Raw genomic sequence first — 576,716 nt, 5'->3', positions numbered from 1 at the left:
GCTTCATTTGCTATTATTATCTCCCATTCCGAAGGCTGTCTTTTCACCTTGCTTATAGTTTCTTTTGTTGTGCAGAAGCTTTTAATTTTAATTAGATCCCATTTGTTTATTTTTGCTTTTATTTCCAGTATTCTGGGACATGGGTCATAGAGGATCCTGCTGTGATTTATGTTGGAGAGTGTTTTGCCTATATTCTCCTCGAAGAGTTTTATAGTTTCTGGTCTTACATTTAGATCTTTAATCCATTTTGAGTTTATTTTTGTGTATGGTGTTAGAAAGTGATCTAGTTTCATTCTTTTACAAGTGGTTGACCAGTTTTCCCAGCACCACTTGTTAAAGAGGTTTTCTTTTCTCCACTGTATATTCTTGCCTCCTTTGTCAAAGACAAGGTGTCCATAGGTGTGTGGATTTATCTCTGGGCTTTCTATTTTGTTCCATTGATCTGTATTTCTGTCTTTGTGCCAGTACCATACTGTCTTGATGACTGTGGCTTTGTAGTAAAGCCTGAAGTCAGGCAGGTTGATTCCTCCAATTCCATTCCTCTTTCTCAAGATTGCTTTGGCTATTTGAGGTTTTTTGTATTTCCATACAAATCTTGAAATTAATTTTTCTAGCTCTGTGAAAAATACCGTTGGTAGCTTGATAGGGATTGCATTGAATCTATAGATTGCTTTGGATAGTACACTCATTTCCACTATATTGATTCTTTCTATCCATGAACATGGTATATTTCTCCATCTATTAGTGTCCTCTTTGATTTCTTTCACCAGTGTTATAGTTTTCTATATATAGGTCTTTAGTTTCTTTAGGTAGATATATTCCTAAGTATTTTATTCTTTTCGTTGCAGTGGTGAATGGAATTGTTTCCTTAATTTCTCTTTCTATTTTCTCATTATTAGTGTATAGGAATGCTAGGGATTTCTGTGTGTTGATTTTATAACCTGCAACTTTACTATATTCATTGATTAGTTCTAGTAATTTTCTGGTGGAGTCTTTAGGGTTTTCTATGTAGAGGATCATGTCATCTGCAAACAGTGGGAGTTTTACTTCTTCTTTTCCAATTTGGATTCCTTTTATTTCTTTTTCTGCTCTGATTGCTGTGGCCAAAACTTCCAGAACTATGTTGAATAGTAGCAGTGAAAGTGGGCACCCTTGTCTTATTCCTGACTTTAGGGGAAATGCTTTCAATTTTTCACCATTGAGGATAATGTTTGCTGTGGGTTTGTCATATATAGCTTTTCTTATGTTGAGGTATGTTCCTTCTATTCCTGCTTTCTGGAGAGCTTTTATCATAAATGGATGTTGAATTTTCTCAAAGGCTTTCTTTGCACCTATTGAGATAATCATATGGCTTTTATTTTTCAATTTGTTAATGTGATGTATTACATTGATTGATTTGTGGATATTGAAGAATCCTTGCATCCCTGGGATAAAGCCCACTTGGCCATGGTGTATGATCTTTTTAATGTGTTGTTGGATTCTGATTGCTAGAATTTTGTTAAGGATTTTTGCATCTATGTTCATCAGTGATATTGGCCTGTAGTTTTCTTTTTTTGTGACATCTTTGTCAGGTTTTGGTATTAGGGTGATGGTGGCCTCATAGAATGAGTTTGGAAGTTTACCTTCCTCTGCAATTTTCTGAAAGAGTTTGAGTAGGATAGGTGTTAGCTCTTCTCAAAATTTTTGGTAGAATTCCGCTGTGAAGCTGTCTGGACTTGGGCTTTTGTTTGCTGGAAGATTTCTGATTACAGTTTCAATTTCCGTGCTTGTGATGGGTCTCTTAAGATTTTCTATTTCTTCCTGGTTCAGTTTTGGAAAGTTGTACTTTTCTAAGAATTTGTACATTTCTTCCACATTGTCCATTTTATTGGCATATAATTGCCGATAGTAGTCTCTTATGATCCTTTGTATTTCTGTATTGTCTGTTGTGATCTCTCCATTTCCATTTCTAATTTTATTGATTTGATTTTTCTCCCTTTGTTTCTTGATGAGTCTGGCTAATGGTTTGTCAATTTTATTTATCCTTTCAAAGAACCAGCTTTTGGCTTTGTTGATTTTTGCTATGGTCTCTTTTGTTTCTTTTGCATTTATTTCTGCCCTAATTTTTAAGATTTCTTTCCTTCTACTAACCCTGGGGTTCTTCATTTCTTCCTTTTCTAGTTGCTTTAGGTGTAGAGTTAGGTTATTTATTTGACTTTTCTCTTGTTTCTTGAGGTATGCCTATATTGCTACGAACTTTCCCCCTTAGCACTGCTTTTACAGTGTCCCACAGGTTTTGGGTTGTTGTGTTTTCATTTTCATTTGTTTCTATGCATATTTTGATTTCTTTTTTGATTTCTTCTGTGATTTGTAGGTTATTCAGCAGCGTGTTGTTCAGCCTCCATATGTTGGAATTTTTAATAGTTTTTCTCCTGTAATTGAGATCTAATCTTACTGCATTGTGGTCAGAAAAGATGCTTGGAATGATTTCAATTTTTTTGAATTTACCAAGGCTAGATATATGGCCCAGGATGTGATCTATCCTGGAGAAGGTTCCTTGTGAGCTTGAGAAAAAGGTGAAATTCATTGTTTTGGGGTGAAATGTCCTATAGATATCAATTAGGTCTAACTGGTCTATTGTATCATTTAAAGTTTGTGTTTCATTGTTAATTTTCTGTTAGTTGATCTATCCATAGGTGTGAGTGGGGTATTAAAGTCTCCCACTATTATTGTGTTGTTAATTTCCCCTCTCATACTTGTTAGCATTTGTCTTACATATTGTGGTGCTCCTATGTTGGGTGCATATATATTTATAATTGTTATATCTTCTTCTTGGATAGATCCTTTGATCATTATGTAGTGTCCTTCTTTGTCTCTTTTCACAGCCTTTGTTTTAAAGTCTGTTTTACCTGATATGAGTATTGCTACTCCTGCTTTCTTTTGGTCTCTATTTGCATGGAATATCTTTTTCCAGCCCTTCATTTTCAGTCTGTATGTGTCCCCTGTTTTGAGGTGGGTCTCTTGTAGACAACATATATAGGGGTCTTGTTTTTGTATCCACTCAGCCAGTCTTTGTCTTTTGGTTGGGGCATTCAACCCATTTATGTTTAAGGTAATTATTGATAAGTGTGATCCTGTTGCCATTTACTTTACTGTTTGGTTTCAGGTTTATATGCCCTTTTTGTGTTTCCTGTCTAGAGAATATCCTTGAGCATTTGTTGGAGAGCTGGTTTGGTGGTGCTGAATTCTCTAGCTTTTGCTTGTCTCTAAAGCTTTTGATTTCTCCTTCATATTTGAATGAGATCCTTGCTGGGTACAGTAATCTGGGCTGTAGGTTATTTTCTTTCATCACTTTAAGTATGTCTTGCCATTTCCTCCTGGCCTGAAGAGTTTCTATTGAAAGATCAGCTGTTATCCTTATGGGAATCCCCTTGTGTGTTATTTGTTGTTTTTCCCTTGCTGCTTTTAATATTTGTTCTTTGTGTTTGATCTTTGTTAATTTGATTAATATGTGTCTTAGGGTGTTTTGCCTTGGGTTTATCCTGTTTGGGACTCTCTGAGTTTCTTGGACTTGGGTGATAATTTCCTTCCCCATTTTAGGGAGGTTTTCAACTATGATCTCCTCAAGGATTTTCTTATGGTCTTTCTTTTTGTCTTCTTCTTCTGGGACTCCTGTGATTCGAATGTTGGAGTGTTTAACATTGTCCTGGAGGTCTCTGAGATTGTCCTCATTTCTTTTAATTAATTTTTCTTTTTTCTGCTCTGATTCATTTATTTCTTCCATTCTATCTTCCACTTCACTAATCCTATCTTCTGCCTCCGTTATTCTACTATTTGTTGCCTCCAGAATGTTTTTGATCTCATTTATTGCATTATTCATTATATATTGCCTCTTTTTTATTTCTTCTAGATCCTTGTTAAATCTTTCTTGCATCTTCTCAATCCTTGTCTCCAGGCTATTTATCTGTGATTCCATTTTTATTTCAAGATTTTGGATTATTTTCGCTATCATTATTTGGAATTCTTTATCAGGTAGATTCCCTATATTTTCCTCTTTTCTTTGGTTTGGTGGGCATTTATCTTGTTCCTTTACCTGCTGGGAATTCCTCTGTCTCTTCATCTTGTTTATATTGCTGCATTTGGGGTGGCCTTTCTGTATTGTGGCAGTTAGTGGAGTTCTCTTTATTGTGGAGTTTCCTCACTGTGGATGGGGTTGTATCAGTGGCTTGTCAAGGTTTCTTGGTTAGGGAAGATTGTGTTGGTGTTCTGGTGGGTGGAGCTGGATTTCTTCTCTCTGGAGTGCAATGAAGTGTCCAGTAATGAGTTATGAGATGTCAGTGGTTTGGAGTAACTTTGGCAGCCTGTGTATTGAAGCTCAGGGCTGTGTGCCCATGTTGCTGGAGAATTTGCTTGGTATGACTTGCTCTGGAACTTGTTGGCCCTTGGGTGGTGCTTGGTTTCAGTGTAGGTATGAAGGCGTTTGATAAGCTCCTATCAATTAATGTTCCCTGGAGTCAGGAGTTCTCTGGTGTTCTCAGGATTTGGACTTAAGCCTCCTGCTTCTGGTTTTCAGTCTTATTTTTGCAGTAGTCTCAAGATTTCTCCTTCTATGCAGCACCATTGATAAAACATCTAGGTTAAAGATGAAAAGTTTCTCCACAGTGAGGGACACCCAGAGAAGTTTACAGAGTTACATGGAGAAGAGAAGAGGGAGGAGGGAGTTAGAGGTGATCCGAATGAGATGAGGTGGAATCAAAAGAGGAGAGAGCAAGCTAGCCAGTAATCACTTCCTTACGTACGCTCCACAGTCTGGACTGCTCAGAGATGTTCACAGAGTTATACAGAGAAGAGAAGAGTGAGGAAGGAGACAGAGGTGGCCAGGAGGATAGAAAGGGGGAATGAAAAGGAGAGAGATCCAGCCAGTAATCAGTTCCCTAAGTGTTCTCCACCGTCTGGAACACAGAGAGATTCATAGAGTTGGGTAGAGAAGAGAAGGGGGAGGGAGGAGATAGAGGCGACCTGGTGGAGAAAAAGGAGAGTCCAAAGGAGGAGAGAGCAGTCAAGCCAGTAATCTCACTCTCAAGTAAAAATGGGTACTGAAGATTGGGTTCTTAAAGGTACAAAATTGATAACAAATACCAAAAGGCAAAGATTAAAAATCGAGAGTAGAGATTGGATTCTCAAAAATACAATATTAAAAAAAGAAGAAAAAAAAGTCACAAAATTATGAAGTTTGCTTTAAAAAATAGGGTCTTTTTTTGAAAAGTAATAGTAGGTTATAAAAATGAAAATTAAAGGAGTAATAGAGGACGTAAAAATTTTTTTAAGTTTAAAAAAAAAGAATGATCGTAAAAATAGTAAAAATATATCTAGGACTTTCTCTGGTGGTGTTCTGGGCAGTGTGGGGTCAGTTCATTTTCAGATAGTTCCTTGGTCCGCCATATATTTCTCAAGATCTATAGGCCCCTTCCTATGTAGTCGGTATTAACTACAGGGTTTTAATCTATTGCACCTGTCACTTCCAAGGCAGTTCCCTCTGTTTTAGCTTCTTCTGTTTGCTGGTCTCTTCAGTGTCTGATTCCCAACCTGACACAAGAGGAGCTGGTGGTGGACACTTTTTTTAGGCTCACTTGTTCAGTCGCGCTGTGGGGAGGGAGGGATTCTACAAACAAATAACACTGGCATGTGCTCGCAGTGTCTCAACCACACTGGGCCTGCCCCTGCTCATGGTGCATGTGCCCTCCCTGCCCACACTGCTCAGGCTCTAGGTTGCTCTGCTGGGAATCGTCCAAGGCCGGCCCTGGGGCTGCATGCACCTCCCAGGTCTAAGCCGCTCAGGTTCAGGCACTCGGGTAGTCCTCAGAGGTGCAGACTCCGTTGGGCCTGCGTTTTGTGCCCTTCCCAGGTCCGAGCAGTTCAGATGATGAGGTGTTTGGCAAGCACGGTCACTGTTACTTATCGCCTCTCCTGTCCCTGCTGCTCGATTTCCTGGGTGTACAACTGGCGCACCTTCTCAGGCAGATGTTGACTGTCCAGAACCCCAAGAAGTCTTAGTTAGCAAAGAAGCCTGCTTGCAGTTTGGTACATAATGTCTCTCTGGGGCCGCGATTGCCTGCTTCCGGCTCTGGCTGCCTGTCACCGGAAGGGGATGGTCTGCAGCCGGCTATCTCTGTTCAGTCCTTTGTTCTGTGCACAGTCCTGGCGGTGTCTTAGGTTAGAGCTTTTTGCGTGGTAGCTATACCACAGTCTGGTTTGCTAGCCCAAGTTAGTTTGCTCTGATTACCCTCGGGGCATTCAGCCCGGATCCTTACTCTAAGCAATGCAGCCCCCGCTTGCTAGTGGCAGATGCAGGCATCTGCACTGCTTCTCTGCTGGGGCAGTTACCATTGATCTTGTAATCTGTGGGTTTTAATTATTTATTTATTTTTCCTCCCTGTTATATTGCCCTCTGTGCTTACAAGGCTAGCCACAGACTCAGCAGTGAGAGTGTTTCCTGGTGTTTGGAAACTTCTCTCTTTTTAAGACTCCCTTCCTGGGATGGAGCTCTGTCCCTACCTCTTTTGTCTCTTTTTTTGTCTTTTATATTTTTTCCTACCTCTTTTCAAAGGCAATGGGCTGCTTTTCTGGGTGCCTGATGTCCTCTGTCGGCATTCAGAAGTTGTTTTGTGGAATCTACTCAGCATTTAAATGTTCTTTTGAATTTGTGGGGGAGAAAGTGGTCTCCCCATCGTATTCCTCCACCATCTTAGGACCGCCTCCTCATTGCTACTTAAACACAGAATTTAGGAAAATAGCAAAGCATAGTGGCTAGAATACAATAACTGCTCAAAAGATGACAATTATGAACAATAATAATTGTTAGACACTAGGAATGTAAACTTGATTAAAATTGTATGATTTACCCAGAATTTCATAAGTCTAGGTATTAAACTCTGAGTGCTTCCAGTAAATAGATGGATGTGAAAGTGAAGTTGCTCAGTCATGTCCGACTCTTTGCAACCCATGGGCTGTAACCCACCAAGCTACTGTGTTCATGGGATTCTCCAGGCAAGAATACTGGAGTGAATAAATAGATAAAAATAACTCTTAAGCAAACTATGTTCTACATCAGCTCTGTCCATTACAAATATAATGTGTACAACATATATTAATTTTCCTAACATCCATATTTATAAAAAAAGCTACTGAAATAAGTAACAGTAAATGAGATTATGTTAATAGCATATATTATTAACTCAATACATCTAAAATACTATCATTTCAACACATCAAGTATTTTGTATTCTTTTTAAAAATACTTTGTCTTTGAAATTTAGGATATTTACCCTTAAGTAAGGTAAGTAAAGTAATGCTCAAAATTCTGCAAGCCAGGCTTCAGCAATACGTGAACCATGAACTTCCAGATGTTCAAGCTGGTTTTAAAAAAGGCAGAGGAACCAGAGATCAAATTGCCAACATCTGCTGGATCATTGTAAAAGCAAGAGAGTTCCAGAAAAACCTCTATTTCTGCTTTATTGACTATGCCAAAGCCTTTGACTGTGTGGATCACAATAAACTGTGGAAAATTCTGAAAGAGATGGAAATACCAGACCACCTGACCTGCCTCTTGAGAAACCTATATGCAGGTCAGGAAGCAACAGTTAGAACTGGACATGGAACAACACTGGTTCCAGATAGGAAAAGGAGTACGTCAAGGCTCTATATTTTCACCCTGCTTATTTAACTTATACACAGAGTACATCATGAGTAATGCTGGGCTGGAGGAAGCACAATATCAATAACCTCAGATAGGCAGATGACACCACCCTTATGGCAGAAAGTGAAGAGGAACTAAAGAGCCTCTTGATGAAAGTGAAAGAGGAGAGTGAAAAAGTTGGCTTAAAGCTCAACATTCAGAAAATGAAGATATGGCATCTGGTCCCATCACTTAATGGGAAATTGATGGGGAAACAGTGGAAACAGTGTCAGACTTTATTTTGGGGGGTTCCAAAATCACTGCAGATGGTGATTGCAGCCAGGATATTAAAAGACGCTTACTCCTGGGAAGGAAAGTTATGACCAACCTAGATATCATACTGAAAAGCAGAGATATTACTTTGCCGACTAAGGTCCGTCTTGTCAAGGCTATGGTTTTTCCAGTGGTCATGTATGGATGTGAGAGTTGGGCTGTGAAGAAAGCTGAGCTCCAAAGAATTGATGCTTTTGAACTGTGGTGTTGGAGAAGACTCTTGAGAGTCCCTTGGACTGCAAGGAGATCCAACCAGTCCATCCTAAAGGAGATAGTCCTGGGTGTTCATTGGAAGGACTGATGCTATAGCTGAAACTCCAACACTTTGGCCACCTCATGCAAAGAGTTGACTCATTGGAAAAGACCCTGATGCTGGGAGGGATTGGGAGCAGGAGGAGAAGGGGACGACAGAGGATGAGATGGCTGGATGGCATCACCGACTTGATGGACATGAGTTTGGGTAAACTCTGGGAGTTGGTGATGGACGAGGAGGCCTGGTGTACTGTGATTCATGGGGTCGCAAAGAGTCAGACACAACTGAGCGACTGAACTGAACTGAAGGTAATCAAACCATCTGGTTTCTCTAGGACTGTCCAGATTTTCACTTTGAAAGTCTTTATCCTGGAAAACTTCTTAGAGGCAGTTGTTTATAGCACATCCTTATTTGAACTCTAAGCTATAATCAGAAATAGCTGATCTATATATTTCATCCAATTCACAGTTGGGAGATTCACAGATCAAAGTTCTTCAAATGTACTGGAAAGTAATTGAATTGAACATCCATTGTTTCATTATAATTACAACTTATAAATGTAGTTCCTCAGTCTTAGTAGCTTTTAGATGTTCAAATAATGCCTACTACATTGGGCAATGCATTTATCTCCCTTTTTTAAAAAAATTACACATCAAATAAGCTATGCCTTCCGGAAATTTACCCTCCTAAACTTTTCAAGTACCATCCTGGAACTGAACAATGGGATTTCTTATTGTACTATATATATTACTGAGCAGTATTATACATTAATATACAGGACATTTCAGAGATGTGAGCACTGCTTTAAAGATGTACTAGCATGCATTGTAATTTTATAAAGTGTTGACTTAAGGAGCATCCATTTGAAAAGAAAAATGGATGAAATGTGGTGACAAAGGCAGAAATATAAAGCATCAGTAAGTGTAAGTTGTGGGGGAGGTAGGTATAAATAAAGCGTGTGTATGTTCATTCATGCTATGATGGAATTACCAACAGTGAGCCAGGTCTCCTGGCTCTGTGATGAGAATGCTAAAGACAAAACTTGGTGTTTTGTTTTGTTTTGTTCTTTCCCCATCTGGTCTGACTTCACACCTCTTGCAATATCATGGACTGAGCCTCGAGAGAGCCGCAGTTACTGTGAACACACAGAGACACTGCATTAATTATAACAACAACAGTAGTATACCAATCCGTAGCTTGGATTGAAACTGATGAATTCTAAAGGATAAGAACTGAGATAGATCTAAGCCAAACACATCTAATATCCAGTTAATGGTAATGGTGGCTTAGAAAGGGAACAGATAAGCTAGGAGTTGCATTCTCTGTGGAAACGGGAAGTATAGAGTTACACCTGCAGGAACCTGGGAACCTTCTGTGCTGCCTGCTAAGTCGCTTCAGTCGTGTCTGACTCTTTGTGACCCCATGGACTGTAGCCCACCAGGCTCCTCTGTCCATGGGATTCTCCAGGCAAGAATACTGGAGTGGGTTACCATGCCCTTCCCCACCTTCTGCACTGCACATAAAGTCGGGGCCCTGAAACAATGCTCAATCTATGTAATTAGGGGACAAAGATCTTCCTCTAACTCCAGTAAAGTGGCAAGAGAGCTCATCTTCTGCCTGTGCTCACAGAGGGAAAAGCAAATGCATCTACAATGAGAATTTGGAAAACCCAGCATGTGCCATGCATGCATTTGAGTCAGGATATATGTTATTCACTTGGAATATGGATCACAAGGAGGGAAATAATGCAAAAAAAAAAAAAAAAAAAACACCAGTCTTAAGACCATAAACCTCATGGTTTGGGCAGAAGCAAATAAAAGAAACCACGCTGTGAAGATGCTTCCAAAGCCTAGAGGACATGTGCGTCCCATTGACAGAGGGGATAGACTGTGGCAGAAAGACCACCACGAAAAATAAACACATAACCCAAAAATACAAATTACTGGAGGAAATGATCTACTACGTGGGAGATCAACAGAAACAACAAAGCATAAAATTAATACCCCAAGACACTGAAATTACAGAACATAAAAAAGAGGCTATCAAATAAATACATTTTAAATGATTAAAGAGAACATAGATGGAAACAAATTAAAATAAAACAAGAGCTTATCAAAAATGAATAATTAGAATTTGAAAATGTATATTATAAAAGAAAAATATGTATATAATTTTAAATTTTAAAAAATGTCAATGTCTGTGCCCAACAGATTAGCCACAGCTGGAGAGAGAAGTAAAGACCTAGAAGATCAAGTTACTAAGATGGAAGTGAAGCAACAATAAATAGAGGTGAATAAAGAAAAAAGAGGTGAAGAATTTGGACCAGAAACTTAGAAGTTTCAATATTTCATACTGGGGATATATTACTAATATTTTGAAGCAGTATGTGGCACATTAAAAGTACTCTAGAAATATTTGCTGAAAGGATGAATGAATAGAAATCCCCGAAAGAGAAGACAGATGCTATGTGCCTAAAGAGTGAAATTAAAGAGATAATAGCTGTGAACTTCTCAAAACTGGAGAGAGTTATAAGATGTAAGTTAAAGAAATTTAGGGAACCCTAAAGAGGAAAAATCATAATCAACATACACTTAAAAACCACAGACACAGTAAAAATCTTATAAAGCAAACAAAGGAAAAAATAATATCAAAAACAGAAGCTAAATGTTTGGTAGAATTACTAGCAACAATAGAGGCTAGAATTAAATAATACACAACATTCCAAACAATAATTTTAAGCCAATTATTCTATAAGACCTCAATGTTATTCAAGATTGGTAATAAATTGAATATAATTTCAGTAAAGGCTGAAGGCTTACAAAACATAAAAAGAAAAGTGCTGGTAAAGGTTCTGTTTCAGAAAGCAGCAAATTGTATATAGAAGGAATTAGAAATGCACATGAAATAATAATAAATTACTTGATACATAGGTAAATCTAAATAAACAAACATAAATAATATTAACTAATGTGAAGTAATGAGAAATAAGGTGAAAACAAAGTATTCCAAAACAATAATATGAAAGATTAGGGTGAAAGATATTCCCATTTGAATGCAGAGTTCCATCAAATACAAAGGAGAAATAAGAAAGCCTTCCTCAGTGATCAGTGAAAAGAAATAGAGGAAAACAATAGAATGGGAAAGATTAGACATCTCTTCAAGAAAATTAGAGATACCGAGGAAACATTTCATGCAAAGATGGGCTCAATAAAGGACAGAAATGGTTGGACCTAACAGAAGCAGAAGGTATTAAGAGGTGGCAAGAATACACAGAGGAACTGTTCAAAAAAAAATCTTCACAACCCAGATAATCACAATGGTGGGATCACTCACCTAGAGCCAAACATCTTGGAATGTGAAGTCAAGTAGGCCTTAGGAAACATCACTATGAACAAAGCTAGTGGAGCTGATAAAATTCCAGGTGAGTTATTTCAAATTGTAAAAGACAGTGCTGTGAAAGTGCTAGACTCAATACACCAGCAAATTTGGAAAACTCAGCAGTGGCCACAGGACTGGAAAAGGTCAGTTTTCATTCCAATCCCAAAAAAGGCAATGCCAAAGAATGCTCAAACTACCACACAATTGTACTCATCTCACATGCTAGTAAAATAATGCTCAAAATTCTCCAAGCCAGGCTTCAGCAATACATGAGCCATGAACTTCCAAACATTCAAGCTGGTTTTAAAAAAGGCAGAGGAACCAGAGATCAAATTGCCAACATCCGCTAGATCATCAATAAAGCAAGAGAGTTCCAGAAAAACATCTATTTCTGCTTTATTGACTATGCCAAAGCCTTTGACTGTGCGGATCACAATAAAGTGTGGAAAATTCTGAAAGAGATGGGATTACTAGAGCACCTGAGCTGCCTCTTGAGAAATCTGTATGCAGGTCAGGAAGCAACAGCTAGAACTGGACGTGGAACAACAGACTGGTTTCAAATAGGAAAAGGAGTACGTCAAGGCTGTATATTGTCACCCTGCTTATTTAACTTATGTGCAGTGTACATCATGAGAAACCCTGAGCTGGATGAAGCACAAGCTGGAATCAGGATTGCCAGGAGAAATATCAATAACCTCTGATATGCAGATGACACCACCCTTATGGCAGAAAGTGAAGAGGAACTAAAGAGCCTCTTGATGAAAGTGAAAGAGGAGAGTGAAAAAGTTGGCTTAAAGCTCAACATTAGGAAAACGAAGATCATGGCATCCTGTCCCATCACTTCATGGGAAATAGATGGGGAAACAGTGGAAACAGTGGCTGACTTTATTTTTCTGGGCTCCAAAATCACTGCAGATGGTGATTGCAGCCATAAAATTAAAAGACACTTACTCCTTAGAAGGAAAGTTATGACCAACCTAGACAGCATATTAAGAAGCAGAGACATTATTTTGCCAGCAAAGGTCCATCTCTTCAAGGTTATAGTTTCTCCAGTAGTCATGTATAGATGTGAGAGATGGACTATAAAGAAAGCTGAGCACCAAAACATACTCAAAATATCCAAATGGAGCACTCAGAATCATTTGCACCAGGCTTGGTTATGTTTGATGTGTGGGCTCCACATAAATTAAATGGGAAAAAAAAAAACCCTTCTTGACCATATATCCACATGCAGTAATCTACTGAAACAATGAAAATGTTCCATTTTTAAAACAGATTGTGACAGTAGATAAAAAGTGGATACTGTACAATAACGTGACACAGAAGAGATCGTTGGGCAAGTGAAGTGGACCACCACCAACTGCACCAAAGTCTGATGTTCATCCCAAGAAGCTGACATTTTGTATATGATGGGATTGGAAAGGACTCTGGTAAGAACTCCTTCCAGAAAAACCAGACAATGAGTTCCAACAAGTACTGTTCCCAATTAGACTGACTGAAAATAGCACTCGATGAAAAGTGTGCGGAATTAGTCAACAGAAAATGCATAATCTTCCATCAGCATAATGCAACACCATGTGTCTCTTTGATGACCAGGCAAAAACTGTGATAGCCTGGTTGGAAAGTTCAGATTCATCCACCATATTCACCAGATGCTGTACTTTTGAATTTCTATTTATTTCAGTCATTACAAAATTCTCTTAGTGGAAAAAAATTTTCAATTCTCCCGAAGACTGTAAAAGGCACTTGGAATAGTTCTTTGCTCAAAAAGATAAAAAGTTTTGGGAAGATAGAGTTATGGAGTTACCTGAAAAATGGCAGAATGTTGGAACGAAACAGTGAATATATTGTTCAATGATGTTCTTGGTGAAAATGAAAAAATTTGGCTTTTATTTTTGTTTAAAAACCAATATTTACACATAGATATAGTATATATGTACTTTCACACACATACATCTTCAAAATTATTAGAGGAAATGAAAGAGAATAGACAGAATTTCATCAGTCCAAATGAAGACGGGAAACAGAGACAGAACAAACAAACAAAAAAAAACAAAGGAAACACATATCGTAGAACAAATACTACTGTAAATACATAGTAGAAAAACAGGTGTGAAGTTGATAATCACCATTTAAAAACATCACAGGGTCGATCAGGGAACTCAGACAAGTTTCAGAGCTGTGTCTGCATCTTGAAGAATTTGACATTTGTTTCATTTCAGATTCTATATAATCCCCAATGTATTTGGCCAGTCTCCCTTTATCTTTTTTAAATCCCAGGTGTAATTTAAGGAAAAGTTGAATTTCTAGATTTAATTCACCAAATGCGATTTTCTATAGGATACTTGATAGCTTTTAAAAACAAACATTAAAATGATTTTTTTTCTTTCCTTTCAAACACCAGAAGGTTATAAATTAATAGATTTTGGTTTGGTTTAAAGAATACAAAGCCTCAATTCTGAGAATTCTAAGTATAGATAAAACATATTTGAGCTTTGTGGGCTGAGATACATATATGCTATCTGCATTTGGATGTGTTTTAGTTTCCATCATTCCCAGTCGACCCCACTCCAACACTTGCCAAATCTGTCTTCAGTTTACAAACAAATAAAACAGTGATACTCCTGAACAGTGAAAACTAATTACAAGTAACATTATTTTAGATCCATGGTTTGTAGAAATCTGTGCTTTAGAAAGTCTTTATATTCTTTTGTGTCTCATAAAAGTTTCTGAGTTAGAATCGTTATTTAGAATTTGTGCTCTAAACTATTTTTCCTATTTAAACTTTGAAATTGACTTTTTTCCTGTGCAGAGTCTTTTATTAATTTGTTGGTGAGAGAAGGTATTCAGGAACTTCATACCAAGGTCCTATTTCAGAAAACAGTGATAACTTAAACAAAATAGTTTTAGATTTATAGAACAAAATAAAAGATAATACAGAGAGCTTGTGTATATCATTGTCTATTTTCTCCTATTAACATATTTTGTGACTAGGATGCATTTGTCACAAGTAAGAAACTTAGTTGGTACCTGACTATTAATTAAATTCTTCCCTTTATTTAGATTTCATCAGTTTTCCTTAATATCCTTTTCCTGTTTGAGAATTCCATCCAGGATACCACATCATGTTTAGTTGGCAAGTCTCTTTAGATGACTCTGTCCTGCGGCAATTTTTCAGACTTTCCTTGTTTATGATGACCTTGACAGTTTTGAGGAATACCACTCAGGCATTTTATGGAATGTCCCTCCATGTGGATTTGCCTGATGTTTTTCTCAGGGTCGAACTGGGGTTTGGGGCATTGGAGAGGACTTCAGAGATGAAGGGCCATTCTCATCACATCACATCAAGGGTGCATGCTGACAACATGATTTATAACTGAGGGTGTTCACCTCAGTGACCCAGCATACATAGTGTTTGCCAGGTTGGAAATGGATTACTTTTCAACAAACTCCTCTTTCTTATTCAGAGAGGTTTTGGGGGAGAGGTTTGTGATGTCTGATCTTGGTTCAGGGAATATAAATTGTTAATCCTGGTCCTGCCATCAATTTCCTGTGTTACTTCGCTTCTTCAGGTCTCAGCTGTCATCTATGGGGTTTAGAGAAAGCACCAAAATATCTTAGATTCTGTATTCTCACCTTTTTTATATATTTTATTTAATTGGAGAATAATTGCTTTACAACTTTGTGTTGATTTCTGCCATTATTTTTATCCCATTTTGTCAGAGTCCTGGTAGAAAGAAAGATGAGTAATTTGAGAATATGGTAAAGAAAGTATTGTCAGAGGTGTGAGTGGGGTGTAGGGGAAAGTCAAGATTTAGCACAGCCCTCTGGGTCCTATGCCAGCAGGGTGCCTACATCGCACCTAGAACTTAAAGAAGGGAGGACAGAGTGCTTCTGGGGTCCATGAGACGCAGATGCTCACACCACAGGGGAAGGCGCCAGAAAGGAGCTGTGCCATCATCCAAAGGACACAGCCTTGCCTATGACAAACCTGTAAGAAGGGAGGAACCAATTTCCTGATTTTAGGCTGCTCTCTCTCTCTAATCTGGATGAATCTCACCTAAAGCTAGAAGGCAAGGAAGCCCTGAAAGGTAAGACACATGGGGCACAGGAAAGGGTGGGGAGGAGTAGAAAGTGTACCTGTATCTGGATGACCAAACCAAAGATAGGTTTATTGAACACTGCGAGTTACAACCGAATCAACTCAGCCCAGCAGGTAACATGCCCAGCGGAATTCAGTAGTTTACAATAACTATCACTTAAGTATTTGCAGAGACAAAGGACCCAATGAATTTGCAAACAGCCCATGTTTATGTAATATAGTTCTAATGATTGCAGTTTGCTGTTTAGTTTTCAATCGTCTCAGACAAAACGTGTGATTTCTCTTCCCTATCAAAATTTGAAATACATGCAAACAATTCCAATGGGCTATTTCTCCAGCTAGATAGTCCAAGTTTCTTCCAGACGAGGTGGACAATTAGATCAGGTTACACTAAAGAGTCACCCAAGTCTAGGATCTGTAATTCCATGTGAATACAAACCACTTCCTTGGAAAGATTTATATCCCTAAGATCCATTAATGTTGCACTGAGAATTAACATAAGGAGAAGAAGAAATGAACAGAGGTTAAAAAATAGAAGATTAAAAAATAGAAGTTTAATACCTATATCAGGGCAACATCAATCAAAATGGCAAAGGAGAAACTTAAGTCCCCCTTGTGAATTAGGAAACTCAAAATTGCACTAGATAGGCAAGTGTCCATTGCATAGAAATGATTCCACTTTCAATATAATGCTAGGCACAGAAAATGTATAGGTGAAAGAAACTTTGCAAAAGTTGTTTTACATTCAGCAAAGCTTTAATATTTCTTATATCACTTACATCACTGTAATATAGACATTATTAGGCCCATCTCAATGATGAGGAAAAAGAAGCTCACACATGAAGCACCTGGCCCAAAGTCACAGCGTTCTAGTACAGGGCCAGACATATATTTGACACTCAGCAAGCAAATCTGAAGGAGTAAAGTTTAATTAGCTTAAGTGCTGAGCTAATCTAGAAAGGACTGACCAACATGCGCTACTTTCTGGCACAGTTGCTGCACACAGGGAGAAGTCAGCCAGGGTTCCTCTTCCATGTTCAACCCAAAGAGGCTCATTTGAACCCCTGAATGAAAATAACTTTTATATTCACTAATGACTATAATTCTTTCTATTACTAAATAAATGGGATGAACAAGAGAGTTCTTACGAAGCCAGATAGCATTTGCAAATGGGCTAGTGTGACTTGACGGATGGATCTGGAACCCAACGCCAAGAGCAGAGAGGCTGAAACCTGCAGGTGTCGGCAGAAACTGACTTCTGAGCCATTTCTCTTTCCTTGGAGGGTGATAATCTGGGCTTTTTAAGTGATTAGCAAATCTAAAAGGTGCTCTTGTTTTCTTAGTTTGTGTATAAGAATCAGCTACCTGCTGGAAATTTAGCAGGCCTTTTCTTTCTCCACCTACCTAGCTGTAGTTTCCCTCTTTACTTTGAGGACTGTCAAGCAGATGGATAGAAAGTCATGAAACCTAAGAGATTCAAAGGACTGACTTAGAGAATAGGATCTCTGTTTCTGCTGGGAGCTAGAAAAATGAGAAAAGTCAGAGCAGAACTATTTTTACAAGCTGCGCATTGTTTATACTGCTGAGTATTTTTAAAAGGATTTTGAGTATTTTAAGGAAAGACTGGACGTTTTAACTACTATATCATGGTGGGTACAATGGAAAAAAATCTTGATTTGGAGTTAGTCCTAGGTTTGGTTTTGAACATATCACTTATTTTGGTTTTTAAGCTTTGGGCAATTTTCTTTGTAACCTCTCTATGTCTTATATGAGAAAGAAAATCTGTTTTAAAATGTACCCTTTAGTCCAGTGGTTCTCAATCTTGACTGCTCATTAGAATCTCCTGGGGAGCTTTAAAAACACAGATGCACGAGTCAATTAAATGCTTATATGTGGGACAAAGGTATTAAAAAAATACTACCCGAATGTAGATTAATAGTAAGGGTAGACAAGGAGTGCTTAACCAATCAGAATGAAATGGTCAGTTTCTCAGGGACATAGGAAATTGCAAGGTTTACTCTAAACCCCCGTGAATGGGGAAGTTGAAGCCCAGGAAGATTCCCAAGTTTATATAAAATCACACAATTTAGATTTCAGGTCTTCTGAAATCTGGGTCATAATATTTTCTAAAATATTATAAACTTGGCCTGAGTTGCACATAAGCTACCCAGAGCAGAAAACAGGGTTTGAGACACCTACGCCTTTAATAGTAATAATACTAAGCAACACAAGAGGCAGCTTGGCAATGAGGTTATCCTCTACGATGCCTGCACTCTGATCACCAACGTATCAAACCTTGGATTTGGCTTAAACCAAGAGTCACAGTCTCTCTTGTCCACCAAGTTTAGGCAGGCAACGGACCTGGAACAAGACAGGACAGGTAGATGGGAGCCAGGATGAAGTGGAGGGTCCGCTTTTTGAATTCAAATATTTAACAGATTTCAGAACAAGCAGAACAAATTGGTGACCCGAATTCCCCCTTGTAACGTGCTGGCTTACATCCCTCAGCTTCAGACTCCACCAGTGTGTAACACTGGATGCTAGACTGTAGGAAGAACCGGACAGCGTGATATGGTTCAGAGTTTTGTCTCTCATCTGATATTGTTGCATCATCTGTTTTCTAGATCCAAGGAAACCAGAGGCTGGGGAGACTGAGTATTGGGCCAAGCTCTCAAGGCCAGACAGATCTGGGGCCACGTGGCCCTGAGCAGCGAACCCTTGGAGGGTGGGGAAGGGGCTGGGGGAAGAGGGTGGGGGAGGGAATGGGGGAGGGGTGGGGGAGGGGATGGGGGAGGGGTGGCGGCGGCGGCCCCCCTAGCGGGGGCAGGCCTGGAAGGTCCCAGGTTGGGAGAGTGAGAACCAGGACAGAAGCCTTGGTGGTCCCCACCTCATGCTCTTCTGGGCATTGTCAGAGCCTAAGACCTGGAGTTAGAAGAGACAACAGTTCAAACCCTTGTGACACACGTCCAAGCTAGGAAGCTGTGAGTTACTTTCTCTTTACTAAGTCTTTTTTTTTTTTCACTATAAAAATGAGAATGAGAAAACTAGTTACCTCATCATCGTACTGTGGGAATTCAATAAAGTAATGCATGTTAAATGTTTAGCTCAGTGCCAAGTGAAGTTTTTATGGTTTAACTGCTTTTTTGTTATCGTAGTTGCTGTTTTGCTGTGCAGTATCACTTCCCGTTCTGAAGAATGAACGTTCAGAGTGCCCGATGTTTTCAAGGACCAGATAGTTTTAAACTGGTGTTCTCCTCCTGCAGGGGTAGCCTCTTTGCCATCCGCAAGCCAATGTGCTTGAGTTCATCAACTGAGAGTTTCGTATGTGGCACATTCTAACCTGCACCTTGGTGTCTGGAACTAGGGTATCACAGCTTTGGGGCTGACTGCTGTGTGGCTGTGGAGAAGGCAATGGCACCCCACTCCAGTACTCTTGCCTGGAAAATCCCATGGATGGAGGAGCCTGGTAGGCTGCAGTCCACGGGGTTGCGAAGAGTCAGACACGACTGAGCGACTTCACTTTCACTTTTCACTTTCATGCATTGGAGAAGGAAATGGCAACCCACTCCAGTGTTCTTGCCTGGAGAATCCCAGGGATGGGGGAGCCTGGTGGGCTGCTGTCTATGCGGTCGCACAGAGTCAGACACAACTGAAGCGACTTAGCAGCAGCAGCTGTGTGGCTAAGGCCAGGAATTTGCTATATGGCTTCCCTTCCGTCTCCTATTCAGAAGGGGCAGTGCAGTGGTAAACAGGAGGAAGTCTGTGGTCTGGATGAGAAGGAGAAGTGCACTCATTGGACCAAGGAAAGATGATGGGACCAGCAGAGCGGAAGCTGGGGCAGTGGGCTCCACCCCATCCAGTTCACGCAGCTCCTTGGAGAAGGATGAGGTTGGGGAGGGCGGGTGGAGGAGTTTGGTCTCTGTGGCCACCCACCCAATTCCATGTTAGAATGTAGCCATGAGGGGGGAAAAAAGTGCTTTTAAGAAAAAAAAAGCATCAGAAGCTTGAGAATGTTCAGACCTCCTAGACCCTGGAAACAATGACATCCTTTCCCCATAGCCTGAGTGAGAGGACTTTGGCCTGGAAAACTGGCAAATTTCCTTTCCGTCGCTGTCTCCAGTGTCTTGTCCCGGCCTCATCCCATCTGTCATTGTCCTGCAGACATAAGGAAGGGCATGTATGTGTGGAGTGAGGGGCGGACACGTTTTCCAAGCCTCCAGGGCACCCCAGACTATGTTACAAGAGAATACTCTTAGTGTTTCTAAACTGTATGAGGCTTCCAAGGTCCCTGAGACTTGGACTTGAAAGAAAACCCCGATAGCCCATTTATCGGCTCCCCAAGCACTCCCTGCCCTCGGCCGTCGGCTGGCCTGGCTGCTGTGTTGAGACCATCACACAGCCGCCTGCTTGTCCCCAGTGCCGTCCTTGTTGAGAACCACAAGGTGGCATTGCAGATTCAAGTGAAGCCACAAACCTTCCTGCTCCAGGTGAGGCTCCGGCGCTCCACACCTGGGAGTCAAGAGAACATCTGTCCCCATCTGCTCATTCTCCAGATGGTCACGCTGAGGCTCAGAGACAAGGTGTAACCTGCTTGGAGAGTTACGGCATAGAACAGAAGTCTCCCAAAACTGCTCAGGCAGGGAGATGCTTGACCGAGTGTTAGGTACCAAGATAATGAAATGTGTCCCTTCAGTTTAGCGAAGTGTAAAATACATCCATGTGATTCCTAAATAAATAAATAACTTCCTTGATTCAAGTGGGTACAAGAAATTAGAGCATAAATGCCTCAAGGGCAGGGGTTATACCTACTTCACTTGTCACGTTTAAGATCCTGGAACCAGCATTCAGAGTATTGATTTATGGTCCCTAATACATGTTAGATTCTCTCCTTTTGATAGCTTTTTCATCTTCAGACCAGATTTCTAGAAGTGAATGGGGCAGCATTTGCTTTCCCCTTGATCTCTCATCAATTCAGTTAACACATGGTTACTGAGACCCTCCCAGGTCCTCAGACTGGGCTGTGCACCTGCCGGGAGCCTGGCCTTGGGTTTGGCAGTGAGGAGGTGCCCTGCTCTTGTGGGTTTACTGTTGTCTCATGCCCTGACTTAAAGGGTTTGAACAGGGATGTTTTGAATTCTTCCTTCTTTACCCACCTTTGGTTTCTCCCCAGAATTTGGGGTCCAAGCTTTGTTTCTGATTCTTGGGGAAGCAAGGTAATCTCTGAAGTCCAATGGCAGAGTCTATTCCCCTGGACAAGACCTACAGCATCGCTACTGATATGTTACATGGGGATGCCCCTCATTCTCTCACTCTCTGAGGCACCTTGAGAAGATCATTTTTTCTTTCAGTCTCAGGTTCCCTGTGTCTAAAATTTGCTCAAAGCTGAATATGCTATGCTATAGTTCTAGATCATTTAACACCATGCCTTCATGAAACTTGTTAGCAATTGGAACTTCTCCCCCACTGCTTCTGCTTGGGTTCCTTTTCACCAAAACATTGGCTGTCCAATGAGGGGTCCCTGATGACTGAATCTGGAATGTGTATTCTTTGGAAAGCTCTGAGGTTGGGGCTTGAGGGAAAAAGAAATGCCATCATGCTGTTTTAGAGAAATTCTCTTCCATCAGAGGAAAAAGATCAGTGATTCTCAGGAGGAAAAATGAAAAAACATATCATGTACCCAGAGGAAGCTTTGTTGCTGTTGCGTATTTTAATGCTCATGTAAACCAAAGGATCCTGCTTGGGACCCTGCATGTCTTAGAGTGATGTTCAAGGGGAGACAAGAACTGGTGATGTTCAAGAGTAGATCAGATTTTCTAATCCAAAACTTAATAATCCCTACAGGTAAAAATCTCATAGTGTGAAAACTCACCCAAGTTGGAAAGGGTACTAAATTAAATGGTCCATTTACAGATGTGAGTAAAGCATCCTTCCTTCCTTGGACTACACTCTAGGTTAGGTTTCTCCAGGCTCCAGGGAGTTTTGCTGACTGGGTCCCAATGCCGCCTGCCATCCCCACCCCACCTTCCGCTCTCCAAGTTTAGAGTATTTTCCATTCTCTCACTCGTTCCTCGCATGACATGGTTTCCAGGCACAAATCCATCTAACTCCAGGGTCCCCATGTCCTTTCTGAAGCCTGATGGCCAGCACTGTATGGTCCCCTATGACAGCCCCCATGCAACATATTTTGCCCTTTCCTGTGCTAAGCAGGGCAGCAGGGAGACGAGGGAGACCTGGCCTGTGTCTTTGAAGAGTACATCGTACAAAACAAAGGTATCATGTATCTGTAAACACAGAAAACAGAAACAAAAAGCAAGAGGCTTAAAGTAGTTTTCCATGGACGGGACAGAAAATAGCCCATATAACAGACACGGAGTTCTTAGCACATCATTTGTATTGTCAAGTTTCTGGATGTTCTTATTCTGTTCCTAATATTTCATTAAAATGGGTGTCTGCATTTATTGCCAATGAGTGTCACCCATATGAATATTAAAGAGAGCTCTGTTCCCAGAGGAGAGGCTAGTTAAATCCTTCCTTTTGTCTGCCTCCTTTTCTTTCTTGTAAGTCAGGGATGGCTCAGTAGTGGGAGCAGAAAATTTGCTTCTCTTATCCCTTTCTTTTGTATGAATTGACACAGCTGGGACTCAGGCAGGAAATGGTGCTTGCCCTCAGCCCAGGATGGACCAACATGCTGGATTCTTCTTGTAGAGGAACTTACCTTTGCAACAATGCTTGTTTCTTTTTTGTGCTGATTGCACTTGTGAGATGGTTAGACTGAGAAATGCAATGCCCTGGAGACAGGGTGTGAATGCTCCTGCTTCATGATGGGCTATCTTTGGTGGCGGAGTCCTGCTGCAGGCTCTTCAAGGCTTTGGTGGAGGGGAGAATAATTCCTCAGCTAATGCAGAGGCCCTGGGCTTTTCTTGTAACTAGAGCAGAGCCCACTCTTTACTGTAAGTTTGTAGGAGATACTGCCAGTTGCAGGGCAAGGCTATAGGCATCTTCTTGATTCCTCCTTATGACAGTCATGCAAGGCAAGGGGGAATATCAGTTTATACCCGCAGAGACTGAACCTGTGTGCCTGTAGGAGGTAAGTCCCAATCAATGCAGGAAAGACCAGGCAGAGAAGGAGAGGCTGTAGTTAAACTCAGAATTTCTGACCTCAGAGCTTCGATAAGTCTTCATGTCCTATATCTGCCCCGTTGTGCATGACGTTACTATTAGCAAAGCTCTAGTCACATAAACCCAGCTCCTTTATTCCTCATAACCGCCATATGGGCTTGAGATGACTATCCCTGATTTTCTTCCCTTCATGCATAGGAGAAATTGGTCAACTGTATAAAATTGAAGGGTGCAGTACTGTCCCTGCTTCTGTCCCTGGAAAAAACTCCTTCTGTTGGCTGTTACTGTCTCAATAGCTTTCCTTCAAGCAAGTTCTTAATTTAAGAAAATAATCATATTGCTGGTGATGGGGCACAACATAAGTGAGAAAGGGCACTTTATTCATTCTATCAGCTCAACCTGTAGTCACTGGTACATGTAAAAATTACAGATGACAGTTTGTCTGTGAGTCTGACACCCTGAATCATAAACAACCCTCTTGGGTTTTGCTGAAACAGCAGGAACAATGTGTGTCCAATTGCTGGACAGGTAAATAGTTGGGGCTGAGACCATTAGTTATCAGCTTAAGTAACATTCACTCCACTCAGCGGGCAGGGCTCCCAGATTTCCCAGAGAACTTATGAAAGTCTGTGTGTGGATGGCATCAGACCCTGTAATTGGAATAAGCTCTTTGAAAAAATATATGAAAATCACCAAAGCATCTCATCCTATATAGTTTGATGGATTCAATAGCATGATATAATTAGATGGGGCCTTAACCATCATCAAATTCAAACATTCCTAGAAAGGGAAATGAATTGCCTAGGATCCCATAGCAGGTTAGTTGCAAGGCTGGATCTCTTGATTCCTAAGGACGACCCTCTTTGAGTTACTAAGTGGAGATGTATTGAACCCCAACACATTTTGGTGTTAAGGATAAAACAAAATTAACTTGTGGACTGCAGTCCAGCTCAAGAAGAAAGCAGGGCAGTAAATAGAATTACAGTACATCCCACAGAGTCTATAATAATATAGAATGATAATAATAGCTAACCCATTTTAAGTGGAATATCTTGTATGGGCCTCAGTACTTGGAACGACCCCAAAAGTGGGTGTATGCTTATTTTAAAGATGTGGAAGTAATCATCTATACAGACACTGAGTATTTACCCAATATTATGTCCAGTAATATATACTCATAATAAATATATTACAAGTGGAGTAAATCATGGAGTAATATATGTACTCGTGCTTCCCTGGTGGCTCAGAGCTTAAAGCGTCTGCCTCCAATGTGGGAGACCCGGGTTCGATCCCTGGGTTGGGAAGATCCCCTGGAGAAGGAAATGGCAATCCACTCCAGCATTCTTGCCTGGAGAATCCCATGGATGGAGAAGCCTAGTAGGTTACAGTTCACGGGGTCACAAAGAGTCGGACACAACTGAGCGACTTCACCTCACCTTAATATATATATATATATATATATATATATATATATATATATATATAATAAAATTACAAGAATATCAAAAACTTTGGATAACCAGAGAAAGAGAAATAACTATATTGACTTAGGAGAAAGGAGTAAGTGATACCTGAACTGAGTTTTCAAGGAAAGCTAGTACTGAGGCAGGTAAAGAAGGGAAAAGGATACTAGAGACTGTGCATTGGTGTAAAAATTATTTGATGGTGACTGTAATAAGGTTAAGAGGCATACTGCTAAACATTAGAGCAAGGGCTAAAGACAATGAAGTGAGTGATATGATGTAGCCAATATTGGAGACGAAAGGTAATCCTAAAAGTCACTCATTAATTCCATGAAAAGGCAGAAAAGGAAAAAAAAAAGTGAAGAGCACATTAGATTCCAACATGATAGACTTAAACCCAAACATATCAATAGTTACATTAAACATGAATGATTTAAAGATAAAAACACTCCAATAAAAAATCAGAGATCATCCATTATATTAGAACATGTCAGATCCAACCAAAATTGCTGACTGTGAGTCCTTAAAGTAACACTTTAAGTCATTTTTAAAAAACATACAGGCTGAAAAGTAAAAGGTAAAAGTATAAGTAAAAAGTATAGAAATATATACAAACACTGACTATAAGAAAACCAAAATGGCTATGTTAATATTAGTCAAAATAGACATTAGAAAAATGGAAATTCTAGAGATAAAGAGGGATGCTTCACCATGGCAGGCAAGTCAGTTAATCTAGAAGACTTAACAGTCCTAAATGTGCATTCATATAATAATAGAGCTTTAAAGTATACTAGATCAACTGATAAAAGTGGAGAAGCATACAAATCCATGTTGGAGACTATAACATTCCTCTTTTAGTAACTGATAGAACATGTAGACAGAAAATCAGTAAGAGCGTAGAAAACTCAAGCAACACTATTAACAGTCATTCTAATTGGCATTTATAGACCACTCCACCCAACAACAGCAGAAAACACATTCTTTTCATGTGTACATAGATGTTCACCAAGATAAGCCATTTACTGGACAATAAAAAAGCATCAGTACCTTTTAAATGACTGGATGAAAACCAAGGGTAGCATTTAGATCTGTGCTTATCTTTACCATAAACTGATCATATCTGCATTATGTCAGTAGAATTAATAAATTAATATTATTGCAATTCAAGCCTGTTATTCTGTTAACACATTGTGTGACTTTTGGCAAATTTCTCTGTATGTCTAAACCTCGATTTTTCCAAAATTATTTGGTATTAACTAGACAATGTTTTCTTAAATTATTCTCTACTTTTTGTTTATGAATCCAGCCCCTTGCACAATGCCTGTCATGTAGAAGGACATCTCGATAAATATTTGTCCAAAAAGAATGAATAAGTGATTATTCTGATTGAAGAGATGTTTGATGGACTCTGCTTCATTTCATCCTTTACTTTTCTGACATTAAAATATGCCTTCTTTCCAAAATGCAGTAGACGGGATTGGAATTCTTGGTCCTTACATAACTACTTACCCCTTGTTAATTTATCGTGAACTATGATGGAGATGCAATTTAAGCGCAGTTTTCAGTTCATGCTTTAGGAGTCACAGTCTGATGTCTTTAGGTAAATGGCAGTAATATAAATGTTTATTGGACCAGTAAATGTAAGTAATGTTTGTGAAATGACAGGTAACAATAATGGAGCTCTAACATTTAGACTCTTGAGAGTCCGTTGGACTGCAAGGAGATCCAACCAGTCCATTCTGAAGGAGATCAGCCCTGGGTGTTCTTTGGAAGGAATGATGCTAAAGCTGAAACTCCAGTACTTTGACTACCTCATGGGAAGAGCTGACTCATTAGAAAAGACTCTGATGCTGGGAGGGGTTGGGGGCAGGAGGAGAAGGGGACGACAGAGGATGAGATGGCTGGATGGCATCACCGACTCGATGGATGTAAGTTTGAGTGAACTCTGTGAGTTGGTGATGGACAGGGAGGCCTGCTGTGCTGCGATTCATGGGGTCACAAAGAGTCAGACACGACTGAGCGACTGAACTGAACACTTCAGAGTAACAAATTTTACACCTAACAAATTCATTTGTCCCAAGCTATGTAGTATATCTTACAAAGTCTATTTTGCTATTGAAAGCATGAATTCCATAATAATGGGGAAAGTATCACTAACAGTGTACCAGTTGTTTTAGGAATTATAGTAAAATGTTATGACTTTGCAACTATTTTTTTAAACTCAAATGATTATTTTTATTAATAACTGACATTCTTTTTGATAAAACAATGTTGTAATATACATAAATTTTACTATTTAAGCAAAACCTGATACTGTAATATTCTGTCCACCTAAGTAAATTAAAAAATTTAAAGGACAAACTTATATACAGGGTTCACACTATAAAGAGAAATGTAGGTAGGCCTTGGAGAAAGAAGACTGGACCCCTGGACCACCAGTCTGTTTTGAAAAGCTGGTGCAGACCTGAGATAACTTTCTCCCTTAGGCAGACCAACTGGAAAGCCCACTTTACCTGAGTGGATGGCGTGTCAGGCAAGCACAGGGCTTGGTGAGGGAGAGGTCACTGTTTTATGAACTTAGGTTATTTGCAACTGTTTTCGACCTATTCTTGGGGTGAAGAATATTTAACTCAGTATTCTTCAAAGTAAATTCTCCAAAACCATAGTCACATGGGCTGTAAATGTTATAAGGAAAGAAGGAAGGCAAGCACAGCAGTTCTTTTAAAGTTCTGGAAACACTGACTTAAATACTCACAGGATATCAGAGATCTTGAAGTATGTTAACGTGCATTATAAATTTCAAAATGATGAAGAGAGGGGAGCATCTTATAAAGGACTGACTTCCCAAACATTTTACCATGCTTATCAGTGTCCTGTGGCTGCAACAAATTACAAGTGTAGTGGCTCACAGCAATAGGAAATTATTCTCTCACAATTCTGGCATATAAAAGTTTAAAAGCTATGTATCAGCAGAGCCACCTTCCTATGGAACCTGTAGGGGAGAATCCGTCCTCTGCTTCCTCCAGCTTCTGGTGGCTATTGGTATTCTCTGGTGTGTGGCAACATCACTCCGATCATGCTTTCTGGCCCATTGCTGCCTCCTTTGTCTTTTTTCTCTGTCCCCCTGACTTAAACTCGTATTAAGGATATTGTCACTTTATTTAGGGCCCACCTAGATAACCCAGGATAAGCTACTCTTTTGTCAAACCTTAACTTGCTGTTCAGTTGCTGAGACATGTCCGACTCTTTCATGACCCCGTGGACTGAAGCACACCAGGCTTCCTGTCCTCCTCTATCTCCTGGAGTTTGGGCAAATTCATGCCCATTGAGTCAGTGATGTTATCTAAACATCTCATCCTCTGTCACCTGCTTCTCCTTTTGCCTTCAATCTTTCCCAGCATCAGAGGTTTTTCCAGTGAGTTAGCTCTTCACATCAGGTGGCCAAAGTATTGGAGCTTCAGTATCAGTCCTTCCAATGAGTATTCAGTGTTGACATCCTTTAGGATTAACTGGTTTGATCTCCTTGCTATCAAGGGACACTCAGGAGTCTTCTCCAATGCCAATGGAAAATATTAATTCTTTGATGCTCAGCCTTCTTTATGGTCCCACTCCCACATCTGAGTTACATCTTTTGGGATATATTATAGTATTCATTTTTCTACCTCATAAGGTAATATTCACAGGTTCCAAGGGTTAGGAAGTAAGCATATCCTTTTCAGGGCCACCTTTCAGCCTAGTACACCATGGAACCGTTTCAAGGAATTGTCTTCTGTTCATATATCACTCAACAAATATTTTGAGCTGCTACCATATGTCAGGAACTATTGTAGGTATCACAGATGTATCAACAAATAAAATTTTAGTAGAATAAATTTTAGAGCACTCTGTGAGGTTAAGAAACATGATTTGAAAATGCTAAAGATTCCTCCAAGCATGTGAAGTGTTACATAAATAATGTAATATATCTTTTCTTTCATTTAGACATTTAGCTAATATTATTGGAATTTCTTATATTTATCAGGCACTGGTATATAGTAGAAGTGGGTGAATACCTTCATGAAGCTTGATGCTACTTGGAAATATAGACATATGCATAAAAGTCATACCCAGAGTAAAAAGAAAATCTATTAGGATCAAAAGCAAGAAAATAAATTCTTTTTTAAAAATTGAGATATCAAGTGGGCAAAATAAAAGAATTGAAATAGAATTCTCAAGATGAGTGAATGGCAGAATGGATAATTAGAGGTGTTGAGCATCTTTTCATATGTTTGTTGGTCATCTGTATGTCTTCCCTGGAGAAATGTTTATTTAGGTCTTCTGCCCACTTTTTCGTTTTTCTTTTTTTTTTTTAATTGAAGGATAATTGCTTTACAGAATTTTGTTGTTTTCTGTCAAACCTCAACCTGCATCAGCCATAAGTATACATATATCCCCTCCCTTTTGAACTTCTCTCCCATCTCCCTCCCCATTCCTCCCCTCTAGGTTGATACAGAGCCCCTGTTTGAGTTTCTTGAGCCACACAGCATATTCCCGTTGGCTGTCTATTTTACATATGGTAATATAAGTTTCCATGTTTCTCTTTTCCTGCATCTCACCCTCTCCTCCCCTCTGTCCACGTCCATAAGTCTATTCTCTATGTCTGTTTCTCCATTGCTGCCCTGTAAATAAATTCTTCAGTACCACTTTTCTAGATTCCGCATATATGCATTCAGTTCAGTTCAGTCGCTCAGTCGTGTCCTACTCTTTGTGACCCCAAGAACCGCAGCATGCCAGGCCTCCCTGTCCATCACCAACTCCTGGTGTTTACCCAAACTCAGGTCCATTGAGTTGGTGATGCCATCCAACCATCTCATCCTCTGTTGGCCCCTTCTCCTCCTGCCCTCAATATTTCCCAGCATCAGGGTCTTTTCAAATGAGTCAGCTCTTCGCATCAGGTGGCCAAAGTATTGGAGTTTCAGCTTCAACATTAGTCCTTCCAATGAATACCCAGGACTGATCTCCTTTAGGATGGACTGCTTGGATCTCCTTGCAGACCAAGGGACTCTTAAGAATCTTCTCTAACATTACAGTTCAAAAGCATCAATTCTTCAGTTCTCAGGTTTCCTTATAGTCCAACTCTCACATCCTTACATGACTAGTGGAAAAACCATAGCCTTGACTAGTTGGACCTTTGTTAACAAAGTAATATGATATTTATCTTTCTCTTTCTGACTTACTTCATTCCTTATAATAGGTTCTAGGTTCATCCACCTCATTCGAAATGTGACTCAAATGTGTTCCTTTTTATGGCGAGTAATATTTCATTGTGTATATATGCCACAACTTCTTTATCCATTCATCTGTCAATGGACATCTAGGTTGCATCCATGTTCTATAAATAGTGCTGTTCTGTAAATAGTGCTATAATGAACAATGGGATACATGTGTCTTTTTAAATTTTGGTTTCCTCAGGATATATGCCTAGAAGTGGGATTGTTGGGTCATATGGTGGTTTTATTCCTTGCTTTATAAGGAATCTCCATAACGTCTTCCATAGTGGCCGTATCAGTTGACATTCCCACCAACAGTGCAAGAACATTCCTTTTTCTCCACATCCTCTCCAACATTTATTGTTTGTAGACTTTTTGCTGATGGCCATTCTGACCACTGTGAGGTGATATCTTATTGTAGTTTTCATCTGCATTTCTCTAATAATGAGAGATGTTGAGCATCTTTCCATGTGTTTGTTAGCCATCTGTATGTCTTCTTTGGAAAAATATCTGTTTAGTTCTTTTTCCCACTTTTTGATTGGGTTGTTTGCTTTCCTGGCATTGAGGTATATGAGGTACTTGTATATTTTGGAAATTAATCCTTTGTCATTTGTTTCATTTGATACTATTTTCTCTTGTTCTGAGGGTTGTCTTTTCATTTTGCTTATAGTTTCATTTGTGGTGCAAAAGCTTTTGAGTTTAATCAGGTCCCACTTGTTTGCTTTTGTTTTTATTTCTCTAGGAGGTGCACCCCACTCCAGTACTCCAGTACTCCAGTACTTCTGCCTGGAAAATCCCATGGACGGAGGAGCCTGGTAGGCTGCAGTCCATGGGGTCCCTGAGGGTCGGACATGACTGAGCGACTTCACTTTCACTTTTCCCTTTCATGCATTGGAGAAGGAAATGGCAGCCCACTCCAGTGTTCTTGCCTGGAGAATCCCTGGGACCAGGGAGCCTGGTGGGCTGCCATCTATGGGGTCACACAGAGTCGGACATGACTGAAGTGACTAAGCAGCAACACCAGCAGGAGGAGGTGGGTCACAGAGGATCTTGCTTTGATTTATGTCATCGAGTGTTCTGCCGATGTTTTTATACTTTCTGGTCTTACATTTAGGTCTTTAATCCATTTGAGTTTATATTTGTGTATGGTGTTAGAAAGTGTTCTAATTTCATTCTTTTACATGTAGCTACCTAGTCTACCCAACACCATTTATTGAAGAGGCTGTCTTTGCCCCATTGTATATTCTTGGCTCCTTTGTCAAATATAAAGTACTCATAGGTGCATGGGTTTATTTCTGGGCTTTCTATGTTGCTCCATTGGTCTATGTTTCTGTTTCTGTGCCAGTAGCATACTGTCTTGATGACTGTAGCTTTATAGTATAATCTGAATCAGGAAGGTTGATTCCTCCAGCTCAATTCTTCCTTCTCAAGACTGCTTTGGCTATTTGGGGTCTTCTGTGTTTCCATATGAATTGTGAAATTTTTTGTTCTAGTTCTGTGAAAAATGTCATTGGTAATTTGATAGGGATCACATTGAATCTGTAGATTGCATTGGGTGGTATAGTCATTTTCACAATATTTATTCTTCCTATCCCGGAACATGGAATATCTCTCCATCTGTTTATGTTGTCTTTAGTTTCTTTCATTAGTGTCTTATAATTTTCTATGTACAGTTCTTTTGTCTCCTTAGGTGAGTTTATTCCTAGATATTTAATTCTTTTTGTTGCAATGGTGAATCAGATTGATTTTTTAATTTCTCTTGCTGATTTTTCATTGTTAGTATATAGAAATGCAAGTGGTTTTTGTGTTTTGACTTTGGATCCTGCAACTTTGCTGCTGCTGCTGCTAAGTCACATCAGTCATGTCCAACTCTGTGTGACCCCATAGACGGCAGCCCACCAGGCTTCTCTGTCCCTGAGATTCTCCAGGCAAGAACACTGAAGTGGGTTGCCATTTCCTTCTCCAATGCATGAAAGTGAAAAGTGAAAGTGAAGTCACTCAGTTGTGTCCGACTCTTAGCGACCCCATGGACTGTAGCCTACCAGGCTCCTCCATCCATGGGATTTCCCAGGCAAGAGTACTGGAGTGGGGTGCTATTGCCTTCTCCAGCAACTTTGCTAAATTCACTGATTAGATCTAGTAATTTTCTAATATTATCTTTAGGGTTTTCTATGTACAGTATCATGTCATCTGCAAACAGTGAGATCTTTACTTTTTCTTTTCTGATCTGGATTCCTTTTATTTCTTTTCTTCTCTGATTGCTATAGCTAGGACTTCCAGAATTACGTTAAATAATAGGTGGGAAAGTGGACACCTTTGTCTTGTTTCCTGAGCTTAAGGGATATGCTTTCAGTTTTGTTATTTGGGAGATTTTTGATCACAGCTTCAATTTCAGTGCTTTCAATTGAGTTGTTCATAATTTCTATTTCTTCCTGGTTCAGTCTTGAAAGATTGAATTTTTCTAAGAATCTGTCCATTTTATTGCCATAGAGTTGTTCATAATAGTCTCTTATAATCCTTTGTATTTCTGCATCGTCTGTTATAACCTCTCCTTTTTCATTTCTAATTTTGGTGATTTGATTCTTCTCATTTTTTTTTTTTTTTGGATGAGTCTGGCTAAAGGCTTGTCAATTATGTTTATCTTCTCAAAGAACAAGCTTTCAGTTTTATTAATCTTCACTATTATTGCTTTCATTTCTTTTCCACTTATTTCTGCTCATATCTTTATGATTTCTTTCCTTCTACTAATTTTTTTGGGGGGGTAGAGTTGTTCTTCTTTTTCCAGTTGTTAGGTGTAAAGTTACATTGCCTATTCAATGTTTTTCTTGTTTCTTGAGGTAGGATTGTATTGATATAAACTTCCCACTTAGAACTGCTTTCACTGCATCCCATGGGTTTTGAGTGTTTTCATTGTCATTTTTTTAAAAAATTTACCTTTTGATTTCTTCAGTAACCTGTTGGTTATTTAGAAACGTGTTGTTTAATCTCCATGCGTTTGTGTTTCTTACAGTTTTTTTTCTGTAATTGAGATATAGTCTCATAGTGTTGTGGTCTGAGAAGATGCATGATACTATTTCAATTTTCTTACGTTTACTGAGGTTTGATTTGTGACCCAAGATATGCTCCATCCTGGAGAATGTTCCATGTGCACTTGAGAAGAAGGTGTATTCTTCTGCATTTATATGGAATATCCTGACGATATCAATGAGATCCATCTCATCTAATGGATCATTTAAGACTTATGTTTCCTTTTACATTTTCTGTATTGATGATCTGTCCATTGGTGTGAGTGGGGTATTAAGGTCTCCTATTATTTATTGTGTTACTGTCAATTTCTCCTTTTATGTCTGTTAGTGTTTGTCTTATGCATTGAGGTGCTCCTATGTTGGGTGCATCAGTTCAGTTCAGTTCAGTCGCTCAGTCATGTCCGACTCTTTGCAACCCCATGAATCGCGGCACGCCAGGCCTCCCTGTCCATCACCAACTCCTGGAGTTCACTCAGAGTTGCGTCCATTGAGTCCGTGATGCCATCCAGCCATCTCATCCTCAGTCGTCCCCTTCTCCTGCCCCCAATCCCTCCCAGCATCAAAGTCTTTTCCAATGAGTCAACTCTTTGCATGAGGTGGCCAAAGTACTGGAGTTTCAGCTTTAGCATCATTCCTTCCAAAGAAATCCCAGGGTTAATCTCCTTCAGAATGGACTGGTTGGATCTCCTTGTAGTCCAAGGGACTCTCAAGAGTCTTCTCCAACACCACAGTTCAAAAGCATCAATTCTTCAGCACTCAGCCTTCTTCACAGTCCAACTCTCACATCCATACATGACCACTGGAAAAACCATAGCCTTGACTAGACAGACCTTAGTTGGCAAAGTAATGTCTCTGCTTTTGAATATACTATCTAGGTTGGTCATAACTTTCCTTCCAAGGAGTAAGCGTCTTTTAATTTCATGGCTGCAGTCACCATCTGTAGTGATTTTGGAGCCCCCCAAAATAAAGTCTGACACTGTTTCCCCATCATAGATATATACAATTGTTATGTCTTCCTCTTGGATTGATCCCTTGATCATTATGTAGTGTCCTTCCTTATCTCTTGTAATCTTCTTTATGTTAAGGGCTATTTTGCCTGGTATGAGGATTGCTACTCCAGCTTTCTTTTGCTTCCCATTTGCTTGGGATATATTTTTTCCACCCTCTCACTTTCAGTCTCTATGTGTCTTTAGGTCTGAAGTGGGTTTCTTGTAGACAAAATATATATGGGTCTTGCTTTTGTATCCATTCAGCCAGTCTGTGTCTTTTGGCTGGAGCATTTAATCCATTTACATTTAAAGTAATTATTGATATATATATGTTCCTATTGCCATTTTCTTAATTGTTTGGGGTTGATTTTGTAGCTCTTTTTCATTCCCTCGTATTTCTTGACTATATAAGTCCCTTTAACATTTGTTGTAAAGCTGGTTTGGTGGTACTGAATTCTCTTAACTTTTGCTTGTCTGAAAAGCTTTTTATTTCTCCATCAATTTTGAATGAGATCCTTGCCAGGTACAGTAATCTTGGTTGTAATTTTTTCACTGTCAGTACTTTAAATATATCCTGCCATTCCCTTCTGGCCTGCAGAGTTTCTGCTGAAAGATCAGCTGTCAAGTGTATGGAGTTTCCTTTGTATATTATTTGTTGTTTTTAATTTGCTGCTTTTAATATTCTTTCTTTGTTTTAGTCTTTGTTAGTCTGATTAGTATGTGTCCTGGTGTCTTTAGTCTTGGGTTTATCCTATATGGGATTCTTTGTGCCTCTTGGACTTGATTGACTATTTCCTTTTCCATGTTGGGTAAATTTTCAATTATAATCTCTTCAAAAATTTTCTCATACCCTTTCTTTCTTTCTTCTTCTTCTGGGACCCCTTAATTCAAATACTGATGCATTCGATACTGTCCCAGAGGCCTCTGAGACTGTCCTCAGCTATTTTCATTCTTTTTACTTTATTCTGTCCTTCAGAAGTTATTTCCACCATTTTATCTTCCAGCTCATTGATTCATTCTTCTGCTTCAGATATTCTGCTATTGATTCCTTCCAGAATATTTTTAATTTCAGTAATTGTGTTGTTTTTCTCTGTATGTTTATTCTTTAATTCTTCTAGGTCTGTGTTCATTGATTCTTGCATTTTCTCCATTTTGTTTTCAAGGTTTTTTTTCATCTTTACTGTCATTATTCTGAATTCTTTTTCAGGTAGTTTGCCTATTTCCTCTTCATTTATTTGGACTTCTGTGTTTCTATTTGTTCCTTCATTTGTGTAGTATTTCTCTGCCTTTTCATTATATATATTTTTAACTTATTGTGTTTGAAGTCTCCTTTGTCCATGTTTCCAAGTTGAATTCTTTCTTCCTTTTGGTTTTTGCCCTCCTAAGGTTGGTCCAGTGGTTTATGTAAGCTTTGTATAGGGTGAGATTTGTGCTGAGTTTTTGTGTATTTGTTTGTTTTTCCTTTGATGGGCAAGGCTGAGCTAGGTGGTAATCCTGCCTGCTGATGATTGGTTTGTATTTTTGTTTTGTTTGTTATTCAGATGAGGCATCCTGCACAACCACCAGTAGGCATTCTATTGGTGGTTGGGTGCTGCTGGGACTTGTATTCAAGTGGTTTCTTTTGTGTGAGTTCTCACTATTTGATACTCCCTAGGCAGAAGAGCCTGGTAGGCTGCAGTCCATGGGGTCGCTAAGAGCCGGCACGACTGAGCGACTTCACTTTCACTTTTCATTTTCATGCATTGGAGAAGGAAATGGCAACCCACTCCAGTGTTCTTGCCTTGAGAATCCCAGGGACGGGGGAGCATTGTGGGTTGCCATCTATGGGGTCGCACAGGGTTGGACATGACTGAAGCGACTTAGCAGCAGCAGCCCACAGCAGCAGGATTAGTTCTTGGAGAAGGAAATGGCAACCCACTCCAGTGTTCTTGCCTAGAGAATCCCAGGGGCAGGGGAGTTTTGTGGGCTGCCGTCTATGGGGTCACACAGAGCTGGCCACAACTGAAGTGATGCAGCAGCAGCAGCAGCAGCAGCAGCAGCAGCAGCAGCAGCAGCAGCAGCAGCAGCAGCAGCAGTGTTAGTTCTCTGGGGGTCTAGGGTCTTGGAGTCAGGGCTCCCACTCCAAAGGCTCAGGGGCTTGATCTCTGGTCAGGAACAAAGATTCCACAAGTGGTCTGTTATGGCATTAAGTGAGATTAAAACAAATACCCCAAAATAAGAAACCAAAGATGAACCCCAGACAAATGGCAGTTACAAAATCAGGCAAATAATAATTAAAATAATGGAATATACACATATACATATACACACATAAGCAATGTCAAAACAGTCCAACTAAAATAAAGTACAGTAGACTGACCTAGCAAACAAAGGCAATCAAAAATTATATTTACCAGTTAAGAACAAAACTAACTAAAGCACAAATCAGAAAACAAAACTAAAGCAAGGTGCCAATTGGAGAATAAAGCAATGAAAACAAAACTGACAAATATGTTGAAGAAAGGAAAGGAAGAAAGAATAGATATGCAGAGTTAAATAGAGGTAGATGAAGAAGATTTATTCCCATAAAGATTAACTGCAAGGGGAAAATAACAGTAGGAAAGGCAAACAAAGAAATAAATATGGAAAGAAGATAATAGGCTTAAAGTTTAAAAATTAAAATTAAAAAAAGAGAGAGAAAAGAAAAAAAAAAGGAAGAAGAAAGAAAAAAAAAAAAAAGGAAAACTCCACAGAACTGCAAAAGCCCAATGAACAGCCAGAGGTTTAAAACAACAATAAAAAGTGTGACTGAATATACGCATATACATATATACTCATGAGCAATATCAAAACAGTCCAACAAAAATAAAGTAAAATAGATGGACCCAGCAAAACAAGGAAACCAAAAATTATATCTACCAGAACAAAACTAACTAAGGCACAAACTAGAAAACAAAACTAAAGTAAGGTGCCAGTTGGGGAATAAAGCAATTAAAATAAAACTAAGAAAATGTTGAGAGGAAAGGAAAGAAAGAAAAGAAAGAATAGATATGCAAAGTTAAACAGAAGTAGATGAAGATTTATATACATTAAAGGTTAATTGCAAGGGGAAAAGAACAGTAGGAAAAGTAAACAAAGGAATAAATGTATAAAAAATAATAGATTTAAAAATTTTAAAAAGAGAGACAGAAAAGGAAAACTCCACAGAACTGTAAAAGACCAACATAGAGATGCAGGTTTATAATGAAAATAAAAAGTGTTACTGAATATAGACATACACTTATAAGCAAAATCAAATAGCCCAACAAAAATAAAGTACAATAGATTGACCTGGCAAACAAAGGAAACCAAAAATTATATTTACTAATTAAGAACAAAACTAACTAAAGCACAAACTGAAAAACAAAACTAAAGCAAGGCGCCAACTGGGGAATGAAGCAACGAAAATTAAACTAACAAATATGTTGAGAGGAAAGGAAAGAAAGAAAAGAAAGAATAGATATGCAAAGTTAAATGGAAGTAGATAAAGAAGATTTATGTACATTAAAGATTAAGTGCAAGGGGAAAAGAACAGTAGGAAAAGCAAGCAAGGGAATAAATGTAGAAAAAATAATAATAAGTTTAAAAATTAAAATTTGAAAATAAAGAGAAAAGGGGTGAAAAAAAAAAAGAGGAAAACTGCAAAGGCCCAACGTAGAACCAGAGGTTTATAACAACAATTAAAAATGTGATTGAGAAAAGAAAAAAAAAGCTTAAAAGTTTTTTTTTTAATTTTTACTTTATTTTACTTTACAATACTGTATTGGTTTTGCCACACATCAACATGAATCCACCACAGGTGTATGTGAGTTCCCAAACATGAACCCCCCTCCCACCTCCCACCCCATATCATCTCTCTGGATCATCCCGGTGCACCAGCCCCAAGCATCCTGTATCCTGCATCAGACATAGACTGGCGATTCGTTTCTTACATGATATTATACATGTTTCAATGCCATTCTCCCAAATCATCCCACCCTCTCCCTCTCCCTCAGAGTCCAAAAGTCCACTCTACACATCTGTGTCTCTTTTGCTGTCTCACATACAGGGTCATCATTACCATCTTTCTAAATTCCATATATATGTGTTAGTAGACTGTATTGGTGTTTTTCTTTCTGGCTTACTTCACTCTGTATAATCGGCTCCAGTTTCATCCATCTCATCAGAACTGATTCAAATGTATTCTTTTTAATGGCTGAGTAATACTCCATTGTGTATATGTACCACAGCTTTCTTATCTGTTCATCTGCTGATGGACATCTAGGTTGTTTCCATGTCCTGTCTATTATAAACAGTGCTGCGATGAACATTGGGGTACATGTGTCTCTTTTATGACCCAGTAATCCCACTTCTGGGCATACACACCGAGAAAGCTTAACAGTTTAATTTGATTTCATACTACTAATAGAATTGATAACTACAACAGAAGAGGGGAAAAAGGAAGCGTGTCCAAAAGAATCTGCAGAACAAGTCAAAACGTATGAATAATAAATGTGTTTTCTTGAGTCACTGCTGTGAATGTCCTTTCCCTCGCTGGGAGTCACAACCCACCTCACTCCCTAGGAGGCCCTCCAACACTGTGCTGGTCTCTGGACCTGCTGTGGGGACAGCTTAGATTCTAATCTGGTCCTACTCCTTTGTCTTGCTTGCCTCCAATGTCCGCAGCTATCGGAACTAGTGGGTTTTTTGTGGGAGCTCTCAATGTCCTTTTATATATTCCATAGACACAGAGTCTGGCTAGTTGATCATGTGGATTTAATCTGCAGCTTGTACAGCTGGTGGGAAGGTTTTGAGTCTTCTTCCTTAACCACACTGCCTCTGGGTTTCAACTGTGGTTTTATTTCTACGGCTGCATGCGGGTCGTCCCCTGGGGATTGCTCCTGAGGCTGCCCTGACAGACTAGGGTTTGCCCCTTTGAGGGCCAGGCATGGAGGTAGTGCAGCTGCTTGGATCACAGGGGTTCTGGCAGCACCAGATACTCAGAGGAGTTGGAGGCTAGGGCAGCAGGAAACATAGTGCTCTAGGAGGGTATGGAACCAGTATTGGCCAGGACGCTCCAGTATTCTTGCCTGGAGAATCCCCCTGACAGAGAAACCTGGCAGCCCACAGTCTATAGGGCCACAGAGAGTTGGACAAGACCGAAGTGGCTCTGCATGAATAGACGCAAGATTTTTTTTGCCTGTGGCAGCTCTGCACCCATGAGAGTCGAGAGTGAAGGTGGCACCGCTGCTGGGCTTTTGGGGACCCTAGCGGTGCAAAATGTTCAAGGACACAGACTGCCTCCAACCCAGGAGTTATGACCCTATCAGAGTCTTTTTTCAAACCTCTTGTAGCTGGCGATCAGGCCTCTTTGGCTAGATTTTCTCCATAGAGAAAACTCTAGCTCTGCCCGTTCAGGCACTTACAGGGCTCCCTTGCCTGGGGTCCTTCTTTGTTACTTGGCGAGTCAGGCGCATAGAAGGGCTCCCCTGACTGGGGTCCTACTCTGTAGATGGGCCCACCAGGCACTTAAAGGGGTACCCTGGGTGGGGTCCCACTCTGTATTCAGTGTGTCAGGCATTTGATGGGCCAGCCTCTCTGCTGTTCAGCTGCCAATGCTAGTAGATGGAGAGAGAGAGGCTACGGTGATGACTCCACCCCCTACGCATAACTCAGCAGTATTGCCTGGCTTCTATGACTGCCCAGCTCTCCTCCACAGGCATTTCCTACAGGCATTTCCCACCACAATCTCCTCCCTCACATCCCCATGATCCATCTCTCTGCAGTCAACAGCAGCCCTCACCCTGGGATTGCTCCACAGTCCCTAAACTCCAGCTCCCAGCCATTGTGCCTTTCCAGGGACCTGCGTCCCTGTCCAGGGTATGTATGGCTGTGGCAAGGACTGTGTGATTCTCATTCCATTTAGGCTGCCACAGATCAGTTGTTTCACTCTCAGCCTTAAATGTTTCTCCTCTGACTCAGTTGCCTCAGTGTGGGGATCAGACCCCTACTTCAGTTCCCCCACCTGCTGAGGGCGTGTCCAGTCCTACTAAGACACCTGTTTTTCCCCTTAGTTCCTTCATCCTACTGAATTTTGCATGGTTCTGTATATTTTCTGCTGGTCAGATACTCCTTTCTGCTCTCAGCTGGTGTTCTGCTTGTACTTCTGTGTCTGAAGGTGTATTCCTGATGTATCTGTGGAGAGAGATGTACTCCACATCCACCTACTCCTCCGCCACCTTGTTCTCTTTCCACATTTTGATTATTTTAAAAATATTGAACTGTATAAACTGTTTATATATTTTTGGAAATTAACCCCTTTATGTTCACATCATTTGCAAATGTTTTTCACATGCCATAGATTATCTTTTCATTTTCTTTATGGTTTCCTTTGCTGTGTAAAAGCTTTTAAGTTTAATTATGTCTCATTTGTTTATTTTTGTTTTTGTTTCCATTCCACTAGGAAACGGATCCAATAAAATATTGTTATGATTTATGCTAAAGAGTGTCCTGCCAATGTTCTCTTCTAAGAGTTTTAAGGTGTCAAATCTTATAGTTATGTCTTTAAGTCTTGAGTTTATTTTTGTGTTTGGCATAAGGGTGTGTTCTAACTTCATTGATTTACATGTGGCTGTCCCAGCTTTCCCAACACCACTTGCTGAAGAGACTATCATTTCTCCATTGTATATACTTTCCTTGTTTGCTTAAGAGTAATCGACCATAGATGTGTGGGCTTATTTCTGGGCTCTCGCTTTTGTTCCGTTGATGTATATGTTTGTTTTTGTGCCAATACCATGCTGTTTTGATTACTGTAACTTAATAGTATGGTCTGAAGTCTGGGATGCTTACTCTTCCTGCTTTGTTCTTTTTCCTCAGAATTGCTTTGGTAACTCTGGGTCTTCTGTGATTCCTATAAATTTCAGAACTATTTGTTCTGTTCTGTGAAAACAAATAATCCAGTTTTTAAGGAAGCATTTTATATAGAAAATTCTGAGTGCTAAATAATGTAGATAAAGAAATCAATACAAAGGAGAAGCAAAGAAATAAATAACTCATCATAGTAAAGCACAAGCAAAAACTTCAGAAGAGAGAATTATGTGCATTTCTAGATTAAAAATATATGACTTACAATTAATAGGAAATCAGGTTGAAATCAACATTCTTTATATAGTAGTAGATTCAAGAGGAGAGTGGAGAAGTATTTAGCAGTGTTTTATAAAAAGCGTACGTATATCAAATTCAAATGCAGAAATTAAATAAACAGTCTTAGGTATACAAAGCTTGGAAATTGTAATGCAAAAATAATGTCTTCGAATATACTTTTATAGAATGTATTACAACAAGTAGATAATTATCTGGAGAAGAATTGGGAAACAATATTAATTACTTTAGCAAAAGTTTTTATCTTAATGATATGTCTCTCACAAATAAAAATAGAAGAAAAGGGAAATATATAGGAATTCAGACTAAAACTCAACATGATATAGTGAGGGAGTAGAGAGGGCAAGTTCAAGAAAGAAATGAATGGGTTAAAGTGTTTGTCTTGATCAGAGGAAGATATATACATTGAAATTTTAAGCATTGATGACAAAAAGAAAACAATTATAAATCTTAATAAATTGATTCTAACTATCTGAAAAAATTTCAATAAAATATGTAACTTTCAAAAACAGCAAGATGAAATTTATTCTGGCCATTGGATAGTTTGAAAGGAGAAATGCAAAGGAAAAAAAATGCATGGCAAATATAAAGTACAAAATAAAGTTGCAACATAAATGGCATTGTATCAGTAAAATGATGATACATTAAACGTGTATGGTTTAAATTCATAGCTTAAAAGTCAGAGATTTTTCTGATTGCATTTCTTATGCCAAGATTCAAGATTTTTTATCTTTCAGAGAAAATTTTTTAACAAATGGATGTAAAGAGTGTGCACAAAGATAGAGAAAGAAGTATATGAGGAAGATGTGTACCACAGGAGGCTGAGGTAGCAGTTTCATAATAGATAAAGATAATCTGAGATAAAAGTGGGCATAAGAATTTAATAAAAGCATACTTGAAAGAACAATATATCCAACAGCTACAATGTTTATAAAGATAAATGCACCTAAGATAGACTCAAGATTAATAAAGCAACACTAGCAGTACTCTTGCCTGGGAAATCCCATGGGTGGAGGAGCCTGGTAGGCTGCAGTCCATGGGGTCGCTAAGAGTCGGACACGACTGAGCGACTTCACTTTCACTTTTCACTTTCATGCATTGGAGAAGGAAATGGCAACCCACTCCAGTGTTCTTGCCTGGAGAATCCCAGGGACGGGGTAGCCTGGTGGGCTACCGTCTATGGGGTCGCACAGAGTCGGACATGACTGAAGTGACTTGGCGGCGGCAGCAGCAGCAGCAGCAGCAGCAGCAGCAGCAGCAGCAGCAGCAGCAGCAGCAGCAGCAGCAGCAGCAGCAGCAGCAGCAGCACTATAGGGAGAAATAAATGTGGGGCTACTTTGTAGGTTGAGATTTGTTCACATTCCTCTATTAGATTAAGTAGACTTTAAAAATAGTTTTAAGTTGTTAAAAATATGCTTAATATGTATAAACTGTATGTGTAGATTCTATAGCCAACAAAAAGCATGCATTTTTTTTTTCCACGTGTAACAGTATCAAAAATTGTGCTGTGCTATGCTAAGTCACTGCAGTCATGCCCGACTCTGTGACCCTATGGATTATAGCTCATCAGGCTGCTCTGTCCATGGAATTCTCTAGGCAAGAATCCTGGAGTGGGTTGCCATGCCCTTCTCCAGAAGTCAATTGACATATTTATTCATAAAATGTCTGCGGTTGTGGGGAAGTAGAACTAACTTAGATGTCAATTACCAGCAGATTGGATAAATTAAAAAGGAGAGGGTACTCATGATGGAGTAGAGTTATAATCAGAAGAAATAAATTAGATGCCCTTGGAGGAATGAGGTTAGCTATTGAAAGCATAGTATTTATTGAATAAATTAAGAAATACAATACAATAAAATAAGCAGGAAATTCATAATTTTATTTCTGTAAGTGAAAATTGCATACATATAAAATATTTTTCAAGATTGACTCTCTATCTAAGGAAACATCAAATACACTATTTTGTGTGTTTTGGGGAAGAAAGGGAAGAGGAAGGAGAGAAAATAAGTAGAACATAAAATATAAGGTAAAAGAAAGCAAGTGTGGAAAAGAATCAATTATAATTACGATGAAATAAAAAGTGATATTGACTCAATTATATGCCTTATCTGAGGTTGAAAAAAAGCAACACAACACAGGCAAACAAAAAAATCTGAATATAAATTTATATAAGGAGTATGTAAAGAGGAAAAATACACAGATTAAACGTTAGGAAGAAATAGACCAATAGAGTTATAATATTGTATGTGTATGGCAGGGATGGCTGTGTACGCATGCTTCCAGTTGGTGATATATAGATGTAATATCTTAATTTTTCCTTTATTTTTCACATTTTTTCCATTAAGCCTTTGTTCCTTATATAATCAGGAACAAGAGGAAAAAAAAGACAAAAAAGAAAAATCTGTGCCTAAGGAACCATAGTCCATTTTGACATGTTGGTTTTTAATGTCATAACATATGAAAGAAACACAAAATGAATTAGAAGAGATCAAACAGACAAAGAAAATAGCTGATGAAATTATTGAACCAAATACTTAAGTCAAAACAAAGTCATAAATTGTTGACATGCATATTCCCCAGTCCTGAAACCAGTGCACAAGCAAACCTGACTACCTCTAAGAGCGAGTTTTTGCTGTGCCATTAGCTTCATCTGTAGCATATATCAAGCAAAACATTTCCCCCACCCTCTTTAGTTTAAGATTTAAGTAAGGAGCCCTTGGTTCTCTCCTGAAGGGGCCTCATCACTGAGGCTAAAGTTTAAAAAGAGTATCATTACTAAGCCTTCAAAAATGGTTGTGCCAGTGATGACATGGAAAAAAACAAAACATGTGGTACTTTCTAAAGAAATAATACTTTTGAAAGAATAATTCCCTGAAGTCAAGTCTCAGCTATTTTTAACTTGCATGAACTATTTAAAAAAAAAATCAGACTTTTGAACCTAAATCAGGATATCCAATTGATACTCTTGCAATTATGCTGCCTTGGGTCACAAAAAGAAAAGCCATAGCCATCTTGGAATTCTAAGAAATTCACAAGTTTAGAGCACTTCATCTGTAGAGACGTTGACAGGCCTTTTTAAATCATGATGAAAGCAGTCTCATCCCAGTTGTTGTTATGGTATCCTTTAGTACAGATAGAATCCACTAGGACTTTTCTGGGCTGTAAACACTAAGAAATAGTTTCCAGTCATAGTACTTACTTTGTCTCAACAACATGGGTATCACATTTTATGCTCCTTGAAAAACTCTTTACATTTTTCGTCTTTCTTTAACAATTATCCTCTTACTCCTCTTATCCACCTCCGTCTCCCCTTCCTCCTTCTTCCTCTTTTCAAAGAAAACTACCATCAGGGCCAGCACCACTACTGATGTCACTATTTTCATTATTTTAGTGGATAATGTTGAATGTCATCTATTGCCCGTATTGGTTATATCATTTTCATAGACATAGCTAAGGACTTACATGCATCCTGCCCCAAGATCCTCCCAAGAGCCTCCCAAGACCCACCTAAGATAGATGGGTTTTGAATTTCATATTCAGTATAAATTTCATATGAGGTATGCAATGCTAAATTCTTTACTTACGTAATTCCATAAAATATTAAGAACACCCCATGTGTTACATCTAATTAGACCATGATACAGATGAGATAACTGAGCTTAGAGAATATAAATACATTTCACCTGTTCAAAGAGTTACACAAAGATGCACTCAGGAAGTGAGACAGAATTTGTGCCATGCTGAAGTCAGTATTGCTTCTACTGGATAGTATTGCCTCCAAGAAAAGGCAGGGACCTAAATTAAGTGGCAAGAGCTTGGGTTTAAAATACATTTATGTCAAGTGTAATTGGCTTTCCACTTCAATGCATTGACATTTCTTTGCAATATCATTTCAGCTCACCATGGAATGAGAGATTATTTTTAGCATCCAGACTTTTAAACATTCCCTGTGTATTTCTTCAGCTGGACAATATGTGAAGTCTCTTATATTTGATTTGTGTCTTCCAAGCCTTCGTAAAAAAAATAACTAATTCTTGTGAAGATTCATATGAACTCATTATAAAATAATGGCTGGAAATTTCTTCCCAGTGGTATGCAGAAGATAACAGTTCAGTTGAAGAAAAGTTTATTGAGTATCTATTTTGATAAAAGCACTGGGAAACCTTTGGGGACAGAGAGGAGAATAAAATCATCACTGGTCTCAAAAGGAAGAAGCAAACAAAAACAGAATCACAATTAAAATTCAAGAGGTAGGCTCAGGGATCTTTTTTTTTTTTTAAATTGAAGTATATTTACTTTACAGTGTTGTGTTAATTTCTGCTGTACAGCAAAGGGAATCAGCTATATGTCCATATAAACCTCCTCTTTTGGGGATTTCCTTCCCATTTAGGTCATCGCGGAGTACTGAGTCAGGCTCCCTGTGGTATACAGTCAGTTCTCATCAGTTATATGTTTTATGCATACTAGTATATATATGTCAGTCCCAGCTTCTCATTTCATCCCACCCTCCCCTTCCTCCCTTGGTAGAAATACATTTGTCCTTTATGTCTATGTCTCTATTACTGCTTTGCAAATAAGTTCATCTATAACATTTTCCTAGATTTTATGTGTTAATATGCAATTTTTTTTTTCTCTTTCTGACTTCACTCTGTGTGACAGTCTCTAGGTTATCCATGTCTCAGCAAATGGCAAAATTTCAGTCCTTTTTATGCCTGAGTAACCTTCCACTATATATATATATACATACATACATATCACATCTTATTTATCCATTCCTCTACTAGTGAACGTTTAGATTGCTTCCATGTCCTGGCTATTGTAAATACTGCTCCAACGAGTATTGGGGTGCTTGTATCTTTTTGAATTATGGCTTTCTATGGGTATATGCTCAGAAAGCTCAGGGATCTTTGCCAACACAGTAGAGGAGTTTCTCCCCTACCCTAGATGTGCAGGGTGAGAGAGGATGGTAAATAATTTTCCCTGAACAAAGTTACTGATGCTGGAACTTAAATAACAGGAGAAAGTCAGCTGGGTGAAAAAAAAGAGAGGAAAGTCCTTAAGGGAAGTACTGTTTAAAGAAACACACTGAAAATTTAGAAGGATGTGGCTAGATGGATTGGTCTTGTAGAAGGTTAGTGAGAAATCGTATTGAAAATGTAACACAAGGACCTGTAAAAGGTTCTGTCCATGAGACTAAGACACCAGGCCTGAATTCTTTGGACTACTGGAGCAAGGAGCACTGTGATGGGACTGTGGTCTGGAGTCATGAGATCAGTAATGTCCTTCATTATATGGAGGAGGAAATCCCTCTATATGGAGTCCCAGATAGAGTTAGTCTCTTAAGTTTCACACTGATGTCATTGGCAGAGACAAGTCCATAATTCATATTCTGTTGTGTATTCATTTAACCATTCAATAAATAGATATTAAGAATTTATAACAATGGGAAGGATAATGTAAGACACGTGTCTTGCCTTCATAGATGTACCTACCACTCAGTATTTTTAAATCACTGCCATTTATTGAGCTATTATTATGAACCAGAAATGTGAAGAGCCATTTCATTAAACTCTGGCTTTAGCTGCACATCCCCTATTTCCCACTAGAATCTGAATTTGCAAGAGCACGTAACCTGTCTGTCTTGTTTCACTGAGGGATTTTCAGAGATGAGAACCATTGCTCATGTATAATTGGAGTTTGAGAAATATTTCTAAGTGAAATAAATCACTTTATTCTTTAGTCCTTTTGTTTAGTCCTTTAGCCCTTTCCCTTTTTTTTTTTTTTTCCTTGAGATAAGGAATTCTGTCAACTCCCATCCAGTCATCCTGGCTTTGGCCATGTCTTCCCTCTTCCTGTTCCCCATTCTACCCCACTCTCTGAGCAGCTGGGGAAATAGCCACAAATATAATCTCATATGCAAAGAGCTTGGTCTTTCCTCCTCTGACACAACGGCCAGATGTGAACGAAGAAAAATGTGTGTCCCAGTGGCCTCTTCTAAGCAGGAAGGCAGGCCGTCATGGCATAGCTGTGCAGGGGCTGTGAATTCCAACACCAGGGAGAGAGGGCTTTAAGGGGATGTGCCATTCTGGGATTCCCACAGGTTCCCAGGGGGCTCTGGAAGAAAGGCTACATGTGCATCTGAGGGCCGTGACATGGGTCCACCTCCCAAAGCTGCAAGTCTGGTATAAAGACTGAGATGTGTGTCCTGGCAGAGTGCATGCTGCTATTTGACCCTCTGTAGGTTTCGTCTGGGACCCAAGCCTGCTTTTCCAGGGTTCCAACTCATATTTGAGACCCCTTGACCTCCTCTTCTTTCTCCACCCTTCTCTCCCTGTCTTCCAACCCTCCCTGCACCCGTGTTCTCTAACTTCTCATGAAATACGATGTTGAAAATAATAAAACAGACTTTGGAAAGCTGTGGAGTCATAGGGTCATAAAATTGCACAGAATCTAAAAGGTCGCCGAGCCTAATGTCCCTCATAATGCAGGGGAAATGGTCCTTTTAAAAGTACTTTAAAACATGGAAAATTGAAGAGACAGGAACAGAATCAGTCATTTATTAATGAAAGGTTTCGTTTTTAATCTCAATGCATGGTCTAGTCATACCTCAGAGTGCAGAGCACCTGGAAACATGCTGGTTAGGTTTTATTAGCCTACAAATATCCAGAGTGATCAATGGGGTGGAGGGTGGAAAAAGAAGAAGCCTTCTCCTTCTTGGTAAACAAACATGGGATAAGCAAAGTTTTTAATTTGACTGTGCTCAGAGCTGGCTGTGGAGTGAATAATTTACAAAGTAAAGGGCAAGACTTTGCAAATAAATGGAAAACTTTAAGTAAACAAAATCACAGTGCCCCCTGACCTCTTTTACCGCAAAAGATTCTGAGGTTTTTTTAAAGTGACTAAAATGCACAGGACTCAGAATGATTAGAATCTATTGAATTATCAAAAGAATATGTCCAACTTTTTGATTTTTGATGAGCTGATGAATGTAAAGTGGTCTGTTTTGATGTTGTTATAGATTTTTTTTTCTGTTTTTGTTTTATTTTCCCCTGATTACTGGTGAGGTAGAGCATACTTCCCTAATTTTTAGGCCATTATTGGTTATTAAGATTTCCTCTTTTGTGAATTGACTATTCATAACCTTTGTCAATCTTAACTGACATTGATTTTTCAAGTTTTTTTTTCTGTATTTTAGATATAACTCTCTTGTCTGTTTCTGTATGAAATTTTTATAATTAATTATTTTTTAAAGACAGCTGTATCAAGCCCATGGAACCATTTATTGTCCCCTAAAGGGCTTCCCTTGGTGGCTCAGATGGTAAAGAAACCTGCCTGCAATGTGGGAGACCTGGGTTTGACCCCTGGGTTGGGAAGATCCCCTGGAGAAGAGAGAATATCTACCCACTCCAGTATCCTTGCCTGGAGAATTCCATGGGCAGAGGAAACTGGTGGGCTACAGTCCACAGAATCACAGAGTCGAACATGACTGAGCAACTAAGAGGGCTTCCCAGGTGGTGCTAGTGGTAAGGAACCTGCCTGCCAATGCAGGAGACAGACAGCCACAGGTTTGATCCCGGTGTCAGGAAGATCCCCTGGAGTAGGGCATGGCAACCCACTGCAGTATTCTCACCTGGAAAATCCCACAACAGAGAAGCCTGGTGGGATACAGTCGATAGGGTCACAAAGAGTAGGACACGACTGAAGCGACTCAGTACACACACAGGGTGCCTAAGTTCACACAGCTAAAAATCACCGGGGCTAAGGTGAAAAATTCAGATCTTCTAGTTCTAGGTCCTTCTGTCTGCTGAGGGCAGAGGCTGTGTTTTGATGGATTATTGTGTCCTTTGCTTCTGCTGATGCATCAATTCACTAACAGAGCCACACAGTGTCTTCTATGGTATAAATTGTCCTATGGAAACTGTATTAACTTTCCCCCAGCCTTTAAAGGCTGAGAGGATGAGAGCTGTGATTAGTGAATTATAAGTGCAAGTCTCTATAAACTAATATGATGCAGGAAAGCTCAGATGTGCATCATCAATTATTGAAGGCCATTTACATAAGAATCCCTTGCTCAACACAGCTAAGAATGGTCATTTCAATATTAATAATAATGATAATAATAAAGTTTGTATTTTCCCTTCTTCCCTAAACAGCACATATAAGCCGTATTATTTGCTTCCCTCAAACATGTTTTCCCCAAGTGTGTGTGGTGTGTGTGTGGTGTGTGTGTGGTGTGTGTGTGTGGTGTGTGTGTGTGTGTGTGTGGTGTGTGTGTGTGTGTGGTGTGTGTGTGTGTGTGTGGTGTGTGGTGTGTGGTGTGTGTGTGTGTGTGGTGTGTGTGTGTGTGGTGTGTGTGTGTGTGTGTGGTGTGTGGTGTGTGGTGTGTGTGTGTGTGTGTGGTGTGTGTGTGTGTGTGGTGTGTGGTGTGTGTGTGTGTGTGGTGTGTGTGTGTGTGGTGTGTGTGTGTGTGTGGTGTGTGTGTGTGTGGTGTGTGTGTGTGTGGTGTGTGTGTGTGTGGTGTGTGTGTGTGTGGTGTGTGTGTGTATGTGGTGTGTGTGTGTATGTGGTGTGTGGTGTGTGTGGTGTGTGTGTGTGGTGTGTGTGTGTGGTGTGTGTGTGTGGTGTGTGTGTGTGTGGTGTGTGTGGTGTGTGTGTGTGTGGTGTGTGTGTGTGTGGTGTGTGTGTGTGTGTGTGGTGTGTGTGTGTGTGGTGTGTGTGTGTGGTGTGTGTGTGTGTGTGTGTGTGTGTGTGTGTGTGTATTTCTTTTTGTTTTTGTGTTTCTCAGAGTGAAGAGAGCCTCCTGGGATGCTGACAGGAGCAGTAGATGCTTCATTCTGGATTGTGATCTTCCCAGGGACTGTTGCCCAGTCCTCAGCTCTCTGAGGCCCTTGCTCATCCCGGGGCCCGCACATAGCACTGCCCTTAGAACCGGAAGAGAAACTCGCTGCTCAGCCACTTCCTCCTGGCTCCATCCCTCCCAGGTCCTCTCTTCCCAGGATAATAATCCCGTCATTAATTTTTTTTTTTTTTCACACGGAATGACCCTCCTTTCCATCCCGTCGTTGCTTATTGAAATGCCACATGAAGACTTGGCTCAAGTGAAAACTTAATGCCTTTCCCACCTATTGTTCCTTTCCTTCGGAGAAGGCACTGGCGACCCACTCCAGTACTCTCCCCTGAAAACTCCCATGGGTAGAGGAGCCTGGTGGGCTGCAGTCCATGGGGGTCACTAAGAGTCAGACACGACTGAGAGACTTCACTTTCACTTTTCACTTTCAGGCATTGGAGAAGGAAATGGCAACCCACTCCAGTGTTCTTGCCTGGAGAATCCCAGGGACGGGGGAGCCTAGTGGGCTGCCGTCTATGGGGTCGCACAGAGTCGGACACGACTGAGGTGACTTAGCAGCAGCAGCACTGTAATCCATGGCAGCCAGCACACCATGGCAGCTACCTGGGAAGGCCTGGCCCACGCTGGTGAGTCTGCAGGCTACGCCCCTGGTAATGGTCTTGTTCCCTCCTTGGTGAGAGTTGTGCTCATATTGCAGAGGATATGCTGTCTTTTCCTACACACAAGAGATATAGCTTTTGTCCAGGGCTTCAGCCACAGATGATGACCACAAGGGCAGTTTTCCACACCCTTCTCATGACCTCAGCAGGTGGGAAACACTGATCCCAAAGGGAGGGTTATCACAGAGCACACAGGGTAAATTAGTGCTCACTTATCCCACCAACATCTATCAAGCCCCTTCCTGTTACATGGCCAGGAATATGAGGGTCAGGGTGGACCCTGGACTCATGATGCTTACTATTGATGGATATAGTGAGTGAACATAGTCCCTGGCAGGTTGCAAAGAGTCAGGCACAATGTAGTGACTGAACAACAACGAACAGATAATAAACCACATAATTAAGTAAAGTGTATAGCGTGTAGGATGGGAGAAGTGTTACACAGAAGAACAAAGCTGGGAAAGCGTAAAAGGATTCTATGGCAATGTTCAATGGAATGGTCGTGATGGACCTGGTTGAGAACAGGTCTTTTGAGCAGACCCCTGAGGAGGGGGGTAAGTGAACCAGGCATATATCTAGGATATGTTCCCTGTAGCTGAGGAATGACAAGTGCAGAGACCCTGGCATGAAAGCAAGGTGGGGGTGGGGGTGGTGGTGCAAATTTGAGGACAGTCAAGGAGGCCAAGGGAACTGTTGTAGATAAAGAAAAGAAAAGGATATTGAAGTCTAGGGGAGGCTTATCAAAGAGAGCTTTGTAGGTCATTTTGAGGACTGGCTTCTGCTCTGCGTAGGATGGAAAATTTAAGATGTTTTTTAAGCTAAGGAGAGATGTCATATGATTTATATCCTAAAAGAGCCACTTCGTCCGCTGAGTTGAAAATAGGGAGACCAAGTGGCAGCAGAGAGACTGGTTAGGAAGCTTCTGTGATGATTTAGCAGGAGAAAATGGCATCGTGGACCATTCTGCAGAATAAAAGCCACAGAAGGAAAAGAAGCACAGAGATGCTGTATTATCTACGGATGATGCAGTATCTATGCGTGGACTGGATGGGCATGGGGATGGATGGGGAGGGAGGGGAAGATGCAGGGGGAGAAAAGGTGTCAAAACTGGCTCCAGCATCAGCAGACTAGAGCAGTTATTTCCTGAGATGGGGAAAGTGCAGGAGAGAGTGCTTGTGGAACATATATACAGAAGACAGTTTGGTTTTAGTCACGTTATGTGTGTGATACTGGTTGGGCATCCATGTGGAGACAGTGATCAGGCAAGTCTGAAGTCTAGAAAGCAGGTCTGAATTGGAGAAATATGTCTGTGATTCATCGAAATATCTGCCCCACTCCCACCCCCTGCCACCAAAAATTAATAATTGAGTCTGGATGAGAAAATTTCCAAAGACTGAACATTTCAATGTTCAGAAGTTCTAATAAGGAGAACCTAGAAAAGGAGACTGAGAAGATGTGAACATTAATAATGTCAGGAGAGTTTGATATTTCAGAAATAAGCAAAGTTGATATTTCAAGAGGAAGTTATCACAGGGTACTGTGTTAACAAGTTGGTCACGGCTTCTCAAGGAAGTGCAGCTAACCGCTTGGTCACTTAGGACGTCTCCAGAGAGGTTCTACAGGAAACCAGTACAATGCAAAGTAGTCTGTCAAAAGCAAAAAGGAAAAAGGCATTTATCCACTGGCAACCTTCTGTCTTCCATTGAGAAAAGTCCTTCCTGTGGCCATTACCTCTGGGTTGGACTACCCAGCCTATCTGTCTATGAAAACAGAGGCTTTGTGGGGCCTGTCATAGCTTAAGCTCCCAGGGCTCTGAATATGGTGGACCCAATGGAAATCACAGCCAAAACCTGACTCTCACCTGCGGAGAGGCGATAAAATGACTCTGTAACCATAAGGATATTATGAGCCATCAGCAGGACCACTGCATGTGGAAGCAAGCAACTGGCTCAGTGTCAGGAGGCCTTCAGAGCCACGTAGATATGGAATACAGCATAAACTGGGTTACGCATTTTATGAAGGCTTAGAGATTCCTTCGTTAATTCCTGTGTCTTTCTCTCTTCTGCTAACATCAAACTCTTCTTACTCATATTCATACCCAGTCTGTATATCATTTCTTTCAGAAAGCCTTCCCAAACCAGTTCAGCTTTTCTTCCTCTCTTCTTTCTTAGTGACCACACTTGATTTCAGATTCAATACCAAGTTTGGCTCTACCAGCTACCAGCCAGGTGAACCTGATTTGACCGTCTTTCCCCTCTGAGTATCAATTTAATTATGAATAGGCTAGGAAAAATTGTTCACAGTCTCGTTTGGAAAGACTTTATTAAATTACAGCATGTGATAATATTTTGATAAACCATAACATTGTACATTATTATTTTGACTATTCCATCTTTATTTCATGTGATTGAGACCTTGAGGCTAAGGATCACACTCTTTCTTTTATCTGTCTCCCCAATTCCCAACACAGTGATAAGCCTCTCAAAGAAAACTTTTGGCCTGACCTGACGTGGAAAAGAAAAAAAAAAAATTACAGATCTTTTGCTTCAGTTCCTTTTTGGAACTCAGCTAACCATAAATAAATAAATAAGCATATGAAAATAAACTACAAACCAAACTACACGCTTTGCCCTGAACTATGTATTTGACTTTATAAATCGAGCCTCCCTCTTTTAAAATTGAAATATGAAACACTGTGTGTGATGTTTTTTCCCCTTTTAAAGACAGAGCTGCGGTTGCAGAAATAGTTTAATATACTTCATTGCATTTCCCCTGCAATTGTGCCAATTCTGATTACATGTTTCCAGATGCTGCTGTGTTGTGGTTCTTCATCACTACCTGGCCAAGGAGCTGAATGGCTTGTCTGTCTCAGCAGCTCTGGCCAGGAGCAGTCAGGTGATATGTGCTCTCGGTGGGAAAAAAAAAAAAAAAAAGCCTGTGGAGGATTGTCTACCCTGGGGTCAGTGTTCTGGAAGCCTCCGGGTCCCCACCCTCCGCACCTGTACCTGATGCATGAGAGCCAAGAGACTGGGGGAGATGTTGAACCCACCAAGAGAGGACAGCCGGCCACAATCCTAAAACAGATTGAATAAGAGACCTCATTCCTTTCCACCAAGTTTTCTGTGAGATATTTCATGGGAATTGCTACTTGAGAGGTACACGGAGCCAACCTGGGGCCTGGCCAGCCACAAACAGGGAGCTTAAAACCTTCACGGGCTGACTCCTGGTCTACATGCAGAAAACCCTGAGGAGCAGGGACCTCTTCTAAAGTCCTCCAGCCTCTGGGCTTTCTGCAGAAGTGTGAGAGTGGGCGCAAGAAAGCGCACTGTCTGAGTGCAGGGACTTGAATTATAATTCTACTTCAGCCATCCATCCATGGTTACCTGAGACAAGCTGATTTTTCTCTGTGGAGCTTAGAAGCCCTGTCTGTAAACTGGGGAGACTTGAGTTTCTAAGGCACCCTTTAATTCTTCTCCTGTGAGCCTCCAGTATCGTGCTCTGTGGAGGGGAACAACAGTGTGGTAGGCGGACACAGCTTCCAGGTTGGGGCCACTCACCCTGGATTCTCATCTGCTCTAGTCCTTACCTCCCTCTGGAGCTGAGAAGTCAGCCACGTTGCCCCCTTCCTGAGCCCAAGTTCCCCCAGATGTAGGCTAGAGGAGGAACCGAGGAGACGTACCTCGCTCTGTTTTGGTGTCCTGGCATCCTGTCCCACCACACCTTGTCGTTTTAAAGGAAGGCTGTACCTTACAGCCCATCAGCTCCCATACCGCAGGACGAGGAGACCTGTGGAAGCTTCCTTGGGGGACTCAAGGATGCTTTCTTTGAACTTTGTTTTCCCGCATCCTTTTGTGCTTGCTAGAACTTCTACTCCAGAGAGAGAATTCGTCTGCAGTCCTAACCACAGGGATGGAGGGAAAGGGCCTCCTTGAGGTGGATCAGAGTCTGCATCTTCTGTCCTTGGTTTGTCCTTATTGGTGCAGCAGAGGGGTAGCAGGTGGACCCCAGAGGGGGGCTCCAGTCTCAGGACTTACTTTCTGACTCTCCCATTTATAACGTGCTGTCAGATCACGTGTGCGTTCAATGCCCGCTCCCTGCATCACATTTGGAGTTCCAGCCCAAACACACTTGCTCAGATTGCTCTCATTGTCTAGAAAACCTGCGCACCTTGTCCTGCCCCACTGCCTTCAGTGACAGCCAGCCATGACCACGCTATTGTTCCTACTGCTGCTATAGTAACAATAAACACTCGCACTTGTGAATCATTATGGGAAAGCCAACGCAGTGTGATTTATATCCATATCTCATGTATTCCTCACACCTATTCTGTGGGTAGGTTCTAATTCCTCCCCTCATAGCTCAGTTGGTAAATCATCTGCCTGCAATACAGGAGACCCGGGTTCGATTCCTGGGTCAGGAAGATGCCCTGAAGAAGGAAATGGCAACCCATTCCAGTATTCTTGCCTGGAGAATCCCATGAACAGAGGAGCCAGGCAGGCTATAGTCCATGGGATTGCAAGAGTTGGACATGACTTAGTGACTAAACCAGTACCACCTTTTATGGGTCTAGAAACCAAGGCTGCTGCTGCTGCTGTTGCTGCTGCTAAGTCGCTTCAGTTGTGTCTGACTCTGTGCAACCCCATAGACTGCAGCCTACCAGGCTCCCCCGTCCCTGGGATTTTCCAGGCAAGAGTACTGGAGTGGGTTTCCATTGCCTTCTTCAAGAAACCAAGGCAGACGGAGGCAGAGTGATGATGTAGTGGCTGAGATCAGACTTCCTGGTGGGGTCTGAATTGTCTGTCCTGCTCTGCAGTCCTGTGTTTAATGCTTGGGAATTTTTGTGTTGCTGCTGATTCACAGAGATAGCTCTTATACCCATGATATTTCCTCAGTTTAAATTCCATGTATAAAAAAAAAAAAAATTCCATGTATAAATGTCTCTGTACCTCTCACCTCAGCTGGTGTCCGGTAAGTAATCAAAAGACAGTAATTCCAGGGGTCTCCTATAATCACCACAGCAGATTGGAGGAAAACAATGTTGAGATGTTAAGAATCTTCTCAAGGTCACACAGCTAATGTAAATGACAGAGCTGGGTTTCAAACAGAAGCCAGCAAGACTATAAATTCCATGTGGTTCTGAGTCAGCACCAAGTACCTGTGTAAACCTCAAGCTTTTTTTTCTTCCCCCTTAAACTTTGGTGGGGAAAGCATAAGGCAGAAATTAGGGCACGGCAAACTAGGAGTAGCAAGAAAAAGCAAGGTGGATCTAGAGGCTTCTGGTGGTTTCCACGTAGGCATTTTGTTAGCAGTATTGGAGGGAGCAATGTGCATACAGAGAATTCTTTTCGCATCCAAGTGAACATCCTCTCTCTTTTAAGTATGTATTAATTAGAGTCCAAATAACCTCCATTCTATTCATAGCCCAGTGCTTTAATTACAATGGACTCTCCGTTAAACCTTTTGGGTCAGTTCTCTGTTATCCTTTACCCCCCATCCTCTTTTCAACACAGTGAGAAGAATAATGCATTGAAATGACTTTCTCTAAAAGAAAAGAGGGCTTCTCTTGTGACTCAGCTGGTAAAGAATCTGCCTGCAATGTGGGAGACCTGGGTTCGATCCATGCTTTGGGAAGATCCCCTGGAGAAGGGAACAGCTACCCACTCCAGTATCCCGGCCTGGAGAATTCCAGGGGCTGTATAGATGAATATGAACACTGTCATAGTCATATTGAAGTTACAACCTTAATGACCGAGAGAGTCATTTTCCTCGTCAGCCTGGTTCCAAGCACCTAGCTTTAAAAATATTGTTATACACACACACACACACACATATGTTTATATATAGATTCTGTGTGTGTGTGTGTGTGTGTGTGTGTAGTCACCCAGTCATGTCTGACTCTTTGCAAGCCCATAGACAGAATACTCCCAGCCAAGAATACTGGAGTGGGTTGCCATTTCCTTCTCCAAGGGGTCTTCCCAACCCAGGGATTGAACCTGAATCTCTTGTGTCTCCTACATTTGTAGGTGGGTTCTCTACCACTGTGCCACCTGGGAAACACAGATGTATATAGTTATAAAGTAATATTAACAACACTAGTCATAATCACTCTTAACCATTTTCTATGTGCCAGATACCATGCTAAAACAAGTATATGCATTATTTTATTAAATGTAATCAACATTCTATTAAAAGGTACTTTTATTATTCCTACTGTTATATAAATCTATAGTTTCTAGGTTTAGAAAAGCAAAGAAATTTGCTCAAGTTTGCAGCTAGTGAGTGAACAAGTCTGGAAACTTTTTGGCCCAGAGGCCGAGTTCGAAATTATTAACATAAACTGATTGTCTTAGTGAAAAAGGGGATGATAATTCATAGCCATAAGATCATAAAGTTGGGCCTCAGAGGAGTTAATCCTATGAAAGTAAACATCCATCCTGTTAGCAGAATAAGAAAATGTGTGTGTGAATGCCTTTGAATTCTCTTTTTTTTAACGAGTTAGGAAGATGCAGGTGACCTCTCCAGATGTCCTAGAAGTCCACAGCAGACAGTATACCTCAGTGATCCCTGGCAACAGATATTAATGCCTGTTTAATTTCAGTATCACTCCATAGTTATTCTGCAAAGCTCTTCTAATGCCATGGTGTTTTGTGAGGTCGCTCACTCAGACGGGGAGCTTTCCGCATAGAAAGTTCAAATGCCTTGCTTCCAGTCATGGAATTAATAAGCAGCATGGACATACACAGGCTTCCCTGATGGCTCAGTGGTAAAGAATCTGCCTGGCAATGCGGGAGATGCAGGTTCAATCCCTGGGTCAGAAAGATCCCCTGGAGAGGGAAATGGCAACTTACTCCAGTATTCTTGCCTGGGAAATCCCATAGATAGAGAATCCTGGTAGGCCGCAGTTCATAGGGTTACAAAAAGTGTCGGACATAATTCAGACTACACAACAACAAACTGACATGGGCACGCTCCCACGTGTAAACAGATAGCTAATGGGAATCTGCTGTATAGCACAGGGTGCCCAGCTCAGTGCTTTGTGGTAATCTAGAGCAGTGGGATGGGGGTAGGGGTGAGAGGGAGGCTCAGGAGGGAGGAGATATATGTATACTTATAGCTGATTCATGTTGTTGTACAGCAGAAATCAGCACAACCTAGTAAATCAATTATCTTCCGATTAAAAATAAATTAACAAAAAACAGCAGCATTCTCAAAAGTGTCAAAGTCCAGTTACAAGTCAAATCCTTACCCTGTATATTTCACCTTATACACTGCTCTATGTCAATTATGTCTCAATAAAAATGGAAAAATGTTTTAAAGTTAAAAACAATAGGCAAAGCCAGGAACTAAATCTTTGTCTTCATGTCGTGGGTACGAGACTCTCTTGTTTTGCAAGTAAGAAAAGAGTTTGAGAGATTTTAAGTGCTTCTTGACCAATATTACAGTCATTTGGTGTCAGAGGCAAAGCTACTTACTAGAGACACTGGGTATAATCAGAGCAAAGCATGGCCTTGAGTAGTTCATCAGGAATATGTTTACACTATCCTGACCTTTCAAGAGAACTGAATGCTGTTATAGGTACCAAACATCATCAGAGATCTAGATGATGAAACTCTGGTGCAAAGGCTGAGGTTATGTAGCTCCTCCTGGGTGTAGGGAAAGGATGAAGAATTTCCCCTCCTCATAAATACTCAAAAATGAGATCCCAGGAGATATGAGAGTTAAGATTGTGATCTTGAGCAGTTTTCTCTACAAGATTCTGAGATCCATCACTAAAGCTTTTCATGATGTTAGAGTTGGATTTTAAGTATGAATTCAAAGGGCAGAAACCACTGTTTGTGAGTACATGTACTAACATTTTCAACCCAAGTAGAGTCCAGATCACAGGGGAAGAAGTCTGAGGGGCAGTGATATTTATGCCATAAAGTGTTAGTTGTCTCTCTATTTTATAAATTCCATCCCAGGATGAAACATTCAAGTTGTGGAAATAAAGAGATCAGTTTCTATTATCAATGACTACTATTGCTAGGCTGAGGCAGGACCTAGGCTGAAGACTTAGTCTTGTCCTGAGCTTTCTTGTGGAAGGTCATTTGGGATGTCAGTTCCAGACTTGTTTGTACCCTAGACAGAGAGAGAGAGAGAGAGAGAGAGAGAGAGAGAGAGAGAGAGAGTGTATGTTTATTCTATCTTGGTGATTTTTTCCAGAAGCTCATTTGGGATGTCAGTTCCAGGCTTGTCTGTATTGTGCGTGTGTGTGTATTTTATCTTGGTGATTTTTTCTAGACTGATTCCACTAATTGTGATTTCCATAGAGAAAGAGAATAAAATGCCAGCCTCCCTGGCAGCTCAGCTGGTAAAGGATACACCTGCAATGTGGGAGACCCTGGTTCAATTTCTGGGTCAGGAAGATCCCCTGGAGAAGGGATAGGCTACCCACTTCAGTATTCTTGGGCTTCCCTGGTGGCTCAGATGGTAAAGAATCCACCTGCAATGTGGAGGCCTGGTTCAATCCCTGGGTTGGGATGATCCCCTGGAGAAGAGAATGCCTACCCACTCCAATATTCTTACCTGGAGAATCCCCCGGACATAGAAGCCTGGAGGACTACCGTTCATGGGGTCGCAGAGAGTCAGACATGACCGAGCAACTAAGCACAGCAAGTGTGTCATTGGCTGATCTTGCGGAGGGCACGAAAGTGAACAGGGGTGTGCAATAGCGTGGGGATCCTCCGTCTGAGCAGAGGCAGTCAGAGGAGGTGGGCAGGGGAGGCCTTGCGTTGTGGGTCAGTCTCGGCTAGGGCAGTCAAGGTGCCACCCCGTGGTTATTTTCTCCATGTGCCACACAATCTGACTCCTTGCAGCTCCTCATACAACAGGCATGTTTCTACCTCAGGACCTTTGCACCAGCTGCGACCTGTATTTAAAACAACTTTCCCCTAGGATGGCTCCCACACCTCCTTCAACTCTCATGGAAAGGTCATTTTCATTGACTTAATGAAGCTCACACTGACCATCTATTTTTAAAATGAATCTTGCACTCTTCCTCAAAATGTTCTTGGTTTCCCTCAGTACTTACAACTTGCTAACATATCTGTCATCTCTCTATCTGTCTAGCTATTTCATGAGCGCTTTGACTGAAAGAATGGTTTTTCCCCAGTTCTCAAACCAGAGTGAAATGCTGCACTCAGAACATAGGAAATATTCCGAAATTCCCTGTGTTCTTTCTATCTCATCTTGTGGAGATAGTGTTTGCCAGGAGTCCAGTGGCTATGGTGGAGAAGGAAAGGGCAACCCACTCCAATATTCTTGCCTGGAAAATCCACGGACAGCCCATGGGGTTGCAAGAGTAAGACACAACCTAACAACTCAACAACAATAATCTACCTACCTACTCCCTGTCTATATGTAAATAAATAAAGGCATTTGTATATATGTATACATACACAATTGCCTTTAGAAGATGTACTCTGAAAGAGAAAAGAGTTTCAGCTACTTTGTTCACCAATGAATCCCATACATACAAGATAGGCTTGGCACAGGCTGTAGGCACTCAGACATTTGTCAAAGAAATAATTTACTTTACATTGTTTCCTTCTATTACTTTCCATTATTATGTGAAACCATTATGTTTTTATTATATCTATAAGGTAGTTTTTATTATGCCTTTAAAATGTACCTTTTTTTTTAAAGTCATTGATTTTCAGAACAGGCTCAGGGGATGTGATTGTGCCTTCCCCCAAGTCATTTGCATTTTACAGACACATACTGAGTTGAATCACACAACGCATTTGAGGAGTAAATAAATGTTAAACTGATGTTAAATAATCTTTAAGGAGAAAGAGTGGAAGCAGAGGGGCTTCTTTGCACATATAACTTCCTGGGAGCCAGGCATTGTCTTATACCATTTTGCAAGGAAAAACCTGAAGTTTGGAAAAATTAAGCTTGTTACACAGGTCATACAGCTAGTAAAAAGAAGAGACATCGGATTTGTTATCCCTGACCCCAAAGCCTATGGCTGCCTATACTGCACCATCTTCAAACTACGAATTCTCTAGAGATGGTTCAGTTCAGCTCAGTCACTCAGTCGTGTCCGACTCTTTGCCACCCCATGAATCGCAGCACGCCAGGCCTCCCTGTCCATCACCAACTCCCGGAGTTCACTCAGACTCACGTCCATCGAGTGAGTCAGTGATATCATCCAGCCATCTCATCCTCGGTTGTCCCGTTCTCCTCCTGCCCCCAATCCCTCCCAGCATCAGAGTTTTTTTCCAGTGAGTCAACTCTTCGCATGAGGTGGCCAAAGTACTGGATTTTCAGCTTTAGTATCATTCCTTCCAAAGAAATCCCAGGGATGATCTCCTTCAGAATGGACTGATTGGATCTCCTTGCAGTCCAAGGGATTCTCAAGAGTCTTCTCCAACACCACAATTCAAAAGCATCAACTCTTCGGCGCTCAGCCTTCTTCACAGTCCAACTCTCACATCCATACATGACCACAGGAAAAACCATAGTCTTGACTAGATGGACCTTTGTTGGCAAAGTAATGTCTCTGCTTTTGAACATACTATCTAGGTTGGTCATATAACTTTTCCTCCAAGGAGTAAGCGTCTTTTAGTTTCATGGCTGCAGTCACCCTCTGCAGTGATGGAGGTCATAGACAGTTGGTGTGGTGCATATGGCAGTGTGCCAGACAGATATTCTCCATTAAAATTAAAGGACTCATGTGCCCAGGTGTTGAGGTTGCCAGTCATTGTCAGCTGTCCAGCTACCAGTGGTCCTCCATGGAAGGGAGCCTCCAAGGTTGCAGGGTGAGGCCACATCCAGAGATTCTTTCATGTGGGGTTCAAAGGCCAGGCCCACTTGCCTCAAGGGGAGTGACTCTGAAGGGTCATCCTAGCTCCAGACTTCCCTGGTGGGGTCAACTGAGGCCTTTGTTTTAACTACATCACAGCCCAGTCTCTCCTCCTGCTCAGTTCTAACACCTTCACTCTCCATAGATTTATCTCCAAAAGCACTTTCTAATAAACTTCTGGACATGGAAACCTCTGCCGGAGTCTGGGTCTGAGGAATTTGATTAGAGTCAGTTTGTTAGTTGGTACTGTTCAGTGCAGAGATTTGCACTAACAACAGCAGTTGCATTGCATGTCCAGTCATTCAGTTATGTCCAACTCTTAGGGACCCCATGGGCTGTAGCCCACCAGGATCCTCTGTCCATGGGATTTCCATGGGAGTGGGTTGACATGCCCTACTACAGGGGTCTTCCCGCCCCAGGGATGGAACCCACTTGTCCTGCATCTCTCTTGCATTAGTGGGTTGATTCTTTACCACTGAGTCACACAGCACGATTAGCATACTCCTTAAACCCAGTCTCATATAGTAGGGCATAACGGAGCCCGTGGTTCTACAAGCTTGAGCCATTCCTCTTAACTTCCAGGAGCATGCTGGAGAGAGCAACTATGGGACACAACTTGGCCCTTGTGAGATCATCTGGTTTTTATTGGCTTGGTGTGAAACATCACCAGTTTGACAGTCAAGACATCCAGTAAGAACTTGCCCCTGAAATATCCTTCAAAAGTAAAGCCCAATGCGTCCTGGGCCTTAAGTTGCATTGCATTTGAGAGAATCAAAATGCATAAACCTAGTTACTGCTTCTAAGCATCCCTTGGTTTAGAAGGTAAGTTTCTAATGTGGGTACATCAGAACCACTTAAGAACTTGTTAAAAATGCCCAAGATTGACCTTGGATTGAGGACCAAAATTATTCCTACTTAATTTATATATTCTGATACAAATGGTTCATGAGCCCCTTGTGGAGAAACTTGTCCTGAAAATGATGATATAAAACATGCATTGAACATGCATGGTTCTGTCTGTTCTTACTGAGTAACAGGTGCTGCAGTGGCCTCTAAAAGTTGTGTGTGTGTACCCAATAGCCTACTATGGGAGGGTTGACAGATCCCATATATTTCATCATATTTAAAGCTTTGTTAATTAAAATATTTCCCATGGCAATGAACAAGCAATCCTGTGGACTTTGTAATCACTGTTAAAATACTGTGTTTGGACCCTCCTGATTCCCTTCAGTGTACAAACCTGGGGATTAGAAGATAGTAGTAGTAAGAGTTCCTCCTGGTTTGCCTGACTCAACTGAACCGTTTTTGAATTTGGAGAATTTCACAATCATCAGTCAGACTGACCCTGCTAGCAGTTCTCTGGATTTCTAGGAAAATCTCTGTATGTGTCATGGTGAGGAAATGTTCAAACAAGGAAAAGGGTAAATGAAGAATCATAATCATTTAGAAAGAATTCACCAAGAAACAGAGGTCTCCGTGGTGCAAGTGAGGAGTTGCACAATGTGGTGACGGGAAATGCCAGATACATGACAGGTGAGACTGAGTTCTCCGCTCACCCCCGCCACCCCGCCAAGGCAGAGGGCTTGAATCTAGCCCAGCTCCCTTTCCTATAGAGGCAGATGGAAACACAGGATCCTTCTAAAACACTGAGCCCAGACCTCCGTTACCAGCTCATTGTAATCAGTGTGAGAGAGGCTGTCTCATATCCATTCTAGTGCAGCGATTTGGTTTGAGCGATTTGTACAGATTTGGGATTTAGGTCCAGATCTTCAGGCAAGCTCTCTAGGCATCAGTTAATTAGGCTTTCCAGTGGATTACTTCTCTTCTGCATGCCTCTGTGTGTTTATGAAAGTCAACAGTGAGAAAATATAGGATTCAGCACTCACAAAAGGAAATCTGAGCTATTCCTAAATACAAGACCCTCCTCGTCATGCCTGCCTCGATCCTGTGCTCCTCTCCCCTCCAGCTGCCCCTGCCCACTGGCCATCTACTTTTCTTTTTTTTTTTTAACTATTTTGATCTTCTGTCACTTTTCTGAGTCCTTTCACTCTGTTCCTTCTGTGCTGTGCTACTGTTCCTTCTGCCTGGGCAAGCTTATCCCTACCTTCCTCACCTCATTCTCTCTCCTTTGCCCAAACCCAGGCCACTCATCCCTTGACCACATGATGCATTTCAACTTATTCTTTAGCTTTACTGGTCCTTCCTCTGGGAATTTTTTCTCTGATGACACCAGTCTGGCTTCGACTATGTTCTTCCATGATTCCCATTAGTACCCTTATCTTGGCACCAGCCTTTGATTTATTTGAGTATAAAGACCATATGCTTGATCGCCATCTTTTGTACCGTGATTTGCGTGATGTCAACACACAGTAGGTACTTGATAAACACTTGGAATGAGTGAATATAATAGCAAGCATTTGTTGCTAATAATGAGCAATTATTTTCAAATGAAAACACTTATCATTTGTTTTCAGCATTATCCCATATTTTGTATAATATACATTTATTTAATAAAATTACATATTTAATAAAGTAGAAAAGAATTTAAAAGAAAAAAAATGAGAGTTTTGGTCATATGTTTATCCCATTACTATTTACTGAGTATAATCTTTTTAAAAAATCTTTTCAAGTTCCTCTTATTTTATTACAGTTTTTAAAAATTTATTTTTGGTTGCACTGGGTCTTTGATGCTTTGACACAGACTTTCTCTAGATGAAGTGAGTGGGGGCTGTTCTTCATTGTGGTGTGTGGGCTTCTCATTGTCATGGTGTTTTTGTTTTTTTGTTTTGTTTTGTTTTTTTGGTTGTGGAGCACGGACTCTAGGCACTCTGGCTTTAGTAGTTGCAGCATGCAGGCTCTGTAGTTGTGATACACAGGCTTACTTGCTTCACAGCATGTAGAATCTTCCTAGACCAGGAATCAAACCAGTGTCTGCTGCATTGGCAGGTGGATTTTTATCCATTGCACCCCCAGGAGAGTCCTAGCATTTACCAAGTATTTTCTAAGTACCAGAAAGTGGAGAAATTAAGTAGAAAATGGCACCATCTCTTCCATCAGGAAATTCAGCCTAGCAGTGGAGACAGACATGAAATGAGTGTTAATCATATGTTCATATTAACTGAATATTTATTATACACCAGACCCTGTTCTTGGCATTGAGATCGTGCCTTCGGGGAGCTTCTATTACAGAGTGATAAGTGACGGGTATCTGAAGGGAAAGGACGCATGTAGGAAGAAGCAGGGACTTCTATAAGGAGGTGACATTTTGGGTAACCTGCGTGGAAAAAAAAATACAGTACTAACTTATAAGGATGAAGGCATGCTTATTTAATTATGGGACATCTAATGCAGACATGTCTGTAGGAACAGGGTTCCTGGAATCCAGTGGTTGCTTGATAAACGTGCCTTTCTGGATTACTAAGCCAAGACCAAAAATGAGTAAAATGTGGCTCTTTCCACCAAGAATCATGCATTCTAGTGGAAAAGAGGGTGAGGTACGAGGTAGTAAAAGAGAGGAGAAGCTGAGAGAAGAGTTGGACACATTCCTCTCCCCTACCCCCACCCTGCTTGGTCCTGTTCCTTCCTCTGAAAACCAACATTCTTCTTGGGAGTTCTAGTGTATCTGTTTCTTTTGCTGGGTGCTCCACCTTGGCGTCCTCCCAAATACCTCCTGCAAATGTTTATTTTTATAAATGTTGCATACACAAGGGCAGGAGATAGGGAAAGGGGTGAGCCAGAGTCATTTATGAAAGCACTTTGGCACTCTGCTCCGGAAATCATTTCTGCAGGAGGCTGCCCTGGACGGAGTGCACTTATTCTCAGACCTTCTATCCCCATTTCCAAGCAGAATTGCAATTCTTATTTACAGTCAGAAGCTCCATAGGCTTCCGAGCCAAAGGCCTCCTTTCCTGAAAAGCCAATGATGGACTCCAGCATTCCATCCTCACCTTTAACAAGAAAGCTTTCCTGTTTGATCCAAAGAAATAGCCAGGCTCTTGGGTCTGAAGGAGACCTGTAGACCTAACTCATCTCCATCAGTGAGCATTTAATGGGCACCTACTGTGCAGCTCTTGTTCCAGACACTGAGGGTAAAAGACATAGGATCCTACAAGGGCAGGAAGGGACTATTTTTTAGGAAGGACATGCCACACCTTACCATGCTTTATGTACCAGATATCATATAATGTTCATGAAATAGATATTATTATCCCTTTATAGATACAGATCCCTTTATAGACTTTATAGATCAAGGAAAGAAAGAAGGAAGGCAGGGCAGGAGAAAGAAAGGGAGGGAGAGAGGGAAGAAGCAAAGAGGGGAGTAAGGAAGGAGACAGGGAGGGATGAAGAATTTGAAGCTCTGTAACTTGTACAACTCCTGACAGCTGGTGAGTAGGCCCACCACCTGTTTTCCCCCATCACCTCTAATCAAGCTTTCATCTTTACCTCTCCATCAAAATTGCTCTTCTCAAGGTTATCACGGACATCCATGGGGCTACACCAAGGAGGAGTTGGTTATCAGCCCTCACTTTGAGCTTCATCACCTATTAGCAACATATATTTTATCATCCCCTCCTCCTAGAACCTGGAGAAGGAAATGGCAACCCACTCCAGTGTTCTTGCCTGGAGAATCCCAGGGATGGTGGAGCCTGGTGGGCTGCCATCTATGGGGTCACACAGGGTCAGACACGACTGAAGCGACTTAGCAGCAGCAGCCACCTCCTAGAAATACTCCCTTCACTTGACTTACAAGCCACCACACACACTGTCCTGGTTTTGCTGGCTCCTCACTGCCAGATCTCTCACTGTCAGCTGACATCTTTTCATTAACTTGATGTCTTGATGTTGGAGTTTCTCGAAACTCAGTCTTTGGACTACCACCTTATGCTGTCTGAATTCACTCCTTGGGTGATTTCATTCTCTCTCATTGCTTCCAATATTATCTGCATACTGACAGCTCTTTTTTCCTTTCATTCTGGATCATTTCTTCATATTGGTACTACAACGAGTATTTGATTTATCTCCTTGCATGTCTCAGACTTATTTGCAAAATTAAACTCCTTTCCTTTCCCCATCAAACCCAGTCCTGGGATGGACTCCCCAGTCTCAGCTCTGGAGACTCCATCTTTCCCATTGCTCAGAACAAAACACCCTTCCATTTCACTCATAGCATGCACCCAGTCTTACAGGATACCTAGTTTGAGTTACCTTCAAAATACATCCTGGATCCAGCTACTCCTCACCATCTCCATGGCCACAGTCTGATGCAAGCCTCCATCAACTCTTGCTGAGGTCATGTGGTCTCCTTCCCCATTCCCTTTGCCCTGAAAGGTTGGTCTCCATTTGGTGTCCAAGTTGGTCCCCAAAAATGTATCAGTTGTCCCTCTATGACTCTCCAAAGTCTTCTCATCTTACTCACAGTAAAATCCAAAGTTCTTAAAATAACTGACAGGGTCCTACTCCATCTGGTCTCACGTTCCCGCCCTGAACTCAGCACCTACTCACCCCACTCCACCCCCACTTTCTCTCCTGTGGTCTTATTGGCTTCCCTGGAATTCTGTCCCCCAGACATCTGTGTGGCTGATTTCCCCACCTTCTTCAGATCTTCACCTCAAGGTAGCTTTTTCAAAAGGGATGTAGTTGACTACTCTACTGAAAATTATAACCCTGCCCCAGCAGCATTTTCTGTCCCCTCCCTTGTTGGTGCTTACCATAATCTTTTATTCCATATATTTTGCTTTGTTGTATTCTTCTCTTTCTCTCTCTCCACTAAGAAACTAAGGCCCTTGAGGGCAGGGCTTTCTGCTGGTTTTCCACTGTTATATAAGAAGCACTTTAGAGAAGTGTGTATAATATACTGGACCTTCAATTAATATTTATTAAGTAAATCAATTCAAGTGAGTAAGGAAAAGGAAGGCATCAGTGAGATTTAGCATGGGCAAGGAAGGCTTCATGGAGAAGGAAGAAACTTCTCTGAGTTCTTACAATGTGCCAAGTACTAAGTTGATATCTTATATCCATTATCATTAAATTATCCTACAACCCTGAGAATTGTTATATTGTTTCCATTTTACAGAATAGAACACTGTAGTGTCAAAAGGCTAATTCACTTTCTCAGGGTCACTGTAACAATTTTTATAGACACCCTGAAGTCAGTTCTTCTCTCTGGTTCCTGACCATGAGATACAATTTTAGAAATCTGTCTTGGGGATGAGGCTATCCTATTTAAAGGAAGGGGGCAAAAAAGAAAGGAAATTTTAAAAAAGAAAAAAGTTATTATATTAATGTATTTGTTTATTTTTAAATAGCTGCTATGATTTAATTCTTATAACAACTCTGTTTTACTACGCTGTGTCTTTAGGGGAGAAGGATGAACAGAGTATTTCCTGCCCTCGGTGAGATTACAATCTAGGAGAGCTGACACTAACACAAAGATGAAAGTGCTTTGTGCTTTAGAAGCACAGGGGAGGGAGCAATTGACCTGATGAGGATGGACTCAAACAAGGAAGACCTCAGAGAAAGACGACATCTAAACTTAATCCTACAGGATACGGAGGACTTTGTATTCCAAGCAGGGCTGCATCAGGTGCAAAGTAATGTCAGTGTGGGAAAGAGCTTGTTTTTGTTGTCATTTCGTTGAGTTCCTAAGTTGTGTCCAACTCTTTCATGACCACAGGGACTGTAGCCCACCAGGCTCTTCTGTCCATGGGATTTCCCAGGCAGGAATACTGAACTGGGTTGACATTTCCTCCTCCAGGGGATCTTCCTGACCCAAGGATCTAGCCCATGTCTCCTGCATTGGCAGGCCGGTTATTTACCACTGAGCCACCTGGCAAACCACTTGGGAAAGAGCTTAGCAGGTACGACAAAGAGAAGGTGGATCTGGAACTTTTCCCTAGGGCAATAGGAAACTATGGCCAGATTTAAGCTGGACAGTGGTCTTGTCAGATCTGTTCTTTGTTGAGATCACTCTGACACTCATCATGAAGAATGTCCGGCATGGGGGAAAAAAAAAAAATAGGGACAGGATGCTAGTCTAAGGGGCCTAGCAAAATATGGGAAGACATGATGAAACCAGTGCTGGAGCAGGAGAAGGGGGAACGGTGCTGCCGCTGCTGCTAAGTCGCTTCAGTCGTGTCCGACTCTCTGCGACCCCATAGACAGCAGCCCACCAGACACCTCCGTCCCTGGGGTTCTCCAAGAATGCTGGAGTGGGTTGCCATTTCCTTCTCCAATGCATGCATGCATGCTAAGTCTCAGTCGTGTCTGGCTCTGTGCGACCCTATGGACAGCAGCCCTCCAGGCTCCTCTGTCCACAGGATTCTCTGGGCAAGTTGCCATTTCCTTCTCCAGTGGGAATGATTTGGGTATACATAAAATCAGCAGTTCACTATATCACCTGGGGCAATTAAACTCTTCTGATACTCCAGACACAGCTCAAATTAATTGAATCCGAATTTCTGGGATTTACAATAGGTTATAAAGCTCCCTGGATGATTTCAGTGTATACCCAAGTTGGAGAACCATTGGTTTACAAATTACAGGAATGGATGTCTAATTGGATATGGCCAGGACATAAGAAGGAAAACTGAAAGATAAAGTTTTCCAGCCCACATGACTTAAAGAAAGGCTGATGTTTCAATGTCTTGTCTAAGAAGCAGACTTGCTACAACTGGTGCTTGATGAGTAGCCTTGAGCAAATGACCCACTTCTCAGCTGTAGAGAATGGTGAACTTACTTTATGAAACTATCGTGGAGATTAAATAAGATGATGCTTTTAAAATACATAACATGGGGTCTTCCCTGGCTGTCCAATAGTTAAGACTTTGCTTTTCAATGGAAGGGGTTCAGGTTTGATCCCTGGCTGGGGAACTAAGATTCCCACCTGCCTCGGATCCAAAAAACCAAAACATAAGACAGAAGCAATATTGTAATATGTTCTGTAAAGATTTTAAAAACAGTCCCCATCAAACAAAGAAAACAAAGTAAAACACACAGCGTGGTGCCAGGGATGTGGTGGATGCTCACATTTTTTATTTTTTTTATTTATTTAATTCTTATAGGCAAACACGAGTCTCTGGGAAAAGGAATGGTTTCCAGACGAGAGGTACTAAGTTTGGGTCTCAACTGATTGAACTTAGAGGGTTTGTAGAGTTATTGAACAGTCATTTGGAAGTAATATTTTGGTTTTCAAAAGAGAGTTCAGAGCTAGAGGAACAAATTTGTTACTGTTGGCAGTTGATACTAATTACTGTTGACATATAAGTGTATGTTATTGTTGTCCAGTCGCTAATTCATGTCCAACTCTCTGGGACCCCATGGACTGCAGAATGTTATGACTATGGTCATATAAGTACATCATATGTGGAGAGAGAGTATAAGGAAAGGAACGGGAGAGTGGCTAGTGTATCACGTAAAGATGAATCACTCGAAACTTGTTTCCTTCTCTATAAAGTAAAGATAAGAGTAAATCATGCTTCAGAACCTTTCTTGGAGATTTAAATATGATGATACCAGACAAAGCACATTGAAAATGTGGGATATGGGGGGCATCAAAGTACAATAAGCCAGAAGAGAAGAAAGGGAACAGATTTTCAAAAGAGTAGTTTTTCAAGAAACAAGAGAGTCCCAAACTTGAGGAAAAGATCAATTGTGTCAAGTACATAAAATAAATCATTTGGGGCCACAATGTTCTCCTTGGTATAATGAGCCCTTGAATAAAAGGATATTTACATAAATGGCAATTTATTGTCCTACTTTAAATATGAGCTTCCTACCACTGAAAACAGAAGTTAAATCTGTCGTAAGATTCAATACCACTTCTCAAGAGAAAACAGTTATTTGCTGGGTTTAAGGCTGAAATCACTTCCTTTCTGGGTTGTCACTGAAGAAATCATGTATAATATAATGGGAAGTGTCATCTTCAATATCTCTAAAGTACCTTTAAAAAGTTTTATGGGCCTCCTCCTTGTAAAATCTGTTTCCACTACTCCATAAATGCATATTTGCTTGGGATCAGATGGTGATAATAGTGTCTAATGTTACCATAATCATGAAATCAGCCGTCACTGAGCAAGCATTTCTTACATGTCAATCAGTGTGTGGTGTTTTTATTTGCACTGTTTTCATCTCTCCCCAAAAGAAGGCAGAAAGCAAGTATATCACCCACGTTTTCCATATTGTGAATCTGAGGTTCCAAGAGGTTGGGTGGCCACCCAAGGTCAAACCAGCAATAAATGGTATGGCCAGGAAGTCTACTAACCTCCAAGATTTGTGCTTATAGTGCTACTCAGCTCCAAGTGCAACCTCCTCTTTCGGAAATATGGTTTGTGATGTGAGTGGTTAAGGTAAGAATCAAGAGGGAAAAGAGGCTCTGTAAAGTGAAATGCTGTCCCTTAGGGCTCCACGAGTCTCTTGATATGAGATGCCATAGGTTCAGAAGGTGCCCCTTCTGGCTAAAACTCTATCCTGTCATGCTCTATCAGATATAATGCTGGTTGACGTGAGCTGAGAACAGAGATTCTTATGTTCCTGCCTTCAGCTGGGCAGAGAATATTTTCAGAAAAGTATTGAAAATGTCAGGCAGATTGGTTTAGTTGCAACTCCTGACTCTTAAGCCATCAAAAAAGGTATTGCTTTCTACTTATTTCTTCTGCACAAAGCACGAATCTTACTCTTCACGTGAGTCGGTGGCCAATGGGAGAAGCCAAGTGGAGGATTCTTCACCTAGATTGTCTGGTTCAGTAAAGCCCGGTAAGGGCACACCCTCTCCAGGGGAGTGTTGTCAGCCATGCTCCTTGCTCCCACAATTTATGTTCTCTAGGCTTCCTAGGTGACCCTAGTGGTAAAGGACCCGCCTGCCAATGCAGGAAACACACGGGACGCAGGTTTGACCCCTGTATCAGGAAGATCCGATGGAGAAGGGTATGGCAACTGACTCCAGTGTTCTTGCCTGGAGAATCCCATGGACAGAGGAGCCTGGCAGGCTACAGTTCACGCGGTCGTCCAGAGTCAGACATGACTGAAGCAGCTTAGCACACAGGTACACATCTTCTCCTCGGCTACAAAGACAAACCCCTGAGTACCTCAAGCAACAGAACCCTGCTAATACCCTGCTCTATCTCCATTCAGATGCCAGCCAGACAGCCTCATGGGTCAAGGTAGCGAGTGAATAAGTCAGCATCCCTTAGAATGCTTCTTTTAATTGACACAGGGAATTGGAATGACTGCCTTTGAGAAACAGGCAGTGATGTAATATAGCATATGGTCTACACCTTTGGGACTTGCTGACAGTCCTGTTTTCAAACCTGGCCCGCTTGTTCACTTGCTGTGTGACCTAGAGCAAGCCCCTTACTCCCTGACTCTCAGATTTCTCGTTTGTCAAAAGGGAAAATTAATTGCACTCATTTCCTCTGATAGGCTTCCCTGGTGGCTCAGATGGTAAAGAATCTGCCTGTCAGTGCAGAAGATATGGGTTCAATCCCTGGGTTAAGAAGATCCCCAGAGGAGGTCATGGAAATCCACTCCAGTATTCTTGTCTGGAGAATCCTGTGGACAGAGGAGCCTGGCAGGTTACCATCCAAAGGATCGCAGAGTCAGACGCAACTTAGTGACCAAAACAACAACAATAGCAATTACCTGTGATAGACGGGAATGTTGGGGAATGTTGTTAAGAGGAAGGGTGTGTGTTTCCATGTGGAAGGAGGCCCACAAACAAACACTTGTAGGTTCTCACCACCGCTCACTTGTCTGACTGGGATGAAGAACTAGGAAGTCATACTTAACCGTGTCCCTTTCCTCTTTGGAATCTTCCTGTCTTCTGAGAACCAATGATCGGGTTTGCCTTCTGTCATGCAATAAACCAGGCTGTTATGGCCCTGCTCGTGCCCAAGAGGCCTGGGGATGTCCAGGGCCTCTCTGCCCAGGTGGACACCTCTGTCTAATTCTGAAAGAATGCCACTGCCCCTTCTTAAGCAGCTCTTTCAGTAATAAAGGCTACATTTTCCTCTATCTGCCTAATCCTTTGTGTAACTTGGTTACACAACTTGAGAACTTGGGAGACTCTCTAAACTCCCAGAAGAGTTTAAATAAAACAATGTGAATCAAGTGATGAATATGGTCCTCTTGGTTCTGTTTAAGAGGCAGAGTCTCAAGTACATTTTCTTCTAAGGTGGACTTTGTGTGATCCAAGAGCTAGCATTCTAATCGATGCATCTATTTTCCATTATTAATAATCAATAACTGATTATTGAGAATTTGCCAAATTGTGTTTAGCACTGTGTATAGGACAGTTGTGAGAAAGGGTGAATCTCATCTCCCAGAGATTCGTCAGGCTGTGTGTGTACGACGTTGCTTCAGTTGTACGACGTTGCTTCAGCTGACTCTGTGATGCTATGGACCGTAGCTGGCCAGGCTCCTCTGTCCATGGGGTTCTCCAGGCAGAAATACTGGAGTGGGTTGCTGTGCCCTTCTCACCAGGCTACTGGTGTGAAAAATGTGTGCATATATACACAACCAGGCAGGAAAACACCAGACTATGATGGAAAGTCAGATGAATTGCTCTGCTGCTGTATAACAGATATTGTTAATTGTATTTATTCAACAAGGAGGCACTTTATTTCATTTTTATTATCATGAAATTGATGTAAGGGTTTGAGCGAGCTCCTTTTGTTGGGGCTAGGTCCCACATCTAAAAATAGAAGAAGCTCATTGAATGACATGTGCCTTAGAGCAGCAGTTCCCCACCTTTTTGGCACCAGGGACCATTTTCACAGAAGAAATGATTTCAGGATGATTCAAGCGCGTTACATTTAATGTGTACTTTATTTCTATCATTATTACATCAGCTCCACCTCAGATCATCAGGCATTAGATTCCGGAGATTGGGGACCCCTGCCTTAGAGTCTTCCCAGGCAGAACATTAAAATGTTCCAATCCATTCTTTTCCTCTATCACAAGGCACTGCAAGGGCAGAAAGTCAGGGATGATCCTTGAATAAACCTCGTGGTGCCTTTGGGAGGCTACAAGGCACGGGGCGGAAGAGCCCTGCTTCCTGCCATGTGCCCTCCTTGCCTCAGCACGGTTCCATTTTACCCAAGGTCATTCCCTAGAAGAGTGATACATGTTTCACCTTGGTGACAGTGACACCACCGCCATCCTGGGTACTGTCTTCACTCTGTCTAAAGGCAAAACTAAAACCAGCTTCGAAGAGAAACAGATGTGCCTGTCATTTTGCCTAGGCAAACCATAAGGAGGCAACACCAGATTCTGTCCCCGTCTGCACGCAAGCCAAGAGTCACCGGAAACCCCGAGGGGAGCCCTGCCTGTGGTGCAGAACTTGGCACCTCCAGACTCCTCACTGGGAGAGGCAGGAGCAGTGGGGTAGAAGGATCACACAGTGGACTCAAAATAGCCCATCCACTCAGGTCAGCAAAGGACTCCCTCGCGTCTGAGGCCAAGGTAGGTTGAGAGAAGGAAGAGACGGGATGATGATCATAGTGATGATTTGCTGAGCGCCTACTACGCACCAGTTCCTGGTTTAAATGCTTTGTTCTTTTGAATTCTTGAAACACTATGAAGCATCAATCGTTACATTATTATCTTAATTTTACACCTGAGGGAACTGGGGGCACACAGAGATGCAGAGCTCATTCAAGGTCACACATCTAGCAAATGGCTGAGCTGAGATGGAATTCTTATCTGTCTCCAAACCCTCTGCTCTGTACTAAGGTTTCATATGACATCCCTCTTATGAGGTCTGTGTGTGACCAGACAACTTTTCTCCACTGGCCTCAGTTTTTCTTATCAAAACAATGGCTCTTTGCCTCAGTAGAAATTTTCTAAATATCTACTTTCTTCTCTCTATCCTGGCAACAGTGCCCATGTCCAAGGCACTTTTCTCTCTCATCGAAAGTAAATATTCTGAAGTTCATCTTCCACAATGAAGCATGTGGGATATTTCTTAAAAGCGAAAACAGTACCGATCTAACCCGTACCTGAACTCGTCAGTGGCGTAGCCCCTTTAAATGTAAAACAAATCTTTTACATTCCAGTCCTGTTTTCCCCTCCAGCCTCACCCCCTTGCTACTTTTAAAATATACTTTATTTACTTCTCAGAATAAGTCTCTTCCGCTTCTATTAAACGGCAAAAATTTCCCTTGACTTTGTAACTAAGCATGTGCTGATCCTTCATTCTGATCATGCTCCATCCCTGACGCAGTCCACCTTGATAATTCCGATAATTCTGCTAATTCCGTTACAGCGAGTACTATGCTTCCCATAATATCCTCTGTCCCTACTTCCATTATATTTGTTGAGTGAATGAAGTAATAAAGAAAGAAACAGACTAGAGAGATTCAGGGTGGTTATCATAGAAATCAAAATCAAGTCCCGTTGTTACCCTTGTGCTCCAAAGGTTCTTGAAAATTTGAAATACAAAAATGGCTAACAAAGATGGAATTGCAGCTCATATGAAGGTCACCATTCTTCCCACCCCACTTCCTGGACTCTCGCCTCCTGAAAACCGAAGTTGTATGCCCGGGTGCAGTGGGACACTGAGCAGGCGTGCTCTGAGCACGTCACACGGCTGGGTGGATTATTAATGTGTTAATTAATAATGCATTAATAATCTACTTTAAAATACCATAAGTATTTTAGATAACAGAAAATAAGCCCTTTTACCCTTGAATGCACTTTGATGTGTACTGAGAGAAGAGTCTCTCTCAAAATCAAGTGGGAAAAAAAAAAAAACTTCAAAGTTTCTTATATCAGGAAAGATTAGAATTTTCAGACTTCATTTCATTAAAAATACTGTGCAGTTTCCAGTCCTCTGAAGACCCTCACTAAACATTAATTGAATGTGAATTGAATTAAGTAGAAAGCCTATTTATGACTCTTGTCCTTTTTTCCGTCAGAGGAATTTGGTGAGCAGTAATAGCTGCCTATTGTCTTTTGATAATGAAAATTTCTAGATGTCAGATATAGAGAAGGAGGGAAAGACTTGAGATGAGAGATTAGAATTGATTAGATTTGGGTTCAAATCCCAGCTGTGCCTTGTAATGTCTACGTGTCCTCAAAGGACTTATTCAAATGAGTCTTGACTTGATACTTACTTTTAGATATTATGATGTATTCTGAGAATAAAACAAACGAATATGTTAAGCTCTAAGGTAGAATCTGTATTAAAGAAATCGTTCATCTATCCATGCAAGTCGTGTCAATATACTGCCATGCCAACACGCCGACATATTCAGACGTCCCCATCTCTCTCTCTCTCTGCATTTAAGTACCTTATTAAAAGTCAGTGACTGTTCCAAGATTCTCTTTCTGGACTAGTGTCAGGGAACCAGTGGTTCTATACCAATTTGAAGACTGTTTTTACCTTCTAAATCCTCCAGGTTTCTGAGATCATCAGTTAGTTACATGAGGGATATCATTCTACCTCTGGACTGCAGGATTCCTGAGATTCGGGGCTTTTAGTGATAAAATCAGGAAAGTCCCAGATAAACCAGGATAAGTTGGTCATACTACTTCCTAGCTTTGGCTCAATTGAAAAATAGATTCAAGGGTCCCATAGGAACAAAAACCAATGTAGAGCTCATCACATGGCAGCAAGAGCTGAGAAAAGCAAGCACATCTTAAGATTAAGTGAATCCAAAAGAAAAGGAACTTCCAGACAAGATGGAAACAGCTTTTAGTTGCTAATGTTGAACTCTAGTTGTGCAATAGAATAACAGGGCTCACAGAAGCCAGACTCTCACTATCTTATTAATCAGGAAACAAGGGGTTAAGAGGTAATGAAAACGGGGAAAACCCGTTCAAGAATGAAAGAGGGCCTGGCATTGTTCTCTCTTTGAGATATCCCTTCACCCATCTGTAAGGAGCTAGGAAGTAGAATTCTTGGTTAGGTCATTTATGATTCTTGCAAGTTCATGCATAAGATGAGTTGTGGTGTAAGCATGAATTGGAGACATTAGGAGACTGAGCTTGAATTCTGGCTTCCCATGATCCCCAGCTGTGGGATTTTGGACAAGTCATTTACTTTTACAAAGTGTTAGATGTTGTAAGGAATTTAATATATAATCTATTTAAAGGAGCTTTGCAAAGTACTGCATGAACATGTTGGTTCATACTATTTATAGCGGTAGTTCTCACCTGGGGGTAATTTCACTTTCTTCCCAGTGGACTTTCAGCAACATCTGGAGGCATTTTGGGCTGTCATGCCTGCAGGAAGGGCAGTGTGCTACTGGCATCCAGGAGGCAGAGGGCAGAGATGCTACTCAGCTTTCTGCAATACACAAGGCAGCCCCTTCTCACCCCCCAGATTACTGTCCAGACCCAAGTTGCATGAGTGGAGATGCCCTCATTTAAATGACAATCTGTAGCAATTGTCTTCTGCTTCAAAGTTTAAAGGTGGTATCAAATAAAAACATTTCAGGATATTTTTCTTCCTACATGACCAACTAGTAACAGCCATCAGCAATTAGATCCATCTCTTATTCTCTTTAGTGTCATCCATATCAGGGGTGAAGATATTTGATTCTTTGATCTAATGGCTTTTCAAAAGGAAACATTTGTTCATGTGCATGTGTATGTGAGCATCCTGGATGACTCAGCGGTAAAGAATCCACCTGCCAGGGTAGGACACTTGGGTCAGGAAGATCCCCTGGAGAAGGAAATGACACCAACTCCAGTATTCTTGCCTGGGAAATCATGGACAGAGTAGCCTGCTGGTGCTAGCGTTGGTTGCTTGCTGCCGCTGCTGCCGCTGCTGTTAAGTTGCTTCAGTCGTGTCCGACTCTGAGCGACCCCATAGATCACAGCCCACCAAGCTCCGCCGTCCCTGGGATTCTCCAGGCAAGAACACTGGAGTGGGTTGCCATTTCCTTCTCCAGTGCATGAAAGTGAAAAATGAAAGTGAAGTCACTCAGTTGTGTCCAGCTCTTAGCAACCCCATGGACTGCAGCTCACCAGGCTCCTCCGTCCATGGGATTTTCCAGGCAAGAGTGCTGGAGTGGGGTGCCATCGCCTTCTCCGGTTGGTTGCTTAGTCATGTCCAACTCTTTGTGACCCCATGGACTGTGGCTCACCAGGCTCCCCTGTCCACGGGATTTTCCAGTAAGAATGCCAGGAGGAGCTGTCATTTCCTTCTCCAGCGGATCTTCTTGACTCAGGGATCGAACCCAGGTCTTCCTCTTTGCAAGCAGATCCTTTACCGTCTGAGCCACAGGAAAGCCCCCACTTGCCTGGGAAATCCCATGGACCGAGAAGCCTGGGGGGCTGCAGTCCACAGGGTCACAAAAGAGTCAGACACGACTTCGTGACTAAACAACAACAATATGTGTATATGCATGTACGTGTGTGTTCATTCTCTTTGAGTATTTTCTGGGTTTAACTATAAAATAACAACTTGTAAAAGATCATAACAGGCCTACAACTATAGAATAATGCTTTATACTGGGGAAATGACACTGTCCATATTGCACATTTACCAGAACTCATAGAATTTTCACTTCTCTCCCATAATTTTCACTTATCCTTATTATTAGATGATGATAAAGTAGTATCCCCGCTTAAGAAGTAACCAAACTGGTATCCAGGGATTCTATGACTTTCTTAGAATCACAAAGTTATTAGCTAGTGAAGATTTCTGTGTCTCAACACTAGAAAATTTGCAGGTATTTATATGAAGCCAATATAGATATGCATTTGTGCTAAGACTGATTATTTGTTTTGGCTCAGCATTTCAGTTAAAACCAGCAAATGTTTGTTAAGAACCAACACTAAGTTTGGAGAGACCCAAATGACACAATTCCTGCCATCAAATTTTCAGAGACAAGTAAAAAATTGTATTTACATGTTGTCTGGATATGATAATATTAAATAAAACTGTGTTGATTTCCAACTTACTAGAAGGAATAGATGTTCAAATGAGTTTGCTCGGAAAACTGTGTCATCACATGAAAAATAATTAAAAGTTAACATAAATAATTAACTCTTTCCAACATAGCATATGTTATACGCTCAAATATGCATATATACAAACATATTTTGTATTCTCAGTTGGATTTCAAGGCCCGTGAAAGTAGTGACCCTTGTCATATCATATGTAAGATGTTGCCTAACTTATGTTTGGGCTATAATTTAAAGAAAATGCTTGCAGGGAGAGGGATGGGCAATGGCTGAACATATTGAAAGATAGCTTAGAAAGCCAAGGAAGAACTACATGAAAAAAGTAATAATTATATTTAAAGGGTGTGATGGATTATGATTTTAAGGATTTTCTATGATTAAATGTCACTGTTCCAAATAAGTAGGATGCTCTTTACTGCACTGAATGTATATATTCTCATTTACAAATTAAATTATCTGTCAACATAGAATGGAGAAGAGCCAGACAAGACAGGCTTGGATTCCAACCCTGTGCTTGGAACTTCCCTCACATTTCCCCTGGGACACTGGAGTAGATTCTTCTCTTTGCCTCACTTATAGGACAGAGTTGTTGTGAAAATCTAATAAGAACTCCTCTGTTCACGCTTAGCCATTGAGCTGACCATGTAGTATCCTAAATTGACCTACGTCTCATCCAATTGCCAGTACATTAAGACTTCTCCAAGAACCGATGAACTCATCCATCAAGAGCATAACCAACTGAGCCGGAAAGCAATTTTAAACAAGCCTCTCTTTAAGAAGGAGACGTAGAAGGAGAAGGCTGGTGGGAAGAGGGGTAAGGGGAGATAAAAACAGACCAGGAAAGGGAGAGAAAACCCCTCCAGTTCTTTGACCCCTCTCCTCTCTCCCTTTCAGGCATGCCCAGGCTTTACTTCCTCTCTATAGCTTTGATTCTTGATGCCCACTTTAAAGGATTTCTTTGTCCATAAACTATTTTCATTTCATTCACCGTGGCACATTTACTGGCCTCTCTGGGAAAGCTCTCCTGAACACAGGCAGAGATCTTCTTTATTTGCCTCTGAATACAACTGCTAAACCCCGGAAGAAGAAATGATTGCCCAGTGCCGAGGGTTGAAGCTACAGTAAGTTTATAGTCCCAAACTCCACTTGAGCCCTCTACACTGAAAGCATTCTTTCATGTTTCCAATCCGCACTGGTACTCTCAGGCCTTCTCCTTTGCAACTGTCTCAACTCCTCCTTTGGGGTCTGGAAGTTCCATCAGTTCTTTCTTGGCTCCCACAGATAAACCCTCCTTTATAATAGGAGGCAGCACTGGGGAATTCCTTCAACATTCTCACACAAGTCTTCAAGATAAGCTGCCTATTCATCCTCTGTTCCTCCTATCACACAAAACATTCATTTATGTCTCTCCCTTCCTATCTAAAGATAATTCCTTAATCAGAGTTCTGGTGAACTCCAGAACTTTGTCCTTTGAGCAATCACCTCCCTATAATGCGTCAGCAACCTCAGCCCTCTTGCTCCCATGAACTGCTCCCATCAGCAGTAGAGTTTAGTTCACTCATGTTAAGATATTTAAATATCTCTCAGATTAACAAGTTACAAAGAAGCCTAAATCTATGTCTCTCTTCAAATACTAACATGTTTTTTCTGTTCTTTGCAACCAAACTTCTATAAAAATTATCTATACTTCTAATCTCTCCCTTTCTCTTCCTCCATTTTCAGTTCTACACACTACACCATCTACCTTCCTTCCCTTCATTCATTTCTCATCTGACTGACATATGCCAATGTGTAATTTGCAAGTCATGAATACTGGCTGATGAATCAAACTTGCTTTGCCCCACCTCTCCACTATCTAATTATCCAGTTCATCAACAACTTCACTGCTGATGAATCCTGTGAACGTTTCTCTTCCTCATATAAATGGTCATTCACAGCATATGATACTGCTGGCACTGTGTCTCCTGACATCCTCTTCTCTTTCTGTAATAGCTCTGTTGAGATACAATTCCTGCATCATAAAATTTACCTTTTAAAAGTACAATTCAGTGTTTTTTAAATATATAAAATATTTTCTGACTAGCCACTATGTCAGAAAAGGCAATGGCAACCCACTCCAGTATTGTTGCCTGGAAAATCCCATGGACAGAGGAGCCTGGTGGGCTGCAGTCCATGGCGTCGCGAAGAGTCAAACACGACTGAGCGACTTCACTTTCACTTTCCACTTTCATGCATTCCCACTCCAGTGTTCTTGCCTGGAGAATCCCAGGGACGGGGGAGCCCGGTGGGCTGCCGTCTATGGGGTCGCACAGAGTCGGACACGACTGAAGCGACGCAGCAGGAGCAGCAGCAGCAGCAGCAGCAGCAGCAGCAGCAGCAGCAGCAGCCACTATCTAATTACTGAACATTTACATCACTTCAAAGAAATTTCATATCCTGTAGCAGTCATTTCTAATTCCCTTCCCCTACCCAGTCCCAGGCAACCACTAAGCTACTTTATTTTACATTTTTTTTTTTGGGGGGGGGTCTATTCTGGACATTTTAAGTAAGTGTAACTATTCAATGTGATATTTGGTTACTGGCTCCTTCAACATAAAATAATACTTTCGAGGCTAATTCATGCTGTAGCATTTCAGTATATCATTCTTTTGTGGCTAAATAATGTTCTGTTTTATGGATATACCACATCTTGCTTATTCATTTATCTGTTGATGGATATTTGTTTTGGCTACTTTTTTTGGCTGCTATGTATAATTATGCTGTGAATATTTGTGTACAAGTTTTTATGCGGGAATATATTATCATTTTTCTTGGGTGTATTCCTAAGAGACAAATGTGCATTCAGATATTTTGCCTGTAAGTTATGTTCTCTGTCTTTTTACTATTGAGTTGTAATAAATTTTTATTTATTTTGGACATAAGTCCTTTATCATAAAAATAATTTTCAAACATTTTCTCCTATTATGTGGATTGTCTTTTCATTTTCTTGATGATGCCCTTGAAGCAAAAAGGTTTTAAACTAGATAAAGTCCAGTTTATCTACTTATTCTCTTTTCATTTATACTTTTGGTGTCATATCTAAGAAAGGTTTGTTTAATTCCAAGGTATGAATATTTAATACTATGTTTACCGACTAAGGTCCCTCTAGTCAAGGCTATGGTTTTTCCAGTGGTCACGTATGGATGTGAGAGTTGGACTGTGAAGAAAGCTGAGAGCCGAAGAATTGATGCTTTTGAACTGTGGTGTTGGAGAAGACTCTTGAGAGTCCCTTGGACTGCAAGGAGATCCAACCAGTCCTTTCTGAAGGAGATCAGCCCTGGGATTTCTTTGGAAGGAATGATGCTAAAGTTGAAACTCCAGTACTTTGGCCACCTCATGCGAAGAGTTGACTCATTAGAAAAGACTCTGATGCTGGGAGGGATCGGGGGCAGGAGGAGAAGGGGACGACAGAGGATGAGATAGCTGGATGGCATCACTGACTCGATGGACGTGAGTCTGAGTGAACTCCGGGAGTTGGTGGAGGACAGGGAGGCCTGGCGTGCTGCGATTCATGGGGTGGCAAAGAGTCAGACACGACTGAGCGACTGAACTGAACTGAACTGAACTGAACTGAACTTACTTTCAAGAATTCTGTAGTTTAATTTCTGATCTTCAAGTCTATGATCCAGTTAATTTTTTCATATTGTGAGGGGTCCAACTTCTTTCTTCTCCATGTGTATATCCATTTATCACAGCACTATTTGTTGAAAAGACTATTCTTTTCTTGTGGTTTGTCTGAGCAATCTTATCAACAAATAATTAACTGCAAATATAAGAATTTATTTCTAGGCATTCAATTGCTATAATAAATGAAATTATTTTCTTAATTTTCTTTTTGAAATGTTGATTGTTAGTGTATAGAATACAATTGATTTTTGCATATTGATTCTGTATCCTGTAGCTTTGCTGAACTTACTTTTTAGTTTTAATACTTGTTTGTAGATTCCTTGTGTGTGTGTGTTAGTCATTCAGTTGTGTCTGACTCTTTGCAACCCCATGGACTGTAGCCCACCAGGCTCCTCTGTCCACGTGATTCTCCAGGCAAGAATGCTGGAGTGGGTCGCCATTTCCTTCTCCAGGATTCCTTAGAAATTTCTGTGTAAATAATCATGTCATCCACAAATAGAGATAGTTGCATTTTATTCTTTCTGGTTTGGATGACCTTTTTTCTTTGTTTTGACTAATTGTCCTAATTAGGACCTAGAGCAACAGGTAGAAATAGTGAGAAGGCGTGTCCTTGTTTTTGATCCTAAGATTTCAGTCTTTCACTATTAAGCATGATATTAGCCACGGGTTTTTCTGAAATGCATTTTAAAGTTGAAAAGGTTCTATCTATAGTTTTTGAGTTGTTTTATGATGGAAGAATATCGAATTTTGTCCAGTCATTTAAAAGTTTGTACTGAAATGATAATGTGGGTTTTGTCCTTTATTAATATGGTATGTTATCTTGATTGATTTTTTAGAAATTAAAACAACCTGTATTTCTGGAGCCTTTTGTTGTTCAGTCACTAAGTCGAGTCTCTTGTGACCCCGTGGACTGCAGCACCCCAGGCTTCCCTATTCTTCACTATCCCCCAGAGTTTGCTCAGATTCATGTCCACCTCTTCTCCTTTTGCCTTCAGTCTTTCCCAGCATCAGGGTCTTTTCCAATGAGTCGGCTGTCTTTGGGTCAGGTCACATAAAGACAAGCCCTGCGAACGGGTATTCCAGGGAGCTTCCAGACAAATCAAATAGTAATAATCCTCTGAGAATGGGGCTTTTGGGAGATTCCTAAACTCTGCCTTTTCTGGACTGTGCATTTCGCAGCTATCTTGATTATGAGTCTGTTGGTTTTCATGGCTATGGTTTGGGAAGGAAAAAGATAGCTATGTGGCATGTTAAAATGCCACAAAGCTGCTTACTATTGTTACTGAGGTTCAGCTGTTTTCCTTCAACAAAAACTCTTCAGATTATTGCAAGCTTTTGGTTAATATCTAGCATTCTGCAAATGTTGATTTTGACAATTGTTTCAGTGTTCTTGCTTGGATAGAGGAGTGGATTTTCAGAGGTTTCTGCCTTGCCATTCTGGAAGTAATACTTTTTATAATTTCCTCTTATCTCTCTGGCTTCTCTTAGGAACTTTGAAGGCATTCTTCTTAATATGCCTGACTCATTACTATTTATTTTTTAGAGTTCTGTATTGGATTCTCCTTCCTGCTCTCACATCTTTCATCACTTCCTCAGATGTCCTGAGCCATTGCTTTGGTTTCACTTAGCATTTCCATGCTGGCAGCTTCACATTCTTAACCCCAACTCCAATACCTGTACTGAGCAGCACCCCCATGCCTCTAACTTTCTATCAATATGTTTTGGAAGGCCTATAGACATCTCAAACCCAATCTGTCCCAAACTAAATGCATCACTAACCATTTTCTCCTACCTTATCTCTGTTACTACTACAGACACAGCCAAGAAAATCAAGTCATCCTTGACACCTTCCTTTCTTTAACCCTTCCAGCAAATCAAATGATCTTTTTATCTGGTAATCCCATTTTCATGCTTTTTGGTCATGTTACCTCCTTTCTGCCTCCTTGTTGCCTTTAGAATTGAATCCAAGTGCCTTCCTGGGGTCTACAGAGAACTTCAGGATTTGGAATTCTGTCATCCTCTCTAGTATCATTTCTCCCTATTCTCCCAGGCAGCTTAAATTTTTCTCCCATTGTATTTTACACAGGCTATTGCAAGAGAAACCCTGTGTGCTTTCACTAATTCTCACTTTTTTTTTTTTTTGGCTTACACTACCTTGAGTTGAATTCTGTTACTTGCAATCAGAGTATCTTAAATAATGTGCTAAGCTTCTCAGTGTAGCTACAGCATGTTACCTGGCTTTACTTGTTCTTGGAACTTCACTCATCAATGTATCTACACTCTTACTCAGCTGATCAGATTGCTCTGACACCCAGTGTTGGCCACGCTTTTCCGGTCCATCTTCCTGACAGATTTTACCAGCAAAACTCTTTAATCTCTGCTTACAGTATGCTGAGAGATCAGTACCACCCATTATTTCAACCCCTGAAGAGAGAGTTTCTGTTTCTTTTCTTTCCTCTCCTCAAACAGAATTCCCCTTCTCATTGCTTATCTCAGGAGAAGGGGAAAAAATGAATATTTACTAGTTAAAATGTATATCTAGTAAATGAAATATATTGTCCTTGAGGCAAAACCCTTTTAGGTACTTTTATCCCTTCTGCATCCAATAGATTATATAACCCCTTTGAACATGTTAGAATCAAGTAGAATATTTATTCTTTATTCCACCTCTGGGGGAGTTTAGATCCTGGGTTCCTTCTTTGTTTAAATCCGTGTGAAGCAGTCATGGGGCATCTCAGGATGTCACACATGGTGGGTCTGGGTCTGACCAGCATGTGCTGTAACCTTCTTTTCCTTTTACTTGCCGATTTGTGACCTTGATACAGTTCTCCAACCACTTAATCTCAGTTTCTTCTTTTTTTTAAATATATATAAAATGGGGGCAGATTCAGTCCAAATTCCAAATGACTGGTAGAGCTAATTGTGTGAATGGATGTGAAAAGTCCAGCCCTGGATCTTGTCAGTGGTAGCCACTCAATAGATGGCTGCTCAGCTTACTAGCATTATCATGACTACCCAGCCTGCACCCTCTGTTCTGTTAACAGATTTCAGCCCTCTAATCTTTTGTTTCTTCATCCTAATCCTTCATTTCCTCTGACTGTTCCTTTTTGGTTCCGAGCAAACAGGCCACTCGTATCTGGATCTGCCAGACTCTGAAATCTCTGCTTGGCTTTGTCAGGCAAGTTCAGGCATGTACAGACATGTCCACAAGTTTCTCAGAAGGTTGCCTTTGCCAAAGCCAGAGCATCACTCCCCCTCCCTTCCCACTGGGTTCGGTGCTCCAAGCCATTGGACATCATTTTGTGCTTTCGAAACTCCAATATTTACACAGAGTCTGTGTCTCTGATTTACCCGGTGTCCAGCTGCTGATACTTATCTTGAAATTTCTAAGTGCAAGACTGCAATCAAAGTGTCAGGGCACAGAAATGAACAAATAAAGATGTTTGGGGACTGCCTCCTTTTCTCATGCGATTTGCAAATTTTTCTTGGCTTGCATAATCGGAGGTGGCTGGGACCATGGGCCCCTTCATTCCTTGGCCCAGTGGTACAGCACATGGCAATGTTACAAATACAGGAGCTGGATATGCAGGAGGGGGCCTCACCCCTGCTAGGAAAGCGTCCACCTCTGTGCCTCCCAGACAGCGTTGACGCATTCAGACAAGCTGGACAAAGAACGTACAGTCTACATTCCCTGGCCTTTGAAGGGAAGATGTCGCAATGTACAGGCAATTGGAGTGTTTGCCTAATTCATCAAAACATTCACATTTGCTAGTAATACAATGCATCTATGATGAGAAGGACCCAGGGGGAGCTCTGTGGATTAAGGGTAGAATGGCTCATGTCTCTTAATTTCTACCATTCGGCTCAGCTTTGAAGCAGCCTTCCCTTCATTCAAGAAAGTGTTGCAGTGTTGTTTAAAAGGCATGGGACTTTGGAACCAGATGGATCTGTGGCTCAGACATGCTAGTTGTGGGATCTTGGGCAATATATGCTTCCTAAATTCTCTTCTCTCATCTGGAAAGTAAAGGCAGTGAAACTAAACTCAGAGCTTTTATGATGATGCTTTGAGATAATGTGTAGTGCTTTAGCAGGGGAGCAGACACAGTGAGTGCTATAAATGAGCTTTTATCATTCGCTTGCTTTTTTAAGTACCTACCATGTACCAAGCACTCTGCTGGGCCCATAGCTTTCTTTTTCCACCTTAGAGATGATTGAAAATCTGAATGATAGTTGGGAAACAAGGAAGCATATTTCAAAAGAGAAAAAGTTTCATGCCAGTATCACCTCTGACTAATCTCCGTGATCTTAGATGAAAGACTTCTCTCTAAACCTCAGCTTCCTCTGCTGTAAAGCGAATTGATTATTCCTATTCAGAAAGCCAATGGGACAATGTAACAACAACAACATTATTATTATTATAACTAGTGTTAATACAGAGCTTGTTATTTTCCTTCCTAAGAAATTTTAATTCACTGCTTTATTTCAACATTACAGCATCTCTGGGAAGACTTATTATACAGCTTTTACAAATGAAAGGACCAAGGGACACAGGATTTAAATGGCTTGTCCACAGCTAGCAATCAGAAAGCAGCTGGTCTGGTTCCAAAGTCTTTTCTTTCAGTCATCATATTTTGTATTAGGTAGACTCTAAAACCCTTTATAAATTTGGAGGTTTAGGAGAAGGAAATGGCAACCCATTCCAGTGTTCTTGCCTGGAGAATCCCAGGGACGGCGGAGCCTGGTGGGCTGCCATCTATGGGGTCGCACAGAGTCAGACTCGACTGAGCGACTTCACTTTCACTTTTCACTTTCATGCATTGGAGAAGGAAATGGCAACCCACTCCAGAGTTCTTGCCTGGAGAATCCCAGGGATGGCGGAGCCTGGTGGGCTGCAGTCTGTGGGATCGCACAGAGTCGGACACGACTGAAGCGACTTAGCAGCAGCAGCAGCAGCAGCAGTGAAACTACCTGATCTAGATGGTGAACATTTGTGGCTGCTGACACTCAGGCGTTATGGACCTTATCATGGAAGAGCACACACTTCTCAGGAAACAGTTTGCTAAGAAATCAAACTTGAATCTGGTCAGTCTAGGTCAAGCCAGCAGTACAGGAAGTTCGAAAAACAAAGAAACACCTTTGATGACAACATGGAGGTGTAATTAGTGGAAGTCAGACTGTTGGAATTTGTACCAGACAAATGATTCGGTTTCCTTAACAAGTAATTTGCAAGATGAAAAGGAAGGAAGGAAGGAGGACTTCCTTGGTGGTCCAGTGGCTGAGACTCCGTGCTGAGGGCCTAGATTCGATTCCTGGTCAGGGAACCAGATCCCACATGCTGCAACTAAGACCCAGAGCAGTCAAAAAAATAAATAAATATTTAAGAAAGAAAGAAGCAAGGAAAGAAAGAAAGAAAGAAAGAAGAAAGACGGAAAGAAAGCAGGTGTTTATAAATTAAACAAGCCTGACAAGCCAAGATGTGCATCAGTTGGAAAGGCTGGGCTTTATCTGGAGCTTGATCCAAACAAGCAAACTGGAAGAGCCAATCCAAAGCATTAGCTTTGTTCTTGATGCTTAAAAGTATTTTCTTAAAAATAAGTTTATTCTCTGTAAACCTTAGTTTCCCCATCTATGTAATAAAGATAGTAAACATAGCCTCAAAAAAAAAAAATCGGAGATTTATTACTACCACTCTGGAAAAGTCTATCTAGTGAACTATATTTTGCTTCTGTCATTGTAGGATCCAACATGCTTCTTTTCAAAGAAACTGAAGCAATTGCTCTCCAGTGTATTTTCGCCAACATGCTTACATATAGAAACATTGAAATTGTTTACAGTCAACATATATATATATACATCTACCATCTTGATTCTACAGCAAGCGTTTCACTATACTTGCCTTATCACATACATACCTAGCCATCTGTAGACCTCTCTCCCTCTGTCAATCCATCTGGTTCCTGACACATTTTGAAATGATTTGTAGTCATCACTGCAACTTTACTCAAATTCTCCAGTATCCATCAGTTCAGTTCAGTCGCTCAGTCGTGTCCGACTCTTTGCGACCCCATGAATCGCAGCACACCAGGCCTCCCTGTCCATCACCATCTCCTGGAGTTCACTCAGACTCACGTCCATCGAGTCAGTGATGCCATCCAGCCATCTCCTCCTCTGTCGTCCCCTTCTCCTCCTGCCCCCGATCCCTCCCAGCATCAGAGTCTTTTCCAGTGAGTCAACTCTTTGCGTGAGGTGGCCAAAGTACTGGAGCTTCAGCTTTTGCATCATTCCTTCCAAAGAAATCCCAGGGCTGATCTCCTTCGGAATGGACTGGTTGGATCTCCTTGCAGTCCAAGGGACTCTCAAGAGTCTTCTCCAACTACCATTGTTCAAAACTTAATATACTTTATGACTTTTCTTTTCCAAAATGTGTTTTAGGTTCCATAGGTGGGAAGGCTATTCGGCAACCTGAGAAAATCATTAAACTAACATCAAACCATGGGATAGTTTCCTTTTCACAATATTATTGTATCATTGTTGTTGTTGTGACAGCTATCGTTGATTTTCACACCTGCATTTGTAACACTGAGAGCCAGTCTGTTCTGGGGCTGCTTTCTTCCCTGCTCAGACCTTCCACTTCATCCCAGACATAATGACTCCTGCTCAGTTTTTCCCGCTCCCACCCTCACCCTCTTGTGCCCAGATCCAACCACAGTTTGCTCTCTGCCAGACCTCCATATATCCAGTGGCATTCCAATGCTGCCACAGCATTCCACATGGTATCCAAGCATCTGTCTGACCCAGCCAATTATTACAATAACACCTTATATTTAGTTAGTGCTGGTTTGTTATTTCATTCAGTAAGTATTTATCAAAAGCCGATTTAACCAGGTGACCAGGGGCGGGAGAGGCAGAGAGTGGGCCGTGGGCACAGAGTAACAAAGGAATTAAATCAATCAGCACACAGTTATTGCATGACTTCTGTTTACACAGACTCACCATCAAAGAGTTTATCATCAAGTTGAAGGAAGAAAAAACAAAAGCTCAAGAAATAATTGGAGACCAGCTATAGATGGAGAAGCAAGCAAAAGGTGTAAGCACACAGGTAGGTCTTTGAGTGTGAATATCTGCCAAAGAGATGTAGGATAAGGATTTGACTGGGATTTCTGGAGAGAAATGAGGCTGTAAATACATACTGGGTACACCCTGGGCCATGCACTATTGGAGGGATAAAAGAAGGCTTTTTTGAATAGGGATAAGAAATGTGTTGGGCAATTGTTAAAATAGCTTAGAATGTGTAGAGGAGTTGAATGATAATGTCAAATACTTAGAGCTGGAAGGACTTGCCACAAGGAGAGATTCTGTGGCATTAAAAGATTGCCGTGTGGCAGCACCAAGACTGCTTCAGGAACCGTCAGGGCTGAAATTGTTTGGCAACATACAAGAAGCGCTGAAGACAAAGCTGAGGACTGATGTTGAACCTGGCCCTTGATTGCCACAGCCTTTAGCACACATGATTGCTTTAAGTGAATAATTTTTAAAAGAGAGAATAAAACATCCTTTAGAGCAAATTAATTTTTTTAATTAATGTGTGATTTCTTTTAGCAAGTTAAAAACTTACCTCATTTCACCAATCCCAGACACATGACTTGGAGAGCAGAGTGCAAACTGGATTTTGTGTGTGCATTAAAGTTGCCCAGTCATGTCCAACTCTTTACTACCCCATGGACTATAGAGTCCATGAATTCTCCTGGCAAGAATACTGCAGTGGGTTGCCTTTCCCTTCTCCAGGGGATCTTCCTAACTCAGGGATCAAACCCGGGTCTCCCACATTGCAGACGGATTCTTTCCCAGCTGAGCCACCAGGGAAACCCACTTAGATTTTGGCTCCCACTAATACTCACCTTCTCAGCCATGATAGCCCTGTCCATGTTTCCAAACAACATGGCTAGGAGAGAAGAGAGAGAAGTTTATCCTGATACACCAAAAAAGTGGGCTTCCCTGGTGGCTCAGTGGTAAAGAATCCGCCTGCCAAGCGGCAGATGAGGGTTCAATTCCTGGATCAGGAAGATCCCCTGGAGAAAGAAATGGCAACCTACTCCAGAATTCTTGCTCAGGAAATCCTATGGACAGAAGAGCCTGGTGGGCTACAGTCCATGGGGTTGTGAAGAGTCGGACATAACTGAGCAACTACACAAAAACAAAGTAATATCACCACCAGAAAAGGAGTCAGCCAGTCCCATCAGGGGTATTCAGGGAGTGAAAATGTCTTTCTGGGTGGTTGTGGAGCTAGATGAAGATATTAGGAAACCTCCAGTGCCCTTTCCATCTCTAGGGTTTGGGAGCTGTATTCTATGGTAGCCTCAGTTTTCCCCCACATTACACTATCCTTTGTAAATAAACAGGGTCACATTAATCCCTCCATTCAGTTCAGTCGCTCAGTCATGTCAGATTCTTTGCGACCCTATGGACTGCAGCACACCAGGCTTCCCTGTCCATCACCAACTGCTGGAGCTTGCTGAAACTCATGTCCATTGAGTCAGAGATGCCATCCAAATATCTCATCCTGTCATCCCCTTTTCCTTCTGCCTTCAATCTTTCCCAGCATCAGGGTCTTTTCCAATGAGTTGGCTCTTTGCCTCAGGTGGCCAAAGTATTGGAGCTTCAGCTTCAACATCAGTCCTTCCAATGAATATTCAGGACTTATTTCCTTTAGGATGGACTGGTTGGATCTCCTTGCAGTCCAAGAGACTCTTAAGAGTCTTCTCCAACACCACAGTTCAAAAGCATCAATTCTTTGGGACTCAGCGTTCTTTTGGCCCAACTCTCACATCCATACATGACTCCTAGCTTTGACTAGACAGACCTTTGTTGGTAAAGTGCCATCATGCCCTTCCTGTAATTTCCCAGCACCCCCTCTTTTATGTTGGAAGTTGAGGAATCCACTTGGAGAGGGGATCTTAGCACTTCCAAGGGTTCTGTTGTATGAGTGTGGTCCCGGGACTGGAACTTCCTGATGCTCTGCATTTTCAGACATCTTTGAAATGCCCAGATTTGACTATGATTTCCCCCAGAGAGACGAAGAGCATATTTGCACCCATTCTGTGCCATGTTTCATCTCCTGGGCACTGCGGATGCCCTCTTTGTACTTTTGTGCCTCCTAGAATCTTTGAATAAATAGCTCCTTCAATTTTAGTTCCTGGACCATGCCAGACACATCATAGGCACTGAGTTGTTCTCACCATTCCTCCTTCCCTGCAGCCTTCTCCATTCCACCCCCTCTAACCAGTGCAAACTACGCATATAAATAAACATGCACCCGGCCAGCTCTCCAGACATGTATGAATCCCAGTGTCAGTCTCAGCTTGGGCTCATATTGCTACATAGTAAATCTATCATGAGTATTTGTGAAATCCTCAGAGGATGTCCAACTGAACTGAGTTCTTGGGATACATTTTAGATGGAAAATCATTGGACCCTGCTGTGCAGAAATGCAGTCAAATAAGGACAAGTTTACTTTTGAAACATAACTTTGAGGGTTTTTTTGTTGTTGTTGTTGTTGTTATACAAAATAAAACAGTCTCATTTTAAACATTTTAAAATACAAACAAACATGAAAGAAAAATAATGACTGAAAAATCTCACTAACCAAGACAAGATATCTGCTAATTTTTTTATTTGTATCATTCTAGAACTTTTCATAATTTTTTAAACTAGGTTAGAAGTTTGAGAAGTACAAGTTATTTCTAACATTTTGCCATTGCCAATCATGAACGTTCTTATAATGGTATCTTTGTGGAGATCCATGATTATTACCTTAGAATAAATTTCCAGAAGGGAAATTAGTGCCACTGACCTCCGTGGTAGATCATCTGGCAAGTTATGCCAGCTCTGACATCAAATTTATCCCAAATCCCAGAACTGTTCACCAATTCCACCTCTTCTATTTCACGCCATGTCCCTGTACAGCTGGTCCCCTTCCCCCTAATCCATCTCTCTAGTCCATCAGTCTAGGACAGCTCCCCTTAGTGAACCACTCTAGTTCACCTGCCCCTAATCCACCAGCCTAGTCTGTCTGCCCCTGGTCCATCTCACTGGAACAGCTCTCCCTAATCCAGCGGTCTAGGACAGCGCCCCTTGTGCATCACTCTAGTTGACCTGCCCCCAAATCCATCACCCTAGTCTGTTTCTCCTTGGTCCATTACCCTAGAACATCTCCTCCTGGTCCATCCCCCTCAATTTTATTCCCCTCTGCTCCATCAACCTGGTCTCTCTCCTCCTTAGTCCATCACTCCGGAGTATCTCCCCCTAATTCATCCCCCCAGTTCCCCTGCCCCCTAATCCATCATCCTAGCCTCTCTTCCCCTCGTCCATGCTCCCCCACAGTCCAGCACCCTCATCTGTCTCTCCCTAGTCCATCTCCCTAGAACATCCCTTCTTGTCCATCACCCTAGTCTATCATTTTTCCTCTTTACTGCTACAGTTTGGTACTTGGTTTCCCAGTTTCTGCTTTGAGCACTTTAGATTTTTCCCCTCGGAATAAGAAATCGTATAGATGTAAAGGCAGTTCATGTTAACCTCCTGCACGTAGAGCATTTGGGATCAAGTCCCTATCATGGCTTTCAAAGCTTCTAAGTTCTCTAAGGTCTGTGTCTTACTTGTTTCTATAGGGTCCTACCTGTGTCTCCAGCCGCTCCTTGCTACCCTCTCCTCTCCAGCTTAGTTGGCCCTCCCACTGTTCCCTGAATGCAACATTCCTGCCTCAAGACTCTTTTATCTTCCAGAAACGCTTCATCCAGATCTTTCTAGTAGCCTCTCCATTAATTCACTCCAAAATAGTTCACCACCCATCACTCTCTTTCCTCCCGCACTTCCAGACTCACCCTGTCAACACCCTGCTTTATTTTCACTACAGCATAAGTCCTCTTATTATAGTATAAATGTGCTCTCCTATCATCCCACACTAGAATTTTTAGTTTCATAAATCTTTCATCACTGTGCTCCAAAAAAAAAAAAAAACTAGAAATACCTGCCTTACTAGATGTTCAATAAGTAAACATGAATTGATTGTATAGATGAAAGAATGAATGCATTATTCTGTTTAAGTGTATGCAGAAAGTTAAAGCTTTGGATGCCCATTGCCAAACTGGCCTTCCAAAAAAAAAGTATATCTTAACCTCTGCTCTCACTAGCTGAAAATTAAAGGGGATAGTTTTAACTTGATGTACCCAGATTATTTTCATAATTATTTTCTTAACATCTCCACAAAATAATGTTCTTAAAAGTGTTATTGGTTAGGAAAGAAGTATGTCAGATATTTCTTCTCGCTGTAACTTTCCCTAGAAAATGACTCAAAATAAGTGTAATATAAAACTCTCTGAAGAATAAGCAGATTTTCCTCCATAACTGATCTTCCTTCTTTATGCTTGTAAAGTATTTGTGCATAAAGGGGGCAAATGAAAAGTGAAAAGGGTCGAAGTGGGTAAAGTTTAAGAGAGTCTGTTATATAAGAAAACTCTTGCTCTCTAGAATCAGACCTATCTGAATTCAAATTCTAGGGCCACCATTTACTCACTGAACAACCAGGAAATTTTCTTAATATCTCATTGAAATACAATATCTTCATCCTGTATTATGGAGATAATCATTACTCCCTTTCTGAGTTGTAATTAGATTGAATACAGCAGCAGGCAGGGTTATTTCTCTGCGCACGTCTGGAACGGGGTCTCCTGCGCTCCGTACATGGAAGCGATTTTTCATCTACATCCTTGTCATATTGGCGACTTCAGCTGTTCATTATGAAAACTTGAGGGAAGAGGACATCGTGAAGTACAAGAACTGTCCTCCAGCATGCGAAGAGGTTTTTTGTAAAGAAAGGATATTCCTTTAGGAAAGAACTAAAGTTGCAGTTTAACAGACCCTGGGCACTACAGGAACTAGGTCCGTCCAGCGGATAATGAGACGCGTCGTGAAGCAGCGCACCCCTGCAGTCCTCAAGAAAGGACTCGGATGACACTCATGGGGAAACTTTGACTCTGGATAGCGTCACCTCTGATCTGTCCTTGATGCCTGAAGCTCCTCTGCCAATGCACCTCTCTGCTTAGCTTGCCAGTGCCATCGGCATTTTAAGGACGAAGTTTCCTACAGTTTCTAAGACCCTGCCTCTCTCTTTCCTTCTCCACTGATACAGAAACTTGGCGTTGGGCACTCATGGGCAATTATGAGAGAAAATGTACCCCAACATTCTCAGTATCTTTGTTGACAAGGAGTGCGAATTTGCCAGTTTTCTGTAGAAAACTCTTGTTTACTAATTTGCAGCTCCAAAGTCTACGGCTGTCAGCAAATTACAATAAGAATTAAATCACTTCTTTTATTTTGACACTTGCTAAGGAGATCCAACCCACTGTCCACTCTTTCTCCTTTAACACCTTCCCTTGTGTAGTACTGAAGTCAGAAAGCTAGACAGTTCCCTGGTTGAACACTTAACAGAAATAGAGGACTTACTGGTATCTTCCCATTGAATTGTAGTTTTGTGTTTTCTCCAGAATGGCTTACATATATCTACACATATACCCTACATTAAAACATCACCAGAGTTTACCTAGCCTTCTCAACCAAAACGTGCGATATAGGTCCAGCCCCTATAAAACTCTTGCTTACTGAGTGTCCTTGGGTAAGTTAACTCAATCTCCAAGAATCATGATTAAGAGTTTAGGCTTTTTTTTTTTGGATGCTTTTTAAAAATATTTTAACTTTATTGGGTAGAGCTCATTTGCAATGTTACATCAGTTTCCGGTGTAGAGCAAAATGATTCATTTATGCATATACATAGATTTATTCTTTTTTAGATTATTTTCCCATGTAGGTTATCACAGAATATTGAATAGAGTTTGCCATGCTATACAGTAGATCCTTTTGGTTACCTATCTTATATATAGTAGCATATATGTGTTCCTCTGAGCTCCTAATTTATCCCACCTCCCTCTCCCATGCTTTCCTTTTGGTAACCATAAGTCTATTTTCAATATCTCTAAGTCTATTTCTTTTTATAAATAAGTTCACTTGTATCTTTAAACATTTTTAAAATTAGATTCTACATACGAATGACATCACATGATATTTGTCTTTCTCTAAGAATGCAGACTTTGAATTCCACTGACCTGGGTCCAAATCCTGTCTCTACCATGCACTAGTATTGTGACCTCGAATGATTTTCTTAAGCTTTTAGAGTCTGAATTTCTTTCATCCCTAAAATGACTTTTTTGCAGTAAGTGTTTATTCTTCATAAAGGCATCATGACCATTAATTGTGATACCATTATGTATATAATGCTTAACTGTTGATGGCCACATTACAAGAGCTCAGTAAATGTTCCATTATTATAATAATTAGATAAACATGTCCTAGACCTAGAAAAGTCTTCTGCTGCTGCTGCTAAGTCGCTTCAGTCGTGTCCGACTCTGTGTGACCCCATAGACGGCAGCCCACCAGGCTCCCCCGTCCCTGGAATTCTCCAGGCAAGAACACTGGAGTGGGGTGCCATTTCCTTCTCCAATGCATGAAAGTGAAAAGTGAAAGTGAAGTCGCTCAGTCGTGTCCAACTCCTAGAGAGCCCATGGACTGCAGCCCACCAGGTTCCTCCGTCCGTGGGATTTTCCAGGCAAGAGCACTGGAGTGGGGTGCCATCGCCTTCTCCATCTGTAAATAAGCCAGTATCCTTAATTCTGCATCATTAGTTGAATCCTTGCTACAACATTGCTGTTTTCCCCGTCACCCTAGCCAGAAGTGTTTGTTCGTGAACAAGGGCTCATCAGAGTCCTCTCAGGAGTCGGGCCCTGTGCACATTGTTCCAGGTGTGTCTCTTCCTCTCATAGTTCTTACAATGTGCAGAATCATCTTGGGGTTCTTCCTCTCTGAAACCCCTCTCCCAGCCAACAAGTGACTAAATTCAGTTGATTCTGCTGCCTAAGTGCCTCTTAGTTGGACCTGCTCCTCTCTCTCTGTCTCACTCCAAGTCCTCAGTTTTTGTTTCAGCATCTGTTGCCTGTATCACCACGACAGCAGCTTCCCTCCATCCCAGCCTTACCCTCCTGCCAGCTCCTCCCCATGGTCAGGCTCAGATGTGTCACTCACAAACAAGTCTCAGCCTGCTCAGAATAAAAGTCAGACTGCTTGACATCTCATATGAGGTCTTTCATCATTTGACTCTGTGTTGACCTCTAGCCTGACTTTTTGGCTGCTTTCCTACACGGGCAGGCTTTGACCCAAGAAGCAACTTAAAATGACCTGAATATGCATTTGCTATTCCACATTTTGGTGTTTCCAAACCTTTGTGTATGCAGTTTGCTCTTTTCAGAAGGCCCTTCCCCTTGCCTACTGGGAAAACTCACTCTTCAATATTTATTTCAAATGTCACCTCTACTGCGACCTATTCTCAGAGAGCTAATTGCTTCCTCTTCAAAACTATCTTTGCACCCCAAGACTACTGCCCTTTTTCCCCTTAATTACTCATCAGTTTTCACATCAGATGTCACCTTCTCAGAGAAGGCTTTCTTGGCCACTGTCTACCCCCAAAGAATCCCAAGGCCATGAATTTCTGTACTAAATTATTTCTCCTATGACTTCCTCAGAGAAGGAAATGGCAATCCACTCCATTACTCTTGCCTGGAGAATCTCATAGACATAAGAGCCTGGTGGGCTGCTGTCCACAGGGTCGCACAGAATTGGACACAACTGAAGCAACTTAGGAGCAGCAGTAGCATGGCTTCCCGGCTGTTTACAAATATAGTTCATTGCATCTTATGGCCAGACTTTTGTGAAACAAACACATAATTATAAAACTAAAAACAATAGCTTTTCTCTTGCTACAAATTAAGAAAATTTATCATGTATTTCTTTTTTCATATAAAAACAAAACATTTTCACCATCTCAAGGAAATGTTGGACTAAAAGCATGCTAACTATTCAAACCTTTAAATGTTCCGCATTTTACTCCTATGTTAAGACAGATCCCTGGACTGTATTCTTTGAGCCCCTTAAAGAATTGCCATTTGGAATTATGATTTAGCACGATTCTGCCAGCATTCATCCATGCTGTTGCTATTATAAAAAAACAGATGTTTGCAGAACATCTTTTGGATTCTTGATCAAAGTACTACTGAGAACATCTTCCAATGTATTGCTCAGTGTCTTTTGTGACAAGCTCATCTCAGAAGTAGAATCCAGGCCACCATATGTATCTAGGTTTTCTTCTGTTAGATGCCAAGAGATTGATACTCATCCTATTTCTTTCTTTGCTTAGGCTTCCAGGAAACTCAGTGCTCATTGTGACACTAACTGCTGTGACTTAATCAAGATTTTATAGAATATACTTTTATTTTTTATTTTCATTACTACCCTCCTCTGCCTCTTGTCCAGCTGTTTAAAATGTGACCTTTCCCACCTACTAGAAGAATTTATGGCAAAGAGAGCTGTGTGGTAGTAAAAGATGCATGCATTTTAAAGTCATATGGTACTGAGTTTCAAGGTTGGTTCGGTTGGTTATTAGATGTATACCTTTAATTTCCTCTATTCTTAGTCATCTAAACTTGAAAACCAAAACATCATGCTATCTAAGTATGGTTATAAATATTATATATACACACCTACACACACACACACAAACATACCACACACACACACACATGTATGCATACTTACTGCAGTCCTTGAGATTCAAGAGTCTTTTTCAGTTATGTTTGTTCCTCCCAAAACCCTATTGGAAAATGGAGAATAAATGCATGATGGATGATGAAATGGGGAATAACAAGATTGCCCATGATCACATTTATAACAGATGAGAAGAACTTGATCTTGGATGACTTCATAGAGGAAATAAAATGCTGGAGTTTAAATGATGCAGAGGATTTACACACATGAAGACTACAAAGAGGATTCTCTGGATGGGTGAAACTTTAGTGGAAAAGAGTGAATTGGGGAAAAAAAAAAAAAAGCAAAAGAGGCTGACCTCACAGTAAATTTATTAACAAAAGCACCAGAGTAAAATTTCTGAAATTCAAAAAGTTCCTGTTTATATCATTGAGAGTCATTAAACATAGAATGAAGAGTTAATTTCTTAGAATATTTGAGGGAAAAACAAGGGTAATACTTGAAGCCTTCCTCCCCCTCCTCAAAGTTTAAACAATTGATGATGTATAAACCGTAAGTAAAAGTGTCTGTAGGAACCTCACAATCATCCATTCATTCTTCAGAAGCCAAGACACATATTCAGAGAGTCAGAGAGCAGAGGAGCTGGATTGGGTTCTCAGCATGAACTCAGGCAGCACATCTGAAGAAGAGAAGAGAAGGCTCAAAAATCTCAAAAGAAGACAGAAGTAGAATAGGGACAAAGATTAGAGTTCTCTGACTCTCAGTCCACCCTGGGACTCCTGCTTTGTCTGTCCACCGGGTCCTCTCCCTCTTCAGGTCACTGCAGTCTATCCTATCCCATCTGAGTGTGTGAAAGGGAAGCTTGTTTAAGAAAAGCATACTTTTTTCTTGCACCTCTTGAATCTTGATCCATAGGAGTGGCGAATTTTGTGATGATCAATGAGGCTGAAGAGGTCTGCGTCACGTTTAGAGCGTGTTCTTGCTCTTGCATAGGGCTAGCTCTGAAATACCACAGAAAGAGTGTCTTGAGAGACTGTTGTGAGGTTGCCAACTGAGTGTTTGCATTCAGATGAATCTCATGCAACACTTCAAATGGCCTTCAGTTCAGTATCCAAACATTTGGTTTCTTATCTATGCTAATTCCAAATTCTCTACAGTTGCTGAAAGTTTATTGTGGATAAATGCATACATGGCTGGAAAAGTCACAGATGAAGTAGGTTTCACTTGTTGAGTGGGGCTGGGACTTGCCTTCCAAAATGTGTAAGAAAAAAATTGTTTAGGTAGAATGAAGAGAAACAATGACTGGAAATATATATATTTTAATGTCTGGGAAGGATATAAAGATACTCGGTTCTGGAGATGAATAATAGATAGGCAGAGTAGACAGCTGCTCTCTAGTGGGATGTGTTGAGGAATGAGTGAAGCTTCTGATGCTAAATTCTTACATACCATGAAAGAAGGTCACATAGATTGGTAATGTCTGCCAGGAGCATGGAAGATGCTGGTAGCAGCACACGTCAGACATAAACCATTGACCATCTGATCTAATGTAATCACGGTCTCATGTCAGAAAGCAGTGGTGACTAGGCAGGTGTCATCCAGGTGCCAAGCTTAGATTTCTTGGCTTCTCTTATGTAACTTTTTATCATGCTAAGATGACTTGAGACCTGTTATCTTCTACTCTGATAAAGAAGAAGAAGAAGCTCTGCCCATCAATTTATCCCTGTGTTTGTTTTATTTATTTTTTTTTAATTTGAAGCTAAAACAGAACTATTAGTGAAATAAGGTTTCTTCCCATTAAAAAAAATTCTCAGATGGGGCCCCTAGACTTCCATGTGGCCTTGTCACGGCATCTCAACACTAGCCACTCCACTGGGAGAACTTTTGGATTCCTCACTGATGTTCTCGAGTTAGAAGGAAAAGCCCAGCCTTGTCTGCAAAGAGAGTAAACAAGATCCAGATTTTTATTCATCTGTGGGGATGTGGGTAGCTGATCCTTTCCCTGAGCCTGCCAGGTTCTATATTACATCAAGGAGGACTTTAGAAGAACCCGCCTTAGTGCAGGGAAGCATCAGACATGCTTGCAGCATGTGGGAAAAGGCTGGAGCTGACGTGAGCAGTGTTGGGCAGATGTGTTGAGGAGGGGTGGGTCAGAAACAGAGCTCTCTCCTCCATTTTCTAGTGCTTCCAGATGATCCCACCCAAACAAACCCTGCTTAGTATGTCAGAGCCACAGAGGGACAGACAGCTCCCCATTCAGTCTCGCCCTCCCTACTTTTTCCTTAGTAGACTCTGGACCAAGCGGCTTTGAGCTTTCTCCCACTAATTCATAGCATATTTTAGGTTTCTGGGGAAACACACATCTCCACAAACACGTGTGGGCAGAAACAAACATCTAATACAAAAAGCACAAATACTGAATAGCTGGGATTTCGACTCCAACTTCTAGGATCCATTGTGTTTTCTAAGGACGGAAGCCTAGTGTCACGGGATCTGAATAGAAGCCTGTCCTAAAAGTTTAGAACACAAAATTCAGACAGCCGGGAGAGAGCAGCCCAGGGATGTGCCAGACAGGTTGGACTTGACTTTAGAAGATCTGAACACTAACACTATGTAGCCGTCTGCTGTCCCTGTGTCTGTCTGTTTCTGTATGTCTCTGTCTTCTCCCTTCTCCCATGCACACAGGTACATGGTGCATGTCCTTAGGAGAATTGCTGTCTTCTCTGGGTCTGAGCTCCTCCTCTGTAAATGTTTTCTCATCTCCAGATTCCTTGTCTTGTAATAGCAGTTTCTCCTACAGATCTTTGCACTCGGTTCAATTGTCCCATTGTTTCTGCTGCATGAGACTATGAGTTTATGTTTGGTCCGCTAATGTGGGGTTAGAGAGTCTGAGTTTTAAAGCCAGATTTGGATTAAAGTCTTGACTCCACTCCCTCAAGTGTATGACCTTGAGCAAGTCATCTGCCATGCAAAACATGGTGATGATATCTACTCATTAAGTTTCTTTTGAAGGCTAAAAATTAGAGCACATTCAATGTCTTGTAATAACCTATAATTGAAAACAACTTGGAAAAATTTATGTATGTATATATATATATATAGCTGAATCACTTTGTTCTACAGCTGAAAATAATACAATATTATAATAAATTAACTATACTTCAATGTTTAAAAATTAGAGCAATATAAAAATGCCTAGTTATGTATGGTCTTAAGATATAGTAAATTTCAGTTTCCCTTCAGTTTCCTTAATATCTAGTATAAGCCTAGCTTTTGGTAAGTATTCCAAAAATTCCTGTTGGAAAGAAAAAATCAAAGTGAAAGAAGAGCGAGGGAGGAAAAGATAGAAGGAAGGAAGGGAGGGAGGGAAAGAAGGATGGAGAGAGAAAGAGAAGAGGAGAAGAGGGAAAAGAGAAAAATAGGAAGGAAGGAAGGAAGGAAGCTGGATAGGGAGGAAGAAGGGTGGGGAGAAAGGAAACAGTGTCAACATGTGCTCTTCAAACTATTCATCCCTAAGGGGCATCTGTGGCATACTCCTGTCTCTTCCTTTAATCCCTAGTATTGCCATTAGCATATCATAACCACTCAAGTACTGTTTACTGTCCATGTTTTATTAATCTTTAAAATGAGGATAATGTCCTACTTTGTGTAACGCTTCTATGAGCATCAGTTGAAATGTTGAGTGCGAGAGTATAATACTTTTAAATACAGTAAGGGTGCTGATGACACACCTTGGGTCTACTCTAGGGTGCCAAATTGCCCTGCTTGTCTCAAGTCCCTGTATGTATAATCTCATAAATCGGAAATTGAGGAAACTATTTAGGGAAAGTAGATGCAGACACATCTGATGATACTGTGTGTGGAAGGATGAGCAGAGGAGGGACCCAAAACTGGATTATATAATCCAGCTGGGTAGTGAGTTTGCTGAGAAAGAATGCACCATAAAAGGCGGAGGCTGGAATAACAAGAGGACTCTGGGAGCAGAAGTTGGGCAGAATGGGAAGCTAGCAGCACTGCTGTGGGGCTTCCTCAAGCAGGGGAAGAAGTAATCCGCTGCCTTTTGCAGGAAGGTGCTGCCACATACCACATAGGATTGAGAACGTGGTATACCAGATAACCAAGTGGAGACATGTGCCAAGAAGGTGCCAATGTAGACAGCCTTGTACAAACTCCACGGTGCAGAGGCCAGAGACAATGGTTTATCACATTTCTTTATGGTGGATACTAAGAGGCTCAAGGTAGGTAGCCAATGCTGATTAATAGACTTAAATTAAACCAGTCAATCCTAAAGAAAATCAGTCCTGAATATTCATTGGAAGGACTGATGCTGAAGCTAAAGCTCCAATATTTTGGCTACCTGATGCAAAGAACTGACTCATTGGACAAGACCCTGATGCTGGGAAAGATTGAAGGCAGGAGGAGAAGGGGATGACAGACGATGATATGGTTGGATGGAGTCACCAACTTGATGTGAATTTGAGCAAGCTCTGGGAGTTGGTGATGGACAGGGAAGTCTGGCGTGCTGTAGCCCATGGGGTTGCAAAGAGCTGGACATGACTGAGCAACTAAACTGAAGACAACCCTTGAAGAAGCCAAAAAATATTGTGGAAGGGAAGAGAGTACAGGGGGAAATGACAGAAGAGACTGATACTGTTTTCTGATAAGCTTTGCCATATTGGAAGCCAGATTTAGCATAATTGTTTTTCCACTCTGAAGATGCTAAAGAATACAGACAAAGAAGCATGATACATAAACAGCATTGCTGAATTAGATGGTGTAAGTTCACTGACCCAGAGTATATATACTTCTCCGGGTATAGAAGCCATACATAACATTTCATATCTCAGCCAGGCCAGCTGTTTGCCTATTAGTGTGAAGAAAGAATTGTAGGTCGGGTCAGTTCAGTCGCTCAGTCATGTCCAGCTCTTTGCAACCCCATGGACTGCAGCACGCCAGACTTCCCTGCCCATCACCAACTCCCAGAGCTTCCTCTAACTCATGTCACTCACTTACCCATGTTACATCCCAGTGGGGCTAAAGGATGATTCCCTTCCTAGGAAAGTAGTCTATTCTTTTTGGAAATATGGATCCCAGAACATTTTTCCATTTGTAGGTGGTATTTGTCCAAATCAAGAAAAAAAATATATATATATATATGATATATGTATACCTTTAATTTACAATTGTATAGGTTTTCCCCATGGCATAGTACAGTGTATATTTCTCCAGCAGGGAATTAAAAAGAAGTTTCCTCTTCCTCACCTGCTCTTCCAGAACCAGGATGACCTCAGGAATTATTTCTCATAAGAGATAATACCTTTCTAGGTGTTTCTTACACTTGGTGAAATCCAGCCAAAGGTTGGGGGTGTGGAAGGTCTGGGAGCTAATCTCCTAATGGTGAAGAAGCCAAGTCCTGAACATACACACCTGGACTCAGGTCAACCATGTGTCAAGCATCAGATACTCTCTAAAATAAAAGTGGCCATACCTATCTCAACAAGGCAGCATTAAGGCTATGCGAAATAAAACATGCAAAATAATTAGACCAGTACTTAGCAAGAGTAAGTGGTGGGGAAGTTGTTAACATCAATACATATTATTATTAGTATGGCTACTGCCACCAGACTTAGGATAGAAATTTGACAGGACCTCAGAGATAATCCCACCCTACTGGAGGACGTGTGTGTGTTAGTTGCTCAGTCGTGTCCGACTCTCAGCAACCCCATGGACTGTAGCCCGCCAAAGCTCCTCTGCCCATGGAATTCTCCAGGCAAGAATACTGGAGTGGGCTGCCATTTCCTTCTCCAGGGGATCTTCCCGACTCAGGGATTAAACCCGGGTATCCTGCATTACACACAGATGCTTTACCGTCTGAGCTACTAGGGAAGTCATCCATTCAATTCACGAAAATTTATGAGCTCTCAGTACTGACAAGGCATTCAGTTCAATTCAATCACTCAGTTGTGTCCAACTCTTTGTGACCCCATGGACTGCAAAACACGAGGCTTCCTTGTTCATCACCAACTCCTGGAGCTTACTCAAACTCATGTCCATCAAGCTGGTGATGTCATCCAACTATCTCATCCTCTGTCATCCCCTTCTCCTCCTTCCTTCAATCTTTCCCAGCATCAGGGCCTTTTCCAATGATTCAGTTCTTCGCATCACGTCTCCAAAGTATTGGAGCTTTATAAGGATTATAAAGAGTTATTATTGAGACTTTCTTGTTTTTTGTTTCAGAAGCTCAACATTCATAGGACAAGAAGACAATGAACAAAACTGTCAGTGAGACAGGGCTAAGAGTAACGACACACGTTTATGCTGAAAACTCTTTCAGGCCTTCAAATGAGGGGATTATTTTACCTAAGGAGGGAATTGGAACAGACTGCAGGAAAGGGAGTTTTTCAACAACCCTGAAAGAAAACATGGGGTTTGAACACACAGATGTGAGTGAAAGAGGATGGATCTTTTAATGTGAAGATGAAGGAAGAACAGAGATGCATAGACTCTATGTGTAACAGGAGGACTGAGAAATGAGGCTGAAAATGTAGGCTAGGGGCACATGGTTAAAGGTCTTCAGAAGTGCTTAACCTTTATAGGGGCAGCATCACATGCCTTTCCTTAAAAAAAAATAAAAATTATGTATCTGGCCGCGCTGGGTCTTAGTTGTGGCACAGGGGATCTTTTCTGTTGCTGCGTGCAGAATCTTGAGTTGCAGCATGCAGACTCTTCACTGCAGCATGTGTTAGTTCTCCGAGCAGGGATCAAGCCCAGGCCCCCAAACTAGACCCCCAGGAGATTCTCCTACATGCCTTTCTTGAGAGGACTGTAAATTCTCTGTAGATAAAATATTTAGCTTTGTGTTTGAATTTCTCATGACCTTAATATAATGACTGACAAATAACACTGGGTTATTGCTTTAGTAAATAGTGAGTGATTGGATGAACAGATGAATTAAGTAACAGCTTTGGAAAATGAACACCCATCTGCCTTATACTCATCTGCTTGCTCGTTCATTCATTCATTCAGTATTTAGTAGGTATTAAATAAATTGATATTTCAGAAATTTTGCTGCTTACTGTTTGTGCCTTGAACTTGAGAGCAACTGTCCTCTCTCCATGAGCCCAGGGAAGAACACCTTGCCTACCCTGTGGAAACAGTATAACTTTCTATGTAGGACACTCTACCTAAGGAAGTCAGGTTTTTTAGGTTTTTTTCTTAGTCATTTCTGTTGAATCATTGAGTTGATTTTAATAAGGAGGACAATTCTTTAAAACTTTGGATCCCCCCAAAGCCAATTTTTATGTTTCCCCAAGCACTGAAATTGAGGCTGCTCTGCCTGGCTATTAATACTCTAATGGAACAGTGTGCCCTCTTACAGAGGGGAAGTCAGTCATTGTGCTGAGCTGATTAGAAGTGATGGCATGGAGCTTCTTCCTGAGAACGGAAGTCCTGTAACCTCAAATACCAAGGGCTATAAATCTCAGCAATATATAATGGTAATTGGTTTGAAAGGCCTAATCGACACAGAGAACTGAAGCCAAGAGCAGAATGCTCAAAACTGGAAGCTCCAGGCCTCCGCCTCCTTCCAGAAGGAGAAGTGTCATTTTCTCCCTCAGTGCTGGGAACAGCAATAAAGGGTTTAAAAAGCTAAGCCTCACTAGAGGCCAGACTGGAGGCCCTGCCAGAGAGCCAGTAAGGTCTAAAATGGAAGTCTGTCTGCAGCACATTAAGCTGGGAAGCTGGTAAAAATCCGGATTCCTAGCTGAGATTCTAACCATATTTAATCAGAATCTCTGAATTTGAGCCTAAAGATTAGTGTTTTTGACAAGTTCCTGAGAGAACTTGACTCTCAGCCCCATTGCTTTTTAGCTACAAGAGGTGCAGACAAGTCACTTAGCCTCTCTCAACCTCACCTGTTATCTGTAAAATGGGCACAAACCATCTGCCTCTCAGAGCTATTGTATTAGAGGTATTTTTGTGATGCATTTGAAACTTATGAATACTAACATGTGAGATCAGTAATCATACCCATAGCTGGCTTGAGGTAGAACTGTTAAAGCCTCTCATGACCTTCCTTAGCCATACCCCCATAATTCCCCAGTATTCTCTATCATGAATAATGTGTTATGCAAGCCTCAGGTTCCTAAGTTACCCCTTTCTAAACAGATAGTTACATAAGTGCCCCCACCCCAGAGAAACTATGGAGTCCTGACTCCATAAATATTTATCCACTTATCATATCTGTAACGTGGAGGAGGTTGCTTAACCTATCTAAGCATCACTTTCCTCCTCTACGTAGTCGTCATCCTAACTGTACCTTTATTAATCAGGATGTGTGCTCTGTGCTTAGTTGCTCAGGCATGTCTGACTCTTTTGCTACTCCATTGGACTGTAGGCTGCCAGGCTCCTCTCTCCATGGAATTCTCTGGGAAAGAATATAGGAGTGGGTTGCCATTTCCTTCTCCAGGGGATCTTCCTGATCCAGGGATCAAACCCAAGTCTCCTGTATCTCTTGCATTGCAGGCAGATTCTTTACCTGCTGAGCCATTGGGAAAGTCAATGATTAGTTAGAATGAAAGCGAAAGTGAAAGTCGCTCAGTCGTGTCTGACACTTTGAGACCCATGGACTATACAGTGCACGGAATTCTCCAGGCCAGAATAGTAGGGAGAAGGGAAAGTGGGTAGCCTTTCCCTTCTCCAGGGGATCTTCCCAATCCAGGGAATGAACTCAGGCCTCCCACATTGCAGGCAGATTCTTTACCAGCTGAGCCACAAAGGAAGTCCAAGTATACTGGAGTGGGTAGCCTATCCCTTCTCCAGCAGATCTTCCCCACCCAGGAATCGAACCGGGTTCTCCTGCATTGCAGGCAGATTCTTCACCAATTGAGTTATTGGGAAAGTCGATGGTTAGTTAGAATCAGTGATGCTAAATGTTCTAATAGATAAACCTTGAAATTCCAGTGCATCCTTATTAAAGTGAAGTCAAGTGAAGTCACTCAGTCATGTCCAACTCTTTGCGACCCCATGGACTGTAGCCTACCATGCTCCTCCATCCGTAGGATTCTCCAGGCAAGAATACTGGAGTGGGTTGCCGTTTCCTTCTCCAGGAGATCTTCCCAACCCAGGGATCAAACCCGGATCTCCTGCATTGCAGGCAGACGCTTTACCATCTGAGCCACCTCAGATAAGAATTAGCCAGATTTGGAAGATTTTTATCCATCCAAATTTTCAGGAATCCAGTCTCCTTCCACTTTGTGGTTCCCATCTTCAACACATTGTTGCCACAGTCACTGCAGAAAAAGAAGGGACCCCGTGGAGACAAGTGCCAGACACTCAAGGGCCTCAATGCAGGAGTGACACATCCCTCCTGCTCAGGCTTTGACCAGAACTACTCACTCAGACCCACCTAGATGCAAGGGCAGCTTAAACAAAGCCCCTGGCAGGCAGCTACTTCACACCATCAACTTTACATTATGAAAGTGAAAGCCACTCAGTCACATCCCACTCCTTGTCACTCCATGGACTTTAGTCCACCTGGCTCCACTGTCCATGGGATTTTCCAGGCAAGAATACTGGAGTGGGTTGCCATTCCCTTCTCCAGGGATCTTCCCAACCCAGGGATCGACCCCAGGTTTCCTGTATTGCAGGCAAATTCTTTACTCTCTGAGCCACCAGAAAATCCCCGTGTGTGTGTGATAGCTGTTCAGTCATGTCCAACTCTTTGCAACCCCATGGACTATGTAGTCTGCCAGCCTCATCTGTCCATGGAATTCTCCAGACAAGAATCCTGGAGTGGATAGCCATTCCCTTCTCCAGGGTATCTTCCTGACCCAGGAATCGAACCTGGGTCTCCCTCATTGCAAGCAGGCCTTCTTTACCTTCTGAGTGATCAGGAAAGCCCCTTACATTATAAAAGAAGAGTACAAACCTCTTCTTAGTAAGTAAGTCATGCAGTTGCTGTGAAGATTGAATGAGAAAGTACACGTCAAATTCTTAGTGCAGAGCCTGGTACGAAGTACCTAATCAATAAATGTTAACTGAAGCCATCATTCTTAATATCACAAGGTTAATTTCCTTGTTTGTAAACACTAGTGGGATCCTTTGGATACTAATGACTTATTTAAACACCAGATTGGCTACCTTGGTGATCTGTCCTGATTTTAGTCTGATTTTCATTAATTCTTTCAACTCATATTTGTTGAATAACTATTGAGTGCCAGCAGTGAACTACACTTTCCCGTTACCCAAGTATTACAAGGAATGGTGGAGAAAAAGGACAGGAACACAATGCAAACACTTACATAAATGGTTGCTTACATTTTAATTGTGATAAGTTACATGACAGAGAAGTACAGAGTCCTAAAAAAGTGCAGACCTAAAGGTCTGGCCTAGGCTGTAGGTCAAACAAGACGTCTCTGAGACCTATGGAATGAATGGAAATTGGCCAAATGAGTAAACAGGGAAAAGATGTTAGGCACAGGGAAAGGACATGAGCCTCTTGTTTCAGATCTCCCTAACCCAGTCCTGGGGATCAGTCAGCTTGGACGGCGGACCTCATGGAATGTTCCAAAGCATCACCAGCTTAAAAAAACACAAATAAATAAAAACATCCTGGTAAATATGTCCACAAGGAACATTAGCAATTTACAAAGAACACACAACATCTAAACACTTTAGCAGCTCTGAGGAACTTACAAATGTTTCTGTGCACTTAGAAACTTCCTTTTCTCGTCTTTGAAATCTTGAAAAGTCTTCTGTCTGTGCATGACTTTTCTCAGATTGATTCCAGTCACTGAAAATGTTCAAAGCCTAAGTGAGAAGGAAAAACAAAAAAGGGGGGAAAAATATATATGTACACACACACACACACACACATTGCAACAAAGTGAATCAGCTATGTAGCTGAAACTAACACAATGTTGAAAATCAAATATACTCACATAAAAATTAATTTAAAAAATAAAAATACTTTTGTGATCTGTACTGCTGTTGGCTGAATAACCAATCTTCTCCAGTTCTCCCAACACCCCAAAAAATGAAGCATATGATCTCATATTAGATGTTCTTATCATAAACTGATAATAATTATAAATAAATAAGAAGTGAGGAGGAAACTTTTGAAGGTGATATAGGTTTATGAGTTAGATGGTTGTAATGGTTTCATGGGTGTGTTCTTATCTCCAAACTTGTCAAGTTGTATACATCAATTATGTACAGATTTTTGTATGTGAAAAATGATAACTTCAAAAAGTGAAATAAGAATGGACATGTGGGCTCCTGAGCACGTGAGAACTTGTGGACTCCTAAGCACACACACATACATGCATGCACAGAGTAAGAAAGTATTACAGGGGTGATAGAGAGTTCTATATTAAGTAGACCTAAGGGTTTGGGGCCCTGTTCTGCCATTTGCTGGTTGTATGATCCCAGCTCCATAGCACAGCATTCAAAGCTCCTTGTGGTACCAGAATCTGAGCATCTCCCAGCATTCTTCCCTGCATGTACCCTCAGTTACAACCAGAGCAAGCATCTCCAGGCCCTGATGGATATTGTGCATCCACTATTTTATGCAGAATACGAGCATATGCCCCCTGAGATGCTCTCCATAAGCACGGCCTCTGTCTCCACCCTCTTCCACACACACTCCTGCTAAGTCTTAATATGGATCTCAATCTCTGTCATTAAATTTTTCTTTATCTTGTATTGGTTTTGTTCTCTGTGTTCCCATTGTTGTACTTAAGCTACTGGTAGCAGCTGTGGTATTTTCTGATTATTTATGCACCTTCCTCTCTCACTTTTCTTGTTTGTTGTTGTTCAGTTGCTCAGTCATGTCCCCCTCTTTGCAACCCTATGGACTGCAGCACGCCGGGCTTCCCTGTCCTTCACTATCTCCCAGAGTTTGCTCAAGCTCAGGTCCATTGAGTCGATGATGCCATCCAACCATCTCACTAATCTGTGTAAATTTCCTGACATGGGCAGATTTTGTGTGTGTGTGTGTGTGTTTTCCCAGCGTGTAATGCAACATCTGATACATAATAGATATTCAATGCACGGCTTTTAATCAAATGTCCTTTCTAATCATTTGTCCACACTGAGCCTCAGATTTTTCACCTGTAGAAATGAAAAATAATACCAACTTAGTTCACTCAGCCTCCTATTAAATGAGAACACTTACCTACGGTGTTTAGCAAAGAATCTGCCATAAAGTAAGTGGGAGTGATTAACAAACATTTGAGTGCCTCCCATCTCCTAGATCAGATGTATAAAAATTCTTTGCCAAATATTAAGCACTTTGTGAAACAAGGCATATATTTAATAATCATAATGAGATTATTAGAACATTAAGACAAATACGTGCATGCATCGCTTCTTGTTTAATTATAATAATGATAGTAATATGGATAACCCTGTTCCTGCTTTTGAAGATTAATGAGAAGAGCCAAGAATATGAAGTTTGCAAACACTGGGGTTCTGAACAAGATGATAATACTTGATGCATAACCAGTTATGAATTCCAGGGTCAGTGAATTTAATACATTTTATATCATTGCAAATGTTTGCTCTACTCCCAGGGAAGATTAAAAAAAAAAGTATTCCTGTGTTTGGCTCTGAAGCTTGCTTCTCTTCTGGCAGTGTGCATCAGACTAAATGTCACTAGAATATTTCAGCATATGTGGGTAAATATTTACACTCATTTTAAACAGATATTCCAAATTCCTTGTTGTTTTTCAGCAGAGGCCTAAACCTGGTGGTAAAAGTCATGAATAGAACTTTTTCATTCTCACTAAGTGAGAAGGGACTTTTCAAGGATCCTTTCCTCCAGGGTGCTCTATTTTTCTTCTCCATTCTCTTAGGGTTGCGTTGTTGGAAGGGAGGACTGGCCCTCTGCCATGGAACTCTCTACCAAGCCACTTCGAATTATTGCTCCATGGTCCCTGAGAGCCAGTAGAGATTCAGCTGTGATCTCAGGGGGAGAAAGAAATATAAAGGAAAGAAATATGAAAGCTGTAATATGAAGAAGTAAACCTTGGAAAAATGCAAAACGCATAGTGTTATGGCCTTGGGTTGCAAAAGAGTGGACAAAGACTGAATTTTTGATTTTAAGAGGAATGAGAAATTATGGCTGGCACAAGTCAAAGATTACTTTCGTTCTTTGGAGATGCCGAGAGCCAAAAGGGTACACCAATGGGAGGCTATTGCTGGGCTGACAGGTTGATATCACACAGAGATTGAGCTGTAGACATTTTTGCTCATGTTTGAGTACACTGAAATGGTGTCTCTGTGTGTAAATATATGTGCATTCTCTTAGCAATTTCTCTTGTCTTCTGAAATTCCTCAGTAGCAGATGATTTCATCGTAGAAAAGGCAACAGGACCTCTGATAATAGGATAAAGGAAGAAGCTAGGCAAAATGTCAGCCTTGTCTAATGGGTGACTCAGAAGCATCATTGGTGCCAGAGCTGTCCTATTTGCGGGCAGGGAATCCAGCCTTATGATCCTGTATCAGTTAATTCTTGTGTCCACGGGGATCCAAAGGGGTTGAAGATAAGGACTACCTCCTAGGCTGTCTGAGTAGAGTAACTTACCCTTGGCCAAAGGAAGTTGTCTAGCTGTGAGTCCAGTGATCTGTTTGTGACTCATAACTGCTGAGGGATAGAAAGGAGCTGTGTGGTCATCAACAGCGACAGCTACATCAGGGTTGAAATCTAGAGAGGGACACGTTAGAATCATAGGATGTTGTGAATTCAGACAGAGGAACCAATCCTTTCATTCTGCAGTGATGAAGCATCCATCCATTCAGCTAGTAATACAGCTAGTTACCAGGAATTGCATCCTAGTATAATCAGGGTAAGAATTATGCCTTAGGATTTAATAAAGGGGGAAGGAAGGACACGTAAAGTCCCGATGACAAGACGGCGCTTAAATATATTTGTGCACCTGTGATAAGTGAGCAGTCCTGTGCTTAGTATTATGGAGGCAACAAGGATGCATAAATGTGGATTTCACCTTAGGGAAGGTAATGAGTGAATAGGGCTTCATAAAATACCAGGCATGATGTACTCAGTGTTTCATAAGAAGCAGGAAGTTTAAGTACAGAAGAATCCAGAGGAAAGAGAGATCATCAGCTGGAAATCTAAGAACTGACTTCGGAGCTGGCTCCAAAGGGGAGGCCAACTAGTAGCATATGTCAGCGGGGTATTCCAAATAGAGGGAATGGTTTAAGTACAGGTAGGGAGAAAAAAGTACTTTCACATAAATTGTGCTCATGACTGGCAAATGGTGAAGTGTTGCTAGAGTAGCAGGTTAAAAATAGGGAAACTATAGGGGATGAACGTGGGGAAGTAGGAAGACCTTCAAATCTAGGCAGATAAGGATTTGAGATTGGTCTTCAGAACAACGGGCAGCCATGAATGGATTCTGAAGAGGAAGAAATTCCTAATGAGGGCAGTGGAAGGGTGAATGATGCAGAAGGCATAGACTGAAGCTGGAAAAGCTAGAAGAGACTCAAGCAAACTGCATCATAATTCTGCTTGACAGGCAGTTACCTGTCATGGGGTTGTTAGAACAGAATATTTTAACACACACAGTGAACCCTAATGTAAACTAGGGCCCTTAATTAACAATAATTTATAAATATTGGTGTACCCACGGCAACAAACATACCACAGGAATGTACGATGTTGATAACAAGGGGAAGGCAGGAGTCGGGGGTGGAGAAGAAGAGGAGCTATGTGGAAATTTTCTGTACTTTCTGTTCAAGTTTTATGTAAACCTAAAACTGCTCTTTAAAAAAATTATCAATTTTAAGAAAAAAAATTAAAAAACCCACCACTTTTATTCAGCCCTTTGGCATGGCCAATTCTTACTTCCCAGAATATCTGTATAAGCATCGAGTATTTTTCTCTGTTCCTCTCATAGCTGAGCTCCTTTCTATATGATTTCATATCACACTGAACTTATTCTTAATTCTATTATTATTGTTGTAAGGTTGATGACTGGGAATATTCTCATTACACTGTGATGTGAGTAAAAATGATTTATTGTATTAATCCACTGAGATTAGTATTTATCATAGTAACTAAAGTTACTTACTCTAATATATGTGTTCAAATATACTGAGCATCTTTTGAATTAGGATTGTATGTGTTTTATTTACCATTAATTTTCTAATGCCTGACAGAGTGCCTGGCTCATAGAAGATATTCAGTAGATATTTACTGATTGCATGTTTCATTACAAATGATTTTTGTGATAGATATGGGATATTGGTTAAGACTATTGTATTGGAAGTAAGACAGTCTTTGGTTTAAGTGTTAGTGTGTTTTTTTCTTTTTTGCTTTGTGATATTGGCCAATTCATTTTACATCTTTAGGTATTTCTCTGTAAATTGGGAATAAAAATATATCCTATGCCATAGAGTTGCTGTGAGAAGTAAATATGATATTGTATGGTCTTAGCCCAGGTTCCCCAGAAAACAGACCTTGATGCAAGGACTAAGTGCAAATGCTTAATTTCAGCAGATAACCTCCCAGGGTAGGGAGCATGTGAGAAAAGTAAACTGAGGCATGGAGGGATGGACATAAATGCAAGGTGATGCACTACCATGCTGTCTGCTGTTTTATGAGAAATCATGAAGAGACACGACTGTATTAAAAGAGGTGGGTCCACTTTGTCATGGGGGCCATCCCTAGGCAGTTGGTAGAGAGAATCCTTTCCCCAGAGGAGGAAGATGGGGCTTAGCCTCCCCTCTGGCACGTTGTCTCTCAGTTAATAAGCAATGTTTCTGCACTGCTACATCTGGCTCTTTTGACAACTGCTCATAAAATCTGATCTCTCACCCTGTGCTGTGAATTCCATCCAAGTCCGGAAGTAGCAAAGGAAACTTGAAATTCAGGACATGTAGCTAGCTGGTCTTCCCCGGTGGCGCTCGTGATAAAGAACCTGCCTGCCAATACAGGAGACATAAGAGATGCGGGGTCAATCCCTGGGTCAGGAAGATCCCCTGGAGTAGGAAGTGGCAAGCCACTGCAGTATTCTTGCTGGGAAAATCTCATAGACAGAGGAGCCCGGTGGGCTACAGTCCGTGGAGTCGCAGAGAGTCAGACATGACTGAGTGTCTGAATACATCTAGTTGGTCAGCCTGGCTTTGCGGAGGCAAACAAGGGGTGGGAGGCTGACCTCCCTGGGGAAGCTGCTATCAGATCCAAGAGGTACGATCCATCCAGACTTAAGCAGAGGCAGCTGGCCACAGAGGCAAGCTTCTGAACTACCCCTTGAAAAGGAGATGTAAAAACTGAGATGATACCAGCAGTTTAGAGGCAGGAGAAGGCAACACAAAGAAAGCTCGAGGTGGTGCAGAAGAGTTTGATACAGTAAGCAAAGAATTGATTTCAGGGTCTGGCACATAGCAAACACTTCATAAATGCTAGCTTTTATTTTCTCCTCCTTTATGAAGATTAAAAGTTTATTTGAAATTAGCATCTCTATGCCAAAGAAGATTGATTAAATAGAGACTCAGACTCTCAGCAAACTTCAAATCAGAAAAAAATATTTGAGGATTATAAATTATATTGGTATGAGGGCTATGGGCTTCCCAGGTGGCGCTAGTGGTAAGGAACCCACCTGCCAATGCAGGAGACATAAGGGCATGGGTTGGATCCCTGCAGGTCCCCTGGAGTAGGAAATGGCAACACACTCCAGTACTCTTGCCAGGAGAATCCCATGGAAAGAGGAGCCTTGTAGGCTACAGTGCATGGGGCCGCAGAGAGGCATACATGGTGAGCAACCAAGCATACATGAAGACTTCATGAGGTCATCTGCATCCATACGCTACATGCACACATACTGTTTAGGGCCGACAGCAAGGGCTGAATAAAGACTGAATTTTATTTGAAATGTTTGTTGAATGAATGGATAAATGAACAATGAAATCAATTTTTTTAGGTCTAGAATTCTGAGAGACTAGACCTAGGAAGGATCACAGAGATTGGCCCATTCCAAATTCTTCTTTTATAGAATACAACATTGAGATTCATGGGGGCAAATTACTTTTCTAAGGTCTAATGGCTACTGGGCAGGCATGCAGTTTGTAATTCCTGCATGCCTTACTCCAGTAACTCCTTACTGATCACACTCTTGCAGTGCAAAGGAATCTGGTAATTATAATAAAGAGAGCTATCTTATTTTTCCTAGAACTCAGAATATGTCAAGCACTTATCATCTCCCTGAGATGCTTATTATCCCTATTAAATACATAGGAGAACCATGGTTTCAAACAATAAAATACCCTGTCCAGTTATTAAACGGTAAAAGTCAGAAACCAAACACAAGTCTTGCTGTTCCCAGTGTTCTTACCTTCTATCACTGCATTGCACAAACTGTGGGGCTTGATGAAGAATTTTTCCTCTTGTGAGTCTTACAAGATTCATGGGTGGAAGTTCCATAATACATAACAAGAGACCAGGGCACAGAGGGAAAGAAAGGGGAGCCTTGGACCAGCAGAAAATTTAAAACTGAGACACCCGCCCCCCGCCTTCACTATCTGCGGTATTTGCCATTTTTTTTTTATAGGAAAAATCCCTTCTGGGAAAGACTCACTCAACTCCAGATCCTTTTCCAAGACATTCTTGGAGCGGAGACTAGCATTTCCAATTTGGCAGCGAGAAGTGTGATTTTAATTAGGCCATTTCCCTCTGGGGGCTGGGGGCTCTGTTGGCTGAACTTCATAAAGAAGCCTGTGGGTGGGCAGCGTGCAAGGAGCTCAGAGGTGAGGAGCCTTCAGAACAAGCCTCCCAAAGGGGCCTGGCTGTCGTGTTGTGGAATTTCCCCTATTCCTTCTTCCTGCTGGAGTAATTGGAAATTGCTACACCCTGGGGGAAGGTGGCCTCCTTCAGACAGGACACAGTTTGGGAGCTCTTGGATCTGAGCCAGCTAATATCCAGTCCATTTGCTTTTCAGCCACAGGGCCCCTGTGTCGATCAGTCACTCAACCCAGACAGGTGGCCACCTGCCTTGGTCCATGGCATCCCTTTGGGTCCCAGCGGGACACTTGTGCCCTTCCCCGGGGGAAAAGTTCATGTTCCTCCTGGTCATGAAATAATATGGTCCCAACCTTCCCTCCTGGGGTGTGACCAGTGATTTACAGCTTTCTGACTTCTCCACTGGAGGACGGTACAGACATAAATTGTTGTCTGCAGACAATGTCTCTTCCAGGCTGGAGAAAGCCAGGGCAGTGCAGCTGGGTTTGTGGGTGGGCTTGGTCACTCAGGAGAGGCTGGCCAAAATTCACCCAGAGGATGGAAACCAAAGAGCTCTTAGAAAAACCGAGACTTGAAGGAGGACCCAGAAGGCACCTCCTGCAAGTCTTCCGTGGTCCTTTAATCCTCCTTTGAGAACTGGATATTCACCTCTGGTTTTCAGAGAACCCGAGGGTTTTTTTCTAAAATGCAAATCAAATCACATCAAGTTTCTGCTTTAAAACACCGCAATGGGTCCCTGCTTGTTAAAGTCTTGGAACTGCGTCAAACTTTCTCTATGTCGGGGTCGCCATATAGTGGAAGCAGTGACAGATTTTATTTTCTTGGGCTCCAGAACCACTGTGGACAGTGATTGCAGCCATGAAATTAAAAGATGCTTGCTCTTTGGAAGGAAAGCTATGACAAACCTAGATTGTGTCTTAAAAAACAGAGACAATTCTTTGCCAATAAAGATTTGCATAGTCAAAGCTCTGGCTTTTCCAATAGTCTTCTATGGATCTGAGAGCTGGACTGAGAAGAAGTCTGAGCATCTAAGGATTGAAACTTTTGAATTGCTGTGCTGGAGAAGACTCTTGCGAGTCCCTTGAACAGCAAAGGAGAGCAAACCAGTTAGTCCTAAAGGAAATCAACCCTGAATATTCACTGGAAAGACTGATGCTGGAACTCCAGTACTTTAGCCACCTGATGCAGAGTGTTGGAAGAAGACCCTGATGCTGGGAAAGATCAAAGGCAAAAGGAAAATGACATGGAAGAGGATGAGGAGGTTAGAGAGCATTGCTGACAATGGACCAATTTGAGCAAACTCTGGGATGTAGTGAAGGACAGGGAGCCTGGCATGCTGCAGTCCGTGGTGTCTCCAAGAGTCAGACATGACTGAGCGACTAAACAGCCACAGCAACCCCACCGAGTCCTCCAGCTTCCTCTACTCTTCCTCCACAGCCCGCACCCTGTAGTTCCCAAACTCAACCATGCCCTTCACACACTCATCCGCACCCTTCCCCTTAAGTGCGGTAACCTTTGCGGCTTCTCCCCAGTCAATGGGCAGCCTTCCTTTCCATCCCAAATCCCTCTTGTCCTTGCTTGGCTAGGTTTTGCTCCTTATTCAAGTTTCCAATTAGAAAATTAGAGGAAGACTTCTCGGAAAAGCCTTCCCCAAATATTCCTTCCAGACTCATTGGCAAAATGGGAACACCTATCTTGACATCTATTTTAAAACTTCACATGCTGTATTATAATTGCCTGCTCAATTTACCTTCCCTGTTCACTGTAAACTGTGAAACTAAAAAACAGGTTACCGCTGCTGCTGCTAAGTCACCTCAGTCGTGTCCGACTCTGTGCAACCCCAGAGACGGCAGCCCACCAGGCTCCCCCGTCCCTGGGATTTTCTAGGCAAGAACACTGGAGTGGGTGCCATTGCCTTCTCCGAAAAAACAGGTTAGTGTTTTGCTTATCATTATAATCCTTGTTTGGTGTCAGGCATATTTTTTTGCACTCAACAAATAGTGGTTAAAATAATAAATTAGGCCCCAGAAGGCATCCTGTTAAACCGGTAATGATCCTCATCATTTTTTGAGGATTAAGTACCTGTTAAATGCTTCTCTTGAAAAATGTATAGAACTGGAGGGATTGATCCAGCTTTTCACCAATAATTTATAAGCGGCTAGGAAGGACTGCTGGTAGAAAACAGAGTTTTAAGTTTTCCATAAACACTGAGTTTTGGTAATGTTTTAAAATATTGGTGTGAAGTATGGCAAGAACAAGTGAAGGCCTGCTGTGTGTCCTGTCTATACAGTTTCTCAAAGGGATACATGTGAACAAGCTAATTAACATGGTTGGAGTCTTCGCATTCATGATCCACAACTAAGGGCTTGGACCTAGGAATGTTGGTAGAGAAGAATGTAGGCATATTCGGGAGGTCATGAGACTGCAAAGAGGGAGACAGCTGTCCTTCTGTGTTTTTCCAGGAGGGAGAGTGCTAAGTCGAGCCTTGAAAATGATTCAGCAAGCCTAAGAACCAAGGAACAGTCAAAAGGAGAGAGAATCTGGCTACAGGAAAGCTTATTTGTAGTTGAAACAAGGCAATAAGAAGAATAACTGAAAGAAAGGAATGTCTCAGACATAAATTTCATAAATGCCTTTCCACTCTGGGCAGCATGCTATGTTTTATGGGGCCCAGACAGACTCTGAAGGTCACAGAGAACCTCAAAGTTGGTTCCTGGCCAGATCATCAGCTTTAGCCAAAGGGATGGCAGAATACACCATGCCATGTTCACATGGAGATGGTTATAGAACTGAAGACTCGTGCAGGAATTTGCAACCATTTGACAGAGGGATGACAGTGGGCTTCCAAGCTCAAATGATCGCCGTGACCTAAGCTATCTCTCTCACTTGCTTCTTTGCTGTTTCATGAGTTTTACATCAGGAAGAAAATTACAACTGGCAGGAATCCCCCAGCACTTCTATTCTTAGGCCCCCCTCATGGCCCCTTAACCTAGCAAAACTGAACAATAGTTCCTCATAAAAATAATGGGCATAACCCTTTCTATTTTCTAATACAGAAATTCCCAAAGTGACTTCCATGGAACATCTGTTCTGAGAAATGTTCATAGAAGCTGAGGGAAAAGCGGTTCCAGGCCAAAAAGTTTGGGAAATTATACACATTCTAGCCCTTGCATAGGTAATCACATTGTGTACATCAGCATATTGAGGACTTTGAGTCCTTTTGAAGAAAACAATCAGATATTCCACAGTTATTAAACGATATTAGTTGTTTATATTCTACTATATATATTCTACGAGGGCGAGTCGGACAAGACTGAAGCGACTTAGCAGCAGTAGCAGGGAAAAAAAAAAACTTTAGGGAAACTCTACTACCTCACCTAAGAATTGTGACTATATATACTCAAAGGTCTTTACGCACTATTTTGTTTATAAAATAGATACATAAAGTTACATGCTAAACAGCCATCTAGTATTATAAATGTCTGTGATATTTTGTATTGTCTTTGTTGTTTTGGATAAAATATAGTTTCTGTTTTATATTGGGAACTAAAATTTTTCACAAAAATTTATATAATGCTTTATAAGTGTAAGATGTTGAGTTATACAGGCTACAGTAATAATGGTAATCCTGCATATAGTAATGGCTTTATTACAGGGAACCCTTAAGTATGGATCAAAAACTATATTGGGTACTTTTACATCTATTTTCTCATTTAATACTCCAAATAGTCCTGTAAAGACAATGATATTATTATCTCCATTTTACAGGTGGAGAAACTGAAAACCAGAAAGTTTAATTCCCCAAAGTTATACAGCTAGTAAATGTATGGTCTCTCTGATTGCATAATTGGTGCTCTTAACCTTTGACAAACTAGTCTTCTAGATCACAGAAATGAAGAGTTTATGCACAGTTGGTCTAATTTTTGTTGCTTCTGGGGAACTAGTACTTTTTATTCCATCTAAGATCAGAGTGAATTCTCTGCTCAAGCTAAACAGAACATTAGGGGGTCTCCCAGTATTCATTTAGGAAATAATTTGTAAAAGTGGGATGTAACCCAGACTGTCACTGGCTCCATAGATAAACATTCTCAGATAGCACTCAAGAGAAGAATTCACTGAATGTCTGAGAATATGCAAGCTCTAACCAAGTGGGTTCAGATTTCTAAAATTTGAGGTTGGGCGTGGGGTATAGTAATGAGCCATGGGTATGCACAGTTATAGTAAACATCCTAACATGCATCTGAGAAGATGTTTGTCATTCAGGTTCAGTTCAGACACTCAGTCGTGTCCAACTCTTTGTGACCTGATGGACTACTTCACGTCAGGCCTCCCCGTCCATCACCAACTCCTGGCTTTACTCAAACTCATGTCCATTGAGTTGGTGATGTCATGCAACCATCTCATCGTCTCTTGTCCGATTCTCCTCCCACCATCAATCTTTCCCAGCATTAAGGTCTTTTCAAATGAGTCAGTTATTTGCATCAGGTGGCCAAAGTATTGGAGTTTCAGCTTCAACATCAGTCCTTCCAATGAATATTCAGGACTGATCTTTAGGATGGACTGGTTGGATCTCCTTGCAGTCCAAGGGACTCTCAAGAGTCTTCTCCAACACCACAGTTCAAAAGCATCAATTCTTTGGCACTCAGCTTTCTTTACAGTGCAACTTTCACATCCATACATGACCACTAGAAAAACCATAGGCTTGATTAGATGGACCTTTGTTGGCAAAGTAATGTCTCTGCTTTTTAATAAGCTGTCTAGGTTGATCATAGCTTTTCTTCAAAGGAGCAAGTGTCTTTTAATTTCATGGCTACAATCACCATCTGCAGCAATTTTGGAGCCCCCCCCCAAAATAAAGTTTGTCACTGTTTCCCCATCTATTTGCTATAAAGGGATGGGACCAGATACCATAATCTTAGTTTTCTGAATGTTGAGTTTTAAGCCAACTTTTTCACTCTCCTCTTTCACTTTCATCAAGAGGCTCTTTGGTTCTTCTTCCCTTCCTGCCATAACGATGGTGTCATCTACATATCTGAGGTTATTGATATTTCTCCCAGCAATCTTGATTCCAGCTTGTGCTTCATCCAGTCCAGCATTTTTCCCGATGTACTCTGCATATAAGTTAAATAAGCAGAGTGACAATATACAGCCTTGACATACTCCTTTTCCTATTTGGAACCAGTCTGCCGTTCCATGTCCAGTTCTAACTGTTGCTTCCTGGCCTGCATACAGATTTCTCAAGAGGCAGGTTAGGTGGTCTGGTATTCCCATCTCTTTCAGAATTTTCCACAGTTTATTGTGATCCACACAGTCAAAGGCTTTGGGCATAGCTAATAAAGCAGAAATAGATGATTTTCTGGAACTCTTGATTTTTTGATGATCCAACATATGTTGGCAATTTGATCTCTAGTTCCTCTGTCTTTTCTAAAACCAACTTGAACATCTGGAAGTTCATGGTTCACGTATTGCTGAAGCCTGGCTTGGAGAACTTTGAGCACTACTTTGCTAGCATGTGAGATGAGTGCAATTGTGTGGTAGTTTGAGCATTCTTTGGCATGGCCTTTCTTTGGGATTGGAATGAAAACTGACCTTTTCCAGTCCTGTGGCCACTGCTGAGTCTTCCAAACTTGCTGGCATATTGAGTGCAGCACTTTCACAGCATCATCTTTCAGGATTTGAAATAGCTTAACTGGAATTCCATCACTTTCACTAGCTTTGTTCGTAGTAATGCTTCCTAAGGCCCACTTGACTTCACATTCCAGGATGTCTGGCTCTAGGTGAGTGATCACACCATTGTGACTATCTGGGTCATGGTGATCTTTTTTGTACAGTTCTTCTGTGTATTCTTGTCATCGCTTCTTAATATCTTCTGCTTCTGTTAGGTCCATACCATTTCTGTCTTTTATTGTGCCCATCTGTGCCTGAAATGTTCCCTTGATATCTCTTATTTTCTTGAAAAGATCTCTAGTCTTTCCCATTCTATTGTTTCCCTCTATTTCTTTGCATTGATCCCTGAGGAAGGCTTTCTTATCTCTCCTTGCTATTCTTTGGAATTCTGCTTTCAAATGTGTATATCTTTCCTTTTCTCCTTTGCCTTTAGCTTCTCTTCTTTTCATAGCTGTTTGTAAGGCCTCCTCAGACAACCATTTGGCTTTTTTACATTTCTTTTTCTGGGGGATGGTCTTAACTACTGCCTCCTGTACAATGTCACAAACCTCCATCCATAGTTCTTCAGGCACTCAGTCTATCAGATCTAATCCCATCAATCTGTTTGTCACTTCCACTGTATAGTCATAAAGGATTGATTTAGGTCATACCTAAATGGTCTAGTGGTTTTCCTACTTTGTTCAGTTCAGTTCAGTTCAGTCGCTCAGTCGTGTCCGACTCTTTGCAACCCCATGAATCGCAGCACACCAGACCTCCCTGTCTGTCACCAACTCCTGGAGTTCACTCAGACTCGCTTCCATTGAGTCAGTGATGCCATCCAGCCATCTCATCCTCTGTCGTCCCCTTCTCCTCCTGCCCCCAATCTTAAATCTAAATTTGGCAATAAGGAGTTCATGATCTGAGCCACAGTCAGCTCCTGGTCTTGTTTTTGCTGACTGTATAGAGCTTCTCCATCTTTGCCTGCAGAGAATATAATCAGTCTGATTTCAGTGTTGACCATCTGGTAATGTCCATGTGTAGAGTCTTGTGTTGTTGGAAGAGGGTGTTTGCTATGACCAGTGTGTTCTCTTGGCAAAACTCCGTTAGCCTTTTCCATACTTCATTCTGTATTCCAAGGCCAAAATTTCCCATTACTCCAGGTATTTCTTGACTTCCTGCTTTCGCATTCCAGTCCCCTATGATGAAAAGGACATCTTTTGGGGGGTGTTAGTTCTAGAAGGTCTTGTCAGTCTTCATAGAACTGTTCAACTTCAGCTTCTTCAACATTACTGGTCAGGGCATAGACTTGGATTACTGTGATATTGCATGGTTTGCCTTGGAAACAAACACAGATCATTCTGTCATTTTTGAGATTCCATCCAAATACTGCATTTCAGACTCTTATTGACTATGATGGCTACTCATCATACTGTCATTCAAAGTCAAAGTAAAATAAGCAAATGAACCCTTGACCAGTTTGTAATTCTGAAAATGAAAGAGATCTTCTTGGGTGCAACAATCTCCAGGGCGTATAAGGAAAATTCCCTCCTTTTCTTTTTTTGGTTTTTTACTAATGGAAGTCCTTTGTGAAGACATTTCAGGACAAGTGAGCTGCTTTTAGATCAGAAATCCTATCTTGAATAGCTACTGCGTGTTTCATTCTAAGGTGGACAGAATCAGTAAGACATTATCTAAACTCCCTTCTCCCTCTGTATCCCAGCAGATGGACTTTCTATTGTAGAAAACAATGATCTTGCCGTACTCTTTGCAGAACACTCAATGGCTTACCATCATACTTAGTGTAGTAAATCCCTATTTAAACTTGAGGGCTTACATCAGTGGACCTTTACTTCACCTCTCCAACACTATCTATAGAGGTATAATAGTAAGAAATGTGTCAAGAAAGTCAGACTTTGGATCCTTCTTTAAGGTATGGGAAGCATTTTGAAGTGAAAAAACAGGAGTGACATGTTTAGATATTTGACTTGATTTTTTTTGTTTCATTTGTCCTGATGGCATTCTCAGTGACACCAATTATATGCATGTTTTATCTCTTTTGTATGTGTTCAGGAAATATTTTTTCCAATTATTTTTTCAATTGCTTTTACTTTTTTTTTTTAAGCTCGCTTTTCTCAAGCCTACAGGCTTCTATAACTCTAGCATTTCTTCTTCCATAGAGATGTTGCTTTTAATGCAGGTTTAAGTGATAGTTATTTTGTTTTCACTTTTATTTTATTCCTGACCTTTTTGCCTAGTTCATTTACTTTATCATTGTTGTTGCTATTCCTTGAGTTCCTAATATTTTTTGAGCTTTTATTTCATAAGCACGTGTGTTTGTACCTTATAAATACAGCAAAATATTTGGTAGCAAATATTTATCTGTGGTAAGATTTTTGAAGGTATTTGGCGGTCATTATTCCTTTGTAAATTTCCCTTTCCCCTCTCTTCTTGCTGGTATTATTTTATATCCTATGATGACTTTTTTTGTATCAACATAATCAGTGAATAAGGTTTGCTTTCCCTTTATTGTGTTTTTGTGGAAAATGAGTAGTGATGGAAGAGAAGTGCTGTTAGTAAGACTCACCAACTCACAGTGTAACTCCTTCCAATATATACCGCGCGTGTGTGTGTAGGGATTTAAAAATGAGAAAGAAGTATAAACTTTATTTCTTTTTTGTTTGCTTGTTTTTATTGAATTTTGTTGGTTTTAGAGAAAAGAATAAGATTAAGGTACATATGCCTGCATGCTCAGTCATGTCCAACTCTGTGACCCCATGGACTGTAGCCTTCCAGACTCCTCTGTCCATGTGATTTTGCAGGCAAGAGTACTGGAGTGGGTTGCCATTTCCTCCTCCAGGGGATCTTTCCATCCCAGGGATTGAACCCCAGCCTCCTGGATCTCCTGCATTGCAGGCAGGTTATTTACTGCTGAGCCACCAGGGAGGCCCTGGAGGTAGATTTGATTTTCCTTAGAAAGCAAAGTGAAGCTATGTGTTCTCAAAGATCAGTTTAGCTGCACTGAACAGATTGAAGGGAAGCACAGAATGAGGTGAAGGAACTATAAGGAGATGATTATGAAATGCATCTCCTAAAGTATGCGATGGTTGGTGGTGGTGGTGATAGACTGAACAGAAGGAAGGTGAAATGGTGATAAGACTTCATGATTGTTCCAGGCTCTGCCCTCAATCGCCTGTGATCATTTCAAAGGCTAGAGATATGCTTACTCCTCTATACACTCCCAAGGAACCAAACCAGACACCAGGTAAATAACAACAAGTACTTAGTACAGCCAGCCAAGAATGCACATTTTAATTCCAATGAATTAAAATATTGTCCTGAATTAAACATTTTACATTTCTCCTTAGAAACCACAGAGATCACAGCAAAGGAAATTTGTGTTAGACATTCTTCTGGCGGGTGTCTCTGAGATTATATAGCTTTTTCTTGAGCCTTTAATGCTTTGGAAGTAACTGATAAATAATTTATTTCCAAATATCTGTTTCCACATTTTTTAATGGGGATAATAATAATAATGCTACTATAATCTTGATGGGTTCTTCTTGGGATGAGTGAGAAATGTTCAACGTGCCTCTCACAGGCCTGATTTGTTCTAGGTAAGTTCCTACAGAAGCCCCCACTTACTCTTTCTCTCTCCTTTCTGAAAAGGGGTCTCAGGCTTGATTTGCTAATCTCGCCAGTACTGCCTCTCTTTACTGCAGTCCTTTCCACAAAGTTTTCAGGTATCTGTTTATGTGCTTGTACCCCCACTAGACCAAGGATGGTGACATTTTCTTCTCGTATCTACTGGCACCTGAATAGAAAGCGTCTTCAGTGCATTCTTAATAAAATAATCGGTTCCTAAGGGCAGGTCGTTCCTAACGTGACTGAGGATGCAAATAGTCCTCCATACTTCCTTTCTTAGAAACACAAGGATTAAAGCAAGGCCACCCACAGCCTTTGATCCTTGGGTTTAATAGAGAGGATCAGCTGTAACAGAAACAACCCAAATGTGCCATATTAGAGAGACTATGTTTCTCAGACATATGGGCTTCAGTGAGCAAGAGTCACAAGCTATCGTGTTTTGATGAGTCATAAATGGCTTTAGTGTCAACCAGTTCCAGAAGAAAAAAGAGAAAATGGCTTTAGTTCATGAAAGACTACATTCCATCAGAGAAGTTACATATTTCTGAAGCAGAATACAGCATCTTAGGAAAACAGTCTCTCTCTGTAAATGTATAAAACAAAGCAAACTTATATTACCATCTAAAAGCTAGATTTTTTTTCTCCTTTGAAAGTGTAATTTGTTACTTAGTAAGGCCTTTATTTTTATTTGGGAAGTTGAATACTTGTAACTAACCCAGTGGAATTGTGCTTTGTAAAAGTTGGCCTCGTACAAATCAATTTCACTTTCTTCTCTCTAGCGGTGCCATAGCTCATCCTAGCAAGACAGTCAGTTGGCAATTGTTTTCTGAACTCCTGCAGGGTTCTCAGCAGCGCACTAAATGATGGATGGCTAGAGAGCTGATGACTGAGGATGGAGAGGGGGGTGTCTACTGTTAGTTTAGTCACCATTTTATTGAAGCTGGCAGAAGAACTATTGCTCTTCCTAAAGTCTAGCAACGCTTTTATGAAAACAGCATTTTTGTAAACTAATTTGTTTTTATAGCCAAACTAAATGCTATGAACCAAACTAAAATTCCAACTTGGAATTTTACCCCTTGTTTGTTATGATGAGGGAATAGCTGTGTATTTGTGAAGGCTAACTATGTACTAGGTACTTCTTATGTTCTGCAATTTAACTTTTATGCAAAAAGGTTGAGGGAGGAGGAAAATTTAGCCTAGTCCACAAGAAGTCAGAATTATTTTATTGATTTATTCTATTCTTCTTTAATTAATTTAGAAATTACTGAAAGTATATATTACATATTTTACAAAGACCAAAACATTTTAAAAGGAGATACATAGGCAATGATTCCCTTTTATACCCTAGGTTATCATTGTTAAAAGGGCAGACACATTTAAACATTCTTATCTTTTTTTTTAATTTGGATTATTTTATGGTTACAAACATTTTTAAAAATCTTATCTTTCTTATCAAAGATAAAAATTTATATTTTTTTTATAATTCCATATACAAACACATTCACACACATACTCTAATCATGACCTTCCAAGTATATCACAATAATACCTAAAATACTCTACTAGGTCCCTGGTATACTTACATTTTAAAGATCTTGCCACTGCATCAAACTTCACTATATAGGTTAAAATTGCATGCATACCTATATAGTTGTATCAGTCAGTCAGTCAGTTCATTTGCCCAGTCATGTCCAACTCTTTGAGACATTCCGGGCCTCCCTGTCTATCACCAACTCCTGGAGTTTATCCAAACCCATGTCCATTGAGTCGATGATGCCATCCAACCATCTCATCCTCTGTCATCCCTTTCTCCTCCTGCCCTCAATCTTTCCCAGTATCAGGGTCTTTTCAAATGAGTCAGCTCTTCGCATCAGGTGGCCAAAGTATTGGAGCTTCAGCTTCAGCATCAGTCCCTCCAATGAATATTCAGGACTGATTTCCTTTAGGATGGGCTGGTTGGATCTCCTTGCAGTCCAGGGGACTCTCAAGAGTCATAGTTAGAGAATTATTGTCCCAGCTGAGCCACCAGTTTTTACATTATGATTACATTTCTGCTTTTGGATAGTTTTTTTGTTTTTATTGGAGTTGATAATTTCCTCCATTTTTAACTTGCTTAATTTCTAACGTGTATGTTTCTGCAGTGCCTGCCATTGTGTTAGTCTGTATTTTCATCAGAACTGCAAAGCCCCTTTCAATGTGAACAGCAGTACTTAGTGCAATCAGTTCTAGTTTCTGTTCGGGGGGTTGTTTTTAAGTTGAGTATGACGCTTCTTGTGCTCTCTGTCCCTCAGCTCCTATGTGGAATGCCTGTTTCCCAGGTCTTTTATCTGTCCTCCTGAGACTTTTCACCCTCATTATTCTATCGCTTCCCTTCCCCTCTCTTCTCCTATTTTCTGTCCAAGTCTTCTTGAATTTTTGCCTTCTTCTTCCTTGCTTTACTCCTTCAGGTTTTTTGAGAGCATATCCTCTAACTCTTGGAAAAAAAAAAAAAAGAATAGGAGAAGACCATGTATGTCTAAATTTTTTTTCACAACAAATAGCATTTATGGATAATTTTCATATAGAAATTTAGGTTACAAGAAAAAGCATAGTAGACCACAAAGCTACAACGGTGAGGAAAGACCAGATCATTTAGGACCTTCTGAGTCTTGGTAGAAAGTTTGAAACTTATCCTGAATGAGATGGAAAGCCAGTGGACAGTATTAAGTAGCAAAATGACAAGACGTAATTTTAATGTTAATTTTGAAAGTGTTCTTTTGCCATCATATAAAGAAAGACTAGGGGATCAGAAGTAAAGCATAAAGGTCTGTTGAAATTGACTGAAATTATCTCGGTGGAAGAAATTTGTCTTAAACTTGGTTGGCAATGAAGGAAGAGACTAATAAGATGGCATGAGTATGTTGTGAAGAGTGATGCCATTTGATCATATAAAATAGACTGGAAGAGAAATAAGTTGTGGGGGGATAAATGGGTAAAACATAGAGATTTCTTTTAGTACACATTACTTTTTTTTCACTTTCCTTTTTTTTAACCATTTATCATTTATTTATTATTATTATTTTACTTTACAATATTGTATTGGTTTTGCCATACATCAACATGAATCCACCACAAGTATACACGTGTTCCCCATCCTGAACCCCCCTCCCTCCTCCCTCCCCATACCATCCCTTTGGGTCATCCCAGTGCACCAGCCCCAAGCATCCTGTATCCTGCATCAAACCTGGACTGGTGATTCATTTCTTATATGATATTATACATGTTTCAATGCCATTCTCCCAAATCATCCCACCCTCTCCCTCTCCCACAGCACATTACTTTTGAGAGGAGGTGTCAAGTGACAATTTAGATATGTGAATCTGAAACTTAGTTTAGACATGATACTGAAAGCTCAGGGACCAGAAGAGATTATCTAGAATAGGGGTTAGCAAACTATAGCCTGTGGGACAAACCTAGCCACTGCATATTTTTTGTAAAAAGATTTTTTTGAGACACAACCTTGCTCACTTTTTCATGTAATGTCTGTGGCTACTTTCATGCTACAATGGCAGAGTTAAGCAGTAAGCAGAGAACACATGGCCCCAAAACCTAAAATATTTACAGCATGCCCCTTTATAGAAAAACCTTGTTGACCCCCGACCTAGGGAATAAATATAGGTAAAAAGAAAAAGAAGGTCAAGGATGAGCTCTGGCATTTCCCAACATTTAAAAGTTGGGAGGATAAGGGTGATCCAGCAAAAGACACTGAAAAGAACACAAAGAGAAGAAAACCAGGTAAACCTTAGGTCCTAGAAGCCAAGAAAAGACATTGTCATATGAAGGGAACGTTTACTGATGACACGTTGCTGAGAGGTGAACTAAGATGAGGAGTGAAACCTGACCACTGGGTTTGGCAAGATGAACCGGAGTGTGCTTGCCAAGAATCCTTTGTGTGAAGTACTAACAACTAAGTCTAATGGGAATCTGTCCAAGAGAGAAGGGCAGGTGAAGAAGTGAAACTAGTGACTGTGGGTAGTAAGAACACTTAAGATGAGACCTACCCTCTTTGCAGAATGCTGAGTGTAGAATAAAGTGGTGTTCACTTATAGGCTCGAGGTTGATGTAAAATGGTGCAGATGCTGCATAAAACTATATGTGGGCCCTCCAAGAATTAAAGATAGAAATATTATATATTGTAATATAATAGAAATAGCAACCCTATTCCCAGGTTTTTATACAAAATGACTGCAACCAGGATCTCAAAGACATATTTACACTCCCTCTCCATTGCAGCACTGTTTACAATAGAGAAGATATGGGAACAATCTGAATGGCTATTGATACATGGGTGAATAAAGAATATGAGTGGTATTTTGAGTTTTGCTATAAAGATTAGCCAAAAAAAATGAGGTGATACTGAAAGCAGGCAAAGGGTCAAACAAAGTGGAGCATGTTGGTTTGTGAGGAAGTAGACTTGGAGCTAGATTGGCACGCAGAAGGTTTACTAGGTCATACTTTCAGAATCAACGTCTTTGGGAGGGAATGCAAAATTGAACAGAAGGTGAAGAGGGCTGAGATGAAGTCCACCAAAAGTGTCAATCAAATCCAGGGAGAGCTTTGAAGCTGAGATAGGCCTTCAGAGATGCCCTTTGACAAAAGTAGAGGGTCAGGCCTATTTATACCTTCATTGATTAGTCATTGGATGAGGACTGCCCTAGGAAGGAGGGACACTCTTGGTCAAGGTGGCCTTGCCTTACTGAGACAGTTCCTAGAGGGCAATGAAAACTGAGAGCTCTTGGTCAAAATCATTCCCAATGGCTGAGAGAACAAGTTTCTCATTCCCGCAGAGGGATCTGAATGGCACATTCTAGAATTCACTTCAAAAGGGCTTTAAAAGTATGGGACCCCCTGCTATCTTTCTTTGATCTTGTCATCGCCTCTCCCAAATTGTCCATTACAGTTTTGAAAATTACAAACATTACCTCATAACTGAACACTAGTTGGTCCATACCTTATGCCTTGTCTAAAGTCTCTTCCATTAAAAGAAATTGACATGACATTCACATTTACTTGAAGAATTGAGGATTATTGTTTTGGTCCAGAGGAGCTTCTCAAAGACTGCTTGTCCCCTCCCTTTAAAAGTCTAGCATAAAAGAGATTAAGGGTAACATGAAATCAATAGCTGGTACCTTTGACCTTCGGAAATAGAGTTAGGTTTAAAACTAAATGAGAGAGGAAGGAATTTTCATATTGGATGTCTTTTCTTAAATAGTTTCTATTACATTCCTCACATCTAATAAATGTCTCTTATTTATTGGCCTCTTTGTCAAATTGAAATCATAGGTGGAAAGAAACTCGATGAACCTCTGATCTAACCATGTGCCCCATGCAAAGACACCTTCTATAAATGATGTGGCTTGTGCTGTTCATCTCTGCTTGCAGGCATCCAGGAGTGGGCCTTGATACTGGACCTTTCATATGCTGGAGGCTTCAGCTTATGTTTTCTAGTATTAAGTGAAAAATGGTTCTCCTTAAAATGTCCATCCTCCAGTTGTAGCTCTATATTCTCAGGAGGGTTGGTATAATTTTTCCACTGAAGGAGAGCCTTTCAGAGATTTATAGGTAGCTTTTAGCCTTCTTTCTTGACCTACCTACCCTTAATACTTCTCTTCTGATGGCTAAAAGTGTCCTTCATACTCATTTAACTTAGTCAACAAAGCCACATTGAGTCACCTGCCCTAGGCTAGGAACAGGGCTAAATTATATGGGTAAATATGCACCCTAAACACCAGGAAATAATTTCTATTTTTGTCATTCCAGTTGCTCTCTTGTGTCATTTCTAACCTAAAACAGGGTAATTCCTCTTGGTTAAGGATGTATTCCTTGCTCTTCTTTTCTTTCTCATGCTAGATCCTGCCTGTAGAGAAGCTCAGCTAACAGATACCACTTACTCAACACTAACTCCATAACTTGTGCTCTTAGCGACTAGGCTAATCTTATCTCTGATATCATGTCCCCAAGAAACATCCAATGCTTCTTCCCCAAATGGACTTCTGCCCTCTTCAGGTTGAACTGCATCCCCAAGAAAGATATGTTGAAGCCTTAGCTGAAGTTTCACATTCTCAGAATGTGAATTCATTTGGAAATAGGATTTTGCAGATGTAATTAGTTAAGATGAGGTCATACTGGAACGGAGCGGACCCTTAATCAAATATGACTGGTGTTCTTAAGAGAAGAGGAAATTTTGGACATAAGTAGAAGATGCCTATAAAAAGAAAGAAGCTGAGACTGGAGTGATGCTGGCACATACCACGGAATGCCTAGGGCCACCAGAAGCTGGAAGTGGCAGGAGGGGTTCGCTTCTAGAGCCTTCTGATGGAACTCAACCATGCCAATTCCTTGCTTCCAGGATCCCAGCCCCTAGAACTGGGGGAGACAGGAAATTTCGGTTGTTTTAAGCTACCCAGGTTTTTGTACTTTGTTATGGCAGTGCTAGGATACTAAATACAATACCTCTAGGCTATGCCTTAGACCCATTTCCATCTGCTCCTCGACATCCTTCTCTGATGCTCTCTAAGGCAGGTAGCATTGGGAATATTGAACATAAATGCAGCATTTTGCCTGCCCTCCTCACTGTGCTTACCTTACAGTGCTCTCTCTGCTCAATTCTCAGTGCCCACCTTCACGTGGTCACTCCCTAAAAGGTCCTCATTGGCTTTTCATCCCTTTTAAGATATCTACTGGGTACCTGCTTAATAGCAGACACTGGGAGAGGTGGCAAGGGCAATAAAGAGAACAGTCCAGGTCGCTGCAGCTGAGCTGGTGCCTATGTAAAGCTCTTCTCAAGGCTTTGCACATATAACCCCATAGATCCCGCTTGGCCATCCCAGGAAGTAGGACCAGTAGTCCACACATTTAACAGGTGAGGGAGCTGAGGCACAGAGAAGTTGAGTAACTTGCGTAGAATCACACAGCTTACTGCTAGAGGGCTAGGACTTGAACCCAAGCAGTCTGGCTCCAGAGTCTGTGTACTTAATGACTTGGCTTTCCTGTCTCTTGGGAGGAAGCAGCTCCTGCTTTCAGGGATGATAGAGAATTTTAGAGGAGCTAAAATATTAAAGAGATAATTGTGTGAATGAATATAGTGTTATAAGCTGTGATAAGTGTTATGGAGGAAAATTAAACAGCATTAGGAGAGAGGCTGGAGGATCACGTTTCCCTGGAGAAGAGACACTTAGACTGTAATCTGACGGGGGAGCAGCATTTTGCCAAGTAAAGAGCAGAGAAGAGGATTTCATGGCACAAGAGACGGAGTACATGAGGCCTTGTGATGGAATCAGCCCAGACCCTGGGGTCCCCCACCTTCACATCCTGGGTTCAGTGGCTCACTGAGTGCTGTTGAATCCATTTCCTAAGCATTTCTCACCTCTCTGCTTTTCCACAATCACTTCTGCCCAACGGCACTGGCCTCCTGACTCCTGTGTGTGTGTCAGTACCTGAGTGACTTGTCAGAAGGACACAGGGCAGCCATTATGATCTTCTGAATGCTTATTTGATTGAACATTTCTCCTGCTGAAAACTTATCAGTGGAGTCCTCTTGCTTTCAAATAAATTCCCAGATATTTGCCATGGTGCTCTGGGCATCTGGGATTTCAGTGTGTCCCTGAGATTTCTCTCTGTGCAGTGTCCTTCCTCAGCTCCGATGATAGCAGTCTGCACTCCCTACCTTTGCCTTTGAAAAACACCTCCACACCAAACACTTCAAGAGGTTACGGTGGCTCTACCAAAATTCAGGACCTTGTCCTCCAGGCCAGCGGGGTGAGCATATGACTAAGAAGCGATCAGTCATTGTATCCATCTCCTTAGTCACAATGACTTGTCTGAGGCAGTGGTTTTCAAAATTGAGTGTGGATCAGAATTACCTGGAAGGCTTATAAAAACAGATTGCTGGGCTCATCTCAGAGTTTCCAATTTAGTTGGCTTGGGGTGAGGCCTGAGAATTCGGGTTCATAATAGGTTCTAAGGTGATGCTGTTGCCAACACGGAGATGGAAGGTCAAGTACCGGCCAGAGAAAAGCCACAGAAGCTTATGTGCCCTCCGTAAAGCTCTCCCTTTTCTTTGGAATCTATTGCTGCAGAGATGTCTGGTGTCTCCCTCTGAATGGCCAAACCTCTCAATAGCCAAAACCTCTCAATCCCTAACACCTGGAAAGAGTCTGACTTCAGGGTGAGATAATGTGGATAAAATAGATTAAATAGAGAGGAAAACAGACCTGGGAGTTGAAGGAGAGTTTGTGCCACATGACTTTAGACTCTGCATCTAATTATCACCAAAGCTAGTGTTACTTCTATTTTTCTTTTTTAATAGGAACAAAAAACATCCCTTGATAGCCCCAAGCCCCACCCCGCACTCCTGTCCCAAGCACATTTTCTTATTCAAATGAGAATTATGGCATTTTTTTCAAACGCTTGCAACAGATTGGCCCTGATTATAAATGCATGGCCTTCAACACCCTGTCTGGTCTGTTCCCAGCCTATTCTACTCTGCCTCATCCAACTTTGGCAGCCTTTCCAATTTCTTTTGCCTCCCTGAGGACTTTCGCACATCTGTGTGTTTATTCCAGAAGGCTCTCCCCCAACAACAACTCCTGTTTATTCTTGCCTACCTAACTCCTGTTTATTCAGGTCTTCAGGAAGTCTTTTCTCACCAAATAGGTTGGTTTGATAAGCTTGGCCTATGCACTCATAGAACTACCTTTAATGACCATACAGTATCTATGGACTCGTGTAATTAATGTTTGAATTTATGTCTCCTCCACTAGAATGCACATTTCATAAAGGCATAGACCTATGTTTTATTTAAAACTCAATCTGAAAAAAGATACATTGTACCTCATCAGATTTTTTTTTTAAGTGTGCTTCAAAAGGCACTATGGCAGAGTGAAAGACCATCCACAGAGTGGGAGAAAATATTTGCAAATCATATATCTTACAAGTGGAGTTCTCACAACTGAACCAAAAAGTAAACAACTTAGTTTAAAAACAGGCAAAGGTCTTGAGTAGACATTTGTCCAAGTGTGGTATACAAAGGGCCAGTGAGCACACAAAAAGAAGCTCAATTTCTAATCATCAAGGAAATGCAAATCAAAACCAAAATGAGATACGACAGCATACCCATTCCAATAGCTCTTATATGTTGGAATTCTGGCACACTGCTGGCACAGCTATGGTAGAAAACTGCGGTATTCTTCAAAAAATTAGACATAGAATTATGACCCAGCGACTCCACTTCCGGTTATGCCCCCAAAGAACTGAAAGCAGACTCAAGTAGCTATTTGTACATTCGTGTACACAGCAGCATTATTCACCATAGCCAAAAGGGGGAAGCAACCCACATGTCCATCAGCAAATGAATGGATAAACAAAAGGTAGTATATACATACAGTGAACTATCGTTCTTCCTTAAAAAGGAAAGAAATTCTGATGCATGCTACAACAGGAATGACCTTGAAACCTCATGCTAAGTAAAATAAGCCAGACTCAAAAGGACAAATATTGTATGATTTCACTCACGAGAGTAGTCAAATTCATAGAGACGGAAAACAGAACAATGGTTGCCAGAAGCCAGTGACAGGGAGAGGGAGGAGTTACTGTTCAACTGATGCAGAGTTTTGGTTGAGGAACATGAAAAAATTCTGGAGATGAATGGTGATGATGGTTACACAGCAATGCCTGTGTGCATCATGCCACTGAACTGTACACATACAAATGATTACAATAGAAATTTGATGTTACATATGTTTCACTACAATGAAAAGCAACATGGAGAAGGCAATGGCAACTCACTCCAGTATTCCTGCCTGGGAAATCCCATCGATAGAGGAGCCTGGCAGGCTACGTCCATGGGGTCGCCAAAGAATCAGACATGGCACAGTGGCTAAACAGCACCATGTTAAAAATATTTTCAAGGGTAAAGGATATATTCCTACCTCCATTGTTGCTTTAAAAATAGCATTAAAAATATAAAATTAATATGCCCAAACATTGTTAATAAACGACAAAGTAACTAAAAGTTATTATATATCCATTGCTTCTCTGGGAGACAGACAATATATATTGGCTTCTAATTTAAAATTGTTCATTTTATCAAACATAATTTGACTTTGGTTGGTCTTGTGGTTTATATAAAACAAAGTTGATTTTCCTCAATTTTGTGATTTAAATATTTCCCACATTGAGCAAATAATAAAGTCTGAATTTATAGATACAAAAAAAAAAAACCAACAGCATCAATCAGTAGTCTACTCGAGTGTGTGGCACATAATAGGTTCTCAATAAACATTATTGAAAAATGAATAAATAGTAAATGGGTAAAAAACAATAAACCAATGATTCTATTAAATAGATGAGAAAGTAAATTTATAAACTTTGACATAGAAGGAAGAACACAACCTCTTTGAAAGCCAAAAATAGTTTATAATTCATTACATACACTAGTGTAATCTTATTTTCCTAAGGGGGGAAAAAATACACTCGAACATACACATAGAAAAAAAAGTCTGTAAGTCCCATCCATTAATTGTGGTTGTTTCTGGAATAGAATTATGGGTGATGGACTTTTAGCTTCTACTTTATGTATTTTAGTACTCCTTGAAGGTTTTAAAATAAGCACAAATTACTTCTTATATTACGAAGTAATCAATACATATACTTTCATTTTGAAAAATAAATGCAGTGTTTGAAATGAAATGCCACACTTTCGGTGTGGTCTGACCAGAGCAGGTTGAAGAGGAACATCACTGGCTGGAGTTTTGGAGGCTGGACTTCTAATTTAAGAGAGATGTATCATATGCCAGGCCCCCAACAAGGCGTTTTCTGGCCCTAGGTTAATTCTGGAAAGGTTAATTACTCCCACAACTTAGCAACCCCACTCTCTGGAGGTTTTTTCTGGACAGAGCATGGTTTTCAATACAAAAGAATGAGGAGATGCCTTACGTCAGAAGACCAAGCTCAGAAGTCACCTTTTGTGGCATGGTTATTTTAACCGTCTTCCCCCATCCCACACATTGCACACAGTTGGTCTAACCAGGAAACCCTACCCAGGAAAAAGTCCAGGCCTCAGGTGGAAAGTAAGAGGTGGCACTCAGCGTGGCAGGAAGGATGTTATTGTTGGTGAGTCATGTCCGGTGGCAGCTTTGGGGAGCTGCTGCGGCACCTCCCTGTTCTTGACACCAGTGGCACTTGAAGTTCACACTGAAGTCATGGATGAGCACCCGGGAGCTGTTTTGGGGAAAATGAGCATGCAGAGAGAGAAGCAGATTCTTCAGCTATGCCCTGACTTTTAGTAAATGCAGAGAGATGACGGGTTGTTTTGGAGGGAACATGGAAGGGGAGATGATTTGGGATGGAAAGAGTCCTCATCTGTCAATCAGATGCCCCAGATACAGCTTCCAGGTCTATCACTAGCTAGCTCTGGGATTTAGGACAAATCATGGGATCGCTTAGAATGTCTCTTTCCTCTGTGCAGCCAAGAGTTTGAACCAGGTGATTATCAAGGTAGGACTTAGTGTAGAGGCCACAGCTTGATGGGGTTTCATCTCCCAGCTGTGCCACCTACCATCCGTGTGTCCTACCGTCAACCCTCCTGCCTTGCAAGGTAGGCCAGGAGAGCAGCCTGGTTCACTGCACACGTGTAGGTGCTCACGGCAGTGCCCTTCACGCCACCATGAATGAGATCATATCCCACCCTGCTCACTGCATTTGTTAGTCGCAGTAATTAACGTATGTCTTTGTATACATGGCCCACCCAGATTCTAGTTGGTCATAGAGGTGGCATGTGGACCCACCGGAGTGTGCCACACCTCTTTAGGGATAGTTCTCACTTATCAACTAATGGAAGGGTTAATGAACTTGTCCAAAGGCTTACAGCTAGTCAGTGCAGCCACTGAGACTGGAACCCAGGTTGTCTATTTCCAAACCTCTTGCTCTTCACTTCCATATGACACAGCTCCTCCTGAGTGACATGTCTTAGGAAGCACCTCTTCTTTCCTGTGTGGCACGAATCAATGGTAATTTAACATCTGAAAACACCTTTCAGTTGCCTTGATATTTGCACTTCCCTGGGCCTTTCCAATAAATGCTCACATTCTAGCCACTTTTGAATAATCCTTGCCTGGAGTTTGCATTTAAGAAGGATCAGCTTGAGCCACCGCACACATTTAATGTGCACTTCTGAAAGTGTAGGAGTTTTCGAAATATTCTAAATCACTTCCCTAAGAAAAAAGAGGAAATGAACGAGTCATGCTGATGAATATTTGAACACAAACAAATATTGGGAAAACCTACAGAGAATGTGGGCTGGGAAAATTCCTTTGCCCCGAACAATGTATTGATACTTGTAACCATAGGGATTTGCCTTCCTCTGTATTTCTTGTGTTCCCTCCAATCAGTTTCCCTGCTGTTGCTGCCAGAAGCCTAGATCTGACCTCATCAACAACCTGCTGACTGGTTCCTGCCTTGCTTCTTAGATCAAAGGCATTGCTATTAATTTCTTGCTTCTTGCCACTTATTTATTCCAGAATCAGCCATGGTTCTTCTTTCCCTACTGACACTTAAACTGAGTACTCAAGAGCTTTGTTATCTGACCCCCAAGCCATGGTCCATACATCATGTCCACCTATTTCTCTCCCTTACCTGTCCTTTGCTCCAGCAATACTGACTGCTCCATGTTCACTGAATGTGTTCTCCATCCTTTATGCATTTCTGACTGCCATCCCTTCTGCCTGGAATGTCTCTGTCTTCATCCTCTCTGCCTAATTCTCACCTTTGCTCCAAAACCTAAACTCAGTGTTACCTCTCGGATGGACCCTTGCACTGATTCCATGATGATTTCATCACTCAGTCCTCTGAACCCCAGTCCTCTTGGCTGGTTGCAATGTTATGGCTCTAAGAATGCAAAGTTTGGGTCTTTGAGTGTCCATCTAACTGCAACACCCTTACCTGCCCAGCACAAAGAAAGATCACGCTGAATGTTGGGAACTGGCTATAGAACCCAGGTACTTTGACTCCTATTCTTGCAACAAGAATATGATTCAGCATTTATTCAACACATATTTTGAGCTCCAATAATAGTGCTGTGATGAAGGGATCTCATTCAAGGTAAAAGCCCGTGGGGCTTCCCCTGCAGTCCAGTGGTTGAGACTCTGTGTTTCCACTGCAGAGGGCACGGGTTCAAGCCCTTGTAGGGGAAGTTCCACATACTGCACAGTGTGGGGAAAAAAAAGTAAAAGCCCGTGGCTTTGAATGGCCTTTAAAGCCCCTCATAATATGAGCCTTCATCTCCGTTCTAACCCTCCCTCACTTGCATCTACCTCCATAACTTCTTTCCTCTTCTTGAACATGCCCTCACGTCTGTGTTTTGTCTTTGCTCCTCCTTCTGCCCAGGATGATCTTTCTTCTAAACAAACCCGGCTTTTCTTCTTCCTGCTTCAAGTTTTCGCTTAAACATGCCTTCCTCAGTCAGGACACATCCCACTATATAATGTAAAATTGCAATTACCTCCCACGTTGACTCTTATCCTTTGCTCACTCTACTTTCCTCCATAATGCCTATTGTCCTCAGACTCACTGTATACTTTTTTTTTTCTATTCATGTATCTTTTGGTTCTGTCACTGGAATATTAGGTTTTTTATTTATTGCTGAACATTTCATATGTAGGAAAGTACCTTATGCATGCTAGGAGTTCTATCACTCTTTGTTGAATAAATGAATGAACACAAAGTTGAACAGGACAGGCTGAGCTTTTGCCCTCTTTGTGTCTCATGGACCACCAGAAGAATAGGCTCAATTCATCACCCAGCTGAGACGTGTCCTGGTAGGGAAGTTAGAGACAGCCAACTCAGATGAGGACAGCGGAGGAAAATAAATCATTATCCTTGCCCTAAAAGAGTTATAGATTTCCAGATGAATAAATAGATAAATAAGTAGATATCAAACAATATGAAAATAACTTGGCCAAAGGACAAAATAAACACTCTCTCATGCACTTCTTATCCTTTCTGCTGTTATAAACCCGTTGAGGAGTTGGTTCAGGGCTAATTCATCCATGCATCCTTTTTTTCTTCACACCCCTGGGAACATTGCATCCCAGCCTCGCAGGTACACCATCTGGAGGGAGGGAATATACAAGAAGATGACTGATGGATGAATGAATGGGCCCTGAAACAATATGCAAGCATGTGGTCCCTCTCTGCCTTAAGCAATATAAATGCCAGTGGTGATTTGGCTGAGAGATGATTATATTTTTCTGTTTATCCATTTGGCTGGCATAGTAAGGCGGGGATTTCACAGTCATTCACTGACTGATATATGGCGTTATAAAAGCAGGCATCTGCTTGTGAGGAGCAGTTCTCCATAAAGCTATTCTGAGAAAAACAGGTCCAGTAAAGTGAGCTCACGCCCATTACTGGAGATATCTCCAGATTTATTACTGGAAGCTGTATTAGGAGGAGAGTTGACATAGCTTTCTCCTGGTCAATTTCATCAATGGTGATTTGGAAGGCATGACATCAGCTAAGCCATGGAAGATTTGCTGCCCTCATCCATCCCCTGGAGGGTTAATGCAGGCCGCTGGGACACTTCAGTGTCTGAGGGGACACAGCCTCCCCTAGTGACTCCCTTGTCTTCAGATTATAGTCGAGAAAACTGGGGCCCAGAGTGGGAAGGGATTGGTTCAAATTCAAACAGCTACCTATTTCGGCAGAGCCTGTACTAGAACCTACCATGTAACACATGTTGGCCACCTAATCATTGCTTGCATACTTCCAGTGACAGAATTTAACGACTTGAATCTCCTAGATTTTTTTTTTATTTTAATATTTTATTTATCTACAGTTGATTTATAATGTTCTTAATTTCTGGTGTACAGCAAATTGGTTCAGTGTATATATTTATAGGCCTCCCAGGTGATGCTAGTGTAAAGAACCTGCCTGCCAGTGCAGGAGACTTAAGAAACTCGGTTTCAGTCCCTGGGTTGGGTAGATCCCCTGGAGGAGGACATGGAAACCCACTCCAGTATTCTTGCCTGAAGAATTCCATGGACAGAGGAACTAGGCAGTCTACAGTCCGTAGGATCGCTCAGAGTCGGACATAACTGGAGTGACTTAGCATGCATATACATATATATGCATTCTTCTTCATTATAGTTTATTATAGGATATTGAATATAGTCTCCTGTGCTCTCCAGTAGGAACTCATTTATCTACTTTGTATATAGTAGTTTATATCTGCTAAACCCAAACTCCTAATTCATCCCTCTCCCATCTCCTTTCCCCTTATGGTAACCATAAAATCATTGCCTATGTCTGAGAGACTGTTTTTGTTTGGTAAATAAGTTCATTTCTATCTCATTTTAGATTTCACATGTAAGTGATATCATATTTACCTTTCTCTGATTTTTTGGTCTGGATTTTTTAAGGTATTTTAAAAAAATGTAGTTGCTTTATGCTGCTGTGTCAGTTTCTGCCATACTGCAAAGTGAATCAGCCGCATATATACAAACATCCTCTCTTTTTCCGGATCTCTTTCCTAGATAGGTCACCCCAAAGCGCTGAGTAGAGCTCCCGGTGCTATGCAGTAGATTCTCGTTAGTAATCTGTCTTATACATCAGTTCAGTCAGTTCAGTCACTCAGCCCTGTCTGACTCTTTGCGACCCTATGAATTGCAGCACGCCAGCCCTCCCTGTCCATCACCAGCTCCCAGAGTTCACTCAGATTCACGTCCATCGAGTCAGTGATGCCATCCAGCCATCTCATCCTCAGTCGTCCCCTTCTCCTCCTGCCGCCAATCCCTCCCAGCATCAGAGTCTTTTCCAATGAGTCAACTCTTTGCATGAGGTGGCCAAAGTACTGGAGCTTTAGCTTTAGCATCATTCCTTCCAAAGAAATCCCAGGGCTGATCTCCTTCAGAATGGACTGGTTGGATCTCCTTGCAGCCCAAGGGACTCTCAAGAGTCTTCTCCAACACCACAGTTCAAAAGCATCAATTCTTCGGGGCTCAGCCTTCTTCACAGTCCAACTCTCACATCCATACATGACTACTGGAAAAACCATAGCCTTGACTAGATGGACCTTTGTTGGCAAAGTAATGTCTCTGCTTTTGAATATGCTATCTAGGTTGGTCATAACTTTCCTTCCAAGGAGTAAGCGTCTTTTAATATCCTGGCTGCAATCACCATCTGCAGTGATTTTGGAGCTCCCCAAAATAAAGTCCAGTGGTCATGTATGGATGTGAGAGTTGGACTGTGAAGAAGGCTGAGCACTGAAGAATTGATGTATTTGAACTGTGGTGTTGGAGAAGACTCTTGAGAGTCCCTTGGACTGCAAGGAGATCCAACCAGTCCATTCTGAAGGAGATCAGCCCTGGAATTTCTTTGGAAGGAATAATGCTAAAGCTGAAACTCCAGTACCTTGGCCATCTCATGCGAAGAGTTGACTCATTGGAAAAGACTCTGATGCTGGGAGGGATTGGGGGCAGGATGGGAAGGGGACGACTGAGGATGAGATGGCTGGATGACATCACTGACTCAATGTACATGAGTCTGAGTGAACTCCGTGAGTTGGTGATGGACAGGGAGGCCTGGCATGCTGCGATTCATGGGGTCACAAAGAGTCAGACGTGAGTGAGAAACTGAACTGAACTGAAAATAAAGTCTGGCACAGTTTCCACTGTTTCCTCACCTATTTCCCATGAAATGATGGGACCAGATGCCATGATCTTCGTTTTCTGGATGTTGAGCTTTAAGCCAACTTTTTCACTCTCCTCTTTCACTTTCATCAAGAGGCTTTTTAGCTCCTCTTCACTTTCTCCCATAAGGGTGTTGTCATTTGCATATCTGAGGTTATTGAAATTTCTCCCAGCAATCTTGATTCCAGCTTGTGCTTCTTCCAGTCCAGCGTTTCTCATGATGTACTCTGCATATAAGTTAAATAAGCAGGGTGACAATATACAGCCTTGACATACTCCTTTTCCTATTTGGAACCAGCCTGTTTTTCTGTATCCAGTTCTAACTGTTGCTTCCTGACCTGCATATAGGTTTCTCAAGAGGCAGGTCAGGTGGTCTGGTATTCCCATCTCTTTCAGAATTTTCCACAGTTTATTGTGATTCACACAGTCAAAGGTTTTGGCATAGTCAATAAAGCAGAAATAGATATTTTTCTAGAACTCTCTTGCTTTTTCGATGATCCAGCAGATGTTGGCAATTTGATCTCTGGTTCCTCTGCCTTTTCTAAAACCAGCTTGAACATCTGGAAGTTCACGTATTGCTGAAGCCTGTCTTGGAGAACCTTGAACACTACTTTACTAGCGTGTGAGATGAGTGAAACTGTGTGGTAGTTTGAGCATTCTTTGGCATTGCCCTTCTTTGGGATTGGAATGAAAACTGACCTTTTCCAGTCCTGTGGCCACTGCTGAGTTTTCCAAATTTGCTGGCATATTGAGTGCAGCACTTTCACAGAATCATCTTTCAGGATTTGAAATAGCTCAACTGGAATTCCATCACCTCCACTAGCTTTGTTCATAGTGATGCTTTCTAAGGCCCACTTGACTTCACATTCCAGGATGTCTGGCTCTAGGTGAGTGATCATACCATCGTGATTATCTTGGTCATGAAGATCTTTTTTGTACAGTTCTTTCCAACAACACAAGAGAAGACTCTACACATGGACATCACCAGATGGTCAACACCGAAATCAGATTGATTATATTCTTTGCAGCCAAAGATGGAGAAGCTCTACACAGTCAACAAAAACAAGACCTGGAGCTGACTGTGGCTCAGATCATGAACTCCTTATTGCCAAATTCAGACTTAAATTGAAGAAAGTAGGGAAAACCGCTAGACCATTCAGGTCTGACCTAAATCAAATCCCTTATGATTATACAGTGGAAGTGAGAAATAGATTTAAGGGTCTAGATCTGATAGATAGAGTGCCTGATGAACTATGGAATGAAGTTTGTGACACTGTACAGGAGACAGGGTTCAAGACCATCCCCATGGAAAAGAATTGCAAAAAAGCAAAATGGCTGTCTGGGGAGGCCTTACAAATAGCTGTGAAAAGAGGAGAGGTGAAAAGCAAAGGAGAAAAGGAAAGATATAAGCATCTGAATGCAGAGTTCCAAAGAATAGCAAGAAGAGATAAGAAAGCCTTCTTCAGTGATCAGTGCAAAGAAATAGAGGGAAACAACAGAATGGGAAAGACTAGAAATCTCTTCAAGAAAATTAGAGATACCAAAGGAACATTTCATGCAAAGATGGGCTCGATAAAGGAAAGAAATGGTCTGGACCTAACAGAAGCAGAAGATATTAAGAAGAGGTGGCAAGAATACACGGAAGAACTACACAAAAAAGATCTTCACAACCCAGATAATCATGATGATGTGATCACTAATCTAGAGCCAGACATCTTAGAATGTGAAGTCAAGTGGGCCTTAGAAAGCATCACTACGAACAAAGTTAGTGGAGGTGATGGAATTCCAGTTGAGCTGTTTCAAATCCTGAAAGATGATGCTATGAAAGTGCTGCACTCAAAATGCCAGCAAATTTGGAAAACTCAGCAGTGGCCACAGGACTGGAAAAGGTCAGTTTTCATTGCAGCTCCAAAGAAAGGCAATGCAAAAGAATGCTCAAATTACCGCACAATTGCATTCATCTCACATGCTAGTAATGTTCAAAATTCTCCAAGCCAGACTTCAGCAATACGTGAACCATGAACTCCCTGATGTTCAAGCTGGTTTTAGAAAAGGCAGAGGAACCAGAGATCAAATTGCCAACATCTGCTGGATCATGGAAAAAGCAAGAGAGTTCCAGAAAAACATCTATTTCTGCTTTATTGACTATGCCAAAGCCTTTGACTGTGTGGATCACAATAAACTGTGGAAAATTCTGAAAGAGATGGGAATACCAGACCACCTAACCTGCGTCTTGAGAAATCTGTATGCAGGTCAGGAAGCAACAATTAGAACTGGACATGGAACAACAGACTGGTTCCAAATAGGAAAAGGAGTATGTCAAGGCTGTATATTGTCACCCTGCTTATTTAACTTATATGCAGAGTACATCATGAGAAACGCTGGACTGGAGGAAACAGAAGCTGGAATCAAGATTGCTGGGAGAAATATCAGTAACCTTAGATATGCAGATGACACCACCCTTATGGCACAAAGTGAAGAGGAGCTAAAAAGCCTCTTGATGAAAGTGAAGGAGGAGAGTGGAAAAGTTGGCTTAAAGCTCAACATTCAGAAAACGAAGATCATGACATCTGGTCCCATCACTTCATGGGAAATAGATGGGGAAACAGTGGAAACAGTGTCAGACTTAATTTTGGGGGGCTCCAAAATCACTGCAGATGGTGATTGCAGCCATGAAATTAAAAGACACTTACTCCTTGGAAGAAAAGTGATGACCAACCTAGATAGTATATTTAAAAGCAGAGACATTACTTTGCTGACTAAGGTCCACCTAGTCAAGGCTATGGTTTTTCCTGTGGTCATGTATGGATGTGAGAGTTGGACTGTGAAGAAGGCTGAGCATCGAAGAATTGATGCTTTTGAACTGTGGTGTTGGAGAAGACTCTTGAGAGTCCCTTGGACTGCAAGGATATCCAACCAGTCCATTCCGAAGGAAATCAACCCTGGGATTTCTTTGGAAGGAAGGATGCTAAAGCTGAAGCTCCAGTACTTTGGCCACCTCATGCCAAGAGTTGACTCATTGGAAAAGAGTTTGATGCTGGGAGGGATTGGGGGCAGGAGGAGAAGGGGACGACCGAGGATGAGATGGCTGGATGGCATCACAGACTTGATCGACGTGAGTCTGAGTGAACTCCGGGAGTTGGTGATGGACAGGGAGGCCTGGTGTGCTGCGATTCATGGGGTCACAAAGAGTCCGACACAACTGAGCGACTGAACTGAACTCTGTGTATTCTTGACACCTCTTCTTAATATGTTCTGCTTCTGTTAGGTCCATACAATTTCTGTCCTTTATTGAGCACATCTTTGCATAAAATGTTCCCCTGGTGTCTCCAAATATCAATCCCAATCTGCCAGTTCATCTCATCCCCCTTTCTCCCTTGGTATCCATAAATTGTTCTCTACGTATGTGTCTCTATTTCTGCTTTACAAACAAGATCTCCTATACCATTTTTCTAGATTCTACCCATATGCATTAATACATGATATCTGCTTTTCTCTTTCTAACTTACTCCACTCTGTATGACAGTCTCTTGGTTCATCCCCAGCTTTGTAAACAGCACAGATTTGTTTCTTTTTATGGCAGAATGATGTTACATTATACAGCACGGCATCTTCCTTATCCATTCCCCTGTTGATGGATACTTAGGTTGCTTCCACACCCTGGCTCTTGTAAATAGTGTTACAGTGAACTTCGGGGAACATGTGTCTTTTTGAACTATGGTTTCCACTGGGTATATGCCCAGGAGTGGGATAGCTGGGTCATATGGTAGTTCTATTTTCAGTTTTTTAAGGAACCTCCACACTCTTCTCCATAGTGGCTGTATTGTGTGTAAGGGGGTTCCTTTTCGACACATCCTGTCCAGCATTTATTGCATGCAGATTTTTTGATGACCATTCTTATCAGTGTGAGGTGATACTTAATTGCAGTTTTGATCTGCATTTCTCTAATAATTAATGATGCTAAGACCTTTTCATGTGCCTCTTGGCCATCTGTATGTGTTCTTTGAAGAAAGGGCTACTTAGATCTTCTGCCCATTTTTTTATTAGATTGTTTGTGATTTTTTTTAATTAAATTGTTTGTATATTTTGAAGATTAATCCATTGTCATTTGCTTCATTTGCAAATATTTTCTCCCATTCCAAGAGTTATCTTTTTGTCTCAGTTATGGTTTTCTTTGCTTTGCTAAAGTTTTTAAGTTTAAAGTCTCACTAGTTTATTTTTGTTTTGATTTTCATTATTCTAGGAGGTGGGTCATAAAAGATCTTGCTGTGATTTATGTCAGAGTGTTCTTCCTATGTTTTCCTCTAAGTGTTTTATAGTGTCCAGTCTTACGTTTAGGTCTTTTATCCATTTTGAACTCATTTTTGTGTATGGTGTTAGGGAGCATTCTGTTAATAATTTCATTCTTTTACGTGTAGCTGTTCCGTTTTCCCAGCATGACTTATTGAAGAAACTGTCTTTTCTTCATTGTATATTGTCACCTCCTCTGTTATAAATTAGGTGACCATAGGTGAGTGGCTTTGTCTCTGGGCTGTCTATTCTGTTCTACTGTACATCCTGGCTTGATTAATGTGGCTTTGTAGTATAGTCTGAAGTCAGGGAGCCTGATTCCTCCAGCTCTGTTTTTCTTTCTGAATATTGCTTTAGCTATTCTGGGTCTTTTGGTTTCCATACATACTGTAAATCTTTTTCTTCTAATTCTATGAAAGAATACCATTGGTAATTTGATAGGGATTACATTGAATCTGCATATTGCTTTGGATAGTATAGTCATTTTCATAATATTGCTTCTTCAAGTTCAAGAACATGGTATGTCTCTCCATCTGTTTGTATGAGCTTTGATTTTTTTTTCATCAGTATATCATAGTTTTATGCATTCAGGTCTTTTGCCTCCTTAGTTAAGTTTATTCCTAGGTACTTTATTCTTTTTGTTGTAATAGTAAATGGGTTTGTTTCCTTAATTTCTCGTCCTAATCTTTCATTGTTAGTGTATAAGAATGCAAGAGATTTCTGTGTATTAATTTTGTAGCCTTCAACTTTATTAGAGTAATAGATTAGCTCTTGTAGTTCTCTGGTGGCATCTGTGTAAAGTATCATGTCATCTGCAAACAGTGACAGTTTTATTGTTTTATTTTTTCCAATTTGGATTCCTTTCTTTTTCTTTTCTGATTGCTGTGGCTAGGAATTACAAAACTGTATTGAATGATAGTGGCAAGATTGGGCACCCTTGTCTTGTTCCCTTTCTTAAAGGAAATGCTTGCAGTTTTTCACCGTTGAGAATGTTTGCTGTGGGTTTATCATCTATGGCCTTTATTATGTTGAAATAGGTTCCCTCTGTGCTCACTTTCTGGAGAGCTTTCATCATAAATCCGTGTTGAATTTTGTCAAAAATTTTTCTACATACATGAGATAATCATATGGTTTTTATTCTTCAATCTGTTAATGTGTTGTATCATATTTGATTGATTTGTGGATATTGAAAAATTCTTTCATCTCTGGAATAAATCCCACTTGATCATGACAGATGTCCTATTAATGTATTGCTGGGGTCAGTTTGCTAATAAACATATACCTATAGATTTTTTGGAATTATGTGAGTTTTTTTCCTAACATATTAATTTTAATATGTTGATAGACCTTAAAATGGTACTGTGCCAAAAAATACTTTTAAAAATTAAGTTTTAAAAAAAGCTAACATAGGTTCACATACACTTTCAGGAATGTTCTTTTTAAAGATTCCATGTATTGATTATCTGAAAAAAGTAAACACTTTTTATCAGTAAGTATTTAGATAATATAGTGACCTTTGTAACAACTATATCTAATATGATATCACTAATATATTTGAAGCATATTTTTTTGCTCTTAGTGTGATATTATTTTAATATTTTCTACAAATTGCTTATAATCTTTTCAATATTATAGGTTTTATTTTAATTGTTGACACCTTCAATTGTCTCTATTTATACAGTATAATATTGAGAAAATTCTCAGCAGATACGGAGGTACCCAGGAAGCTCAGAATAAATTATCAACTCTATTTTTCACATTAAATGAATAAATACATCAACTCAAATATTTCTAACAGGGAGTATCTTTTCCCTTCAACTTAGCCAAATGGCTTTTTCAACAAACTTTTTTTATAAGACAAAAACTTATCAAATGTGTTTATCTATGTATGATACTAAATTTAGATGCTGCAAAATTGTATACTTTCTCCATCTCATTCTACTATGGCACAGAATAGAAATCTATCCAATTAACTAAAGGAGCTCCTTTGAAGGAAAGCCACTAAAAATCTAGATTTTCCAAATGGCATTGAACCACTCCTTCTGTCCCTGTTCATATCCAATCAACATCATCTAGCAATCATCTCAAAACAATCTTTAAAAATATTTTGAAATGGATTCAGAAACTCAGTACTTAATTTCTTTTTTAAATATATACTTTCATTTTTTAAAATTGTATTGATAATGAAAGGGTTATTGGAAATGTTTAAAGTATCAACAGAAAATTAAATCAATATATAATTGTAGGTCTACACCATACAATCGATTATAAAAAACCCTGTAGCTGGATGAACTTAGGGTCTGTCATACAGAGTGAAGTAAGTCAGAGAAAGAAAAACAAATATTTATATTAATATGGAATCTAGAAAAATGTACAGATGCAGGGCAGGAATAAAGTAAAGACTGAGACATGGAGAACCAACAGGTGGACAAAGCAGGGGAAGGGGAGAGTGAGACAAATTGAGAGAGTAGCATTGACGTGTGTGTGTGTCTGTCTGTCTGTCTGACATGTGTAACATAGATAGCTAGTGGAAAGCTGCTGTATAGCACAGGGAATTCAGCTTGGTGCTCTGTGATGACCTAGCAGGTGGGATGCGAGAGCAAGGGGGGCCAGAGCTGCAAGAGGGAGGGGATATATGTATACATAAAGCTGATTCATTTTGTTGTACAGCAGAAACTAACACAGCATGGTAAAGCAATTATACTAAAAACAAACAAACAAACAAACAAACCCTGTGGCAAGTACAATTCAGAATACTTTCTATTGGAGGGCCACTCAGTCTTTATTTTCCTCAAATGTCTCATGCATACCTCACCTATTTAATTGCTCACTGACCTGCCTGACCATTTCCTTCATCTCATAATCTGCAACAGGGCTCACAGCCTTACTGCATGGTTCACCAAATGGCCAACGCTGTTGAATTGTTTTTCCAGCACCTCTGGACATAGGAAAGATACAGCTTTTCCTAGTGAGTCCTCAAAGGGAAGTGTTGGTTTTATATTTAAGTGTAGAAAAAGTCTGAAAAGTGAGCCACGGATGATTGTCATTTAGCCTTAACTCTAAGTTACAGGAAGACCTCCCTGGGCAGTGTGTCTTACACTCTATTAGATGAGGCCACAATGAGATGGAGAAAAAATATGGATGTCTTCCACACCATCCCAAACAATTTAAATGCAGCTCTTAGGTGACTGAGATGGTCAAGAATCTGCCTGCAATGCGAGACATCCCAGTTCGATTCCTGCGTTGGGAAGATCCCCTGGAGAAGGGTATGGCTACCCACTCCAGTATTCTTGCCTGGAGAATTCCACAGACAGAGGAGCCTGGTAAGCTACAGTCCATGTCGTCACAGGGTCAAACACAACTGAGGAACTAACACTTACACATTAATAATAAATAACACTTTGCAAACAATGGGAAGATGGTAATCTCTAGGAACGTTTTTTCTCAGGTAAATTGAGTTCCCTGGTCACCTTGCTGTAAGGTGTTTCTGTTAGGGCCGTATTTTTTAAAAATGGTATTTGACTTAAAATCCTAGTTGAAAATAGTATTTTTGACTGGCCTTGAATAGGTAAGAGAGAATTTTAAATTAGTATAGATATCAAGAACTATAAAATATTTGCAATTCAAACCAAAATTAGACCATCTTGCATGTGCATTCTACCTTTGTGAAATCTAGAAGGAAATGGTGACTTCCCTTTCATTGCATGAGTACATTTCAGAGGCTGAAAAACAGATCATGTGCTTCCTTCCAGTGTCTTTTAGTTTGTTTATTGTTTCATTTGGAGGTGGTACTATTATTTTAAGCTGTTTAGAACCCCACAGTGGATGCTCCATATTTTTGAGGTCAGCATTTTAAATTCAACTATATCATCTAGTTGCTGTCTATTACTCTAGGGTTATCACCCTCAAGCTTCTCCGTTATGTTCTTTCTTCCAGCCCAAATACGATAATTTTAATTTCTTGGAACATGTTTCAAGACATGTGACCCTGCATACATTGTTGCCTCTGCCTAAAATTTCCTTTAGCCCTTATCTTTGATTCATTTAGCAAGGATACTAGAATGGGTTGCCATTTCTTCCTCCAGGGGATCTTCCAGACCCAGGGATCGGATTGAACCCATATCTTTTTCATCTACATTGGCAGATGGATTCTTTACCACTAGTGCCACCTGGGAAGCCTTCAAGCCTGTATCTAAATGTGAACTGCTCAGTGAGAATTTCCTAGACCACTGTATAGTTAGTACTTAAAGCATCCAAGTTCCTCATTTGCAGATTCAACCAACCTCAGATCAAAACATCCAAAGGAAAAAAAAATCCCAGAAGGGCCCCAAAAGGAAAACATGACTTTGTCACACAGAGGTAACTATTTTATAGCATTTGCAGTTCATTTACAACTATTTACATAGCGTTTACATTGTATTAGGTATTATAGGTGACCAGGGCTTCCCTGGTGACTCAGACAGTAAAGAATCTGCCTGCCAACGTTCTCCTCTAGGAGTTTTATAGTTTCTGGTCTTACGTTTAGATCTTAAATCCATTTTGAGTTTATTTTTGTGTATGGTGTTAGAAAGTGTTCTAGTTTCATTCTTTTACAAGTGGTTGACCAGTTTTCTCTTTAACCAGCACCACTTGTTAAAGAGATTGTCTTTAATCCATTGTATATTCTTGCCTCCTTTGTCAAAGATAAGGTGTCCATAGGTGTGTGGATGTATCTCTGGGCTTTCTATTTTGTTCCATTGATCTATATTTCTGGGATTGCTGTGTCATAAGGCAGTACTGTACTGTCTTGATGACTGTGGCTTTGTAGTAGAGCCTGAAGTCAGGCAGATTGATTCCTGCAGTTCCATTCTTCTTTCTCAAGATTTCTTTGGCTATTTGAGGTTTTTTGTATTTCCATACAAATTGTGAAATTATTTGTTCTGGCTCTGTGAAAAATACCGCTGGTAGCTTGATAGGGATTGCATTGAATCTGCAGATTGCTTTGGGTAGTATACTCATTTTCACTATATTGATTCTTCCGATCCATGAACATGGTATATTTCTCCATCTATTAGTGTCCTCTTTAATTTCTTTCACCAGTGTTTTATAGGCAAAACACTCTCTGACATAAATCACAGAAGGATCCTCTATGACCCACGTCCCAGAATACTGGAAATAAAAGCAAAAATAAACAAATGAGATCTAATTAAAATTAAACGCTTCTGCACAACAAAGGAAACTATAAGCAAGGTGAAAATACAGCCTTCGGAATGGGAGAAAATAATAGCAAATGAAGTAACTGACAAACAACTAATCTCAAAAATATACAAGCAACTCTTGAAGACCAATTCCAGAAAAATAAACGACCCAGTCAAAAAATGGGCCAAAGAACTAAATAGACATTTCTCCAAAGAAGACATATGAATGGCTAACAAACACATGAAAAGATGTTCAACATCACTCATTATCAGAGAAATGCAAATCAAAACCACAATGAGGTACCATTTCACACCAGTCAGAATGGTTGCAATCCAAAAGTCTACAAGCAATAAATGCTGGAGAGGGTGTGGAGAAAAGGGAACCCTCTTACACTGTTGGTGGGAATGCAAACTAGTACAGCCACTATGGAGAACATTGTGGAGATTCCTTAAAAAACTGGAAATAGAACTGCCTTATGACTCAGCAATCCCACTGCTGGGCATACACACTGAGGAAACCAGAATTGAAAGAGACACATGTACCCCAATGTTCATTGTAGCACTGTTTATAATATCCAGGACATGGAAACAACCTAGATGTCCATCAGCAGATGAATGGATAAGAAACCTGTGGTGCTTTCTTATGCACAATGGAGTGCATACTTGATCATCCTTGGATTTTGGTATCTGTGTGGGCCCTAGAACCAATCCCTATAGATACCAAGTGCATACTCAGCCATTAAAAAGAATACATTTGAATCAGTTCTAATGAGGCGGATGAAACTGAGGCCTATTATACAGAGTGAAGTAAGCCAGAAAGAAAAACACCAATACAGTATACTAACACATACATATGGAATTTAGAAAGATGGTAATGATAACCCTGTATGCAAGACAGCAAAAGAGACACTGATGTATAGAACAGTCTTTTGGACTCTGTGGGAGAGGGAGAGGGTGGGATGATTTGGGAGAATGACATTGAAACATGTATAATATCATATAAGAAACAAATTGTCAGTCTAGGTTCGATGCAGGACACAGGGTGCTTGGGGCTGGTGCACTGGGATGACCCAGAGAGATGGTATGGGGAGGGAGGTGGGAGGGGGGTTCAGGATTGGGAACACGTGTATGCCTGTGGCGGATTCGTGTTAATGTATGGCAGAACCAATACAGTGTTGTAAAGTAAAATAAAGAAAAAAAAAAGAATTTCACTTTTTAAAGATGATATATAGTATAAGGGAGGATGTGTGTAGATTATATTCAAATATTACACCGTTTCAAATAAAAGACTTGATCATCCTTGGATTTTGCTATCTGTGTGGGCCCTGGAACCAATCCCTATAGATACCAAGGATGGACTCTGTTGACTCCCCTTTCCTCAGTGTACTTTGTCATACCTTGATACTTCCAATCCCTCTTTTCAGAGCATTTTTCAGTTTGTAACTATATACTTATTTGTATGCCTCCCTGTTTATCATCTGTCTTTTCAACTATAAGGCTCCTAATGGCACATAAGCCTATTGTCATCACAACTGTATATCTGGTGCTTAGCATAGTATTCACCATATAGTTGATACTCAACATCTACTTGTGAAAAGTATGAGCTTCAAAGTGCTGTTACAAAACTTGCTACTACTTCCAAGTCTTCCTACAATCTGGAAGTTGGAGACGGGTGATGGAAACCTTGCTATTTCACAGAGAAGGGTGCTAACCCATAAAGGAATGATTAATACCTGGCGATGAATCTGTGAAGAAGCTGTTCTCATCTTCTAAGTTGTATCCCATTATCTGCAACCCCAGGCTGGCTCTCCTGCTCTTTCCAAATGGGAAATAAAGTTAACAAGTGCCTTTAGCATGACTTTGACCAAGGACTTCTCAGGAGACACTTTGAGGGATCTCAAATGCCCACTTGGGCAAGCCGCCTTCAATCAGAAGCAGGCACGTGCTGTAGGCACTGAAAGGGGAAACCTTCTCTGTGTCACAGCTGAAAGCAGCACTCTGGATATTTAAAGCAATCCCTCTTTTAAAAAATTAATGACCTGAAAGGGGAGAGAAGAAGCTGCCTATGTAATGCGGAAAGAGGAGCTAGATGACCGCAGCCCTGGTCCCTCTCCAAATGATGTCATCATCAGTCTAGATAATAAATTTGTAACAACGTGGCTGAAAGAGATGGGACACCATTTTGATATAAGTCAAAGGAGCTGGTGGCAGCAGAATTTAAAGGAAGGAATCTTTAAAATCTGGCTGGCCTACAGTTTTCTCTTTACTGGGTAATTAGATTATCTGGAGAGCAGAGCAGAAACCACCGTGCTCTGGCTCTGCGAGTCTGGATGTCCCCAGCCTATCAGAACAGGCAGAGTGGCCAGCAGGCTCTGCTCTGTTGGGAGTCTTCTGGGCACACCTTTCTACTTTGAAAGAGGAGAAATGGATGAACACTTGATTTATGGGTTTTTTTGGTTTGTTTGTTTGTTTGTTTAATAGAAATCAGTCACTCACTTAACATGTATCCTAAGACATGATCTCAGAGAAGTTTTTCCTCAACCATGTAAGACCGTACCATCTTTTGTGGTGCTACTTTGAGGATCTCTTCCTGGTGACTTGTCCCTGGATTTGGTCTACAGTCTGCCATCCTTTGCCATCTATACATTAACCTTCCTTTCCTTTCCCTTCCTTTCCCATTTCACATATGATCTAAATCACAGTGTCTTGTTTTAAAGTATTTTTCATTTCATCTATGGTGTTAGAATGGCACAAAGCTCAGTTATAGAGGCAAATCTGGTCCCAAGGTCTTATATTATCTATGGTCTAGCAATTTTCACAGATCCTCATAAATGCTTGATAAAAAAAAATAAATGAATGAATTGATGAATGTGTAGGTTTGTAAGCATCACTGGGATGGTTTAATTGTGAAGCACATGTTACTACCTCTTTCATTTCAACTTCAGTGCTTTCCCAACCCCCCAAATAGACTGGCAGGTGGTGGATTAAGGATTCGGCCATCTCCAAAAAAGACACAGATGTGTATAACGGACTTTTGGACTCAGAGGGAGAGGGAGAGGGTGGGATGATTTGGGAGAATGTCATTCTAACATGTATACTATCATGTGAATTGAATCACCAGTCTATGTCTGACGCAGGATGCAGCATGCTTGGGGCTGGTGCATGGGGATGACCCAGAAAGATGTTATGGGGTGGGAGGTGGGAGGGGGGTTCATGTTTGGGAATGCATGTAAGAATTAAAGATTTTAAAATTTAAAAAAAAAAAAAGTTTCAACCCCCCCAAAAAAAAAAAAAAAATTTTCTCTGGGTAAAAAAAATAAATAAATAAAAGAGCCTGCTTTAAATGCAAAAAAAAAAAAAAAAAAAGAATACTGAAGTGGGTTCAGTTCAGTCAAAAAATAAATAAATAAATAAATAAATAAATAAAAGGATTCGGCCATCTCACCTGGGCCCTTAAACTGGCAAGCCCCCTTCTCTCTGTTCCCATCTTCATCCAAGTGGCTGTCACTTCTCTCTTACTGCAGTAATCTTATAATGTTTCCCCACATTCATACTTTTCCAAAAGAATTTTTATTTATGCCTAGTATATTCACATGAGATAGAAAAGTTGTCTTTTTTAACTTTCTAATACTCATTTATTTATTTATTTAACTTAAAATTTTTTTTTTAATTGGAAGCTAGTTACTTTACAATATTGTGGTGGTTTTATCATTCATCCATATGAATCACCCATGGGTGTACATGTGCTCCCCATCCTGACCCTCCCTCCCGCCTCCCTCCCCATCCATCTCTCATTTGCTGAACTGGATAATGCCAAAAAGTTGTTCTACACAGCTCATCACAAAAGAGGTTTTGTTCTTATCAGGAACAAGTATTTTATATTTATCTATGCCTTTGTTAGGGCTTCCCCAGTGGTTCAGGAGCAAGAAATCTGCTTGCAGTGCAGGAATCACAAGAGAAGCAGGTTCAATTCCTGGGGCTGGCAGGTCCCCAAGGAGGTCCTGGCACTCCACTCCAGTATTCTTGTCTGGAGAATCTCATGGATAGAGGAGCCTAGTGAGCTACATACAGTCCATAGCATCTCAGAGTTGGACACAACTGAAGCGACTTAACACGTACACACATGCCTTTGTTAAATTAACAGACATTACTGATACCATCTAGTGAAGTGAAGTGAAGTCGCTTAGTCGTGTCCGACTCTTTGCGACCCCGTGGACTGTAGCTCACCAGGCTCCTTCGTCCATGGGATTCTCCAGGCGAGAATACTGGAGTGGGTTGCCATTTCCTTCTCCAGGGGATCTTCCCCACCCAGGGATACCATCTAAACTAAAAGCAAAATCAGGATTTCAAGTGAATAGACCATCAGTTCAGTATAGTCACTCAACCGTGTCTGACTCTTTGCGACCCCAGCATGCCAGGCCTCCCTGTCCATCACCATCTCCCGGAGTTCACTCAGACTCACGTCCATTGAGTCGGTGATGCCATCCAGCCATCTCATCCTCTGTCATTCTCTTCTCCTCCTGCCCCCAATCCCTCCTAGCATCAGGGTCTTTTCCAATGAGTCAACTCTTCACATAAGTTGGCCTCAGCATCAGTCCTTCCAATGAACACCCAGGACTGATCTCCTTTAGGATGGACTGGTTGGATCTCCTTGCAGTCCAAGGGACTCTCAAGAGTCTTCTTCAACACCACAGTTCAAAACCATCAATTCTTTGGTGCTCAGCTGTCTTCACAGTCCGACTCTCACATCCATACATGACCACTGGAAAAACCATAGCCTTGACTAGATGGACCTTTGTTGGCAAAGTAATATCTCTGCTTTTTAATATGCTATCTAGGTTGGTCATAACTTTCCTTCTAAGGAGTAAGCATCTTTTAATTTCCTGGCTGCAGTCATCATCTGCAGTGATTTTGGAGCCCAAAATAATAAAGTCTGACACTGTTTCCACTGCTTCTCCATCTATTTCCCATGAAGTGATGGGACCAGATGCCATGATCTTCGTTTTCTGAATGTTGAGCTTCAAGCCAACTTTTTCACTCTCCTCTTTCACTTTCATCAAGAGGCTTCTTAGTTCCTCTTCATTTTCTGCCATAAGAGTGGTGTCATCTGCGTATCTGAGGTCACTGATATTTCTCCCAGCAATCTTATTCCAGCTTGTGCTTTTTCCAGCCCAGTGTTTCTCATGATGTACTCTGCATATAAGTTAAATAAGCAGGGTGACAATAGACCATAAACATCACCTAAATAAAGCACCATAATGAAAGCCCCACAGTCATACTCCATCCCCTCTACACGTTTCCATAGCTAGTTCATCTTTAAAAATGCTTTTTGTTTTTGTTACTCTATTTCCCACACAGTTAAATGGTTACCCATTCCTCCATAGATAAGGACCAAAGTCCTTCACTGGATGGCCAACAAAACCCTGTGTAATCTGAGGTCCACCCACTTCTCCCATCTCCCCTTAAAGACTCATGTCTTCCTTGAGCACTTTCTCCAGCCACACTATATCTTCTTCATCATGCCTTGCTCCTTTTCATCTCTTAGTCTTCCTATATACTGCCTCTTCTATCTGAATGCCCACCCATCCTCACTCACACCTGGTTAATTCTCATTCATGCTTAGCTCTCTAGTTACTGCATCCATGAAGTCTTAATCCATTCCCTCAACCAAAATCAATACACATACCCATAGGAGAGCCTTTCTCACAATAACTGGGCAGAACCTTAGTAGCAGAACCTTAGCAGATATTTTCCACTTAGGATAACATTTTCCACTTATAACTGCTAGTTTCTATATGAGCCATTGCTTAACTGAGTGTAAGATGTGAAGGGCACTGTTCACTTTATGAAGTGAAAGTGAAGGTCACTCAGTTGTGTCTGACTCTTTGCAACCCCATGGATAGTCCAGGGAATTCTCCGGGCCATAGTCTCACAAAGTATTGGACATGACTGAAGCGACTTACTTAGTGCGCACATACATGCTTTTGTTATATTAACAAAGGCATTATCGATATCTTTTAAACTAAAAGCAAAATCAAGAACTTGTACATAAGTTCATTTTATGTGCTTTGCTTATTCCCAGAGACTAGGGAGGAGCACATGATTGATGTGATGGTGGTTTAGTTGCTAAATCATGTCCGACTCTCGCAACCCCATGGGCTATAATCTGCCATGCTCCTCTGTCCATGGGACTTCCCAGACAAGGACACTGGAATGGGTTGCCATTTCCTTCTTCAGGGGAACTTCCTGACCCAGACAGCCTCCTGCATTGAAGATGGATTTCTTACCACTGAACCACCAGGGAAGCCCTCATGATCAGTAAAAACTTACAAAATGAATAAAAGACAATTTATCTCACATTTCATGACCCTGAGAAATCAAAGTCATAAGTAAATTCCAAGGAGCCCCAGGACACAGACCATATCCCTTAACAAAGATGACAATGATGGTTATGATGGCGATGATCATGTACCACTATAGAGCCTTAATATGGGGCATTAAACTAAAAGCTTTTTTATATATTCTTCATTCAACTCTCCCAAAAGTGCTGAGGAAACTGAGGTCAGAGAAGTTAAAGGCCTTGCCTGCGGTCATATAGTTTGGATTTAAAGCCAAGTCTGCCCAACTCCATCATCTTTTTCTTTTATGCTTCATGGTAGAACCTCTTCTGATGATGTAGAAGTAGTTTTCTTGCAGCCAGGTCATAAAGCAAGAGTTCAGAGGACATGTTCTGTGGATGTAGCACTGGGGTGTGATTTGTGGACAGAGAGAGTCATGGAAGAGAAATGTTTCACAGAAGAACAGGTGTCCTGTGTGATAGAGTGCGGGAAAGCTTTTCCTTCCCTGGTCGAGGTGTAAAGATGTTTCCCACTGATATATTCCTGACAGTACAAGCTGAGTTATGATGGGATGTTAATATGTAGAAATAGTGGGACACCGAGTGTAAGCTGTAAGGAAAAGCAGGATATCTCTCTTTGGAGGATCTTGCCAAATGGCTAGTGGAGGAAAGTTTAACTGCAGTTAAACATCTGGGGAAACTTTCTTCACATCTGTAACTTTCTCCTATCTCCCCCCTCATTCCAGCCTCAATAAAGTTCTTTCTATGGAAATATCTAAAATTGGTAAGAAATCAAGTACTTAAAAAATCAAGTGACAGTCTTGCTTTTTTTTTTTTACTTGCTTATGTTCTTCCAAAGCATCTTAAAGAGAACTCTGTGAATTTAGTGTCTTAAAAGTTTGAATAATTATACAATTGCATGAGTAAGAAATACATGTCAATGAATTAAGCTTACCACTACACTCTTTCGAGAGAAAGGATTTGCTTAGCAAATAAATAACTTTGATATCATTGGAAGGAATGTTTAAACACCATAAGAGAACAAGCCTTTCTCAAGCACTTTACATACCAACCCCTGATAAGCTTATTACAAATCACTTGTCTTCATTTACTAAGATATGTCCCTAGAGACACCTACTTGGCAACTCTAGTTTAAATTAATATATTTTCCTTAAAAGATAATCTGCCTTTACTTTAAAAACTGTGTGTAATTCAAAGCATTACAGATTCATACTAATAGATATGTATTAGTCAGAATTAAGAAAGCTTCAGAGTGTTTACATAATGACTTCTATTTAGAAGTCTGTTCAAGGACCACAAAATCTCAAGGTTCTTTTTTTTTTTTTTCCCTCTGTCTCTGTTTCCTCTGTCTCATTTTCTAATGCCTGGCTCTGCTTACTGTAACTGAATGCTTGGATTCAGGAGAGAAAGTGTACAGGGAAAAAACTACATTAGCTGCAAGAACCACCATAAAAACGGAAGTTGCACATTGAATCTTAGAGTCCAGTGTTTGGAGTTCTAAAAAACTGCACAGCATTCTTTTTCTTCTTTTTTGCATCTATCACAATGCAGTGTTAAAATGTCTATTATGTGTGTACCATTCTGTGGCACTGGAAAAATATAAGGATGTTCTAAGTCTTCCAGAGCTTTCTCTAGCTAGGGAAACAGAACCTTGCTATGTATATTGATACAGATCAATATACATATCGCTCCCACCCCTCCAGGACATTTGGCAATGTCAAGAGATGTATCTTGGTCATCACACTTGAGAAGGGTATGACTGGCACCCAGCGCTACAGGCCAGGGATGCTTCCCAGCATCCTAGAGCTGCCAGGACCGTCCCCCAGAGCAGCCACCCAACCAGGAATGTCAGCAGCACCACAACTGAGAAACCCTGACTTGATATCAATTCCCTAAAATATGAGATCCTGAAGTGGAGGGCTCTTGTGGTCTTTATTTCTCTGTCTCCAGTGTCCAGCCAAGAGCCTTGAACATTTCAGCTGGCATTAGATGTTTGACTGTTACATGAATGAATGAGTAAATGATTAGCAGAATTGGGGCATAAGACTGAAAGACCACTAATCTCATAAAAAAAAAACTACATGTGTTAGGGATTTTTTTTTTTCATGTAGAAGTTTATTTTCAGACCACTAGTAACACTGATACTTCCAACATGACTACCTTTCATTGGGAGACAAATCTTTGCCTATGTTTTTATCATGTGTCCAGAAATAAAGAAGCCCTGGATAGACAGCAATTCTTCAAATTCCCAGTGATAAAATTAAGACATGTATGACCAACTTGAAAATGTTAGTGACTTAGATTAAATAATTAAATATCTACTTATATAGTTTGTTCATTTAAATATATTCAAAATTATTAATATATTAATTTAGAAATGTGCTTTTTTCCTATATTCTTTTATTTTATAGAATAATTTTATTCAAACTTTGGAAAAATGTGTTTTCCAATATTGCTCAGTCATTACATCATCTTTTTAAATTTCTTTCATCTAAGTTGTTTCAAATATAGTAGTTTTTAATATCATATATATTTCTGTTCCTTTGTATTTTTTCCCTCTAAGTCTCATGTATGATTATGAAAGGTTATTTTTTCTTCCTGTAGATTATTACCCAAGACCTTTACAATACAACCACTCAGTGTATTGCTCTTAAAAGTGCTGTTTACAGGGCTTGTTGTTGGTGTTCAGTTGCTCAGTTCAGTTCAGTCACTCAGTTGTGTCTGACTCTTTGCGACCCCATGGACTGCTGCATGCCAGACCTCCCTGTCTATCACCAACTCCCGGAGTTTACTCAAACTCATGTCCATTGAGTCAGTGATGCCATCCAACTATCTCATCCTCTGTCGTTCCCTTCTCCTCCCCACTTTCAATCTTTCCCAGCATCAGGGTCTTTTCAAATAAATGAGTTCTTCTGATCAGGTGGCCAAAGTATTGGAGTTTCAGCTTCAGCATCAGTCCTTCCAATGAATATTCAGGACTGATGTCCTTTAGGATGGACTGGTTGGAACTCCTTGCTGTCCAAGGGATTCTCAAAAGTCCTCTCCAACACCACAGTTCAAAAGCATCAATTCTTCAGCACTCAGCTTTCTTTATAGTCCAACTCTCACATCCATACATGACTACTGGGAAAACCATAGGTTTGACTAGATGGACCTTTGTTGGCAAACTGATGTCTCTGCTTTTTAATATGCTCTCTAGGTTGGTCATAGCTTTTCTTCCAAGGAGCAAGCATCTTTCAATTTCATGGCTGCAGTCACCATCTGCAGTGATGGTGGAGCCCAAAGAAAAATAAAGTCAGCCACTGTTTCCACTGTTTTTCCACTGGAAAAACAGTGATGGGACCAGATGCCATGATCTTAGTTTTCTGAATGTTGAGCTTTAAGCCAACTTCTTCATCCTCCTCTTTCACTCTCATCATGAGGCTCTGTAATTCTTCCCCACTTTCTGCCATAAGCGTGGCATCCTCTGTATATCTGAGGTTAAGGGTGGTGTCATCTGCATATCTGAGGTTATTGATGTTTCTCCCAGCAATCTTGGTTCCAGCTTGTGCTTCATCCTGCCCAGTGTTTCTCATGATGTACTCTGCATAGAAGTTCAGTTGCTCAGTTATTTCCAACTCTTTGTGACTCCATAGACTTCAATATTCCAGGCTTCCCTGCCCTACATTGTCTTTCTGAGCTTACTCAAACTCACGTTCATTGAGTTGATGATGTCATCCAACCATCTCACTCTGTTGCCCCCTTCTCCTCCTGCCCTCAGTTGTTCCCAGCTTCAGGATCTTTTCCAATGAGTCAGCTCTTTGCATCAGGTGGCCAAAATATTGGAACTTCAGCTTCAGCATCAGTCCTTCCAATGAGTATTCAGGGTTGATTTCCTTTAGGATTGACTGGTTTGATTTTACAGGGTTTGTTCATATGGAGATCTTGCCTAATAAGGCCATCTTCCTTCTCAGCCCCCTCCCCACCCACACTTCACTTCCAGTATGGCACAATTACTAAATATTTGTTACATCTGATTGCTTTCTTTTGGTACTTGCTTTTGTCAGATGATTTCATAAGAATCCAACTCTAGGACTGATCAAAATAGATATAGAAAAAGGTGCCTTCCCCCTTCATGGATAACAACCTTGTCATAGTAAAGGGGCTTGTGTAACCCAGTGATGCTATGAGCCATGCCATGCAGGGCCACCGAAAATGGATGGATCATAGAGGAGAGTTCTGACAAAATGCTGTCCACTGGAGGAGGCAGTGGCAAACCACTCCAGGATTTTTACCACAGGAACTGTTTCCATAAAGAGTATGAAAAGGCAATAAAGATAAAATGAGCCCCCCAAGTCAGAAAGTGTCCAATACACTACTGAGGAAGAGTGGAGAAATAGCTCCAGAAAGAATGAAGAGCCTGGGTGAAAGCAGAAACAAGGCTCAGCTGTGGATGTGTCTGGTGGTGAAAGTAAAGTCCAATGCGGTAAAGAATGATATTGCATAGGAATCTAGAACATTAGGTCCATGAATCAAAGTAAATTGGATGTAGTCAAGCAGAAGATGGCAAGAGTGAACATTGATATTTTAGGAATCAGGGAACTAAAATGGATGTGTGCCAACTCTCTTCAGTCATATCCAGCTCTTTGCAACTGGATGGACTGTATTCTGCCAGATGCCTCTGTCCATGGGATTCTCTAGGCAACAATACTGGATTGGATTGCCATTTCCTCCTCCAGGGGATCTTCCTGACCCAGAGATCAAACTTGAGTCTCTTACATCTCCTGAATTGGCAAGTGAGTTCTTTACCACTAGCACCACCTGGGGGAAATCCCTAAAATGGATGGGGATGGGCAAATTTAATTCAGATGACCGTTATATCTACCACTGTGGGCAAGAATTCCTTAGAAGGAATGCAGTAGCCCTCATAGTGAACAAAAGGGTCCAAAATGCAGTAGTTGGGTGCAATCTCAAAAATGACAGAATGATCTCAGTTCATTTCCAAGGTAAACCATTCAACATCACAGTAATTCAAATCTATACCCCAACCACTAATGCTGAAGAAGCTGAAAGTGATTGGTTCTATGAAGACCTACAAGACCTTCTAGAACTAACACCAAAAAAAAAAAAAAAAAACGGAAAAGATGCCCTTTTCATCATAGGGAACTGGAATGCAAAAGTAGGAAGTCAAGAGATACCTGGAGTAACAGGCAAGCTTGGCCTTGGTGTACAAAATGAAGCAGGGAAAAGGCTAATAAGATTTTGTCAAGAGAACACACTGGCTATAGCAAACACCCTCTTCCAACCGCACAAAAGATGACTCTATACATGGACATCACCAGATGGTCAACACCAAAATCAGATTGATTATATTCTTTACAGCCAAAGATGGAGAAGCTCTAAAAAAGCTTTGAAAAATAAGACCTGGAGTTGACTGCAGCCCAGATCATGAGCTCCTTATTGCAAAATGCAGGCTTATATTGAAGAAAGTATGGAAAACCACTAGACCATTCAGGTATGACCTAAATCAAATCCCTTATGACTATACAGTGGAGATGATAAATGGATTCAAGGGATTAGATCTACTAGAGTGCCTGAAGAATTATGGACTGAGATCCATAATACTGTACATGAGTCAGTGACCAAAACTATCTCAAAGAAAAATAAATGCAAGAAGGCAAAGTGGTTGTCTGAGGAGGTTTTACAAATAGCTGATAAAAGAGAAGCTAAAGGCAATGGAGAAAGGGAAAGATATACCCAACCAAACACAGAGTTTCAGAGAATAGCAAGGAGAGATAGGAAAGCCTTCTTAAGTGAACAATGCAAAGGAATAGAAGAAAACAATAGAATGGGAAAGATTAGAGACCTCTTCAAGAAAATTGGTGACATCAGGAGAACACTTCATGCAAGAATGGGCACAATAAAGGACAGATATGGGAAGGACCTCACAGAAGTAGAAGAGATTAATAAGAGGTAGAAAGAATATACAGAAGAACTGTCCAAATAATGTCTCAATGACCCAGATAACAATAATGGTGTGGTCGTTCACCTAGAGCCAGACATCGTGGAGTGTGAAGTCAAGTGGGCCTTAAGAAACATTATTACAAGCAAAGTTAGCGGAGGTGATGGATTTCCAGCTGAGATAGTTAAACATCCTAAAAGATGATGCTGTTAAAGAACTTCACTCATTATGCCAGCAAATTTGGAAAATTCAGCAGTGGCCATGGGACTGGAAAAGGTCAGTTTTCATTCCAATCCCAAAGGAGGGTAATGCCAAAGAATGCTCAAACTACCTTAAAGTTGAGCTTTATTCACATGCTAACAGGGTAGTGCTCAAAATCCTTCCAGCTAGGGTTCAACAGTACATGAATCAAGAACTTGCATATGTACAAGCTGGGTTTAGAAAAGTCAGAGGAACCAAAGAACAAATTGCCAACATCCACTGGATCATAGAGAAAGCAAAGGAATTCCAGAGAAAACATCAACTTCTGCTTCATTGACTAAAGCCTTTGACAGTGTGGATCACAACAAACTGGAAAATTCTTAAAGAGATGGGAATACTAGGAGCCTGACCTGTCTCCTGAGAAAACTATATGCAGGTCAAGAAGCAACAGTTAGAACCAGACATGGAGCAATGGACTGGTTCAAAATTGGGAAATGAGTGTGTCAAGGCTGTGTATTGTCACCTTGCTTATTGAACCTTATGGGGTGTACATCCTGGAAAATACCAGGCTGGACAAATCATAAACTAGAATCAAGATTGCTGGGGGAAATATCGACAACCTCAGATATGCAGATGATATCAATCTAATGGCAGAAAGCCAAGAGGACTTAAAGAGTCTCTTGATGAGAGTGAAAGAGGAGAGTGAAAAAGCTGACTTAAAACTCAGCATTCAGAAATCTAAAAGATCATGGCATCTGGTCCCAGCACTTCATGGCAAGTGGAAGGGGAAAAGTGGAAAAGGTGACAGATACTATTTTCTTGGGTTCCAAAACCACTGTGGCTGCATCCATGAAATTAAAAGGCACTTGCTCCTTGGAAGAAAAGCTATGACAAACGTAGACACTGTATTAAAAAACAGAGACATCACTGTGCTGACAAATGTCTGTATAGTCAAAGTTAAGGTTTTCCAGTAGTCATGTACAGATGTGAGAGTTAAACCAGAAAGAAGTCTAAGTGCCAAAGAACTGATACTTTCAAACTGTGGTGCTGGAGAAGACTCTTGAGAGTCCCTTGGACTGCAAGGAGATCAAGCCAGTCCATCCTAAAGGAAATCAGTCCTGAATATTCATTGGAGGGACTGATGCTGAAGCTGAAGCTCCAGTACTTTGACCACCTGATGCAAAGAGCTGACTCATTGGGAAAGACCCTGATGCTGGAAAGATTGAGGGCAGGAGGAGAAGGGGATGACAGAGGATGAGATGGTTGGATGGCTTCACCGACTCAGTGGACATGAGTTTGAGCAAGCTCTGGGAGATAGTGAAGGACCTGGAAGTCTGGCCTGCTGCAGTCCATGAGGTTACAAAGAGTCAGAGAAGATTTGGGGACTAAACAACAACAGCGTGCATTCCCCAAAGTCTGTTATTCAAAATATAGTAACTGAGATAACATTGTAAACTCTCAAGTGAAAGGCAGTTCTCCTTTTTGGGGGTACAATTTTGAGGGAATGAAAACCTTACCTGCTTTTGAGACATTATCAGTGGAACAAACATTCCAAGACTCCAGTGGACGCCAGGAACCACAGATAGCACGGATCCCTGCATACACTGCTTTTCAGTCACTACTCTTGCACTGGGACCACTAAAAAGTAGCATAAGGGTGACTTGAACACAAGCACCGTGATACTGCAGTGGCCAAGCTGATAACCAAGCCAGCTGCTAAGTGACAAACAGGTGGGAAAAGCTGAACAAAGGATGATTCAGGTCCTAGGAAGGACAGCTCGATTTCAGTGTGCTGCTCAGAATGAGCATAATGTAAAACCTATAAATCATTTATTTCTGGGATTTTTCACTTATTATTTTCAGACTTCAGTTGACTGTGCATAACTGAAACTCTAGAAAACAAAACCTTGGCTGAGGGGGGACTCATTTTCTCATTAAATCCCAATGGCAACAGTAAGCTTCCTGGTTATTTATATCCCAACCTTATGAAGCTCAGTGTTGTGGCAATGCAAGGCCCAGGCCATGTGACTGATAGGAACATGAGCAGAACCCATTCCCAAGTCTCTTAGGCCTCAAAGATGAACTTACTTATCATTCATCGAAACACATTTTCATGAATGAAACCAACTAAGAAGGTGTTGCAGGGGGAAGGTGGAAACATAAGCAAAGGGGAAGTAAAAATCCCCATGACACTTCTCCTCCTACGTTCAGTTTCCTTCCCAGTTGATGTCTAAGGCATTAACTAAAGTGAGTAATATTTTATTTTGTACATTAGACTTGACTCATTTAACACTTCTTAGAAGTTAAGATTCCAAAGAAAGGTTAATTAAGATCTAGGTACTGAATGCAATCAACCTTTACAGTCAAAATGTGGGGGAAACATTTGTTTTCATTTTAAAACTAAACACACAATACAATTTTAAAACAAATCCAAGAAACTAAGTTATCCTTTTCTTCAGGAGCCTTTGAGTAATTTTTTCCAATGATAAAACTATTTGTTATAGCCTTCCCGAGTGTGATTTGAGTTCTAGGTTTCTTCACCAGTAAAATTCCTAAACCGTCATGCTGGTGTGAGGTTGAAAGGAAGGAACTGTGTGAAGCCCAGCGCGCTGGTTCACAGAAAGCATTCAGCCGAAGTTAGTCCCTCTGACTTTGTTCCATTCTTTTCTTATCACTTCAGCTTTCTGATCAACAGTAATGCTTGAAGGAGAGCAGCAGGAGACATGGAGACGGCAATGGCACCCCACTCCAGTACTCTTGCCTGGAAAATCCATGGATGGAGAAGCCTGGAAGGCTACAGTCCATGGGGTCGCAAAGAGTCGGACACAACTGAGCGACTTCACTTTCACGTTTCACTTTCATGCATTGGAGAAGGAAATAGCAACCCACTCCAGTGTTCTTGCCTGGAGAATCCCAGGGATGGGGGAGCCTGGTGGGCTGCTGTCTATGGGGTCGCACAGAGTCGGACACGACTGAAGCAACTTAGCAGCAGCAGCAGCAGCAGTAGATGAGGCTGAAGATGTTGTGATGGTTATAAATGAGCAACAAGTTAATATGAATATCTTTGGGCACTACAGTTTTTGCATAGTTGTTAATTATTTAAAGAAAATCTTAGGGGGTCAACCAAAAGCCACACTTTACATGCTGAGAAGTTGGAAATAATGTTCCTGAGGCCTTCAGATATTAAGCTGTAAAGCAAAGGAAAGCTTATTTCAATGAGATCAGTGGTACTATGACTTTCTTTTAATTATCAAGAAATTCAAGGTCTGGAGTGTTCAAAAATTTGATTCCAGTCCAGGATCTGACACTCAGTTATGGAACTTCACCATCTTTAAAGCTCCGCTACACCCACTGGATGCGGATTCCCAACCCCATGCTGCTTAAACCTGACTATAGTCAGCCAGCAGAAGGGAACACAGCTTCCTTTCCAAATCCCACTACAGACTGGCAAGAATGTTACATCTGATGAAGTTCATATCCCTTTGAGGCAATGATAATGAAAGACAAAACAAGACCATTGATTTGGTAGCAAAATGTCCTCAGAAGGATACATCAGTTCCTTAAATGCAATCATATAAATGTTGCCGTTGGTCTCCAGTAATAAAGGAAACACAGTGGTGGAAAAGGTCTTAGAGATTATATTTCCAACATAGTTGTCATGCAGATGGAAAAACAGAGGTCGAGGAAGGAGGAATGATTTGTCCAAAGTTTCACAACAAATCAAGACAGAGCAAGAACCAGAATTCTTAACTCTCAGGTCTCTAGTAACTAACTAGGTATCAATATATAGATACATACATGCATAACCATTTCTTAAGAAAGCACTCTTAGGGTGCTCACAATTTCACTTCAACATCTTTGCACAAAGGCCACTGTAGAGTTATGACCTAAATAGGAAAAAAAGTGACATCACTTCTAGGGCATCTGTCCCTGGTAGGTAGCATCAAAGACCCTTGCCAAGGACACCTCCAATCTCCTTGGACATGCTGCTTCAGCTCCTTGTTTGGCTGACATCAGCCTGACTCACAGCTTCAGAAACGGCAAGATGTGCACAGTGAGGAATGAAACAAACTCATGCTCAAAGCTAGGTCAAGTTTGCCAAAATCGTCCCCAAACCCCTTTAGCTAATTGGAAATTGCTACAGAGGGCCTACCTCTCTATTCTACAGCTGAGCAACAAAAATGCCTCCAGTGGAGACTTTACCTCCCAGAGGTGAGCTGAGATCATTTCTGGCAATGTAGCACTCCCTGTTTATTTTTAGACTGGTACAGTAGAACTCACTGGTTGATTGCTGAGCACACAGATAATTTGAAAAAGAGAAAAAGCCTTCTAAATATATGTTCTTTAATCTGTTTCTGTCTGCATTAATAATTCAAAAATGTTGATTGTTATGTCCACTAAGCTATACTTTACTTTCTTATACACATGGATGCATATGTGTCTATGTGTTGAAGGACCACATGTAGGATAGAGATTGGCCCTGGAAGACATTTAATAATCATCACTTCTTTTCCATTCATAAATTTACTCAGGTTTCTTTAGTAAATAACTATTGTGTTTTACTATGAACATTATCATGAACTGTTAGCTCAAATATAATAATCAATAGAATCATTAAATCATTAAATGAACAAGTGTTTACTGACTGCTTTCTATTTAGTAGGCACTGTACTAAATCCTTGGGTCATCATGCTAAATGAAATAGAGTCCCAGGAACAGAAGGCTCCTCCATCCATTGGATTTTCCATAGTCCTGAGAAAATAACATTCCCTTCTCAAGACCTCCCTTTCCCCTAATAAGATGGCAATTGGATTATGCCTTCTTGTGTGATTCTCAAATTTAGGATTCTAAGAGTGTATTTAGACATGTGTGCAACCTAAGGGATCTCTGTAGATTTGGACTGTTCATTGGAAAATCAGCCATTTTGGCCAGATCATGATGGAAACTGTCTATGCAAGAGATAGGTGAACACATACCTTCACAGATACTGACAACCCTCAGTGATTGCAGTAGGTTGCATTATTTATCTACATTTTTTCCTTCACTCCCTTCCTTTCTCTCCTTCTCCAGAAGTATCCTCCCTGAACCCACTGTCTTGGGCCAAATTTTATGACTTACTGGCAGCAATGGAATGTGGGCAGAATTAAAGTATGTCACCATCTACCTGTGACCTAAAGAGGCGCAGCAAATTTATGCCAGCTTTTCAGAGTTCCTTCCCTTGGCCAGCAGATGCAATCTAATTGGCCCCAGAGACTCATTGCTTCTTCAGCCTGGTTATTGCAGTGAAAATCTTGGAGCTGAGCTGAGCCCATCCTGAAGCTTAGAGCCCGGTAAAGCCCAGCCTATGATGGTACACAGTTTTTTGCATATATTGAAGCTGAGTTATTTGCATCAAGCTATCTACCTGTTAGCTTGGAATATATTTTCTTTGCTTTAATGTACAGAGTTTGGGGATTATTTGTCATGCAAGAGCATTATTTCAGCCAAAAGCTTTCTAGTGTGCTGATCCTCTTTGATTAGATTCCATAGATTGCCCTGCAGTCTGTGGAATAATGCACTCTATTAATATCCTGTCACTGCTCTAACAAATGTTACTGGCTTAAGCAACACAGTACTTATCTTATAGTTTTAGAGGTCAGAAGTTTGAAATAAATCTCACGAGGCTAAAATCAAGGTGTTGAAATGGTTGCATTCCTTAGGGCAACTCTAGCTAAGACTCCATCTCCTTGTCTTTTCTAGACTCTAGAGGCTGGCGACCTTCCGTTTGTGGCTCCCTTCTTCCATCTTCAAGGACAGCAATGTCCTTGACACATTGTCATCTCTCTGATTCTCTTTTCCTACCTCCATTTTCAAGTTCTAGAGACCTTTATGATATATTCAGTTCAGTTCAGTTCAGTTCAGTCACTCAGTCGTGTCTGACTCTTTGCAACCCCATGAACTGCAGCACGCCAGGCCTCCCTGTCCATCACCAATTCCCGGAGGTCACTCAAATTCACATCCATCAAGTTGGTGATGCCATCCAGCCATCTCATCCTCGGTCATTCTCTTCTCCTCCTGCTCCCAATCCCTCCCAGCATCAGAGTCTTTTCCAATGAGTCAACTCTTCACATGAGGTGGCCAAAGTACTAGACTTTCAGCTTTAGCATCATTCCTTCCAAAGAACACCCAGGACTGATCTCCTTTAGAATGGACTGGTTGGATCTCCTTGCAGTCCAGGGAACTCTCAAGAGTCTTTTCCAACACTACAGTTCAAAAGCATCAATTCTTCAGTGCTCAGCTTTCTTCACAGTCCAACTCTCACATCCATACATGACTACTGGAAAAACCATAGCCTTAGGAACATACAAATAATTCAGGATAATCTTGTCTCAAGGCCAGCTGATTAGCAATCAGAATCTCACCTATAGCATTATTTCCTATTTGCTACATAATCTAACATACACAAAGTGCAAATGTTAGTCACTCAATTGTGTTTGTCTCTGTGCGAACTCATGGACTATAGCCTGCCAGGCTTCTCTGTCTATGGAATTCTCCAGGCAAGAATACTTGGGTTGGGTTGCCATTCCCTTCTCCAGGGGATCTTCCCAACCCAGAGATCAAGCCCCAGTTGCCCACATTACTGGCAAATTCTTTACCATCTGAGCCATAAGGATTCCATGAATTAGGAGGTAAATGTCTTTGAGGGTTTAGGGGACCTTATTCTGCCTGACACAGGAACCATTGCTAATCCTGTACTCCTAAAAAGAAAAGAGGGTTAAAAAGAAATATACAAATGAGCTTATTTACAAAACAGAAACAGACTCACAAACTTAGAGAATGAATTTACAGTTACCATGGGGAAACGATGAGCGGAGACGGGATAGTTAGGGAGTTTGGGATTGACATATATACACTGCAATATTTAAAATGAATAACAAGGACCTACCGTGTAGTGCAGGGAACTCCACTTAATGTCATGTAACAACCTAAATGGGAAAAGAATGTGAAAAAGAATAGATACACATATGTGTATTACTAATCATTTTGCTGACACCTGAAACTATCACAACATTATTAATCAACTATATTCCAATATGAAATAAAAAGGTTAAAAAAAAAAAACCACCAGAGTAGAGTGAGCATTTGCCTTGGGGGCTCCTGCTCGTTCCTCCAGTTCAGTTCAGTTCAGTTCCTTTCAGTCGCTCAGTCGTTGCGACCCTGTGAATCGCAGCACACCAGGCCTCCCTGTCCATCACCATCTCCCGGAGTTCACTCAGACTCACATCCATTGAGTCCGTGATGGCATCCAGCCATCTCATCCTCGGTCATCCCCTTCTCCTCCTGCCCCCAATCCCTCCCAGCATCAGAGTCTTTTTCAATGAGTCAGTTCTTCACATGAGGTGGCCAAAGTACTGGAGCTTCAGCTTTAGCATCATTCCTTCCAAAGAAATCCCAGGGTTGATCTCCTTCAGAATGGACTGGTTGGATCTCCTTGCAGTCCAAGGGACTCTCAAGAGTCTTCTCCAACACCACAGTTCAAACGCATCAATTCTTCGATGCTCAGCCTTCTTCACAGTCCGACTCTCACATCCATACATGACCACAGGAAAAACCATAGCCTTGACTAGGCAGACCTTAGTTGGCAAAGTAATGTCTCTGCTTTTGAATATACTATCTAGGTTGGTCATCACTTTTCTTCCAAGGAGGAAGAGTCTTTTAATTTCATGGCTGCAATCACCATCTGCAGTGATTTTGGAGCCCCAAAAAATTAAGTCTGACACTGTTTCCACTGTTTCCCCATCTATTTCCCAAGAAGTGATGGGACCAGATGCCATGATCTTCATTTTCTGAATGTTGAGCTTTAAGCCAACTTTTTCGTTCTTCTCTTTCACTTTCATCAAGAGGCTTTTTAGCTCCTCTTCACTTTCTGCCATAAGGGTGGTGTCATCTGCGTATCTGAGGTTATTGATATTTCTCCCAGCAATCTTGATTCCAGCTTGTGTCTCTTCCAGCCCAGCGTTTCTCATGATGTACTCTGCATATAAGTTAAATAAGCAGGGTGACAATATACAGCTTTGACATACTCCTTTTCCTATTTGGAACCAGTCTGTTGTTCTATGTCCAGTTCTAACTGTTGCTTCCTGACCTGCATACAGATTTCTCAAGAGGCAGGTTAGGTGGTCTGGTATTCCCATCTCTTTCAGAATTTTCCACAGTTTCTTGTGATCCACACAGTCAAAGGCTTTGGCATAGTCAATAAAGCAGAAATAGGTGTTTTTCTGGAACTGTCTTGCTTTTTCCATGATCCAGCGGATGTTGGCAATTTGATCTCTGGTTCCTCTGCCTTTCTAAAACCAGCCTGAACATCAGGGAGTTCACGGTTCACATATTGCTGAAGCCTGGCTTGGAGAATGTTGAGCATTATTTTACTAGCATGTGAGATGAGTGCAATTCCACAGCCTAGGCATAGGAAGTGTTTTTGATGCCCAACATATCCCTTTAACCTCTTACCTTACTGTTGCTGTGATGGATAATTATGTATATTTTTGTTTTAACCCATCTCAGGGGTACACTACCAACTTCTACGTGTTTCTCCCTACAGCTGCTTTGGAGCTACAGAAGCCTGCTCAGCTTCCTATGCAGACACAGCCAGCACTGGTTGGGTGGAAGCTGATAAATAAATGTCCAGCCTTCTGGGAAAACATGGATGGAGGCTCAATTTGCATGGTTTCTAGAAGGGTCTCAGCAGGACCATAACAATCCTCAACTCATTAACCCCACTGATCAGCTTTCCCTTCTCCCTCTCTCCCAACTCTCTATTCTGCCACCTGCATCACCTCTCAAATGAACTGCCTGACACACAGACCTTACCTCAGACTCTGCTTTTGGAGGAAACCACGCTGAGACTTCATGTTTGGTGTTGGCTGAACAACCACGCCTCAAGGCTGAAAGAATCCTAACCATTATGCAATGCAACTTGTGTAGAAATGTCTAGAGCAGCTTGTATGATTCAAGAAAGCCCTCTAGTCTGTAACGCCTCTCACGAGAGGCTGTGCTGTCTCTGATTACACACCTCCAGGGATGCAGAGGTCACAGTTTGCTCACGTTGTCCCATGAGGCAAACCCGCCTAATGTAAGACAGCTGTCAGTAAAAATGTGCTTCCTTGAGAAAAGCTCTCATTACTCCTAGTTCAGTCTTTTGTAATGTCACATCTTCTTATAAAAATGCTCAGAGACTTAGAGACCAAAACACTTTCCTTCTTTATATTAAGCCTAGGGCCTTCAACAATACCACACGAACTCAAAATGTCCTTACAGCTGATGGAATCCTCTTTGCCAATATACTTAAATGTTTGTTCATAGTGAAGCAGAACATAGTATTTCATGAGTAAGCAAGGTGAGTTTGTTTAAAAATCTGGGTTCAAAAGTCAGCGATGTTACTTGTTACCTCTGTGTGCATGAGGAAATCAGCATCATTTGCCAAGCTTCAGTTTCTTCATCTGTAAAATGGGGATAATGAGACTCCCCTGAGGGTTGTCATGAGGAGAAAATCTATTAACGCATAAATGATGTGGGGAAAGCTCTGAAACATTGTTGTTACTCATAGAAATGATTCAGTTGTTCAATTTCAGCTCTGCCTCCAATCAAGGAATAGAAGATCTTCACAATAAACATGGAAGTGGAGCCAAGATTATAATGAACTGAGTCTCCACTTTTAAATGACTAAGACATTCTATACTGAAATGACAGAGACCATGGTGAATTGTAGCACTAAATTTCTACTGTGCCTTTGTTTGTTTGGTTACTGATACTGTGAATCAGCTTTATTACATGGGACCAAATATTGTTCCATGTCCTGACACTTTGCAGTCTACAAATCCTGGTCCTCACCACTTCCCTTTGAAATCTTCTCACAGCAGAGGGAAAATAGAGGTTCTGAGGAGGAAGTGAAAGTGAAAATGAAGTCACTCAGTCATGTCCGACTCTTTGCGACCCCGTGGACTGTAGCCCACCAGGCTCCTCCATCCATGGGATTCTCCAGGAAAGAATACTGGAGTGGGTTGCCATTTCCTTCTCCCTCTGAGGAGGAAAGGACTTACTGAATCGGTGAATTGGTGTCAGAAATCCGGTTGAGAATCTGAGGCAGAACCATACTGGCCAGTGGCAAAGCAAGTACAAAGGCCCTGTGGTTAACCTTGGCATGTTCAGAGTAGTACATACACTGGTGTGTCTCTGGGGAACTGAGTAAAGGGGGCAGTGGTAATAGATGAGAGCCGAGAGGTAGGGAGGAGTCTGATTATACAGGGCTTTTCAGGATATGGGGAAAAGTTCATAATTTATTTTTAGTAAGATGAGAAATCTTGGGAGGTTTTTGAAGGGGAGTAACATGATCTGGTTTCTGTTTTTTAAATCATGAAGTGTTGATAATTGACTGTGGAAAGGGAGCGTGTCCCAGGGAGACTGGTTAGAAGGCCATTAAGTATTCTATGTGAAAGCTGATGATGGTTTGGAATAGTGTAGTAGTGGTAACAACCCTTGGATTCAGGACATATTTTAAAAGTAATGCAGTTAAGACGTGGGCTGAATTGGACATAGATGGTTAGAGAATGAGAGGAGTCAAGAATAACACCTACATTTTTGAGCCTGGACAGATGGGAGCATGACACCTTTTGGTGAAAATGGAAAACTGTGTAGAAGCCGTGGGGATGGAGTGCAGGGGAGCCAATGGGAAGCAGGAGCTTTCTTTTGAACATATGACATGGAAAATGTGCATGAGGTATTCAAGTGTTGATATCATTTGTATAAATAAAGTGTGGATCTGCAGATAATTGGTGAGATCACAGTGTGAGGAAAAAAAAAATTGTGTCATCGTTATACCCATGGCATTAAACACTCACAACGTCAATAGAACCACCCAATGGTGTTGAGTGTTCCTCAAATAGGAGAGGGCCTGAGACTGAGGCCTACTCTTCCCAGGTGTGGAAAAGGAAGAGGAACCTGTAAAGGATGCTGAGAGAGGCCAATGAAATAGAAGGAAGCTAAGAGATAGTAGCTACCTGTATGCTAACTGGAGCAAGTATTTCAAGGAGAGAGTGAGGAACAGGGTCAAATGATGCTAATAGAATAAGAATAAAATAAGGTGACTGACAGCCCGCATAATACATATTAGCATATCAGTGTGCCCCCTAAAGACCTCTTTACCTTCATGGAATACATTTCCCAAATTCACTTGCCCAAACCACAGTTTTCTTGTTAATATCAGTTACCACGTGTGGAATACTCAGTTCATAAAATGTTGTAAATACAAGGAAGGGAGAGGAGCTGATCACCTGTGATCCCCCCATTCCCAACTCTGCTGCTTCTTAAGTGAGATCCATTCAAACTGTAAAGAAGGGCAAGATGGCATGCATTCTTGTAAGTGTGGGTAGCCTTTTAGTCTGATGTCAGTTGGGCAAGACCTGGTTTCTTGGGTATGAGAAGACCTCACATATGAAAAGAAAGCCACAAGCAAAATCCAGACCACAGCCTTCAGAGGTTTGCTTGTCACAAGCCAGGTCTGAACGTTGGCAGTGCCACTCTGGAGGACCTGATGCAGTGTGGGCAGGACCTTGCCTGGCCTCAGCACCACCCTCCCTTCCCCGAGTCCCACATTCCAGCCTTACTTAAAGAGAAGTGTCAGAAAAGATTTTTCTTTTCCAGATCATTGGCAAATGTTTGCTCAGATCTATTTTGGGGGCATTAGCTCAACACTGCTGTCTTTTCTTTGCAAGAATTAGAAGAGTGTTTCAAAACCACATTTATTTTCCCTCTCTCTCTGCCCCTTTATCCTTCTGTTCTCCCTATTTTCTTCCCTTGCCCCTCTTTCTGTCCTTCTTTCTTCCTCGACATACTTGAGTTCTGCATGGGTTTTCTCTGTCATGGCACGGAAAGGCTATTGTGGCCCATGGCTGACCCTTGGCTCTCTTAGCATTCATTTACATTGTAAACCAGAGCAGCTGCAAGGGATACAGAAACTTCCATCAACCAACTCAATGTAAAACTGATCTCATCCTACATGTTAGGATCGTTGTTGAAAAAAAGGGAAGAGAGATGGATAACTACGGGAAGTATGAGACACCCACTTTCCTCGCTGATGGCTGTGAAAATATTCTCATTGAATCCTTCCAACTGCTCTGTAAGGGAAGCACCGTTGTACCCATTTTAGTTTATAGTTCGGGACACTAAGACATGCTGAGGGGAAGGGCCTTGCCCACCATCAGTCAGAAGTGGTCCATCAGTCCAGGCCTTCCACTCTCTGTGGCCTAAGGTTTGCACTTGAACTGACTCAATAAGGGGCACAGAGAGAAACAGAAAAGCAATGATTATCTTCCACGAGGAAGGATAATTTATTTAAGAAAGGTAATTTATTTAAGAACACAAGATAAGATGCACTACCCCTACCCTTTTGGTAAAAATCAATTTTAAGCACATCTCTGTTCTTTGTTTTTACATGATTCCTATCTACCAGGCACTGAGCTGGATACTTTGCATGATCCCTGAAAGTCAAAACAAACTTTTAGGTAAAAAGAAAATGCACACGTTTTTCCTTTCTCCTTTCCTTTCTCCCTTTTGTTAAAACTCCCCTCTAACATACTTCTCAGCTCACAGAATATGTTAATGATTATGCTGGCCGTAGAGACACATACCCTAGAAGAGTCATCAGCGTGTACTCCCAAGTTCTTTTCCCAGATTGGAAAAAAGTTATCATTTTTCCCATTTGACATCTTAAAAAACCATATATACTGAGAATGGCATAAAAAGAACCCATCTCATCATCTTAAAACATCTCCAATTTTTCTTTTCCTATTTCTCAGCCAGAAGTTCTCCCTAATTTGGCATCACAAAATGAACAGGAATGTAGGAGGAAGCTTTTATTTCTCTTAGAAAATATGATCTACTCCTGTTTTTGAATCACCTTCAAAAAGCCAGCTATTTGGTCCTACACAGTCATGTTTCAACTGCAAAATATGGTGACATTGACATCTTGGTGAACTGCAGTAAATATTAGATTCTTTCAGCTGTCTTGTTTCTCAGCTCCTACCAGCAGCCTCAGTACTGGACCAGCCCATATTGTAACCCAAGGCATCTATCCACTGTTCCTTCCAGGAGCCCTCTTCGACCTACCCAGAGACAAATGGTGGTGATCATCTTCTGCCCACCCCGCTTTGTGAAGAGCAATGCCCATAGTAGACTTCCCTGGTGGCTCAGCTGGTAAAGAACCCGCATGCAATGTGGGAGACCTGGGTTCCATCCGTGGGTTGGGAAGATCCCCTGGAGAAGGGAAAGGCTACCCACTCCAATATTCTGGCCTGGAGCTATAGTCCATGGGGTCGCAAAGAATCGGACATGACTGAGCAACTTTCGTTCATGCCCTTAGTGAGTGTGTGAAACCCTGGTCTTTCATGCATTTCCTTTTGGCTTCAGAAATGAGGCGAAGGGATCAAATACAACTGCGGCATGAACCTGAAGTGGCAAAAAATACTAATATATATGTACACACACATACTCACACATACATACATCAGCAGTCCAAGTTGTTTTGGTAAGTTGCTTATACCATAGCCATTTATCAAGACATCTATTATGCATACAGCTGGGGAAGAATGAAAGTCATGGGTTTATTCCTTCAGGAGTCCAACTAATCCTTCTTTAATGGTTGGTACAAAGATTTGTTCCTCTCCCAGCAGTTTTGAGCTCTGAAGGGCACTTACGTGTTCCACTGAATTATACCGGATATATCAAATTAATTCTATTAACCAGCTTATCCTCTAAATCTTTAACCAGGCCCTGATACATATGCATTCACTGGTGTAAATGACTTCTAGCAATTTCAGTGCCTGCTCTTTGGAGCTGTAGCTACATTGAAAGGTGATCCAGGCTCTGACCTTACTGCATTCCTCAATATTAAATAATCGGCTAAATGGTTACAGCCCGTTTTCAGAAAGGGGTACTGCATTCTCTTCTTACCCCCTCCCACCCCCATTGCAAGCTTGGAATTTGCCTTCAAACCAATTGCAGGACCCATGAGCTGTAATGGGCAAAAACAAGAGCTGTGAGCAACAAAGTCGCTATTGACGATGGAAGGTAAAGGAAGTCCAGGAGAGTTGTTTCTAAATCCAGACCTTGTCCTTGTTGTTCCCTAGCCCCTACCCATCTACTTGACATATACCCACTTTCCCTCTGCTTTCTGGGAAGTTTTTCCTTCTCACCTACCCACCACAGCTCTACATAAGTGCCTTTTTGCTTCCTTGCAGTATCTTGTTCCCACAATCAAAAATTATCACGATGATAATATAGTAGTGAACATTGAGTCTTTGGGGTTTCCGTGGTGGCTCAGACTGTAAAGAATCTGCCTGCAGTGCAGGAGACCTGAGTTCAATCCCTGGGTCGGGAAGATCCCCTAAAGAAAGGGAATGGCTACCCACTCCAGTATTCTTGCCTGGAGAAGTCTATGGACAGAGGAGCCTAGAGGGCTACAATCCAAGGGGTCGCAAAGAGTCAGACATGACTGAGCAACTAACACTTTCACTTTTCACGTCAACACTGAGTCTTTACTATGTGCCAAACATTTTTCTAAGTTCTTTATAAATATTAACTTACTTAATCCTTGCTATGACCCTGTGAGGCACATATCAGTCTTAACCCAGCTTATGTATGGGACAACTGAGAGGCAGAATGGTTCAGTACTTTGCTCAGGGACACAAAGCTGGTCGGAGGTAGAACTCAGACTAGACCCAGGCAAGTGGTCTGATTCCAGTATAGAAACGAACACTGTTGAGTGCTAGTTATGTGCATATAACACATAACACTTGATGTGAAGAGATAGCTCTTGGAAAAGACCCTGATGCTGGGAAAGATTGAAGGCAAAAGGAGAAGGAGGCAGCAGATGGTTAGATAGCATCACCAACTCAGTGGACATGAATCTGAGCAAACTCCAGGAGATAGTGAAGGAAGGACAGAGGAGCCTGGCGTGTTGCAGTCCAGGGGGTCGCAAGGAGTCAAACGTGACTTAATGACTGAGCAACAGCAGCAACGTGCACACATGCTAAGCTGTCTGTATGCTGTATTCCATTTCATTCCTCACGCAGTCATGAGCAGTAGGGACGGTATGCCAGCCCCACTTAACATCAAAGGCACGACGATTTCTTTGAGTCCATACAGTGAGTGAGTGTACATTCAGGATTCAAACACAGGTTCTGTCTATGAAAAGCCCAAACTCTCCATCACTATGCCTTAAAAGACATTTTTATAATTGCTCATTTATTTTCCCATGAGCTTTCCTTGTGTGCAACCTCAATAAGTTCATTTTTCTGTGCTGACCATCCCCTGCAACAGAATACCTGTGATGTACCTCTTTTTATAAATGTTGGCTATGCTCACAGGACCTGAATATATTTTGAGGCTAGCCCTGTCGCTTTGCATCATCAAAGGACAGAGAACTTCATGAGACAGGAGACTGTGTGTCTTAGCTTTGCCCATGTGTTTTTTAATCCTGCCTTCCTGAAAGCTGGTGAACATGTAGACATCTATAGCCCCTCCTTTCCCATGGAACCTCACAAGCTCCATGGAGTATAGCTCCAGTGTACATAATAGGACTATTCTGGTGTCACTTGACATAGCTACCTCCCAATAACAAGGGTGGTTCATTGTGTGTTATGTCAAAACGGTACCAAGCAGTCCAAGGGATTTACAGGTAATCAGAGTAGAGTTCTGGGCTTCCCTGGTGGCTCAGACAGTAAAGAACCTGCCTGCAATGCAGGACACCTAAGTTTGATCCCTAGGTTGTGAACAGCCCCTGGAGAAGGAAACGACTACCCACTCCAGTAGTCTTGCCTGGAGAATTCCATGGACAGAGGAGCCTGGCAGGCTCCAGTCTATGGGATCGCAAAGAGTCAGACATGACTGAGCAACTAACACTTTCACTTTCAGAGTATGGCAAAAGTTGTAGAGTCAGAAAGTTCTACATTTGAGTCTATCTTGAGGGTATCTTACTTTAGATAAATAACTTTGTTTTGCTTTGATTGTTTATACAGAAAATGAGTTGTACTTACTTTATAATATCCCATGGTGATTAAATGAGATTATATTCATTAAGTACATGACACAGTGCCAGGTACTTCATAAGTTCTCAGTAAGAGGTGGGCTTCCCTGGTGGCTCAGAGGTTAAAGCTGTGAGGTCTGCCTCCAATGCAGGAGACCCAGGTTCGATCCCTGGGTTGGGGAGATCCCCTGGAGAAGGAAATGGTAACCCACTCCAGTATTCTTGCCTGGAGAATCCCATGGACAGAGAAGCCTGGTAGGCTACAGTCCATGGGGTTGCAAAAAGTCAGACACGACTGAGCAACTTCTCTTCACTTCACTTCAGTAAGAGGCAGCAATTATAACAATTATGCCAGAATATCTTTGCTTTTCTTCTCACCTCCTGGCCAATTTCTTCACCATCTTATGCCCAGGTGCATTCAGCATGTTGTTGTGTTTGCAGGACATTTATCAATATTGATGAGAAAAGCAAGAAACTTTGAGTAATAACCTTGTATTTACAGAGCCCTTGCTATGTGCCAGGCACTGTGCTGAGCATTTTAACATATGTATTCCTCACCACACCTTATGAGGTAGGCAAAACAGTTTTCCCCATTTTAAAGAAGAGGAAATAAAGGTTTTTAGAGGCTAAGTAGATTACACAAGGTCAGGCAGTCAATAAGTACCAGGAATGGGATCCCAACCGAGGCAGTCTTAACTCTACAGCCCGGTCTCATAACCAACCTGGCATGCTAAAATTTCCTCCACGTAATCCTGAGTTAGGTCTCTTGTTTTTAAAATGGGTGACAAGGAAGAGCAAACACTTGGAAGGTCAAATTTACCCAGCTGTAAGCAACATTTGGAACTTGGCTTGACAGCGTGGAAATGTTTGTTTGCAGGCTTTTATGAGTAGCATTGCTGAGTCCCTTCACTAGCTGTCTTCTGTGTATTCCATACCGATGATCCTTGGTGAACTTTTGGGTTCTGAGAAGCAGCTGGTTGGTTTGCATAACTGCCTTCACCCTCTTCTGGCCCAGATGTCAAGTATTCTTAAATCTGACGCAGATAAAACTCAGGGACTATTGATTAGACTCTTGACACAGTGTGCTCAGGTTTTCCTTCTGTCATATTTTACCGCATTCCATGGTGATGTTGGTGACCTTCTGAGCTTTCTTTGAAATGTTATTGATCATGCAATTAAATGGCCTCTCAGTGTGTGTCAGAAGTCCAATTCAGGTAAAGCTCCTGCTGCCTCGTTCTTGCAGATCCGATCCTTAATTCCAAACAGAGGCCCTTCTCAGACTGTCAGTCATTGTGTTTAAGGTGGATGCGGGTTTTGAAAGGCTGATTTTAGGGTGGATTGGAGTCTGCCTTACAGAAAGCACATACCAGCATGCATCTTCTCATCTGTGTCTCCCACTTCCAGGAAAGCAGTATTCTGACTTTTAATTGTTCCATGTTCAGAAGGCAGTCCAACTGGAACAAGAAACACACATTCCAAAGCAGATCTTGCAACTTCTAAAAGGCATTGGTATTCACTCTATATTGCAGAATGGCTCAGGGGGAGGCCGAGAGAGTTCATGAGCGAGTCGGAGTTTGAAAGATGGTGAATATACATTGTTCTCCCATTAAGTAGATGGGATCTGGGCCACATTTAGGAGATGATATGAGGAGTCAACATTGATGACCCACCATTTAGAGTGCTATCAAAGGCTTTCAAACATGAGATGTGGCAGAGCAGACAAGGAAAAGAGCAGTAGACTAAGATTCGAGAAACTGGAATGGCGGTCTTGCATAATTCCTGCTATAACTTCTGCAAATCCTGCCTCCTCTCTGGGACTCAACTTTATCATCTGTAAATTCAGAACATGAGTCCTGAGATTCCCTTCTGTAGAAACAAGTTTCTTGCTCTGTGTAAAGCCTGCTGGAGACAGTATGTACCAGCCTCCCCACCCCCCGGCCACCCCCACAACCAGAGCAGTTTTCAGGATGCAAAGTCTGTAATAACTATGTGTGAGGAAGAAAGAAATGACTTTCAGCTCTGCTTTCAAGGAGAAAAAACTCACCCCTCATTGGCCCAAGGAGGCAGCCAATATTTCCAGAAGTCTGATGTTAACTGATCTCAAATCTGAACCCTTGTGAATTATAAGGCCAATTTTCCAATCAATTCCGGCTGAAATTTAGAACGCTTGTTGAGATTTAGGGGCTGGTGAGAGGATAGAACTGCAGAATTGCCAGAGATAATTTCTGTTGCCATGTTCTGGCACAAAACAAGTCCTTGTGATGATAATAATAATTTTTTTTTAAAAAAAAGACACTGGCAAGGTTGCAGAGTGAAAGTAAGAGTAATCCAATCTGGATATAAGGAATGCATTCAAACCCATTTCCAAATCAGTAACAGGCAGGCAGGATTTAATCCTCAATGTATTTTTAACATCTTACACAAAGCTGTTGCTTTTGGTGTTTTATTCGTTGTCTTTAAAGGCGGGGGGCGGGGGGGCGGCGGGGGGCGTGGAATACATGCATCAGCAATGGCAAAATTTTTCCTCCAAACTGGAAATAGGTTAGAGAGGGCTTTCTGATGTCAGTCAGCTAGAAGTTGGTGATTTTGCTCTTATTACCACTGTTTAAGATTAGCATTTAGGAAGTAGGACTCACCCAAATGTTAACTCAGTGTAGGGCTATTCAGGGCTATTACCTGGAGGTAAGTACCAACTGTGTGCCTGGAACAGGACTGACCTTTCATTTAGAGTCCTGATGACTTGGGACCCCACAAGGAGCTATCACTCTCCTGTTTTAGAGGAGGAAGCAGACCCTGAGCAGTTAAGAAATGTATCCAAGAGTCTGTGGTTGATCGCTTTGAGATTTGAACTCAGTTCTGTCTGATTTTATAACTCATACTGTTTCTGGAATCCTCTGCCAACGCTATAGGATGCCTGTGACCTATTTTCTGTGACCGTGAACTTGACCTCCTGTACTATTTGAGGCATCTCCCATGGAGCTCACCTTCCACCTAGTCACAGTGCAGAAACAGAATCATCAGCCAGTGGACTGATAAAGACAGCAGTTGAGTGAGGGAAATTATGTTTAATTTTGAACAATTTGAAATGTAGTGTATGAATAATAGTATCTTTCCAGTTATAAAACCAGTTTATATATATCCATTGTTAAAATTTTGGAAAATCCAAAATGTCACAAAGATGAAAGTAAAAATTACTCCTCATCCTGCGAAAGTGAGAAAACTATGGCTGATGTTCCTTTTTCTGAATTGCGTAATGGTTAAATGATCAAATTCTGTAGCCAGACAGGCTTTGGTTCAAATCTCAGTTCAAGCAATTATTAACTGAATGAATTTGCATATATGTATATGGGCTTCCCTGGTGGCTCGGATGGTAAAGAATCTGCCTACAATGTGGAAGACCTGGGTGTGATCCCTGGCTCAGAAAGATACCCTGGAGAAAGTAATGGCTATCCATTCCAATATTCTTGCCTGGATACTGGAGGAGAGGAGACATAGGAGCCTGGTGGGCTATAATGCATGGAATCACAAAGATTAGGACACAACTCAGAGACTAACTCATATATAAATATATATAAATATATATATGATTCATCTTTTTATTTCAAACTTTGTTTTAAAATAGCTTATGAATTACATCACTAAAAAAAATGAAACAAATAGCCAACACTTCTATAACATTGACTTTGTGACAAGTACTGTTCTACAGTTTTACAGAACATTTTAATTGTCATAAAAATCTCTACGAGGTTGTCCCCATTTTACGGGAACTGAAGAGGAAACTGAGACAAATAGAGGTAAAGGATTTCCAAAATCCCATAGCAAGAAAGTGTCAGAGCTGGAATTTGAATCCAGGAGTTCTAACTCCACAGACTGGGTTCTTAACCGTTAATCATACTACTTCTGGTATTATTTAGTATTATTATTGTTTCCTTCATAATTTTTTACAAAATTGGAAACATACGGACATATTGTTTTGTTATCTGCTTTCTTCATTTAACAGTATGCCTTGAACTTGCTTCCAAGTCATTAAATACTTTTAGAGAACACAATTTTTTGATGTCTGCGTGGTATTCAATTGAATGTCTGAAATGTAATTAACTTAGCCAAATCTCTATTGTCAGGCATTCCAGATGTTTCTAATTTTTCACTGTAATAAACAATGCTGAGATGAACATCATTGTACATGCATTCTCTAGTTATTTCCTTTGGATAAATTCCTAGAAATAGAATTGCACAGTCAAAAGAGTATGACGCGTTTTATGTGGATATTGGTGCTTTTTGTTTGATTTTTGAGAAATTGCAAATCTCTCTGTAGCCACACCACATCAGGCATACTCCTGTGACAAGGGAACTATTAAAAGTCACAAAACTAGTTAGGACACACACATTACACATAACTCAATATTTATTGTATATAAAACCAATGGTTCATCAGAGCACAATTCTTGCTAATTCATGGTTGCAAAATGTAATAGCTACTTAACCCTACACACTGGACAACCCTACTCCATATTCTGGAGACAATCCTCTTCATAGGGTATGAAGGGAACCGTGATTTATTGAGCAATTAGTACGTGTCTGCACTGAACTCAGTCCTGTGGTGACCCTGCATTGGGCAATGAGAAATGCACTTCACAGACAGGGACCTGAAAAGTCATATGCCTCATGCAGTGTTGTAGAGAGAGTGAGAGGCCGTCAGCCTGAAGCACTGGCCCACCAGCCTTTACCCTGCCCCTTCCATATGCCAACACACTACCCCAGAAGTTTAAGATGTCTGGCTCTGAACTTGTCAGGGGAAATGATCTCAGGTTCCTGCAACTAGACTTCGGGTTTGGTCTTAGATCTCTTCTGCATTTGTTAATTTCAACGAGATTGCCTAGCCTCATCCCTCACTGCAGGTGTCTCCAAATTGTCAATCTCTTTCTGTCTCTTCTTTCCTCCCTCCCTCCATCTCTCTCTCTCTCTTTCTCTCTCTCCCTCCCCCCTTTATCTCACTTCTGGAGGCCAATAACTTATTGATTTTTTTAAAAGAACTCTATAAAGACAGTGACTATTCTTCTAAAACAAAACAAAACAAAAAAAGAACCAGAAGGCATAAAATAAATCAGAAGTGAGGGTGGGGTATGGAAAGGAGCTGGGAATCCCCTCAGAAAAACTAATAATTGTTGATATGAAACTTGCAAGGGGAGGAAAAGGTAGAACCAAGAGCAAGAACTTCAAACATGTTGACATGGTGAAGGAAGAAAGCTCCCTAAAGACCCTGGAGTACACGGAAGGTGGGTTAGGATCACAGCAGTCACCTCCTTGTGGAGCCTAGCGCAGGCGTCCTCACTCAGCTATAAAGCTGGGTGTGTACCGGGTGATCAAGTCATCTTCCTTTGCAGAAACTTCTCCAGCTGTGGCACAGAGAGTTGTCTCACATTCCAGACAAACCCAGACAGTTGACCACCCTGAGGGGTAACTACACAATAATCCTGGGTCAGACATTCACAGATGATAGGTTTTCTTAAGAATCACTTAAGCTATTCCTTCATGTTCATTTATTCACTCCATCTTCCATGCCTGGTCACTGTACAGTCATCTGGTACTCATCTTCGTACAAGAGATGAGTACAGACGAGATGAGATGGAGATAGAAGAAAAACTGACTTCCATTCTTCCCTTGGTTAGCTGTTTCCAAGAGGAAAACAACAGAAAATGTAATTCCATTGTGGGATAAATGCAACTATACAGACACGGAACAGGCAGTACAGGGGCACTGAGGTTGGCACCATTTAGGAAGATGAGAAAAGGCTTCCCAGAAATGGGCTCTCTGTACTGAGGACCACAGGTTCTGCAGGACTTGTGCGTGGTTAAGGATGGTCCAGGGAGAGGGGACAGCAAGAACAGTTCAGAGGGAAAGATTTGGTGGGTTTGGGAAGCTATAAAGAATTGAGAAGGATGGGAGGCACGTACAATTATGACTGATTTGCATTGTATAGCAGAAACCAACACAACGTTGTTAAAGCAAAAATTAATTGAATTTAAAAAATAGAAAAACAAAAAGAATTGCTAGAACATTGGAAAAGGGCCCTAGCGTCAGGACCCTAGTCAGAGGCAGAGGGAAACAGAGGAGGGATGTTTGCTGAACAAATTCCCACTCGTTATGGAAAAAGCTGCATTTGGATAGAGGAGCAGAGATTTAAGACCAGCGCTAATGGAGAAAATGGGCTTCCCTGGTGGCTCAGATGCTAAAGAATCTGCCTGCAGTGTAGGAGACCCAGGTTCGATCCCTGGGTCAGAGAGACCCCCTAGGGCATGACAACCTACTCCCAGTATTCTTGCCTGGGAAATTCTGTGGACAGAGAAGCCTGGCGCGCCACAGTCCGTGGGGTGGCAAAAAGTCAAACGTTACAGAGTGAATAACGCACAATGCAGAAAAAAAAAGTCAAGACCTGGTGTTTAGGGATTTTATTTACAATGTGACAGTCATGGATCATCTGTTCATTTATCTCTAATCTGTTCACAAATTGGATGTTTATTTAACATCTACTATTTGCCAGAAATTGTTTTAGATGCTGGAAATATAGCAGTGAATAAACACAAGATAAAGTTCCTGCCATCAGGAGTCTCACAAACAACAAATAAATATGTAAGTAAAGGAGTCCACCTCGGCTAGGAACAAATGTAGCACAACAATACACAGCGTAATGTGACAGCAAGGGGCTGAGTAGTCAGTGTAAACTGGGTCGTCAGAGGAGGCGTCTCTGAAGATATGTCACTAGAGATGCAACCAGAAAAAATGAGAAAAATTGGCTGTGCTAAGATAGATTTGGACAAGGGGAACAGCAAGAGTAAGACAACAGGAACCTCAGAAGGCTGGAAACAAAGCTAGTAAAAGTGGAAGCTGGGAAATGAAACAGAGAACAGATAGGATGAAGTTGGACCATATATAATCAGACCTTGCAGAAAGGAAAGTTCCTAGAAGTTTATCAATGAAAGAGAGACATCATTCCAACTAGAGCTTTCTATACACACACACACGCAGCATTATATACATCCCCACAGGCCATCATTCAGTGACCTATAAAGTCATTTAACATACACACCAGGCAAACAGTGGTGAAGAAACAGATACAGTTCTTATCTCCATGGACCCTTGTCTCTCTAATGTTTGGGTTCCTGACCCAAAATAATTCTCAATCTGTAAAGATTATAATGTGCTGAACTCTCAGCAACCCCATTGACTATAGCCTGCCAGGTTCCCCTGTCCATGGAATTCCTCAGGCAAGAATACTGGAGTAGGTAGCCATTCCCTTCTCCAGGGCATCTTCCTGACCTAGAGGCTGAACCCAGGTCTTCTGCATTGCAGGAGGATTCTTTACCATCTGGGCGACCAGAGAAGCCCGTCAAATAGGATTACAAGACAGAAACACCTCGCCTGGTACACAGAAAAAGACCAGTAAGCATTGAGCACTTTCCCTTCCGTTATGTAATCATTCATGAACCCAGCGTGAGGTCTCTTTCTAGATTTAGCTAGTGTTATCTTATCAAACCAGTTAAAATTTCAAGAATATACCACCCCCCACCATGAGGGAAGGGATGATCCACATTTTGGTATTCTCATTGCTTCTTTGAAGGGCAAGCCCTTTCAAGGGCCACTAATCCATTCCAAACTCCAGCCATGATAACCTTAATTCCTTTTTCTAAAGAATCAATGACAAAGTTAGAAAAACAGGATGACCAAAGGTCAGCATATCACCAGATGTCCCTGGGCCGATGGCCAAAACAGTGGAACACAGGTATGTTCAGGGTAGAAGGCTGTGACCGATGCCAGATGGAGAATCTTTTCAGCTAAGCAATTTTGTTGACGTGGCATCTACTCACTTCACTCACTGGAACCAGCATTATGCAGGGTCATGCGCTATACACAAGCTATCAGGAATGGTTACTTATTACCAGCTCAGCAGGTGACCAGGGCCATGTCATTTCCGAAGGAAGCTGTTTGAAGGCTTTTCCTGCACTTACTTTCCCATGTTCAGAAATTCTTAGAAGAGTGAATGATTGTCAATAGGTTTCAGAATTTCTTTGACTTGAGCAGACTCCAAAGGCATGGGGAAGTTTCTTCAGCCACGCAGGTTCCCAGATCTGAAAGTCTAGCGTCGTCAAACAGTCGCTTTCAACCCCTACTATATGCCAGATGTTGCATGCCAGGAAGTGATTCACAAAAATGATATGAACTAGAATTGTGTCCTCAAGTCATTTATATTCCAGGGAGCATGGCTTCCCACTGCCTCCAGGCTAACACTGAAACTCTCAGCACGCCCCAGGAGGCCCTTGGCAGGCTGCCTCTGCTCCACCTTCACACGTCCTCTGGCCAAATAAAGGAGTTCTCTTTCCCTGGACATGCCTCATACTTTACAGTCACTGCAATCATGCCTCTCTTTAAATTTCTCCCAGATGATTCCCCAGAACCATTTGATGCCGTGAAAAGGACACAAATATCAAAGCCAGGTTCAGACACTCAACTTACTGTGTGTTCTTCTGCAGGTCAGTTTCCCTCTCTGAGCCTCAGTTTCCCTAGCTGTTAAAGGGGTTCAGTTCAGTTCAGTTCAGTCACTCAGTCGTGTCCGACTCTTTGTGACCCCATGAACCGCAGCACGCCAGTGGGGAGGTCTTTATCATTTCTCCTCTTCTTTCCATCACTAATAAATCCTAGGATTCTAGAGCTAAGCGTAGAATGAACAGGACACCTCAAGAAATGTTAAAGCATGCCTTTTCAGAGCAAGAAAAAAGAAACAGCTTCCTTCGTGGATTCTATCTGCCCAGAATGGTGAAGATGAGGTCTGCTGAGCTAGTTCAGCACACTATGCATGCTGTTTATCAGCTTCCGTCTCCTGGGAGGCCTCTAATAACACTGATGGAGGGCCCACTTAATGTCATTCATCAGCTCTCACATCTTTATACCACTCCTGAGAAGTACGGGTTATTATTTCCATGCTGCATGTGGGTTAACATAGAGGCTCAGGGAGGATCCTTGTCTGAAGTTGTACAGAATCATTGACTAGGTTAGGGAGTCCAGATGCAGATCAGAGCTCAGCCTCTTTCTGGGCCAAAGCCTCCCCTATCCAGCCCATGTCCTGTCTCTGATCCTCATGTCTGGATCTCCTTGCAGAAGCGGCGGTATTGGGAGACAAGCCTTTGAGACTGAGCACTGTGCCAACACACGTGTATACTGACTGGCTTCCCCTCCACGGCAGGCAGTGGCGAGCTCTGTATGTGATATAGGGAAACCACAACAAGGCAATCCCTGCAACTATAAAATCAAATTAAATCAGGGATTCTGGCTGGGGCTTTAAACGTCTTAGCCGCTCTGATTTCTCTGGAGAAGCTGGGAGATGGAGCCAACTGCTGGAATGCACTCTCTCCCCAGTAAGAGTGTGTTTTTTTGCCTCAGGTTCTCAATCTGGTTTAAGTTGGCCGTTTGGAGAGGAGAGAACTTTCTGGGCTTGGGGAGAGCTTTCGTCTGCCAGTGAATTCTGCTCACCATGCTAGGAAATCTGGGATGCTGGTGGGTAAATAAGGGTAAATAAAAAGAAGATGGGCTCCTGTTCACTGAGCATGGGCCGCCCTCCAGTTAACTCCACACCTGTTAATTCCCATAGCAGGGCCATCACAGCAATACAGGTAGGTAAGGTCCTCATTTCCAATTTAAAGATGAGGGAACCTAGCCTCAGAAAGACAAAGCAACTAGTCCAAGTTTACGCAACTGGTAAAAACGCAGCAGTATTTCAAATTCTGGGACATAGGAACATCTCTTCTTTTAAGCCACACGACAATATCACCTCCACTCCCATCCTGAAGGGAAATTTTAAAAGAACAGTCCAACCTGCCCCATTTGTTGTTGTTCAGTCATTCAGTCGTGTCCGACTCTTTGTGACCCCATGGACTGCAGCATGTCAGGCTTCCCTGTCCATCACCAACTCTCAGAGTTTGCTCAAACTCGTGTCCACTGAGTCAGTGATGCCATCCAACCATCTCATCCTCTGTCATCCCCTTCTCCTCCTGCCTTCAATGTTTTTCAGCATCAGGGTCTTTTTTAATGAGTCAGGTCTTCGCATCAGATGGCTGAAGTATTGGAGCTTCAGCATCAGTGTTTCCAATGAATATTCAGGACTGATTTCCTTTAGGACTGACTGGTTTGATCTCCTTGCAGTCCAAGGAACTCTCAAGAGTCTCCTCCAACACACAGTTCAAAAGCATCAATTCTTTGGCACTCAGACTTCTTTATGGTCCAACTCTCACATCCATACATGACTACTGGAAAGGCCATAGCTTTGACTAGACAGACCTTTGTTGACAAAGGTGATGTCTCTGTTTTCTTAAATGCTATCTATGTTGGTCATAGGTTTTTGGTTTTTTTTTTTTCAAGAAGCAAGTGTCTTTTAATTTCATGGCTGCAATCACCATGGTTATTATCTGGTTAGCAATTACATCTAACCAGAATTTTTGTTTTTTTTGGTGTGTGTGTGGGAGCAACATATATGGGTACTCATGACACGATTTTACAATGACATTGGCTTTGAAATATATAAAAATCTCAGCACAAATTCTTTGGTAGGAGGAAATGTACAAAGTAGAATTGAAGAGAGGGGAAGAGGAGAAATACAGAGCTATAATGTGTAGTTTATGGGGCTTTCCAGGTGGTGCTAGTGGTAAAGAATCCATCTGCCAGTGCAGGAGACTTATGAGACACAGGTTCAATTCCTGGGTCAGGAAGATCCTCTGGAGGAGGGCATGACAACCCACTGCAGTATTTTTCCTGAGAGAATCCCATGGACTGAGGAGGTTGGCAGACTTCAGTCCATAGTCACACAGAGTCGGACATGACTGAAGTAACTTTGCATGCAGGCACATGCAGTTTATAATTGATAATAATTGATACCACATAATAATTTAGCTTGTAGATTCTAGAGGAGTCTATCAAGACTGGAATCTCAAAAAATCTTAAGGAAATGATTTATTCTCTAATTTTTTCTCTATTTAAAGGAAAATACTAATATTGCTACCTAACTAGGTTGTAGTGAAGTTTAAGGTATTATCTATAATGAGCTTATAGGAACTACTTAACAAAGTTAATGACATATATGCCTGATAGTATTATTATTTTTTTTAATGAAACCTTATTTATCAGCTTTTTTTTTTAATTTTTATTTTTACTTTATTTTACTTTACAATACTGTATTGGTTTTTAACCAGCATGAAGTGAAGTCGCTCAGTCGTGCCCGACTCTTTGCGATCCTGTGGACAGTAGCCTGCACCAAGCTCCTCAGTCCATGGGATTTTCTAGGCAAGAGTACTGGAGTGGTTTGCCGTTTCCTTCTTCAGGGAATCTTACTGACCCAGGGATCGAACCCAGGTCTCCCGCATTGTAGACAGACACTTTATCATCTGAGCCACCAGTAAAGTCCTGATATATAATTCATATGCCAAGAAATTCACCCATTTAAAGTGTAAAAAAAAACAGTGGTTTTAAGTATTTTCACAGAGTTGTCAAACTAATATTGCAGTCAATTTTAGAACATTTTCATCATCCTAAAAAGAAACCCTGGGTTCATCAGCCATCACTGCCTATTTCCCCAAACTCCTTCACCCTGGATGAAGGGTCCCCAACCTCCAGGATCTAATGCCAGATGATCTGAGGGGGAGCAGATATAATGTTAAGAGAAATAAAGCACACAAGAAGTACAAGGTGCTTGAGTCATCTGAAAACCACCTTCCTCCACCCGGTCCACGGAGAAATTGTCTTCCACGAACCCAATCCCTGGTGCCAAAACGATTGAGAACTGCTCTCCTAGACAACCATTAATTCAGTCTCTATCTCTACGTATTGGCCTGTGCTGGAGATTTCATTACAATTGAATCATACAATGCATGGTCTTTTATGACTGGCTTCTTTCACTTAGTGTTTTCACAGTTCATCTTGTAGCAGGTATCAGTACTTTATTTCTTTTTATGGCTGAATAATGTTCCATAGATATATGCTATTTTCCGTTTGTCAGCTGAAGGATGAGCCGTTTCCACTTTGTGGCTACTATAAATAATACTGCTATGAACACTTGTGTACAAGGTTTTTTGTGGTCTTGCATATATAGCCAGAAGGGGAATTGCTGGGTCATTACAGTAACTCTATATTTGACTTCCTGTGATGCTACTAGACTGCTGTTCAAAGAAGCTGCGCTATTTTGTACTCTGACCAGCAATCTATGCAGGTTCCAATTTTCACATCCTTGTCAACACTTGTTATTGTCTGCTTATTTTATCCATTTTTGTGAGAGGGAAGTGGTCAGATCAATCCCTTGTCCATTTTTTACTTGGGTTATTTGTCCTTTCACTACTGGGTTTTAAGAGCCCCTTATATATTTTAGATATAAATCTCTAATCAGATATATTATTTGCAAATAGTTTATCTTACATCATAAGTTACTGAAAGGAAAGGGGTTCATATTCCTTTGGATTGTGAGCTTTAGAGTCAGTTCTGGGTTTGAACACCTAAGATCACTGATTCCTAGCTGTTTAACTTTGGATTGGCTTCTTAACTTTGCCTCTGTAAACTGGGAACACTAATCCTGATGCTTCAGTTTGTGAGATTCAAATAACTAATACATGTTCATGTATGACATAGTGCTGAGCATATAGGAGGCATGCAACAACCAGGATTTGTTATTATGTGTATTAGGCAGTTCATAGCATTATTGTGATAACTGACTTCTTTTTAAGAAAATTGGAATGTATAAAATATTGATTATTTTATTTTATAACCTATATCAGTTGCTTCAGGAGGTTAAGTAACAAGCCCAAGAGACATAGTAATTCCACAACAGACCTAAAGCTCAAACTGCTTTTTCTCAACTTGAAGTTTAATGCTGTATTCAAAGGACTTGGTGAGACACATGATGCCTTTGTGCATAACCAGAGAATGGAAATTTCTGGGAACTGAAACAGCAATCCACGTAGGCAGGTTGCAAGCAAGTAAATTAAAACTAATCAATTAATCAAATATCCTCTGGCTAAAACAGTATCTTTCACCCCAAATTCCATCTTGAAATGTAAGCTTGCCATTCTCTCATTAGGAAATGTTTATTCCCCTTCATTTAAATCTGAATTGGCCCTTTGATTTGACTTGACCAATGAAATTTAGCAGGATAGTATGACACAGTGTAGCTGCTATGAAGTCTAAGTGGTCTGTCAGCCTCTGGCCTGCCTGGTGGCTCAGATGGTAAAGAATCTGCCTGCAGTTCAAGAGACCTGGATTCGATTCCTGGGTTGGGAAGATCCCTGGAGAAGGGAATGGCTACCTACTCCAGTATTCCATGGACGGAGGAGCCTGGCAGAAAAAGTAGGACACAAATGAGTAACTGATACTTTCATCTTGGACTTCCCTGCTGTCTCAAACAGTAAAGAATCTGCCTGCAATACAGGAGACCCAAGTTCAACTTTGGGGTTGGGAAGATCCCTTAGAGATGGAAATGGCTACCCACTCTAGTATTCTTGCCTGGAGAATCCCATGGACAGAGGAGCCTGGTAGGCCCCAGTCAGTGGGGTAGCAAAGAGTCAGACATGACTGGTCAACTAACACACACAAACACACATACACACACTAAGTGGTCACATAGATAGCAACCCACATGGAGGAGACCCTTGACCCTTGGCTGTTAGCCCCAAATTAGCTTCCAGCCAGCAGCCAGCACCAACTGCCAGCCATGTGAGGGAGGCCATTTGGCAAACCCAGCCAATGCCAAGTGAAGCAGAGCAATCACTTAACCAAACCAAACCCAGAATTGTAAGCAAATAAATTATTTCTGTAACAATCCATTAAATTTTAGGACAAATTATCACTTAGTATAATAGGTAGACAAAAACCACTTGAGATTCTCAGGTAAGGGGTATCAGAATACTGTTTATACAGTTTGACATAGCTAAAGAAATACATGCATTTCTACCTTAGTCAACTGTAGGTAAAGTTTTGCTTTACTATATTCCCAGGAATTCCCCTTAAAAGATAAGCATATTCATTTAGCCATGCCTCTTTGTATCCATCCATCCAATAAACATTTAATGAATGTCTACGAATTTTCTGGCATTGGGTTAGACCCTGAGTTTATAGAAATGAATGAATGAGAAAACACAGTTTTCTGCTCTTGTATATGATTAGAGAGGAAACAGACATTGAACAAGTATCTGTAAGCTGACAGGCTGGAAAGAACCAGGTATCAGAAATGCTTATAAGAGAAAGGACTAGGCTTTTCTGTAGCTCAGGGCTAGCTATCTTATCAGGGGCCACTCGGTTGGAGGACTGAGAAGCTGGCTACTTGTATTTCAGTACTGTGCATCATAAAAACCTCCTCCGCCATATCTCCACACAAATTTGTGGTATAAAACACCAATTCATCATACTCATGAATTCTGTGGGATGGAGCAAAGAGAGGACCAGTTTCAGCTATATATCTATGGCATCATCAGAGCAGAGTCCTAAATCAGGGGTCCCTTGATAGCTGGAGGCTGGAGAAATCTCAGGACACCTTCACCTGCATGTCCTGCATTTGACTTTGGTGTGAGCCAAGATTTCAAATGGGCTGTCAGGCACAACCTCTCCAATGTGGCCTTTCCACGTGCTGTCTCCACATGCGCCAGTTTGGACTTCCTCATAGATGGCAACCCACTCCAGTGTTCTTGCCTGGAGAATCCCAGGGACGGGAGCCTGGTGGTCTGCCGTCTGTGGGGTCACACAGAGTCAGACATGACTGAGCAACTTCACTTTCACTTTTCACTTTCATGCATTGGAGAAGGAAATGGCAACCCACTCCAGTGTTCTTGCCTGGAGAATCACAGGGACGGCGGAGCCTGGTGGGCTGCCGTCTGTGGGGTCACACAGAGTCAGACATGACTAAAGTGACTTAGCAGCAGCATAGCAGGGCAGCTGGGTGCCAGGAGTAAATACCTCAGAGGAGAGCTAGGTACAAGCCAGGAAAGTTGTCTTCCATGACCCTGCCTCAGGTGCTACAGGTATCGCTGTGTCTCGGTGACAAGTCCACTTAAATTCAAGGGGCGAGCACCTACAGGTCTGCTGCTTTGATCAGAGCAATATCAAAGTTCCATTGTGAGAGGAATTTGTGGAATGGGAGAAATGATTGCAACCATCTTTGGAAAATACAATCTGCCTGAACACGTATCAGAATCAATGTTCTTTTGATATTTAAAGATGGGGAAAAACATTTATAGTCCTTAACTTTAATAGCTACTCATATGCAGAAGAAACACAAAGGTTGAGAGATGCTGCATCTTTAAGATCCAGAGTGTTTCAGTAACAAATTCCAGTCTGGGCATTCATATAGTCCCTTGCAGAGAAAAGGACCAAAGAGCTATATCTCTTCATTCATGAGGAACTGATGGAAAGGTGTAGATGCTTCTAATTGATCACAGATCCTGAAAGAAACAAGCTGCTCAAATTTTTTTTAGAAAGGGGATCCATGAGTAAATATACTTTGAAAAAAATCTCAAAATATATTAGATCAGAGAGGCTAAATGAGTTATCAAGAATTTGAATTATTCAATTCATTCATTAAATTTATCTCCAGGAAAGTCATCTCAGCCTGAGTTAGATGGACTCTCTTCTCTACTGCCCTCTAATCTTGGGATCACCTACCCACCGCCACCCTCCTCATAGTACTTGCTGGATGTATTGTGGTTGCCTGCTAATTTATTTACCTTCCTCATTAGACTATGAACTGTCTGAGACTGGAGACCAGGTCTCAGAAACTGCTGAATCCTCAGCATCTAATTATCTCATAGTAACTGAAATCATAGTAATGTGTCCTATCTCTTGCCAACAGCTTTTCCTGGACCAAACTTCTACAACCCGTGACTACTGGAAACCCAGTGAGAACTTTCTCATTAGGACTACTGAAGTCATATTAGAATTCCAAGGGGAAAAAAATGACTGATTCTAGGACAGGAGCAGGAAATATGAAAGATGATCCTGGAGCATTTTGTTTTGTTTTTCTTATTTTTTTAGTTGGTGGAAAATTGTTTTACAGCATTGTATTGGTTTCTGCCCTGCAACTATACACACACAAACGCACGCACACACAACACAGCACACACACACACACCTTATACACACACACAACACAGAGACACACACACAACACATACACACACACCACACATACACACACACCACACACACATACACAAATACACAACACATACACAACACACACACAACATACACAACACATACATATATAACACACAACACACACATACACAACACACACACATACACACATACACATACACAACACATACACAGACACAGACACACCACACACACATACACACACACATACACACCACACACACATACACAACACACATATATAACAACACGCACGTATATGCACCCCGTGCCTCCGGGGCCCCCTCCCTCCCCCTGCCCACCCTCTAGGTCATCACAGAGCGCCAGGCCGGGCTCCCTGTGTTCACAGCAGGCTCTCACCGATGGTCTGTTTCACCCATGATCGTGTCTATCCGTATGTCAGTGCTCCTTTCTCAATTTGTCCCGCCCTCACCTTCTCTGGCGGTGTTCATAATTCCATTCTCTACTAGGTTCCTCAGCACCATTTTCCTATATTCTGTGTCTATGCATTAGTATATGGTACCTATCTTTCTCTTTTTAACTGACTTCACTCTGTGTAAGAGGCCCTAGGCTCATCCACCTCGTTACTTCTGACTCAGATTCATTCCCTTTTATGGCTAATATCCCATTGCATATACACACCACGTCTCCTTTATCCATTCGTCTGCCGTTGGATATCTAGATTGCTACCATGTCCTGGCTATTGTAAACATTGCTGCAGTGAAATTGGGGTACATGTGTCTCTTAGAATTGTGTTTTTTTCGGGGTATATGCTCAGTGATGGGATTTCTGGGTCATATGGTAGATTTATTCCTAGTTTTTAAGGAATCTCTATACTGTTTTCCATTTTGGCTGTATTGCAGGAGGGTTCCCTTTTCTCCCCATTCTCTCCAGCATTTATTGTCTGTACAATTTTTAGAGCATGTTGTAGTGCCAGACAGTAAGGAAGTGCACGAGAAATAAGCAAACAACTGCTACAGTGATGAGAGTATGTCAAGAGGAGCCAACTGAGGGAGACGTGGGTGGCCAAACCAAGAACATTTTGAGCAACAAAATAAATAAGGTGGTAATGGATTATAACCCTAAATATAAAATGAATATTCATGAGTCCATACGAATGTTGAATGAATAAATAAATTGGGGAGAAAGACAAATCCTCCACCGAGAACGATATCAAGTGATTTATGTAGATCACCTCCACCCTCAAGGAAGTTGATCCTGCTTCCCTCTCCTTAAGTGTGGGCTGTACAGAGGGTGCCATTTCCAAAGAGCGCAACAGAGAAAGTGGGTAAACAGAGGGAAACTGGACAGCTGGGAAGCATGACAAGCGCTACCTCAGCGGGCCGACCAAGGTCAACACCCTCAGCGAGAAGTTCCGTTGTTAATATCCACCCTTAACACGGGGCTCCTCTTATGGCTCAGATGGGAAAGAATCCACCTTCACTGCAGGAGGGCCGGGTTTCATCTCTGGGTTCTGAAGATCTCCTGAAGAAGGGAATGGCTACACACTCCAACATTCTTGCCTAGAGAATCCCATGGACAGAGGAACCTGGCAGGTTACAGTCTGTGGGGTCACAAAGAGTCAGACGGGTCAGACTCAGACATGACTGCACAACTAAGCATGTATGCATGTACCCTTAACATGATGGGGCGAACACGGGTCTTCACATCTGTCATTTTTCTCCCTAAAACACACAACCTCAGTCTAATCACACACACACACAAAAGCCTATCAGGCAAAGCCCAACTGAGCTCATTCCACAAAATACCTGACCAGTACTCCTCAAAACTGTCAAGATCATAAAAAACAAGTAAAGTCTGAGAAACTGTCATAGCCAAGAAGAACCTAAAGAGATGTGATACAATCTAGCAGCCTGGATGCGATGTTGGAACAGAGAAAAGGACATTAGGTAAGAAGTGAGGAAACTGGAATCAAGTATGGGCTGTCGTTAGTAACAGTGTATCAGTATTGGTTTATTAATTACAGAGATCATACCAGTCTAGTATAAGGTGTTAACAATGGAAAAAAACTTGAGATGCAGTATATGGCAATTCCGCACTGTCTCCACAATTTTTCTCTAAGTCTAGACCTGTTCCAAAGTTAAAATTTTTATTTTTAAAAAGTTTCAAGGAAACATGTATAGTTTAAAACCCTGCCTTTCCCAGTTGAAAACAGAACTGATATAAACCACCAAAACAGCAAAGTTAGTAAGTAAAGGACTCAATCTTTCAATGCACTCAACACCAGCAGACTTCACATTCTAATTCTCGTCTTGTTCACTGAACAAGTTGCAGCAGGGGCATTTAGAAGGTGGGCAAGAAAAGGGCTGAAAGCTTTTGCCTCAAGGCCTGGTTCAGAAGATCGTCTGAAGTCTGGAGCAGAAACACTTTCAATCTACGTGAATATCAGGAAATTAAATTCCATATGTTGTGTGCCAGATGCTTTCAGCTGCCACAGCTGTGTGCCAAACGGTGAGCAGACAGTTTGGATTGTCAAGCAGGCAGAGTGTCATTCTTCACAAAGGAGGAGACTGGCTGCCAGTTGGAGGTCAAGGGGTAATATGTACGAGTGACTTGATTCCAGCAATCTGACAAGTTGAATCACTGGACAGTTGGGAATTCCTTGGGAGGCTTAAAAAGTTGGAAGAACTTGTTAAGGGTGTCATAGTCTTTGGAACCAGAGATTGCCTTTGAAATACACTGTTTATTTTAGAAGCCACATGAAAAAGGCGTGTGTATGATAGGGCGAGGATGGCAGGGAGGTTCCCATTATGATTAAATATGAATGGTCATTGGAGCAAAAAAAAAAAAAAAAGATCATCAAATATAAAAAAATAAAAAGATAATAAAATGTGGTTGTTACAACTAGAATGATACATATGGGATAGCTTTTAAGCTTTCAGCAGGTGTCCCAACCCTCTCTAATGCCTGTCTGTTTGGTTTAAATAGTTTTTAAATATGAAGATAGCAAAAAGGCTGGGAGTGACTAAGATTTCAGAAATGAGCGGTAGAGCATAAACATTTAGGGATCAGACATAAGCGATGCACAAACGTTCCAGGTCTAGCCATCTGTGAGAGAATGGGAGGAGAGGAGACCTACGAAAGGGCACATGTCCAGGAAGAACTCTCAGATTCAGGAGATCTGAATTCTGCTTTGAGCTCTTTTGCTAGGTTTCTTCCCCCTCTGTCTCTTGGCTGTGAAACACGAAGCAGAGCTGAAGCGCTGGAGTTTAAATCCCTGAATTTGAATTCCCATTCTGTACCTTATTACCTCTGTGATGTTTGAAAAATAACTCCATCTCTCAGTACCTCTGTTTCTTAACCTGTAAAATGGTAGCATGTCTCTCTAGGGTGGTGTTGAGAATTCAGTTAGCTCACTGCCTTTTAAAGACCTTGTATTCCCTGGTGGCTCTAGTGGTCAAGAACCCACCTGCCAATACAGGAGATGCAAGAGACGTGGGCTCAATCCCTGGGTGGGGAAGACCCTCTGGAGAAGGGCATGGCAACCCATTCCAGCATTCGTGCCTGGAGAATCCCATGCACAGAGATGCCTGTCGGGCTGTAATCCGTAGGGTCACAAAGAGTTGGGCAAAACTGAAGTGATTAGCGTGCAAAGACTTTACCCCAACCTTTGGTTCTTGTTTAACAAACAGTACCTGTTTTTCTTCCAAGGACTTAAGCAGCATTCAGAGTGATCTTGAAAGTATAGAATGCTAATCTGAAACTAACAGAGAAGGATCTTAAAGGAGTTAGTGTGTGATTGAATTTAATCCAAAATGAATCAGTGGCACAAGGTTAGGATGGTTCTTGGGATTCAGGTATGGATTTGTGGAATGAGACCCGAGTCAAAGTCTCATTTTCAAAGCTCATGCTGTCTGGTTAATCTTAATAGGGTGTCCAATCATTTATTTAGACAGAACACACCAAAAGCTTTGGCTTTAATTCTGAACATCTCATTTTAAGAGGGATTTTGACAATCTAGAATCCCAAAGTAGGCTGCATAAGATCACAAAAAATTCTCAAAATGTTGTTACATGGCACAGTTGCTAAAGAAGTTTTTGTTTTTTTTTAAACCATTGCTGTTTTTCAGTTGCTAAGTCGTGTCCAGTTCTTTGCGACCCCAAAGAACCACAGCACACCAGACTTCCCTGTCCTTCACTGGCTCCTGGAGTTTGCTTGGATTCATGTCCATTGAGTCAGTGATGCGCCATCCAACCATCTCATCCTCTGTCACCCTCTTCTGCTGCCCTCAGTCTTTCCCAACATCAGGATCTTTTCCAGTGAGTCAGCTCTTCGCGTAAGGTGGCCAAATTATTGGAGCGTCAGCATCAGTCCTTCCAGTGAATATTTGGGTTGATCTCCTCGAAGTTCAAGGGACTGTTTAAGCATAGAGAACAGACAATTCTCGAGGTACGTGTTAGCCCCCTCCAAATGTTTGGAAAATACCTGTATAGATAGCCGTGGGAACCACTTAGCGGCACTTTGAATGACAGGTTTTGAGTCAGCACAGATTCTCCGTGTATTATTTTCTCTTGTCTTCTGAAATACCCCATAGCCGCTTCCTCCATCCTCACTCTCAGCTGGCAGCCTTGTTTGCTGTTTCACCAAGAAAATGCAGCCATTCAGATCATGTTCGCAAGCTCCTCCCCTCACATCTATGCCAATCGTCTGTATTCTGATCTACTGCAGACTAGATGTTTGCATATTTCTTAGCCACAACTGAGATTTCTACCTCTTGAACAGACCTATCCTCTCTCCTCTCTCTCCCTCTGTCTCCCTTCCTTTCTCCTACATCATCAATCCACTTTATCTTCAGGATCTTTCCTTTGTGCGTGTAAAATTGGTATTATTTCTCCCATTAACCCCTTCAGAAGCTGTTTGACCCTATTTTTTGTCTCTTTGATGCAAAAACTTGAGTTTCTAATTCCTCTCTTTCCATTCTCCCTTGAATTCACTTCAGTCAGACTCTTATCCACACGACTTCACCAAACCACCATCCCCAAAGTGATGAGCAATTACTACGTTGCTAATGCCAGTATTCCATTCTCGCTTGACTCAGCAGTAGTATTTGATCCTATCTGTTTCTCTTTCCTCTTTGAAGCTCTTCATTGTCTACCAGGAAATTCCTCTCACAATCTTCTTCCTTCCTCTCTAAACGATCCTTAGTCTCCTTTAAAGATTCTTCCTAATCTGTTCATTTCTAAACACTGACTGTCTAGGACTCAAATCTGGGATGGTGTCTATCTATACATACTCACTGGTTAAGCATTTCCTACTCCAGCCTTTTAAACTGCCATGCCTGTGATAGCTCCCATATTTAACCTGCATCATGGTGTTTCAGCCCCTGAACCCTAGATTTTTATAACCAACTGTCAACCCAACATCTTCACACAGACGTATTGTATGGTTTTAAAATGCACTGTCCAGAACTGAACTTGTAATATTTTCCCATCATACCTGTACTAAACCTACCCTACCCATAACATCACTTTCTACATTGTACATTATGAATCATGGAAAGGCCATCTTTTTCTTTTCTAAGGCCTTATTCTCTCTCTCCCTCTCTCCCTTAGCCTCTCCCTCCCTCCCTCCCTTTCTCTCTTTCTCTCCGATCCATCCATGTTTGGCTTTACCTTCTTACCCTTTCTGCTGCTCTCTCCTTGGTCCAAATTTCCATAGCCTTTGGCATGGCTTTTTAATAGCCCATGGTCTGTTTAACCTGTCTCCACTTCTGTTCCCTCCAAAATGTTCTCAATGTAGCAGCTGAAGAAGTCTTTTTAAACTTATATCCATGATATCCCTTATTTAGGTTCCTCCAAAAGTGACCTCTCTCATTCAGAGTGAAAGCCAGTGTCCAAAGCATGGCCAGTTAGGCCCCACATGCTCTGCCCATCTTGTTGTTTCCTTGACCATCCATCCTAACGCTCTTCTTTTTCTTCTCTCCACTTCAGTCACATCAGCCTCCTCAACACATCACGTGTCCTATCACCTTTGAGACTTTGTGTTTGTTGTGCCATCTGCTTTGAACATTCTTCCTCCAGTGGCTTCATGACTCACTTTCCTCCAGGATTAACACAGAGGCATTGTCTAGGTTTGACCCTCTCTGGCCGTTTACTTCTCACACCTCCAACAATTCCTGTCCTCCTTTCTTATTTCATTTTGTTCTCCTTAATCTTTTTTGACAGTAGCGTAGTATTTTGTGTGGGTTTTCCCCTGGACTATGAGTGTCAATAATCTTTATTGTTCACTGACCCATTCTGAGCCCAAGAACAGCCCCTGACACGTAGTACATACTCAACAAATGCTTAATGAATAAATGATTGGTTGGAAGGATGGATAGATAAGCAGGACTTCTTAGGAAGATGGAAAGCTCCCTGCCACTGGGTGTCTACCATTCAGGGATGCTGAATATAAGACTTGTGCATAGGCTTGGCTATTCCCAACTCCATGATTATATGAATGTTACAACTTAAAAGTGGTTTGGAGATTTGGATGTAATTCTGTGGTACTGACAATTATAGAGGAAAAAGCAGCAGGATATAAGGTTTATGCCTTAAATATTCAAGAAATTATACATGGCCTAACTTCATCTTATGGATGAACCACTTGTGTCCCAGAGGTTGCAAATAATCTGTTCTATGTTACATAACTAGTAAGTGGTAGCAGAGAGATCTAATGAAAGTAGCTGTCTCCAATAAACCACACTTAACCCTGGTTTGAAGTCTGGATCTATGCAAAATCTTGTGGGCAATAATAATTCTTCTTTACTTCTGTTACCATAGTTGAAATTTATTTTAAAGAAGACTCACTTTATCTTGATTCTGAGAAAGTTCTCTCTGCATTAGGCACATGTGCTTTTTTACCTATGTAAATTATTTTTTAAAATATTCTTTTACAGCAGCGTTTCTTGAGAAAGAAAAACAACATGGGTCCAAGGGAGTGTCATTCTTCAAGTTATTTATGAAAGCAAGTAGAGCATTTGGAAAGCATTCTGCCTTGCTGTCCTCAGCTAAGACCTGAGAACTAGGCCTCATGCTGTTCCTTTTGCCGAGGGTTGTACATTTGATCCCAGGAAGGTGAGGTAATGAGGCCCAAGGAGGTGATGACTCAGCAGCTGAACCACAAACAGACCCTTAAAAACTCCTGAACTGGAGACCAGAGTGCCCACTTTCTTCTGTGGTGACAAGGGAGTGACCTGGGCTATGCCTTATAAACCCCTCGTCCCCTGGGGCCTTATGGAGACTGCACACAGCAGAGGTCTTTGGGTAGCTGAACCCAAGGACACCAAGAAGGACAGTTCAGTCTTCAGGGGATGGTTCCTCCCCTTAGGTACAAAACACATTTGCCAAAACTTTGAAGTGGAAAGAAAAACCACATCGTCAGCTCCCAAGGCAAATCCATGTTCAGCATCACCAATGGTCATATCCTGGGTGTTACCCCTCAAGTCTTTTTCGGATTCAACCTAGCCACCTGGCCTCAACTCCAGCCCCCACTTCTCTCTGGCAACATTACTGGTGAAGCTGGCTTGAACTCCTAGTGATAATGTAAAACCCACCCCTCCACTCTGCCACCCATGCAGAGAGACTGAGTGGCCTCATCTTGCCCTGCTCTGCTTCCTTTCTTGTTTTCAACCCACATGGAAAACTCTCTCTTCAAAAGGGGAAAATCATGGGCTCCTGACATCATTACCAAAAGCGTGTGGATCAGAGGGTAGGGGTTGTGATACATTTGCTTACAGAAGGTTGGCAGGAATGAGGGGTGTGTATGTGAATCACTCAACACAAGGTGAAAATATTGGTGGAAAAATCCAGCCACCTGATGACTCTGAAATTTATTTAAATATAGTATCCATGACCCATGTTTCCAGGGAATTTAAAACAGTGGTTTCCATTGACCACACAATCCAAATTCCAAAGAATCACATACTTAAGTTTCTTTTATGGACTTGACACCAGAGGAGGAGGAGAAAGGAGAGAAAAGGGATCAAAATAGTTCACAGTGATATGTAAATAGCTTTGCCATGTGCTCTGTGTGTGTGTGGTGTGTATGTGTGTGTGTGTGTCTGTCTGTCTGTGTGTTTGCTTAAGCTTGTTGGCCTAAAGGAGAATACAAAGTATTTGGGGCCTGCCAAGGTATATGGTTTCTTTTACATTACTCTATCATATTAGGAAATCTTTCAGCCTCCCCCAGCATCCAAGACACAAAGAACTCAAGACACACGTTTGCCAACAAAAACTACCGTTTCCAGTCTCACTCCTGTGGGGCCCAGCTCAACACCACTTGTCAAAGTAGCTTCCTGCACAACCATTGTTCACCAAATGTCCTTTGTCTCTTTAACATACTTGGCTCACAGTTTTAGAAGCTAGCACTTTCTAACTGAGGACTTTCCGTTGATGCTGCAGGAGAAAAGGGCAATACGACAAAGGTAGGTTTCCTAAACGATTCTGAACTTTCAGAGTGTAGTGATCACAAAACCTGGGATGCTTCAGTGATTTTGTGCAACTTTGGAGTCTTACAGAAACCTCTCTTGGCCCTCCTCCAGTGTTCACTCCGTTTTGTGGATGTGGTTGATCTGTGAGGACACATGTTCCCAATTTCCTCTTCTCCCCCTTCTTTGACGAACATCCTTATACTATTTACCTTTGGTATTCACCCCTTGTACGCCATATTGGATCTATGAGACCTTTGATTTTATGGGTTGAACTTCTCAGAATGCATTTCTGTTTTCAGTCAGACTCTATGCTGCCAACTGTGTTTGGCATTTGAAGAACAGTTGAGGTGGGGAAGGTACAAGTGATCTCTCAGAAGAAAAATTCATTCTACCCTGATCTACAGATCTCCATTTGACACCTTTCTTCTGCTCTGTCCACATTTTTCTAGGAAAGTTGATTCCTGATATCCTAAAAAGTATCCTAACTAGCCTTTCCTATAAAGTGGGCTTCCCTCATGGCTCAGACAGTAAGGGCATGGCAACCCACTCCAGTATTCTTGCCTGAAGAATTCCATGGACAGAGGAGCCTGGTGGGCTACAGTCCATGGTGTCGCAGAGTCAGACACGACCGAACGACTAACACTTTCACTTTCCTAGAAGGTAAATTAACTATACATAAGCTTCATTCATTCATTCATTCATTCAGTGCCTGTTATGAGTTAATTATTATTTTTTTCCTCCTGGATGGTCGTTCTGCCTTGAACAATTTTATCTCTCAAACTTGCTGCATTTAATAAGTATAAACCATCCCTCCCACCCTGAAGATGATGCATATTGCTAATGAATCAAAATGAGGCTGGTCTCTTCAGTTCAGTTCAGTCACTCAGTCATGTCAGACTCTTTGTGACCCCATGAACCACAGCACGCCACGCCTCCCTGTCCATCACCAACTCCCGCAGTTTATACAAACTCATGTCCATTGAGTCCATGATGCCATCCAACCATCTCATCCTCTGTCATCCTCTTCTCCTCCTGCCCTCAATCTTTCCCAGCATCAGGGTCTTTTCAAATGAGTCAGCTCTTCGCATCAGGTGGCCAAAGGATTGGAGTTTTAGCTTCAGCATCAGTCCCTCCAATGAACACCCAGGACTGATCTCCTTTAGGATGGACTGGTTGGATCTCCTTGCAGTCCAAGGGACTCTCAAGAGCCTTCTCCAAGACCACAGTTCAAAAGCATTAATTCTTCTGTGCTCAGCTTTCTTTATAGTCCAACTTTCACATCCATACATGACTCCTGGAAATACCGTAGCCTTGACTAGGCGGACCTTTGTTGGCAAAGTAATGTCTCTGCTTTTTAATATGCTGTCTAGGTTGGTCATAACTTTCCTTCCAAGGAGGAAGCGTCTTTTAATTTCATGGCTGCAATCACCATCTGCAGTGATTTTGGAACCCAGAAAAATAAAGTCTGACACTGTTTCCACTGTTTCCCCATCTATTTCCCATGAAGTGATGGGACCAGATGCCATGATCTTAGTTTTCTGAATGTTGAGCTTTAAGCCAACTTTTTCACTCTCTTCTTTCACTTTCATCAAGAGGCTTTTTAGTTCTTCTCCACTTTCTGCCATAAGGGTGGTGTTGTCTGCATATCTGAGGTTATTGATATTTCTCCCAGCAATCTTGATTCCAGCTTGTGCTTCCTCCAGCCCCAGCGTTTCTCATGATGTACTCTGTATAGAAGTTAAATAAGCAGGGTGACAATATACAGCTTTGACACATTCCTTTTCCTATTTGGAACCAGTCTGTTGTTCCATGTCCAATTCTAACTGTTGCTTCCTGACCTGCATATAGGTTTCTCAAGAGGCAGCTCAGGTGGTCTGGTATTCCCGTCTCTCAGAATTTTCCACAGTTTATTGTGATCCACACAGTCAAAGGCTTTGGCATAGTCAGTAAAGCAGAAGTAGATGTTTCCCTGGAGCTCTCCTGCTTTTCCATGACCCAGCGGGTGCTGGTGATTAACACATAGTAGGTGCACAATAAACCGTAGTGCCCTACACTGTGTGATGCTCTCTCCTTCATAAAATACCTCTGAAGGCTTCACCCTTGCACAGCATTTCTGCTTTTATATGTGGCTAGTAGCTATAAAGTTTGCCATCTTGCTTATTAAATTTAACTAACACCCCCCTAGAGATGCATAATCAAGTGATTTTGGCATGTGAAATAAAATACAGCAAATGTTATTGCTATGATTATTCAGCTGCCAGAATATTTTATAGTAGTACTCAGATGATGGGTTACATAGGAAACTAGTGTAAATAAAATGGGTTTTTGCAAACTTGTAAATGGTTCATTTAACCTTATTCTTTAGGGAGAGAGACGAAAGACTTTACCTACCTCCCTTTTGAAAGAATGAATGTTAAAATTTTGCACTAGGCAACTCGGGAAATTTTGTTTACATGTATATATATTAAAGCTCTCTTCTCAGCCTCTGGACGCATTTACAGACATCAGAAAAAAAAATACTGGAATATTTTTATTATCTTTTACAAATCTTACACCTACTAGAATGTTAGCTTTGGAAAGATAACTATTGTGTGTATATTCTTCAATGTACTAACACTAGCAAACTGAACAGAACTTGACCCTGAATAATTAAGTAAAATAATTCTTGTTAAATATGCTGATATTCTTATGCCAAGTAAGTACTTTAATAAAGCAGTCTTCATTCTAAAAATGTTTTACATGGAATGGGGGGTTGAAATGGGAGGAAAGGACACATATGTATGAGGCTTTCAGCATCTTGTAGAAAAAGACCAAAAAAAAATTAAAAAGCAAAGTAAAAACTGAATCCCCCAATAGAAGCTCATATTTAACCTACGAAATAGTTCTCAGCTTTCTAACATGGGTATACAGATAGAATTGCTGACGTGAAAGAATGCTAAAAGTACACTTTGATTGAGGAAAAGTATTTACATAATGCCATAACCCATGTTTGTATCTTGAGATGGTGGAAGGTGGATAGTTTTATTCCTTTCCTTTCATTATTCCGTGTAAACTTTATATTTTTAAAAAAATCTTTTTACATGTTATTGATTACAGAAGTCTTTTCCCTCAGGAGAAGAATTCTCTATCTTTTTTTAAAGTGAAGTCGCTCAGTCGTGTCCACCTCTTTGCGACCCCATGGACTGTAGCCTACCAGGCTCCTCATTCCATGGAATTTTCCAGGCAAGAGTACTGGAGTGGGTTGCCATTTCCTCCTCCAGGGGATCTTTCCAACCCAGGGATCGAACCCAAGTCTCCTGCATTACAGCCAGATGCTTTACCATCTGAGCCACCAGGGAAGACCCTCTATCTTTTTAGTTTGTTATAAATGTAGTTTTTGCTGTTGGCATTGTCCCACACCAATTACTTCCAAAATGTTTTATTGACAAATACTGTGTTTGACTATCTTACTTGGGCAAGATCTTCGCAAAAACTTCTGAATGTTTTTGTATTAATGATTAGTTATTAGCAATTAGTAATAGAAATTAGGTATTAGTAATCAGTTACATTGAATTTATTTAATATATGTTATTCTCTTTGGAAAACTCAGTTTGAACACAGGTTAGGAAATGACCTTAAATTTCTGTCTAAAAAAATTCTCTAACTCTTGCTGTCTTCCCACCACAAACCACCCCCATTCTTTAGAATGATGTTGGCATAAAATTCCCATTGCTTCTTTAAACAAAAGAGGAAATTAGCTATTCTTTGGCAGAAAAAAAAATGTACTCTAAGAAGTATGTTAAATTTATGTTTTGACTATCAGAAGATAAAGAAAAATAAATTTAGGCAATATTTTTGGTAGCAGGAATAAAATGTACCCTTTATTTATTTTACCTTTTTTATGGTAGTATAGTTTATTTATATATGTTTCAGGTATACAACATACTGATTAGACATTTTTATAGATTGCATCCATTATAAAGTCATTATAAAATATTGGCTATATGCCCTGTGCTGTACATTATATCCTTGTATCTTCTTTGTTTCATACCTAGTAGTTTATACCTCTTGATCCCTTTGCTGTTAATGATGCTAATAAAAAAAGTCAATCCCACATTGAATGTGGGGACCGGGAGGCACGTAGGGGCGCACGTATCATCACCCTTGTGTTGGTGCACACCCCGTCCTTCCCGAAACAAGTGTTGCACTGTTTCTTTGATTTGCCTGTCTTAGATTTCTCATAAGTGAAGATGTTTGTCCTTCTGTGCCTGGCCCGTTTCATTCACCATAAGGGTTCCAGGTTCATTCATGATGTCTCATGTGGCAGGATTTTCTTAGCACTGAACGATATCACATTGTACACATAAGCCACATTTTCTTTATCCATCCATCCAAGGACATGGACTGGCTATTTTGAATAAAGCTGCAATGACTCTGAGAGTAGATACCTCTTTGATATCCTGATTTCAGTTCTTCTGGCTATATGCCCATCAATGGTAATTGTATGCTAATTCTATTTTTAATATTTTGAGGAATGGCTGTACTGTTTTTTATTGACGCTACACCATTTTACATTCCCACCAGCCAACAGTGTGCCAGGATTTCAAGTTCTCCATATCCCTGTTGACACTGGTTACCTTTTGTTTTTGTTTTGATATCATCTGTCTTAACACAAGTGAAATGATATCTCATTGTGGTTTTTATTTGCATTTTCCTCATCGTTAGTGATATTGAGCATCTTTTCACATACTCATTGGTGATTTGCATGTCTGTTTTAGAGAAATATCTATTCAAGTCCTTGGCCCATTAAAAAAAATTTTTCTATTGAGTTGTTGAAATTTATTATATATTTTGAGTATTAACCCCTTCTCACAAATATGATTCGCAAATATTTTCTCCCACTTCATAGCTTGTGTTTTTACTGCGTTGGTTCCTCCTATGCAGAAGCTTTCTGGTTTGATACAATCTCACTTGTCTATTTTGCTTTTGATGCTTGCGCTTTTGGTGTCATCTCCAAGAAATCATTACCTGGACTAATGTTATGAAATTCCGCTTCCCATGTTTCCCTTTAGGATACTCATGCTGTTAAAGTGAAGTCGCTCAGTCGTGTCCGACTCTTTGAGGCCCCATGGACTGTAGCCTACCAGGCTCCTCTGTCCATGGGATTTTCCAAGCAAGAACACTGGAGTGGGGTGCCATTTCCTTCTCCAGGGGATCTTCATGTTGTTAGTAAGTGTTAAGTGAATCATTTGACCCCAGTTCTGTCCTTGGGTCATCGATGAGCAGCAAGACAGTTAAACCCGGTGGGCCTCCATTTGCACACCTAGGAAATGGGAGGTGCTGTCTGACACACGATTCTCAGGGTTGTAGATAGGATTTAATGAGATGCTGTCTGGAAAACTGCACTGTAAGCTGTGAAACGTTACCACAGCAGTGAGACAGTGCGCCCACATAAAACTAAGCTGTTAGCTTTGTTGAAAGAAACACAGCTTGATCTGAGGATGCTGTTAATTGTGTTAATGGGGATATCATTTCTGACAGTTTTGGGTAGCAAATTAAATCAGTCACTAGCCTCAAGGAGTCCCTCGCCCACAGCCGCACTCCATCACCCCACTCGGTTTTCATGCCCACACTTCTCACTGCTTGACGCTTCTTGTCTGTTCTTTTGCTGAGTCTCTTCCTCTGCATTATAACGTGGCTGCCGCGTGAGTGGTGACCCTGTCTATCATATTCAGTAACATATCCTCGGTGCCTGAAATAGCCATGGTCATAGACACCTCATGTGTGATTACGGAATAAATAAACAGACACATGAATAAACAGACTCGAATTTTCTGAGCACTAAGAGAGCTTGAGCGAAAACATGTTTATTTCTATTTCCCAGTTAAGATCTAGGGTGAGTAATTGGCACAAGTGGCTATAAAACAAATCCTGCATTTCCTTCTTTGTCCTTCCACCTACTTCTGCTTCTGCCCAGGTATGTATTAAACTGGAAGATGGAATCTTCTGGAATCTAAGAAGATGAAAGGTAGAAATCTGCGTGTGAACAGGCCCTGCTGGGACCAGATTTTTATTTTTCAATGGTTCTTGAGAGCCAGCGCAGTTCCCTCTCCATTCGTAGTCCTTTGCTGGGTTCCTGAGGCCTGGGGCTGGGCGGGCAGAGCTGTAAAGCTCCCCATCACTGGCTTGAAGGAGTTCAGAGTCCAACCAGGCAGACAATCGGGGAGGAGATAATTGTAACAAAAAGGCGAAAACATGGCACTGAGGAGCAATAGTGAAGGAGCAGGAGAAATCCAAGAAAGCTTCCCAGTGGAGGTGACCTCTGAAAATAGAGACCGTGTGAGCAAAGGCACAGAAGCTTGAAGCAGCGTCACGAGTTATAGCAACATTCAAAGCAGGGAGACAGAGGCACAGGTGGTGGGCGGTGAAACAGAGAAAGGGGATGGGTTTCTCATGGCTATGCTGGCCATTTGAAACTTTCTGCCAACTTCTGCTGTCTTGGTCTGGCTCTGGGATTTCTGAGACACCTAAATCTATCGCTCTCATCAGTCCTACCCATCCTCCTATCTTTTTTCATGTAGAACTCACTACACAACCACAGACTCTCCTTACACAATTCTCAGGTCAGCCCTCCTACACCATTAATGAGGACGTTCTTTGTTCCCACGGAAAGAAAACCACCTTGAATTAGTTTATGCCAAAGGAAGGTGATGTTTGTTTGCTTGTTTTTGTCTGACGTAACTGAGAAGGACAAGAGTTGAACTGGAAAAACTAGAATGGTTTCTCCATGAAACCACTAGCAGCTTTCAGGATCAAATTTTTCCAAGAAAAAAGAGAGTTTTTCCCTCCTGGTTTCAGCTGGAAAACAAAGATCACAGTCAAGAACCCTTGTTGGCTCAGTGTCAGCCAGGCATCGGGCTGAGCGGTGCTTGCTCTGGAGTACACGTTACTGAGAGGAGAAAAGGTGGGAGCTGGGAGGAAGGATGAATGCCGGGATGATGGCTGGGAGGGGAGATGTGGAGGAGAACAGTGTAGACGTGGATCCTACGATGACTGTTAAGGGCCACGCCGCATGCTCAGTTGTGTCAGACTCTTTGTGACCTCGCAGACTGTAGCCTGTCAGACTTCTCTGTCCATAGAATTTTCGAGGCAAGAATACTGGACTGGGTTGCCATTTCCTACTCCAGAGGATCTTCCCAACCTAGGGATCGAACCCACATCTCCTGTGTCTCCTGCATCAGCAGGTGGATTCTTTAGCTACTGAGCCATCGAGGAATCCTGTCTTGGGCTGTGAAGCCATCCAGATTTGTCTCACTGCATCATCCCTTCCTTTTAATTTGTTGTCCAGTCACTAAGTCATGTCCAACTCTTTGCAACCCCAGGAACTGCAGCACATCAGGCGTCCCTGTCCTTCACCACCTCCCGGAGCTTCCTCAAACTCATGTCCATTGAGTCAGTGATGCCATCTATCCATCTTGCCCTCTGCTGTCCCCTTTTCCTCCTGCCTGCAATCTTTCCCAGCATCAGGGGCTTTTCCAGTGAGTCGACTTTTCACATCAGGCACCTTTTAATACCGTGGTTTCTCATGCAGTGCCTATTGCTAAGTACCAGAATCCTTCTTGAAGCGCAATTATAATGAGAATGAAGGCTGACTATGTAACTCACATGAAATAAGAGAAGACACCAGACTGGATGAGGGAGCAGAAGGGGGATTAGTTGGAGGCAAAGATGGATGAGGGAAGCGAGGAAGAAACCATCACAAAACCAGGACCATCAGATCCCCTTCATGGAAGAACTAGATCTGCATTCCTCAGGGGGATGCTGAGAACATCCGTGTGGGACCAGAAGATTTCTAATGTCCCTGCAAGGCAGACTACTCAGTGAGGCTGAGTAGTCTTTCTCTGCAGTTGCAAGAAAGCATAGCCAGGCAGTCTCTCACCAAGTGTAGGATCATCAGTGGTTCCAATGGTACCCGCCGCCCCCACACACCTACATGGCAAGTAATGAAAGTCAGAGATGCCTTCTCCAGAGGGCAACACAAGGTCCTCCTGGCCCATGCTTGAGTTCAGACCAGGTTTTTGGAGTCAGGTGGGTGTGTGCAGATATTTTTAAGCTACAAGACTCAGTGCCACTAAAACAGCCAAACAGCTGAGCCTTTCTTCCAGGCTTCTGAAGACACACGTCAGTGTGCAGGTTTGAGTGAGGAGTATGTTCCCTTGGCGCTCCGCCCAGGCCCCTCTACGTTTCTGCCAGAGGTGGGGGTGAGTGGGAGGACACAGCTCATTGTGGCCAACCTCAGCTCCCCGGCATGTCTGGCTCCAGCAACCACCAAAGGTTAAAATAATTTTAATAAAGTCTTAATGAACAGCTCAAAGCCTCAGAGTTATTCCTAGGTCAGTGGAGTTGAAGTCAGAGTTCTGAGATCAGTCCATTTTGTTAGAACCATTTTATAGTCATTGGTTCATGTCAACCGCTCACCCATTAAACATTGGAAGGGCATTAAAATTTCTATTTATAGTAAGGATAAGAGTTTTGTGCTAAGCACTTTGCAGGCATGATCTCATTTAGTTCTCAAAACAATGCTGGAAGAGCACTCTTAGGATTATCCCTGTTTTATGGATAAGTACACTGAGGCTTAGCAAAGTTAAGTAACTTTCCACAGGGACTGGAAAGTAAATGGCAGTGAGTGGACTCAAAGCCAAGTCTATCCAACCAAGAGCAAGCCCATGTGCTTTGTATGTTCACTTGGTTTTTGCTATGTCATATGTAGTCCTTGGGCTTCCCAGGTGGCTCAGTGGTAAAGAATCTGTCTGCCAATGCAGGAGATACAGGAGACGTGGTTTTGATCCTTGGGTTGGGAAGATGCTCTGGAGAGGGAAATGGCAACCCCCTCCAGTGTTCTTTGCTGGAAAATCCCAAGGACAGAGGAGCCTGATGGGCTACAGTCCATGGGGTCACAAAGAGCTGGACATGACTGAGCATGCACACACATCCACAGATGGAGTCCTTACCCGTGTGTCAGGCCTCATATTAATTATGGGGCCACAAAGATCAATAAAATCATATTTCTGTCTTCAAATTGCTCGTAGTCTAATAGAATAGATTTTAAAAAATCAATCATTATACTACAGTAGCATATTAAAAAAAGTAAATAAAATGTCTTAAGGCAACCCTAGAGAATGCCCCGGGAAGGCAGTTAACCCATTCTGAATCATTAGAGATTTCCTGGTCGGGGTGCTTCTAAGCCAGGTTCTGAAGGATGAGCAAGGCTTGGTCATTTGAACAAAGCAAGGATGGAGCAATCAAATCATAAGAAACCAAGAGTTTGGCGTATTTAGGGAGCTTCCAAGTGCAGTGAAGCTCGCATTTACATTAAGCACACAGAGCCAGTGAAGGAGTTTATTTGGGGAGAACTCGGAGCTGCATCGCAGAAGGCAATGGCACCCCACTCCAGTACTCTTGCCTGGAAAATCCCATGGACGGAGGAGCCTGGTGGGCTGCAGTCCATGGGGTCGCCAAGAGTCAGGCACGACTGAGCGACTTCACTTTCACTTTTCACTTTCATGCATTGGAGAAGGAAATGGCACCCCACTCCAGTGTTCTCGCCTGGAGAATCCCAGGGACAGAGGAGCCTAGTGGGCTGCTGTCTATGGGGTCACACAGAGTCGGACACAACTGAAGCAACTTAGTAGCAGCAGCAGCAGAGCTGCATACGGGGAAGCTCACACTGGCAGCACCTTGGCCCAAGGCTGCAGTAGCAAGCCCAGAGTGGGGACTCCGTTAAATGCCGGCCAGCCACGCATCCTGTGTCTCTTTTTGCATCAGTGGGTGCACTGCCTGTGTGAACACTGATGCACGTGGCCAGCACCTTGATCAAAACCCACCTGTTTTCCATCTGCTCGTTTTCACCTTCAAGGGTCCAGCTAGACTCCTGTAGGTCCCTACAAAGTTATTCAGGCACGGAAATTGAAAAAAAAAAAATCCTGAAGGTTGGTTTTTTGTGGTTGCAGCTGATTAAAACCACATTTGACAGAGTGTAAGGAGGAAAATGCCCTGGTATTTGAAGGCAGTGTGTCAGAGGAGGTGAACAATTAGGTGCCTTCATCTGTGCTATGATATCCTGTGCTGATCCAGGAATTGGCCTGCTGGAATTCTTCTTGAGTCTGGGAATATACAGAAAGATCCTCGAGGCCTGGGACATCTCCCTTCAAAGCTCCTCGGATGGTACAGTTAAGCTGCCTGGCCCGTGAGCCCATGGCTTTCCTCTACAATCCTGTGATTGTGGCAATGTTTCACATCCTGCTTTGCCTCCATTAGGGGAAGAAATACAGTAAATCACCCTCTGGATGAAGAAGAGCTGGTATGATTTATCTATCAAAAAAAGAAAGGTTAAAGGAACTGTGTAGTGCAAAGTTGGATAAAGAATTAAGAAAAACAACAGGAAGGTTTGCAGGTTTGGGGAGCCGCTCTTGGGAGATGTTAGAGGAAGGTGGTGCAGATGATTGGAGACAGAATTCAGAGGAAAAAAGAGACACGAATAGGTGTTGCCTCTCTCCAGATGAGAATTTGTGTGTAGACTGATGCACTTAGTGTTCACAGTAATATTGGGAGGTGAGTATTATTAGCTGCCTTAGTGAATCCAACTGCCAAAGCAAGAGGCACAGGGAACACAGGTGTGATCCCTGTGTCAGGAAGAACCTCTGAAGTAGGAAAGTGGCAACCCATCCCAGTATTCTTGCCTGGAATGTTCCGGGACAGAGGCGCCTGGTGGGCTGCAGTCCATGCAGCCACAAAGAGCTGGACACAACTGAGCAATGCAGCACACACAGAGAGGACACTGACACTCAGAGCAGTTGAATTACTAACACAAAAGCAAGCAACACTTAGAACTGGACGTGGAGCAACAGACTGGCTCCAGATAGGAGAAGCAGCACATCAAGGCTGTATATTGTCACCCTGCTTATTTAACTTCTGTGCAGAGTACATCATGAGAAACGCTGGGCTGGAGAAAGCACAAGCTGGAATCAAGATTGCCAGGAGAAATATCAATAACCTCAGATATGCAGATGACACCACCCTTATGGCAGAAAGTGAAGAACTAAAGAGCCTCTTGATGAAAGTGAAAGAGGAGAGTGAAAAAGTTGGCTTAAAGCTCAACATTCAGAAAACGAAGATCATGGCATCCGGTCCCATCACTTCATGCCAAATAGATAGGGAAACGATGGAAACACTGGCTGACTTTATTTTGGGGGGCTCCAAAATCACTGCAGATGGTGATTGCAGCCATGAAATTAAAAGACGCTTACTCCTTGGAAGGAAAGTTATGACCAACTTAAACAGTATATTATAAAGCAGAGATATTACTTTGTCAACAAAGGTCCATCTAGTCAAGGCTATGGTTTTTCCAGTAGTCATGTATGGATATGAGAGTTGGACTGTAAAGAAAGCTGAGTGCAGAAGAATTGATGCTTTTGAACTGTGGTGTTGGAGAAGACTCTTGAGAGTCCCTTGGACTGCAAGGAGATCCAACCAGCCCATCCTAAAGGAGATCAGTCCTGGGTGTTCATTGGTAGGACTGATGTTGAAGCTGAAATTCCAATACTTTGGCCACTTGATGCAAAGAGCTGACTCACTTGAAAAGACCCTGATGCTGAGAAAGATTAAGGGCAGGAGGAGAAGGGGATGACAGAGGATGAGATGGTTGGATGGCATCATATCGACTCAATGGACATGAGTTTGTGTAAACTGCGGGAGTTGGTGATGGACAGGGAGGCGTGGTGTGTTGCAGTTCATGTGGTCGCAAAGAGTCTGACATGACTGAATGACTGAACTGAACTGAACACAGTTAGTAAACTATGCGGGTGAGTTTTTTTTTTTTTAACTCAAGTCTGTTAGACTACCAACCCCTTGTTCATGAATTTACTACATAAGAAGGGAATCTGTATTTTTTTATAGAAGTATAGTGGATTTGTAATACTATGTTAGTTTCAAGTATACAACCAAGTGATTTAGCTAAATGCATATGTATAAATCTATATTAGCTTTTCAGTTCTTTTCCTTTATAGTTTATTATAAGATATTGAATATAGTTTCTTATGTTATACACTAAAACCTTATTGTTTATTTTATATATAGTAGTATATTTGTTAATCTGCTGCTCCCAATTTATCCCTCCCCCACCTTCCCCTTTGGTAACTGTAAGTTTATTTTCTATGTATGTGAGTCTGTTTCTGGTTTGTAATTTCATTTGTACTAATTTTTAGATATCACATATAAGTAACATCATACAATATTTGTCTTTTTCTGACTTAGGAGTTGGTGATGGACAGGGAGGCCTGGCGTGCTGCAGTTCATCGGGTCACAAAGAGTGGGACACGACTGAGCGACTGAATTGAACTGAACCTCACTTAATATGATAATACTAAGTGATAATCTCTAGGTCCATCCATGAGCCAAACAGCGCTATTTCATTCCTTCCTATGGCGAGTATTATTCCATTGTGTACATGGACCACTTCTTATTTATCCATTCATCTGTTGATGGTGCTCAGGTTGCTTCCATGTCTTGAGTATTATAAATAGTGGCACTATGAGTATCGGGTTGCGGGCACCATTTAGAATTAGAACTTTCATCTTTTCTGGATTTATGCCCAGGAGTAGGATTGTTGGGTCATAGGGTAAGCCTGTTTTTAGCTTTTTAAGGAATCTTCATACAGTTTTCCATACTTGCTGTACCAGTTTACTTTCCCACTGGCGGTGCAGGAGAGTTCTCTTTTTTTCATTCTCTCTCCAGTATTTATTACATGTATGCTTTTTGATGGTGGCCATTCTGACCAGTGTGAAGTGATGCTTCACTGTAGTTTTTATTTTCATTTCTCTAATAATTAGTGACATTGAGCATCTTTTCATGTGCCTATTGACCATCTATCTGTCTTCTCTGGAGAAATGTCTATTTATGTTTTCTACTTTTTGATTAGGTTGTTTGGCTTTTTCATTTCTGAGTTTTATGAGCCGCTTGTATATTTTGGAAATTAAACCTTTATCAGTCACATCATTTGCAAATATTTTCTCCTACTCTGCAGGTTGTCTTTTCATTTTTTTTATGATTGCCTTTGCTGTGAAGGACTTCCCTGATAGCTCAGTTGGTAAAAAAAAAAAAATCCACGTGCAATGCAGGAGATCCCAGTTTGATTCCTGGGTTGGGAATATTCACTGGAGAAGAGATAGGCTACCCACTCCAGTATTCTTGGGCTTTCCTTGTGGCTCAGCTGGTAAAGAATCCGCCTGCAATGTGGGAGACCTGGGTTCAATCCCTGGGTTGTGAAGATTCACTGGAGAAGGGAAAGACTACCCACTCTAGTACCTTGGCCTATACAGTCCATGGTGTCGCAAAGAGTTGGATGCAACTGAGAAACTTTCGCTCACTTGATGTGAAAAACCTTTTAAGTTTAATTAGATCCCGTTTGCTAATTATTGTTTCCATTTCCATTACTCTAGAAGATGGATCCAAAAAAGTATCCTGCAATTTATGTCAGCGTCCTGCTTATGTTCTCTTCTAGGAATTTCATAATGTCACGTGTCGAATTTAAGTAGCATAGTCATTTTGAGTTTATTTTTGAATAGGATGTAATGGAATATTCTAACTTTATGGATTCACATGCCCCTGCCCAGATTTCCCAGTACCACTTTCTGAAGAGACTGTCTTTTCTCCATTGTATATTCTTACCTCCTTTGTCAAAGATCAATTGACTGTAGGTATGTGGGTTTATTTCTGGGCTCTCTTTTCTATTCCATTGATCCATATGCCTGTTTTGTGCAATACCATGCTATTTTGTTTACCGTAGCTTTGTAATATTGTCTGAAATCTGGAAGGGTTATGTCTCCTGCTTTGCTCTTTTTCCTCAGGATTATTTTGGCAGTTCTGGGTCTGTTGTGGTCCTATGCAAATTTTTGAAGAATTTGTTTTGTGAATAATGTCATGAGTATTTTGATAGGAATTGCTTTGAATTTGTAGATTGCTTTGGGTGGTATGGCCACTTTAAGTACACTCGTTCAATCCAAGAGCATTGCCTATCTTTCTATTTCCTGTGTCATCTTTGATTTTCTTTATCAATGTTTTATGCAATGTTCTCCGTGTATAAGTTTTCACTTTCTTGGTTAGGTTTATCATTAGATAGGCTTTATGCAATTTTAAGCAGGGTTGCTTTTTAAAATTTCTCTTTCTGATATTGCATGGTAAGTGTAAAGAAAGAGATTTCTGTGTATTAACCTTATATCCTAACACCTTGCTGAATTCATTGATCAGTTCTAATGGTTTTGTATGCAATCTTTGGGCTTTTCATTATAAAGTATCACATCATCGACATATAATGGCAATTTTACCTCTTCCCTTCTGATTTGGATAACTTGTATTTCTTTTTCTTGTCTGATTGCTAGGACTGCCAATGCCACACTGAACATAGGGGTCTTGTTCCAGACTTTAGCAGGAAGGCTTTCATTTCTTTATCATTTCATATTATGTTGACTGTGAATTTGTCATAAATGGCTTTTATTACATTGTGATATGTTCCCTCTATACCCAGTTTGGCAAGAGTTTTTATCAACAGATACTGAGTTTCACTATGCTTTCCTGCGTCTATTGAGATAATCCATGTGGGTTTTGTCTTTTCTTTTGTTGATACGGTGTATCACATTGATTGATTTGCAAGTATTGAACCATCCTTGTGACCCTGGAATGACTCTAACCTGATTATGGTGTAGGATCCTCTATGTATTGTTGGATTTGTTTTGCTAATATTATTTGCTAAGTATCATGAGCCTCTTTTATGAAGGGTAAATTGACACTCAAAGATTAAATTATTAGTTTGCAAAATAATGCAACTAGTAAATGGGGCAAGGGAATTTTGTTAGACTCTGAGCCTCTTGTATTTGAACTTACCACATAAGCAGAGAATCTGTATTTTTGAGGTTGGCTGATCAGATGCAAACCTGATAATTTGATCAAGTCTAACTTTAATACTTTAATACAATTCTACATGTGAAACCAGGATTTTAGTCTTTGCTGTATGGTTCAGTGAAATAAAACAAAACATATCATTGAGGAATCAAGTCAATAGGGAAATCAAATCATCTTTCTCAAAGGTTCTAACCCAAAACAATGAAAAAATGTCTTAAAATGGTCATCTCATCTTTCGGAAGAGGAAGTGTGATATAGGGGTTCACAAGGTCATACTGGCCTGAGTTTGAATTATTTATCTTCCCGTTTTCAAGCTGGATGATCTCAATCATGTTCAATCATGTTGTATATATATTTCTCTCTCTCAGCTTAATTATCTCATCTGTAGAATGGAGATGGCCTTTCCTACCTCACAAGTTGGTCGCCAGAATTAAATGGGGGTAGTTTTGTTTAAAAAAAAAAAAAGAAAGAAAGAAAGAAACAGCTAATATAGAGCCCGGCAAACAGCAGGTACTCAGTATATGCCTGGTGGCTTTAAATTGTCAATAGGATGAAATGGTGATGATGCTTTTGCTATGAGTGTTATCACTGTTTCCACGGCTACTGTTATTGTTGCTGCTCTAACGTCTTCCTGCCTCTAAGAAAGAAATTCCCTTGATTACCCCTGATGGAAATTGAGTGTCTAGCTCTGTCTTTGATTCTCCCCTCCCCCATACTCCTTTGGCTTTCTTCCACGGAAACAGAAGGAGACTGTCAGGGAAGAAACGCACACACAGGCACACCAATGCTCGACAGCCAGGATGGCGGATTGCATCTGCCAAAAATCCACAACTTTATGCCAGGGGCAAACATATGACTTTATTTTCCCCCGCTAGGAGGGACTTGTGCTGTCACAGCAAAAATTGATCTTCTGTTTGTGGGAAATTATGCAGAGTTCCCTCTTGTCTGTGCTGGGGAAAATTCAAGTCCAAATCCTCGCTCACAGATTCTGGCAAGTGGCTCTCACTTTATATCTGTTGATTTTTTTCCCCACAAATATTTACTGAGCACCTATTATGTGCCAGGCACAGGGCTAGTCATGAGGAATATAATGCTGAGCAAAAGTATGCTTAACCCCCTGCCTTTATGAAGTTTTAGTCCAGGGTGTGGAGAGAAGGGGAAGATAAATAGGAATTAAATACTCATAAAAATGTGATGGCAGCTAAGATGAGAAAGATAAGTAAGACTTGAACAGGTGAAGAGAGAGGAAAACGTGTTCCTAGTCACAGTAAAGTTATCTATTATTCCCCCAGTTATATGCAATATTATAAACCTTAGGGCATAGCAGATCGACGGACTGAGGAGAAGTGTGTATGTGATCTGAGTGTGAAGGGGTCTGGGACTTTGATGTCTGACATGGGGTCCAATCCCAACATTGCTGCTTATGGGTTAACTGAAAAATTCTGAACTTTAGGTTCTAATCTGTTAAATGGGAATAATATTTTTAAGGCCTAAGATAATGCATAGAAGTCTGTTCTCTGTCTTCACAACTTTCCTCACCTCTGCTCTCTGGTTAACTCCTACATACATGTAAGGCTTCATCTTAAACCTTTTTTTTCTCAGGAACATCTTCTTTGACCCTCCTATAGCACATACACAGCACCATGGACTTGCACTTGCTACACTGATCATGAAATATATTTTCATGTATGTAACTGTCTTCCCCACTTAACTTTTTGATTGCAGGGGCCACGCATCATCCCCAGGTCTAGGCATATGGCTGAGTCATAGTACATGTTTGGAATAAAGCTGAGTAGTTGAATGTGCTAAGGAGTACACTGGCTCAGACGGTAAAGCGTCTGCCTGCAATGCGGGGGACCGGGGTTCGATTCCTGGGTTGGGAAGATCCCCTGGAGAAGGAAATGGCAATCCACTCCAGCACTCTTGCCTGGAAAATCCCATGGATGGAGGGGCCTGATAGGCTGCAGTCCGTGGGGTCGCAAAGAGTCAGACATGACTGAGCAACTTCACTTCAAGGAGTACATGCCTGGCAGAGAGTAGGGCTTTAGTAAATGGAGTTCGTAATGGTTATATTGGTGGTACAGAATACTTCTGTGTAATGAAAATTACTGACAATAATAATAAAAGTTAACCATGACTTAGGTTTATGACGATGGTGCCCCTGTTATGTTACAGCTCAAGAGTTTCTGCCTTCACCACCTTCTCGGAGACAAACATCATCTGAACTTCTATCACTTCTACTTTCTTATCCTGTCTATCCTTACTTCCCAACTATATTGTACTTAGTATATGCTGAAGTCCCTGAATAAATACAGAATCATCCTATTTATTCTAATGAAAAAGTCCCTGGCTCAGTAAACTTGTGATCCCAAATCACCATTGATTATAAATTCCTCTAGCCTTGCACTGGATCAGCACTTGCAGCTTCCAAAATACTCATGCTGATCTCTTAACTTAATCCTCCTTATACCCGTTTTGTTGATAAGAGAACTGAGACTCATTGATGAAAGTGGAGTCCCCATATCCAAGTCTCACTGCAAAAGATTTAAATTAGAAATCTCAAAATAAATGCTCTCCAGGTAGCTGAAAGGAATATAAGCTGGGGGAGGGGCTGGGGGTGGGGAGGACCCACACCGAAAGAGGAGCAGTTCCCATCAATTGTTGGCAGGCAATGTTGCCAGATACTCCATTAAAAAAAAAAAACAAACAAACAAACAAAGAGAAATCTGGATTTTTATATGAACCTCACCACTTTTCAATGCTGGCATCTGAACCAAATTCTTTTAAAACACATTGCAGTCCAAATAAAACAGCCACGGGTCAGATTCAGCCCATGGACCACCAATTTACAAGCTATAATTTAAACTTTAGAATCTTCCAAAATAGTTTGGGTTGCCCTTCCCAGAGGGTTGAGTCTCAGAGCTGGGCAGCCCTTGGACCCAGTAGATCTGACTGGTTGGCTCCCAGGTTAGTCCACTGGCTAGGAAAATTAGGATAGAACATAGTGGGCAATTTAATGTCCTGACTTGGCAAAAGTGGAAACATGTTATACTCTGCTCTTGATTTTCCTAAAGTGTACTGTTGTGAAATCCAGAAATCTGGAAACAAGTGGCTTAGCACAACCCCCACTTTTTATGGAAGAGAAGACGAAGATTCATGGACGTTAATGATATGAGCCCAAACATCAGGTTCAGGAGGACTCTACTCCTATGCAAGACATCTCACTTTGCACAGCTCCCCAAGTGTTATGGACTCTGTGCCAACAAAACCGTCACCTTCTTATGGTCAAGAGTCCCATCCTCCTTACCACATGTTAGTTATCACAAGGGATGTGCATACAGTAGGTGCTTTTTCAGTACTCGTGGCTCAGATGTCTGCCCCATCTTCTCCTGTGAATTTCTGCTTAAATGTTCACTGTTTTACTGAAAACCCACATCTTCTATAATACAAAAAACCTTCTCAAATCCTGTTGGTTAAAGTATTTTCCTTTCCCTGTGTGCCTATGAAATACGACTGCCTCTCTATCATAATCCTCACTTGTGCTAGAGTTACTTTTGATTTATCCATTTCTGCAGAAAGATTGTGAGCCAGTGGTGGGCAGAGCCCATGTCTTATTCAACTCCACATCCCTCCCACAAAGAAGAGCTCAGGATCTTGTTCATAGAAGGTATTTAACAAGTATCTATTGAAGTGCCTTCCTTTTAATGTCTGAGTGTAGTGCTGGCACATAGCGGGTGCTTAATAAATGTCTTTTGATTGCTGTTCCCTTTTAAAAGTTAACCCAGTGCCCGGAATGTAGTAGGCACTCAAAAAAAAAAAAATTTTTTTTTTTTTAATGAATGAATGGAAAAACGCCCTGTTAAGTTAAATACAGAGACTTTTCTTGAGAAAGTCCAGGGAATTTTCAGAAAATACCACCTGAGTCCAAATACCCCTATTGAGAGGTTTAAGGGGAGTTTGGTGCTGGACTGTCTCAATAGTTGTTGGAGGTAAGGCATGGCCTAGAGCAAATTTCCTGTGATAGAAACTGAAGAAGGTATTTGCTTGTGGGGCTGTGCAAGTCCATGTGATGTCCTTGTGATGGTGGAGTGCGTGCCTGATTTGTCTTGGACTCCCTGCTCCAGCCTGTCTGAGGGGTGTTATTGGCTCCACTATTAGTACTCAGACTACTGTGACAAAGTGGATGATTTAAGCAATAGGAATGTGTCTTCTAATAGTTCTGCAGGCTCGACGTCCCAGACCACAGGGTCAGCAGGTCTGGGGTCTCCTGAGGCCTCTCTCCTGGGCTTGCAGGCAGTTGCCTTCTTGCTGGGTCTTCACACGTTGCTCCTCGGTCTGTGCCCTAATCTCCTTTGCTTACAAGAACATGGGTCATATTGAATAAAGCCCACCCATAAGACCTCATTTTACCTTAATTACCTCTTTACAGGTCCTATCCCAAATACAGTCACATGCTACAAACTAAGGGATTAGGACTTAAATGTATGAATTTGGAGGGGGACATAATTCAGCCAATAACAGCCCCCCCACCAGACACCACAGCTAACAACTGGTTTGACTTCTTTGAGTTGTTTTTTTTTTTTTTTTTACCTTAGGAAATTGAAAATTGTACCAAAGCCATCAATAATGTCCATTAAAAGGTTATGTGGATTTTTATATAACTTAACAGTTCTTGCTCCTGTGAGAGATAACAAAACCCCTTCTTTCTGCCATCCATCTCTGTGCCTTGCCAGCACCTTCTCAGACATCTGTCCTCCACCTATAGTGTCAGGCAAAGAAAATTTACTATGTGCTAGACGTCTCTGTGTATGATATATGAGTTTTTGTGATGTGAACAGGCAGGGAAAGAAGAAAAAGGCCCAGAATCATTTATGTTGCCCATAAAGCACAGTTACAGACAGCACCTAAGTTTAAGTGCCCATAAATTCTTATAAAAAATGATTTAAATTATAACCACTCCAGAAATAACTTTCACTGAGGGATGACAAAATGTTTAATTCACCAGTGGAAGTTGTCTGTGGATCCTGGCAGGTTGAAAGGGACAGAACTATTTGCTTGGATCAACTTTAACTAGGGTAGCTGCTAACTATGCTAAAAATATTTAGGTACACAGACAGAACTGGGAACACTTTGAAGTTAAAGATTTATATAGTTCTATGTAGCTCGGAATATTTCAGAAATATGCTTCCTTAGGACAGGCATTATCACTTGAGTTGTTCAAGTAGCTCTTGGAATCTTCCCCTGTCTTTCTCTTGGAAGCACTGGAATCTGTGCCTCAGCTCCTGTGGACTTGCCACTTTGAGGCAGAAGGATAGATTAGGAGGGCCATAGGGGCAAAAGAAGGGCAAAAAGAGAAAGATATTATTTGGGTAAAGAAGGTTTCTTCATAATGAAGCTGACCAGGACCTGTCAAACCATCCACCTTCAGAGTTGAGCCTCATGATGTGGACATCATGAAGACGTGCTTTCTGAATGACCAAACCACGCAGCCCCCCTGACTCACAGCTTTACTGTACTGTTTTTTAAATCTTGGAATCTCTGTGTCACATTCTGAGCAATATTCCTAAATTTATTTTCTGTTCCATCAATTTAGTTTTCAGTTGTGTCTAAACTGCTGTTTGAAACTCTCTGGCTTTATACAGTTCGGATTCTCAGTTTAGTTTTCAGACTCTAAGTTCTTTTTGAAAAATCATTTTGCTTATATAGTGAGATGTGTGTGTGTGTGTGTGTGTGTGTACTGTGTTGGCAAAAAGTTCATTCCAGTTTTTCCATAAGATGCTATGGAAAAATCCAAAGGAACTATTGGCCAATCCAATATAATTCAGGTTGTTGTATTAACAGTATCTCACATACCTGGAGTTGCTCCTCTTGCATCTGCTGTCCTTTGTGCTGGGCTATTTCTACACATGCTTGTTGATATTCATCTTTTAAAATCTCATCCTTTGTGGGGGCTTGGTTTGTGTATCCAGGGGGAGAATTCTAATGGTGGTGCTCAGGGCCTAGAGTTCAAGCCTAGCCCTGCTCAAGATTTCCAGCAACAATTTAAAGAAAGTTATCAGGTTTCTAAAATGGAGATTGGATTAGAAGAATAGTTAGCACACTGGACTAGAGTCAGTGTCCCAAGGAGATCCATTGGGTAAAGTTCAGCAAAATATAGGAAGACAACACAGATCCCACGTTCTGCCTACAAAAAGCTGTCTGCAGTTTACTGAACTTATCAAATGCTTTTCTCCCTTTGAAACCTGTCACATACTCTTCTGCCCAAACTTCACCTTTCCCTGGCTAACTGTCTGCTGCTAATCCTTCAAGTCTAACTCGTAGCCTTCGTCCTTCCGTTCTAAATCTCAATCTCTTCCATCATAACTAAATCATGGGATTTCCCAAGACTGCAAGAAAAGCCCTTTCCTTCTACCAGAGTACAATAGTGTCCTATGCTTTCCTCCATTACGGTTCATCCTTGCTCTCTCTCCCATCATTCAGTAATTTCACCATTCACTAAAATTCTTAAGGGTAACAATTATATTTTAAGATAATGATTAAAAAATAGCTGCTCTATTGAGCACTTACCACCTGCCAGAAAGCTAAAATAAGCTTTTCACATATATTTTTATCTTTTACTCTTTACCACAAAGTTATAAATTTAGGCATTTTTATCTCCACATTAAAGATGATGAAAAGGAAGCTCAGAGAGGTCAGGAAACTTTAAGATGATTCAACACCTGAATGGCAGGTACAGGATCCAAATTAAGATCTGTCTCCCCAGGCTTGTATCCTTAACAATGTTCTGTATTACTTTCCCATATCTGTATCCCCATAATCTATAAAGTAGGTATAAAATGCATATTTAGTGAATAAATCCATGTGATTTCCTGGATACTGAAATAACAGAACTTTCCAAAGGAGAAGGGGAAATGCAATGTTCTGGTGATATATTCTGCATACGAAACTTCCCCCCAACCTCAAAAATTAGCTCGTCTGTATATCTCATGATAGTGTGGCTTAGAAATTCTGTGCTAACCAGTCTGGCTGAGCAATGCTCCCACTCCATGGGGCATCGCCCAGGGTCACTGGTGGTACTCAGCTGATGGCTCTTCTGGGCTGGAGGACAAATTGATGGAAGAATCTGGAAGGCTGGGCTTAGCTAGGTCCCTGTCTCTCTTCACGAAGTTTCAAGGCATCTCTATGTGGTCTCTCCAATAAAGCAGTTAAATGTCTTACAAGGCAGCTCAAGGCTCTAGGGGACCACGGTGGAATCTGCCAGATCTCTCGGGGCAAGGCTGAGAACTGGCACAGCATGACTTCCCCCACATTCCACTGGTCAGAGCAGTCACAGGCCAGCTCAGATTCCACAAAAAGTGGAAACAGACACCACATCTCAGGGAGGAGTGACAAAGAATTGGTGGCCATCTTTATTTCATTACATACAGTGAATTTAATGACAAAAATAGTACAGTAAAAAAAAAAAAAAAAAAAACTTTGACTTAAGGTATGTAGTGTTCACCTCTGGGCTGGAGCAGGTCCCTTAGTATCCTCTCCCATAGCACCCTTTGTTCTTGACTGCAAGGTTGTGGGATCTTAGTTCCCTGGGACTCTCCAACGAAAGCAATGAGTCCTAAACAGTGACGTGCAAGTCGCTCAGTGGTCTCCAACTTTACAACCTCGCGGACTATACAGTCCATGGAACTCTCCAGGCCAGAACACTGGAGTGGGTAGCCTTTCCCTTCTCCAGGAGATCTTCCCAACCCAGGGATCAAACCCAGGTCTTCTGCATTACAGGCAGATTCTCTACCAGCTGAGCCACAAGGGAAGCCCAGTGGGCTGCCAGGGAATTCCCCACCCTAATCTTTTCTTTACACTGTCCTCATCTCAGAGTAATATACATAGATTTTAATCAAAATTGCTTGGCTGAGGTCTGGGTCCTGATCTAGACTGTTCGTTCCTGGGAACAGGTTTGTTCTGCAGAGGGCTGTCACGCAGCCATCAAGAGACACATGGTGAGCACTCAAGAAATATATGTCAGATGGATGGGTAGGTGGGAAGAAGGCTGTGGACATGGTTCTTATACCCCCTGGAGGAGGTGATTAGACCTCAATTCTTCTTTTATCAAGAATGATCTTTGAGATTCCTTCTTACCCTATTTTCCTGTAATTCATCAGCTGAGGCATATAAGATGACTGCAAGGAAAGCAGGGGCCAATAAAAGGATAAGGCTGCCAAGAAAGCTCGGGAGATCTCAGACTCTTATGAATGAAAATTCTGAATCCAAAACAGAGTCTACTGTACAGTGTTCTGGCCTCTAACTGGAAACCACCTCTGCTTCTGGGCATAGTGCTTTCAGAAAGATTTAACAAATTGAAAACTCCCCAGAGGTCACTCTACTGGTGAGCAAAGGGCCTAGATGTCCTAGAGAAGTTGAAGAAACAGGAACACTTTTTTTCCCAGAGAAGAAGAGACTTCAGGCTCATCATAAAGCTATTTAAACATTCGAGTTATATCTTTAAGGCGGAAGAAGTAGACTTGAACTCCTGTGTACCCAGAAGGCAGAACTAGGACCAGTGAATGAAAATTATATGAAAAGAAATTTCAGTTCAGCTGAAATACATTTCTAACTCTAAAGCTACCTGATACATGCCATAAAGTTTGCCCTAAAGTGTAGGGGCTTTCCCGACGGTGCTAGTGGTGAAGAACCCACCTACCAACACAGAAAACTTAAGAAATGCAGGTGTGATCCCTGGGTTGGGAAGATTCCCTGAAGAAGCATATGGCAACCCACTCCGGTATTCTTGCCTGGGAGAAACGCATGGACAGAGGAGTTTGGTGGGCTACAGTCCATAGGGTCACAAAGAGTCAGACAGGACTGAAGTTGACTTAGCACATGGCAGTTGCCTGATAAATGGCATCAAGTTTGCTATAAAGTGTGATGGCACCCACTCCAGTACTCTTGCCTGGAAAATCCCATGGACGGAGGAGCCTGGTGGGCTGCAGTCCACGGGTTCTCTAAGAGTCGGACACGACTGAGCGACTTCACTTTCACTTTTCACTTTCATGCATTGGAGTAGGAAATGGCAACCCATCCCAGTGTTCTTGCCTGGAGAATCCCAGGGACGGGGGAGCCTGGTGGGCTGCCGTCTATGGGGTCGAACAGAGTCGGACACGACTGAAGTGACTTAGCAGCAGCAGCAGCAGTGAGTTTTCTAGTACCAGAAGTATTCAAGAAAAGATTCTCAATGCCTAAATATACATCTCAAAAAGAGAGTCAAAGCACAGCTAATGATTGGACCCAATGACCTTAACTGCCAGAGAATGCTGGGAGGGTATGGGTGGACTTGGGTCCAGAGGACCAGGGTTCCGATGTCAGCTGTTATCTCTTTGATGTGATGTCAGACATGTGACTGTCTCTTCCAGGAAAGGCTAGTGAGAATTAAATAGGATAATACACCTAAGTACCTAGCATGTCAAATGAGGCACAGAACACTTCTAACAAATGGCAGTATTTTTTATTATTTCTATACTATTACTTCATGGGGGGAAGAAGACAATGAATATTTTTTGAACATCTGCCTTTAAAAAAAACATACATATATGATACTCTTTATACAGGCATATTTTCTTTCTCATGACCCTATGATGTAATTAGTTGCTACAACTTCTCTCCTACAAATGAGGAGCCCATTCACCCAAAGTCACATTTCCGAGTGGAGTTCAAATCCAGATCTTCTTACCCCAGAGCTTCATCTTTTAAAATTTATCTCATGTAGCCTTTCCGCAAGTATGCACTCTTATCCTAATGATGTTGTTTTTGTTAAGTATTATGTGAAAAGGGGCTTCCCAGGTGACTCCGTAGTAAAGAATTCACCTGCCAATGCAGGAGACCCATGTTCTGTCCCTGGAAGAGAAAACAGCAAGCCACTCCAGTACTCTTGCCAGGATAATCCTATGGACAGAAGAGCCTGGCAGGTTATAGTCCATGGAGTTGCAAAGAGTAAGACATGACTGAGTAAGCATGCATGTGCATTATGCAAAAAAAAAAAAAAATGCATTTTTTTCCTCCACTAAGCCAAAACTTTTGGAGGCTAGGAATTATACTCATGTACTGTTTATACTGTATATTTCTAGCTCAATTCTTGGCACATAAAGGATCTCAGTTTTTCTCATGCACTGTAATTTTGCTGCAAATTTATTTCTGCAGAAGATTATTTCTTATAGTATTTATTTGGGGCTGCTGGAAGCTCAGCACTGAATGCATACAGTCCATGGCCATTAATATTTGAATATTTCTTTTGGATGATCTGACCAGGCAAATGGACCTCCCTCCAAGTTCTTCTGCCTGTGCTTCCAACTCAAGACTTTTGAAATTGCAGGTGATTTAAGGGCCACATGCGTGTCTGTTGATACTTCTGTGGCATTTCATAAGTTATTTAATAGCTCAAAAACCTCTGTTATTTTATTTGCAAATGATGTATAATAAGCCCTCTCTTGCAACAATTTTGCAGACTTTATATGAGGTAATATAGCAGAAGCAAAACTATGTGTTCAGAAAAATGTTTCATTTTCTGTCTGGAAACATAGTAGCCTCCCCAGCCCCATTATAGCTAAGTGAGGGTGGTTAGTGCTGAAATGTAGGCCAAAGAATGGAGCAGTTGTGATACAGGCCATATCCAGATATAGAGCTTAGAACCTTCTAGTCATGTGTTGCAGGCTGGAGGTAAAGAAAAATCTCATGGGAAACTGGAGGAGAGCTGAGATGAAAGGTACCATCAAAGACAGGAATGCTGCTCCAGCCACATTGGAACTGTGATACAAACAGTATGAAAGTGCTTTGCTAGGGATTATTTGTTACAGCAACTAGTACCACTTGCCCTGACTTATACAACTAATAAATGCACCAAGCATGGACTTTACATGTAATAGCACTCCATAATAAGCATCAGTTGTTTGCATCTCATTTTCCTTCCCATTTATTTAGCAGTATGCCAAGTAAGGCGTAGTTCCCTGACGGCTCAGCCAGTAAAGAATCCACCTGCAGTGCAGGAGCCACAGGAGACTTGGGTTCAATCCCTGGGTCAGGAAGATCCCCCGGGAGAAGGAACTGGCAACCCACTCCAGTATTCTTGCCTGGGAAATCCAATGGACAGAGGATCCTGGTGGGCTAGAGTCCAGGGGTTGCAAAGAGTCAGACATGGCTGAGCACATGAGCAGAAGGACATTTTCAAATATTAATTTCATTATGATTTATAAAGCTTCTCATCTATGTACAAAAATATGCATTTATTTTGAATTTTGCAACTCTCTACAACTGGCAGGTAATTACTGCCTTATTTTACTGTTAATGATTCCAAAAAAGTAGGAATATTCTTCTCATGAGAATTGTCTGAGAGCCTCATTGCTGAGTAAGTACTTTATTTAAAGTCCTCATTCTTGCTAATGCACATTGCTAATACTATTTAAACATTTCAGATGAGGACACTGATACTCAGAGCAGGACCCATATTTGCACAGCATAGTTAGTGATAAAGTTAGAAGTTTAACCTGAGCCAGTGTGTCTTCAGAATCTATGCCCTTTGAACATTCAGACAGTCTAGCTAATCCAAGGTCTACAACAAGCCTACCAGCAGAGCTTATAAGAGACTACAGAAGTGTTGGCTCCTAACCCATCTCCTCTTTCACAACCCCATGCTGTCTTCCTGTGCAAAGAATCTACCCAGTCATAAGTAGTTGCCATTGTTGTTCAGTCGCTAAGTTGTGTCCGACTCTTTGTGACCTCATGGAGTGCAGCACACCAGGCTTCCTGTCCTTCACTATCTCCTAGAGTTTGCTCAGACTCATGCCCATTGAGTCAGTGATACCATCCAGCTATCTCATCCTCTGTCATCCCCATCTCTTGCCCTCAGTCTTTCCCAGCATCAAGGTCTTTCCCAATGAGTCAGTGCTTCAGCTTCAGCATCAGTCCTTCCAATGAATATACAGGGTTGATTTCCTTTAGGATTGACTGGTTTGATCTCCTTGCTGTCCAAGGGATACTCAAGAGTCTTCTCTAGGACCACAATTTGAAAGCATCCATTCTTCAGCTCTCAACCGTCTTCATGGTCCAACTTTCACATCTGTACATGACTGATGGAAAAGCCATAGCTCTGTGGTTACCATAGCCATCTGAAAGATAGGAATCTTTTCCAGCTGCATCTCTTCTCAGTGAAAACATTCGTAGCAGTGGTTGAGTGAATCACTCAGATTTCAAATATTTAGAATTAACTGTGATGACCCCTTTATAAAATCAAATCAACCAAAAGAAATATGCTTTTTACATTCCAATAAATAAATATATCTTCCACAAAGAAAAATATGGGTGCCATTTGCCATTGAGTAATATGGCAACAGATGGAACTCAGCGTGAGACATAGAAATCCATGGGTGTTTCCTGGTGGAGATGTTGTTTGCCAAAAAAAAACAAACTGAATTGTGAGACTGTTTTATAGCAATAAAAATAAACAACGTTATTCAAACATAATTAATCTTCCCCAAAATATTCTTCCTTCCTTGGTGTTTTTGTTCTCACCAGTGTTTGGGGAATCTCTACCTAGGTTTGAGTCACCAAATACCTATTTTGATTTTTTTTTTTAAACATTTTATGTTTAGAATCAGTTGTGTCATTACCCACTGAGAGCTTAGTCATCCTTTCATGGGGTCACATCAGCGCCTCCACCCATGCCCAGGTTTAGCATTTCAGTCTCAGTTACCTCTGCATCCTTCTGCCCACCTTTGACTGCAGCTCTTCCAGTTGCCAACTGATCCCTGTATATGCCCTGTATTATCCCATCTTTTTATCTGTGTCAATCTTCTCTCCCTTCTGGTTTTCTCCCCTTCAGAGCTTCCTTAGAAAGTTTCTCCATCTTTCCACATCCCCCCTTCTTTCTAAAACAAAAATGAAAACTTTTATTTATTTGTGTGTGTGTGTGTGTTTTTTAATAACCTTTAACTTGCAGTACTGCTGTAGATGTTCATTTAACTTAAGTCTCCAATTCCGTTCGATGTTAACATAAGGAAAAAAAACATAAGGGTGTTTTTTAAGATTTGCTGAGAGAAAAATGGCAAGAATGCAGGAAACCCACATGTTTGGTACACTTGAACTGTGCCTGGCATTATGCCATATACTTTACAGATCTTACCTTATTGAAGGCTCATGACGACCCTGGGAAGGAGACTAGCATGTTCCTATTTAACAACTAAGGAGCGCAAGGAGTTAAAGGAACTTCCCCAAAATTACCTAGCCATGAAATAAGTGGTAGTGTGTCAGATTTAGACACAAAGGAGTCTTGACCCAAATTCAAGGACACAATTATATTCAACTTTTTTTTTTTTACTCAGTAAACCAAGAACATAAAGATCAATAGGATCATTAAAGAAGAGAGAAACGTGCATCTTTAACTCTCTAAATCTCAGAAGGAACAACATTAGCTATCCTTAGTTTCATGGAGACTTGGATTCTAATCAGAATTCTAATTCTGACCCATTAGTCCTTGCTTGACAAGCCAAGCTTTCTTTTTTTGTCTCTCTCAATCTGAACCCCCAAAAATGCAAAGGTGGGCTAATTTGATGCCCCTATAGGAAACCTGACCAATTGCTCCTTCTGTCTATCACTTTGGAGTCAAAAAAGATTAAATCTCAAATAAATTCTCAATGATCAAGAAGGAAAAGGAGGGGGAGGGGGAGAAAGAGGAGGATGAGAAGGAAAATTGAAAACGACTGCTCATGTCCTACAAAACACTTTTTAATTCTATTTTTTGTTCCCTGAAATGCTTCACCTGTCAGGAGTGTGGCAGTATCCTCCTTTGGGAAGTAGGAATATTTCTGAAGAAAATAATATTTCATATATTGATTAGGTGTATTTGCTAAGGGGAGAACTCATCACCACTTACACTTTACCAGAGGGGTTGAGCTGAGGCTGAGCAGGCACTGGCATCTTGCAGGAAGGACAGAGGACAGGAAACAGGTTCTTCCGTGCCACGAGTGTGCAGCAAACAAAGTCCAGGCTATGAGACACTCCTCGAAGGCCATGGGTTTTCCCACGGATGAAATGGAAGGGAACTCAAGAGGTAGAAGGTGAACCTATAGATTAAAAGTCTCATCAGTCTTTAAAAAAAAAATGAGTGAGCAGGGCTAAACTATAATCTCTAAGGATATACACTTGGGAGACAAAACTATAAAGAAACAGAAGGAAGTTACTAGAAGGATGTCAAATTATTTTGTAGAAGAGAAAGTGAGGGCTGATCTGGTCAGAACACGAAGTAGGGGCTTCTGAAGCAGTAGGCAAAGTTGATGTTCTTGACCTGGGTAGCAGTCACAAAGGTGTTGACTTTATAGTGATTAATTAAGCCATACATTTGTTCTCTGTGGTTTTCCTGTATCTGCATTAATAGTTTTCAATTCAAAGAGTAAAATACCTAATTAAGTAGTACCCTGAGGCTCTAACTAGAAAATTGAATATTCATCTTAACTAAGTATTGAATTCAATAATGGGGAGATTTCCTCAATCTATAGAACATTAACAGAAATAAACAAAGCAAGACAACATTTCCTCTCAAGAAATGAATGCATGCCTGGATTCAAAACATTCATTAGATCTTTGATTTTGGTTACCTTTTCACCCTTTTCCTCTCTCAGACACGTAGTTTCCTCATATTAAAATGATGGTAACTATATCATTTGCAAAGACTTTTTATCAGGATTAAATATGATTACATGTAAAAGTAAGTTTTAAAAATGCCTAAAGTAGTGCCCCCCCCCCCACCATGCAGGAAAGCCTCAAATGGCACTTCTGTCTATTGAAGGTAGTTTTAAAATATTGATCTTTTGACTATGAGATGGTTCAGACAGGATGTAAGTTACACATTAGAGCTAGAGATCAGATTGAAATAGTTCAGCTCAGGAAGCAGGTGATGGTCAAGTGGGCTGGTACAGATGCACAGGACAAGCAATAGAAACCCCAAAGAGTTCTCATCAAATGAAAGACAGCCTCAGTATGAGAAAGCCTTGCCCAGTAAAAATGATACAGACCTTGTAGAATAAAACCTAGTTTCCTCTTCTGAAGTAGATGTTTGCATTTTTATCTGGGGGTGCAGAGGGTGAAGGGAGTGTTGAAAGTGCTGCAAGAGGCTGCTTAGCAAGGCATCGAGTTTGATGCTCCTAGAGTCCATGAGCTAGTCAACTCCTCATCAAGTCTGATGTCCCGAGTCTTTCAAACTCTGATAGAGATATATGTCACAGATACATCAGCTCTTATTCAGCTCAGTTCAGTTCAGTCGCTCAGTCGTGTCCGACTCTTTGTGACCCCATGAACCGCAGCACGCCAGGCCTCACTGTCCATCACCAACTCCCGGAGTTCACTCAGACTCACGTCCATCGAGTCAGTGATGCCATCCAGCCATCTCATCCTCTGTCGTCCCCTTCTCCTCCTGCCCCCAATCCCTCCCAGCATCAGGGTCTTTTCAAGTGAGTCAGCTCTTCACATGAGGTGGCCAAAGTATTAGAGTTTCAGCTTCAACATCAGTCCTTCCAGTGAACACCCAGGACTGATCTCCTTCAGAATGGGCTGGTTGGATCTCCTTGCAGTCCAAGGGACTCTCAAGAGTCTTCTCCAATGCCACAGTTCAAAAGCCTCAGTTCTTCGGTGCTCAGCTTTCTTTGTAGTTCTTACTCAGTATACACTAAATGCTAGGTGTTGTGCTATATGTTAAATATGCATTATCTATCTTTCACACACATAGACACGACTTAGGAATCAGATATCATGATCCCATTTTCAGTTCAGTTCAGTCAGTTGAGTCGCTCCATCGTTTCCAACTCTTTGCGACCCCATGAATCGCAGCACACCAGGCCTCCCTGTCCATCACCATCTCCTGGAGTTCACTCAGACTCACGCCCATCGAGTCCAAAATACCATCCAGCCATCTCATCCTCTGTCATCCCCTTCTCCTCCTGCCCCTAATCCCTCCCAGCATCAGAGTCTTTTCCAATGAGTCAGCTCTTCGCATGAGGTGGCCAAAGTACTGGAGCTTCAGCTTTAGCACCATTCCTTCCAAAGAAATCCCAGGGTCGATCTCCTTCAGAATGGACTAGTTGGATCTCCATGCAGTCCAAGGGACTCTCAAGAGTCTTCTTCAACACCACAGTTCAAAAGCATCAATTCTTCGGCGCTCAGCCTTCTTCACAGTCCAACTCTCACATCCATACATGACCACAGGAAAAACCATAGCCTTGACTAGACAGACCTTAGCCAGCAAAGTAGTGTCTCTGCTTTTGAATATGCTATCTAGGTTGATCATAACTTTTCTTCCAAGGAGTAAGCGTCTTTTAATTTCATGGTTGCAGTCACCATCTGTAGTGATTTTGGAGCCCCCCAAAAATAAAGTCTGACACTGTTTCTACAGTTTCCCCATCTATTTCCCATGAAGTAATGGGACCAGATGCCATGATCTTCGTTTTCTGAATGTTGAGCTTTAAGCCAACGTTTTCACTCTGCTCTCGATCCCATTTTAGTTATGAAAAAAACAAAAACCTGAGGCTCAAGAAGTTTAGACTACTTGTCCAGAATTTTAGAACTGGCAAACAGGGACTTGAAACCAGATGTTTATGATAATTTCTATTCTAGGTTATACTGCTTAATTTTAAACCTCCAAAAATACATACAGAAATACCTATATATATAATAAAATGTATTCCACATTGAAATATGTTTAACATTTATATATATATATATATATATATATATATATTAGCCCAAGGCCACCCAACAGCTAGCTAACCAGATGACGGAAACAAAGCTTTGACCCAGGCAGTCTGATTGAAGAGACCTAACCTATATTCACACTACTGTGATGCCTCGAAATAGAACACCCTCTCTTTCCTTGGGAAATCAGAAAAGCCTAACTCCAAACTAGAATAGAGATGACTAAGTAGTGAAAAGAATATCCGGGAGTTCGGCAACCTCAGCTCTTCTTCTGGTTCAGAAACTAAATTTTTGCGTAACTGGGGCAAATCATTCATTCTCTTTATATATATATATAATTATTTTATTCCAAGTCATCCTTTCTTGACTCTGTGTTGTCAGAGATTTTCCCAAATGTTGGGAGAATTCTAGGGAACTCCTGGGCTTCTGTAGGGTCTCTAAAGGGTTAGGGGTGAAACCTGTTAGATCATGCCAGGAGAGAGGAGAGGAACTAAAACATCACTTAGTAGGGCCCCCTCCCAATGCTTAGTATCACATTTCAATTATATTATCTCTTTACCTTTTCAACAGCTCAATGAGGTAGGTATCACTTCCCCATTCTGTAGATTAGATAGGCAAGATTTATGGAAACTGAATAAAAGGATTTGAGATTCAACTCTTGATGACTCTAAAGTCAATTGTTGACCTCCACCACCGCACCACCCCCGCCCCCACATCCCCACCACCATACTCTGGAAGAGGATAATTTCTTTCCAAAGCCTCAGAGGTAGAACAGTCCCAAGTGAGGAAAAACTGAGCCCTAACTCTGCATCAGGGTGATTTCAGGCCCTAGAGTAACAGAACAGTTCCTGGGTCCCACCACAGACCAACCTACCTACAGTAGCCTGGGCTGTATACCAGTGACAGGTGCTTTAATGAGCTTTTTGGATGATACCCTGGGAGAAGGGGAAGGATACTGACTCCACTATTCTGGCAGTCCATGGGGTCACAAAGAGTGGAACACGGCTAAGAGACTTTCAACGTGGGATGGCTCCTCTAGGCCCTCCTGCGCCCTCACAGCCACCACTCCCTGGACATGGGGTTGCCCCTCCCGGCCGCTGCCGCTAGCCTTGGGCGTGGAGTTGCTCCTTCCTGCTGCCGCCCTTGGCCTCAGGCGCCGCCCCTGACCTCGGACGCGGGGTAGCTCCTCTCAGCCACAGGTAGCTCCTCTTGGCCGGCAGGGTAGCTCCTCTTGGCCGTTCCTGCACCGTCGCAGCCTGGCACTCTAGGCCGCTGCCCCTGGCCTCGGACGTGGGGTAGCTCTCGGCCGCGCTTAGTGCGCCGGCCCGCCGCCGCCACCACCTGCGCTTAACGATGGTGTGATCACTTATCTAGAGCCAGACATCCTGGAATGGGAAGTCAAGTGGGCCTTAGAGAGCATCACTACGAACAAAGCTAGTGGAGGTGATGGAATTCCAGTAGAGCTACTTCAAATCCTGAAAGATGATGCTGTGAAAGTCCTGCACTCAATATGCCAGCAAATTTGGAAAACTCAGCAGTGGCCATAGGACTGGAAAAGGTCAGTTTTCATTCCAATCCCAAAGAAAGGCAATGCCAAAGAATGCTCAAACTACTGCACAATTGCACTCATCTCACACACTAGTAAAGTAATGCTCAAAATTCTCCAAGCCAGGCTTCAGCAATACGTGAACCGTCAACTTCCTGATGTTCAAGCTGGTTTTAGAAAAGGCAGAGGAACCAGAGATCAAATTGCCAACATCCACTGGATCATTGAGAAAGTTAGAGAGTACCAGAAAAACATCTATTTCTGTTTTATTGACTATGCCAAAGCCTTTGACTGTGTCGATCATAATCAACTGTGGAAAATTCTGAAAGAGATGGGAATACCAGACCACCTAACCTGCCTCTTGAGAAATCTGTATGCAGGCCAGGAAGCAACAGTTAGAACTGAACATGGAACAACAGACTGGTTCCAAATAGGAAAAGTAGTGCGTCAAGGCTGTATATTGCCACTCTGCTTATTTAACTTATCTGCAGAGTACATCATGAGAAACACTGGACTGGAAGAAACACAAGCTGGAATCAAGATTGCCGGGAGAAATATCAATAACCTCAGATATGCAGATGACATCACCCTTATGGCAGAAAGTGAAGAGGAACTAAAAAGCCTCTTGATGAAAGTAAAAGAGGAGAGTGAAAAAGTTGGCTTAAAGCTCAACATTCAGAAAACGAAGATCATGGCATCCAGTCCCATCACTTCATGGGAAATAGATGGGGAAACAGTGGAAACAGTGTCAGACTTTATTTTGGGGGGCTCCAAAATCACTGCAGATGGTGACTGCAGCCATGAAATTAAAAGACGCTTACTCCTCGGAAGAAAAGTTATGACCAACCTAGATAGCATATTCAGAAGTAGAGACATTACTTTGCCTACTGAGGTCCATCTAGTCAAGGCTATGGTTTTTCCTGTGGTCATGTATGGATGTGAGAGTTGGACTGTGAAGAAGGCTGAGCGCCGAAGAATTGATGCTTTTGAACTGTGGTGTTGAAGAAGACTCTTGAGAGTCCCTTGGACTGCAAGGAGATCCAACCAGCCCATTCTAAAGGAGATCAGCCCTGGGTGTTCTTTGGAAGGAATGATGCTAAAGCTGAAACTCCACTACTTTGGCCACCTCATGCAAAGAGTTGACTCATTGGAGAAGACTTTGATGCTGGGAGAGATTGGGGGCAGGAGGAGAAGGGGATGACAGAGGATGAGATGGCTGGATGGCATCATGGACTCGATGGACATGAGTCTGAGTGAAGTCCGGGAGTTGGTGATGGACAAGGAGGCCTGGTGTGCTGCGATTCATGGGGTCGCAAAGATTTGGACACGACTGAGCGACTGAACTGAACTGAAGAGACTTTCACTTCACTTGGATGATGCTTATGAATACTGATTTTGCCAGAGCACTTCGGAAAGGAATAGTGAATGGAGAATGGGTAGCCTGATGCTGTGAACACAAAAGTATCCAAGATGAATGGCTGGGACCATGGAGTAAAGTAGGATGTCAACATACACCTAAGCATGTGTCTGTGTGTATAATCATGTGAGGGGATAGGAATGTGTGTAATATATGTGTGTAATATATGTGTAATATTCCATGAATAGAATAGAACCTTTCTATTCAAAAGCTCGTCTATTGTTATTCTCCATCCCTCTGTTCTGCTTTATTCCTCTCCCTAGTCCTTACCTTATTTTACATTACTTGTACTACTTCCTGATGTATTTCCTTTTTGTCTCTCCTCTGTAGAATGTGAACTGCATGAGGGCAGGCAGGTGGCTTTTGTTCACTGCTCTCCATCATCTTAGCAGGGCTTGGTGCATTGTAGAATCTCAGTAAATGCTTTCTGAGTGAGTAAATAATAGACAGCCTTCCAAGGAAGCTTGAGGCAGTAAGTTTGGAAAATCATCTAGAACTGGCCAGAAGGGAAGGGTTAGACAGGCTTCCAGCCAGATCAGTAAGAGCAAGAGGATTCCAGTGGAAGCAGCTCAGTGAAAGAACCGGAATTTCCCAAGATGAAAATAGGGTAGGTAGAGTATCCCAGGGTTTATTCATTACAAAATCCTTTAAACAGACACCTTCTCAGAACTAATATTCCATAGAGCATACTTTAAGAAATGCTGAGCTAGACCAGCAGAGAGAAGGGGGTTTTAATGATCCAGACAAATATAGGCTTTGCTCTAGTAAAGGCAAGAGTTTACTAGAGTACTGGAGTGGGTTGCCATTCCCTTCTCCAGGGGATCTTCCCAACCCAAGGATCAAACTCAGGTCTCCCTCATTGCAGGCAAATGCTTTACCCTCTGAGCCATGAGGGAAGCCATCTTTAATGTTGTTGGTCTCTGCATTAAAGGGGGGAAAAAGACAGCTGGTTGGTCTCAAGTTCACCCATTAAATCCCCTGGCATGGAAGAGGCATATATTACTTGACGGTTACAATTCATTGGTCAGGACTAGCCTCATGTCCCACGCAATGACAAGAAGCCTGGAAGCGTAATCCTTCTTTGTGCTGAGAAGGTTTCCCGTACAATATGGTCAGAATTCTTTAGTGAGCAGCAGTAACATCAATCTCAAGGGAAAAGTTTTGAGGGATTTGTCTACCTATTAACCAAGAGCAAGAATCTTGGACAAAGGGATAATGAGAGAGATGGAGTGAAGGATTTCTGAGAACAGTTCAGGAAGGAGATTTCCTTGGGCTCTGATGTTGAAACACTCTTTTCAGGCTTTTCTTTTAAATTTCCTTCTTGGAAAGGACAACAGGGATTACTGGAAATTCTGGGTGGGTCTGAGTTTGGCTTTGATATTCTAATTTTTCACCATTTCTCCTCCTTCTCACCTAAGGTCACGTCTCTTTTGGGGGGTGGGAGTTGATTCACTGTGTCCTGAGTCCTCACCTGTGCCACTCTGAGCACTGGAGTGGGTTGAGACCCCTTCTGTTTCATGACCTGTTTCCACTTGATGATCAGCTTTTCCTTTTTCTCGTGGCTTAAGAAGGTTAGCCAAGAATCATCCCATGTGACCTTTGTGGCTTTCACGCCTAGTGTTCTCTTCCTCAGACTTTGGTGCATGCCTTCCAGGAGCCCCACCCCTGACTAGCGGATGGCCTGTCCTGCTGCCTTAGTCCAAGACAACCATCCTGATCAACCCATAGACCTATTTTTTATTTTTTCACTTTTCTTCGGGTAACATGGCATAGTGTTATATACACAGAATGTGGAGCCAGATGTACTGAGTAAAATTCTGGATCTACCACTTCTATCCCTGTGATCTTGGGTGAATTACTTCTCCCCTCATCAATCTTCCTTTCCTCATCTGTAAAATGGGGTCAATGACATCATATACCAGTTGTGACATGTGACAATCTTTGGAAAAGATGGCAGTACCTGAAGATCAGTTCCTAGACCAGTTGAGTATTACTACATACCACACAACATAAAAACTTAGTGTCTGAAAATAAAAACAACATATCATTGCCCCCACTGGGCAACTTATCTATAGATACACTGAGAATTTCTGATCTGGCTAGACTTGGAGAATCTCGGTGAGCTCACACATGTGTTTATATTCTGCAGTTAGGTTCACTGGGGTTGACTAGTCTAGGATTATCACTTATCATTTATCAGTTGGCCAACTGCTGACTTGGACCACAAGGGAGACATGAACATATATCTTTCATCATCTATTTTGTTCTTGTTCCGCCCTTGTCCTCTCGGCAGCCAGCAAAGGACCAAGACAGAAAGCAGAAATGTATAAAACCTGTCTGACGTAAGTTCAAAACTGGCAAAAAGTTTCTTCTCCAACAAAGCATGTCCCAAGACTAGCCCAAATTCAAGGGCTGGCAAGGTAATATCCACTCGCCTCCTGATGGGGGAAGCCGTCAGGTAGCATCTCAAAAGCTGCTGGCACAGGAATGCATGGAATATCAGAGCCATTTTTGCAGGCAGTCTACCAGTTCCATCAGGCTTCTTCCCCTCTCAAGTATTTCTTGTCCTGCTCTAGTTCTGGGCTTCCTGATTGTGAGCTTCTTGAAGTCAGGCATGACGTGTTATGCATCTCTATGTCCCACATTTCCTGAGCATCACTTGAGCACTACAACCATTACCACTGAGGACTTCCCTGGTGGCTCAGCAGTAAAGAACCTGGCTGCCAATTCAGGAAGACACAAGTTCCATCCCTGGGTCAGAAAGATCCACTGGAGAAGGAACTGGCAACCCACTCCAGTATCCTTGCCTGGAAGATTTCATGGACAGAGGGGCCTGGCAGGCTACAGGCCGTAGAGTCCTGAGAGTCGGACGTGACTCAGGGACTGAGCGTGCATGCATGCACCCTCATTCCTACCATTTAGCACATGTCGATTTCATTCCAGACTCTGAATAGCTTTTCAACATATCACCTTATCCTTGCAACTATTCTCTTTATAATTGTTGCTCTTCCCTGTCTTAGCCTTCCCACACACTTAGTAGGTACCCAGTATCAACCAAAGGAAGCTGTTTTTCCTACTGTAAGTTTTCTCTGGGGTTAACACCTGCTTAGTGTTTCCAGGAGATGGGCCAGAAGTGGGTTGATGAGTCAGTCATTCCCATCTCTGACTTCCAGCACCCACTCTGGTGGCTCACCTGTCTCACCTCGAGTTCACCCCACAGACATGTTATCCTGGGGTGGATTCTGAACTCTTGTAATATTTCCCATGCTCTGCAATGCCCATATTACTCACCTCGCTTCACCCACATGCCTCCTACTCCCCGCCATTCATGTCTTTGCCCACATTGCTCCTAGTCTTTTGCTTATGTGAGTTTATCACAGTTTTTTTTCAGAGAGAGATACCATAAACCCTTACATTGAGTCATAAAGGGCAATAAAAATACCAATATCTTTTTATTGCCAAGTACTTGTCCAGACATCTCACTTGATTTCTGGACCCACCTGACTGGATATGAGGCAGGTACAATAGTCCCTATTTACAGGCATCAAAACTGAGATATAGACAGGTTCCATGGCTAGCTCTGGGTCACACAAATACAGTGATGTTCAAGATGGAAAGAAATCCAAGCATTTATGATTTATGGACCAGCAGTAGTTCAATCCTCTTATCATTTACCTTTACCTATTCTGCAGTTTCTCGTTTCTCCAGCCTTTCGTACTGTTGTGTAGCAATGCTAACTGACTGTAATCAAGGAAAACCTAATTTGCAAATGAGCTATAGCATCACTTTAACACACACAGTATCAAGAGGGCTAAGTAGAAAGAAGTGAACACAAACCTGCTTGTAAATAAAAAGCGTAGAACAAATACAAGAAAGACGTTGATTTATTTATTATTACATATTGTGGAGCGTGAAACACTAGAGGCAGAGTCTTATAATTTGTCTGGATTCTGACTATATGCCAAGCATAATTCAGAAATGGGAGGCATGGGAAGTCTGTTCACCTTAGGAGAAATCCTGTTGTCTTGTGCCCAAGTGTTCTGCATTTAGGCAGCACAGGTTTTTAATCAAGTTTCTGTCCCTTTCTCATTTTGTGATCTTGAACAAGTTGCATCATATGTTTGATCCTCAGTTTCTTCATCCCGTATGAGTGGGTATTAACCTTTACACCACAGGTTTATTAGGAAGATTAAATGAGATGATGCAGATAGAGCTCTGACACATAGGAGCCTTTCTGCAGGCTATTACTATTGTTGTTGTTGTTGTTGTTAACAAATATGAATGAGGTAAGAATGAGTCATGTTCGTCAATTGCTCAACACTCTCTTGTTCAGTCTTCATCATATTTTTTGTCCCTATTATTCACTCCATGTTTGTTTTCCAGAGGTATGAGCCTTTTCTGTTTTATGTGCCTAATTCCAGGATGACTTTTAGCTCAGAGGGGTAATTTGGAACATAAGTGATGTATTGGTGTCCCTTTAGCGTCTTCATTCTTTTGCAAAGGTGTATATAAGCTAGCAGGAATGGTAATTTAGAAAAATATTAATATCCAAAAAACCTAGGCAGACAAAACTGCGAGTCTGTGATCTCTGGACTGAGTTCCTGAATAGTAAACACATCAACCTTGGCCATCATGTTAAGGAGGTCAGTTAGTTCAAACCTGCATGATCTAAAATCCTTTGAATCAATTTTACATCTATAGTAGCTTTTTTTTTTTTTTTTTTTTGAGATGTATCACAACCCACAAAAGTTAGGGACAAAAGCCCAGCAAATCATAAGAATCTGCCTCTGGGGTTTCATGCTCCACAACACTGTAGTAACAGGTAAATTGACCTCTGTGCCTTTTTTGTTTACAAGCAGATTGTGTTTGCTTCTTTCTCCTTAGCCCTTACAATATGTGTGTGTTAGTGTAAGTGATGCTATAACTCACTTGTAAAACTAGAGGTGAAGAAGTTGGACTCAGAGGGGTAAAGCAGCATACCCAGTTTATCTAATTAAACATCAGAGAGCTGTTGATCACACCTCATGAAGGTTGTCTAAAAAACACAACTAGATGTTGAATGCACTGACGCCAGTGTGCTCACCACCCAGTCCAGCCACGTCTCTACCCAGTGGCAGTGCTGCAATAAGATAAAATGGCATCAAAGTTGGTCTGATCAAGGCCTTTCCTTCTATACTCAACTATGCAGGAACACTTTAAATCATGGCTTTCTTCCTGAGGATCAGATAGTTGGAAACAACTGAATGGAATTATAGAAGACATCACTCTGATGAAGAAGCAAGGAAGGGACTGAATAATTCAGTGAAATTTAATGGGCTTTCAGAACATGCCAGCAATCTGTTCCCATTCTCAAACCAGATGCCACCGAGCCAGCACTCTTTCTGTCTGCCTGATCCATTTGAGCAGTCTCATTGGGGGGCAAATGATGGTTTTTCCTAAAAGGTAGAGAAAGGTTGTCTTCTGAGAAGCCCAGGCTTCCCAGGTGGCATTACTGGTCAAGAACCTGTCTGCCAGTTCAGGAGATGTAAAAGACACAGTTTTGATCCTTGGGTTGGGAAGATACCCTGGAGGTGGGCATGGCAACCCACTCCAGTATTCTTGCCTGGAGAATCCCATGGACAAGACGAACCTGGTGGGCTGCAGTCCATAGAGTCTTGAGGACTTCCCTCCTTTTGGATCCATCATTATTCACTAGAGAAGCAGAGATGTGCTAGATAGAGATCCCTGAGCTTGTCACAACTCGCTCACACCTGGGATGTCACAAAGGTCCATTACTATTCTGCATGAGTCCCAGCTGTAGAACAAGGAGTTTGGGCCCTTGTCCCAGAACATCTTTTAAATCCCCAGGTTCCATGGTTTTCAGTCACTTGATCATATGAGCAGCTTCTGCCAGGGCTCCTTTGGGAGACAGTCTAGTCTTGTCACCAACCTTGAGCAGATTAGTCTAATTGAGCCTTTCCTTCATCTGTGAGAGAAGCATTGTGGTTTTCAGTCTGTCTGCCCTCTGATGGAGAAGGATGAGAGGCTTATGGAAGCTTCCTGATGGGAGAGACTGACTGAGGGGGAAATTGGGTCTTGTTCTGATGGGCGGGGCCATGTTCAGTAAATCTTTAATCCAATTTGCTGTTGGTGGGTGGGGCTGTGTTCCCTCCCGGTTATTTACCTGGGGCCAAACTATGGCAGAAATGGCAACCCACTCCAGTATCCTTGCCTGGAGAATCCCATGGACGGAGGAGCCTGGTAGGCTACAGTCCACGGGGGTCGCAAAGAGTCGGACATGCCTGAGCTAGTGCACTTTTAAACTATGGCAGAAGTAAGAAAGATAGTGGCGACCTCCTTCAAAACATCCCATGCACGCACTGCTGCATCCGGTGCCCTCAACCCTGCAGCAGGCCACCACCCACCCACGACTCCGCTGGAGACTCCTGGACACTCAGGCAACTCTGGGCCAGTCTCTTGTGGGGTAATTGCTCCTTTCTCCTGGGTCCTGGTGCCTTCCAAGAGTCTATTTCCCAGTCCTGTGTGAGCTCTGGCAGCTCTACGGTGGGGTTAATGATGACCTCCTCCAAGAGGGCTTATACCATACCCAAGTCTGCTGCACCCAGAGCCATGTCCCTGTGGCAGTCTACTGCTGACTCATACCTCCATAGGAGATGCTCAAACTCAGTGAGTTTTGCCAAGAAAATGCACTGGTCATGGCAAACACCCTCTTCCAACAACACAAGAGAAGACTCTACACATGGACATCACCAGGTGGTCAACACCAAAATCAGATTGATTATATTCTTTGCAGCCGAATATGGAGAAGCTCTATACAGTCAGCAAAAACAAGACCGGGAGCTGACTGTGGCTCAGATCATGAACTCCTTATTGCCAAATTCAGAATTAAATTGAAGAAACTAGGGAAACCCACTAGACCATTCAGGGATGACCTAAATCAAATCACTTACAACTATACAGTGGAAGTGACAAATGGATTCAAGGGATTAGATCTGATAGAGAGAGTGCCTGAAGAACTATGGATAGAGGTTCATGACATTGTACAGGAGGCAGTGATCAAGACCATCCCCCAGAAAAAGAAATGCAAAAAGGTAAAATGGTTGTCGGAGGAGGCCTTACCAACAGCTATGAAAAGAAGAGAAGTGAAAGGCAAAGAAGAAAAAGCAAGACATACCCATTTGAATGCAGAGTTCCAAAGAATAGCAAGGAGAGATAAGAAAGCCTTCCTCAGTGATTAATGCAAATAAATAGAGGAAAACAATAGAATGGGAAAGACTAGCGATCTTTTCAAGAAAATAAGAGATATCAAGGGAAGATTTCATGCAAAGATGGGCACAATAAGGATAGAAATGGTATGGACCTAACAGAAGCAGAAGATATTAAGAAGAGATGACAAGAATACACAGAAGAACTATGCAAAAAAGATCTTCATGACCCAGATAATTACAATGGTGCGACCACAAACCTACAGCCAGACTTCCTGGAATGTGTAGTCAAGTGGGCCTTAGGAAGCATCACTATGAACAAAGCTAGTGGAGGTGATGGAATTCCAGTTGAGTTATTTCAAATCCTAAAAGATGATGCTGTGATAGGGCTGCACTCAATATGCCAGCAAATTTGGAAGACTCAGCAGTGGCCACAGGACTGGAAAAGGTCAATTTTCATTCCAATCCCAAAGAAAGGCAATGCCAAAGAGTGCTCAAACTACCGCACAATTGCATTCATCTCACACGTTAGCAAAGTAATGCTCAAAATTCTCCAAACCAGCCTTCAGTAGTACATAAACTGTGAACTTCCTGATGTTCAAGCTGGTTTTAGAAAAGGCAGAGGAACCAGAGATCAAATTGCCAACATTTGTTGGATCAATGAAAAATCAATAGAGTTCCAGAAAATCATTTACTACTGCTTTATTGACTATGTCAAAGCCTTTGACTGTGTGGATCACTACAAGCTGTACAAAATTTGGTGGGAATGCAAACTAGTACAGCCGCTATGGAAAACAGTGTGAAGATTCCTTTAAAAATTGCAAATAGAGCTGCCTTATGACCCAGCAATCCCACTGCTGGGCATACACACCAAGGAAATCAGAATTGAAAGAGATACGTGTACCCCAATGTTCACTGCAGCACTGTTTATAATAGCCAGGACATGGAAACAACCTAGATGTCCATCAGCAGATGAATGGATAAGAAAGCTGTGGTACATATACACAATGGAGTATTACTCAGCCATTAAAAAGAATACATTTGAATCAGTTCTAATGAGGTGGATGAAACTGGAGCTGATTATACAGAGTGAAGTAAGCCAGAAAGAAAAACACCAATACAGTATACTGACGCATATATATGGAATTTAGAAAGATGGTAATGATGACCCTGGATGCGAGATAGCAAAAGAGACACAGATGTATAGAACGGACTTTTGGACTCTGAGGGAGAATGGCATTGAAACATGTATACTATCATGTAAGAAATGAAGTGCCAGTCTATGTTCAATACAGGATACAGGATGCTTGGGGCTGGTGCATGGGGATGATCCAGAGAGATGATATGGGGTGGGAGGTGGGAGGGGGATTCAGGATTGGGAGCTTGTATACACCCATGGTGGATTCATGTCAATATATGGCAAAACCAATACAGTATTGTAAAGTAAAATAAAGTAAAAATAAAATTAAAAAAAAAAAAAAAGGTGGGAATACCAGACCACCTGACCTGCTTTCTGAGAAATCCGTATGCAGGTCAGGAAGCAACAGTTAGAACTGGACATAGAACAACAGACTGGTTCGAAATAGGAAAAGGAGTACGTTAAGGCTGTATATTGTCACCCTGCTGATTTAACTTATATGCAGAGTGCATCATGAGAAACGCTGGGCTGGATGAAGCAAAAGCTGAAATCAAGATTCCTGGGAGAAATATCAATAACCTCAGATACCGATGACACCACCCTTATGGCAGAAAGTGAAGAAGAGCTAAAGACCCTCTTGATGAAAGTGAAAGAGGAGAGTGAAAAAGTTGGCTTAAAGCTCAACATTCAGAAAATGAAGATCATGGCATTCAGTCCCATCACTTCATGGCAAATGGATGAGGAAACAGTGGAAGCAGTGGCAGACTATTTTTCTGGGCTCCAAAATCACTGCAGATGGTGACTGCAGCCATGAAATTAAAAGAAGCTTACTCCTTGGAAGGAAAGTTATGACCAACCTAGACAGCATATTAAAAAGCAGAGACATTACTTTGTCAACAAAGATCCATCTAGTCAAGGGTATCGTTTTTCCATTGGTCATGTATCGATGTGAGACTTGGGCTGTAAAGAAAGCTGAGTGCCAAAGAATTGATGCTTTTGAACTGTGGTGTTGGAGAAGACTCTTGAGAGTCCCTTGGACTGAAAGGAGATCCAACCAGTCCATGGGTATTCATTGGAAGGACTGATGGTGAAGCTGAAACTCCAATAGTGTGGCCACCTGATGCGAACAGCTGACTCATTTGAAAAGACCCTGATGCTGGAAAAGACTGAGGGCAGGAGAAGGGGACAACAGAGGATGAGATGGTTGGATGGCATCACTGACTCAATGGACATGAGTTTGGGTAAACTCCTGGAGTTGCTGATGGACAGGAAGGCCTGGTGTGCTACAGTCCACGGGGTCACAAAGAGTCAGACACGACTGAGCAACTGAACTGAACTGAACTGAACTGAAGAGAAGCATTGAATGATAGACTTTTGAAAGGATAGAGTCAGTTCTCACATATAAAATTCTTTATTTCAGAACTTAGCAGCAAGTACTCAAATATTAGCTTCCATTGTTATCATGATTAGCATCATCTTTCTCCTTTTTAAACTAATTTTATTGACGTATAATCGATTTAAAATGTTGTGTTAGATTCCACTCTACAACAGTTAATCGATTATACTTACATCTACTCCTTTTAAGATTCTTTTCCAACATAGATCATTGCAGAGTATTGAGCAGAGTTCTCTGTGCTAGACAGTTTCAATACGTGTAGTGTAGTGTGTCTATATCAATTTATAATAGCCAGAACATGGAAGCAACCTCAATGTTCCTCAGTGGATGAATGGATAAAGAAGACATGGTACAAACTATACAATGGAACATTGTCTTTCAGTTCAGTTCAGTTCAGTCGCTCAGTCGTGTCCAAATCTTTGCGACCCTGTGAATCACAGCATGCCAGGCCTCCCTATCCATCACCATCACCCGGAGTTCACTCAGACTCATGTCCATCGAGTCAGTGATGCCATCCAGCCATCTCATCCTCTGTCATCCCCTTCTCCTCCTGCCCCCAATCCCTCCCAGCATCAGATCTTTTCCAATGAGTCAGCTCTTCTCATGAGGTGGCCAAAGTACTGGAGCTTCACCTTTAGCATCATTTTTTCCAAAGAAATCCCAGGGTTGATCTCCTTCAGAATGGACTGGTTGGATCTCCTTGCAGTCCAAGGGACTCTCAAGAGTCTTCTCCAACACCACAGTTCAAACGCATCAATTCTTCAGCGCTCAGCCTTCTTCACAGTCCAACTCTCACATCCATACATGACCACTGGAAAAACCATAGCCTTCACTAGACGGACCTTAGTCGGCAAAGTAATGTCTCTGCTTTTGAATATACTATCTAGGTTGGTCATAACTTTTCTTCCAAGGAGTAAGTGTCTTTTAATTTCATGGCTGCAATCACCATCTGCAGTGATGTTGGAGCCCAAAAAAATAAAGTCTGACATTGTTTCTACTGTTTCCCCATCTATTTCCTGTGAAGTGATGGGACCAGATGCCATGATCTTCATTTTCTGAATGTTGAGCTTTAAGCCAACTTTTTTCTCTCCTCTTTGACTTTCATCAAGAGGCTTTTTAGCTCCTCTTCACTTTCTGCCATAAGGGTGGTGTCATCTGCGTATCTGAGGTTATTGATATTTCTCCCGCAATCTTGATTCCAGCTTGTGTTTCTTCCAGCCCAGCGTTTCTCATGATGTACTCTGCATAGAAGTTAAATAAGCAGGGTGACAATATACACCCTGACACTGACTCACTCCTTTTCCTATTTGGAACCAGTCTGTTGTTCCATGTCCAGTTCTAACTGTTGCTTCCTGACTTGCATATAGGTTTCTCAGAAGGCAGGTCAGGTGGTCTGGTATTCCCATCTCTTTCAGAATTTTCCAGTTTATTGTGATCCACACAGTCAAAGGCTTTGGCATAGTCAATAAAGCAGAAATAGATGTAAGGAGATACCCCTCGTCCAAGGTAAGGAGCAGCGGCTGTGCTTTGCTGGAGCAGCTGTGAAGAGATACCCCACGCCAAGGTAAGAGAAACCCAAGTAAGATGGTAGGTGTTGCAAGAGGACATCAGAGGGCAGACACACTGAAACCATACTCACAGAAAACTAGTCAATCTAATCACACTAGGACCACAGCCTTGTCTAACTCAATGAAACCAAGCCATGCCTGTGGGGCAACCCAAGACAGGCGGGTAATGGTGGAGAGGCCTGAGAAAATGTGGTCCACTGGAGAAGGGAATGGCAAGCCACTTCAATATTCTTGCCTTGAGAACCCCATGAACAGTATGAAAAGGCAAAATGATAGGATACCAAAAGAGGAACTCCCCAGGTCATTAGGTGCCCAATATGTTACTGGAGATCAGTGGAGAAATAACTCCAGAAAGAATGAAGGGATGGAGCCAAAGCAAAAACAGTATCTTTATTCTTATCAATTGAATCTTTTCTGCTGTCCCATGAGCCTCTGGAGCCAGAGAAAGCTGTGAAGTGAAAGAGCATCCCTATGGACTTCTTGGGCTTCTCTTGTGGCTCAGCTGATAAAGAATCTGCCTGCAATGTGGGAGACCTGGGTTCGATCCCTGGGTTGGGAAGATCCCCTGGAGAAGGGAAAGGCTATGCACTCCAGTATTCTGGCCTGGAGAATTCCATGGACTGTATAGTCCATGGGGTCACAGAGAGTCGGACTTCTTGAGCCTTCAAGGAAAATGAACACTTCCCACTGTCGGTGCTATCAATTTCCTGTGGAAATCAACTCTCCCAAATAGAGAGCAGTGTTTAATTTCAAGCGTAAGAAAAGAGCAGGAAACAAAGATTAGTCACAGCTTTAAAATGTTCAAATGCCATTGGTGTTATTATCTCAGCAGCCAGGTACCCAGTGCTTCCACAGCTATTTAGCATAATGGATGTTGCTGACAGGCTTCTCCACAGAGCTCTCATTCACAGGTGTACAACCAGGGTATTAACTGGGACTTTATTTAAACAACATGCTCTTCTCATGCCTAAATGGAAGAGCTTTCACTTTCAGGGCTCAGTGGCTGCTTAATGTGGAAAGGCTGGTTTTCAGCTGCTCATAAGTCTCTGCTAGGAGATCCCCCAAGAAGATTTAAGCCCGCCTTCCTAACATGCTGGGGTGCTAAGTTTTATCAGTTGGAACAGAGTCAAGTCTCTTTTGGTTGGTTTCTCCTTTCATTTTGCAGTATTTTGTCACCAAACAGGCTCAGTTTCTCACTTGCCTCATATTCTTCTATTCAGATGGTAGAAATTGGGAACTGGGACTGTGTGTGTCTCCTTTTTGAATTTGATTATAAACAAAAATCATACTCTGTCAGAAACTTCAAGCAACATAGAAATTTGCCCATGAAAGTGTAAAATTCCCTACCCCAATCTCAACAAGCTCATAACCCCAAATATGGTGACGATTAACAGTATAATGTGTAGCCTTCCACATTTTTGACTATGAATTGACTCTTGCAATTAGATGGGGTGGGAGGAAGCTGCCCTATTCAGAGGGATTCATTGTATAAAGCACATTCTTTGGGAAATATGTAAGTAAGAAAACAGAAGCCTCTAAGCTGAGTGCCAAAGAATTGATGCTTTTGAACTGTGGTGTTGGAGAAGACTCTTGAAAGTCTCTTGGACTGCAAGGAGATCCAACCAGTCCATTCTGAAGGAGATCAACCCTGGGATTTCTTTGGAAGGAATGATGCTAAAGCTGAAACTCCAGTACTTTGGCCACCTCATGAGAAGAGTTGACTCATTGGAAAAGACTCTGATGCTGGGAGGATTAGGGGCAGGAGGAGAAGGGGATGACAGAGGATGAGATGGCTGGATGGCATCACTGACTTGATGGACGTGAGTTTGAGTGAACTTCGGGAGATGGTGATGGACAGGGAGGCCTGGCGTGCTGCGATTCATGGGGTCACAAAGAGTCGGACACGACTGAGCAACTGAACTGAACTGAACTGAACTGAATATGGCTACAAGAGTTTGGGAGGAAACGTATAAATGTATAAAGAGGCTGCTCCCCTGAAGGTGGAGGATGGGCTGGAAGAGGGCCGCAGGAAGGAAAGGAGGTGATGCTGAAGCCAGGAAGCCAATCTTGTTTCAATTCTAACCTCTCTGCTCAGTGAGACACTGTAACTCTTTAGCAACCTGAACCCAACACAATAAAAGACTTGGATGTGAGTTGATTCTTGGCTGCTGCTGCTGCTAAGTCGCTTCAGTCATGTCCGACTCTGTGTGACCCCATAGACGGCAGCCCACCAGCCTCCGCCATCCCTGAAATTCTCCAGGCAAGAACACTGGTGTGGGTTGCCATTTCCTTCCGCAATGCATGAAAGTGAAAAGTGAAAGTGAAGTTGCTCAGTCATGTCCGACCCTCAGCGACCCCATGGACTACAGCCTACCAGGCTTCTCCGTCTATGAGATTTAGATAGAGACAAAAAGATTGAGTTTTGCACCCCAGGTTCAAATGGGGAAGGACGGAAGCAGCATGATACACAGAAGCAGGTAGACACATGAGGGGGAAAGTCCTGAAACTTGCAGAAACCATGAGGAAGATTTTTAAATATTAAGAAATAAAATTTAGATTTGGGCCAAGAGTAACTGTGCTTCAAGAATCGAAGCTCTGCAAATAAGATCACTATACCATTTTTCAAGATTCCATATATATGCGTATTCAGTGGGATATTTGTTTTTCTTTTAATGAGAACCTACCATGTAGTACAGGAAACTCTCCTCAGTGCTCTATAGTGACCTAAATGGAAAGGAAATCCAAGATGGGGGGATGTTTGTATACATAGAGCTGATTCACTTTGTTGTGGAGTTAGAAACCAACACTGTAAAGCAAGTATACTCCAACAAAAATTAACTAAAATTAATAAATAAATCTAGGCTAAAAAAGAATCACTGTTATCAGCTGCTGATGTTCTATATGATTATACATGTTTATATGTATTATATATGCATATATATATATACATATGCACATCTATGCATGTATCAGTTCAGTTCAGTCGCTCAGTCGTGTCTGACTCTTTGCGACCCCATGAACCTCAGCACACCAGGCCTCCCTGTCCATCACCAACTCCCGGAGTCTACCCAAACCCATGTCCATCGAGTCGATGATGCCATCCAACCATCTCATCCTCTGTCGTCCTCTTCTCCTCCTGCCCTCAATCTTTCCCAGCATCAAGATCTTTTGAAATGAGTCAGTTCTTCACATCAGGTGGCCAAAGTATTGGAGTTTCAGCTTCAACATCAGTCCTTCCAACGAACACACAGGACTGATCTCCTTCAGGGTGGACTGGTTGGATCTTCTTGCAGTCCAAGGGACTCTCAAGAGACTTCTCCAATACCACAGTTCAAAAGCATCAATTCTTCGGTGCTCAGCTTTCTTTATAGTACAATGCTCACATCCATACATGACCACTGGAAAAACCATACCCTTGACTAGATGCACCTTTGTTGGCAAAGTAATGTCCCTGCTTTTTAATATGCTGTCTAGGTTGGTCAAAACTTTCCTTCCAAAGAGTAAGCATCTTTTAATATCATGGCTGCAATCACCATCTGCAGTGATTTTGGAGCCCAGAAAAATAAACCCTATGCCTGTATGTGTGCATATAATATGTATATATACATATACATACACACATACAAAGGTATATAGTGTTGGAACTTGCTTTTTCATTCAGAAATAAATTGTGACATTGATTCATTGTATTTCAAAAATATTTAGCAAAAGCCTTCAATGAATCAGGCCCTATGCTACAGACCCTGGAAAACAGCCATGAAGAATCTTACCATGCCTATACTTTCAGATCTATATCATTCTTTTTAATGACCACATCAAATTCCTCAGTGAAAAGCTCTGTTTTGTTTTGTTCTGTTTCATTTTGATAACATGTCCTCTAGTGATAGATATGGAGGTTATTTTTAATCTGAGATATTATACACAGTGATCCAATGTACTGATATGTTTGTGGAAGTATTTATATGCAAATATTTTTGGAGGTGTCTTTCTTAAGGATGATTGGAGAAGTCAAGGCACACGCATATTTTAAAATTAAATCAGCACTGCCTGATTCACTCCAAAAGCGAATGACATAAAAATTTAGCCTTTAGAATCTCAAAGAACCAAAGACTATTGTAGAAGTAAAATCCTTGTTGGATCCTGTCAAGAATACTGATGATGGCTTAACTGATCATCTTCCTACCGTGTACCAGCTTTGGGGCTTCTCATTTGGCACAGCGGCATAGAATCTGCCTGCCAGTTCAAGAAACACAAGAGACATGAGTTCAATCCATGGGTCAGGAAGATCCCCTGAAGAAGGAAATGGCAACCCGCTCCAGTATTCTTGCTTGGAAAATCCCATGGACTGAGGGGGCTAGCGGGCTACAGCCCATGGGGTCGCAAAGAGTCAGACACGACTGACTGGCTGAGCACACAGGCACAAGGCCTTTGGGCGTTTCAAACCTTGGGGCTACTACACGTGAAATAAGGAGGCTCAGAGAAGTAAAAGTAACATGGCTCCTGAATGGCATAGGCAAGAGTTGAGCTCTTTCCTCTCATTCTCCAAAGCCCACTCTTCTTCCAACTGTATATAAGGGTTTGCCAGACACGAGTATTATGTGAGGTGTTCCACTAGGAAAAACTGCTTAATAAATGAAAGGGTTCAGCGGCCAAACAATTTTGGGAAACATTTTATATAGTCTGTATGTTTTTCGAAAATTTACAATATTTGTGATCTGACTTACAGCATCCTCTATATTCCCAGAAAGTGAAAGAAAATGAAAGTGAAGTCACTCAGTCATGTCCGACTCTTTGAAAACCCCATGGATTGTAGCCTACCAGGTCCCTCCATTCCCAGAGAAGTCAACAAGTTAAGGAGCGCGTGTAGGATGGATGGTCTGGGGGGAGGATATAATGAAGAGTAAAGGATAAACTATAGAAATTATTTTGGTGAATTTCTCAGGAAAGATAAATGTCAAGTACACACCAAAAGAAAAGAATTAGAAATGAGAGTAAGAATAGGGTGCGACTAATGTTTTACACGTGTCTCCTCTTTTAAACATAAAAGATACTATCATTCTTAATTTAAATGTACAGAAACTAAGGACTTGAAAAGTCAAAAGACTTGTCCAGTTCTAATTAGCTGGTAGGTTACAGAGTCAAGATTTCTGCCTAGGTATATTTGACCCTACAGCCCTGTTCAGTCACTAAGTCATGCCTGATTCTTTGTGACCCCATAGATTGCAGCATGCCAGGCTTTCCTGACTTTCACCATCTCCCTGAGTTTGGTCAAACTTATGTTCATTGAGTCAGTAATACCATCCAACCATCTCATCCTCTGTCACCCACTTCTCCTCCTGCTCTCAATCTTTCCCATCATCAGGGTCTTTTCCAGTGAATTGGCTCTTTGCATCAGGTGGCCAAAGTCCTGGAGTTTCAGCGTCAGTCCTTCCAGTGAATATTCAGGTGATATCTCTTAAGACTGACTGGTCTGATCTCCTTGCAGTCCAAGGGAGTCTCAAGAGGCTTCTCTGGTATTACAATTTGAAAGCATCAATTCTTTGGCACTCAGCCTTTTTCATCCAACTGTCACATCCATACATGACTACTGGAAAAACCATTGCTTTGACTATACAGACCCTTGTCAGCAAAGTGATGTCTCTGCTTTTTAATACATTGTCTAGGTTTGCGATGGGCTTCCCTGGTGCTCAGATGGTAAAGAATCTGCCTGCAGTACAGGAGACCCGGGTTCAGTCCCTGGATTGATGGCAGCAGTTACCATCCACAGTGATTTTGGAGCCCATGAAAATAAAATCTGCCACTGTTTCCATCTTTTCCCCATCTACTTGCCAAGAAATATCTAAGTATATTTTACCTTACAGCTATAGAAGCAACAGTTAGAACTGGACATGGAACAACAGACTGGTTCCAAATAGGAAAAGGAATACGTCAAGGCTGTATGTTGTCACCCTGCTTATTTAACTTCTATGCAGAGTACATCATCAGAAACGCTGGGCTGGAAGAAGCACAAGCTGGAATCAAGATTGCCAGGAAAATTATCGATAACCGCAGATATGCAGATGACACCACCGTTATGGCAGAAAGTGAAGAGGAACTAAAAAGCCTCTTGATGAAAGTGAAAGAAGAGAGTGAAAAAGTTGGCTTAAAGCTCAACATTCAGAAAATGAAGATCATGGCATCTGGTCCCATCACTTCATGAGAAATAAATGGGGAAACTGGAAACAGTGTCAGACTTTATTTTGGGGGGCTCCAAAATCACTGCAGATGGTGACTGCAGCCATGAAATTAAAAGACGCTTACTCCTTGGAAGGAAAGTTATGACCAACCTAGATAGCATATTCAAAACCAGAGACATTACTTTGCCAACAAAGGTCCATCTAGTCAAGGCTATTGTTTTTCCAGTGGTCATGTATAGATGTGAGTGTTGGACTGTGAAGAAAGCTGAGCACCGAAGAATTGATGCGTTTGAACTATGGTGTTGGAGAAGACTCTTGAGAGTCCCTTGGACTGCAAGGCGTTCCAACCAGTCCATTCTGAAGGAGTCAGCCCTGAGTGTTCTTTGGAAGGAATGATGCTGAAGCTGAAACTCCAGTACTTTGGCCACTTCATGCGAACAGTTGACTCATTGGAAAAGACTTTGATGCTAGGAGGGATTGGGGGCAGGAGGAGAAGGGGACAACAGAGGATGAGATGGCTGGATGGCATCACTGACTCGATGGTTGTGGGTCTGAGTGAACTCCGGGAGTTGGTGATGGACAGGGAGACCTGGTGTGCTGTGATTCATGGGGTCGCAAAGAGTCAGACACGATGGAGCGACTGAACTGAACAGAGCTGATAGAATTCTATAATTCTAGGGCTTTTTCCTCAAAACTCTTAGGGAAATCCCAATGGTGCTAGGATAGAGTACCGAAACTCAGTGAGCCGAGGATGGGATGGGGGCGGGGCTGGGCCACAAGACCAACTTACAGAGAGATGAAGTAGCCATGACTAGTCCTCCCGTAAATCAGCCCTCTTCACAATCTGCCAGAGAGAAACTCTCTCTTCCCCCAGGATGAGTTAATTCTGAAAATCAAAAGCCTTATAGAAAACATGTTGGAGACTTCCAATTAGGCTTCCTTGAACTATGCCTTTGAAATTCCCTTCTTTTATGTCCCTTTTTTTTATTTTACTTTTTAAATTTTAATTGCAGGATAATTGCCTTATAATGTTGCATTCGTTTCTGCCATACACTGATGTAAATCAGCCATGAGTATACACATAGCCCCTCCCTCCTGAGCCCTCTCCCACATCCCATCTTCTCACCCCTCTAGGTCATCCCGGAGCACTGGGCTGAGCTCCCTGTGTTATTCAGCAACTTCCCACTCACTGTCTATTTTACACAGGGGTAGTGTACATCTGTCCATGCTACCGTTTCAGCTCATCTTACTCTCTCCTTCCCCCACTGTGTCCATACTTTCATTCTCTACATCTCTCTTCCTGCCCTGTAAATAGGTTCATCAGAACCATTTTTCCTAGATTGCATATATATGCATTAATTATGAAACTTTTCTCTTCCTGACTTACTTCACTCTGTATAACAGACTCTAAGTTCATCCACCTCAGTTCAACTGACTCAAATCCATTCCTTTTTAATGGCTGAGTAATATTCCATTTCATATATATATACCAAAACTTCTGTATCCATCATCTGCCTATGGATATTTAGGTTGCTTCCATGTTCTAGCTATTGCAAATAATGCTGCAATGAACACTGAGTACATGTGTCTTTTTGAATTACAATTTTCTCAGGGTAAATGCCCATAGTGGGGTTACTGTATCATATGGTAATTTTATTCCTGGATTTTTAAGACATCCCCATACTGTTCTCCATAGTGGCTGTATCAATTTACATTCCCAGCAACAGTGTAAGAGGATTTCCTTTTCTCCACACCCTCTCCAGCATTTATTATCTGTACATTTTTTGAAGATCATCATTCTGACTGATGTGAAGTGATACCTCACAGTAGTTTTGATTTGCATTTCCCTAGTGATGAGCAATGTTGACCATCTTTTCATGGGCCATCTGTGCATCTTCTTTGGAGAAATGTCTGTTTAGGTCTTCCACCCGTGTTTTGATTGGGTTGTTTCTTTTTCTCATATTGAGTTCCATGAGCTACTTGTACATTTTGGATATTTATCCTTTGTTAGTTGCTTCACTTGCCATTATTTTCTCCCATTCTGAGGGTTATCTTTTAGTCTTGTTTATAGTTTCCTGAAAATCCCGTGGAGAAGGGATAAGCTACCCACTTCACTACTCGTGGGCTTCCCTTGTGGCTCAGCTGGTGAAGAATCTGCCTGCAGTGCGTTTGATCCCTGGGTTGGGAAGATCCCTGGGAAGAGGGAAAGGCTACCCACTCCAGTATTCTGGCCTGGAGAACTCCATGAACTGTGTAATCCATGGGGTCACAAAGAGTCGGACACGACAGAGCGACTTTCGCTTTCACTTTGCTGTGCAGAAGATTAAATTCCTCTGATCCTGGGGTTAACTTTGCGGTGATAAAGAAGGAGATTAACCAGACTTACTAGTACAGTTTTCCTGTATACAGGTTGGGGTTGGCCAAGCTATTTTCATATGAATTTGATGCTATCCATAATATAAAGGTATCTTATTTATTGATTGTTTATGTGCCGTGCATACCACCCAATGATCAAAAATCATATTTTTCAAGCATTTTAAACATCTTTAAAACAACAGCAACAATGACAGATCACAGAGGGGCAGAAGGAAGCTTTTGGAGGTGACAGGTAAGGTCAGTGTCTTGACTGAGATCAGAATTATCATTCTCACTTTTATCTATAAGGAAACTACAAAACCAAATTGCCCAGATCCCCAGAGTAAATAAAAAGTGGAGCCAAAATTCTAAGCCCAATCTGTCTGAAGTCAAAGCCTCGTTAACCCAATATTCAAGATGAGGCATCTCAGACTGAAACATATTGTAATCTCAGCTTTTAAAAACATAGCCAAAATAAAATTCTGATTTAGTAGGCCATGGAATCTGCATTTTGACAAGAGCCACCCGATAATTCTGAGCACCATATTTGTGAAGAAAACTTTCTGAGACTACAAAGAGAGCCCTTTCTCTGTATGAATTGTTTCCTTTCCCCAAAATGTGAATGTGAATGGTGTGTCCTAAATAATAATAATGAAGGTGAAAGTGAAGTCGCTCAATCATGTCCAGACTGTAGCCTACCAGGCTCTTCCATCCATGGGATTTTCCAGGCAAGAACACTGGAGTGGGTTGCCATTTCCTTCTCCAGGAGATCTTCCCGACCCAGGGATTGAACCTGGGTCTCCCGCATTGTAGACAGATGCTTTACCATCTGAGCCACCAGGGAAGTCAAATAATAATAATAGTAAAGCTGACAAACCGACACAGCACCAAAAAAGCTCCATTTCCAGAGAAAAGAAAAGTGAGTAAGGTCGGGATAATGAAGAAAGGATGAAATTATCTTTCCCGAAATATTTGATTTCTAGTTTGGTGCAAACAGTGTGCTTTTATCACAGCGATCTTACTTTTCTCTGTTCTGCTGGCTTCCTGAATTGCCAGTTGGTGCATTCCTTGGACCAGAGACGAGAGAGCATCAGCCCCGGGAAAGAGGAAAGGCAGTGACTGGGCAGGGGCTTGGTGGACAGGTCATTTGCCTCTTCCCTCTTGCGCCCTTCCAGACTCCCGCAACCAAGAGGAGTGTACGGAACTGTGAGCACGAGGGGCCAGCAGGCGAGCGGTTTCCTCTGGGATATGAAGTGTACAACTTACGCATTGCCTGGAAATGCCATAAGGATTTAATATTTGTTACAGAAACAGTGAGGCTGCATTAATATTTTAATGGTGAATGAATATTTAATCCAAAACTCTGAATGGAAAGCGGACAAGATAACCATGGCAGGAACAGTCACACCACCCAGTTGAAGATGTTAATGATTTGCTGGCTCTGGTGGTGGTGATAATGCCACACAGTGTATCCATTATACAATGCCTTTGCAATATTAGTAAGTCACGCCTCAGAATCAAAATTGAAAGAAGTGTTGTTTACTCTTTGAGAAGCAGTATGAAGCATTGGATGGAGCAAATCTTTGGAATGGGAGCCTGGAATGAGTACCAAGTGTATGCTCTGCTGGTCATGCAACTGGAAAGAAGACCATTCACCTCTTTGAGCTCTATCTCCAAGATGAAATCAGCGCCTCCTTGATGCGATTGTTGGCTGCTTTCATTTTTGGTTCTCCTTAAGATACGGGAGAAAAAATTGAAGGTGCTTGCAGTGTCTCTTAATTTAGCCCCTTGTCTACTTCTTGCAGGAAACAATGAAGTTTTCATTTTCTTATTTCTCCTAGATACTTATATCTATCATCATTTTATTTCAGTGGAAATTTTTCTAAGTAGCTGGGGGAAGCTCTAATTAAAAACTCAATTCTATCTATTCAATTTGATCCTTAAATTAAAACACATGGATAATAACTTGTTGTTTAAATGCACTGAGGCAACTTTGTATTGTCCCACTGTTAATGGTCACATTTACAAGATAATTGCAATGTATCAGTAAGTTTCTCCTGGCTGGTAATTGAGCCTCCTGACAGGCTAGACTGTGGCCCTGTGGTGCGGGTTGCCCTCCTCTCCCCTCTGTGGCCCCACTAGACTCTGTTAGCGTCCTTATTTTGTCACTTGGAACTTTCGATAACTTAATAAACACATGGGCTTGAGAGTTCGAGAGCTTTTAGGTACCAGTCTCTGCTTGATTCATTATCTGTAGTGTGATCTTGAGCAAGGTCATCAGTCAGTCCTCTTGTCAAGGGACTTTCATTTGTAAAATTGTGATAGTGACATTTAATCTCATCGCTTCCTAAGCATCTATGAAATATACATATATATGTATATTTATATATATATAATATGTGAATGTGGAATATATATATATATATATATATATACACACATACACATAAAATGAAATAGTTTGCAGACCATTCCAAAATTTCAAATGAAGAAACTGAGATGCAAAGACCAAGTAACTCACTCAAGGTCATTCAGTAAGGACAGGAACATGGTCTTCAGAACAGACTTGAATCTGTATTGTTTGTAATCCATCTTTATAATATACTAAGACACATTTTTAAATCTGAGGTTGCAGTCAAGCGTGAACAACAGTGCAGTACTAAGTACTGTGTCTGAGAGGAATAAACTTCAGTGGCTTTAGGTTGTAATATTTAAATGCAGTGTCATAATCCTTGCCTCATGACCCAACCTAAAACCCAGCACATTGAACATAATAAGCCCATCATAAAAGCTAGAATTTTCTTTTATTGGTTTTTACAATTTTTTAATGAATTGAGGTGTTATTGATCTTAATTCTTTTTTCTCATATACACGCTAAATGGAAAGTATTCTAGTTTCTTAATTATTTCTCCCAATCTTGATAGCTGTCTTTTTCTGCTGTATGAACCCCAAGACCCTGAATCTTGCTTTTCTGATCCTTTAAGGAGTTATGCATAGTGATGGCATCAGGCCCTATTCAATCCTCACTCTCCTAAGAAATGTAATAAATGAGGACATTTTTAAAAAATCAAAATAATTGTCTATGAAGAAAACCCCAATGACTCTACAAAAGAATTTCTAGAACTTAGATGAGCTTAGCAAGGTTGCAGAACAAAGTCAACAGAAAAAAATCGTATTTCTATAGTCTGGTGATGACTAATTAGAAACCCAAATTAAAAACATAATATTATTTTAATAGTTCTAAAAAATCTGAACTTTCAGGTATAAATCTAACAAACCATGTACAGGGTGTCTTCTAATACATAGCTGGAATCTAAAAACTCTTGTAAAATAATTTTTTTTAAAATGCCTTCAATGGAGAAACATGCTATATTCATAGACTGGAAAACTCCACAAAGTAAAAATGTCAGTACATCCCAAAATGATCTATGTTGAATGCACTTCCTATCAAATCTTGTGAAGATTTTTGTAGATATAGCTGATTCCAAAATTTATGTGAAAAGCCCAAGTAACTATAGCTAAAATGATTTCTAAAAAAAAAAAAATCAAGTTGGAGAAATTACATTACTTGATTTTGAAACTTCATTTATGATTACATTATGAATTGTAAGGCTGATGGAGGGGTACACATATTGATCAATAGAATAGAATAGAGAAACTAGAAATTGATCAAAGCAAATATGCTCAACTTCTTTTGGAAACAAGTGGAACAGGAATTTCAGAGAAAAGATAACCTTTTCAACAAATGGTTCTGGAACAATTTGGTATAGGAAAGAAAGAAGGAAGGGAGGGAGGGAGGATTCTTGAAGCAAACCTCACATCTTACACAAAAATTAACTCGGATCATAGATCTAAATGCAACTATAAATCTCTGAAAAGAATATATAAATCTCTGTTACCTAAGTCAAGGGAAGAATTCTAAAGTGTGATTCCAAAAGCAGAATCCATACAAGAAAAAAAAAGTTAAATTTAGACTTCATAAAAATTAAAACTGTTAAAGGTACTTTTAAGAGATGGAAAGACAAGCCATAAACTAGGAGACAATATTTGCACATCAATCATCTAACAAGGAATTTGTGCCCAGAATATATAAAAAATACTTTAAACACGAAGATAAGAAAACAAGCCATTCTATTATAAGATGACAAAAATTTCACTCCATTGCCCCACCAAATTGAATATATAGATGCAGATAAGCACATAAAAAGATGTTCAGCATCATTCACCTTTAGAGAAATAAATTAAAATACTGTTATTTCCTGCTTCTGTCAGACCACAAACTACTGTCTTCCTTTAATCTCAGCAGTTCCCTAGTCCCTGTGCCCAGCTGTCATAAAGTTTTTGTGCTCTTTGGATTAAAATGTACTGGTAACTAAACTAATGGTAAGAGCACTGCTCCCTGTCAATAGTGGACCTTTGCCTTTGATAAATCTTCACTGAATGCCAACTAGGTATTATATGTAATGTTACAGTACTGCACAATTACACTCATCTCACACACTAGCAGGAGAAGGGAATGGCACCCCACTCCAGTACTCTTGCCTAGAAAATCCCATGGATGGAGGAGCCTGGTAGGCTACAGTCCATGCGGTTGGGAAGAGTTGGACATGACTGAGCAACTTCACTTTCATGCATTGGAGAAGGAAATGGCAACCCACTCCAGTGTTCTAGCCTGGAAAACCCCAGAGATGTGGGAGCCTGGTGGGCTGCCGTCTCTGGGATCACAGAGAGTCAGACATGGCTGAAGCTACTTAGCAGCAGCAGCACATGCTAGCAAAGTAATGCTCAAAATTCTCCAAGCCAGGCTTCAGCAGTATGTGAATCATGAAATTCTGGATGTTCAGGCTGGATTTAGAAAAGGCAGAGGAACCAGAGATCAAATTGCCAACATCTGTTGGATCATCGAAAAAGCAAGAGAGTTCCAGAAAAACATCTATTTCTGCTTCATTGACTATGCCAAAGCCTTGACTGTGTGGATCACAACAAATTGTGGAAAATTCTTAAAGAAATGAGAATACCAGACCACCTGACCTGCCTCTTGGGAAATCTGTGCGCAGGTCAGGAAGCAAGAGTTAGAATTGGACATGGAACAACAGACTTGTTCCAAATTGGGAAAGGAGTATGTCAAGGCTGTATATTGTCACCCTGCTTATTTAACTTATATGCAGAGTAGTACATCATGAGAAATGCTGGACTGGAGGAAGCACAAGCTGGAATCAAGATTGCCGGAAGAAATATCAATAATCTTAGATATGCAGAAGATATCACCCTGATGGCAGAAAGCGAAGAAGAACTAAAGAGCCTCTTGATGAGAGTGAAATAGGAGAGTGAAAAAGTTGGCTTAAAACTCAACATTCAGAAAACTAAGATCATGGCATCCGGTCCCATCAGTTCATGGCAAACAGATGAGGAAACAATGGAAACAATGACAGACTTTATTTTGGGGGGCTCCCAAATCACTGCAGATGGTGACTGCAACCACGAAATTAAAAATGCTTGCTCTTTGAAAGAAAAGTTATGACCAACCTAGACAGAATACTAAAAGCAGAGACATTACTTTGCTGACAAATGCCCATCTAGTCAAGGCTATGGTTTTTCCAGTAGTCATGTACAGATGTGAGAGTTGGACTGTAAAGAAATCTGAGCCCTGAAGAATTGATGCTTTTGAAGTGTGGTATTGGAGAAGACTCTTGCGAGTCCCTTGGACTTCAAGGAGATCCAACTAGTCCATCCTAAAGGAAATCAGCCCTGAATATTCATTGGAAGGACCAATACTGAAGCTTAAACTCCAATACTTTGGCCACCTGATGTGAAGAACTGACATTTGAAAAGACTCTGATGCTGGGAAAGATTGAGGGCAGGAGGAGAAGGGGACAACAGAGGATGAGATGGTTGGTTGGAATCACGGACTCAATGGCCATGAGTTTGAGTAAACTCTGGGAATTGGTGATGGACAGGGAGGCCTGGCGTGCTACAGTCCATGGGGTCACAAAGAGTCAGACACAACTGAGTGATGGAACTGAACTGAAGTGTGAAGATGATAATAGTGATATTGATGTGTTTATCTAGATGAAGAACCAAGGAAGTGGGATAAGACAGGTCACTAATTATTATTATGCAGAACAAAAAGTCGTTCTTGGCAAGGGGAAAATATATTGCAAAGCATATTCAAAGTAGCAAGAACTTTTAATTCATATATTGGAGTTCTATATAGAATTTCACTGGGAAAAAAAAAAAGAAAAGAAGAGAAAAGATGTATCTACTGGCAAGAAACTAAAGGGAAAAAAGAGCAAAGTCCCTTGTGATAGATGATGTCACTAAGCTACAACCGAACTAAAAAGTCATTGTTCTGTGCCTCCTTCTGAACAGAATCAAATCTGTGAGTATTCACCTTTTTGTTTTCCTGGGAGAGTACGTGAAGTATGCATGAGAAAGAAGGCAAGATGGATAGACGCAAGCTGGAGAAAAAGTCAGCAGCCTGAACTCAGCAATCAGAGTGTGCAGTTCTGAAGAGTTTCTGCTTGGTCAAGGAGGGAAAGAAACCATATGAGTCCCTGCCAGAAGCTATACAGAATGCCTTACATAACTAATTTCATTTGATCCCCACAAGAACTCTAGGATGCAGGACTTAGATCAGCAACAAGTCCCCTCTGCTTGTCTCAAGCATCGGACGATTTCTGAGCAGCAGCCATACAGTCCTCTGCAAGGCTGCACCAGCTATGGGTGCAGACTCTCTCCTAGACATCTCTGCCTCACCTGAGCATCCTTTCTCTCTCATTCCTTCATATCTTAGCCATTCACTCAACCTCCAAACTTCAAGGCAGGAGCATCCAATCAGCCAGAACCAGGTGAAGCCCTCCACACCAGGACACCTAAGAGGATGCACATCCCCATATCGGCTTCCCTACTTCCCTCTAGACTCACAGTGAAGTCCCTAAGATTGGGAACAAGTTTATATCCACAGCAGACCACATGACAAGTACCTACTGTAGGTACTATCATACCAATTTTATAGATGAAAGCACCAAGGCTCAGAGAAGTATACAGTTGGTCCTAAGACTACATAGTGAAGTGAAAGTCGCTCATTCATGTCTGACTCTTTGTGACCCCATGTACTATAAGTCTGTAGAATTCTCCAGCCCAGAACACTGGAGTGGGTAGGCTTTCCCTTCTCCAGTGGATCTTCCCAACCCAGGAATTGAACTGTGGTCTCCTGCACTGCAGGCAGACTCTTTCCCAACAGAGCTACCAGGGAAGACTACATAGCTAGTTTTTTAAAAAACACTTTATTGAGGGATGATTGACATGTAAAAGTTGTACACATTTAGTGTATACAACTCATTGAGTTTGGGGATAAATATACAGCCATGAAATCATCACAGCCATCAAAGCCATAAACATAAGCATCACAATTATGTGACTTTTGCCACAAGAAAAAAATAAATAAAAGAAGAACAACCATCTCCCCCCAAAGTTTCCTTCCATATGATTATCATTATTATATAATTTTTGTTCTTATGTTGATAACACGTAACATAAAACATATCTCCTCTTAGAAATGTTAGGAGTACACACTGTATTGTTAACCATAGGATCTATGCTATATAGTAGATCTCCAGAACGTATTACTTATATAACTGAAATTTTGTACCTTTTGACCATCACTTCTCCATTTCCCCCTCCCCCTAGCCCCTGGTAACCACCATTCTACTCTTTGCTTCTGTGCGTTTTGACCATTTAAACCCCACATATAAACGAGATCATTATAGACGTGTCTTTCTATGTCTGGTGTATTTCACTTAGCTTAATGTCCTCTGGGTTCATCCATGCTGTCCTAAATGGCAGGGTTCCCTTCATTTTTAAAGGCTGAATTATGCCTCATCATATATGTGCCCTGTTTTCTTTATCTGTAGGTGGACATTTGGATTGCTTCCACTTGCAGACAATTGTGAATAATGCTGTTATGACTGTGAAGGCGCAGATAACTATCTGGGTCCTTGTTTTCCATTCTTTTGGATATAAATAAAGAAGTACAATTTCTGAATCAGATGGTAATTCCATTTTTAATGTTTTAAGGAATCACCATAGTAATTTCCACTCTTTACACTCCCTCAACAGTGAGCAAAGTGTCCAATTTCTCTGCATTCTTAACATGTATTTCTGTTTTGGTTTTGAAAGTAGCCATCCTAATGAGTGAGGTAGATACCACTGGATAATTTTTGGTTCATGTTCAAAACTGACTCTCAGAGTCCCCTGGTGGTATAAAAAATAATCCCAGTTGCCCAAGCACAGTGGTAACTTGCTTATTGGTTTCTCTCCTTTCCTTGACAAACACATCAACTAGTATTTCCTCAAATTTCCTCCAAATAAACTCCTTGCACTCAAAGTCTTACCTCAGGGTCTGTTTCTGAGGATCCTGAACATGATTGAGATTATGTTTTGTTTGTTTGTCTGGCTGCAACATATCTTAGTTGCAGCATGCTGGATCTTTGTTGTGGCTTGTGAGATCTTTAGTGATAGCATGCGGGATCTAGTTCCCCTACCAGGGATCGAACCCAGGCCCCCGGCATTGGGAGTCCTGAGTCTTAGCCCCCAGACCACCAGGGAAGCGCCTGAGGTTCTGTTTTATCTCCGATAGTGCATCTTGACAGCAGCACCCACCTTCATCAGTTATGTTAGACTAATTTGCTTCTCAGCCTTAGTTTTACAAAAGATTACCTGTCCCCACAAGCAGTTGGGAGGGAGTAATTTCCTAAATATGACTTAGCTCCATGAACAGAATCTCTGCACACTCTTAAAAATATATAGGATTCATTCAGTCTATCCCATAGATACGAAATCTTCCTTTCTTTGGTATTGTCAAAACTCCTAAGACGGCACAATTTCAGAGGTGAGTGAGCGCTCACAGATATACAAAGCAGTTGTTTATAAAATGATGCACCATGGAACTCCCGTGTTTTTTGGACTGTACACATGTTTACCGCTTTTGGTTCAGCACTCTGTTTATAATATCGCTAGTCATCTCAGCTAATTACAAAATATCCAGAATCCCTGAGGCAAGCTTTGTTTTTTTAACATTGTTACAAATATCTGCATATCTCTGTCAATCAGGACTTTATCAATACTGTGTCACCATAGCATAGCTCCAAATTTCTTGATTTTTCTATTAATCAGACAATGTAAATATGAAATCATTTCCCTGGAAAAAAAATCCATTGCTACTTTTTCTCTTAAGTATATGCTGGGGGTTCCAGTATAGTTTGATTAAACATCAATCAACAACCAGTAAGGTTTCCACAGCCATAAAAGTTTATAAACCATAGATCTAGGTCAAGCCCTCATGCAGTTTATAATTTCCCTCTACGACTTCTTGACACATGTGCTTAAACATGACACGTTAAAGAAAGCTTCTACCTCCCAAAGAAGTCTGCTTTATTTTAAGATACTTCTAATTGCCGTGAAGGTTCCTGTTTCCCCTCTTACTGAAACCTACCTACCTGCAACTTCCACTCTTTCATCTAGGAGAAATTTTGTTTGCTGGCTTTTTCAAGGCATTCTCAGACCTTGCTGGAGTTACCCAGTGTTCCTACACAAGCATGCAAGAACCCTTGCAAGTATCTGAACTCCTATACCTTTGGCATCCAGCAAGTAGAGGGTACCCCAGTCCTCTGCTTGCTGGCAGCAAACCTCTCCTCTCCAGTCCATCTGTAACATATAGGGAAGTGATGGCAAAGACATGGATTTCACTAAACTTAATCAGAGCCTTAAGTGAATCAGTGAGGTGGGGGTAGGATGGGAGTTAGTGGGTACAGAGGAGGGGGCGGCTAACTTTCCAGCCCCACAACATATGGCAATAGTTTCATTGAAAGCTCAAGGCAGTATTTATTTCGTGCGGTGACATTGCCCCCAAGAAGTGCACAGGCAAAAGTTCTAATACATAAACCTTAAATCCAATGTTTCAGATCTCCTCCTCTTCCTCTAATTCTCCTTCCCCCCACCCCACCCTGCTCGTTTTTTTTTGAATACTCCATGTTTTCTTTGAAACCTGGGGCAGAATGAATGGAATGTTTTGATTTACTGCAGCCCCCCTTGAATTATATTTTCCCAAATCAATTCATTTCCGCACATTCTGATAACTGAAGGGTACGGGCAGAGCTGAGGGGGGCAAGGGTTGGGTGGTGAGAGGTGAAGGTATAGCAGGGAGTGAGGCGAGTGGGAGGTGGGAGCTCCCTGGAGGGGTGGGGCCGGGAGCAGATAAATTACCCCTGCGCTTGGTGTTGAGAGAGAAGGACTCAGGAGAGCTTGGTATCTGAGGCTAGCACACATGAGTCCTGGGGGCGGGGGTGGGGGTGGGGGTGGGGTCAGCTGTCAATCAGAGGGTTCAAAAAAATAGAAGGAAAAAAAGCAACTTCATTCTAAGAGAGAGAACTGGAGACTTGGACAGTCTCCCCTACCTCCCCTGCTTTCCCAGGGCCATGATCATGGCTTCCTGCTTGCCCCTTGACCCCTGTAGCTGCATCCCCATCACCAGTGGGCAGTGGTACTTCTCCAGACCAAGTGGTCAAGAATTCTGGTCAGAAGGATGAAAAAAGGAAACTTTTCCATATCCCTTTATTTCTTTTCAGTCTCTCTCTCTTTTAAAAAAAATTATTTATTTTTAATTGAAGGATGATTTCTTTACAATATTGTGCTGGCTTCTGCCATACATCAGCATGGCCTCTTCAGTCTCTCTTAATTTTCCTCCTTTCTTTCCTCCCTTCCTCCTGCTTCCCATCCCCCCCTTCTTTTCTTTCTTCTTCCTTTCCCCACCCCCGTTCTTTCCCTTGATCACTCTTCCAGACTGTACTGAGCAGCTGATCTGTGGGACAGTCGATGGTAATTAGGCCTTCCCTGGTGGCTCAGCTGGTAAAGAATCCACCTGCAATGTGGGAGACCTGGGTTCAATCCCTGGGTTGGGAGGATCCCCTGGAGAAGGGAAAGGCTACCCACTCCAGTGTTCTGGCCTGGAGAATTCCATGGACTATTCTATGGGGTCACAAAGAGTTGGACATGACTAAGCGACTTTCACTTCACTATGTTAATTTGGTAAGACCATAGTTTTAAGTTATCAGACAATTCAGCTGAAAAGACATTCATCAAGAATCTCTGTGCTACATCCTAGAGATACAGGTCGAAAAGGAACGCAGCACCAACTGCGGCCACAAGAAACACACTGAGGCGGTCCAGTGGTTAAGACGGTGCTTTCAATGCAGGGGGCGCAGGTTCAATACAAGGTCGGGGAACTAAGATCCCACGTGCCACGTGGCACAGCCCAAAAGGAAATACATTGCTATGTAGGGGGAGACAGACATATCATTACTCATTTGTTTATTCTCTGAATCCCTTTGTGAGGTGCTGGGACCTTTGACTGGTTTTGAATTTATAACATGTAAGACCATGCCTGGCCTCTAGTTGACATGCAATAAATATTCGATGATGAAAACAAGTACATTTATTAGTACACCTGTGATGTGTCAGATATTTTGCATGCTTTATTGTTAATCCTTCCTCTAACCTCAAAACAAAGCTATGATTAGCCCCATTTTACAGATGAGAAACAGAGGCGTAGAGAGATTAAGCAATTTGCCAATGTTAAACACCACTTAGAGGTGAAATAAAATTAAGATGCTAATTTAGGTCTGCCTGATGCCAGTGTAGAATATTTTCCTACTCTTCCATGCCTCTTTCTGCAAAAATTTATGAATAAAAAACCACTAGGTGTTCACGTCAAGTTGATGAGATTAAAACCTTCCTAATTCCAAAAGAGAAATCTTATCATAATTGGTAGGAAATGTAGGTTATAATGTATTTTGCATTTCATGAACCTTTATAAATCATGTACACCCAAATTTTGCTCTTTCAAGCTTCCACCTGCATAATTGTAGGACCCTGTGGCATCTAGCTGAAGTCTCTTTCTAGTTATTTTTAGTATCAACATACGCTCAGTATATCTATATATCTATATATACAGTATATATCTGTATACCTATGGACTTCTCTGGTGGCTCAGATGGTAAAGCATCTGTCTCCAATGCAGGAGACCTGGGTTCCATCCCTGGGTCAGGAAGATCCGCTGGAGAAGAAATGGCAATCCACTCCAGTACTCTTGCCTGGAAAATCCCATGGACAGAGGAGCCTGGTAGGCCACAGTCCCTGGGGTCGCAAAGAGTCGGACACGACTGAGCGACTTCACTTTCCTTTATGCTCAGTAGTAAGTTAACTCCTGTTCCTCTCTTCCTGTCCCTTCGTTGGTGTCTTCTGCACAAAGTCACTTGGGATGGTTGCTCACCATTAACGTGCCATTCATGACCTCGAATGGGAACAGTGTGGTCCCACTGTGGATGGTATATCTCAGGGTCCTTCAGAATACATCACCCAAAACTGAAGCACTCGTTTCACAAGATGCCCAAGGTGGGTCACCAGGGAGGCGCTGCTCCTGGAGTAACTGACTCATCACATGCTTTCACCACCTTCTCAGCAATAAGTAGGAGGAGCCCCTGGAGTTGCCAAACCCTGCTGTTTTGTCTGCAATACACCTTACATCAAAGCCAAGTGTGTTCCAGCTGGAGATGAGGCGGACACGCCACTCTTCACCTCCCCACGCCTCCATCATTTGAGGCCTGAAGGGAGTTTGCTTGTATGCAATAGATTGACTGCCAAGCTTTCACTCCTCACTGCATCTGTGTCCTTTCATGGTAAACCCACTGACTCTGGGTCGGGCCATGTGACTGACTTCGACCCAGAAGATAACGACAGACTTGATGTAAGCAAGCGCCTGCAAGAACACGCCTGGAACGGACTGCTAGAGGAGGAGGCGTGAGAAGCAGAGGCAGTCGGCCCAGCTAAGACTATTGTAGCTTTGCAAACACTCAACTGATCACTTGCGTCCCATGAAGATTGTAAGAGCTTCCCAATCAACTCAGAGACTTGTGAAAAATAACATATGTTTATTTAAAACCACCACTCTTTTGAAGTGGTTTGTTATATAGTTATAGCTAGTTTATTTACTGTGAGTTATGTCTCATGAATTGTTCATGGAAACGTTGTTTAAGCTCTTGCCACCAACAGTTCTCTCCAAAGGGTCAGAACCCATCTGAGAAAGATGTATCATGCGCTACTTTCCATCTTCTGTATTGCCCTCCCCTCTCCACCTTATCCCCAGAGATCTGCTTACAGAACTAGCCTATGGTGCTATTAGGAAGCAGATGACCTGTGGTCCATTCTGTTCTTCCATTCTCTGCTTTTCTCCCTTCTCCCTGTCTCCTTTGTCCAGGTCTCTCTCTTTCCCATATTCACCAGGGTACCAACCTGTTCACTCATCGAGAAAAAAAGATAAAACACAAAGCTCTCATATAAATTAATTAATGCAAATAGATGCCTATGTGTCTACCAAATCTATCATTTCATTAGGCATATACAGACAAGGCAAAATTCCCTTTAGGCTAAACCAAGAATTCACAACAGAAGAAAGAAATAAGTATAAATATAATTGATATATATGAGTATAAGATGCCTCTGGTGGCTCACACAGTAAAGAATATGCTTGCAACACAGGAGACCTGGGTTTGATCCCTGGGTTGGGAAGATCCCCTGGAGAAGGGAATGACAACCCACTCCAATATTCTTACCTGGAGAATCCATGGACAAAGGAGCCTGGTGGGCTACAGTTCATGGGGTTTGCAAGAATGAGACACAACTTAGTAACTAAACCACCAGCACCACATGAATTTATCCTATACATACACAGAGATACGACTTTTAAGGAATTACACAGACATGGTAAGATTAAATCGATTAAGAATTGGCAAAGGTGACTGTGAAGATTAAAGTCAGAGAAGGCTGCATTATGCAAAACCACATCGTTACCACTAAGAGCAGGTGCATGACTATTTTTGGCCACTATCATATATTGAGTTCACACATACTTTATCACATTTTCTTAATAATTCTACATTAGCAGGATAATACTAAACAGTGGTTTTGTGCCTGCATCTTGCCTTATAATTTTGCCAGCTATGTAGGAGAAGTTTTGACTTCCCAGGAGTCCATTCTTGGTACCTCATAAGGGACCAGTGCCACATCGCCCAAGTTATCCTCTGGGCTTCCTTGGTGGCTCAGATGCAAAACGTCTCCCTGCAGTGCACGAAAACTGGGTTCCATCTCTGGGTCGAGAAGATCCCCCGGAGAAGGACCTGGCAACCCGTTCCAGGATTCTTGCTGGAGAATTCCATGGACAGAGGAGCCTGGCAAGCCAGAGTCCATGGGGTCACAAAGAGTCGGACACGACTGGTGACTAACACTTTCACTTCCTTTCCCTAGTGGCATCAAGGTCAGTCAGTCGAGGTCATGTTTGCATGTTTCTAGGAAGCTTTGCTTAATTTCCCTGATACCTACAGACAGGTCCTCTTTCCCTTTGACCCATACTTTTGTTTTACCTGTCACAACCCTCAACATCAAGAACATCATGTCTTCCTTCTGTCAGCCAAGAAAAAAAAAAAAAGCCTCTGAATTTCATGAGCAATTTCATATCACAAGCAATGAGCTTGTGAAATACAAGGAGCAAGTCTGAGCCTGTAAGGGCAGTAAAGGGAGCACTGGGCTAGGAATCGAGAGGCACAGGTTCTAAACACAGCTCTGCCCCAACTTCCTCACTGAACGTGGACAAGTTACTCCAAGTTGGAGTTTAATTTTTTTTTTTTTTTTTTTTTTTGCCTACTTGGCTCTGAAATGCAAAGTTGTACTGACTGTTCTTTAGAGCTCTAACTTCAAAGACTAAATAAGTTGATCCTGAAGTTCTCAAATGGTGCCACAAAACTCGACCTGCCCTGCTTGAGAGATTAGCTGTTGGGAGTCCATCCCTGGACTGTTAGGCACCATGATCTTTTGCCCGGACCACTGTAGTCAATCTTGAATTAATGTTCCTGCTTTAGCTCTTGTGTTCCTACAATTCATTCCCCAATTAGAGTCCAGAGTGATGTCTACAAACACAAATTAGGTTGTGTTTGTTTTTTTCCACTGAGCTTAGAATAGAATCCAAATATCTGCCAGGCACAATCGGGCCCTTGCCTGAACCCTCAACTTCGTCTCCCACCATCCTCCCAGACTGGGACCCAACAAGGACTGTAGCTGCCCAGGCTCCACTGTCCATGGGATTCTCCAGGCAAGAATATTGGAGTGGCTAGCCATTCCCTTCTCCAGGGCCTCTTCCTGACCCAGGGGTCGAACCCAGGTCTGCCGCATTACAGGCAGATTCTTTTACCATCTGCGCCACAAGGGAAGCCCAAGAAGGAAAGAGCAACTTCCATCTCTTCCCCCTCCCCCACCCTGGCCACACTGCTCAGAGCTTGTGGGATCCTAAGTTCCCCAACCAGGGATCAAACCTGCGCCCCCTACAGTAGAAGCACAAAGTCCTAACCATTGGACCACCAGGGAAGTCCCAGCAACTTCTGTCTTATGACTACATGTAACTCCATTTTTTTAGGAACTTAAATCAGGCTGGAAGTGGATTCTCAGCCTAGACACCTGAGAAAGAGCACAGCCGTGCTGATATCTCAATTTCCACATTGTGAGACCTTAAACAGGGCCCACTGGACTTTTAGTGAGCCTCAGCCAAGCCAAACTGGACTTCAGACAGAGAGAACTGGGAGATGATACAGTGTGGCTTTGAAAGCCACTGATGGATTAGTTTTGCTGTTGTTGTTGTTTTCCGCAGCAGCGATAGAAGACTAATACAAGACACAGAGTTCACCCAAGAAGACTCCATGAAGTGATCCTTGATGTTCCTCCATCTCTTACGCCAGGTTTTCCCCTCTTAGAACTTTGGATTCTTCTCTCAAGTAACACAAATCTTAAACTTCAAATTACTCTCAGCTTCTGGATGAAATCTCAGCAGATGTAACTGACCCGTCCTTCTGCACAAAGACAGCAAAATCAAGCTCTTAAATGTACCAGATTAATTTCTCCTGGAGTCTTGGGACCCACTCTTGATACCACACTTTAAGATGGAAGGAACAGGTGGGACATGTGCAGCCTAAGAAAGAGTCCAAGTATTATAAAAAAAGAAGGAACAGATCATTTAGCCTAGAGAGAAGGGAGCTCAGAGGAAACAAATGTCTGCAGACTCAGGGAGACAAGGAAATACACTTATTTGGGCATCAGGAAAGAACAATTAAACTGATGGGTACATATTCTAGAAAGCTTAGTGCTCAGAAAAAAAAAAAAGCTAACCATAAAAGTTGTTTGAGACAGCCTTGGGAAGTACTTAGAGCAAAGATGTTGTGCTGGAGAGCTTGCCAAATTGGCTAGAAGCTGGAGCACTTCAGAGTCTTGGGCCAGCATCCTCATTTTATCAATGGGTGAACCAAAGCCCAGGGAGCATGACCTGTTACATGACCTTCAGTCTTCTGCCACGACGAAATTCTCCTTCAGTGATTCCTGTTTTATGGGATGATGAAAGGCCCATGGGAAAGACCATCTCAGAGAGCACGCTGCAGCTCTTCAGGAATTGCTACACCCTCTCATTCTCTCCAGTTTAGATTCGAGATCAGGGTACAGTTACTGTGACCTAATCCTACCGCTCGTACACTAGAAAAATAAAAACTTACGGGATTTCCAGGTCTTATCTGACCCCGCAAATAAAAATCCCCAGGCTTCAGCTATGTGAGGACTTCTGTATCCTTTTGTGCTGTGTCTTGAAAAGAGATTTGGTCAGCAAATCAAGATGCTTCATCAAGTCCAATCAAGATGTTCAAATCCTGTTTTACCTACAGAACGAGATTCAAACTTTCATTTATTCACTCACTTGAAAACAAGAGTTCCTTCTATGTTAAATGTAGGTATGATAGAAATGAACAAGATATGATACTCACCCTCTAGTAGCTCATAGAGAAATGCTATGGCAAGAGACCCCTGTACCATTCTGTGTCATGGTGTTATAGTGTGGGACTCTCATAGGTGAAGGGAAGAGGAAGTGAGGAGCCCCAAGGCAGCAGGAAAGGTCGCATTGCGTGTACAGTTCAGAGAAGGCAATGGCACCCCACTCCAGAACTCTTGCCTGGAAAATCCCATGGACGGAGGAGCCTGGTAGGCTGCAGTCTATGGGGTTGCAAACAGTCGGACATGACTGAGCATCTTCACTTTCACTTTTCACTTTCATGCACTGCAGAAGCAAATGGCAACCCACTCCAGTGTTCTTGCCTGGAGAATCCCAGGGACGGGGGAGCCTGGTGGGCTGCCATCTATGGGGTCACACAGAGTCGGACACGACTGAAGCGACTTAGCAGCAGCAGCAGCATGTACAGTTTGTTTCATGGGGGCTGAAGGATGGATGGATTAAGAGCAAATGTGGATGGAAAGTTTGTCTGGGACCAGGCATGCCTACAAAGGTCCCTATAGTCAAAGCTATGATTTTTCCCATAGTTGTGTACAGATGTGAGAGCTGGACAATAAAAAAAGGCTGAGCGCTGAAGAATTGATGCCTTCAAACTGTGGTGTGAACTGGGGTGCTAGAGAAAACTCTAAAGAGTCCCTTAGAGATCAAGGAGACTAACCAGTCCATCCCAAAGGAAATCAGTCCTGAATATTCATTGGAAGGAATGATGCTGAAGCTGAAGCTCCAAAACTTTGGCCACCTGAAGCAAAGAACTGACTCATTGGAAAAGACCTTGATGCTGAGAAAGATTGAAGGCAAGAGGATAAGAGGACGACAGAGGACAAGATGGTTGATGGCATCACTGACTCGTTGGACATGAGTTTGAGTAAACTCTGGGAGACAGTGATGGACAGAGAGGCCTGGCGTGCTGCAGTCCACAGGGTCACAAAGAGTCTGACAGCGGCTGAGCAAATGAACAACAAGGCATGCCATGTTAAGGAACTTGTATTTTATTCTGAAACTAACATGCAGTTGGGAATATTTTTAAAAGAAGGAAAGGATATGGTTTTTTGTTTGTTTGTTTGTTTGTTTTGTAGAAAAAGACTTCTGTTACAATGGGGAAGACAAATTTCCTGAAATCCTCTTGGCAACATTCAATTTTATTTTATGCTAAAAATGATTTCACTCATTATAATATGTTCAAGGGGCTGCTCTTTTGGCTGTATAATGTAAGCTACTAATTTTCAAATAATATATATCAGGGATGGTTAAATAATTTTATAATATTTGCATATTCATATTGTAAGCAGCGTTATTCACAAATGCCAAAACAACCCAAGTATCCATTGACAGACGAATGGATCAACAAAATGGGATAGATATACACACACAAAGAGATAGTATTTAATCTTGAAAGGAAGGGCACTCTGATATATGTTACAGGAGAGACAAACCTTGAAGCCATTATGCTGAGTGAAACAGGCCACTCACAAAAGGACAAACACGGAATGATTCCACCTAGATGAGGTACCTAGAGTCATCAAATTCATAAAGACCAAAAGGAGAATGGTGGTTGCCAGGGGCCGGAGGAGGAGAAGCTGAGAAGCTACTATTTAATAGATACTGAGTGTATCTACCTGGAGGTAGATGCTGGTGATGGCTGTACAGCAATGCCAATGTCCTTAATGCCACAGGACCATACATTTTAAAAATGGCTAAAATGGTAAATTTTGGGTTGTGCATATCTGATCACATTTTAAGCTTCTATGCTGTGTAAGAAGAGGCAAAATTCAAATCCACTTCAGACTTCTAGGGTAAATTTCCAGCCTATCCAACCTGTCAGCCACAGTCATCACTCCATCTTCATCTGGATTACTTCTCAGCTATGTTTCTCCCCTTGGAAAACAATTTACCTGTCCTCTTCTGGCTCATATAGAAACAGAGACCAGTTCTATTCTTCATCAAACCCAAAATGGCAAAAGGTCTGTGAGATCATGTCATACATCCAGGAGACAAAAGTGGGCCAACTCTTGTTCAGTTCATTCTGCTGCATCAGGGAAATTCCATCGCTTTCCTTGCCTGCGATCATACTTGAAGGGCCTCAGGTACACAGACACTCTGCCAGAAGTCTTCCTCATCCTTGGCAAGAGACCAGGAGCTCAGACATCTTCAAAGAGTGGGAGAAGGAAGCAGCCCAGAGACCTGGCTGGACCACTCTTGGTCGGAAACCAGAGAGGATGTTTGCTGCAGAGTAGACTCCAGGAACCTTGTGCCTGCTGACATGGCACCAAAAGACGAGCCAAGGGAATAAATGGGAGGTTAGGTCAGAAACAAACGCCAGGAACAGAAATACAGGAAAGTAGAGCAACCCAAGTGCTGCAGAAAGAGCCCTGAACTAGAGCCCGGTGCCCTGGGTACAAACTGCTCTGTGATTTGAGGCAAATCACTTCACCTCTCTGAGCCTTACTTGGAGACTTACTTGGCAAATGAGCACATTACAGAGTCATATGCATAGTCAATGAGGTGGCAAAACAGGAAGTGTGTGATACGCCATAGGTGGCCACACATGTTAGCTCCCTTCCTTTGGGGATGCTTGGGAAAGGTGGTCCAGCTGTGCGTTATCTGTGGGCCTCTCCTTCACAAACATCTGTGTGTCTCTCCTACAGAAACTGGCATCCCGCCCTCTCCCCACGTATGTCGCCATCTTGCTGAACACCTACTGTGTGCAAGGTGTCATGCTGACCTCACATCTGAGATCTCATTCCTGCCTTTACTCTTGAATGCATGAATTGCTTTGGGGATTTCCCTCTGATTTCTTCTTATAAGTCCATCTTGTCTTGTAGATCTTGGACCATATGTTGGAAGAAAAATTTCTTTTGGAGTCCTGATTGGGGTTAGCCCCAAAAGTGCTTATAGGTCTCCCAGAGGACTTCCTTTCCTTACTCATTCCTAAGTGGGCTTGCATGTCAGATATCATGCAACTCATTACATTTATTTATCTGCTGAGGGCATCATGTCAGACTGGGGACTAGCCAGGGCCTTAACAGTAACACAGGATGATCTCTTCATTTCTCCAGGTGAATTCTGACTCTATCTCAAAGATTTCTTTAAGTGATGCCTTCAAAGATAATTTTTATAATTTGTTTATTTTGGGCCATGCTGGGTCTTTGTTGCTGCATGGACAATGAGCAGGCTTCTCCCTGCCATGTCTTCTCTTGGGAGCATGGGCTCTATCAGTTTGGTTCAGTCTCTCAGTCGTGTCTGCCTCTGTGACCCCACGGACTGCTGCACGCCAGGGCTCTGTGATGCTCTGTGTGGGCTCTGTGGAGCACAGGTGTACTGAGCACGTGCGCTCAGTAGTCGGAGCTCCTGGGCTTCAGAGCACAGGCTCAGTAGTTATGGTGCACAGACTGAGTTGCTCCTTGGCATCTTCCTAGACCAGGGACTGAACACATGTCTCCTACATTGGCAGAAGGATTCTTTACCAATGAGCCACCAGGGAAGCCGCAAAGATAATTTTTAAATGTACGTTTAGAAAATGTTTATTCTTCAGGGGAAAAACTGTCAGTATAATATTTGCTCTTGATTTTGTCCAATAACCAGGGCCTGGCTTTCCCACAGACTTTAAATGTGGAGAGGATCTTTGAGATCACTGGGTCCAGAAGCAATGAACTTAGATGTGCCCCAAGACCGGGAAGGGAAAGTCAAGTATTCAGGCGGTTGTACAACAATGTGATAAGAAAATTAAATGATTCGTTAGAACACCGAGGTGGGGAACATAACCCAGCCTGGTGTTCACAAGAAACCGTCCAAGCCTGAGGAAGAGAGTTACAAAGTGGGTGGTGGATCAATGGATGACACCGAGGACGGTGTTCCCTGGAGTCTGTAACCCAAACCACACATTCCCAAGGGGAAGAGGGACGTTATCATTCAACCATCCCCATGCGGGGCATTTTAATAAATTCTGGCTTTGTGTTTTGGGAAGAGGAAAAACACAGTTTATGTCCAGCCTTCCTGTCATTAAATACACTGAAGAAACTGAAAGCCCATTGGTTGGGGATGGCATTGAAGGAACTCAGTCTCCAAGTGGGGTTCAGAACGTTGTCCTGGTTGACAGCTCCTTGGGAGAACAGACCTCCAAACCAAACCACAGGTGTGTGATGCCCAGCTCTACTACTCACTGGTTGTGTGTTCTTGGCTGAGTTCTTCTTACCCTTTTCTGTGCTTCAGCTTTCTCCTTATAAAATGGGTATCATAATAGTATGTGATTGTAGGGTTGTTGTACAGATTAAACTGTAAAATTTCAGAAAGCACTTAGAACTATGCCTGATACCTGGTATTCATTTAATACAATCACAATTAAAACTACTATAGAGGTGGGGTTCAGTGATCTTTAAAGTGCCTTCCAATTCTGGGATGATGAAAATCCCATGGACGGAGGAGCCTGGTGGGCTGCAATCCATGGGGTCGCTAAGAGTTGGACACGACTGAGCTACTTCACTTTCACTTTTCACTTTCATGCATTGGAGAAGGACGTGGCAACCCACTCCAGTATTCTTGCCTGGAGAACCCCAGGGACGGGGGAGCCTGGTGGGCTGCTATCTAAGGGGTCGCACAGAGTCGGACACAACTGAAAGCGACTTAGCAGCAGCAGTGATTTCACAGGGAGGTCATGAAGTCAGAGGGAGGGAGAAGGGGAAGAGAGAGGCACATGAAGAAACAGGGAAAGGAAGAGAGAGACAAAGGAGAGAAATGATGAGGATTTCCAGTTTGGAGGCCCACAGCTAGTTTCTTTCATTCACCAACTGGCTTGTGATCGTCTTCTACGTGCCTGGAGTTGTCCTCCATGCAGTGATACAGGAAGGATTAAGAGGCAGAGAGAGCAGTAGATCTAAGGGAAACTGGGAGCGACTGAGGCAGAATGGAAAAGGCATGATCAGTGCCACTCGGGAGGCACTCAGGTCTCTCGTCATTTTTCATCCGAATTCCTGCAGCAGCCTCTCCTGCATCCGCCTCCCGACTGACCCCCTTGCCTCCCACCTTGTCCTTCCTCAGCCAGTCCCGTCACTGCCCAGCACAAGCCTCTATGTGATGTAGGTCCACGCCACTCCACGGCTCGCTGGGTGTCACCAGGACCCACGGGCTCTGCCAGCATCCTCGTCCACTGCTCCTGCTTCGCCTCTTGCCACTCCACCCCTACCCTCGCCACCCAGCTTCTTCTGTCTGGTGAGGCTCTCACGAGCTCACCTCCCTCACCTCTAGGCTTCCACCATACTGTTCCTTAGATGGGAACAGTCTTCCCCCGACACGGTCTGGCTAAATCCTTCTCACCCTTCAAGCCCGGGCTTAGATTTCACTTCCTCCAGGAAGATTTCTGGGGGGGCCCTCTGGTTCACCCTCTACACACACAGATCTAGAGTAGATGGATGACCTTCCTCTGAGAACCCTCCGTGTCCTGCACCTCCCTACTAAAACACATATCCTAAGGCATTCGCATGTCCTTTCTCTCCCCTAAATACTAAGCTACACATGTGCCCCTACCACGACTGTCTCATCTGCCACTTGCTCCTAGCATGCCCCAGGGCCTCTAGCACAGAGTCGGTACTCAGAAAATGTTTGGTGCTGTGACTTTCCTTCTAAGAATGACAACCCAAGAGCACGTGAGCCCCCTAGTACCAGCCACTCTGGTACATCCTGCACTGTCCCCACCCCTGATCTCCGGAGAGCCTAACTCCCCTCCACTCTAACCCTCTCCTTCGGTGCTGGCTCCCATCCATTCTGGAATCAGTCTTTGCTGTGCCGGGCTTGTGTTCACTCCGAAGCCATGGCTAAACACGGCCACACAAACTCTGGCATCACAGCCTCCAGTCGCCCGGATCCTTGGTGACCTGACAACAGAACATCTGGGCAACTGACTCATCTCGGTCTTGTTTTCATGCACGTGGTTTGGCACCAGTGAGGACTGCCTGAAGGTCAGGCACCGGAGCCCTGCTTCCGTGACAATTTTCCTCTGGTCTCTTGAAATCATCAAGGGCTTGTATACATTAATCAGGGAACAGCTGGTTGTGGTGGGGGATCTATTTGTTGCACCCACTATTAATTAGTAACATTTTAAAAAGGAGAACCAGCAAAGGGAAAAAGGAAAGTTTCTGACCGGGAGGGAGAATTGGAAACCATATGTAAAAGCTGCGGGCTGGATTCACATGGCATGATTGGAGAGTCTCAGGTGAAAAAGATAGATTTTTCTCCTTGAAGACTTTAAAGTTGTGATCAAAAGTTTCAGGGAAGACCATTTTAGACTATCTTTTCAACAAAAATGATTGAATCATAAGATACTCTTCTGTTGTTTTTCAACAAATATTTACCATACACCTTTATATTCTGGGCCAATCCCTCAAAAAGGCATGCGAGGAACAGCTATAAAATAGAATTCTTGCCCTTAAGGAGGTTACAGTGAAACCGAGGAAAACGGACACAAAGCCAGGAGATGCGATGTTTAAGCGCAATGACACAGACGTAACAGAGGACCGAGGCATCTTTCTCGGGTTTCAGACCTGGTACCACCACTGCCTGGTGATGTGACCTTGAGTAAATCTCATAACCTGCCTGGCGTGTTGATAGTGGACCTAATAGGACTTAATACAGGCAACAGCATCTTATAAACTGACAAACGATTTATTGGGGTTAATACCCACCATTAAACTTTCCCAGATTTGCACGGGGTGATCTTATAAGTTGTTGAGCTTCTGGTCATTAGAAGTATTTAAGGAAGCCAGATGACTTCCTGGATAAGGAATGTTTTAAGGGAAATTCCTGAACTGGGGGAAGCCTATAAATGCCTGAGGATCTCTTATTTACAGCACCTTGTTGTAAATAAAATTTGTGAATTTGATTCTGGTTCTAGACCATAGAAAGTGTGTCAAAGTTAGGCTAGCAGCCACCTGACACTGAAGAACAATATCCACCCCTACTAATGGGATGAAGAGGGCCGCCCCTGACCCTGTCCTGACCTTAGCTTCCCGATTAAGAATATTTCATTGTAGACCACCAGCAAGGATGAAAGCCAATTTCCTCTTCATTCTCCAGTGCACCTGATCTACTTCCAAAGTTTCTTTTTTTAAAAAAAATTTTCTGCGATTCTTCCTTCTGTCTCCTCCTTCTCCCATCACCAAGTCCTATTCATTTTACTTCCTAAATAAATTTTTATCATCCTCCATCCAGGCATTACCTGTGTTCAGACCTCATCACCTCTCACATTAGTCCTTTGATGTCTAGTCTTGTCTTTCACCTCCAGCATCCACAATATTTTTCAAACAGTAGCCAGAGCTATCCTTTTAAAATGCAAATCTCATAATGCCAGTCCCTTGTATGAAACCATTCATTATCTCCCATTGGCCACAGGGTCAAGTTCAAGCTTGGTGAACATCCCATAAGGGCTTCTGATCAACTGGTCAACTATGCCCTGGTCAGCCAAACCAATAGCGCATTGCTAATGCTTTGAGATCTTCCATGGGATCTTTGCGCATGCTATTCTCTGCCTGGAAACGTTAGCCCTCTCTGTACGTGTTCAAACTTGTGTTTTCTTCCTCATTCAAACTTTTCCTAACCTTTGCCCTTTTCACTCCTCGTTTAAGTTAGAATTAACCATTTACCCCTTGAGGACTTCAGTACTCCGCTTGCACCTCCACGGGTGCAGTTTTAATGCTTCATTACACTCCTTTCTTTACAAAACTCTCTTTCTCTCTCTACATTGTGAAGTCTTTGAGGGCAAAGACTGTGTTCCCAGTTGCCTGATGTACAGTGTCTTTAAATGAAGAACTGAAACTGCCCAAATTACCCCTTGATGTTAAAAAAAATAATCAGCAAATGTATATATTCATTCCTGGGCTTTTTTTCATTTTATAAGAAATTCCAGGCACTGAGCATTGATCCAAAGATAAAATCAAGCAAATTTTAAGATTTACTCTCTTTCTTCAAGTAGCTCACAATCTCCGGACAGGGAGCTGGCTAATTAGACTATATAATTAGTGTCATCATGGAGATCTGAAGAATAATCAAGTGAGGTGAGATTTTTCATTTTCCCGCGCCACCTGTGGACATGGGCAGCATGCCTAACAGGAGCCACACCATGAACAGAACGTTTCTTCAACAAGAGATGTAGCCCCTTTGATATTTCTGTGGGATAAGGGCATACATGAAGGGTGAGATGCCCGTCTCTAACAAAATCTTAACTCGCCCCATCAGAGTTCAGATGGTGGGCAGGTGGGCAATACCCAGCCCTTCCATCTTCCTCTGTGGGAGTTGCAAGCCAGTGGCACTTTGTTCCACCAGAGACCCTATTGTCATGAAGGAGAAGGATTCAAGGAACACATCCAGCTTTCAATGGATCACCATCTGGAGCTGTCAGTCTTCTACCCCCCCAGGAAATAAAGGTGTTGTTAGGAGCTTATTAATCCAGAAAAACAACAAAAGCAAAATACATAATGACCTCAGAATTTTAGCGGGATGGGGTGAGAGTTGGAATACCCACACATAGTCTCTCTGAGCAGGTGACTGTTCATTGAGAAAAATGTGAAGGGCATAACAGCCATTCTGCAAGGACAAGGAATACTAATAAGCGTTTCTTTAAATGGCGTGTTAATCTATGTGGCGACCTTTCTTCTGTGTTGTCGAGATGCGAGACTCCTTGGATGGGAACCACACAATTTGCAAGAGTCGTGGACTTCCTCGTAGTGTCAATATTATGGCCAGCTGGGCTTGTTCATGGTCCTGACTAGGCTTTAAAAGTGTTTCATGAGCATACTCCAAAAAAAAAAAAAAAAAAAGATATAGCTGCCTGGCACTACTCACAGGAATTTCAGTAGAGTGGGCTGGACACTTTTTGTAGGATCCTGTCTCAGTAAAACCAATGGTTTGTTGACATTTCCCTTCTTCCTTGACTTTTGATTATCTAAAATGGGCATGGGAGCTATTGGACAGGATAAGTTTCTTTCTAGTTCTGCCTTCCTAGACATCTGCTTCCATGGGTTTTATTAACTCAGTTGTATCTCGCTCAACAATGATAGTATAGTAAAACAGCGTAAGGCAATGTTCAGAGGAATTTCATGAGAACAACCAAATTTTCATACTGGTGAGATCAGGAATATATAGCTCTGAGTCCTATGCATGCAAGCATGCATGCAAGATCACTTCAATGCAAAGTGTCTGACTCTGCGATGCTATGGACTGTAGCCCGCCCAGCTCCCTCCCAGGTGGCGCTAGTGGCAAAGAATCCGCCTGCCAGTGCAGGAGACATAAAGAGAGGCAGGATTGATCCCTGGATCAGGAAGATCACCTGGAGAAGGAAATAGGAACCCACTCCAGTATTCTTGCCTGGAGAATCCCTTGGACAGAGGAGCCTGGCAAGCTACAACCCATAGGGTTGCAAACAGTCGGACATGACGGAAGTGACTTAGCACGCATAACATGTGGTACCTGGGCAGAGAGTTTGGGAGCCCTGTTAGTGGACAAATCAAGTTCACAGCTCAAGTTCACTCACTAAGGGGGTGTCTTGGTTTCTTTTCTGTTTTCCCGGCATGCTAGACACACAAGATGTGGTATAGAGAAGACAGCTGGAAATGCAGAATTTATATATTATTTGCATCAAGTTCTAGGTTGCCTGGTCCCTCAGGAGTCTGACATCCAAAAAAAAAAAAAAGAGAGAGAAAGAGAGAGAGAAAAGAGAAAAAAAGCCAAAATTTTCCAATGAAAAGGAAGAATGTCATTTCTCTTAATTCGCTCTTGAACTATAGACTTGAGAGTGAATGAGTCCATTTGGGATCCCTTGGAGCACATATCTGTGGTTGGAATCACTCCTTTACAAGTTGCGTAATGCTCCGTCTATCATTCCATGGTTCAGCGCGTTGGCAGCGGGCTGGCTGCGGCGTGAGATAGACACCTAAGGCCGACAGCCACATCACTGAGCACGTACTCCGGGCCGGGCTCCGGGCCAAGGGCTTTAGTGTCCTGTCTCATTCGTGCCTCGCAACCCTGCAAAGCAGGCGAATCTAAGCCTATTTCCAGATGAGGAAACGGAGACCCAGGGAGTGGTGAGGTCATTTGCCCAGGGGCATGTATCTTGTAAGGGACAGAGCCAGGAATTAAACCCATACTTGTCATGCTTCAGAGCCTGTTTCCAAGGCAGGAACCTTCTTCAGATCCTTGCATCCTGCTTGGCAAGAGAGGGCATTCATATGACTGCAAAGCTAGAAAGCTGCTTCTGCAGGAGACACTCCCTTGAGCAGGCACTGTGGGTATATCGGATCCACTCGGTTTCATAAGCGCACTTTAAACTGAAGGAGGCATTGTTATTTCCACTTCCCAGATGGTGCAACTGAGGGCCAGATGGTTAGAGTGACCGTCAGAAGAATAACGGTGGGACAGTCGCTCAGGCATTCCAAGCACTTTTCCTCGGGAGTTGGCCTTGGAGGTGAGGCGATGGAGGCCCACTTTCTCCTTCTCATGGCTAACAACGCAAGCGTTAGTGGAGAGAAATTACAGAGCAGCATCTTCAGATCAGTGACTTTGGCTAAAACCCCCACCCAGCCTCCAGTGAGTCGGTTATCCTCTCGTGGGAAGCCTCAGGCTCCCCATTCGGAAAGTATGACTAAAATGGGCACTGAGAAGATTTCAGGAGTTCAGCCTCAGCAGGATGCAGTGTCTTAGCAAACACTCTAGAAACCTTAGCTGTTTTGTCATGATCCTCGTCACAGTCCTCCTCCTCGTGTTTGATTGTCTAACAGCAGTGGGTACTCACGTAGACCAGCCATGGTGAAGGAAGCTCAAAAATCAAGGTGCACAGAGAAACCGCAGGATCACCACCTCTTAGCTATCTAAACCCATTAGTCACCGGAACCCCTGACCGTCAAGCGCTTCATCTCTAAAGTGGAAATGGTAGAGATCCTGCTGTTCCACCCACCTTGCAGGGAGGCCCCAGACTCGGGATGATAGAAGGGAAAACCGTTTTGCAAGGTCTAAAGCGGACGTGGTGCAGAGTGTATGTTGCTAATTCACCTTTACATATGTTTCTGTGCTTAATATGTAAAAAATTCATGCACAGATGTATGTCTATTGTAAAATTAGAAGCCAAACAATACAAAAATCCCTTTGACTCATTTCCTATTTGGCTTTTTTGTGTGTTTGTTGGTTTTTTGTTGTTTTTGTTTTGGCTGCTTTAGGCCTTGGGTGCAGCATGTGGAATCTTCAACCTTCATTGCAGTGTGGGGATCTTTAGTGTGGGGTGTAGTTCCTTGATCAGGGATCGAACCAGAGCCCCCTGTATTAGTGTGTGCATTTTTAGCCACTGGGCCATCAGGAAGTCCCTGACTCATTCCAGTCTGCTTGCCCTAGGCTCTCCTATCTCCTCCCCCAGGGGTCACCAACCCAACACACCTCTATCACATTTCTTTTTTTTTTTTTTCAGTTATTTAATATTTTGCCTTTCCAATGAGATATGTGGCCAAGCAGATGAAGACTAGGTTTTGGACCCAAGCTGCCTAAAAGTTTGAATTGTGACTTCATCATATTCTAATAAAGGGGATAATTGTTATCCTTTCTGGATCTCACTTTCTCCCTCTGCAAAGTGAAGACACTAATGGTACCTCCCTCAGGACGTCCTTGTGAGGACTGAGGAGGCTAACCAACAGACCGACAGGACGCAGCACCTGTGACTTCCAATGCGTGTTGCTTAGTGCTGTTATTGGACAGATAAGTTCACGAAGTCATGGGTCATAGCTGAATCCTTGGCACTTGGTCTGCTACCTGTACCCAATGAGTGACTGATAAATAGTTCTTAAACTGGTAAGAGAAGACCACGTTCAATTTTATCTGGGATGCTGCCAAGGAGTAGGGAAGCTTTGTAGAAATATTACAAAAATAAGAATAGCTTGCATTACTTAAGCTCTTAATCTGCACCAGACAAGCCCTGTCTGCTTAATACATATTGACTCCTTTAATCCTCACAGAAATCCTAAAGGATAGATCTTACTCTTACTGCCCTCATTTTACTGGTGAGAGAACCCAACAGGTTAAGTCTCCTGTAACACAGTCACACAGGCTTCCCTGATTCAGTGTTAAACTATTCACCTGTCAATGTAGGAGACACAGGTTCGATCCCTGGGTTGGAAAAGGAAATGACAAACCCACTCCAGTATTCTTGCCTGGGAAATCCCATAGACATAGGAGTCTGGTGGGCTACAGCGCATGGGGTCACAAAAGTCAGACAGTACTTAGCTACTAAATAACAATAACACACAGTTACCCAGTCAAGATGTAAACCCAGCCCACGTGGGTCCAGTGTGGGCGCTCTGCACTTCTCTCCAACCTTGTTCCTCTCTCCTAAGGGATTGTTAACTGGCTTCACATGAAGACACTGAGTGACTTTACCCGGCAACCATTCGCCTGGTGGTTTCCTGCTCATCTCTCTGGACTGAAAGTGCTTACTCGTCTCTCCTTAGAATGATGAGCGTAACAACGCAGAACATAAAGATAAGTTAGTACTGCCTTTGAGAACACATGTGTAGAATGGTCCCGACAGTTTCAGAAAGATGCTGAGACCATTTGGTGGGTTCACACCTGGCTGTCTGGGTACAGCTGCTATCCAGAGACCCACCTCTCACCTTACAGCCCATTGGACTTCAAGAGATAGCCCACCACTCTGAACTGTGCCAACAGCAACGTGGAGTAACTCCACAGTGCCAGTGAGAATGAGGGAAGAATTGAGCAGAAAGGATTCTTAAGGGGAACATCATCCAGAGGTCTTAGCGGGATTCCCATTGAGATCAGGATGATGAGCATCAACCCTCTAAGATCACATGTAAATTACCAACACAGAGTAGCAACGGTAGGTCACAGATATCAGCTAATCAGAATGAACACTGGCCCAAGAGAAGGGAATGGATAACGGTCCTAGAGCATGGCTGTGGCCGTGCATATCTGCGGGCTTTCAGCCTGAGGGCTCGGTAATTTTCTACCTCTAACGTTTTCACAGACTCTCAAAAGGAAAAGGAAAAGGATTTGTCTAAGGCAATACAGAAATTCAGTGGCAAAAATGAGAACCCAGCCCAGACCGAGGACTCCCGTAAGAACTCTTTGATCACTCTTGTCTACCCCATGGACATTTCTGAGCACCAGAGAAACGGGTCCCAGCACAAACTGCTCATTTCTCAACAGGACACTACACACTAACTTTATACGCACCTTTTCTCTGAAGATCATAAAGCTCTTCACAAATACTGCTGCTGCTGCTGCTGCGTCGCTTCAGTCATGTCCAACTCTGTGTGACCCCATAGACGGCAGCCCACCAGGCTCCCCTGTCCCTGGGATTCTCCAGGCAAGAACACTGGAGTGGGTTGCCATTTCCTTCTCCAATGTGTGAAAGTGAAAGTGAAGTCGCTCAGTCGTGTCCGACTCTTGGTGACCCCATGGTCTGCAGCCCACCAGGCTCCCCCGTCCCTGGGATTCTCCAGGCAAGAACACTGGAGTGGGGTGCCATCGTCTCCTCCGTCACATATGCTAGGGCCATTGTCTAAAACTATCGTCGTTAGTATCTATGAACTGTCTAAAGTCTATGCTTTCATTTGTGGCCCAAGTCAGTCGATGGTCTGTATTCTCAGGGTGGAGTGGTCTTCTCTCTCAATGCTTGTTTCAGTAGAGCTTCCCATTGACTTCACTGTGGAAGAATGGTCATGGAGGGGTCTCTGTATCCGTGGATTTAAGGACAGACTTGGGGTGCTGCATGGTAAATCTCCAGTTGTCTGAAAGGAACTTTTAAATTTCTCCTTGAGGTCATTTCTCCTAAGTGCTGAGTTTTGGAGGCAAGCATACCTGGTTTTTGGCCATTGCAAATTCATGAGTGTTCTCTTTTTCTTTTCTATAAAATGGAAGTACTCATATTACCTGCTTCTTGGAAGTGTTACAAAGATTAACTGATGCTATATGTAAACACTCACCACATATAAACAAACAAGACACTTTAACTTTAGAGACAGACAGAAGTAATAGTTTGAGAACGAAAAACTGTGTTAGGCAGCTAGCCACACCTTGGCACAGTGCCAGGCACATAATTAATAATAGATAAACAATTGTTGGATGAATAAGTAAATTATCATCATCATCTTACCTCCCCCCGCCCCCCTGCCCAAAACAAAAAGTGTTATAGTGGGAAAATATTGGTTTGGGGATGAGAAAACCAGAAAATCACTTCTTTGGGATGGTTTAGATGTCTGAGACTTTGGGAGGATCCCTTCCCTTCTGTATCTTCATCTGCAAAGTGACAGTGCTAGGTTTAACAGGCTGTAATGCACTTTTGGGGACTTCCCTGATGACTCAGGTGGCAAAGAATCCACCTGCAATGCAGGAGAAGCAGGAGACATAGGTTCAATCCCTGGGTTGGGAAGGTCCCCTGGAAGAGTTCATAGCAACTCACTCCAATATTCTTGCCTGGACAATCCTATGGACAGTGGGGCCTGGTGGGCTACAGTCCGTAGGGTCGCAAAGAATTGGACACAACTGAAGAAAGCTGAGCACCCAAGAATTGATGGTTTTGAACTGTGGTGTTGGAGAAGATTCTTGAGAGTCCTTTGGACTGCAAGGAGATCCAACCAGTCCATTCTGAAGGAGATCAACCCTGGGATTTCTTTGGAGGGAATGATGCTGAGGCTGAAACTCCAGTACTTTGGCCACCTCATGTGAAGAGTTGACTCATTGGAAAAGACTCGATGCTGGGAGGGATTGGGGGCAGGAGGAGAAGGGGACAACAGAGGATGAGATGGCTGGATGGCATCACGGACTCGATGGACGTGAGTCTGAGTGAACTCCAGGAGTTGGTGATGGACAGGGAGGCCTGGCGTGCTGTGATTCATGGGGTCGCAAAGAGTCGGACACAACTGAGCAACTGAACTGAACGGCAGCGATTGAGCTATGCACTTTTTAATTTAAACATATATGTATGTCAGTGGGCTGATGCAACACATACCAACATCATCCCATATACCATGGAGGTAGGGTTATGTCCACATGATAAGGTGAGTAGCAATACAAGGTAATGCATGATAGTGCTGACTGAATGGCTTGAAAATGAGACAGGAGAGTCTCAGAGGAGGAGGAGCTTAACTCTGATTGGTGGAGGGCACAAGTAAGGTTTCCTAAAAGAGCTACTGCTTTCTTCAACTGGGTTTTAAGACTTTGAAGGACTTCAGATGCAAGCAGTATCACATATTTGTCTCTCACAGACTTCACTCACTCAGTCTGTAAGTCTATCCATGTAAAGTGGTAGGTACAGATGAACTTATTTAAAAACAGAAAGAGTCATAGATATAGAAAACAAACTTATGGTTACTGGGGGGAAGTAGGGAGCAGGATAAGTTGAAAGGATTGACATACACACACTACTATATATGAAATAGATAACGAGAAAAAGACCTATTGTAAAGCACAGGAAAATCTACTCAATACTCTGTAATGGTGTATATGGGAAGCAAGTGGATACACACACACACACACACACACACACACACATCTATATACCTGAAAATAACGCAACATTGTAAATCAAATACACTCCAATAAAATTTAAATAAAAGGTACATGCCAACAAAAATAACAACAAAACCAACAAAGCACAGAATTTGAAGGACTCAAGCTGAGATAAAACGAAAGAAGCAGGGCATTATTCTGGAAGCCACCCAGAGGCAGGAGTTACAGAGGTTTCCAGAGTTCACCCAGTACTCACTGATCCCCTACTCAGCGTAAACCATAGAGTGCTAACCCCATGGAGGATCTCAAAAGGCAGAAAACTCAGGCTCATCTCCAATAAGCTTAAGATCTGTCATGGAAAGCAATACAAGGACATGCATGGAAGAACACAGGACAGGAAACAAAACTAAATAATCCTCTGGGAATGACTTATTTTAATGTTTAATAAAGAATGACGTCATGGAGAAGGTCACACTTCCACTAGGGGGAGAAAAACATGGAGACTGAGTTTGGGTTTGAACACATACCTGCTAGCCAGATGATTCGGGGTAAACTGCTCCCTCTTTCTGAACTTGGGTTTCCTCATCAATTAAAACAAGCAGAGCAAAACCAACCTAATTGAGTAGTCAGAATACATGTCCTCAGGTCCATGCATGGCATACAGAAAGCATTCAACAAGTAATGCTAATCTTAATTGATAAAGACTGGTTTCATCAGAAACCGTTGTTGGATTAGTTTCCCATGAAAAGGTCTTCTTCACTGAACAACAATTAATTGCATGCCTTCAACCTCAACTGATATAAAAAGTGGCTGATTGGATGTGATTCTGCAATTTCTCAAAAAGAAACAGAATTGAAAGCATTGCTCATTATGTGACTCAAGGCCTCTTCTCAAATAAGCCACAAGATACATTTGTTCTGGAATTAAGAGGAAAGGTCATCACACATTTTATTTTCCATTCAACTACAATAACAATTAAACAAAAGGTGAAACATACCAAATGAAGAAAATGCCCACAATTTCCTATTTAAGATTTTTCACAAAGCTTCCTTTTCCTTAAGATTATGGAGATATTCTGACTAAAGTTTAAGACATACAAGGATTAAAGTTAGCTTAGAGTAGACACCGCCAAGCAGTTAAGAATATGGACTTTGAAGTGAGACAGACTTGGGTTCAAATGTCATAAAAACCAACCAACTTTATCCAGCTTAATTTTGTTTTTTTAACTTGGAAAATGGGAATAAGAAAAACTACAGATTGTAGTTTTGAGGATGAAACGAAATAGTCTATATAACCACTCAAGATAGTAGCTTATCTCTCATAGTGAATTCTAGCTAATTATTATTTTACTGAAGAGAACGAAAGATAGAACAAAACTCATAAAATTAGATGTTTTTCCACAAATAAAAAAAGCAGTGTCAAGCAGTGATAAGTCAAGGTGAAGTCGCTCAGTCGTGTCCGACTCTTTGCAACCCCGTGAACTGTAGCCTACCAGGATCCTCTGTCCATGGGATTTTCCAGGCAAAAGTACTGGAGTGGGTTGCCATTTCCTTCTTCAACCTTCAACTAAAAATCTCAGCTTAAGTAATGCTTTACACAGTGGAGGTGAATAAAATGAAATTCCTTGTCATGAGCCAGGGACAGGGGTTGGAGTTAAGAAGTTGCTATTTCAGCTTCCTAGTCATAAAACTGCAGAAGACTAGAGGAGGACTCCACTTCATTCCAGGGCCTCCCACTTGGGGACACAAAGTTTCAAAAAATACAGAGGAAAACATTTGGAGCTTGCCAGCTCCACCTCTAGCCAAAGTGGTCCCTAAGCCCCATCTACCCATCCTCATTTCAGGCATAACAGCGTGCTCCCTGGCTCTCTTTTCTTTGTGGCTTTGTAGAACAGGCAATTCTTTTTATTTACTTAAAAAAACTTTTTTGGCTGTGCTGGGTCTTCATTGCATTACACAGGCTTCTCCAGTTGTACTGGATGGGCTCAGTAGTTACAACTTACGGTCTTAGATCCCCTTGGCGTGTGGGATCTTAGTTCCCCAAGCAGGGATCAAACCCATGTTCCCTGCATTGGAAGGCTAATTCTTAACCAGTGGGCCACAAGAGAAGTCGCGAACAGGCAATTATTAAAACATGAAATTCAATTTTTTTTTCAGATGGAGCTTGGAGATGCTAAAAAAAAATACTCAGGGCTGAAAATAAAATTTATTTTTTAACATGATTTAAGAAGAGAGAAGGATAGGCAGAAAACTACTGAGCAATTCAGATAAATTAGGTTCAAACTTACCTCCTAGTTTTGTGAAAAGTTAAAAGCTGAGTACAATGCCTAACACATAGCTGGTGCTTAATGCAGATGAGTTGTTATCACTGCTGGCATGAATCTTACGATTGTCAACTTGAGTACATGTGTTAAATTAATATAATTAAACTACTGTACGGGAGGAAGTAAAGAAGCTAATGTTTCTGCAACACCCACTGACATGTGTACTCATCACTATGCAACATGATACTCATCCCCACCGTCTCATTTCATCTCCCAGATAACCCCATGAAATGTCTGAAAATGAAAAATGAGATTCAAAAGGTTAAGTGATTCTTCCTGGCCCCCAGAGCTAGAACACAGAGTACAAGGTCCAGATTTAGTCTATGTGATTCAGGATTTGGTTTTTTTCTCCTGTAAAATGGGATGATTTTTAAACTTCCTCTGTAGGCTTGTTCCAAGGATTAGGTGGCATCATTCCTCTAAAAAGCATTGAAACATTGCTTGGAACACAGAACATAGTCACTAAATGTAAGGCATGATTAGAATTGTTCTTTAGCAAAGGTAGGATGTGGATTCACTTTCTTTCCCAAAGCCTGAATTCTTCCTAGTAAACCTCCCTTGGGCAGCCAGTGAACCTCAGTACCTTTGTCTGTGTATCCCTACATGCATCATCTGGGAAAGAGGAAACTGGAATCATGCATTTATTAAGAGCCTGATATATTCATAGCACCGGCCAGATTAGCATCATAGCAAAAAGTAAATAAGCATAGAGAAGCAAAATACATACATACATCTATGCATGTATGTGAATTTATGGATTTGCAAATCAATCTCTATAAATATGTGTGTGTGTTTGTGTGTGTGAGCACAAACACGTCCTAAGTTGCTCAGTTGTGTCCAACTCTTTGCAACCCTATGGACTGTAGCCCACCAGGCTCCTCTGTCCATGGAATTTTCCAGGCAAGAATACTGGAGTGGTTTGCCATTTCCTTCTCCAGGTGATCTTTTCAACTCAGGGATCAAACTCACATTTCTTATGTCTTCTGAATTGAAAGGCAGATTCTTTATCACTAATACCACCTGGGAAGCCTACACACACACACACACACACACACACACACACACACATGTTCTGAATGAGCAGCTATAATTTTATGCAAAGTGTTGAACCAGGCATTAGGGCAGACACAAATATGAAGGCAACAGACTCTGTCCCACATGAAAAGCAGGGACAAGCAGATATATAATTAAGCCTGATGGTTGGCTTTGGGAAAATACCCAGAGAAATTCAGAGGAAGTTTCATGAGAGCCCAGAGGAGGGAGCCCTTCCGGCTGGGAGGAAAGGGCATGGGGACAGAACTGGCCCTTGAAGAGCCTGGCCTAGATGGGTTCCAGTCTTGCCAACAAACACACCAACAAAACGCATAAATAGGACCCCAGGAACAAAGCAGGATCCTAGCTTACGAAGTTCTGGATTCTACCAGGCAGGCAGTGCTCGCTTTGGAATTCTGAGATAAGAATAACCCTTCTGGTGTGGAGTAAGGAGGTAGAGCTCAGTGTGTAGATGAAAGACGACCAAAGCTCAGAGAGCCATAAAATGTAGATTCCCAGAAAGGAAGACGGAGCTGGTTGATTGAGCTTCCACACTGCATCAGATAGCACAGCACCCTCAGGACAGCTCCATGATAAGGTCACTGGGATCAGAGAAATGAAGTGACTTGCTGGAGGCCGCAGGAACCCATGAGGGTGTGACTCGGAGATGAGTCCTCTGAACCAGACACACTCCTTCAAGCCCTTCCCAAACTTCAGCACACCTCTCACAGGCTGCCCTCCTGACTTCCAGTAAAGAGATATTGAAGCTTACTGGCTGCCCAAGTGAGGTTTACTAGAATGTAAGCTTTGGGCAAGAAACTGGATTCACATCCTACCTTTGCTAAAGGACAACTCTAAACGTCGAGTCAATGAGTGTGAGCAAACTCCGGGGAGCCTGGCATGGTGCAGTCCATGGGGTAACACAGATTTGGACACTTCTTAACAACTAAGCAACAGCAACAATTCTAATAACACCTTACATTTATTGAGAATGCACCTTACAACTCCCTGGTAAAATACCCTGCTTCTAGTTATTACCAAATAAAATATTAAAGGAGTATATCCTAAGAGTGGAGGAACAGGTCTTTTTGTTCTATCAAAGCAGTTTTTAGAATGAAAATCCTCAGAAACAAAGGACTATTTCGAGGGTAGGGGGGAATTGACCAAATATGGGGTATTTACATGGGAGTTACTGCCATGTTCCAAAAATATGGGGACTCCATTACACTTCAGATTTGGAAGTGATCTTAGGAATCTCCTGACTTGTAATTTTACATAGGAGCAAACTTAGGTCAAAGAGTTGACACAGAGTCAGAACTCAAGTCTCCTAACTCTCAGATGATTGCTCTTTGACCATAAATGTTAAAAGGAGATGGGCCAAATCCATGAGTAATCAAGGGATGGAGTAAAAGAGGGATGGTAGTATTTGACATATTATTTGTTACATATAAATAAATAAGAATGGCATGCATAGGCCAATGATAAGGGTGGGTCATGAACCAAGGGTTAGAATTCATCCAGTTCTAATCACTCAGTTAAAAACAAACACACACATTTGTACATAGATATATACATCCATAAAAGTATGTGTGGCTTCAAGACAGGTGGAATAGAATAACAAATGTACATTCCATGAAAAGACCAATGAAAAGTCTTTTAAACACATTTTAAACACATTTAAGGGCTAAGTTCCAGAAGCTCAAAGAGCTATGAGACTCAGATCTCTTTATCCCTTCCCCTCATGCCTGTCACGGAACAGGAATGGTGACTTGGCCTCCCAGCTGTTTGCTTATCTTTCAGAACCTAAAAAGTACTTGGTCCTTGACAATATCAGTAGAATAAATGGGTTTATATAGCATTTTTATAGCTTACAAAATATTATATACCTGAAAGCATCTTTTAACCTCAAAGCACATTTGTGAGATACATATCCCATTTTAAAGGCTCAGAAGTGCCGGGTTAGCAAAGCGCCTGGCTCAGGGCATGGCACTGATACGTGTTGGGGTGAGTGAGACTTAGAACTATAAGTCCCACATTTTGAGCTTTGGTGGGAGAGCTGACAAAGTCCCAAAAGTCTAGGAATATTCAAAACTATTGTATGCAATGACTTAGAAGCCCTTGGAAGGAATACAGTTTCCAAATGTCTAGTAGCCATAATCGAAATGAATTAGTAGTCAGGTTCCAATTTCTAGTGAAAAAAGAGGGATTCTGTAGGATAGAATATATGGAGTTCAACATAGGTCTTATTAGTATCATTACTAAATGCCAACTTCATGAGTTTTATACTTGACTTGGAGGTGCAGAAAGTGAAAGGTTTGCCTGGGCAAATTCCTTCTCCATGGCATTGTTTCTGGAAATACATTTATGATATAATGCCATTTCCATTTTATAACTGGAGAAGCTGATTTCATCCATTCTGAGCCTAAGACTATATGACAAGTTCTTCCCAAAGCAAGCAGATCTGAATCTGGGATCTCCCGTTTTCAGAACGGTGCCATAATCCCTGCACACCACATGCCGGCTTTTATGGGGGATGTCTGAGTCATTTGCTCATCCTACAAATCCGCATACTTCAACCAGCACATACTCTCCACTAGTGTTCACCCTCCCGAAGCAACCAGGAATGACCCCAGCTCTTAGGCAGGATCCACGGTAGCCCTGAGGACAGGAGACACGGGAGGAAAGTCAAGTTAATCCCCCCGCAGGCTTCCAGCTCACTATCCACATGCAAGCCTCACACAGCATATTTTTATCACTGTTCTATTTGAACAACCCAGTAACTAATAATTTGTAATCTACCACTGCTAACTCATTTTAACTTATTTAACACTTGGAAGGGGGGAAAAAAAAAAACAACTGTTTTGCCATAAGGGGGAGCTTTTGAGTTCTACAAAGAGGGGGAAAAAAAAAAGAAAAAAAAATTATATATATGTCCCAGTTCAAAACAGATCTACAAAGCAGCAAATGGTCAGATCCTTACCTGTGACTTTAACAGTGTCAGAAGGACCTGAATTTCTTAGATGGAAAAAAAAAGGCAAAATAATAGGTGTTTATCTAATTTTTTATATAAAACAAATAATTTCTAACAAATTTAAAAGTATTCAGGAGTATTCAGAGACCTAGTTGTGCTGAGTCTACAGCTTCGGGAAAGCAAATGCCTTTTCTAGTTGCTTCTGATGATTCCTTGAGGACTTTGGGACAACATTTGGACTAGCTGAAGCCAGCAGCACCGCGGCTCAGGAAAGAGGGGGAGACCTTCACCACTGCATAACTTTAAGGAGATTCCAAGAGGGAAAAGGAGAGGGAAGGCAAGAGAAGGGAAAGAAGAAGGGAAAGAGGGAGAGAGAGAGATACGGAGTGGAAGGAGGGAGAGAAGAGAGTGACGATGAGAAAGGAGAATGAAAGAGGGAGAAAGAGCATTACCAAAAAAAAAAAAATCTGAGACTCAAGTTTCAAGACTCTTTATGTGCTATAGAGAAGGATGAGGTTGACCAGCAAAGTGCAAAGGGGATCCTGAGAGAAGAGAGATTTTTCTCCCCTCCAGGAGGGAAAAAAATTAAAAGGTGGGAGGGGGCAGTGAAGGAGGCGGAAAAAAAAAAAAAAGCAAGCAAAACAAAACAAAAACAGGAATGCGTGTTTTGAGCAGGAATGAGGAGAGCTGGGAGGACCATAAGGGGGTGTGTACAGAATTTCATTAAATTGTTACTTTAAGATTGTCTTCTTAAAAAAAAAAAAAAGGAGGGGGTGGAGAAGCAGAGAGAAGGAGGCAAACGGGAAGGTGGAGGACGGCTGGGTAGCTCAGCCTCTCCAAACTGATTGATTAGTCATGATCCCCGCAGTTTTAACTAGGACTCATTCAATTGGGGAGGTGGAGCGCTCGGGAGCAGATTAGCATACGGTTGTTTACTCATCTTCTGAGGGATTTTTCCCCCCTCTTTCCTTTCATTTTGTGAAGAAGGAGGGAGGGGAGGGGGACTGGGGTGGGGGGGGAGAAGGGGGCTGTGGCTTGTGTTATAAAGGACGCAAAAAATAAATAAATTAGAGCATCTTTTGGGGGGGAGGGAATTCAGCGGATCAGTGTCTTAGAGGAGCTTTTTTTTTTTTTTTAAGAGCGAGAAATCATATAAAATAAAATGAAATAAAACAAGGAGGAAGGCAACCAGCTGTTAGAGGGGGGAATAAGGCAGATAAAGGAGCGGAGAGAGAAATTAATTGCCAACCAGGAGGAGTTGGGCTGTATTTTTTCAAAGGTGGGGGGAGTGGAGCACACACCTTGAGGAGGAAAGCGAGAAAGAAAAGAAAAAAGCAAGTGGAAGGGGGGGCTCGCCCAAGAAGGGTGAAGAAGCGAAGAAAGTCGAGGCGCCGAGGCTCCTAAAGCTGGCAGCTCCGGGCGGCGGTGCAGGGGCGAAGGGGGGGCGGGGGGGACCGTCGGACATGCGGCTCTGGAGTTGGGTGCTGCGCCTGGGGCTGCTGAGCGCCGCGCTGGGCTGCGGGCTGGCCGAGCGCCCCCGCCGGGCCCGGAGAGACCCGCGGGCCGGCCGCCCCCCGCGCCCCGCCGCCGGCCCGGCCACCTGCGCCACCCGGGCGGCCCGCGGCCGCCGCGCCTCACCGCCGCCGCCGCCGCCGCCGCCGCCGGGCGGTGCCTGGGAAGCCGTGCGCGTCCCCCGGCGGCGGCAGCAGCGGGAGGCAAGGGGCGCCGCGGAGGAGCCGAGCCCGCCGAGCCGGGCGCTCTATTTCAGCGGGCGAGGCGAGCAGCTGCGCCTGCGAGCCGACCTCGAGCTGCCCCGGGACGCGTTCACGCTGCAACTGTGGCTGCGAGCAGAGGGGGGCCAGAGCTCTCCGGCGGTGATCACAGGTAGGCGAGGGCGCCCGGACGGGCGCTGCACCGGCCCCGCGGCCCCAGGGGTGCGCGGGTGCCTGGGCGCGGGTGGCGGGATGGTCGGGGGGCTGGAGGGTGTGTCTGTGCAGGAGCCGCCGCTCAGCTGGCGGCTCAGAGGCTCCAGGACGAGCCGCGAGCCTCACTTTGCCCCATCTGCGGAATGGGCGCGCTCGGAAGGTGTCTCTGCCTAGCCCCTCGGGAAGAACGCAGGGAGCGCTCCCGGCCACCCCGGAACGCAGTTGGTGAGGGCTGGTCTTGGGGAGCCTAGTGCACATGAATCGTGTTTTGGATGTTCAGGTGGACTGTTTCTGTTCGGGATGGTGGAGAGGATGACCCAGTTGGGATGCATGTGAATAGAAGCTAGGGACCATTGATTTCTTTGGCTTTTTAATGGAGATGACCCCTGCCCACCCCCGCTTTACTTAGGCCAGTTACCCTGAAAGCCTACAAGGTTGTGATCCTCAGGACTTAAAAGTACTTGAAGTGCCCCAAAGTTGCTCTGTACTTGCTGCCTGCCTCTAGAATTAACCCCCTACCCTCAGACACCCACAGACACGCACACACACTGCCGTCCCGTGTTCTCTCTTTCCAAGCCCCTTGCCTGTCATTCGGAGCTGGGGTGAGACTTTCCGCATGCACACCCAGCCAGTCTTCCCGGGACTAGGCTGCGAAACGGGGCGCTTTTCTCATTTGGGACTTTTACAAGCCCGTAATGAATTTAGGTTCCCCTCCTCACACCCTCCCCTTTCCATAGCAAAACCCACAGTGAAACCGGACACTTGGCGAGGGTTGCAAATCTTAGAAATCCTCCAGCATCCATTTTTCCCCCTCTTAATGAATCTGTGGCAATGTCTTTAATAAAACTGGGGGGCGGAAAGGGAGGGGGCGGCGCTGGAGGAGAGGAGGAAAGTTTTGCCTCTTCTGGCTGGGAGATTCCCTCCCTGCACAAACAATCTTGCCCGGTCCTCGGACGGCTGAGTGAGAGTAGGGGTTCCCCCGTCGCTGCAGCCAGGAAACGTGTTGGAGGCGTTTTGCGATCCCACCCCCTTCCACACACTTTCTTAGAAGGGAGAGAGCTCTGAGTTCTCTCAGCAGTCCGGCTTCTTTCTGTCGTGGCGTGGACCTTCTCAAATGTTGCTAACTCTGTCCTATTTACATCAAGCCCATTTCGGGGACCCAAACTCTGCTGCCGTGCTAAGTAAGCACATACCCGCAAAGCTCCGCTCTCCCGCTACCAAATCCCAAACCGAGAGCTACAAAGTGACTTTCCCCCATGCCTGACGTCATCACATGCTATTTTTTTCTTTTTCTTTCTCTTTTTTTTTTTTTTTTTTGCGTCTCAGGAAGTAGAGGGAAACTGAGCTCATTCAGTTTTAGCCCCCAAGCTCCAGTCAGCCAGAGGGGGTTATAATGTAGAGTAGACAAGAGACGGTACTCATAATAGTAATGCTGATGCTTATAATTCAGGGCTGTGGTGTGTTTACTTCTCTTTCGGAACACAGGAAAAACGCAGAGCCTGCTACTTGAAATTTTTTTTTTTTTTAATGAGTAGATCTGATTTTTCCCAAGTCTATACCTGTGGTACAGGGGTTTGGAAACCTTCTCCTCCAGAGTGGAGAGCCCAGGGTTATAGAGGTATCATCAATGAAAAGGTAGTAAATGCATTTTTTCAAAACAAGCAAATGCATACATATAGCACCTGAGATTCCACAGGAGCCTGCTTTATAAATGTCTGCAGTTCAGACAAGGAGCCCCCTCTTGACACACACACACTCTCTTGAGCACTCATTCACTCTCTCACACAAAGATTGTGCAGTAAAATACTTTAATTGGATGGGGGACGTTAGGTTATTATTGCTTGTATAAAATGCCTGGTCCATTTTATGTGTGGAAATAACATTCCTCTCAAAACGAGAGAGAAAGAAAAAAGTCACTGCTGCTGTGTAGCCCCAGAAAGCTCAGAGTTTTTCTCCCGAGGATTCTGGTGGATTTTTTTTTCCCCTCCCCTAGTTGAGTCTGAGCCAGATTTGACGGTGTGTAAACACCTGGCCTCGAGCCAGAAAAGACTCATTCTGCTTATCCTCCACGCGGTACAGGCTGTGGGACTGAAAAGAACCTGCTTCTCCTTGAATTAAAACACAAACAAACAGAGGTGCTTTACAGAAGCACTTCTGCAGCTCCTTCCTCCGTGTCAGTTCAGACTGGGAGAGGCAGGGCCGGCTGAGGTGGGCAATTTGGACAAGGGTGCCAAGCCACATCCTCCCGCAGCGACCTCGGGTGCCCGGTTGGCCACCTGACCTCTGCTGGCGCTCTCTGGCGGGGCGTCGCCACTTTCCTAGGAATCCCGGGTCACCTATCTTGAGAGAGCAGGCATCTCCCAGCAGGGACCTCACTGCTATTTCAGGCAGAGGGTTGCTGCCTCGCTGTCAGGCCAGGCTGCCTTACATCACTCTTTGCTGCAGGATTCAATTGGGTTTCGTAAAGGTCTAATTTTATGGTGCTGTTAAGCGGGTCTGTCGTCTGGCAGAGGCAGGCCTTGCCGCTGCTGGGAGGCGGGCCATGCTCCCAGATCCGCCTGGGATGCTATTTCTACCCCGGTTCAAACTTCACTGACACCAGTTCAGACAGGCGCTCAGAGACGCAGAGAAGAGTGAAGGAGCAATTTGCTTCTGAAGCTCAGAAAACATGCCTTTTATTTTTTCCAAAAGGGAAGTGGCGGTGTGGGGTGGGGGGTGGGGGGGGATATATATATATATATACATATATACACACATATACACACACATATCTGTACATGTGTGTGTGTGTCAGTTGCTCAGTTGTGTCCAACTCTTTGCAACCCCATGGACTGTAGCCCTCCAGGCTCCTCTGTCCTTGGGATTTCCCAGGCAAGAGTACCAGAGTGGGTTGCCATGCCCTCCTCCAGGGGATCTTCCCATCCCAGGGATTGAACCTGGGTCTCTCATGGTGCAGGCAGATTCTTTATCGTCTGATCCACCAGGGAAGCCCACATATATCTGTGTGTGAGTATTAATAAAAATGAAAAGGCTTATGCAGGCAAAAGCAGGGCTAAAGTTAGAAAGTGCCTGTGTGCAGGAGTCTCTGAATGGCCCACCCACGGTGGATGGTCTGAGGGTTGAAGAGTCCTTTAAGGCTGTTGTGAAAAGGGTCCTCGGAGGTCCCCCGGGCCAGATCTTGTCTGTTAGGCCAAACAAGGAGACAGACGCAGCCAGGGGAGGGGCAGGAACTAGGATTTGAGCCTGGTCATGTCCACTCCCAGGCCTTACCCACTATCCTGCTGAGAAAACCTGTCCAGAAACACCGTCACCTCCCACCCCTCACAGACCCACCACCCAGGCCCTGGGGGCATGGTAACTGGGGTTCCCTTTCAAGTCTGGGGGTGAGGAAGGCTTATTGACACATCCTTTTGCCTTATAGCGTACCAGGCAGGATCCAGACCCCTGCCCCTCATCCCTACCTGCCCTCCCCCACCATACCTCTCCAGTTTGACAGAAAGAGAAAGAAGGGGAAGAAAAAGAAAACAAGACTCAATTTGCTCCAAGGAGCAGAGGCCCTGGGCAGCAGTTAATCTTGTTAAAGTTTCTCTGACCTGCTAGGTAAGTGAAATGTGGAGCCCACAAGTACGGCTACCTCCTCCCGCCCCCATCCCTAGTGACCCAGAATCCCTGCTCACAAGAAGGAAAGGATTTACCTGAATCCCCTCCAGCACCTCCTCCTGCCATGCTTCTTGCCTTTGTTCTAAATGTTGGACTACTGAGTGGACAGGCTACTGAGAAGAGACTTTTATTTCCTCCCTTCTGCAGCCCACACTTCCCACAATCCACTCAACCCCCCAAAAGCCTTGGCTTTATGGACTGAGGACACTCAGTGGCAGGAAGGAAAGTGACTCTTCCTGGGTGCCTCCCAGGTGCCAGGCACGGAGCTAGGTGCTTGCCTTGTGTCTGCCAGTTTCACCTTCACAGTCACCCTGCAAGGTGGGCACTGTCACCTCTGTTTTCCAAATGAGGAAACAAAGTCTCAGAGGGTGGAAGCTACTTAGTCCAAAGTGGACAGAGCCCAGGTATGAGCTCGAACTGCAAGTGTCCACTTCTTCTTCAGCAGTCCTTTTGGAGAAAGAAGAAATGACCCCCTTTCCTTCTTTAGACCTGCTGCAGACAACTCTTTGTGGTAACTGTATTCCTGCAGATGAAATGGGATAAAACGTGAATCTAAATCTCCTCGGAACTCTGGACGTGACTCGCATATCTGCATGTTTCTTTTTTCTTTTCCCATCAAACTATCTATCAGACCGACAGGGCTTGGAATTTCTGTTGCTGATGACTTCCTGTGTGGTTTGAGTCAGGTCACTTTGTCTTTCTGTCCCTTTGGCTTCCTCTCTGTAAAAGGGGCATAAGGGTGTCAGGATAATGCAGGGAAATAAGTAGGCAGAAAGTACCTGGCACAGAACCAGCTCATACTGGGTCGCCACCTTGCCTTCAGCCCGTTTATGCCTTGTTCGGGCTTCCCCGCTGGAGTGGCTGGGGAGTCTGTCTAGAGTACACAGTGTATCTTGGGGAACAAACAGTTGGGCCCCTTCAGATCCCTTCCTTGCACTTTGATTTCCTCTTCTTTGACCTACTTGGATGACTGCTTGGTGATAAGGGCCAGAGGAGGGCCACCAGCACAGGACCAATGAGTAGTAAAGCCAGTTAGCACCCAGAGGGGGATACACCCTCAGGAACAGACAGTGGCCGCAGCGCATCCCGGTCACAGCTCTGTGGTCACATGCCTCTCGCTCCTTCCCCAGACACTCCCCTGACTTTCCCGTTGCCCCAGTCAGCACTTTACGTGGCCAGATCGGGTGACTGGAGGCTGCGTCACCCTCGCCCCACTACACCAAGGAGGGCAAACTGGAGACTAAAAGGTGCAGGGCTCGGGAACATGGGTTCTGCATGGTCAGCCAGGCATGGACTGGGTCCAGCAGCCCATGGAGAAACAGGGAGACTGAGGACCAGCATCACACGGGGGCTGAAAACTGAACTGTATCCATAAGCTGCCCCTCTCAAGGTGGCCTGGGAGACGGTTTGGTTGAGTTGCTCCCATCTCGTAGCACTGAAAATCACCAGCTTTTAAAACCTCCTGCTGCCCAGCTGCCTCCCAGGGATTCAGAGGTCGAGGGTCTGGCCCTGGCCTGGGCAGCAGTGTTTTCCGAAACCTTCTCAGGAGATGTAGAAGGGCTACCGGCAGGAAGAACCGCTGATCCTGCTTGATGCCTCCCTGCTCTGCAGGTGGAGAAGCTGAGGCCTCGGGCAGGGGCAGGGAGTAGGGCTTCCTGCTCACCCAGCTGGTCGGTGGCAGAGCTTTTAAAGAAGTTCATCTGTTCCAGTTCTGAGTTACCATCAGAAGGGATCCCCTTTCCATTCCCAATCCCACTGTGGTTCCTAGGGACAGGGTGTGTGTGTGTGGGCACACTGACATTCCATTTTTTCAAATCTGGTCCTGTATGTGAAGCCACATTCTCACCTTCTGGTACCTCCTTTAAAGAGCAAACACTCCTAAAAAGGGATAATACATGGAGTGCCACACATCTGAGTTCAAGTGGATCTCTCACCATGCTTGAGCAGTGAGGTGTATTTTTTTTCTGAGGAATAAGAGGTGGAAAGGAGGGAAGGAATCCCAGCTGGAAGGCATTCCCCACTTTGCTCAGGGCTAGTCCTTCCTGAAAGAAGGCAAGTGTTCCTATCATCCCAAATCCCCTCACCTTACGATCACTCTGAAACCAGTGCTGGCTGCAGGGTGTCTTAGATGAGAGAGAAGACCCCATATGCAAGCAGCCTGAGCCTCATCTACCTATGGCTGGTCCAGGGCTTAAGAATTCAGTAAGTGCCTGCTTCTCCCCTCACCTGCTGCCCCGTCTCTGGAATTTAATTTCCTTTCCCTCAGTGTCTCTTTTTATCTTTTTTTCTTGCTGCGCTGAGGACTCTGCTTCATGCCTTGATGCACTTACTGGAAACGCTCAACTCAGACCTGACTTGTGGGTCTTGGCCCTTTAGCTCCTTTGAAAACCTGGAACTGAGAGCCAGGAACTCTGGACTCAAGTCCCAGCTTGGCCTCCTCTGAGCTGTGTGACCTGGAGCCTCTGGGGAGAGAGCTGCAGGTGCGATTACAGTCAACACCCCCATCTCACAGGTTGTCACGAGAACCAGGTGAGACAACGGCACGAGGAGCTCTCAGCTGAGATCAGAATCTAGACCACAGGTCCACACTGGTTGGAGGATCCAGAAAGTGAGAGATGTGAGTGCTTTGTAAGATTCACATTCCTGAAAAGGCACCTTTATCATCATTCTTCACACTGCAACAATAAACAGTGATCGAGTTAGCAAACCTTTTCCTGTGTGTGCCCTCACTGGAGTTCTTTGATGTTGGAATTAACAGGTCTGCCTCACTTGCTTTGTGACCCAGACAACTGCTCCTCTCTGCTTCAATGTTCTCAGCGTGCGTAGGTGGCGGAGGGGAGGGGTGGGGTGGGGGAGGTGGGTAGCAATGAAACAGGGGCTTTCACACTGTTCCCCACAATCTTAGGAATGCCCTGGGGAGAAGTGATGGAGAAAGAAATGGCAACCTACTCCAGTGTTCTTGCCTGGAGAATCCCAGGGACAGAGGAGCCTGGTGGGCTGCTGTCCATGGGGTCACACACAGTCGGACACGACTGAAGCGACTGAGCAGCAGCAGCAGCAGGGAAGAGGTGAAGGGAAGCGAAGCATTCTGCTTCCGGCACCTTCCCTTCGCCTATACTGCCTGAATTGTGTGTTTCTACAAGATTTCCTTTGAAGGGCTGTGCGAGTTTCTCAGTGACAGAATTCAAATGGACACCGACTGACATTGTTAACTTTGTTAGTCATGATGCCGGTATTGTGATTATATATTTTTAAAGATCTATTCTGTTAGAAATGCGTACTGAAGTATTTATGGGTAAAATGACGTTATGTCTATTTTGTTTGTTTAAAGTGTTCCAGGGGAAAAAAAAATTAGGATGTTGGGGGGAAGAGGGGGTAGATGAAAGATTGGCAGGCTGATGGCCGCTGAAGCCAGGTGACAGGAAACAACGGGCTTCAGTACAGGTTTTGTCTGTCCTCCTGTGCCTGATTGAAGAGTTCCGGCATGAAAAGTTTAAAAGAGTTGGAGAGCCACAGGAGGAGCTGAAGTCTTAGATCCCTGCGTGATCTGTGAGCTGACAGGTTTCCAACTGCATTTCAGCAACTTGGAGCGGGTTAGGGACTCTCCCAAGGTCACACAGAGAGTAACTGAAAGTCAGGGTGCAGACACCGGGAGCTCCCTCGGCCCTTCTTCCTGTACACCTGTGAACCCAGGTGATTGGCTGTCCTGGAGAGCTTACAAGGAAGACAAGAGATGGGAGGGGCAGGTGGAGCCTTGCAGAGCAATTAGAAATGTCCGTGAGGGCATTCCTTGCTGTATGGAACCATCCCCAGTGTTGGGAAGCATTTTACATCCTTGGTTTTGTGCATAAGGATCCCCTAGAATCTCCTAATCATTGTGACAACCCAAAACACACTGCCACCATTCACACACAGGCACGCGCGTGCGCGCGCACACACACACACACACACTCATTCACGTTTCCATCTACCCCTGTTTCTTTGGGTTTTTTTTTTGGCTCCTTCTTTCTCTGTGTCTCCCATTGCCCTGGAAGCCTTCTAGAACCTTCTAGAGCCCGGTGGGGATGGAGGAGGAGGATAAACTATAGTTGACTAATCTAAGAAAGAGCTGACACCCTCAGGAAATGGGAGGAAGGAGCATATGTTTACTGAGGACGTATTTTGTAATGATTGATGGTAGAACTCGAGGCAGGTTGCCTGAGTGTGATTGGCTGATTCTCCCACCTGCCAGTTGTGTGACCTAGGGCAAGTTACTTAATATCACCAAGCGTCACTTTTCCCCTCTGTGAAATGCGGATAATACTGGCTCCTACTTCATAGGGTTGTTTTGAAGATTAACTGGGCCTCCATGTGGAAAATGCTTAGTAATGGAATCTAGACCACGGGGAAGCACCCAGTAAACGTTAACTCATGTGGGTTCTATGTGTGTCCGGCCCTTGCTACACACTATTTCTAATTCTCTCAATAACCCTATAAATTAGACATGTTTATCTCCTTTGGCAGAGCTAGGAATTGCCTTTCCCTCCCTCCCCACTCAGGAAAGGCTTGTTCCTGTCATCTTCACATCAAACAAAAACAAAAATGAAGGACAAACAGAATAAACACTTTCTCATTTCCTAGCACAGAAGCAGTATGGGCTCGTTGCAGAGAACCTGAGAAAAGCAGATTAAAGACAAGGAACAGAGTAAGATGTGTCCCTCCCTGCCCAAGTATTCAACAAGTATTTAATGGGTTTCTTCTGCAGGCCAGGCGCAGTTTTAGGCTGTCAGTACAAAGCAAGGAACAAGAGAAGAAATCTCTGACCTCAGGGAGTTTATATTCTGGAGTCTGGGGTGGGAAGCGAGAAGCAAGAGGAGGCAGAAGACAAATGAGTACGGAAATTCACCTCATCGTGTCGGGTGAATGTTTACGAACACAGACGAATAGGAAAAGGGAGTTGTGTGGGGCTGGGGTGTCAGGAAGAGGAGGGAGGCAGTGCTGAGAAGTCTCTCTGGACCAGAGGGCTCAGAGCAGAGCAGCGCCGGCTGGAGGAGGCTATGGGGCTTGGAGAAGGAAGCGCAAGGGACTAAGGGCAGGGGGGTGGAGGGTGGGGCTCAGGTCCAGACCAGTGCCGTCCTCAGCTTGCTGTGTGATAACGCCCTTTCCTTCTTGGGGCCCATTTTCCTCATCCGAACAGTGGGGGTAAGCAGGAGCTCATCTTTGTCTGTCTTTGCCCCGGAGGCCCGTCCAGCAGAGGTGCCCTGGGGCCCCGTGACCCTCATCAGGACTGTCCTGAGACTAAACTGCAGTGTTGGCCGGAGTTCCCACGCTCTTCCTTTTTGAGTGAGGCTTCCTCCACTAGGTGGCGCTTGTGCCCCTCGGGGACTAAGTGCCCACACCGACTGCTTCTCTTTCCCAGCTACACTCATCCTTGAAAAAGGACATGGCGCCCCTTCTTGCTCAGATATCATCGACCGACCCCAACTTAGAGTGTGGCTCTTTCATGGACATATATGTTTTAACGTCTCCTCAAAAAGCCTCCTATCCACAAGCAGAGTACCAGTCGGTAGAATTTCTGTCAAAGACTGACTGAAGACATTATGTAGGGAATATTGGTACTTCCCAAGAGCTGGAAGCCATCGCATTAATAATATTGCTAATAATAGCTGCCATAAATATTTTTTTTTTAACTCACTAAGTGACCTTTTCAGTGATCACATCTTGGCTTATGGCTAGAATACTCAAGTTTCATAATTTCTTACTGTACGAAAGCCATTCCAGGCAAGTTACTGGTCACTGGCGTAGACCACTGGCTTTTTAGTCATGCTTATCATTTTAATCACATCGCTTCATGATTAAAATACTAGAGCGCTGGAGTCTGTAGCCATCTGCTAGTCTATTTTCCTTCTGGGAATCCCCAGCACTGCCATACCAAGGTTTTTCTTCCAACAAGAGAAAGAGAATGTTTTCCAGTATCACTTGTCACAAACCCAGGGACCGTGGAAGAGTAGGAGAGATGGCCGTTTCAGTTTTGGAAAACCTGAGATAGTCCCAGGTTCCAGTCCACTTAGAGGAAACAGAGACAGAAGCTCTAGGAGGTGCGGGGTCGCAGCTTGGGATCTAAGCGCCTGGGTCGTTGTTTGGTCGTTCAGTCATGTCCAGCTCTTTCTGTGACCCCATGGACTGTAGCCCGCCGGGCTCCTGTTCATGGGATTTCTCAGGTAAGAATACTGGAGTGGGTTGCCATTTCCTTCCCCAGGGGATCTTCTGAACCTTCATCTCCCATATTGGGTGTAGCTTCTTTACCACTGAGTCACCTGGGAGGCCCAAGTATGTGGGTGGGGGGAGCATATAACTTGTTACAGATCCCTGAGTGAAGAAACATTCCCGAAAGTGCCGAGAACCAAGGTGTGTGAGAGTCAGCATCAGAGCCGTTCGTTCCCAGGATGGGAACCCAGGGGTGGCGGAAACAGTGACTTGTTCAAACCAGTGACCATTCAGGGTAAGGTCCTCTATCTCCGAGTCTTAGGCCAGGGCTGGGTCTGCTTCCCTCCTCCCTCTGCATCCTTCCCTATCAAAGTACCATCTCTCTGCTGAGGAGCATCATTTATCTCCAGATTCTGCTGGACTCTGGACTCACAGACCCAGCTGTCTGTTGAAAATGTCAGCCTGCATTTCAAACTCAACGTGTCCAAAGCTGAATCCTCTTTTTTCCAAAATTCCTTCTGTCCTCATCTAGTGTCGCCTGCCCTAAATATGTTACCACCATATTTATCCTGTCTGTCCTGCCTTTTTAACATGTTTATAGCCAACCTTCCCCTTTCTTAGCTTAGGCTTTCTTCAGCTCTTGCTTTGACTCTTTCCTTAGTATTGTAAGTGTCCACTTCTCTAAGCCTCAACTCCGGCACCTCCTTCAACCTGTCCTTCAGCTTTCCGCGGTCAAATCTTGCTGCAATGCTAACCTGCCTCTACTGCCTCTAGCTAGAGGCCCTTCAATAGCCCTGCAGTTATTTACAGTCCCCCAGATAAATGCCATAGGCTTCTCCCCATCATTTTCTTTGCTTGATGTACCTCCTACATCCCCTAGATCCTTGACGTACCTTTCTATCCCCACAGAGAAATGTTGCAGGCAGTGTGTTGCAGAGCCCTTAAGCCTCTAGAGGATTCTGCTCAATGTTTCTCTTCTGGGAAACCCTTTCTGACTCTTCCCCAAATACCGCTTGTTTCCCACCTCTCTTATCCATCTGTCTCTATACCCTCTGCACACATTTATCAAAACACCTGGAATTCTTTGTCACATTTTATCCTGTGCAAATTAGGGGTCCTCTCAGCTTCTCCACTGCCTGGCCAAGCACCTCACTTATAAGGAAATACAGAGATTTTTTTGTTTAATGAATGCATGAGTGGATAAAGGAACCAGCTACGTTTCTAATGATTCTGGGAGAAAGAGCTTGGGAACCTCAGGCATGTTGTATTACGTAACCAAAACACATGACCTGGCCCGTGCGTCACACTCAGAAACATTACACAGTGGTTAATTCCATTTCCCCTTGAGCAAAGAAGTCAGAAGGGAAAAGATAATCTGGCCTTCCCAAACACGGAGTGGGGGAGGGACAGTGTAGTCAACTCATATCGCGGCCTTTCTAATCCAAGCCCCGGATTAACCTTGGTCTTTCCCACTCTGTCCTTCGCCCGTTTGCGAAGCGTTTGTTCTGTGTGTGCACCGCAGCACATATCCCAAGCTTTGCTGTCTTCTCCGGTTTCCACCCTGGTCCCCCTTCGCAGGTCCTTTTTGGGCCTCGAGTGTCCCAGCTGTCATATCTGTTGCCTGGGTTTTCCCTCCTTTGTGATTGGCGGGCCTCCCATCGGCTGGCCTTGATCTTGTGAGCCCTTGGGGTGACCTTGGGGTCTGGAATCCTCTATCCGCTGTTTATATACCCTTGAGGGAGGAGACGCATTCTCAGTGGTAATAACAGTAATAAAAGCCGCCAGCTCATAATGAGCACTGCCTGTGTGCTGGCCGTGTGCCGAGGGCTGCACGCCGGACCCTCAGAGTTTGGTTTAGAAAGTGACATGACTTGCTGAAGGCCTCACGGCTTAAGGGTCGTGGAACTGGAGCTGAGGCCAGTTTAATTTTCTCTCTATCCACAGGGCCTAGCGCATTGCTTGGAATACAGTAACTGTTCAGTAACTGTTCCGTGAGAGATGAATATATGTGAATGCTAAATAGATGGCTGGCTAGCTGGCTGGCTGGATGGATGAGGCTACCCCCACTAATGCAACCATCTACAGAGACTGCAGAACAGAAGAGAAGGAATAGAAGGAGAGATGGAAGGAAAACTGGAATGAACATTATAAGACTTTAAAGAGATTGGCTAAGAAATCTCTTTGTTGTTCAGAATATATTTTATTTGCCAGTAACTTTTGAACAAAAAGGCCATTGATGTCCACCAGAGCATTTCCCATTTTTACGTAGTCTACCAGGAGCTAATAAACTTTCAAAGATTCGCTCTGCCAAACATGTTTCTGGATTCCTCTTTTGGGAATCAGACTTCCCTGATAGCTCAGCTGGTAAAGAATCCACGTGCAATGCAGGAGACCCTGATTCGATTCCTCAGTTAGGAAGATCTGCTGGAGAAGGGATAGGCTATCCACTGTAGTATTCTGGCCTGGAGAATTCCATGGCCTATTGTCCATGGGGTCGCAAAGAATCAGACACGACTGAGCCCCTTTCACTTTTGGGAATCAGGGCCTGAGAAATGTTCCCCCAGGAACATGCTCGGCAGAGATGGTGACCCTCTCACCATCCGACGAGGGAACTGATACATTCAGAGCCAGTTTGGGCCTGATGTAGGTGGTATGCTGTGAGAACCAGGGGTTCTGAGCAGAAGAATGACTCTGGAGTAACAAGGCTGGTTTGTGATATGCTCTCATTGGAGCTGATTAAGCCTCTGTAGAGCCAGTAGTGAGTTCTCAGGATTACTCCTTTACAAAAAACCCCACTGGGCTGATTAGAGCTGATCTGCTAGCAACAAATATGATATCTTGTTCTTCCCTTTCCCAAGACAATAGAGTCTGCTTTATAAAATCTGCTCAGTTTTTAGATGAAGAAACTGAGATCTAGGCAAGTTAACTTGTTAAACTGAGTTGAGCGAGGTTAAGCACACAAACTGGTAGCAAAATTGAAACTAGAACTTGGATCTCTTGACTCCCAAATCAGTGCTTTTTCCACCAGACCACTTTGTTTTCCTTTACAGTGTTAGATGCTGGATTCATCTATGGGTTCACGTTAGCGAGCTTATTAGAAATGTCATACGGCGGTTTATTAACTTAAGTATTTCTTACATGCCAAACCTCTGTCCTAGACATTCTGCAAAGTTGAATGGGAAATGGCAGTTTATTCAGAGAGGTAAGCTTTCCTTCTTTTCTTCCTTCCTTCCATCCATCCATCCACCCATCTATTTGGCAGTTACTGAGCAACCTTTACGTCTTTGCGTCTTACACATTGAGCTAGGAGATGCAGATTAAAAAGAACAGGGCTCAGTTCCATCCCTTGGGGAACTCCCAGTCCTAGTGGCGGGAGCAGACTGGTACACAGCTACAAGACATCATGGTAACTGCTATAACTAAGCAATTAATACAGTCCTGGAAAAGCTCAGAAGCAGAAAAGCTGTGTTGCTGCACATCTGTCTTGGCTATGGGGGCTAGAAAGTACTCTGGGATTTTGGGGACTAAAAGAGGTCCCTTCCCCTTGAAGGGCTGGGGATTCTTGAAGTAGGTGGGGTGCGTGTGGAATGTGCACCTTGCCCTGCGTAAGGATGTATACCGTGCGTGACGTTTCACATGTCGAACTGTAAGTCAAAGTCGAACAATAAACACTTTTTGATTCCTGTCTCCACTAAGGACATTGACCTAGAGTAGCTTTTAGGAGTATGACACTAGGAAACGATTGGACGATCCAGTCTATCACCACCCGAATCAAACCCAACAGCTCCTTACTGCATTTGTCACGCTGTTGCGATGCCTTCATACTTGTCTTTCTCCACTCGTGTCCAGGCTGCGTCTGAGCAGAGACCATTTCTGTCGTTATTGCTGCTTTATTCCTACCTGTCACACAGCGCCAGCCATGCTGGTGGAGCTCAGCCGACTTTGTGAAATGAACGGGAGATGGCTCCGCATAAGGGAGAAAAGAGGACGGCTGAAAGGAAAGGTGCTTTGAGAAATGATGATGAGCCTTCAGAAGGGCCAGGCAATGAGGGCAAACTTGTTGTGAATGACAGCCATTCGACACGGCTCTGGTTTCTCTGAGCTGACCCAATCCCTGTACATATTCCTGCCACCTTTCCCCTGTTACTAAGCCTCCTTCTTTCTGTTGAGCCAGTATATCATTCTATTGGCTTTAAGTCCTTTTCCCCCTGGCTTTCTCTCAGTTTCTCCTATCCTGTCCCTGGAGAGAGCTGCTAAAGAACCAGCTACCGCAGGGAGGATGTGCCCTGCAAGCCTCCCCTGCGCCCTGGAGACCTCCCAGAGGATGTGAGCACAGAGTGAGGGCAAGAAGCATGCCTGCCATCTCAGCACACCTTCCCAGGGCTGGCACATTGCTGGGGTTCGGCAGATACGTGAATGAGCTTCTGGACGCATGAATGCTGTAACTTTGCAGCACGTCTGATCTGGTCTCTTCAGTCCACAGGTGGAGAGAATCTGATGTCCAGAGGAGGCAGGGAAATGATTCCAAGTTCTGCTCCAACTCAGAGACAGAGAAGGACAAGAGTCCGGTTCTCCTGACCATTGTTCTCTCCGGTCATATTTTTCTGGGATTTGAGCCCAGCTCACTTGAACTTGGTCATAGAGATTTTAGTTGGGTAGGACCCAAGCTGTCCTTTTATAGCTGGGAAATCTGAAGTCCCAAGAGTGGGGGAGATTAAACCACACACCAAAGCTTCCCTAAGACCCTCTATGCATCTCCATAGAGGCAATAAAAATGTAGTATGTGCCCAATACTCTCAGAGGTGCAATGCTGAGAGACAGAGCAGGTCCCTGCCCTCGTGGACTTAGTATTCTTGTGAGGAGAGAAAGACCATACATAGGGAATCAGTTGTAAGGGGCTTATACAGTGACCCTTTCATGCATTGGAGAAGGAAACGGCAACCCACTCCAGTGTTCTTGCCTGGAGAGTCCCAGGGGCAAGGAGCCTGGTGGGCTGCTGTCTGGGGGGTCACACAGAGTCGGACACGACTGAAGCGACTTAGCAGCAGCAGCAGCAGCAGCAACAGTGACAGGCACTGAGAGTGGACGCTGTGGAGAGTGACCACAGTAGAAGGGGATTGACGTAGGTGGCCAGGCTGAAGCTTGAGTGACAGGTGAGGAGGAACAAGCCCTATGAAAAGCCAAATGGAGTTCCAGAGAGAGAGAGAAAGAGACAGAAGAGCCAGCGCCTAGACCGTGAGGCAGGACAAAGAAGATTTAGCAGGCTGAAGAAGCAGGCAGTCAAGCCATTAGGAGACCTATGTTTCTGAAGCTAAACGTAGCCCAGCTTGTGGAATGTGGATTTGGATCTAGATGAACTAGAAAGTTATCAGAGTTTCAACCGAGGAAGTAACAAGGTCTGGTGTTTGTTTTCCAAAGATCAGTTTGACCTCTATGTGGAGAATGAATCATATGAGACCAAGAGTAGAGGGTCAGTTATACCATTGTCACGATTTGAATTAACTATTGGTGTCATTGCTTAGTAATTGTTTAGTTATTACTTAATATTTTGGTGAACATCATTACCACTTATTTCCTTGCTAATACCAGTACCAACTGAAATATCTGAATAGCACTAATATTTTAAACCAATAGGGGGAAGAGGGGTTCCTTGCATTATGCTCCAGGAGGGCTTGAAGACACTTGTCCTCAAGACATTTTCTGTAAAAATTTGAGACTGTGCACATTTTTCTGGTTGAAAGTTTTCATCACTTTCTAAAAGGGGTCTATGGCCCCCAAATGATGACTTAAATGCCTAAAAGAAGGAGACCTAAGAGGTCATTTCCTGAAGCCTGGTCCCAGCTCTCAAAGTTGAACACTCTAGGAGATCTGTGAAAATGAGAATGTTGATGCTGAGTTGTCATATCAGACTGAGGAATTGCACTTTCCTTCATCTGTACCCTTGGAGTAAATAGAATTGGGGACTTTTTTTCTCTCTGAGGAGAAGTTCGTTTATTCCTTAGAAATATAATCTACAACTTTGTTTATTCAAACTCTGTTCTCTGAGTTTCTCTGAGTTTTAAACTGGGCAAGTTCACTTCCAAAGTGGCCTGAGGTGGTCCTTATCATAATTATTCACTGTGGACTTTACCCAGGAATCTGTGAATCCAAATATCCATCTACTCTTCCATCTCCAAGCATCACCCAACATCCACCCACCTTCCCTCCTTCCCACCCTCCCTTCATCCCCCTTCCATACATTGATCTTTCCACCCTTCCATCAGTCCATGCCCTCAACAATCTGTCCTTCCATCCATGGAGCCTATTTACCAGCCTCTCTGCTTCCCTGGTGACTCAGATAGTAAAGCATCTGCCTGCAGTGTGGGAGACCTGGGTTCTATCTCTGGATTGGGAAGATCCCCAGGAGAAGGGAATGTCTACCCACTCCAGCATTCTTACCTGGAGAATTCCACGGACAGAGGAGCCTGGCAGGCTACAGTCCATGGGGCCAAAAAGAGTCAGATGCAACTGAGTGACTAACACTTTCAGTTTTCACTTTTCTCATGCTAGAGCTAGGACAAGAGTTGCTGCTGCTGCTGCTGCTGCTGCTGCTGCTGCTGCTGCTGCTGCTGCTGCTGCTGCTGCTGCTGCTGCTGCTGCTAAGTCGCTTCAGTTGTGTCCGACTCGGTGTGACCCCAGAGATGGCAGCCCACCAGGCTCCCCCGTCCCTGGGACTCTCCAGGCAAGAACACTGGAGTGGGTTGCCATTTCCTTCTCCAATGCATGAAAGTGAAAAATGAAAGTGAAGTCGCTCAGTCGTGTCCGACTCCTAGCGACCCCATGGACTGCAGCCTACCAGGCTCCTCCGTCCATGGGATTTTCCAGGCAAGAGTACTGGAGTGGGGTGCCATTGCCTTCTCCAAGGACAAGAGTTAGGAGACTCCAGTTCTTGTCCTCACACTACGGTGAGTCCTTGACGAAAATCTCCTGAGAAACCTCCACTGAACCGTTCACTTCTACTGGAGCACAGTTATAAAATCTCACTTCAGAAGTTGAAAACTACTTTGAAAAAGAAATTCAAGTGCTCGTCCTGCTTAGTGACATGGTTTTAAGTATTCCCAGCAGTGCTCTGGATCTGGGTCTAGGTGAATGGAGGCCCCTTTATCAACTCTAATATTTTAGATCAATAACGGCTTCTACCTTGGGTCAGCAGGTGGTGGGAACCCAATAGAGAATGTGAAATAGAGGCAGGGCTGGTGGGGAAAGGGATGGCTGCATAGAGCGGGCAGAGAAGGGAGCTGGTGGTCACTTAGCTTCTGGGACTGTCTTTTGCCCCCAAGCCCTGGTCTAAAGACTCTGAGCCTTCAGGATCCGTGTGTGCGCCTGGACGCATGATGTAGGAGGAAGCCCTCGTGGCATGAAGTTGTTTCAGTTTCCGAAGCATTTTCGACATGTACCTATCATATTCCCACTCGCCTTGTAAAACAAGCATTTTCATTTAATACAGTGAGGTCTTTGTATTCTCAACAACAAACACACGGTCTAAGGCTCGCGGACACAACCTGCCTTTTTCTTCCACACTCTCCGCTACCCACCCCCACCCCCACCAGACTCTGTCCGCCCTTACAAAGCCCAGCATCAGCAGAAATATCTGTTTACAAACAAGGGCTCCCAGAGAACAGTATCAGTAGCTCGAACAATCCTCTAGAACACGCCCCCAGCTCTGCCCTTGGAATCCCTGTGAGCGCTGTGTGTCACTGGCAGCCGCTTTCGTGGAAGGCTTCCTGCCTTTCCATCTTTCCATCTGGCTTCCTCTGTCTTCTTCCACTTATTCATTAAAAATGTGAGGGTCCTGGACTGAAGAGGCAGTTGGATGTGGGCTTGGGATATCTGGAAAACAGAGCCCCGACTGGGAGTGGCTTGAGAACAGCCACACAGACCCGCACACATCCCGCTTGCCATGTCATCTGAAGCAGAAGCTGATTGAAGGAGGATTATTCATTGAGTGGATATAACAGTCACACGGTGATCATGCACCTCTAGATCATTTTTCTAGCATTAGCAGCAGCCGAAGCGATTCTTTTGTTACTCTCTCAAACTTGAGTCTACTGTAGCTCCCTATTACCTACACCTGGTAAGGATAATAGCTAACATATTTAGCACATAATATGTGCCAGACGCTGATCTGAGGACTCTGTGTGTATTAACTCTTTAATCTTCACAAGGACCCTCTGAAATAGATACTCTTATAATCCCAATATTCCAGATTGAGAGAGCTGAGGGGTATGGGAAAGTTAAGTGACTTCCCGAAGGTCAAGTACTATATAGAATTAGTCCCAGAGTTCACTACATCCCACTACAAATCCTCTAGGTCAGGCTAGAATTCCTTAGCATCACATTCAACTTCCTCCTCAAGCATTATTTTCTACCATAACATTTCCTAGTTCCTCATATCAGGGGTCCTCAACCTCAGCACAGTGGAGATATTGGAAAGGGTGATTCTCTGTTGTGGGAGTTTGTCCCAGGCACTCTAGGATGTTTAGCAGCATCCCTGACCTCTGCCCACAAGAAGCAGAAGCAGCCTCCCTTCCCTAGCTGGGTTGATCAAAAATGTCTACAGGAACATTACCACATGTTCACTGGTTGAGAAGAGTTGTCTAACATGGACTTGTCTGATGAAACAGAATTATCTGGTGTTCATAGAACACTATTCCCACCCCCTTGCTTTTTCAGGTTTTGGAATGTTTTTAATGTATGGGAGTATAGTTGCTTTACAGTGATGCGTTAGTTTCTGCTGTGTAGCAAAGAGAGTCACTTACACATGTACCCCCTCTTTTTTAAATAGTAGGTTCCCTTCCCACTTAGGTCACCACAGACCACTGGGTAGAGTTCCCCGTGCTGTACAGACGGTTCTCAGCAGTTATCTGTTTTATACGTAGGCCCTGGGTCAGGAAGGTCACCCGGAAGAGGGCATGGCAACCCAGGATTCTTGCCTGGAGAGTCCCATGGACAGAGGAGCCTGGCGGGCTACAGTCCATAGGGTCGCAGAGAGTCGGACACGAGGACACGACTGAGCGACTAACGCTTTCACTTTCCGCTCTCTACATGCTAGTGTTTATATCTCAGTTCCAGTCTCCCAGTTCATCCCCCTCCCCCTTGGTATCCATAAATTCATTCTCTACATCTGTGTCTCTGTTCCTGCTTTGCAAGTAAGTTCATCTGTACCATTTCTCTAGGTTCCACGTATAAGCGATGTTTACTATTTGTTTTTTTCTTTCTGACTTACTTCACTCTGGTTGACAGTCTGTGGATTCTGTCCACATCTCTGCAGAAGGCACAATTTTGCTGCTTTTATGGCTGAATAGTATTCCGCTGTATATATATACACCACATCTTTATCCCCTCCTCTGTTACGGACATTTAGGTTGTTTCCATGCCCTGGCTATTGCAAATAGTGCTGTAATCAACATTTGGATGCATGGATCTTTTTTGGATTATGGTTTTCTCCAGGTATCTGCCCAGGAGTGGGATTTCAGGGTCGTACGGTAGCTCTATTTTTAGTTTTTTAAGGAACCTCCATGCTGTTCTCCACAGTGGCTGCACCAGTTTACATTCACACCAACAGTGGAGGAGGGCTCCCTTCTCTCCACATCCTCTCTAGCATTAACTTCTTTCACATTTGGTTTGCCCTTTGACCTTGCAGGGTCCTAGGCCTCCTCCCCTCAGTCTTTTCTCTGTTCCAGAGTCTTTGAGTTCCTCAACACCTTTTACAGCTAGAGAGGAAACTCTAGCCTGTCTGTGTTATTGATCTGCTTGTTTTTATGCTTTTTTGTTTAAAAAAAAAATGGTCACCTATTTCAAACCTTCTGTTTAAAAATCCGCTAAAGATTCCACAGGAGCTTGAATTAAAAGCTCAGTTCATTTGATGCATTCAGTGATTATACATCGGCTCTACTTTGTTTCAGGTCCTAGGCTCAGTACTCAGAGTATGAAGTCACAGGTGATACAACACTGCACCTCAAGAGTTTGTGTGATAGATGATCAGAGTTAGGGAACAACTTAGAGATTCAACTCCCCACCCTCTCCTGGTTGAGTAAACGAGAGGACCAAGCCCGGGAAGGTAGATGATATTTGATCAAGGTCAGCTAGAGAGCAAGCTCAAAGCTGAGCTAGATCATTCTCCACCTAGTGGAATAAAATTCAAAATCTGAAGTCCCAGTGAATGATTAAATACCACCTACCCATCTGGAGTTTTAAAGAGTTCTTTTGATTTGAGTTATAATTTATGATTTTTTACTGGATAGTTAAACAATAGAAAACTCGTATCTGAAAAGTATATCAGCCCTCTTTTCAAAATTTTTGCTTACATCCCATGCCTTTCATTATAAGTCTTTAAGGCTGAAGGGCTCGGGATTGCCCACAGGCACTGGACAGGGTGTCCGGAGAAAGGAGTCTGATTCTTTCAGTTCTGTGACTCTACCAGTAAGAGCATCATGAAATCCCTAGCTGATGATCCCTACCCTGATGGACTCTGTTTCTGAAAACCCACCAAAGAGTCCCTGTTGTCTATGGAATAAACTTCCAATCTCTCCGTCTGGCATTCCCCACCCTGCACAATCTAGCTATGCCGTTTCCCTCTAAGAGCTCCCTCAGTGCCGTCAAAAGCAGATGTCTTCTCCATCTCCAGAGTCACCTTCCAGTGACCACAGCTCTTGACTGCTAGAAAGCTGGTCTGCCCAGCCTCCCACCCCCTACCCCTCCTCTCCCGCCAAATTCCTTACACAAGCTTAGTTATGTCATTCATCCAAGAAAACTTCCCGGAGCCTTCTTGTCTGAGTCAAGTGTTCCCTCCGCTGAGCTCTTTGGCTTATACCTCCACTAGAACTTACTCTATTATGCTTTATTTATTTATAATTAACTCTCCTTTGTCCTCATGTAGTCAGTTTTCCCCTGACTGGCCAGCCTAATTCAGAACTTAGGAACGTGAACCCTCGAGACCCATTGCCTGGGTTTGAATCCCACCTCTGTCATTTGCGAGTTACTCTGGCTTGGGCTTGTCTGAGTATCAGTTCTCTCATCTGTAAAGTGGAGGTAACAGTGCTCCGATATGGTGAAAGGAAACTGACCTGCTCCACACAAGGAGCCAAGCACGGTGCCTGGCACGCGGCGCGCACTTGGCAAACATCCAGTCCCACTGCTGGCCTGCCCCGCCCCCCTCCCCGCTTTGGAGAGTGATTCCAGATGCCCCCAGCCCAGCAAAGCAGGGATCTGCCTGTCTGGCCACATCCCTTTCTCGTCTCTGGCTGCCTTCTCACTCCCCGAAAGGCTCGCCCCTAGCTGTGTGCGCCAGGGTGAGGTGACAGCAGGCCCGCCCCAGAGGAGCTTTTGTGTCCAGAGCGCAGCCCACACTGTCTAGGGTGTGTTTCCACATAACTTGTTGTGGGCCTCCGCCGGTTAGGAAAGTCACATCACTGGACTCTCCCGTGTGGGAATCCTCTGTATCCCTCCGAGCTCCCTGGATTGGCAGGCAGCAGGCACTCAAAGCCTCCTCCGATGCTATTCTGTAGATGAAGACCCGTCTTCTTAGAGATGGACCCAAGGCCGATTCATCCGTTAGCTGCAGTTGACGCAACGCCTGAGGTCCACAGCACTTTTAAGAGGCCCATAAAAATGGCTTCATGTTTCTTTTTTAAATCAGGAGAAAAAAGCTAGCATAATAATACATATATGATAATGAAACCACCCTTCATTATATATATTTAAATATGTAATATAAAGATTATATAAATCTTTACCCTTTACACCCTTCATGTGTATATAAAAAGATTATATACATCTTTATACCAATGCAGTCATAAAGTATAATTATATATATTTAGGGAGAAAGAAAAAGCCTACAGGGTCCATGAAAGTCATGACGCTACCCCAGATGGAAGGAATTTGCACCAGATCAATAGTACCTTAGTGGCAAATCAGGACACAAGTTCATGTCTCATCACTCCCAATTTAGAAATCTCCCTACATTTGAAGAAAAGCCCCAGAAGCGATTTCACCACGATCTTCTTTCAGAGATGAGAAAAGGAGGCCAGAGAAAGCACGACTTGCCTCGGGTCACACAACTTAGTCGCACCGCAAGCGTCTTTCCTGACCTCTGGTTGCTCTTTTCAGTATTTTACGCAATCGACCTGGTGCCCACCAATGCCAACCTCCTACTCGATGGATAGACATTTGAGGCCCTGGAGACAGAGGGGCTTACTCATTGTCACCAGGATGCCTGCTCTGCCTCCAAGTCAGAACTCTTACTCCAGTACTACAAAGATGAATCCAAACCTCAGAATCCTCCGGTTGAGTTTCTTCACAAGTATTAGGCATTTATTTCATTCATTCAGTCACTGCTCATTCATCTGTTCAACAAATGTTGATTGAGTACTTAGGTCCTCAGCAGCCTCTTAAGGCTCTAAATGCAGAGATGTAAAGAGATGTACTCTTTACCTTCTGAGAGCCTCATTTCCCCCATTTGTGTGAATTGTGAACATAACGTCTTAAAGAGAGTTCTTGGGAGAAGTGAATGAAATAATTAAGGTCCTTTGTACACGTTAAAACTCCAAGGAGTCTTAAGAATGCTTCTTGTGTTGTTATCACCGGCAGAGTGTGTAATTAACATAAGGAAGAGTAAAATGTTGAGTATATGAGAAAATAAGTATTAAGTAAAAAATAATTTCTGCTTATATTTAGCCATAGAAAACTTAAGGCATTGGCTAAGCACCTGGCTTTGGAATCAAAGAGCTGGCACCGAATCCTGTTTGCGTTATTGTCGACCTTTGCCCAGTCAGTCCACCTCTGAGCTTCAGTTTCCTTACCCGTAAACTGGGACCAAGAGAACTTATCCTGTAGAGTAGGTATAGTAATTCAGTGGGCTGATGCACATAAAGATCTTGGTCTTGTACGTGGCACACCGTCAATAGTGGCTCTGTTGATTTCTCGGGAGGTTCATGCGGCTTGGAGAGCCATTAGGACAAATCAGGTCCTAGGGATAATGTGAGGAGGCAGATGCTGGTGATAGTAGATCTTCCTAATTGCATAGTATCAACTTGTATTGTATCTGTGTTGCCTTAACAGAAGGGCTGGCGCTAACATTAAGGATCAGCAGGTCTCTCAGCAGAGGGTATATCTCTATACTTGAATGTCCAGCTGGGTCCTGATACAGTGGATGCCTGGTGACTATGTGTTGAAAGAATTGGTGAATGGACAGATTAATAAATCAGAAAGGACTTGAGGATGTTGATTTAGGGAAAAGAAGAGCCAAGGATAACACAGTGAAAGCCTCAGACAGCTCTAGGGCTCCCTTGGGTAAAGCGCACTGAATAACTCTGTGGGTTCCTGCAGTCCAGATCCCACACCACTGTGTGGAGAGGAAAGGGAAGCGATTTTGGCTCACTCTGGGTGAGCACTGGGGCTTCCCAGGTGGTGCTAGTAGTAAAGAATTCACTTGCCAATGCACGAAATGAGGGTTTGATCCCTGGTGGAGAAGATCCCCTGGAATAAGGAGTGGCAATCCGCTCCAGTATTCTTGCCTGGGAAATCCCGTGGACAGAGGGGCCTGGTGGGCTACAATCCATGGGGTCAGTCAGGCACGGCTGAGCATACTGGTGAGCACCAAGAAATGCCCCAAGGTGCAAAGGCCTTGTTCTTCAGGGGCTCAGAAGTTGTCTGATTCTGGAGATACACAGTCACTTGTAGAGAAGTACAGGTGATTCAGACGGGAGGCTGGGTGTTAAAGGCTGTTGAATGATTTTTGAGGGAGCCTCCAGTCCTGACTGTGCCTGATTCTGTGAATGTGAAGGGTGAGCTTGGGGCTGCTGTGAAGAGTGTGGGCGGCAGGGGGCTTTGGCTTGAGGGTTTTCTGAGAAGCAATGTTATTATCTCTGAAGTTAGTGGGTCTTCATCAAAAAGACCAAAGGTCAGCGCTCTTCTGTGGGGCAGCTTTAATGTCAGCACCCGAGTCCACTGGGGAAACTTTTAAGGGTAAACAGAAGAAAACATGTAACTCTTCCTCCTCCACTCTTCCCCTCCTCTTCATCCTGACTCCTCTTCCCCTCCACCCCTGCCTCCCTTTCTTCCTTATCTTCTTCTCCCTCTCCCCCTCCCACTTCCTTTTTTAAAGCCCTTATGAACCAATTTCAATGACAACGTGTGAAAAAGAGAGTGATGAACAGGTCTCTCTCTTTCAGAGAACAGCCTCAGAAAGGATAAAGTTTAACCACACAGAAGAAGGGGGAAAATGGTCCCAATTTGGAGGAAAAGGCACAGACGTTTATCATTAATACTGATTAAACAGCATAGCTAACATTTATCATGTGCTATGCAGATGAGTATTTGTATTCTCTAACTAAATCCTCAAAATGTCACTGTGCCTTAAGTACTGTTATTATCAGTTTACAGTTGAGAAAACTATCAGGGAGGTGAAGGGATTTTGCCCAAGGCTACAAGCTAACAAGCAGCAGAGCTCGGATTCCAACAGTTAAGTCTCCACAGTACAAATGCTTCAGTTCAGTTCAGTTGCTCAATCATGTCCGACTCTTTGCTACCCCCTGGACTGCAGCACGCCAGGCCTCCCTGTCCATCACCAACTCCCAGAGCTTCCTCAAACTCATGTCCATCGAGTCGGTGATGCCATCCAACCATCGCCAGCGCCCATGTGCCAAGTCTGGATACGCTTATTATCTCTTTAGTTCCCCCTCCAACCAGCAGAGGTAGATCGCATCATCCCCATTTTACAGATGAGAAGACTGATTCTAAGAGAGAGATGCTCTGACTCTCCATGCGTCACGCTCGTGCACGGCAGAGCCAGGACCTGAACGCATGCTTGCTGGTCTCTAGAACTCTGACCGTGCTATATTCACAGAGCCTGCTTTCATGTGAGTGAAGGAGGCACCCTGGAGAGCCACAGTCTAGAGGGAAACACGGATGCACCTTGAGCCCCTAAAAGCACTTTGCCATCCCCAGTGTGTTATGTAAGTCTGTGTATTAATACAGAAAATGGATTTTTAGGAGCCCTTAGACATACTCTTGTTCACCTTGCCTTACATCCAAATGGCCTTAAACAGTTTACAAGGAAATATGCATCCATTTATCTCCTTTCTCTCTCTCTCAAAAGAAAAAAAAAACAACAAAACCCTGTGAAGTATACAGAATGAGACTGTTTAATCCCTGGAATACAAATGGGAAAACAGCCTCAGAGAGTTGAATGAGCTCATCCAAGGTCACAAGGCTAGTGTAAAAAAAAAGAAGAAAAGTGAGTGGACCGATAATATCAGGGACTTTTTGGGCGATGGTTCCCAGCAGGGAAGAAGACCACAGGCAGGGAGCAGACACAGGCGCTGCCATGGATGCTGGTCACACTGCTCCGCCTAGACCTGATCTTGACCTTGTGAATTGCCCCAAAGGGTCGCTCTTGATATCCCAGCCTCTCACACCCAGAGGGAGAGACAGCCAGAACTCAGCAGAGTGTGGAGAAGCCTCTAGCCAAGTGTGACTTCCTCCAAGCCTTCTCCTTCCACTGAGCCTAAGCGCCATCCTTTGAGCCAAGGTACGCCGGCCTGGAGGAATGGGGATGCTGAAGTCCCTCAGGCACCTGCCTGGTGCTGCTGAGTCCTCCAGGGTCACCTGGTGGTCCTCCCCCACCACTGAACCAAGTGCAGGGGCCATGGGCATACTTAACCCGAATCTGTCTGTTTTAATCACCCTCCTCTAGACAGATAAAAGCTTTCCATAGGATTGCTCTCTCAAGCATTTCTCTGTGGCTTTGATACCAGCCATTAAACCATGGAAGGGAAAACAAAACAAACAAAAAAAAGGACCAGCTTCAACTTTTAGCTTTTAATTTTTTTTTTAGCCTCCTGAAAAACCAGATTGTTGACCTAAATTCCCCCTTTCATCCCCACATCCTCTCACCTCTGCTCGTATTCCACAGCTAGTGGACATCACAGCTAGTGGACATCCTGAAGTTGGAGGGCCTGAAATGGCCTTCTTTTCCCTCCTCCCCACTCCTCCATGACCTTATATTCCCTTCAGTAGGAACTGAGGCAGGGACGTCTGAAAGACCTGAGATCTCAGAGTTACAGAGGGTCTCAGGTGGAAGGGACCTCTGTGGCCGTGTGATACAACCCTCCTATTTCATAGGGGAGGATTTGAGGATGCCCTTGCTGGGGAGACTGCCCACCCATTGACATATAGCAGCAAAGTGGCTGAGCTGGGGCACAAGAACCTTGACCGTGGGCTAAGAGATTTTTTCCCCCTGAAGGAGAGCATCCCAGAAGACAGCTCTGGCTTTAGAGTTAGCCCAAGTGGGATTCTCCCACTCTCTAGCTGAGATCCTTGGAGAGAAGCCAGTTAGCTTCTCTGCACCTGTTCCTTCTCTGTCAAGGAAGATCAGTCAAGCCCACTTCACTGGGTTCTTATGAGCATGGAAGGGGATGTCTGTGCTTAGCCGAGAGACCACTACATTGCCCGTTATTATTATCCTTACAGTTTTCCCTTGGTATCCCCGGTGCATTTGTTCCCAGACCCACCGTAGTTACCAAAAGCTGTGGGATGCTCAAGTCCCCTGTATACAATGGCATAGAATTTGCGTCTGGTCGACACACATCCTCCTGTGTACATCAGCGCTAGGCTACTTAAAATGTCTTATGCAATGTAAGTACCAGCGCATGTCAAGGTCCTCCTAGTGGAGGTCTGGCTCAGCTGTAGGGGAACTGAACTTGAAATCAGGAGTCTTGAATTCCACTCCTTCCTCCCAGTTAGTGGTGTGTGACCTTGGGCAGGTTGACCTCACCCCTCTGAGGCTCAGTTTTCTCATCTATAAACAGTGCCTGTTATACAAGGTTGCTTGTGAGGGTCATAGGAGACATCTTGGCCCAGAAGCAGCTAGGCACATGCTCAGTACACAGCAGGGTCTCCAGCTGGAGCGCAGAAGCAGCTCTTTCCTGGGAGGAGCATTTCCTGTGAGGCGACCGCACCAGCCATTTTTATATCCTCGCAGTACTTGCCCTGCCCACAGTAGGAGTTAAGCTGAGACAATGAGTTGTAACCAAGAAGGATACTGAATTGAGTACAAAGCAGCAAATGATTTTAGAGAAACTTCAGGGGGAGAGCTTAAAAAAAACTTGTTGAATGGCAGTATTATAGTTTGCTAGGATTACCACAAACACAGCACCATGTTGTTTACTGGCTTAAACAACAGAGGTCTATTTTGTCACAGCCCTAGAGACTAGGAGTCTGGGATCAAAGTGTCTGCAGGGTTGGACTTTCCAAGTCCTCTGCCCTTGGCCTGTACAGGGCACCTTTTCCATCCCATGTCTTCATGTTGTCTTCCCCTTGTATCTGAATCTCTTCCTCTTAGGACAACCATTATATTGGATTAGGGCCCAACACAATAACCTCATTGTAGCTTAATTATCTCCTTAAAGACCTATCTCTAGATAAATTCACATTCTGAGGGATGAGGGGCTAGCCTTCCACCTAGGAGTTTTTTGAGAGGAAGACATTTCAGCCCATGCAGATGGAATGGAAGATGGGAGGCAGCCAAGAGCAGGACAGCAGCCTTGAAGGAAAGCTGAAGAACACTGCAATATAGAGCTTGTGCAATGGAGCAAAGCTGAGTCAGAAGCCCATAGGCTAGGAGGCTAGTAACGGAGGTTCAGATGCTGAAGGACAAAGCAGGGAGGCACCCCAAACTCCAGATAGGCAGCCAGGCCCGGGCAGGTCTCTGGTCCCAGTAAAGCGAGGCAAGGCAGGCAGAACCAACGAAAAGCTAATTGTAAAGAGCCACTGATTCTTAGTCCAGAATTGAGCACCAGGCAGAAGAATGACACGGAAAGCAGCCTTTTTGTGGTTCAATTCCACTTGCTTGTGCTGGTGCTGTTGAACTTGCAGAAATGTTTCTGGAGGGGGTGGGGCATGTCTTCAGATAGCCCAGGATAATGTGTGTGCCACTTGGCACTTGGTGCAGTAATGTGATTAAGAAGTGGGGTCTGGGACTTATATGGACATGGATTCTAAGCTGTGTTGCTTTGGACAAGCTGCTAACCTTTCTGAGCCTCTGTTTTCTCTGCAGAATGGGCTGCACTGGTAGTTTTGTTGTGAAGACCAAGTGAGAGAATTCATGTAAAGCACATGGCGCTTAGTACGCTCTAAACAAAGTGATTATATTAATCATATGATGGTGCTCTTGTAAGGAACAGAGTGATAGAGAAGTGTCCCCCTGCTTCCCTTCTCTTGCCTTCCTTGTTTGCTCCCTCCCTTCCTTTATTTTATAATTTTAATGATAGACTCTATGCAGCACCTGCAAGGTACCAGATACTGTGTTGGATGTTGGGTGTTTAGAAATGAACCAGAGAGAGATATACTCAGGAAGTAGAATGCGTAATTACCAAACAGATGTCTTTTAGGACAGGGAGGAGCGTGATCAATGTGTGGGAGGAAGACCCATCTACACCTGGGCTGGAGTGGCGTGGCCACACCACACTGCCCTGGCGCGGTGAAAGTGCAGGGATCCTGAGAGTGATCCTGACTCCAAAGCCTGGACAACTCACCCCAGGTGGCCTGGGCAGAAGTTTTGGGAAACTCCCTGCAAGCCCTTCTGTGTTTGAACTTGCCCCATTGTGCATGCCCTCTACCTTTGGGGTGAGTTGAGACCAGAAAAAAAAAAGAAAGAGAGAGAGAGAGACAATAAAAATAAATAAACATCAAGCTTCTGCTGGGCTGTGCAGCCCTTTCACAGCAAATCTGGCTGCCAGAAGATAGGGACGCATTTGAGAGACGAGGGTTCAAGCATCTGATGCTGGTCATGAGACCCAGGGCAGCCTCCTTCCTGGGCCTCTACTTCCTCATCTGTGCAGGTGCCCCAGACGGTCATTGGCTGGTGAATGAATGGGCTCTGGCACTTTCATTGCCTGCTTCTGCCTGCTTACAGCTTTGAGGCAGGCTTATGCTAATTAGGCTTAGATGGTGTGCAGGATTGCCTGTGGCCATTCCATGAGGATGTGTCCCCCGGGATCAACCTCTAGTACCACCCAGATGGTACCAACATTCAGACTGACTCTAACTGTTTCTTTCACTCTGTCTCTATCTTCCTGGAGAACCGCGGGGAAGGATGAGGTGGAGGGGTACTGGCATTCACCCATGTCCTCCAGAGAACACTGTTCCATGTTTGGTATGGAGACATGCAAAGGACGTGTCCTCTAAGCACACAAGAACTGGCAATGATGTGAGGCATCCGATTCAAATCAACACGCATTTTTGAAGCTTCTCCTCCTTACAAGGAACCATTCTCACAGGGAACAAAAGAGCTCTTAAACTGTAGCAGGGAGATCGTTTACTCCCAACTCCTCCTTTCTCAGAAAAGGGAAATAAGGCCTGGCAGCCAAAGGGGCAGGGTGACTTGTCCCCGGCAAGGTCATGCAGCAGACCAGGAGCCCAGACCTCTGGTCCCAGGTCTCCAGTTCCAGGCTGGTGAAACAGCGGTGTCTCCCATCCAGCCCTCTGAAATGTGACTGCTGTTGATTACTTCATTTTTGCCCAGAAATAAATCCCATTCACCACTACACCCCATCCCCCCCATCCCTATTGAAATTCAGTGATTTCCTTTCACCACTAACACCCCAGGTAAATATTTCCCTCTGAACTTTTGAAGCCACTGCTTCAAGGTTCTCGTTTCCCTTACTGTGTTTCCTCTTGGTTCCACTGAAACCCTCCCTTTGCCCTTCCTCTCTGCCTCCTGGGGCTAAGCTGCCTCTTGGTCCTCCGCTCCGTGTCGCAGAGTCAAGCCTTTCTCATTGATTCCCTCTTTTCTCTCAATTGCAAACAGAGGTGGCCGAAGCCCATGTACCCCAGTCCCAGGAAGGTCCTGAACTGAGGGCACCCTACAGATGTGTACACATTTTGCCTTGCTACCCCAGCCAGCCACCTTCCAAAGGCAACAGCAAAGCCAGGCCTGAGAGCCCCTGGTCAAATAAAAACCTGCAGAGAGAGAGAGAAAGGATCCTGTTTCAGATGTGAATTTTCTTATTAGAAGAATTTTCTGTTTGGGAGGTGTGTGGGGGGGTGTTAGCCAGAAGAGGAAGAGAAGGTGAGCAGAGAGGTGGGATGTGGTGAGGGCAGGGATGGGGGGGGGGGGGGCGGTCAAGGGCAGGGGGGCGGGGGGTGAAGTCCAAAAGCCCGTTCTCTCATACTTCCCATAGCTAGCAGTGAAAGACATAGGGGAGCTCATTCCAAATGTGGAGTCAGAGCTTTGGCCTTGGAGAGGTCAGTGGGGAGGTGGCTTTTAACATGCAAGTCTTATAACAGTAGCAAAGCCAATGAGCGGGGAGGGGGTATGGGTTATGATTTCTGAGTAGAGTCTGCCAGTAAATTTGAGGAGGACTTGTGCTTTTTTGAGCCCTCATCCTACCAGCTCTTGATACACCAGTCACATCGTCTTTAGGATACCCATTCTCCCTGGTGTTGCTGTATTTTGTTTTTTATCCTTTCCCCCATTTCATCTTTGACATCACTCTGAGATTCTCTAGCATTTTAACAATGTAGTCCCATCTGGACAGCCACGGTGTGCCAAGGATGGTATAGCCACTATGTCTTTTAAGCATGACAACATATGTAAAGAGAGATAGAGAGGAGGGGATTGAGATCCACAGAGGTGAAGCAATTTGCCCCGGATGTACGGCCAATAACTGTTGTCATCAGAATTACCCTGAGTCCAAAGGTCCTGCTGTTTGTATCCGGCCAAGAACACACTCTGTCTTCTGATTCTCTCTGTCCTTTATCCAGGGAGTCATAGATTAGTGCCTCTGATTCTATTTCACCTTTTCTCTTCTCCCACGCTGTTCAGAATCATCCATGTGCGCATTTGCGGGACACTTGCTGAGTGCCTGCTGTGTACACCCCATAGTGCAAGATGCTGGACAGGGTAGAGATGACCCAGACAGAGTCATCATTCTCAAAAAGTGTCATGTCTAGGGGAGATTCCAAAACTGGAGAGTAAATGTACAGTTTCCTAAAAGTACAAAGAATTCAGAGGAGAGAGTGATTATTCCTCACAGGACCATTAGGGAAATCTTCCTGGGAGAGGTGGTTTCTCTTTTAGCCTTTGGGAAACCTGGAATCACAGAAAATCCCCCGTGGACCAGGCATATGAGGGAAACCTCATTCATTCCCCTCCTTTGCCGGGGAGAGGACCAAGACCCACCAATACATGGTGTTTCATCAAGGCCTGAGAGCAGGTTGATACTGTAGGAGACCCTGGCCATCACTTGAAAGTTGGTAGAACAGGGAATGCTGATAGGGGAGATGGAGGTGGACTTGGAAGCTTGGCCAAAACTACCATCCATGTCAGCTGCTCACAGATTTACACAAAATCGAAGGCCCCAGTACCCACAGAGAAGTACAAACTGTGTGGGCCTTCTCTATTGATTTTGCTAGACACTCTCTGTGCTCATTTGATGAGTGCTAATGGCAGAGGTACAAAGTTATGGTGACCGCAACAATTCTCCAGCTGAAAGTAGGGACTGTCCTCCTAAATGAGCATCTTTTATTCTTTCTCCTATCCCTGCTCTCTCCTCCCACCTAACCTCATACATCATCGAACGCTTAGAATACATTCTTAATTAGAAAGTCCTCTTCCCCATCCAACTGCTTGCCTGTGCCAAGGACACTGGGTATATTCCATAAAAGCTGGGAACAGGAGTTGATGAGAGTAAAGAGACTTAGACCCAGAAAGAATCTACTTAGTGACTTCCTGGGGTTTCCAGGCTAAGTCTAGAGAAGTCTAGCTTGGAACTTTCCCAAACAGTCAACTGAAATTTGGGACAACCCAGGCAGGTGTTTTTATGCAGATGGACCCTTGGTGACACTGATGGGGTAGAGGGAGGTAAAGTTAGTGCCTAGGACGGTGATCCTAGGCTCTGATGGATCTAGGATCTAGTTACCAGCCAGCTGACCTTAAACTATCCCTCTCTTTACCTCCTTCAATTCCTGTTTCCACCTCTGTTAACTTAATATCATCACCTTGAGGGTGCTACATGGGTTAAGAGAATTAATGCATGTGCAGACCTAAACACAATGCCTCACTTGTGACAGAGGCTTGGTTTTACTTAACGATGGAGTCCCCAACATCTGTTTATGCTAAGAGGATGCCTTTTACTTTTTAAAATATTAGCATTGATGTTAGAGAAAAGCAGGGTTGAACTGAGTGTCAGGAAATTTGTCAGTGACTGTGTAACCTAACAAAAACCTTCCATTTCCTGAGTCTCAACTCCCTTAACTTTCGAGTGAAGGAGTTGGAACTGGTAATGTTTAAAAACCTTTCCAGCTCAGATAGTAAGTATGCCCGCCTTTCTTTGGGGGTGAATGTCAGAGCTAGTCAGGACTACTGTTACGATAGAAGCTTTGCAGCCCATGACCATCACTTCTCCAGGCAACTTTCCTGGCACTTCACCGCCACTGATCATTGGCGAGTGCTGGTGGCTGACACACTCCTAGTTATGGTGGCTATAGTCGGCGCTGTCGGAATGAGCACCTTCTATGGACCATTTTCTCCCTTTGATTCTTCTCTTACCTCTTCCTGTCACCATGTATGTCATTCTACACTTAAAAGACACTTTTAATTAAAAAGTCCTCTTCCCCATCCAACGGTTTTGCAAAATCAAAGATTTTCAGATTTTAATTATTAGTAGTATTACTGTTGTTTCCTTTGGCTCAAGTATGTATTCTGCAAACAAATGTCGTTTTTTGTGTGCCCCATACTCAGAACCAATCAAAGTGAAACCACATGGGTTAAAGTTGTGGTCAGAACCTCCCAAAGCCACCTCATCCATGTTATCCATTCCTGTAGCCCTCACCTTGCCCTCGGGCTGGTCCCAGAGGCTCAGTTAGTCACTGCCAGGAGGCCACTGAGCGCAGTTTGTAAACTTCTTCTTCTAGGACATCCTGATAGGAATTTTATCAGAAAGAAAGAACTGTCCCCTCCTTCCTCCACCCTTTATTTATTCATCTTTTTCTTTTGGGGCTACATAGGGCTCTATGACAAATGTTCTTATGCCTCACGTGACCGAGGATGGGTCGTGGGCATTCACACCGTCAGTGACCAAGGCAACAGAGACCCACGCTACTTTTTCTCCTTGAAGACAGACCGGGCCCGGCAAGTGACCACCATCAATGCCCACCGCAGCTACCTCCCAGGCCAGTGGGTATACCTGGCTGCCACCTACGACGGGCGGCTGATGAAGCTCTACATGAACGGTGCCCAGGTGGCCACCTCCGGGGAGCAGGTGGGCGGGATCTTCAGCCCCCTGACCCAGAAGTGTAAAGTCCTCATGCTGGGAGGCAGCGCCCTGAACCACAACTACCGGGGCTACGTGGAGCGCTTCAGCCTGTGGAAGGTGGCCAGGACGCAGCGCGAGATCCTGCTGGACATGGGGACCCGCAGCCCCCAGGGCCCTCTACCTCAGCTCCTCCTGCAGGAGAACTGGGACAATGTGAAGCGGGCCTGGTCCCCCATGAAGGACGGCAGCAGCCCCCGCGTGGAGGTCAGCGGCGCCCATGGCTCCTTGCTGGACACCAGCCTGGAGCCGCCGCTGTGCGGGCAGACGCTGTGCGACAGCCCCGAGGTCATTGCCAACTACAACCGGCTGCCGCGGCTCCGCCAGCCCAAGGTGGTGCGCTACCGCGTGGTCAACCTCCACGACGACGGCCGGGAGAACCCCACGGTGAGCCGACAGCAGATCGACTTCCAGCACCAGCAGCTGGCCGAGGCCTTCAAGCACTATAACATCTCCTGGGAGCTCGAGGTGCTGGAGGTGAGCAACTCCTCCCTGCGCCGCCGCCTCATCCTGGCCAACTGCGACATCAGCAAGATCGGCGACGAGAACTGCGACCCCGAATGCAACCACACGCTGACCGGCCACGACGGCGGGGACTGCCGACACCTGCGCCACCCCGCCTTCGCCAAGAAGCAGCAGAACGGGGTGTGTGACATGGACTGCAACTACGAGCGCTTCAACTTCGACGGCGGGGAGTGCTGTGACCCCAATATCACCGACGTCACCAAGACCTGTTTCGAGCCGGACAATCTGCACAGGTAAGGGAGTCGAGCTCCTCCCCTTTTTGCCCAGGGGTGTGGCTCCTAATGCCCAATGGGGTTGCGGGAATTTCCCAGTTCACAAGGCAGACTGGACCAAGTAATCACAGGACTGCAGGCAAGGTTGGGCTTCCCAGGTGGCTCTGTGGTAAAGAATCCGCCTGCCAATGCAGGAGAGGCAGGTTGGATCCCTGGGTCAGGAAGACCCCCTGGAGAAGGAAATGGCAACCCACTCCAGTACTCTTGCCTAGAAAATCCTGTGGACAGAGGAGCCTGGCAGCCTGCAGTCCATGGGGTAGCAAGGAGTCCGATACAACTTAGTGACTAAACAAATATGCAGCATGAGTCCATTACCAAAATATTTCTGCATCGCCTCCTATGGGCTCAGAGGGAGCTCTCAAGATCCTGCCTTCTCAAAGGGCTCAGAGTCTAAAACTGGACGACCGGGGCTGAGTGCTAACAGCCGCAGTTATAAAGCACTCTGCCGTCCAGTCCAGTGGTCATTAGCCACATGTGACTGGTTTTAAATTAGTGAAGATGAAAATGCAGTTTAAAATCCAGTTCTTCCGTCACACTAGCCACGTTTTCAGAATTCAGTAGCCACCTGGGGCTAGTGGCTACCATACTGGACACAGTCATATGACCACTTCTGTGCTAGCAGAAGGGTCTGTTGGACAGTTCTGGTGGAGCTGGGATGGGCTGGGGTCGGACAGACTTCATGCTTTCTCAGTCACTATGTCATGTCTGAATTTGTGGGACCCTGTGGACTGTAGCCTGCCAGGCTTCTCTGTCCGTGGGATTTTCCAGGCAAGAATCCTGGGTTCGGATCTCTTCCCTTACTTTGTGACCTCTTACAAGCTGTGCCCTCATCTGTACAATGGGAATGACAGTGGCACCTACTTTGTGAAGTTGCTTTGAGGATCAAATGAGGACAGGCAAAGCAAGTCTCTTCTAGGGGCTAGCAGGTGACTACCTCTCAATAAGTGCATCTGCTGTTTCTTGAACAATGAAAGGCAGCATGTAGCATGCATAGGAGGTCAAAGGGGAACAGCTGACTTGCAGCTTGAACATTTTAGGGAAAGCTTAGGTACGGTTTGGACATCAGAGATTGAGTAGATTGAGTTGAGGGAGAAGGAGGATACTCAAGGCAGAGGAGCTTCACATATTGCTGAGAAGAGGGTGGAAAGGGTGGAGGGCAGATTTTCTGTCTAATGCCTGACTTACCCTCTGCCTTGTACTACAACTATGACCAGCAGCCCCCCAAAACACCCAGAGGTGGACCATAGGTGATCGCCATTTGATGTGGGACCCAGGGGGACTAGTTTTAAGTCAGAGAGACTTAAAACTACATCCACTTTCCTGACTTCCCAGATTCATGCTGAGCTTTTCCATTCTCTCCAGCTCACAGAACCCTGGCCTTGCTGATGGCTTGATTGGTTGGCTCATTTGCCAACCTCTGCGGGTTTTCTGCTGACTCTTCTCTTTATGTCTCTCTCACAAGAGCAAGGGCCTCCCATGCACTGACAAAATACCTATGTGCAGAGGAATGACAATGCTGGCAAGAGAATGTCATGCCTGGCTCCAAGCCAGAGAGCACGTCAGCTCAGCCTTCTGGCACCAGGCGGGCCCCTGGACTCTCACCTTGGCTCAGAGATGGGAGCAGCCCATGTAGGTAAAGCCTTGGTGTGTGGCAGGTTCCTTCCAGATCACAATGCACTTTCATCTCTGCTCTAGTTAGGCTTTGATGGCATTTGATGAGAATGACTGAACAGAGTTAGCATTTTGTATTTAACTGATAGGGCCTTCGAGAGTGAAATGACTCAACCAAGGTCCCAGGTCAGGAAAGACATTTGGCTAAATCACAAACGCAGGACTTCTGAGATGAACGTGATGTGTCCTGTCCTGAGCCAGACCTCAGGAGTTCCTGGGGTGCCCAGGGAGAGTGGGCGTGGGAGGATCGATGAAGCGCCAGGAATACTGGAAGCCATTTATCTGTTTGTCCATTTACCCATTCATTCACTCATGCAACAAATGTTTGTTCAGCACGTTCCCAGTGCCAAGCAGGTGAGCACCCGTATCCCTACTTGGTGGAAGGAAATCCAGGCTTCAGAAGAAGGAAGGGACTGACCCCCAGTCACTCAGCTAAGGCATAGAGAGCTTACATTTGAGTCTTGCTCTGTTGACTCCAAAGTTCCCACGGAAGGGAGGTATTTTGAAATCCGAGGAGCAGTGAGAGGCAGAGTCAAAAAGCAGGAGTGACTGGCGAGGTGGCTTTCGTAAAGCCTTTGGGAGAAAACTGCTGAGTATGATTGGGTCAGGACCAAGGGCAGCTGACCTCTGTGGTTGGGGTGCTGGGGCCGTGGGGCCCGAGGTTCCAGAGAGCTGACCATCAGCAGACCGGGCCAGCAGGTGCCAGCGGCCTCCTCTTTTCTAAGTCACGGGACCGCATGTCCAGAATATCCGTGAGCAGCCATTTGGCAGCGCTGTGACCACTCACACCAGGGCCTGTGTGGTTGCTGGCTGGAAAGTGCTGTGCCCCAGGGAGCCCCACCAGGGATGTTTCACCTCCTGATGAAGCTGGAGGGGCACAGCATTCTGGCTGAATCAGCTCTCCTGTGTGCAGAGAGAAACCTGTGGAAGTTTGCAGAGAAAATACTTGCTTTGTGACTTTAAAAACAAAAGGAGGGAGGGAAGCGGGGAGGAAGACATGAATGAAAAAGGAAAGAAAGAGGAAAGAAGGGGAGAGAGGGAGCTAGGAAAGAAGGATGACACCTGTAATAGAAAATTAGAGTGACATTGTCTTGATGATTTTTAACGAAGAGGTAAACTTGCTTTATACACAAGGTATGCTCCTGCGTTGCCTGCCGCTTCCCAACCTCCCTTTCTCTCATTGGGTAAAAACAATAAAGATAATATTTCAATTACTACGTCTCAGTCTGTGGTAGAGAACCAGTTTTGTTTCCTCTACGTTGCCAACCAATTCTTTTGTAACATACAACAAAAATGAACTGCTGTGAATGAAGTATCCCCAGGAATGGTGAAGCAGTGTCAGAGTTCCCTAAAAGTTTCTAAATGCTGGCTCTCCACTTCTGTACTCATTCTGCCATAGACTAATGAGAAGTGGTTGGTGCACAGCTTACTTAGAGTGGCCCCGAGTAAAATTCATCATCCTGACAGCTTATGTAGCAGTTCCTTCGAGTAAAATAAGATCCAGCAGTGATACAGCAGTGCAGACTCCATCAGAGAATTACCATTTCTTCTAACACATTAGAAGTAATTCTTTACCTACTAATCCTTGGGGCCCCTTAGTCCATGTTCTTAGGAGTTCATATGTTACGAAGAGCATCCAGGCCTAGCAGAAGGCTACAGAAGACATCGAAACGATGTCAGATGTCAGACCTAAAAACAGCCTCAGAGATCAGTGGGTCCAAAGCCTGCTTTCCCCATAGAGAGAAGCTGAGGCCTAAGCTCACACAGTCCATTCGTGGTCAGAGTAAGGTTAAGGATCCTCTAGGTTTCCGAGGCCCAGTCATCTGCTGTGATGCAGCTTCTCAGGACTGTGCTGACGTTCTTGCCTTTCACAGATACCTGCTCCCCTACTCTCTGACCTTGCTCTCTTCTTCTGAGCATTTGGGGTCGTGAAATGCTGACATGAGGGAGTCGGGAAGAGAATCAGATAAGGACTTGGGGTGTCCATGAGCCACTGCAGAACTATTAGAGCTAGCTTGGCCATGGGTTTTCCTTGTGAAGAGGCCAGGATAAGGACACCTGAATGAGGCTATGCACGAAGAAGGGGGCTGGGGAGTGGATGTGGGTGAGTGAACAGAACACTGAGGTGTCCACCAAGAGGAAGCAGCCTCAGCAGGGGGTCAGGGGAGGGGTGGGATGAGGAAGGGCTTGTGGAATAAGGAGTCACTCAGTGTTGCTGGGGTCCGGAGCATAAGCAGAAAGGGGTTCAGTTTATCTTGTGAAAAACTAGCCTGCCTCCCTCCCTTCTTTCACTTCTTCAGGCCCTCCTTACTTTCTTCCTTCCCTCCCTCCTTCCTTCCTGTTTTGTCTTCTTTTCTCTTTAAACGTTGAATGCTGCCTTTGTGTCAGCCCTGTCCCTGCCCTTTTGGAGCTCACCATTCAGTGGATAATCCTGGCTTCCCTGACGGCTCAGACGGTAAAGCGTCTGCCTGCAATGTGGGAGACCTAGGTTCGATCTCTGGGTCAGAAGATCCCCTGGAGAAGGAAATGACAACCCACTCCAGTATTCTTGCCTAGAAAATCCCGTGGATGGAGGAGCCTGGCGGGCTACAGTCCATGGGGTTGCAAAGAGTCGGACACGACTAAGCAGCTTCACTTTCTTTCTTTCTCTTATCCAGTGGATAAGAGAGATGAGCAAACAAGGCATCGCGATCCCTGGTGTGAAAGAAGGACCGCCCCCCCCCCCCCCCCCCCCAGTCTCAGCCAAGAGGGGCTGTCTTGGAGGGGAAGCACAGGTCTTTTTATTGGACTGGTCAGTTATAAAAAGACATTCCAGTGACTTGGTTGCAGAGACAAGCCAGGTAGGCAGGACTTCATTTGCAGCCATTAGAAATGTGTGCAAACAGGTTAGAATGTACTTGGTGCATCTTTTTATAAACAAAATGAGAAACCTGACTGTTAATAGAAATCCCCGGTGTCAGGAAATCCAGGGGCAGTTGACCCTTTGGGCTGGGCACACTTCATGGTGAGAGGATGTTGCAACACACCCAGCAGGTTCCTGGTGGACCCTCTAGCTGCACGCTCTGGCATCTTTAGGTGAGCTGCGCTTGAACATCTGTTCCTGTGGAGTAGGACAGATAGATACAAGACCTCCCTGACGATGGCTCCCAGGGATACCTTCTCTTTGTCTTCTCTGCATTATTATTTTTAATGTAACAAGGGCATTCCCCAGGGGCCATGCTTTGTTTTTTTGGCCCCGAGTGGGTGTTGCTGGAATCTTTGGAAAGGGCTGGAATAAGCCTCGAGGCAGAGTCTACATGACCCCTCTGCTAGTGTCTGTCATCCTCCTCAGTCTCTTCTCCTGCCCCTTATCTGAGGCCAGTAGATGGTTTGCCTTCTAATGAGACCTTTTATTGCGTTGTTTTTTTTTTTTCACTTCTTTTCTAGAATGATCTCCCAGAGCATGCACTTTCTTCTCTTCGTTCCCTGCATGTCTAACACAGTTGCATGGAATCAGGGACTCTCTGAGCTGCAGTGAGTGGTGGAGCGGTCCAGCCCCCGTGCCCATAGATGGGGAGCGGCGAGCTCCCTAAAGGGGCAGTGCTGACCCAGGCCTCACAGAGAGAGGGGTCCAAGCAGAGCACAAGTCCTGGGGTCTCGTTTCTCCCTCCCGAGGCATTTCAGTGCCCCCCATTGCCTTGATGTCTTAGCAGCTGGCAACTTGGAAGCACTCTGTTCAGGAAGGCTGTGTTCTTACTCATCATCCATATTTTGGTGAGAGACTTTGATATCCAAGGGACTGTGAGAAATGCCCTAGGGATCGAAGATATGATCCATGTCCTCAAGGTATCTATATGCTGTGGTTTAATGACATTTTGTTACAGTCATTCAAGAGATGGCAGGAGAGCAGATGATTCACTTCCAAATGAACCAGACAGATGATAAGACTTGCATGAGCTCTGAGAAAAGGCAGATTCATGGCAGTCAGGAGCAATCAGGAAAAGTTTTCTGGCAGAGAAGGTATACAGACAGGCTTCCAGCATTTGTAGGGGCTGGAGTGGAAGAAAAGAGCAAGGTAGGAGCAGAGAGATGGAGGTGGGCAGGTGTGGGGAGGGTATAAGAAACAGGTGGGGTAGATGCTTGAGGCTTCATGCCGGTAGATGCTCTCTCTTGATCATCAGGTTACGAACCTCCCACAACCCAACTTAGAAAGAATGAAAGAAGAATTCAGGGGAAACAGATTCGAGCCCTGACGTGGCAGCTTCTTAGCCATGCAAGTCTCTCAATCCCCTCGGGCCTCCATTTCCACATCTGTCCAAAGGGAAAAATAGCAATAATGGTATTTGACCGCCAGGATCACACAACTGCCTCAAGGGTCACACAAAATAACATCTCAGAAAGAGTTCTGGGAAGAGTTAACCAGCACGCAGATGAAAGAAGGCATTGTTGTTTTTTTCTGTAACTTTGTTCACTCTTTTCCAGTAATCATGTAAGAGAAATTGCTTGGAATTTTATAATCAGAATATCGGAGTTTATTTAACGTGACTAACATTCATTAAAGCAATAACAGCAGTCAAGCCTGGTGGAATGGAGAAATGAGGGGTGTTGGAGACTGACCAGGGCTTGGGTCTTGGTTCCTTGTCTGCCTTGGCCCATCTTGCAATAACAGTGACTTGGATTCTCAACGGTCACAGTTGGGTGTGGCATGTCATGAAATTTAAATGAAGCCATGGTGTGTGAAGCACCTGGGCCAGTGCCTGGCACATAGTAGGTGCTGGGAGGCTTCCCTCCCTGCCCCGAGGCACACGTGGGCTCCTCTTCCACCAGCTTTGTCTTATGGAGACTGCAGGCTCATAAAGAAGGTCTGGCTGAAACTGCAGTGCCCACACTGAGGCCATTTGTTCAGATTACTTCCATTCTTAAAATACTTTGTTGTTTTTTTTTTGAGAACTGACCACAGAATTGGTTTTTTAAATGAAGACCACATAACTTCTATCAAATTCATTGAGCTCACACACTAGTTTACTTTGAAAACACCCCAGATGTCTATGTTAGAGAATACATCTCTGCAACAGGGAACGATCCCCTCAGTGTTGAGGGGGGTCATAGTGGGTGGGTCACTGATTCAGTTGAAGCTCCGAGATTTCTCGACCGTGTCCAGCCCACGTGTATGCCTGAGTGTAGATATGCAAACGCCCCATCCAGGCCCCCTGGTCCACGTGGTCTGGTGCCCTCTGATTCAGTCTGAGATTTCCTCATGCTTTTCTTCTGAACAAAGCCCGCCTTGACTCACAGGTTCCGTCTGCGACCCATGAACACCCGTGACTTTGTTCTTTGAGAGCAGACTAGAGGGGTGATAGAGAGAAGGAGGAGGATTGCTTGTGGCCCCTGAAGACATGATTAATAAGATGCTCAAGATATTGCGGAAGAGTGAGGGATCGGGCAGTCCAGAAAATAAATAAGAGCACAAGTTTCAGAGACAGACGGGACGTGGATCAAGCCACTTACTATTTCTGTGACCTTGAACTAGTCTTTTCCATGATCAGAGACTCAGTTTTCTCCTCTGTAAAACCACGAATGAAAGTAACATTGGGTGGTTTTAGAGGATGTCACACCCTTTGAAACAGCACCTGGGACTTAGTGACCTCTCAAAGTAACAATGGTTGTTTGGAGATTTTCTGTCTCTGGGAAACCTTCTGACCTCTGACATGCACACCCCCAAATTCCTAGCCTCTCTCAGATCCTGAGCCCCCTTGCTAGAACCTCCGGGCTGGACTGGGAGTTGGATGTGACCTATTCACTCCGTACTGCCGAGGGCTCTTGGATTTTGACACCTGTCGATTCTGTTTTTAAAAGATTTCCTTTACTCCCAAAGCCTGGCATGTATGAAGTGCTAATATATTCATTTTCCCAAGAGTTAGGCAGCAGGTCACATAGAGTGTATGCATTCCCACCAAAACACACAGGCCTGTCGGGGTCCCAGGATCCTACCAAGAAATTCACCTGTGAGCATCCTAGGGAGGGGGCAGGGAGCCAGGCTCTCAGGACCTACTGGGCAGGGTAGGGTGGAGCTGGTCTTCTGCCTGGGCCTGGGGATCTGGCCACAGCACACCCACCTGAGCGTGTACAGGTGAAGGTTGGGCCCTTTCCTCTGAGACACACCTGGGAGGCCCCACAAGGATGGGCTGCTCCCTCTCTCACCCTTTCCTAGACGTATGTTTCCACCCACAGTGCCCTGGACAGACAAATGGAGCACGCGGTGCCCTTTTGAGGGCCTCAGTGGGAGGCGGCTGGGTTTTCTGCACCCTGTGCCTGGCTCGGTCAGCACTCTCATTCTCCTTCCTCCATCCGCTGGTGACACTGAGCACTTATGACGGCCTCAGCGCTCAGTCAGACGCCCTTCCAGGTTAGGAGACAGAGTGGCTGGACTGTGAGGAAGGGCTGAACAGACACTGGTATAGTTTGTTTCCGTGAAACACATTTCCCTTGATTGATTTCAGCCCAGCTTGTACCTGCCTGCTTGCAGCTGGCCAGTTTTCCACCTCCTGAGAGGGAACCCCCCCCCCCCACCTCCACTCTCACCTTCTGCAGACACAAAAGCACTGTGTGGACAGCAGCGTGTAGGTCACGGGTTTGTCTGTAGGCATTGAAGAGGCTCCCGTCCCTTCATATTTATGGAGGGGTGTTTGCTTTTTCTCCATCCCTCTCTGCTTCTCTTTCTCCCTCTTTCCCAGAGCCTGTGTCGTTTTGTGGGTCTGGTGATGATGGGTGGAAGGTGAGGGGTTTGTGTCCTCCGTTTCAAGCTTCTGATGTTCGATGATTCCAGCCTTTTTGGAGCTCAGCCAGCCAGCCACAGCTCTCAGACTTGAGCTTGGTGTCTCGCTACTGACCCGTGTTGATGGCCACCGAGGGCAGTGGTGACTGTCACTCCACAAGCCTGGAGTGTCTTAGAATCTTCCAGAGTGGGGGGAAGGCAGACATGAGGGAGTTTGCCTGTGGATGCCAGAGCATGTGGAAGGAACTGACTAGATCCTTCCAAGTAACTTCAAAGCCAGAACGGAGTAAGTCGCTTCTCTGACTTCAAATTCTGCCTCTGTGAAATGGGAGGACTGGGACAGATGAGCTCTGAGAACTGTTGCCTGCTCAGGCATTATAGTCCAGGCTTGTGGGGACTGGGGCTACAGTGGAAAAAAAAAAAAAAAAAAAAGGAAGGGGAGAGGTGCTGACTATTGAAAAGTACAAACACATTGACACTGGGGACATTCAGGGAAATGAGAGACAGTCCCTACCTTCAAAGTGTCTGCCAGGCCCCATGTCTAATTGAGCATGACACGTAGAGAGCAGCGATGAGGGAACAGTTATACTCTGTGACAAGTTGAAAAAAAACCCATCCCACTGTCACCCCGGTCCCGGCAGAAGCCTCAAGAAAGAGCTCCACCTTGGGCAGTCTGCACCTCTGCTCTTCTCTTTTCCCTCAGGCCCCGAACGAGGCATCCTCTTTCCAAAAATCAGTTTGAATTTAATTCTACTTTCGACAGCCTGACATAGAGTGTCATACTTTCCAGCATTATTTCCCCATGTTTGAACTCTGACTTTCACATGACCCTTGGAGAGCTGTCTCTTTTTTTAATCCCTCAAGAGACCCAAGTTTGTGGAAGTTACTAACTAGGCTTGTGCAGGATCACGCAGGGACGGTATGGATCTCTGAAAGATGACACTCATCTCCCAGAATGACTGGGTAGTTCTTACTTTAGATGTGTCTATGATTTGCCTAAGGTTAGGTGATCTGTCTCTTGTATTGTTGGAAGAGGGGTTTGCTATGACCAACGTGTTCTCTTGGCAAAAATTCTCAGTTAGCCTTTGCCCTGCTTCATTTTGTACTCCAGGGTCAAACTTGCCTGTTACTCCAGGTATCTCTTGACTTTCTACTTTTGCATTCCACTCCCCTATGATAGAAAGGACATCTTTTTTGCTGTTGTTCTAGAAGGTCTTGTAGGTCTTCATAGAACCATTCAGCTTCAGCTGATACTGGGAAAGATTAAGGGCAGGAGGAGAAGGGGGCAACAGAGGATGAGATAGTTGGATGGCCTCACTGACTCAATCAATGGACATGAGTTTGAGCAAACTCCAGGATATGGTGAAGGACAGGGAAGCCTGGCGTGCTGCAGTCCATGGGGTCACAGAGAGTCGGACATGACTGAGTGACTGAACAACAACAAGGTGATGTGTATGGGCCCAGACTAACACCCAGAAGCGGCCGTATTGACTCACGTTGAAGATAATGTTTAATTCTTGCTCAGATCTGCCCAACTATAAATGTGTGGGGTCAATCTTCACATCACTTAAGTTTTAAATGGTTAAAAATTAGAGTGAAACAACAGTCTAGTGAGATTGCTACCTGTCCTTAGAATTCTGTGGCTGCTACAGCTTGCAACGCAGAGGTGATTTGTCTTTATTTAACTGAACATCAAGTGTAAGGCCAACCACAGGGCTGTCGGCAAGCTGTGTATATCCTTCTCAGTGTGGTCAGTTGTATTATTTATCAATTGTGGTTTTGATCCTCTAAGAAGAAAGTGAGGGGGTGAAGAGAGATAGCTGAGGGCCCTGGAACTGTGCGTTACTGTTATGAGAGCAATGCTTCGACGTGCAATCAACATATGACTGTCCTCCGACTTTTGAACACGCCATCACAGTTCAACTGTTGGTCTTCCTTACAGTTCAGGGGATTCTTCAAGTTTCATGATTTCCCTGAAAATCAGTAAACTCGGAGTCCCTGGGGCTATCAAAGCAGAGATGGTAGAACCCCAGGAGAAGATGTTAGGAGAGTGATGGTTGGTTCATGTGTGTGTGAGGTGGTGGGGGCCTTCGGGGGTCATGTCTGCTATGTGCAAGCCCTGTGTGAGGTGCTGGGGTTGCAATGAGCGTTTCACAAGATAGGTGTGATTCTGCCCTCAAGGAATTTCCTGTGGGTAAATAAGTAGCTAGCTGGAGGAGCACTGCTATGGAGAAGTCCAAGGTGCTGAGGGAAGCAAGGGTGGGTACCTGACTCATCAGGGGTCAGAGTCGCTTCTAGGCTGGGTCTGGGAGGATGGGGCGCATTAACCAAGTGAGTGGAGCTGAGCTTGCCAGGAACCAGGTGTCTGACACTCTGCCTTCTGCTCCACAAGTCTCTAGAAGCCTTTTTCAGGGTGAGAAATGAAAAAAAAAAAGGAGCTGAGTAGTTCTTGATAAAAGGTATTCCTTTTAAATTGGTGTCCTTTATTCTGAGATTATTTTGTTCCTTCCTTTAGAGTCTTACATCAGTACCCGTTATTTTATGATGGGGGACAGCATGTATGGGAGTTCCACCTTTTGAATACTGTATTTATTTTTCAGAATGAGAGATTGCTACTTTCACGCCAGTTTTTAAGATGATCCAGAGATCTGAGAACCTGTCCATTGATCCTCCCTGCCTCTCTGAATCAGCACCCTCCTCTCCTCCTGTCCATATCCTCAGGATTCTCAATCCCACCCATCTCCTGGTTTCATTAGGATCCTATTCTGCAGGCCCGTGATTTTCCTAGGGGTGGACCTTGACCTTCCACGTGACATGACAGCCCCAGAAAAACAGAGCTGGTGGACCTAGAGTTTAGGGCAGCAATGCGGGATGGGATTGGGCGGCTGATATATAGAATCTGAGACTCGTAAAAGGGCAACGCTCCAGCAGACCTCATCAGAACCCGGACCCATCATTTCACCTGCTCTCACTCCTGACCCCACCAAACATCAAATGATCCTTGAGCGTAAATACCTCTCCTTAGACGCGCTCACATCCACCCCGTTTCTGCAAGCCGCTGCCGATGCCTTGACTTTCATCCCTCTTCCAGTCCGTCTTCCACATTCCTCCAGAAAGCTCTTTGGAAAACATGAACCAGATTGTTTTGTTCCCTTCCATAAAAGTCTGCCAGGGTCTGCTTAAAGCTTGCAGAACCTTGCCCATCCTCCACAGCCTGGTGTACAAGGCCCTTCCTGATGTGGCCATTGCTGACCCCGCCAGCTGCCTCTTGTGAAATCACTCCCATGGTCCCAGCTTTGAAACCAGAGGACTTGCTGTGTCCTCTTCTTCTTATGTGTTTCCAGGCGCCTTTTGCTCTGTCTCCCACACTTGGTCCAAGGTGTACTCTTCCTGTGAAAACCACAATGGTATCTCCCCGCCGCCTTCCCCTGGGTAAATGCCATCCCTTTGTGCTTCCGTCACACTCAGCGCTCGCTCTGTCATAACACTTATCAGAGGCAAAGGTAAGAGACCGATGGTTAGAGTGTGTGGGATCCAGGAGACTAGCGATTGTATTGTGTGACTTACATCCTGTGAGTGCAAAGGAGGGTCTTGGGAAAGTGGTGTCCCCACCACTGAACCCTGGTTTCTTCCCCTGCAAGTCTGGGAATACTCATACTTCACACATAAGGTTTTTGTAAAGCTTCAAAGAGACAGTTTTAAAAAGGACTTAAGCAGTGCCAGTGTGCATAATAGTAAACTCCCCCAAATGGTAGGTTTTATTAGTATTATCACATCATGTTGTGACCATCCGATAATTTGTCCTGCTTCGTTCGTAAAACTGCTAGCTCTTTGGTAGAGAAGTGTTTCTCATTCGTATTTTATGCCCAACTTCTAGCTTAAAGTATAGTATATGATATAATCTCAATAAGCATTGGCGAATGAAAGAGGAGAAAAAAATGAATCATATGCAAGGAGAAAGGAAGTTAAGCAGGAAAGAATGAAAGCAGGCAGACCGGAAGGGAGGGAGGCTAAAGGATAGATAATGAAAGAATGACTCATTCAATAAAAGAATTTTAAAAATGATCAATTTTCAATTGATCTTTGATTGCTGCTGTTGCATCTTTCTTAGATTGCATGTCAAGCTTCCATATAAGGGTTATTATCTTTGAAACCAATCATTCAGGATTCTGAGAATTTAAATCAACTCTTCAAGTGTTTTCTCTTTACCTCTTCTCACACACAAGAGGGGCAGATTTAGGCATTTCTGACAATGAAACTGAGCAGGAGAATAAAGTCCAGATCATTAGGCCCCTTGGGGTAAAAGTACAACATCCAGGTTTTAGAACTGGTCACAGTTTGGAGAAAGCTTGTTATTTGGAACAAGGATATGGATGCAATAAACATTCTGAGGTTTATCTTGTTTTAATGACTTGCGTTGAGTGGCTTTGATCTTTATATTTGATAATCACTTTCAAATGGTCTGGTGTGTTCTGAAAGTGGAGGAGTGCCTTACGGACTTGAGATCTTCCATGGGAATGATAGGCTGCAATCAGAATTTGGAAATGGGCAGTGTTATAGGACTTTTTCTGTGAGTTGTAGAAATGGGGCAGCTGCCTATGAGGAAGATAAACACATAGGTCCAGTGATGGAACCAGGGTACACTGATGGAAAGGAGACACGATAAACACTGGGATCCAAGACCAGTTTCCTCTAGATCCATAGTGATGGTGGTGGTGTAATTAATAAGTCCTGCCCAGTTCTTGAGATCCCATGGACTATAGCCTGCCAGGCTCCTCTGTTCATGGGATTTCCCAGGCAAGAATACTGGAGTGGGTTCCTTCTCCAGTGGATCTTCCTGACCCAGGGATTGAACCCATGGCTCCTGCCTTGTAGGCAGTCTCCTGCATGGCAGGCAGATGCTTTACCACTGAGCTACCAGGGAAGCCCCTAGCTCCATGAGCGAGTTAAATAAAATTGCGCATCTTAGGGCCTTTTCATGAGTAGAGCAGTCTTTTAGGGACTTTCTTGTGTATTACCCCTTTGGATTTTTATATTCCCATTTCTAGGTTGAATTTTAAAATCCCCATTTTACAGATAGGGAGATTGAGGTTCAGAGAGATTGAGTGCCTTCTCCAAGGTCACAGGGTCACTTGCTAGAAGAGGGAGGATTTGAACCCTACTCTATCTCTGTCTTAAAATATGGCTTTTTTTTTTTTTTCAAAAGAAAAATAAGGCCAGGGATGACAGTAGTTAGGTAGGTCTTGGTGTATCATGCCAGAAGAAAATAGTGAACACAAAAGAAACTAGTGACTACATATGTATGACTTTGACACACGTATACCCCACTGTCATATCGTTGCATGAAGAATAGGTTTAAGTCCTGAACATTTCTATCTAGAAATCCATCCGAGAACATTTAATTAACATGTAATTAACAGAGTTTTACTGTGTAAGACTGTGCTCTACATGGGCTTCAGGAGAATAAGGATCTAAGGTATTCTATTTAAATGTTGTTGCTGTGGTTCAGTCGCTAAGTTGTGTCTGATTCTTTGTGACCCCATGGACTACAGGATGCCAGTCTTCCCTGTCCTTCACTAGCTCCCAGAGTTTGCTCAAATTGTGTCCATTGAGTGGGTAAACATTACGCTGTCATATTTAAAGAAGTTTCACTTTTAAAAAATAGATGAGTTTTTCTGTAGCACTCTGCTGTGCTTCCCCTTACTTTGAAAGAGGCTCTAGCTTGGAAATAGCCTGTTCTCAGCCAGGAGCAGCTCAGACAAACCCTCTTCAAATGGACAGTATTTACAGGTGGGCAGCACCATTCCCGTAAGCTGCCTGTGCCCATCAAGGGCCCAGGGAGCAGGACTTTGGCTTGGCAGTCCTCAAAGAGCTCAGCCATCACTTCTGCGGTTGGGAATCCATTTGCTTTGAGCGGTAATAGAGACACAGTCTTGACCTGAGCTCACTGTACCTTGCCTCTCACCATCTTGAAAATGGGGAAGCTAGTGCCATATGGTCTAGAGTTGGAAAAACTTGATGCTTTCATTGGAGGGATTGCTGTTGTTGTGCATTTTGAATGCAGTTCCCTTTTGCTTCCCATTCAATGAAACAGGCCCTGACAGTCCTCTCATTGAGATTATTACCGAGTTGTACCATCTCAGGCCAGTGCATTTAGGAAATATGTTGTTGGCACTCACGAGCGAGTGAGATGCATAAAGAAAATATTCTAATGACAGTTGAGTTGAGAGGGCTTTGATCTCCCTCCAGGACTGCTCTCATGGCTTTGAAATGTAGTTCTGGCAGAAGGGGAGAAGCCATGAGAACGCCTTGGCCAGGCCTCGTCCTGAAACTGACATTCCAGGGGACCCACAGCCCTCACAGGGGGAGCCAGATACAAGGGCTGCGCAGGAAGAAAAGAGACACCTAGACACCTCTCTTGACAGGCAGTCGGGAGAGGCTCTGAGCAAGAAGGGACTTTCCAGCTTAGCCCAGCATTTCCCAAGCTCGGTTGGTTGTGCTGTTATTTCATTTTTGGCAAGGGCAGCGGTGGGGTGGGGGAAAAAGGATTATGGTCAAATGTGTTTGGGAATACTTCATACGCTCTCTGTCTTACTCCCATTCTGTATATTAAAGGCTCTGAAAATTCTTGCAATTAAAAAAATATATGTATTGAAGCTTATTTCACAGAGCATGTCCTAAAGCCATCTGACTTGGAAACTCTTTTTTCCTTTAAATATGCCTCTTCTTCTTGTGGATTTAGCCTCCCATAGACCTCGATTTGGAAAATGCTGGTAGTTCACAAGCTCGCTGAATAGATGGGGACTCAGAGCTGCAACCTAGGCAGCTGAGCATAGTGGGAATGGGCTAGAAATCCAGGCAATCAGGTTCTGCACAGGGGTGTGCAGCTGAAATGGAGAGTGGATGCTACAATCCTCCCCACACTTAACTCTCCACACTGTGCCCCCTTGCAAGGAACTATGGCCCTCCCGCCTCGAGGGGAGAGGTGACTTTATTTGTTGGTACAAAAGTGCTGTCATACATGGGCTAGTGACTAGAGGCCTTCCACTCCTTACTTGATTGGGCAAGTCACTTCACTTCGCTGACTCCTGGACTTCCTCATCATGTTTTGAAGTTACACAGTTTATGAGTGTATGTGTATATGTGTGTGCTCAGGCACTTAGTCTTGTCTGACTCTTTGTGACTCCATGGACTGCAGCCCACCAGGCTCCTCTGTTCATGGAATTATCCAGGCAAGAATACTGGAGCAGACAGCCCTTTCCTCCTCCAGGAGATCTTCCCGACCCAGGGATGGAACCTGCGTTGTTTGCATTTCTTGTGTTGGCAGGCAGATTCTTTACTGCTGCACCTCTGGGAAGCTTACAAGCTGCTGCTGCTGCTGCTGCTAAGACGCTTCAGTCGTGTCCGACTCTGTGCAACCCCATAGACAGCAGCCCACCAGGCTCCGCCGTCCCTGGGATTCTCCAGGCAAGAACACTGGAGTGGGTTGCCATTTCCTTCTCCAATGCATGAAAGTGAAAAGTGAAAGTGAAGTTGCTCGGTCATGTTTGACTCTTCGCGACCCCATGGACTGCAGTCTACCAGGCTCCTCCGTCCATGGGATTTTCCAGGCAAGAGTACTGGAGTGGGGTGCCATCGCCTTCTCCGAAGCTTACAAGAGAGGTGCTCAAAAGTTGCCAACCAGAGAGAGCTCTGTATCTTGGAGGAAAGGTGTAGGCAATATAGAGAGGATAAAGATGCGGCTTATAAGTTTGAAGCTTATTGCAGACTGATGGAAGGTACAGCGACGATAATCCTGAGCAGGATAATAGAAACTAGAATCAAAATTAGGAGCCTCTGAGGAGGGTGAAATCATTTTCAGCTGATTTTGGTGTTGCTAATAATTGTCCTTGTAATTAATATAATAATAACGCAATGCAAATAGCCTCGGCTAACCAGTGAGTGCCTTCAAATGTGCCAGGCACTGTGGGAGGAACATTTTCTTCTGCCTCTAGTCCTGCTGACAGCCCTGAAGGGCGGACATCATCTCCCGTCTTACAGGGGAGAGTGGTCAGGAGCCGACACGTGGCACGTAGTGCATGTTAACTGAGCTTAGCAGGGAGGGTAAGAATTTGAAAGGCCGAGATTCAGGGCGAGAGCTTGTAAGGCAGAGAGACTGATGGACGTGCTTCAGGAACGGGCATCGCTGGGCAAACCCAGAGGTTCTTGGGATGAGGAAACTGTAAGAACGCGAGTGGGAGGTTGTAGGGGAAAGAAGAAGATTGGGTGGAAGGCCTGAGACACTGCAGGCTGAGACCAGAGTGACCCGGAGGTGGTTTTTCCCACCAGGAGGAAACAAGAGAAATAATAGGAGATCAGAAAATGCAGGGTGGTGGGGGGAGGTCTGAGCCAGGGTGGTGCTGAGCTGGCTCGGTCCAGCCCTCTGGTAGCCCCTGAGCTAGCTGAGACTCAGAGAGGCAAAGCAGCTTGCCTGTGGATCCGGATCTACTGTCCAGCCAAGTAGAACCTGCACATAAATTAATAAACACAGAGTTTGGGATTTAGATGAATCGGGGGGAGGTAGTTTCTTTTTTAAAGAAATTTGGCCAATTTAGAGCATACATAGGGGACCAACCTCCCTGTGGTAACAAAACGGAGAGCAAGTGGCCCTCAGCAAACCCTTTTCCTCCTCTTAGCACCCATCTCCCTCTACTCTGAACGGTCCTTCTCAGTGTGACCCCTGTGCTCTCTCTTGCATGCATCTGCAAAGGGAATAAGCAAACCTTTTCTTAAAAATTAACTGTTTTCAGCAGTGCAGTCTTCGCTGCTGTGTGCGGGCTTTCTCTAGTTGCGGCAAGTGGGGGCTACCCTTGGTTATGGGGCCGGGGCTTCTCTAGCTGCAGGGCGCAGGCTCCAGGCGTGTGGGCTTCAGTAGCTGCGGCTCATGGGCCCTGGAGCGCAGGCTCGGTGGCTGTGGCGCATAAGCTTAGTTTCTCCAAAGCATGTGGAATCTTCCCGGACCAGGGATCAAACCCGTGTCCCCAGCTCTGACAGGTGGATTCTTACCCACTGTGCCACCAGGGAAGTCCAACAGAGCTTAAAGAGATGGAGTACGAAGTTAAATACACGGGCTCCTGTCCCCAAGAGTTTCCCCTGATACTTTTGGGAAACACCCAGTTTGGCTCTGAACAGGTGGGAAGACCTGAGCTAGCAGAAGAAAATCTTTTAACCACAGAACTATTCTCCTTTGCGTGGGTCCCCCCAAAAATAACTGAAGAGGAAAGGGGCCATCTCTTTAGGGAAACAGGAGCTTCTCAAAGTGTGAAAAATGAAAACCGGAAAAAAAATATATATATACAAGCAAGGGAGAGTCTGTTTATTTAATTTCCCACATATCTGCCTTGAGCCAGGATGAATACCACCCACCGAAAAGATTGGTTTCTGCAATTATATCAGAATAAACAACCAATTAAAACATCTTCCTGCCCCTGCCCCTGCCCCACCCTTCTCTTCCTCTCTTGAAGCTTTCTCAGCCTGGAGCCGTGGGACAAAGAGGTGACTCTCTCTAATGCCATGTGCGTTCTCTGTGCGAGAGAGCGGTAGATGGAAATGGGCAAATCAATTGAAAATTAATAAATCGCGTGGGAAGGGCTGACGCAGGGAAGCCTCGGCGTCTGGTGTTTTCACTCTGCTCCCACTTGTTGTTTCCTTTCCCTGTGGCCCTGAGGGCCCGGGATTGAAGGTGAGGTTGGGGGAAGAGTTGGACACATGGAGATTTGGACTTGGCCTTGTCAGTATTTATGTGATCTCTGAACCCCTGTTCCTTCATCTGTAGGACCAGGATGAGTACTGGGAATGGCTAAACATTTACCCAGGGTTTCTGCGTGCCAGGTATTATTCTAAGCCCTTTACGCTTCCTTTATTAATGTCCCAAATCCTCAGACCAACTCGATGAGGTGGATACTGTTCGCATCTTTATCTTCTGTATAAAGATTCGGGGACACAGGAAGTTAAGCAAATAACCCAGGGGGACCCAAACATCCAGGGGAAGAGCTGGATTCAAACCCAGGACTTTGGCTTGAGAACAGGTCATCTTACACGCTCTACCCCGTGGCTTCAGATTCTGCACAGAGGTGAGACAGCACGTATAGCTAGGACAGGGGCTGGCATATAGCAAGAACTTACTGCGTGTTGTCCTTAACCTTCTTCATTCCTACTCGGATCACAGAGAAGCCTCATTCAAACTCCTCACGAGCCTCCTCGGCTCAGAAGCTGAGGGGAACAGAGGTATAACAGTGAGATTCCAGGTCAATATCTCAGCTTCTGTCCTCGGAATTATAGGTCAGCTCAGCCTAGATACAGGTGTGACCTCTCCAGGCCTTCCCTGTATCTCCAACACATGTGCAACTTTTTTTTTTTTTTTTTGTAATTGAAAAGCTGGAAAAATTATGGTCCCGTGACTAATCATGGGCTCTTGATCACACGTGGGGCTGGGAGGGCACTGTAGGTTTCAGACATATTCTCTTCCCCCAAAGTGGAGGCACAGGTTCGTGACCCACAGAAATGCCCCATGAAGCTCCGGGCATCTGTTCCTAAACCCAGTGCATTGATTAGGAAGCTGAAGCCTCATAGAAAGGAAGCTGCAGGTGAGACTGGGGCCTCAGCGGTTTAGATTTTCTCTTTCCCAATGTAATTCCCCTCCATCCAGATCTCCTGAGTGCTTGCCAAGGGTCAAGCCCTGTGCTGAGAACTGGGGGATAAACAGAGATGAATTAGGCACATTCCCTGCCCCCAGGAAGCCACAGACAGTGGTAGGTACAGACCAGCGGAGTATTTGGAGCGGTGTGAGTGCGCGTGCTCATAGGAGGCGGAGGGGTACAGAGATGGTAGAAGAGATAGAGGTGAGGTGGCAATCGGGGATGGCTTCCTGGAGGAGTGATGCCAGCACAGACGTTGGATTCCTTCATCAGAGGAGCTGAGTCCTTGAGAGGAGCAGCGTGAGTTAAGGCACTGAGGATAATGCATGATGGGGGGACGGGGGAGGAAGATGTTGCCGACAGCACACTGTGGGAAGTTCAGGGGCGGGAGCAGAGTGATACGAGGCTCAAGAGGAAGACCGGGTCCCACAGGCCCCGCTGGGGCCCTCTGACTTTACTGCTTCACATGTGGGGAGCTTCTTCTGTGACCCCAGGAAGAAGAGAGAAAGGTGGCATCATAAGTGTTTTGCTGGCCAGGCTCTGTGCCAGCCCCCACCCCCTCCCCCTACCCTCCAGAGGCAGCGCGGTGGAAAAGGGAAGCGCTTCCAGCTAGCTATGTGACCTAAGCAATGTCTGAAGTTACGCGAGCCTCTTTTTCTTCTTCTGGAAAATGGGGATAACAATACCACCTGCCTCAGTGTAATGAAGGTTAGAGGTGATTATCCATGTAGTGAGGGGCCACAGTGAAGGACCCAGAAGACATTAAACATCACTGTTGGTCTCTCAGTTGTGCCCGGCTCTTGGTGACCCATGGACTATAGCCTGCCAAGCTCCTCTGTCCATGGGATTCTCCAGGCAGGAATATTGAAGTGGGGTGCCATTCCCTTCTCCAGGTGATCTTCCCAATCCCAGGGATTGAACCTGGGTCTCCCAAATTGCAGATTCTTTACCATCTGAACCACTAAAGATCGTTACTCACAGGCTTTATCTCACCTACTACACCAGGCTGACTGCTTGCTTATTTATAGTTGTTTTAGTTCATTGATTCATTTCTAACTTTACTCCAAGGATATTTATTGCCTGTTCACAAGTATCCTAAGAGCGAATAGGCACGCGTGTGTGCCAACTCGCTTCAGTCATGTCCAACTCTTTGTGACCTCATGGACTGCAGCCCCCCAGGCTCTAGTATTCTCCCGGCAAGGATGCTGGAGTCGGTAGTCATGCCCTTCTCCAGGGGATCTTCCTGACCCAGGGATCGAACCCGCATCTCCTGCATTGCAGGCGGGTTCTTTACCACTAGCTCCACCTGAAAGAAGCATGACAGAGGGATACGATGCCTCTCTCTATGATCCGCTGAATCTGTGACTGGCCCAAAGCTTTATAATTCCTGTTGTGAAGGGAGAGTCGTACTCCACAAGGGAAGCGTTCTTATTTATTAAGCACCTGGGATATGCCAGTCTCTTTCCAAAGACCATTTTTTCTCTGTCTGACATGTTTGTTTGGTGTGTGAAAGACCTGATGATGAGAGTGTGCAGAATTAATTCACTTTCCAAATGCATCAGTATATATTCTAGGTTTTTGCAGTGATGGCTGCCTCCAATGTGATATATACCTTGGCCTATTTTATGGACAAAGTAATAAAGGCTTACAGAATGCAGAGTCATGTATGGGAGGCAGATAGTGCCCCAGTGAAAAGACCATATATTTCTAAGCCAGACAGACTTGACCTTGAAACCCAGTTCTGCAACTCTGGGCAACCTGTTTAATCACTTTGGACCAAACCCCCTTGCAAGATGGGAATAGAGATGCAAAGCAGGCCTCCTAGTGTAGCTTGCATTTGCCTAATAAATGGTCCGAGGTCCATAGTGAATGAAGTAGAGAAGAAGCCAGGATTAGAACATGTGTGATCTCTTCCATGGTCTCTTCTCGATCTATGTCCGTATTATGTCATCAGTCAATATAGCAGGGCCCCTAGGGACACATTTGTTGCCTTGAGATTGACTGAGGTTCTAAACTGAACGCTGCTATTGTTGATAAGCTGAGAAAGCTTCAAGTTTCTCAAACTCACAAGGACATTTTTTTTTTGTCTGTACAATGTGATCACCTCACTTACTGTATAATATTTTGGGGAAAGTCAATGAGGTCATGTTTATAAAGTGCTTAGCCAGGTGCCTGGCGCATGGTGTGACTCAGTTAATCTGGGAGTACCTGGTATTTGAATAGTACCCTTTTTTTCGGATGTCAATGACAGCCAAGGTTCTTTTTCTCTTGCAGAGCATACGTGGATGTTAATGAGATGAAGAACATTCTTAGGCTGGATGGATCGACGCACCTCAATATCTTCTTTGCAAACTCCTCAGAGGAGGAATTGGCAGGAGTAGCAACTTGGCCGTGGGACAAGGAGGCCCTGATGCACTTAGGTGAGAACTGGAAACTTCTTCAGGAAGAAGTTGGATTGGGACAGGCAGACATTGAGTAGTGAAGTAGTCACGATTCTGATGGTGATCGTGGTGGTAATGACAATGAACAACTTAGTTATTTATCTCTTTTAATATTGCAAAACGCTTTAGCATTCCTTATCTGTCAGCCATCAAGTGAGGCTCTGAACAATAACACAATACTATTCATTCTGTTCTACCAGTGGAGGAACAAAGATCTGGAGAGTGAATGGGGCCTATCTAAGGTCACACCCAAATCAGAGCCAGAACCACAATTGGAATTTAGGTTTCCAACTCTGTTCACTGGTTGCTTTCTCCTTATACCCCCTGCCTCTTCGTTCATGCAAATATCTTCGCAGCCTAGTAACAACTTTGTGCTGGGCCAGCCAGTGATGGGTTGGCTTGGAAGGAGGAAACAGAGTTTGCAAGAACTCCTTGTTCCTCCATGTTCCATCCACTGACACCACCAGGAATTCTTACATTCAAATTATGCATATCTATAAACAAGACATGTGTTTATACAAACCAATCGCCAAAAGTCAGAAATGACAATGGTTTCTGAACCAGGCCCTGTAAGCAAACACTGTTGTCCTTTAATCTCAGTTTTTCCATGTTCTCTACCATTACTCATCTGTATGTAGAGATGCATTTTTTAACTTGTGCGTATCTGAAATCATAGCATAGATGCAAATTTGTTCTTTTTTTTTTTTGCTTAATATTATGCCATCTACTTTTTCCCATGTTGCAACAGTCTTCAAAGTAGCTTCTCATCCAGTTTTGTTTTTTTTTTCACTTAACATCACAAGAGAATAGCCTGTCTCTGAGTTATGTCCAGTTCTCTAAAGACCAGGATTTTTTAATGGCCATGTAAAATGCCATTGGGGGCTCCCCTGGTGGCTCAGGAGATGTAGGCTCGATGCCTGGGTCAGGAAGATCCCCTGAAGAAGGAAATGCAACCCACTCCAGTATTCTTGCCCGAGAAATCCCTGGGACAGAGGAGGCTGGCAGGCTATATAGTCCATGGGGTTGCAAAAGAGTCAGACACAACTTAATGACTAAATACCGACAATATGCCATTGAGTGAGGGCACTGCAATTTATTTAGCTCTTTTGCCTGTGTTAGAATGTTCCTATTATTTACACCAGTGAATAGTAATGACTCAATGGATACCTTTTTCTGAGAATGTTAGGGCTCAGCAGAGTGATAGTGCTGGATCTTTCCTCAGGCCTGTCTGATTTTCCAGTGATACAGCCAGGGTCCAGTAGCTGCTCTAAATCCACAATATCTTAGAGCTGAGGGACTTTGCAACTTCAAACAATAAAGTTGTGTTGAGCCAGCTTCTAGACTTGGTTCACTCCAGAGCACCGTCTTCTGCTAGTTGTTTTTAAGAGAGAGAAACCAGTTTGTACGTCTGTGTGTGTGTGTGCATACACACGTATGTGTGGTTATTTAGAGACAGAGACAATAAACAGCTGGCAGTTCTCAGCTGGAGGATTTTTATGTTCTGGGAGACATCTGACAAGGTCAAGTGAAACTTCTGGATTTCACAAATGCGGCAATGCTACTGGCATCGAGTGGGTAGAGGCCGGCCACGCCGCTGGATCTCCTGTGGTACCCACGTTAAAGAGTTACCCGGCCTCAAATACCAGCAGTGCTGTTGCTCAGAAACCATGAGATAGATGATGGATGGGTAGACAGACAGACCTAGACAGACAGGGACTGGGTGAAAGAGAGTGTGCAGCTGAGACAAGCTGAAGCTGATTAGCTCATATCACATGCCTACATGATGTATGGGAATCTTGCTGGCCCAAAGCCAACATATAGGCTTGTTCTCAGCTATGACTTCACTTCACAGGATGGCCTTAGGCAAGTCTCTTTCCTTCTCCAGGTCTCAATGTCTTCAGATTTTAAGGGAGTAAGTTAGACTAGAGGGCCTCTGAAGACCCTTCTCAGGACTGAAATTCTCTCCTTTTGAAAAATCAACCAAAAGGGTCATGATTAGAGCCTTAGAATGGTTGAGCAGCAAGTTTCTATAGTGAGAAAGAAATACTCCTGATAATTCCTTGAATTTCAGAGACTGGCTCAGGACCAGGCATACAGAAGGCTATAAATCCACAGCATGTTATAGTATTTCAGGATGATGTCAGCCTCAAGCTATTTCACCTTTTAAGAGAGGCAGTGAAACAGGACTCAAGCTCTGTGCTATCGCTCTGTGAAGAGGGGAGCCTGGGAGACCCAGCCTGGACATCGAGCCTGCAATCCTATCATTATCCCCTGGAAGCACCTATGGGGTCCTGCTAGCACCCCGCCTCCCTTCGTTCTCCATTGACCTCAATATTACAGCTTCACAGAGAGACTGAGAATCTTTGGTGCTCTGCTGCTGCTGCTGCTTATATCAGAACACGCTAGAGGTGCAGAGTTACTTTCTCAAGATCACACAGCCATTGCAAAACAGAATGAAGATTGCAACCCATGTCAGGCTAACTCCAGCCGGCCTCCCAGGCTGCCACCTCTCCGTCCTGAGACATGCTGATCCTGAGCAGTTCCTCTGCAGTAGGCCCAATCAAACCCAATTTATTAGAATCATATATACACACCCTCTTTTCCTGCTGTTACACCATGATCCCTGGAAAAAGCCTTGGGTGGGAAGGGGATTATGTTTCATATTATGATTGACAGAAAATAATTGAGGGAGATTTCCTGTCTCAATTTCTCTTCCTCCCTGCCTCTGCCTGCCGCTTCTCACATATACACGTGCAAGCACACACACCCCCTCATACATCTTTATCTTTGTGCTGGAAGGCTCTGAGCAGCTCAGAATTAATCGACTCCATGAGCCCCATGACTGAGCAAGCTTGCCCTCCCAGCAGTTCAGTCTGAGATAAAACTCCCCCCACGCCTGCTCCAGGCTTGCCAGCAGAGAATAGCAAGGGCCTCCCTCCTCACCGTTCTGTAGTGAGCTGCTCTGCACTTACAGCCACTGCTTGCAGATTGCTCAGAGGTGAAGCGTTTTCTGTTTTTTAAGCTTTTTATTTTGTATGGGGGGTATAGCTGATTAACAATGTTGTGATGGTTTCAGGTGAACAATGAAGAGCCTCTACCATGCATATCCTTCTATCCATCTCCCCTCCCTTCTAGACCGTCACATAACATTGAGCAGACTTGCCTGTGCTGTTCAGTAGGTCCATGTTGGTTATCCACTTTGAATATAGGAGTATGTACATGACCATCCCAAACTCCCTAACTGTTCCTTTCCCCCGGCAACCATATGTACATTCTCTGAAGTCCCCGAGTCTCTTTCTGTTTTGTAAGTTCATTTTGTATCATCTCTTTTTAGATTCCACATATAAAGGCTGTCATACAATATTTCTCCTTCTCTACCTGACTTACTTCACTCAATGTGACAATCTCTAGGTCCATCCAAATGGACCGCAAACGGCATTACTTCTTCTTTTTAATGGCGGAAGAGTATTTCATTGTAAATATGTAACACATCTTCTTTATTCATTCCTCTGTGCTCGGACTTGAAGCTTAACCTTGCCTTAAACACACTCGGATTTTCCAGCTGAAATATCTATCTGCCAATCTGTATGTATTTCTCCAGTAGCTAAATACAAACACAGAACCATGCTGTCCATTGGTTTCCCTGAGATCTGATCCATCTATCTGCCCAAGGGAAGAAACGGTCATTCTTTTAAGATATGTAGGGTGGTTTATCGCTTCTCAAACTAGAACATACAGGCAAGTCATCTGGGGCTGTTGGTAAAAGACTTATTATTATTTTGATTCTTTAGGTCTGGGGTGGGGCCTAAGAGTCTGCATTTCTGATCACCTCCAGGTGAAGCTGATGCTGCTTGTACTTGGGGTACACTTGGGGTAACAAGTGGTTAGACAATAAACAAGGCGCTTACTGGGTGTAAGGTGCTATGCTGGCTACTTACACGTAAGTACTTAGGCCTCACAAAACCTCTTTCACTGTGTTGGCATTCAGCAGATAGTCAACATTTACTTAATGAGATGCCATATTCTGTGCCTGTGGTGGGCATTAGCAGCAGAACTGATTAAGATTCCTGGCTTTGGAATCCAAAGATCTTGGGTTCAGGTCTGAACTCCCCGCTTACTAATTCGATCATGGGCCCATTGTTTCACCTCTCTGTGAGTCAGTGCCCCTCTCAGGGGGTTGTGAGATGATTAAGTGTGCTTATACATATGAAACACTGAACACAAGGCCTGAAAATATGTAATAAATGCTCAGGAAACACTGACTATTATCAATGTTATAATGTGAGTACACCACAGTGCTGGCCTTTATGAACATTCACTCTCATAGGGTACAGAGCTTCGGAAACGGGATTCAGAGACGGCAATCAACTTGCTCAACTTCACAGCGTTAGTGAAGGCAACATGAGAGCTGGAACCAAGGTGTCAGGGCATGAGAGTTTCATTTAAGCAATTTGTGTAGATCAATTTGTGTAGATATTCATAGACTGGGGCATGCCTTACTTACTTCCTAAGAGGTTGCAGCTGAAATCTTTGCCAGTCCAGAAATCGAAGTCCTTGAATTGTAATCATGCCACTACTTCTAAGTAGTTTGACATCCCTTTGAATAAGTTGCCTCACTCCTTTAGGCATCGGTGTTTTCAACTGAAACATGAAGGGATTGCACAAAATGACTTTGAGACTTCTTCCTACTTCATCAGTGATTCATGCCACAAGTCAGAATGGCTCTCAGCCATGGAGTCGTAGGGTGGAGGAGACTGTGGTTACTTTGGGCTGTGCCCCATTCCCCCTTGAGGGATCTGGGGACTCCTGCAGCAGGAAGCAGGGTGCCCTGTTCGCCTAATGCTCTGACTTCCCCTGGCAGGTGGCATCGTCTTGAATCCATCTTTCTACGGCATCCCTGGGCACACCCACACCATGATCCATGAGATTGGGCACAGCCTGGGCCTCTACCACATCTTCCGAGGCATCTCAGAAATCCAGTCTTGCAGTGACCCCTGCATGGAGACAGAGCCCTCCTATGAGACCGGAGACCTCTGCAGTGACACCAACCCAGCTCCGAAACATAAGTTCTGCGGCGACCCGGGGCCAGGGAATGACACATGTGGCTTCAACAGCTTCTTCAACACTCCGTACAACAACTTCATGAGCTATGCAGGTAAGGCCCACACTCAGCAGGCCCACACACTGCACCAGAGTGCCAGAGTGTCAGACGTGGCCTCCTGGCCTGGCTCAAGCAGGCTGCCTGTCTTTCCTAAGATCTCTTCATCCCAACAAGTCCTCATCCCAAGTAATCGAGTACCTGTGCCTTCCATGAGTACCTCAGGGATGCAAGGAAGATATTGTATCTAAAAGCTCCTCAGAAAGATGCTTTGGGAAGCTGACCAGGGCTAAAAGTCAGGAAGCCTGAATAGGAGGTCGGGTTCTGCTGCTAGGTCACCTGCTGCCTTGGGGTCCATCACTTCCCATCTCTGGATCCCACTTTTCTCAAGAAAATGGAAACTCTGGAATTGATCTCTGAGGTTTCTCCTACTTTTGCAGCTATAGTTTTCTAAGCTGGTGATTGTTGAAACTTAAAAAAAACACACACACAATTTTCACATGCTCTTTTACTGTTTTATTACAGTAAAATAGAATTCTTCTGGTTTTGCAAATCATGAAATTATTACATGAGATGGAGTTGTTTTTTCCCTCACTGCATAGACCCACTCAGAGTCCTTTTTAGTACCATCAATATCAGTGTTAATAACTCATTCTGTGCATTCCAAGATCCCCTGCACTTCCTTTTAGTGTATATCAAGACCAGCTCTAGTCCTTATAACATCTTTGGAAAATTAGCTATCCTGGGACTGTCCTGGTAGTCCAGTGGTTAAGATTTCAGCTTTCCAATGCAGGGCGTGCAGGTTCAGTCCCTGGTTGGGGAGGTAAGATACCATATTCCTCGTGGCCAGGAAAACCAAAAAACATAAAACAAAAGCAATATACTAACAAATTCAGTAAAGACTTAGAAAAATCTTTAAAAAAAGAAAAAGAACGAATGAGATACCCCTTTCTTGGGATGGTCACAGCCTCACCCCTAGGCCAAGAGACTTTGAGGAAAGCACCAGATGCTGGTGTGTGTTAGCTGAGCATCCAGCTCTATCATAATAGTCAATTTAGGTGTTTCTTTCTACCTCCAAAGCAAGTGAGCTCTATAAAGGCAGAGATTGTCTCTCTAAGACATCACTGTACTCTCCGCACCTAGCAAGCACAGGCCTTGTGTTTTTAAAAATGGTTGCTAAGAAGAAAGGGAGGAAGGAGAAAGAAAGGCAAGTAGGGAAGAATATGAATAAATTATCTAACAACAGGTATATAAAGATTTGTATGGAAATATTTCTACTTACATAAACGTTTACTGTTCACGGGACTTCCCTGGTGGTCTAGTGGTTAAGACTCCATGCTGCCAAGGCAGGAGACGTGGGTTCGATTCCTGGTCAGGAAACTAAGATCCCACATACCATGCAGCATAGCCCAAAGATTTCAAAAAAAATAAAATAAAAAGTTATTGTTCATAAAGGACTTTAACATATGCCATCTTGTTTAACTCTCTCAACGAGCCTCTGGGACTGGAACTACCCCCGTTTCACAGGTGGCTGGTTTTTCTCTTTTCCTCTTGTGCCGCTCTTCCAGTGAGACCTAGCTGATGGCTGAGTGGGATATTGAGCGATCTGGGTGGTTTTCGAGTCTGTGCCAGAGAGATCATTGTCAGGGAGGTGGGGGCACTCTGAGTGGCTGTGTGACTCTGAGCCTCCATTTCTGCTTAAAGCAGGGGAGCCCGCTTCTAGCAGTTTCCATTTCTGATGGGGTTTGCCTCTGATTGCATTCAAAGAGAGGCTGTCCCTCCCGAGATCCAGTGGGTTCCACGACTGCCATTGGGTCTTCCCAGTTTCCCGTTTGGACTGAACGATCTCCGGGGGCATCTCCAGTTTAAGGTTCATACAGTTCACACCCAAGGTCTCGAATGGTCAGCACCAACGCTTGGTGCTATAAACAGCCCCTAGCTTGGGGTCTCTAAAAAAGACCCAAGTGCTAGGGATTTCCTCAAAGGCAGATTCCTACCATGCTCCCATCCCAGCCAAGCCGGCATCCATATCCGGTGTCCCGTCCCCTCCCAGAGCCCTGCTTAAGTTCCATTTCTATAGCACCTTTCCTTGGCCAACTCAGTGCACATGGGAAATAAACAATAACATGAGTTTGGAAGTTTGCCGGCCTCTTAGGGGCCAGGAGCTGCCACTCGCTACCGGACCCCCATAAACTAAATCTTTTTTTTGTTGTTGTTCCCCTTTGTACAGATCTAAAGGGTGATTGATTTAATGTTGCTTTTCTAAAGGAACCCCTCAGCTCAGTGACCCATTAACAGCAGAACTAATTCACTGAGCTACGATAACAAACTTACACCCGCAAAAGCATATTCAAGGAGACCACGAGCTTTGAAATGTTTGTTTTTCTTAGGATCTCTGATAGATGAGGTGACAAAAGCAGCTGGATAAAATTCAAAATGCAGACCAGGATTGGGTTCTCAGGGCTGGGGAGAGGGACGCACGGGGGCTTTGCAGTCAAGACAAGAGGGTAGAGAGCTTGCTGGGTCTGCTGCTTAGAGTTTCCTTTCGAGTGCTCTGGCTTTTTGCAGAAGTGGGTGTATTCTGTGTTTGTGTCCTCCTGCATGGTAGCCACCAGCCACTTGTTGAGCAAGGAGAGTGAAGCTGAGGACCTGAATTAATTGTTAGTCCTAAGACTGTAATGAATTGAACATGGCTGGTGGCGAGTCTGCAGAAACTACTGAGTGTCTGTGACATACCAGACACTGTGGGCAACGCCCAATGGGCTTGTCTCATTGAATCGTCTAAATAGCCCAATGGGATAAGTGCTATTACTACTGTACCCACTTTACAAATGGAGAAAGCATGGCTTAGGGAACTTGTCACTTTCCCAGGGCCACACAGCAAAAACAAGGCATTCTTTTCATGGCAGAGCCTGCATTTAAGCAACAATTATCTGGCTCCCTTTCTGACACTGGGGGAGTTCGAGAGTGTCCCAACTGCTCAGATTAAGCAGACACCAGGGCAAGTGCTAGGGGCAAGCCTAGTCAAGCACCGGGTGAGTGCGGTCACATTGAGTTGTTGGCTAATCCTCAGGCAGATAGAAAGACGGCAGGTCAGACTCTTACTTCCTGAAGACAGTATGCCATAAGGAACCCACTAAGAGGACCTCCAAGCCCAGGTTCCCCAATAGTGCAGAAACCAGGCCTTCCCCAGCTATGGGAGCAAGCGTCTTGTCACTGCTGTTCTGTGTGTCCCTTTTAATATGCACTTAAGCTTTGACACAGCAGCCCCACCTCTAAGAAGTATGTCTTAAGGAAATAAATCTGTTAACGTGTTTAAAGATTTAGTCCTAAAAATGTTTTTAGCAACATTTTTTTCCTCCACATATTAATTAGGACATTTACTAATTGAAGTGTGTAACAGGCATAGAAGAGAAATGCTTACACGTGTGAAAAATTAGAAGCTTCTTACGAATCCAAAAAGAGAATGGGTTGCTGAAATAAATCACAAGGCACTCATATGACAGAACATCCTGTAATCACTGAAGATGGTGTAGCAGACGGTTGATAGGAACACAGTGGTTCGGAGCGTAAAGTCTAGAGTGTGAGAACCAAGTTGAATGCTCTGTGTGCCAGCCTTTGACTCTGACCTCAGGCAAGTTCTTTCTGTCTAAGCCTGTTACTTTATCGGTTCATGGAGGACAATCACCCTCACCTTGCGTGAGAGTCATACAGGTGAAGGGGTTAGAACTGTCCTTGGTACCAAAACTATTGCTCAGTAAGTGATGATTAGCAGGATTATCTGTTGACTGTTAATTGTGAAAACACTCCAGAACCTAATGTACAGTATAAGACCTGGCACATATATCATATCTCATCACAAGTGTGTGTATGTTTGTGTGTATGTGTGTATATATATGTATATGATGTTTGTGATGAAAAGAATTACAGAAATCCACTATAGATATTCATATCCATCTACGCATACATATATACTAGATTTTTTTTTTAATCTCTAGGTAATATTTAGGTTGATGTTTCTTTCTTTGTAACATGTTTGGCACATACCAAGTGTTCTGCGGTGGATATAATCATCTATTGCTGTTACTGTTATTATCATTGTTTTTAAACCAACAAAACCATCAGATATTCACGTGTTAGAAATGGGTGAGCTAGTTGCACGCTTCCCTTGGCTGTAGAAGGCAAGTAGGCTCATGAGTCCCTGTTTCACAGTGGGTGAAAACAAGGCTGTCAGGGGTCGGCATTTTGTCTGAGGTCCCACAGGAGGTGGTGGCCTTGAACCTCCCTGCCCTGTGGCCTTCCAGCTGCAGGTGGAAATTGTTCTTGAGAACAACGTTTAGTTTGCAAACTCACAGCACAACATCAACAGCGTGGGGACTGGTGTAGCTTCCCAGAATTCTGAAGTCCCCCATGTCCTTTCTGGTTGGAGGCAGCATGGGGACAGAAGAATAGGATGGGTTGGCTGGTCCTACAGACCAGGACGAAGGGGCCACAGGTGTCAGGAGGGGCAGCCTGTGGAGGCAGGAAGCTAAGAGGGGCCAACTCGAAACATCAGCTAGTTGGGGCAGAGGCTTTATGATCGACAGAAACCCTTTGGTACCTCACCCAAGATCCCGGCAGTGGTTCAGTCTCTAAGTGATCTAGCTCTGGGAGGGATGTTTTTTTACTTCAGTTTTAAAGTTCAGGTACAATTCTGTCCTCCTCCCAGCTTCTGTCACCTACCCATTTTTCAAACTTTTATATTGGCAGACATGGAAATGGCTAATTTTTAAGTTATAAAAGGAAAGTAACTCCTTTGGATGAAGAAAACCAAACAAATCAGAATATAGAGAGGAAAGCAAATTGCTGTTTTTCTCTCTCGTTCATCAAATAAATGCTGTATGTGTCCCAGCTCAAGGAAACCACACCATCACTCTAGGTTGTGGGGTTGATTTAAATGTCCCCAACTTATACACAAGGGGCTGAGTTTTAGAGTTACTTCCTGTTTGGGAAGTGACTGATTAGAATTCTGTTCTGTGCGTGTGCCTTGATGTACAGAGTCCTCCCCCTATTAATAGACAGATGTGTTATTTCTAACGTTTTTTTCTATGTAAATGATATTTCAAAAGATGTCCTTGAAACATATGTTTTCCCTCATGTTTGTTCATGAGTATCGCTCCATCGAATTCCTAAACGGCGATGTTGCAAAATCAAAGAGAGTGGTTATTTTACGTTCTGGTTTTTTTCCTGCTTCTAGTTTCCTAACACTCACCCACATTAGTGTACGCGTACACACACACATGCACACACGCAAGCACACACACATACAGAGGTGCCTGCACTATCCCAAGACGTGAGGCAGCGAGCATTCTCTGAGCATTGCTCCTGCCTCCTGATGCTACACCTGCCATGACCTTCGGCAGCATTCTGACACCAGCACTCTTGTTATCATCATTATCTCCACTTTACAGGTGGGAAGACTGAGGCACAGTGGTCATGAAATCATTTGACTCCAGATCATTCACCCATGAATCTAACTATATAACCCTTACTTCTTTAGCCAGCATGCCCTTCCCCTGCTTTTAACCCATTTAGTGGCTTTTCCAAAGCTTTCGGGATGAAGTACAAAGTCCTTGGTAACAAAGGAAAATGTACCAGCCCATCCAGTCCTTCTTAGACCACTGGGGGCATTTGGTGTCTTATTTTCCAGGCAAAAGCAACCTGTAGCCTGTTTTGTATCCAAGGAGTTACATGCAAGTATCTGAGCTTGAGAGTGATTTGTGCAACTAGTCATTCTTTGGTGGTGTTCTCCAAAGGACTCCAGGCTCTTCTGCTTCTTCCAAATGTATAAAAGTCTTCCCCAGGGTGCTGGCAAGGAGACCATCAAAAATTGCTAAGGGGATCAGAGGCAGCTTCTGTGTATAACCTCCTCACCCTCCTATCCCTTCCCCAAGCTGGATTCTCAAGGTCATGTCCAACTGCCCAGCACCTGCCTGAACTTATTTTCTGTTTGTTTGATAAGAGAAAGTGAGTTTATACTGTGGAATTCCCGTGGTGGGTTTATTTTAAGATCTGGTGAGCCCCGTTCCCCTCTGTCTGGGGCCCAGCTGCAGAAACCCAGGCCAGGCAGACACCTCTGGGAAGTGGTGTTTTTGGAAACCAAGCCAAAACAGTGCCTTGATCTTTCCCTGGGGCAGCTGAGTAAAGCTGTTGGAGGGAGAGACGGGAGGCAAGCTTCCTCCTTGGCAGGGAAGAGTCTCGGGTCGAGGCCTTCATTCCTCATCCTAGAAAACAGAGGGTAGAATTGAAGGTCATTAGATCTAAAGACATTCAGAGCTGAGATTGTATTCTGGTCCCCTCCGACTCAGGCTCAACTCCTATTTATCAAACACCTGCGGAACACTTTGCCCATACAAGGTCTCATGGACACTCAGAAAAAAGTTCTCATATTGATTAGAAATGTGGCCTTGGAGTCAAGACTGCCTGCGTTCACATCTCAGATCTGCCCCTAGGTCTGTGATCTTTAAAAAGTAGTGAGACCTCTCTCAGCCTCAGGTTCCTCCTCTGTGAAATGGAGCCATCAGAGTATTTATTTACTCCAAAACTAATGGGAGAGTTACACACGCCCAAAGCACAGTATCCCGTGTACGAAGCATGTACTAAGCCCGCAGTCCGTGTCCAGGGACAGCGCGGTGCAGGAGGTGTCGTGCTTGCATTCCAGCCGTGGACACTGGAGGCTGGGTGCTGAGCCTGGACTACTTCCGAGCCTCCCTGTGCTCACTGCCCAGGGCTCATCGCTGCTGTGGTCCTGAGCTGCCCCTTCTCCCATCCCTCATCTTCTTCCCCAGTCTTAACGGTGTAACCTGGTTGACCTCCAGGACCTCCCCCAGAAGCCTCTCCAGTTTATCCATCTTCCTCAACACACGTATCGCCTTGTCGACGGGGACTGGCGTCACAAACTTGAACAGCCTTATAACCACCTTGAGCCACACAGCAAACTGACCTTTGCTCTATAGCTAGACCGGTAGCTCCCCAACGGCAGGAGTGTTGTAGGTTTCCATGGTGCTTGGCTTCGAGCAGAGGGTACAGGATCGATGCTCAGAAGGGTGGTTTGGAAGGCAGCAGTGCTGCATCAGTAAGAGGCAGAATTGATGAAAGAGCCGATGAGCAAATGTGAAGGTGGGAGTGAAGGAACAAGAAAGCATGTGAAAGAATGAGTGAGCAGACAGACGGGACACGAGTGGATGAGTGAGAGTTACTGACTGATTGGCTGGAACTTACTGACCGGTGGATGGGGGCCCATGGAAAGTGGCTCGTCTTGCCCTTGTCCTTTCCCATGACGTGCCTTTTCAGTCCCATCCGCCCTCCCCCTCCTAATGCTCCCTCTCACCTGTCTGCAGACGTGATGACTGCACTAATTTGTTCACAGACCATTAACTCTCGAGCACTGGAAGAGGCCAGCTCCCAGCTGGCAAGGGCCAGGGTGCTGGCTTCCGGGCCGCCCGGGAGGCATCATCATTCTCTTGCCTGTCCGTCCGTGCGATGAGGTGCTTATCTCTCCCTCTGCCTGCTTGCAGATGACGACTGCACCGACTCCTTCACACCCAATCAAGTAGCCAGAATGCACTGTTACCTGGACCTGGTGTACCAAGGCTGGCAGCCCTCCAGGAAGCCGGCGCCCATCGCCCTCGCCCCCCAGGTCGTGGGCCACACGACCGGCTCTGTGATGCTGGAGTGGTTCCCTCCCATCGACGGCCACGTCTTTGAAAGGTGAGTGTGGCCTGTGAAGTGTTGATCCCTCTCTCTCTCTCCTGCCAAGAAGGGGAAACTTGGAAGGGAAGCAGCCTTGGAGAGGGATTTCTCTGTCTTTTATTGTTGCTCTCGTTTAACAAGTGCCCACAAGTGCCCAGATGGTAAAGAATGGGCCTGCAATGCAGGAGACCCGGCTTCGATCCCTGGGTCAGGAAGATCCCCTGGAGAAGGAAATGGCAACCCACTCCGGTATTCTGGCCTGGAGGATCCCATGGTCAGAGCAGCCTGCCTGGTGGGCTACGGTCCATGGGGTCACACAGAGTTGAACATGACTCAGGGAATAATACACACACTCAAGGACTAACTGGCTCGGCGACTGCTCCGTACAGACATGTTGTAGATATGGGGGTCAGGGAATCCATAAGTGATTGCTAACAGAAATTGATGAGTAATGATGCATAATTTCTGTGGTGAATATTAAGCTGTATTTTATTGTTAAAAACCTGGAAACTTCTGTCGCCTGAACCTCGTCTGGAATGGAGGTGCTGGTCACATCTCATGAGCTTGGGCGTTTAACCTGCCTCTGGTTAATGAGCTAACACCTTTGTATACACATAGTACAATATAAGAAGGGTACATTATACATGAAGGGTACACTGCATATATATATATATATATATATATACATGTATTTTTGTATAATGAGCATCTTTGCCTTTGTTGTTTAATAGAACTGAAGGTAGACTTTTTAGAAGATCAAGGGATGATAAATCAACGCACAAGATGCCTTAGTTGAGCGCCTATCAGTTACTTACTAGCCGTATGGCCTTGGGCAAGTCAGTTTCTCCCCCTGAGTCTTATACTCCACTGAAAGGTGGGTCTAATGATGCCTCAGTGGTCTGAAGGTGGAAACATGAATGAAATCATTTCTTGTGGTGCCTTTCAACATTGGGTCTCCCCAAGGCACTGAAGCTTTAGGGGATTTTAAAGGATCATGAAGATGTACTAAAAGGTTGACATTTAATTTTGTTGGAACTTGGCTATAAATTAGTGTGGATTAGTATTTTTGCCCCCTCCCAGCCCTTCTTGGGAATGTTTTATTCAATAATGATAACATAATATTGACGATGGTGGAAATAATAACCATTCCATTCTGAAGGAGTCAGCCCTGGGATTTCTTTGGAAAGAATGATGCTAAAGCTGAAACTCCAGTACTTTGGCCACCTCATATGAAGAGTTGACTCATTGGAAAAGACTCTGATGCTGGGAGGGATTGGGGGCAGGAGGAGAAGGGGACGACAGAGGATGAGATGGCTGGATGGCATCACTGACTTGATGGACGTGAGTCTGAATGAACTCCGGGAGTTGGTGATGGACAGGGAGGCCTGGTGTGCTGTAATTCATGGGGTCATAAAGAGTTAGACACGACTGAGCAACTGAACTGAACTGAACTGAACTGATGATGAATTAATATTACTCAAGGGTTGTGCATGCTGTTTATCAATTGCTCACTCTGCTCTGGATTCTATACTAAATGCTTGCTGTACGATCTCATTCCATCTCTTCAGTAATTTCTGTAAAAGGGGAATCAACTTCTTCATTTGCCAGCTGAGGAAGGGATTGGAGTTCAAAGAGGCAAAGAGATTTGGCCAGAAGCCCATAGAAAGTGGTGGGAGCCAGGCTCCGACCCACATTTTGCAGTGTCTCATCTCAGGCTCACATGTTCTTTCATTAAGTTTTTCCAAACCTTGAATTATGAGGGAGGTGTTACTCTCCCCTTTATACAGGCCATAAAATGTGGCAAGGAGCTCTCACAAGGATGTGTGTGTGTGCATAATAATATATTAGAGCATGGCACCACTATTACATTTGGGCTCCAGTTTTCCTTCAGTACTATCTGTCCTTGAATCGAGAACCTTCTTTGACAGCTGGATGAATGTGATCATGGAGAAAGGAAAGGCACTCCTTAGATGCTCTGTAGAAACCCCCTTCCTCTGCCCCAGCCGCCCTCACTGGGAGCTCAGAGCTGGGTTTGGGAAACCTTATGTGACACTTCGGAGCAGCCTTTCCAGCAGCCCGTGGATTTATTTATTTTTCCTGTGGCGATGAGAAGTATCAGACTTTTGGTCAAGCCTTAGCCTCGATTCCACTTAAAAATGGAAGTTTTGTAAATGAAGCTTCCTGTGTGTGTATTCAATTTGTATTTCATAAAGCAGTTATTGTCCATTAAATAAATACCATCTGATTGTTGGAAACCTATTGGAGGGTTAATTGTTGTGTAATGAGATATGTCTCTATTACATGGGGCCCTCAGCTTCAATCAGTATGTTTTTAATAACCTATAGTCAGTTGGTACTTGAGGCTCATACAATAGCTATTCTGTTCCGTCTAAGATTTCATAATGGAGTTATCATATGTTAAATTAAAACTGACATTTTAGAAACATATCTAATTAGGGTTAACAGCTATGTAGACTATAGTCTGTGACTGAAGAAAGTAGGTCAGCAAGTTCAATAAATTGTTTTAAAGAAATGAATCTATCCATCTCCCATACACAAGGAGTTCGTACTCATGGAAATTGACTTAGTACAAAGTGCACAAGCTTTGATGTCAAGCGGTCTGTATTCCAGACTCTGCTTTACCACTCCCAGCCTAGGGGACCTTGGGTGAGTTGTCTCACCCTTCTGATCCTTTCTGGCCTTCTTGAGTATTCTTCCATAAAAAGTGCTAACCATACCCACTCCACCTAGCTTCTGTGGGGAATTTAATAAGATGACCTCTGTGATATGCCTAGCACACACACTCTGTGCTCAGGAAACACTAGCTCCCATCTTGTACAGAGTTTTTCAGAGCTGTTGAGCTACTTGAAATCCTCTTTTCCTGCAGAATCTCTGATGTTTTCCACTCCATTCATCAATGCCAACCTCTAGCCCCTGGCCATCGTCATGTCCTCCTGCTGTTCCTCACATCTGTGGTCGAAGAGAATACAAGGGTTTTCCTTAAAAAAACATACTCAGATCCTCCCACCGCCGGTGTCCTCACACATGGGCAACTGAATAAATAATTCAAGGCCACCCTTGGCTTTTTTAACTCCTTCATTTTTATCTGTCTTGCAAACATGTGTTGACTGGATGGTTTCAGTTTTCTGAACAATGGCCTGTGGTATACAGTAGAAAGAATGCTGGACTGGGAACCAAGAGATCTGAGTCTGAAGTCTTTGCAACTTCATGTCTTCTTCCTCTTTGGCCTCAGTTTTCTGATCTGTAAACTAAAGGGGAATCTAGGCTTTCTCAGCCAAGGTTCTTTTTCCAAGTCTCAGAACGTAGAAAATGACGTGAGTGACTATTTTCTCAATTCTCCTAAGGATAGTACATAACTAGTACCATTCTAGATGCCTAGGAGAGAGCTTAATTCCTTCTGTACAGTGGATACCTTAGAGAAGCCCAGTAGAACTTTCTGTAATATCCAGTGTGGTGGCCATAAGCCAACTGTGGCTAGGGAGCAGTTGAACTGGGACGAGTGTAACTGAGGAACTGAAATGAATTCTGTATTAATTTTAATTCATTTAGATTTGAATAGCCACATGTTACTAGGGGCTGCTGAAGTAGATGGCACAGATTTGGAGCTTTAAACTTTAATTCTCATGGACCCTGAGTAAGAAAGGTGATCTCTTCCAGTGTTAGCATCCTTTAGCATCCTGTGTTTCTATGATTTCAGTGCGTGTGTGTGTGTTTCTGTCTGTGTAGGTACAGGTGCGCATTAAAATCAAATAAATGCCAAAGGTTAGAAACACATTTTACATACCCTGAATGTATAGAATATGGCATGGTTTTGGTAAAGTGTGTTTTGACTGTGACTTTCTGAGCTTTGACCTTGGTATAGTTACTCTGTACCCATGATCCTCAGTTTCCTTATCTGTAAAATGGGAACGTCACCCACCATATACAGGATCACACCTTTGCTCTTTATTTCCTGACTTTGCTTTTACCTGTGCTGTTCTTTTCCCAATTTATTCTTCATTCGTCACTCAGGCTGACCTTTTAAAAATGTGGATTGGATCATGTCACCCATGTGATAACCCTCCAGTACCTTCCCATTGCTTTTATGTGTAATCTGCAAGGAGTCTGCAGAGCCTGCCACCCTGTGGTCCTTGCCTGCTCGCCCACTGGCTCTTACTGCCCTGTCTTTCACTTCTGACTCTTGCCACTCGAGTTTCCTTCAGGCCCTCCATGGACCAAGGCCGTCCTCCCGCCTCGGTCCTTTCCATACCGTTAGACTGAGCCGGGGCTGCTTCACTCCCGCTGTTGGTGTCGTTCTTCATCATACCTGCACTAAGGTCCGCCAGCGTTGCGCCCATCTGAAGCCCTGCACAACCCCTCATTAGTCTCGCCTACATCACCTATCGACTTTCCTTCTAGCAGTGATTCAACCTGTACTTTATACACATTATTTTCCTGCTGGTTTAGGGACTGTTGCCTCTGCTTGGATTGCAGGGTCTGTGAGGGCAGGTCCCACATCCTCTCCCGTGGTTGGTTAATGTCTGGTAGCTGCACAGTGCTAGCAACCAGAGTGTTCAATGAGTATCCAGTGAATGAACATGCGAACCCATGATTGAGCATGAGGGAATGCCCTTTGTGGAACTCTGTGTAAATAAGGCCCATTTACTGTCAGGTGGATGACGTTTTATTAATTCATCAAAGTATTTATAGGGAACCTACAGTTGTCAAGAACTCAGTGAAGTACAGGTGACTACATGCATTTCCTCTAAAGCAAGGCATCTAGAGTAGAAAGCTCAGTTACCATTAAGATCAGTGCAATCTGGATTCATACAAGGATGTTTGTAATCTCATTGTCGTCATAAAGCCAGTCCTGTGACTCTCAGCTGCTATGCGTGGATTGTGGTCATTGTAATGGAACCAGACTGGGTGCTGAGCACCTCTCTCTCCACCCTTCATCCTCTGCCTCCAGGTGCATTTGTATAATCATCATTATTGCTAGTTCAAGAACACCTCATACATACTGAAAAATACAGAGAAAGTTCAGAAAACCAGAAGGAATGGGAGTAGGGAGAGAGCAATCAGCCTGAGTTCCACCACCTAGAAATAGCTGCTGGTAGTGTTTTGTCGTGTTACGGTGTTTGAACAGCATTGAGATGCTGCTATAAGGTTCAGTTTTGAATATGACTCTTCCCTTAACATTATAACACATTTTCCATACACTTTAATGATCTTTGAGTGTTCGTACCAACTGCTTACTGTTCCATTGAGCAGATTGACCTTAGATTGTTCAATCATTCTCCTATCACTAAATATTAGTGTGCATATAAAATTATACCTGTGTATGATTTCATATTTCTGATGATAAAGCTGATGATGCAGAATACGCAATTTGAGGGTCTAGACTAGGTTAGTCATGCGTCTTAGCAACATGTTGGAGTGACTGGTATTTATCCATCTACCCATCCAGCAACTACACATGTTGGTCACCATATTAGCAGATAAGCAGAGGCAGAAGGTATTCAGATTTAGGTTTGGGGATGAGCTCCCTGGCAGCTGGGTGGCGGAGGAACGAGGACCAGCTGCAGACTGTGATGTTAGCAAGCATGTGAGCCCTGGGGCTGTGGAGCTTCTCTGTGAAGCAAAAGCCCTAAGGCTTGAGATAGGGTCCCTCCCTTGTGTCTTTCAGGTTGTTGAAGGGTGGTGATTCTTTTAGGAAGGAGATTTTGGCAGGACCATTGCATTTTGAGAAATAATGGGTTGGGCTATGACCTTTCTTGATATTTTCCCCCTCCACTTGCTCTGTAGAAGTTGCTCAGATTTTCAGAGTTTTGGGCTTGCTCACCCTAGTACAGGAGAAGAGGGCTATTATCCCTCTCTCTTCCTAGCAACTATCTCCTGAACAGGGGCCAAGTCTGGAGAACAAGTAGGATCCCAAAGGCTGTTGTGGTTAAAGGGAGATTGAATCCAGACACATAAGATACTAGCTGATGGGGAAAGCCACTGTCATATTCCACTGCTGGGGTTTGTCCCATTGAGGGATTGGCTTGCCCCTTGGAAAGCTGCTGAAGTGAATTAGATGGCATGGTAAGGAAACTGCTTTTGACTGTAAAATCCAAGAGTGACTCATCTATCCCCTGAATGTCAGAGCTAGAAGGTTCTTTAAGCACTGTCTAGTTCAGCTCAGTCATTTTCAGCTGAAGGAACTGAACCATTCCTTCTTCCTATTTAATACCTAGGATCCTGATAATTCCTGCACGTAGTGGGTACCAGACAGAGGTTGTTAAAAGAATAAAATTTGAGGTCCGATGGGTAAAAGATTTTCTCACAACCACGTGTCAAATCTGCGGTGGAACTTTTAATCATTGATGAAATGAAGAAATAGCACAGGCAGTAAGCCTTTCACCTGTTGATTCTGGGCTGCTTTAAATTTAAGTGTGTCCACCATCAGAACAGAAGACGCTTAGACCCAAGAAAGGCCCTCCTGGGTGATGGGGAGGAATTTCACTTATGGTCGTATTCTGGAAGCTCTGACACAGATAGGGAGGATTTAGTATTGTTGATTAGCCTCTAAGTTGCGTCTGACTCTTTGTGACCTTGCGGACTGTAGCTCGTCAGGCTCCTCTGTCCTCCACTGTTTCCTGGAGTTGCTCAATTCATGTCCGTGGAGTCAGTGATACTGTCTTAGTCTCTCGTTCCCTGCCGGCCCCTTCTTTTGCCTTCAGTCTTGCCCAGCATCAGGATCTTTTCCAATGAGTCTGCTCTTCACGTCAGGTGGTCAAAGTACTGGAGCTTCAGCATCAGTCCTTCTAGTGAATATTCAGGGTTGATTTCCTTTAGGATTGACTGGTTGGATCTCCTCGTAGTCCAGGGGAGAATAAGGACAATAGGGGAGCGGTTGTTGTCACCTACACCTTTGGCTCAGTTGAGTTGGGATCTCATTCAACCGTTCCTAAGTCGGTGCATTTCCTTCTTTCCTTGGCCTCCTAGAGAATTGGGATCAGCATGTGACCTTTGCCTGGAAGGGAGATTCCTGGTGCAGTATGCCTTCAATGCCTCCTCCCCGATGCCCTGCGGCCCATCAGGACACTGGAGTCCTCGGGAAGCAGAAGGTAAGCCGGGCTGGGGGCTCTTTTGCAGGTTGGGTATGCAAAGAACTCTTTCAATGTAGATAGAACTTTGTGATTTTAATAATCTTTCTCATGTACCATCCAGGGAAGGCAGTGGCACCCCACTCCAGTACTCTTGTGTGGAAAATTCTATAGACAGAGGAGCCTGGTGGGCTGCAGTCCATGGGGTCGTTAGGAGTCAGACACGACTGAGAGACTTCACTTTCACTTTTCACTTTCATGCATTGGAGAAAGAAATGGCACCCCACTCCAGTGTTCTTGCCTGGAGAATCCCAGGGATGGGAGAGCCTGGTGGGCTGCCGTCTGTGGGGTCGCACAGAATCGGACACGACTGAAGCGACTTAGCAGCAGCATGTACCATCTCATTTGATCTTAAGATTGCCCTGAAAGCCCAGTATTTTTTTTTTCTTTTTAGGTCTCTTTTTTCTGACCCCCCCAAAAATGAATTTTTTCTGAAATATAATTGACTTTTAATATTGTGTAGATTTAAGGTATACAGTGTGATGACTGATAGACCCTTGGGTTGGCAAGATCCCCTGGAAGGAAATGACAACCCACTCCAGTATTCTTGCTTGGAGAGTTCCATGGACAGAGGAGACTGGTGGGCTACAGTCTGTGGAGTCGAAGAGAGTCAGACATGACTAAAGCAACTTAGCATGGCAGAGCACATTTATTTTAAAGTCACCGCACCTGTCACTGCACACATTTCTTTCTTTTTTTCTTTTTTTTTTGCAGGGGGGAAAGCAGTGAGAATGTTTAATATCTAGTTGTTACGCAGTTTTTCAATACAGTATTGTCCACTGTTGTCACCATGCTGTATATTGGAGCTCCAGAATTTATTCATTGTATTGCTAGGAGCGTGTGCCCTTTCCCCTCCACCAAGGCCAGTATTCATGCATTTGTTGAGCACAAGTCTTTTTGAGCACCTGAACTGTCCTGGGTATGTCATCCCACTTTACATATGAAGAAGCAAAGCCCCTAAGGAATCAAATACCCAAGGCCACATACCTGATAAGACACCGTGTGTGTGTGTGTGTGTGTGTGTGTGTGTTTGTCTGTGGCCTAGACCTTGACAGCTTGTGGGTACAAACAAGCTCACGTCAGAATCAACACGCATACTGGAGGACTTCAGGGCATCACGAGCCTTTGATTCTTCTGCAGTTATTCCTGGGAATACCCAAGGCAGTCTTCCACATGTCGCAGTTTTTCCTCTCAGACTCCTGCCATGTCATTTCCTTGTCAGAATCCGTGTATCAGCAAGACACTGGAGGGAAGCGCCTCAGGACGGCCATGGTTGTAGACTCCACCCACAGACCTTCCATGCTAGGGGTGGGGCAGTCTCCCAGGCCTCCCTGCAGACCAACAGTCTCTGCTCCCTTACACTCACTGCCACAGCCCCTCAGTTTTCTAGAGAAATTAAGAAAGTGTTTTTCACCCAATGCTTTGTCGCCCTGTCACTTGGCCCTGAAGCAAGACAGCTTGCAACATGGCGAATCTCATGGCCAATTGCCCATTCTGGGTCCTTCTGTGGTGTCTCTTTCTTCAAGGCACAGGTCTAGTCCCTGAAGCCAGGCTGGCAGAAACCCCGCACCCCCTCTCAGCCCTCTGTCTCGCCCTCTGTTGCCCTCGGAGATGTCCACACAGAAGCCCCCCACCCAAATCCCTCTTCATGCTCTGCGGGGTGGCTCAGGCCAACCGTCTTTGGGTAGGGACCCCCAGCTACCTGAGGAAGCAGAATCTGACTCTTCACTGAGGTTCAGTGAGAACTCCCCCATTCTCCTTTATATTTTTAGAAAGAAGGTTGAAAAAGAGAAAGCCAGAGATAGAATAAAGCAACGGAGAAGGATCAGAGAGGAAACGTGAGGGAGAAAAATGGCAGCGCTATGCTCTGATATCTTCTAAAGTAGCTTGAAATAAAAAGGAGGGTCGAACTGGGGAACTCTAAACAGACCCATCAGGAATGGAAAGCCCAAGGGGTGCCTGGGAGGAGCCCTCAGCTCGGCCTCACAGAATCATGGGCTGTCAGACATGGAAGGGTTGCCTGGGGTCACCTGGCCCCAGTTCCCACCCTGGGCAGGAATCCCCTTCGTGAGCACCCAGCACCAGCTCATGTATTTCCTTGGTCTCCCCATTCTAGCGCCATCTGCTAGAAAGTTCTTCCTGAAATCTGCAGTGGTGACTTTTTTACCCAAACTGAACCCACGTTGGGTTCTCCCAGAAGAAGCTCTGTGTCTCTTCCATGCAAGGAACAACCCGTCTCCTCTCTGCCCACTGCAGGGACTATGCACCAGGCAGGTACTGTGCTGGGCATGGGGACTCTGCAGAGCTGGCTATCTGATAGGAGAGTCAGATGAGTATCCGGGAGCGTTCTCCATCTGGTGTGATGAAGCTGGTGCTGATAGACCTACAGAGTGTGGGAAGACAAGTAGGAAGTGGGGGACCTCCCCCCAAACTGAGACTTATGCCCTGCCGAGGAACCGTCAGCGTATCAGTCAGCAAGGTGCATTTAAGAATGTGAGAGGAGGTGACTGTTGAGAGCACTGGTTATTTTAGTGTGATCTGGAGAATTAAAGGCCTCCTAAGTCTTCTTAGTGTGTCCTCCAAGGAAAAGATATTTTCATAATGATACTATGACACAGTTTACCTTGTTCACTCGCTTTCTCTCCTGAGTGTCCAGCGGTGCTTCCCAGCAACTGCATGGCATGTGGTGTCTTACTGCTTAGATAGCTAATGGGATGCATGCGTATGTGTCCTGTGTTTTCAAGTCTCTCAGTTTTAATCCACAATATGGTAATGACATAGATACTATGTACAAGAACAGATAATGGGGTAGGAACTTAAACGGGTATGGAGAGAAAGGTATAGGCTAGGAGGCAGTTGAGCTGCAGTGAGATGTGTAATGAGCAGATGAGGATGGGTTTGGACTATTCTGAGGGTCATAAGGAGATGCCACGTGCCTTGGCAGGGGTCTGGGAGATGGTGAGATGTGCCTGTTATAAAAGATCACCTGGTCTGCTCTGTGATGAACAGGTTGGGGGTTGAGTAGACCTGGGGTGGGGCTGGGGGCGGGTGGGAGGAGGGTACATCTAAGTGGCTGTTGTAGGAACCCAGGAGAGGTATGGTGGTGGCCTGGCTGAGGTCAATGGCAGTGAGATTGGAGAAGAGTCAGTGGAATTGAAAGAGATTTGGGAGGACGATGGGGCTTCCCAAGTGGCATAGTGGTAAAGAGTTCTACCTGTCAGTGCAGAACAAGCAAGACGTGTGAGTTTGATCCCTGGGTCAGAAAGATCCCCTGGTGTAGGAAATAGCAACGCGCTCCAGTATTCTTGCCTGGGAAACTCCATGTGCCAAGGAGCCTGGTGTGCTACAGTCCATGGTGTTACAAAGAGTCAGACACGGCTGAACATGCACACGTGCACACTGGGTGGATGGAGTAGCAAGACTACCCTGTGACTTTTCTGGCTAAAATCATCTCAGTTGGTTCTGCCACTTGAATGAATGAAATAATTCCCTGGTATCACCCTGCACCACCATCCAACCAAACTGTCAGTTGGTTAGGTCTGCTCCTGGTTCATCCCCAACCCTCTTAAACAGGAGTTGTGGAGCAGAGCCCCCCTGAAGTGTTGAACCACCTGCCCTGTACCCAGAGTTGACTCAGGCCTCCAAGAAAACCCAGCAGCCCTGGGTTTCCTTTAGGATATGCAAATTTAGTACACGCAGGCCAGGAAAAGACACTGTTCTTTTTTTAGAGCATCCTATTACAGGCTCTGTGATCCATTTGGCTCAGACCCTTTTAATATTCTTGAAGAAATAAACTTTTCCATGAGCCAAGCTCTGCAATGTTTTTCTCAACTCATTTTCATCCTATTTATCTTTGCGTGTTTAAGTTTTTGGACTTCTCAAACATAAAACTCCCCAATCTGTGAGCGATGCCAGACGTATCTTTGGGGTAGGGGAAAGAGCATGGGGGTGAGGAGGATGACGGGGTTGGGGTTTTGGTCTGAGCCTGGCCATCAATGAGCTCTGTGCCCTTGAGTGAGTCACTTTGCTTCTATGAAGATAGCATCTTATCAACAGAATGTCCTTTCCAGCTAGGATATTCCACAGAGCCACAACCTCATAGTTTGAACTTCACATTAACAAGACAGAAAATTCTTCACTTAACAAATATTTATGGCATATTCACTATGTTCCACTAACTCCATCTTGTGAACTTCAGGAAAAATATAATCACAGAAATTCTTGCCTTTGGCCACAGAACGTAGTTGTACCAAAAAAAAACCCTATTTTCCCTTCTCTTGAGCAAACACTGTACTTCACAGATGAATATTTTCTGAGATATTCAATACCACGATACGCTCGTAGCTCAGGAATCAGATAGCTAGATCTGATTGACTCAAATCTCAGTTCAGATCACTTATGCAAGCATATAATACATTGCAACTGCTGGGTTTTCCGTGAGAGGGTAACGAATGGCACTGGCTGTTTTCATTTTTTTCTTACTTGTGTGAATCTTTTCCCCATTTTTGTGCCCAGAATATTTCAGGTGTGCTGAAGTATACATCTAGAAAAAACTTGGCACCGAGTTTTTATAAACAGTGTTTGTGTCAACAGCTGCAGTGTATATACACAAAGATGTGTAATAGACGTCTGTACAGATTGTCATAAATGTAAATTTAAATTAGTGTGGGTTTGTATAAATATATTTCACACACATCTATTGCCTGATCTCTAGTGGATAGCTTATATAAACATGTGACTTTTCATATAAAAAGGTATGTACTTGTAGTGAAGTAACAGTTCCTGTGTACTTTTGTTCCTTGCCCTTTCCTTTCTTTCCTTCCCTCCCACCCTCCCTCCCATTCCCTTCCCTCCCACCCTCCCTCCCATTCCCTTCCCTCTTTTCCCCTCCCCTATCTATCCTCCTCCTCCCCGCCTTTCCTTCCCTTTCCTTTTCTCAACCCTTCTCCCAAATTTGTCACCACCCAGCTTATCAGTCTCCTGGGTGTGTTCCTTTTTCCTCCTTAGGGACTCTGAGGTGTCCTCATGGCCCCTCATGGTCCCTTGGTACAGGCAAGAGTTGTGTGTTATCTGCAGTGATACAGTATTTTCTTAACTGATTTCACTAGACTGGAAGCTCCAGGGAATATAACCTAGCCCTGGACACAGACAGAGGTAGCCATTCTCTGGACGGACGGATGGGTGGGTGGGTGGGTGGGTGGACCGATGGATGGAGGGATGGGTGGAAGGGTGGATGAATGGATGGATAGATGGATGGATGGAGAGTATCTGTGACTCTAAACGTTGGTTTTTCTGAAAGACAACCTTCATTTGGTTGCTTGAAAGTCTTCACTAACTCCCCAGCTGTCTTAGCATGAAGTTCAGTTTCCTTAAAGTGATACACAAGACCCTTCATAATGTGGGCTCAGCTTATTTTGCCGGCCTTCCCACTTACTGCTTTCCTGCTGCACTCAAAACCACAATCATCTTATTTTACTTTCTCTCCTAACTGTTCCCTTTGCTTGGAATATCTTCTCTTCCCAGGCTTTCACTTGTTAATTCTTCCTCATGTGTCGAAGCAGAGCTAATGTATTTGTGAATATGTTCGTCTATTAACTATGTCATCCCATTTGAGTTTTATAGTACCCCTTGTGGGTTAGACATCATCAGAGTAGGTGATATGGTGAGAAGCTGTATAATTGATATTGTAACCCATGTTTTATTCCTTCAAAGTTTGGCATGCTCTCTGGACCCACAGTATCACAAGTATTCTGCTCCCCACCATGGAATTACTTAACCATCTGAGGCTGTTTCCTCTTCCGTAAAATGAGTTTCATAAGACCAACGTCATAGACTTATTGGCAGGATGAAAAGAGTTGAGGCATGTAACATGCCTGGCACAGTGCCCAGCACACAGAGGATGGTCAGTGTGTGAAGCCTCGTGTTATTAAAGGGACTCAGTGCCCCTTGAAACTTTTTTTTTTTTTTACATCTAGAAGTTTGTTCTGATAACCAGACAAGCTCACACTTTGCTAATATTTCTAGTCCTATTTACTTATTTGAGCATAATGATCACGCTTAGTTTCTTATCCTTTGGAAAGCATTTGGTCTCTCTGTTGATTAACAAGAAACCAGGGATGAAAGTCGGAGCCAAGCGGATTTGTCATCTTTGCTCTCCTGTGGCTTCCCACCACTGAAAGTCATTTTCTCCAAGGAAGGGAGAAAGATCCCTCCATTCCTTGTCAGCTCCAGGAGAACGCATGGTGGGGGACAGCGGGGTGTTCACCTGGAACGTACCATGACCTAGCAGGCTCTCGTAGTCCGTGGATCCTTCTCTTCTTTAACTCTGTATGAACGCACTAGGAGAGTCTTCCCTGAAATATCTACCAAGTGTGCGCTGTACTCCCTGTTGCTGTGCCAGGCACTGTCTAAAGCATTGAGCATGGCAACCGAGAGAAACAGAGCTGCCAAGCAAAGGCAAAAATGACAACCATCTTACAGGATTTTGCTGAGAATCAGATGAATACATTAATGGCTAAGGAATGTGCTTTGTATGCATTGAAACACTGCCCTTGATAAGGCTTTTTGACTGATTACGTGCTACATGAATACCAAAAGACCCACAAAGTCAAAAGGATTCAGGAGCTCTTTGGGTTGGAGAATTGACAGGAAGAATGACTCCAGCCTTATTTGTGCCTTTGACTTGAACAGCTGGTCTCTTCTATCCAGCATTTGCCTCAGGTAATAAATGAAGTTGGCCAAGGAAAGGTGGAGGGAACCTTGTAGTCGTGTCCATCTCTGCTTGTTCTGATGTGTTGTATCTAAAGAGTCTTTTCAGTTTTCCTTGTCCTTGGCCCCTCCCCTCCTCCTTGCCCATTCTCCCTCCTCTTTTTCTCTGGACATCATCTCTCTACTCCCTTGGCTGGGCAGAGGCAACGGGATTGGAGATGCTTAACAGCTTTCACTGGAATAGCTTTTCCACCCAAAATCAGTTTCTAGTTTTCATACTGTGGTGATTCCTATTATGCTGCAACATTATCATAAAGCCTTTTCAGGCTAAGATTAATGGGTTTTCTCCCCCTTTTGCTTTTGAAATATCCAGCACCTCCACCCCTATCAACCACTGATTTAAAGGGGGAAAAAAAAAATGTGGCTCACAGGACAACCTGAGATCTCCCATCCTCCCCTCACCAGCCAATATGTATCTCTTGCTAGACATCCTTACATAAATCAAAGCCAGTCATTGCACTGAGTCCTGATTACTTTTCTCAGCAGTGCAAAGGAGAGTTCTCTGAGGGTCTAGGACTAATGATCTCAGCCGAGAAAAATTCAGAAGTCACTGCTCAGGCTGAGATCAGTGGGGATGAGGCATCGTCTCCCTGGAGAAAGACTGGAAGACTCTCTCCTTCCTTCTCCCCTCTCCCAAGCAGCTCTCCCCTCCCCGAGTCCGGCTGGACAGGGCTCAGAGAAGCTCCGTGGCATGGAATGACCTCATGTGGAGGAGAGGAGGCAGGAGACAAGATGGCTCCAGGGCTGCGTTCCAGCTCCGCCATTCAGGGTTCTAGACAGTTTCCTCCATGGAAATTCAGCCCAAGAGGCGGAAGCTATCGTAACTCACCTCCTCTTCACTGGAGGTTTCTGGTCCTTCTGTCCTTACAAGCAGGTTGTACCAGAGGGAGTCTAGTTTAGTTAGCGGCTCTCACGTTCAGTCTGGAGAACGAGGAACTTCAGGATGAGACAGAGCTGGGCTCTAGTGCTGACTTTTACACACCAAGCTGTGAGACTCTGGTTAGTTCACTCCACATCTCTAAGCCTTGGTGGCCTCACCTCAGAAATGAGTCCTTGCAAGAATTAAACTGGTTCAGAGGACACATTGGGTGTTTAGCACGCATCCCTTGTTTCTTTCCATCAAGTGAGAGACGAGGAGGGATAGTTTGGGCAGCGACTCCATCGTAAGCAACTTATTTGAAGGTAATTTTGACCAAACGTCTCGTGATCCAGTTCGTTCAGATCCACGTCACTGGGGTAGGAATGAGCAGGAGTGCTGTGAGTACAGCAGATTCACCAAGACACTGAGAATCTTCCCTCTCTTTTTACCTTCCCTCTGAGTCCTAGTCTGGCCATATCTCCTGAGGGCTGCAGGAAACTCCGAGGACTTTCCAGAGCTCATATCCTCATTTCTTGTCCACAGGTCATCCAGATGTCGAGCAGCCCTGTAAGTCCAGCGTCCGTACCTGGAGCCCCAATTCAGCCGTCAACCCACACACGGTCCCTCCAGCCTGCCCTGAGCCCCAGGGCTGCCACCTTGACCTGAGATTCCGCTACCCCGTGGTCCCCGAGTCTTTGACCGTCTGGGTGACCTTCGTCTCCACCGACTGGGACTCTAGTGGGGCTGTCAATGACATCAAACTCTTGGGTATCAGTGGGAATAACATCTCCCTGGGGCCTCAGAACATCTTCTGTGATGTCCCGCTGACCATCAAGCTCCAGGATGTGAGTGAGGAGGTGTATGGTGTCCAGATCTACACGTTGGATGAGCACCTGGAAATTGACGCGGCCATGCTGACCTCCGTGGCAGACAGCCCACTCTGCCTGGAGTGTAAGCTGCTGCAGTACAAGGTGGTTCGGGATCCTCCTCTCCAGGTGGACGTGGCCTCCACCCTGCACTTCAGTAGAAGGTTCACAGACACGTAAGTGTGCTCTCTGGACAGGGAGATGATCAGGTGGGGAGCGGGGGGTTGCAGAGGGATGTGAGGAGGGTCAGAGTGTTCTGCACTGGAAGGAGGGTGATCACAGAGACTCACCTCTGGGGATTTGTCACTGGCGTTGGGTGAGTTGATATGATGGGGAGGACAGCAGACCAAGAACCTCGAGTCCCGAATGCTGGTGGCAGGTCTAACCTGGGACTCTCAGCCTCTCACCTCTCTTGTAGCTTACTTTTCCCAACAGTGAAACGAAGGAGGTTGGATGAGATTAGCAATGAGAAAGTCATTTATTGGTAATGAAAATACAAGAACTAGAGTTTGCTAATGATCTCCTTTTTAGATTACATGGAAGTGTATTCCTGCACTGTGGTTGCTTTTTGAGGAAAGGGTGAAGTTACAGCAGGTTGGCTGGGAACTGGGCATGTTCCCAGATGTTTGCTTAAAAATAATGATGGCTGCTGCTGCTGCTAAGTCACATCAGTCGTGTCTGACTCTGTGCGACCGCATAGACGGCAGCCCACCAGGCTCCCCCGTCCCTGGGATTCTCCAGGCCAGAACACTGGTGTGGGCTGCCATTTCCTTCTCCAATGCGTGAAAGTGAAAAGTGAAAGTGAAGTCGCTCAGTTGTGTCTGACTCCTAGCAACCCCATGGACTGCAGCCTACTAGCCTCCTCCGTCCATGGGATTTTTCAGGCAAGAGTGCTGGAGTGGGATAATGATGGCAGGTGAGCATAACCAGTAACTGTCTTTGTTTTCCAATGTAGAGGAGAGGTTCATACCCATTTGATTCTTCAGTGCCCTCGCAGCTCTAGGTCTCCATTCTTTTGGGTACTCGTTGCTTGGATGTGAGATAATGTTTGTTCTTAATATTCCTTTCTCAAGCTGTCTCTCTATCACTTTTTCCTCACGACAGGCACCCCCTTACTATGAAGCCATTAGTGCTTTTCCTCTCCGCCAAGCCATGGGTTAATGTCTTTGCATCTTTGACTTATTTCATCCTCTCCACAATCGCAGCCCTAGTCTCCTTCTCATTTTACCGAAGGAAACTGTAGCTTAGAGATGTGAAGTCACTTGTCCAGGATCACATACTTAGGAAATGGTGAGATCAGGATTGGAATTCATCCTGGCTCCAAAGCCAGTGCACTTAACTCACTGTTCAATTAAAGATGTGATTCCAATTTCTGCTCTAATTTAACAAATGAGAGAGCCTTAGCCTCACCTAGTGTGGATACCAAGAGTCTATGAAGTCATACCTGTTGAACCTCATCTCTTCTATGTGCAAGTGACATAGATAGGGAACATTTTGAGAACTCAAAAAAACAATAGCTCAGGAGTCAGACACCTTGTGTCTAGCCCCAGCTGGTCCACTTACTCATGCTAGATAAATCAGTCAATTTCTTTGAGTTTTGATTTACTGTCTGTCTGATGAAAATGTTGAAGTCGATGGTAACTATGGGCCTTTTGTTGCACTTTCTTTGGTTCTAAGATGATATAAGACACAATCTCTGCTCTGTCTGTTTGAAAATATGTGCTAAGCCAGTTATTAATAGAAACCAAGTTCTGGAGGAAACTTTTAATCTCTTTAAGAGACAGAACCACTTTCAGACACTTTACCAGCACTTCCTTTTACAAGGCCGGCAATTAACGTGCACATTGCAAGCAAATCTTGCCCGTTCATTGACTCAGAGATGAAGAACATCTGTTTAAGAACTCAGACGGAGCCCTTGGTTTGTGTTTGAGGATGTACTTAAAAGACCGTCTTGCCTTGAGAATCCTCCATAACCCTGTCTCTTCCATCTCCTCACTTGTCTAGAATGGTAAAATTCTATAAATATGCATCCACTTAACATTTCTGTATAAAACAAGGAAGAGAAGAAATAATAGATGTCTTAAAACCTCAACTTAGACACAGCTCTGTTTTTGTTTTGTTTTGTTTTGTTTTAGCCTGGAGTTGTGAGCCTGTAAGAGCTAGCATGGGTTGATAAGTGAGGGATGGTAGATTGCACTAAAGAAGTAAAAACACATTGCGTTCTCTTCTCAGCTAAGCCACTAACTTGCTGTATGTTCTTAGACTAGTCACTTACCCTTTCTGGACCTCAGAGGCCTTACGTCCATGAGGAGGAGGTTGTGCTAGATGAGGGATTCTCAGACTGAGTGGCACAGTACAAAACTTAAGGACAGTTTAAAATCATCTCCAGCTCATTTACATCCCCAGCTCCTCCTTCCCCCTGGTCCTGCCCCAGATATTGATTTAATAGGAAAATGAGGCATAACCCTTAGGCCTTAAACATCTCACTGGTTGATTCTAACTTGCAGCCAAGTTTAAGAACCTCTGCACCAAAGCAGGCTCTTGAAGTGTGGCCCAGACCAGCAACATCAACAGGATCTGAGAATTTAGAAAGGGCAGGTTCTTAGGCCCCAGCCCAGACTGCTGACTAAGAAACTGTACATACAGGACATCTCCAGATGGTTCTGATGCTGTTTGAAGTTTACTAGTTATTATTCTCACTGATCTCTAAGCCCCAGGAAGCTCTAAGTTCTCTTTACTCATATGACTGACTACTCATTCAATTTGCAAGTATGTATTGAGAACATTCTACGTGCCGTAGTCTGTGCTGGGAGTTGTAGATTTCAGAGATGACTCAGTCCTCTTTCCTTAGACACTCACACTGGATTGCTGAAGACCTTAACCACTTGGTAAACGTGCCAAGTCCCAGGCCAATTTGCTTCCCAAATCATTCTTCAGGTCCAGACTGTGTACCATTTGTCCTTTCATCCTCAACAAATGTGTCTTTGGCCCCGACTGTGTTGCAGGCACAAGGGCTAAATTGAGTCCTTCATTGACCTTTTCCTCTTTGTCTTTCTTGAGTCCCAAGGAATTTATTGGAGACCTGGGCTGGGCCAGGCTCCGTTTCCTGACTTGAAAGTTCTCTGAGACTCTGAAAAAATAAAAATATCGTTCCAAGTCAACCTACTATTTCAACTCCTTTATCTCTTGGTAATTCGAGTTCTAAACTCCAACACAAATACCTCTTTGTGTGTGTGTGTGTGTGTGTGTGTGTGTGTGTATGTGTGTTTCACTGCTTTCACATTTTTTCCATATCAAATAAATTGGCTCTTAGACAAGTTCTATATAAAGACTGTTTTGGAGAAAAAGAGGAGCGAGAGAAAAAATGCTTTCTTTTTCTTCCCTGACTCAACCCATTACATGATTCCCTTTGACCTTTGTCTTCATTTTTTTCTCTCAACAAAAATATTTATTCTTTCTGTTATCTATACTGGAGATAGTTTCCCAAGGTATGACATTGATGAAGGGAGAGGCTTCTGTGCTTACCCGATGGACGCTTCTCGTAGACTGATTGCTCTTGGCCAGCCCAAGGCAGAACTGCAGACTGTCTCCCTTAAGTGGAATCTCTCCATTAAATGAGGCCTGACACTGACGGAGGAAAAGGGAACCCACGCTGACTCCGCTCCTAACTCACCATGTGACATGAAGGCACGTTGCTTCACCTTTGTTTTTTTTTTTTTCTTTTCCTACCTATAAAGTGAGGGACAACATATAAAACTTTTCTCTGTGGATAGGAGTTGTTCTTAGGTGATTCATTCTCTTTGGTTGGTTGTTTTTTAATAGTAAAAGGGACTCGGCAGAGACTATTTATCTCTGACTCAGTACCCAGCATGGACCTCACTGGTTCTGCATGTCCTAGTGAAAGGTGTAGTTTGTGGATAATGATAACAATAATAATCTAATAACCACTTACTGAATGTTGACTCTGCTTTAAGTGCCTTTATGAAGCAGATAGAGCTCAGAAAAAAAGGCCAAAGCTCAGAAGAGTGAATTATCCGACCTAATACAGCTGGTAATGGCAGTAGTTGTTTTTGCTCAGTTGTGTCCAACTCTTTTGCTATATATAGCCCAGCAGGCTCCTCTGGCCATGGGATTTCCCAGGCAGGAATACTGGAGTGGGTTGCTATTTCCTCCTCCAGGGGATCTTCCCAACCAGGGATCAGAACCCATGTCTCTTGCATTAGCAGATTTGTTACCAATGAACCACCAGGGAAGCCTGGTAATGTCAGTGTCAGGTTTAAAACCCAGGTCTAATTCCAAATCTCACCTTCTCAGCCACAGTACTCCACCTGCTGTAATAACGCAGAGGCAGAATTTTAGAGCTCAGACCTGCATCTAAGCTGGCTGAAGTTCAAAATACAGAAAGCAGAAGACAGGATTACAGTTCACAGGCTACCAGCCCCCAGACCGTCCCTGAGACCTGCTCTTGGAGTCCAGCAACATGGAATACATGGCCAGGTCTTTTTGTGTCTGGCTGGGAAGGAGTGAGGATACTTCGGTTTCTGACTTGACTGCCAAGTGCTTCTGCACTGGGCACCATGCTCCTTGGGTCTGTATTGAATCTCCAGTTGTCTCTAATAAATAAAGACTCTGGATAAAAGTAAACCTTTTTGGCTGAGAGAAAGTGAGATATAAAGCAAACCAGGAACAGCAGATAGCAGCTCTTTCATTATTCATCAATTTATCTGTTCATCCATCCATTGTCAATTCAGTGGTTTCTAACCCAAACTTGGAAGAACTGAGCTGTAACTGAGGAATATTAAACTCCTGGAGGACTGGATTTTTGCCTCTTTATCCGCTGGTGCGGTCCAAGTGCCTAGAACAATTCCAGGCACACAGTTGGCATTCAGTAAATATTTTTGAATGATTCTTGAATAAAGAATGGGAAAGGATTTAGCAGTTGAAGAGAAATGGAGAAGTGGCGATTTAGTAAGTAGCTACTATATGTCAAATACATATACTAAGGTCTTTGCTTAGGTGATCTTATTTGACTTAATCTGCACAACAGCTCCACAAAGTAGGTGGTCCTAGACCCCAAATTACAGATCAGAACCTAAAACTCAAAGTCTACACAGCTATCAAACAGTGTAACTATTGCTGGGGTTTGCACAGAGTTCCATCACCTTCAATGCTAGTGCTATTAATTATTCATTCTCTGGTTGAACAAATTTTTCTGTGTCCCTTATTCTGGTTGTGCCTCTCTGTTCTTAGAATCACTGATTTAGAGCTAGAAATATTCTCAGAAGTTGTTTCTCCCCACCAGCTTATTTGTCCGTCCAGATTAATTAACCTATCAATTCTTTCATATTCAGGCCTATTAAGGTGCCAACACAACCTCTATTTCACCTCACATCCTTGATATTCTCAATATAAGTCTTGGAGTAAATGATTAATGATAAGGGAAGTATGAACTTTCCCGGTAACTCAGCTGGCAAAGAATCCACCTGCAATGCAGGAGACCCTGGTTTGATTTTGGGTAGGGAAGATCCCCTGGAAAAGGAACAGGCTACCCACTCCGGTATTCATGGGCTTCCCTGGTGGCTTAGACAGTCAAGTATCTGCCTGCAATGCAGGAGACCTGGTTTCAATCCCTGGGTTGGGAAGATCCCCTGGAGGAGGGCATGGCAACCCACTCCAGTATTCTTGCCTGGAGAATCCCCATGGACAGAGGAGCCTGGAGGGCTACAGTCCATAGGGTCGCAAAGAGCTGGACACAACAGAACGACTAAGGACAGCATAGCACAGCAAGAGAAGGATATATTCCGTATGATCTCGGTGGAAACTGTTGTGAATATGAGTCCACATTTTACAAGTCCAACCCTAAGTCTCTTTCTCTGGATTCCACATACTCAGAACCCCCATCAACAAGCTCAGAAACTTTATAGTTCACTCATTAGTTCATTTTCTGGGAGTATATTTGTTGATTCCCATCCTGGACCCAAGCACTTTCGAGGCACGAGCAATGCAGTAGTGAACAGAGCAGAGAGGACCCTTGCTTTTACTTGATCCCTGTGGTGTAGTTGGAAGAGATAAACCAGAGATCACTACACAGTACCCCAGTTGGTTAGAATATAGTGATTTTTAGATAGGTTGTCAGGCAAGTCCTCTGTGATAAGGTGACATTTGAACAGAGACCAGAAGGGTCTCCTCGTGACTTATAATAAAGGCTGGGTAACCTGTCATCGTTGAGATCCTACCCTGTTTGGAACAGAAGTGTCTTGTAACATGATCCTTGGTCTTTGATCACTGTCTGACCTATCTTATCTTTAGCTGTGTATGTTTATTCCTCTTACCTGGTTCAGATTCTTAAGTACAAAATTTAGTACGCTTATTTGTAACAGAGTCAGGGTTCCAGGAATGCCTGTCGGGTAAATGAGTGAAGAATGAGTCAGCAGTAGCACAAAGTGAGACCTCTCAGAGGCGAGTTTCTTGCCTCCAGATCTTAGCCATAAGATTGACGTGTGATTCCATATTAAACATCAAGGATTGGGAAATGTTAGACCAAATCAGGGTCACCTGAAACAGGTGGCTCTTCCATGCTGTTTCTGTGACTCTGAGCTGAGTCACCGTTTCATTGTTTTTCTTAGGGCCATTTCTTTTCCTGGTTCTTTCTGTATATCACTCAGTCATATGTGTTTTGTTCTTATATATGTTCCTTTTTTTTTTCTTTCATTCATCAACCAAATAGTGAAAATCTGTGATTCAATTGTGTTTGGTAATAACTCCTATACTCACAGATATTTACTAGGTGTCTTGCTCTGTGCTATGCTCTACACTTGAGCTAGAGAGCCCTGATGCCTGGCCTTACAAGTACACAGTTTAAAGGGGGAAACAGGAAAAAACTCAGGCGATTATGCTGAAGCATGAAAAGTGTGTGGAGTGAGGCGCATAAGAAGGCTGTATAAAACACAAGGAGGGTCTCTAACCCAGCTTGAGATGATTTAGGAAGGTTTCTTAGAAGAAGTCACGTCTGTCTAAGTTGAGACCTGAGAGAGGTAAGAATTGATTATTGAAGAAATTTGCCATAGGATGGCTGGTTGGAAAACGGATGCTCGTCAAAAACTGATAAATACCTGAGCGAGTGAGTGAATGGACAGATCTGATGTGCTTTCTGGCAGAGGAGCATGTCCAGTCTCAGATCACATGTAGAGTTTGGAGGAGGGTGTGTAGTCATCTGGACTGTCTATCCACTTTGATCCTTAAATCTACTTGACTCCTTTTAACTGCTAAATAATAGTCCACAGTAGGAATGTGCTGCAGGTTATTTAACTGTACTCATGGTCACGACTACTCGACAAATGGAAGTGTTTTGTCTTTGTCCATTGGATGGTAAAACGTGACTTTTCATTGGTGTTCCTGTGACTGAGCATCTTGAGTGAGCATCTTTTCAGATATTGACTGGCTTTGCATCTCCTCTTCTGTGACTTGTCTATTAACATGTTTAAGTGCTGTCTGATTGTTAATCTTATCATATGTCAGTTTTCCTAGCTGCTAAATTGGGATTTTAATGTCAGCCTTCCTGCATATCCGTCAGTGTTCTCAGAATCTAGGGTAAAATGGGTAGTCAAGGATGAACTAGCGTTTATGAAGGAGTTACCCTTAGAAATCATATATTCATTGCTATCTTTCTCAAATGCCCCTTGGATGGGAACCATCCCACCTTTGAGGATACAGTGTTTAATGAAAACCAACCCCGGTTCTGACCTCAGCGGAGTCTAGTCTCTCTGTTAAGCACCATTACATATGCAGGTAGCATCTAGTAGTACCAGCTTCACTACTCCCAATAGTCACCACGGAGAATATACTTCATATATGCTCAGTCATGTCCAGCTCTTTGCGACCCATGGATTGTAGCCACCAAACTCCTCTGTCCGTGGGATTTTCCAGGCAAGAATACTGGAGTGGGTTGTCATTTCCTTCTCCAGGGGATCTTTCTGACCTAGGAATCGAACCTGGGTCTCCCACATTGCAGGCAGGCTCTTTACCTTCCGAGCCACCAAGGAAACCCCCAGGAAGTACTCCATATATGCTTAGTAATTTTTATAAGCCCACCAATGAGATATAGCTATCCGTATGCTTTATTTTTAGATGCGTAGGTCAGACTCAAAATGATAAAGTCATTCAGTTATTCATTTAAGGTCTTACCATTAACAGATGCTAGAGTCAAGTTCTACATCTCCTTGCCTGACCCTAACAGACAAGCCTGGCAAACTGTAGAACGTAATCATTGTTATGACAGAAAAAGGATAAGGTGGTATCTTGATGAATGGAGAAAGTAGATGTTAAAACTAGTTTTTCTTGTTTCCAAGAAGCGAGAGAATAAACACACACAAGATAACTTCTTTTCTATCTAATTTTTGAACTTTTAAGCAGATGAGGAAAAGGAGGCTTGACAAAGTGTGGTCATGGTCAGACCAGCAAGGCTTCTAAGAAGCTGTTGCTGAAATGCATGCCTTGCCTGCCTTCTGATGTTCTGTCCACCAGGACAGAGGAGACCATCAGGATTGGTAGCTATTTCTACAAGCCCAGAACAAATACCTCTGCTCCTAGCTCAGGCTAGCAGTGTACATAGTCAGCACAATCTTCCTCTATTTCTGGAAGCTGGGCATTATCCACCTACAGCTCCCTCTCATCCGTCTTAGGCCAAGTATCTCTCACAACAAAATACGGGCTCTGGGAACATTGGGGTAAGCAAGAGGGTTTAGCAAAATCAACAGATCTCCAGGATCAGCAGCAGCCATAGAAGTGCTCTCTGTCTGTAAGTTCCCTCATGATTTTGAAAGGGTGAAGAGCCCCCGTTTGGTGCTGATACCATTGAGATCACTCATCTATGGATCAGTCTGATGCATTCCTTGACTTTTGAACCAGGTCATCATTCTAGTGTCTCTTTGACAGATAGTAAGACTCAACCAAAGTTAAGTGTTGAACTCAAGCCTCCGTTGATAAGCATATTCATTCATTTAGTCAGCCTTTTAATACGAAGTAACTTCTGCATGTTAATCTCCACGCTGGCGCTATAATTCTGAATCTTATAATTGGATAGGAAGGCTGGTCTGAATAATAGCCCAAATAAAAATATAATTACAGACTGAAGATTATTATTATGAGAGGTTATAATAGAGCATAATTCCCTATTAAACTAAGAGGGGATATACAGAAGACAAGACTGGAGATGCAAGCAAGGGCAGGATGGTGAAGGGAGGTTATGTTATGGAGACTGGATTTGTTTATTGGGAAGTGGAGGGCTAAACCCATCAGATCTGTATTTTTATAAAATTGCTCTTGGTACTCCGTGAAGAAAGGGTTGAGGAAGAGTGAGAAAATCCATTTAGGGACTATTGCTAAAGTGCAAGCCAGAGATGATTATTCGCAGAAGAAGCGGATGAACTGGAGGAATGCTTACAATGTAGAACCAACAGGACTTGGCGATGTATTGGCCTCAAGGGTTCTGAGAAGGAGCTGTCCAATGACTCCCAGGTTTCTGGTTTGAGTATCTGGAATGAGGGAAATGTTATTTCCTGACGTGGAGGAATAGATTTTAATTTAGTGTTTTATTACAGGGTGGGGTGGATCAAGCGTTCCCTTGGAAAACAATGAGTTGGTGAAGCTGGGTTGCATGGGGTGTCCTGATGCCACGTGCTTCTCTGTGCACTTGCCACTCTCCCTGTGGGTCAGCAGGATGGGCTGGACTTAGCAGTACAGCACCCATTCCTGATTTTTTAAGAAAACAAATGACTAGGAAAGAGAAGGAGAATAACAGCCGTCAGAGTAATTACAGATGTGGGAAGAATGGAGGAATTTATCTCACACTGGGCATTGGCAAGAGGAGTGGACAAAATCCATTCAGTCTGTGCTCAGAGCCGATGAGAGTCCTCAGGACAGAACTTAATGGGTTTATGTTGTGTCTGTTAAAGCAGGAACCTCAGACATGACTTAGGAGAGGCTGAATTCAGAATCAGGAGATCTGATTCCCAGGCCAGCACACAAGGGCCTTGCTGCGTGACCCTGGCCAGATTCTTTCAATGCTTTTGAGCCTTAGCCCTGATCCCTGGGAAAAAAAACAAAAGGGGGTGCTGATTCCTATCCATACAGTCTCACAAGGGGTATCCTGAAAAACTAATGAGCTAATGGACTTGCAAGAACATGATGCAATCTGGGGGACTATAAAGACTGAAATGTTCATGATTCTTCCTATTGTTTGGTTTTCATTAGGGCTGTTCTTGGCCTGGCCGGAGAGTATTTGTGAAAGATAAACACACAGACACGCACAGACACACAAATGAAACCATTTCCCGGTCACCTCTACCCAGAGTTCAGTGCTGGACTTGGAGGCAGAAAAGATAGTTGCGCTTTAATCTCTGTAGCTGAGCTAAAGAACAAGAGAGAAAACCCATGAAGGGCTGGCCCTGGAATCAGGAGGCCTGACTTGGCAGGGCTGATCTCCTGAGATTGTGATATATTCCTGGCCCATGGCTCCCCAGTTGGGGGCTGGAGTCCCCCACCTCCACCCCTTCTATGAAATGAAGGCCTAGGTGGATGACTCTCAAAGTCATTTCCAGCTCTGACATTCTGTTCAGACCCTCCTGGAGCTCTTACCTGCTCCGAATGTCTAATTCAGGAAGAGAGAAGAAAGCAGGCTGCATGTCCCATGGGAGTTCAGAGACTGGCCGTCTGTAAAGAAACCCTTCTGGGGCCCTCGGAACTCCTCCCTGACCTACTCTCTCTCTTTCTCTCTTAAAGTTCTCCAAGCTCTCCATTTGGGACAGTTTCAGAATGCATTGGTGCTTTTTTTTTTTTTTCTCCTGTTCCATGACATTTTGGCTTGACAATGAGATACCAGAGATGGGAACTAGGTTGCATTTGAGGCATTATCTTTAGCTTCTCGTACAAGGACAGGCATGAAGCAGATGGCCAATAAACGTAGGTCAGTAAAGGTGTGAATGAATGGGTGAGTAAACGCTTTGGCAGATCAGTAAGTGGTCAGAAATCTGTGATGATACAGATGATACCTGGTATATTGGATGTCTTCCCCTAAACATCTCAACTGGAGCAAAAGGAGTAAAGAAAACCTTACAGCTTGGCCTCTTTCTCCTCTTTGGGCCTCACTGTCCTTATTCCTCAAGTCAACGGATGAAGCCAAGTGATGGAAGTCAGCCTGCCATTCGCTCCGCGGGCACGGATTTAGCGCTGTCCTCGCCCCATGCCGGGCAGTGGAGATCAAAGGAGGAACCATCCCAGTCCTCTGGGAGCTTCATCTCACTAATATGAGAAAGGGGCACCTAAGCGGTAACAAAGTGAGAAAAGTGTTACATTAAGAGAAGCAACAGGGCTAGGAGACCCTCACTTGGCTTAAAAGTCAGCAAGACCCTCTGAGAAAAGGTGGCGTCTTGCCTGGAAGATTCCATGGACAGAGGAGCCTGGTGGGCCACGGTGCATGGGGTCACACAGAGTCGGACATGCTAAGCAACTGATCACACACGCACGTTAAGGCCAGGCCACATAGATGGGGGAGTGGGGGTGGGGGGCGGCACTGTTTGTGCCTGCTGACGGTGGGGCAGATTTGGAGGAGGGGGAGAGTTTGAGCAAAGAAGCCAGAGAGATTGAGAGGAGGAGGTCTGTAATGATGGTTCTGGAGTGCCAGGCTAAAGCGCCTGGACATCATCCTGAGCGTGGTGAGGAGACACTGAAAGTCTTCAGGTAAGAGAGGATCCTGATGAGATTTGGTTTTAAGACCACTCTCTGGCTGTGTGCGGCTGCTGCTGCTGCTAAGTCACTTCAGTCGTGTCCAACTCTGTGCGACCCCATAGATGGCAGCCCACCAGGCTCCCCCGTCCCTCAGTTCAGTTCAGTCGCTCAGTCGTGTCTGACTCTTTGCGACCCCATGAATTGCAGCACGCCAGGCCTCCCTGTCCATCATCAACTCCCAGAGTTCACTCAGACTCACGTCCATTGAGTTGGTGATGCCATCCAGCCATCTCATCCTCTGTCGTCCCCTTCTCCTCCTGCCCCCAGGCCCTCCCAGCATCAGAGTCTTTTCCAATGAGTCAACTCTTCGCATGAGGTGGCCAAAGTACTGGAGTTTCAGCTGTAGCATCATTCCTTCCAAAGAAATCCCAGGGCTGATCTCCTTCAGAATGGACTGGTTGGATCTCCTTGCAGTCCAAGGGACTCTCAAGAGTCTTCTCCAACACCACAGTTCAAAGCATCAAAGCATCAATTCTTCAGTGGTCAGCCTTCTTCACAGTCTAACTCTCACATCCATACATGACCACAGGAAAAACCATAGCCTTGACTAGATGGACCTTAGTCGGCAAAGTAATGTCTCTGCTTTTAAATATGCTATCTAGGTTGGTCATAACTTTTCTTCCAAGGAGTAAGTGTCTTTTAATTTCATGGCTGCAGTCACCATCTGCAGTGATTTTGGAGCCCCCCAAAATAAAGTCTGACAGTGTTTCCACTGTTTCCTCATCTATTTCCCATGAAGTGATGGGACCGGATGCCATGATCTTCGTTTTCTGAATGTTGAGCTTCAAGCCAACTTTTTCACTCTCCTCTTTCACTTTCATCAAGAGGCTTTTTAGTGCCTCTTCACTTTCTGCCATAAGGGTGGTGTCATCTGCATATCTGAAGTTATTGACATTTCTCCCGGCAATCTTGATTCCAGCTTGTGTTTCTTCCAGTCCAGTGTTTCTCATGATGTATTCTGCATAGAAGTAAAATAAGCAGGGTGACAATATACAGCCTTGACGTACTCCTTTTCCTATTTGGAACCAGTCCATGTCCAGTTCTAACTGTTGCTTCCTGACATGCATACAGATTTCTCAAGAGGCGGGTCAGGTGGTCTGGTATTCCCATCTCTCTCAGAATTTTCCACAGTTTATTGTGATCCACACAGTCAAAGGCTTTGGCATATCAATAAAGCAGAAATAGATGTTTTTCTGGAACTCTCTTGCTTTTTCCATGATCCAGCGGATGTTGGCAATTTGATCTCTGGTTCCTCTGCCTTTTCTAAAACCAGCTTGAACATCAGGAAGTTCACGGTTCACATATTGTTAAAGCCTGGCTTGGAGAATTTTGAGCATTACTTTACTAGTGTGTGAGATGAGTGCAATTGTGAAATAGTTTGAGCATTCTTTGGCATTGCCTTTCTTTGGGATTGGAATGAAAACTGACCTTTTCCAGTCCTGTGGCCACTGCTGAGTTTTCCCAATTTGCTGGCATATTGAGTGCAGCACTTTCACAGCATCATCTTTCAGGATTTGGAATAGGTCCACTGGAATTCCATCACCTCCACTAGCTTTGTTTGTAGTGATGCTTTCTAAGGCCCACTTGACTTCACATTCCAGGATGTCTGGCTCTAGGTGAGTGATCACACCATCGTGTTTATCCAGGTCGTGAAGATCTTTTTTGTACAGTTCTTCTTTGTATTCTTGCCACCTCTTCTTAATATCTTCTGCTTCTGTTAGGTCCATACCATTTCTGTCCTTTATTGAGCCCATCTTTGCATGAAATGTTCCCTTGGTATCTCTAATTTTCTTGAAGAGATCTCTAGTCTTTCCCATTCTGTTGTTTTCCTCTATTTCTTTGCATTGATCGCTGAAGAAGGCTTTCTTATCTCTTCTTGCTATTCTTTGGAACTCTGCATTCAGATGCTTATATCTTCCCTTTTCTCCTTTGCTTTTCACTTCTCTTCTTTTCACAGCTATTTGTAAGGCCTCCCCAGACAGCCTGACCATAAATGGTGAGGGAGGTTAGGCAGTGTTGCTGACAGTGTGGCGGAAGATGGCCCTGATCTAGGGCCATCAGGGCGGGAGCAGAGGGACCTGGGCGGGTGGGGGGGGTGGCAGTGCTGATGGATGGAGGGACCCCACGGTGGTCAGAGGGAGGAGACAAAGGACTGGGTCCTAGAAGTGCCTGTGGTACTGGGGTCACTGAGTCACGTGATGGGAAGACAGAGGGATGTTTGGTTCGGGAGGAGAGGGGGAGGAGGAGAAATGGAAGTGTCTCCCCATTACCAGTCTATGAATCAGTGGCAGGCAGGCAGTTTCAGTTGGCTTTGAACCGTGGCATTTCTATATATAGATTCAGGCGCAGTGGAGGTGAGCTGGTGCATGTGCGTGCCTGTGTGTATGCACGTATGCATGTGTGTGTGTGTGTGTGTGCGTGTGTTTCAAGGGTGGGCAGACAGGACCTGTGAGACTACCTGTTTTCATCATCCAAAGTGTTTGAGAATCCACTTGATTCTCAAAGTGTCGTCCAATGTTGTCAAAGGTCCCCTGGGGGGGTCGTGGGGTTAATCTTCTGTCGCACTAATACCTATAATGTTACAAGGCATGGGCTTTGTTTTCTACCCAGGATTAATCATTCACTCATGGGCTTTAATAGGAGCCAAACACCACCTCACTGTGCCTCATGCAGAGCAACGCCAGTTCCCCCTTCCGTCTTAGCCCCAGCGTTCACATTCCTGTTGTCAGAATGGGAAGCAGAGTTTTTTTGCCCCACCTTCAGTATCCTATAAACCAAATGATTTGAAATCTCCCATCCAAGGATGTTAGTCAGAAAACACCAGGAAAGCTGGACTCTGCCATTAATTTTCTGTATGACTTGGGGCAATGAGTTTCCTCCTCTCTGGCCTCAAGTATCCAGCCCACAGTGAGACAGTGAGCATGGGATAGCCGAAGTCTGATTTCTACATGTCTGTGTGTCCTTGTGCAAAGCTACTTGTATCCAAGCTCTGTCCCCAAGTTTTCAGCAGAGAGAATTCTGGGGTACTCACACCTCCTGTCTAGGAATTAGACTCAAAAACTCCTGGACTCTAGAGGAGCGCTGAAGCACTGACCCTCTACAAATGAGAGCCCTGGGCCCAGAGATGGGAGGCCACGTCCTCAGAGGCACACAGCCCTTCGACAGCAGAGTGGGGACTTGAACCTAGGGCTTCCTTATTCCCAGCGCATGTGCTCCTTTCCCCACAACGCGGAGGGCTGGGGTTTGGCCAGACAAGGGGATTCAATAGCTTTGAGCTCAACTCTCTCTGATCACGAAGGCGCCTCCTTCGACTGCTCTGCTCTGAGTGAAATCATAGCAGGCGGACGCTGGTGACGTCATGGCAGCTGGTGCTGGTGAGGAGGGGGTGCTATAGGAAATGAGAGAACGCATTTGGCCCAGCTCCGGGTCCACGTGACCCCTCCGCGAGCCCTCATTTCAAAACAAACTCAATCTTTTAAGTTCAAGTTCTCCCTCTCGTCAGAAACGTGACTTCCTGCTCCTAAGAAGCCCAGCTTACAAAAGGGGCTCGACAGACTCTGTGGACATCAAATAGCTCTTACAAAATAGCGTTTTGATGAGTTAAGTGTAAATGAATCAGAAACATAAGGATTACATTTTCCCCAAGCGCACATGGGTTTCAAAATTCGAGGGGAAATGTCGTTTGCTAGCTGTACGCGGAGACTTTCACCGAATCCAAAGCATTCTTGAGGAGGGTGAGGGCTGCGGGGGGTGGTGATGGTGGTGTGTGAGGGGGTGGGAGAGAGAAAAAAGAGACGCCCAGCCCCCCAAATGGTTTTAGATGTGGTGCCAAATTCGAAAATGCTGTGGGGCTCACCCTCTGCCAGTAATAAAATCGCTGGCCACCCAGTGAGGCCTAGGGGAGGAGAAAGGAGGCTGCCTTCTGCGCTGGCCCCGAGTCCTCCACAACTGTGTTCCCTTAGCGCCGCTCCATCACCAGCTGTCACCGGTCCCCCTGCTCGGCTCCTGGCCCCAGCGTGGCCTCGCGTTCACACTGCGCCCAGAGCCCTGTTTACCTCCCACCGTATCTGGTGTTTCGGCTCCCGGGGGTCTTGGCGACCGGTCAGCTTGTCACAAGCCCCTGCTCTGTAATCAAGAGCCCTGTCCATCACCAGCACGGGTGTTTGGGAAAGCTGTCACACAGTGCCTTTGGTTGCGTTCAGGAAAAACAAGAGTCCCTTGTAGTCCTTTTCGTCCCTCCTTGCTTTAATGCTGTCCAGGTGTGGCGTTTCCCCCAGACTGGGAAATGTCTTCCCTTCAAATCTCCACCGGACGCAAACAGCCAGCTAGCTCTCAGGCCTGCTGTTACCTTATCCCCGGATTTGAAACTCGGAATCTTTTTCTAATTTCCATGTTGCCCCTCCGTTCTTTGTCTTGTATTTTATTGCACTGCACCAAGAAAGTAGAAAATCATTTCAATTGGTGGTAAAAGATGATTAAAACAAAATAACAAAGGCCTTGGCTGCAAACTGTTAGTTTTATTAAATTTGCTACTGTGTTGTAAATTGGTACCAGGGCAAACCTTTGGACAGTTATTTCAAAAGCTGCTGGAATTCATCAGTTGAGTGTATACATCTGTTCCTTTCTGAGGCTTATGCAGAGTCAAGGCAGCGTCGTCAGCATGGAAAGAATGAGTTTGTGTTACCTGCGTAAGAGGGGTGGACCCGAGTCCCATTGGGAGGGATACACATACCCAGTGGATTCTCAGATCCATTCTCATTCTTTCTCCTTCTTTATTCATTTAATCCAGACCACGAGTTGGAACTCACAGCAGTCACCAAGAGTGGATGGACATTGTAAGACAAAAGTTCATTTTCCCAGACAAAGATTCTTTTCTTGGCTTCAGAATCTCAGTATTCTGAGATGCACAGCCTTAATAAAAGCACACTTGAATGGAAAGAGCCACAGTCTACCAGGTGCTGGTCTGGTAGGAGAGTAGGTGGCGGTGGAGTTAACCCAGCCTGGGTAAAGATCTGGGTGCTGGTTTGATATCTCAACTCCTGTTAAATCATCTACATTCTGACTTATACAACTGGAGATGGGGGACTTAGGCAATCATTGCATTCAGTCCCCTGCTTTTACACTTGTGAGTTCTCATCGTTCAGTGACTTAGGCTGCAATATCTTCCTCAGAACCTTCCGCCACTTGCCGCACACTCTCGACTGACCATTGCTGTTGAACTTTAGCACTTCCTTTGACTTAGCTGGAAGGCCAGTCTTAATGCGCTATTCTTTCTCTCAAAACCTTTGCCTGTGTCCTGTTCTGTGCAGTTCCTACTGAATACCATGCTCATCATTTATGTCTTGACATTTTCCCTATGTGCACTATCTCAAACTGTTAATTCCTTCAACAGATATTGTTGGAAACCTCGCCTGTGCCAAGCACTCTGCTAGGTACTGAGATGTAGCAATGAAAGGCTAATGTTTCTTTTTGTCCTAAGAACACTTTAATATACACCAGGGAAGACATCTGATTGCAACAAAGGGTGCTGAATTTTATAATCAATTACAGGGGGAGAAGGCAATGGCACCCCACTCCAGTACTCTTGCCAGGAAACTTCCATGGATCGAGGAGCCTGGTAGGCTGCAGTCCATGGGATCGCAAAGAGTCAGACACAACTGAGCGACTTCCCTTTCACTTTTCACTTTCATGCATTGGAGAAGGAAATGGCAACCCACTCCAGTGTTCTTGCCTGGAGAATCCCAGGGATGGGGAACCCTGGTGGGCTGCCATCTATGGGGTCGCACAGAGTCGGACACGACTGAAGTGACTTAGCAGCAGCAGCAGCAGCAGCATGGACCCTTAGAGAAGGTATCAACCTAACAGTGTTAGGAGTCTTCCCTTTCTCATCCTTCTAACCGCTCTTGGACCCTCTTTTCTGTTGGTGCTCTTTAATTCTTCCTTGAATTGCAGTCAAACTGTATTTGGCTTATCTTCTTTTTTGCCCACTGAACTATTTGAGAACAATGATGTTGCCTTCTTCATCTTTGGAATGACTCCTACCAGAAGCTTCTTACATCCTTTTTATTTGACTTTCACAAGGAAAGCAAGGTTGGGAGAGGAGAATTAATTCATCTAAAATCACAACCAAAGTTAATGGAAGAACCGTAGTCATTTTTCCTGACATGTGGTCCAGGTGACATCCACAGTGATGTCAAAATGCCTTTCGAGTTGTCCCTTCCCAAAGGCAGAAGATATTCTCTGCTTCAGATAATTAACAACTGCCCTCTTCCAATAAAACCTAAGCCCAAAGGACCTCTCAACCTAGAACAAAAATCAAGTGCTCTCATAAAAATTCAGGGTGATACCCAAACAAAATTGGAATTAGGAGTTTATTATTACTGCATACAGGGGGAAAAAACAACTGAGCATATGAATGTTAAGAAATCCTTTGGAGAAGACCACTCAGCTTCAGGGATTCAGTGAGGAAGGCTATTTTGCTGTAAGTTTTACTTCTCTTTAATCACTTTAGGATATGACAACATCTAGCTCAGTACCCACACTTAATGGGTAGTTTATTCCCACATCATTCATCCCATGGGGAATATTTGGTCTTTCTGCCTTTCCCTCAAACCAGGTATCTCTACTGCTACCAAAGCAGTCTTCTTCAGAACAAAGGTGGTTGCGTCCTTTGCCTCAAAAGCCATTTCTCTCTTCTTCCCCTGGCATGGTTTCTCCTTACGCCTCCTGTCAAGCCAGTATAGCTTCTCTGAGAAGTCTTCCAGACTCTGCCTCTGTGTCTGATACTGCCTGTGCTTGCTATAGACCTGTTATACTCTTTAAGCCATGTGAAATCCATTCATTTTATTGTCTTTTCTTCCCCGCAAGCCTCTGAGTATCCTAAAGGCAGGACTATATTTTATTGATCTTTGAATCCAGAAAACCTAGGAGAAGTTGGGACAACTCAGTGAATGCTATTTGGATGAATGAATGGATCAGCCAGGGAAATGATATACACATATTTATTCAGGATTTGAAAAAGTGGTCAAAGTCTCATGAAAGTAATGAGATAGCATAAAGCTAACTAGCTGGACTTACTTCTCCTGTTCCCTTTTTTCCATGAACACTGAAGATGAAATGGACTTCCCTGGTGGCTCAGCTGGTAAAGAATCTGCCTGCAATGCAGGAGACCCTGGTTCCATTCTTGGGTAGGGAAGATCTGCTGGAGAAGGGACAGGCTACCTGCTGCAGTATTCTTGGGCTTCCTTTGTGGTTCAGCTGGTAAAGAATCCTCCTGCAATGTGGGAGACCTGGGTTCAGTCCCTGGGTTGGGAAGATCCCCTGGAGAAGGGAAAGGCTACCCACTCCAGTATCCTGGCCTAAAGCATTCCATGGACAGTATAGTCCATGGGGGTGCAAAGAGTTGAACACGACTAACTCTTGCTTCACTTCAAAGATGAAATAGTATTGACGTATTTGTGCACTTACATTCACAGAAAATTGTGTGTGTGTGTGTGATAATACATAAAAAGATACGTGAAGGGTGCTGACCAGAAGGCTCTTCTTTTAAAACATTGTTTATTTGCTCACTAATGTTTTTTTCCTAGGGTGGGCACTGCCCTGGGTCCTCGTTGCTGCGGGCAGACTTTCTCTAGTCGCGGCAAGCGGAGGCCCCCCTCTGGTTGCAGTGCTCGGGTTTCCCACTGTGGTGGCCTCCCTGGTTGCAGAGCTTGGGCGCCTGGGTGTGCCTGGATTCAATAGGTGTGGCGCACAGGCTTAGTCGCCCTGTAGCAGGTGGGGTCTTTCCGGACCAAGAATGGAACCCATGTCCCCTGCATTGGCAGGCGGATTCTTAGCTCCTAGACCACCAGAGAAGTCTGGAGTATTCTTGATAGCTGCTTCAGTGTGATGGAACTTGATATAATTTTACTTTATTTTAATTATTTTATATAGTGCTTTAATTTGTTAAAGCAAGCATGGGTGATCTTTAAGGTTAGAAAAAAAATAAAGCAGTTGTGATAATGTTACTATCCCTTCTTAATTAAAACAAAAGTCAGCTCTCACTCTAGCAATATGCTAGTGCTTAAGCTATTTGTTCTATAACTCTACGTAAGCAATAAAATCTACGTCAGTTTGAGCTGTAGCTTCCTAAAAGACTCTAGAACTACAAGAGGAGCTTGTCTTCTCTTTAGATTTTTGCAGTGGTCTATACTTGATTGGTGATTAATGCACTGCTCACTAGTGTATACTTATCCAAGGAGTCCTCTCAATATCATGGGAATGTCAAGGGTTCTAGAGTCAAATAGCATGATTTAAATTCTGCTTTATAATTATTATCTCCCTGACCTTGGGCAGATCACTGAACTACACTCAACCCCAACTGAACAGTGCAAATGATTTCCATCTTTCAGGTATATATTAGTCATTGTATATGAAAATGTGGACTAGCAAACTAAAAATATTTCTAGTACAAACATCTATCCAGTCATTTGAGATAAAATACAACTGATGTAACTAGCACCCTTCAAAATGCATGACAAATCAGAGAAGCAACAATAAAATAGAACTGAAAACTAGACAGGTTAGCTCTGAATCTAGTTTTATTGATGTAGTTTGGACAAGAGAAAGCCTTCAGTTTGGCAAGTGAGTGGACTGAATATTCTCACTTATTCCAGGAGAGGAGATTTGGCCCTGAATCTCTGAAAAGGGGGAAATTGTATCTGAGAGCTTCAAAATGAAGTTAGGACTTCTGAAAGTTACATGCTTAATGAAAGGGTGTATTTGAGGGAAAATATCTATGTTTATGTAGTATATCTCAGAAAGATTTGAGATTTGGGTTTACATTGCTCACTGTGGTCTGGGAATGCCTGAACTGAAAAAACTAACTGGAAGCAAAATGAAAAAGATGAGTTCTAGATGAATAATGTTTCAACACTACCTAGAAATTATCCTCTGAGAGGGAATGTAGACTTGACCTTGGGAAACACATGATTCCCCACGGATTAAAACCCCATGAACATGAGTTGACACGTCAAAATTTAAAAAACACAACATTAAAACTTAAGAATACGGGTCAGAAATCAACATCAGTTTTTATTAAATTTTGACATTGATAATAAGTGTGTGCATTCATATTTTTGTGTAACCAGGAAAAAGAAATAGTAAGAAAGTATAATCTGTAAAAATTAGATGGACTAACTAGGGGTAAAGAGTAAAAATAAAGAGATAAGGACTATCCAAAGGAAGGAAAGAAAGGGAGGAAATAAATAAGCAAGGAAAAAGGATGGAAAGCATAACAAGATGGGATAAATTAATTAATAGTCACCACACTAATCAGATTAAAGTCGACTATGAAGATGTAGATTCTCATGTTGGATTTAATTGAATATAAATTCACTGAAAGATGAAAGGTAAAAAAATGGAAAATATTTGCCAGGAAAAAACTAACCAAAACACACTAATATTAATATCAAGCAAAAGAAATATTAAGACAAAAAAATTTTTTTTCTAAGATATAGTGATTACCGTAGAATGATAAATGGAAGTTATATAATGGTTTTGAGCTTGTATACACCAAATATCATGCCCTGAAACTATATAAATTGACTATGACATCTTTGAAAAAAAAGGCAATAAATCCGTAGTCTTATTATAATATTTTAACATACTTTCTCAATAATTAATAGACTAAGCAAAAAAAAGAAATAGAATAATAATCTAGTTGACTTTGAACAACACACACAAAAAAGTGTTTCATCTGACAAAACTATATAGAGCCCCGCTACTGAATTAAGTATAAATGTTTTCTTCTAGAATACATAGAACATTTTTTTTAATTTATTATGTCCCAGGACACAAAATGACAACAGGAGGTATCAAAGAATAAGCACCACATCGAACAGTATTTCTGTCCACAACACAGCACGTAAATATCTAAGCCAGTAAACAAGCAGACAAGTAAATAAATGCAGAGGGTTAAGACGTCTCTTTGATCAATTAAGTGCACGATCAAAAGAAATCCATACAATACTGTGTGTGCTTAGTCGCTCAGTCGTGTCTGACTCTTTACGACACCGTGGAGTGCAGCCCACCAGGCTCCTCTGTCCCTGGGGATTCTCCAGGCAAGAATACTGGAGTGGGTTGCCATGCCCTCCTCCAGGGAAATCTTCTCAGCCCAGGGATCAAACCCAGGTCTCTCTCACTGCTGGCAGGTTCTTTACCCTCTGAGCCACAAGGGAAGCCCAAAATTACTGAAGTGAGTAGCCTATCCCTTCTCCTGGGGAACTTCTCAACCCAGGAATCAAACTGGGGTCTCCTGCATTGCAGGTGGATTCTTTACCAGCTGAGCTACCCCAGAAGCCCATATAAGATACTAGCAGACCAAATATATCCATGTCTTAAAACCTACAAACTCAAACAAATACATATACATTGCATCAAGTGGATTTTCCCAGGATAAAAATGAGATGTTAAAGTTATATGATCTATGAATGTAATTCACAAGACCAGCATATGAAAATATTTTTTAAATAAAATTGTCTTACTAGATGCAGAATTTTAAAACTCTTAATAAAATCAAGTCCCTTCATGATAAAAAACAAAACCAGTAACACCATTGGTCCTACCTGTCCCAGCTAGGCAAACAAATATCAACAAAATTTCTGAGGACTGAAAAGGGAGAAACTAGACTATCATGACCCTCGTCTATAAAAGACTGCATAGAAAAATTAATAAGAATCAACAAATTAGTGGAACTAATAAAAACAGCTTATGAGGACTGATGAATAGAATATCAATCTATAAATTATTTTTGTCAGCTCTAAGATATGAAGATACAAATATAGATATACATGCAAATATGTTTATATGTGTGGATGGGTAGATAGATTAAAGCTACCATTTACTATAGCACTGACATCATAAAATGCTTAAAGTTAGGAATATATCCCTAATAAAAAGTAATCACAGTTTTTATGAAGAAAGCTTTAAAAACTTTACTGAAATGATAAAATGAGACCTAAATAAATACAAACTATATAGTTAAATGGGAGGATACAATGTCATAAAGAAGTATTTTATCCTCAAATGCATCTATAAATTCAATGAAATTGGAATTAAAATCCCAACAGGCATTTCAGAAAATGAAACTAAAAATTCACTTGAAAGAGTAAAAGGGTCTTTTGATGGAGAAAACCAAAGTATAAAGTGGACTTGTAGATAAATCAAGACTTTTCTAAAAGACAAACTGCTATTGATAATAGGAAAAAAATAAACCAATGAAACAAGACAAACGCCCCCTCCCCCAAAAAAGAAAGCTTATCTAAGTTCTGAATGATATATGGCAAAAGAATGTGTCACAATTCAGTAGTGAAAGGATTAAGTTTTACATAAATAATGTCAGACAAATGATTCATCTCTAGTTGGGGGGAAACAATCCTTATCACCATCGTTTTAAAAACTGTTTGTAGTTGATTGAAGCCATACATGTAAAAATTAAAACTTAAAACTATTGGAAGAAAATAGGGGAGACTACTTACTTGCGTTTGTGAATGAATACCTTGGAGTAAAGAAACGTTTATTTAACAAGCTATGCAAAGATCAAATCATGAAGGAAATGATTAAAAATTTTTGTTCAACAAAACAACCTAAACAGAATGAAAAAAAAAAAATTGCAAAGAATCAGTATCCGGTATCTGTAAATGCATGGCATATCAATAAAGACAAAAGAACCCGATTTAAAATAGGCCAGAGTGATGAACAGCCGGTCAACACAGGCAGAAACGTGGTGTCAACAAACACCTGAAATGAGACTCAGGCTTGTTAGTAATCAGGGAAAAGCAAAGTAGAGTAATACCACCAGGGAAGCCCCTAAGGCATTGGCCTCTCAGTCGTTTCTGACTCTCTGTGACCCCATGGACTACAGCCCACCAGGCTCCTCTGTCCATGGGATTCTCCAGGCAAGAGTACTGGAATGGGTTGCCATTTCCTTCTCCAGGGAATCTTTCTGACCCAGAGATTGAAACCACCTCTCCTGCATTGCAGGGAGATTCTTTACCATCTGAGCCACCAGGGAAGCCCAAATATCATTTAATACCCATCAAATTAGCTACAAAGTTACATGTTTGGTAGAACCTAGTGCTGCCAGGGACCTGGAACAATGGAAAATCTATTGGTAGGTGTGTGAATCGGTACACTTTTGGAGAGTAATTTAGCAATATCTAACTGAATAAAGTTGAAGATGCAATTATCTCCAGCCTAGCAATACCACTTTGGATGTATTTCCTGCAGACACTCATGTTTTAAGTGCAAAGGGACGTGAACATGTATGTTTAAAGCAATGTTATTGGAAATAACAACTAAAAAGATTACCAACGATGATAGTAATAATGACAGAGATATAATCTGGGTGCCTATCAGGAAAAGAATGATCAAAGGAAGTATATTACTGCATTGATCTATATGGTCAATATGTGTGATCTCAAAAACAATGCTGGGTTTAAAAAAAACACAGCTACACAATAATAAATGGAGTAATGAAACACCTAGGAAGTTTAAAACATGCAGAGCAACACATAGGCACAAGAAATATAAAAATACTCCTGGGAAAGAGAAACGGTGGATTGAAAACAAAAAATACAAAACAGTATATTTTATTTCTTCCCCCCTCCCCCAAAAAGAGGAAGAAAACATGGTAAAATGCTTTAATTTGACAAAGCTGGGTGGTAAGTCTAAGGGGATTTGTTATAATGTTCTTTGTATTTCTCTATATGATTAATACATTTTCTAATTAACACAATACTAATGGTATGTATAGTGTGCCTGGGCACATCATCTCAGGCTCCAAAAGTGTTTGTTTCCTTCTCTTCCTGTGGCTGGAAGCTAGTGTATGAAGCACCCAGGGATTACCCTCTTATCCTTAGCCCAAGGCAGTCCTGGAATACTTGGGCTCTTCCTGAGCCAGAGGCATCCTAGGTGGTCCCTGCCTACCATGTCTCCCAGCTTAGTCAATCTGGGTGGCAGATTTAGAACTACATCCTTCTCAGGGCAGAATTGTAAGTGCTGAGGCAGCTTCTAGCTTGTAGAAAAGCCTGTGGCAGGAAGATGCAACACCACATTCCTCATTAAATTAGAGCCGCTTGTCACATTCTTCCCAGATTCCCATTTTGTAGATGAAGAAATGGATGAGCAGAGAGAAGGAACGGCTTGCCCGTGATGAGTGAGCCATTCGTGCTGTTTAAGAGAATGTGTGTCTCTCCTGACTTCTAGAACTTTACAGCTGGTGTTTGTGTGCAGATGCTACATGATTCGAAAACTTGATCTTTTCACCTCTGCTGTCTTTTCTGGTTTATAACAGCCAGGGTCCTCACCTCCAGAGAGCAGTGTCTTGGGATGGAATTAGTCAGATTTGCTTAAGTTCCTGTCCTGGGACAAAAGCAGTGTGACTAAAGGCAGGTAGCTTCACCTCTCTAGGTGTTTGTTCCCTCACCTAAAACCTTTTCATAGTAAATATTCAAGGAACTGCTGTTCTGCTTAAATGATATTATTCATATGAAGTGCCAGGCATAGGGCCTGGCATGTGATAAATAGCCAACAAATGGAAACTACAATTGCTATAATTATTGCAGAAGTAGGGTATCAAAAAAAGTATAATACAGTTCAGTTACACAGACTATAGAGAGAGAGTGTATGATAAATGAATGCTATGATATGGAAACAATAGGAGGTCAATAAGGAGGAGTCAAGGGGCTCAGAGAGAATTTCCTGGAAGGAGCCAAATGGGGTATTTTCATTGTGAAATGACATTCCCCCACCCTCTTTCTCCCATTGTACTTTCGTAGTTCTCATTCTATCTTCACAGTGGTGTGGGACAAGAATCATACATCTTAATTAAAAGGTAGGAAAACAGACTGAGAGGAAGAAAGTGACTTGCTTATAGATTTCAGAGGGGGGTTTAATTGACCTGTCATGATACTAATTGCACACCAACATGTTAAGAAATTGACATTTTTGCCAAAAGCTTGGTCATGGCGTGTTTAGACTCCTTGATAACATATATTTTCTTAAGACAGTGATTTTATAATCTATAACTAAATTTACTTTCAAGTTGTGCTCCAAATTTGATACACATCACCATCAATACATTTCTGAGGAAAAGTACTGAAAAGTCATACCACTTAGAAATGTCAGTGTTTTTATCTCTAATCGCCAGAGATGCAAACCTAAGGCAGATGTGTCATTTGTGAAACAATGTTGGTTAAACATGAAAACATTAAAAAAAAAAAAAGTCATACCAAGGATGCAAAACAAGCCACCCTTCAAAACCAGCCAAACAATCTCATCACATTTAAATACTGCCATTTAAACTTACTAGCCAAAAGCCTGAAATTAATCTGAGATATGATGCATTAATGATTGAATTCTGGTGGAGGTTAAAAAACTGGCACTCAGAACTCTGTGAGAGGAATCAGAAGTGATGAAACTAATTGTGTTTTGGATGAAGTGGTAAAATTTTAGTTTTAAACCAAGAGAAATAGGAAGTTTAAGGTGGAAGCATGTTCCCATCACTGCCCTACATGGGGAGGCTTTGAGCTGGAGAGTAGCTTTGGATCTAAGAATATTCTGATGGTGTTGGCGCGACTGGAAAGGGGAGATGCTCGAGGCAAGAGGGCGAGCCAGAGCTGTCAAGGTTGGGATATAGGTGGTAGCAAGGATGCACAGGGAAAGACATGGGAGCTCTTGGATGGGGGAAGTTGACAAGGCTTAGGGTCTGCCTGGATGTGGGAGACTCAGGAGGGGAAGGGGTCCCAGTGACAGCATTAAGACTTTCCAGATGGTTTTCAGAGCAGCTGAAAGGAACAACCAGACGTAAATGTCCCACGTTGGCTTTAGGCCAACTATGAAATAGGTCCTAACCTCCAGCAAAGCCTTCAGAAGCCATAGCCTGTCCTCAAAAAATTCTCTTCTACCTTAGGCTCTTGAGAAAAGAGCCCCAGTTTAGCATTCATTTAACTTGGAAAAAATATAGTTTTATCACAGGAATTCTTAAGTGGAAAAATACAATCTTTTTCATAGCATTTCTGCCCTGATTTCCCTTTTCGTCCTTTTAATGAAGGGAAAGGCTTCTAATTTCCTATGTGAAATCTTGGGATAACACCCCCTGCTCCAGAGAGCCACTGTCAGGCTTCTGGGAGATAATTGTGCATGTGCCTTGCACACACTGTTTGGAAGGAGGGTATTAAGGTTTCTCTACCAATCAGATACTTTCTGTGTACTGCCGGCAGGTAATAAGAAGGACAGGGGTGGAAGTTACTGGGGAATCGATTTTGCCCCAGGGTGAAGACAAACCTTCTAGGATCCAGAAATTTCCAAAGTTGAAACAGCCACCTAGAAAGAGAGAGAGAGAGCTGCATGCCCTGAGGCTGTTCTAGCCAAACATTGTGGCAGAAAAGAGACTTTCCATTGAACCATGACTCTCATGATAGATGACTATATTATTCATCTTCTTGAGTTTACCAAACCAAGTTTATATGTAGTTATCTGTCACTCCATTCCTTCTAGTAAAGAGAGCATCGCAAAACTCTCAGTGGATGAGAATGTTGATAATTTAGCTTTAATAGTAACAGGTTAGCATTTGTTAACAAGTTATTGTTGGCTGGGCACATAGGTGCTTTATGTGTTCTCACATTCAACCTGTGGAAGATGCTGTGAAACCAGGCTTCTGACTAATTTGAAATAGGCTCAGAGCACTGGAAGTGAGCAAATGAGGAAGCCAGGATGGAAACTTGTGTTTGCTCACCTCAAAGTGGTGTTTACTGAGACGGAGGAGGAGGGAGAGGGGAGGAGGCCAGGCAAGGTGGGGGAGAAAACAGTCACAAATATTAGCAGAGCCCCTAAATATCATCAGGCATAAATCATTTGGATGCACACCACAAATGAAAAACACAAGATAGAGATGTAATCTTCACAGTCTCACGCTTTTCCACCCAAGTGCTCCATCTGCTTCAGACAGTGACCATATGCCCCAGTAGCCTGGGAGGTAGCCTGTAGAAATTTTTTAAATTGTATTCCCTAATGGGCCATAATTGTTTAATATAAAACACACCTCATATTTTTTATTTTTATTTCATTTATTTGACAGTGTCGAGTCCTAGTTGAGGCATGCCGGATCTCTGTTACATCACGTGGACCCTTCTGTTTGTAGCACACACACTCTCCTGTTGTGCTGTGTGGGCTCTGAAGTGCACAGGCTCAGTAGTTGCTCTGCATGAACCTAGTTGCCCTGGGGCATGTGGGAGCTTAGTTCCCTGACCAGGGATCAAACCCATGTCCTTGGTATTGCAAGGTGGATTCTTAGCCACTGGACCTCCAGGAAGTCCCAGCCTCCATATTTTAAAGCAAAAATGATGTACAATAGAGCACATGTCATCTTTATCTTGGGCCTTCATGCATCCCCTGGGAAAGCCATTCTTCCCCCTCCCCCAATATTCCAGTTTCAGAAGCACCATTTGAAAATGTATACATTCATTGGTCTAGAGGTGGTTCAAATATCCAATAAACTTTTATAAAAGCCTCTAATTATATCCACAGATTAGCATTCCAGAGGTTTACAAGGCAACCACTATTTGTATAGTTATACATATAATATCTCAAGAGTTTTATGCATCTTGCCTGCTTAGCTTTCATTGAGAGAATGCTGCTAGAATCTCCAGGGACTTCTGGTCTACCCTCAATATTCTGACCTGCTCCAGCAGTGCTAAAACATGCCCTCTATTGGGTCATAAGTCCAGCATTCTCAGAAGGGTCGTGTTCTTCGGGAGCCTTCTTCAGTGCTCATAAACTCTAGCTCGTCATTGTGTTGAGAGTCAGGAGATACTGTCTGTTGTCACTGCACCTGTTGTCTTATTGGCCTTATCCAAACAGCCCCAGCCCGATCAGCAGCTGAAATAACAGATGGGCAGTAGGACTTGAGATTTTTTGACACCATCCTTTTGTTTATGAATCCCCCCTCACCCCAACTCTGGAATCTGATAGGAATTCTCTTCATTGCCATTTTGTACATTCTTTTTTCCTATGACACATTTTTATTATTAAAAAAATAATTAATTGGTGCAGAGGGAGATGAAAGAGAAGAATAGTATTTCCTTTTGAAAATGGTCAAAAAGGAAATGGGGATGGTGATTTGGTCATGTGGATAAATATATCTTTGCCCTGGAAGATAATTGCCAGTATCCAGGTTCCTTCCATGGCAGGGAATTCAAGTAAAGAGCTGAGAAGAGATTAGAAAGGGAGGAAGGTGATCTGGTATAAGGCTGAGTGCCAGGAAAGTGGAACAGGCATTGCTCTGTGGGGTCTTGCGAGCAGAGGAGAAATGCAATCTAGGCAAACTGGAAATCTAGCAGGAACCAAAGCCTGGAATTTCAATTGCAGAACAAGATTTCGCATTGCAAGGAGTGACATTGTTCAAGCTGACCTGAGCTAGGAATTAGGGAGGCAGAGTGCAGGAAATAATTTAACGCCGTATGGTTGTAAGCAAGATGCTTAATCTCTTTATGCCTCAGACTCATCATCTGTAAAATAAACATGAAAGTACTAGTATGCATCTAGTGGTGTTTTGATTCTCAAATGAGAAAACACACAGAAAGTGCTTAGCCCCAGGCTTGACATTCATTTAATAGCTGCTGCTATTATTATTATTTTAGTCAAGAGTGAGACGCACAGGGCGGAGCACAGGAGTGGCAGGGATAGTCGTTGGGTGTGAGACATAAGGAAAGGGCTTGCTTGCTTCCTTATACGGGGTTTCCACTCAGACCTTAATATGAGGGCAATGATCAGACAGTGCCCACAGCCTGGCGTGGTGCTTTCCCACCTCTGTGCTTTTACTCATCCCATTTATTTTTCCTAGATGGCATTCTCCAAGACATCTTCGTTTTGGGCTATATACCATCCAATTCTTATCCACCAGGGTTATTCTAATGATTAAATTGAAGATAAAAAGTGCTCAGTCGTTCAGTCATGTCCAACTCTTTGCGGCCCCATGGACTGTAGCCCGCCAGGCTCTTCTGTTGGTGGAATTTTCCAGGCAAGAATACTGGAGTGGTTGCTACTTTCTCCTCCAGCCAGGGACCGAACTCACCTCTCTTGTGTCTCCTGCATTGGCAGGCAGATTCTTTTCCACTAGCACCACCTGGTAATGCTCATGGTTGTATGTCAGTTGATGCTACATTTTAGCATTTAGGATAGGTGGGAAAGTGGCTTAATCACGGTAGACATGAAAAATTACTGGGTAACTAACTTCTGTGTGGATTCTAAAATGTGACGCAAATGAACATTTCACCCAAACAGAAACAGACTCATAGACATAGAGAACATTCTTGTGGTTGACAAAGGAGAGTGGGGTGAGGGAGGGAAGGATTGCAAACTTGGGATTATCAGATGCCAACTAGTACGTGTAGGATGAGTGAACAAGGTCCTACTGTACAGCCCAGGGAACTGTATTCAATCTCCTGTAACAAACCATAATGGAAAAGAATATGAAAAAGAATGTTTATATGTGTAGAAAGGAGTCACTTTGGTATACAGCAGAAATTAATACAACATTGTAAATCAATTATGCTTCAATAAAATTTATAAAAAACAAATAAAAATTGTTGAATAATTAAATATGCAAGTGGTATCAAAAACAAGCCAGACTACTAGAAACGTACTCAAGGGGATCCATTTTGTCTGTCCCCAGCCTTATATCTGCATAGTTAGTAGTCTTCCTTATGTCTTTATGTTTTCCAGAGATGTACGTCTTGGCAGTAGGTACCAGTACTGGGTCATCGCTATTTCAGGAAGTGAGGAGAGTGAGCCATCACCTGCTGCTATATACATCCACGGAAGCGGGTACTGTGGGGACGGCGTCATTCAGAGGTGAGTAGGTCTAGCTACAGACAGGCGGGGGTAATGCTAATTTGGCCAGAAGGTGGTCAGGGTGCTAAAGAGAAGAGCTTCTGGGCTACCCTTCAGGGTGTGAGCTGTGAGGGAGCCCCAGCAATCTGCAACTCGATTCATCTGCAAGTAGTTTGCAGGCCTCAGAAGAAGAGCAGTGACTCTTTTTTGAGTAAACACAGTTCTCAAATATGTAATAATGTAAGATTTCCACAGAGCTACCATTCTGCACTGACTACCACTGTGCTTTTATTCCTAAGTTGGTCCTGTGTGCTACAAAGATTTTATTAGTTTTTTCCACCTCAGTCCCCATTCAGTTAGTAGGACACAGGACCTACGTGAGAACACTTTTACATTCTTTGCTGGTTACCGTTTACATTTATTAAAACTGAAAGTTTATTATTTCTATTGTGTTATATCAACAAGTTACAAAATGGGTCAGAGTCTCATAAAAACAGCAAAATATTTCAACTCTCTGGAATGTTGAAACCGTAAATAGTAAACAGTCCTCTAGAGTGAACATTGAATATGACTATAAGTACAGGAGGCAAATGAATCAATAAGTGTAAAGATTCCACGCAAGCAGCCAAAAGAAAGGAAAAGTGTGATCAGAAGATATAAAGCTGTGTGTCTAGAAAACGGATTTTATTGGATCATCAGTCCATTCATCCCCTGTCCACAGGGCAAGATGTTACGCAACTGAGAAAGTGGCGAGAAGCCATCAAGACTTTTGTATTGTTGAAAAAAAAAAAAAAAGGAAATCTGTGGGCTTTTTTTTTCCCTCCAGAGTAAGCACAAAAATGTCTTGTCACTGAATTAAATAGTTTTGGCCCTCAAGATGAAAAAGAGACCAAGATTCATTCACAATTACACTCCTTATTGCTAAATCTGTGTTCTTTATTGCAATCACAGTTACAATCACACTATTGCTAAGGGACTTTAAAAACTATTGGCAGATTTAATAATAAACATTACATATGGAGATGACACTACATGCAATTGGCAAGATTCCTTCGTTAAATGGCACCATTGGGTGTCACAAAGTATCTGTGCACCAGGGGATTGCAATGACTATTTCTGTAGGGGGAAGGGCACTACGAAGAGAATTTATTTCACTGATGTGCAGAACATGAGTTGATTCCTAGGTATAGTTCATATAATGAAAGAAAAGGGCTCAATGGCTGTTTCATTGGTTTATCATTGACATTAGTGCTAGAGGTCAAGAGCAATTTAATTGGATGCTGATGATCTTGTGGTGTGTAATATACACTGGAAAGCTGCTATGGAATGAAAGGACCAGCTAGGCGCACAGCAAGGATAATGCAGGGATGCAGAGAAAGAGTGTGTACATGAATACGCATTCGCACAGACACCCACGATTGGCCAGCAGTTTGCCTTCTGATCATGGCTTAGCACTGAAGGGAAGAGCAGATGTTGAGAATATGATCAGATGCCGGCCAGTGAGTTACATCTGCCCAACTTATTGTGCAAAAGGATAGCAGTATGTGCAAGACACTGCTCCCCTAAACACCCTGGAATAAACCAGCTACTAAGCAGGGTACTAAGTCAAGTTTTTGAAATATTCAATGACTTTTTTTTTTTTTTTTTACTGTTAACACTGATAAAGACTAGTATTGCTTATTTGTGCAGTTTCAAGTGATTTGCTGAAGTGATGTAGCTCGGGTGTGTGTGTGTGTGTGTGTGTGTGTGTGTGTGTGTGTGTGTATTCACGTCTTAAACGTCCTGGATCTATAATTTCAAAGCTGAATTATCTAGATTTCAATATGGAGGGGGGTAATAATAAGGATTTTTAAGTGTTGAATTATGATGCAAACCACCTGATTGTCAAGAATTTTACTCCTCAAGCATACAGAATAAAACTCCTCACTTGTCAGAGATTGACATTGTTGGTGTGCTATTGCATGCATTTAAGATCCTTATCCAAGTGCAACAATCCAACATGAAGATATGGTTTCAGGCACTTAATGTAACAAAAATGGGCAAAGGGAAGATGCTCACTGTTTACTTCCACATGAAGACATTGACTTCTAGCTTTTGATACAGCTGTTGTCTGATAGAACCCTGAGCAAGTGAACAGGATCATCTCCAGGGAGAGTGCTGCAGCTTCTGTGGGTCCAAGATTAAGCTACATATCCAGAACATCCAGGAGACAGTCACGGTCATTGCCAACAACCCGTAATTGTGACTTGGGATTTTTTAATTTAGCAAGAGGAATAAAAAAGAAACTCACTACATGTAGGATCTGGTCTACAATTCTGCCTATCCATTTTGGAATCAGATATAGATACAGCTTCCTTGATGGCTCAGATGGTAAAGAATATTCCCCCAGTCCAGGAGACCCGAGTTCAATCCCTGGGTTGGGAAGATCCCTTGGAATAGGAAATGGCAACCCATTTACTATTCTTGCTTGGAGAATCCCTGGACAGAGGAGTCTAGCAGGCTACAGTCCATGGGATCTCAAAGAGTCAGACAGGACTGAATGACTAACACTTTGACTTTCCATAGATATACTGATAAAACACCGCAAGCAATATTATCACTGACCTAAAACTGCTAGTAGTAGTGGTAATTTAAATATCATTCTGCGCAAAGTTTTTTAGTATTTTATACCTAGGGTTAATAACCTTCACAGACATCAAATAGGTATTGAATTACCTGCAGGTACCAAATAGTTGTTGACATAGTTGGAAGAAAACTGAATGCAACTTATGGATGATTACCTAAGCAAAAAAATAAAATAAACTTTGAGAGTAAGAAGGGCTGTCATCTTCGCTAATTGGATTTTTCTATGGGATGATACATGCTAATTTGCTGTATCTATGCAAAGGAATTTACGAAGAAATACAGAATAGACTCAACACTCAGTGAGGCCCCTGATGAATAAAAGCCCTGGATGACTACTATAATGATAATTATAAATATTTATGGAGACTCCAGTAGGCGGAAGGCACTGTGCTACACGGTCATCTTCCAACAACCATGTGAGACAGGCCTGCTGACCTTACTTCACGAAAGAGACACCTTGCCCCCAAAGATTAAAATGGTTTTCTGAAGCTTACATACCCAGTAAGGAGCAGAACCAAGGTGTAGGCCTAGGACCCACGTTCTCATCTGGATTTACCATTGCCATGCCGTGACCGATGGTGCTGCAAAACCAACAAGTGAAGGGTTAGCTCTGTGCTGTTTCCTCTTTCCCAGACACTGCGCCAGGCATCAGGGTGCTAGGATGACAAAGACTCTGTCACCTCCTTTGGCTTCCTAAAGCCTAGGGTGGGGTGCTCTCAAGTAACAGGCAAAGGTAGTTGGTTTGACAAGTGCTGTGATAGATGGAGCCCCTTGTCTTTGGACTCAAAGAAGATGGCCACCCACTCTAGCCCGGGAGGTCAAAGAAGGTTTCTCAGAACTTGTCTATCTAATGATAGATCTGGCATGCCTAGAAGATATTTGTGGTGACCCTAATGTTTTGCTTAAACCAATAGAACATACTGTTTGGGTGGTGAGGGAAGGAGGGTTAGAAGTGTTCTTTGTGGCTTAGGGAAACCAGCCCAGGTTTAAAAAAAAAATCTCTCCCCATATAACCTATGAAATAGTTAAGAATCACAAGGCCATCACTAATTTCCAGTGTGCAAGATCTGCTTGAATATGGGCCCAGCTTGGAAGATAGAATTCTTTGCTAAGGGCTTTGCAAGCAGGAGAGAAGTTGGGGGGCTCTTCAAAGATCAATGCAATGTCCTAGTCATCGTAAGCATTGATTACAAGGCCCCATACGGGTACTCTTGACACTTCCTAAAAGCAACAAACGTTTCCCCATGTTAATTGCCCGGGTGAAAGGCAAAGTCTGAGGTCTCTTCCAGGCTGGGCTCCCAGCCGGTCTCTGGGAAAGGAGGGACAACACGCTCTATGGAGACATCCCAGGACAGGTGGGTGGGCGTGGGGACTGTGACTCTCTGTCCACTGTGTGTGGCAAACCTGGCCCGCCCCCTGAAGTTACCTTCCCTGTTTGCACTGAAGCTAAGGAGTAGGTGTAATTATCTCCATTTTAACCCATGAGAAAACTGAAATTCAACATCCAGAATAGCACCGTTCAGGGGATTTTTCTACAATAGTGGAAATAGATTCTGTGCTGTCTGATCCAGTTGCCACTTGCTCCATCCAGCTATCAAGGACTTGAAATGTGCTTACTGTGGCTAAACAGGGGAAAGTTTGTTTCCCATTTTTGTTGGTGTGAATTGTCACAGATAGATCAGAGAGAGATTAACCAGCAGTCCCCCACCGTTTTGGCACCAGGGACAGGTTTCATGGAAGACGCTTTTTCCGTGGACGGGGCGGATGGGAGCTGGTTTAGGGATGGCTCAAGCCCATTACATTTATTGGGCACTGTATTATTATTGCGTCAGCTCCGCTTCAGGTCATCAGGCATTAGGTGCCAGAGGTTGGAGAGCCCTACTAAGGGCCTTGTCCAAGACCACACAATTAGTTGCGAACACGGGGCTTTAAACCCAAGTTTCTGTGGCTAAAGGGATGGGAATTTTCCAGAAAGTGGTAACATACCCAGTCTGTCTGTTGTTAATCCTCCTTCTCTTCTAGATCTAATTCAGAGACTGTGGCTCATTTTCTGCCCATCCTAACCACTGCAAAATCATCCTTCGGTGATGGAAATAATTCCTTAAAGTAGGAGGAGGCATTTTAATTTCCTAGCAGCATAGGTCCCAGGCCTTAGAGTTCTCGACAGCATGAAATGACACACCCATTGGAGGAGGCTGTGTTCTCTGGTCTGAGGAAGATCAAGTCTGACTGTGTGTCGGAGAAAAAGCGACCTTCATGTGCACTGGGGTTATGACAGAAGGGCCAGAGCAGGGCCCACGGAAGAACAGCATTCATACCTTAGAAACTCCGAAATCCCCTTCAATCCATCATTTTAGAGTGGACTTGTGATTTCCTAGACATAGTAGCAAAGTCTGGTCCACTGATGCATCCTCTTCTTCCTCCCTTCTGACTTACTAACTTAACAGAGTGAATGAGTCTGAAGCAGGAATTCTGCTTTGTCATGAGAAACACATCGTAGGACACACATAAGCACCTCACAAATTTACATTATTTGGAAGAAACAGAAACTCAGCCAGGGGAAGGGACTTGTCTGAGACCTAACCAAAAAGTTCCTAGCCCCCAGAGGGCTTTTCCATGTCCCAGGTGGGCTTCTGAAGCTGATGTGACAAGCTTTCCTTCCATATCCGTTCTGCAGGAGCCAAGGTGAAGAGTGTGATGACATGAATAAGATCAATGGGGATGGCTGCTCGCTCTTCTGTCGGCAGGAAGCCTCCTTCAATTGTATCGGTAAGTCTTCCCTTTCTCTGGGCCTCGCTGGAGAAATGGACGGTGCCGGATGGCTAGTCAGTTACAAGAATAGCAATGGTTATAACTAAATGAGGATTCACTCCTCTCCTTCACGCGAATGTATTGAGTGCCTCCTGGGAGCCAGACTCTGTTTTAGGCACTAGTGAATACAGCCATGGAAACAGACAGACAGAGGGCAGGTATTCTGCTCTCCTGGACCTTATGTTCTCATAGATGACGGTGGTAATGGATAACCCTGTGATTTAGCTTCATCTTAAACTTATTGCTCTTCTTCACGCCAACTGTCTGGGATGGTTATTATCTGTATAGACGTTTAAGGCTTTTATTCTTTCTTTAGAGATGAGAAAAATGTAGAAGCCAGAGAGCTTGTGAAACGGTCCAGAGTCACACAGGTTAGGCTTGGAGACAGAACCAGGACTTGAACCTGATCTTGTCTGATTCTTGCACACAAGCTCAGTTCATTTTACTCCACAGCCTCCAGCCAGGATCCAGGCTCTCTGACCTGAGGAAGAGGAATCGCAGACCAGCCCATGTTTAGAAAGCAAATGTCCTTTTCCCACCTTCACGGAGTCAGATGGGAAATTTGTTTTTGGAGTCTGGCTGGTCTTGTTGTTTTAGCCCCACTTGGGAGGCCCCTGGTCAGCCTCGGGGGTTGGTAAACAGACAGGGGTTGGGGGGCAGGGATGGAATTTTGAGCTGGCCCAGATGAGCTCATGCTTCCTTTAAGATGCAAATCGATACCTGAAGATCAAAGGTCCCCTGGCTAATCCCCTGGGCTGGAGGTGAAAACTAATCACAATTCATTTGCAAGTACAAAAGACAGAGGTGCTTCATCTAAGGAAAGGAGGAAACCCTCGGTGGGAAGATTTCCCTCTGAAAGGCAGTTTTCTTGGAGGACTGAAGGGGAGGAAATGTCACTGGTCCTACTGTTCCCAGCACATCACAGAGCAGCTTTTAGACCTCCCTTCTCCTGGCATGCTATGAGCGCTTTACCACATATCATTTACGGTGTGTTCCATTCTCAAACACGTTTACTGACCACTTACTTTCTCCTTGGCACCAAGTGAGGACTGAGCAACACAATAGAGGTGCCCCACACTTGTTTGTGGATGGAACAAAAGGAAGATACGGAGGGGGAAAGGACAGCAGACTTCCCAGGCAGAGAAGCGTAGATTTCCAGCCCCCCACTCTTGATCTGAGTGTAATTCATAATAAAATCTTGATATGAACCTAGTGGTATAGTAGAAAGAGCCTTGGATTAAATGTCAGAAAGCCAGGCACTCTGGTCTCAGCTATACTGAGAACATGTTAGTTGAAACTGGCCAAGTCACCTCCCTAGTCTGGACTTCTGATTGACCTCCCATAAATTGAAAGGATTGTATTAGGTGATCTCTAAAAGCCTTACCTGCACTTCTGCTGTGTGGTTTCCAAAGTGTGGGACTATTTCTTATAATCGTGAGCTCTGCTTGAACCATCTCTCACCGTGGACATCATCTTCATCACACCCAACAGTACACTCAGATCTTGCTGGATGATGCCCACCCATTGTACTAGCATTAAGATGGCATGTGGCTCAAGGGCTTCTGGGCAGAGTTAGAATGTGGTGAAGTTAGGATGGTATGGTCTGTGGAACAGGTCTGCAAGTTACAGTCCATGAGCTGGAACTGGTCTACTGCCTATATTTGTAAATAAAGTTTTCTAGAATGTACCAGGGGCCTCCCTGGTGGCTCAGACTATAAAGAGTCTGCCTGCATTGTGGGAGACCTGAGTTTGATCCCTGGGTTGGGTAGATCCCCTGGAGAAGGAAATGGCAACCCACTCCAGTATTCTTACATGGAGAATGCCATGGACAGAGGAGCCTGGCAGCCTACAGTCCATGGAGTCGCAAAGAGTCAGACATGACTCAGCAGCTAATACAGAATGCAACACCATTCACGGGTGCTCAGCCTTGTCCGACTCTGTGACCCCATAGACCCCGTAGCCCGCCAGGCTCCTCTGTCCATGGCATTCTCCAGACCAGAATATCAGAGTGGGTTACCATACCCTCCTCCAGGGGATCTTCCAGACCCAGGGATCGAACCCATGTCTCTTGCATCTCCTGCATCGGTAGATGGATTCTCTACCACTGCACCCATCTGTTATTATCTGTGGCTGCTTTTTTACTGAGTAGAACTGAGTAGTCGCAACAGAGACCCCGGGGGCTGAAGAGCCTAAAGTATTTATTATCTGGCTCATTACAGATGACATTTGTTGGTCCACAGAGTTTGGGTCTTTGATATTATTGCTTGCTAGAGACTAGTGCAAAGGGGAGATGAACATTATGACATGGTTCACCATTTCTTAGAAAAAATAACTACATTTTATGACTACAGTAGTGGGGCCTGGGAGACTCTGAGTCTGGTCCTCTCCTGCTTTACCTCTAGAGGCATAGCTTCCCCACCTACACTTTGGCCCGAGTAACTGGAATAGATCCTGATTTTCAAGCTGTGTTCACTGAAATGCTTAAGAGGGCGAAGGGTAAAGATGAGGAAGTTACCAAGAGGATGAGCCTTGGACGCTCCAGATCTGCTTTGCATTGTCATTTTTTGAGAATTCATGTATTCATCCGTTTATGGCTGCGCTGTCTTCGCTGCTGTGTGCGGGCCTCTTCTGTCTATGCCTAGTGGGGGCTGCTCTCTAGCTGCAGCGCACAGGCTACTCACGGCAGTGGCTTCTCTCGGTGCAGAGCGCAGGCTCTAGGCACGCGGGCTTCGGGGGCTGCAGCACATGGACTCAGGAGCTGTGGCTCTCAGGCTTAGTTACTGCCTGGCGTGTGGAATCTTCCTGGACCAAGGGAAACTGTGTCCCCTGCCTTGGCAGATGGATTCTTAGCCACTGTACCACCAGGGAAGGCCCTAGACCTACTTCACATACTATTATCCTCCAGGAGATCCTAAATGTTCTGCTGTTGCTGATGATATGTATTGAGCACCTATCGTATGCCGGACACGTTTCTAAAGTGCCATTCTCCTAACAACTCTTTCAGTACCCTGCATTTACAAACCAGGAAGCTGAGGCGTTGAGGAGGTGAACTAAGGATATGCAGTCAAGTGGTAGAGCTGGGACTTTCACCCAGAGAGTCTGACTCCCGGGCTCACGGTGGTGAGCTTCCTGCAAAATATTTTTTTTTACCAGACAGCTCTTGGTCTGGTAGGGCTTTGGGAGTGTGAGCAAGGAGCATACTGCTATGGAACAGTTCACTTAGTGAATTAATGGAATGGAATACAGAACTGTCAGTGGCGTGGATGGTGTCCAGGGAAGGCTCTGTGTTCCCCTTGCCTGTTGACTGGCTGTGTTAGAGGAGGCACCTCAGTTAGGCGCCCCCACCTCACCATGGAGGAGTCCATCCTAGGGACCCTGAGGGACAGGACATTCCAGGAAGAAAGGAGTCCGTCCAGAGATCCCGGCGCCTAGGAACTACATTTCAAGAACAGACTCCATGGCTTTAGAGGAAGAAAAACATCTTCCTCTAAGAATAATGGAAAAACAGACAGTGAATCTGTGGCTCCCAAAAGATCCAGCTTAGATGAGTCAGAGGAATGGGACTGGAATGTGGGAGGCGTTGCTGGGGTGGAAGTTGTTCTCATCATGACGCATGTCAAGACGGTGGTCAAGGGGGTAGCCAGAAGAACAGGCTTGAATGAGGCTTGGCTTGGGTTGACACCATGACTTAGATATGTGACCTTGGCTGAGCTTCAGTGTTCTCATCCAGAAAATGGGAGCAGGCCTGGGACTTCATTGCTGGAGATATTTACCAATGTTTGTGGACACATTATTTGAATCCCTTTCCCAGATTTAGGAAAGAACTCTCCTTGGTGTAATAACAGTGAGGCAGAGCCCCACTGCAGAAGTTGGTAATGCAGAGACATCCCTGGTGATCCAGTGGTTAAGACTCTGCCTTCCAGGGCAGAGGGTGTGGGTTCGGTCCCTGGAGGAGACAAGATCCCATATGCCTAGTGGCAGGAAAACCAAAGCATGAAACAGAAGCAATATAGTAACACATTCAATAAAACTTAAAAAAGAAAAGAAGTTAGTAACGGCAGCACCTCTGCCTCCCAGTCCTCCTTGTAGCTGAATGTGGGCATGTAACCTACCCTCTCCCCTGATCAGCAATCAGACTCATCAATCTGAGAATGAATCAGAAGACACAGGGACTCTGATTCATCAAATCAAACCAATTTGATGTAGATGGTGGGAGTGGCCACAACCCATGTGTTTCCAAAGTACCACTGACAGCACCCAGCAGTTGTGTAGCCACAGCTCTGAGATGTCTTCACAAGAACTCAAAATCAGCCTTCAAAACACTTCTCCAGCCCTCCCAGGGAGTCTTCCTTGAGTATCCAATATTCTTGGAATAGATTTTGCTTGTTTGCTTATTTTGCCTGACTTAGCTGAAGTTGGTTTCTGCTGATTGTCACTTGGAAGCCCTACTCAATATTGTCATCTGGTGCGATGAGGTTCAGCCCCATTCCTAGCAAGCTGAGTGTGTTTGATGCACATTACCCAGTACTTCCCTCAGTGGGCGTTGAGAGGGGGGTGAATATCAGCACTACCCGCCACGTGTGGAAACTCCCCAGGTAGCCTGCCCTATGTCATGCACCTTTGTTTAAGATGAGCCGGTGGAGGTGTGTTACATCCAGATGAGGGATCTGAGACCTACCAGGATGCCTGAAGGGGCTTCCCAGGTGGTGTAGTGGAAAAGCATCTGCCTGCCCATGCAGGAGACGCGGGTTTGATCCCTGGGCCAGGAAGATCTCCTGGAGCGGGAAATGGCTACCTGCTCCAGTGTTTTTGCCTGGAAAATCCCATGGACAGAGGAGCCTGGTGGACTGTAGGCCTTGGGGTTTTGTGAAGAGTTCCGACAAGACTGAGTCCAGAGCATACACACAGGATGCCTTCATTTGTCCAAGGTCACTCATCTCAAAGAACTGTGATTCTCTCTCCAGACCAAGTGCAGAGCCTCTCTGCCTTCTGTCTGTGGCAGCTCTGCGTCCCCAGCTGAACGGTCCCTTCGCTCCCTCCTGTCCTTCCTTCTCTCCATGCTTTCTTCGTCCCTTCCTTTCCTCCTCATTTGTTTTCTTGTCCCCGATCATCGATCATCGAGCCGGGCTGATGTTTTCCCTGGCTCTGGTACCAGCAGTGTGAGTGTGGGTGGCAGATTTATGGTGGCATTCTCATTCAGGCTGCAGAAGCCCACACATCCGGAAGTATTCCCAAGGTGCCAATGTGTTATTATGCAACAGCCGGGGACTTCCCTTTCCCACTGTCCCTCCCCCAGAGCCCTCATCCCCAACACATAATAAGTTGCTTGTTAATAGGAACACCACCCACAAGACCTCTTAGGCAATGAGGCTGTGACCCGGCAATGTAGAAATTATCTTGTCCTTTCTCCCCCTTTTCACATATAACATACCCCAGGCCTGAGGTTTTTGGTTAAAAAAATGTGGTATCATCAGTAAACTGATAACTCTCTGCACCCCACCCTGAGCGGCTCTGGCTGGAGGCATTGTTCGCAGAGTTGGGAATTCTGTGTCTAAAGCACTGAGTCATAAACTACAGACAGGCTGCTGATAAAAGCTGAAGGAGGGGAGGTAATGGTCAAATTAGTCAGACAAAATGGGAAGCATCCCCAGACAGGGCTTGTGCTCACTCATATATCTCCAGCGGGTGCTGGAAACGTGCTACCTTCGAAGATGACATTTAAGCCATTATAGGGGTTGTGATTGTAGAAGGCTCTTCATGGCACATTGATTTACCGCCCCGGGTTCTTCAGGAGAGCTGGGGTCTCAGCTCAGACTTGAGAGCCTGGGCTGCAGCTTGGGATCTCCCCTGGGGGGCGTCAGTTTCTCCCTTTGTGAAATGAGAGTGAGCATGCTGAGGGTCAAAAGGCTCCTTTCCCCTGTCTGACAGTGAGGCATCCTCAATTTGTCAAACATCCATTTAAGGGTTTTGGGGTTTCAAATCCTGCTTGCTGCTGATATATAGCTAAGCAAACAAAGCCAAAGACCCGCACATTGCCTTTTGCAGACACAAACACACAGGCATTCCCAGCCTGGCTCTCCTTCTCACCGCCTGCCCTCCCCCTCCTCTCCCCCACCCCCTGCCATTAGCATCACCGTCTCTGCTCAGGACACAGCATCCCCAGCCCTGTCCTAGAGCCAGGGCCAATAACTAAATTATCTGTGAGCAGATAAGGGGGGGATCAATCCATTTCCCCAGCAGTCCCTGGGAGGGGCGGGGGTCACCGCGTCTTGTGGCCCCTCTGTCAGGCTGCCCTGGCCTGCTCCCAGCCAAGGCGAGAAAGGAAAACAAGAAGATGAATCGCTGTGTCTTCTTGGTGGATATTCTGATGAGAGTTTAGAACAACACTGACTAAAAAGGAAAATAGCATCTGGTAGGGGGAGGGGAAGAGGCGGAAGCATGGGCTCTGCTGGGAGTTGTGTTTATTATTATTTTTCTTTCTAACAACATGAAATCATAATAAATGACCCACCTCTCACCTTACCAAAAAAAAAAAAAAAATTTTAAATAAGAAAAAAATAAAACATCTCCTGGCCATACATGGTTTTTCAGACCTCCCTCCATGGAAAACACAGTGACTGTCACCAAAATACCTTCTTGAAATAAAAGTTCTTTTAGCTTGAAGACCTGTCTTTAAAAGAAGGAAAGAGAAGTGTTAGTGGTAGTCATGGAGGTTGTGATAATGGTGGTGATCTGTCAGCTAGAATGGGTATCATGCTTATGGGCATGGATTTTGGGTGAGAAGCAAGATCCAAACACATTTTTTCTGTGCCTCAGTTTGCTCATCAGTGAAATGGGTTAGTAATAGTCCCTGCCTCTCACAGTTGTTAAGATAAAATGAGGTTAAGTATGTAAAACATTTTATAAGTGATACCTAGTAGGTGATATGTATGTGCTTGTTAATGCTGCTATTGTTGTCATTGATATCATGAATTTGAAACTTATGTCCATCTTCCCAGGAACCCGATGATATGAATGATGTTGATCCCAGTTGTGTAGAGGTTCGGAGAGGTTAAATAACTTGCCCAAGGTCACATAGCTAAGAAAAGCAGAGATGGAATTCACAGTACCTAAGCAAAGTCTGCACACTTGACTGTGAAATTATTTCATTTATCAGGCGCCCAACTGGACCAACTTCCGTGCTAGGAGCCCTTTTGTCAAATGATTCCATTTACCCTTCCTGCAACACTGCTTCCTCAGAATAAGAACACCCATTTTGCTGATGAGGAGACTGTAACGCTGAGAGTGGAGGTGAATTGTTCGAAGTCATACAGCCAACTTGGTCAGAGTAGGAGATTCTAACTCTAGTCCGTCTGTTTTTAAAGACTACGTCCAGCATCCAGGTGAACCCCACCAAAAGCTGTCGAGAGCCTCTCTTTTCCACTATTTCTGCTGTGTTACCACTGACATAGCAGGAAACAAAAGTGAATGCATAGATCCTTCCTGTGCCTTTTTCATGAGTCATGAAAACTACGATCTTCAGTTATTATCACCCTATATAAGCGTTCCACTGCACAAACCCCAGGCCCTTGACTTGGGGCCATTCTGTGTTTGGGGCTGCATTTTTGTTTTTAATAGCTCACCCTCCATTGAATGCAGCCACATTGTGTTTTAGCCTAGGAAGAGTTTGGCACTTCAGTCCGTTGTCATGGCAATGTCAGGCCAAGGAGCCTGAGTTCAAAGGTCTCACTCTGGGGGGTCATCTTGAGCATCTCCCATCCTCTCTCTGAGTCCCAGTCTTCTGTTCTGGAAAATGGACATAATCAGAACACAGTCATGTTTAGAGAAAGATGGAAGAGAGTCTGTAGAGTGTCTAGCACCGTGCATGGCAATCAGTAGACATGTCTACTATCTCCCCTCACCACCCCCCACCTCCATTTGCCATCTTAGTTGTGAGAGATGCAAAGGCCATAGGTCCCTCTCTGGGATAAATGGTCCTTAGCTGCATCCTGTCATCAGGAGAAGTGACAGAGGCCCCTTGATCTCCATCTCCCCAGCTGTCACGTGATGGGAGTGAGCTAGATGAGCTCCAGGACTCTTCCAACCCTGACTTCCAGAATTTAAATCCCAGATCGTTATTGTTTTTAAACTGTGCATTTTAAAAGAAATGAGGGCTTGGGGAGGAGAAAGGAATTCCTTTAACCCAGAGGGTCAGAGGGGGTCACTGAGGGGACAAAGACAACGGGAAGGGAGGCGATGGGGCGGAAGGCTGCCGGTCAGGGCGGTCTAAAGATCTGAAGTCCTCAACCGGGAGGTCTGATGGATGCATTCACACACCCTCTAGTCAGCACCGGTTAGGATCAAGCCTGCCATCCAGCCCCAGACCGCGGCTTACCACCTCCTTTAGAAGCCCGGGAGGCCTACCCCACAGAGAGGCCAGTCAGGAATGAAAAGAAACAGGATGGCCTCAGATGCCAGAAGGGAGGAATTCTCGCCCTCAGTCCAGGTTGGCCTCATGACTCCCAGGGAGGGGTCAGCCTCCAAAAGGACTCAGAACTTTCCTGAAATCGAGTCATTAAGACCACACTTTGATGTGCGCGTTTGAAACGCAGTCCACATCCAAGACAGGTGAATCTGGGTAGCCAAGAACAAGGGCTTCTCTGTGGCACTTAAAGGGACCAGAAAGCGGACTGCCCCTGCAGGTGCCTTGCTGTGCATCTGTGTGGCCAGCACGCCAGGTCAGAGAGAGCCTGCAGAGGGGGGAGACCTGGGGGCGGGAGTCTTTCCTAGTCCCTGGCTTTCTCTCCTCTTTCTTGGGGACCATGGTGAGTCGGAAGACATTTAATATTCATGAGCTGTGATCTCCACTTGAAGGGAGTGTGCCCTGGGGGAGATTGAAATATTAAGCAAGTGGGGGATATAGGCCTAATTGTATCCTCCTCTTCTTTTTGGGTAGAGAAGTAATGTGCTTAAAATAAAATGATGGATGGGCAGTCAGGATGGTGTGAAACCCCACTGAGATAGTTTGCAGAATGGAGCGGCTGTGGGCGCTAACGTAAGCCAGGCCAAGGATGGTGCAGACCAGCTGCTGGGTCACATCATGCATTTAGTCACACAGTTATTGATGTCTGCTGGTGCCGAACACTGTGCTGGTGGCAGGGGAGATGTCTGTGAACAAGGAAGGCCAGGGAGGTAAAGGAAACAGCTCTGGCAATTATTGAAATGGAATTGTTAGAAATGCCACTGAGTGGAAATGTGTAGGGGTGTGTAAGTGATGGGTCAGGAGAGGCCCCCTTGGAGACAGGACCTTCAAGCTGAGACATGAAGGTTGAAGAGAAAGTGGATAAAGTAGGGAGATAGGGAGCAGGGTGATAGAGCAAGGCTTGCAAGAAGTTCAGACTGCTAAATCCTCGAGGCAGGAAAGAACTTTCAAGGAAGTTGGAGGAAGTCATCGTGGCTGGAGAGCGGTGAGGGGTGGGAGGGAAGAGGTTGGACCCCACAGGGTCTGGGGACCCTGGGGAGGTTGCTGTTCCTGGCAGGAAAAGAAGAGAAGGCAAGTCCTTGGTTTGCAGTCTACACATAGGGACAAGCCCTGCGCAGGCGCCCAGGAGACATGTGCATGCTTGCCTAGATCAGGGGTCAGGAAACTACTGCCCGTGGTCAAACCACACGTGCTGTCTCTTACGGCAGATCAGGTTTGACTGAAACAAAACTGTGCCCCTTGGTTTAGAGATCTGTGACCGCAGAGACGGTCGAGTAGTTCCCAGAGACCCTGTATGGACCACAACGTCAAAATATTTACTGTCTGGCCTTGCAGGGGAGAAGTTGCTGACCAGCTGCTGGCATAGATGGACGAGTCTATAGGTGGGTGGAAGATTAGCCAATCAGGGAGGTCAAGGCAGATGAGGGACAGAGAGGGGAGGGCATGACCCCTTCCATGTCGCCCCTCAGCCTATAGCAGCATAGTTGTAATTCTGTTCACTCCCCTGATTTTTTATTTCCATGTCAGTTTCCCTCACCCTTGAAAGAAGTCATCCTGCCCATCCCCGTGTTTCCAGCATCCAGCTGGAGCCAGACTTTGGCTGATACACTGAGTCAAGTGATACTTGGAAGCAGAAAAGAGTGGCTGGAGATGCTCAGCTCCACCTTAGTACCTAGAGCTTCAGAAAACATCCTGGATCCTCCCTGGGTTGGAGAAGGGGGCAGGTAGACCTTTAATAAGAACCTACTATGGCTGTCTCATTTCAAACCCCCAGCACCCCTGGCATCCAGACATTCTCATCACCGCTTTCCAGATGACAGAGCAGAGTCCCCAGTGTTTAAGTGACTTTTGAGAAAGTGACCTCTCTTCCATAAATATTTATTGAACGGGAAAACCAGCACAAGAGGAAACAAGCTTTCACGAGCGTCACATCCCAGGCCAGGAGTTTGGCCACACACACGGCTCTTCTCTCTCCCCTCTCGATCTTCCCGAGCTGCAGGAAGGCAGGGCCTATTACTCCCATTTTACGCAAGAGGTAACTGAGGCTCCGGGAGATGAAAAAGTTTCTTTAAAGCAGGTGATTTTTAAGTGGCAGAGCTGAGGTTTGAACCAAGATCTGCCCAGCTCCGAAACTCTAGGAGCCAGTGTCCTCCAAAACATCAGATCTTCAGAACCAGTAGCAGTGCTGACATCGATGCCTGTTTTGCCAGCTCTCTTCCATCTCTTCATTTCAAACAATAGTCATAACAGTCAAAACTACCGGTTATGCATGTAATGCTTTCCTCTGTTAACTCCAGTGCTTAATTGTGTTGACCCTATAGATAAGGAGAAAGCATGGAGATGTCAAGGCTCCCCAGTAAGGGATTCCAGCCGTGGAAGTCTGTCTCTTAAACCCTCGAGCTGAACCGCTAATTTATGCTACCTTTGATCATTAAGATTATCTAATAAAAACATGAGCTGAACAGCCTACCAGCAAAGAGATAATGAGAGAGGAAACAAAGCAAGGTGCGAAAGGAATTTCACTTCACACAAGGCTCGGAGGGTCTCTTTAAGACGCAGTCTGGAGTGTTTGTTTACAGATCATTAGCAACTCAACAGAGGGAGAAACTAAATGCGACTTTTTCTTTGCTGCTACTGATTAAGTACCAGGGAGAAATTAAGATAAAGCAAATCTGAAATTATAATAATTATTAAGGGACTGGATTTTAATTTTAATTTCCAAGAGAGATAAAATACCCCACACTGGGTGTCTGCAGCTCCCCTCCCAAATGCTAGGATTCCCTTCTCTGGTCTCAAGGCAGCAGCCTCAGGGGTTCTGCAAAGATGACCACGGGGAACAAATGTGACCACAGGAGAGATTCACACTGATATTTATCTATATTAAGCACCTGCTGTATACAAAGCTCTGTGCTAGGCAGGAGGCAGATGGCAGTGACAATCTGGGGAAGAAGGAGTCCTTCATGGCAGGGCTCTAGAGGGCAGTGGTCCTTAAAGATGTACAGGCATGGTTTGAGGAGACCCCAGGAGGAGTGGGGAGATCAGTGGTGGGGGTTGGTGAGTCTGTGAAGGCTTCCTGAGCAGTTGGACTCAGTGAAACCACACGCAGGGGTTCTGCTGCTATAAAGGTCCAGAAGGAAGGTTATTTTGCAGTCCTGTGTGCAGACAGGTCCCATAGAAAGCTGCTCCAGGGAGTCACAGGATGGGTAGGTGGGTAGGTGTGATTCTGTGTCAAACAGTGGTTTCTGGGCAGAAACAAGACAAGCTAGGAGCAGTGCTTTAAGAGGAGACTCCTGCTGTGGGATGCTCTTCAAGGCCAGTGAAGTACTCTTGGCAACTTGACCTGAAGAGAAATCAGAGTGATTTTGGCTTTCAACACCAGTCAGAAGCCCAGCCCAAATGATCCAAAAGATTGAACTGAACTTCCAACTGCTATTGTTAGGATCTTAACTGATTTCTCAGTTCAGGAGTCCAAAACCATGCATTGTAACTCGAGTTCAGCCTCATTGCTTATGAGAGAGGGCTGCACCAGCATCTTCAACCCCCAGAATTTCCCATCAGTCTTTGCGCCTTTTGCCAAAAGAACTCCTAGATGGAGAGAGGGAGAGGAGAGGCCAGTTGACCTGACCCAGCAACATAGGGGCTGCCTGTTCTCCAGACTTGGTCCCCAACCATCTTTTTCCAAATGTGGAGTGTAGGGGGTGAGGTTCCATACTTCAAAGGGTAGCTGTGATATATTCTTTCATGCATTTGTGGATTTATTCATACACATTTGTTCAGCACCTCTTACATGTCAGGTGCATGCTAAGGCACCGAGAATGCCAGCTGTGCTAGGCTTGGGGCAGTCCCTGTTCTTCAGGAATGATGAATACATATTGATTCTCGTGGCTATTATAGATAATAACCTAGTTCTTACTCACAAGTAGAGAACACCCTGTCTCTGGAAGAGATCAACCAGAAAGTTGAGAGTCGTGATGGAGCAATGAAGGGAGTTCTCTTGGAGAGCGCGATTAAACAGACGTGTGTGCATGCTCAGTTCTCAGTCACGTCTGGCTCTTTGTGACCCCATGGACTGTAGCCCACCAGGCTTCTCTGTCTATGGGATTCTCCAGGCAAGAACACTTTGTTGGGTTGTCATTTCCTACGCCACAGGATCTTCCTGACCCAGGGGTCAAACCTGCATCTCCCGTGTCTCCTGCAATGGCAGGGAGATTCTTTACCATTGTGCCAAAGAACGATTTTGGGGGGAAGCCAAAAAACAAACATGGAAGTTACCTGATGGCTCAGACAGTAAAGAATCTGCCTGTAATGCAGGAGACCTAGGTTTGATCCCTGGGTCGGGAAGGTTCCCTGGAGAAGGGAATGGCTACCCACTCCAGTATTCTTGCCTGGAGAATCCCATGGACAGAGAAACCTGGTGGTCTACAGTCCATGGGGTCGCAAGAGTCGGACATGACGGAGCGCGAATACTGTTTCAAAAAACAAACATATTCCAGTGTTTTTCTCCTTCCGCTTACCTGGTTCTTTGTTGAACTTCTTAACTTCCAGGGCCTCTGAAATGTTACTTCTCCCAGTTTTCCTCAACCTCTCTGCCCATCCCTACATAGACATGTTATGCCTACCTTTTAAATCTTCTTTCTCCAAAGTTCCATAATGGACTCATTTCCCAATCTCCGCACTCTCTCCCTGACCGCGTCATTCAAAACCAAGGACTACAAAATCTGTGTGCAGTCTGAGGCCTTTATCCTGACCTCTGGACTAGTCTATCTAATGATTCTGTCCGATCCCCCGCAGCCACTCAGACTCAACGCAGGTAATGCAGAGCTTGCCACATTCTCCCCAGAGCTACTGCAGCTCATGTTTTTCTCAGTCTCAATGGCTGGTGCCACTAGCCAGCCAGCTATTGAAGCTAGAAGCTTGGGAAACAATCTCCACTCTTCCCTATTTCCCACATCCAGTCACCATTCTGACCATTTAACTTTGAACACTTATCCTTCCAAATCAATCCTACTTCTGTCTCCCTACCTAAGTCTCCAGACCCGCCCCCACATTTAGACTCCTGCCTGAACCACCCTAGGAGAGGTCAGCTAGGTCCCTGCTCCCATCTTTGCTGGCTCCAATCTATCCTCCAGTATAATAAGTATGTGCGTGCATGCTAAGTTGCTTCAGTCATGTTCAACTCTTTGCAACCCCATGGACTATAGCCTACCAGGCTCCTCTGTCCATGGGATTCTCCAGGCAAGAATACTGGAGTGGGTTGCTTTGCCCTCCTCCAGGGGATCTTCCCGACCCAGGGATTGAACCCACATCTCTTCCATCTCCTGCACTGGCAGGTGGGTTCTTTACCACTAGTGCCTCCTGGGAAGCCTAAGCTTCCTAAAAGGCAGATGTCATTCTGTCTCTCTCCTTTTAGAAGCATCAGTGGCTCTGCATTGCCCTTGAGATGAGTCTCAGTTCTTACTGTGGCATGCACCTACAACCCCATTTTCCGCTTCCTCCTGCTTGCTCTCAGCCACCCGGCCCCCGGCCTCCTGGAATGTCTGCCTCACCCCAGATTGATTTCTCCTCTCAGAGACTTAGCCCAGATGTTGCCTTCTAAGGGGAGCTCTCAGATCTGGGCAAGATCAGGTTAGGGGGTCTCTTCTCTGTGATCCTACAGCATTTGGATCTGAGCAAAACAGGGTGCAGTTGATAATTTCCTGCCTCTCTCTGCAACCCCTGAGCTCCTGGAGTGCTGAGCCCGGGGTTCATTCATCTCACTTCCCAGCAATCCGTCCAGGATCTAGCACATAATTTGCAGCTCAGTAAATATAGGAGAAATGAGTGAAGGGAGGATATATTTCATAAGAGACATTTTTATTCCTGAGGCAACAAACTGTGGTAGAGCTTTGTTGGTCTTTAGAGTCGGACAAACCTCAGTTGGACTCACAGCCTCTCCGCTTTCCAGCTATCATCTCAGGCCGGACGTCTCGGTCTGAGGAGCTTAGGATGGAGGTTCTGTGCTCAGGCTCCAGAGCTGGGTTGCTTGGTTCAAATTCCAGTTCTCCCACAAAAAAAGGGGTGGGGGCCACTTCGGTTTCTTCATCCATGAAAATGGCAGGTTTGCAAGGTTGACAGGCCACAGAGCTAGAAAGCACCATAGTAGCGTTTGCCAGGAATGTTCTTGGAGTTTTATTATACCTTCCCTGCAAAGCTGCGACAGCTGGCCAGGTCACTCCTCTGCTATCTCACAATGCCAACCGTGGTCATAACTCTGATGAGGTCCACACGTTTTAGAACATTAGCAGAAGCAGCGGGCAGTCCAGTAGCTCATGTGAACTCTCTGATAACCCCCGAATTGAGCTGCTTTTCAAAACCAAGTCCCTGCTTCCACTAGCTTCCTTTCTGGGAGGGAGCCTAATTAACTAGTAGCTGGAAAGGACTGCAGGTAGGCCACCCCCCACCCCCCCACCCCCACCCCCACCCCCCAGGCAGAGAATTCAAAGGGAAGTGGAGAAACTGTGTAAATAACACTGCTTTAAGGGGCATTTAAGCCAATGGTCTTTGTTAAGGAAATTGATGGCTTTGTAAGTACTGCCTCTGAAGGGAGTACTTGAGTTGATGGTCCCCCATCTCCCCTCGTAAATTCCCTAATGGACTGAGGGCCCAGAGGCTGGGCCCACGCCTGTTCAATCCCTTGCCAACAAAAACTCAGATTCCCCTTAAATTTTTTTTTTTTTTAAGGTTTAACCAAAATATGAGTTACCGAGCTGGTACAGTTTAACTGGCAGAAAGTAGCAGAGACAGATTGTTTCCTTTAGAGAAGGGGAGGCTCGTGATCCTTTGCAGAATCTTGCAGAATCTTTTTGCATGCTAGGCGCATGCTATGCATTTTCTATACAGCTTCTCATTTTTATCCTCCTAACGTCTGGGAAGAGTCATTATTTCACCAACTGCCAAAGAAGAAACTGAGAACCCAAGATGAAGCACGCTGCTCATCAACACCCAGCTAATTAGTGGAGAGCAGGGATGTGACCGCAGTTCCATGAGACCCCTGAGCCCCCAAGTACCACAGAATGGCAGGGCATCTGAGAGAATCAGATCAGCTCGTCTCATTAGCTCCTCCTCACCCACATCCACACAAAAGACAGGAACTGGGCAGCAGGGGCAGATGGGAGGGTATGGATTTTGGAATCACGCTAATCAGGGTTAGAGCCTTAAAACCTTAGGTAATGCCTTAACCTTTCTGCACATCAATTTCCTTGTCTGTTAAATGGGAATAATAATTGCACCAAATACATAGGGCTCTTCTAGGATTAAATGACGTTGCATATTTAAAAACATTTAAGTATGTCATTCACTTGGCAAATACGCTTATTTCATGGTGGCTTTCATTTTCTGTTTGTTTTTACTGAAGTGTAGCTGATTTACAATGTCGTGTTAATTTCTACTGTACAGCAAAGTGATTTGGTTACACACACACGCATATCGATAGATATACATTCTTTTTAATGTTCTTTTCCTATGGTTTGCCATAGGATATTGAATACAGTTCTCTGTGCTATAAGATCTTATAGTTTATTCATTCTAGAAAGAATAGCTTACATCTGCATGGTTTGTTGTTGTTCAGTTGCTAAGTTTTGTCCGGCTCTTTGCGACCCCATGGACTGCAGCGTGCCAGGCTTCCCTGTCCTTCACTATCTCCCAGAGTTTGCTGAAACTCATGTCCATTGAGTCAAGGATGCCATCCAATCATCTCATCCTCTGTCACCGTCTTCTCCTCCTGCATGGTAGCTATTATTTTAATTAGAGAAGTTGAGGAATCCTGAGTGGATTGCTAGAGAGATTTTCCAGAGAAATGTCTGGTTAAATATGGATAGAGAATGGAGACTAATAACAAAAAAGCAGGGTTAGGAATTTGAGGTGGGGGGTGGGCTTCTGCACGGCAAGGGGTGGGGAGAGCAAAGGGAATCTGGCCCATTTAGGAGATGGCCATGATCTCAGCCTGCCTAGAGCTGAAACTGCAGTACACTAGAGAGAAGGCTGCAGATGCAGACTGGAACCAGGTTATGCCTCATCAGCTGCTATCAAGCCTCTGTCTCAGTACCTTCTGAGGTAGCCAATTTTCTTCTCAAACCAACTGCAGTTTGTTGGAAGAGTTTTGTGCTGTGTCCCCTCTGAGCCTCCTCTTCTTCAGATTAAGCATCTTCATACCTGTGTGAGCACTGCTTCCTGATGACGCCTGCCTTGGGCCCCATCCACTGACTGTATCCTGGTTCATCAATTCAGTGGTCTAGAGCTGGTCTGTCCAGCTATCTCTAGGACCGGAGGGGGCTTCTCTGACCTCTGTTCTGGAATCTTACTGCCTTTTTGTCAGTAAGGTAATCTGCAATCTCACATTCTTGTTTGGGCCAACACCTTCTCCAGTTGGTAGAAACGGATCCCAGGGTGACTGCTACTCTTTGAACCTTTCTTTGAGCATGAATAGTTATGCTGACCCTTATCTGTCATCTCGGATCAAAAACAACAGGGGTTTTGATTGATATTTTCAAATATTCCAAGTCAGCTCTTAAGACTGAGGACCAATCGCCCTCCTTTTCTTTCTTTCTTCCTCCTTCCATCTCTTCTTCCCATCTTTCCTTCCTTCTTCCCCCTCTTCTTTCCTTATTGGGAGGAAAGAGACAAAAATATATATACACGTTTCTAGAAAAACAAAATACAGTGCAACGATACACATGAAACGTATAGATTCAAGGTAACATAACACGAGTGGCCCACTCATCCTGCAAGATAAAGGAAACTTGCCTGAGTGCCGTTCCGCCCCTTGACTGGGCTTCAGTTTGTCAGAGCACTGCAGCACGTATCCTAACCTGGAGATTGAGCAGCTGTGGTTTAAACACCTCATCCTCTTGGTCTTATCTCAATCATATGGCAAGAGGACAGCCTTCAAGGCTGGCTAAACCAACCAGGGCTCAGGGTGGAAGGGGTCCATTTTTAACACTCCAGCTTCTTGCATCAGAACCCTACCAAGAACCTAACACACTGTCTTCACCCTAGTCCCGATTTATGCCAGACTAGGGTGACTGGCTTAGCTTCATGTGGTGCCTTCAGTCCCTCAGCTACTGTTAGCCTAGACTTGTCTAAAAGCCCCTCTTCTCCGGCATCTTGAGGATGCCTTAGAAGACTGATGGGCTGCCTGTTTTGCTGGATTGAAGAATAGATGCGCATGTGTGTGCCTACCAACTTTTATTTGCACTGTTTTGCTTTAGGGTCACATGCATGGATTTCTCACAGTCTGATTCAATTTCTGTTTGATATTGCATATCCCCAATAGTTATATAATGAACCTTAGTTAGCCAGTCAGAACTCTTGGCCTGTAACAATGAACTGTGCAGCATTCAAGGAGAGTTACTTAAACTTTCTGAAACTCAGTTGCTGTATTTGCAAAACAAAGCATGTAGACGCGTTAATTTCAAAAGACTTTTGCAGTGTTAAACCTTTATTCATTCATTCAGCCAACAGGTCATAACTGTCTTCTGTATTCTGAAATTGGAATGCAGTAGTGGGCAAAATAGCGTTTGCTCCTGCTCTCATGGAATAGCCGTTTTGTTTTGGAGAGAATGCATGGTCATTACTAAACTTTGAAGAAGCAATGCAATGTTATGTAGAAAACAAAATAGACCCGTGGAGTGGAGACATTGGAGTGAAGTTAGCGTGATTAGGGAAGTCCTCATTAGGCAGGTGATGGTGGAGGGGAGACTGACGTGATGAACTGGAAAAGCCATGTAATGCTTTGGGAGATGAGTTCTAGATTGTACCTGTGCTGATAAAATGTAGAAACAACACCATGCTTGAGTATTTTCCATAACACTATTTGATCATTACAACCACTTTCTGTAATGGGTAGAAAAAGTAATATTGTCATTTTTTAATAAACAAAAAGAATGGAACCCACAATGATGATGTACGTTGCCCTGTACCAAATAATCTGGTGACCAAGCTGAGCTTCAAATTTTGGTTTCCGGTTCCTCTTGCGTATGCTTTTCGTTAGACATTTTCTTCCGTGTTCTCTGGAGAGTTCTTCTGCACTCTTCTTAGTTTCAGTTTTACTGAACATACTTCCCCATCTTCAGACTGAAGAGTGGATTTAATAATTAAAAGAAAGTTAAAAAAAATCAAATACACTTTTAGAGTGACTTAGTTGAAGGGAATCATAAAACGGATTTAACTCTTTTTCACTCAAAGGGAAACTGCAGCCCTGAAAGGATTGCCATGGTCGAAGTCGTGGGTACATTAGTGGACGTCGGAAACTCCAGGACTTTGGCCACCTGATGCTAAGAACTGACTCTATGGAAAAGACCCTGATGCTGGGAAAGAGTGAAGGCAGGAGGAGAAGGGGACAGAGGATGAGACGGTTGGATGGCATCACCGACTCAATGGGCATGAGTTTGAGCAAGCTCTGGGAGTTGCTGATGGACAGGGAGGCCTGGCGTGCTGCAGTCCATGGGGTCACAAAGAGTCAGACAGGACTGAGCGACTGAACTGACTTTAGATATCAGTTCTCTTGACCAGTAAGCTGATCATGAGGAACTGCCCTCTTTCTTTTCTTTTTTCTTTCTTCTCTCTCTCCCCCTCTCCTTTCCTCTCCTCTTTCCCCCCTGGGCCCCCACTTTTGTTTGGACTGATGAGATCACATTGAAACCCCTGACACTTCATTTGTACTTTGCTATCTTTTTGTTGTTGTTTTTACTGCTCTCCCTGTTTTTAATTTTATTCATTTTTTAAAAATTAACTTTTTTATTTTAACTGGAGGCTAATTACTTTACAATACTGTAGTGGCTTTTGCCATACATTGACATGAATCAGCCACGGGTGTACATGTGGCCCCCATCCCGAATCCCCCTCCCGCCTCTCTCCCCATCCCATCCCTCTGGGTTGTCCCAGGGCACCGGCTTTCAGTGCCCTGTTTCATGAATCGAACTTGGACTGGTGATCTATTTCACATATGGTAATATATATGTTTCACTGCTATTCTCTCAAATCATCCCACCCTCACCTTCTCTGACAGAGCCCAAAAGTCTGTTCTTTATATCTGTGTCTCTTTTGCTTGTACTTTGCTATCTTTTATCATCTTTCTTTTCTGTTACCTTTTTTTTTTTTCAGACTCTCTGCATATGAATGCTTCAGATTGGTTTTATGCATTTATTATTAGCTTATATCATCCAAAACAAATCTCATTTTGTTATTTCCTGTTCATACTTTTAAAGGCCTTCAGGTCCTGGGTATTACCCTTCTTCCGTCTGTGCTTAGAATGTCTGTCCTATTTCATGACCACTGTGTCACTCACTGCAGTGCTAAATTTTACCCCTTCTTTCATTTATGAGATAGCATTGAAACCCAAAAGAGACTCAGCTGAAAATCATTCAGGGCTTTGAACAACTTTCTCTGTGGGATGTATTGTCATTTATTAGGATCACTATCTTTGATTACAATCTTCTTTAGGCCATTTAAAAAAACTGTAGTAAATTCAAACTGATGTAAATATATCTTCAAGTTCCAATTCATAAGCCCATCAAATCTCTTTATTAAATTTCAGCTTAGTAGGCACCACCTTTTCTATCCAGATAGTCTATTTCTTTGCAGATTCAGTCAAGAAAGAAAATAAAACAATATATAGGACAGATGGTGAGGCAGGAAGTCTCATGGGAAAAAAATAATATGGGATGATTTAGATAGAATTGGATTTTGCCCCTTAATATGTGCTTGATTCATAATATGATACCACTCTAATTAACATTTTCATTTAAAAAATCATTCTATAGTACAGTCTGCAGAGCAGATTCAAATCAGGTTTGAGACTTCTTCATTAACAGTCAGTAACAGAGATTCTGAAACTCTAAAAAAGTTGTTAATTCATAATTTACTGAGTACCTGCTCCGAGACTGGCATTGTTCTGAGAATTAGAGGTGCAAAAAGAAGTGTGACTGGGATCAGCCCAGAAATATCTCACAATCCAAGAGCGATACATAGTCACTCACTCATTCATTCATTTGTCCTTAAATATCAATTATGTAATATAGGGAGGTGGTTTTCTTGATCCTACAGAAAGAGGCACATGTTGAGTCAGTCTTCCAAGAAACTTATGTTATCTAGAAGAAGGGGAACAATAATAAATATACTTTATTTTTAGATAGTGACTAATGCTGTGAAGAAATAAGGTTGTGTGCTACATTCTAATGGGGATGGGGGAATAAGATGTGAACTTACTGTAAGAAGGCAGAGGTGTTATTAGAGGAAGTAGTGTGTGAACTGAGCCCTAAGTAATGAAAAGAAACTTCCCCTCCTAGGAAAAGCCATGGTGGGAAAAAGTATTCCAGGTAAAGGAAATAGCAAGTTTGAGTTTTCTGAACACTAGAAAGTTTGGCTTATTTAAGGAACAGGTACTTGTTGAATGATTGGATATATGGACGGATAGATGGATGAATATCTGAATGGATGGATATATATCAGGATGGAGGAATGGATGAATATCTGGATTAATGGATGGATGGGGGGTTGAGGAATGGGAGCTAATAAACAAGAAGGATAATAGTGGAAAATGGTTAGATGAAGTGGTGCCTTGCTGGGAGGCAGTCTTTGCATTTTGTTCGGTGTGACATGGGAAGCCCCTGAAGTGTTCATGGAGAGTGGCCTGATGTGGCTTACATTGTTGGAAGAGCCCTCAGGCTATGCGCTAGAGGGGGGAAGTCTGGGAAGCAGACACGGGAGAGAAACTGGTTAAATAAATAAGTGATGCCACAGTGATGGTGGCTTGGATTAAGGGTGTTGGTGATTGGACAGCAGTAGATCTTTTTGGAATATCCTGAGATGAAAGAATCTACAGGATGTGTTCATGAACTGTATGTGGTATTAGAGGATGGACGGAAAAGAAATAACAGGAGAGATGACTCAGAAGATTTTTAGTTTGTCCATTGTTGGGCAATGTTATCATTTACTAAGATGGGAAAAAAAGAAATTTGGGGAGAAGCCATTACTTGTGTTTTAGACCTGTTGATTTACTGATGACTTTAAATAGGTATTTAAGTAGAGATGTCATTGCAGGGGGCTGGGACTCAGAGGTCATATCTAAAGAGATGTTTGAGTCATTGGTGCATCAATCGTTTACGTTTTTATTTAAATATTGGGACTAGATGAGACAATGTAGACAGATAGGAAAAGGGAGCCCAAGACCTTGCCCTGAAAACTGGCAGCATTTAGCGGAGGAAAGCAGAGGTAGCAGATGAGTCTGTGTGGGAAGGTCTGACAGCTAGAGGGGGACTAGGATGCATGTTGTCATGGAATCCAGGAGAAATGCTTTGGGAAGGAAGGAATGGATGACTTCTTCATGTTTCAGGACTGTTGGATATTGTAGTTGGTTTTGGCAACATTGAGTCAGTGGTGATCTTGACAAGACCATTTTCTGTGTGTGTATGTATGTGTGTGTGTGTGTGTGTGTGTGTGTGTGTGTGAGTGAGGTGAGTTCAGAAGCCAGATGGGAGAGAACTGAAGAGTGAATTATCAGAGAGAAAGTGGAAGATGCAAGTTTAGATAGTCCTAGGTCAATTTCATTATGAATCATGGGAAGGGAAATGTGACCAAAAGCGGGGGGGGTATTTAAAGAAAAAAATTTTTTTATGTACATTGCTTACTTTTTTAATTAAAAATTTGCCTAGGCAATATCCTGCTTTGCTGGTTTGGAAATAGAGAATCATAACTCAGGGAACAGAGTGAAATAGTTTTTGCTGGACAGCAGTGATGCGGAAGCATGACAGATGAGGCTTCATGGACCTGAAGATATTAGGATTAGACCTTGACAGGAGACTTGTAGGCAGGGACTAGCCTTTCATGCTAAGGAGATAAGATGGGAGTGGGCAGCTCTGAGGTGTGCGTTCTGGAGAGGAGCTCTATGCTTTTAGAGTAGAGGTGAGGTTGGAAACGAGAGCAGATGGGGAGGTTGGAGCTGGATGACAAAAGGGCTTGAGCACTAGATGGGGAGGCTCAGATTTTGCAGGAGTCAATTGGGAATTTCAAACTGGACCAGCTTTACATTCCAGATGAATCACTGTAGGCTGCTTTGTGAGAAGGTGTTGGAGTGAGGAGGACGCGAAGCCACGGTGAGAGGGTCGTAAGTGGTGAGTGGTTCCCTGGAAGATGCTCTCTGTGACCGTGGAGGCGGAGTGATCGTGGGAGACCCCACCCAGATTCGCTCTTCTCCTGCTAGTGCTTGAGATTGGCTCAGTGGTGCCTGGCAGGGAAATGCAGAAAGGGATTTCTGGCCTACTTTGGCAGATGGCCAACCCTGAAAGGAACGAGAAACCCACTTAAGCTCCTCAGAGTCAGTAGACCTAATCGGCATCTGAAGCTTATTAGCGGGTTCATGGTTCTTTAGAAGCCCTTCACCACCCTGACTTTTGTACTCCGAACAGCCTGATCTGGTGGTGGAAGTTAAGAAAAAACCTAGGTTTGAATAGAATGAAGTGAGGTCAGTGATGTGGGTTTGACTTGAAGTCTTTAAAATATAGGCAATGTAAAGTCCAGATATTTTTGTTCCAGAGGAAACATTTGCCAGGATAGCCACCAGACCATCGCAAGCTTCCCCTTTATAAACCTTTGGGGGTTAATTACTCCATCCAGTTTCCTCCATTCCAAGAAGATATTATTTGGACACAAAGATTGTGCATTTTTTGGTCTCTTTTTGTTGTTGTTTGGATGAACTGTTATGTGGCATGAAGCTTGTTGTGGTTGGACCCATCCCTAAACAAACAGCTGAACTTAAAAAAGAAAATAATATTTTTTCTGAAAAAAATAGTCATCATTGGACTGACAGAGAATATCCTGATGCCAATCCTGTTTCCTCAGCTGGAAATGGAAACAGATGCTAATTTCTCAAAAGTTGACCCATCTTCAGACATGGGAACTTGAGAAAGACGGGTAAATCTACCCATCATTTGGAAGGCAGGCCACCAAAAAAGGTGTGCGTTCAAATCCCTGTGTCTTCATTGAGACCTAAGTCAAATCTGTCATCCGTCTCCTATTGCTTGTAACTCTCATTTCTCCATCTGCAGGTAGTTTTTGGTTTTGTTTTGTTTTGTTTTGTTTTTTTCCCTTATTGGACTTTTGACTTAGTAATCCCAATAGCTTCAGGCTTACTAAGCCAGTACCAGGGGCTATTGTGAAAACAGAAACCAGAGATTCTCAAAAGTGATAGTGAACTTGGATAAAGATACCCTTTGGATGCCATAATTATATAGTGAAAACTTGATATAATAAGGCAGCATGGCACAGTAGAAAAGGAATTGTATTATGGGCTTAAGAACTAATGTTCTAGTCTTCTATCTCCCAGAAACTTTGTCTGAAGCCTTCAGAAAATGACTTCAACTTTATGAGCCTCGGTTTTCCCATACATAAAATGAAATAATTGCTTTCGGCTCCACAGTCATCAGCATCATGATCACCATGATCAGAGGCCATTTTTCAATCACGTTTTATGCTTTAAGTGCTTTCCTTGTGTTTACCACTAGTCTGTAAGTTTTGTGGGGATCTCAAGGAGTCTACTGATCTAATAAATTACCAAAGTTTCTAATCAAGCTAAGTTAATTAACATTCTCCAGCTGGATTGAAATAGTTCTGGTCTAAGTAATTATTCTCTTTTTCCTTAGGTTATTACTTCCCCCACCCTTTTTTGTTTGTTTTAGTTGACTTTGTTTCTGGCTATTTAAATTGAAAATAGCCCATACGCTCTCTTCAATCATTTCTATTCCTGGAGATGCCCTAGGATCTAGGGCTGTGTAAATAAAAAGTAGACATTTCAGAAATTTGAGCAAACTCTGGGAGATAGTGAAGGACAAGGGAGCCTGGCACGCTGCAGTCCATGGGATCGAAAAGAGTAGGACACGACTTAGTGACTGGATACCAAATTTCTAATTAAGAAGACTTCTCCAACCCCTACCTCACCCCAGTATCATCATGGTTAAGAATAAGCCCTGTGCCTTTAAGACTTGCATCACTTTCCATTGGTGTCCATTATGCTGTTTGAGTATACCCAGCACTTTGTCGAGGCAGTCTAAAAGGTAATCTTGTTTTCCTTTTCCATATGGGGAAACTGAGGCACGGGGAGGTGAAATACCAAGCCCATGTTCACCCAGGAATCAGGGACAGATAAGGAGCTTAAATCCAGGGTTTCTGACTTCAAGGATGAGAGCTTTTAACAATAGTTCAGATAACAGCCTTTGCTTATACTTAAAAGTAAATTTGTCTCATTTCTCTGAGACCTGGCTTGTTAAGGTTTCCATTAGGTATGACAGTTCCTGCTTATCTTAAATAGTGTCCTTCAGACATGCTTCAGGGGAACAGAGGCAAGGGAGTTCATCTTGATGCTCCAGACTGATGGGAATTGAAAATTAAGTCAGTGAGAAGCAGCATCAGCTGTGTCTGTCCACTTACAGAGCGTCCATCTGTGGGCTCCTGGAGCTGAGCTCACCCCTGTCAACTGAAAACTCAGCCAGGGAAGAGAGACTTGGCTGTGTCTCCCCCGCTACATCAAGTCTCCTAGCTGGCTAGAGCAGATTCCTAAGTCTGTCACTACGTGAAAGGAAGGGAATCTGAAGTGGAGAGTTGCCTGGTGTCACAGGAAGATGGGGTGAGATGGAGTAATCAGACTGCCCACTGGAATTCCACTGTAAGCAAGTCACTCTCCCATCCCTTCACCCCGAGACCCAGTCGAAAGAAACGCTTCACAGTGCACAGAGCCTCAACTATATTGGGACAAGAATATGTGCATTGAGGGTACTGAATTTTCCTCATTCATTCATTCATCTAGCCAGTATTTGTTTTCAGAATACCCCTCCCGATGGGATGTATTATCACCAATGCCACGTAGCTACTACTGGAGAAGACAGAGGGGCAGGGCGATCATTTGACCTTGGTATTGACTTCAAACTCTTTTTCCCTGCAACCTGCTCAGCTCCCCGCAGAAAGCATTCAAGAAGCACTGAGGAAATTGGGGTCATGAAAGCAGGAAGGCGGGTTTTGTTTGATTGTTTTGTTGCTGCCTTTGTTTTTCCTGGCCCACACATTTGTATTCCATTCCTCACCCCGCTTTCTTCGGCACTGGGGGCATGGGAGTAGAGAGGGAGAGAGAATTCCCTAGATGAAGACTGGCGGACGCAGCTGAAGGGCCCCTGGGATGCTCGTAGCAAGAGAAACTGCATAGCAGAGTGCAGGGATGTTATTCAAAAAAAGGGACTCTCAGTAGCTTTGTCAGCAGAATCTTGAGGGGGAAAACAAGTCCCTTTCTCTCTCCCCTCCTCCTTCCCCCGTCCCTCCCTCTCCCCCATCTCTCAGTCTCTCTTCCTCCCAGCTTTAGCCTCATTTCCTCTCTCTCTTTTAAGGCTCCCTCTGCCTATCTATCTACTATCCTGCTAGGAACCACTGCCTATCTAAGTGCATATTGCCCTACCTGTGTCTGCCTCTGCCTCTCCTCCAGAGCCTGCAGGACGCACTAGCTCTAAGCAGACAGACAGATTGAGGTCTTCCACATAGTCAGGAAGGAACCAGCCTTCATAAGAACTCAACTCTAGCTCCAATTTCTGCCACGGTGCAGTCTTTTTGAGGAAATAAATCAGTGTACCCTAGAAAGCAGATCATATGCAATCTTCCCATCATAATCTCACCCTATTTGTCTTCATATTCGAGGAGAAGGGAGGTGGTACCAAGAGTCAGACAACCTCATGACGTTATGCTCAAGGGGGTGTGCCTTCTGATCCTGTAGATGAGATGTGCAGGGGAAGATCTCTCTGCTTGATATAGAAAGTCCAGGCTCCTGCTTCTAGGCCTCCACCAACTGGCTCTATTGTCTGGAGGCAAATACATGCCTTGCCTCTTTGCTCCTACGGTTTTTAGTTTTCCATTCAATAAAATGGGGGAAGGGTCTGGGATGGTACACCTCATCACATGAAACCATTGCAACAACACTGGATAGATATTATTGTCTATTCTTTTTGAAGTTCAGAGAGCTTAGGTTATTTAAGCCCTATGGCACTTGTGTGTGGCAGGATTAGCACTTGAAGCTAGCTTCGTTGTTGTTCAATCGCAAAGTCATGTCCGACTCTTTGTGACCCCATAGACTGCAGCACGCCAAGTTTCCCTGTCCTTCACTATCTCCCAGAGATGCCTCAGACTCATGTCTATTGAGTTGAAGATGCCATCCAACCATCTCATCCTCTGTCACCTCCTTTTGCTCTTGCCTTCAATCTTTTCCTAGCATCAGGGTCTTTTCCAGTGAGTAGGCTCTTCACATCAGGTGGCCAAAGTATTGGAGCTTCAGTATCAATTCTTCCAATATATTCAGAGTTGATTTCCTTCAGGATTGACTAGTTTGATGTCCTTGCTGGCAAGGGACTCTCAAGAGTCTTGAACCTGGCTTTGCCTGATGCCCAAAACCTATGCCCTATGCAGTTCCCTTAATTGGGAGGAAAGTCTGGACGGATGACTTGCTACTCTCAGATCAGGGTGAGTTTTATTATTTGTGAGTTGGCCACATTGACCAAGAAGTTGGAGCTACTGAGAAGTGCTGAGCCTGTATTCTTTCTGTACTTGAACTGCCAGGCATGCTACTGGTCACTGGAGTCCTCAGCTGGCTTAAACTCATCCTTAAATAACTGAATTATAATGGATTGATTTATTCTGGCTCTTTTGATAGTATTTCACTATGTAAACTGTTTGCAGAAATAAACAAGGGATTTTGGAGCTTGGAAGGGGCTCAACATTCTGCTGCCCCTGAATTCAATGATTCCTTTTTTCAGATAGTCAGCATCACAGAAATTCAAGTCCTAGTTCTACTTGACCCAGGCTCTTTCCATTTGAAGGAATGCCTCTTGAAAGTGTTTCAAATGAATACTGATTTTACAAGCTGATTCAATTCAGCCACTTAGGAATAAATTAAACCCTTACGAGAAGAGTATTTTTTTCTCTTGACCATTATTTTAAGATATACACTGTGTGTTTATGTCCATTTCTTATTAAAGTTGTATGGCTATCTTGAGAGGTTGTCCTTGCTGGTTTCTGTACTACAGATAGGAAGCCAGAGGGTGAGAAGTGAAGCTGATTGTGCAAAGTTACATACCTAACATGAGTTTCCCTGGTGGCTCAGACAGCAAAGAATTTGCTTGTAGTGCAGGAGAACTGGGTTCGATCCCTGGGTTGGGAAGATCCCCCAGAGAAGGGAATAGCAGCCCATTCCAGTATTCTTGCCTGAGAAATCCCATGGACAGAGGAAACTGGCAGGCCGCCGTCTATGGAGTAAGGAAGAGTCGGACACAGCTGAGCAACACGCACACACACACCCCTCCTGAGTATGAGGGGCGGAAAGCAAACCCTGGTTTTAAATGAGGCTTCACTCTCTATTCTTTCAGAGTGAGCCAAGGAAGAATGTTCTAGACCAAGCGGCATTCTCAGGGTGACCGTAAGCTCTGTGATATCTAGATTTTCTCAGGAGAGGTGCCTCTTGCCTGGGCAGAATTTAGGCTAACATTCTCTCCCACTCTCCCAGTGCGCTGTTTGAAGGAGCTGCTACATGAAAATGTGATGTCAGTAGAGCGGGATGAGTATTAAGATGGTGAAGTGAAGTGAAAGTCGCTCAGTCGTGTCCAACTTTTTGCGATCCCATGGACTGTAAAGTCTATGGAGCTCTCAAGGCCAGAATACTAGAGTGGGTAGCCTTTCCCTTCGCCAGGGGATCTTCCCAACCCAGGGATAAACCCAGGTGTCCCACGTTGCAGGCAGATTCAGACTAATTGCAGGCAGATTATGATGGGGATCTTTGTAAAATAGGAATCCACACAGGAGGAAGTACTTAGCTTTCCTAGAGGAACTGGGAAGGTGTACCTGGCAAGAGGATTGCTTTTGGACAGCTACCTCCAGATTTCTCCTTGTGTTATTCTATTCTGAAACACCAAGAAGCAGGTACTGTATAGGTCCTACCTGCTTAGAAGGCATCCAGCTATACATGTATATGTATAGCTGTTCACCTGAAACTATCACAACACTGTTAATCGACTATGTTGTTGTTCAGTTGTTAGCTCACGTCTGACTCTGTGATCCTATGGACTGCAGTGCACCAGGCTTCCCTGTCCTTCGCTATCTCCCAGAGTTTGCTCAAACTCACATCCATTGAGTCGGTGATGCCATCCAACTACCTCATTCTCTGTCATCCCCTTCTCCTCCTGCCCTCAATCTTTCCCAGCATCAGGGTCTTTTCCACTGGATTGACTATAGCCCAATAAAAGTTAAAAGTTAAAAAAAAAATTTTAAAAAGAAGGCATCCAGCTAACTCTGTTTCCCTTGAGTTTTGTTCTTGCAGCTCAGTGAGAGTCATTGCAGCCAGCTGCAGCTTTAAACTGTCCCAAGCAGAACTCCTGGCTGTGATTTGAGTTACATAGGAGCTTGAGAACTCACTTGGCCTTTAACTGAAATACCTAAGATATCCAGCAAATATCTAGAAGATAGCACCTTAGACAGGAAGGGCTCCTGGAGTTTCAGCAGTTTCACCCCCTTCACTGATGACTGAGCCCAGAGGAGGGAAAGAGATTTGTCTAAAGGAACAGAGCAATTCAGTTACAGACCTGGGGCTGATGCCAGAGGCTCTCATATAACAGTTCACTCTATGTCAGCCTGTAATCCTATTTACAGTTAAATAGTCAAAATAGTCAGTTTAAGACTACGAAGTGCTGCGGTGGCAGATAATGTACCTAGAACTTGGACAGTGAAAGCCCGAGTTTAAAATCAGGATCCGGCATGAACACATTTCATGACTTTGGGCAAGTTATTTAAGACATGCAGGATTGCAGTTTCCCAATGTAGAAAACTAAACCAATAATATCTTTCTCACAAAGGTACTGTGGGGCTCACAAGAGGTATGAAGGTGGAAGTCTTTGTTAATGTGCATGTATGTTATGTAGTAAAAATCACATAATACAAGATCTACCCTCTTAAAATTGTAAGTGTACATACAGCTTTTTTTAATCTATGGTCACAGTATTGTCCCTCAGATCGCTAAAACTTATTCATCTTGCATAACAAAGCTTTATACCGTTTGAACAGTAGATTTGAAATCTCAGCCCCCCTCCTTCCAGGCCCTGGCAGTTGCCATTCTACTCTCTCCTTCTGTGAGTTTGCTTTATATGCATCATGTAAGTGGAATCGTACAGTGTTTCTCCTTCGTGTAATGTCCTCCAGATTCACCAGAGTTGCCTCCTATGGCAAGATCTCCATTGTAAATAACAGTCAGTGGTGACCATCAGTGACTCACAGCCTGAGTAACAACAGTCAGTGGTGACCATCAGTGGTGGGCTTGACTGTGCTGATGATTCTGTGTATCTGATTCCATAACTGCTGGTGGCAGCCAGGGCCAAAGAACAAACACTGATCTGTTCTGTCCCTTCTGTGTCTGTCTCCCGCAGATGAACCCAGCCGGTGCTATTTCCATGATGGTGATGGGGTATGTGAAGAGTTTGAACAAAAAACCAGCATCAAGGACTGTGGTGTCTACACGCCCCAAGGGTTCCTGGATCAGTGGGCATCCAATGCTACAGTGTCCCACCAAGATCAGCAGTGCCCAGGCTGGGTCATCATCGGCCAACCAGCAGCGTCCCAGGTAAGTGCCCAGCCGTGCATGACATTTCCTGCAGACATTCCAAATCGCTGCTCTGCCCCTCAAGCTTGCCCATCACAAGGGCAGTGTCACTGGACATGGCCACTTGACCATACCTCCGTTGTGGTTCAATCGCTAGGTTGTGTCTGACTCTTTCAATCCCATGGACTACAGCACTCCAGACTTCCCTGACTTTCGCTATCTCCCAAAGTTTGTTTGAATTCGTATCCATTGAGTCCATGATACTATCCAACCATCTCATCCTCTGTCATCCTCTGTTGCCCTCTTCTCCTTTTGCCTTCAATCTTTCCCAGCATCAGGGTCTTTTCCAATGAGTCAGCTCATTGCATCAGGTGGCCAAAGTGTTGGTGCTTCAGCATCAGTCCTTCCAATGGATATTCAGGGTTGGTTTCCTTTAGGAAGGACTGATTTGATCTCCTAGAAAGCTTTGACAAACCTGGACAGCACATGATAATCTCTAGGTCCATCCGTTTCGCCGCCAATAGCCAAAGGTCATTCTGAGGTCTCATGAGACTTGTTTGTCAGCAATTGAATTTGGAGTTTTTAAGGGCAAGAAACGTTAGCATAGCAGGGGTAATGACTGTCCTGTGTCTCCTACTAGAAGACATATTTGGGGTAAGCACTCCATTTTGGATATACCACTGGCCTTCAATGGGATAAGAATGAATCCTCAGGGAGAGTCTCACTTTTGACAGAGGAGGGTGTCAAGTCACGTCCTCCTCTAGCACGCTCTCCTGAATATGGCATCTCCATCATGAATGCTCTGTGTGGCTGGGGACTAGCCTTCCCACTTCTCCGGGCCCCATTTTCCCCATCTTTAAATTAGAGAGTAGTTGAACTGGATGATCTCCAAGGACCTTCCCAACACTCAAAAGCTGTGACTCATTCCTCATTCCCGAATGCACTATTTATGTCCCAGGGTTCTTCCCCAAGGGACTATCAGCTTAGTTGAGGGAGCGAGAGCACTGGGGCCACCAGAGCTTCTGTGATTCTAGGGATGGTCCTGCTGTCCCCAGAGTCCCCTTTCCAATTATCCTGCTCAGTGTGCACCTGCCTTCTTCCGAGACTCCCGTTTCCCAGAGACACGCCCATGCTTCCTACTGCCCAGCCCCGCAGCCATTTCAGAGGCCGGCCTCCCACCTGGCCTTGCAGGAGAGCCATTATTTCTCCCCATTCTTCTCCAACATTGCTTCTCTGACTCATGGTCAGTGGAGGGCTGGGGCGAGGGTGGTGGGGCCTGGTTTCTAGATGAAAGAGACACGGGACCTTCTTCTGGGGCCCAGGGAGAATCACTGGAAGAGGGACAAAGAACCTAACCTCGCTTATAGTGTTTATTTGATCATTTGTTCACTTATCTGATTGTGTTTACCTGCATCAGATTCTTTGTGTACGCGTTTGTCTCTGTTTCTGGGGAGGATGGAAAGAAATGTAAGCGAGGGATTCCCTAATGTTGTCCTGTGCAGTGCTAGCTGGGTGCGTGAATGAATGAACCTGCCTACGCTCATTCTGCCCCATGCCGCCTCTGTACTTGCTGGGTTCATGTTGGGTGACACCCATACTCTGAACTCTAATTACCTGTTTCCATGTCTGGCTTCCCCCTTAGGCTGCTAATTTTGTGAAAAGAGTTTTAAGGTTTTATTTAGTTTGTTCCCCATCTTCAAGCACAGATGTAGATAAGATCAGGAGTTCCAGCGATGTGTGTTTAATTGATTGTAGATAAACACATACATTGCTACCTTTCTCATAAGGAGTGCCCTGCTTTAGGCTGGCTAGTGATAGAGCCAGGCATTCCAGATACAACACCGCGATCCAATCTCTAGAAATGTTTTAAAAACATCGTTCAAACAAGGGTATTATTAACGCACTCAGAATCTCACGTGACCAAGTGTTGAGGTAACAGCTGTGCTTAAAAGCCACCAAAGGTTATTGCTACTAATGTGAGAAAAGGAGAGAAAGAATTTTCCAGTCTTAGCATTTGAAAAGAGACTTCGCCCAGGCAATTATTCCAGTCTGGGAAGGGGGGGGGGGGTGCTGTCAGGAATCATGGGTGATTATCTCTTCCTAAACAACAATCCAATTAAAAAAAAATCATTATAAATACTCGCTCTTCGATCTACAAAGAGGAGATGAGGAAACAAAATCATCCTATTGAATTATTCATTGTAACCAATTTTATTTTAATGAAATCGACTAGGTTCCATTACTCTGGGCTTGGACATAATCTTTGTTACAAGGAGACTTCAGCTGTAACTTAATTTGCCATAATGAGATCAGCTCACTGGAGGATACAGGGTCAGGGGTGGGGAGGTGTGTGCCGCCTGGGTGCAAGGCCGGACAAGGGGTCTGGGGGCTGGCAGAACAAAAGTCCCCCCAGTTCCCTGTCTCAAAGCAAGTGCCTGGAAGCCATTCCCATACCAACCCCATCATGCACGGGCCAACATGTGCACGCACACAGACACGACACGCACAGCCTGCATGACTGAGTCAAGCCTCTTCCTGGAGTGTAGACATGGCTCCCTTCTGACAGCAGAGAAGAGGAGGAAGTGTAACTGTGGCCGTCATCACCCTGCGCGGTGACTAGAGGAGGCTGGTGGTTAATTTTCACCCTGTCAGGGCCTCCAGGCAAGAGGTTGATGGCCTGAGAGAGGGAGTTGTGGGCTTCTTAGATGCACTGTGAGCACCTTCCCTTCCCTTAACCCAATTATACATTCCTCCTCCACTTTCCTCCTCCTCTCTCTCTCTCTGTCTCTTACACACACACAGACAGGCACGCACACGCGAGCATCCTACAGGAACAGGCCGGGCAGATGCAGGAGCCCAGGCCTTGCAGATGCAGCGATCCCGAAGCACAGGGAAGAGAGTGGGGAGGGAACCAGCTGTGTCGAGGTCCACCAGCCATGAATCTGGGCCCTCATACATGCTTCATAACCAACCCCCTCGCCATTCTTCAAGGGAAGAATTACTACTTACCTTGTAGAAACTGAGACGTGGAGTGGTTTCCGCAAGGTCGCACAGCCCGTGATGGGAAATTTAGGATGGAAAGTTTCTCCTGGAAGGCGACACTGGGAGTGTGGGAATGTGTGGTCTTGTTCAGGAGCTGGGAGTAGCCGGGTTCCTGAAAAATGTCACTGCGGATCAGGTGGAAAGAGCCATGGATGGATAGATCTTTCGTTGGTGGTACCATGCACATTCCATGAGGTGCTTGAGGAGGAACTAAAGAGCCCCTTGACAAGGGTAAAAGAGGAGAATGAAAAAGCTGGCTGAAAACTCAACATTCAAAAAGCTTAAGATCATAGCATCTGATCTCATTAATTCATGACAAATGGAAGGGTGAAGTGGAAACAGTGACTGATTTTATTTTCTTGGGCTCCGAAAATCACTGCAGACAGTGACTTCAGCCATGAAATGAAAGATGTATGCTCCTTGGGAGGAAAGCTATGACAAACCTAGATAGCAGATTACAAAGCAGAGAAACCACTTTGCTGACAAAGGTCTGTCTAGTCAAAGCTATGGTTTTTCCAGTAGTTTTGTACGTATGTGAGAGTTGGACCATCAGGAAGTCTGAGCACCGAAGAATTGATGCTTTCAAACCATGGTGCTGGAGAAAACTCTTGAGAGTCTCTTGGTTGGCAGGGAAATCAAACCAGTCAATCCTGAAGGAAATCAACCCTGAGTATTCGTTGGAAGGACTGATGCTGAAGCTGAAGCTCCGATTCTTTGGCCGCCTGATGCGAAGAGCCGACTCATTAGAAAAGACCCTGATGCTGGGAAAGACTGAGGGCAGGAGGAGAAGGGGGCAATGGAGGATGAGATGGTTGGATGGCATCACCACCTCAATGGACATGAGTTTCAGCAAACTCCAGGAGGTTGTGAAGGACAGGGAAGCCTGGTGTGCTACAGTCCATGGGGTCACAAAGAGTCAGACACAACTTAGCTGATGAACAGCGACAGCAACAATCTTCCAGGCGCTGCTCACAGCTTGAGCTCAGGCTGCTCCCACTCTGTCTAGGCGTCCCTGTTGCTGGTACCCTGGTGTTCACTGGAACACTCTGTCCACTTGGAGAGCGATGAAATGACCACAGTGATGTCCGTTTCTTCTTTATAAGTCAGTATTGTCCTAGTCTCTGTATTTCCCCTGATGCTGCAAAAATGATAAATGCAGGTGTTTATTGGAGTTATGTCCCTGGTTCTGTGCTGGAGCCCATGGAAGAAACCAAAGAAGAAGGAGACCCAAACTTGACCTTGTGAATGTGTAAGACCATAATGTGAGGATGCTCTCGAGAGGCATAGCCCTGTCGGAGTCAGCAGGCAGGCTGTCACTGTGGCTACTGCGGAGATCCCACCCTCTCTGTGCTAGATGAGTCTAGAAAATGATTAAAATTTTCGTTTCCATTTTTGCGTGAACCCTCCACTTCTCAAAGTCCCCGGTCTTGCTTGTCCATCCCCCTCAAACAAGATGCCCAAATTTGGTTAGCACTGATGCTGGGAGGGATGGGGGCAGGAGGAGAAGGGGACGACAGAGGATGAGATGGCTGGATGGCATCACTGACTCGATGGACATGAGTCTGAGTGAACTCCGGGAGTTGGTGATGGACAGGGAGGCCCGGCATGCTGCGATTCATGTTGTCGCAAAGAGTCGGACACGACTGAGCAACTGAACTGAGCTGAACTGAAGTTCCTCCGCCTGAACATTGAGTCTTATATCCAAATGTTATCAGAAGCATCAAACCTCCCTGGCTGTGTGCATCGGGCTGAACATCCTATAATAAGAGACATTCTTGGGATGTTTTGGCCGTGCACCTTCCCGGCCCTGCTGGAATTCAAGAGGTCCCTGAGACAGAACAAAAATGGAACAGATTGAAAGTACAGAGTTATCTCTCTTCTGGGAAACTCAGCACAGCTTGGTTTAAGTGTTTGCAAAGATCCCGTCTTGTTCTCATTTGGTCTCCAGGTCTCACATTTCTCTGTGCTTTACACCACAGGCTGCCAAAGAGAGCTGCAGAGATTCCTTCATCCTGCCCCCCACCCCGCCCCTGACTGCATTTCTTCCCAAGCCAGGTTCCTCCTGTCCAAACAGTCCCCTTCCTCCTCCCGCACAGGAGGTGGTGGAGATGCAAAGGCTATCGGAATGCGCAGTGCTCTCCCAGGGATTATGGACCTGCAGTCAACCAACCAATTTATTTGGTTGATCCTTTGAGGGTAACATTTAAACTAAGCATTTCCAGGGCTGTAGTTTCAGAGCCAAAATAAAGACAACCTTGCTTAGAACAAACGCTATCCGCAATGAGAAGGAGTGCCTGTGATGCAGTAAGCTGCCATCACAAGGCACTCAGGCTGAGCTGGTGGTCACACAGGAAGCCCTGGGCATCTCGCCTTTCTTTGTGACTGATTCTGACTTTGCATCCGCTGACCCATGATTAGACATATCAATCCTTTGCCACCTCACTGAGAATCGCTAGTACCTGTTCCTTGGCATATCCAGAACATGGTGTGCCTCTATTAAAATACAAATCATAATTTGTCGTGATGGATTTGTTGACTTATGCATTTGACTAAATGGGCAAATGAAGGGGTCCTGCCCTGAGGAATGTAAGCAGGTAGAAAACACAGACATCCGTGGGGTCAAGTGGAAGTCGTGCAAAGGTGGCCCTGCCTGCATAGCTTTTCTTTTTATTTGGGAATTTTGAGCCAGTTATTCCTCCAGGAACCTCAGTTTTCTCTTCTGGAAAGAGAGAATGGTGGCATCGATTTGGTGGGGATTAAGGTAGTGAATGCAGAGAAAAAGCTTAGCACTGTTTGTCATGGTGGTGGTTTTGTTCGTTTCCCATGTATCGGGTAGTGCGTGTTAATTCCGTCTTCGGTTCGTGTCAGGCCTCCTCTCTGCACCCTCATTCTAGTCAGCCACACAGCACAGAAGCTTAGTCAGTGTTTGGTTGGGTGAATAAGCACCGTTGCATTAACAAATGTTTCCTGCACACTCGGGGCTAGAGCAGGCACTTTGCGAAACTCCGGAGAAGCGCTGGTCCTTTTGTAGCCCTCACAGTGCTCACTATTCCATGGGAGGGGTGTGTCCAGCTAGAAATAGCAGCCAAGACCCAAGAGTCTGAGATTCAGAGGGAGTTTCCCTGAGGAAGAAACCGCACTGCTATCAGCTTACTCAGCCAGCAGGGATGAAAGCCAGCATGTAGGGATGGAAAAGTCCTTTGCCCACTTTCAGAAGGTCCTGGACAAATTATAAAAATAATATTTTCCAAGTTCAGCTAGGCTCCGCATCAAATTCCTTGAATCCGACTTAAGCTACTGCAAAAGTAGGAACTGCTGCTCTCATCTGACAGATTGGGACAGTAAGGCTCTGCGAGCCGAGAGACTGACTAGTTTGGTGGGGTGCGCCCTTCTAAGAGACCGCGGCAGAACCAGGATTCAGGTCGCGGGGTTCGTCACAGGAGCCTGGGTGCAGGACAAGTCAGCTCATGCCCGCTTCCGTGGCTGACACAGGAGAACAGACGAGGAAGCCTGCCATTTGTGTGTTTTCTTGCCTAGCGCGCATTCTAGTTCCTCGAGGAAAGTGGGAACCCCCTCTCCAGGACCCCCAGTATGGGCCCACTATTTGTGCCATGCCACCAACATCTCTACCTAGGGGCAGTCATTCTTTCACGTTAAGTGTTGCCCGTTCTAGAAAGTCACTTAAAACACGTTTATGAAAATATGGGAGAAGCTCAGGAAATGTTTCAAGTTGCTGAACCCTGAGTGTAGATTTTTGGCTCCATGGCTAATTATTAATGGATTGTGGGAAAGAACATGAAGCAAAACACCAGCAGGACAATTGTAGATGGAAAGGGAAACTTGGCTGCGTTTGCGGGTTTGTCACGAAAGCATGTGTTCTACCTGAGAAGCCTTGAGATGCTGGTAAGGGACTTGCAAGAGATGCGCGCTCCCTGGTGCCACCGAGTTGTAGGCCCAGAATGCAGGGACCATTCATCTGCGTCTCCTGCGTCCTTGTGTCCAGAGGAAGGGAGCAGAAATCCACTGGGCTCTCTGACATAAGGACAAAAGATCTTTCCACTGGCACCTATGGTGCAGGGTAGGACGTGCTGGGACCGAGGAGTCAAGGGGAGGGTGGGTGAATATTTCCTCTGGGTGATTGCTGAGCTGTGACGGGAAGGATATCTGGGGTAGTAGAGGGGTGTTGAAAGGAAGATCATGTCAGAGAGACAGAGAGACAGGGAGACAGGCATCCAAAAAAGGTCAATAAGAAATTCAGGGGGAAATGAAAAATGAGATCCAGGGGATGTCAAGAGAGATGGGCTATGAAAATGACGTGGCAGCCGCCTTCAGATGCTTGAAATTTAGACTTCACTGTTTATTTATGGGCTGCTCGAGGTCTCAGCTGTGGCCCCCAGGATGCTGGGTCATTATTGGGACGTGCAGGATCTTTAGTTGTGCACACAAACTCGTGGAGGACCTAGCTCCCTGGCCAGGGATTGAACTCAGGCCCCCTGCCATGGGCACGTGAAGTCTTAACCACTGGACAAGGGAAGTCCCTGCACTTTATCCCAAGTGCAGTGAGGAGCTTCTCTGATGTTCTGAGCTGGGCACCAACAGATCAGATGCTTATTTGAGGATGAGGACTGACCTCTAGGAGCACCGCCTGAAAGACGGGTTTGAAGCACCTTATGAAACTCAAGTTTTGCTTCTCATCTCAGAATGAAGAGCTGCCTTCCGTGCGTGCGGGAGGCGGACGTCCTTGCCTGTGCCTCGCTTTCTCCTGCTTCCTTCTGTCCTTGCACCAGCTACTGGTATTGCACTGAAACAGCCCCATGTGGACATTTTGCCTGGATGAGCCGTTCTCTGCTGATGCTCGTATTGGCAAAGGGCTGGGGAGGGGGGCAACTGTGGGCTCAGTACCCAGTGCTGAGGCCCCTGCTGAGACGTATCCCTTCACCAGTGTGGTGAGCTCTTCTCGCTGGTGAAATGGGACAGCATCCGCTGGTGGTGGGGGAAGCGGGAGGCCAAAGGGATGCGCCAAAATGTCAGAGAGGATTCCAAGCAGTTTTCCCAAGTACCCAAGGGATCTGCTTTCTTCTGGTGGTTTCTGAATAATTTCTCAAGAGCACATGTGTGAGTCATCTAAGGAGACAAAACAGCTAGTCCTATGGTCTGTTACAGTCTGTCCCATTGGTGTGGGGCACCCCAAAATCCCTCCAGAAGACTAAAAGCCAGTTTCTGCATCAGAAAGGACCCCTTTGCCCTGGTGGTTATAACATCCTGGACTTGATATGGAAATGTGGATTGGGGGGGGCGGACTTTAAATCTATCAAATTTTTCATGACCCCAGCGAAGGTCTCCACCAGACTCTCCTCCACCCCTCTTCTTTGCTCCCTTCTTAAGTCATTTGCTGTTTCAAGCTTTATTCAAACCAATAAATGCTAGACACTATGACTGTGCCTTCCCAACTTTGAGTAATGAGAGTTTTATAGAAAAAAAATGAGGTTTAGGATCAGCTCAACCTGGCTTCTGATTCTAGGGTCACCAATTACCGACTCTGTCCCTCCAAGCAAGCCGGTTCTCCTTGCCTCTGCCCCATCTGTAAAACAGGAGTGGCAGCATTCCTATGGCAGGCGTTGGTCAAGGATGAGACAGTGGGTCCACAGATGTAGGTTTCCTTCTGCTAGCAACTTAAACCTTTTTAAAGAAGTGCTTCTTTCTGTCCATGGAGTTTTAGCAACCGAGAGATCCAATGAGGAAATATTGAGTTCTGTGTTGTTATTTTTAAAGAAACAGTCTTTAGGACTACAGAAATCTAAGCAGAGAGAGACTTTGAGAGTCTGTTGGTCTTATTTCACTTAAGATTTGGCTGTGATGAAATAACTTCCCTAAACCCCTCAATCCCTATCTGTTAGAAAGCAATTCTGATATTTGGATTTAAAACCCACTATAGTCTTATTGTGAACCTACTATGTCTCCATTCAGTTCAGTTCAGTCGTGTCCAACTCTTTGCGACCCCATGGACTGCAGCACGCTAGGCTTCCCTGTCCGTCACCAACCCCCGGAGCTTGCTCAGACTCATGTCCGTGGAGTCGGTGATGCCATCCAACCATCCCATCCTCTGCCGTCCCCTTCTCCTCCCGCCTTCAATCTTTCACTGTGTCTAGAACATCCTTTTCGGCAGGGAGTCGAGGCTGAGAGGAAGTGTTCAACCACTACCCTCAAGTCATCTGTAGTGTCCTTGGAGGACAGGGCGCTCTGACACAGGTACTTCTGAGAAGGAAAGAAAAACTTGGGCCAACCACTGTGGTGTGCAGGCACGTGGAGTTCTTCTTAGAGACACGTGCATTGACAGGGGAGGGTCAATGCAGCAGACACGCACGGGTTACCAGGAAGGTGCTTCATGGAGCAGAGAAAGCTCTTGCTTGCCAGTCGACTCCTGTCTTGCAGCCCAAGAGCAAGCCAGGCTTTGTGGTTTGGGGCAGCTTCCACTGGTTCTCTGCAGAGAGCAGACACGGCCGGGCCAGTTCACACCACAGCCCCTCCTGTGAGATCCCTAGGCCTTTGTCTTTCTTGCATCTCTCAGCCCACTCCTCTCCCATCGTGCTGTCTGTATTCTCCGCGTCGTCCCTCCCTCCTCATCCCTTCAGGACCAGGCCCCTTCCCTCCTTCCTTGCCGTCTACTCAGGCTCCCGTAAGACCCAATTCCATCCTTGTCTTTCATTTTCTCTTCTTTTTATTTTTTTAAAATTATTGTTCTTTTAAGTGGGGGCACCGGTGTTTAGCCAGCGTCGTCTTTGCTGTATAATTTAGTTTCACGTCCTGTACCCAAGAAACATGTCAAATATGTAAACAGCGTTCGCTCTCCGAGACCATAATACGCTTAGGAAGCAGCAGCCGGTTGAGCCTGCTGAGCCCGCGGCTTCGGCGGTATTGGAGTCTGCCCCCAAAACCACATGCTCGTTTCTCCAAGTCTGGAAGTAAACTTTCTCAAGCCAGGCCCAAAGGATGGGGTTCTGGGGAGAGCTGGATGTCGGTGGTGCACAGCATTTTGCTTCTAGGGGGTGTGTGTGTTCATTTGTTTGTTTTGTAACCCCCTTGCCCTCAACTCTCCACCCCAACATCCTTACTTTTAAAAAGTAACCTAGGCAGTCTAGTCTACAGAAGCCGCATGCTCTGTCTCTCAGTTGTGTCTGACTCTTTGCGACCCCATGGACTGTAGCCCGCAGGCTCCTCTGTCCATGAAATTTCTCAGGCAAGAATACTGGAGTGGATTAGTGGGTTGCCGTTTCCTTCTCCAGGGCATCTTCCCAAAGCAGGGATCAAATGTCTCTTGTGTCTCCTGCACTGGCAGGATTCTTTCCCCCCCGTGCCACCTGGGAAGCCCGTTACCTATAGAAACAGACCAAAAAGAGCTTTCTACCCTCTTCACCACCCCAGACACAGATTTTTTAAAACTCACCTAATTCTTTGGCCAGATCCATGTGCCAGGATATATTTGTAGCATGTTCATTTTTGAGGGAGAAATGGACTCAGAGAGGCACGTGACAGGTACCCATGCTGAGCGGCAAGCTTCTGTGCCAGGGTGGTCCAGCAAAGTCTTCCCTGGGGGGGCTCCTGCCCGCCCTGAGACCTTTTCCAAACTGGACCCATACATCCAGCTGGTGGAAGGGGATGCTTGCCTGAAGCCTGCATTTGTCTCCATCTTGGGAAAGAGACGTGAGTTTGGGAGAGATCTGGCCTGCTGGCAGGATACTGCTCTCAGGAACTGTGGCTACTGCCAGGGTGATGCCCAGGTCTGCAACACAGCTGCCTGGGGCAAGGGGTCTGAGAAGAGAAAAGTAATTCAGAGCCATGCAGGAAGGAGAGAAACTGACACACACTGGGGAGCTGTGGTCAGTTCATGTGCCGGGAAAGGCAGAACTGGGTCAGTGTAGAGAGCCGGCCTCCGGATCCGTTCTCTGATAGGACTTTTGGTAACAGTGGAGGTGCCTACTGCCCCTCCTGGCGCTACTGCCCCTCGCCACCTATTGTACTGAACCCTGGAGATGTGGCTCAGGGCACTAAGGAACTGAACTTCTGATGAATTTAAAATTAAATAGCCACAGGCAGACACTGAGCCCCCCTGCTGGAGCTGTTCTGGTCTAGCACGTCCTCGTGCGGCCACCTGTAGTGAGACCCAGGGCGACCATAGTCTCTTTCTGCCTCAGTCTCCTCATCTGTAAAACAGGGAGATGGACTGGCAGTTGCGAGTATTCTAGAAAATGGCACACAAAGAGCATGTGGAGCATTGCTTGGCATGTAATAACTGGGGTCTACACGGATTCACTTTGGTGATGGCATTAAATCCTTATAATCTAGTAAGAACTGTGTTCTCATTTCACAGATGGGGAAGCAAAAGAACCCTTCCTCCAAATGGTGGAACAGGAGTGAGACCAATGCTTTCAGGCTCCACAGCCCACATGCTTTCCAGCAGACACGCTTCTCCCCAGAATTTTTTTTTTTTTTTTAGAATAACCCTTCTTTTGTTCCTAAAGTGAAATATGACATACTTATCTTTTTGTGATACATCATCTTAAATCATTAAGCCTGCACATATCTTTACTGGAGGATTTTTCCTTTTGTAGTACCTTTTCCATCATTCACAATAAATATTGGTCTCAGGGATCTCTCGCTTGTGAAAGATCTCTATTTATTTATATTTATGCACTGTGTTCCCCACGGCGTATAAAATCCCAGAGTCTTAGCACGTATGGCCTTCCACGGTCTGTTTGCCTCAGCTTTTCCTCACAGCCTGTTGTCTAACAGGTTTATTAGACAGGAACCTTCCAGACAGAATGGACCCATCTGCAATCCCCAGACAGACCTTGGAGTTTCCATTTCTTCTACATGGAAACACCATCCTTCATTCATCCACCTTTAAAAAAAATTCATGTATTTTTGGCTGTGCTGGGTCTTCATTGCTCTGCACAGGCTTTCTCTAGGGCTACTCTTCATTGCGGTGTTCAGGCTGCCCATTGCAGTGTCTTCTCTGGTTGTGGAACATGGGCTCTAGAGAGGGCGGGCTTCAGTACTTGCAACGTGCAGGCTCGGTACTTACAGAACCCCAGCCCTGGGGCATGGGCTTCAGTAATTGTGGCTGGCAGTTGTGATTCACAGCACAGCTGCTCCACGGCATGTCGGATCTTCCTGGCCCAGGGGTGGAACCCGTGTCTCCCACATGGGCAGGTGATTCTCAACCTCTGGACCACCAGGGAAATCCTCTCATTTAAAGCTTAACTATCTTTCAAGGTCTGCTTTCACGTGGCGTCTCTTGACCATCCCAGCCCGTGTGGAGCCCTCACTCTCTGATACTACATAGCACTTCTGGAACCATCCGTGGCCCGGCGTAAGTGGCCTTTTATCAGTACTTTGCATCGGCCTTTGTCTATGACTTTCCATACCACATGTCCCATGAACTGCCGAGTATCTGGGCTCCATCTTACCCCTTGAGGTACGCCAGGTCTAGAACAGAGTTTGCTACCTGAAAAGCCGAGTTGCACAGTGTTACAACACATATGCAGCCGCCAACCCCTCTAAGAGATAGTGACTAACTTTCACTGGTTGCCGAGGACTAAGCTGAGACTCACGAAGGTTGCTTGACAATAAAAATGAGAGGACAGATACAGAGGAATGACTAAATAATAATAAATGACAGTAATCACCAAGGACACAGTAGTAATAGCAATAGCTGGTGGTGATAGCAACATAAAAGGTCTGGCTTTCTGCCCGATTACTCCATGTCAGGACCTCTACCCAGAGTTTCACTCCGTTGTTAGCACATTTATACCCGCCAGCCGCTTTGGGAAGTAGGGACTAACTTTCACTGGTTTACAAAGGACTAAATTGGGACTTAACAAAGGTGAAGTATTAATAACTTACCCAAGTTTCTACAGTCAGCTAAGGGTGAGGCAGGGAAATCTGGAATTCATGCCCAGGACTGTCTTCTTCTAGAACCAGGAAAAAAGAAGTGTGAAGGGACAGCAGAGGGGAATGTTAAGCGTGTTTCTGGCCTGCAGGGCTATGTGTCCGTACTTGCAAGGGATCTTTTAACCCTGGGAAAACCCTCCAAAGTAGATCTCGTCATTTGATTTTTCAGTGGAGGAACTGAGGCATCTTAGAGCATTCAGTCATGATATCAGTGAGTTCTGGCCCACATCTCTCGGATGTGTGTGACTTCCACTGCTCATGGAACGTTCAGGCAAGCGGCAGGTGTAGGATTGTTGGGAAAATCATATCGTGGATCCCAGATCGTGCTGGGACGGTTCCCATGGACCATGTCTCAAAACAGCTGCTTCAGCACCCTGCTCTTCTGCAGATGTGTGCTGCCTCGTCCAAGGGCCCCCTGGGAGAGAGCACCGCTGCAGATGGCCTCTGTCCCCCAGAGGGCTCTGCGGCTGGGGTGGTGGACATGGGCGTCAGCAGCGCCCATTGGACATTTGATGGGCAAAGCCCCCAATTTGCATGTCGCTGTCCCTCCTGCTGAAACCTGGAGAGGAAGGCCAGAGAGAGATGCCACCCTCGTCCTTCAGAATGTGAGCCCTTCTTTGAGCCGGAAGGTCAACATATGCTGATAAAAGCATATGCCAGCCCTGTCCTTGGGTCGTTGCACACATCAGAGCATGGCATCCTTCAGAGCCTCTTCCTTGGAGAAATCGAGCTGGAGCAGCCCTGCCAAGAGGACTGCTGCTCTTCAAAAGCAAAGAGGAGAGGCACGCACGCGGCGCTTTCCAGAGCTTTCTCCCAGGGTGATCAGAGGGGATCAGAAAACCCTGAGGTTTGTGGTGAAGGGCAGAACCCAAGACAAGGTGCTCTGAGTGGCCTGGGCACCAGTTGGGCCTCCCTGCAGGCAGTGGCCTGGGCACCGAGCAGGGGCTCCCTGCAGGCAGTGGCCTGGGCACTGAGCGGGGCCTCCCTGCAGGCAGTGGCCTGGGCACCGAGCAGGGGCTCCCTGCAGGCAGTGGCCTGAGCACCAGTGGGGCTCCCTGCAGGCAGTGGCCTGAGCACCAGTGGGGCTCCCTGCAGGCAGTGGCCTGGGCACTGAGCGGGGCCTCCCTGCAGGCAGTGGCCTGGGCACTGAGCGGGGCCTCCCTGCAGGCAGTGGCCTGAGCACCAGCGGGGCTCCCTGCAGGCAGTGGCCTGAGCACCAGCGGGGCTCCCTGCAGGCAGTGGCCTGAGCACCAGTGGGGCTCCCTGCAGGCAGTGTGACCCGTCTGTCATCCTGGTCACAGCTTGGGGCACACACATTTTATTAGGAAAGGAGGAGACGGCAAAGAAGGGGCAGGGAGAAAACAACACAAAGACAACCTGGAAACTCCTAGTTTTATGAACTTGAGAAAGTCTTGTTCTTTTAACGCACAGCTGTTTTTAAGTGAAAAATCACTCCCTTGACCTTTCTCGAATAGGCCAGTGTGGTCAAGACTGCCATTAACCACTGCTCAACTATGCTTGACCAAGGGTTTCAGTGACCAGGCACTGAGTTTGGACACGGTCACCATTTCCCTGATTAACCCATGCACATCTCAGGGATCCCAGAGTAGGCGAAGGAGCAGTCTGGAGGCTTCCTCGGACAGCCTGCGTGAGTCCGAGTGGCTCTGAGCTGTGCTTTGCTCCTCAGTTGGCCGTGTCTCCCAATTCCACCCCGAGCCTGTAGACAGGGCATTTCAGAGTAAAGCTCACTGGATCTGTGTTCTCCGTCTTTGGTGTCTGATTTTCTGACACAGGCATTTGGGGGTACTGGATTTAGAGCAGACGGTATTGCTTGGCCCTGTTACTAGAATGACAGTACCCTGGTATTCTGGTCTTGAACTGGAAGTGTTTCCATACTCAAAGTCCTGTTTTAAAACTGACGGTGCCCCCAAACTCTGAAATACATGTCGGATTCATATTGCTTCAGGATTCATATTAGAGACTGGTGATGCCTCTGAATTTTCACCTCACGCTGCCAGTATCTCTGGGTTTCAATCCAGATTTGAGTGCAAATTCTAGTTGAAGATAACAGCACCATCTTGGTCTCTTCCAGAGTCTAGGCTGCTTGTATTCTGACCTAGAATTCATGAAATGTCATTCACTGCTTTCAGTACAATTTTTTTTTTAAGAGATTTGGAAACACATAAAGTTAGCAATGTGACTTTTAAAAAGAATACGAATGTCCTCAGAATTGTGTTTGCAGCAAAATTCTACATCTCGAACTTTATCCTTCATGCTTCTGCTATTGACATCATCTGGGAAACTGGGTTTGTCATGGCTCAGCTGTGGCCCAGTTTTTCTCCTTCTCTCGCTTTTTTTTCCTCCAGCCCTTGCTCTCCAGCCTCTTGATATTAAGATTCGTCATTTCAGGCCTGATGCTTGGGCACAGATTGTTTGGGAACTTCTTTTTTCCCAGTTCCTCTCGGCCTGCACAAACCTTGAGCAAAGAGCCCACCACGTTGTTGGATGGGTGCTTGCTGGCATCATCATTTACCCCCCGCCCCCGCCTCCACTTGGGTCTGGGACCTCTTTTGGGGAAGGGATTTTATCTTTATGGCCTTTTTTCCCCTTCTCTGGGATCCATTTTCCTTAGATATCATGAGATAAAGAACCTAACTCGTAATAAGTGTCATGTCAGTGTATATTGAATGAGTGTATGAGTGAGTGAATGAGAGAGAAATATAAGAAGTATGTGAGCTTTGGCCAGAGCAAAATTTGAGTGTTCCAAAAGAAGACTGAGATCTCTGGAAGCACCCCCAAGCCCCCTTCCCTCACCCCTAAACAGTTTTAAGAAGGTCCTGCAACCCACTCTTCTAACCCTGTCAGCATCTTAACTGCCGGAGGAGACACATGTACTGTGAAGTCACCCACGGACCATCTGGCTGGGGATCCCGTGTCCCTCCTCGGCTTCAGGAGATTACGTAAACTGGACAGCAGCCTCCAGATGTTAGCAGTTTCTGCTCATTTTTTTCCCCTCCCTCTTCAACAACAATGATAATAATTAAAACAAACATGGGCCTCATCCCCTACCCGCACCCCTGAAATTACAAACAGGTGGGTCCAGATGCCCTCCCCATCCCAAGGCATAGTGTCTGAGCTGAGTCCCGAGCCTTGGGGAGGCCTGTCCTGCCCCAAGCCAGCCAGCCAGGCCAGCTGCCCTGTGACTCCAGCCCCAGGCCCCAGAGCAGGCCCATGGCCATGTCATGAGAAGGGCCTCTGCTGGACTTTCCCTCTCTCTGGCTCCCACTCCCGAAGCCTTGGCCTCCAACTTAAATGGATGTATTTTGGAGGACTAGGTGGCTTAAGAGATTAGTAACGAGATCCCAAGTCTTTCAGTGCCGGGTCGGGAGTTCAGAGGCGGGCCTGGGTGACTGGTGAATGGCGTAATTACGGAGCCGAGAGCGGGCCTGCGGAGGGCCCCTGTGAAATGAGCCCGGCCCAGCCTCTAAAGGGACAAGTTGTCAGCTGCACAAAAGCCGACCGCCACATCCGACACTAATCACTCTCCCTTGTTAGAGGATTTACTAGCTGGAGGAGCCCGAGCCCCCTGCCCAGCGCCTCCTCGAAACGGGTGGGTGGGTTCCGGTGCTGAGCATGCCCAAGGCCCAGCTCTGCTGTCTGGGAGATGGGAGATGGTGCTGACCCCAAGGGTCAGCATGGTGAGAACCCACATGTCGTACAAAGTTGGTGGCTGACCTGTGTCCTTTTGTTAACTAGCACTCCCACCGCCACAGTGATTATTTCTTCCTCTTCCTTGGCCTCAGTTTTCCCACCTGAAAATGTGTAATAGGACTCTTCCTTTCGCAGTGAGACGAGGATGGAGTTGATGGTGGTGAGAGCAGGTGAGTGCTCACCATCACTGCCGTCATCGTCGCTTCTCTGCGAATCACCATTTACCCTAGGTGGGTCCCGGTTTCCTCATCTGTGTCAAAGGAGGCAGACTTGTAGTACCACCAGTGGGAATCAGACCTGGACTTCACAGTCCTGATTAGTGTGGCTTAAGGATGCCGTTGGTCCCCTTTGAAACTCAGGCTCCCTACCTGGAGAGCAGATGAGGATGGCAATTCCTGCCTTACTCAGGAAGGAGAGGATCTGTGCTTGGGACATAGTTGCTGGTTGAGGTGTTGGCAAAGAAAGTGTGTTTTGTCTTTGCCATTGATCATGGACACCTTCTGAGGCCCCTTGCATAAACACTTCCTTTAGAAGAAGGTTGGGGCATCCAATTTCTGTCCCTTAGAAGTCCTGAGTGTCTGTCTGTCTGTAAAATTAGGCCATTGAGTGAGTGGTTCCCAAGAATCAATTCTGTGACTCTGAACCATTTCCTTTCTAAGAAAGTTGGTTTCCTCACCTGTGAAAATGTCAGGATGCTGTGTGACACTGGTGTTTTAAGTGACGTCTTTGCACGTTTCCCCTTGAGAGCCTAGGCGTCTTTTCTAGGACCATTTGATCAGACCGGGGGCTTGTGCCCCAAACCATAGCATTCCAGACACATGTGGGAGGGGTGGGCCAGGAGGATATTAGACCCCTAAGGAGTGTGAAATGCCTAATGTGTTAGGGACAGACTCTGGGGGGCAACAAGGTACTAGCCACCCTGGAGCTGAGCCCCAAGGCTGGAGGGCATCTGATGCCAGGTTACCTTATCTGCGAGGGTCTCCTGGGTGGGGAGGCCCTGAGGTCTGCCGAGTGGAGGAGGTAACTCTACACCCCAGGCACCCGCCCTATACACAGGAAATGCTTCTTTGCTCGATTGTCCACGACAAATAATAAATCCTGAAATTGAAAGCAAGGCAATCCAGCCTTCCCACTCCCCTTTCAGTCTTTTTAAGGCAGGTTTCAAGGGGGGACGCTGTTCTGAGGGCCGGCGCGGGGGGGTGGGGGGCAGTGAGCACTGTTTCTGGTGATCAGGAAAGAAAGCCTGGCTTCCCCCCCCTTTCTGTCTCTCTGCCTCTGTCTCCGTCTCTCTCTCCCTAGTCGTAGTAGTAGTTTAGTCGCTCAGTCGTGTCCGACTCTTTGTGACCGCCTGAACTCTTTCACTAGTAAGTGTGTAAAATGGAGACTGGAGGAGGAAATTGAAAACGTGTTAACGGAAGTCGGGTGAGGGGATTGAAAGTGTATGTGTGTGTGTATCGTGTAATGTTAACCACGGTGATGGATACCTTTTAAGATATTTTGTGCGTCATACTCAGAGGGTCAGTTTGGAGGAAGGAGCACAGGAAGACGATCAGGAGGGGCAGAACAGTGAGTGGGGAACCGGACCCAGGCGGGAGAGGACCACCGCGTTCCGCAGCCAGTGAACGCCGACCTGAGCCTGAGTCGGCACCTCTGGTCTCCATGCCGCCTTCATGGAGACCAGGCATGCGGAGCTCATGTTAGACGCCTGATACGTATTAAGGACCAATAACATCCCTGTGACTGGTGTCAGTTCATTCTTTATTCAACTAGCTTAGTGCTTACTTTAGGCTTCCCCCTGGTAGCAAATCTGCCTGCAGTGCAGGAGACTCGGGTTCAATCCCTGAGACAGAATGATCCCCTAGAGAAGGGCATGGCCACCCACTCCAGGATCCTTGCCTGGAAAATCCCGCGGACAGAGGAGCCTGGCAAGCTACAGTCCACAGGGTCGCAAGAGTCGGATACATCTCAGCGACTAAACCGCCTGTGCTTACTATTAAAGAGGTAGCAAGTAAGGCCTCATGCTTGCCCTCAGTGAGCGAACAGCCAAGTGCAGGGGCTGCAGATAGGCCCACCTCCTGGGCCAGTCCTGAGCCAGGGCGAGTCTGCAGTCAGGGAGGCAGCAGGCCTGGGCTAAGGATGGCTGTCCTGGGCAGGAGGTGGGGGAGCGGCCGCCCTGACCCCACATGTGGGCCTCGAGTGCTCTGCTGGGCTCAAGGGCCGTTGCGCCTCCTTGGGGTGTCTCAGGTTCTCACAGGGTGGCTTTAGGGAGTAAGGGAAGCAGTGGAATCAACCAGGCTCTGGAGTGCATTATGCTAATGAGAGAGACGGCTGTGAGTACCATTTCTTTTGTCATCGGCCTGCTCACAGGACGTCAGTGCTGGGTGAGCCTGGGTGGTAGCCGGATGCGGCTGCCAGACGTACTGGTGCTCCTGAACGGATGCTGGGTCTCTGGTGTCTTCCTGCATCCAGGGGTCATCATCACTTCCCAGCGCTGGTTGAGGCCCCCAGAGACCCGGGCTTCTGGGTCAGATGTTGTCAGCTCTGAACCGCATGTGCGGCCTTGCAAAAGCCGCATCATCTCAACAAAGGCCACGTTCAAGGAGCCCTGCCCAGTGACCTGTACTGCACACCAATGAAAAGGAGAGATCAATCAGGCGTGGGCAGTGTCCTCGAAGCTCATGCGTGGGGACAGATGGGCGAGAAACCACAGCACAGCGTGTTACACAAAGGCTGTGACGAAGTGTCCTCGGCTCGTCCAGCCACAGGATGGGGAGAGAACGGACGTTGAGTCAGACCACTTGGCTTTGACCTCTACGTCCCAGGGGAGCAGCCAGTGCCTTCCAAACCTCAGAGCCCTTATCTCTCCAGGAGGGACACACACACACACAAAACGGTCATTCCTCAGTGTTATTGTGAGGGTCAGAGGAGGTAATACATGGGGCAGCATCAGTCCTGGGGGGCCATCCTTAAGAGCCAGTCCCCTGTCTCTCCCCAACAGGAGCTCTGAGGAGGGAGCAGCATGTTCTCAAAGGAACAGCCAAGCCAGCTTTATAGAGGCAGCTTTATTTCACGTTGACAAGTCTGTGTCCGCTCTCCCAAGGCCCGTTACAGCCTGCAGTCTTCAGAGCAAGGACCCCTGCCCACCTCTGCAGCCTTGCAGTTCTTGGGGAAATGGCTTGGCTTGGGGCCTGTAAACCTGAGGTTAACATGTGGCCTGAGTAGAAATATTCTGAACCTCTGCCTGGGGAGTGTGTGTGTGTGTGTGTGTGTGTGTGCACAAGTGCTTGCTGTGCACACACTTCTGTGCTTACACGCAGTTATTGTCAGCATGCTCCCCTCCCCCTCCCTATTCCTTTTCCTCTCTTTTTCCATGAGGCCCTTTCCCAGGTCCCTTTGGACTGAAAGAGGAAATTGGAGAAGATGGGCTCGAGGTTTGACGAGCACTTCCTCCATCCTGTGATTGACAAAAGGGCATGTAAATCTGTAAAAGTGAAATTCAGGAGAAACCTCCTGGCATCTCCCTTGTGTGGGAAAATGCCAGAACGCCCACTCCCCCTCCTCTCTCTCCAGCCCTGCCTTTGTGTACATCGTGTGTGGGTGGAAGATAAACTGGATTTAAAAAACCCTTTGAAAGCAAGACATCGTTAACTCCTCTAATTGGAAGCAGTCTTCTGCGAGGGAGGAGGTCTGGAGGCGGGTGCTGGGTGTCGGGGCTGGCAGTGCCTGGTGTGGGTGAAAGTCCCCAGGCCCTAGGGCCAGGGAGGCCTCGCTTCTGTCGGCTGAGAGCCAGCCCGGAGGACCATTGCAGCACTGTCCTGCTCCCCACTGGGCTCTGTCCCCCACCTGTCCGTCAGGTGTGATAGCTGGGGTCAGATCTCTGAGGACTTTCCCAACTCAAACACCCGACGATCTCAAAGCTCTGGGAGAAGAACTTCCGGCTCTTTTGCAGCACACACAAAACGAAAAGAAAAAGAAAACAGAAAACACGTTGCTGGAATGACTGCAGTAAAATTTTAGGTTACTTCTGCAGTTGCCTTAGAAATGCTGGCTGTGATAGGAGTTAGCTTTTGGCCTCAGGGTATCAGAGACACGGGATCCCTGAGCCAACTCAGACCTACAGGAGCGTCAGATTTCACTGCAGAATCGATACTTTGGCTGGAGGGAACTGGACATCAAAAGGTGGCAGAGTGTCAGAACAGAAAAGCCCTTTGGGGTTCCATGTTACTCCATCCCTCTACGAGCAGGAACTATGAATGTCAGAGAAAGTCGGCAACTGAGTTGGTTCTAGGAGGCAGGTCCCGGAGCCTGGCAGCGTGGGGCTCCTTGAACCACACAGCTCCATCCCAGAACAGGCCTGGAAGGTCCTGCTTTTGTCTGCTGAACCATTCAGCAGACCAGGAGAAACAACCAGTAAAAAACCCCAAGCCCTTTATCTATAACAGCCCTGAGCCATATGCAGACAAGCTCTCTTCAAATTATATCTACGGCTAAGAGTCGGGGCTAAGTTTGCGCCTAGATTTGAGTTTTGGTTCTACTAACTAGTTGTGTGACCTTCAGTGAACTTTGCTGTTGTTCAGTCGCTAAGTTGTGTCCAACTCTTTGCGACCCCATGGACTGCAGCATGCCAGGCTTCCCTGTCCCTTGCTAGCCCAGAGTTTGCCCATGTTCATGTCAGTGAATTACTGGGCTTCAATTTCCTTATAGATTAAAGGGGTATAATAATAGCACCTATCTTACCTAGCCATCATTGAAGACTGCATGCTTTCATACGTATAGAGTCCTGAAAGCAGTGCCCAGCAGACAGCGGGCACTCCATGTACCCTGCTGGCCCAGCAGACAGTGGGCACTCCACATACGCTGCTGGCCCAGCAGACAGCGGGCATTCCACATACCCTGCTGGCATAATTGGTGTTCACTGGGCACCTCTTGTGTCCTGTCTGCTGGGCAATTTGCTGGGATTTATTTGAGGGTAAATGAAACATAGTTCTCACCTTGGAAGCCTTCAGAGTTTAAAGGGATAAGACTGAGCTCTAAACAACTATAATCCAACCTGACAAGTGATGTAACGGAGGCATATATAAAGAACTATATGGACACATAAGAGGGAGCAATTAATTCTGCCTGGGGGGTGAGCAAAGGCTTTCAGAGGAGGGGTGATATTTGAGACTGGCTTTGAAGTATGTGTCGTGTTTCACGAAATGGGCCATCATTGAGTGCCATGGAGGGAGGTGGGGGTGGGGCGGGGGAAGGGAACTGGGCACAAGCCTCTCGACGGTGGAGTCTGTGGCACGCGGGAGGAAGGGCGGTCCAGTGGGAAGGGGGCACCCATGTGCGCCTGCGTGGATGGAGCGCAGCTGGCTCTGCACCTGGGGATGAGCCCAAACCAGCTCCCAAGGCCCTTGTAAGCTGCATCTAGGGAAGTTTCCATCCTGTGGTCCAGGGGCAGCCACGGATGGGGTGAGAACTAGCAGGGCGGTATGATGCATTCTCCATTGTGAAAGCAAATTATGGGAACCTCCAGAGCAGGGACGGAGCAGTGGTGGTGAATCTGCCTACCGGTGTAGGAGGCGCGGGTTTGACCCCTGGGTTGGGATGATCCCCTGGAGTAGAAAAGGACAACCCACTCCAGTTTTCTTGCCTAGAGAATCCCATGGACAGAGGAGTCTGGTAGGCTACAGTCCATAGGGTTGCAAAGAGCAGGACAAGACAGTGCGCGCACACACACAGGGGCAGGGAGAGGATATGGCGTGACTGGAGGTGAGGAGAGTGGTCCTCAGTATCTACTTCTCCATCAGAGGAAGCAGAGGTTTTAATCAAAACAGCAATTGAGCTGCCATGTGATTGAGTCCACAGAATGTGGACTCAGAGTCCAGAATCCTGCTGTTATGCACAATTGGACGTGTGAGCTTGAAAGAGTCATTGAAAGCTTCCGTGCCCCCTTGCCTCATCAGAAAAATGGGATAATTCCAGCCTCCCTGAATAAGTGAGAGGATTAAATGATACTGTGCCCATGAGACCTTGGGGGATAGTATTTCTGTGGGTGTTCTTAAGCTGCTGGGGCACCACTGCACTTCACAGATGGAGAGACAGGCTGGGAGAGATGTCCAGCCGATAAGTGGCAGACAGAACTGGCCCACATCCCCTGTGTCTCTTGGTTTCTATTTTTAAAGTGAGCACAGATATCTCTGAAGATGACAGAGAGTCTGAGGCAGTGTGCTAAAGATGAGACTTTCCCCTTCAAGGTCAAGGGGAAAGGGGGTTGTTCACCCCCTTGGTTCCTGCACTAAGATGAGGTTGAAAGGCAGTGAGTTGCCCAGCTTCCATCAGAGACATAGAGCTGAGCTTCCTGCAGAAGCAAGTGACATGGACACCGGGATGGCTGCTATGCATCCTTGGGGAAGGGGGGAAATCTCACCAGGGATGGTTCTGCGTAAGGGAGCGGGGCTTCAGCGAGTATAGAACACGGGAGAGGACAGGCATCGGTTCTGGGGCCAGAAAGGCATTGTTGTCATATCAGGTTTGCCACTTACTTGCTGTGATGTATTGTGCAAGACACCTGCCCTCCCTCGACCACTGGAAAAGAAATGCTCCCAGTTGATAACCTACTTAAGTCCCACTAATTCTAAAGCTCTAACATGTGGAAGCTTATGAGTGTTGCTGCTTAGAGGAAAGAGTAGAAAAAAGCAAAGCTAGACATCTTCCCCTAGCTGTTGGGAAGAATCTCCCCAGAGGTAAGCTGGGCTGTTTATGAATGGAAGAGAGTCCCCCATCTGTGAAGCAATCAAGAAGATGCTGGGTAAGATGATACCACTGTTATGGCAGAAAGTGAAGAGGAACTAAAAAGCCTCTTGATGAAAGTGAAAGAGGAGAGCGAAAAAGTTGGCTTAAAGCTCAACAATCAGAAAACGAAGATCATGGCATCCGGTCCCATCACTTCATGGGAAATAGACGGGGAAACAGTAGAAACAGTGTCAGACTTAATTTTTTTGAGCTCCAAAATCACTGCAGATGGTGACTGCAGCCATGAAATTAAAAGACGCTTACTCCTTGGAAGAAAAGTTATGACCAACCTAGATAGTATATTCAAAAGCAGAGACATTACTTTGCCGACTAAGGTCCATCTAGTCAAGGCTATGGTTTTTCCAGTGGTCATGTATGGATGTGAGAGTTGGACTGTGAAGAAGGCTGAGCGCCGAAGAATTGATGCGTTTGAACTGTGGTGTTGGAGAAGACTCTTGAGAGTCCCTTGGACTGCAAGGAGATCCAACCAGTCCATTCTGAAGGAGATCAACCCTGGGATTTCTTTGGAAGGAATGATGCTAAAGCTTGAGCTCCAGTACTTTGGCCACCTGATGCGAAGAGCTGACTCATTGGAAAAGACTCTGATGCTGGGAGGGATTGGGGGCAGGAGGAGAAGAGGACGACTGAGGATGAGATGGCTGGATGGCATCACAGACTCGATGTACGTGAGTCTAAATGAACTCCGGGAGTTGGTGATGGACAGGGAGGCCTGACGTGTTGCGATTCATGGGGTTGCAAAGAGTTGGACACGACTGAGCAACTGAACTGAACTGAACTGAACTGAATTCCTTCTCTTACCCTGAAAAGACTTAAGCCACATCTGCTCTTTGCATAACATCATTACATGAATTTCTCTTCCCCCACTTCACTGGATCATATATTTCTTACTGTATTCAGTCATTTATTAATTGATTGATTGATTGATTCAATCACTTATTTATTCAGTCACTTAACCATTTGTTAATTATTCATTCATTCCGTGAATATCAATGTCAATCATTCAAAATAATATCTGTTTTATTTCCGTTTATTGTGATGAGAACACTTAAAAAGAAATCTACCCTCTTAAGTTTTTATGGGCACAATAGAAAATAATATTGACTATGTTGCTGTGGTTTAGTCTCTAATTGTGTCCGACTCTTTATGACCTCGTGGACTGTAGCCCACCGGGCTCCTCTGTCCACGGGATTTCCCAGGCAAGAATACTGGAGTGGGTTGCCATTTCCTTCTCCAGGGGATCTTCCTGACTCAGGGATTACACCCACATCTCCTGCAAGTCTCCTGCAATGCGTGTGAATTCTTTACCACTGAGCTACCTAGAAAGCCCCATTATTGATTATAAGTATAGTGTTATACAGTAGATCTATTAAAATTTTAATCAACTTGCTTAACTGAGACGTCATTGTTGATTTATACGTTGATTTATAAACTTATAGCAACCCATTTGTCCCTTTCCTTGCTGCCCCTGGCAGCTCCCATTCCACTCTTCAATTCTGTGGGTTGAGCTATGTTGGATACCTCATGTAAATGGAATCGTGCAGTAACTGTCTCTTAGTGACTACCTAGGTGCACTTAGAATAACCTTGAGGTTCCTCTGTGTAGCCGAATGTGGCAGTATTTCCTTCTCTTTTCAGGGTTAATGCTGTTCTATTGTGTGTACCCACCGCATTTAGTTTATCCATTTATCTGTTGATGACATTTAGGTTGTTCTCACCTCTTGGCTGTTGCAAATAATGCTGCATGAACATGGGCGTAAACAATGCAGCAAGATCACTGTCAACTAGAGGAGACCCTCTCCTCTTCTCTCCAGAAGAGCCTAGAGACTGCGATGCTTCTAGAGCCTCCATGATGTATCCCACAAACCAGTGAGTGATGTGAAGGAAGGGAGGAGAGTTTGTTCATACCAGTAGGACAGAGAGAGTCAAAAGGTTGCTGGGTTCACCTCCCTGCCATCACGGGGTCTTGGTCATCTCTTGACCAAGGGGGCAATCTCGAATCCTTGGCATCATGTGAAGGATTTGTGTCTAGAGACCAGGAGGGAGAGCAGAATGACTCTGCCTGGGATTGAAGAGAGGTGGAGATTGGGAAGGGAGAGGGGGTGAGAGAGGTTGGGAAGGTTGCTGAAGACCCTGGTTGGAGAGAGAGGATGAGTAAACAGCGGCCTGGGGCGACGATGGGAGACCATGAGCCCCCACGAGTGAGTAGTGTCACCCCCTGCTCGCTCCCCCACCACATGCCCAGGAAAGTCTACACTGCTCAGTAAGGCTTTGTGGGATTGGATTTGCCTTTTCAGAAGGTACAAAACATGGGTGGATGAAAGCAGAGCGCCTGCATAGAATCAGGTATCTTGGGGATCACACTTAGATATGTGCCCCTCCTTTTGCCCAACGGCAAGGCTCTTCTCCTGTCAGAGAGAGCCTGGTGGGCCATCCCCCTTCCATCCATGGCTGCGGAATGAGCCCCACCCAGCCGCTTCCTCTGTAACCTTCCCCCACCTCCCCAGGAACAGAGATGATTTTAACATCGGCTGGGGCTTCGGGCAAGGGTTCAGCTACATTTGTTTGCTCCTCTCTGATCTGCTTTGACTGTCCATGGTCAGGATCACAGCCAGCCCGAAACAAACATAGCACTAAATGGGAAACCAGGAGAATAAAATAACAGCACCACATCCCTCTAAGCCCTGTCTGGTGCTGATAGGGTTGATGAGATAAGAGGAAATTGTGTTTAAGCAGTAAGAGGGCTCTGTTCGCGTCCGAGACTTCTCTGACCCTGCATGAGATAAGCCCCGGGCTCAGCACTCCAGAGATGCGCTCCACCACGCTCTGCTGGGGGACAGGCAGCTAAGAACACAAGGGGAAAGAATTCCAGAAGGATACGTGTCTAATCGCTGGCCTGGATTTCAAATGCCATAGATAGTTTGTGCGCGCACTGTTGTAAAATGTAACCCAATCCCCTGGCGGATCTGCCTGAGCCCAGTCTCCATTGTTTTTGAGAAAAACAAATAAACTTGAAAAAGTCTGCCAGCCCATTAAATCGGCTATGTTTTGCCCACAGCCTCCTCGGTATTAGGCTTCTAGGGATTTGAATAGCTGAAGTCATCATTTCTGGCCGATGAGACGGTTGATTCTTGCTTTTCTCCCCTTATGAAGTTACCTGTGACATTCAGGAGACTAATACTGTATTCGCAAGACCCACTGACACCTTGGGGAAGGGTGAGGGGAACTTTGGCAGTGAACACGGTTCAGTACTTCTCTGTGTTTTAAAGCAATGAAGCTCTCAAATGAAACAATGCAAGGCATCCTGATATATAAAACAGATGGGTGAAGATGCTTTGGTTGAAACAGTGGAGCAGAGGCTAAACACACCTTCCCCATCCTGATGCCCAGGCTGACACCTCCAAGCAACCCTAGGAATCCATAGGTGACACCTTGAAAGGCCATGACCTAATCCAACATTCAGATGTGAAAGATAGCCTGAGGTCCAAAGATGGGAGACAGCGAGTCGCAATTACACATCAAATGTTGAGGGAGCTGGTATCTCAACCAGGTATCTTAACCCAGCTCACCATTGCAGGAACTCCCTGGGTGACGGTGTGATTCTCCAAAGCTGGTTAAGACACTTTTTCTTCTTCTATCTGATATTTCAAGAATGAACTGAAGACGTTAACTTTAAGGGAAATTGGGTGAAGCATATATGGAACTCTTGGTATTTCTTCCTTTGCAAGTTTCCTGTAAATATGAAGTTATTCCAAAACAAAACGTCTATTTTCAAAGAAAGCGTGGCAGCTTGCAGTTGTGGATTACAGTGTGACCATGTGTTTTAGCTTGACTTTGATTAGTGAATCTGATGTGCAACTTTCCACGCTATTTTTAATTCTTCACTCATCTGTGTGACTCCCTGGGTATAGTCTAACTTCGTTTGATTTTAATAAATAGAATCCTAATGCACTTATCCACTTATACCTCGTTCTGTATTCATTCCACGTTACGCTTTTGCAATCCCTCTATGTTGTCATCTATGAACTCACAAATGGGGCTTCCATTTTTCTTGGCCAGGGTCCATATTGAATCAGGTGTCAAATATTCTCAGGATCATCCCCACATGTGAATCTCTTTCAGTCCTCTTAATATTCTTTCACTTGTGGAATCCTAACATGTGAATGCATCATCTTTACTCACCCCTTCTTTGACAGGGGAGCATATAAACTGTCCCTGATCTGTTTTTAATTGATTTGTTTTGTATTGAAGGGTAATTGCTTTACAAGATTGTGTTGATTTCTACCAAACATCAACATGAGTTCGCTATAGGTTTACCCTTGTCCCCTCCCACTTGAACATCCCTCCCACCTCCTTCCCCATCCCCACACTTCTAGGTTATTACAGAGCCCTGGTTTGAATCCCCTGAGTCATACAGCACATGCCTTTTGGCTATCTGTTTTACATATGGTAGTGGAGAAGGCAGTGGCACCCCACTCCAGTACTCTTGCCTGGCAAATCCCAAGGACGGAGGAGCCTGTCGCTGAGGGTCGGACACAACTGAGCGACTTCACTTTTCACTTTCATGCGTTGGAGAAGGAAATGGCAACCCACTCCAGTGTTCTTGCCTGGAGAGTCCCAGGGACGAGGGAGCCTGGTGGGCTGCCGTCTATGGAGTCGCAGAGTCAGACACGACTGAAGTGACTTAGCAGCAGCAGCAGTGTATGTTTCCATGTTACTCTCCATACATCCCACCCTCTCCTTCCTGACTCCATAGCCGTGTCTGTACGTCTGTTCTCTGTCTGTGTCTCCATTGCTACTCTGCATATAGGCTCATCCGTGCCATCTGTCTAGACTCCATATACAGGCGTTAATACACAATCTTTGTTTGTCTCTTTCTGACTTACTTGACTCTTTATAATTAGCTCTAGGTTCATCCACCTCATTAGGACTGACTCAAATGCATCCCTTTTTATGGCTGAGGAATATTTCATTGTGTATCTGAACCACAGCTTCTTTATCCATTCAGATGTCAGTGGACATCTAGGTCGCTTCCGTGTTCTAGCTATTGTAAATAGAGCTGCAGCAAGCACTGGAGTACAGGTGTCTTTCAGTTTTGGTTTCCTCAGGGTGTATGCCTAGTGGTGGGATTGCTGGGTCATATGATGGTTTTATTCCTAGTGTTTTACGGACTCTCCATACTGTTCTCCATAGTGGCTGTATCAATTTACATTCCCACCGACAGTGTAAAAGGGTTCCCTTTTCTCCACACCTTTTCTTAGCATTTATTGTTTGTAGATTTTTTGATGGTGGCATATCCCTGATCTTTTGCTACTTTAAATATTGCTGAAATGGATAGTTTTGATCCTTGTATACATATTTTTTTTCCTTTCCTTTTTTTTTTTTTTGTTTTACGTGTGTATGTTTGTTTGTGTAATTGACATTAGATCATCTCACTTTTTTTCTCATAGCTTTTAAGACCTTAGAGTTCTCTCGGTTAGCCTTACTTTTTAGGCAAGTCACCCGAGACCCACAGATCTGGAATGACAGGCCCAAATTCCCAGAGAATATTGAGAAAGGGGTCACCATAGAGATGCAAGGAAAAACACTAACTGGGGATGCCCTTTGGCAAAGAGCCTGACGTAGCTCAAGAGTGCCATAGCTGCTCCTCTCCTTGTCTGTCGCGGCTCTTTTCTGGTCTCCAGCGGACAGCTGCGCAGGCAAATGTGATTCCTCGATGAGTGCCTGCACACACCGTCACCCCGGGCTGCTCCCACGGTCTCCGTTGTCTGGTGTCTGGTCCCAGAGTATTTGACCAATTGCAGTTACTCAATAAATAGTGTTGGAATGAGTGATTGAACCAGTGGGATGAAATGACATCGGGGCAGGAAATCCCTCAGTTTGAAGAATTCTGCTCATCTCTACATGCTTCATGTTTCTTGGAATGTCACTTGGTATATCTGTCATTGAGACCGAGGGGCTGTGTGTATGTGTAGATACGCACACACACACCCAAACGGTGGAGCCGATATTCTTTGGGGAGAACAGGTGCTGACGCTGTTCCAATCTGTGTCATTAATCTGGCTCTGAGCACAATTTACAGATCTGTCCTGAAGGGATGCTTGGTATTCAGCGTCCGTGACAGATAAAGGCCCTCAGGCCTGCTTTTGCTGCCGCTTTCCCCAGGTTCTGATTATACCAGGCAGCTCGTCATCCTGGGCTTCTGCTTTCCTCTGAGCCTTCACTTCTTTTCCTTCCATGGGCAATACCCTTCCGTCTGCAGCCACCCTATTCTTCCAGACCCGAATCAAGTGTCAACTCCTCCAGGACCTGTCCCTACAAGAACTTATCTGACGTCTCTACCACCCAAATGTGTTACCCCTCCTCTCCTGAATACCACTGAGGATTTTCTCATCTGCATTATTAGACTGTGGGCACCTGAAACAGACTCTTGTCTGTTTATCACTGTTTCTCCCTGCGGTGTCAAGAACACAATAGGTGGACAGTGAGGTGTTGTCGAGTTGAATTTAATTCAACCTCCAAGACCCTCTAAGACATTTGTTTCCCTTTATTTTTTTTTTTTCAGGTGTGTCGGACCAAGGTGATCGATCTCAGCGAAGGCATTTCCCAGCATGCCTGGTACCCATGCACCATCAGCTACCCGTATTCCCAGCTGGCTCAGACCACTTTCTGGGTCCGGGTAAGTCAAAGCTTTGAGAGCCTCAGACTGTCCGGCAGAGGCTCCCAGGAAGCATTGTGCAGAGGCTCCCAGGAAGCATTGTCTCCCTTGGCCCTTTCTCAGGCTGGTTTTGTCTACCCGCTGAGGGTGTTAACGGCAAGGACAGCAAACAAAACAGCAGGATGCTTCCTGGAATCAGTTCAGTTCAGTCGCTCAGTCGTGTCCGACTCTTTGCGACCCCGTGAGTCGCAGCACGCCAGGCCTCCCTGTCCATCACCATCTCCCGGAGTTCACTCAGACTCACGTCCATCGAGTCGGTGATGCCATCCAGCCATCTCATCCTCTCTCGTCTGCTTCTCCTTCTGCTCCCAATCCCTCCCAATATCAGAGTCTTTTCCAACGAGTCAACTCTTTGCATGAGGTGGCCAAAGTCCCTTAATTGCTCATGGGATGCCTTCAGTCAGTCTTGTTTTGGCTGAGAATTTAGATATCGTTTAGATGCTGTTCTTTTAAACTGCCTTGCCTCGAAGTCTTCACTGAGCGCTACAGGGAGAAGGAAGTGTCCTTTCCCTTCCAGCCCTCCACGGGTGGTCCTCTGTTGGATGGCACTCGTCATGTGCCATGGTATCCTGTAGCTGTCCGCGGGCCCATCTTCCTGACTGTGGACTGGGATCGTTTCAAGTGTTGGTAGTGCATTTCGCTTACCTACGTTGAACTCCGCCATCTATAGCAATCAAAGGCACACCTTATTTACCTTTGTCCCCTCGATGCCTAGTCCAGAGACTGGTCAGCACAGAGCAGTGATGAATAATAAGCCTCATTTCATGTGGCTTTAGTGCATGCTGGACCTCTTAGTATCTTCCCGGAGCCTCCCAGGCAGCCTGTGATGTATCTATTTACAGATCCGTGACTTGGAGGTGAAGGAATTTAGGCTCAGAGTGGCTCAGCCATCAGTGGGCATCACACAGCTTGAAAAGAGCAGGGCCAAGATTGGAACAGTCTCTGACCTCAGAGGCTATGCTCTTTGCTCTGAGGTTTTGCTGCCTCCCATGGTCCTTCCCACCATGGACCGTGATAAGCAGTCCAGCTCCCGAAATGGAAGATTCTTCTCAAAACCCCTGCCCCGGGGCTGCCGCACCACTGCAGGCCTAGCTACATGGCTGAGCCTCCTATGTCTCCTGCATTTCAGGTGTACTTTTCTCAACCAATGGTCGCTACAGCCGTCATTGTGCACCTGGTGACTGATGGGACCTACTATGGGGACCAGAAGCAGGAAACCATCAGTGTCCAGCTGCTTGATACCAACGAACAGATCCACGATCTAGGTGAGCGTATGGCTTGCCCTTGCTACCTGCCTCCCCGTCTGCCCGTGGGTGGTTTGTAAGGATCGGCTGAGAATGAGTTCTCGCTTCCCATCGCCTCTTCTTGGGGCTTTGTTTCCCATCAGGTTGTCTTCAGATCAGGATGAGTATGTGTATACATCTAGAGAAGCCCGAATCAGATGGGGATGAGGGTAAGAGATTCAGGTCAAAGTCCTCTTCTCAGTAGGTCCCTTCTCCCACAGTGCCTTCACCCTCAGGCATCCCAGGAGATCTCAGAGGACCCTGGGAAGGAGACTGAGTAGAGATGCTTTTCCATTATATGTATCATCACCTGAGACCCAAAGAGACACGTTGAGAGGCCCGGGTCACTGGCCAGAGCCAGTCAGCAAGCAGGGAAGCCAGGCTTTCAGAATCATCGCCCACTGCCCTTCACCCCGTAACCAGGAGCGTCCGTGATAGCAAATGAGCTCTCACTTGAGATGTGGTGACCTGTGCTGAGCACAAGACCCCACACTCAGAAAGCCCCACCATCCCCTCCCACGCTGCCCAGACAGCCTGCCCAGTCTACTCTGGAATTCCAGGCCAGTGCAGAAGTCCCGGCTTCAAAGCTGTGCCCATACGATTCCACAAGGAGCTCGTTTCAAAGCCCCATAGGAAGCAAGCTCGCCAGGGGTTACGTCAGGGTCAAGCCGCAGCTCAGGCAGTGGGGAGGGGTTTTGTTTTGTTTTTATGTTTACTTATTTGGTCAGTTTTCAAGGCAAGGGGGAAATGCATTAATAAGGAGGGGAAAGGAAACCCCTCTGGATTTATCCAGATTCCTGGGAAATGTCCCTAAGCGAGAAGCAAATATTTTCATAGCTGTCCTGGCATCGCAAAGGGCTCTGTGGAGAGTTTTTCAGAGGAATGGGAAAGACTCGGGCTCCAGCAGAGATCCTTGGATCCTGCTATTTGATGCCCGAGTGTCCATCTGTCCCTCCCCATTGGCTCCCCGTCCTGCATCCTCAGCACCCTGGCATTCCCATGGAGGCTCTGCGGCTCTATGCCAGTGGACCACAGATGCAGACCTGCTCGACTGGGAGCCTCACGCCCTAGCAGAGCAGGACTCCCAGCGCTTGGTCAGGATGATCTCACTTTTTAGAGGCAGACACTGAGTGTTAGGGGCTTGGTGGACTCACACAGTAAAGAAGTGAATATCTGTTATCTGCGTCAGTTGCTCAATCGTGTCCGACTCTTCACAACCCCATGTACTGTAACCCACAAGGTTTTCCTGTCTGTGGGATTCCCCAGGCAAGAATACTGGAATGGGCAGTCATTCCCTTCTCCAGGGGATCTTCCCAATCCAGGAATCAAACCTAGGTCTCCTGCATAGCAGGCAGACTCTACCGCTTGAGCTGTCAGGGAGACCTACTAAGCCAAGAACTGATGTCCATCAAACACCAAAGCCAGCTTTGGTTTTCCCAACTCCAACCCACCCCATCATTCTCCTCCCTTTCCTTATGTACCTTTTCTCCCTGCCCCACTCACTCCCCACCACTTTTCAAAGCCTGGGGACTTCTAGAACGAACTGAGAGCTTCTGGGTGAAGCTGTTTGGATTCTCCTTGGACTCTGTGTGGCACACTGTTCTGAGTCCCCCTGGAAAGCCACCTCCCGCCACGTTTCTGCCTCTCCTCTCTGCTAAATGGATGCAGAGGTCCTTACCACACAGGGTTGGTCCCAGCTTCCTAGCTTAAAAATGAGAGGAGGCTCTTTTATTACCCCCAACAATGACCTATTTCTGTGAATTGTTTCCCTCATCTTGATGACTGCCTGAAAACTAGCAGCTCAGACCAGCCAAGCCCTCACGCAAGGTGGGAGGGAAGTGAGTGCCAGCGAGGCTTGGCCCAGGGGTGGCCCTTTGGAGGGGAGGGAGGGGCCATGGGCGCTAGGTGAAGGGAGAGCTTAGGGAGCGGCGAGGCGAGGGGATTGGAAAGATTTGGAGCCAAGAGAAAAAGGCAGACAAAGAAACTTTCAATCAAACTCAAAATCCCCACTGGCCACCCAATGGTGCTTTTGTGCAGTGACATGAAAGGGTCTGGGGGCTTCGGGAAGGGCCCGTTGGGGAGGGCGTGACTGGCCTTGAGTAATGAGCCTGGCCCCCCGGCCCTCTGTCTCCCCTGACAGGCTTCCACGTCCTGAGCTGCCGGAACAATCCCCTGATTATCCCTGTGGTCCATGACCTCAGCCAGCCCTTCTACCACAGCCAGGCGGTACGCGTGAGCTTCAGTTCACCCCTGGTCGCCATCTCGGGGGTGGCCCTCCGCTCCTTCGACAACTTTGACCCCGTCACCCTGAGCAGCTGCCAGAGAGGGGAGACCTACAGCTCTGCCGAGCAGAGGTAAGACACCCCGGGTCTGCGCGCCGGGGTGGACCCTGGAGCCGGGCAGCCGTGGGTGCTGCAGGAAACAGTCTGTGTGTTTCTCGCTTCTCCATCGTCTGGCCTCTGGCCGGCTCTGCCTTGGGGCTTGGGAGGACCCCACGCCTGTGAGTTCCAGGGGTGCGGGAGGGCAGTAGAGACGTGGCTATGGAAGGAGGACCCCTTTCACCTTGTTCGAGGTCCCAGTGCTGACGGCGACCTGCAGGGTGACCTTGGGAGCGTCACTTTCCCTCTCTGGACTCAGCATCCTCATTTGAATGAAGTGAGGGGTGGTGGATTAGCTGTCTTCCAGCTCTGAAATACTGGAACATTCTGCTTCCTAAGTAGCACAGGCAAGAGGCATAACCCTCCTTGGAGATACCCGCAGTGGTCGTGGGGTCTGTCTTTTAACCACATGGTTCTGCGTGCCTTTGATCTGTATCTGTTAATATACCCAGTGTGGAGCTAGGAGAGGGGGATCCTTCCTGGAAAAAATGTGAGCTCTAGGGACACTCTGATCTGGGTTTGAATCTGCCCACTCCACTTTGGTGAGTGTCAGTTGTCTCCTTTGGAGTAATATCTACCCGGCAGGGCTGTCGTGAGAATTAAATGGTGTGCCGCAGATGCCAAGTTCTCCTGCAAACTCTCAGGCACTGTGCAAAGATAATGTGTTCATAGTGTTTATCAGCACTTGCTGATGCGATGCTGATGCTTTTCTGTGCAGAATTCCACAGAAAGTTCTTAGAGTTGAGCTGGAAGAAGCCTCGGGGCTCATCTAGTATATCCGCATTGTCCAAACTTCCATGTTACCCTCTGGGTTTTCAGAATGGGAAGGGCTGGTCCAGAGTCACACAGCATCTCTGACGTTTGTTTAAAGAGTTGGGGGTCTCAGTGGGGTCCCCCAAAGCAAGGCCCTCTGAAGGGCAGTTCAGCCCTGCCCTGTATACCTGGGAGCAGGAGAGAAAAGAGTCGGGAGAGGGGACCCAGCCTTTCCCACGCCCCTGCTACCAGAGGACACAAAAGGTGGTTGCAAAACCCACATTGTTCTGCACCCACCGTCTCTAGCTTCTGTTGTGCAAAGTCTGTCGCAATCCTTCAGAGGCAAAAGAGCTCCTTAAATATCATTCATTGTTGTATTTCACCCTGAGAGGGCTTTTTCATCCCTGCCTCTCCAGACTATAAAAATAAGTTAATTCTCAGAACCCAGGGAAACAATGTCGACGGAAAATGCAAATCCATCAGACCCTCTCTGCCAATACTTTCCCGTCCCTAACCGGCCACCAAGACCATCCCCAAGTTGACTGAGGCCAGCACTGGCTTCTTTGAATCCTTCATTAGCAGTCCCCATGTCCCAAGTAAACAGTAAGAAGTGTTTAACCTTGAAAACAAGTCCATCAATAAGTATGTGTTGAGTCCTTTGACCTCTCATGGAAACACACAGAGCTGGGGCAGGTGTTGCCCTGTCTCTGGCTGGTGGTGGGATGAGGAGCCCGACCCCTTTCTTCTCTGGGCCTGTCTCCCCACGTGTGAAACGACAGCAGTGGCGGATCTGTGTTCTGCGTGGTTCCTTCCACTTGGAACAGTCTGTGATTCCCAAGAGGTAGCAGCAGTGAGAGGGATGAGGAGGGGACCCACGCTGATTTCATTATCTTATTTCATTATCTCACCTGTCTGGTGAGGTATGGACAGAGTGACTGAGCCAAGACTGTCCAGGGAGTGGGAGGTAGGATCTCGCTTTGTCCGCCCCTAAGAGCCACACTCTGCTCACCAGGACCAGGCTCATCCAGGAGAGAAGAGGGCTTCCCAGGGCTCCTCCCTTGTGCGCACTCGTCAGTGAGACGGAGTGGAGCGTTGGAGGCGCAGCTCCCAGGGCTGGCTGGCTGGACCTTGAGCTCCCTGTGTCTAAGAGAGGCTGCTCCTCCTGAATGCCAGGGCTGTGGGGTGGGAGTGGGGCGGGGAGTCGGGGAGGACCACAGCTGCTCCTGGGGCACTGAAGAGGGATTTACCCTAACAGACAGGACTGTGCAAATGTGCAAATGCATTAAAACAAACTAGGAGGAAAGAAAAGAAAAATAAGCAACAACTGTAAAAAGCCACGGGATGTTTTTCTTCATTCTTGAAACACCAAGGTAAATAGCATCCCTTTTTATAGCTCAGCTGCTCTAGTGGAAATGGCCCACTTGACTCTCAGCTGCTTCCCAGGTAGTAAAGTGTGGCCCCTACCCGCCCCCCAACACACCCCTTCCTCTCCCCACTCAGAGTCCCACTCCCATCTCCTGCCCATCTGTTCTCCTCTGGCTTTCTCTCCTCCCTCCTGCTCCTCTGTCTCTTCCCCTTTCTCCTCTCTCACCCCCTTTTCCTTCCTCGCTTTCTTTCTCTTCTCCTGAGGGCAGCGTGATAGCTAGTGAGCTGCAATGGGAGAATCCTCATCACGGCAAAATCAGTCCAGGCTGTGTGTTCTGACCCAGATTCAAGGGTCTCTGTCCCCGTCTGGAACTTGGGAGTAAATTCAGACACCCAGGACAACAGGATCCGGTTCCAAAGGAGAGGTCCAGTGGTGGAATTCTAGCTGAGTTCCAGCTCCGCACCAAGAAGGGGAAGCGGGAAGGACGGGGGGCCTCGTGATGGCTGGAGGGAAGCTATGAGGCTTCTTCAGTGAGAAAAGGGACCGTCAGGAGCTGAGGCTTCAGGAGCTGGACACACGCACGCATGCACGCACGCACCATTGTCCAGCCTGTCATTCTAAACAGAGATTGAGCAGTTTAGTATAACATCAGTGGCCGTGTGTTTAGAAAACTGGCTTCTTCCCTTCCCTCCGCTCTTTCCTTCCTCCCTTCTTCCCCTCCCTCTCATGTTTTGCATTCTCTTCCTTTGTCTACCTCAAACTTTTCCCGCTTTTTCCACGTCAGAGCATCCAGAGAGAGGCAGCTCTGATTGACAGCTAGCCTTTCGAGGATCAGCCTTCAGTTCAGTTCAGTTCAGTCGCTCAGTCATGTCCGACTCTTTGCAACCCCATGAACCACAGCACGCCAGGCTTCCCTTGTCCATCACCAACTCCCAGAGCTTACCCAAACTCATGTCCGTTGAGTCAGTGATGCCATCCAACCATCTCATCCTCTGTTGTCCCCTTCTTCTCCTGCCCTCAATCTTTCCCAGCATCTGGGTCTTTTCCAATGAGTCAGCTCTTCACATCAGGTGGCCAAAGGATTGGAGTTTCAGCTTCAGCATCAGTCCTTCCAATGAATATTTAGGACTGATTTCCTTTAGGATAGACTGGTTGGATCTCCTTGCAGTCCAAGGGACTCTCAAGAGTCTTCTCCAACACCACAGTTCAAAAGCGTCAATTCTTTGGCGCTCAGCCTTCTTCACAGTCCAACTCTCACATCCATACATGGCCACTGAAAAAACCATAGCCTTGACTAGATGGACCTTTGTTGACAAAATAATGTCTCTGCTTTTTAATATGCTGTCGAGGTTGGTCATAACTTTCCTCCCTAGGGGACAATAAATTCTTCGTGTGACTAGACTCACTCCTCGCAGCCAGAGTGAACTTCGTCTGGTAGTTATTGGTAGTGGTGGCATCAGAGCGGGTGCCTACAGGCTGGAACCAAGAGACCCTGGAGTCTGTGCCCTGACTGGGGGCTCTCTAGGAATCTGTCTGGAAGATTGGGAGCACAGAAGGAAGCTTCTCACGGCCGGACGGCCCAGGCCTCAGGTTGTTGCCTCCAGGTTCACCCCGTGTCGCCACCCTCGAATGGATCAGCACCTCGTGGAACATCTGTTGGGAGCGGCTAGACTCGGGGCGGGGGGGGGGCTGTGCCTGCAAATGGAACTTCTGCGCCTAAGCACGCGCCCGTCTCACCCATATGGATATGCCTGATTATTGCCCAACCCACGCTCCAGCCCCGGCCTGCCTGTCAGAATCCCTGTTCCTCCATATCCTTGTCAAGACGTGGCATTATCAAAGTCTACTTGTTCCCCTTCCAGCGGGCTCCGAAATACGTCTCCACGGTTTTGTCCACACCCTGACTTGACCCCTGGAAGCTAGGAGGCGTGAAGAGATTCTTTAGTTCCTTACCCTCATTCAAGGATGGACAACCTAAGGTCCAGGAGGGGAAAGTGTTTCCCAAAGTCACCCCAGTGGGTTAGGATGCAGAACCACATGGCATTGGAATCCAGGTCTTGGGACCTCCAGGGCAAAGCCCTCCCCACCCCATCTCCCCCATCATCAGAGGTATCAAAACAGCTGTCCCAGAGGCCCCAGCAACTTGTGGTTATTTTGGCCCTTGTGTGACTTGTTTTTAAATTACTTGTAACAGTTAACTATCAGGAGAGTACAGAGTAAAGGCCAGAATCCTTTCCGCTCTTAAACACATCACAAGATTTGGAACATCGGGCCCACTCAGATCCTGGGACTTGAGACCCAGCTCTGGTGAGCAGGTGGCCTCCCACTGGGCACCTCCCACTCAGCTCACCTGGCCATTCAGACGTTCGGCCAGACCCTATAGCTGCTGACCCTGCCTCCCAATGCCTCACCCACCACACCACTGGCTCACTTCTAGAATTCCAGGGAAGAAGAGCCTGTTTGGATCGCTTCCTACGGTAGCCTCATCGCTGGGCAGAAAAGCGAGCCCTGCCTTGCTGACTCTCAGTGTTACTTCTCAAGCGATCCCGTGGTACTCGTGCCGAGAGCATCTCCCCCTCCGTCTTCCAGTGCTGCACACGCTGTCTCTTTGGGTGTCCCCCGCCGAGCCACTCAGCATGATTTATAAAGCAGCTGCCTGTTTACTGCCCTCGCTGCCCCATGGCATAATTGCAGCTAAGTAACCACAGGAGTTAAGCCATGGGTCAAGGGGCAGCCGGGAGGGGAGCCCTCACCAGGCCTTCGACCTCTGGCCTCCTCTCTCCCAGCTGAGGGGTACACAGGTATCCCACGTTATGCACAATCGGGGGCCCTTTCAGCTGACTGCGGGGGGTGAAAATTGGAGGACTGTCGGGTCCCTTAAGGATCTGCCTCCTTATGGAACGTGAGTCTCTACGTGAATAACTTACATAGCTGTAAGAAGAACAGACAGTTCATAAGTATCTGATTATCTTTGCATAGGGCAGGGAGGGTGCCTCATGTCACCTTTGCCCCAGTGTGAGAATTTTATTGGTAAAATTACCTATATCCCTTCCCCCATTGGGATCAACCACTCTCCTCCCATCTGAGAAGTGGCTTCCTTTTCTTTTTCCCCCTTCTTTTGTTATTTCATGACAGTGCATCGCTGGTATGAAATCCCCCCCCCTCCTTTTCTTCTTTAATGAAGGCAGAGGCTTTTGTTTTGTTTTCCTTGTTTTGATTTTTGTTTTGTGTTTCAGAAATGACAGAGCTGTGTCAGGGAGTTATTTGGGAGGGGCCGCTGGGGCGATGTTTATCATTTTTGGGCAATGTGTTCACACAGCCCTTTCCAGCTAATAGGACAATGAAGGGAAGAGCAGGGACTCAGGGTCAGGGAGGCAGATCCTCGCCGGAATCCTGTCCATGCCGAGTGCCTTTGGGCAAGTGATTTAAGCTCGCTTAGTTGCAGTCTCTTCTTCTCACGAATGGGAATAATCACCCTACCTCATGGAATTACAGTGAGGATGCGGATGAGATGATGTAGGTAAAACACAGCTGCCAAGACCTGGGGCGTAGTGCTTTCTCATCCCCTTTCTTTCCTGTCCTCAAGCCTATAAGCCAGGTGCAGACGAGTGTCCTGAAAATGCAGGGACGCCGCATTCCCTAAGATACATTCCAGAGGACCTAGTCCTAAGAAACATGCCACGGGGAAAGGCTGTCAGAGCTTGGGAAGTTATGCATGCATTAGTCCCTCTGGAAACCCAGCATATGCATTAGAATGCTAGGTTCTGAGAAGTCCTGCAATGGAGGAAGTTGACTGGTCATCGGCTCTCCCCATTTGAACAAAGACTTTTTTTGGTCAGGCAGCCCATGTGGATAGGGGATGCTTTCCTTCTGTAGTAGGAGGAGTCAGAGGAGAGGGACCCCCTTCTCACGGTACATCACAGTTTCCATAGCATTTCTCATGCACCGGCCTTTCTGTTGTGCAAACACGCCGAGCTCCAACCTCTCCTGGACCTTTGCACATGCCCTTCGCTCTGCCTGGAATTCCCTCTGCTCCAAACCTTCCCGTGGCTGATCCCCTCCGTTTCATCTGAATCTTAGTCAGGTGTCCCGGGAGGAGGCTCCCCGACCCCTCTGTGCAGTGTGCCCCTCCTACCCTCCCCCAGGTGCCGCCCTCTGTAGTTTCACCTGGGGTTAGTGCCCCTACTGTATGCGATTCACTGCCTAAAACTGGCTTATTTATGACTTATCTTTGGCACACGCCCTCCCTCCTCAGACCCACATAGTGTTTACAATTGTCTGCCGTGCAGTGAGATCCCCAGGCCAGTGTCTTGAATAGATGACACATCACCTTGTTTTGACCATCTTGAGAGATGGATCACTTCATGGCCTCCACTCAACAGAGGAGGAAACTGAGGCTCAGGTTGTTACATGACTTTCCAAGATCAAACAACTGATAAATGGTGAGCCTGGGCTGGAGTCCAGATCTGCCCACCTGCTAAGCTGTAGGTCCTTCCTGTTCGACGAAATCAAGTTTTTTAGTTTCTCATTTTCCTACGATGGAGAACCTTAATGTGCCCAGAAGGAGGGAGAGCAATTTTTTTTTTTTTTAACCTTAATGGCCACACAGTGCAGAGAAGCCCAGAGCCCTTGTCTTTCAAAAAGGGTTCCCAGAGGCCCCCCAGTCCGTCATCAGATGGGAGACCAGGGGCCTCCTGGGTGCGCAGAGCGAGAATGGTCAAACTGCAGGCAAAGGTCGAAGACCCACTTAGAGGCTGGTAGCTTACAGACTTAAACCTAGTTAAATTGGAACCATGTGGCTCTTTCCCCCAGCTCTTACACAACGTGAACAGATGCATTGTTTGGTGTCAAAGACCTCGTGTTGACTCCGCAGCTACAGTCTTCCGGGTGGCGCAGCGCAGAGGCTGTCAGAGCAGAGAAAAGGGCAGGGCATCAGAAAGCCTCAGCGAGCGTCACTTCATCCAAACTCATCCCGCGCTTGTAAAGGGGAGGCGGGTATGTGGAAGCTACAAAGCATGCATCCGTGTGGGCGTGAGACCTGAATCGAACACTTGCCTTTGTCCCAGCATTTTAAAAGTGAGTTTGTTTGTGCTAAGTGCTGGAGATGTTTGTTCCTCACCGCCCCCCTCAGTTATCCCACTGTCTCACTGCACTTTTGAGCGGGGGATACAGAGTGGGGATGAGTACCACATTCCTATAAAACCCTCAGTGTGGGGTGTCCTGAAACCAACACCAAGCGGAAAGTTGAGAGTTCCTTCTTAAGTTGGTTTGACCCCTACCCCGCTCCGTGTGTCCTCGATAGAAACAGGAAAACAAACACTTTAAGGCTCTGAATGGCAACCCCAGCTATCTGTGTATGTCATATGGCAGGAGTTGGGATAGACAGGGCCAGAGGGGCAACATTAGAGAGAACTGCCTCCTAGAAATGTTCAAATTCAATCTTCCGATGTTTGCAGAACACTTAGAGCTGTTGCAAGACACTGCCACCGTTTGTTCCTTGCTAGTTAGGAAACATCTATTTCATCCAAGGCATTTTCATTGGCAATGCAAAGTACACCGAAATGAAACAGGCATTATCTCTACCCTCAGGGAAGTTCCAGTCCAGGTGTGGGGTGAGGTTAATAAGGGGGACTTTGGAGTCACACATCTGGATGGGAACTTAAACAAGTAACTCGATCTCGCCGCTCCCCGACTTTCCAACAGTAAAATGAGTAACACTTAGCTCATAGGGTCGCCGCGAGGATGGGTGAGCTCATGTATATAAGCAATTGGTGAATAGTCGCTAATGTTATTAAGCGTCTGCGTGACGGTAATATGAGGGGAAAGATCATCTAAGCGTGGGGGTTTTCTGTTGTTTCCATTTCCTGAAGGGTTAGCATGTATTCCAGCACATGGCAGGCACCCCAGACCTGTGATCAGTGCATGGAACAAGAGGCCAGGGCATGAGAGAAAGGAGGGCCCAGTGCTGCAGGGAGCTTGCCTGGGGACACGAGAAAGCTTCCTGTAGACTCCTTCATGGAGCTCAGACTTGAACAAGTAAATTCCTATTGGCAGGAAGGTGGCGACAGCAGCTACAGTAAGATGCACGTCATGATCTCTGCGCAACTTTATGAACCATTCTGAAGTCACTTTACAGTTTATAAAAGACTTCTACCTTCAGGACCTCAGTTGAATCTCATGGAGCTATGGGTTAGCCGAATCTGGGAGTACACTGAAACTCAGAGAGGTGATGGACCTTGCCCAAAGTTAGACAGCTTGTAGGTAATAGAGCATAGATTTATCCATACCTTAGTGCCCTTATGTGCCAGGAATTCCACTCCATGCTTTGGCTCAACTATCTGATTTAATTCTCACAACGACCCCTGGAAGTGAGTGCTGTTATAAAATATGAAAAGGCTTTCATTCAGCTCAGTGCCTGGCAGATAAGAGACTCAACAAACACTTGCTGTAATCATAATAATTCCTGTTTTGCAGATGAGAAAATGAAGGTTCTACAGCATCTGCAGATTTGTAATTTGTGAGGCTTTTAAGATGTAGGATTTGGGCCCTGCTCTGTTTCCATAAACTGTGCTCTTAGTGATAAACTCTGGCCACTGCTCCTCCGGAGTCCTGTCCACTCTGTGTGTCTCCTGTGTCGGCCTCCTGAAATTTGGAGCGGAAGCCCATTAGCCTTTGTCTTCCGGCTGGAGTGCATCGGTCCTGCGAGAAAGCGCCCCCTCACCCTCTTGTTCCCTTTCTCCTCAGCTGTGTGCACTTCGCATGTGAGGCTGCGGACTGCCCAACGCTGGCTGTGGAGAACGCTTCGCTCAACTGCTCCAGCAGTGATGGCTACCACGGTGCCCAGTGCACTGTGCGCTGCCGGACGGGCTACGTGCTGCAGATACAGCGGGATGACGAGCTCATCAAAAGCCAGGTGTGTGTGGGTGCTGGGCTCAGAGTCCCTCTCCAGCCCACGAAAGGCTGAGCGGCTGCTGAACCTGTTCTCTGCTGAATCCTCAGCATTTGAAGCACTGCTGCCACATAGTAGGTGCTCAATAAAGAGGTGTGGGTTGAGTGAAAGACTGCCTCAATCTGGGATTTCTGAGACAATGGTTCCTGTGCAGAGTAGTGATTCATACAAGAGGTACCAGCGTCCCCCATGTAGGTTGAAAATGAAAACTATGGGCTGAGCATGACTTTTGAACTGAAACCCTCACAGTCAGAACCCTGCTACAATTGAGTGGGCCGGTTTCAGAAGAGGTGAGCCCCCTGTCAGTGGGATGCTCATTCATTCATTCAAACCTCTGTGCACTGGGAACCAGATGCTGTACTGTGTGTGTGCTTAGTCGCTCAGTCATGTCCAACTCTTTGTGACCCCATGGACTGCAGCCCGCGAGACTCCTCTTTCCATGGGGATTCTCCAGGCAAGAATACTGGAGTGGGTTGCCATTCCCTTCTCCAGGGGACCTTCCCAACCCAGGGATCGAACCCAGGTCTCCTGCATTGCAGGCAGATTCTTTACTGTCTGAGTCGCCAGGTATGCTGTACTAGGTGCTAGAGAAAAAATTCACTAAGATGAGCCTAGTTTCTCCTCTTAAGGAGCTTAGTGACTAGTGACCGGGAGCAGACAATGAGTGGGTAGTGGCCGTACTGTGTGATAAACATTGTGAAGGTAAGTGGGGGGTGTTGTGGAAGCACAGGGGCAGTCAAGGAAAGCTCCCTGGAAGAGGTGACATGAAAACTGAGAACTGGAGAGATAGGCAGAGGTCACGCATTGCAGGGAGGGAAGGAGGCAGGCTCTGGGCATGGACAGGAATGTGTGGATGCCTGTTGGTGAGAAGGAGGGTACCACAGACAGACGTTTGTTTTGCTGAACTTACCTAAGGAGTGAGGCTGGAGAGGCAAGCAAGGTGTGCATGGCCCTCCTAGCTTGGTCAGGGAGTGGGAGCAGGGAGCTATTGAAGGAAGTGACGTGGTCAGATCATGGGTGATGAAGGTCCTTCCAGCGGCCCACATGGGTGTGGCTTGGAGTCCAGCCACGGGGGAGCCTTGGGAAGAGGGCTGAGTCCTGCACGAACATAGTGCCCTTGCGTGGACTTAGCTGTGCTGTAATGGTGCTTTCAGCCAATGTGGCTGTGGGGTCTCAGGTGGGTGTGGGGAGGAGCAGGGAATTAAGCCCTGAAATTTGGGGATTCCATGTACAGCCTCTTGTGGGACCCTGCCAACAGACTCCCCCTTCATGCTCTGGGGTCAAGGGCACATTCCTTATTGCTGGGAATGCCTGTTTGCACAGAGCTTCTGGACTTGCAAAGAGTCCCACCGAGGAGCTCCAGGGCCCTCAGTTGCTTAGACACCTGCTTCTGTGTGTCAGACACGGCAGGTCTGAACTCCTGTGAAAGCAATTAAGCTGGCTTTGGCAGTGAGGGACCTTTCATCCCTTTGATGGGTGCTGAAGAGGGGAACAGTATCCCATGCTTTTAAAATCCCAGCTCAACATCTGGCATCCTCGAATGCCTGGGATGTGGTGGCTTCCTCCTTGAATGGAGGCCCCCAGGGCTGGGCTGCCATGGACAGACCCTGCCTTAGCCCTGCAGCCTGAACTTGCCCTCCTACCCCCAGCCAGGCTGTCTTCTAATTTGTGTCGAATCCCTGTTGACCCTTTCGTTTGCCTAGCCTCCTTCCTTCTTCACGCCCACCTCTCCCAGCTATTGAAGCATCATATGTTGGAGCAGGGAGTGGCTCTTAGAGCAATGCTTGGCTTTGATGCCAAAAGGATAGCTCAAGTGAGGAAGGGGACTTGCCCACGATCTTGCAGCAGCCAGAACCAAATCCCATGCTCCCATCCCCCCAGGGTGATGCCCACTCTGTGCCAAGCATAATCCCCTCCTCTCTCCTAGGGCCAGGAAAAGATACAAAGGTTAACATCCAGCATCCCACTCTTGTGCTGTGTTTCAGAGGCTATTTTATGAAAGAAGTCCTCTGGCCCTGAGAAGTCTGAGCCTTAAGATTCACAGCAACACGATGGAAATAACTATCTGGGAGACTCTCCAGACAGCCGTGTGGAGCTGTGTCTTTGGGCTCGATTCCCACTTAGCCTTTGTCCAGCTTTGAAACTTGGAGCTAGTCACTTAATGTCTCCGAGCCTCAGTTTCAGCAGCTGTAAAGTGGAAACTGAAGTACCTCTTTCAAACAGTTGCTGGGATCCCGGAAAGGGAGCTAAATGTCGAGCATAGATCTCCGGGTGCTGTAGCCCAGGGGAGAAGGGTTTTCCCCATGGGTGGGTTTCCGCCTGCGGCATCTCACAGTGCCCGCCTCCATCTTCCAGGCAGGACCCAGCGTTACGGTGACCTGCACGGAGGGCAAGTGGAACAAACAGGTGGCGTGCGAGCCAGTGGACTGCGGCATCCCGGATCAGCACCACGTCTATGCCGCCTCGTTCTCCTGCCTCGAGGGCACCACCTTTGGCAGCAAGTGCTCCTTCCAGTGCCGCCACCCGGCGCAGTTGAAAGGTACGAGACCCAGCGGCCACTTCCAGGTCCTCCCGTGGGGACTCAACACCAGGGCTTGGACAGGGTGTTATCTTTGCTTCTGATCCCTCCCACCTGTTCTATGCAACCCATCCATGCAAACTGCCTTGTTGTGCAGCTAGGGAGAGAGTAGAGTGTGGACAAGCATGGCCGCTGCTGCTGCTGCTGCTGCGTCGCTTCAGTCGTGTCTGACTCTGTGCGACCCCAGAGACGGCAGCCCAGCAGGCTCGCCCGTCCGTGGGATTCTCCAGGCAAGAACACTGGAGTGGGTTGCCATTTCCTTCTCCAGTGCATGAAAGTGAAAAGTGAAAGTGAAGTCCCTCAGTTGTGTCCAACTCTTAGCAAGCCCATGGACTGCAGCCTACCAGGCTCCTCTGTCCATGGGATTTTCCAGGCAAGAGTACTGGAGTGGGTTGCCATTGCCTTCTCCGATGGTGTCTCTAAGATCTTCCAAATCTGGCAAAAGAGGAAAGAGAAAAGCAGGAAGGGAGGGAAAGTAGAAGGAAAGAGGAGATTCTAAGAAAATAGCATCTGGAACAGATGTGACTAGTTCATTGGGTGGTGAGAGTCCAGTAAGTCTAAGAGGAAAGTATTATTATTATTTTAATTTCACGGAGGAGAAACTCAAGGTTCAGAGTTGAAAGAACTTGTCCAAGGCCATGCTTTCCCTGGAGGGCTCCGCCACGGGGCCCAGGTCTGTCTTTCTCCAAAGCCCACTGCTGCCCCTTAGGAAGGGCTAGCTCCAAAGGGAGTCACTCTAGGAGGGAAGAGCTAATGGGCATCTCCTGGGCTAGGTGCTGGGATATTCAGGCAAGCAGACATAGTCTGGCAAACTGGAGAAGAGGACTCATGTTGGAATGAGTGAGAGGCTGACCTGGGCGACCTAGACTCTCAAGATTAAAAGGGCTTTTCAACTAGGCAGGAGTAACTGCTTATTGGAAAGATGATGAACCTGAGAGCCAGTGATAGGGAGGTGGGAACTTGCACAGAATCACAGGGCAAGTTAGCAGCAGCATCAGAACTACACTCTTGGCTTCTAGTTGAGTGTTAGGTTTGGGCATTATACCCAGTTCTCAGAGGTACCAGGACTTTCCTTTGCTTGGTTTATTGGAGGAAACGTTGCCCCTTCATCAGATAACCGAAAAGATATCTCACTAAGCATGGGTCCTACCTTGGGATCCATCATGCTATACAGTGGGAATGAGCGGACTTCTGTGTGTTGTGTGGGGGTTTGGAGGTAGGTCTGTAAATTCCCTTCAACTTAGATGTCATATTGGAGAAGGAAATGGCAATCCACTCCAGTATTCTCGCCTGGAGAATTCCATGGGCGGAGGAGCCTGGTAGGCTACAGTCCATGGGGTTGCAAAGAGTCGGACACGACTGAGCAACTTCACTTTCACTTAGATGTCATGTTACAAATTCATGAGTTCCAGGCATTTGGATGATTGGAGAGGGTTGATAGTGTCTCTAAGTTTTCAATAAGATTTAGAACTTCAAAAGATTACTACACATAGTAAGACTCAATAAAGTGTATAGACTGGGCAGCGGAATGCATTGATGAAAGTAAAACCACAAGAAATGTTTCTTTTAAGAAATGAATGAAGGACCCAGCTATCTCACTAAACTGCCCCAGAAGAGAAGCAGAAAACACTTCCGCAATACATCCTTTCCTATTGTTCAGTTGCTCAGTCGTGTCTGACTCTTTGCGACCCCATGGACTGCAGCACGCCAGGCTTCCCTGTCCATCACCAACTCCCGGAGCTTGCTCAGACTCACATCCATTGAGTTGGTGATGCTATCCAACCATCTCATCTTGTCTCCCCCTTCTTCTCTTGCCCTCAATCTTTCCCAGCACCAATGTCTTTTCCAGTGAGTCGGCTCTCTGCATCAAGTAACCAAAGTCCCCTCATATTTTTATCCAAGAAGATTTGAGTGTAAAAGTTGTAGACATTGTATTTGAGCTGCCCTAAAGATTGAGATCTGAGAGAGATGAAGAGACAAGTAGAAATTGCAAACCCTCCACCTTATCTGAGCCTGTTCCTGGCCCCATCTGCTCAGACACGGAGCTTATTAATAAGTCCAGACTAGGATATCACACTTCCCCTCTGAGTCAGAGGTCATTGGGAAAGGGAGGTGTATAAATCAGCGTTGATTATTAGCCACAATGAGGGCTGCAATAGTAATCCTTTATCAAAGTGGTTCTCTTTCATTGCTTCTCTGCTGACTGTGGTGAAGGGGCGACCTCACTGTGGAGATGTGACCCTAGGACTGTCATTCTGATGGTGTTGATCCCCACTTTGCTAATCCCTTGAGAATACAGGGCAGCACCTCTCCAGTGGCCGCATTGACCCACTCGGCCCGCTGCCATACCATGCCCTTGGTTCTCAGCATCGTCGGATGCTCAGATTCCAGGCCCAATACTTTGGCTTGGGTCTGCTGCCAGCAAAGGCTGGGCAGAGGTCCTGGTCCTCTCTCTTGAGCTTGTTAATAATTCCTTGCTTCTTAAGCCAAAAGATAAAGTGAAAGTGTTAGTCGCTCAGTCATGTCCGACTCTTTGTGACTCCATGGACTATATAGCCTTCCAGGCTCTCTGCGCATGGAATTCTCCAGACAGGAATACTGGAGTGGATAGCCATTCTCTTCTCCAGGGGATCTTCCCAACCCAGGGACTGAACCTGCATCTCTAGTGTTTCCTGCATTGGCAGGCAGGTTCTTTACCATCTGGGCCATCAGGGAAGCCCAAAGTGAAAGTGTTAGTCCCCCAGCCATGTCTGACTCTGTGACCCCACGGACTGTAGCCCACCAGGCTCCTCTGTCCATGAAATTTTCCAGGCAAGAATACTAGAGTGAGTTGCCATTCCCTTCCGCAGGGAATTTTCCCAACCCAGGGATCGAACCCGGGTCTCCTGCACTGCAGGCAGATTCTTAACTGTCTGAACCACTAGGGGTGATCAAAACAAAATATTCCCCCATTTCTTGTTTGCTCCCCTTTACGCCCTGTGTTTTTCCTTCCCCACAGCAAGAGTTAAGCAAAAGGAGTGTGAGCTTTCATCTTTCATCAGATATAGAGGGATTGAACTCTTGGTTCTGCCCCAGCTGTCTGATCTCAGGAGATGAATTTCACATTGGGAGATGTTAGTAGATCCTAGAAGAGCAGTGTCACATCCTTGAGCCTCAGTACTCTCATTCGTAAAATGGGTGTAAAAGCATCCATGTTGATGGGTCATCAGTTCAGTTCAGTACAGTTCAGTCGCTCAGTCGTGTCCGACTTTTTGCAATCCCATGAATTGCAGCACACCAGGCCTCCCTGTCCATCACCAACTCCTGGAGTTCACTCAGACTGAAGTCCATCGAGTCAGTGATGCCATCCAGCCATCTCATCCTCTGTCGTCCCCTTCTCCTCCTGCCCCCAATCCCTCATGAGGATTAAAAGAGATGGTATGAATAAAATTGCCAGGACCAGAGTAAGTACTTAGTAAATACTCATCTCCAAGAGGCAGTCCTGTGAGAATTAAGCAGTGGCTGCCCTCTTGGTCCCTGACCTCTTTATCCCATGGAGGTCTTAGTCCTGGGACCTGTGGAAACTTGCTCCATCCTCCACATTCCACTCAGGACCTAGAGGTTAATGTGCTTGGACCAGAAGCTTCCACCCAGGAGAAGCACTGAGTGTGGCCCCAAGACCAGTGTAACGCAGGTGTCAATAGCACCGCAAACACATCAGCCCCTTAGAATCCGGGCAAACTTTTCTCGAATATCCTGACTTCCTCTTAAGTTCTGAGCCTTCATCAAGGCACCCTGCAAGCCCACAGCTCTGGAGTCATTCCTGCCAGGGCCCTTTATCACATGGGTACTAACAGCACCCACTGCACCTACACACATGCACGAGGGAAAAAGTCCTCAAGTTTAAAAGAAAGGGCCTCAGTCTCAGAATCATAAATATTTAACTCAGTGGCTAAAAATGCATCGTTGCATCCTTGACCTTGTCAATTTCAACTCAACCACATGAGGTGCACTGGCTGTTGATTCTGGAGTAGGGGTTCTAAACCAAGCATGCCCTCTTCCCACAAAGATCTTTCCCGGGACTTTCCTGGTGGCCCAGCGGCTTAGACTCCATGCTTCCGCTGCAGGGGTGGGGGTGGGTTTGGTCCCTGGTTAGGGAACTAAGATTCCATATGCCATGCAGCTCAGCCAAAAAGAAAAAAAGTCTTTCTAAAAGGCCCACTCTCTACTTCTATCTAAGGCCCAAGATTTAAACTCAGTCAATTCACTAGTTTCCAGAAGACACTCTATACCGTGGAGCATTTTCTGATTTCTTAGACTCTACTGATGAGCAGAATGGCATGTCCTTCAGTGTCCAGCAGGTAACCTTCCCGCCAGCTCCCCACTCTCTTCCTCGCCCCTTACCTTCTCCCTCAGAGTCCTGTCCTGATCTTTGTCCCTCTAGGATTTTCACATCCTCTCTCAGGCAGACACCCTTTCATCTTTCTCAGAAGCAGATAGCCAGACCTGGAGGATTCAACTTTATCCTCAGGGTCTCATCAAGGCATCTTTCCCACAAAAACAGGGTTACTGCCAAAGAGGACTTCTCACATCACTCCTAAGAGAAGCCTACTCTCCTCATCTTATGATCCTAGTATTTTGGAGATAGCAGGGGCTAGAATGTCTTCGGGTCGCAGCCCCGACTAAGTGTTAATGGTAAGTGGTAATTGCTCAGCCGTGTCTGACCCTTTGTGACCCCATGGACTATACTGTCCAGGGAATCCTCCAGGCAAGAATACTGGAGTAGGTTGTCATTTCCTACTCCAATAGTGGTTAATGTAAACCACTACCCAATCCTTCCTGGGGACAGAGGAGCACCATGGAAAAGAAAACTTGCTCAAGATCACACAGATGCTAATGACGAAGTGATTAAGTGGCAAGAGGAAGCAACAGATTCCTTTTTCCTCTTAGATAATTCTTCTGTCTCCCTCATCCCCCACCTCCACCTTCACTTCACTCTGAACAGTGCTCAGGTTTCAAAAAATCAAGCGTATTCTCACCTCAGGGTTCTTAGCTGCTGCTCCAGAATTCCTTTGACCTTTTCTGAGCCGTGCCTCTCAACCTAGCTGTTGCTGTTCAGTGGCTAAGTCGTGTCTGACTCTTTGTGTCCCCATGGACTGCAGCACGCCTGGCTTCCCTGTCCTTCACCATCTCCTGGACTTTGCTCAAACTCATGTCCACTGAGTCAGTGATACCATCCAACCATCTCATCCCCTCTTGCCCCCTCCTCCTCCTGCCCTCAATCTTTCCCGGCATCAGGGTCTTTTCCAGTGAGTCGGCTCTTTGCATCAAGTGGCCAAAGTATTGGAGCTTCTCCAGCCAGAGCTGGGAGAAGCCAGAAGTCATCGTTTCATTTTGCCATGCAGAAACTGAGGTCCAAGAGAGGAAGACATTCATGCAAGGTCATGCATGCATTACCATGAGCACTGGGGCCAGAAATTGACCCAGGGGTCCCGACTCTAGAAGAGGTGCTCTCTGGCTAGGCATGCCGCTCCCAGCAATCTTGTGAAGTCATCTGACTTGCACATTCCCAGCCCCTCTGTTATGGCAGGTGTCCAACGCTCCAGGCTCTTTTCTGTCTCTAGGACAGTACCCATCCGTTATCCCTTACTGTGACTGCATCTTAGCACATTCTTCTCCTTTGTGTCTAACATGTGGGGCCTTTCAGTAAAGAAATTTGGAAGTGAGAGACACCATTCTGGACAGTGGGGACAGGAGGGCTGGTGAAATTACATGACTAGTTTTGCTTTTGAGATACTCCACACATTCATGTTTCTGGTTCCGTGAGGCTGTTCTCTAGACAGCAGTTCCTCTATGGCCACGCACTTGGGTAAAAGCTCTGTAGTGTGGTCAAGAGGGCACTCAGGAGTCAGACACACCTGGGGTGAGTGCCAGCTCTAGTTTGAGAAGCTCACTTTTCCACTCGGGGTCTCAGTGTTCCCACCTGAAAAATGAGATTAAGGACACATTGGGTCACTAGAAGGATCAGGGATCAGGGAGCCGGGGCCGGTCATTCTTCCTGTGCCTACCGCAGGGACTCTACAAATGTGATCTGTCCTTACCCCAGCCCGGCAAGCTGTGTTTTTACTTTCTTAATTCACTGGCCAGTATTCTTCCACATCCTAAAGTATTAGAACTGGGCAAGAACTTAAAGATGGCTTTGGTCTAGGGCCAGAGAAGTCAGGTGACTTGTTCAAGGTCACAGTAAATTCATAATGCTCCCAGCTTCCCCGGTAGCTCAGTGGTAAAGAACCTGCCTGCATTGCAGGGGACTTGAAGGAGATGCGGGTTCAATCCCTGGGTTGGGAAGATCCCGTGGAGAAGGAAATGGCAGCCTGCTCCAGTGTTCTCACCTAGAGATCCCCTTGGACAGAGGAGCCTGAGGGGCTATAGACCAAGAAGTCGCAGCGTCGGATCGCGCTGAGTGGCCGAACAACAACAGTGTGCACTCAACAAATGGAAACGTAGGACTTCCCGTATGCTTGGCTGGAGAAGGAAATGGCAGCCCACTCGAGTATTCTTGCCTGGAGAATCCCATGGACAGAGGAGCCTGGTGGGCTACAGTCCATGGGGTCACACAGAGCCAGACACAACTGTAACGACTTAGCATGCATGCAAGCATGTCTGCTTGGCACTAGGGTAGGTCCTGGGAATAAAAGAATGAGCAAGCTGCAGTCCCAGCCCTTAGGATGTGGGCGATGCCAGCACGGTCGACGAGGCATTAAGAAAACAGACCTAGATCTCCCGTCATTTCCCTCCTTTGATTCTGCTCTAGGTTAGTTTCACTCTTAAAGGTATTCTCAAAGAGATGTGATCTTCTGGGCTCTCTTTACAGCAAAATAATAAAAGTAGATATATTTCTTTTGATAGTACATTTGGAATCATGTTAATACTCACTGGAGATTGAAATTCCCTTAGCCGCATTTGTAGACAGTCTGAGCAAGATTTGTTTCCTTGACTTTGAAAGATGAACAAACAAAAGAACAGGGGCATATCACTCTCTGAAACCTAGTCTCCGCCCTCAGCATCCTTACCCTCAGCCAGGGACTGCAGGCTCAGAAACGCCTTCACCACGTGCGCAGAGTCACGCTCCCCCAAGAAGCAGAGGAAGACGTGGAGACGATAGAAGCATCAGGGCTTCTCTGAAGCCACTGCCCCTGTGGACAGCTGGACTCAGTCCCTCTGGGAAGCATGGGAGCCGGGGCAGGATTAGTCCTCTGAGTTCCTGTAGTGCGGGCAATTGTCGTGTTAATGCACCAGCCCCTTCACTGGTTTGGGCGCTACTTCTGTGAGCATTGACACCTCAGCGCTGTGAGCCTGCCTTGCATGCGGACCAAACACCGCTGATCAGAGCGAAAGACCTCCAGCATAAACAGCTGCGGGGGCATTAGGCGTCCTTCAGCATATAGAGGTCAGGGCCAAGGGCACGAGGGAAGGGCATGGACAGCTGCGTCCTACCCTGCTTTCCTCAGAGCCGCATGGAGGCTGCAGGGTGGGGGCACGGCTAGGGCCTGGAAATGCTGATTCTGCGCACTTGAGGGTCTGCCGTGGTGTGGGGCATGTCCATGGTCCTGAATCGCCAGTTCTTGTGTTAGCCTTCTTCTGACTGCGGTGCTCAGCTAACTCCTATTTACCCTGTCAAAGAATGTACATTTCTAGTCTGCATTTTCTCTCTTGCTTAACCTGTTACGATTTTTCTCTTAGCTCACCACCAGGGAACCACACTGTCCACTTCACAGTCTAGGGTTTGCATAGCTGATAGGGTGTACTTGTAAAGCATCTCGACCCTTTTTCCAGAGGCGTTTTATCCTTCCTAGGAAATTGAAAGAGGGTATGCTCCCCTTATCTTTTGTGGCTCCCGGTCCCCACTAAGCTCTTGCTAAACCCAGGCACTCCAACACGGCCTTCATCATAAGACCATGCAAAAATAATAATAATAATAATAGTAATCCAGTTTACAATCTCTGGTGTGCTGGAGCTGTCTCTGCTTCTGTAGAAACCAAATGAGTCCCTCTTCCACACCCTTTATTCTTTTTACTCGAGGTAGAGATATCTGTGGTGTGCAGTGTCCCAGCTCGTCACAAGGAGTCCTCTGTGTGGCTTACAGACCCTAAGTTGTCTTGGGCTCCCCAGGAGACTCACACAGATATGAGAAGGAGGAAAGTGAGCAGGGAAAGAAGCAGCAGAGGAGCCTACATACTCTCTCATCTTTCTTCTTTTTCCTGTTTTATTTCTCTCCATAGTTCTTTCCACCTTCTACACACACAATAGTTTGCTTTTTTAAAAAGGTAATTTCTTCTCCATATCCCACTAGAATATAAGCTCCAAGAGGGCAGGGTTTGGGGTTTGTTTTGTTCATTGCCTTGCCTCGACATAGACAAAAGTAGCTGGCGCATCAGTTCAGTTCAGTTCAGTTCAGTTGCTCAGTCGGGTCCGACTCTTTGCGACCCCATGAATCACAGCACGCCAGGCCTCCCTGTCCATCACCAACTCCCGGAGTTCACTCACACTTGCGTCCATCGAGTCAGTGATGCCATCTCATCCTCTGTCATCCCTTACTCCCCTCCTGCCTCCAATCCCTCTCAGCATCAGAGTCTTTTCCAATGAGTCAACATAGTAAGCACTAAATAGATGCTTGTGGAATGAATAGAGTGTGTGTGTGCTAAGTCACTTCAGTCGTGTCTGACTCTTTGCAACCCTATGGACTGTAGTCCACCAGGTTCCTCTGTCCATGGTGATTCTCCAGGCAAGAATACTGGAGTGGGTTGCCATGCCCTCCTCCAGGGGATCTTCCCAACCCAGGGATCGAACCCACATCTCTTACATCTCCTACATTGGCAGGTGGGTTCTTTACCACTAGCATCATCTGGGAAGCCCCGAATGAATGGAGGTTCTCATGCAACTCCTGTGATCCTTTCAGAGCTGCTCCTAAAGGCAGAGATTTAGAGAAGGGAGAGAGGAAGGAGAGAGAAGGAAACATGGGAGGGAGGGAAGAGCATCAAGGAAATCGGTAGCATTTTCCCGAGCACTATTCATCCACATTGTTTCATTTCATCTTCTCATCACCCTGAAAGGCAGGAGCAATTGCTTTCTTTCTATAGATAGGAGATTTGGGGTTTGGCTGTCTCAGAACAGAAAACAGAGTCTCTGCTAAGCAGGTTTAGCCAACTTTCCACTAAAAACGACAGCCGTCTTTGTAGTTACACAAAACCAGCTTTAAACTCCACTCTTGTCTTTTATTAACCAGAGAACCTGGTCAAGTCACTTGCCTCTCTAAGTCTCTGCTTTCAAATACAAGTTGTTGCCCTACTAAGAGCACTGTGTGAGGATAAATGAGATCACACAGCAGAAGTGCTTGGTTGTAACTGATCAGTAAATGTCAGTTTCACCCTGATCACCCCTCTGATTCCTAATCCCCGAGCCTCCCATGGATTGGAGGCAACCCACTCCAGTATTCTGGCCTGGAGAATCCCCATGAACAGAAGAGCCTAGTGGGCCACAGACCATGGGGTTGCAAAGAGTCGGACACAACTGAGCAACTAAGCACGCAAGCTTCTATCAGAGTCGACCAGGAGCTCTGATTTCAGGGTGCTGTGTGACCTGCAGCTGCAGGAAGGAGCTCCTCCTCACCCCTCCTCCTCCACGGGAGCCTCCCTCCTCCAGCCCTGGTTGTCAACACCTGTCAGGAATAACTGGGAGGAAGAGGGTTTGGTTGGGAGCCCCAAGTTTCAGGTCCGTCTCCAGTTGTCTTGGGGAGATTCTGGGCAGGCTGTGTGTGTCAATAACATACGACCTGTCAGGGAAAAGCCTGACTCTCCGTGTTTCACTTTTATTTGTGACATCTCACACCAGGCCAGCTTCCCCGTGGCAGTCAGCATGCCTCCTAGAGCTGGCATGGGCTGTGGAGAAGTGCTCAGCTCTCAGCTGCTTTGGCAAAGCTTCACTGGATACTGGGGCCTGAGAAGAAAGTCCAGCCTCCAGACACCACGAGGCTGCCACTTCCAGGCATGCGGGGGCTCAGTCAAATACAGGGACGCAGGGCCCAGAGAGGGAGTGGCAGCTGCAGGTCACACAGCACCCTGAAATCAGAGCTCCTGATCGACTCTGATAGAAGCTTGCGTGCTTAGTTGCTCAGTTGTGTCCGACTCTTTGCAACCCCATGGTCTGTGGCCCACTAGGCTCTTCTGTTCATGGGGATTCTCCAGGCCAGAATACTGGAGTGGGTTGCCATGCCCTCCTCCAGGGGATCTTCCCAACCCAGGGATCGAACCCAGGTCTCCTGCATTGCGGGCAAATTCTTTACCAACTGAGCCACCAGGGAAGCCCAAGAATACTGGAATGGGTAGCCCATCCCTTCTCCAGGGGAACTTCCTGATCCAGGAATCAAACCAGGGTCTCCTGCACTGCAGGCGGAATCTTTACCAGCTGAGCTATCAGGGAAGCTTACTCTGCCAATTACTGGAAAGCAAGTTTCTTCATCTCTGGACCCAGATGCAAAGCAGGGAGGATGAAGGGTGGACTAAAAAGATGTGCAAAGTGAGAGCTGCAAGTTAAGTTTTATTGGAGGCAAAATGAGGATGGCAGCCTGGGAGGCAGTGCTTCAGAGAGCTCTGAGGGACTGCTCCAAAGAGACAATGGGGAAGGTTAATATATAAGATTTTGGTGAAGGGGGAGTTCAATGTAATCAAGTTCTTACTTTATAAAAGGTTTTCTGTTAGTCATGAGGAACTGATGTCATCATGAAGGGATTTAGTGATTTACTAGGTATGAAGACATCCAAGGATTGGGATCATGAAATCAGTTCCTGAAAATATCTAACTATCTAAAGACCTGTTCCACCAGTTTCTTTGGAGCACAGAGTGCCTCACCCTCCTCCCTGAGTCCCCCTTGGGGTGTGTTGAAGGTCAGGTCGGCGGCTGCAAGAGCATAGGGTTCAGTCTCTGCCCAGGCAGGTGGCAGATGCCTTGTTGTCCAGTCGCTGGCACATACTCGTGCCAAGTGCCCATTGGTAGTTGACAAGGATCGTGAAGGTCCCTTGTCTATGCGATATAAGAGGTTTCAGAATCAGAAGTCAGGAGCCTTGACTTGGATTCACTGTAGACATGGCGTACATCGCTCCCCACATTGTGTCTCCCCCTTTTTTTTTTCTTTTCTCTTCTATTTTGTGGCAGCTCTTTCTTCTCCCTAGACTCCTCAGCCGAAGGTGGAAGGGTCTGGAATCACACGTGCAAGTGTCTCTGATTCTTCAAGCTGGCTTGAGTCGAGGCAGCACGTGGATTAGCTGGCCAATCAGAGCCTCCCCACCTCCTACCTCCACTAACCCTGCCTGCCTGTGTCCTATAGGCAACAACAGCCTCCTGACCTGCATGGAGGATGGCCTGTGGTCCTTCCCGGAGGCCCTGTGCGAGCTCATGTGCCTGGCTCCACCGCCGGTGCCCAACGCCGACCTCCAGACGGCCCGGTGCCGCGAGAACAAGCACAAGGTGGGCTCCTTCTGCAAGTACAAGTGCAGGCCTGGATACCACGTGCCCGGCTCCTCCCGGAAGTCAAAGAAGTAAGTGCAGCTGCAGAGGCGAGCTCCCGGCGGCTGGAGCCAGCGGGGGGACAGGGAGAGCCAGGTCTGTCTAGTTAGAAGAAGTGCTCACTGCTCTGCCCACCATTCATCGCGTGCTCTTCCCTGGGAATCTGGAGGGACATTGTCATCAGCTGCTTGCTGACTGTGTGACTTCTCAGGGCCTCTACTGTTGAGCGATACGATGGGGAGGATGGTAACAGTCACTGCGTAAGATGGTTGTGAAGGATGAATGAGGGTGCCTGGTGCACAGCAAATGGAGGGTATCCATGCCATCCCTGTGTCAGCCCCATCAGCGCCCCTGGAAGGAAGTCGGGGGAAACGGGCCAGCAGGGCTTGATTTTATTTCAGTCCACGTGAAACTCTTGCTCGGCCCTGGGAAAAGGGTTCTGTGAACGTTTACCTTAACCCCTCCTCACTCCCTCCACCACGCAATAGGATGAGCAGGGACTCAGGAATCAGAAAGGTACGTGTGAGGCCAGCTGGCTCCAGAGACCGTGGCTGTTTGGGTAGAGCGTGGCTGCAGCCGTTTGGTCCTTGAGATGTCTCTACTTTTCTCTCTTCCTGAAAGACGGGCCTTCAAGACCCAGTGTACCCAGGATGGCAGCTGGCAGGAGGGAGCTTGTGTTCCTGTGACGTGTGACCCTCCTCCACCAAAATTCCATGGGCTGTACCAGTGCACCAACGGCTTCCAGTTCAACAGCGAGTGCAGGATCAACTGTGAAGACAGTGATGCCACCCAGGTGAGGCTCCTTGAATTTGGGGTCATCGCTTAGACCCCTTTCCCCTCTGTTTACTAAAGACCAGCCAGGATTTGAGAACCACATCCTCCAGAGACTCCATGTGGATGCCAGAATTGTGTAATAGCGGTATCACCCATGCAGAAGTTTAGGAGCTGGGTTCTCCCCATCTTTCTTTGTAATCTCTCTGAACCTCATGGTCCTACCCATCACACTGCATATTATTGGCTCAGAGATTCTTAGCTTCGAAAAAAAAAATCTCAGTATCAGGAACCTTATGAAAGAAATCATAAGTGAAATCCTGATGTCTGAACTTGATCCAAGGTAGGGAGTGACTGAGACTGTTTTGTTGACTTTTTACCACCATCGCCAGTTACATTGCTCTGAAATATGTAGAATCATGATTTCCACTACCTGGAGCCATCAGTAGCTCCTCAAGTATTTGGAGAGAGGGAGCCATGTTTAGACTAGATGTACAGTTTTGAGACTATTAAAGAAGGATGGAAGGAGATGGAGGGGACTGAATCTTATTTCAATCCATGTGTAACTGAGACAGAGTCCAGCGCTCCCACTAGCCCTGCTGAGGCAGTTCTGTGAATGGCATTTCCTTAATCTTTACACACACCCACCTCCACCCACTAAGACAGGTAGGGAATCAAGAATGGGAAAGAGAATGAGGAACCAGCTGGCTCCAAGGAAGACTTAGGTCCACAGGGAGCTCCAGCCCTGAGAGAACCCACCACTTAGGGTGGATGCCTCAAGCCCCATGACTCAGAGGTGGGCAAGGATCTTTACTCAGGTGAGGCCAGAGTTCAGCCAACTGGGCCCCAGTGGAAGGATCTCCCTCTTGTCAGTCCTTATTGGGTATTTAGTTCAGTTCAGTTCAGTTCAGTAGCTCAGTTGTGTGCAACTCTTTGCAACCCCATGAACTGCAGCACACCAGGCCTCCTGTCCATCCCCAACTCCCTGAGTTTATCCAGACTCATGTCCATTGAGTCCGTGGTGCCATCCAACCATCTCATCCTCTGTCATCCCATTCTTTTCCTGCCTTCAATCTTTCCCAGCATCAGGGTCTTTTCAAATGAGTCAGCTCTTCGCATCAGGTGGCCAAAGGATTGGAGTTTCAGCTTCAGCATCAGTCCTTCCAATGAACACCCAGGACTGATCTCCTTTAGGATGGACTGGTTGGATCTCCTTGCAGTCCAAGGGACTCTCAAGAGTCTCCTCCAACACCACAGTTCAAAAGCATCAATTCTTCAGCGCTCAGCTTTCTTTATAGTCCAACTCTCACAACCATGCATGACTACTGGAAAAACATCTACCAAATACTAGACACTGTCGGAGCAGCATCCTCAACTCTTTTTACTCACATTCCCACGTGCAGATAGCCGCTGACTTCTGTCCATTCCGAACTCCTGAACTGCCCTTATCTATGTCCAAGGCCACCAGCCTAACTCAGGCCAGGAGCACCAGCCTCCCGGCCTGCGTGCAGCTTCCCGACCGCCCCCCTGCCCTCTCCTTGCCACTCCAGCGTACTGTCCACATCGCAGCTAGAGCGGCTTGTTGAGAGCACACATGTGACCGTGACAGTTCCCCTGCTCGAAGTCCTTTGTGAACCAGCGACCCCATCTCCCTTAGAGTAAGTCTCACCTCTGCATTCAGCTTATCTCCCCATCACAGTAAGACAGATCTTCCCCTTCACCTGGGTGTTCTCTGTGAAAGAAGCCCTGCCACCTTTTCCAGCCTAACTGTCCTTCACCGTTCAGCCCACACACCCCTTCTTCCAGGAACCTTTTCCTGCCCCTCCCACTGTGGGCTCAGTGCCCCTCCCTCACAGCACTGGCCGCGCTGCATTGTAATTCATTTCACGCTCCCCCACTAGATTTTGGGGCTTCCCAGGTGGCTCAGACGGTAAAGTGTCTGCCTGCAATGCGGGAGACCTGGGTTCGATCCCTGGGTTGGTGAGATCCCCTGGAGGAGGAAATGGCAACCCACTCCAGTACTCTTGCCTGGAAAATTCCATGGACGGAGGAGCCTGGTGGGCTGCAGTCCAAGGGGTTGCAAAGAGTCAGACACGACTGGGCGACTTCCCTTTCGCTTTCACTAGGTTTTGAGATCCCTGACCACAGCTTTGCTCTTCCCTGTGTTTTCAGCACTGGGGGCAGTGCCGAGCACCTAGTAGGTGCTCAGGAAGTGACAGGGCTTGACCCCTGCCATGGATATCCAGGCCGCTCTCCTCATTTTCCAGTTGAGACAGTCACTCAGCCATCCAAGGTGATGCAGCTGGTGTCGGCTGAATCAGAATCGGAACCTGGTCCCCCAACTGTGGACAGTGGGCAGACCCAGTCCAGGAGGCAGTCCCTGTAGGGCAGGCATGCTCAGGACTCCTGTCTGTGGACTCGGGTCCTTCCCTTCCTCGGCTGCCAGGGAGGCAGAAGCCCGGCCGGAACGAGCAAAGGCCAGAGATTACCACGGCCCCGCGCAGCCGATCAACTTCCCTCTCACTCGCTTACATAAAGCTGTTGCTAACAGTTACCCAAACTGCTGAGCCAGATGCTATTCTGGCTGTGGTCATGTTATCAAACTGAAACCCAGTCTGCCTGGGGCCTGCCAAGTACCTTTCATGGCCAGTTTGTATTTAAAGGAGAGGAAAATGTAAATTTATCAGACGACTCAAGCAGTCCTGGTTGGCAACTGGCGGGGAGGCCAGACGCTAAGGAGCAGGGTATTGCTTGCCGGCTGAGGAATGAGGGAGCGCGTGCCAAATGGGCTCCTAATACAATTGACGTTTCTAGTTTGCACTGCAAATGAATTTCCTCTACCCTCAGACCGGGGGCCTGGGAGCCAAATCTAGTATTCACCTCAGATCCCCTCTCGCTGCCTGTAAACACAGTCGAAGTGTACGGCGCAGAGTATCTTGAATCGAACAGCGTGTATATAGAGCGGGAATTCTTTGCTTTCCAAACAAGCTCCAGATCCTGGCAGGGGAGGACAGGGGCTGTTGTAGGGGAGGTTCACATACTCCTTCTCACTGCCACTAAAAGCAAATGAACAAATCAAACCTCAACTTCATACATTCCTAGGGAGCCCCTGTGATGCTGGATCCAGACTCTGAGTTTGAATCTTGCTTTACCACTTACTAGCTGGGGGACTTGGGCAAGTTATTTAACTCTTTAAGCTTCAGTTTCCTTAGGCGTAAAGTGGAGGAGGGGAAGTAATTCTGGCTACCTCTTAGTTTATTTGTGAGGATTAACTGAGGCAGTGGAAGTAGGGTAGGCCTGTGGAATTGTGCAGTGCACAACCTGTGCACACCTCCCATACGTATAATGCCTTCCCAAGCAGGGGCAGCTTCTAGGTTCAGGATCATCACATGCTTGCCCAAGGATGCAAGGCTTCCTAGAGGAAGTCCCAAGCCCGTATGATATTAGAGGTAGGCTGGACCTCAGGGTTTTCCCATTGCAACCTGCTTATTTTATACGTAGGACCACTGAAGCTCAGAGAGGGGAAACACCATACCCAAGGTCACACAGCAAGTTGGTAGGAGAGTCAGGTCTCCTAGCCAAGTCATTGCACAAACGACTTTTTCTGCCCAGCCCTACTCCTACAGCTGCGTGGCTACACGTCACCCCTGTATCTCACTGGGAGGAAGCAAAATGCATGTGAGGCCTTTGACCAGACAAAGAGGCAGGTAATAAACAACAGCTGCGATTTATTGAGCGTGTACTCTATGCAAGTCTGGGCTAAGTGCTTTGTATGGACATTTAAGCCCCACAGTGTCTGGCATTGCTGTCCATTTTGCAGGTGAGGAAGGTGTGGTTCAGGGAGCTGAGGTGTCTTGCCCACCTCATACAACTAGGAGGAAGTCCAGGCAGAACTGAGGTCGCTGTTATCAGGTCAGCCGCCTCCTTTGTATCTTGTGGTTCACTGTGTAGATGGTTGGATGGCATCACCCGCTCAGTGGACCTGAACCTGAGCAAAGTCCGGGAGACGGTGAAGAACACGGAAGCCTGGCGTGCTGCAGTCTGTGGGGTCGCAGAGTCAGACACGACTGAACAACTGAGCTGAATTGCTCCGTTGCTGTCATATTCTCTCTGCCACTGCTTTATTTCCATTTCTGCTAACTAGAAGTCTGGGTCTCCCTTTCTGCACATCTCCCAGCCTCTCCCCCCCATCTCCGCTCCCCTGCACTGTAGGAAAGCACAGAGGCTTACGGGGAAAAGCCTGGCTCCGGCCCTGCTGCCTCTCTATTCTGGCAGCTGCCATTACTCAAATGCGGGTAATGCTTGGGCTGATGCTAAAGTTCCCTTTGAGACAGTGCAAGAGAGTGGTTAAGAGCTCAGCTAAACTTTAGAGAGCCTGATCTGTGTGTTAAGCTATAAATGCTTCACATAGCCTAACTCACTGATCCCCATGATGACTTTCTCAGGCAGTGAATTCCAGGCTCATTTAACAGGAAACCAAAGCATAGAGACGTTAAGGAACTTCCCCAAGTCTACACAGTGGGAAGGTTGCAGAGATGGAATTGGAACCTGGGAAGTTTAACTGAAGTCCAAACTCTTAACCATCACACCAGCATCATTTAAAACCTCACCTTTTCACTTCCTAGCTGAGCCTCAGTTTTCACAGCTGTAAAAAGGACATGATTTCCACACTAACTGCACTGTTAACAGCATTTTTAACTGTGTGTAAAACACTGGCACGTAGCAAATATTTGACACTGTATTATATGCCTGTGGCTTTTGGGGGACCCGTGTAGTTAAAGAGGAGAAAGCATAGTATGTTGAGAAAGCATAGTATGCTCCTTTTACATTTGTGTTTATTTATTCATTTGGGGCTGTGCTTGCCTTTCGTCGCTGCACGGGCTTTCCTCCAGCTGCGGCGAGGTGGGGGCGCCCTCCAGTCGCGGTGCACGGCTCTCAGCAGCCCCTCTTGTGCAGAGCGGGGGCTTAGGGCACTCGGGCTTCGGTAGTTGCAGCCCAGGCTCCAGAGCACAGGCTCCCTCGTTGCGGTGCATGGGCTCAGTTGCTCCGTGGCACGTGGGATCTTCCCGGATCAGGAACCGAACCTGTGTCTCCCGCATTGGCAGGCAGATTCTTTACCACGGAGCCACCAGGGCAGCCCCACACAGTATGCTTTTCTGCAGATGGAGGCACAGGCACAGAGAGACAAGACCCTTTGCTGAGAGGTGCTCAGCCCTCTGGCGATAAACTTCACCCTAGCACGCAGCACTGCGCATTCTGAGATGCACAGTGGGTCCCCCGGCCTCCGGTCTTCCCAGGTTGGATCCTCAGTGTCAGTGGGTCCAGTGGGTCCCCAGGGCGCTAGTCTTCCCAGATTGGATCCTGTGTGTTAGGCCTTCTGTGGTCACACTGGGCTCAGCAGCATGGCTCTGCTCCGAGCATCTGCACCCAGGTGATAGGCAGCCCTAAGTGCACAAAAATCTTTTCCCAAAGGAGGACATGAAATCCAGAGAGGCTCCGGGAAGTCTGCCATGTAGAAGGCACTGCAGGGCGAAAGGTGTGGGGGTGGGAATCAAAAGAAGTGTGCAGGAGAGACAGATGACCGCAGACTCAAAGGAAGGTTGTGTGCAGAGCAAGAGAAGGGGCTGGGCGTGCCATCTGGGTCCCATGGTAGAAGCCCTGGCTGGTGGCCCTCCAGCAAGCCTGGATTGAAAGTGTAAGGTATCTTATCAGAAGGACTCTATCCTTCAGTCAGCAGCAGAAAGTGCCAGATGAGCTGGGCAGGAGGGAGAGAGACCAGATGCAGCAAGACCAGAGCGCCTTTATGCTTCCCTTTTCTGTAGTGGCGCCTCCCCGGCGTGAAATTCCCTGCGCAGATTCCAGCCGGTCCTAATACATTCTCTGTTGCAAACCCAGCTCCCAGCCAGCTCTGGCCCACGCAGTGCTGAGGTCTGCAGCCCTTCAGGGGCTGGAGGCCAAGTGCACCATAGGCCAAGGCTCCAGGAAATTGGGGTCAATTTCCTACTCCCCCGAGGGCCCAGCAGAATCACGGGGCCTGGGGCTCTGGGAGGGAGAGTCGGGGTTCTCTGAAGCCATAGAAAGTGGCCTAAACTTTCCCCACGCTCACACGGAACCTCTGGGTGGACTCAGCAATCACCCCACAGCTGTGGGCGTGGGATGGGCCACCCTTCTCCGTGGCCACAGAGGTTTCCACCGCCACCAGATCCTCCTCATGCTGGCCCACGTGAGGCCCAGAGAGGGGCCCCTTTCTCTCTAAATTCCAGCTCCTTACAGCTGTTTTCTCAGGGCAGCTCCAGCCTGCGTCAGCCCTTTCCAAAGTTTGTTTTCTCACGCGTGCACTTGCTCATTTATTCATGTATTCACTCATTTCTTCATTTACTCATTTATTTCCTCACCCATGCATTTCTCTTCTTACTTTTTAAACAAATTCATTCCACATCTCTGTACTTACTCATTCCATCTTTTGTTAAACTGTTCCTGAGTGAACGAAAATACCTATTGGGTGATGTGTGAATGGGCCATGCAGCTGGGACCTGTTAAGTACTGTGGAAGGCCCCCAGGGGTGCAGGGGTGACCCAAGAGGGTACCATTCAGGAGGGAACAGATGATTAAGAGGCAGCAGGTGTCAGAGACCTTCGGCTAGTACAATGGGCAGGCCTGGGGCTGGCATTAGGACGGGATGCTTCTGCCAGAAAGTTCTGTGCCTGTGTTTGGATAAGGGGGTTGGGGGAGGAGACAGAGCAGACAGAAGGTGCAACTTGTGCAGAAGAAGCCTGGCCAGGTGAACCCTCACGTGGGGCATTTGAGAATGCAGGCAGTGGACGATGCTCAGGGTTGGCAGTCGTGCTGTGGTGAGCAGGGAGCTGGAGAACTGGGCAGAGCTGAGGCTGTGAGGGCTCGGGAGGCCTGAATGGGGGCTGAAGGGCTGGAGAGGAGTCGTTCCACAGGTCTTTCTGCTGGTGGGGCACAGTCAGCTCCTCTGGTCTTATGTAGAGTTTCCTTTTTTTTTTTAATCATAAACTTAAAAGAAGGGGACAATATACAGCTTGTTCTCAGATAGGTGGACTCTCTGTGCAGAAACTATTAATGTCTGTGGTTCTCCATTTCCCAGGAGGTAGAGCCCAAACTTCATAAGTGGATGTTTAAGGCCCCTACCTGCCTGACAAGCTCATCCTGCCCCATGACCTCCTGCTCAAACTTTCTCATGCCCTTTGGCTTCCACAGATGTTTTGTTTTGCCTGATTCTGCATACACACCCTTGAAAACTCTTTTCCATCTATCACCTCCTCTCAGAAGCCTTCCCTGCTTGCCCCTCACATCCCGTTGCCCTCCCCGTGTGCACACAAGCATGGTCACTGGGCACGGTCATACGGATGTTGGTGGCAGCTCACGACTCTCTGGCCATCTCTCTGGGGCAATTACTGGCTGACTTCACATCTGGGCCTGACAGAGCTACACCTGGAATGGACGCTAAGGAATGGTCTTTGGATTTGGGGATGGTTCTGAAACTTCAGCAAAGCTGGACCTTCTGTTAGAAAGTTAGTGGAAAGTGGCTCGTTTGCTCGTGGCTTTGTGGAAGACTGAGAGATGGGATGTTGCCAGTTGTAAAGACTCGGAGGGAGGGAGCATATAGAAGCATCCTCACGCTACCCTCTCGGTGTCATTATTGCTGGAATGGAATGGAGTGGAAGGAAGGAAGGAAAGAGGGAGGGGAAGGGAGGCTCTGGAAGAGAAAGCTTCTCAGGGGGCTGGGGCCTGGGATTTTTTCTCATTGACTGAGATGAAGCAAGCTTTGGAGTATGCCTGGGGTGAAAGTGGAAAGTGATAGTTGCTCAGTTGTGTCCGACTCTTTGTGACCCCATGAACTCTAGCCCGCAAGGCTCTTCTGTTCATGGGATTTTCCAGGCAAGAACACTGGATTGGATAGCCATTCCTTTCTCCAGGGGATCTTCCCGACGCAGGGATGAAACCTAGGTCTTCTGCATTGCAGGCAGATCCTTTAGCCTCTGAGCCTTGGTGTGTGACTGCTTCCTGACAAATGGCTCCAAGACCCATGCTTACTCACTGTATACATCGGGGTACACGTGGTCCCCTGCGTTCTAAATCACAAAAATAACAAGCCAAACAAGTTCGTCTGATTGGACTCTCTGAAAGAACACTACTTGGATGTAGGAAATCTGGGTGTTAAACTCTCCAAAATGCTTTGAGCAAGTTTCTTCCCCAACTGAGTCCTCAGTGTCCCCATCTGTAAAATGGAGACGTTGCAGTGACTCTGTTGGAGGCTGGTTGGGTTTCCACCATGGTGAAGAACTTGTTTTGGAATACTTTCAGGGTGCTGCGGAGATGAAACATTGGGAGGCTTCTTCAGAGGGTGGGGTCTCTCTCGGTCCTGACTGTGTCTCTGTGGCGTGCAGGGCCGCGGGAACAACGTCATCCACTGCCGGAAAGATGGCACCTGGAGCGGCTCCTTCCACGTCTGCCAGGAGATGCAAGGCGAGTGCTCGGCCCCAGACCAGCTCAACAGCAACCTCAAGCTGCAGTGCCCTGAGGGCTATGCCATAGGTACGATGGGCGTGGGTGATGAGCTATGCATGGGTGAGGGGGTTGTACATCCTCCCCAGAACTTGGAGCTTGTGTCCTGCTGGGATAATGGGCACCTCTCTCAGCACGAGGCACTGGGGAAATGAAGAGGAATGAGACCAGACCCTGTCCTCCCAGGAAGAGAATTCAGGGCACAGATGTCGGCGAAGCAATGTTAGGTGGGTGTGTGGGATTACACTGGAGGACAGAAGCATTGACTGGTGCCTTCAGGGACACAGAAGGCTCCTAGAGGAAGGGTTGCTTACATAGGGATTGGCCAGAGCTCATTGGGCAAGAAGTGGCATTCCAGATAGAAGGGATCAACATGGCAAAGGGAGGGAGGTATGAAAATCCACATCCAATTTAGGGAAGCAGTGACCCAGTGCGGCTGCCTTTGTTGGTAATCTTAAAATATGTGTGATGCTGATCATTCATAATACTGGCCGTGGGTCAGCGCTGTACCCTGCTCTCTAGAGATGTGATCTCTTGTGATCCTCTCAAGAACCTCGAAAAGACGAGGAAATTGAAACTCAAAGCAATGATAGAACATGGCTGAATCCTGAGACCACTCCTCCAAAGCCCGAGTTCTTTCCATGACATTTCAGTTGTCTCCAAAATAAGGAGAAACAGCTTTTTCAAAATATTCTTTGCATGGTGATAGGCTAGCTCGCCAAGTGAAGGGAGACAACCTGGGGTCTGATGCCAGGGCTTGGCCTGGTGGAGACCAGGCGTCTGGACAGATACATTCATCACAGGCCCACGGCTTTTGGGGGAGCTGGGCGTGCATGGAGTCTGACTTCAGTGGAGGGCAGTGCTGCTGACTTGGCGGATTCCTTAATTGACCATGATGAAAAGCCCAGGGAATTGGATGTCCTTTCTCGTGGCCAGTGTGATCACCAGGGATGTCTGGAGCAGAGGGTTATCTGTGCAGACACTCACTCCCAGCCACACAGAGTCAACGTGTTCCTCACCCTCACGTGGTTATCATTTCACATCCAGAAGGGAGACCCACAGCTGGGGAGCAGAGGGGTGAGGGGGCCTGACCACTTCCTTTGAAAGATGGAAATGCAGAGCCTCGCACAGAGGTTCTTCAGCTGAGCTTAGAGTAGGGATCAGCCCTCCCGCGTTAGTGCAGCGTGGCTCAGAAAACACCCAAGGGCATGGTTCCCCTCCCTGCTGATTCCCAAGGTACTTTAAGATTTAATGGAGCCACCGGTCCAAAGGACCCTAAGCAGGAGGCTTGCAGAAGGCGGGGGTCTCATCGGGTGTGCCAGTATAGGCCTATAGAAAGTTGGGGCAACAGGTAGAGTTGTGGCCAGTAGCGTTGGCTGCTCCATCCCAAGGCCAAAGCTTTCTCCATCATTCCTGAGGGGTGTGCATGGCTCTGGACACTTCTGTCTGTGATGGGGCCCCTGCCCCTGACTCAGTCAGGACACGTACATGAATACTCTGTCACACTCGTGCCTGGCATTGAGCAACCCTAGGAGAAAAAAAATCCTGATTAAAACCAGAACTCCTGCATATCTGCATCCACTGATGCTTTCAAGCACATACAAACGAGCGTGCATGCTTCACAACCAGACGCAAAGACACCCATCGTGTGGTAAGCTCATGCCTAGCACGGACGCATCAGCCAGACACCACCCAGATACGTCACCCGTAAACCTACGTGTAGCTCACACACACACGTGGCAGACACACCACGTGGCCGCTTTGTACCTGTTGTGCTTGCAAGTCGCAGACACACGCAAACGAGCCAGCATGCCTGGCTCTCTGCTCGCCAGCAGACTGGCCGAGAGCTGCTGGGGGGTGGAGGGGGTGGCATAGTGGTGACAGTAGCGTTTCCTTCACCCCTTGAGCTTTCTCGTGGTCAGAGCAGAGAGGGAAGGCTGTCTGTCTGACGTTGAAGCCGGAATCCCCTTCCCCGCCTCTCTACCCCCTGTTCACATTGCCATGCCGATGTGGTTTTATGAGCACAGTCATCTGGGGTGGGGGTGGAGTGCTGGAGGGGGCTGAGAGAGTAAAATCCCCCCTCCCCAGGGCCTCTGAAGGAGATGCTGAAGCAGAGAGGGGCAAAGCTTCCCCCTACCTGCCCAACACTCCTGCTTGTTCTCCTTCCACCCACCCCCTGGGCTGAGCCCTCCCAGGGTAGACATCCCTCAAGGAGAGGGGCCCCAGCCAGAGGCCTCCTAAGCAGACAGGGGTGAGGTGGGCGGCCGGCTTGGGGGCTGGGACCCCCTTTCTGGAGCCACTCTGAGCATCTGCCTCCAGGCCCTCCCCAAGCAGCCTGGGGAGGTCTGTGTCCCTTTCAGAAGCTCCCAGAAAGTTGTGACAGCCACCGAGGCCGCTGCCACCTCCCTGCTCCTCCCGGGAGGGGGAGGCGGGGGCCTGGTGAGATCAGTGCTCTGTAATGATGCCAATTAGGGCTCATACATCACAACACGCCGCCTGGTCCCAAGGCCCGGCGCTGTGGCAGGGGGAGGGCAGAGTGGAGCCCGCCGCCGGGAGAGAGGGACTGAGCCGTGTCTGCTGCACAGGGCAGCCGTGGCCTCCTGGGTGGACTAGGTTTATTTCTTCCCCCTTTTGGGGTGAACAGCCTTTGTCTGTTTCTCAGAGGTGGCGTCTTATTTCTCCAAAAAGATTTTCCCATCACAGCCTGGCTCCGTGAAATCTTTGCAGTTGATCTCCTGATACACACACACACCACGGAGTCTCTCTGAGGGCCAAGGGACCCCCACCTCGGACTCTCATCTCTTCTTTTTGTGTCTTTCTGCGTGCTTCTTTTCTCTCTGCTCCCGCTTCCCCTCTCTCTGTCCCCTTCCACGGCCGCCGCCTTCTCTTCTCTCCCTTCTGTGTCTCCACTGTATGTCACGGGGTTTGGAAGCCGGAAAGGCGTGGGCTTTCATTCACGGCCCCCTCCTCACCAGCTCTGGAACTCAAGCTCTGCACCCTTCACCCTCTCACCCCCAAGATGGGTGTGAAGACTGCAGTCTCAAGGGCTGAGTGTGCAGGGGGGTGAGTGGCAGGTGAAAGCCAGCTGACCAGACCAGAAATACCTCCCACCCCTGCCTTCTGGGCTCAGGGGCCCTGTGTTTAAAGAGATTCTAAAGATTGTCCCGGACCTGCCATTCCTCCGCGGTCCCTCTTCAGACTTTGTGACTTGCTTAGATTGAAGAGAATGATAAGATGGCAACAGAAGGGCCCTGATAAACTGTATGTACACATACAAATATATATACATATATATGCACATATATTTATTTCCTTTATGCATATACATATATGCATTCTGTTTATATACATACACACATTTGGAAGGGAGCCTTTGGACTGGCTAACAGTAGAGGATATTTTTCAAGAAAAATATTTTGACTCTCGTAAACCATTCAGTGTTCAAGGGTGGTCTTGACTCTAAGGCAGGGAAATGACCTCCCTAGGGCCCCGGTCAGATTCTGACATGTCCGTTCTTTGTCCATATGAATGAGGACCTTTCTGGAGTCCTGGGGACATCCCATGGGATACGCTTGGTTTTAAGGAGACTTCAGAATCACTGAGGTCAGGACAGAATGAATCAGTCAACTTTCAATCGTCTTGCCCGCCCGCAGCTTGAAGGTCCGCTGGAGCAGCGCCTGGCCGGAGGGCTTCCGTGGTGGCCCTGGTGCCTTCAGCGACTCACTGCCTGATTCATGTTTTCAGTCCTTTAGCCGCTCATTCAGTCATTTATCCATGCTCGCTCGTTTACGTGCCCACTTCCTGCTCTCTGGGATACCTAAATGCCTGCTGATCCCTCACTCATGGTGCGCTTCATTCATTCACTCATTCATTTCTTCAACCACCTGTGCAGTTGCTCACTCTTGTCTCTTTCACTCACTCCACAAATATTTACCAAGTGCCTGCCCTCCACCATGCACAGTGCCAGGCTCTGAGCATAGAAAGGGGCACAGACAGCACCGGCCTCGTGGAGTTAACAGGCGAGCAGACAAGAGAACTTTTGACACAACAGTGACAAAGTCTGACAGCCGCCTGTGAGAGGGTGTGGACTGTCAGGAGTGGAGGTCTTCTCCAAGCAAGGGCACTTGGATTAAGGTTTGAAAGATCGTTGATTGTCATGCACCCATTGAAGAGAGAGGGGGAAAGATCTTGAGAGCGCAGAGGAGGCTGTGAACATCAGCCCTGGGGGAGGAGAGTGTGGTTAAGACGCTGATGCGGCATTCACATGCTCACCCTTCACTTGGCTGATGCCTGCAGAGCAAATCTTGTGTGTCAGGTGCTGGGTTAGGCTCAGAGAGGACTTGACCCCATCCTTGCCCTCCTAGGGCATTACTGTCACTGTGGAAAGGAGGGACAGGGGGGCAGGGCCAGCACTGGAGTGGGATTCACCAATGGCAAACGCTGCTCTCACTCAGCTGCAGAAATCAGGGCGAGCTTCTTGGAGGATCTGACCTGGGCTTTGAAGAGCTGGTAGGATTTGACCTTGAGAAGGCCAATCAGTGGGACAGTTCAGGAGAAAGGATACACGGGCAAGAGTTTAGAGGCTGTGTTATGGGGGATTCCGGTGGAAAACCAAGCGCAGTCCAGTTAGTGGGAGTGTGTGAGGTGGTTCACGGGAGACGAGGTTGACCAGACCATGGTGGGTCATGGATGCTGGACAAAGGGGTTTGTTTTGCACTTTGTCCTGGATGTGGGCAACCCTGGAAGGGTTTCTGAGCAGAGGAGGAGTCAGACCAAACTGGACTCAGGGCTGATGAGCATGGCGGTGGGTGTCAGCTGGCCTGGGGACGAGAGAGTCATCAGGGAGACCAGAGGTGGCCCTACTGGAGGTGACGGATTCTCTCTTTCCCGCTGCCCCTAAGGGATGGCCCAGGTCAATGGGGTCCAGCGAGCAGCTGGGTCCATTCCAGTGTGGGGAGGGGCGGCCTCGGCATCAGGAGACAGGGGTTGAGCTGCTGCCTCCCTCTCTGCTTCCCTACAGGGTCAGAGTGCACCACCTCCTGCCTGGACCACAACAGTGAGTCCATCGTCCTGCCAGTGAACGTGACCGTCCGTGACATCCCGCACTGGCTGAACCCCACACGGGTACAGGTGAGTGACCGGGAGGAAAATGACCTCGCTGACCATTCACACGCCCTGGTCCTGCATTAATCCCTCTCCATACGTGAAAGCATCTGATGGCCACACCTGCTCCATGGCGGGGGGCACTGGTTCACCGTAATTTCTCCAAGCTTTAAGCATTTAGTCCTTCCCCCCAGCAGCCCCCGTGCTAAGGCTGTTATGTAGCATCCCACTGAATCCCCATGACGGCCAGGGAGTAAAAGGACAAAGCACCTCGTTTACAGATGAGGAGACTGAGGCTCCAAGAACAGCTGGGGTGAAGGAGCAGAGAAGACCCCAAAGCTGCGTCTGCCTGGCGGGAACGTCCTTGCTCGTCGGGGCAGGGCTCATGGCTTCTCTGGTAGAAGCTCTTGGACACTCCATAGGCAGGTCTTCTGGTATCTTTCTCATGCTTCACTTGGGTGGTGGAAAGCAATTAATATGTGATATGGGGACCTAGTAATACCGATTGTCTATGAAGCACCTCCCATGTTTGCGCACCCAGCACTTAGCACAGAGGTCTGTTTAGACCTCAGGACAGTCCCAGGGAGTGAGGGCCACTGTCTGCATCCTCTCCTCATGGACACTAGACCTTGGGGGTGGGCGGCGGTCCGGTAGGAGGGTTCGACCCCAAGCCTGAGTCCAAGGGCTGTGCTCACCCCATGGCGCCAGGCAGGTGTGGAAGGCCAAGTTCCCATCAGAATTGGCCAGCCCTGTGTTCCTACGTGTCACCTGATCAATCGGGGCCCCCAGAGCCGATGTAGGCCCCACTTGTGTCCCCCGGGGCAGCGAGATCCCTGGCGCCACGTGTCAGCCCTGGTGTTTTGGCTCCACACACCGGAGGGAGTGAGAGATGGAGACAGGGCTCCGGGAAGGTTCAGCTGTGTCTCTCCACTAGCCTTTATACTGAGGCACTGGGAGGGCTCCCGTCTGCCCACCTGCCCATTGCAGATCCTGCTTGGAGAGCTAGCAGAACCGGATAGCAGATGTACTGTTTCCCAGACAAGCTGAGGGCCTGATGGCGAGGCCTCATTCAGCACTCCTTGCTGGCTGGCCTGCCAGCCCCTCTGCTGCCCCCTGCACCCCGAGGCTGCCGCCCCTCTCTCCTCCCCTCTTCTGCCGCCACTCTCTGCCCATCTCCAACTTAGTGCCCCTTTTCCTGCCTCTGTTTTCTTCTTCTTCTTTTTTTTTTTAAGAGTTATGAGTGAGGTTTTATTTGGGGCAAATGAGGACTATAGCCCGGGAGATAGCATCTTAGATAGCTCTGAGAAACCGCTCCCAAGAGGTAAGGGCAAGGTCAGGATAGATGTGATTTTGGTGAAGACAGAGAACACGCAACCAAGCACATATTTCTGCAGAAGGTCCTGCTAGTCTCATGAAGGTACCACTCATCAAGAGGAGCAGATGTCACCACGAAGGATTTTCTGGATGCAGGGAGATACAAGAATTGCCTGCCTCTGTTTCCACTGTTTCTCTCTTCCTTCTCCTGAGAGCTCTATACCTCTTTCCACCTCCTTCCTGCCCACCTTCTCGGCCTCCATCCCTGTTGTCCTGTCTGTCTCTCTGCTTGACTCTCGCACACATCCAAGAGACCAATCTGTGTCCCTGACCTTGGGCTCCTTCATCTGGTTTTCACACTCAGCGTGCTTTTCCCCACTCCCCACCCAGAGCTCCGCAGAGCTCCACGCTCCCAGAGTGTCCCGTGTACACACCCAGGTGCCCACACAGAGACCGTATGTCAATCTCAAGGCAGATGGAGATCATCAACACACGCCCCCCTCACTGTCCAGATGGAGAAACAGGATCAGAGAGGGGGGGGGCTGGGCCAGGGTCACACAGGAAGCAGCGCCAGGCCGTGACTGAGAGCTCCTTCTAAGCCACCCCACTGTCCCTTAGCACCCTTCCCCCCCCCACCACCGCCTCTCATGCACCAAAGTCAGGGGACCTACCTCTGCACAGAGCGGACACCAGAGACCTCTCTCATATCCTAAGGCCAGAGGTCTTCTTTGCCTGGGACCCAGACCAGGGGCCCCCACCCCTCTGCCCTCTGCCTGTTGGCTGAATTCCACCCTTCCCTCCATGAGCCCCAGGCACTAAAGAGTTCAGTTATAATTCATGGTGAAATAAATCCAGGGATTTGAAAGTCTGCAAAGCCCCCCTCCTCAGTCGCCCACCCGCCGCCTGCCCACCCCCACCCCTGCCCAGGTCCCCGGTCCGCCGGCCCTTATTGATGCCGGCCTACCTGGAGAGCTGTAACGAGGTTCAGACCTCCACTGGTCTCCGGAGGCCTCATTATCCAGAAGGAAAAAAAAAACGTGGTAGAAAAAGGGAGGAGGGCGAAGGGCAGAGATTGATGATTTCCAGGAATCAGGCAGAAACGCTGGCCTCTGCTGCACCCTTGCCCCCGGTGTGGCAAGAGCTGCAGACACAGAGCTGCAGGGCTGGTAGGGCTGGGCCAAGCTGGCCCTGATCACCCCTCTGCTTTCAGAGGGCTTGCTCCGAGCCCCAGCACGAGGTGGATGTCAGGGCAAGGCTTTGCACCAACCACTGTCCCCGTGTAAGAAAGTGAGAGGTGAGCACTGATGTGTAATTGACACCCGCTGTGAACCCGACCTGGATCAGACACCTTCCTGGCTTCATTTGCACTCCTGCCCCCACCACACACACACACACACACACACACACACACACACACACACGTACACACGCACAACCCATGAGATAGGAATTAGTCTCCCTTTTTCCAGTAGAGGAAATGGCATCTCATATGTAGAAACCTTTTCCCTACAAGGAACTGAAGAGGGATCCAGGTCACTCTGATGCTGCTGTTAACTCTAGCTGCCTACAACCTCCATGATAATAATAATAAAGGGGAAATGGTTACTATCGCTTAAGTAGCTGACAGCCAGCTCTCCCCACAGATACACCCTCTGATGTGTAGCACTTGCCCATTGCTGTGGTGTAAATATTCCCACCACAGCAGGCTGCCGATACTCCAAGTGACTGTTGCTAAACACAAGTCAGAAAAGATGGGCACCATTGCCTCTCATGAGCCCCTGGGAGCCGGCTGCAGCTCACCCCAGGTGCTCACCACATAGCAGGCTCTGTTTTAAGCGTTAGACATAGGTTGGCACATATGACAAGAACAAGGACCACCTAGGTAACCTGGAATATCGACACTGAGCTCATGTGCAGGGTGAGCAACCGTTGTGAAGGCAGGCCCATGCTCACCGTGTTGACCCTGGTGAGCCCTTTGGGGCCCAGGGCACAGCAGATGCTCCTGTTTACAGTGGCTGAGTCATGGGACCAAGGTTCAAGACAGCCCAGGCACTTGCTTGCTGTGTGAGCCAGAGTTTCCCCTTCTGTGAAGCGAGAGCTAGACTGGAATCAAGAGTCACAGACTCAAAAACCCATGGGAACCAGGCAGGTGGGATAAATGGGTGAAGCAGGCCAAGCGTGTCGCTTTGTATTCTAAATACTGAAGGGTCGTAGTTGTAGTAGTATAGATACATCAGACAGGCTGAAATAAAACAGATGCCCGTGTACGTACTACCCAATCTAAGAAATAAGGTATTGCAAATGCAGTCACTTTCTTATTGAGATAAGCTCACATGCTAATCTTAAGCATAAGGCTTGGTCAATTTGCAGGCTATGTCCACTCGTGAGGTCCAGATCAGGGTGGGGACCTTTACAGCTTCTCAGACACATTTCCATGCCGGGCAGTGCCTCTACTGCCAAGGTCTCTTCTGTTGGATTTGCTTACTTTTGAACTTCATGTAGCTGGAATCTTAGCATAAATACCCAAAGAAATTCTCTTGTAGCCATATGTTTTACCTTCAGAGAAAAACACTCTGTCCTGTCCTTTCCTTAAAGCTCTCTCCCTTTTCCAGCCTCCTCCCACACATGCGCTTTGCAAAGCAGTGAAGATACAGAGAAACCTTCCTCTGATGTAGTCAATAGGACAGTGCAAACTCTCTGTGATAGATGCAAATACCCCTCCGGCTTAAGGCTGGAGAGGCTGCAGGGAATGGTGGGGACTGTGGTCAACTGAGAAATACACTCTGGCTGCCAAAGGGGGAGCCGCCAGCTGAGTGTGACAGCGCGGAAATGTGGGCTCCGTGTGGCCAGAGTTTCCTTGTTTCCTTGGGCATAAGAAATCTGAAGTCTTTAAAATATGAAGTCTCTCATGTTTAAAATATGGGATTCTGAAGGAGATCAGCCCTGGGATTTCTTTGGAAGGAATGATGCTAAAGCTGAAACTCCAGTACTCTGGCCACCTCATGTGAAGAGTTGACTCATTGGAAGACTCTGATGCTAGGAGGGATTGGGGGCAGGAGGAGAAGGGGATAACCGAGGATGAGATGGCTGGATGGCATCATGGACTCGATGGACGTGAGTCTGAGTGAACTCTGGGAGCTGGTGATGGATAGGGAGGCCTGGCGTGCCGCGATTCATGGGGTCGCAAAGAGTCGGACATGACTGAGCGACTGAACTGAATTGAACTGAACTGAATTTTGACTTTGACTGAGCGCTTTGTGTGCCATGCCAGACATTTCTGTGGGCTGTGTAGCCTGGAAGCTGTTGGCTGGCTACCTCTGGATGAGACATTCTTTGAGGCTGGACCTTCAGAATTCAGGGGGCAGCCCCTCCTGCCTCAGCCCCTAAGGAGCACCTCCAGTCTGCCCTGCAGTCCCCCTGCTTAGGGCCGAGAAAGCTCCCCGATAGGAAGTGCAGCCCACAACCTCAGAGGGGCATAATGCCTCCGGGTAGCTAGGATCACACCACTGACACAAGAGACATGAGTCTGAACAAACTCCAGGAGATGGTGAAGGACAGGGAAGCCTGGCGCGCTGCAGTCCGTGGGGTCACAAAGAGTCCCACACGACTGAGCGACTGGACAACAGCAACAACAGCTGGGATCTTGGCTTCTTTAAGAGCTTCTGGGAAGAGGATGGAAGGAGGAAAGGAAAGAGAAGGGGAGAGAGGAAAGGAGGGTTGAGGAGGAGGAGAGAGAGGGAGTTAAGGAAAGGGAAAGCACCACGTCCTGACCCTCTGTTGTGCCACGATGGGTACTTTTTGTGAGGAATTCACTGCACTCCAGTGAGATCAATATTATCACCACTTTACAGAGGAAGAGGCTGAAGTTCTCAGAGGTTGTCACCGCCCAATGCACATAACTTGTGTGATGGAATCAGGATGAGCACCCAGGACTAAGGCCGATGCATTCTGTCCTACAAGACCACCACCTTATGCGGTATAAGTAATAAACAAGTGAAATACATTAGACAAAGGGTGCACCATTCATTCCCGGAAGAGAAGGCATCAGACTCGGAAGGTCAGAGGTAGAATGGTTCTGAGTGAAGACAAAGTCCAGTCTGTGTTTGTTCTGAGTGAAGACAAAGTCCAGTCTACCCAGAGTGTAGAAGGAGACACCCTGTGCCCTGCAGGGAAGCCCGGAGGTGGGGAGATGTGTTCTGAGACCAGCCATTTCTCACTCACTCTGGGATGTACTTATACATTCAGTTGGTAATTTATTCATTAACTCTTTCAATGAACATAGATTAGCTACCTCAAAATGGAAGGCGTTCTTCAAACAAGGGGTACAGGGTGGAAAATACCTAGGTTTAAAAAAAAAAAAAAACAAACTTACGCAGAAGAAAGCCAGAAGCTCAGTAACTGATAAAAAAGGAAAAACAAACAGCCTATGCAGCTGACCCACAGAAGGTCCTATAAATAAGGAAAAATAAAGAAGAAAGGAGGACTTGTCCCAGAAGACATCAGAGAGGGTATGAGGTCTGGGCTTGGAACAACGGGTTTCTTCTAAGACTCTTTCCAATGTCTTTGGCTCTGCTCGGGTCCATCCTCTCCGGGGTTGAGCTTCTAAACACTCTGCTTCTGCTGCATTTGTCTCGAAGCCCCTCCACCTTTCTGAACCTTGGTCTTTCCATCTGAACCTTGGTCTTTCCATCTGTCAAAACAGTGAGTGTTTTCATGCTTACCGGTTTGGGAGCAAGAGGGTTTTGAAGGAGAATGTAGTTTTCAAATTATAAATCTGGAAATAGGACAGATATGAGTTTAATTCCTGACTGTCGTTACCTATGTGTATGATTTGGGACAGGTTATTTAACTTCTCTCTCTCTCAGTTTCCTCTTGCGTAAACCAGCATCAAAAATTGTACATAACTATTGTATGATATCACATATATGTGAAATCTAGAAACCATATAGATGAATCTATATACAGAAAAGAAATGGACTCACAGATATAGAAAACAACTATAGTTACAAAAGGGGAGAGGGAGGGAGGCAAGGACATACAGGAGTATGAGGTTAATAGATACAAACTACTATATATAAAATAAATAAGCAATAAGGATTTAGTATATAGCATAGGGAATTATGAGGCGGGAATGGCAACCCACTCAGTATTCTTGCCTGGGGAATCCCATGGACAGAGGAGCCTAGTGGGCTGCAGTCCACAGGGTCGCAGAGTCAGACACGACTGAAGCGACTTATCACAAGCACACAGGGAGTTATACTCAGTATAATAAGCTACATTAGAATATAAGCTGAAAAGATAACTGAATCATTTTGCTGTATGCATGAAAAAAGTACCTATATCATATATATATGATATAGTAACTCATATCATAGTTATGGTAAATAAATGAAAATTCTGAGCACAAGGTTTGGAGCATAACATGTGCTTAAAGAGAGGGTTTTGTGTTGAGGAGGCGAGGGAGAACCGCGATGGAGCTGTTGGTGGTCCTGTGCTGATGCCGTGGTGCTGGTGCTATTGCTGCTGCTGATGGTAGTGGGGCTGTGGTGAAGATGATGGTGCTGGTGTCATGGATGGTGGAGGCATTGGCAGTGGTGCTGGCCACTGCAGCCAAGAAGAGACAGTCTGTCCTTCCTACGGAGCAAGGCAGGAAAGAAAGCTGTCTCACAAAGCCTAGTCTGAAAGGGCTCTGACTGGGCTGGAGGTCTCACTGGCATCAAGACGAGCAAGGCTGGCCTCTGTGGGGACCCATCTGGGGTCTCCCAGCACATGGTGTAAACAGCCGAGTCTTTCCTTCAGCTCCTGCTGCCTCCCCTTTCCCACTCCTCCTGGCAGACAGAGGGGCCCTGTAGGGCGACAGGTGGGGCATGCAGCCCTGAGGAATAGTGGAAAATCCAGAAGACTTGGAAACATAAATAGGCTCACGCAGATAGTATAAAAGTCCTTTTTCTGAACTCACGTCAGGTAAACCTCAACTGACAGAAACTTGTACAACCACACTGAGACACTCCCACGGATGGATTAAATTAGGTCTCAAATAAATAGGGGGTGGGGATGGGCATCAAATCCCTTGTGGATCCTGACCCTGCTGTTTTCTACTACTTGAGTTTGGTTCAGTCGCTTAGTCGTGTCCAACTCTTTGCGCTTATTTTTTTTTTGAATGTTGACCCATAGCCTAAATGTTCCTTCAACATCCCTGAATGTTGGCCGGGAACAGACGCTCAGACCCAGAGATGGAAGTCTGGTTAAAACTTGCCAGATGATGAAAGTAGGTGGTCCCCTCCTCTTCTGGCCCCCAGGGTTAGGAAGCAGAGGGGTGAGAAAGTAGCTGAACTGGAAGGAAGGGACTAGACTTCTCACATTTTTTCACTGGATCAACATGCATTTGTTTGGTATGCTCCATCCTGAACCTCGGGGGTAGGGATGAGGGTGGGCAGAGATGTCTAAAACCAGGGCCTGCCCTCTTACCCGCAGCTGTTAGTCTTGGATTAACCATTTCCACAAACTTTCTCTTAATGCATCTTCACAAGCCTGTGACATTTTCAGGACCCATTGTGCAGATGGGAAAACCTAACCTCAGGGGAAATTTCAAGTCAAAAATGCACCCATGTCTGCCAGGCCTCGGTGCTCAATCTTGCCCACACATCACCTTGTGTTTTAGGAGAAGGCAGCCAGTGTCAACAGGGGCAGGAGGGGCTAACGAGTAGATTTCTCATTGTGAGACTGTAGTTGGCAGATCCCAAGTTAGGTTGTTTGTCCGAGATCTGTAATTAATTCAGTGTACGCTAAACTGGTCCTCTAAGCTAGACACTCTGCTGGGCTTTCCAAATGCTTTTCTGCTGCTCTGGAAGAAAAAATGAAAGTATTAGTTGCTCAGCCATGTCCGACTCTTTGCAACCACATGGACTGTAGCCCACCAGGCTCCTTTCTTCATGAAATTCTCTGGAGAATACTGGAGTGGGTAGCCATTTGGGGTGGGTAGCCATTTTCTTCTCCGTGGGATCTTCCCAACCCCGGGATCAAACCTGGGTCTCCCACATTGAAGACAGTTTCTTTACTGTCTGAGCCACCAGAGATGCCCAGGAAGACAAGTAAAGAAAACAACAAGTGTCCCTTGGTAAAATCATCTCTATTTTGAGATGGATCCATTCATATATAACATAAATATTGACTGCTCATCCTCCATGTACTAGGCACCATTCTAGGCACAGAAGCCCCAGAGTGAACCAGAGAAATGGGACAGAGAAGCAAGGCACCCAGTCCAACCTCAGCCAAATCCTGGAGTCATGTGATCCCACGCTCACCAGGAAACCTAATCCCAGCTTTGCTCCCATATAGGTCTGCCCTTGGGGAGAGAATGGGCTGGTCACATGGATTTTCCACAGTCTGACCCTTGTGACTGCTCATTTCTTAATTAAAATTAATCAACTGGCACTCTGCTGAGACCTGACCATGGAGACTTCAGTGGCTGCTCCCTGACACAAAGTTACCTGTCATGACCAAGCTAAGCATTTGCCTCCAGGTTATTTTAATTAATTTTTAAAAAATAAATCACTGTAGGATCTCCCTGGCGTCCCGTGGTTAAGACTCTGTGCTTCTAATACAGGAGGCATAAATTTGATCGATATTCAGAAAGCTAAGATCCCAGATGCTGCATGGCATGGCTAAAAGATTAAAAATAGATAAATAGGTAAACAAATCATTGTAATCTGGCATGAAAAGTAGGGCATCTATGGCAGAATAGAAAAGGGAGCTTCTGGGATTGTTGCCTTAGCCTCAGTCCTGATGCTGTTTTATTTTCCTAGTTGTGTTTCTCTTTATTTTTTTCACCTCCTTAAAAAATTACTGTGTTGGATTTTATGTTATGAGCCACCTTAAATCATTCCTAAAAAATATGCTTAGTTTCATATGTTGGTTTCTTCACTTAACAGCTGTGGAGCTTGGGGAATTTCTCCTCCTTATGACACAAGATTAATGCCCACCCCCACCCCCTGCATGCTGGTGAGAAATAAATAAGAAAATGAATAAAGTAAATAGCACCATAAATGCACTCAATACATTTCAGTTGTCATTACAATAATAATTTTATTCAGGGTGGCTATAAGTAAATGTATATACATATACCTTTAAGTTCTGCCTGAGGGGGTTGGGGAAATCATCACAAAGGAAGGTAGTCTTTTGTTTTTTTAAATTCTAAATTTATATGCTGTTTATTTATTTTATTGGAAGAGAAGGAGGTGACAGAGAATGAGATGGTTTGATGATGTCACCGATTCAATGGACTTGAGTTTGAACAAATTCCAGGAGATAATGAAGGACAGGGCTGGAGTCCATGGGGTTGCGAAGAGTTAGACGCGACTTAGCCACCAAATAACAACATAGTTAATTTATAATGTGTTAGTTTCAGACCTACAGCAAAGTGAATCAGTCACACATACATCCACTTCCCAGGTGGCGCTAATGGTAAAGAACCCTCCTGCCAATGTAAGACATAAAAGACATGGGTTTCATCCCTGGCCGGGAAGATCCCCTGGAGGAGAGCATGGCAACCCACTCCAGTACTCTTGATTGGAGAATTCCATGGACAGAGGAGCCTGGTGGGCTGCAGTCCATGGGGTCACAAAGAATTGGCCACGACTGAAGCGACTTAGCACATCCAGCACTCTTCTTTAGATAGTTTCCCCACACAGGCCATTACAGAGTTTCGAGGAAGGTAGTCTTGCACAGAAACATAAAAGAAACTAAAGATTCTCCAGGTGACAAGATGAGGAAGGGCCTGCCGTGAAGGGGAGCAGCAGGGCCAAAGTCACAGAGATGGGAGCGCGGGCGCCTCGGGAGTGGTGGTGGTGGTTTAGTCGTGTCCGGCTCTTGCGACCCCAAATGGTGAGCTGGCCTGTATGGTGGCAGCAGGTGGAAGCAGAAAGGGTTTTCTGCCTGTCCAGGGTTCCAAAACCAAAGGTGCATTCATGCATCTTCCAGCCCGCCACTCTCAAACTGTAGTGTGTATCAGAATCATCTGGGAAAGCTTGTTTTTAAAACACAAGAGTCCCACGTCCTGGCTTCAGGGATTCAGATGCCCTAGACCTTAGGCAGTGAAGAGGCTGCCGTTTCAGCAGTCGTGATTAGGGTGGTCCTCAGCGCCGACTTTGGGCAGCCCTGCTCCATGCCTTGCTCCATCTCCCTGCTGCAGCCACGCACTTGGACATGCCTGTGCTCACATGTGCAAGTGCACACGTGTGCACACACAGACACACACACACACTCTACCCTTCTTCCCACCTTATCCCCAATTCTGTCCATGGGGCAAACAGCCAGCAATTTCCTGAAGTGCCTTTCCGATCATGTCCCCGTCCTGCAGGCCCGCTTCTCCTCCTCTCACACTCCTGCCAGAGAAATACAGAATCATGACCCCTACAGTGAACACAAATGTTATTTTAATCTTGTGGCTCCAGTTCAGGCAGGTACCTGGGCAGATTCTCCATGTAAACGCTACGGTGAGGTCAGGACTCAGAAGATCCAAGAAGGGAACAGGGGCATTGAATGCGATTCCGGTGAAGAGACGGCTCCCTCGCCGCCGCAAGCCCATCTAACCTCTTTCTCCCTCTCTCTGCAGAGAGTTGTCTGCACGGCTGGTCTCAAGTGGTATCCTCACCCTGCTCTGATTCACTGTGTCAAAGGTTGTGAGGTGAGTTCCTCAAAATGGTCCCACTGTGGTTATCACTCCTATTGTTAATCATGGTAACATTTCCTATGCCTGCTAAGTGCTTTAAATACCCCTTTAACAGACTTCTTGGATAGGAGTCAGCAGTCCTGTTTTACAGCTCGTGAAACTGATGCACAGAGAGGGCAACAAACACATTCAGACACACATTGGATGGCTAACAGAGTCAGGGTTCCAGACCAGGTATTTCTGGCTCAATATACTGTTGCCTCTGAAAGGGAGACTGGGAGTGAGAGAGTCCATGATTTAGCAGCTCTGATACACCAGACATTTTCCAGCATCGACTCATTTAACTTTTCAGAACCACGTGAGGCAGGTTTCTTTTTTTTAATTTCTACTTTTTCTGACACCATTAGCTGCAGATCGCTTCCTTCTGCCTCACATCTTTGTCATTCATGTGTTCATCAACTCCAAAGGAGACAGGGGCACCTTATCCCAACTGCTTAGAGCTAGAGGCAGAACAGCTCCTCTGACCCTTCAGAGAAGCCATCCCTTGGAACTTGGCATTTTGGAGCTCTGTCCCTGGGTATCAGTGATAAGCTTGGGGAGGGGCAGGGCCAGGGTATGTGGCCTGCCACCTGTGTTCTCAAGGGGTTGCTGTCCTTGGAGGTCAGAGACATTCTGTGCACCTCTGTGCCCACCTGAGTCTTTTCGGCTGGCATCCAAAAGGAAGCCCCAGATCCCATCCAGGTGGATGCCCGTATCTCTGTGGTCCCCTCAAACCCCTCTCAGGAAAAGCCAGGTGGAAAGGACTAGACTGCTCTAGGAAACTTTGTGTTTGATGGAATTCTTAAAATGTCACAACCAGAATGCTCTTCTAAATGATAGGGAGACAGAGACCTAGCTAGCAGCCAGCTCTAACGTTCGATGGAGTGCCAAACTGGAATGGCTCTTAATGTGATCTAGCCTCCTCATTTGTTGGGTAGACTGGAAGAGGGCTGGAGGGGGATGGAGCAGTCCAAGGTTGCACAGCGTAATAGACATAGAGCGGAAGCATGAACCCAGGTCTCCTGACTTCCAGGCCTGTGAATTTTCTCCTCCGCTGTCCACTCCTGCCCACAGACCACCCCCTGACCTGTCAGTGTCACAGGACAGTCCCCGGGTCATATTTCTTTCTGTATATGGGTTAGAGGCCTCCCATGGCATCTTAAGGCAGAGGACACTGTAGTTTTTAAGAACTCCCTTTCTCCCAAGATTCAGCAGAAATGGCAGAACTGAAGCCAAGGACCCGAGACAGTTGCATCCTGCCATCTCTCTGGATCAGTCCAGCATTTCAGAAAAAGGAAGCTTGGGTTACCTGGGCATGCCTTCTGCCGAGTCGGCAGTCTGGGCGACCAGTGTGACAGCAGAATTCGATCCCTCCTTTGACTCAGCACTAAGGCCGTGGAGACCCTCACCTGCCCGGCTCTGAGCTCTGCCAAGCGATGCTTATCGCCTTTGCCCTTGCAGCTGCCCCCTTGTCCCCTTGCCTTCTAATAGTTTGTCTCTTATCTGGGCTGAAAAGTATGCTTAGAAAAGACACAAGTGCTGGGTCCAGGGAGGAGCTATCATCCTGGAATATCTACAGGAGCCAAGATTGATAAATGGTTTGGGAACCTTGAGCCCCCCTACCCTCTGCCCCAAGCTGTGTCTAAATTAGTAATTTAATTGCTTGTCTGTCAAAGCTTCACTGGGGGCCTATTCTGTGCCCAGCACTAGTCTAGGTTCCGAGAGTGCAATGGTTTTAGTCATGTGAGAACAGTAACTAAGCTCTCTTGACTCATCTAGCTATCTTCTTACCTTTCCTCCATGCAACCGTCTGCCCTTTTACTGATCATTTTACAAGATAAACATTTAAGGAAAATATATTTGATAAAGGTTTGCTCAAATTGCCAGCATTTTGCTAGGAAATCTAAGATATAAAAATGGATGACATACATTCCCTGTCCCTAAGGATAAAGAAGATGAAGAAGATAAAGATAAAGAAGAATTCTAAACTGATATACCAAGAGCTATCAGCAAAGCAGGCACAGGAAGCCACAGAAGCACATGGAGCCCCAGGGGCTATAGGGAAGGCATTTTGGAAGAGTGATGTTTGAGCTCTGTCTTGAAGGATGAATTGTTTTCCAGAACACACCGTCAGTAGAAGTAGCAGCGTGAGAAACACCAGAAAGAGAAGAAACCTCCAAGTTGTAGAGTTTCTCACACGTGATTCTCTCTCTATAGAAAGCCTCCCTTCTCCACCCCCTGATTAATCTCCCATCTGATTAACTCCTACCCATCTTATGATCTTAGCCGAAACAATTATTTCCTCGGAGACTCCTTCATAGAGTTCTCTGATTAGGTCAGATCTTCCTGCTCTTAATTCTAACATCGTCATGTACCTTTCCTCCCAAGCTCTTATCAAAGTTAAAATCAGCAATTAGATAAGTGAGCCTTTGAACAAAGTCTGCCTCTTCACTGCAGTGTAAGGCCTAGAGGAGGGGCTCTATTGGGATGGCCAAAAAGTTCATTCAGGTTAGTCTATAACCTTGAAGGGAAAATCCAAATAACGTTTTGGCCAACCCAATACATCGACTCATTATTACATCCTTTTTTTTTTTAAACCACAATGTGTGCCTCTTAGTTGGTGTCAACAGATAGGATTGAATCGAAGATGAATGGATGAATGGATAGATGGTTGGGTGGGTAGGTGGATGGATATGGCAGCAAGAAAGGGTACATAGTAGGGAGTAGCTAGTAATGAGACTGGAGATACTTTTCAGTGGCCCAATTAAAAAAAAAAAAAAACACTTTTATTTTATTTTTATTTTATTTTTCTTTTTCTTCCTCCTCTTCTTCTCCAGCTACTCCTTTACCAAGCCAGTTCTTTTTATTTTATGAAAAGGACATTTGGTTTCTGTGATTAGTCCTTATATATGATATAAGAAAGAACATAGGAAAGAGAGCCCCCAGACAGATCTCCTAAGGCTCAGAAAAGAGCAAAGGGCTTATCCTTTGTGGTTGGTGCCTCTGCTCCAATATGAATGTGGCTAATGTATCCGTTATGGCAGTCACAGGGCAGAGTCCCACCTGAGTTCACAGCCTTGCGTATGTGCACACAGTTGAGCACAGCTCTCTCTGTTCTTGGCTTTGCCTTGCCAAGATCTTTTCTAGACCCTAATAGGGTGGTGATGAAATGGAATCAGGCCTCAAGAGTTGGTGGCACAAAGACTCTGTGACTCTCGAGCACACTTGCAAGAGACAAGGATGCCACACAGGCTGGGCTCCTTGTGAATTTGCTTCTCCCCAGAGCAAGCCCACAAGAAGTCAGGATAGGAGGGAGAGACGGCTGGATCACAGAGGTTGTGCTGAGATGCAGGGCCTTAGCCACCTATTGACATCTTCTTTCTCATCAATAAGTCGCTGAGCATCAGAGACTCCCAACCCGAATGTTAATCAGAGAAGTTTCATTTCCTTTCTATGTTAAAGGGTTACACATATTACCTCTGATGAGGGGAGGGGAATGTTCATTGCTTTGAGAAAACAGTGGTCTAATCCTGCCTCTATTTTACCACTGGGAGCCCTGAGGCCTAGACACAATAAGCCACTTACTCAAAATGACCGAATAGCCAGCCAGGTTAGACAGTATGCTAAGTGTTCATGTGGGAAATGCAACTGCTGGGGGTTGCAGAGACCCCTGCCTCTGCCCTAAGCTGACTCTGGGTTCACATCAGTAATAACTCCATCATCTTTTCCTCATCTTTCAAGCATCACAGAGTTGGAGAAACACAGGGAAGAAAAGAGAGAAATCGGCATATTCTAGATATAACCTAGAAGGGTAAAGAAAAATGAGATGTCAGCTTAGATTGAAATCTCTGCTCTGCCTCTGACAGTTTGCTCGTGGCCAAGTCCCTTTCTTGCTCTGAGCCTCAAGGTCTTAATGTGTAAAGTGGGAAGAGCAATGCCTACCTCACATGTGTTTTTGAGAACAAGAGGAAAACAAACATGGAAACTGCGTGGCGTCCAGTATATCTATACTCTCGTGTTAGAGGAGAAAGTGCCCGCAATCACACACCAACCGTTGTGCCAAATCCCAATGAACTCTTAGGTTCAGTCTCTCTAGTTCTTTGTTAGTTTACATTCAGCTTCCCAGTGTATTTGCATATATTTTTATTGTAAATTATGGTTGTAAATATCTACTTCCAGGAAAGTAGGGGAGGGGTCAGATTTTCTTATTTCTCCAAGTGAAAGGAGCCCTGTGCTTCAGGAGGACAGAGTGGTCTCTCCTGTGATTTTCCGCACCCAGCATATAAGTGTGTGTCTCCTAGCATAACTGTAGTTGAGTGGGGAAAGATCTTGGCTAGTTAAGAGTCTTTAAAAATGGCAGACGTGATGATTTGTCTAAAAGGGTGGAGGGATTTGAAGCCAGGTAGGCTGACTCAGAGGTCTGTGAGAAGAAGAGAGACAGCTGAATATTTACAGGAGCCAGTTGCCGCTCACTGCAGGATGCTAATGAGGCCTCCCTTCTTCCTGCCTCTCTCCAGCCCTTCATGGGAGACAATTACTGTGATGCCATCAACAACCGCGCCTTCTGCAACTATGACGGTGGAGATTGCTGTGCTTCTACAGTGAAGACCAAAAAGGTAGGTAGGCCAGGGCGCCCTCTCTGCAGCCACCCCTGCAGGTGTCTCCAACTTACTGGCCCAGGATCACCCCTGGGTGTTGGACAGCGCATTGTCCTGGGTGTGTCAGCACTGCCCTACAGGCTTCACTGTGTTCTATCACACTGTATTTTTCATTCTTTTGTTCAGTGGTGGTGGAGGTTTAGTCCTAAGTCGTGTCTGACTCTCGCGACCCCGTGCACTGTAGCCCCTCAGGGCTCCTCTGTCCTTGGGATTCTCCAGGCAAGGACACTGGAGCGGGGTGCCATGCCCTCCTCCATTGTACTCAGTACTTGAGCTCATATCATGTGCTGAGCCCTGAACGAGGTGTGGAGCTGCATGGATGATCTTTGTAGATGGTCCCTTAACCTCGCAGCTTAGAGTCAGGTACGGAAGCTGGCAAGTTGAAGAGCAGTGCTTTTTAAAGGAAAGGACAGCGTTCCCTGAGGGCCCAGGCAAAGGGTTGGAGAAGACTGCAGAGGGATCTTCATCAATGCACAATGAGAATCAGTGCATCAATGAGAAGGGGCAGGGAGGTGGCCAGGAGAAGTATCTGGGGCAGGAGGCTGGCATGCAAAATCCTAGAGAGCACACACGTTTAGGGAATATGGCTAAAGCCTAGGGGAAGACGCAAGACGAGACATTCCTGACAAGGTAAGTTATGATCTTTAAGCACTGAATAATCTCTTTCATTGTTCACACCTGGAAAATTAGCGGGTGTGCTCTTGGTCACCATTTTCTTCCTTAGCACACTAGGATGTAGCGGGAGTGATTCAAGTGTTTATGGTAAAACTGGGGCATCCAGGTGAGCTGTGGTGGCATCCACCCAGAGAGGAGGGGCCACCTCCACTTTCCTCCTGGTGAGAGCTGGAACCACAGCTTGGGGCCTGAGCCAAGAGTTGGGAGAGAGGTGACCAGCCTGGCCCAGTGTGAGTTAAAAAGTCTTCCTGTGATGAAAGAGTTCATCGGGAACAGTTTCTATCTTCATGCTCATCTGTATTCTCAGCTGAAAAATCATTGCCCCTCTCTCATTTTAAAGAGGGGAAACTGCTCTTGAGAGAGGAGGGGGCACAGACTTGTGGTCATTTCGGCTACAGAGCCCTCTGTGATGATGTGGTCCAGACTTGGCATTTCCTTAATGGGGGTTCTGAGACCCATGAAGGAAGGATGATTTGTCCAAGGAAGACTAGTGAGTGATGGAGCACAGTTCCTGGCTTCTATCCTCATCCCTTTGTATTGCAGTGTCCTTAAGACAAATTGTTCCTTCAAGAAAGATGCTCGGATTCTAAATGAAGGGGTAAACAGGGCAAGACCCAAGAAACACTCAAGTTGGAGACTTCTTAACTGCGTCTCTCGGTTGGCGCCAGGCTTATCTGATTGCGTTTGCTTTGCTGTGTATTGTTAGTATACTTAGTATATGGTTGTGATGTACAATAATTTATGAAACTATTTATCTCCAATGAAACTATTTATCTCCAACTTTTGATTTCAACTTTTAGGTGACTTCATTTTCTCACAATGATAATGATGCTAATGAACATTTTTGCATAGAAATATTCTATAGCTCTAATTATTCATTTACAACTGATTCTTGGAATTGACCTGAGTAGGATATAAGATGTGAGCATTTTTAATATTTTAATCTTATCGGCATGTGTTTGGTTTTCGGAGTTTTGTTAGTTTCAGGTTTACAGTAAAGTGATTCAGTTATACATGTAACCTTCTTTTGTAAGACTCTTCCCTCATATAGATTATCACGGATACTGCATAGAGTTCCCTGTACTATACAGTACAGCCTTCTTGATTATCTGTCTTACATATGTTAGTGTGTGTGTGTGTGTGTTTATCCCAAGCTCTTGATTTATCCCTCCCCTGCCATGTTTCCCGTCTGGTGACATAAGTTTGTTTTTGATATCTGTAAATCTGTTCCTGTTTTATGAATAAGTTCATTGGTATCTTTTTAAAAATTAGATTCCAAAACCATATTGAATGGAAGTGGTGACAGTGGGTTTCCTTGCCTTGTTCCTATCTTAAAGGAAATGCTTTTGGCCCTTTGCCATTAAGAATGATGTTAGCTGTGGGTTTGTCTTATATAGCTTTGATTATCTTGAGTTAAATCCCCACTTTCTGGGGGGCTTTTATCATAAATAGATGCTGAATTTTGTCAGCAGCTTTGTGTCTACTGAGATGCTCATATGGTTTTTATTCTTTAGTTTGTTAATGTCGTGTATCACATTGATTGATTTGCACATATTAAAGGATCTTTGCATCCCTAGGATAAATCCCGCTTGATCATAATGTATGATCCTTTTAATGTATTGTTGGGTTTGATTTGCTAGTGGTTTTGCATCTATGTTCATCAGTGATAATGGCCAGTAATTTTCTTTGTGTGTGTGTGGTGTATTTTGTCTGGTTTTGGCATCAGGATTATGATGGCCTCATAAAATGAGTTGAGAGTGTTCCCTCCTCTGCAGTTCTGGAAGATTTTTGAAATGATAAGTGTTAACTCTTCTCTAAATGTTTGATAGAGTTTGCTGTGAAGCCGTCTGGTCCTGAACTTTTGTTTGTTGGAAGTTTTTTAATCTGTGTTTAAATTTCAGTACTTGTGATTGGTCTCTTCATATTTTCTATGTCTTCCTGATTCGGTCTTGAACGGTTGTATCCTTTAAGCATTTGTCCATTTTTTCCTGGGTTGTCCAATTTATTGGCATGTGGTTGCTTCTGGTAGTCTCTCCTGGCCATTTGCGTCTTTGAAACTTCTTTTTCATTTCTAATTTTATGGACTTGAGGCCTCTCCCTTTTTTTCTTGATGAGTGTGCCTAAAGGTTTATCAATTTGCTTGTCTTCTCAAAGAATCAGCTTTAAGTTTCATTGTTCTTTGCTGCATTTCTGTTTCATTAATTTCTGCTCTGATCTTTATGATTTCTTTCCTTCTGCTAACTTGGGACTTTGTTCCTCTTTAGTTGTTTTAGGTACAAGACTAGGTTGTTTACTGAAATTTTTCTTGTCTCCTGAGGTAGGATTGTATTGGGATAAACTTCCCTCTTAGAAATGGTTTGCTGCATCCCAATGGTTTTGGATAGTTATGTTTTCATTGTCATTTGTCTCTAGGTACTTTTTTTCCCTTGATTTTTTCAGTGGTCCATTGGTTGTTTAGTAACATATTGTTGAATCTCCATGCATTCGTGTTTTTAAAGTTTTTTCCCCTAGTAATTGATGTCTAACTCCTAACATTGTGGTTGGAAAAGATGTTTAATTTCAATTTTCTAAAATTTACCAAGGCTTGATTTGTGGCCCAAGATGTGATCCATCGTAGAGACTGTTCCACATGCGCTTGAGAAAAAAGTGTATTCTGCTGCTTTCAGATGGAATGTTCTATAAATATCAGTTAAGGCCTGTGTTTCCTTCTTGGTTTTCTGCCTGGATGCTCTGTCCATGTGTGAGAGTAGTGTGTTAGCCTCACCCATTGTTATTGTGTCTATTTCTCGTTTTCTGGCTGTTAGCACTTGCCTTATACATTAAGGGGCTCCTATGTTGGGTGCATATATATGTACAATTGTTATATCTTCTTGGATTGATCTCTTGATCATTATGTAGAGTCCTTCTTTGTCTCTTTATTTTAAATTCTGTTTTGTCTGACATGAGTGTTGCTATGGAATACCTTTTTCCATTCCCTCTCTTTCAGTCTGTATAGGGCCCTAGATCTGAAGTTAGTCTCTTGTAGACAGTATATACCTAGGTTTTGTTTTTATATCCATTCAGACAATTTGTGTTTTTTGGTTAGAGCATTTAATCCATTTACAGTTAAGGCGATTATCAATATGAATATTTCTTATTGCCATTTTGTTCATTGCTTTGGGTATTTTTGAAGGTCCTTTTTCCCCTTCTCCTGTGACTTGATGCCTGTCTTTAGTAATGTGTTTGGATTGCTTTTTCTGTGTGTGTATCCACTGTAGATTTTTGGTTTGTGGTCCCATTAGATTTTGATATAGCAGTCTATATATGTGCCAGATTTTCAGTTGCTGATCTCTCAAACACATTGCCAGTACCCTATGCCTGTACTCCTCTTCTCGTGATTGCTGGCTTTGACATATTCGTGTGTGGGTGATTTCCTAACTGTATCTGTGCCTTTACTGGTGAGGTCCCTGTTTGTAATTTTCTTGAATCTTGTTGTGGCCTTGTCTTTCCTACCTCGAGAAGTTCCTTTAGGATGTGTGGTACTGAATTCTCTTAGCTTTGGCTTGTCTGTAAAACTTTTGATTCCTCTGTTGAATCTGAATGAGGGCCTTACTGGGCTGAGCAGTCCTGATTGTAGTGTATGTGAGCCTGTGTGTGTCCTGCAAGAGTGAAACCTGTCATTTCCCCCAGTCCCGAGAAGCTCCCACACTCAAGCCAGATGCTTTGGGGTTTCTTCTTCCTGATGCCTTGCCCTCAGGCTGGGGAGACTGACATGGGGCTCAGGACACTCACTCTTGCGGGAGAACCTCTGCGATATAGTTATCTTCCAGTTTGCAGGTCGCCCGCCCAGCAGCTGTGGGGTCTGATTAGGTCAGGAAAGCACCCTTCCTCTTGCGCTCTTATCGTGGCTTCTTCTTAGTCTGTAAAATCTCTGTGTTGGTAGGCTCCAGGCTTTCCTATGATGGTTGTCAGCAGTTAGCTGTGATCTCGTGTTTTCCTGGGAGGAGCTGAGCTCAACTCCTTCTACTGTGCCGTCTTTTCCGGGATCGAGGGCTGTTTCTATAGTTCGGATGCTTGCTGCTCCTTTCTTCACCAGGTACTGGCCGTCGTCCCCTTGCTATGGGGTGTGCCGCTACGGTGGCCCTTTGCAGGCTCCTGGGACAGCAGGGTTGGGGCCTGGCACCTACTCCCAGGTCTCATGGCATCGGCCTGTGCCCACAGTGGCGGTAGGACCAATGCCTGCTCACAGAGCTCCTGTAGCTGGAGTCCTGGTGTCTGGGAGCACGCACAGGGAAAGAAGCCCCGATGGTGGTCCCACCCCTCTCCTCACACACCCCTCATAACAGCGCCTTGGCGCTGCGGGGCCCAGGCTTCTTCCAGGTACACCCTTGGTGCCGCAGTCTAGTCTGTTCCGGCTCTTCCGTGCAGCCGACCGCGTTCTTCTCCCTGGGTCTGACCTCTGAAGCCTCATCTTCTGTACCCGGCTCGCCCTGCACTGACATAGGAATGTGCCGGACTGGGGAGCACAGGGGGCTGCTGGGCCCTGTCTTCCTGGCTGCTGGGCTCTCCTCGCAGCTCCTCTTCCATCCAGCGGACGTTCCCACGGGTGAGGAGACGCCCCTGGGTGCAGAAACCTTCCCTCCCTGGGGCGCAGGCTCCGTTCAGATTCCTTCCTTTTCTTTTTCCTTTTGTCCTACCTGGTTACAAGGAGGTTTCCTTGTCTCTTTGGAAGTCTGAGCAATTCTGTCAGCATTCACTAGCTGTTCTGGGTGAATGGTTCTCCTTGAAGATGTATTTGTAGTGTTTGGTGGGAGAAGGTGAGCTCCATGTCCTACTCATCCTCCATTTCAATCCCCCCTCCAGGTGTGAGCGTTTTGAAGGCTCTCGATTTCTGATGCCAAATGAATACAGTGTGTCTCTTTCACTCCCTTGGAGTCAGCCACTTTGACAGTGAATAGACAATGAAGCTTGTGTAGAATTATGACATGTGATTCATCTGACACCATCAGCTAGACAAACAGCAGCTCTGATTAAAAGAATTTTCCTACCAACTATAACTTAAGTACTAAAACATTAAAATATAAAACTAATATATTAAAATATAAAAACTAATTTTATTGGGAAACTTTCTTAAATGGATTGTTATTTCTACAGAGCGCATGGTAGGGACATGCAGTCGTAATTCAGGCTCAGGTGCAGATTCCAGGTGGTTACAGTCACTGGAATATATAGATGTACATCTCAGGTGGTCATTTTGACCCTGTCTTCCTATACTAGGTTCAGCTGCAGCAGTTTCAGGCTCCAGGGCTCAGAGATGAGTGTTGTCCCTCGAGTCAAGGACCCAGAGTCTGTTTTCTAGCTAGTTCTGAATATGTTTCCTAGTCCTTTTTTCCCCTTTTCTATCTACATTGTGAATGTAATTTTAGCCTTTTGTGCTAAAAGACTACCTTCCTCTACTTTTTCACTTCTTCCTGTTGGCCAAGGCAATGGAATGTAGGTGAGCAGGCTTCCTCCATGACAGGGGATGTGTGTTCATGGAGCATCGCTATGGGCTGACCACTGGACCAGGCTGGGCACACGGCAGAGTCCAGGCGCCACACCTGCCCTTGTCTGTAAGGGCAGGTCTGTAAGGGGAGCCAGATTATAAGCAGTGAGGTATGTTGCTGTTGTTAGTCACTCAGTTGCATCTGACCCTTTTGCAACCCCATGGATTGTAGTCCACCAAGCTCCTCTATCCATGGGGACTCTCCAGGCAAGAGTACTGGAGTGGGTTGCCATTTCCTTCTCCAGGGGATCATCTGAAACCCAGGGATCGAACCCAGATCTCCTGCTTGGCAGGTGGATTCTTTACCACTGAGCCACCAGGAAAGCCCCACTGAGGTATATAGCTATGTATCTAGTGACCTTTGCAGAAGGGACAGTGAAGGGAAGGTGGGGGGGTCATTTGAAGAACAGTATGAAGGTCAGAGAAAGCGTTCCCAAGGTCTCCCGCATTGTAGACAGACGCTTTACCGTCTGAGCCACCAGGGAAGTCTAAGGGAGATTCACACTGAGACCTGAAGAATGAGTAGGAACTTTCCTGGTGCAGGTGAATGGTGGTTGGGAGAAGAATGGGGAGAGCTGTCGGAACTCTGTGTGACCTTCACCTGTGGATTAGAGAGCCTGACGGCCTCTGTCATAGTGAGGTGGCTTTACCGTAGTTATTCTGTGCACAGAAGTGTCTGGACATCTCTTCAGATGCGAGACTCCTGAAGTCTGACTTCTGGAGAACCAAGGTGATTCAAATTAAAGTCATACTCCTACAGTTTAAATTCCCCAACCTAACTTCTACATAAACTCCAACTTCTTGAAACCCTTCTACTCTCTCATCTCCAGCCAACTGAGCTTGCAGTGGCTGCTTTATAGAGACAGAAGATAATAAGACAGGATGCCTATTAGTGAACTGCCGCATGCAGACTTGCATCCTCCCTTACCTTCTTTAATCCTCATGTCAACCCTGGCAGGGCACTGGGAACCAGTTTGGGCTTGTGTGTTAGTCACTCAGTCAAGTCTAACTTTCCAACCCCATGGGCTGTAGCCTGTAGCTTACCAGGCACCCCAGTCTGTGGAATTCTCCAGGCAAGAATACTGGAGTGGGTAGCCATTCCCTTCTCCAGGGGATCTTCCCAGCCCAGGGATCAAACCCAGGTCTCCGCATTGCAGGCAGATTCTTTACCAGCTGAGCCAGCAGGGAAGCCCTTAAGCTCGGGCTTAGCGAGTACTTACAGGACTTGAGTTTACTGGCTGCAAGTGCCATGAGCCAGAGTCAAAGCCAATTCCGTCTAAGTCTGAAGCCCAGCTTGTTCTGCTGCAGGGGCTGCACCACAGAAGAGGGAAGCGGGGGCGGGGGGTTGCAGAGCCTGTCCTCAGTGCACCTGGGCATGACCCTACCTGGTCCAGCTGGAGACATTTCGCTGTGGACCCAGAATGCCAGGGAGCCTTGGGTGTGGGACCCCTGCTCACTCACTTTGACAAGGCAAGAGCAGCTTTCCCCAGGGTGGGGAATAGCGGAGACTCCCAGCCCTGCCAGTCATCCTTGACTGCCCAGACAGGAGCTTCCCCTGGGCACAAAAAAGTCCTACCTTTCCATCTCCAGCTTCCACAGCAGGAAGCCTCTTGGGGCAGGAGAGGGACCAGAGGCTGGCTTTCTCCCCCCCATACCCCTCCCATCTTACCTGCCGGCCTATTTCACTCCCACCTGTACTCATGGCCCCAGCTCCATCTCATGGCAAGTCCCCTGCCCATAAACTCCCAGCCTGGTGCTCAGAACCTCATTGACAGCGGAGACTGACTCCCTGCACTTTCCAAAATGACCGTAATTGAGCACTTACAGGTGCTTGGCCGTGGGATAGCATCTCTGTGCGTATGATTCCGTTTAGACTCTAGAACCGGAACTGTCCAACAAAGCCCACATTTGAGACTCAGAGGTGGAATCACTTATACAAGGGGGCAGATCTCTGTGTAGGATTTAGGATTTCCTTACACCGAGCAAATGACAGATAGTAGCTACTGTGTTTCGAGAGCTTACTGTCTACCAAGCACAGCGTCCCCTTTTCTTCCATGTGTCGTTTTATTTCATCAGCACAGCAGCCCCACTGTAGGCGCGGTCTTTTTTAGCCCCACTTTACAGATGGTACAACTGAGGCTTAGACGGGTTGCAGTCACATAGCTGGTAAGTGGTAGACCTGAGACACAAACCATGTGATTCCAAGTCACACAGCACCTGCCTCTGACCCTTGTTCTGAACATCCGCTTGCTCTGGGCTTGTACCATGCCCTTCCTGGAGTCCCTTTCCTCTTGCTTCCTGGCTCTGCTGGACTGGGGTCCTGGGTAGGAACTCCAGGAGCAGGGTGAAGCACTCCATGGCTTCTCCTGCACTTCCTTCCTCCTTAGTTCAGTTCAGTCGCTCAGTCATGTCTGACTGTTTGCAACCCCATGAACCGCAGCACGCCAGGCCTCCCCTGTCCATTACCAATTCCGGGAGTTCACCCAAACCCGTGTCCATTGAGTCGGTGATGCCATCCAACTACCTCATCCTCTGTCATCCCCTTCTCTCCTGCCCTCAATCTTTCCCAGCATCAGGGTCTCTGCAAATGAGTCAGCTCTTTGCATCAGGTGGCCAAAGTATTGGAGTTTCAGCTTCAACATCAGTCCACCCAGGACTGATCTCCTTTAGGTTGGACTGGTTGGATCTCCTTGCAGTCCAAGGGACTCTCAAGAGTCTTCTCCAGCACCACAGTTAAAAGCATCAATTCTTTGGCGCTCAGCTTTCTTTATAGTCCAACTCTCACATCCGTACATGACCACTGGAAAAACCATAGCCTTGACAAGATGGACCTTAGTCGGCAAAGTAATGTCTCTGCTTTTGAATATGCTGTCTAGGTTGGTCATAACTTTCCTTCCAAGGAGTAAGCGTCTTTTAATTTCATGGCTGCAATCACCATCTGCAGTGATTTTGGAGCCCCGAAAAATAAAGTCAGACACTGTTTCCACTGTTTCCCCATCTATTTACCATGCAGTGACGGGACCAGATGCCATGATCTTAGTTTTCTGAATGCTGAGCTTTAAGCCAGCTTTTTAACCTTTTGAATGCAGAGTTCCAAAGAATAGCAAGGAGAGATAAGAAAGCCTTCCTCAGCGATCAATGCAAAGAAATAGAGGAAAACAATAGAATGGGAAAGACTAGAGCTCTTTTCAAGAAAATTAGAGATACCAAGGGAACATTTTATGCAAAGATGGACTCCACAAAGGACAGAAATGGTATGGACCTAACAGAAGCAGAAGATATTAAGAAGAGGTGGCAAGAATACACAGCAGAACTGTACAAAAAAGATCTTCACAACCCAGATAATCACAAAGGTGTGATCACTCACCTAAAGCCAGACATCCTGGAATGTGAAGTCAAGTGAGCCTTAAAAAGCATCACTACGAACAAAGCTAGTGGAGGCGATGTGGAATTCCAGTGGAGCTATTTCAAATCCTGAAAGATGATGCTGTGAAAGTACTGCACTCAATATGCCAGCAAATGTGGAAAACTCAGCAGTGGCCGCAGGACTGGAAAAGGTCGGTTTTCATTCCAATCCCAAAGAAAGGCTATGCCAAAGAATGCTCAAACTAGCGCACAATTGTACTCATCTCATACACTGGTAAAGTAATGCTTTAGTAATGCTCAAAATTCTCCAAGCCAGGCTTCAGCAATATGTGAACCATGAATTTCCAGATGTTCAAGCTGGTTTTAGAAAAGGCAGAGGAACCAGAGATCAAATTGCCAACATCTGCTGGATTATCAAAAAAGCAAGAGAGTTCCAGAAAAACATCTGTTTCTGCTTTATTGACTATGCCAAAGCCTTTGACTGTGTGGATCCTTCCTCCTACTTTCCACCTAAAACCTCTTTCTGGTCCCTGAAGCTGAGACCTCCCTGTCACTTAAGCCAGAATGATGTCTGTCTGTTCCCTCTAGCCTTCCCCCCTCGCTTGTCTGTGCAGACCCCAGCTGTTCCCCTCATCTGCCTCGTGGGGTGACCTGGGCCCTGCTGGAAGACGAGACAGGACAGTGCAGGACTGTCTGAGGAAACTACCTGCCAGGCATGCCCAGCCTCCTGCCCAGGCACCTGTGTGCACTGCAAGGCAGACAGAAAGAGGTGGGACTCAGTATTTTCTTACCGGAGCCAAGAGGAGTCCAGAACACAGAGCAGATTTCCAGAACGGTTGCTTCAACAGCTTCCCCCATACCAACGGCGAACGATCATTATTTCTAATTGGACTCATTCTAGGTCCGCATGTGTAGCAGGGTGTAAGGGAGGAAGGAGAAGTAACCTTCAAGTATTTGACATACCAGTGTTTTCCAAGGCGCGGGGCCTGGAACAATGGTGGCGGTCATGTTTCGGTTGGCTGCTAAGAGACTGGCTCTGGAAGATGTCTGGGGAGCTGCGGTGTGGCCCCAACTCTACAGCTCAGTTCTGCGGCCTTAGCCAGGCCAGGCTTGCCTTGAGTTTTTATCTCCTGATGTTCGGATTAGATTCATGTCTAAGGACTCTCCACGTGGCTTCCTGAGTGAGGTGGTCCTTGAACAGGAACTTGAAGGCTAATCAGGGTCAGGGGACCAGGGACGAGTTAAAAATTGGCCCCAGGAGCATGTCTCGGCACAGAATGACATGCCCAACTGATAAAATGAAGCGTAGGCCTGCCACCTGTATTTGCTCAAATCTAAGTGAAAACCTGCTTTCTTGGGAAAGGGTATTGAAACCCCAGTGGAGCTCATTGGTTTAAGGAGGCTAGTGATTCTGTAAGATAGGGGAAGACAGTCAGGAGCTTTAGATGGGAAGCAGTCATCTCAGCAGAGCTGATAGAGGGATGTTTGCAGAGTTGGGTGTGCATGTCAACAGCTCTAACGTCTCAGCTTAGCAACCTGAATGGTCCTCTGAAAAGGAGTCAGGATGGCATCGCATCTCTGCGCACAGCTTTCTGTGCCTCTCCACTTCCCCAGAGTGAACACTGGTCCTCCCAGCAGCCTGCAAGGCCCTGAGTGCTCTGCCCACCCCAAGACCTCACCAACCCCCCCACTATTGGTGCCTTCCTCCACTTCTCTCCAGCCCTTGGGACTCCTTGCCACCCTGCACACAGGCCAGGCACCCTCCTACCTTCCAGCCTTCACCACGAGCTGTTCTTTTGGCCAAGAACATTCTTCTCCATTCATCCTTATGACTCACTCCAGGTCTCTTGCCCAAGTTCTGTGTGTTCAACGTGCCCCACCCTGACCACCCGCCTTCCATCACCTCTGGCCCTTCTGCACCATTGACCTCGGCTTCCATGTCTTCCTTCCTTTCATAACACGCATCACTTTGGCACATACTGTGAGAATGTATGTATTATTCGTTGCCTGGCTATTTCGATACCTCTTGCTGTTGGAAGAAAAATTTCATGAGAGTGAGAAGGTGCATTTATTTTCGTCATTGTTATATCCCAAGTTCCCATGTCCCCTACTGCTGAGAACCTGCTATGTGATAGCGACTGTGCTAGGCCATGAGCAGAGGGGCCAGGCCCAGCCATGAGGTCATGGGGACCCACGGGCAGGCGCTGAGAGGCCAGGAAATGCTAATGGAGACCCAACAACTGAGGCCAATCACCAGAGCTCCTCAGCGAAGACCATGTTAGAGGTGAGGCGGGGAAGTCGCAGCAGGTCTTACCCAGGTAAAAGTAGTGAGGGGAAGGCCAGAGAGACAGATGAGAGAGAAGCATGTTCCTGGCAGAGTGCAGAGTCTGTACAAAGCCCAGAACAAGGGAACACAGTCAGGAAACTCTGATTCCCTGAAAAGGGCCAGAGCACAGTGCAAGAGGTGAAGGCATAAGAGGTGAATCTGGGGCACGAGCAAGGCTTCTATAAGCCACACTGGGGAGTCTGAACTTTATCTAGGGAGCGATGGGAGTATTCGATGATTTTAAAGACTGAACCAGCCAAGAGAATCCTAGAAGGCTTCCTGGAAGAGGGAACACATGTGCTCAACTTGGAAGATTAGTAAGACAGTAGGCAAATGACTAAGCCAAATAGACTAATTCTTCCACCCACTGGTTTCTGGAGTGTTAGGATTTCCCCCACTTGGGGTGTAACTTTGACTTTTTTTTTTTCCTGTGGGTGAATTCAACACTCATTTCAAACTTGATCCTATGAAAAGAACCAGGCCTTTCTATCCCCCTAGAATGACGATCATCACAACCATCATCAATGGCATTACCACATCATCACCACGGTCACCGACATCATTTAGTGAGCACGAATTCTACACCAGGCCTTATGCAAGTGTTGTCCTTGATTTTATACTTTATCCAAAACACTTCTGCATGGCAGGACTGTTATTTCCTCTGTCTTATAGATAGGCAGACCGAATCCCCCTCCCTGCAAAGAAGTCCGCCTGCTAGCATTTCGCGGCCTTACACTGCTCCACTGCTAACAACACATGGACTCAGACCAGGTCTCCTTGTCTAACCGGGGGCTCTCCTCCACATTACCCAGACTTCGCGCTTTCTCCTCCACTTACCCGCGTCTAAACAAGCTTTGGCATTCCCTGACTGCTGCATGCCCCATGCCAGGCACAGATCTGCACAGTCCCAAGGGAGCTATAGAGGAGCCCCAGCATCAGGCCTTGGTCTGCTTGAGGTCACTAAGTCTTTCCATCAACACTGTGGCGACCCAGAGACTCATGGTAGTGAAGCGAGTCGCCCAGGGCCCCGCGTGGGCGGGTGGACAGTCAGGCTTTCTGACCTTCACTGCAGCACGCCTCCTGCTCCCCCACGCCGCCCACCCTCTGCTGTGACCGCCCTGTTGAGTGAGTCAGAAGCCAACCTCAGACAGCCCTTCCGCCAGGCCCCCGTGGCGTTGGCCAGGCTGCATTCCTGAGCCGCTCACACACACGTGGGTGGAGGTGTTACCCTGGGCAGCTCACCCATGGGTTGAAACCCCTGTGCTGAGCACGGTCTCCAGCCTAGAGGAAAAAGCGAGAACCTTGGCCTTCCATCACCGACCTGGGCTTGTTGACAGAATCCCAGAGTGGGTGGCCAAGCCGTTTATGGGACAGCCTAGCTGCACGATGCTGGGAATCCCAAATGTAAACTGGCCGCCGAGGCCTTGATGCCGTGGGTGGTAGGTTTGCTTGGGAGGCCATCCGGGGGAGAAGGTGGAAAGCTGCTCGGGGAACCCGGGCATCTGGGAGTCAGGCTTGGAGCCAGCTTTATTGGGATGGGACTCGTTCTCTACCAGACCTCAGCTTCTTCTTCTGTGAAAGGGGACCCTGCCTCCTGGGGGAACAGTGCCGGGGAGCAGTTACAAATTGGGGCGCAGGTCCAAGGCGCCCTGCCAGACAAATGACTCACCTCTTCGCATCTTCGTTTCCTCTAAGATGTAAAACGAGGATTGTGGGAATAGCTGCCTTATGAAAGCTGCTGGGAAGGGTGAGTAACGGGGCGCCAGGTACCATAAGAGGTAGGAGGTAGGAGGCGAATGATCATTAAACACGCCCCATAGCACTCGGCCGGGATGGGGGACGGAGCGCTGCCTTCCCCCTCTTGTTTGGGCTTGCCGATAAGTTCTTCGTGTCCAGAGTGGGGGCTTAATATCCTGCAGCGTCTACCAGGTTGACAAGTAGTGAGTTCCAGGGCAGGTCTGAGACAGGCCGAGGCCTCTATTTTACCATCTGTAAGCTGGGTAGCTAAAGGACAGCAGCCTCTCGAGCCTGGGTGGAGCCACGTGGGAACCATCCTGCACGGTGGCCTCAGGCAGTGGCTGTGTGTGTGTGCACACAGCCGTGGACCGGACCTGGGCATGTCTCTTCCAGGTCAGACCAGGGGACACCTGCGGGAGTGGGTGGGGCAGGCAGACTCCACCTTCTCTTATGAGTTGTAGATGCCCAGTCAGTAAGGATGCCTGTGAGCAGAGACCCCCGAGGCAGGCTCTGAACAGGCAGGTCATGGAGAGGCGAGAAGAAGGGTGAGATACCATGCTTGTCCTCCACACCGGGACCTCTGCGGGCTGGTATGGAGGTGGCATTGCTCCTCACCAGATCCCTTGTCTCACCGATGGGGAGTCCAGCTCCACAGGTACCTACCTGCCGAAGGTCGAGCAAGGTGCTCCCAGGGCCCTAGCAAGGGCTCCGTTGATGCGCCTGCATTTACAAGCATTGAAGGGCACAGGGAGCATGCCCGATCGTCCCCCTGAGACCAAACCTTCTAGACCTTGTTGTGTTCCGACTAAGGTTCCTGCCCTGCGGATCCAGACCCACGTCTTTAGGGGAACGCTGAAACTGCCTGGGCCGGGCCAGGAGGAAAGCACGTGAACACATCAGGCCCCACACAGCCAGGGTGCCCGCACGGACCTGAGAAGCTCCCTGGCATCATAGGGCCCTGCTGGCTGATAACTCTGGAGAAGCCCCTGGGACTGGAGTGGCAGAAAGGGGGATGTGCAAGGCACAAGCTGTGGAGAAGGGCAGCATTTCCTGGTCTTTTCTGCCCAGGGCATCGCCTTCCACCTTTCTGGGGCTGAGAAGGAGTCTCAGACAGAAGGGAAGGTAGAGATCATTAAAATCAATTCAGTGTACAGATAGGGAACCTGAAGCCCGAGAAGGGAGGTGACTTGTATGGTTACGCAGCACAGGAGTGCAAGAGCAGAGGCCCCCTGACTGGCGTTGTCCCTGGGTATTTGTGCTTTCATATGTCCCTCCAGTCATGGGTCCTTTGAATGCCTGCCACGCGGTAGATGAAGAGGTCAGCCACAGACACGGGGACTTCCCTGGTGGTCCAATGGCTCAGATTCCACGCTCTCAATGCAGGGGGCCTGGATGCTATCCCCGGTCAGGGAACTAGATGCCACGTGCCACAACTAAACAATCTCACATACCGCGGCTAAGACCCAGCACAGCCAAATATGTATTTTAAAAAGCAACAACACAGACATGGCCCCTGCCCTACAGCACAGGCATACAGGCGCAGACGTGACTCCGTCCAAGAATGGCGTAGGGATAGAATGCTAGGGTATGGGAGGAGCGTGATGGTCCCATCTTAGGTCAGGCTAAGGAGGCAGGAGGCAGGGCTTGCAGTAAGACCTGGTGGATGAAGAGGAGCTGGCCGGGAAAGCACAGGAGCAGGGAGGAACAGGAACAGCTGAAGACTTAAACCCAAGAAAACACCTGGAGGCTTTGAGGAAACAGGAAACAAACAAGCCGCAGAGAGCGAGGGGATGAAGGGAACCAGATGAGGTCTAAGAAGGGTGTGGAGATCAGGCAAGGCCTGGAACTCTCACTAAGGACTTTGTGTCTTATCCTAAGAGACAGAATCTGTTGCACGTTTGCCTGGGTGAGGTGCAGCAGGAAGCAGGAGAGAAAAACCATATGTGAGGCTGTCCCGAAAGAATCGTGGAGCCCAGTGGGAAGAGTGAGAGAACACACCGTGCAGAAGACGGGAGCGGTCACCGGGTCATCCTAACACTAGAACGCGGGCAAGGGAATGGAACGGGCCCGGGGGAAACCAAGGCCGCTCACGTGGGGGAGGAGGAAGGCAGGAAGGGGGTCACAAGCAGGAAGTACAAGCCTGCGGGAAGCCAACTCAGCATTGAGCGACCCGGGTGTTAGACCGCATTCTGGGAGGTTTTGCATCTTTTCTGTTGAATCCTTGCAACCGTCTGAACTACAGTAGAGGAAGTCCCCTACATACGAACCTTCAAGGTGCAAACTTGCAAAGATGGGAACGTGCATCTGGTTCCAGCGAGGAACCAGAACTTGTGCCATCGACGTCGGGCGTGAGTGGGATTGCAGCTTGCCTCTTCCTCTGTCTCCGATCACTGATGATCCTTCAGTTTTCCCTCCAGGCAGTAACTCTTCTTACCTGTTCACTCCGTGCCAGCCCCTGTATGCCAGTCATTGAACTATGGTACTTTTCAAGTTTCTGTACTGTAGGATTAAAAATGTTTTCTTTTTGTGTTTGTTTCTTATGTATTAATTGTGCAGAAAGTATTATAAACCTGTTACTGTACAGTACTGTATAGACGATTGTCTATATAGTACTAGAGACAATTGTTAGTTGGGTACCTAGGCTAATTTTGTTGGACTTAGGGTCACACTAGACTTAACAAACGTGCTCTGGGAATGGAACTCTTTCGTATGGAGAGGACTTGCTGTATTTTTTTTTTTCATCATCGTTTTCTAGATACACAAATTCAGGGTGATGGCAGTGAAGGGGTTTTTCCCACAGTTGTTCAGCGAGTATGAGGCCTTACTGAAGTCTTCAGCAAGTAAGGATGCTAATCCAGGCCTCTCTGCTCACAGGGTCTCCCCACTGGACCTCAGCTATTAGATCTGGACCTGGCTCTGCCCTCAGTCTCCCCACTTTGGAGGATTTTCTCTAGGTCTCTCCCAAGTCTAACATTCTCTGCTTCTTAGGGCAGTGAAGAAGTTGTGGAAGAACATGTAAGATGGGACGGTACAGCCCCTGCACACGCATGGAGGCTGGGGAGTGTCCTGGAATCAGGGCACCGTGAGCAGCTGAACGCAGCAAGGCTCTGCATGGAAGGGGTAGCTGTAGGGGTGCTCACCAGGGCATCCCAGACCTGTGAGCTGGAACTGAAGAGGGAAACGAGGAGTTGCACTAGCCATACTGCGGTGAGAGTCAGAGAGAAGGAGAAGAGAACAGACCTGCACCCGTATTCTGCAGCTTAGATGCTGGGGACACAAGAGTGAGCAAGGCTGACACAGTCCCCGCCTTGCTTACCGAGAAAGAGGCACACCCGGCAGGCGGCAAGCATTGCTTGCTACGCTCATTTTATCAGCTAGTTCATTACCCCTTGTCACAGCCACTGGAGGGGCATGCTTTCGCCTCTCCCCTTTTAGGAAAGATCACTGAGGCTCAGAGAAATTGTCACCTATTCAAGGTCACACCTCAATTAGGTGAGAGAGCTGGGGCTTCAACTTCAATCTTCTGGTTCATTCTTACACTTTTAAATTATTGAAAAGTTGCAGGATGGAGAGAGGTTGGGGAGGCAAAGAGGGAAGAAAGAAGGACACGGAGCAGGGAGAAAAAGTGTTCAGGAGAACGAGCCCACAGCCAGAGGGACAAAGATGCTCTCTGAGCCTTGTGAGCACTCGAGACCCTGCCCAGGCAGGAGGTGAATGAGGCCATTACATCCATCTGCGCAGATGGGGTCCCTCTGGGGAAAGCTCTATGCAAATGTCATGATGCAATGAGGTGAAATCCACTTGCGTCAGCCCAGGCTGGGGCTCAGGCAGGGACCACTCTGTGCTCTTTGCAAAGACAGATCCTTTGCCGTGTTGGGAGGACGTTCACTCTGCTGGGCTCTTTCTCACAGTTTCTAGAAAGGAAAGCCAGCCCAAGATCACAAAGCATGTGAAGGGATGGACTGGGAAATGAAATTTGGGCCTCTTATTTTTTCTCTTTTTCCCCAATTTTATGATCTATATATATATCAAATTGTCACGTCATGCACTGCTCACTTTTTCTTATGCTAAAATCTGCTCCTAGGACTGACCCCTCAACCTAGTTTTCTGTAAAAAAATTCTCTCTGTGAAATGTTCCCCTCCAGGATTACAGGCGCTCTAGAACAGGGGTCCCCAACCTCTGGGATCTAATGCCTGATGATCTGAGGTGGAGCTGATGTAATAATAATGGAAATGAAGTGCACATTAAATGTAATGCATTTGCATCATCCCCAAACCATCCCCCACCACCCAGGACCATGGAAAAACTGTCTTCAACGAAACTGGTCCCTGGTCCCAGAAAGGTTGGGGATCATTGTCCTAGAAGGTGGTCGGAGCTTGCTGGCAAAAGCTTTTGCCCTTTTCATAATCCCCAAATCAAAATTACCAATATGTGCAAAGAGGTAGGTTTTCCTAAAGGACATTATCGCATTGTTTATATCAGTGGATCACCACAACAGTCCTAGAAATTAGATATTCCATTGTACAAATCTCTTAACCAACTCTCATGTGGTACATGACAACTTTTCACCCATGATTTCATTCAACCCTCAGAGTCCACACTGCAAGGCAGGTCTTATTCTACTGACTTCACAGCTAGGAGGAACCTGAGGCCCGGGGAGAGGTTGCTTCAGTCAGTTCAGTTCAGTTCAGTTCAGCTGCTCAGTCGTGTCCGACTCTTTGCGACCCCATGAATCGCAGCACGCCAGGCCTCCCTGTCCATCACCAACTCCCAGAGTTCACCCAAACTCACGTCCATCGAGTCAGTGATGCCATCCAGCCATCTCATCCTCAGTCATCCCCTTCTCTTCCTGCCCCCAATCCCTCCCAGCATCTGAGTCTTTTCCAATGAGTCAACTCTTCGCATGAGGTGGCCAAAGTATTGGAGTTTCAGCTTCAGCATCAGTCCTTCCAAAGAACACCCAGGGCTGATCTCCTTTAGGATGGACTGGTTGGATCTCCTTGCAGTCCAGGGGACTCTCAGGAGTCTTCTCCGACACCACAGTTTAAAAGCATCAGTTCTTCGGTGCTCAGCTTTCTTCACAGTCCAACTCTCACATCCATACATGAATACTGGAAAAACCATAGCCTTGACTGGATGGACCTTGGTTGGCAAAGTGATGTCTCTGCTTTTGAATGTGCTGTCCAGGCTGGTCGTAGCTTTAGAGGTTGCTTGCCTTACTTTAAATACTGGGTTTGTCACTTATTGGTTTGGGCTTCCCTGGTGGCTCAGAGATAAAGAACCTACCTGCCAATGCAGGAGCCGCAGGAGATGGTTTGATTTCTGGGTTGGGAAGATCCCCTGGAGGAGGAAATGGCAACCCACTCCAGTATTCTTACCTGAGAAATCCCATGAACAGTGGAGTCTGGTGGGCTCCTGTGGAGTCCATAGGGTCGCAAAAAGTTGGACACGACTGAAGCAACTAACCACCACCACCACCACTTTGGGCAAATGCCTGCCACTTTCTGAGCCTCCGTTTCCCCACCTGTAAAAGTGCGGTTGTTCTAGTGCCTATCTTACAGAGGTGGACTTCCCCGGTGGCTCAGATAGTAAAGCGTCTGCCTACAATGCAGGAGACCTGGGTTCAACCCCTGGGTCAGGAAGATCTCCTGGAAAAGGAAATGGCAACCCACTCCAGTATTCTTGCCTGGAAAACCCCATGGACGGAGGAGTCTGATAGGCTATAGTCCATGGGGTTGCAAAGAGTCGGACACGACTGAGCGACTTCACTTTCACTTTACAGAGTTGTTGAAGAATTCAGTTCTTTCCTGGTTGTAAAGCATTTAGCACATTGCCTGGCCTGTAATACATGGCCCTGAAAACGTAAACAGCTATGATAATGCCCATGGGATCCTGATAGACCTTATCATAAGGCTAGCAAGAAGCGGAGGCAGGACTTGGACTTGAATCTGCTGCCCCAACATCTGCCCTGCACTGCTTCTCTAGAAGTTTCTGTTTCAGCCCCAAGCACCTGACTCATCTCTTCTGCCTTTCTCTCTGCAGGTCACACCCTTCCCCATGTCTTGTGACCTACAGGGTGACTGTGCTTGCCGGGACCCCCAGGCCCAAGAACACACCCGGAAAGACCTCCGAGGATACAGCCATGGCTAAGGAAGGACAAGGAGTTGTCAAAGAATTCCCAATGCCAGGACCCGCATCCCTTTGGTATTGATTTCACAGTCAGCTGCTCCACGGAATGGCCTCTCCACACCAGGGATCCTTAGCACCCAACCGGTCTGCCTTTAATTTCACCCAGGAAGGACTCGGAGTACAGGCGTGTGAACCAAGTCTCGCCATGTTGAATGATGGAATGGAATCCCATCTCAAAGTCTTAGAAAGGTTGCACGTACAGCGTGCAGTCCCTGAGCCTCCTAAAATTCTAACCATTTGTCACACGACTGCAGCGAGAAACATATTCTGTACCTAGGAGTGTGCCCATCTGTGGTTAGTAGGCATGCATGCATACGCAGACCCATGCAGACACCCGTGGGAGGGCAGTTTTGGAGACTGAGCAGAGAGAGACTGGGCCAGACTCAATCCTTTCTCTCCCAGGCTCCAAACCAGCACTGTCCTTGGGAGAAAGAGAGTTACAGAAACTGCTAAGACCAAGTGTTAAATGCCAACATAGCTCACAGCCTGAGGCTTAGAATATGTAAGGTGTGCTTGAGTGCGCAGTCCTCTGGGATTGGAGGTGAAATGGTCTCTGATCACCTCCCTTCTAGGGAAGTAGGACCTGAGGAAGAGGTAAAGAATCCAAGGTATGCGAAGCCCCCAGGGTTCGAGGCCAAGCTGGAAATGGCTTAGGATTGCAATGTCAAGGTATTATAACAGCCCCCGGCTTGAGGCCATAATATCCCCCACATCCCCCACATCTTGCCTTGGGACCACACTTGCTGCTACGTTCCCGGCTGCTCTGTCCTATACATGGAGTACCCCAAGGTGGTAGGACTAGGTGAGGAAAAACCCCCACACAACCAAACTGTCTGCCTTAAAAGTGACCCACGTTTTCCCACAGCTCCTCACTTCTTAGCCTTTCTGCGAGGGAAAACCCCTCATTGGCCCGCATGGTGAGAAGTGAAGGCCCCCTGGGTGGGCTTCTCATCCTGGAAGGGAACTGAGGGGCTTCAGATGCTGGGACCCTCACCGAGAGTCCAGAATGTCTAAGCCAGTGTTAGATTTTATAAGCAAGAGGAACAGTGTTACGTTTCTATGATGCCGGAACCCTCCGGAGACTGTTGGGATGGCAGGGACTCTTGGGTTAGCATCCTTATCCAAGTCTTCCTGCCCCTCCAAGGCGAGAGCAGGCTTTGGGTCTGAGGACCTCATCGTGCCCTGAGTAGCAATAGTTCTGGAGCAGAGAAGCATCTCGGATGGGATCCACACCTGGACTGTGGCTCTAGAGGGGCCTTCGGGGGCAGCCCAAGGGTTCCCAGCCTCGGTCCCTAACCACCCAGCATGGCCGTCATGCCTTCCACACAGCCTTTGGCTCCCATACTCCCGTCCACCTCTGTCCTAGGGTGGCCCTTCCCTCTCTCCCATGTTCAGCCTCCGAAAGTTGAGAGGAAATTAGCCAGATGCTCACAGAAGCCCTTACCTCTTTGGGGCCCTCTTTGTTCAGCCGGTTACCTGTCCACTCCTTTTGAAATTAGTCAGGGAGGTGAGGAATACAGAATGAGATGAAAAGAAGGCTGACATTTAACCTGATCTCTGAAACTGAGAAAGTAAGATGAAGGGAGGGTCTAAGGTAGAGATATTGCATAAATATTGCCACAGATCATCTCAAATCTAATGAAGACAACCAACCAAAAAACAAATAGCATAGAAATGGAAGATACCAAGCATGTAGGCTGACTCTCCTCATTCCTGCAATCCAACACAGGCGCTGTTCATCAACTAGAGCCCTCCCTTTTTTTTCCAATGGGGACCAAAAATAACTTCAGAAACCTTCCTACTGTTCTGTCTCCCAGCAGCAGCTAGCTGCTGACCAAGAGCATTTGAGAAGACGTCTGTTGGCCATCTGTGGTCTGTTACATTAATAAATATATCAAGGTGCTTTTCACACAGCTGCCCACAAATAAGGACGCAGTACTTAGATAGTTTTGTGTGGCTTATTCCATGCTACAGTCTCTGAGATTGGGTTGCAGGCATGCCATTGTTAAGGCCTGACTCAGATCCATTATATTCCCTTCTTACAAACTTGTATCTCATTTATACTGAGGGCATGTTTTTGTTTTGTTTTTTTTCCTTTAATTACCAGGGCCAATCTTTGGCAAGAGAATAATAATTGTATAAGCATCGATTCCATTTTGTACCCCTCTCCAGTATCTTAGAACTCTTGCCAACTCTTCAAGTCCCCTCATGCCCTTGCTGAGTTATCAACCTGAGTGGTGCTAGATGGGAAGGAACAAATGAGGTAAGATGTTAACAGAGTTGGCTCTCCCAGTTGCTTTTTTTAACATCAGTAAGGAGCGCAAAGAGCCTGGGAGACCTAAAGACAACATTCCCGATGGAGGGGTGGCAGGAACCAGAGCAGAACCTCACCAGCTTCCTTCCAGTCCACCCTAAAGCTCTTTCCTCCTCCATTCACACACATTCTGCAGCTGGCTTCTACCTTCAGAGTCTCAGATTGATCAAGCCCTTCTCAGCAAAGTGTTTCTCAGTCTCCTCCTCACCATCATTCAAACCTGCTACTCACAAATTCCTGTTTGCCAGGGATATTAGGTAGGAGAGGCTGCCTGATGGGTGGGCAGCCTCAGTCCCATGTGCAAGGTGTCACTAACAGGTCCTTCTCACACCTTAGTGGAGGAAGTCAGCTCTGGGTATGCAGTGCACTTGTACTCGGCTTCAATTTCTTTCTGGGTATAAACTCATCCTCTCACCCCTTTATCAGCTCCAGTTTAGGACAGTGGAGTACTCACAGGAGGAGGCTCTGAAGCACTATTGTCTATCAGCAGCTCAGAGGTCCTAAAGCACTTGGCGGTTCTGAAGATGGATTCACTTCTTCAGAACTTTCTTCAGAACGTGGAGGTTCTGAAGAAGGATTAGCCTGTTAACAGCAAGAAAGAAAAGATAAGGTGGACAGTTCACCAAGCCTTCTCTTAGGAAGACTTTCTGAGCCACAGCCCTGCTAGCTGCCACAGGACCTGTGTTAGCCCCTAGATTCTGTGCCAACCACCTCTTAAGGGAAGACGACCCTTGGGAAGTCCGTTCTGGAGGCTGAATAGGGGGTGTTATGAAAGGGGGAGATGAGCGTTTGTAACTAGCAGGGCTCTGAGGATGGAGGGTATCAGCTGCTTCTGCGGGCTTCAGCATGCTGAGTCACTGCCTAGACAGTGCTCTTGGTCTCCTTCCCACTTTGGCCAATGTTTCGATGCTATTTGTTGAAAATAATTCTTTGAGACAGATTCTGGCTACCTCCCTTCCAGGTTTGGTTTAACTTGGTTCTGTCAGTTTGTTATAGGTCTTACCTGTGTTGAGAAAGGAAAGAAAGAGAGGAAGAAAAAGAGAAAAAAAAAGAGGGGAAAAGAGGGAAGGAAGAAAGGAAACCATAAATTCAGGTTAACAGATTTGAAGTTTTTGTGTTGTGTGTGTGTTTTTTTTTTCTCCTCAAACTACTTCAAAGTAGGGAAAATATAAAAGGAGAAATGGATGGTGACAACGCTGCACAGACAGAGGTTAATAGAAGACAAGGAGATTAAGAAGTTAAGCATGAGTAAAAATAAGAATTTGGAGAAAACCTATTTTTGTGATTCCTGAAGAACATTCTTTCTTCTACAGACTGAGCAGGTAGACACAGTCTAAAGATTTCCCTAGCAGGAGTAGAGTGGGGTTTTGTATTGCTCTCTGTTCTTTTCTGTACATTGCGGTAGGTTCAGGAAATAAGGCATCTTTCCCCTTAATCTGTAGTTGATATTGTTGGGGGGGGGGGGCAGTGCATTTTGTCTATTTGTTCGGTTGTCAATCAGTAATAGTAGGGAGTGGGGAGGGCTTGAAATTGTTGTGTTTTTTTTGTTTGTTTTTTCCCAATATTAAGGGGACGTGCTGTGTTGCGCTTTTCACATTATAAAGTGTTTGTATTTGCCGTTAGAGCACTGGGCTTTATGAAGTCTGCACTTAGAATCACACTGCACAGTCCACTTTCCTAGGGAGCTGCTACATGACCAGACAGGTAATTCCCATGGTTTTCGAGAAACAGAATTAACCAAGCAAACAACAGGCATGAAACTAAACAGCAAACGAATCAAAGCCTATTCTTGGCAATCTGCTCACGTTTCGCCAAATTCCTCCCAACTGTTTGATCTTGAAGAGCAATGTGTAATAGCCAAGAGAGGAATTATGTCCCCCGAGCGAGAATGCAGAATTCTTGACTTCAGGCAGCAGTTTGCTCAGTGACCTTGAACAAGCAATGACATCGCCTCTCCATTTGCCTCAGTTTCTCCAGCTGCAAAATGGGGATAATAATACTTAACCTACCTCACAGTGGGAGGGCAGGGGATTGTGAGGCCCTGAGGCTTCTAAGGGGCTGTGGCAATCTACGAGAGCCAATCTGTGACAGCCTGACGCAGAGTCGATGGGTTATTTTTCAAGAATGCACAGGCCCACTGGCCACTTAAGAAAGACAGGGAGTGCTCATTCGGTATTTCAAGGAATGGGAGTGAGCTCCTAGATTAGAACCCACCTTGAGAGAGGCTTGCATTTGAGAATATTTTACTTGCAGATAAGTTGGACTTTCTCCCCCTTATTCGGGCCTTTAGCAGTTCTGTAATTTGATTAAAAACAAAACCAAAAAACACAAAACCAAAAAACTAGTGACTTCCTACAGTGTAAAAGTCAGTTTACTGTTTATTCAAGACTTCCAGGCCACTTCCAACTTTACAGAGGAAGGGAGTCCCTTAGTTCTCTTTTTCTTCTCAGACTTAAAATTCCACATTGAGTGTTCCTTTAAAAGAAGATACGGCATTCTGAGTACAAACTCGGGGCTTCTTAAATTCTACACCAGCAGTCAGTGAGGAGAAGTTTGAACAATTAATTGACTTGCTTTCTTGGGTCTCTATAATCAATAACCTGTCCGCAGATATCTATCTATATAAAGATATTATATATAAATATAAATTTACATATATATGCACATGTATATATAGTTGTACATATATGTGTGTATATATATACTTAAATGTAATATTTACAAAATAAAACTGTGATCTCGTCTAGAGAAAATGTATTCATATTACAAGCGGCTCTTCCATATTTATGTATCATATTATACCTTTTTATTATTGTTATAATTATTATGGGTATTTCTAATGATGATGATGTTGAAATCTGTTTGGCATCTTCTGGAAACTACCAAAAAATGACTCTCCATTGACATGCTTAAAAATCTGTTCTCAAGAAAATTCTACTGGCCTACTATAAAAAAAAAAGAGAAAAGAAAAAAAAAATCTAATCACCAAAAACAAAACACAACTCCAATCCTTTTTCTGTACCTCACGCGCATAAATTTGCTGCTCCTTTTTTGGGTTTTATTTTTTCCTGTTTATGTGTTTTTATGGATCTAAGTTAAGTCTTTCAGCAATATATAAAAAATGTAAATAGTAAACTTTATTTATTAAGAATGTCATCTTTTTTTAATTTATATTTACACAATTGTGCATCTAATTTATTTTTTCTATACGGTTTTAAATACGCAGACATATTTTGCTGTTCATGATATTTTTATCCTGTTCTCCTGGATTTGTTTCTCCATACTGTTTTCTCTGGTCTTAATTACAGGTTGGATCTCACGAAAAAATAATGTCAAAGACAGAAATATTTTGCCACTGTTGATTACTATACCTTAAAATTCTATATTATGAAAATATATAATAGCTTGTATGCTTCAAAAATAGTGGTGTGGTTGTTGTCTGTTGTGGAAATCTACAAGAGTCTCACAAATACACACTAGCATAATCTAAAAGACTCGCATATACACAGAAACACAGAATCGAATACCAGGGCCTAGAATTATAAGATCAATGGTAGCATGAATTTGAATCTAATATACATCCTCTCTCCTACAGAAATAATTCCTGAAAGCACCTATATTTTACATATACAATTGGAAACATTCTTACATGTTACAAGAAAGTTCAGTTTTCATATCACTTCTAGTTGTATCTAGTTTTTTGGATGCTATATTCAATGATATCCTTCAGTATATTCACTATTTTCATTTTTTTCTTCATAACTGGACACTCAGTCATCCAACTTTCAGAACTGGAAGCTGAAACCAAAGTTCTGCTCTTTTCAGTCTGCCCATGGGATCTCATTTTTTTGGTCTCATCACCACGTAGTAGCTATGTGACCTTTGGAAAGGTATTTAATTGCTTTAAGATTTAGTTTTCCTATCTATACAATGGAAATAATCAAAGTACCCACCCATGAAGTTGTTATTAGAATGAGCTAAGATAAATATCAAAGATTATAGAGCTGTGCCAGACATGGTTTATATTAACTCTTGTTATGATTATTATGAGACACGGCTGCTTATGACAAGTATCAATAAATGAACTGATTTTTCTAATATCTAAAAGCATAAAAACAAGGTTCATAAAAGCACTCAAGTGCTTGCACAGGCAATGTATGCACTGTATTCTGAGCTATAGACTGGCAGTGCCACCATAACATAGGTTTATCTGCGGCTACTTGAACTGCTGAATTCTGCACAGAAGAGTCGTTTAGGGACACCAGTGTTAATGCCGTAGAAGGGCAGAGAGAGAAGCCAAGAGCTACCCATGGCAGGTGTTTTGGACTCTTTTACAGGCACAGTCTGCTGGGGGACATGAGACAGCGCTCCAAATAATTTAACAAGAGTCACTGCTGAATTCTATCAGATAACTGTTTCCAAAGTGAGATAAATTATTAAAGAGAATGTTTTACTCGGTTCTGTTCAACTCACTGTCAAGACTGAAATAAGACTTAAAGAATAGATTCATGAAAAGAGGCAGATATTTCCCGAAGAGATCAAGGGAGAACGCGTGTGTGTGTCCGTGTGCACGTGCCGATATCATGTGCCCTTTTAGTTAGTGTAGTTGCAGGCAGGCAGTGGTTTTCAAACACTTGGACCGTGCCATCCATTTTTTAAGCACAATATTTTGTGAAATACAAACAAGTGGAAGAGTTTCTGTAATCAAAGAGGGGATGAGGGACCTTCCTGGTTATCCCATCTCTGTCTTCTCGAACAAAACCAGGATCATCGCAGCGCCAATTCCCTAGAGTTTGGGGTTCTAACGAGCATGATGTAAAAGCAACCAATCTAATATTTTTTTACAGATGGGGAAATTGACAGAAGCTCAGTTAGAACTTGAATTTGTCCCTTGCCCAGAACCCCTAAGCAGGGGGCAGGTAACACTGCTGACTGACTTGCCATGATGCAAATGGTATCTGGGATCTTCAGAAACAGTGATCTATGGGGTTTCGAAAGACTACACTGCATGCCTAGAGATGAAATCAAGGGGGATTGGAGGCAGCAAAGGCCCATCATTTTTTGAGATTCTGTTTTTTCTCTGCTTGACACATAGCCAGCCATGGTCCATCCTGAGAGTAAGAGGTTTCTTCCCGTATAGCACTCTGAGGCTGCACCATACAGAATCCAACCCAAGCTACCTGCCTAACTGCTTTCATTTCTCTCTTTAACCCATGGCTTTTCAAGCAAAGAAGAACTCTCAGAGGCTGCAGAGATGGTAACCATGTCCTTTCAACCACCTCTGGGGGTCAACTTGCTGAAACCACAGTACAAATAGATCCTTCCATATGTACATCATTTACTATATTTATTAACCTTTAAATATATTCATTTACCCAATTACATGTTGAAGAATGGTTTGTTGAGCAGTACTATATGTAGTGCATTAGATTAAGTAGAGATAAAAACGATGGCCCAGAGAGACAGCCATAGTCACAGCCCTCACAGGGCGTAGTATCCAGGTACAGAGAGAGACAAGCAACTCTCTCATTAGTGTACAGAGTCATAAATAGGAGAATCCATCCCAGAGGGATAATGGTAAGTGTTGCAGGCACAGTTAGTGCCACATGCACAGACCAAGAGGGTGAAATAGGACACGACCGTCTATGGGAATGGCAAGGGTTCCGGTCATTGGAGTTGGATTGGTTATAAGAATAATCAAGGAACCACTCTGGGGAAGAAAGGTGTCATCTGATACCAGAGAGTTATACAGACACTCAATTGCCAAGGGCTTTGCAACTGTGTGTCTTAGTCTGTGTTGCTTCAGAAGCACACCCCTAGGCAAGTAGTCTATCATATAATGATTTCAGTTGCCACAGACAGAGAAGAGGGGATGTGAAACAGAGATGGAAAGGTAACCAAGAGAGGATGTATTGTCAAACATGTTACTACTGTGAGCAACTACAGTTTAATCTCCTTAAAAACTCTGAGCCAGTGGAGAACACACTCTCCAGAGTTACCCGACCTGAGATGCTGCAGAACTGGGATAGAGTCACTCCCTGGAGGGCTGCCCCTGGACCATTTATCCTTCACCACATGTGTATTTCATACTTATGGGAAGAAGACACTCAGGGCATCAGAAAGGACTCTCAGGCAAAGAGATGTGGATACTGACCATGGGGATTTGGACCAGAATACTCTCTAAGCTCAGAGAAGTGGGCAGGGATTCCCTGGACTCTGCTGTAGCACTCAAGAGTTTGAACATCATTCTGAAGATGATGGACAGACATGCTCCACATTTTTAGGGAAAGGGAGTAAGAAACAAAATTGAAATTGTGAGGTAGACTGCTTTGTGGAGAACAAGGGTAATGGGGAGAACTAGGATCTGCTGAGACCAAATGGGAACTGGAGCAATGGTCCAGGTGAGAAATGATCAGGTTGTGATGGGCAATAATGGAAAAAAAGCAGCTGGGATGAAGAGAGCAGCAGGTAGTAGGACAGCAAGCAGGCATGCTCAGTCACTTCAGCCGTGTCTGACTCTCTGCGACCCCATGGACTGTAGCCCGTCAGATTCCTCCGTCCATGGGATTTCCCAGGCAAGAATACTAGAGTGGGTTCCCATGCTCTCCTCCAGGTGATCTTCCCAACCCAGGGATTGAACGAACCTGGTCTCCTGCACTGCATCCAGATTCTTTACCCACTGAGTCACCTAGGAAGCCCAAGGAGGATAACATAAGTGATTAATTTGATACTAATGACTAGAGGGGAGAAGTGGCATGATTTACCTAGAATGCACACACTTCACATGGAGACAACTGGAGAATCCAGGGTGTTTAGGGGCCAGATGTAGTCAGAAAAGGTATAAAGGCCATGAGGGGTCAAATAAGTAGCAATCAAGTTTTCCTGGGAAAGAAGCACTGAGCGCTGGGGCTACGTGTCATGACGGACACGTGTTGCATACTTTTCTTGTAACAGTTTAAATCCACAGAAAACTGCTCCCCTAATTAGCCTCCCTCGCTGAGTAAGAACATTCTGCCCACAGTTCGCGATGTCCTCGAGTTCCAGTGAAGTTAGTGTCATGTGAGCAGAACATCCCAGGAACTGTGGCCTTTTCATCGCGATGGTCCAACCCTCTTTTTCAGACCTGCAGAACTCAAACTTCAGCATGCATCAGAACCCCCTAAAAGCCTTACTAAGATTTTACTTCAGAGTTTCTGATTCAGCGCTGGAGTAGGGCCCAAGAATCTGTACTTCTGAAAACTTTCTATGAGATATGGTTGCTGCTGATCAAGGGGTCACACTTGGAGAACCATAGATCCAACCTCTCAACTGTCCATGTGCACACACACCTAACTCTGCTAGGTAATGAGGATCCTGAAAGTTATGAGAGTTGTGGCTTGGTTGATAAAGAATCTGCCCACCATGTGGGAGATCTGGGTTTGATCCCTGGGTCAGGAAGATCCCCTGGAAAAGGACATGGCAACCCATTCCAATATTCTTGCCTGGAGAATTCCATGGACAGAGGAGCCTGGCAAGCTACAGTCCATGGGGTCGCAAAGAGTTGGACATGACTTAGGTGATTATCCTAAATGGGTAAAATAAACACCATATGGCCCTCAGGGAGTTTTCTGTCTATTGGTAAAGACATTCCACACCTGTTTTATAATATCAAAGGCCAAGCCTGAGAGGGACTCAGACTTAAGGATACAAAAGTGAAATCATGTAGAGTCTTTGTGACGCTGTGAGCTGTAGCCCACCAGGCTCTCTGTTCATGGAATTCTCCAGGCAAGAATACTGGAGTGGGTAGCTGTTCCCTTCTCCAGAGATCTTCCCAGCTCAGGGATCGAACCCAGGTCTCCTGCATTGTAGGCAGATTCTTTACCATCTGAGTCACCAGGGAAGAAGGCAATGATCACACGGAGTTTTGAACACTGAGGAGGAGTGAGACAGACCAAGAAGGGAGAGAAGGGCGTCCCAGGCAGAGGGAGGAGCCTGGGTAAGAGCATGATGGTGGGAGAATGCACGGTGAGGAATTTAGGTCGGAATACTGTCAATGCATGAGCAAGCAGAGGAGATGGGGCTGGAAAGGTGCCTGGAGGCTTCCTCGAGGAGCCTGGAGATGAGCCTTGAAGAACAAGCAGGGCTTTAGGAGAGAGAAGGAAGGGTAGTCTGGCTGGGAAAACCTCAGGTCTGTCTGACTTTGGGGACCCAGTGCTGCCTCCCTTATTTCCTCTTCCTTTTTCAAATAGGGAGCACACACATGTTGTCCTTTGACAGAAGTTCATCTAGGAGGTGGGGTCTTGCCCTATGGCCCCTCTCAGGAACCTGTCTGGGCTTCACAAGGAAAAGCAGCAGCTCATTCTCCTTGATACCTTTGCACTGTACAAACATTCCTTTCCAGGATTAAAGCCTGCCAAGTAACACAGACCCTGTTTAGGACAAGACATAACCAGATGTCTCACTTTCTCCAGTTCCTGGATAGACATGGGGTGTCCATCCTAGCATCCATTCATCTGTACACACATACACACATACACACACACACTCACACACACACCCTTTCTACCAGTACAGGCCAGGGAGGCAGAATTCCCAAGGACCAATTTCAAAACCTCTTCCCAAGCAGCCAAAGAGAAAACTTAGTTTCCAGACATTCAGTACACCATCCAAGACCCAAACCCAAAACCTTGATATTTCCCTTCTGCTAGGGGAATGGCTTTCTGTCAAGTCATTGCTAATTTTTCTCTGCGCTGATATTTTTAAAAAAATATTTTCCACGAAGCTCCCTGCCAAAGGCTTTCATCTCAAACATCTGTGGTTCTCTTGTAACTCATGTTAACACATACAAAGCATCAGTTGTTGGGACTCTGTTCACCTGTAAATTTGTCTCCAGAGCCTGAGATTTGGAAATAGGCTGACTTCTCAAGGACACAGCAGCCCGAAGTTTCAGATTCCGCCTACCGTGCAAGACTTGTCTTCTGCTCCCAACCCCGCTGCCACCTACCCACCCCTCACTTTATGCTCCAGCCAAACTGAACTCTCTTTGGTTCCTGTAACATATCATGTCCTCCTCTCTAACCAGCCCATCCTAAAGGAAATCAACCCTGAATATTCATTAGAAGAATTGATGCTGAGGCTGAAGTTCGGATACTTTGGCCACCTGATGCAAAGAGCCAACTCATTGGAGAAGACCCAATGCTGGGAAAGACGGAGGGCAGGAGAAGGGGCAACACAGGATGAGAGGGTTGGATGGCATCACCAACCCAATGGAGGTGAGCTTGAGCAAACTCGAGGAGATAGTGAAGGACAGGGAAGCCTGGCATGCTGCAGTCCATGGGGTCACAGAGCTGGACACGATTGAGTGACTGAAAAAACAAAATGTTCACTGAGATCTGAGCTTCGGACTCGAGCTCTGTACTCCCTGGAACACTCTCCTCTGACTACACAGAGCTCATTCCCATCCATCCTTTAGGCCTCAACTTAGATAAGTATATTAATATGTATTAGTATCGCTTGCACTGATCACAGGCTCACTATATGCCCGACACGATATTCTCATTTTGTACATGAGGACTTGAGGCAAGACATTTTCAATAACGTTCCCAAGGTCATAAGACCATTGAGGGGTGAAATCTGAATGTGAACCCCCAACATAACTATGCCCAGTGATGCTCCTGGAAGTCTTACCCAAGCTCAACCAAGCCTAGAAGACCTGCGAGTCCCCACTAGCCCGTTTCCTCCAAAACACCTCAGACTATACTAACTGTCCATTTACTTCTTCTGTTTCTCAGAACACACAAGCTGCTTCTCATTCAACTTATATCTCCTGGCTCACCATTGGTCTTCTGTGTTTGTTTGAGGAGGATAGGAATAAATTTGGACAGAGCATGTGTTAAGTGCCACTCATGATGCTAATCCAATTAGTGTTGTAAAACTCCAGGCTGTAACTAATTCAATTAAGAAAACATTTTTTCAGCACTTTGGTGAAGTATACAAACACACACACACACACACACACACACACACACACATCACGTTAATTACCAAGTTTTTTCATTTTTTTCATTAAAGGTGCCCCAAAGACTTTCGATTGCTAAGGCTTAAGTAAGACAAGCATGTAGTTAGAGACAGAAAAGACGATTTTAAGAAATAATCAGTAATTCTAACACTTAGCACAGCCTGATTACCTGTGTCTTAATAAATACAGTCAAATATGGATAATGAAGTAGAAGTCTATGTTTAAAGTGTTGATGGTAGGTGGCGTGCTCAGCTGCTTCAAATGTGTCCAACACTTTGTGACCCCATGAACTGCGGCCCTTCAGGCTCCTCTGTTTGTGGCATTCTCCAGGTAAGAACACTAGAGTGGGTTGCCATTTCCTCTTCCAGGGGATCTTCCTGACGCAGGGATTGATCCCAAGTCTTCTGTGTCTCTTGCATTGGCAGGAGGGTCCTTTACCACTTGCGCCCCCTGAGAAGCCCGATGATAGGTGGGGAAATGGGTAAACAGAAGGAAATCTGAGCACCTGAGAAGGGGTTGTTATAATCAAAACTAGCCCACCTATCCAGGAGGTCTAGTGAGTTTTGGTTGAAAAATGGGTCTCGGCCCTCAGAGGCTCAGATGTGAGGGAGTGCCAAGCTTCTGTGCCCCAGGCTGGGGTGGGTTCTGCAAACTGGACCACCAGCTAGCAGCCAGGAGAATGAGACTGCTTCCTGGGCTGACCTGCCTTCCCGCTCTTGACATCCTCAGGTTCTGAATGAGAGGGTTGGTGGTTCTCAGGTAGTTAGCAGAGCTGACCACTGACTCGACACCTAGGCTGTGACGTCTCATTGTGTGAGCAAGATCTCCCAGACATCTGACCTCTCAACCACCGCCTGTTTAGGTCAGCTGGATATTTGGTTCTATTCTTTTTCATTTCCCCATGTTTTCTAATAAGGCCACACACACGCTTTTTCCTTCCCATCCAAAGCTGGCCATTCTTCCCTCTTCCTTTCTTCTGCCTTTTGCTTCTCTCCTTTGAGCTTCCTAGTCCAAGGCAATTGGTCAGAAATGTAAAGATAACAGGCTATCCTGCTACCAGAATGATATTAATATATAAAATCTCACTGCACTTATGCTGTAGCCCAGCCTCCACTGATGGCCCAGACAGCTTCGCATGACCTAACTTTGGCAGCGTCCAGCACAGTAGTCACTAGCACACGTGTCTACTGAGCGCTGAAAGAAACACGGCTAGCTTGAATTGAGATGTGCTGCAAGTGGAAGGAACACACTGGATATTAATAGCTTAGTACCAAAGAAGAAATACTGAGAATTGTTTATATTGATCATATGTTGATAGGATAATATTCATAATATATTGTATTAAAGAACACAGACACACCTTCCGTGATTTATGCTGTGGTTACATCTCTATAAACCCATCATCAGCTGCAAATGTCATCGTAAATTGGAGATGCATTTAATACAGCTAACCTAGTGGACATCACAGGAGAAGGCAATGGCACCCCACTCCAGGACTCTTGCCTGGAATCCCATGGACGGCGGAGCCTGGTGGGCTGCAGTCCATGGGGTCGCTGAGAGTTGGACACGACTCAGTGACTTCACTTTCACTTTTCACTTTCATGCATTGGAGAAGGAAATGGCAACCCATTCCAGTGTTCTTGCCTGGAGAATCCCAAGGGCAGTGGAGCCTGGTGGGCTGCCGTCTATGGGGTCGCACAGAGTCGGACACGACTGAAGCGACTTAGCAGCAGCAGCAGCAGTGGACATCATGCGCTTCCCTGAGGGCTCAGAGGGTAAAGAATCCACCTACCAATGCAGCAGATGCAGGTTCAGCCCCTGGGGCGGGAAGATCCCCTGGAGAAGGAAGAGGCAACCCACTCCAGTATTCTTGCTTGGAGAATCCCACGGACAAAGGAGCCTGGTGGGCTACAGTCCACGGGGTCACAGAGTCAGACACATCACAGCTTAGCCGAGCCTACCTTAAATGTGATCTGAACAGTGACATCAGCCTACAGGTGGGCAATATCGTCTAACACTAAGCCTATCTTATAACAAAGTATTGAATACCTCATATCTTTGAATACTGTGTTGAAAGTGGGAAGCAGAATGGGTGCCTGGGTCCAGAATGGTTTAAGTGTATGGGCTGTCTCCCCTCTTGATCGTATACCTGACTGGGAGCTGGGGCTGCCACTGCCCAGCATCATAAAAGAGGGTCTTACAGCAAATGGCTGGCCTGAGAGAAGATCAGCATTCAAAATTCAAAGTATGGTTTCTACTGAAATGTCTATCACTTTTGAAAAAAGTGGAAGTGTTAGTCACTCAGTCATGTTCAACTTTTTGCGACCTCCTGGTTGGTAGTCAGTCAGGCTCCTCTGTCCATGGATTTTTCCAGGCAAGAACACTGAAGTGGCTAACCATTCCCTTCTCCAGGGGCTCTTCCCAACCCAGGGATAGAACCTGGGTCTCCTGCATTGCAGGCAGGTTCTTCACTGTGCGAGTCACATGGTAAAGTTGAAAAATTATAAGTCAGGGACCATCTGCATTATTAAATTTAAATTCATTCATTGCTTTTGAACTCTTTAAATATGGCTCCCCTGATAGCTCAGCTGGTAAAGAATCCACCTTCAATGCAGGAGACCCTGGTTCAGTTCCTAGGTTGGGAAGATCCGCTGGAGAAGGGACAGGCTACCAACAACCTAGAGAGCATATTAAAAAGCAGAGATATTACTTTTCCCGACAAAGGTCCATCTAGTCATAGCTTTGGTTTTTCCAGTAGTCATGTATGGATGTGAAAGTTGGACTATAAAGAAAGCTGAGCACTGAAGAATTGATGCTTTTGAACTGTGGTGATGGAGAAGACTCTTGAGAGTCCCTTGGACTGCAAGGAGATCCAACCAGTCCATCCTAAAGGAAATCAGTCCTGGGTGTTCACTGGAAGGATTGATGTTGAAGCTGAAACTCCAATATTTTGGCCACCTGATGGGAAGAACTGACTCATTTGAAAAGATCCTGAGGCTGGGAAAGATTGAAGGCAGAAGAAGGGGACGACAGAGGATGAGATGGTTGGATGGCATCACTGACTCAATGGACATGAGTTTGAGTAAGCTCCAGGAGTTGGTGAGGGACAGGGAGGCCTGGCGTGCTGCAGTCCATGAGGTCGCAAAAAGTCAGACATGACTGAGCGACTGAACTGAACTGAGGAGCCTGATGGGCTACAATCCATGAGGTTGCAAAGAGGTGGATAGGACTGAGCGAATTTCACTTTCACTAGAAATTTTAAAATCACGTATATGATCGACACTGTATTTCTATTGGGTGACACTGTTCTAATGGATACTTACCATTCAGCCTCAATTCTTGCTGTGCTCCCTACCACAATCCATGCTCCTGAACTCATCTCAGGCCGTCTACCCTTGAACATCTTCTATCTCTACCCAGCCTTTATTTATCTGGAACATTTTTTCAATTCATTTACTCATCTTTTGGGCCAGAGCTCAGATATTATTTCCTTGGAGAATGTGGCACGTGTTAAACCTTCCAAATTTGGGTTTAAGGGCCTATTTCTCTGACCCCATGACTCCTTTTCTCTCGATCCATCACAGCACTTGCCAGGGCGCTCTGAGTCTTTCTATCCCACTAGTCTGTAAGCAACAAGAGTGAAGCAACTGCTGCTATTCATGGGGCAGATTAGGTGTTCGAGAAATGCTTAAGGGATGAAAAAAGGAGGGACATCTGATCATACTGCCTCAAGAGAACCCAAAACCCTGCAGCAGGGATCAGCAAACTTCAGCCCATAGGACATATCTAGCCTGCCTCCAATTTTGTAAGTAATTTTTGGAGGAATAGAGCTATGCTTGTTCATTGATGTATTCTCTATGTCTACCTTTGAAGCAGAGTTGAGTAGTTGCAATGGAAATTGTATGGCCCACAAAGCGTAAAATATTTACTGTATGACCCTTTAAATAAAGTCTGCTGAGCTCAACCTCATCAGATAATGCACAGCTCTTGAGGACACAGGACGGTTTACCTGTCCAGCCTTATCGGATGGTGCCCCATCTACAATACCTGTTTCAGGTGTGTTGAACTACTGGCAGTGCCAGTAACACTTCCACTCATGTTCTTCCACTCTAGCCCCAGGGCACACTATGGTGGTGGTGGCGGTTTAGTCGTTAAGTCGTGCCTGACTCTTGCAACCCCACAGACTGTAGGCTTCCAGGCTCCTCTGTCCCTGGGATTCTCCAGGCAAGAACACTGGAGTGGGTTGCCATTTCCTTCTCCAATGCATGAAAGTGAAAAGCCAAAGTGAAGTCGCTCAGTCGTGTCCGATCCTCAGCGACCCCATGGACTGCAGCCCACCTGGCTCCCCCACCCTTGGGATTCTCCAGGCAAGAACACTGGAATAAGTTGCCATTTCCTTTTCCAAAGCATGAAAGTGAAAAATGAGAGTGAAGTTGCTCAGTCGTGTCCGACCCTTAGTGACCCCATGGACTGCAGCCTGCCAGGCTCCTCCATCCATGGGATTTTCCAGGCAAGAGTACTGGCGTGGGGTGCCATTGCCTTCTCCATGGTAGACTACAACTCTCAACATTCCTATATATGTGTGTGTATGTCTATGTATGTGCATATGTATATAAACATGTGTGTGTGTGTATACACACATAGATTAATTATATATTATAAAAATGAGTATAAATTTAAAGTTTTTTTCCTCCAGACTGTGAACCACACAAAGGCAGGAACAGCACACTTACCCAACACCGTGTATTAAACACCTAACATGTTTTGGGAGCTGGAGATAGTCTTGAGGTTCAAGGCACTTACATGACCAGTGAGCTGGGTGCTGAGACAACTCTTCCTGAACCCTGGTCCCCATTGTCCAACTCAGGAACAGACATGTTATAGTTGCCCAGCACATATTTGAGTGAATGAACGAATGCCTCCCAGCAGACTGGCACTTTTCTCTTTATACAATGCTACCAACATTGAAGTGAAATTAGGAGTCAGGCCTGTTTCTCTGCCCTGCTTTGATAGGCAGGCAGGCATGGAATAGTGGTTTAGAACATAGATTTTGGAGGCAAACTGTCTGGACTTGAATCTTGGCTCTGCCACGGGCTTTCTGTGTGATCTTGGGCCAACTGCTAAACCCTGGTGTGATTCATTCTCCTTGTCTGGAAACTGAGGATAAAACCCATCTTGCAGAAATTCCATGGAGGCTCAATAGTGAATACTGTGTAGGCAAACACACAGGGCCTGGCCTGTTCTGAGTGCTTTCGAAGCATTGGTTTTCCTTACTATCATCGTCATCACTATCGTCACTACTGTCTAAGCAGGGGCATGTGACAACTTTAGGGGAGTCACTGGTCTGGTCACAAGGGCCAGTGATGTTTGCTCTGCCCACTTTGCTGTGCGAGTCTGATTACAGATAACAGTGAAAGGCCTTCACAACCTGTGTGGTGCTCTCCAGATGTGGGCCCCGGTGACAATGATCTTCCAGAAACATGGGCAAAGCCATCAGGGGCACAGAGGCCAGGAGTGAACAGCTGGAGGCCTGGCCTTCCATCATCTCAGTCTCTGCCTCCCTTTCTCGTTCTTCCCTCTCAAAGTCCCTTCTCCCACCCAGAGGCGGCTTGCCAGTTCCAGGGTTGGAGAAAGAAGAATAACATTCCTCTGTTCTCTGCCCAAGGTGGAAATTCCATCTCTTTGCAATTTCCATCATGTCAGAGTTGCACTGAAGTCCATTAAGGCTTCTTGGGTAAAGACAGAAGGGTGTGGAGAGAGGGGGAATGGGAATCCCTTTCACTGGGATTTTTACTAGAACGCCTAGATGAAATCTTTCCATCCAGTCACCAAAGCCCTCAGTGGGTCATGGCTACCACTAGAATGTGATTTTTAAAAAAAAACAGACCAACAGCAAATGAGTTCTTCATTGAACTGAAGCACACACCCACTGCAGGATTTTTCTCTCAAAGTTTTTTTCCCTCTTTGCTTTCCGAAATACGACACAGTCTGTTAGTTCTCAAAGATATTTTGGACTTAAGGCTGAGACTGCTCTGTAGGGAGTCCCCCAGAGTAAGTCAGTTCTGTTCCATCCCCATTATTGAGCATCAAGGATGCTCCGGGTACCATTCCAGGACCTTAGAGGCCCCGAGGTGAATGAAGCACTATCCGGCTCCTGATAATCACACAGCCTGGAGGGGAGACAGTCATAAAACCTAGAGCTCTCTGTCCTGCTGTGGTAGGGCTAACATAGATGTGATCTCTGTTTATTTGGAGAATCTCAAAGGAGGGGGCAGGTACCTAGCTTGTGTGTTGCCTGAGCAATGCACAGAATCAAGCACGTCATGGGTAAGGGACAAGGAAGCCTGGCGTGCTGCGGTCCATGGGGTCCCGAAGAGTCGGACACAACTAAACGACTGAATAACATCAACAGGTCCCACAAGAAGATCACGAATAAATACATGAGCCCTATATCAGAGTTCAAGGAAGGCTTCCCGAGGAAAACACTCATGCATCGTGGTAGAATATTAGTGCCAGGGTTCATAGGCTGCAAGCGGCAGCAACAGAATTGGACACAGAGAGAAGTTAACACGAGCATCTGGGGGAGCTTGGCTCCCAGGCTTCCACCAGGGTGGGAAGGAAGGCTGGAGGACAAGACTTGAAAGAGTGAGAAAGCCAGGGACTCAGTAGCAGGAAGAGCTCAAGAATCTCCTCCAGGCTCTCCAGCCAAACAGACCCCCAGTGTTTCTTTCTTGAATCACTCTGCTTAAGACCCAAGAGTCCTGAGAGCGAGGCTCTGGTTGGCACCTCTGCCTGCATAATGAGAGAAATCAGCTGCAGTGGGAGAGCCTAACACAGTGGTTTACATTCCCTCAGGACCATACCCGATGGGGAGCTTCCCGCCCTCTCCTCCCATCCGGGGAGTGCTGAGGAGGAGACCATGTGTGCTAAGTCACTTCAATTGTGTCCGACTCTTTGTGACCCCAGGGACTGTAGCCCACCAGGCTCCTCTGTCCATGGGATGATCCAGGGATCAAACCTGTGTCGCCTGTAGCTCCTGGACTGCAGGCAAATTCTTTACCGCTGAGCCAACCAGGGAAGCCCCAAGCTCCCTGACCAGGGATCAAGAAGGAGTAACTAGCCAAACAGCCAAAAAAGACGCTGCAACTGCCTAACAAACTTAGGGCTTCCCTGGAGGCTCAGATGGTAAAGAATCCGCCTGCAATGCAGACGACTTGGGTGTGATCCCTGGGTCGGGAAGATCCCTGGAGAAGAAAATGGCAACCCACTCCAGTATTCTTGCCTGGAGAATCCCATGGACAGAGGAGCCTGGCGGGCTACAGTCCATGGGATCACAAAGAATCGGCCAGGACTTAGTGACTAAACTAAGGCAGACAGAGACAACCAGAGTATGCAGGCTTATGGAAGCAGAATGAGCAAAGTTGTGGAGGTCTGGGGAAAGTAAGGGATGGGTCAGGAATTGCAAGCACCTTGGCATTTATAAGTGTTAGTTGCTCAGGGGTGTCTGACTCTTCACGGCCCCATAGACTGTAGCCTGCTGGGGTCCTCTGTCCATGGAATTCTCCAGGCAGGGATACTGGAGTGGGTAACTATTCCCTTCTCCAGGGGAATCTTCCTGACCCAGGGATCGAACCCAGGTCTCCTGCATTGTGGGCAGATTCTTTACCGTCTGAGTCACCAGGGAAGCCCACTTGGGTATATAGGGCATGAGACAAAAAGCGACTGGTTACTGTCATGCCAGGGGTGAAACACGGTGATTCTTAGACTTGAAATTGCACCATGGAGTGATTAGGATGATGGAGGAGGCTAGGGAACACCGCTCTTGCCTATGTCCCTGCTGCCTGGAGATAAGACGTTGTCTGTGCCCAGTGTCAAGGGCCAAAGTGTGTTCTGTGACTGTTATATCCCACTGATGCTGGGACAAATAGACTAAACAAGTCCAAAACCCATTAAACCCATTACAGATGTGCTGAGCAGGCCCTGAGCTTGGCCCAGCCCCAACTGGAAGTTTCACTTGAATATTTAAAAAGAATAAGGGCAAAACATATTTTCATCAGCAGCCCACACCCCATGCCCTCAGCCAGCTACAGAAACCTCTGTCGTCCAGTAATCATGCCGTGTTCTGTTTTTGTTTGTTGATTTTGTATTTAGCACAAGCCCCGGTTTCTTACGTAATAGAACATGTGGTCGGGTGAGCAGCTCTTTCTCCCCGAAGTTAGGTTTTCCTGGAACTAAGAGTGGAGCCAAAGGAATGAGCAAGTGGAAACTAAATGAAAGTCAGACCACAGGCCTTCCTTGAGCACCTACTGTGTGCTGGGTTCTACACCAGGCCCTTTGTTATTTATTTATGTTTTCCCTACAATGTCCCAGTGAGACAGCTGAATCTGGTGGCACCTATTTTTCT

The 576,716-nt window shown here is 44.6% G+C and overlaps 1 protein-coding gene and 2 long non-coding RNA genes across 3 annotated transcripts; 1 reads left to right on the top strand and 2 right to left on the bottom strand.

Annotated features, from left to right (window-relative positions):
* Positions 1-107,784: 107,784 nt before the first annotated feature.
* On the bottom strand, positions 107,785-110,925 carry LOC138434496 (uncharacterized). The gene is made up of 3 exons (XR_011254813.1): positions 110,879-110,925; positions 107,989-108,102; positions 107,785-107,874 (listed from the first exon to the last, which is right to left on the bottom strand). It is a non-coding gene; the product is annotated as an uncharacterized lncRNA (long non-coding RNA).
* Positions 110,926-298,307: 187,382 nt separating this feature from the next.
* On the top strand, positions 298,308-560,656 carry PAPPA (pappalysin 1). Its single transcript, XM_069573842.1, has 22 exons — positions 298,308-298,787; positions 331,721-332,783; positions 354,198-354,343; positions 359,226-359,519; positions 367,019-367,211; positions 374,180-374,301; positions 382,511-383,009; positions 413,380-413,508; positions 418,790-418,881; positions 448,858-449,051; positions 479,097-479,210; positions 480,379-480,514; positions 482,673-482,886; positions 491,774-491,942; positions 494,334-494,517; positions 505,918-506,128; positions 506,718-506,889; positions 515,282-515,429; positions 520,420-520,529; positions 531,430-531,501; positions 536,043-536,141; positions 555,855-560,656. The coding sequence occupies exons 1-22, from the start codon at positions 298,367-298,369 to the stop codon at positions 555,960-555,962; spliced, it is 4,890 nt and encodes a 1,629-aa protein (XP_069429943.1). The 5' UTR covers positions 298,308-298,366; the 3' UTR covers positions 555,963-560,656.
* LOC138432525 (uncharacterized) lies at positions 516,065-522,843 on the bottom strand. Its single transcript, XR_011253887.1, has 2 exons — positions 522,781-522,843; positions 516,065-516,927 (listed from the first exon to the last, which is right to left on the bottom strand). It is a non-coding gene; the product is annotated as an uncharacterized lncRNA (long non-coding RNA).
* Positions 560,657-576,716: the final 16,060 nt, after the last annotated feature.

The sequence above is a fragment of the Ovis canadensis genome, chromosome 2 (genome assembly GCF_042477335.2).
Source record: "Ovis canadensis isolate MfBH-ARS-UI-01 breed Bighorn chromosome 2, ARS-UI_OviCan_v2, whole genome shotgun sequence".
NCBI lineage: Eukaryota > Metazoa > Chordata > Mammalia > Artiodactyla > Bovidae > Ovis > Ovis canadensis.
This window is presented reverse-complemented; position numbering and strand designations above follow the sequence as displayed.

Coding starts and splice junctions, on each gene's coding strand:
- PAPPA (XM_069573842.1), top strand. CDS start 298,367: ATGCGGCTCTGGAGTTGGGTGCTGCGCCTGGGGCTGCTGAGCGCCGCG. Junction 482,887..491,773: donor TACAGCTCTGCCGAGCAGAG/GTAAGACACCCC, acceptor CTTTCTCCTCAG/CTGTGTGCACTTCGCATGTG. Junction 491,943..494,333: donor ACGAGCTCATCAAAAGCCAG/GTGTGTGTGGGT, acceptor TCCATCTTCCAG/GCAGGACCCAGCGTTACGGT.